This window comes from Lepidochelys kempii, chromosome 2 (genome assembly GCF_965140265.1).
Source record: "Lepidochelys kempii isolate rLepKem1 chromosome 2, rLepKem1.hap2, whole genome shotgun sequence".
NCBI lineage: Eukaryota > Metazoa > Chordata > Testudines > Cheloniidae > Lepidochelys > Lepidochelys kempii.
In genome coordinates this window covers 109,369,384-109,946,099 of record NC_133257.1, presented here as the reverse complement: position 1 = coordinate 109,946,099, position 576,716 = coordinate 109,369,384, and the positions used below count along the sequence as shown (strand labels likewise).

The 576,716-nt window shown below is 42.7% G+C and overlaps 1 protein-coding gene and 2 long non-coding RNA genes across 18 annotated transcripts; 2 read left to right on the top strand and 1 right to left on the bottom strand.

Annotated features, from left to right (window-relative positions):
• The first annotated feature begins 14,768 nt into the window (after positions 1-14,768).
• On the top strand, positions 14,769-119,322 carry RNF144B (ring finger protein 144B). Of its 4 annotated transcripts, none has more exons than XM_073331902.1 (8): positions 14,769-14,826; positions 62,334-62,532; positions 82,623-82,727; positions 99,301-99,361; positions 109,035-109,239; positions 111,281-111,425; positions 113,129-113,218; positions 113,371-119,322. In XM_073331902.1, the coding sequence occupies exons 2-8, from the start codon at positions 62,368-62,370 to the stop codon at positions 113,509-113,511; spliced, it is 912 nt and encodes a 303-aa protein (XP_073188003.1). In that variant the 5' UTR covers positions 14,769-14,826; positions 62,334-62,367; the 3' UTR covers positions 113,512-119,322. The 4 variants fall into 4 exon arrangements, with proteins under 4 accessions (XP_073188003.1, XP_073188001.1, XP_073188004.1 ...); XM_073331900.1 differs by lacking the exon at positions 14,769-14,826 and adding an exon at positions 43,708-44,113; XM_073331901.1 differs by lacking the exon at positions 14,769-14,826 and adding an exon at positions 45,200-45,262.
• Positions 119,323-175,441: 56,119 nt separating this feature from the next.
• Positions 175,442-262,065, bottom strand: LOC140905950 (uncharacterized). 4 transcript variants are annotated; one of them, XR_012156996.1, is made up of 6 exons: positions 261,981-262,065; positions 241,356-241,542; positions 238,204-238,376; positions 237,104-237,174; positions 178,077-178,306; positions 175,442-175,831 (listed from the first exon to the last, which is right to left on the bottom strand). It is a non-coding gene; the product is annotated as an uncharacterized lncRNA (long non-coding RNA). The 4 variants fall into 4 exon arrangements; XR_012156997.1 differs by lacking the exons at positions 175,442-175,831; positions 241,356-241,542 and adding an exon at positions 246,441-246,576 and having other exon boundaries at positions 176,214-178,306; XR_012156994.1 differs by lacking the exon at positions 175,442-175,831 and having other exon boundaries at positions 176,214-178,306.
• A 153-nt stretch (positions 262,066-262,218) lies between these two features.
• Positions 262,219-463,493, top strand: LOC140906942 (uncharacterized). 10 transcript variants are annotated; one of them, XR_012157302.1, is made up of 12 exons: positions 262,219-262,301; positions 332,444-332,593; positions 359,867-359,967; positions 362,127-362,255; positions 366,279-366,402; positions 387,254-387,559; positions 392,484-392,587; positions 395,950-396,175; positions 414,789-419,099; positions 419,534-419,628; positions 461,968-462,158; positions 462,918-463,493. It is a non-coding gene; the product is annotated as an uncharacterized lncRNA (long non-coding RNA). The 10 variants fall into 10 exon arrangements; XR_012157307.1 differs by lacking the exons at positions 387,254-387,559; positions 392,484-392,587; positions 395,950-396,175 and having other exon boundaries at positions 414,789-414,894; positions 416,485-419,099; XR_012157306.1 differs by lacking the exons at positions 387,254-387,559; positions 392,484-392,587; positions 395,950-396,175 and having other exon boundaries at positions 414,789-416,554; positions 418,954-419,099.
• The last annotated feature ends 113,223 nt before the right edge of the window (positions 463,494-576,716 follow it).

The following is a 576,716-nucleotide window of genomic DNA, read 5'->3' as shown; positions in this document are numbered from 1 at the left end:
GCGCAGGGTAAAAAAAGTGGCTGTGAAGACGTACTGCTCATTTTTGAAGGGTCTCTGTGGCTTTCCACCCTCAGAATATTTTTTCTCCGATAGGACTTATTTCAAACAGTGAATACTTTAAATACACTTCTTTTTTTCTTCATCTGTAGAACAATAAATATTGAAAACCAATTCTTGTAAATTATTCTCTCCTTCTGAAAAGCTACTGTTAATTCTTCTTTAAATATGTAATATATAAGTGGAATGTTAGCCATTACAATTTTTCACCATAAAAGAGAGTTATTTTCCTCCTTTTTATATCCTGACCTTTAGAGAATTAAAAGCTAATAGAAAGTAATAGTTCATATAATAAAACAGAAATTCTGATCTATCATGTGGAAACATCATAATTCTTTTGTTCTAGCATCAGTCGACATTCTCCCACACTCATACTACTCTTTCATTTTCCAGCAGAGATTTCAGGACTAGCATCATAACATGAATCTGTTAGCTCTATCATAATTTACATTGTAAAAATATAATAGTTATAAAGTAGAACTGAATTTCCTCTGGGTATACAAGCTTACTTTTTTGGTTCTATAGCCATTCATAAATTTTGTGAGCTCTGACCTTGTGGTTAATGACCACAACAGAGCCCTCTCACAGATTCGTAATCACTCCAGGGCTACATATATTATTCTTGCATGTTATGCCATGATAAATATTTTTATACTGGCGGGAAACATAAATTTGGTTTACATTTTGATAGTGAACTTGCATTAAATCTAGGAAGATGAAAGTCTGAAAGCTATTGTAGAAGTGCTACATAATCCAGGTAATTGAATTCCCATTTTTCACACTAAAATGAGTCAAATCCTACTTAAAGCACAAGCAGCACACATGTAGCCTCCCAGATCCCTGCAGTTAGAATCCTTTAAACAAATGCCTGGGTGTTAAGATACTATCTCTCTTTTTCACTGTCCCTGATGGAAGAATGAGCAAGTAGTTATTTAAATACCCTTCATGTCTCTGGCTTACTGAACAGGAGCAAGATGAAGGCTCATGTTATGTTACTAATCCCATGATTTTAGCTATATTGCTGGTCATGCATAATGTATCATTAGGCTGTACTGAATTCTAAAGGATATTTGCTCCCGAGCAGTAATCTTCAATATACTATAAAGCATCCTGGAGGGAAATATTCTTGTCACGGGGATATCTTTGTCATCAGACTTTTAGACTCAAAACCTCTTACCATGGTAAAAAAAAAAAAAAGTAGTTAGAATAACCGATCATCAATCTTTATATCACTATTAAAGGCGTGAAATTTTATTTCACTGCAAGGTCACAATTCTTATTCATTCACAGCTGCGAGTAGCATGCAATGGGAGTTAAGAAATAGTAAACATTATAAGGAAGAGTGGAAAGATGAGTTTAAAAGCCACCCTTGCTATTTCCTGAATTATCTTATTAAAGAACAACCTTTGATGCAGCCAGAGAAATGACCCTTGTGCTGGGAAGCCACAAGGACACAGAAAGAGTGATTAAGTTCATCATAGGTGAGGATTCCAAGTAAAGGCATTACATCATACTCATAATATAGATAAGAATCCTAGAGGAAAAAAAAAAGGTTAATGCAAAGTTAAGGTTGAGAATTTAAATTTAAATCTGTACTAGTGAATTTGAACTGTTCCTAATTAGACTGGAGGGATAGTATTGGTGTGTAAGCATTGTGTCCATACTGGCCATGTTGTTCCAGGACACTACAGTTTTTGACCTCTGCAGACACTGTTGCTCTTCACTGTTTCAGCTGCCCTGCTCTCTAAGTACAAATATGATACAGTTCCAGGCACAGCTCCTGGAAGCAATGGCTTCTGGGAGGTTTCAAAATGAACTGTGGTATACCTCATGGCACCCAGGGGAATTGTGACAGAAGAGGTAAAACTCCCATGTTTTCCTGGGAAACTTCCATAATTCCCCTGCGGATGCTACTTCCAAGCCTTTTTCTCAGAATGGAGGCCAAGGTTAATGTTCAGCTCATGCTTCTTTCTCAGTAAGAAAACTTTCTTCTGGAGTTTTTGAAAAGCTATTGTGAGGCATTTGAAGTGTGTGCGGCCAGGCAGTGGAATGTTCCACAGTGCCTGCGGAGAGCCAGAAAATAAGATGAGCTCATCCGGGCTGTATTTGTAAGTGAAGTGCACCAAGTGGAGCATTACCACAGACTAGGAATCTGCTGCCTCTCGGGTGAGTGCTCCAACCAGTGGGCTACAGAATCTCTCTAACAATGTGTCTGGCTCAACTAATATTTAATTATTCAAGTGTGTAATTAAAGTGGAACAACTTCAACAGGAGACACTAAGAGAGACTCACATCAGAATATCCCATACCTGAGTGGTTAAGGCACTTGCCTGGGAGGTGACAGAGCCTAGGGCAAATCCTTTCTCCTCATTAGCTAGAGGGAGGCATTGAACTGACAGGGGCTTTCTCCCACATCCCAGGTGAGTTCCCTAACTACTGGGCTAAAGATTTTAAGGGAGGTCCTCCTTCCACAGCTCTTATGTGGAGTTAGGAGGCCTCTGATTGCACCGACTGGATTGGGCCCCACGTGGAACTTAGGTGGCCAAACCCTTATCTTCCCCTAGTTCATGGATTGCTAGCAGAGGGAGGTGCTGAATTCGGAGGGGGCCGGGCTTAGCACACACCCCTCTCACCAGCAGGGCCGGATTTACACCTTCCACGTCCCTAGGCACAGCATCTGCAGCGCCCCATTGCCTACAGCTGACCTTCATGTTACACTCAGTTTTAGAGAGGTAAGGCTGGCGCCCTCGGCATGTGCCTACTGTGCCTAAATGGAAATCTGGCCCTACTCAATAGCATCTTCCATTGGGTAGCTTAGGCAGCTCCCTGCCTGGTGTGCTGGTTTTGTGGATCACAGTGTAGGCACTATCTCTTCTCGTTCATTGTATAGGGAGCCTAGGGTGGCCAGGGGTCCGGTTTTCAGTGTCTGGTCAGATCAACTGACTGGACACCCAGAGTTTGGTTACTGCTAGCAGGAAAGATGGGAGGTACCGCATCATCACCCATGGCAGCCCCTACTCAGCTAGGGCCGCCTTCTGCCTTGGTTGGGAGGGGAAAAGCAGCGAGTGATGGGCGGAGAGGGGAAGAGGAGTGGATGGGGTTGGGACCTCAGGGGAAGAGGCAGGGCAGGGGTGCTGGCTCAAGGGAAGAGGTGGGGCAGGGGAGGTTCCAGCACTCCTGCTGGAGTGTCTGGTTTTTAAATGTTAACAAGTTGTCAACCCTAAGGGAGCTTAGGCAATGAACTCAGGCTTTGTGGATCACTTAGGTTTGCCAACCCTCCAGGATTGTCCTGGAGTCTCCAGAAATTAAAGATTAATCTTTAATTAAATATTATGTCATGTGATGAAAGCTCCAGCAATATGTCCAACCAAAATTGGCAACCCTAGCATTGTTCCTGTGATTTTCTAGGTGCCTAAAAATTAGGTGTTGCAAGACATTTAGTGTCAGAATACCTAAGTTCCTTTTGTGGGTCTGGGCTCTAGTGACTAGGCGAGAGAAAGGCCTACAGGGAAGTCTTAGGAATAACCAAGCTTGGGGGAGAGAAAGCTTAGGTTGAGGTTTATGTTTTGTTATACTGTCTGTATGTATTATACAGTCTGTATATATATTATATATTTTAAGATCTTTCCTTTCATGAACATTAAAGTACCTGGTGTGGCCATATTTGTTGTCAGAGGGCTTCCCCTGGTCCTCTGTACAAGTACTCTTTGAAAGAGACTTATTAGGCCTCTCTCTCCCTGCCACCTTAGGGATTCTTGTTGGGAAATGACTATGCCTTTTTACTGGGGTTCAGGGATATTCTGATGTGGGACTTTCCCAATCTTTCTTGTTCAAGATGTTCCACTTTGTATAAATCATTAATATGCATTGGACCAGACAAAAAGTAAAAATGAGTTTGTATCAGTGGTGTAGCCAGCATGGGACATTTGGGTGGGCCCTAACTTCAGGTGGGCAGGCAATGACAGGGGGTCAGAAAGGATCAGGGGGCCAGGATGGATCAGGGGGCCCACCTCCCTCCTTAGCCCCCTCCAGCTGGCCTTGTGGGGGGCAATGGATGCGTTAGCCAGGCCCCCCCCCCCCCGCATGGCCCTGCATGCACACCCAGCTCCAAGAGGAGACACCACTCTCCAGGGCGCATGGGTCCTGGCACCCGTCCTCATTTCACCGTCCCACGCTGGGCCCGGCTCCTCCTGCTGTGGTATGCATGCATGTACGGCGTGCTTGTCTAGCCCTCTAATGCTGTGCCGCTGCTGTCCCTCCCCCTCCAGTTGGGCCGGGGGTGTGGCATCCTCCAGTCTGGGCAGGGCTAGCATTGGGGCCAGAGCAGAATTGGGTTGGGGTTGGGCCTGGCTGCTAAGTGAGTGGGCCGTGGCCCACCAGGGCTACGCTTCTGTTCTGTATTCCAGTGGTTAGAGTAATCACCTAAGAGGTGTGAAACGCATGGTCCTCATCAGGCAGAGGGGGGAACTGAACTGTAGTCTCCCCAGAGCCTGGATGAGTATCCTTATCACTAGCCTAAAGGTCATGAGGGGAGTTGTTCTCCTTCTCTTCCCCCAGCCAGGCCATTATATGTGGAGTTAGGCCTGCACCGCTGCCAATCTTGCTAAGGTGCCTGACTCCAAGAGAGGGTTTGTGGCTCTGGATCCCAAATGGAGATAGGTGTTTTGATTAAGGTCCACTTTTAATCCTATAATTATATAGTCTTGGGTATGATTTTGAACATGGGCACTATCACAGTGTCCATGAAATCATATACAATAGGAATATATAATATTCTGGGGTACAGATAGCCTCCATGATTTCATGATTTAAGGTGAGACCAGTCTAGTCTTGCAAAATCATTATTCAAATTTATCATCACCCAATGTTTACAATCTACTTTCCCTCCCTTAAACTAAGGATACTTTCCTCACTTCAAGAGAACGAGTAAGTACAAATTTGCAAGGAGGTTGTAGTTTACCATTTGAAATGGTTGATAAAGAACTCTATATGTGACCACTAGAGGGCTCTTTAGACTAATAGAAAGTAGTAGAATGCAGTGTTTGCATATAAAACTCTCACACTCAGAAAGAAAAGGAGTACTTGTGGCACCTTAGAGACTAACCAATTTATTTGAGCATAAGCTTTCGTGAGCTACAGCTCACTTCATCGGATGCTGTAGCTCACGAAAGCTTATGCTCAAATAAATTGGTTAGTCTCTAAGGTGCCACAAGTACTCCTTTTCTTTTTGCGAATACAGACTAACATGGCTGTTACTCTGATATCTAACACTCAGGTGACACTCTGAGTACTGTACTTTTCCCAGACCTGAAGAAAACCTCTGCATAAGTTCAAAAGCTTGTCTCTTTTTCACCAATAGAAGTTTGTCCAATAAAAGATATTACCTCACTCACCTTGTCTAAGAAAAATCTAAGGCATTTTCTCTCTTGCATATTACTCTCAATAATTCAATAGCTAAATGATAATGTAATTAGCCATCTATACTGATATATAATTATCGTCTTTCATTTTCAATAAAAACAAAATCATGGTATTTGAGTAAAGGAAAGAATGGACTTTGTTGTCCTGTAAACAAATTATTTTGGGGATGTTAGAGCCACTATATATGCTAACGGATTTATTTGGACATAAGCTTTCATGGGTAAAAAACCCACAGGAGCCAGGAGGAGCACTGTGCCAGGGAGGAATTGCCCGAGAAGGACAGGCTGGAGCTGGACCCAGTATCACTGCTGCCCAGAGCTGCATGGGGCTGTGAGCACTGGGGCTTGCAACTCTGCATTGAGAATAAGGAGGGAGGCTGCTAGTTAGTTAAGTGGGGAGGTTGTCGCTCTGTGTGGCTTTGCAGAGAGCTGCAGAAGAGGGCACCGGCGGGGTTTGTTGGGGAAAGTTCACTGGCGCCGAAGACGACCAGGAGCACCCAAGACTCACCATTGGACTGGAACTTTGCTCAGGACTCCTGAACTCTGCGTGCAGACACATTGCGCAGTGTCTGCCCTTCCAGACTGTGCTACCACTGGGCCTGTGGGGCTTTTGTTTGGATGCACCCCTGTTCTACTGCTCCCCCTACCTTTCCCCTTGTTGTTTTTCTCCTCTCATCCCTCTGCAAATAAATATCTCCCTTTGTTATATCCATTGTACTTTTCCTGTGGGTGTGTGTGTTCACTCTGGGGGTTTGGAACAGGTGCCCCTCGGGTGGAAGGGATTTTTCTTGCTGCATTCCTGTGCGCACCATCTCTTGGCCAGAGTTGCCTGCAGGAGCAGTCTCCATCTTGGCCCCAAGGGCGCTAAAGTTACACACATAGAATCATAGAATCATAGAATATCAGGGTTGGAAGGGACCCCAGAAGGTCATCTAGTCCAACCCCCTGCTCAAAGCAGGACCAATTCCCAGTTAAATCATCCCAGCCAGGGCTTTGTCAAGCCTGACCTTAAAAACCTCTAAGGAAGGAGATTCTACCACCTCCCTAGGTAACGCATTCCAGTGTTTCACCACCCTCTTAGTGAAAAAGTTTTTCCTAATATCCAATCTAAACCTCCCCCACTGCAACTTGAGACCATTACTCCTCGTTCTGTCATCTGCTACCATTGAGAACAGTCTAGAGCCATCCTCTTTGGAACCCCCTTTCAGGTAGTTGAAAGCAGCTATAAAATCCCCCCTCATTCTTCTCTTCTGCAGGCTAAACAATCCCAGCTCCCTCAGCCTCTCCTCATAACTCATGTGTTCCAGTCCCCTAATCATTTTTGTTGCCCTTCGCTGGACTCTCTCCAATTTATCCACATCCTTCTTGAAGTGTGGGGCCCAAAACTGGACACAGTACTCCAGATGAGGCCTCACCAATGTCGAATAGAGGGGAACGATCACGTCCCTCGATCTGCTCGCTATGCCCCTACTTATACATCCCAAAATGCCATTGGCCTTCTTGGCAACAAGGGCACACTGCTGACTCATATCCAGCTTCTCGTCCACTGTCACCCCTAGGTCCTTTTCCGCAGAACTGCTGCCTAGCCATTCGGTCCCTAGTCTGTAGCTGTGCATTGGGTTCTTCCGTCCTAAGTGCAGGACCCTGCACTTATCCTTATTGAACCTCATCAGATTCCTTTTGGCCCAATCTTCCAATTGGTCTAGGTCCTTCTGTATCCTATCCCTCCCCTCCAGCGTATCTACCACTCCTCCCAGTTTAGTATCATCCGCAAATTTGCTGAGAGTGCAATCCACACCATCCTCCAGATCATTTATGAAGATATTGAATAAAACCGGCCCCAGGACCGACCCCTGGGGCACTCCACTTGATACCGGCTGCCAACTAGACATGGAGCCATTGATCACTACCCGTTGAGCCCGACAATTTAGCCAGCTTTCTACCCACCTTATGGTGCATTCATCCAGCCCATACTTCCTTAACTTGCTGACAAGAATACTATGGGAGACCGTGTCAAAAGCTTTGCTAAAGTCAAGAAACAATACATCCACTGCTTTCCCTTCATCCACAGAACCAGTAATCTCATCATAAAAGGCGATTAGATTAGTCAGGCATGACCTTCCCTTGGTGAATCCATGCTGGCTGTTCCTGATCACTTTTCTCTCATGCAAGTGCTTCAGGATTGATTCTTTGAGGACCTGCTCCATGATTTTTCCAGGGACTGAGGTGAGGCTGACTGGCCTGTAGTTCCCAGGATCTTCCTTCTTCCCTTTTTTAAAGATTGGCACTACATTAGCCTTTTTCCAGTCATCCGGGACTTCCCCGGTTCGCCACGAGTTTTCAAAGATAATGGCCAGTGGCTCTGCAATCACAGCCGCCAATTCCTTCAGCACTCTCGGATGCAACTCGTCCGGCCCCATGGACTTGTGCACGTCCAGCTTTTCTAAATAGTCCCTAACCGCCTCTATCTCCACAGAGGGCTGGCCATCTCTTCCGCATTTTGTGATGCCCAGCGCAGCAGTCTGGGAGCTGACCTTGTTAGTGAAAACAGAGGCAAAAAAAGCATTGAGTACATTAGCTTTTTCCACATCCTCTGTCACTAGGTTGCCTCCCTCATTCAGTAAGGGGCCCACACATTCCTTGGCTTTCTTCTTGTTGCCAACATACCTGAAGAAACCCTTCTTGTTACTCTTGACATCTCTGGCTAGCTGCAGCTCCAGGTGCGATTTGGCCCTCCTGATAACATTCCTACATGCCCGAGCAATATTTTTATACTCTTCCCTGGTCATATGTCCAACCTTCCACTTCTTGTAAGCTTCTTTTTTATGTTTAAGATCCGCTAGGATTTCACCATTAAGCCAAGTTGGTCGCCTGCCATATTTACTATTCTTTCGACTCATCGGGATGGTTTGTCCCTGTAACCTCAACAGGGATTCCTTGAAATACAGCCAGCTCTCCTGGACTCCTTTCCCCTTCAAGTTAGTCCCCCAGGGGATCCTGGCCATCCGTTCCCTGAGGGAGTCGAAGTCTGCTTTCCTGAAGTCCAGGGTCCGTATCCTGCTGCTTACCTTTGTTCCCTGCGTCAGGATCCTGAACTCAACCAACTCATGGTCACTGCCTCCCAGATTCCCATCCACTTTTGCTTCCCCCACTAATTCTACCCGGTTTGTGAGCAGCAGGTCAAGAAAAGCACCCCCCCTAGTTGGCTCCTCTAGCACTTGCGCCAGGAAATTGTCCCCTACGCTTTCCAAAAACTTCCTGGATTGTCTATGCACCGCTGTATTGCTCTCCCAGCAGATATCAGGAAAATTAAAGTCACCCATGAGAATCAGGGCATGCGATCTAGTAGCTTCCGTGAGCTGCCGGAAGAAAGCCTCATCCACCTCATCCCCCTGGTCCGGTGGTCTATAGCAGACTCCCACCACTACATCACTCTTGTTGCACACACTTCTAAACTTAATCCAGAGACACTCAGGTTTTTCTGCAGTTTCGTACCGGAGCTCTGAGCAGTCATACTGCTCCCTTACATACAGTGCTACTCCCCCACCTTTTCTGCCCTGCCTGTCCTTCCTGAACAGTTTATAACCATCCATGACAGTACTCCAGTCATATGAGTTATCCCACCAAGTCTCTGTTATTCCGATCACGTCATAGTTCCTTGACATCACCAGGACCTCCAGTTCTCCCTGCTTGTTTCCAAGGCTTTGTGCATTTGTATATAAGCACTTGAGATAACCTGTTGATCGCCCCTCATTGCCAGTATGAGGCAGGAGCCCTCCCCTCACAGACATTCCTGCCTGTGCTTCCTCCCGGTATCCCGCTTTCCCACTTACCTCAGGGCTTTGGTCTCCTTCCCCCGGTGAACCTAGTTTAAAGCCCTCCTCACTAGGTTAGCCAGCCTGCTGGCAAAGATGCTCTTCCCTCTCTTCGTAAGATGGAGCCCGTCTCTACCCAGCACTCCTCCTTCATGGAACACCATCCCATGGTCAAAGAAACCAAAGCCTTCTCTCCGACACCATCTGCGTAGCCATTCATTGACTTCCACGATTCGACGCTCCCTACCTAGGCCTTTTCCTTCCACGGGGAGGATGGACGAGAACACCACTTGCACCTCCAACTCCTTTATTCTTCTTCCTAGAGCCACATAGTCCGCAGTGATAGGAGTTGTAGAGGATCATTTTGCATTGAGGCCCTGGACACGTTTGTGTGTGTAGACATCTAACCTGCAAATGGCCCCATTCAGAGTCCACCATAACAATTATTCCTGCTGGTGTGTGTATGTGGCAGCTTAGTGTCAGACTATACTGCTTTTGCAGTGTAAACCTGAGTTCATTTGGGGATGTGGCTAAACCCTTTTCCTTGCATTGGCTGACATTTTTTTTTAAATCCGACTAGCATTCTTATACAGGCCTTTTTCGTAACAGTCTGACAAATCACATTCATCCATTCTGTAACTGAGTGGTTAAAGGGTAGCATTAGTTTAGATTGTTAACAGTATATTTCCTCACAGTGCTAGAATTGCAGTAAAAGCTGTGATTATTGAGATCTTCTTATAGCAGCGGGTTTCCTTGTTTCATTTTTATAACAGTAAATATGTAAGGGGACTGTTGCCCCCTTACTAACATTCAGTGGGGGTGTTTTAGTTGCTAGCTCCCAGTACTAAAAAGGGGGAAGGGTCGATGGGGAATCAGGACACTGAGACTGAAAGCCCCCAGGAACAATGAGGAGAGGCCAATGCTCCAGGTCAGCCTGAATGACAGGGAGGGCAGGCTAATCAGGGAGTCAGGAGGCCAGGGAGGTCCCGTCCTCCGTGTGAGCTGGATTTGCCTGGGTCAGACAGAGAGGGGCTGAGCTAAGGAGAAAGCAGGGGCCCAAGCTAAGCTGGGGAGCAGAGCTGTGCCAGATCCAGAGGGACCAGAAAAGCAGCCCAGAGAGAGCAGACCCTGTCCTGGGAGCAGAGCTGCAGCCCGAAAGCCAGATGCACAGCCCAGAGAGAGCAGACTTGCCCTGGGAGCAGAGCTGCAGCAACCAGAGCCAGAGGGGCCAGACAAGCCGCCCATGAAGCAGGTCAGTGCTGGGAGCAGAGTCACAGAAGCAGCCTGCAGAGCAGACCTGTCCTGGGAGCAGAGCTGCAGCAACCAGAGCCACAGGAGCCAAAGAAGCAGCCCAGGGAGGTGGGGGCAGAGCAGCAGCAGCAGTGCAGAGACCGAGTGGTGGAGCTGAGGCAGGAGCAGTCCGGAGCTGGGTGCGGTGAGCAGCTGGGGAGAGCGAGGGGGACCCTGGGCAGCAGGCCCAGCACAGGGAGACACCTCAGCCAAGAGGCTCTGCAGGCCAGGCTTGGATCGTAACCCCGACAGGGCGGGGGCGATACTGGGAAGAAGGGTCCTACCACTTAGAGCCTGAGAGCGTGTGGCCACCACCAGAGCAAGTGTCTAACCCACAGCATCCCTGCAGCAAAGCCAGGGCCTGAGAAGAAGGCCTGGGACTTACAAGGAACAGACTGTGAACTGCCCTGACATTCCAGAGACACTGTGTGTGATGTTCCCTGCACAGAGCAGGTTGATTTGTTTCCCTTAACCTTTCCCATTTTTCCTTATTCTTTTTAAAATTAATTGTTGATTAAATAACTTGCATTTGCTTTAACTTGTATGTAATGGTCAGTGGGTCAGAGAAGTGCCCAGTGCAGAGAGAGTACCCCGGAGTGGGGACTCCCTAGCCCCTGTCCTAGGTGACCACAGCAGGGTTGGGGGTCAAGCCCCCAAGGAATCCTGGGCCCAGCCTTGTTGGGGTTATGAATACTCTATCAGACAGAAGAGTGGAAGGGGAGTCCTCAAGGGCAGGGAGGCCACTGGGTAAAGGAACTGGGAGCGAGGACTCAGATCCTTTTGCTAGCCCACTTCACTGGGGTAGTGCAGAAGCCAGGAAAGTTCCCCACAATAGCGGGTCTATGCCCCCCCTTACAAATAGTTGATTACCGAGGTCATTACAATTTCTCTTTCCCTATATACAATTGAGGTCATGCCTGACAATTTCCACCTACAAAGCACTTTCATTTCTCTTAAACAATTAGTGCAGGGGGTGTGGGTATGTGTAAAATACACTTTACTGGAACCAAAAGGATTCAAGATATCACTCTTTGTTTTTTTGGTTATGAAGTCATATGAAAACTGTAGGATCACAAATTTGATTCAGCCTGTACCAAGAGAAGGGCAGCTGTTATATTTCTACTTGTCCCCAAATGATTAAATGTGGAGCAAGTGATGACTTAGATTAGAAAATGACAGGCTTGGGTCTGTCTCAGATGGTTCTTCTAGCCGTCACAGAACCAAAATAGTATGCATTGTGATACAGTTCATAAAGCTGTATAAAACCCCAAACAAACAAACAAACAAACAAACAAAAACTTGCCTAGTGAAAATGCCAATCAGTATCAAATCATTTGGCAAGTTGAGGCCTCTGTGGCATAATCAATGGTTGGTCCCATGAATGCTTAGGCCAGGATTTAGAGAGACCCTTTGAGGATACAAAATTTGTATCCATATCCGATTTGCAAACATGGTCTGCAGATATCTGCAGATGTAAAGCAGGTATCCACAGATTTGCAGGGCTCCTCTACCTGTGTGGTCATATTAGACAGGAAAAAACAACCAGCAGGGGGCATCGTGTTTATGAGTGAAGACAATGGATGTGGGGGGGGGGTATACCCTGGATCCTTCACCTAGAGGACAAGCTGCCAAGATGCTTTTCTTAGGATTGGATGTCACAGCCAGTGGCCCATGGATTGGGGAGCTGACCTAGCTCTATTTGATTAGCTTTAGATTGAATACAATAGGTAGAGGTTTTGGAAAGCTTGAGCTCAGAGAGTTTAACCCTTTTCAAGTTTTGCTAATGTCAACTAAAATACACACTCTCCATTTGAAATATTTAAATAACTTTATTTTTTGCACTTGTATAACTCAACAATCAGCCTCAGGAATAGATTTTAAAATTGGCAGGAATTGTACTTTTCTCCAGGAGGAATGTAAATCAAGCCATGATTGGAAAAAATGTTCAGAAATTTTTAAATGATCATTTTAAATTACATGGTCAGAATGAAGAGCCATGTAATTATAATCTGCTAATTTGTTCCAGGACTAGTTAACAAACCTACTGTGCATCATGATTTGGCACAAATTACTTATCATGCATTAAGTAATGCCCACTCTCCCTTCATGGAGGAAGAGGAGTCTCTGCACTGCTTCTTCCAAACCTGGGATCACATCTCAAAAAAGGTTAAAAATTATTTTAAAAAAGCACCTCTCCACCGACTATGACAATTCCCCATCTAGGGAATCCATGCCCACTTGTGCGGAATGGAAGAAAAGCTCCTCTGTGACAGTTTTCCTAACCGTTGACACAAGTGGTATAAACATACAGAATATGGAGGGATGGTAGTGGGGTGCATGAGTCCTGCCCAGATAAATAGGATAGTATGAAGCTACCCTTATTCTCCCAAGAGGTTGTAACTATGAGTGAGTTAATCACCTGGCTGACACCAATAGGTTTGGCTCAATCATCAGCATAAGGAAAAATGACAAGCATTCTAGGAGGTCTGTGAAATTCATTAGGAGCCTTTTTTTAAAAGTTAGGGAATCTCTGTTTTTTCCTCTCTAAATTGTAACACAACTTAACCTTTAATCTTTTGATTTTCAGGACAACTATTACTACCGTTGTCTTTTGAGAACATGTCTTTCTTGAGCAGGCAAGTTAATGCGTTCTACAATTGCAGAAAAAGAGTCAGGAAGACGGTTTGTGTCTTGGTTTTGATGCATGTATGGTGCAAAGCAATGTGTTCAAATTGGGCCCTGACTACGTGCCTACAAAACTGGAGGTAGCTGTCAAAAAAGATTTCCTATTACTTTCATATTTACCAGCGGGAATGGAAAGGCTAAATGAGTTCTGTGGTTTTGATGATGTTCGTCAAATCTATCAGTATCCACTGGGTCATATGAACAGCAATGATTAGCACTAACCCTTCACCACTCAAATGCAGCTTTTTGAGGCTGTTAAGAAGCGAGTGTTGGCTTCTTTATGTAGAAGCTAGGGGAGTGAGCCACAAAGGTAGGCACCACTGTGATCTACCAAAATTCTACTCAGCTGCTTCCTAACCCTGTAGGTACCTAGCCTCCTAAGGCTATATCTACACTGCAGTTAGACATCCATGGTTGGCCTGTGGCAGCTGACTTGGGCTCCCGGGGCTTGGGCTAAGGGCTGCTTAATTACAATGTAGATGTTCGGGCTTGGGCTGCAGCCTCAGCTTTGCGACCCTCTCACCTCACAGAGTCCTAGAGCCTGGGCCCCAACCTGAGCCTGAATTTTTGCCTCTGGGCGTGCACCATAGGCGCTGACTTAGTGGAAAAAAATTAGTGGGTGCTTAGCACCCACTGGGAGCCAACTCCCTTCCCTCCCACCCCAGCGCCTCTCACCCGCTGGCGGCCCTGCCAATCAACTTCTCCCTGGCCCTCCCAGCGCTTCCCAGCTGCCGCAGATCAGCTGTTCTGCAGCATGCAGGAGGTGCAGGAATGGAGGGGGAGGAGCGAGGACAGGGCGCACTCAGGAGAGGGTACTGAACAGGCTGGGAAGAGGCAGGGCAGGGGCAGAGTGGGAGCGGGAAGAGGTGGGGTGGGGTGGGTCTTTAGCGGAAGGGGTGGAGTGGGGGCGAGGCCTGGGACTGAGCTGGGGTTGAGCACCCCCGGGGAAAGTTGGAAGCCGCTGCCTGTGATCCTCTCAGTGCAAAGCTGTGCAGGCACTTGTCCTATCTAAGGCTGGGAGTGGCCTCTGTGGCCATTTCTCTGCTCTTGCCTTCTCCCACCCACTACTTCCTCTTTGAGGGATGAGTTGGCCAAGCAAACCAAGTAATGCTGGATTCCTCTGACCTCTCCCCCAAGTGGCCATTATATATGACTGTGCCAAAAACACGTTTGTTTATTTTGACCTACATTCTCATTTCACAGAGAAGCCCCTCTCCTTTGCCCTAGGCATTCCTTGGTCCAGTTTAAAAATGCAAATATAACACCTGACTATTCCAAGAACCCCTTTGATTGACAGTTAACATATATCATAATGCAGGAGTCAAAAATGTGTTAAAGATCTTTATAACCTCCATGCACCGTTCTCCCAATCTGTCAGAGCCACGGAGGAAAAAACCGGCTTTTTCAGGAAGCCCTGAATCCTCGAGGGACTGTGCAATCCTCCTTCTCCCATGCAACCACAGCTATTCCATCATACTGGGGCCATTCACCGTCTGTGGAAGATGAGGCGGAGGACTTGAGTCATAATGAATGCACAGCAGTGTGCAGCTGGTCTTAAGGTATGTCTACACTACGAAATTAGGTGGAATTTATAGAAATCATTTTTTTAGAAATCGTTTTTATATAGTTGATTGTGTGTGTCCTCTAAGTGCATTAAGTGCATTAACTCAGCGGAGTGCTTCCACAGTACCAAGGCTAGCGTCGACTTCCGGAGTGTTGCACTGTGGGTGGCTATCCCACAGTTCCCGCAGTCTCCACTGCCCATTCTGGAATTCTGGGTTGAGATCCCTTTGCCTGATAGGGCAAAAAACATGGTCGCGGGTGGTTCTGGGTACATGTCATCAGGCCCTCCCTTTCTCCCTCCCTCTGTGAAAGCAACAGCAGACAATCGTTTTGCGCCTTTTTTCCTGAGTTACCTGTGCAGACGCCATACCACGGCAAGCATGGAGCCCGCTCAGCTCACTGTCACCGTATGTCTCCTGGGTGCTGGCAGACGCAATACTGCATTGCTACACAGCAGCAGCAACCCATTGCCTTGTGGCAGCAGACTGTGCAATAGGCCTGAAAACCATCCTCATCGTGTCCGAGGTGCTCCTGGTCGCCTCGGTAAGGTCGGTCAGATATGGGCGCAGGGACTAAATTAGGAGTGACTCAACCAGGTCATTCTCTTTAGTCCTGTAGGCAGTCCTATTGTACCATCTTATGGTGAGCAGGCAGGAGATGAGGATGGCTTGCAGTCCTACTGCACTGTCTGCTGCCAGCCGAAGATGTAAAAGATAGATGAAGTAGATCAAAACAAGAAATAGACCAGATTTGTTTTTTATTCATTTGTTCCCCGCTCCCTTCCTCCCTCCATCCCTCTGTGAAATCAACGGCCGATAATCATTTTGGTGAGGTCTGTCAGGGGCACCTTGAAAACTTTAATGGAGATTCAGTCCTGCCTGAAATACCAGAGGGAGGGATAGCTTAGTGGGTTGAGAATTGGCCTGCTAAATCCAGGGTTTTGAGTTCAATCCTTGAGGGGGCCATTCTGTGTGACAGTTGTTTTTGTTTCTCCTTGATGTAAACCCACCCCCTTTGTTGATTTTAATTCCCTGTAAGCCAACCCTGTAAGCCATGTCGTCAGTCGCCCCTCCCTCCGTCAGAGCAATGGCAGACAATCGTTCTGCGCCTTTTTTTCTGTGCAGACGCCATACCACGGCAAGCATGGAGCCTGCTCAGCTCACTTTGGCAATTAGGAGCACATTGAACACCACGTGCATTGTCCAGCAGTATATGCAGTAGCAGAACCTGACAAAGCGAAACCGGACGAGTAGGCGACGTCAGCGCGATGATGAGAGTGATGAGGACATGGACACAGACTTCTCTCAAAGCATGGGCCCTGGGAATGTGGTCATCATGGTGCTAATGGGGCAGGTTCATGCAGTGGAACGCCGATTCTGGGCCCGGGAAACAAGCACAGATTGGTGGGACCTCATAGTGTTGCAGATCTAGGACGATTCCCAGTGGCTGCGAAACTTTCGCATGCGTAAGGGCACTTTCATGGAACTTTGTGACTTGCTTTCCCCTGCTCTGAAGCGCATGAATACCAAGATGAGAGCAGCCCTCACAGTTGAGAAGCGAGTGGCGATAGCCCTGTGGAAGCTTGCAACGCCAGACAGCTACCGGTCAGTCGGGAATCAATTTGGAGTGGGCAGTTCTACTGTGGGGGCTGCTGTGATCCAAGTAGCCAATGCAATCAAAGGTCTGCTGATCTCAAGGGTAGTGACCCTGGGAAATGTGCAGGTCATAGTGGATGGCTTTTCTGCAATGGGATTCCCTAACTGTGGTGGGGCCATAGATAGAACCCATATCCCTATCTTGACACCGGAGCACCAAGCCAGCGAGTACATAAACCGCAAGGGGTACTTTTCAATAGTGCTGCAAGCACTGGTGGATCACAAGGGACGTTTCACCAACATCAACGTGGGATGGCCGGGAAAGGTCATGACGTTCTCACCTTCAGGAACTCTGGTCTGTTTCAAAAGCTGCAGGAAGGGACTTTATTCCCAGACCAGAAAATAACCATTCGGGATGTTGAAATGCCTATAGTTATCCTTGGGGACCCAGCCTACCCCTTAATGCCCTGGCTCATGAAGCCGTACACAGGCAGCCTGGACAGTAGTTTGGAGCTGTTCAACTACAGGCTGAGCAAGTGCAGAATGGTGGTAGAATGTGCATTTGGACGTTTAAAGGCGCGCTGGCGCAGTTTACTGACTCGCTTAGACCTCAGCGAAACCAATATTCCCACACTTATTACTGCTTGCTGTGCGCTCTGCAATATCTGTGAGAGTAAGGGGGAGACCTTTATGGTGGGGTGGGAGGTTGAGGCAAATCACCTGGCCACTGGTTACGTGCAGCCAGACACCAGGGCAGTTAGAAGAGCACAGGAGGGTGTGGTGCGCATCAGAGAAGCTTTGAAAACCTGTTTCATGACTGGCCAGGCTATGGTGTGAAAGTTCTGTTTGTTTCTCCTTGATGAAACCCCCCACCCCTTGGTTCACTCTACAACCCTGTAAGCTAACCACCCTTCCCTCCTCCCTTCGATCACCACTTGCAGAGGCAATAAAGTCATCGTTGCTTCACATTCATGCATTCTTTATTAATTCATCACACAAATAGGGGGATGACTACCAAGGTAGCCCGGGAGGGGTGGTGGAGGAGAGAAGCACCAGGAGGGGTTGTGGAGGAGGGAAGGACAAGGCCACACAGCACTTTAAAAGTTTAAAACTTTAAAACTTATTGAATGCCAGCCTTCTGTTGCTTGGGCAATCCTCTGGGATGGAGTGGCTGAGTGGCCGAAGGCCCCCCCACCACGTTCTTGGGCGTCTGGGTGTGGAGGCTGTGGAACTTGGGGAGGAGAGCGGTTGGTTACACAGGGGCTGTAGAGGCGGCCTGTGCTCCAGCTGCCTTTCCTGCAGCTCAACCATATGCTGGAGCACATTAGTTTGGTCCTCCAGCAGCCTCAGCATTGAATCCTGCCTCCTCTCCTCATGCTGCCGCCACCTTTCAGCTTCAGCCCTCTCTTCAGCCCGCCACTTACTCTCCTCAGCCTGCCACCTCTCCTCCCGGTCATTTTGTGCTTTCCTGCACTCTGACATTATTTGCCTCCACGCATTCGTCTGCTCTGTCAGTGTGGGAGGACAGCATGAGCTCAGAGAACATTTCATCGCGAGTGCATTTTTTCCACCTTCTAATCTTCCCTAGCCTCTGGGAAGGAGAAGATCCTGTGATCCTTGAAACACATGCAGCCGGTGGAGGAAAAAAAAAAGGGACAGTGCTATTTAAAAAGACACATTTTATAGAACAATGGGTACACTCTTTCACGGTAAACCTTGCTGTTAACATTACATACACAGCACATGTGCTTTTGTTCCAAGGTCGCATTTTGCTGCCCCCCACCATGTGGCTAACCCCTCACCCCTTCCCCCTCACCGTGGCTAACAGCGGGGAACATTTATGTTCAGCCACAGGTAAACAGCCCAGCAGGAACGGGCACCTCTGAATGTCCCCTTGAGAAAAGCACCCTATTTCAACCAGGTGACCATGAATGATATCACTCTCCTGAGGATAACACAGAGAGATAAAGAACGGATGTTGTTTGAACGCCAGCAAACATACACTGCAATGCTTTGTTGTACAGTGGTTCCCGAGTATGTGCTACTGGCCTGGAGTGGTAAAGTGTCCTACCATGGTGGATGGAATAAGGCTGCCCTCCCCAGAAACCTTTTGCAAAGGAGAGCCGCAAATGCTAGGGCAAATTAATCATTAAACATGCTTGCTTTTAAACCATGTATACTATTTGAAAAGGCACACTCACCAGAGGTCCCTTCTCCACCTGGCGGGTCCGGGAGGCAGCTTTGGGTAGGTTTGGGGGGTACTGGCTCCAGGTCCAGGGTGAGAAACAGTTCCTGGCTGTTGGGAAAACCGGTTTCTCTGCTTGCTTGCTGTGAGCTATCTACAATTTCATCATCATCATCTTCTTCGTCCCCAAAATCTGCTTCCGTGTAGTCTCCATCTCCATTGAAGGAGTCAAACAACACGGCTGGGGTAGTGGTGGCTGAACCCCCTAAAGTGGCATGCAGCTCATCATAGAAGCAGCATGTTTGGGGCTCTGACCCGGAGTGGCCGTTTGCCTCTCTGGTTTTCTGGTAGGTTTGCCTCAGCTCCTTAAGTTTTACACAGCACTGCTTTGGGTCCCTGTTACGGCCTCTGTCCTTCATGCCCTGGGAGATTTTGACAAAGGTTTTGGCATTTCGAAAACTGGAACGGAGTTCTGATAGCACGGATTCCTCTCCCCATACAGCAATCAGATCCTGTACCTCCCATTCGGTCCATGCTGGAGCTCTTTTGTGATTCTGGGACTCCATCATGGTCACCTCTGCTGATGAGCTCTGCACTCACCTGCAGCTTGCCATGCTGGCCAAACAGGATATTGAAATTCAAAAGTTTGCGGGCCTTTTCCTGTCTACCTGGCATCTGAGTTGAGAGTGCTGTCCAGAGCGGTCACAGTGGAGCACTCTGGGATAGCTTCTGGAGGCCAATACGTCTAATTGCGTCCACAGTACCCCAAATTCGACCTGAAAAGGCCGATTTTAGCACTAATCCCCTTGTTGGGGGTGGAGTAAGGAAATCGATTTTAAGAGCCCTTTAAGTCGAAAAAAAGGGCTTCGTCATGTGGACGGGTGCAGGGTTAAATCGATTTAACGCTGCTAAATTTGACCTCAACTCCTAGTGTAGACCAGGGCTTAGGCAGCACACTAGTGACTTCAGATGACTTTTGGAAGACTGTCATAAGCAACCCTCATCCAGGGTTCCTAACTGAGTTGGTAATGCCCAGAACTCATCACATGCTCATTGGCCATTTTTTCTAAAGTCAAGCATGAGCACAAGCCTCCTGAGATAGCTGTGGGCCAACACAAAGTCATTGCATTATGACACTGAAATGCAGATGTCCTGATAACTTTGTGATGCTGATGTGATTCCCTATATGGCATTCTGAATATGGAAATGTTTTTACTACGTTTTAAAATTTCCATTGCATGTCTGAATGACATTGTATGTTTTGTTTGGCCTTGTAGAAAAGTTTACTTGGGGTCACTGAGCGCATGAGCTGGTATAGAGACCTAGAGATTATTTAAGAAACTGCACTGGTACTTCATGTAATCTGTCTAATACATATATCTAATCTATTGGCATTAGCATTTCAAAGACAACAAAGTTAAAAGTCTACCCAGATGCATTGGTGATCTAAAGGAACCTACTGTTAAAGCACTAAATTAATTTTTCAAACATTTGCATGTTTCCTAAGATCTTTTGCCCACATAAAATATATGTAATTGCCTTAACATAAAACAAACTATACCCAGCTGTATGATATGATTGTAATTTAGTTAAATGTATCTGAAGCCAATATACAAAAAACTTAGCTTCACATTCTCAGTTATTGACAACATCTGTTGTATGATTCAGCATTCTGATCATCTTATTGGTTACCCAAACAAGTACATAAACAAAAACATGTTCTTTATTCTCCTGTTCTGACTCACTGGTTACTCTGTAACTCACTCCTGAACAACTAGACAGTGTCATCGAACTGTTAGCAGGCTCCAAGGGTTTTAAACCTGAAGTTCCTCTTCTCTGTGATGAAAACAGTTATTTACTTTAGTCAACAGAAGCCAGATGATGTTATTTCAAACACAACATTTATGTACAAAGTCTCAAATATCTATTTAGGAAAAGTTATAACGTGCTCAAATGTGTTTGATCTTCTTCTTGCCTGACAGACTTCCCTGTGTTATGTGTTTGATCATCATTTCCCCCCCTCAGTAAACACATATTGTATATTTATTTGATCTCCGGTTTCACTGGCAATATAATATGCTTGGCTGAAATATGTTCCTGCTAGTCATTACTGCATATGTGGGGGATTATTTGAAATGATCTCCGTTAACTAATACCTTTTTGGTAAACCTTTCATATCTGTTGGATTTTGTGTTGAAACTCCTACTGTAAGAATGGAACCAGTGACATAGTACATAGCAAATTATGAAGTTGTGAGAAAGTAAATGAAATAGGACACATATACTCGGGATGGTTATTACCATTATTTATTATTTTATATTTATCGTAAGGGTTTTCTTTGGGCCCCATGTGCTAGGGTTCACACAAACATATAAGAAGCCATAATCTGTGTCCTGAAGAGCTTACAGTCTAAATTACAAGCAGAGGCAACAAGGGAATTTAACAAACAACAGGAGACCAAGGGGATGGGAGGAAAAGTGTAACCGTAATAAGATTGTATGTTTCCATAGACTAGCTTTGTGCAGAGAGTAATGGTTCAAATGATTTGGAATTTGTTGTCACCTACTAAAAAATAAATAGCCTCTCTCTTTGATTGCTGCTCAATCTAGTTATCCTTGTTGGCTGACTTTTTGTAGGCATCACACTAAAAATGAAGGATTTGAAGGAAGAGATGGTATTGGCTTTATGAATTAGTATTGAGAGGGTGCTTGCATAAGGGACAGTTTAGTAAAAAGCTTGTAACCATGGGAAGGGTGGACAAATGGGAGTTCAAGGCAGGCATCACTGGTGAAGAGGGCAGCAATGAGTTGTGAAGGACCTTGAAAGTGACAACGAGAAGCACAAATTCAATGCAGTGGAAAACAGGAGGCCAATGGAGGGATGTAAAGATTGTGTTGGTAGGGGTATGTCATGAGGTCAGAGAGACGAAGTGTAGGTTTCTCTGCTGAGCGTTACCTGTAAGCTGATGGAAAGACTAATCCTGATGCTGATGGATGAGGTAGTTGAACCTCAGCTGCCTTGTGTTCAGATTAGATTCAGGTGGAGTTGTTGCACCCGAGATCAGGTATGTCGCCTGACTTAAGACATAGAAGATGTATTTGAGTGAGGAAATAAAGTTGCCATGGTCTTTATTGATCTGACAGCATCTTATGACGCTGTGTGGCACATCAGGCTGACTACCAAGATGCTGCAAGTTATTCTTTGTAGGCTGGTGGTGCAGTTCATCCAAGAAATGACTAGCAACCAAAGTTTCATCCTGAAAGACTGGGAGAAAATCAGTCACCTTAAACGACCCCACAGTGGCTGTCTATAAGGGTTGGTTTTGGCTCCCCTTTTGTTCCATATATACACAAATGACCTTCCTGAAATATAGGCCAAGAAGTATATGTATGTTGATGACATCTGTATTGTTGACAATGGAAACGACATCCACAGGATCAAAGGGAATCTCAGACAAGATATGGCTACTTTGATCACTTACTTCCACCAATGGAGACTAATTCTCAATGAAACCGAAACAGTGGCAACTGGTTTCCAGCAAAACAATCATCTTGCCCATGAGCCCATCTCGATCCGTGTCCAAGGACAGCTATTGCCATTCCATCAAGTTTTGTTACATACTTGGAAGTAAAACTCAACTGTAGCCTGACATACCAGCCTCACCTGGAACACCTGAAAATGAAGATTTCCTCCCGTACCACCTTGCTTCAAAAACTACCTGGAACCTCCTAGGAACAGACCCTTCAGTGCTTCGTACACCTGAACTTGCCCCCCAAAAACCTGGAAAGTTTTAGAGTTTAATGTACATTTCTGTACACATAAGCAATATTTTCAAAAGTGATTAATGATTTTGGAGGCCTCCATTTTTTTGTGTATTCCCAGCTTGAAATACATTTAAAAATGTCTAATTTTCAGAGGGTGAGTGCTGAGCACTTTGTGAAAATCCAGGCCCCTTTTAAGGCATCTCAAGTATCTTTCTATGGGTCTCTTGGTGCTTTCAGGCTCTTGGACTCTCCCACAAGCCCCAATGTGGGATACTTCTTCCCACCTAACTAGAGATCCCACTGTCTGCTTCATCCAAAGAGCCATACTTCCTGCTTTCCCATCCTGTGTCACTGAGACTTACCCTTCCTAAAACCCTCACTCCTTTCCACCAATCCACAGACCTATAGAAACAAAGTCAAATCACTGAATAGTTCAGATATGGAACACTCTTTTTTTAAAAAAAAACACCTTGTTTTAAATAACAAATATAGTATTGCTTTGCATTTGTTTGTTGCATTGTCTTCCTGTGGTGGGGTGTATCAACCCCGCACTGGTGATGCAGGGGTTGGCAAACTGCTTTGGGCTCAAGAGGTCACACCCCCTTGCCCTTGCTGGGCATGCTCCCAGTGGAGAGAGCATATAAAAGGAAGTCTGGGCTGACTGAGGAGGAGAGCAGACATGTGCTGCAGGCTCCTGATGAGAAGCTGATGGAACTCCAAACCACGCAGGGTGAGCACCTTGACTATGCTGCAGGAGCCCAGTCAACCGCGGGGACTGAAGGAAATAACCAGCTGCTACCTGCAGAGGAGATTCCAGAGCAAAGACTAAGGGTAGGAAGCGACCCAAAAGACACGTTTGGGGATATGGAGCCCTGCAACGTGGTAACTGGTTTTGAAGGGCCCTGGGTTAGAACCCGGTGGAGTAGTTTGTGCCAGGGTTCCCCTACCTTCCCCGCTATTGCCATCAGGCATGACTGCCACTAGAGAGCGTGGCTTCTTGGACTATTGCCATCAGGCACTACTGCTGTTAGGGAGGGCGAATTTTTGGACTTTTGCAAGTAGGCACTGCTGCTGCCAGAGAGAAAGCGGCTCCTTGGACTCTTGCCACTAGGCATGGCCGCCGCCAGAGAGAATGCGGCTCTAGAGACCTTCGCTACTTACCCTGCCAGAAAAGGTGCCCTCTTAGATTCCCGCTGCTGGGGTGCTGATGTCCCAAAGCCACTCAGCGTCTCGGACCCCCACTGACCCCCTGACACTTCCAGCCAAGAATTTCAGAGTAATTTACAATCATTAGTTAAATGAGCTTCACAATGCCCTTGTGCGGCAGGTGAGTATTATTATAACCATTTATAGATAAGAAAACCAGATCATCAGGGAAACGCAAGCTCTGCTTCTTTGCTTATTATACGGCGACTATATGTGCAAAACCCAAGTACAAATACCCAACATAATAGCTATGGGCATAAATAGCTACAAGTCTAGTCAGCACTCCCTTCAGTAAAGATTACTACATTACAAAATCACTTAGCTTTTTCATCTTTATTAGCAATGCCAAATCATTTGCTTAAATCAACCTTGGGATCAAGCCCTTAAAAATTGTGAAACTATTGTTGTTGATATTTAGTTTTATAGAAAAGTAACTACATCATCAATAAATCTTCAAGCCTGAGGGAAATACCTTCTGAATGAGGAAACTCTCGTTCATTTCTTTTACTGCCACATTTCCAAAAACGCTTGGATGCAAAAATATTAAAGGGTTTGATTTAATTTTGTTAGCATTTTGTACCATTTTTTCCCCTGGGAACTTCAAATCTGAAAGATAAAAATGCTGAGCCACCCTCTCTGAAGATGGTGCAAAGGAAGCAGAAACTCTCTATAGTTCTCTAGCTGGGGATAACTCACATGGGGAAATTCTCAGCAAGTTTAGAGCCACTGCAGGTGCCAGGTGGCATGGTCTGGGACAGGAAGACTAGTGGCTGGAGTGGAGTCTGGTATCACCAGCTGGCAGATGGTTCTTTAGGGACTGTTGCCAGTTGAAACAAGTTAGAATAGTCCCAAGGCTGTTCTAACCTGCACTAGGGCTGGGGATGGGACAGAGAATCAAAGAGCTGTAGGTAGTTTCCTCCAGTCACCCCTGTTCTGCTGTGTTCAGTGGAAATTGATTGCTGTCCTTTAAAACGGACATTTTATTTGTTTTCCATACTATATTCTTCAATTCCCTTCCTCTTTACCAGTCTCATTCATATCAACTTGACTGACACAAAGAATTGACTGTTTTATGTATGTTATATACCACATTACATCAAAATGGTGAGTCCCTAGCAATTAATGGGATTTCCACAATAAACATACAAAAATATCCACCCAGGTTATAAAAAGAAGCATGTATGACAGTAAGCACAAAGGAAGTTATGTCAATATTCAAGTGGTTTTGTTCCACCCTTCTTGTCATTTTGCTTCAAAGGAGAGAAATGTATGTTTTCTCCTAAAAGAGAAAAGAATGAATTGAGGAGTTTCAAAAGCTGTTCTATGCCTCTCAGCCACCAAAACTGTTAGAGGATATGATCAAGAAAAGCACAAATGAATTGGTTCAATTTTTTTTAAAAACCTGTTTTTAATGTAATTGCACAGTATTCAGACACTAAATAACTAATCATACCGCATTGTTCTTTTAGCCTGAAGAAAATAATTCAGTACTGCAGTTAATACCATTTCTATGGCACGTTCTGATCTAAAGCATGATTGGAAAGGGTCTAGGCTATTTGTAGAGGCTAGCTGTTGCTAGAGAACACCATTGAACAAATAATAGACAGTAGTTTGCAATGTTATCTGTAGAACGGTCAAAAAATGGAAAAAACACTTAGCAAAATAATTGAACTGTCAAAGTTGTTTCCATTTTACAGGAGTTGAAATAGAACAACTTTTCATTTTGGGTAATTTTTCACAAAATATTAATTCAGATTTTTTTGAAAATTTGAATGTATCATTTTCCTCCCTTGTCTTCCTCTCTTCTTCCCCCACCTTTGATGAATATCAGAGTTTAATTTTTCCTTTTGCCGTTTTGTATCTTTTCCAGAGTGTATGTGTGTGGGGGAATTACATCATTCATTTTATTGCATTACGAGGTAGAAGGGAATAAAGGAAAAATGAGGGGAAAGAAGCAAAAAGACCTTGAATATTCAAAATTTTTAAAATGTCAAAATTTGAAATGTTTTAATTTGGGGTTCTGATGAGAAACAGTAAATAGTGAAAATTTTGCTTAAAAAAGGCCATTTTTCATCAAAAAATTTAAAAGAAAAATTTCAACCAGCTCTAGTTATTTGTATCAGGAAACAGTGCCTTGAGTGCTGGACAGATAATTGCATATTTCAGGGGGGTTCTACTGTAAAATCTTCTGTTGAGCCATATCTCCTGTAGAAAAGTACAGAAGAGTTAGACATAGCTAGCATGGATTTTCAAAAGTGAAGTCATGCTTCACCAACAGATTAATTCCCAAGTCACTTCCTCAATGACAGCCGTCAGTCGTGATGCAGAAACATTCTTTGCTTGGACTTAAGCGGTGCTTGAACAGGAAAAGTAAATATTATGCCTCCTGCGCTTTTGTTCCACTGGGCCTCATACAGCTCCAGCCCCGCTCATGTCACCTTCGCTCAGCTTCAAGAACCTCTCTTTACCCACTAGGACAGCCACTGACTTAAAAGAAGAAATTTTTTAAACATACCATGTAAAGACTGGCATTCTTCATGAAATCCAGTAGATTGAACTCAATGGTAGCTAGACTGTACTTAGGGTATGTCTACACTACAAAATTAGGTCGAATTTATAGAAGTCATTTTTTTAGAAATCGGTTTTATATATTCGAGTGTGTGTGTCCCCACAGAAAATGCTCTAAGTGCATTAAGTGCATTAACTTGGTGGAGTGCTTCCACAGTACCGAGGCAAGCATCGACTTCCGGAGTGTTGCACTGTGGGTAGCTATTCCACAATTCCTGCAGTCTCCGCTGCTCATTGGAATTCTGGGTTGCGATCCCAATGCCTGATGGGGCTAAAACATTGTCGCGGGTGGTTCTGGGTACATATCGTCAGGCCCCCGTTCCCTCCCTCCCTCCCTCCGTGAAAGCAGCAGCAAACAATTGTTTCACGCCTTTTTTCTTGAGTTACCTGTGCAGACGCCATCCCACGGCAAGTATGGAGCCCGCTCAGGTAACTGTCACTGTATGTCTCCTGGGTACTGGCAGACGTGGTACTGCATTGCTACACAGCAGCATCAACCCATTGCCTTGTGGCAGCAGACAGTACAGTAGGACTGGCAGCCGTCATCGTCATGTCCGAGGTGCTCCTAGCCACGTCGGCCAGGAGCACCTGGGCAGACATGGGCGCAGGGACTAAATTTGGAATGACTTGACCAGGTCATTCTCTTTAGTCCTGCAGTCAGTCCTATTGAACCGTCTTATGGTGAGTAGGCAGGCGATACAGATTGCTAGCAGTCCTACTGTACCATCTTCTGCCACGCAGGCAAGAGATGAGGATGGCTAGCAGTCCTACTGCACCATCTTCTGCCGAGCAGCCATGAGATGTGGATGGCTTGCAGTCCTTCTGCACCATCTGCTGCCAGCCAAAGATGTAAAATATAGATGGAGCGGATCAAAACAAGAAATAGACCAGATTTGTTTTGTACTCATTTGCTTCCCCCCTTCCCCCCCCCGTCTAGGGGACTCATTCCTCTAGGTCACATTGCAGTCACTCACAGAGAAGGTGCAGCAAGGTAAATCTAGCCATGTATCAATCAGAGGCCAGATCAACCTGCTTGTTCCAATAAGAACAATTACTTAGGTGCACCATTTCTTATTGGAACCCTCCGTGAAGTCCTGCCTGAAATACTCATTGCTGTAAAGCCACCCCCTTTGTTGATTTTAATTCCCTGTAAGCCAACCCTGTAAGCCATGTCGTCAGTCGCCCCTCCCTCCGTCAGAGCAACGACAGACAATCGTTCTGCGCCTTTTTTCTGTGCGGACATCATACCAAGGCGAGCATGGAGGCCGCTCAGCTCACTTTGGCAATTAGGAGCACATTAAACACTACACGCATTATCCAGCAGTATATGCAGCACCAGAACCTGGCAGAGCGATACCGGGCGAGGAGGCGATGTCAGCGTGGTCACGTGAGTGATCAGGACATGGACACAGATTTCTCTGAAAGCATGGGCCCTGCCAATGCATGCATCATGGTGCTAATGGGGCAGGTTCATGCTGTGGAACACCGATTCTGGGCTCGGGAAACAAGCACAGACTGGTGGGACCGCATAGTGTTGCAGGTCTGGGACGATTCCCAGTGGCTGCGAAACTTTCGCATGCGTAAGGGCACTTTCATGGAACTTTGTGACTTGCTTTCCCCTGCCCTGAAGCACATGAATACCAAGATGAGAGCAGCCCTCACAGTTGAGAAGCGAGTGGCGATAGCCCTGTGGAAGCTTGCAATGCCAGACAGCTACCGGTCAGTTGGGAATCAATTTGGAGTGGGCAAATCTACTGTGGAGGCTGCTGTGATGCAAGTAGCCCACGCAATCAAAGATCTGCTGATATCAAGAGTAGTGACCCTGGAAACGTACAGGTCATAGTGGATGGCTTTTCTGCAATGGGATTCCCTAACTGTGGTGGGGCCATAGATAGAACCCATATCCCTATCTTGGCACCTGAGCACCAAGCCGGCGAGTACATAAACCGCAAGGGGTACTTTTCAATAGTGCTGCAAGCTCTGGTGGATCACAAGGGACGTTTCACCAACATCAACGAGGGATGGCTGGGAAAGGTACATGACGCTCGCATCTTCAGGAACTCTGGTCTGTTTCAAAAGCTGCAGGAAGGGACTTTATTCCCAGACCAAATAATAACCGTTCGGGATGTTGAAATGCCTATAGTTATCCTTGGGGACCCAGCCTACCCCTTAATGCCCTGGCTCATGAAGCCGTACACAGGCAGCCTGGACAGCCCAGGAGAGGTAGTGGAGGAGAGAAGGAAAATGCCACACAGAACTTTAAAAGTTTACAACTTTAAAATTTATTGAATGCCAGCCTTCTGTTTTTTGGGCAATCCTCTGTGGTGGAGTGGCTGGTTGGCAGGAGGCCCCCCCACTGCGTTCTTGGGCATCTGGGTGTGGAGGCTATGGAACTTGTGGAGGAGGGCGGTTGGTTACACAGGGGCTGTAGTGGCAGTCTGTGCTCCAGCTGCCTTTGCTGCAGCTCAACCATACACTGGAGCATACTGGTTTGGTCCTCCAGCAGCCTCAGCATTGAATCCTGCCTCCTCTCATCATGCTGCCGCCACATTTGAGCTTCAGCCCTGTCTTCAGCCCGTCACTAACTCTCTTCAGCCTGCCACCTCTCCTCCCGGTTATTTTGTGCTTTCCTGCACTCTGACATTGTCTGCCTCCACGCATTCGTCTGTGCTCTGTCAGTGTGGGAGGACAGCATGAGCTCAGAGAACATTTCATCACGAGTGCGTTTTTTTTTCTTTCTAATCTTCACTAGCCTCTGGGAAGGAGAGGATCCTGTGATCATTGAAACACATGCAGCTGGTGGAGGAAAAAAAAAGGGACAGCAGTATTTAAAAAGACACATTTTATAAAACAGTGGCTACACTCTTTCAGGGTAAACCTTGCTGTTAACATTACATACATAGCACATGTGCTTTCATTACAAGGTCGCATTTTGCCTCCCTCCAGTGCGTGGCTACCCTACCCCCTCAACCTTCCCTCCTCCCCGGGGCTAACAGCAGGGAACATTTCTGTTCAGCCACAGGCAAACAGCCCAGCAGGAACGGGCACCTCTGAGTATCCCTTGAAGAAAAGCACCCTATTTCAACCAGGTGACCATGAATGATATCTCACTCTCCTGAGGATAACACAGAGAGATAAAGAACGGATGTTGTTTGAATGCCAGCAAACATACACTGCAATACTTTGTTGTACAATGATTCCCAAGTATGTGTTACTGGCCTGGAGTGGTAAAGTGTCCTACCACGGAGGACGCAATAAGGCTGCCCTCCCCAGAAACCTTTTGCAAAGGCTTTGGGAGTACATCCAGGAGAGCCGCGAATTCCAGGGCAAATTAATCATTAAACATGCTTGCTTTTAAACCATGTATACTATTTTAAGAGGTACGCTCACCAGAGGTCCCTTCTCCACCTGGCGGGTCCAAGAGGCAGCTTTGGGTAGGTTTGTGGGGGTACTGGCTCGAGGTCCAGGGTGAGAAACAGTTCCTGGCTGTCGGGAAAACCTGTTTCTCCACTTGCTTGCTGTGAGCTATCTACAACCTCCTCCTCCTCCTCATCTTCTTCTTCGTCCCCAAAATCTGCTTCCGTGTAGCCTCCATCTCCATTGAAGGAGTCAAACGACACGGCTGGAGTAGTGGTGGCTGAACCCCTTAAAGTGGCATGCAGCTCATCATAGAAGCGGCATGTTTGGGGCTCTGACCTGGAGCGGCCGTTCGCTTCTCTGGTTTTCTGGTAGGCTTGCCTCAGCTCCTTAAGTTTCACGCAGCACTGCTTCGGGTCCCTGTTATGGCCTCTGTCCTTCAAGCCCTGGGAGATTTTGACAAATGTTTTGGCATTTCGAAAAATGGAACGGAGTTCTGATAGCACGGATTCCTCTCCCCATACAGCGATCAGATCCCGTACCTCCCGTTCAGTCCATGCTGGAGCTCTTTTGCGATTCTGGGACTCCATCATGGTCACCTCTGCTGATGAGCTCTGCATGGTCACCTGCAGCTTGCCACGCTGGCCAAACAGGAAATGAGATTCAAAAGTTCGCGGTTCTTTTCCTGTCTACCTGGCCAGTGCATCTGAGTTGAGAGTGCTGTCCAGAGTGGTCACAATGGAGCACTCTGGGATAGCTCCCAGAGGCCAATACCGTCGTATTGTGTCCACAGTACCCCAAATTCGATCCGGCAAGGCCGATTTAAGCGCTAATCCACTTGTCAGGGGTGGAGTAAGGAAATCGATTTTAAGAGCCCTTTAAGTCAAAATAAAGGGCTTCATTGTGTGGACGGGTGCAGGTTTACATCTATTTAACGCTGCTAAATTCGACCTGAAGTCCTAGTGTAGACCAGGGCTTAGTGTGAAGTGAAACTCCCATATTGCTTCAGTGCAATTGAAAGGGTCCTCACTCAATTTACAGCGAAGCTTCCATCTGCTTGATTGTGAGCTTCCACTGTGGTAATTTTAGAAATGCAGCATTTACCAGCCACCTGCCAGGTAGTGGGTGTTAAGTGTCTCATTTCAAGGAGATTTAGCATAATTTCCCCCTCCTCTGAGCAGGGGCAGGGAAGAGAAGTTACCATCACCCAGCAGAGGACGGAGTAATGATAAATCCCTGGATCCTGTTCAGCGACAGTTAGTCCCAGAGGGAAGTGAAGAGTAGCTGGGTTAATCTTGTCACATCTGCTTTCAGTATAACTGAGTTGAGGGAAATTAGGGGGTGGGGGAAGGAGGACTGAGGGAGTGCAATAAGGGAGAGGGCAAGTGTGGGAGAGACAAAATGGGAATCAAATGAGAAGAGGAAGCTTGGGTGAGATGGAGAAAATCCTCAGTTTTCTGGTTGGGGTGCATCCTCAGCCCCAGCTCTTCAAGCCAAACTCACTTCTGTGACAAACGACATTCAAGGAGCTCCTCAAAACTTGGCAGCTAAGTCCAATAATAATGAATTACAGATTTGGTCCCTGTTCAGAACTGGATACCAGAGAAACAGCATCACTCATAGGTGACTTAAAGATTTGTTATGTCCTGGTCCTGCCCCAATGAAGTTCGTGGGGAATCTGCAACTGGTTTTAATGAACACAGAATCAGGTCTCTAATTTCTGCCCCCTGGAGGTATTGATATGGACAAAGTGGCAAAATGAAGGAAGACACATACATGGAATTAAGTGGCAGGCTTCAACTTTTATTAAACTTTAACACAGGGGAAGGGCGCTACCAGCCCATCACCCATACTCTCCTATTATACTAGGCATTTAATAGATTCCAGTGCGGGGTTTACTGGGCTCCTTACCATATGATCCGTTAACTGGTGCCAGGGTTACAGGGCTCTGTACCATATAACCCAGGCTCTCCTCAGCATACCCTGCCCCAAAGGACTCAGCTCTTTCTGAGTTCTAGCACCCTTTCCCCAGTAATGGGGACAGAGGGTACAGGAGAGTGGGGACTTTGGCCTATGAGGGACACAAGGTCCCTCAGCCTGCAAAGGCCACAAGGTCTCACACTATCACATGAGCCCAAAGCCCATCACCTCTGGGAACCATTCATTGTATTCTCTTAACTGCACTGGAAACCGTCCACAAGTTGTGATGAATAAACACCACCACCCCAGTACCTTAGTTAAGTTCTAAATTTGTTCCTACTGTGGCTTGAAGGTGCTACAAAGAAGGCAAAAAACAACAACCCCTCCCTGGTCTTCTGCCAATTGGCCCATGGGAGAAAAAATACCATCCTGAGCATTATACGGATGAAGCTACCTGTCTCCATATGCTACCTATATATTTTGCTCTTCCAGTTTTTAAATGCAATTTAACTTCACTGTTTGGAATCACTACAACTCTAGGTAGGTTGCGAAATCACTTAATTAACAGTCAACAGGAGAGCAGGAGAGCGGGGCGGGGGAAGGAGGGGAAACTTCTGTGGTGATAATCAAGGTGGGCGATTTCCAGCAGTTGACAGGAACAGCAGGGGGAGGAGGGGAAGAAACACGGGAAAATAGTTTTACTTTGTGTAATGACCCATCCACTCCCAGTCTTTATTCAAGCCTAAGTTAATTGTATCCAGTTTGCAAATTAATTCTAATTCAGCAGTCGCTCGTTGGAGTCTGTTTTTGAAGTTTTTTTGTTGAAGAATTGCCACTTTGAGGTCTGTAATCGAGTGACCAAAGAGATTGAAGTGTTCTCCAACTGGTTTTTGAACGTTATAATTCTTGATGTCTAATTTGTGTCCATTTATTCTTTTATGTAGAGACTATCCAGTTTGGCCAATGTACATGGCAGAGGGGCATTGCTGGCAGATGATGGCATATATCACATTGGTAGATGTGCAGGTGAACAAGCCTCTGATAGTGTGGCTGATGTGATTAGGCCCTATGATGGTGTTCCCTGAATAGTTATGTGGACACAGTTGGCAACGGGCTTTGTTGCAAGGATAAGTTCCTGGATTAGTGGTTTTGGTGTGTGGTTGCCGGTGAGTATTTGCTTCAGGTTGGGGGGGCTCTCTGTAAGCAAGGACTGTCCTGTCTCCCAAGATCTGTGAGAGTGATGGGTCATCCTTCAGGATAGGTTGTAGATCCTTGATGATGCATTGGAGAGGTTTTAGTTGGGGGCTGAAGGTGATAGCTAGTGGTGTTCTGTTATTTTCTTTGTTGGGCCTGTTCTGTAGTAGGTAACTTCTGGGTACTCTTCTGGCTCTGTCAGTCTGTTTCTTCACTTCAGCAGGTGGGTATTGTAATTGTAAGAACGCTTGATAGAGATCTTGTAGGTGTTTGTCTCTGTCTGAGGGGTTGGAGCAAATGCGGTTGTATCGCAGAGCTTGGCTGTAGACAATGGATCGTGTGGTGTGGTCTGGATGAAAGCTGGAGGCATGTAGGTAGGCATAGCGGTCAGTAGGTTTCCGGTATAGGGTGGTGTTTATGTGACCATCGCTTATTAGCACTGTAGTTTCCCCATGTTTATTCACCCCCTCCCCTGCTGTTCCTGTCAACTGCTGGAAATGGCCCACCTTGATTATCACTACAAAAGGTTCCCCCCCCCCCCCCCCCGGCTCTCCTGCTGGTAATAGCTCACCATACCTGATCACTCTCGTTACAGTGTGTATGGTAACACCCATTGTTTCATGTTCTCTGTGTATATAAATCTCCCCACTGTATTTTCCACTGAATGCATCCGATGAAGTGAGCTGTAGCTCACAAAAGCTTACGCTCAAATAAATTTGTTAGTCTCTAAGATGCCACAAGTCCTCCTTTTCTTTTTGCGGATACAGACTAACATGGCTGCTACTCTGAAACCAGTCAACAGCTTGTATCACTTTGGGAGCATAATCAAAACGAGAAGACAAAAACTACATAAATTAAGGCCCAAGCTCTGAATTTAGCTGTGAACATAGTTAATAAGGAATAAGAATTCCTATTACTCAACCTGGAATCTTCACTGTGTTGGTCTGTTACCAGTGCACACTTGCTGCCCTTAGGTTTCTATTTTTAAAAGTTAGAAAAACTTTAGTGAGTCCTTATTGCAAGAATACGTGTGATACCCTGAATGCTAGAGATTACAAATTGTTCTTTCCATCTGCCTTAAGCTTGTAGATACATGTTCTTATAGTAGATTTCATTTATGTTTATTGGACAGTTACAGGTCTGTGATCCAATATGGATGAATACATGTCTATAAACAGGTCACATTTCCACTCCAGAACAAACTATACACACTGTACAGAGTCAACCCTTTCCGTGTATTTGGCTTTATTAATGTGGCAACACAAAACTAACAACTTAAACTCCAGCACAAGCCTTTGTGCCAGGCTTGGTTGTCTGTAGGGTTGCTGTCTTGTGACATATCAGCACCACTGCCTAGGGGACAAATCCCTTCTCTTCAGAACTATTATAGAATTACATATTGACAAGCCAAAGTGAGTCAACAGGGCTCAGTCAGCAACTCCCTTCAGGGTTTCAACACCTGCTCTTAGTGTGAGTCCACAGAAGAACCCAGCAACTCCATAACAGTGTGTATTACATGTTTGTGTTAGAGCTGAACAAACAATGTGATGATTCTAGCCCATTTTTCTGTTGACAAACTGTTCATGAAAAACACGTGATTTTCAGGAAATAATGTTTAGTCATTAACTGAAAACTCATTAGCATTTTATTTATGGCAGTTCCATCCTAGCTTGGTTTGTTTTCCCCTCTTGCTAACTCTTCATACTGCTGAACAGTCATTAAGAGGAGCTAGGTTAAAAATCACAGAGGGATCTTACAGAGCTGTTGAGTTGCTGAGGACAAAGTTGCCCGAACCTGCAAATACCTACTACCATAAGTATTCCCAAGGGGACTTCTAATGGAAATAAGTACACATGTAAGTCCCTGCAGGATCCAGCCCCAAAATTTGAATGGAATCCCAGTATTGTGGTTTCAGTCTCTACACTGGATGCCAAGATTTCTGTGAATCTGTCTCTGGAGCAAGCATTCCACATACAGGTGTCCCTAGTTGCTGATGGAGGTTTTACCCTTTACAAATGCTAACTCTGACCACTTTCTAGCAAGACCTCTCACTGGCTTCATCTTTTCTCTATTTGACAGATACCAATAATTAATATCTTCTGTGTGAGAAAGTTCTCAAAGTGGTATTTGTCACATCCTTAGGAGAAATACTGGTTCTTGTGGGAGTTACACAACTGTGTTATGTTTGCATGGGGCCCCACAGACCAACATCTCATAACAAGTAATGCATTTGGGTTTATTTATGGAGCTGGGTGATTTACAATCACTTCTTCCTATTCTTCATTGTGTCCATGTGAGGCACATCCACATATTTTGAGGTCCTATGGATCATAAAGGTTCAGAAGGAAACTGCAGTCACTTTTTAATCAGATGAGGAATAACCATGCTGTCAATGGCAGAATGCCAAGCCCTTTCACTCACATTTTTCACTGTAGGTATGTTTCTTTCCCTGTTTGTTTTTTTACCAGTATTTAAAAAAAGTCTACTTGATTGTATTATACTTCACCACCAAACATTTTTATTATAAAGTCTGATTATGTTTTAGCCAAAGAGAATTAAGATTTCAAGCCTAGTATATCAGTGAGGGACCTGCATACCAACTCAGAGTTGCAGAACAATCTAACAGGAAAAGACAGGATCTCGATTTTCTTGTAACAAATCAAAATAAGCCTTGGTATGCAAAAAATGCTTACAAAATATACCATGAAGCTTTGCATTTTTTTGTGCAGTCATCTGATTTCTAGCACCACCTGCATGATATATATATAGCATAGAACCTCATGATAAGGTGAATAAAGCCACTGCTTTTGCACAATAACTATTAGGATGAAATCTCTCTTCTGAAAACTTTTTCTGTTGCTGTTTTGCAAAGGACCATTATCATCCAATGACACTATGAGCACCGCTCTTGCAACTACATAAAATACACTTCTACCTATTTTGCACACAAAAGGCATTTGTTTTCTTAAAAATTGATAGTAATTTCACATATAAGCACCACATTTCCTTGTGAAATTGCCCCTTTTGCATATATAAATACTTTTTGTGCATGCAAATATGAGATTTACATATTCAGTGGGTGAAATACATGAAGACACTTTTTCTTTTATGTGTGTGTGTGTGTGTGTGTGTAAGTGAGAGTTAGGTTCTGGCATTAAAAACTTGTACCATAACATGACATTGTTTTTTATAATGAGTGGTAAGCCATTCATTTTTTTTGCAAAAAGAAAAGGAGTACTTGTGGCACCTTAGAGACTAACCAATTTATTTGAGCATGAGCTTTCGTGAGCTACAGCTCACTTCATCGGATGCATACCATGGAAACTGCAGCAGACTTTATATACACACAGAGAATATGAAACAATACCTCCTCCCACCCCACTGTCCTGCTGGTAATAGCTTATCTAAAGTGATCATCAAGTTGGGCCATTTCCAGCACAAATCCAGGTTTTCTCACCCTCCACTCCCCCACACAAATTCACTCTCCTGCTGGTGATAGCCCATCCAAAGTGACAACTCTCTACACAATGTGCATGATAATCAAGTTGGGCCATTTCCTGCACAAATCCAGGTTCTCTCACCCCCTCACCCCCCTCCCAAAAACCACACAAACAAACTCAAACTCAAAACCTGGATTTGTGCTGGAAATGGCCCAACTTGATGATCACTTTAGATAAGCTATTACCAGCAGGACAGTGGGGTGGGAGGAGGTATTGTTTCATATTCTCTGTGTGTATATAAAGTCTGCTGCAGTTTCCACGGTATGCATCCGATGAAGTGAGCTGTAGCTCACGAAAGCTCATGCTCAAATAAATTGGTTAGTCTCTAAGGTGCCACAAGTACTCCTTTTCTTTTTGCGAATACAGACTAACACGGCTGTTACTCTGAAACCTGTCATTTTTTTTGCCGTTCTTAATTTATTGGTTGTACAATTCTCAGTCAGTCTGAACTGGAAGCAACATTTATTTTTGCAGTCTGATCCTGGCTCTTTATGCAGAGTTATAATAAGGCTTTTAGTATCACACTAACTTGGCATATTCATTTGCTCTTAATGGGATTGTGGTTATGGTACTTGAAAAATGGTCAGTGGTGCTTTGTGGCTAGGCTACCTTATAAATGAATAATTAGTAATTGAAGTGACATGTTTGTGCACTGATAGTTCAGTGATGGACATGTTAGAAATACTTACAGTAGATGGAAAGAGAGACCTGGTAGCTGTTTATAGTTCAACTGTGTTAACATTTACTCTTCTAGAAGTTTCAAACTCATCTAAAAATTCACTTGGAGACTTATCTTGGCATATAACATCTCAGTTAAGAGCCTTTTTTCTTTTCAAATTTAAAAGGTTAGTGTGACACTCCATGCTTGTGTGACTCCATCATCATAATTTTAAAAGAAATCTAATTTAGGAAGCGTTTAGTTTGTGAGAGCTGACATATGACATGACATGCCTTTGTGATTTTTTTCTTTTTCAATGAACAAAAAAAAAAAATACTGAATCTATGTGGGTTGCTGTGGGAGACAGGGGAATCCAGCTGGGTAGCAATTTTAGCATGACTTATTACAGTTCACAAAATTAGCTTGACCTAGAAGATGGGTTTCTTTACAGCTCTTATGCGCTGTACTAGCAGACTTGAGGAATAGCTGGTAGGGACTGTAATTCTATAAAATAGACCACAAGTATTTGAGAAGGATGGTACAGTGGGATAAATTTGGACTTTCACTGGTGGCATTTGAAAGAGTCACCATGACATCTCAAAAATTCTGTGCCTGAGCAAATATACTGTCTAAGATGCTGTATGTGAAATCATCTCATGGACACCTTTTCTCTCACATTCATGTGGACCACCTCCCTTTCTATGTAGCTATGCAAAATGTAATATTAGGAAAGTATTTATGCGTGTTAGCTGTCTTTTATGCTTTTTTCCTGGAAAAATGTAATCATATTGTCTCATTTTGCTCTTTATTTAATCTTATCCTTTTCTATTCTTCTTATACAATAGCCTGATGGCCACAGTTTTAGCTGACATACACCACAGATTGAACCAACAACCCCCAAATCTGAAAGCACGAGCTGTTACACTTGAGCTAAGGCTCCTAAGCTAGGGCTGTAACAGACTTACCTCTTCTGTCAACCGGACACACAGATACATACAGTTATCAGGCTATGGGGGCTTTTGTATATGTTATATATATATACACGTGATGACGGGGCCTGACAGAGTTGCCAACTGAGTTGTGTGTGTGTGTAATGTCTTGTGATCTAGGGATAATTAGGAACACACTTGTAAAGTTTTGCCTTTTTCAAAATGGCCACCCAGCCATACCTCCCAACAGTCCTGGGTTTCGTGGGACTGTCCTGCTTTAACCCACAAAACGTCCTCTCCTGGTTAAGTAGAACACTTTCTGCATTCAGTGGTGCCCACAGACATATGCATATTATGCACAATGTGTACCATTGAGAGGGGCAAACCTAGGGAGGCACAGGTGCTGACTTTCGTTTTTGCTGGTGGGTGTTTTTGAAGAGGTGTGTGTGTTTGGGGGGGAAGGAGCTCTGCCAGTTTTTGGGGGAGGTTATTTTCAGCATATTTATATACTTCTTTCATATTCTAGTTTTTTAATATGTGTCTATTCTTGGTATCTTAACAATTTAATCATTATTAAAATAGTAATGAACTACATAATTACATTATGAATTACAGTATATTAAAATCATTGTACTCACCTACAAGCTGACTTCATTAACGTCCCAGTTTAAAGACATTATGTCTGACTGTAGCCTTCTGGATGAAACTGTCAGCAATACTGTGGCTTGTGGGTGCTCGTACCAGGTTTAAAATGGCACCAATGGCGCTGTGGGGCCGGGCCCACATGCAGAAGGGGCCCTGGCATCTGGACCATGGCCCAGCCCCACTGCTGCACCTGGGCTCCACCCCGAAGCCTCACCCTCGCTTGGCTTCTTCCCCCTGAGGCCCTGCCTGTGCTCCTCTCCAAGGCCCCACCCCTGCTCGGCTCTTCCCTGCCCCGAGGCCTTGCCCACCACTCGCTCCTCCCCACCCCCTCATCTCAGCTCGCTCTTCTCCACCCTCCCCCACCATGCAAGTGGTGGGCGGGGCCTCAGGGGAAAGAGGCTGAGCGTGAGGCAGGGCCTTGGGGCAGAGCACGGGTGGAGTGGGGGGTGGAGCCATGGTCCAGGTCCACAAGAGATTAGTCTAACCTTGCAGATTAATCTAACCTCCAGGGCTCAAGCACCTTGGTGGGTTTAGCTTCTTCTGGGCACGCTCAGTGCCTGGCAGGAGAGCTCAGGGTGGGGACTAACATTGGACCTGGGTGGGCTGGACTGAAAGGTGGGAGCTGAGCATGGCACAGACTTGGAAGGTGAGGTGCTGGGACCAGCAGTGGGGATGGCTCCACAGGCATTGGCGGTGACCAATTGCATACCACTTTAGCTACTTGAAATATGGGGTGGTATGCCCATCACCCATGATTTTCAATGGGATTTAAGCCACAGAATGCCCATAGTGAAGATGACCACTATTTCCCTATAGACTTTACAGGTGGCAGGTAGTCTGCCCTAGTAAAGGTGGATGCCATCTTGCTTTGTTTCCTATGCAAATGGCGGTCAGGCTGCACTCTGTGAAGATGGCCACGGGCTGTGCTGTCAAGAGACAGGCAGGAACACTGTGAGGGCCAGGTGACTATGAGGCACAGGGAGGGTAAACAAGATCAGGTGATAATGGGTGGGGATAGGGAGCGAAGCTGAGAGGACAGGAGGTGAGAATGTCACTTGAAGAAGGATTGGAAGTTAGGTTTCTTGTCATCAGAGTGGTGAGATTCTGGAACAGCCTCCAAATAGGAGTTGTGGGGCTAAACAACTTAATAAGGGGGTCAGGGAGGAATTTTTCCCCAGGTCAGATTGGCAGTGACCTTGGTATTTTTTCTCTGCAGTGTGTGTGTGTGTGTGCGTGCCAGTTGCCAGCATTGTCTGGGTATATCTCACCTAATCATTTCTCTGCCATTTCAGGGGCCTTGAGCCCTGGTGAACCTTGGTTCCTTCTGTGCTCTGCCTGTGGCACATAATAGTCTAGTCCAGTGGTTCTCAACCAGAGGTCTGGGGCCCCCTGGGGGGGCTGTGAGCAGGTTTCAGGGGGTCCATCAAGCAGGGCCAGCGTCAGACTTGCTGGGGCCCAGGGCAGAAAGCCGAAGCCCCACCGTATGGGGCTGAAGCCCAGGGCCCTGAGCCCCGCCACCTGGGGTTGAAGCCAAATCCTGAGCAACTTAGCTTCGTGGGGGCCCCTGTCGCATGGGGCCCCAGGCAATTGCCCTGTTTGCTACCCCCTAATGCCAGCCCTGACTTTTATATGCAGAAAATCAGTTGTGACACAGGTGGGCCATGGAGGTTTTATAGCATGCTGGAGGTGAGGGGGCTCAGAAAGAAAAAGGTGGAGAACCGGATAGAAAGGAGCATAAACTCTGGCAAGTCAAGTGTAAAAGTATAAATAGTCAGGTCAAAAGAGAATTTGAAGAGCAACTAGCAAAAGACTCAAAAACTAACAGCAATTTTTTTAAAGTATATCAGAATCAGGAAACTGCCAAATAATCAATGGGGCCAATGGACTATCAGGGTGCTAACGGAGCACTCAAGGAACACAAGGCCATTGTGGGGAAGCTAAATGAATTCTTTGCATTGGTCTTCACTACAAAGAATGTGAGGGAGGTTCCCACACCCAGTCCATTCTTTTTAGGTGACAACCTGTCCCAGATTCAGTTATCAATAGAGGAGATTTTGGAACAAATTGATAAATTAAATAATAATAAGTCATCAGGACCAGATGGTATTCCACGAGAGTTCTGAAGGAACTCAAATATGAAATCGCAGAACTACTAACTATGGAATGTAACCTATCACTTAAATCAGCTTCTGTACCAGATGACTGGAGGATAGCTAATGTGACACCAGATTTTAAAAAGGCTGCAGAGGTGATCCTGGCAATTACAGGCCAGTAAGCCTAACTTCAGTACCAGGAAAATTGGTTGACACTATAGTAAAGAACAGAATTATCAGACACATAGGTGAACATGATTTGTTGGGGAATAGTCAACATGGCTTTTGTAAAAGTAAATCATGCCTCACCTATGTATTAGAGTTTTCTGAGGGGGGGTGTCAACAAACAGCTGAACAAGGGTGATTCCGTAGATGTAGTGTACTTGGACTTTCAGAAAGCTTTTTACGTGATCCCTCACCAAAGGCTCCTAGGCAAGTAAGCAATCGTGGGAGAAGAGGGAAAGTCCTCTCCTGGTTCAGTAACTGGTTAAAAGACAGGAAACAAAGGGAAGGAATAAATGGTCAGTTTTTAGAATGGAGAAAGGTAAATAGTGGTACTGGGATTAGTGATTTGCAACATATTCATAAATGATCTGGAAAAATAGGTAAACAGGAAGGTGGCAAAGTTTCCAGACAATAAATAATTACTCAAGGTAGTTAAGTCTAAAGCAGACTGTGAAGAGTTACAAAGGGACTTCACAAAATCGGGTGACTGGGCAACAAAATGGCAGATGAAATTCAATGTTGATAAATGCAAAGTAATACACATTGGAAAACAATCCGACCTATGCATACAAAATAATGGGGTCTAAATTAGCTGTTACTATTCAAGAAAGAGATCTTGAAGTCCCGGTGGGATAATTCTCTGAAAACATCCACTCTATGTGCAGTGGCAATCAAAAAAGCTAACAGAATGCTGGAAACCATTAGCAAAGGGATAGATAACAAGACAGTAATATCATAATTACACTATATAAATCCATGGTATGCCTACAGCTTGAATACTGCGTGCTGTTCTGGTTGCCCCATCTCAAAAAAGATATATTAGAACTGGAAAAGATACAGAGAGGGGCATCAAAAATGATTAAGGAAAAGCTTCTATATGAGGCAAGATTAAAAAGAGTGGGACTTTTCAGCGAAAACTAAAAGGGATATGACAGAGGTCTATAAACTCATGAATGGAGTGGAGGAAGTGAATAAAGAAGTCTTATTTACACCTTCACATAACACAAGAACCAGGGGTCACCCAGTGAAATTAATAGGCAAAAAGAAGTACTTAACTCAACACACAGGCAATTTGTGGAATTCATTGCCAGGGATGTTGTGAAGGCCAAAATTATATCTGGGTTCAAAAAAGATTTAGACATGTTCATGGAGGGTGGATTCATCAATGGCTATTCATCTGTCCATCAATGGTCAGGGATGCAACCCCATGCTCTGGGTGTCCCTAAGCCTCTGACTGTCTTTGCAACCTTAATAATGTAATTTTAACATGATTTTTTTTGTATGCATAGGTATACATTTATAAATGTACAGAAACCCACAACTGTATTAGCTTTTAAAATTTGAAAGTTAATCTTTATAAATTTTTATAAAAATTCATAGGATGAAGTATAACTCTGAAAATCAACTCTGAAAAGCCCAGCAATGAGAGAGATACACAAAAGGAGAATGAGCATACATTCCACAGTCCTCCCAAATAAGTATGAAGGCATATTGCCATCCTGAATTACATGATGTACAACACATTTCATCATAAAGAGAAGATTGCAGATTAACTTTGATTAATGTCCCTAGCTTTTCTTTCTCAATTTTTTTTTTCACACCCATTAAGACATATAGAAATGCCATACCAGATGTCATCTGTGGTCTGGCACTTTTCCTTCAGCAGGCAGAGAAGAGTACTAACTGGCTCTATGTCACAAACACCTGTCAGGGATGGTCTAGATCAGGGGTGGGCAAACTACGGCCCGCAGGATGGTCCTGTCCAGCTCCATAGCTCCCGGCCGGGGAGGCTCACCGCCAGCCCCTCCCCCACTGTATCCCCCTCCCCTGTAGTAATGCCGCCGCGCGGCTTGTGCCCGCCCACCTCCCAGGCTTTCAAATAAGTGTGTCCTGCCGCTCTGAGAATCAGGGTAAGGGTAAGAGTAGGGTAAGGGGGTGGGGGAAGAGGGGTTGGATAAGGGGCAGTCGGCCCCAGGGGGCAGTCAGGGGACGGGGCGGTTGGATAGGGCGGAGGTTCAGGGGGGGCAGTCAGGAGATAGGGAATGGGGTGGGTTGGAGAGGGGGTGGGGTCCCGGGGGGTTGGGTGGGACAGGGAACGGGGGGGTTGGATAGGGGGTGGAGTCCTGGGGGGCCTGTCAGGGGGCGGAGGTGTGATGGGGGCAGGGCAGTCAGGGGACAGGGAGTGGGGGGGGTTGGATAGGGGGTGGGATCCTGGGAGAGGGCAGTCAGGGGACAAGGAGCAGGGGGGGTTGGATGGGTCAGGGGTTCTGAGGGGGGCAGTCAGGAGGCGGGAAGTGGGAGGAGGCGGATAGGGGGCAGGGGCCAGGCTGTTTGGGGAGGCACAGCCTTCCCTACCCGGCCCTCCATACTGTTGCACAACCCTGATGTGGCCCTCGGGCCAAAAAGTTTGCCTACCCCTGGTCTAGATAATACTTAGTCCTGCCATGAGTGCAGGGGACTGGACTAGATGACCTCTCGAGGTCCCCTCCAGTCCTATGATTCTATATGGTACAGTATGTACCACTGCTGGTTCACTAGATGAACAGAGCACTTGTGCAAGGAGAATGGATCCTCTGAATTCATCACCTCTGTTGCATAAAACCTCAGATTAAGGAGTCAGAATCTAGTTTTGCAGCCTTCTTTTCTGCAGCACTGTCATACCCTTAGTTGTCCTAATGACGCAAGCTGAATAAAATCAACAGCACAATAAGATTCAGATTTGAAGTTGCACCTGCAATTTATATTTGTAATTTCAGATATTTTTCCTCATGGGGAAATCACTTCATATTCAAAACATTTCATTCATGTGAGGGGATGAGCAGAAAGCAGTAACATTTCAGGCAACGTGCCAACAGGTCAGCTGCTATACAATCCACTGTCCTAGAGCTGGTTAAGTGACAACTGGAGGGCTATGTATAAGTGTCACATACACCATTATATCTCTCTTACTTTTACCTTGTCAGGACTCAGATGGGAATTATAATTACAAATAGCAGAGATGTCAAAATAAGAAGATTGGGATATGTACTGGTTGGAATTTGATGGTTTAAAGCAATCACCTGCAGTTCAACTGAGACTCAGATGGGAAGTAGGAAGTGCTGTGCTCAAGCTTCCTGTTTAAATAAATGCAGCTTTCCCACAGCTACTGCATACAAGGTCTGACGTGCTTTTTAAGATATAATGGTAACATGCTCTTAATCGCAGGGAGGAGATTATTCATCAGAGTGGTGAAAGGGCTGGGAGACAAGTCCTGTTACAGTCCTAACAAAGTGTAACGCTGTCAGCTGCACAGAGAAAGAGAGGAAGGGTGAGAGAGAAATCTGTTTCTGCTTCAAATTGTAAGTCCACAGTGATTGTGACATTATGAATCTTGGGAGCACTGAAGTGTGAGTGAAGGTATTGAAAAGTCAAACAGCTGGGAGTGAACAGTACTCTCCTTGCAAGGTATGTTGGAAGATAGCTCTCTTACTCTTTCTTTTTTAACCTACTTTTCCTTATAGTGAGAGACTGAAAAGGCTAAATGATTCTGTATATAGTGCTTGTCAAACAAGAGAGAGAGGAAAGAAAAGGGAAAGGTTAAATAACTAGAAAACATTTATACATGATTTTAACTGAAATGTGTAACCATGTGGTACACAGAGCCACCTGAAGCAAAGAGAATTCTTGGATTCTTGGCTATTAAAAGCATAGAAAATTAAATATGCATTTGGTTTGCTACAAAAGAATTAAATCAGTTTTTATAGTATAACTTTTTAAAGCATCTGCATGATGGGTTTGTTTGAAAATGCTGCAGTATTAGGACATATTTGTGTATGTGAAAGCAGTGGAGAAAATTGCATGATATCCTTTAGGCTTATCTACAGTTGCTTACATACAATAACTCATTTTACATCAGAAACATACATCTGAATGAGCTGAAGGGAGGGTGGGCTTGAAATGCACAGATTTCCTGCTGGTTTAAAAACATTCCGTATGTCACAGCATCATGTAACTCCTATCGGGAAAACAGACTACAGATCTGAATGCTCAGTATTGGTATAGTCTTCTAATTCCATTCAGAGTTTAAGGATACCGAGATTAAGCACATAAATACTAAATGAACAATACATTTGATTCTTAATGTGGATCAGGTTTTTGACACTGAACAGACAGGAAAACTGTATGTTTACCAATATAAAAATATAGTGTTCTCCTTTTCTCAGTACAAGGGTTTCTCAGTACATGGCTACCTCAAAAATAAGGGTGCTGCACTCTAACTTCTCATTATAAGGCTCCGTATTATAAAAAAAAAAAATGAAGGCATTCTGCCTTCTTACTGTGTGTATAATCTTTATAGCAAACCCTTCACTGTAGAATCCACTGCAAAAATCCACCTCCAGGGAGCACTATAGCTAGTTAAATATTTAGAAGGACTATAATTAAGGAAATAGTGTAGCATGGCTTGCCACTCTTTTGGTAAATAGACACTGAATATTTTTGAGGAAATGGATTGAGCATAGACACAGGTCAGGACTGAAATACCTACATGTACCAAAATAACCTACCAGGAGTAGGTGCAGTAACATGACCTGTCAGGTAACCCTCAAGATGAAGGTGAGTGCTTTGGTTGGGGATGGCTTGCCTTAGAAGTCTAAGCATTAGGTTTGGAGTATCTAGATACCTTGAAACAAAAGTTTCAAAATCTGGCTGAGTTGGTGCAGCCCTTTATCTCTTCTGAACTAGACACATTAGTGTGATTCTTCTCTCACTTAGGGTTTGCCTACATAGGAAACTGTATAACCCCCTCCCCCACTGTCTGGACACTCTTATTCCAGTGTAAAAGTGGCTTTTTTGGTACAGCTTAACCCCCTTAAGCCCTCCCAAATGACATAAGCTAAATAAAAAAATAAAGCACTTTTTTATCAGAATTAGAGTGCCCACATTGCAGGGGCTGGGAGGGAGGGAGTGTGTGTGTGGGCGGGGGGGGGGGGGTGGTTATACCAGTGTAACTCTAGCGATTTTCATTCACAACTTGGATTATAGTGAAAATTTTTTCCCATGTAGAAAATGCCTGAAACTGTTGTAAATGAGGAGTTACTCCATTAAAGTAAATAGAATTATACCCATGTCAAGCCAGTGTGAGAGAAGAATTAGGCTCATTTTGTTCCATGCAGTTTACTATTGGTAGGATGTTAAAAAACAAGACCCTGTCAACTCTGCATGATTTTATAGAAGTTTGGAGCCTAAATACCTTTAAGGATCTGGCCTAAGTGCCTCACAAGTATTAGAAAACTGAAAGAGCAGTTTATCAGTGTTTTTCCTCCTGTTGGGAGAAGTAATTTCTCCTTATTATGATCCTAATACATTCAAAATAGTCCTATGGGAAGAAGTGAGTCACTTCATAAAGAAACAGAAAGAGCTATCATTTTAAACATGACTCCCAGTTCAATAGAGCACCTCATACAATACCCATAACATGAGTTCTCGTGGCTTCTTCCTGTGAGTGTCCATGTAGGGAACTGCCATTGATTTCAGTGGGAGTCCCAAACACAGAGTGCCTAGAAGAGCAAGCCTGTGGAGTGAGGCCTCAATTGTCCTTAGAGCTTTAACTTCCCCCCTTTTATGTTCTTTGGGGGTCGGGGGAAATGGAATGTGGGGGATAAATATTTACTTAAATATGTCTAAAACTACATAATGTCTAGATACGATCCAGCTCAGATACACAAATACCTCCTGAGCCGGTAGCATAATGAAACCTAAAGCTATTATTGCAGCCTCACAGTCATACTTTGTTCACCTGTTCTTGTGGCATCCATCTACAATGTGGAGTTGTCTCCGACGTGGAGCTGGCCTGTATTCAAAGGGACTCCCCTGCACAAATCAAAACAGAGGCTACCTTACCTTTCACAAGATTGTGAAAATGGCATCCACTGTACTCCCTCTTCTCCTTGAGGAACCCCTGAGGAATGGGACAACTTGTGCTTGCAGGCTCCATGCTTGCCTAAGTCTGACTGGGCAGTGCACTTTGCTATGGTGAGGAAAACCTGTAGGGCTAGGAACCTAGTTTAAAAATAAGCTGCTTTTTGCAAATGAAGGGAAACATCAAGCTAAACAAAGCTGAATAGGTCATAGAAGAAAAAAATTACCAGTGACATTGGATGCAGCCTTTATCAATATGTTTCCTATTACAGCATTACTGAGCACCAGCACTGGATTTATGAGCCTCCACACCACAGAGGGGGAAGTACAAGCTTGAGGGCCATCATACATGGCAAATTTACCCACTGTTTCACAAATATTTGCAGAGTTGCCTGTGCCAAATAATTTTGTGCTGATCCACAAAGAAAATTCAGTGTTCAGTATTCCCTCTCTACTTCTCTCTCAGATAACTGGATTCAGTTCAGAGGGAACAGAGTGGGCATCAGTGTCAGCAGACATTAAAACACTCATTAAAAATAATACCGTACATGATCTCAATGCATAAAGGACCTGCTCCGGCAGTCCTTACTCTAGCAATACTTCAGTTCATCTGAGGTAAAACTCTCATCAATGTCAATGGGAACAGAATTAACCAGACCTGAGTGCTTTTGAATATTTCACCCCAAAGTGGAAATTTCCACTAATTAAGGAATGTGGGGTCAGTCCAAAGGCATTGCAAACACAATTACATTCTAAATTAAAATTTCTGAACACCTGTTCCTGCTTTGCTGAGTTTGTTTCCTCAATATATAAGTATCTGCACATTCAAATACACCGTGAGATCACTATACTCTGTTTCTGGTTTCTTTAATTGTATTGTATTTTCTTAATTATAACAGACTAGGGTTATTGAAGGAGCAGGTAGATTGTATTGTATCTCTGTTTAACAACCAACCACCACCTCTGCAGAACAAGTGGTTAGATAAGCACTGAAATTAGAAAGCAATTCTGGCTTTAGATGCAATTCTTTAAAAGTACTGTGAGCCTATGTGTGCTACTAATCCTTGCAGTTTTAATTTATGTACAGTTTTGTATATCTAATTGTTAACATCCCCAAAGCATGCTGTAATCTAGGGGCTATATTTTTATATAAACATAACTATAGACTTCAGCATTGCTCTGGCTCACTGTGCCTTTCAAATAAGATTTTGGGACTGATCCTACAGTGTTTAGTTATGACTTCAGTGGGATCACTCATGTGAGGGCTCCAGGATCGTGACCCATTGGGTAGGATTTTCAGAAGAACCCAGCGTTGCTCTAATTTGACTCCCAATGAAGTTAATGGTAAAACTCCTGTTGATTTTAGTGGGAGCAGAGTTGGGCCACGATGCTGAGCATGTTGGAAAACCCAAACTTCTATGTGTTTATACCCTGCTATTAAAGTACATCAGTGTGATGCTGTAACTAAGTAGGCTTCCTTCCTGGAGGGATCTCTGACATGCCAGGCAGAGGGAGTTGTTCTGCAGGCTGAGTCTGAAGGCGACATCATCAGAGTATACAATTACTTTTGCAAGAAAAAAAAAAATCATTGAGCTGTCATGCCCACATTCACTCCTACTTACACTGAAAGTCAGGCCTGGTAGAAAAGCTCACAACAGATTTACTTGCACCCTTATTAATCTGCACTAGTAATGAGAATAAACTGAGGAAAGCATCTAGGAGTACAAGACATGAGTCATTAATAAAAGAAAGAACTTTCTCTGGATGTGTGATGGAAGCTTTTATCTTGGTGGTGCATGATTTTTATTGTAATACAGATTATTATTTCATGACTTCAAGTGCGTAACTTTAAAGCCTTGAAAACCCTGTATTTATGACATGATATGATGTATTATTACATGTTTGCAATGACTTCTCCTTTTAAAACCAAAGAGCCGAACCCAGTTTTGTCAGGGCTGAATTTTGTTCCGTGAGGCTGTCTCTATTTATGCTTCAATATGGTGCCTATCACCATGGCTAAGGGGCAAAATTCTTTGTTCTTGTAATTATGGTTGCAGACAATCAAATTAAAATATCATTGCAGTTTCCAAGACCCTATTTGTATACATTAAAACAAAAATACAAATTTTGAAACAATTAGGGTAGATGCTAATCATTTTTGGACCAAAAAAAATTCCTAGGCTATTTAAAAATTATAAATGTAGGGACAGATCATCAATGACACAGATTACTCCCAGAGAGGGGATGGGAAACTCCATGAGATTGTTCTTGTGGAAACTTGGAAACATTCTGATTGTGGGGGGAGGATGTGGTTTACAGGGATTAAACTGGGGCAAAATGAGCAAATCCTGGGGACCATTTACCTTTACACTCCCTTTCCAGCACAGCCCCATTCTGCTAAAGTATTTCCTGCTAGCCACTGACCCTGAAACCTTCCCCAGTGGATTTCCACAATATGGAGGAAGACAGGATAAGATAACATTAACAGAATGCCGGTCATAGTCAGACAGTTGCAAAGAAAGGTGTTTCTGTGGAAAGAGATGGATGCTTAACTTTCTGATGATCAGGGATTTAGGGCTGGATCCTTGAAATGCGCATGCTCCCTTAACTTTGTTCACGTGAGTATTCCCATTGAAGCCGATGGGAATACTTGTGTGAGCATAGTAAACATTGTGCACAAAAGCTTGCAGAAGCTGGCTCTTAGTTAACAAACACTGGTGAGGCTTTCAAAGATGGAACCTAGCATGTGCGAATATGTACATCTTTCTGTTTTCCTTTGATACTACGTTTCTAGTGTACCCACGATTTGTTATTTATTTGCATTGCAGTAGCAACTTGGAGCCCAAATCATGGACCAGGATCCCATTGTGCTAGGCACTGTACAAACCCAGAACAGAAAGACTGTCCCTGTCCCAAAGAGCTTACAACCTAAGTTCAAGACAGGAGACAACAGTTGGATAAAGACACAGATGGGGAGCACAAGGAAACAATGTTGGTCACATGCTCAGCAGTACTCTTAGCACACCAGCTTCCTAATCATTGTCAAGTTCTCTAGGTGAAGTCTGATAGGAAAATGTCAGGCCTTTCTGTATAGCTGAAAAAATGCAGAGCAAAGCGTGTCCTGCTCTGTAAAAGTAAATATATAAAGGCAAGAAATTACAATGTTACCGTAGTACAATAGTACAGTATTTATCGGACTTACCAAAGAATAATTGCTGTTAGGATATGCATGTTTAATCTACCAGTTAACGTCTCTTTAGACATTCTGTGTTTTTTTTCAGAATCACAGCATCCTTCCACCAATGGCCTGCGTATGCAGCTCCTCCCAGAGATTAAAGATGCCTTGCCTTTGCAGAACTGCTGAGGGAGGGTGATGGATCAAACCATGTTCCTAGGAAGCCGGGGTGCTGGAACAATTTGTATGGTGTGGGTGCTGAGAGCCATTGAACCAAACTGTAAACCTGGTATATGATGGATACCACTTCAAGCCAGGGGGTGCGGGAGCACCCCGAACCCGTAGTTCCAGCACCCCACTTCCTATGCTAGGAAGCATGGGGGGGAGTGCTGGGTCTCAGAATTGATGCACAATTGATGCCTCTACCAAAACAATCTCCTTCCCTCTCCCTAGCATCCATGGGGTTTGAGGGCTGGACCCATGGTTCATTCCATAGGCAGGCTGGGAGGGAAAGGGAGAAAACTGCAACTCAAATGCCTGATGGAACAATGAGAGGGAAGCCTTAGTGAGGGGGGCCTTACTGAATTTTCCTCCTCTCATCTCTTCCTGCAGATTTTACCACAGAAGGGACTGATCCCTCTCTCTCTCTCTCTCATCATGTATTTTTTACTTAGGCAAATTCCTGTTGAAATTGGTAAGAGATTGATTGAGGAAAGATTTCAGGATTTCCTAAGAGCTGTTACAAGAATCGTGGGGGGTGACACTGGTTGTTTCCATAAATGCTCAAACATTTAATAGAATAACATTTTGTAGCTATCTCAGGGCCAAAGCTTACAACAGCAACCCCTTTTAATGGGCTTAATTCATTCCCAGTCAAATTCCACCGTGGTCAATGGAGTGACCCCAGGGGTGAAAGTAAGTTGAGTGACTTACCGGTACACTGGGGCCAGCTCTGGCCCCTGGAAGGGGTGGTGCTAGGGGGTCAGAGCCAGCTCCAGCCCACCCTGTGCCCCTCCTCCTCCCCCCCGCCCCCCCCCCCCCCCACCGGGGCAGCAGCAGCAGCCCGGGGATCCGGTGGCTATTTAAAGGGCCCAGGGCTCCCCTGCTTCTACTGCCCCAGTCCTTTAATTAGCTGCCAGAGCCCTGGGGAAGCGGTGGGGTTCCAGCAGCTATTTTAAAGGACCGGGGCGGCAGAGGCAGCTGGAGCCCCAGCCTTTTAAATAGCCCCTGGAGCTCCCACTACCTCAGGGCTCTGGGGGCTATTTAAATGGCCTGCGGCTCCCCTGCTTCTACCACCGCGGTCCTTTAAATAGCCCCCGGAGCCCTGGAGTAGCAGCGGCGGGGCTCTGGCGGCTATTTAAATGACCGGGACAGTAGAAGCAGGGGAGCCCCGGGACCTTTAAATAGCCGCCGGAGTCCTGCAGCCGCTACCCCAGGGCTTCAGCAGTGGGGCTCTGGAGGCAATTTATAGGGCCTAGGGCATCGGCTCTTGTCGGTATGCTGTACTGCGGCATACCGGCTTACTTTCACCTCTGAGTGACCCCACATTTTTGGTATAAAATTTTCATAAGTGCTCCCTATCTCCCATTTTCAAAAGTGAATTAGGCATTTAGGAGCCAAAGTTTCACTGAATGTCAATAAGACTTAAGCTCCTAAGTGTCTAAGGGTATTTTCGCACTTCAGTTAAATACCTGTGTCTGCACCCCATGAGGGTGAAGGGTCCCAGAGCTTGGGCTCCAGCCTGGGCTGAAAGTGTACACTGCGGTTAAACAGCCCCTTAGCCCGAGATCCACAAGCCTGAGTCAGCTGACATGGGTCAACTGTGGGTTTTGAATTGCAGTGTAGACATAGCATAAGTCACTTTGGCACTCTTGAAAATGTTGCCCTTGATCCAGTGTGTTTAAAAATAAATTAAAACTTCCTAAATTACCTTGAACAGCATCCTTTTGTCTAAAATGATGAGTGGTATATTTTAATATATTATGGAAAACTGTCATTTGCTTTTGTTAATTATAAAAATGTATGGTGAGTTCTTTGGGTAGTGAAGTGTTTTTTTTGTTTTGTTCTTAACACTCTGAGTACATTAAAATAATTGTTTGGGAAGTCATTGTAGTTTAGCATTAACAAATATTAGATGGTATCAGTCTGGATTCATTTAGTTTTAATTTTTAGATTTGAATCATATTCCTATGAGTTAGGATTAGAATTCCTGTTATTATGAATTTGTTGTTAGAAAATGCTTGGAAATGTTATGTGTATACATTTGTTTTCCCTGTTTGCTGTGTATCCTTCTGGTCTTGCTTCTTAGTCACTGAAATACAGGCTGTAGGAATAGCATGAAATGCGATGGACTTGCCCCACCTAGAAGCCGGACCTGCTGCTGGCCGCTTCTGGGGCGCAGCGCGGTGTCAGAACAGATAAGAACTAGCCTGCCTTAGCTGGGCAGCACCGCCAATGGGACTTTTAACGGCCTGGTCGGTGGTGCGGTCCAGAGCCACTGTGACCCAGTACTGGGTCGAGACCTGCAGTTTGAAAACCACTGCTCTAGTTCAACCACAAGGTTATTGGTCTCCATTCAGGAATTACTGGATGAAATTCAGTGGCCTGTGTGTTGGATGAGATGATTGTAATGCTCTCTTCTGGGCTTAAAATCTGTGAAGACTGCTGTTTCGTGACTGTCCAGTAGGGAGATGTCATAAAGACCATTTTCCGGATATGCAATTCAGTTTAGTAATAAAAAGAAGCCTCATTTTCTTCTGGCCAGTTACAGATGGGGCAGATGTTGTGGGGCAGTGATCTGGAGGAGCTTCTCTTAGCTTTCTCTCAATTGCATAATGGCAGCTCTCTTTTAGTGATAAGCTACTGATTAGTTTTAAAAATATTAAATAAAAATAGAAACATAAAACCAAACTGCCTAGGTTTTTCCTCTGATTCCTAGTGGCAGGTATGATAAAAGACACCCTAACCACCATTATAATGAGCATTAGCTGGTACCTGTGCCGTTGCATTTATTATATGAATGCTGAATTTGGTTCATTATGGTCAGTCAAGATCAATTATCCCCTTCTCTGAGTAGGTCTTGAAGTAAGGAGTTGTTACTATGAAGAATCAGTGTTCTAAAATCTCCCACATTATGGACTCCCTTATAGAAATGCTAAAGTACTCTACAGTTATGCCCACAAACACTGCAGCAACACCGTTGTGGACTACAGTGATTTGGATAAATACTGTATTACTCTTTCATTTTAATTAAAGTATATCTACGTGTTTGCAAGGAGGCCACATCCCATTGGGATTTGCCGTGATGAGGGTGATGATATCTATTTGTTCACAATGGCTCTGAAACCAGGAAACTTATGAATGCATGCTTCAGGTATCCTAAAATGCTAATAGAACAATAGAAGAACTGATTATGTATCTTATATTGATTTTATATTTTATACTTTCAGGAAGCTAGTTAATGTAACAGACGGTGAGTGAACTAATTCAAAACACTTTCGGTGTCCGAGCTTTCCCACCCACTGCATTCTTTTTAAAGTATTTTATTTATTTTTGGTTGCCAGCACGATATGAAAATACTTTGTATATCTAGTGCCTCATGAACAGCAGCTGAAGTGCTTAATTTTTCAACTGTTCCCAATGGAAACAAATGAGATAAATTGCTCTTGTTGTATTATTTTATACCAGACAGCATGTTTTCGCAAGCTGCTTGATCTTTAAACATCTTTTCTTAAAATAAAATTTTTACAGAGCAAAAGACCCATTATGAAAGAGATTACAGATGTGCTAGCTTTGATTTCCTAGGACTGCATAATAAGAAGAGGTTTAGAACAATTTCTTTTCCTTTTTTTTTTTTTAAACATTGCCATGTTCTCAGTGGCATTTTACAGTATCCAGAAAAGGAGTTGTTATGTATCAATACTTGCTGTATTCCCAAGGCACAGATTTAAGATGCTAAATCAGTCTGAATGCAGTAGTTTACAGATTAAATCCGACCTTCAATCTGTGATGTCAATTGTCTTTTTTGAGGCCCTCATTCAGCAAAGCACTCATTTAACTTTAAGTAGGTCAGGGCATGTCTACCCTTGAAAGCTGTTGCAGGTTCTGTGAATCTGTGTTATATGAGCAGTGCACCCACATCACATAGTTATCCCTGGTTAAGCTACTTCCCTTGGTGATCATTGCATCCACAAAGCTCTGTGTTGTTTCAGATTAAGTGCTCAGCATTCTGGGCAGTCTTTCCATACTGTATGGGTTACCTACTGGAACGCACTGGACTGGAATTGTGGGACTTGGGGCCAAAGTAAATAGTTCCTATGATTACTCGTTTCAGCTCAGCATCTTGTTGTTACAAGCCAGCACCATTTTCAAAGTGCTGTCAGGCAGCATGGAGGAAACATTGCTGAGTGTTCTGATCCTTATGGTGCCTAATTCAAACAGGCTGCTGCGATATATCTCAAGCTGTACAATGACTTTAGAACAGCACTTGAGAAGGTGGTGGCTGAAATTAAGCAGACGCTTTTGCTTGAACTTTTCCTTGAGCAGCTTCACTCTTTGGACCATTGCTTTTGGTTTCAGACAACTAGCAGTGACTGGTAGGACACGGTAGTGCTGCAGACCTGGGATGACTAGCATTGGTGGCAAAACTAAGATGTCAAAAGCTACTTTTCCTAGAGATTTGTGCAGTGCGTGCCCTGGCACTGCAGTGGTGGAACAGTTACATGAGAGCTACTGGTTAGTGTCTAACCAGTTTGGTGTTGGTAGATCAACCATTGGGGTTGTTGTAATGGAGGTGTGCACTTTGCTATCAAGAAGGTGATGTTTCCCTGGCTCATAAGTCATGACAATGCATAGAATATTTGATAGATTTGCACGGTTGGGGTTCCTGAATTGCAGTGGAGCCCTTGATGTGACGCACATGCCTTTTCTTTGCTCCCCCACCAGACTCACAGTTCATCAACAGAAAGGGCTATTTCTGTAGGGTGCTACAAGTCCTGGTTGATCACCATGGAATGTTCACCAATACTAATGTGGGGTGGTCTGGAAATGTCCTTGATGCCAGGATCTTTAGAAACTGTGGACTGTTTTCTGCAATGAAAAATGGAATTCGTTCTCTGAGGATCACTATGGACATTGAGGGTGTTGCCCTTCTTCCTGTCATTCTGGGAGATGGAGGTGCCTGATGTCAAGACTGGAGACTGATGAGCAATATCTGCCTTGTATGCTAGGTTGTACAAAACACAGCAAGCAGCTATGTGAGAGTGAGGAAGAGAACCTTGCTGATGGATGGGAAGAGGAAGTGGACAGACTTGCTGAATGTTTTGAACAACCAGAGAGGTGGCCTTTATGAAACACTGCAACTCGTCAGGGACACAGGTTCAGGGATGTGTTAGGGCCCTACACTGTTTGGTCCTCTGCCTGTGATTCGGGAGAGTCTGGGGTCTCCAGCACTGTGTCTGCTTCAGACTTCAGTGAGTTGTCGAGGTCTACAAGATCCTGAGTTTCAGGATCAACCTTCTTTGGCTCGGTCCTGGTCGGCATCTATGGAGATGTCCTTGGTTGCATCCACAAGATACCATGATTTAGTGGTGGCATCTCTGCCAAAAATAGAGTCCAGCTTCTCCTCATAGTGTAGACCATGCTGACAAAAACATGACTACCACTTTCTGTGTAGTTAACCGTTCCTGGAGCCTCATTTCTCCTGTTTCCTTATTTCCCTTTCTTGACACCCTTTAACTGCAACCCTGGGCAAACACATACAGCTCTACTGACTTCAGTGGAATAATGTCTGCATACACAGGGTCCTGTTTAGGTCCTGGTTTTGGACATTGAATGTAAAAGATGGACAAATGACTTATATACATGAGTATAATCCATTTATACTCATCAGCATCCAATCAGCGTCAAGGCAGAAGGCTTCACAGTTCTCCATGATGTCCCTCAGTGCTGGAGGTTGCATTTGGATCTCTGATGTAGTGGAAAGATGTATAAAATCACATGTGTGCAGGAAACTCCCTATTGACAATGAATTTGAGGAGACTTTTTTTGTGGATTGTTTATTTCATGATGCATATGGAATACGATGCACTCAAGAAATTTGGAGTCTGAAGGTCCTGGTTTGTGATAGCAGACTCTGAACATTTGGGATATATGATTAAGGTTGCTCATGTGAAGTCAAACACATTATTTGGGATGGATTTTAATTATTCTAATGTACAATTTTTAGGAGTTGAGGACCCCTCAATTGAGTGTGTTCATCTGTGTGGCTCTTTCAAAACACTGATTATTCCACTTCATGGTGATATCCATGTGCATATCCAAACCCAGCATTTGACCTGATAAATAAATACTGGACTATTAACAGTAATATGCTTATATAGTCTTTAAAAATATTTATTTTTATTTTTTATCATTTGTTTTTAGCTTTTTTTCAATTTGCATTGATTTAAATTTCACAGTTGCAGGAAATTAGGACATAAGAATGACCATACTGGGTGAGACCAATGGTCCATCTAGCCCAGTATTCCATCTCTGCCAGTGGCCAATGCCAGATGCTTCAGAGGGAATTAACTGAACAGGGCAATTTCAACTGATCCATCTCCTGTTGTCCAGTTCCAGCTCCTGGCAGTTGGATGCTTATGGACACCTGAAGCATGGGGTTGCATCCCATCTTGGCTAATAGCCTTTGATGACCTATCCTTTAAATTATTGGTAGTCAGATAATGGGAGGGGGAGGAGCTCAGACAATAATTATTTAATAACTGCAGATGTTGAGATTAAAAAAAGTCAAAGCTTTATAACGGTGAAACCACAAATTGTTAACCTCGCATGTCAAATATATACAATCCTTAAATCAAACTCTTATTTCTTAAGCAGGATTTTTCTTACTTTGCCTATCGATGGACATATTTTTTTATCTGTTTGTTTCAGTATGGTGAAATCAACCTTTATCAATGTCAAGGTTCCTTCCCCACTCTGAACTCTAGGGTACAGATGTGGGGACCTGCATGAAACCCCCCCTAAGCTTATTTTTACCAGCGTAGGTTAAAACTTCCCCAAGGTACAAACTATTTTACCTTTTTGTCCTGGACTTTATTGCTGCCACCACCAAGCATCTAACAAATAAATATAGCCGGGAAAGAGCCCACTTGGAAACGTCTTTTCCCCCAAAATCCCCCCAAGCCCTACACCCCCTTTCCTGGGGAAGGCTTGATAAAAATCCTCACCAATTTGCATAGGTGAACACAGACCCAAACCCTTGGATCTTAAGAACAAGGAAAAAGTAATCAGATTCTTAAAAGAAGAATGTTAATTGAAGAAAAAGTAAAAGAATCACCTCTGTAAAATCAGTATGGTAAATACCTTACAGGGTAATCAGATTCAAAACATAGAGAATCCCTCTAGGCAAAACCTTAAGTTACAAAAAGACACAAAAAATGCATTCCATTCAGCACAACTTCTTTTATCAGCCATTTAAACAAAACAGAATCTAACGCATATCTAACTAGATTGCTTACTAACCCTTAACAGGAGTTCTGACCTGCATTCCTGCTCTGGTCCTGGCAAAAGCAACACACAGACAAAGAGAACCCTTTGTTTCCCCGCCCCTCCAGCTTTGAAAGTATCTTGTCTCCTCATTGGTCATTTTGGTCAGGTGCCAGCGAGGTTGTCTTTAGCTTCTTAACCCTTTACAGGTGAAAGGGTTTTTCCTCTGGCCAGGAGGGATTTAAAGGTGTTTACCCTTCCCTTTATATTTATGACAATCAACATTTATCAGTAAAAATAGAATTAAATCCTGTGAATATGAACTGCATATGTTATGGTGAATCAGATGCTGAAATGTGACATCATATTTGTTGTTCCTACCTTTTCATCTGAGAAATAGAAGCTTCTGTTCTTTTCTGTGATTTGGATCAGATGTCTTTTTCAAATTTATATTGATTCCAGAATAGAGTGTTTGAAAATAATTATTATTGATAATACTTCTTAGCTTTATATAGTGAAATTGAGAGGGACACATTATTGGTTGTGATAACGATGAAGTTGGTCCAATAAAAGATATTACCTCACCTACCTGGTTACGACAAGTCACGCAATAGATGTTTTTGACATATTAATACAGAGCCAGATTCACCCCTGGACTACACCAACTTTAATTGTGGAGTTCCAACTAACACAATTTGAAGCTTCTATCCTGTAACCCTACAGGGTAAAAACCATTGAGGTAGGGCAGTAGTGCAAATGTTATCTGTCTTCTCCTTGTGGTGAATTCTTTATGTGAAGTGACATTAGTAGCAGATAATGTAATTTGCACTGCTCTGTGCCCACAGGGGTGAATAGAGCCCATAGAGTATGCCTCCAGTGATTATTCTCCCCCCCCTCCGCCCCCTCCAAACACTACTATCAAGACTTGCACTGGCAACTAAGTCAGGAAACAGACACCAGGCAGGCTAGGTAAATTCCTGAGAGCAGTTGGTCGATTTAAAATTATTTTTTCCTTGAAAATTATTTTTTGCACCAAACTCAGACAGTTTTCTAAGAACAGGACACCTCATTGCCAGAAAATCCCCAGGACAAACAACAACTATGCACCCCTCGAATGCTTCTGTTTGTTTGTTTGTTTGTTTGTTTGTTTTATTATGAACTCCTCTACTATTTTTTTTGTCTGTATTCATTCATTCACATCCAGGCCATCTGTGTTCTGCGTTGAGAATGCCTTTCTGTTTTCTTGCTTATGGGTTGCGTTGAGACATTTCAGTGTTGCTTTGAAGCACAAAGCTCTGTCACATCCCAGAGACAAGTGAAAGTGTCTGCAGGCAATTGAATGGAACGGACAAAAACATTGACTGTACTGACCACTCAGAGAATTGCACTCCTGGTGACTATGCAGTTTACCCTCCCCTGAGCTGACCTTTTCTATAGGACCTCCATTCAGATTCATTGCATTTTCAGGACATACCTGGTCATGTGGCACCAAAGCTGTTACTCTTAGAGACGCACAGTTATGGAAATGTGAGCACATCTCACAAAGCTGGTGCAATTTAAGAAAACACACCATACGTCTTGAAAAGTACATACAGTCTAAAGAGAATAGACAATGACTTAAAAAAAATAGTCTCGATCCCTTGCCTTTTCAACTTGTGAGGCAGCCATTGCATATACCTGCTCAAATACATCCCTGGGATAATGCCTCTGAGTTACATCAAGGAAGAATTTAATGTAGAATCTCTCTTGGGGTTAGAGCATTCTGGAATACTATAACTGTGTTCAGAAAACAGCAAATAGTCTTTATTGTTCAGTGAAGAAGTTTATTGCACAGTTATGCCCTGTACTCTAGTACACTCAGCTTTCAGTGATACTGTTATGAGCTGGGTGAAACCTTGTAATGGGGTTGATTTAAGATTGGCAGGTATGAACATATTCTTCAATTAACATAACACTAAGTCTAAGCCCCACCTAAAACAAAAGGGTGTGTGAACCCACCCAGGATTTTTTGGCTGAGTATTGTTTTCAGTAGGTGTGTATGTGTGTGGGAAGAGAGATCTCACAGAATCTGAGGTCAGACAAGAACAGACAAAGTGAGAGAGACAGCCAGAAGGAACAGCTAAAAGGCTGTCTCTGGAAGAAACCTGGGGAGAAGGTTTTTTTTTTTAGTCAGAGATTCAAGCTGAACAGAGTGTTTTTGGTGCTGTGAGCAAAATAAACTGTTTCCTGCTACTTTATTCCTTCTGTGGTCAGTGACACAGGGCTTGTACATTCTTTGTAAATAAACAAAATTACATCAAAGAATTACCTGACTACTCCCAACTGGAACACCATCTACAGGTCCCCAGACTTTGACTAGGCCTCCAGTAAAAGGGGTAACAATACATTTCATATTGATTTGAGTATCCTATTTTAAATGGGTTAAAGCATTGTGGAAGATAAAGGCAAGAAAGGAAAAGTTGGGACGATAGAATGGATCATAGTGCTTACAGATTTGTTAAGTCTTGTAAAATCAGTTTTCAAAGACATTGTTTGGGTGAATGACATTGAATTGGTGACAGCAGGTCTTCTGAATTTCTTCAGATAGCTATATTTAACATTTTTATTGACCAAAACATGGGGCACCGTCTTTTTCTTCCATCTATTTTTTTTTTTCATTCCAGACATGTGTAGCTGTTGGTTAATTTATTTGTGTTGAACTTGAATTTTTGGCATGTGCTTAAAATAGACTTGGGAGCAGTCTACTTATTGATTATAATGTGAATTTTAATCTTTTGTAAAGGCACTTCGACGGGCCTCTGTTATTGTTTAATTAAAATAAGCCTACAAAACGTTCATTGTTTCCAGTTTACCTGTGTCCCAATTAGAAGATTGTTTGTGGATTGACTGCTCTGCGGAGGCCTAAATGTTGCATAGCAGGAATGTTGTAGGTCAGGATTGAGGTGTATCATCAGGGCTGTCTGAGGAAAGCTTGCACAGTATGGATGTGGACACTGGATGAAATCCTGCTTCCTTTACTCACTTGCAGAGTCCCACTGCAGTGGGACTATGTGCTAAGCAAGGTAAAATGGATTTGACCTCACTATGAGCCAGATTCTCTAGTCCACCACCAAGTTCACTTTGCGTCACTGGCCGGAAATCCTCACAGGAGAATTCTCCCCATGTATTGGGAATCTCTGCCACAGCTGCCTCCGGCCTCAGCTGTTGCTCTACCCGTGGTGTAAGGGGTGGAGTAATAGGGAGCAGTAGTAGAGCCATGGTCTACCAAGCCTTATCTGCAAATGGCAGAGTAGGTCTCATGCTACTTGAGTGAGCACCTGAGCGAGGCAGCTGGGAACCAGGGAGCCACAACCAGCTCCTTGTGGCTTCCATTCTCTACTACATCCAAGCCCAGCTCAGACAAAGCTGAGAATCAGGACTGGTGTGTTTACAGTCACTAGTGCTACTTGTCTGTCACTTTGCCAAATTTTGACCATCTTCAAAATTAATAAAAAAAGCTGTCAACTCCATGACCCACATTGAGTCTTATTAACCTCTTTACTGTTTCATTCATACACAGTGCAAATCCAGCAACACAGCCCCCTTAGATCTTGTTGGAAATCTGACCCTGGAAAAGATGAACAGCCATTTGTGTCTTGAAATCCCAAACCTAAAATATTCCCCCTCTTCTTTTCCCCTTCTAGTTCCTATTTCTAGCCACATCTCTTACTATAGGTACCCCAAAAATTGGAAATTCTGCATGGCACTGAAGTGAATAACATAGTGCTTCATAGCATATGGTAAGAGTGTAATACTGTGAAGGTACAGCTGCAGTAGAAGTGAGTGTGTATATATCTGAGTAAACATATGTTGTAATTCATTATATATTGGGTTAAGATCTAAAATGTAGAACTAAATAACAGATAGATAGTTCTTGATCCACTATTACAGTTCCAGTGACTCACTGACACATCACTGTTGCAGCAATTACAGAACAGCGTATTATAGATTCTGACTCAGAGAGGTGTTTTATTCCAAAGGCTTCTGGCAATTGCTATAGTTCTTGCTCTACCGTTATAAGGAACTCATTGTTATGGATGGCATAGTACCATAAAGAGACTGAGCTAAGGATAATGGAATGAGGTTTGGACTTAGTGAACCTGTAAAGGAGAGCTTTGCTTTGGATGAGCACCCGGAAATTTGGATGCATGAACCTTAGCCACATTGCTTGGGTCTGCAAAAGTGGGCCCAAAGTCTAACAAGAAAGGCTCTTCTTATGGTATTTCAGGACTTCACTGCCAGGCACAACCAGGAAGTATAGAGGAGCCTAGAAATTAAAAATAATTTGTAAAATAACCTAGACTTTTTATATCTCCAAAAAGGTTTTGTATGGGTTCAGTTCCATCTGGAGAAATATATTTCTTTCTCATTCACACATGCACACATGAATACTGGACCTGATTCTCTATTACTGTAGTGATTTCCACCTTTGTAAAGTGAGTGCATAATGGTGTCATTCTGATTTGCCAAAGTTTTACCATTGCTTTTCTCTGGTGAAAATGACTACACACATTGCAGGCCAACAGACAATCAGGCTTCTAGTTCTGGGAACACTCTCTAATGTATACTGTGTATAGACCTGCACCCAGGGTTGCATAACAAATCAGTTCAGAACTCTGAATAGATTCCAGACCTTCTGACTCTCTGTCCTGTACCTTAATCGCTGCACTCTATTTAGAAAATGGTAAGAAGCTCTGAATAAAATTGGTATATTTACTTTCCACCATTTCACATTTCAGAATCTGAAATGCTTCATTTAACATGAGGATCATGAAACAGAATAGTCAAATGAAATTATCCCCAGTATTGTGCAGTATTTTTTAAATGCCCCAGTCTGAAAACATGCACAAAACTTAGAAGGTTTTCAATCAACATCTTGCAGTTCAGCTGAGAAGGGTTTTCATCCAGATATACAATACACAGCTCCAACATGAACTAGGAACTACAGGTAGGTTAGAGGAAGCTCACTAAACCAAACCCCTTAGATGGCTTTACATTGGATTATTATGTAAACTTTTTTGCTACTGGCATTGCTTTTGGGGAGTTTCAGCTGTTTTCTTTTTGCAGGTTGAGTGGACCAGAGTAAGATATTAATGAACGGATGGATTCTGCTGGTAAGATCGGCCATCCCACCATGACAACTGATGTGTCAGAAGCTGGGGAATTGTGTCTGGAACCTCTAGTCACTTGCAAGCTATGCCTCTGTGAACATTCTCTTGATAAGATGACCACTCTTCAAGAATGCAGCTGCATCTTCTGTACAGCGGTAAGCAGTGACAGCACCTTAACCAAGAAATAGAGTAATAGACTATGGAGGTACAAGGGACCTATTATATTGTTATGGCACAAGTCAGGCAGTGGTGTCATTTACTCCCATCCATGCCAATACAGATAGTTTCCTGGCATATTCTTGCTACTGCTTTGTCCGGTCTTGCTTAAAAGAACGTTGACGTTAATGAGGCTTTCATCAGCTTGGAATTCTAATGAAGATACTCCCATAGCCAATAAAATGCATATTGGTGGAATCATAAATTACAGTAGGACACCTTCTCTTTTTATGGTTAGCTGAGCAAGTAAACAATTCATATTCAATCAGCATCTTTATTTTTCCTGAAGAAAAATATTAATACCACCATAGAGTTCTGTAGAATCTTTTTAAAATGTTTCTTCCCCATAAATATTTTATAGATGCTCTAAAGAAAATAGCCCTCAAACTCTTCCAGTTCAGTCATACTGTGGAGGTCCCAGGTAGCATTTTTTGTCAATTAAGTGTTGTTGTTGTTGTTTTAAAAACCTAATTTGTCAGTAAGGCTGATTGAGGTATAAGGGCATAAGATTAAGTGGTATAAGGTTAAGTGACTTGATAAAGGTCATACAGTGGCCAACCCAAAATTAGACCTCCAGTATTTGACTGGCTTTCATTTCACCTCATGAACCAGATTCTGATCTCTGTTTTGTTGTGTGAATCCAGAATAACTCTAGTAACTTCAACTGAGCTAGTCTACATTTATGTCAGAGTAAATAAGATCAGCATCTAGCTGCATGTTTTAAAATGGGCAATATTCAATGGATTGAAATAGAATCTGTGAATGTGGTTTTTAATTTTGACCTTTATTATGATTTAATTGCCTATTGATTAAACAGAGCGTTCAAGCTATCCAACTTATATCTTTTGTTTTCAAATTTTTCTCTAGAATGTAATATGAAAACATGGTTTTGACTATTGTAAATTTAAGATTGTGGAATTTCTGTAGAACACATGGGAAAGTTCTACTCAGCCTTGGTTAGTATAATTTTTATCAAATCCTTTTTGGATAGTCTTTACATTAGTAGACCCCAATCTTTAATCACAGAACGACTAAGTTGAACGGATCTTCAACTGATGTAAATCATCCTCTTTCTTTTAAGTTCAGTGGAGCAATGCCAATTTACACCAGCTAGGAATCTGTATCTAGTATTCACATACTTAGCAGAATGTGTCCAAATGTCTCTCTCTCATTTCAATGGACTTTTAAATGTTTGAATAGCTCTTAAGCCTTGTGTTTAAGCTTTGTCTCACTTTTGGTGTCTGTCTACCTTTGTCTTTATGACTTGTTGTTATATATATGTCAGTCCCAGGATATTAGCAAGACAAGGTGGGTGAGGTAAGACAAAGGTTGTCTCTCTTACCAACAGAAGTTGGTCTAATAAAAGACATTACTTCCCCCACCTTGTCTCTCTGGTACCTTTGTCTTTCATGCTTATTCTGTTTCCTTCTCTCTCTCTTACTTGTTCTGTGCATGTCTTGTATGCGGTGTCAGGGATGGACAAGGAAGGAACACTCCCCATTTTCCTGTTAACTGGTCGATTTTACAGAAACAAGGCTATTGTGGCAATATGTGACTCAGGTTATGGAGGGTTGAGTCACTGATTGCACAGAATGCTGTGTTCATTCATGTTGCTCCTGCTTGCTATCTTCCTGCCACTTATTTGAGATTGCTGAGAGCCAGATACATCTATATAAGTTAGTCGTGATGCAAGTTCTAATGTTTCCATTGTACATATCTTATCTAAGAGCAGGTAATCCTTCTCAGTACCAGTGAAGGACTACTCTGCACGAAGCCAAACGGCTCTCAAACTGCATGTGCAACTTTTGACCACAGTGGGAGTTCTCCTGTAGATGAAGAACATGCTTTAGCACTCAGATTTCCCTTCAAAGAAGAAATAGATAAGTTCATGAAGGATAGGTCCATCAATGGCTATTAACCGAGATGATCAGGGATGCAACCCCGTGCTCTGGGTGTCCCTAAGCCTCTGACTGCTAGATGCTGGGACAGGAAAATGGGATGGATCACTTGAGAATTGCCCTGTTCTGTTCTTTCTCTCTGAAGCATTTGGCACTGGCCACTGTTGGAAGACAGGATACTGGGCTAGATGGACCATTGGTCTGACCCAGTATGGCCATGCTTATGTTATCTTGCCTTGTTCCCTGCTGTCTCATCCTGACCCCAGTTACTGACTCTGGCTTTGACCCTGGGCGTAGTTTCTGCCTCTTACTCTGTGACCCTTGGTGTGACCCCTGACCACAATGCTAATCTAGGTTTCAACCATTAGGTTGGACTGCCCATGTATGGGCCTGAAGGCATCTTCACTGGTAATTACAGCACATGCCTCATTAGCATTATCTGCTTTTAAATAGATAATTTTCTTCTGGGGTAAAATTCTGTGTTCCTTTTCTAAGAGGTGCAGCACAAAACTCATGGCCCAGAAAGCAGGGGGAGGTAGGTTTGGTGGCTTTAAGCCACTTACATGCACTCCTGATTTTGGGCTACTGTGGGGGTTGATGTGACCTCTGGTGTAAGTTAACCTAAGTTACAGCAGCCTAGGACCAGCAGTTCTGCCCAGAATCTCCTCCCCAGTACTATGTGCTGTGCCTCTGTGTCTGATATGTCCCTCCCACCACAGTCCTGACCCTGGCACAGCTCCTACAACCAAGGGGGTGGGGAGGGCAGTCCCCTGAAGCAGACGCTGCAATCCCGGCAATCACAGACTGGTGAGTCTAATGTCAGTACCGGGCAAATTAGTTGAAACAATAATAAAGAATAAAATGATCAGACACACAGAAGAACATAAATTGTTGAGCAAAAGTCAACATGGTTTCTGCAAAAGGGAAATCAAAGAACTCTAATAGATTAGTAAGACACGAAGGGGTCAACAAACATGTGGACAAGGGGGATCCAGTGGACATGGTGTACTTAGATTTCCAGAAAGCCTTTGACAAGGTCCCTCACCAAAGGCTCTTATGTAAATTAAGTTGTCATGGGATAAGAGGGAAGATCCTTTCATGGACTGAGAACTGGTTAAAAGACAGGGAATAAAGGGTAGGAATAAATGGTAAATTTTCAGAATGGAGAGGGGTAACTAGTGGTGTTCCTCAAGGGTCAGTCCTATGACCAATCCTATTCAACTTATTCATAACTGATCTGGAGAAAGGGTAAACAGTGAGGTGGCAAAGTTTGTAGATGATACTAAACTGCTCAAGATAATTAAGACCAAAGCAGATTGTGAAGAACTTCAAAAAGATCTCACAAAACTAAGGGATTGGGCAACAAAATGGCAAATGAAATGTAATGTGGATACATGTAAAGTAATGCACATTGGAAAAAATAACCCCAACTATACTGTAAAGTTGCACTCTGTATGATTTTATAAAAATATGCTAATGAGTGTGAATATAATGTAACTGGAATATGCTTCATGCAAAAGGTCTCTTGTAAGGTATCATTACAAAGCTTATAATCTACTGAGTGTGGTCATCTTATTTGTATAAATGTATCACTCTTGTATCTGAAACTAGAAATATGAAATATAACTCTGAGGTCCTGTTGTAGTTATGCAAAGTGTGGGCCATTAATGGTGGTCTGGAATCTTAATGGCTTCCATTAACTAGGACAATTACCTGTAGATGGCTCTGTTTTACTTGTAAGTCTTCCTGTATACCTGTGGGCTGGCAAGTGGGTAATGAAATCTTACAGTGACATGTGATCATGTCACCTGAACTGGAATCCATCTTTAACCTGGTGCTTTTCCATTGAGAAGAGGGGTGGGAACCTAGAGGGACAAAGGATTCCAGCCTTATGCAAAAGATATATAAGTAGGTGGAATAGAACAAAGGAGCGGCTATGACGAGAAATGCCCTTGCTGCCACCTGAGCTGGAACAAGGGCTGAACCAGGGGAAAGAATTGTGCCCAGACTAGGAAGGTATCCAGGCTGTGAAAGAAACTTATTGAAACATCTCTGAGGGTGAGATTTATATCTGTATTCAGTTTCTTACTATATTAGACATAGACTTGCGTGTTCTATTTAATTTTACTTGGTAATTCACTTTGTTCTCTCTGTTACTACTTGGAACCACTTAAATCCTACTTTCTGTATTTAATAAAATCACTTTTTACTTAATTAACCCAGAGTATGTATTAATACCTCGGGGGGATGCAAACAGCTGTGTATATCTCTCTATCAGTGTTATAGAGGGTGAACAATTTGAGTTTACCCTGTATAAGCTTTATACAAGGTAAAATGGATTTATTTGGGGTTTGGACCCCATTGGGAGTTGGGCATCTGAGTGTTAAAGACAGGAACACTTCAGTAAGTTGCTTTCAGTTAAGTCTGCAGCTTTGTGGCACGTGGTTCAAACCCTGCATCTGTGTTGGAGCAGACTGGCGTGTCTGGCTCAGCAAGACAGGGTGCTGGAGTCCCAAGCTGGCAGGGAAAGCAGGACAGAAGTAGTCTTGGCACATCAGTTGGCAGCCCCAAGGGGATTTCTGTGATCCAATCCATCACATATCCATACAATATGATGGGGGCTAATGTAGCTACAACGAATCAGGAAAGAGATCTTGGAGTCATCGTGGTTAGTTCTCTGAAGACGTCCACGCAGTGTGCAGCGGCAGTCAAAAAAGCAAACAGGATGCTTTAATGATTTAGGAATCATTAAAAAGGGATAGAGAATAAGACGGAGAATATCTTATTGCCCTTATATAAACCCACGGTATGCCCACATCTTGAATACTGAGTACAGATGTGGTCTCCTCATATCAAAAAAGATATACTGGCATTAGAAAAGGTTCAGGGAAGGGCAACTAAAATGATTAGGGGTTTGGAACGGGTCCCATATGAGGAGAGATTAGAGGCCTAGGACTTTTCAGCTTGGAAAAGAGGAGACTAAGGGGGGATATGATAGAGGCATATAAAATCATGAGTGGTGTGGAGAAAGTGATAAGGAAAAGTTATTTACTTGTTCCCATAATATAAGAACTAGGGGCCACCAAATGAAATGAGTGGGCAGCAGGTTTAAAACAAATAAAAGGAAGTTCTTCTTCACACAGTCAGCCTGTGGAACTCCTTGCCTGAGGGGGTTGTGAAGGCTAGGACTATAACAGGGTTTAAAAGAGAACTGGATAAATTCATGGAAATTAAGTCCATTAATGGCTATTAGCCAAGATGGGTAAGGAATGGTGTCCCTAGCCTCTGTTTGTCAGAGGGTGGAGATGGATGGCAGGAGAGAGATCACTTGATCCTTACCTATTAGGTTCACTCCCTCTGGGGCACCTGGCACCGGCCACTGTCGGCAGACAGGATACTGGGCTGGATGGACCTTTGCTCTCACCCAGTATGGCCATTCTTATGCAGCTGCTTTCCTCAGTTCCTGCACTGAAGTATAATTCTATGCCTGCTGCCTCCAGGGCTGTAAGATCCCCTCTTTACCCAGCTCTGAGCCTTTTATCTGTATGAAAAGATTGAAGCTGGGGTAAGAATCTCAGCCTTAGTATCTGGAATGAAGACATAAACAGTCTTTGGGGTGCTGATGCTTTAAGCAAGTCTAGTTTGTTTTGTTTTCCATAACAAGGTTATCCATGCAGAGCCAAGGATAACATTAAGCCTGATGTAGCAGGTAGGCTCAACATGGAGAGTGTGTGTCCTATGCAAAGCTGTTACTATGGGTTTCTGTTGTTTTCACATACATGTTGTCAGCTGACAATTATCTTGGCTCTGTATTTCCGAATGCTCCAAAGCACAATGGTTTTCCTCTACATCATTACTAACTTTGAGGGCTAATGGAAATTTAATTATTCAGGCATCGAGGTTTATGTTTCTCCCCATCATTTGTGATCTGTAAAACAAAAAAGTTAAATGGGTTAGTATTGTGCATCTGGTATTCTTCCAGCTTAGCGTTGATGTAATAAACATTATCCCTCCTAAAACCTGTATTCCAACCAAAGTAAATTTTATTGGAGTGTGTGTATCTGCATTTGAGTAGAACAGTGCTATTAAGACTGGAGATTTCAACTAGAAATATTTGATTTCAGCTGTTTAAAGGAAAAACCTAATGGATTTGTACATGGACTTTTCACTTTGGACCTGTGCTTAAGTTCAAATAAGATGGCATCAGCCAGATATCCCTGCAATGTTTGTTGCTGTTCAAGTAAGCCTACAGTAAAAACTCATGAGCTCAAGCCCAAAGTAATCATTCTCTGCAGCTTCTTGGGATCTGTGAGAAAGTATATGGTGACTTGGCTGAATCTGAATTGTGTTAGTTTAAAATGAGAATGTGGATGAGTCTCACAACAAACTGTGCATTGGTAATAATCATGTTTATTATGGTAATGCCTAAGGGCCAGCTCATTGTGACAGGCACTGTACAAACAGACGAGTAGACAATCCCTGCCATGAAGAGCTCAATATCTAAATAGACAAGACAGATACAGGGTGGGGCAAGGGGTAGAACACACCATCAGAGTGAACTACGTGATGGCAGCAAACGTCAAGTTAATTTCACAGCGGTAGATCGGGTTAGTTAGGGAGGGCTATGATAAATGGCAAGCAAAGTGAAGGGGACGGGGACATTGAAGGGCAGGAAAGAAAGGGGGAGGGGAGAAGAGGGCCAGGGGCAGGTGTGGAGTGAAGCTGAGATGAAGAGACAATGAGGGAGAAGGACGATTGGAGCAACTAGCCAATCAGCACAGGGTAGAGAAAGTCCTATCAAAACCGTAGAAAGTTGTTTGAATGTCCAGAGGTCTCTGCTTTGGCTGCTTCTGCACCTCCTGGTGTCCTGTCTGGAGTCTCTGTCTGGCTAATGGTGACCAGATAGCAAGTGTGAAAAATCAGGACGGGAGTGGTGGGGGGATTATAGGCACCTATATAAGACAAAGCCCCAAATATCAGAACTGTCCCTATAAAATCGGGACATCTGGTCATCCTAGTCTGACTCATCTCTGCAGATTTCCTCCAAGGCCACGGAGGGACAAAGGGAAGCACCAACTGGGTCCTAGTGCTCCCAGAGTATACAGTTCTGGGTCTGGGATAGTGGTAGGCAGATGAGTGGCCCTCACTGGCCCCCATTTGACCCCTTCCCCGACTGCAGCAGTCCCTGCTCTGGCTCCTTCTGGTCCTCCTGTCTGGAGTCTCTGCCTGGCTCCTCTGTGTGTACTATAAATCTATACTATACATATGGGGACTATATGATGATGTAGTGTGGTGTAAAGATTTTATTAGCATGTGTTTGGGATGGTTCTCTTGTATAATGGAGTTCATCCAAACAAGTGCTAATAAAATATTTAGAGGGCACCATGCTAACATATATTGTACTCTATAGGCCACACACTACAGAAGAACTACTTTAGAAATAAAAACAAGGAGTCTTTGTGGCATCTTAGAGACTGACACATTTATTTGGGCATAAGCTTTTGTGGGCTAAAACCCACTTCATCGGATGCATGCAGTGGAAAATACAGTAGGAAGATATATATACACAGAGAAATGTTTTACACAGTTTTGAAATAACAGCATTGGGACATTTTTTATTTTTCTGCTTGTAAAGCCAGGTGTCTGTTACCAAAAGTCCAACTGTCCAGGGCTCAGAAGGAACTATAGAAACTTCTAAAAATGATTACTGTATCTCAAAATGTTACTTCAAATTCCAATGTCAGATGTTTCAGGGGCTAGAAGTGATTTCCACATCCAGTTGGGAATGTGGGATTGCCCCTTCCCAGGGCTATAAAACTCCTGTGTCTAGTTCTGAAGGGATATAAGATACCAGATTTCAAAATGGATTTTTCTCTTTTAGATGTAGAAAAGCTGCTAGTAGCCGAGTACCAACAAAGTCGTCCTACAATGCTACACTGTAGCGAGGCAACGATTCACCGGTGCAGCGCCTCCTGCTGGTCGTTTCAGGAATTAGCTCTTTTCTAGCCTCGGCGCGCCCTCTACAGGCTGGTGTCTCACCTGCCTCTGGCCCTGTGTCCATCCCGGACCCTGGTGCCTCCTCACCCTGAGGTGCTGCCCCCTGGCAGTGTCCCCACACTCTGTGTCTCCCCTCCCAGGGGACCCACCTTGCCTCAGTGGCTACTGCCAGTCACCATCTAGCCCTTGCTCACTGGGGCTGACTGCAGTGTAATGGCCACTCATCATTGGCAAGGGGTTAGGACCTGCTGCCTTTGCCTATCATCAGGCTGCGCCTCTGCAGCCCCTGTACCTTTCTGGGCCTTGCACAAGGCCTGCAGCCTGGGGGTTTATTATCAAGGATCTACAACCTATCCTGAAGGACGACCCATCACTCTCACAGATCTTGGGAGACAGGCCAGTCCTTGCTTACAGACAGCCCCCCAACCTGAAGCAAATACTCACCAGCAACCACATACCACACAATAAAAACACTAACCCAGGAACCTATCCTTGTAACAAAGCCCGCTGCCAACTGTGTCCACATATCTATTCAGGGGACACCATCATAGGGCCTAATCACATCAGCCACGCTATCAGAGGCTCGTTCACCTGCACATCTATCAATGTGATATATGCCATCATGTGCCAGCAATGCCCCTCTGCCATGTACATTGGTCAAACTGGACAGTCTCTACGTAAAAGAATAAATGGACACAAATCAGACGTCAGGAAATATAACATTCAAAAACCCGTTGGAGAACACTTCAATCTCTCTGGTCACTCGATTACAGACCTAAAAGTGGCAATTCTTCAACAAAAAAAACTTGAAAAACAGACTCCAATGAGAGACTGCTGAATTGGAATTAGTTTGCAAACTGGACACCATTACATTAGGCTTGAATAAGGACTGGGAGTGGATGTGTCATTACACAAAGTAAAACTATTTTCCCCATGTTTATTCTCCCCCCCCCCACTGTTTCTCACACGTTCTTGTCAACTGCTGGAATTGGCCCACCTTGATTATCACTACAAAAGATTTTTTTTCTCTCCTGCTGGTAATAGCTCACCTTATCTCATCACTCTTGTTACAGTGTGTATGGTAACACCCATTGTTTCATGTTTTCTGTGTATATAAAATCTCCCCACTGTATTTTCCACTGCATGCATCCGATGAAGTGAGCTGTAGCTCACGAAAGCTTATGCTCAAATAAATTTATTAGTCTCTAAGGTGCCACAAGTACTTGTTTTCTTTTTATAGGAACAGACTCCTGAAACTCTTACCAGTCCACAAAAGTGGTCTATAATCATGTAAATAGTCCCATTGTCTTCAATGAGATTGATCAAATGATTAAGGGTTTACAGGATTAGGTTCCAAATTTGTAAATTATTCTGTGTGAAACTAACAATGCCTGAGCTGTCATATTAGAAGGAGCTTCATTCGAATAAAGGTGGGCAGATGTGTGATAAGTCTTAGCTCCATTGCTAAGATGAGGAGCATATTTTCAGCAAAGTTCTTGACAGATTCCTGAGGCAGCTGGTTTAAGGCCATCAGTGTCCAGCATTATAATCTTCACTTATAGTTCTCTCACCCACAAAGCTGAAACATGAGGCATTTGTTTTCTTTGTTTTGCTGCTCCAGTTCCAGTTAACAAAATGCATGTTAGACTAGTTTGGCTGCAAAGAAGGATTCTGTGTACACTGGGGACAACACCTGATTCCTGTAAGGCTGCAGAACTGGGCTGACATCGGAATCCAAACATCCTCTGGTCAGTGCAAGCAGAGGCATTCCTCTAATGATTTGGACTTGATGTGATGCAGTATGGATTTCATGGATAATTCAGACCAATGGGGAGAAACAGAGTCAAAAACACTGTTTAAACACCTTCCGCCCCCACACCCCCTTCCCTCTGGAGGACTCCGGACCAACGTAACAGCACAATACATATGCTAACAAACAAATCCTTTGTTTAAGTTTGTTAGCTTATGTATTGTGCTGTGAAAGCCATTTAAATAATGAATGCCCTCCCTAGCCATGTTCTGCTCCTTTAAGGAGCAGAGTGCAGCCCCACCCTACCCCCCCTCCAAAGGTGGGGGGCTAGCCCCAAGTCTTTCCGGTAGCCCATACCAGCTAAAATCTCTTGTCGGTAATGTGTACTGGTGGATACCACTCTACTTGCACTCCTGCTAATAGGAATGTCAGAATATCAATGCCAAATCCTGCTCCAATCTCCTCTTCAACTTTTTTTTCCAAATACTCTGATCTTCAGTATTATATGAGTGACTTTAACTGCAAGTGACATGCCTGCTGAAGTCACCAACCAGCAATTAATTTCAAGTTGTATGTTACTCACCAGAACAAGGTTTGAGCTGTCTAATATCATGTACAATAACAGACCAATCTTGCAAAAACAAAAGACAATTTCACATCCTAGCTTCTGGGTGTTGGCACATGTTTATGCAGCAATGGTATGACTCATCATTCATGTGGTCTTATGTTTTTGAGAAGTGTGTGAATTAACTACAATGGAAAATGCATGAAACAAATGCCACTATAACAATCCATGTGTCATCACACACACTGGTACAATAGTTCTGTGTAAAGGAGAATAAGATTTCCCTTTCTTAGGTCTGGGTGACTTTAATAGACAATGCCATGCTAGCAGGGCAAGTGAGAGTACATTTAACCTCTCAACTTTTTTGAACTATAGTGAGAAGAGCCTTCTACTTTGAGTTTCATTTCAAAGGGTGTAGTGAGAGCCCAGCTTGAGACAGGCCCTGAAGCCATTCTGCCCTGTTGTCTTTCCCCAATCTCAGTTTCCTCCACGATACTGCTGCTGCATGCCACTAAGCGTTTGCGAGTTACTGCGGAGACAAAGGGGCCAGCCATTTTCCCAGGACTCAGCACACAGACATGGAGACACCTTGATTTATGAAACACTCTGTGCATCTGTTGCTTTATCTGCAGGTGCTTGAGAGAGGAGAATTTTCTGCTGTACCTAGTGCATCCCAGGCAGCACTGAGCAGCACAATAGAGGAAACGGATGTGAAAAGACAGCATTGTGTGTGTGTGAGACGGAGAGAGAGAGAGAATAGAGTGGGAGGGAGACAACTTTAAAACAGGTGAGAGACAACCAAAAGGTGGAGGTGAAAAATGAAGAGGAGGAGGAAAGAGACAACACAGGGCAAGGGAAGATTCCTACCTGGGCCAGTGTTGATCCTCAGTCACGCACTCTTTTCCACATGTTGTTTCTCTCTCACAAGAAAATAATGGCCCATCTCCAAAATCAACACACCTGTGCCCCAGTGAGATAATAGTTTTCAGTTCATAGCGGTAGTTAAGGGTCTGATTTCCTCTTGCACCAGTGTAAATCTGGAACAATTCCATTAAAGTTAATGGAGTTTACATGATGTAAAACCAGTGTAAGATGCAAATTAGATTAAAAAAAATCCAATTATTAAAGGCCATCCTCTTTCCTCTTGCTAATTTCAAGAAAAGATTCATTCCCTCTCCCCATGTACCACTTTCTTATACTCCTCTCTTTAGGTGTAGGCAGATCAAACATTCAGTCCTGGTGCTGCAACGCCCCAATGATTTTAAATAAAGCTCACTTCAGATTGTTTTCCATGTCTACCCACCAACTGTCATGTTGTGGCATTTGGGTTTCTTTCCAAGCTTGAAGAACAGGAGTACTTTTGGCACCTTAGAGACTAACAAATTTATTTGAGCATAAGCTTTCATGGGCTACAGCCCACTTCATCGGATGCATAGAATGGAACATATAGTAAGAAGATATATATACCTATAGAGAACATGAAAAGATGGAGTAAGAGGCTAATTAATTTAGATGAGCTCATAAAAAACATGATAAAATTGGCATATATAAAATAATACGTAGCACATGTTCAAAGCACTTTACGTATTCAAAGAACTTCTCACTTCTCCTTTGAAGTAGGTATTATCCATTTTATATGTGGTGAAACTGAGACAGAGACATAAGTAAATTGCCCAGTACCCAGCAGTAAATCAGTAACGGAGCCAGGCCTAACAGAACACAGGTGTCTGGACTCAGTCCTTAGTCCAGAACACACTGGGACCAGCTCTAATGTGACATGTCACTTTGTTTATGGCTTCGGGTGTATTCACTCTCTGGTGCTTAATGATAGCGATCCCACGACATTTGGGGTACCAGAAGCCAATATGTATTTTATTTTAATTTTTACAATATGGCTCTTCAGACTTTGAGTAGCATAAGCCAATCAATTTAAAATTGCACATAAGAATGGTGATTACCAATACTATAAGCAGATCCAATGAAGGAACAAATCCCAATAACTGCATTTATCATGTTGGGTGTGAGAAAGAGCCACTAAATCAAATACTTCTTGTTATGGAATGATGAGCTAGAAAGCAGTATACACTGCCCTGTGGTCACACTTGCCTGTTGACACTCAATTGCTTTCAACAGTTGGTGCGCCATTTGTGGCCATATGGTCACCAAAAAAATGTACACAGCCACTGATTTTTCTGACCACAAGACCACAACACGCTCATCAAACTATAAAAGGATTTTTCACTCTTTTTCCATGTGTCTTACTTTTATAGGGCCTCATCCCTTGTCCAATGGAGATGTTACCAACAACTTGAATGAGTATTGTATCAGGCCCTTAAATGTTAAGCTACAGATGTGGAAAATGAAATGGTGCTGATTTTTTAACCACACTTGGTAAATCTATCTTGACAAATACTTTAAGCTGTGTATTTTATAATAGCTGACCATATATATACCAGGCACTTGAATAACATGATGACAAGCACATTATAAAACCTTAGATAAATATACCTATTATTCCACACACTGCAAGTACTTTTTGAATGTAAGTGTACATGCACCGGCACTGACCAGGCACTTCTGGTGCCAGGCTGCAAATCTGTATTCACTGTGGTGAATATTCATAGAGCTCACATGAGTAGACCCATTGACGTCAATTGCACTGCACATGGGTATGTATTGAACAACTGGGCTCTTTATGAACGGAAAGAATTAAAGAAAGAAGCATTATGTCCTACATGATAAAAATAGATAGTGAGTACAATGGAACCTTGCTCCCTGATTAAAGCCTCTACATGCTACCACTATAGAAATAGTAAATAAATTGTAACTTGTGGAGCTGGTTGGGAAGTTACTCCCCCCCGCCCCTTTTTTTTTGTTTTTGCTGAAAACTTTTTGTCTTTTTTTTTTTTTTGGTTTTAATCAAAAGACTACAAACTAAAATAATAATAATAATAATAATAATTTTAAAAAATCAGTTTTTGGCATATAAAAATCGAAACATTTTAGTTTAAAATGAAAAATGTCAGTTTTGTGGGTTTTTGATGAAAAATTGATTTTTTTTTCATGAAATTGTAAGTTTAGTTGAAAAATCATTTTTGGTCTAAATTGTTCTGGCAGAGCATGTTCAGTGAGCTCTCCTAGTTCTTTTGCATTTCCACTACCTTACTCTCATATTAAGCACTGGTCATACTTTGATCCCAATCACAACCTACTGCTTTTGCCTTTTAAATGATATAATAATTGCAGTGAAATGTTAACTAGATACAGGGCTCAACTGTCAACAGTACTGCCTATAGGACATATTATTGAAAGGGCTGACCTGATTTCCTTTCCACCCTCATTCTTTAACTGACTGTCTCCTTTATTTTTCTTAATCAAAAACTAGATATTAAAATTTGTCACATCAGGTTTGTGGTTTCCTTTCATATTTTCTATCAAAAGCAATAAAAGTTACAATTAGTGAGCTGGAAAGCTTTGTACAAAATTGGAGTTGAGAAAGTTAATAGAACACACTGAATGCACTTGATGTACTTGAAAAAGCAATATGCAGTAATGACTGAGACCAGTCTTTTGTCTGTGGCAAGGAGAAGATTATTTGAAAGTGGCCTTGAATAGAAATATGGATTTGTAGTGAGAGGAGTACAAGTGCCCTTGTCGTGTCATTGCCTAGCAACATGAGATTTAAATACATTGCCTGAACTAATTTAAAAATCAAGAGGTAAAAATGTGCAATTGTGCTAATGCCGTATATAGACTAAATCCTACACTAAAAACCTTTATCTCTGGCAATATTTTGTTTAATCCTGTTGTATATATTAGTGAAATCAGTGAAGTTAGAACAGTTCCTACTGGAAGTGCTGTACTTATTCATAGTTACTATATAAGCACCTATTTCCAGAGTTAGATTAAGAATGTTATCATAACAACTCCCTTTAGGCTGAAGCTTGCATGAAATGTTTTACTGCAAATGAAATTTTGTATGCTGTTAGTCCAGGACAGATCTTTTCAGTGTATCTCTTAGCAGTTTCTTCCTTTTCTGAAAATGTCATATTGTCTCCACTTGAGCTGTAGATATATAATGAGTATGTGTCTGAGTCTATATGCACCCTCTCATTCCTTATCTCTATGTATATATATAATAGAATATAGTGGAGTGTTTATATTAGACATTGTGACAGGGTCGGGCCAGATGGCTAAAGCAGAGTGATTTTGGGGACGGGGGGGTTAAAGCCTTTTATTGTGTATTGAAAGACATTAGTTCTCCTTCTCCTGCACAGTCTTGGTTCCACGCAGTCTACCAGTACGACGGGCAGCAATGAGACTGACCTTGCGACCAGCTGGAGCATCTCTCCTGATGGTTGAAGGCTTACCAATATGTTGATGGTTACCATCACCAAAGGGATGTTCTACAGGATTCATAGCCACACCACGGACATGTGGCCAGCAGTTTTGCTTTGCCTTGTATTTGTGATAGGCATGACCTGCCTTTAGGATAGGCTTGTCAATACGACCTCCACCTGCAACAATGCCACCAACAGCTCTGTTTGCAGAAGAGATCACCTTCTCAGAACCAGAAGGCAGCTTCACGCAGGTTTTCTTAGTTTCAAGATAGTGGGAGATAACTGTGGCATAGTTTCCAGAAGCACGGGCCAATTTGCCACCGTCACCAGGCTTTTCTTCAAGGCAACAGACAATGGAAGGCAGATATATTAGCCCCAGGTTAGGTAGGTCCCTTTTCCCTGGGTAAGGTAATAGGGAAGGTTCCAGAACAATCAGGAACGTTCTGGAAACAATTAAGACAGGCTGATTAGAACACCTGCAGCCAATCAAGAAGCTGCTAGAATCAATGAAGGCAGGCTAATCAGGGTACCTGGGTTTAAAAAGGAGCTCACTTCAGTTTGTAGTGCGTGTGTGAGGAGCAGGGAGCAAGAGGCACTAGGAGCTGAGAGTGAGAAAGCGTACTGTTGGAGGACTGAGGAGTACAAGCATTATCAGACACCAGGAGGAAGGTCCTATGGTGAGGATAAAGAAGGTGTTGGGAGGAGGCCATGGGGAAGTAACCCAGGGAGTTGTAGCTGTCGCACAGCTGTTCCAGGAGGCACTCTAGACAGCTGCATTCCACAGGGCCTGGGCTGGAACCCAGAGTAGAGGGCGGGCCCGGGTTCCCCCAAACCTCCCAACTCCTGGTCAGACACAGGAGAAGTTGACCTGGACTGTGGGTTCACGAAAACGGCCAAACTGACGGCTGCTGTGAATCTCCAAGGCGAGCAAATCCGCCAATAAGCGCAAAACTTATCAAGGTAGAGGAGGAACTTTGTCACAACATATATATCATAATATAATCTCTCTCTCTGTATATATGTACATAAAACAATATATTTCATCAAAGCATTCTTATAAACTTTAACTAATTAAGCCTCACAACATCCTGGGAGGTAGGTAAATATTTATTATCCCCATTTTGTAGATAAGAAATCTGAGGGAATGACAGGCTGAAATGCATTTATGGGCAGAAGAGTGGCTCTGCAAAAATGGCACATCTTGCGCAATAAATTTGCTTGGTATCTATGTGTGTTTTGAGCCATAGCTACTTGCTTTAATGAGAAAATATTTTTCCCCTTTCTTTTTTGGGTAAGATTTTTCCAAAACACTCAGCATTGGCCTAACTCTGTTTCCACTGAAGTTAATGGAAGTTCCATTGACTTCAGTCGGAGCAGTTACGTTAGCAGCGAATTCTTTGAATAATCCCACTCTTAAAATTTATTTTATTTCTGTCACCACTGCAAAATTATGGGAGAAGGAACAAGATTTTATTCTGGCTCATGTACCATGAACATAAAGGTCTAAATTCCATTTCCTGTTGGTAATATGCAAGCCAGGAAGAACACAACTTGACCAGGGTGAATTTGCAGGTCTGGCAGTTCACATTTTTTCATTAAATTGTCTCTTGCTGAGAAACAATACTATTCTTAGGCAGTTACTTTTAGACTAGAAGGTAAACATGCTTTGTGACTTGCTAATGTCACACACAGGGAGAAAGTGGCAGAGCCATGAATACAACCCAGAACTCTTGCCTACATGTCATGTGCACATCTCTAACCACTGTTTCCTGTGTTTCTGAAATGATCCTATCTTTAAAGAACTGTATTTACTTGCATGCACTCTTTCTCTGTGTAAGATGCCTTAAAGGGTTCTAATTTTCAAAAGGGGTTGGGTGCCCCCTTCCCACTTCTGAAAATCTGGGTCATAGTTTCTGTACACAGGAAATTGTATGTATCAATAGATTTTCATTACTGTGGTGTATGTCTAAGCAAAAAGTGCAATTTTTCAATGCTTTTGTCAACTTTTGATGTGTTTCTGGGGTGTGGAAATGGTTGTATGATGCTGCAAATGCAAATAACTATTTTACTGTATAAATTTATAATTCTCTTTGCCCTGTCTTCACCACAGTCACGGCTTGCATCAGTGCTTCATTTTCAGCTACTTTATAATTAAACTAAATTAGTGTCTGTGTTTTTAAATAAATAATAATAATAAAAGCTTAAAGCAGTTCTGCTGTGCTAAAAGCTACAGTACTTTTTTTTTTTTAATTTCTTTACTGCTAATTTTGGGAAGAGGAGAGGTGAGGTTCTATTCCTGGTTCCCAGACAGACTGATGTGTGATCTTTAGGCAAGTCACTTAAGGCTTTGTCCTGGAATGTGCTGTGTGTCACCTGGGTAGCACTCAGCACCTTCAGCTCTCCTCAGCACCTGACTGAATTGGGCCCACAGTCCCTCAGCGTCAGTTCTGTAATATGTAAAACATTTAATGTTTGTAAAATTTATGTCACAGGGCTGTTGTTTGTAAAGTACTTTTGAGAGCCTCAGCTACTGGCTTCTGATCCAAAGCTTGTTGAACTCAGTCTGTGAAACTACAACATAAAGGACACACTAGCCTTTGTTAACCTGATCTGGATTTGAACCAGCAAACTAGAGGAGAAAGGTTTCATATTATGGTATCAAGCTTTTGAGCCATCTAGTCCCTTGAAGGTGTATTCCTAAAGCTGCACGCACATTCTTCCACAGGAAAATAATTGTTAGTGCTGAGGTCAACTGCCCTAGCAGGGTAAAGTAAGAAAAAGCCTTTGGGCTTCCATAAGTCCTGCAGTAACTTCTTAGCCTTTGTCCTCGCTCTTTAATGGGGTGGCCTGAACTGATCTTAGAATCTGAGTCTACTGTATCCTACTGTCAAAGTAAATTACTAAACATAGTCACCCATCCCAAAAGGGACAGGAGCCGGGGTTGCAGTCAAAGAAAAGGATTGTTCTCCAACACTAACTGAGAGACACACTGAGGAGGAAAATCTACGCTCCCCAAAGGGTACGGTGGGCTCTGAACAATGGGAGCAGGATGCAGGGAGCATGTGTTGGGCCCACAGGCACCACCATCTTCCTTTCCCCAGGAGTGCTCAGCTCCTGCTCAACCCCAGACCACACCCAACTCCACCTCTTCCCCCAAGGCCCCACCCTGACCCGCCTCTTCCAGGCCAGTTCCTGCCCCTCCCCTGAGCACACCCCATCCCCGCTCCTCCCCTTCCGCCTCAGCCCCTCCTGCATGCTGTGGAACAGCTAATCCGTGGCAGGTAGGAGGCGCTGCGGGGCGGGGGAGTTGATTGGTGGGGCCTCTGGTGGGTGGGAGGTGCTGAGGGAGGGAGAGGGGAGGAACTGGCTGCAGGTGGATGCTAAGCACACTCTAATTTTTTTCCATGGGTGCTCCAGGGCTGGAGCACTCACAGAGTTGGCACCTATTGCTGGGCTGTCCTACCCTTATGAGCTATGCAGCCTTCCTCCACTCCATTGCATGTGGATTTTTGGGGGCAGACTTTGGAGTAGAGCATTTCCTGTTGGGATCAATCATGACTATGTTACTTCCTCTGTTTCCATTTACTTTTCTATGCAGATGGGAGGTGTCTTTTGTAGCTAGGCCATTAAACCCACTTTATGTTTCAATTACTGACTCTTTCTCGTGTTGTTTCTAGGTTCCTTTTGGAAAGGAGCATTAACTACATTGTTTGAATGAATAAAGGGACAGCATCTGGTTAAGTTTCACTAAATTCCTTGTGTTACTAATAACACCTGAAGTTATTAAAATTGTTAGAATAGTTATACTGCTTATTTACTTTTTGCCCTTTGCTCATCTTGGAATGTGAAAATAGACTGGCCAGTTCTATTCTTATATCTACTAGTATCACTTTCTAGTTCTCATGTAGGGAACTGTTTAAATGTAAACAAATAAAAGTTGATTGAAATTTAAAACATAAGTCATAAACATATGGGGCTGGACTGAAACCCGGGAGCAAGGCAAAACCAGAGTGTCTCCCCCAGGGTCACATCTAGTCCCTTCTTTCCCTTTGATCGGGGGCAACCTATTGCTGGCACAGATTACTTCATCGTCTGTGCCAGCTCAGCTGTGCTTACCAGAGCATTGGAGGGGCAGAGCCAAGACTCCCACCTGATGGGTGGGGGAATAACAGTCCAGTGGTGGCCTACCCTACAGGCGCTGGAAATGCAGGGAGTCCACGCAGGGACTTAAAGGGGCTCCTTATACCTTATTACACTCCTGCAGGGGCATGTGGCAGGGCTTATAGTTTAACCTGTTGGTTTTAAAATTAGGCTTTTGAAACTCTTAAAAAATTAAATCCCTAAATTTTGGTAATAAATTACCTGATGATCTCCCTTTAAATACAATTTTTTTTAAAAAATAAACATCTTATTGGAAATCAGATGTTATTTTAAATGCCATGCCATTTGGTGGAAGATATATTCATTTTCCTTTAAAATAAACTGTTTAAGTGACCACAAGGATTTCGCAGGTGTACATTTTGCTGGCATGCACAGTAGAGTTGAATTACATCGTTTTGCAGTATACATTGTTACATCACTTTTACCTGGAATATTGGTCAATGTTTTTTTTCACAGGACCCTTTGGGTTCACTACTTCCTGTGTATTTTAGAATTAGAAACCTCTGTTACACCAGTTTCATACTGCTTTAAATTCTTTGACTTCAGTGCAGTTGCACGGGCATAAAACTAGTGTAACGGGCTGGAGAATAGGGCCCTTAAAATCCAAATTGGATGTGTCATAATGGGGACGAAACATTGGGGATCTGCTTTTTCTCATCCCAAGAAAAAATACTACACAATTATTTTTGTGCAGCGAAGTGATGTGGACACATGCAGGAGGGCCTCTCTGTTGGAAATGGACTTTGAACACTTGCTCAGTAGGCCAGTGGTTGATGGCAATTCATGGAAATGACACAATCTATTTGGAGGAAAGTTGATAGCCTCACTGTTTCCAGATCCGTGCTCTGCTAGCCAATCTATAAGCTGCCTTCATTGCAGATTGCTGAGAAAGCAACTCTCCTGCTTGTAAGTGAGGCCCTATAATGGTGGCCACCAGGTGAGAGACTGAATTAAGAAAACATGAAGGGAAAATAGAAGAGCAAAACCTGTTTTAATTAGAGTGAAATATAGCCTGTTCTTTTCCAAGTCTAGGCTTAATATAGAGAAAATGTATTAGCACAGGACTTGACTTGCTGACTTGAGTAAACTCAATATGTGATGGATGAAGTCATACATAATTAATTGTTCTTTGCTGCATTCTTCCCAAAGTAATGGTTCTTAGCATCCACACGTATGATAATTTATGTTTTCCCTAGTGCTCTAGGACAGCCAATTAAGGAAGTGGAGGTGGCACCTGTGTAGTGCAGTGTTAACATCTACGTTTCCCTATCATGTGGGTTGCAACTTTCCATCATTTTTTTTCTTTTCTCCTTTTTAGTGCCTAAAGCAGTATATGCAGCTGGCAATTCGAGAAGGCTGTGGTTCTCCCATCACTTGTCCAGACATGGTATGCTTGAACCATGGGATCCTACAAGAAGCAGAGGTAGTGACACTTGTCTTCTCTCCTCTTTTTAGTTCCACCTTTATTTATAATAATAAATTATTATAAATAATAATTAATAATAAATTAATAAATAACTAATAAATCCACCATAATAAATACAATATTGTTCTGTTTCCTCCTCTTAATTACCTCTCATGAGTCTGTGACAGGAAGCCTGCCTGACCATAGGAACTAGAGACAAATAGATGTTTTTCTTTTCTGTCTTGAGAAAATGCTTACTTGGGATCCAGACAATTTCTGAATTACCCAGGCAGGTGATTTAACCAAAATATTCTGCATCCAGGAACCACTAAACATTCATTAGCAATGACTGTTGGAATGGCTTTGATATGGATACCTACGGTGGGTGAAATCCTGTCTCCACTGAAGTAAATGGCAAATCTCCCACTAGTTTAAGTGGGGTAAGGATTTAACCCAGTGTGTTTATATTGGGGTGAAGCAGGAAAAATGAGGACAGTTTCTTGTGTGTCAGTCTTTCTATAAATTGTAAGGGAAAGCTGGGTGGGAGTTGGATTTGACAGATGAGAAGAGTGAGAGTCTCAAAACCCAAAAGAGAGAACTTTCCAGTAGATGAGACTTTGGGAGCCCTGAGGCTGAACAAGGAGGTTACACTAGTGTGTGCACACACATACACACGTGTGTATACACCCACAGATATGTATAACACACATGCAGAGGAACATGCATATATACTTCTAAGGTTTGAGATAAAGAAACTGAGGTAGCATCCAATTCTCAGTTATATTATGTCCCCTTTATGCCATTTAGTCTGGGTAAAGTGGTCAGAAATAGCCCCTAGTCAAATGGCCTGCCTGGCTATTGTAGAAAGGATGTAAAGTTCCTAGATGGCCCCACTCTCAACCATGGCACACGAGATGGGTCGCTAGTATGGCTGGAGTGTACTACACTGCAGCAATTCTCTGCTTCCCAGAGGCCATGAAAAACAGAGTGTCAGAGAGAGCAGCCCCAAGGCTGTTCTTGCTTACATGGCAAATAGAGGGAGAATGTAGGGAGTGCAAAGGTGGCTAAAAGCATTAAACGACCTTTGCCCTCACTCCTTTTCTCTCATCCCCAAGTGCAGGAATGAAATAAATGAGACCCAAGCCCTGAATTTTCTTCCCCTGAATTGCACAAAAGCAAATACTTATTTGTTATCCTGTGGGCCTCCTACAGCCCTGTATTCAAAGATGGCATAGCTGTGCTCACTATAACCCAGTTCAAACGTGGGCATTGCCAGCGGAATTCTGTTGTGAATCCCCCAGTGAATGTGACCTGTGAGTATCTTTGTTCAGAATGTTTGCACTGTACAATAGCCAAGGTAGTGACCCCTGCATCCTAAGCTAAGCCATTTTAACAACTGTTTTAAATGTGGTTTATTTTGTAATGTAGACAAGGCATTAAAGTAAACTTCACTCTACCTGTGGTGAAATGTCATTCTGTAGTAAGCTGCTATTCTCGACCTCTTGGAATGCAGAAACGATAACTTAGTATGAGAATGGCTGTGGCACCCTTCCCCCGCACCAATTCAGAGTAAGCAAAGGAAGCAGAAGAGAAGGCTTGGGGCTATGGGGCAATATGAAGAAGACCTAATTCTATGACAGGGGTAGGCAACCTATGGTATGTGTGCCAAAGGCGGTACGTGAGCTGATTTTCAGTGGTACTCACACTGCCCAGGTCCTGGCCACCAGTCCGGGGGGCTCTGTATTTTAATTTAATTTTAAATGAAGCTTCTTAAACATTTTAAAAATCTTATTTACTTTACATACAACAATAGTTTAGTTATATATTAAGGACTTATGGAAAGAGACCTTCTAAAAACGTTAAAATGTATTATTGGCATGCAAAACCTTAAATTAGAGTGAATAAATGAAGACTTGGCACACCACTTCTGAAAGGTTGCTGACCCCTGCTCTATGATGATGCTTCCCTGATGAGGGAGGTGTGGAGAGGACCTGCACCCGGTGGATGAAAGAAAAAGAGCTGTGCTCACTGCTGAGGAGTGAAGAAAAGACTCAGAGGGTATGGCTCTCCTATAACTCCTCCTCACTCCTGTAGGAAATGAGGATGAGCCAATCTCGTTCTGTGACTGCCCTCTCCTACTAGCAGACTGGAGATGGTATCCCAGGTCTGCTTTCCTCTTGTTTGAAAAGCCAGCATGTGCATATTGTAATAGGAGCATGTTGCAAGGCCCCAGGTCAGCAAAGCACTTAAGCACCTGGTTAAGTCCCAGTACATGCTTAAATTAAGCATGTGCTTAAGTACTTTGGTGAACTGGGGCCTGAGAACCACATCTGGGGTTCTTACAGCACATGGGCATATGATGGAGTTATTCTTCACCTTCCACAGCATCTCCTCTTCTCCTCCTTTACTCTGCATGGAAATAGGAGAGAAACTAGTGGGCATTCTCACATCTTGGGAAGTAGGCAACCAGCCTTGAACAGAAAAGAATGTTTGCTTTAGTTGTATCATAACACTTAACAAATGTTACAAAGAGTTTTACTCTATTAAGCTATGTTTGTGGAGCTGCAGAAATTCTAAAGACTTATTTCCCATTAGCTAATCAAGAGGCCACTCCAGGGCATGCATTAATGGCCATTAATGTATTTCTTGGGTGCTTTCTGGGGCTAAAGGCTGAGTGACTACACAGCCCAAGAAGTGCATTAATGACCCATGAATGAAAGAATGTTCTGAAACTCCCTATTGGCATTGCTACTAGAAAAATGAAACTTTTGCATTTTAGAAGTCTGTTAAAATGAAATGTTTTATGGGTTTCATTGAATATATCTTTTTACTATGAAAAATAGTTCACAACAGATAGCAGAAAATAGTAAAACCATTCTCCTGTTTTCTTTAGTGATCTAAAAAGTTATTTTGTAAAACGTGTCAGTTATATGCAGAAACTTTTATTTCTGTTTCTCTTTCTCCTCTACAGGACTGCACCACTTAAAAAAATAAATAAATAAAAATAGTTAATTTGTGTAGCGGGGTGGATACCCCGCACCTAAAATAGAAGGGGGTTAAAAGCAGCCCTGGAGAGGGCTGTGGCTGGGGATGGCTGATTGGGGAAGCAGCCGCAGCTGGGCCATGCCCCATCAGGCCCGAGTAGGCCTGTTTAAAAAGGCTGTGAGCCAGAGGCCCAAGGAGTCTCTCTCCAAGCTGGGAGAGAGTAGGGCTTACCTGCCTGACAGGGTACTGAGGGTGGTGCAGTGCTGGGGAAGGAACAGGCTGAGTGGGGGTGCTCCAGGCTGGCAACTCCCCAGGCTGTAAGGCCTGGTCCAAGGCCCATAGAAGTACTTGGAGGCAGAGGAAGGCAACAGGTCCGAACCACCTTGCCTATGATGAGTGGCCTTTACACTGCAGTCTGCCCCAGGGAACAGGGGCTTGGTGATGACTGGCAGTAGCCCAGGCTGAGGCAAGGTGGGGATAGTGGGTTAGGGGTTCCCCAGGAAGGGGAGACCCAGAGGAAGAGTGTGGGGGTACTGCCAGGGGGCAGAACCCCAGAGAAAGGGGCACCAGGGTCTGTGAGGGACATGGGGGCCAGAGTGTGTGGATCACTGGCTTTCAGAGGGTGTTCTGTGCTGGAAAGAGCTAATTCCCCAATGACCAGCAGGAGGCACTACAGGGGTGAGTCCAAACCTTTAAAATTTGGATAGTATAGAATGTTTTTATTCCAAATTGCATGCTATGTATTTAAATAGATGACAGTATAAGGGCATTGTACAAACAAGAATATTGAAGGTGTTTGGCATGGAAATATTAATTAAACATTATACATGATTCAGTACAGGATCTAAAATGCAAGTTCCCATTTCAGGCAGAAAAATGATAACGTTATAATATTCCACTTTGTGAATTCATGAGACAGTTGATCTCCAACTTTTGCCTATAAAGACTCAACTCTGATATAACTTCATTACGTGAGACCACGTGACTTTCAGTTGGCCACACCCTCTGTGCCATTTGGTGGAATAGACCTTCATATGATTTATTTCTTGTTTGAGTATCTGCTTCTTTAAAAGGACCAATAAAAGACAAATGAAAACAAACAATGTTTCAGTTTTATTGAAGACTTGAATAGACTTTGTCTAAACCAGGAAAAAGGATTTAAATCCTATCATGTTAGTGGACATTTGAAACACCATTTAATACCTAATTTAAACACAAGTTTAACCTCACAATCCTCTAACCTGGTTTTAAACACATTAAACTGTGCCTACACTAGAGGCCAAGTAAGATTTCTAGTTGTGTTAGCTAACAATTAACCCCTCTACCTCCCACCTTTTATTATATACAAGGTCACGGGGTGAATTTAGGATTCTTTCCAAAGCCAACTGAAAAACTGATGGGAGTCTTTCCATTGACTTCAATGAGCGTTGACTGAAGCCCTGAATGCTCATGAAATGGAAGGACTCCATAAAACAAGATATAACTTGGCATAGTGCAAGCTAGTGTTATGAATGTGTCACACACCCCTCTGTCAAGGTACTTTATCTTCTTGGTGTGCAGCATTTCTATTCTTCTACTCCATAGCCTATTCAGTTTTTCAGTATAAATAAGATATCTGTTTTATATTTCAGTAAAACTCTCCAGGGTGTGTAACTCTATTTTTAGATGCTTTTACAGGCTTAATCTTTGTTCTGAGCTGCATTCTGAAGCCTACGCCCTGTTGTGTTTTGTTGCTTTCTATTCTGGCAAAAGCTAAACGTTGTATTCCAGTAAAGTGTTAAACAATGTTGCATTACTTGCTGCTCAGGGACTGTATATGTGCCATACTAGCTTAAAAAAACAAATGAAAATAGGAACATGTCTTTTTTAAAGCGCAGCTGAGCATTTCAGGTATGTTTGGGTAGAATGTACTGCTTGCTCCCAGCCTGAGGAAGGTGTTGGGAATTAGATGTAGGGTGAAATGGAGCTCATTGGGAGGAAATCAGGGAAGAGTAGCTTTCATGCAGGAAAGAGGTGTAGCCGAGAGGATTCGTTACAGATCTATCCCCGCCCACCTTTGACCAAAAGCCTTACTTCTTCTCTGACACAGCGTTCCCTATTGCCCCAAATCTGGAAATTCACCTAATAATCCTCAGTATTAACAGCTTTCCAAAGGGTTGACGTCAGTATAAGGTTTACAGCTAATTGATATGCTGACAAAAATGTTCAAATTTCCAAGAGAATGATTTTTATTCATTCCAGCCTAAGTGGCATGGGAAGTATGCAGTTTATAGAAATTATAGCAAGCACTGTTTTGCTGATGGGCTAGGGATACTAAATCCAAAATGGATCGGAAGTGAATCATTTTTCAAGATAAATAGTGTTGTGTGAATTGTTACTCTGGATGAATACTTAAAAAGATTGTTCAAAATTTTGCCTGTAGTTTATCACACAAGAAGGCCATCGGCAGCCTGGAAGTACAGGCCATGGAATCCAAAGGATAATCCTGATGGCTATTTAAGTATGTTGTCATAGTATAGTCAGCAAGTAGGACGCTTGCAATTTGAAATGTTACTTTTAGGCAGCTTGCTCTCTGCTCTCATTGGTATAACGATGTTGTGGTAGTGGTGATGGAACTGGTGCTCTGGAAAAAAGCAACTTTAATTTTATTATCCAAATAACCAATTTTTGCCATGACATAAAGTATATGAATATTTGGCCATATTTTGTCATAAGGTATGTTGTAGGTAGATCTATGCTGGAACAGGAATTTTTATCCATGAAAAATGTCGAGACATTTGATTTTTTTTTTTGTTTTTTGATTTGGAAACTTGAATTTTTCTGCAAAACAAAATTTTAAAGTATTTTTGTTTTGGGTTGCTTGGAACATTCTGATTTAATAAAATGGGAATACTTCATTCTGACTTTCTAAAAAACTTTGAAATGAAAAAGTAATTTCAAAATAAAAAATTGATGTTTAGTTTTGACCTTATTTAACTGCTTTTAAAGTTTTTTTTCTCCTAAATGAAATTTCATGTAAATCAACAGTCTCTCAAGTTCTGATTTTGATGAAATGGCACTTTCTGACAGAATAGAATAATGTTCTGTTGGAAAATTTTCTACCAGCTCTAGTCCTAGGTCAAATCCTGGGTATTGTGTTAAATCAACAGTTGCTCGTAGTGTAGCCATTTTAAAAGCATACATATATGAAAAGGCAATATTTGATGAAGGAAGGGTCTGTTTCAAGATAAAAAGCATTTTAAAAAGCAAACCAGTTATCTTCTCAAACAAGACGTTTTATTCTTTAAGAACCAATTTTGAATTGGATTCATAGGTGTTACAGATGGAAAGGACCTAGTATGTTATCCAGTTCTTCTCTCTGCTGATGCAGAATTGTCCCATACCGAATGGCCTTGACTGTGCTGGGGATTTGCCCTGAAATACACCAGTGAGTGACTGAGCTGCATTAGTGCACAACCTCCGGTGTAGACATAAGCCACAGTTTGCATTTGTGCAGCTGATTGTGCTGATCACAGCTTGCACTGATGACCAGAATCAGAGCAAATCCCCAGTGCAGGCAAGACCTATATTTTCTAGTGCAGGAGCTCTCCAACTAGAGTGTCTGAGGGACTGTCCCTCTTCTCTCCCAGCCCTACTGCCGTCTCTTCCATTTGTCCTCATGTAGCATTCCTCTGTCAACTACAGCAATCACTTATGTTGAAAAGTAATATTAGGAAAGTACTTATGGTATCATTAGTTGTCTTTTAATGCAGTTTAGCAGCTGAAACAAGGAGGAGAGCCAGCATCATATGACCAGCTAGCTCTGCACAGACTGCCAGCGAGTGGTCAACTGGCCACAATTAGTCCACAGCCTCTCTGTTCATGATTTGTCTGTTACTTCTGATTCCTATATAGTATGAAGTGTGTAGCACTTGGTATCTGTAGGCCTCATGTATATATGATTTAGATCTGTAAGTGTCCTGTTTTCATTGCAGGCATAAATATAAATCTGGCCTGACTCTCCTCTCTCTCTCTCTCTAGTTTTGCACCACATCACTCCATTGATTTCAGTAGAGTTACTTCTGATTTACATGATTGACACCAGTATAACTGAGAGCTGACTCAGGCACATCATCTGTCTTGTAAAGAGATGCAGGGATGGTCTGAATGATATATATATATATATTTTTAACATTGGCCCAAATCTTTAAAGTTCTTACTGATTGTATATCAGTTTTTATTTGGGCAAAAATCCAATTAGCATGCATTTAAAAAAGGTTAATTATTTTCTTTCTTTTTAATTTGAAAACTGGTTGGTCATTCACTAGAAGTGAAGTGTAAGAAGGTAGAGATCCACTGCCATCAGATCTTTGTTTTCCAGCATCCAAATTATTTTATTTTCCTCTTTGTCATCCACTGGTGCTTTCAATAAACGCGAAGGGAGCAAGTAAGCCAGTTCTATTTGAAATGAGCGAGCTCCTTAACGGTGAAGATAAATATTTTATGATGAAACTAGTAAACGCTGTATCTGGTGGCGGGAGGATGAGGTTAGCCTCCGACACTGAGGAGGCTGAAACCTCCCTCTGCCCATGAAAACCAAACCCAACCTACACTGTTTGGTCTTGACTTATCAAAGTGTTTCCTGTTGCTGTGGTGTCAATAACGTTCTGCCATAAATGCAAAGCCATACAATTTGTGCTTTTAAATATTTAAGGTGTGGGATTTTTAGGTGAATTTTCTGTAGAAGTGAAGTCTGCATGTTGGAAGGCTATGAGGAATGATTTTTGAACTTTTCTCATATACAAAAGTATATGTGTAAGGGGACTTGTAGCGGAGTGGACACCCGCTCGGGCCCAGAGGGGTTTAAGATAGCCCTGGGAGAGGGCTGGGGCAGGGGAAGAGCTGGGCTGATTGGCAGAGCATCCACAGCTGGGGGCCACGCCCCAAAAGACCCAGCGGGCCTTATAAAAGCTAGAGAAGGCGGGAGCGGAAGAGTGTGCGCTCACGCTCTCTCTCTCGCGCTCTGAGAGGAGGGACCTGGCTGCAGAAACCTGAATAGAGGACCTAGTTTGGAGCAGGGCTGGGGAAAGGCCAAGGGAGCTGTGGAGCTCTGGCCTAGGAAAGCCCCAGGCTGCAGGTCTGGGAAGGCCAATTAGGTACAGAGGTTGCAGGGGCAGCCATGGGTAGGCAGAGGCAGCAGGTCCAAACCCAGCCTTGCCAGTGATGAGTGGCTCATACTGCAGCCTGCCCCAGGGTGTGGGGGCTAGCTGGTGACTGGCAGGAGCCTACGACTGAGGTGAGGTAGGGATAGTGGGTGGGGGGGGGCTCCCCTGGGAGGGGAGACCCAGAACTGTGGGGTACTGCCAGGGGACAGCACCCAGCGAAAGGGGCACTGGGGTCCTGGGAGGGACACGGGAGCCAGCAGCAGCAAGGCGAGACACCGGCCTGAAGAGAGCGCTCCGGAGGCTGGAACGCTAATTCCCTGAGACGACCAGCATGAGGGGCCGCCGGTGAGTCTGCGCCCAGTTACAGGACTGTTGCCCCCTTACTAACATTCAATGGGGGTGTTTTGGTTGGCTAGCTCCCAGTACTAAAAGGGGAAGGGTCGATGGGAGATCAGGACCCTGATACTGACAGTCCCCAGGAACAAAGGGGAGAGGCCAATGGTCCAGGTCAGCCTGAATGACAGGGCGGGCAGGCTAATCAGGGAGTCAGGAGGCCAGGAAGGTCCCATCCTCCCTGTGAGCTGGAATTGCCTGGGTCAGACAGAGTGGGGCCGAGCTAAGGTGAGAGCAGGGCACCGTGCTGAGCTGGAGAGCAGAGCCGTACCAGATCCAGAGGGACCAGAAAAGCAGCCTAGGAAGCAGGTCAGAGTTGGGAGCAGAGTCACAGAAACAGCCCAGGGAGAGCAGACCCTGTGCTGGGAGCAGAGATGCAGACACAGAACCAGGTGTGGTGAGCAAGGGGGGACCCTGGGCAAAGGGCCCAGCGCAGAAAGACACCCACAGTCAAGGGTCCTTGCAGGCCAGACTGGGAGGGGGATCTTAACCCAACAGGGGGCTGACGCTGGGAAGAAGGGTCCCACCACCCAAAGCCTGGAGGTGTGTGGCCACCACCAGAGCAAGTGTCCAACACGCAGCATCCCTGCAGCACAGCCAGGGCCTGAGAAGGAGGCCTGGGACCTACAAGGAACAGACTGTGAACTGCCCTGACATTCCAGAGACACTGTTTGTGATGTTCCCTGCCACAGAGCGGGGTGATGTATTTTTCTTTAACCTTTCCCATTTTTCCTTCTTCTTTTTTAAATTAATTGTTGATTAAACAACTTGTATTTGCTTTAAATTGTATGTAGTGATCAGTGGGTCAGGGAAGTGCCCAGTGTGGAGAGTACCCTGGAGTGGGGACACCCTAGCCCCTATCCTAGGTGACCACAGCAGGTTTTGGGGTTGAGCCCCCCAGGAATCCTGGGCCCAGCCTTGTTGGGGTTGCGAGGACTCTGCCAGGCAGGAGAGTGGAAGGGGAGCCCTCAAGGACAGGGAGGCCTCTGGGTAAAGGAACTGGGAGCGAGGACTCAGATCCTTTCGCTAGCCCGGTGTAATGCAGAAGCCAGGAAAGTTTCCCCCACAATAGCTGGACCATTCCCCTGCTTACATATGCTGCCTCCAGGCATGGATTTAGGGGTTTTGGCAGAGGAGGTTACTGGCTGGTGCAGCTCCCTGTGGTAGCCTGGTTCACGGTGTTTGTGGTGGTCTCACTTATTCAAACATCCATTTTACTAGAACATCATCTGTTGTGAGGAACCTCCCTCTCTATGGGCAAGATTATGGCATGGTCCACATGGCTGCTCAGGGACATAAATGGATGTAAGATCCATTCCCCTCTGTGACCTCCCTGACTCTCCATTACAAGCATGAGGATTTAAGCAGCGGCTGTGTGTCCAGTACGCTCCCTCTCTGGTGCATCTCTTGGGAGAGTAGATGGAGCTTTTTGGCTCTGCTGCCTCCAATGTGCTGGCCACTAGAGTAGTGGGTGGGCAAGTGGGGGAGGGCACAAGAAAGGACTAATTCCTAGCTGCTTCCGTGTGCTACCCTGTACTGAGGGCTGTAAATAAATGGACAGTCTAGCCTTGTGTGCATTGAACCTCGTTCCTTTCATCCTCCTTTATTTGTTTCTTTGCCTCAGGGACCTACAGTGTCTCCCAGTTACTGTAACCTTTATAGAACTCATTAAGAATCCTATTGTTGGACACTGTGCAAGGGTGTCACTGGGCGTTCTGAGTTACAGCATCTCCATATGTTTACTGGGATTTCTTAAGTCTTTATGCTTTGTGAGAAAGGCGCTATCCCCACTACAGTTATATTTTTTATAACAATATTGTAGAAGTGCCTAATGTGTACAAAATCTAAAACTTATTTAAAACGTATGATAAATCGCAAATGTAATGCCTGACAGCTTTTCAGAGGAGAAGAGCATTTGTTATCCATGTACATTTTCGCTAGACCTTTAACATAATTAAAAACAGCTCTGAAATATTTCCTTTGGCATTTGTCAACCAGCCTCCTTAAATTGGACAACTTCTTAGCCTGGAACAAGCTTTGGTATTTTCCTTTCTGTCACATACCTGCTCTCCTTCCTTTGTCACTTTTTAATCAAACTTGGTACAGCTTTGATTCCGAACCCTGATTCCCAATGGCTTCGGAAGTTCTGGGTGTGTGGATACAGTGGATGGGATTATCAGGAGAGGGTGGGGGGGGTAGAAATGTAACAGACGTGTAAGGGAGCCGTTAAAAGTCAGCCTGAAAAAATGCCAGGATAGGAGGAGACAAACATTTAATCTCACAATGATCCCATCCAATGCTTGTCATCTTTGCTTTATTAAATGTAACTGAGATTAAAAACGTCTTGTGTCAGGGATGTGCCACTTTTATTTCCCTATGAAGTGCCAAGGGCTGAATAAATAATAATTATGATTTCATCGCTCTTTTTAATTCACAGCACTAGCAGCTATTAAGGTGTCATATACACAAGCAATGATGATATTTCTTTAAGAAACACTCAAATAGATTCTTTTAAGGCACCTGGAAATCTGGGGAAATTGTGGGATAGATCCTTGGTCCTATTTTTGCCAGCTTTGTGGTGCAAAGGAGCCAGAAATTTGGTGGGTCTGTCAGAGTGAGGATTTCATGGAATGGGAAATTAGCTGTATGCCACCCACTTTCCAGGCCAGTCCTGCAATCCCCAGTTGCTAGAAAGGCCCATTGAACTAGTCAGCTGGATGTAATTAAGTTATCTCAAGGGCTGGGCATCGACTCACCAGTCCCAGGGTCAGGGTGTCATAAAGTAGACATAAAGACATCCTTGCTACTTCCCTGCCTGTTAAATGTATCTTAGTCACAGCTGAGGATCTAGCCCTGTTTACATAACCAATAGGTTTATGTTTTTGTTTGCAAAGTAAAGAGTGACGTTTTCTTATGTAAGGAAATTTCCAATGGTCAATATGCAGAAACTTTTTTTATTTTGTACTTCTGTATCACATTTCATTTAAATGCACTGAATCTCTGTGTGTATATAATGTCTTCTGCAGTTTCCACAGTATGCATCCGATGAAGTGAGCTGTAGCTCACGAAAGCTCATGCTCAAATAAATTGGTTAGTCTCTAAGGTGCCACAAGTCCTCCTTTTCTTTTTGCGAATACAGACTAACACGGCTGTTACTCTGAAATGAGTCTCACAAGACTCCTGAGAAAATGTTATCTCCATTTTAAAGATGGCAAAACTGGTAGAGGTTACATGAGTTGCCCAAGATCTGAATGAGCCAGTAACAGCTGGAAATGGAACTCAGGCTTTCTGACTCCTTAACCCATAATGTAGCTACAAGATTTCTCTCTTCCCCCCCTTATAACATAGGGCATGAGTCAAACCCTTTGAAACCAATAGGATCAGGCCCACATTGCAATTTTTCTCTGAATTTACTCTAAAGAAATTTCTTGTACTTTATATTTTCTACAGGATGAACCTTTTAACTATAGTATTTGTTAAAGTTTTAACACTTTCTTCTCAGAGTTAGGATTTTTTTTCAAAAGAACAAATATTTATGTATTACATGGAAGGAGTAAAGTCTACAATGAACTTTGGCCTATTGTGCACTTCACTGTATATTCATTAACTTTAAGTGGAGCTATTAAAACAGCGTTTTGTTTTGTTGTTTGTTTTTTGTTCAGAGGTTCTTGTGAACAGGGGGCAGCTGGCCTGTAAGACTAGTAGGGATAATCCCCTCCAATATTGCCATCCCTACCAGCCACACTGTAGATATTGAGTTGTGTAGCTGATGCAATACCGTCTGCTGGGACTCCTGGTGGAGCGAATACTGCTCCAGTCCCTGGAATAAGCAGAACCCTCCCTGCGTTGCCACTGGTGTCTTCTGGAGCTGCAATCCTGGAAATCCCTGCAGCATATAGACTGCAGACAGCAGAGGGAGGAGGCACAAAACCAGGATTACAGGCTTGTATGGGGCTATTTCCCGTTAACTCCATAGAGGCAGAATATGGGGCTCCCTGAATACATTCCCTGAAGTCATCACCTGTCCCGGTTACCTCTGCTCCTAATTCTCCAGCACCAGCAATTTATGAGCCTAGTGGTGTTAGATATCAGAGATGAGGGGGAAGGGTTAGCCATGGTTCTTTAGCTCAGGCTGTAGCAATTCATGTCTTTTTCCTACCTTCCCAGGGTGTATTGAGGACAAATACAGTAAAAGACTGTGAGCTGCTCAGATACTGTGACAACAGGGGTCATATTAGTACCTAAGATCTGAAGGGTTCTAAGCCTAGAGATGGGTTTTCAAAGTCCTGAAGGGTTTATGCAGTGATGAGCTGCCAAAATATTAACAGGTTCCCGCCTCACCCTACGAGGGGGTTGTTGCCCACCCCCACCCCCAGGGACTCCTGCCCCATCCATCCCCTTCCCCTGTCCCCTGACTGCCCCCAGAACCAGGCAGGAGGGTCTCGTGGGCCACCGTAGTGGGTGCCCACCCCACCCCTAAGAGCCAGAGGCACCTGCCGGGGGGCGAGGTGGGGAGTCCTGGCGGTGCTTACCTGGGGCAGCTCCCAGGAAGCATCCGGCAGGTCCCTCTGGCTCCTAGGGGCCGGGGAGCATAGCAAGGGGGGAGCAGGGGGAGCGGCATCTCCCCCACTAATCACATCAAAAGTGGCACCTAAGGCCACCTAAGGCCTAAGGCTGGAGCACCCACTCTGAACCCATGGGGAAAATTTGGTGGGTGCAGAGCACCCACCAGCAGCTCCCTGCCCGGCCCCAGCTCACCTCCACTCCGCCTCCTCCCCTGAACGCACTGCCCCGATCTGCTTCTCCGCGCTCCCCACCAGCTTCCCACGAATCAGCTGTTCGGTGGGAAGCCAGGGAGGACTGAGAAGCAGGTCATGGCTTCCCGCTCAGGCCGAGGGTGGCGGAGGTGAGCTGGGGCAGGGAGCAGTTCCCCTGTGCACCCTCCCCCACCCACCCCAGGTTACCTACTGCGGCGCGCGCAGCCCTCCTCGCGCCTTCTCCCCCCCTCCCCCAGCCCAAGCTCACCTCTGCTCTGCCTCCCTGGGCCTGAGCGGGAAGCCGCAGCTTGCTTCTCAGCCCCCCCGGCTTCCCGCATGAACAGCTGATTCGCAGGAAGCCTGGGGGGCGGAGAAGCAGAGCGGGGCAGTGTGTTCAGGGGAGGAGGCGGAGGTGAGCTGGGGCCAGGGGTGGGGCGGGGAGCTGCTGGTGGGTGGTCTGCACCCACCAAATTTTCTGCTTGGGAGCTCCAGGGCTGGAACACCTGTGGAGTTGGCGCCTAAGGCGTCACTTTTGGCCAGTTAAATTTAGAAGCCCTTTTAGAACCGGTTGTCCCTCGTGGAACAACCGGTTCTAAAAGGGCTTCTAAATTTAACAACCGGTTCTAGCGAAGCGGTGCGAACCAGCTCCAGCTCACCACTGGGTTTATGTGTACAGGGGTGTGCTAGTAGGGGTTCTGAGCTGAGAAGTGATGGGAGGGAGAGATTTCAGAGCTGAGGGAGGTGGTTCTGAGCCATGGAGAGGTTAGATAGGAAAAGAGGGGCTGATTAGATGGAAGGCTGTGTTTGTGGGTGCATATATTTAAACAGTCAGCTCTCATCTTTGATTTAACTCTGCTCCTGCTGAAATCAGTGGTAAAATTCTCATTGATTTCAACAGAAGCAGCGTAAGGCCAATGTTGAATGCATTTGAAAATCCCAACCTCAATTAAAATCGCACACTCTAGCACTGAGGATTTTTTGACAAATAGTTTCTTGAGTAGTAAAGGGCATGCTTAAGAATCACCAATTAATGCATTAGTGATGCCACACATTTTAAAATACAGTAGCTGTCAGAGCCTGAATGACTAGAAAGGAGCAGCTGGACTAACTCTTACTTTCTCCAAACTCTGTTCAGATTTCAAGGCAACCAGGAGGAATATGGACAATGCTGAAATTGCACCTTTCTTTTTTCACTCTTTGGCTTCATTCTTTACTGAAATTCCTCAGCTCCTTTTTTTTTTTTAAGTTCGATTACTGTTGTGTTTCTAAGAATGTTTCAAACTAATTTTTAATGAACAGATGAAAATGTCTTGAAGCTCATATTACCCTAGAGAGCTGTCAGAGGAAAGAGGTTTGTCCCTTGAAAAGACAGTGTATAGTAATTTCTGTTCAATCTCTGAACTAGAAAGAAAAAATATTTTGAACCTTAAGACTGTGACTGATTAAGCTAAGAATGTGTTTTGTAAAAACTTGCTAATGTTTCTAAGTCTGACATAAAATCCTTTGATTTCCTCAGTTATAAATCTTTTAAGCATCTTTAAAACACTTAAATCCTGATGTCAGTGGCATTTTTTTTGTATAACATGGGTTAGATCAAATAAATGATCCAAACATCTGCCTTTGAAATGCAACTTTATATTCCAGACTGCTTAATTTTTGTACCTTGAGTAAAATGAGTTATGTACAAATGAACACATTCTTTGCTCCTTCCCAGTGGCAAAACCAATCCAAATTACAAGCAGGATAACTTGTATTGTATTTTTGTCTGTATTCTAATACTTTTCATACTGGCGCAACAGAGGGCGAGGCAACCAAGAGTTTGTTACTGCTTCAGTGAGTACTGGAGAGGGCTAAATTCTGGGGGTGTAATGCTGTAGGGCCTCATGTGAAGTGCAGAGAGCCATCAACTCCCTCTGAAACTGTTCATTTGTATCAGTGGGAGTTGAGGCACCTCAGAAAACAGGTCCTAATTTAACAGGAAAATTTAGGAAGGTGGGTTTATTCTCAGGAGAAAAGACTGAGGTGGACTAATACCATTTTTCAGAATGATGGAAGAGTATTTACAGTGATCATAGAATCATAGAATATCAGGGTTGGAAGGGACCTCAGGAGATCATCTAGTCCAACCCCCTGCTCAAAGCAGGACCAATCCCCAATTTTTGCCCCAGATCCCTAAATGGCCCCCTCAAGGATTGAACTCACAACCCTGGGTTTAGCAGGCCAATGCTCAAACCACTGAGCTATCCCTCCCCCCAAAAGCTGTGAACAGGATCATAGAATATCAGGGCTGGAAGGGACCTCAGGAGGTCATCTAGTCCAACCCGCTGCTCAAAGCAGGACCAATCCCCAATTTTTGCCCCAGATCTCTAAATGGCCCCTTCAAGGATTGAACTCATAACCCTGGGTTTAGCAGGCCAATGCTCAAACCACTGAGCTATCCCTCCCCTCCACTGAGCTATCCCTCCCCTAAATGGATGATGGATAAATATAGGTGATGGGTTCAAAATCTAAGATCCAAAGGGCCATATCTTCAGCTGGTATAAATAAATGTAACTACGTTGACTCAAATGAACCATGCTGACTTGCACCAGATGAGGCTCTGGCTAATAATCTTAAAAAAATTAGGGTGACTGAATGTCTTTATAGGGTAGATAATGGAGGATACAGCCCTTCAGCACCTCTATGTCACCAGTTCAAATCCAGCCATGGTTGGTAGTGACTCAGACATACCAGCTAACGACTATGTGGTTGCCTATATGAAATGAGTTGGTAATTTCAGTCCAGTTCACAGTGGACAAGGGTGCACATCACAAAATCCAGCAACACTGTTGTCGTCAATCTTAGCCAAAATGACAACGAAGGGAGACTAAACTCCCCTCTCAGTACCCTAGAGGTGACTCCTGTCACCAAGATTGAAGGACATTGGCAGAGGGAAGCTTTCCTTGTTATACTTCTGTACATAAATAAAACAGGGCTGGCAATCTATCACCTTTCATTAATAATAAATCCACATGAAATACATGGGGAAGCTAGAAGTAAATAAAGCATCCAGGAAGAACTATTTCTTGTGAAGGATAATAAACATAGGGACTAAGTTACTGGAATGTGTGACCTGAAATACAGGTGGTCTGGAATTACCTAGACTTGCATCTCGAGAAGGAAGGGATTGAGGAGAATGGGGGGGAGGGGGAAACTAGTAAAGGAAGGTTGGTTGAGATGAGACTCAAAAGAGCAGGCATATGGGGTTGGCTGGTTTTTTTTTTTTTTTTTTTCTTTTCCTAACATTTCTTCTATTCTTATGTTTCATTTCAGATTGCCTGTTTGGTACCTGTTGATCAGTTTCAGTTATACCAGCGACTGAAATTTGAACGAGGTGTGAACCATTTATTTTATATTTATCCTACCATGGCTTAAAATATGGGGTTACGGGATTCTACTGATTACTAGAAGGCCCTCTCCCCTAGGGAGGGAAAAGGCCTTCCTTTTAACATAACTTAACTACAAAGAGCCGGCTGGATTCTATTCCTACTCAAGTCAGTAACAAAACTCCCATGGACATAAGCAGGAGCAGGACCAACAAGGCAATTTTTTTAAATTAAATTTATTAGTGAAAATATTCAAACTTGTGTGCCTGAGATTAGATTACCTTTCCTGCAGAATCCCCCATACTGGGTCCTTGGGAGAGCTGCAGTGAGGCGGCATCCATGATAGAATGGGTGTAGCTGTGCTGCAAGGGACCAGGTGGCATTTGCATTAGGTTAGGATGCCAGGGGCTGGCATTGGTATGGAGGCATGGAGCGTCCAAGTGGATGTCCTTGGCCTTCCATGATCCTAGAGGATCTGCAATGTTTGGGTTTTTCCATGTGAGCAAACCCAGTTTGCATGATAGGACAATAAAGGGAAAGTGGGGAGACCTCTGCAATGGAACCCTCACCAAGATTTTCTCCCCTGGTTTTTACCATGGGAGGGGATCTCGCTCATTATTGACTACAGCAGAGGTCCCCAAACTGTGAGGCACACCTCTCTAGTGGGTTTCCAAGGAACATTTGGGAGACATGGGTGGGGTCCTGGGCAAGTCCCCATGGGACTGCCACCCAGCTCTGCTCCTGGCCGTGGCCTTCAGCCCCGTATCCGGGGCCCCAGCTTCTGGCCTCAGCCCCCAGCCTCGGCTCCACTTCCACCCCCAGCTGTGGCCCCATCCTCAGCTCTCTTAACCCTGTCTGTATCCCCCCTCACTCCTGAAGCGACAACCCCACTCTTGGCCCCAGCTCGGGGAGGGGCAGATAGGGGTAAGGAGGGGCGTGAGGTAAAAAGTTTGGGGACCACTGGACTACAGCTTTTGTCATAAAGAAGCCGATGACATTAAGAACATAAGAATGACATATGGGTGAGACCCATGGTCCATCTAGCCTAGTATCCTGTCTTCCGACAGTGGTCAGTGCCAGGTGCCCCAGAGAGAATGGACAGAACCAGGGCAATTGTCAAGTGATCCATCCCCTGTCATCCAGTCCCAGCTTCTGGCAGTGGGAGGTGTAGAGACACCTGGAGCTAGGGGGTTAATAGCCACTATCCTCCATGGTTTCTTGAATGCTGTTATACTTTTGGCCTTCACAACATCCACTGGCAATGAGCTCTGCAGGCTGACGATGCACTGTGTGAAGAAGTACTTCTTTATGTTTGTGTTAAACCTGCTGCCTATTAATTTTCATTGGGTGACCCCTGGTTTTTGTGTTTAATGAAGGGGCAAATAATACATCCCTGTTCGCTTTCTCTATACCATAATTTTATAGACCACTATAATATCCCCCCTCAGTCATCTCTTTTCTAAACTGAACAGTTCCAGCCTTTTTAATCTTTCTGTACAGAAGCTGTTCTGTACCCCCAAATCATTTTGTTGCCCTTCTCTGTACCTTTTCCTATTCTAATCTTTTTTTGAGATGGGATGACCATCAAGCTACCTGTGCTCACCTTTCATAATTCTGCCCCTGCGAAGTGGTCTGTTTTAGTTTTACGTAGTCCCACCTTCCTCCACCATCATCTCCACTCAGCCAACAATGTTGACCTCATCACAAGTTTTTTTTGTTTGTTTGTTTTTTGTTTGTTTGTTTGTTTTTTTTTTACACGAAACCTTTCTGCATCTTCTTCCATGCTGCCCCTTAGGAATGGAACACCTATTCTGGAATGACTGGCAAGGCCACTACGCTTTTGTCCTTTGAATTGCTTCTCAGGGCTTATCTCTGCCATGGCATATGTAAGAAATCAGACAGTTATGTTGACTTGAGTGACAGGTTGGATTATTTGGCATATACATAATTTTAAATATTATGTATAAGTGTATCTAATGAGTCAAGTTTATTAATAGTGACTTAACCGTAGGCCAATACCAAAACCAGGGACAGCCATTTTGACCTCAAGTGGCAATACAAATTACAATATAATGGGGTAGGTCTTCTGCCTGCCCAGAGCCACATAGACAGAGGCGGTTACATTTCTCAATGCCAGTATGGCTGCCTTCTAAGTAAGCTGTCTGCATAGATTGAAAACAGAGCTGTAAAGACTGTCCATAACTTGCTATTGGACAAGCTGTCTAAATAATTGGCATACCCATGAATCTTTTTAACAAGAGGGAACCAAGGAGACATCTTTGTAATGGAAAGAACTGCCATGTCTAATTGCTTTTTAGTATCCTCTAATCTCAACTTGATTTTAAATTTTAAAATGTGAAATCACTAGTCTAATCTTTTTCCAATTCTGAGGCCTAGAGAATGCAAATAGTTCTGAATATACCCTAACCAAGGAAATTTATATGGAAAAGCCCTACTGAGCTGTTCCTCTAAGCATAGCCTTGGCAAATGTTGTGGATGCATACTATGAATGTGAAGTCAAAAATTGATATTACAATATTACACTTTAGACAATAGAATTCATGCCTGTCTCGGCTCTAAGAAGAGCAGTTGAGGTATTATTTGGGAGACCAAGTATCTTCCTCAAACACTTTGTTTTGGATCATTCCAATCCCATGGGATCAGTCCATTCCCATGTTTCTGCACCATACAAAATTTGAGCACATACCTTGGCCTCAAACTCTCTTAAGGCAGTGGTTTTCAAACTGCGGGTCACAACCCAGTACTAGGTTGTGGAATGTAAGGCACTGGGTTGTGGCGGCTCTGGTCAGCACTGCCGACTGGGCCGTTAAAAGTCTAGTCAGTGGTGCTGCCCAGCTAAGGCAGGCTAGTCCCTACCTGTTCTGACACTGTGCTGCACCCCAGAAGTGGCCAGCAGCAGGTCCAGCTCCTAGGCAGGTAGGCCACGTGGCTCTGTGTGCTGCCCCCGCCCCAAGCACCGGCTCCACGCTCCCATTGGTCGGTGTTGGTAAAGTGCCCCTTCGTGTCCTTACTATGCCTACCTTAGAAACTTCCCACCTGAATCTATCAAAAAATCACTAAAAGTTTTTGGATTGCTCAATTTATTATTTTATCTGTAGTATTTCTCGAGGGCAGAGCAAACAACCAGTCACTGCATGAAGAATGATACATTTCATATTTCCTTATCTTCTACACCCAACTGAGCATTAAAATGATCTAAAAATAAAGCTTGCTGATGGATAATTTATTAATCAATATGTCAATAAAAGATTCTAGCTCTGCCCATAAGGATTTGTTATAATAGGAGGATCCCGATGGTGGCAAATAAGCATATTCAAAGCAACTAAAGTAATATTATAAAGGAAATAGGGATTACCTGGAACTAATACATTAACTGTAGCATTTAATTTGACTGAAATTAAAAGGGCCAGTCCACTGAATGGTCTTCCCTTCTTAGCACATTTGATAAATTTCAAAACAAAATTCATAATTGGGAGATAAAAAGATCCATCTTTGGTGAGCCAAGTTCCTTGTAAAAAAATTAAATCAAATAGAGATGAGATTTTAAAGGTTTTTCACAACAAATAATTCTTAAATTCCAAATCATGGGCTTTGCTTTTGAGGCTGTTGAATTCATTTCATGAATTCATCAATAACTATAATGGATCCAGAGGGAAACTTCTAGTCAAGTCAATTCCTTAACTTAATAATTGAGAATCCTGATATCAGTACAAATCACCCCATTAGATTTACAGTTATGGTTAGATTTCCCAATTGTTCCCTCTTCAATCCTTTGATTGCATGTTAACTCCTGTATATTAAAATCTAAGACTGACCCCCCTGGATATACTTATACCACAGGATAAAGACCAACTGAATTTTTGGGAGATCTTTTTATGCTTGTTTTTATCACTTAACCAAGGAGGAGAGGAGTTCAAGTAATCATTCCCAAACTATCAGAGGGGTAGATGTGTTAGTATGGATCTGTAAAAGCAGCAAAGAGTCCTGTGGCACCTTATAGACTAACAGACGAAGTGGGATGCATGCATCCGATGAAGTGGGTATTTACCCACAAAAGCTTATGCTCCAATACGTCTGTTAGGCTATAAAGTGCCACAGGGCTCTTTGCTGCTATTCCCAAACTAGTTAATTTTAACCTTATTTATTCTGTATCGTCTGAAACTATAGGGACTTGTCTTCACAACCGGGGAGATCAATGCTGTTGCAATCGATGCAGTGGGTGTCGATTTAGCAGTTCTAGTAAAGACCCACTAAATGGATGGCAGAGCGCTCTCCGGTTGACTCTGGTACTTCACTGGAATGAGAGGAATAAGGGAAGTTGACTGGAGAGCATCTCCCGTCAACATACCCCAGTGTCTTCACTGCGCTAAGTTGACCTAAGCTATGTTGACTCTAGCTACATTATTCATGTAGCTAGAGTAGCATAACTTAGGTCAACTTACCCCAGTAGTGAAGACAAGCCTTCTATTCCCCGGATAGTCTTAAGTGCCCCACCAGTTTTTAAATGCTAACTACACACATTCTTGTAGACGTAGGTTAAAGTCTATTATCCACAGATCTGATTTGTAAAGATTAAAGTATACAGTGCTGCTCTCAGTATATAAATCTGGTGTCACAAATGAGCCAGAGTCTCTGCCCTTTCTGTAGGAATATTTTTGAAAATACTATTAGTCAAAACTCTTTAAGCCAGAGCCATTGTACTGATTACGTGCATGGAGGAAATCCAGCCCTCTTTTCAGCTTTGTAGCTATTGAAGATGCACAATCAGTTAAACAATTTTCTTCGAGTCTAAACTCTTGCCATATCTGCCATAGGCTTCCCAAAGTGATATGGAAATCAAAGAAAGATTCTTTTATTTCAGAAATGTCTAAACATTTTACCAATAAGCTTTCCCAACTTATACATTGATGACAACCAGGGGCAGTGTCTGGTGAAAAATTCATGGAAAAGATTGTGTTTGATTCTGTAGATTTGAAATCTACCAAGTATTTTACAGAGAATTCAAAAGTCTGGCCAAGTAATTGTCCTGTGAAAACCATCCTGGGCCTGATTCCTGTCGGGCACCAGTCTTTGTATAAGAGTGGGAACAGAGTCCCAAAGGGCCTAGACCAGAAGCAGGGTGGTCACCAAACTCCATTTCCACTGAAGATATGTCCATACCACATCCTCTTCCCTGGGCAGGAGGGTTATAAAGTCTGTAGTTTTAGAATGAGCAAAGAAACAGGTAGGTGCAATTGTGGTGGAGGCAGAGTTGCTGCACAACCAAGATTTATGGGCTTGCTGACAGGTTTTAACTGTTGCTAGGATATTTAGTTAATTCAGCCCAGCTCCTTCTGCCCTCAAGCCACTCTTTCAGCCTATGACCTTTTGCTGTAACCAGCATTTGCTCATGAGCAAGGATACAATTTAGTCACAGATTCCATGACTTTAAGACTCCGCCGTGACTTCTTCAGCTTCAGTCCCTGCAGCTGGAATGCCACCCCCCAGGCAGCGGGCCTCGGGCTTCACCCCGTTCCCCCCAACCTTCCTATGGGGCTCAGCCTTCAGTCTTCCGCAGCGGTCAGCTCACCTCCAGTTATTTTTAGTAAAAGTCACAGACAGGTTGCTGGTTTCAGTGACTTATTGTTTATTGTCCACGACCTGTCTGTGACTTTTACTAAATATAACTGTGATAAAATCTTAACCTTACTCACGAGCAGTCACCCATCACCTAGGTTCTTACTCTTATACCAGGCACAAACACTCTAACTCCCACACTCCAGTCAAATCTGTATCTCTCCAACCAGGAACAAACAAATCCTCTACTGCCACGAGCAGGACCCAGGCTCAGAGAAGAGGAACCACCATTTCACACTGACAACTGCATTCCACTTCTCTGGCACAAGGACTCGCCACCTCCTTCTGGGGGCCCACTTCACTGCTCAGTGGGCCCAGGAGCTCACAGGTGGTGGTCCTGTGCAATTTGCCAGTGCCACTCCACTGACCCTGGCCAGGGGCTCTTCTCTCCCATTGGTTACACCAAGCAGGGGTCTGGCTCCCTTCATAGCACCAGGAAGCTTCGCTGCTCACTGGACCTGCTCCCAATGCTGCTGTTGCCTCAGTTTCATCCCTTCCCATGTTGTAGCCATGCTCTCCAAGCTCCTTCTCCGCAACAGCCAAGGATCTGAGTTACTCAAGGCTGCCCCATGCTGCTGTCTCCTTCTTGCGCTGCTCCTATTTCTGGTGCTGGCTCTGCTTTATATTAATATCATATTTTTGATTGTATCCCTATCACTCTACTCTTCCTCCTGGATTGTCGTCTTATATTGTAATGTCTTCAGGGCCAAGAGTGGGTCTTCATATATATTTGTACAGCACCTAGCACAGCGGGCTCCCAGTCTTGATCCAGGCACTACTAAATTTTTAATGATACTCAGAAAACAAATCCACCACTTGAGTGCAGCCGCCTTTGCAGTGAAAGGCAGCTGCTATTTTATAGTGCATAGTAACGCTATGCAACAGCTTAGGACATGAATTAAAGAATATTGTATCCCAACTGAGGTTGGTAAAATGCAATTGGCTGAATGGAATTTGGCCAGGACAAATGGGTTTTGCTTCTATTTCTGTGAAAATTACCATGGGATCTTTAATGACCCCAAGAGACCAAAACCTCCATTTTATGTCTAATCCAAAGCATGGGACTTTTAACAGTACGCTGTCCCCAAATACCATGTGAAAGGCATTGGTTTAGTACCAATTCAGAAGAAAAAGTATTACCCACAGAATCAAAAACACTATTCTGCATTTTCTTAGGCTGTTTTCCAGATAACATCTGACTGTGCATATTGTGAGAACTGACTAGAGCACAGCCTCTGGTGGTATGGCTGGTATGCAGTTTAGGGAAGACCTCTCTGCTTAGAGCTGAATCTAGTTGGCTGCCTAGGTTGTGGCAAGTCAGAGGAAAGGTGGAGGAGACCAGGAGAGGGACCACCACCTCAATAGAAGTATTCAACAACCCTTTAGAGTTGTTTGCATCATATTTTTAGCTGCAACTTTCTAGGCTTGGTGGGCATTTCTGGTTTCATTGTGCTCTGTGCTAAAGCAAATAGCACATCACAGCAATGACTGAATAGTACCATCTGTATATTCTTTGTATACTGGGTGGGCAGGGATTTACATTTCATGCATCATTTATATCTTGCTGCAAAGATACCACAAAGCCAATAAGCTTTAAAAACAGTGAATGACAAAGACAGGCATTCTTCTATCTCTTTCTCCCATCTTATTTTTGAAAGAACTCAAGTTTCCAGAGTTGGGTACGTTAGACACTGCAACTTGTTTTGCTGTCTCTGCACTACAATACTAGAAGAAAACACTTTTGTGTTACATTTCTGTAGTGGCAAAGGCTAGATGCATTGGACAATAGGTCAGTATCTACTAGGGACTGATCTTATCCTGTGCTGAGCCCAACTTATGAAGTGCTGAGCGCTCAGCTGCCAATGAATTCCATGGAAGTTGAGAATGCTCGGCCTCCTGTGGCATCAGGACTCCAGTGATGCAGCTTTCATGACAACATCATTTATTCTTAACCAAAATAGAATAGACAAAAATGTTTGTTTTCCACTAGAGATGGGCATGGATTGCAAAATTCAGATCCCAGTTGAAATTCAGATCTCCAAAATTCAGGGATGGTCAGATATAAGACTCTGGTTTGGCTCATTAGAAAGATGGGAGCTGTGTGAGAAATCCCCACAGTTTGTAGAAGGTTCTACCCCAGGGGTTTATTTCTAGTTGCACATTTTTAGGCTCTGGATATCTGGGACCCAAATTAATTTCACTGCATAATATCAAGCTCTCTCAGTAACTGTGCCTCACTGAGGATTCTACCATTTGGAGTCCCACCAGTAGAGGCTTCCCATGAGATGTGATGAATGAGATCTCACAACTGGGCAAAATCCCACCCATTTGTGGGCCATCCACATCCCCTCTCTGTGGTTGTATCAGAGCAGTGGTGGGCAATCTGCGGCCTGCAGGCCTCACGTGGCCTGTCAGGGTAATCTGCCACCAGACAGTTTGTTTACATTTGCACGGCCTCCCGCAGCTCCCAATGGCCACGCTTGGCTGTTCCCAGCCAATGGGAGCTGCAGGAAGCAGTGGCCAGCATGTCCCTGAGGCTTGTGCAGCTTCCCGCAGCTCCCATTGCCTGGAAATGGTGAACCGCGGCCACTGGGAGCTGTGGGTGGGCACGCAAAGGTAAACAAACTGTCTGGCAGCCCACCAGCGGATTACTCTGATGCACCATGTGAGGCCTGCATGCCTCAGGTTGCCCACCACTGTATCAGAGGCTCCCAGAGGAACAGGAGTTGCAGGTGACTAGCAGTTGTACCCTGCTCCTAATAGACTTTTTGCATATCATCCTGGCTTCCTCCAATTTGTGCTGGAAAGCAGTGAAATCAAATCAAATATATCACAGAGTGAAACTCTGTCAGCATGATCATATTTTAGCTGGGTTCTCATTGAAATTTCTCTAGTCAACGCAGGGGCACAGTAGCAAAAGTCAACATTTGTCACTCATTACCAAATGATAGTGTGTATGAGATACCACATCAATGCCTGGGTGATAATGGTGACATCACAGAAGCTATTATGTGGTAACAGCTGACCAATGTTTTTTTAGTGATGACCACTTAGTGAGGAGAATAGGTATCGCTCTTCTTAGTTTATAGATATGGGGGGCGGGAGGGGGATGAGGCCCAGGTAAGTGACTTTACTCAGACTTCAGTGGAGCTACTCCTGATATAAGTGCAAGATCATAATTGCTTATATTTTTAGAGGGATATTAGGTACATATTCATGTTGACATTGTGTAAAAATGTCCCACTTTAACAGACCTGTTAGCTAGCTGTATTTATTCCTATTTTTGTAATTCAGTCCTGTTGCCTAAGACTTGAAGGACAGGGCTTACGAGCAGTTTAAATTTAGAATCACAGCAGTACAAACGTGGCAAAGTATTTATTTATTTTTTGAAGGAGTATCATTCCAGCCCTTAAGGAAGAAAAGTTTTTCATATCATTTGCTTTTCCAGAGACTACCTTAAATGGATAAGCCAGCTATTCAGCAGGGGCCTGTAATAGTGCAACAGAGGCTAATGTTGTTCTAGGCCATTGATTCTCAAACTTTTGTACTGGTGACCCCTTCCACATAGCAAGCCTCTGAGTGTGACCCCTCCCCCCCATAAACTAAAAACACTTTAAAATGTATTTAATACTAGGCAGAGCAGGGTTTGGGGGGAGGCTGACAGCTCGCAACGCCCCTTCCCCATATAATAACCTCCCAACCCCCTGAGGGCTCCCAACCCCCACTTTGAGAACTCCTGTTCTAGGCTCTTCTAGAGAGAGATGGGGAGACTATCTAACATTCACTCATTAACTTATCACCAGCCTCTTATGGCAAAAGACTGAAGTTTGTCTGACAGTGTCTGACAAATTCTCATCTTAATTATGTGTCCAGTGCAACACTGTTTGCACAATGTCCATAGTGTTAGCAATGCAGAATCCTTTAAAGATCTAAGTGGGCATCGGATCAGGCCTTGTATGACTAGAGAAATGGTAATCGGAGTGAAAAAAGGAATGTATAATGAATGCAGATTTAAACAGTTTTGTTTCCGTATTTACATTTCAGAAGTCCACTTGGACCCATGCAGAACGTGGTGCCCTGCTGCTGACTGCCAGACCATGTGCCATGTTGAACTGATTGATTCAGGGCAAGCAGTGCCTGTAGAATGCCCAGCTTGTCACCTGAAATTCTGTTCATCCTGCAAAGAAGTGTGGCACCCAGAGCACTTGTGCCAGGAAAACCAACCCATTGTAATACCAACTGAGCAGGGGTAAGAGCAGAATTCAGCTAGGTTGTGCCATCTTTCAGCTCTGCTAGTGGTACAAAATGGGTGTCCAGTGCCGCATCTACTTCATGGACCTGCCTTCTCCGTATTTTAGACTTTATTTCTAATACATCATTGCAGATGTGTTTCTAAATATAATTCACATGCTGCTATTAGTCCTGCATTAAGCAGCTACTTATGGAGTTGGAAGCTCCACTGGTCCTCAGTCTGGGTTATCCAGTGCTTTGCACCTTTGTGTGTGTCATTCAGGCCTTGTCTACACACACAGATTATACTACTTTAATTATATCAGTGTAGTTAAAGTGATGCAACCTCCCTACTGTGGATGCAGTTACTGTATAGCGATACAAAGGTGATTTATACCAATATAGCTATTTCCACAGGGAAGGGTGTCACCGCTTTGCTCCCCACTAGTGCGCCTGCTCCTGGTCACTCTGGAGATTAGCTGATTCCAGGTCCAATGCCTCTTTTTCATCTCACTGCACCTCTTACCTTCTCTTCCTAGCTCTCAGTAAGGCAAGATGCTCTGTGTTCATGGCTTAGTCTTCCAGCCAAGTCATGTGTGTAAGGCAGTCTTCCCATTCACAGCCTAGCTAGTGCCACTTTCCCAATGGCTGGTAGGGAACCTGGGCCCACTCTCTACTCAAAGTTCCATCTCAGGGACCCTCTGATTAGTAGCTAAGGTCTACTTCACTTCAGATTTTACTGCCTTTTCCCTGAGCCTTTCCTAACCTTCTGGCTCCCCCACTGCTTTGGATTTGCCCACCCCAAAACTCCCTTCTCCCAGAAAGCAACTGCAGTTACTCTTCTCTATTGCCAACTTCCTGCCTTTATAAAACACAGCTCAGCTCATTCCTCCTCAGCTGGGCTCCCTCGTTATTCAGGCTATGGCCTGTCTGGTTAATTGGCCCCCTTCTTAGTCTACAGTAACCCCTTCAGGGCCAGAGTTGGGGTGAACAACCCGTCACAAAGGGGAATAAACTATACCATCATAAGGCACCTTTAAAACGACATAACTGTGCCTATACTAGGTATTACACCAATTTAACTATTTTGGTAGAGAAATCGTACTCATTAACCATAATAGTTGAACTGGTATAAAAACGGTACGTAGACTAGGCCTAACTCTTGTGCTAAGTAGGGGCAAAATTCTTCCACTGGTGTGAGTGGAGAATTCTCATTTGGTAGCCATTTACACTCACTTTGCACGGATGAAAATGACTGCACTAGGTGTGTGCTTACATCAGCCTATTAGTGGGGATGCGTAGTTCTGGCAATGGCTGTATGTCTCTGAATTCTGTAAATACTCTTATGCTTACATCACACCAGCTCTCTGGCTAGCCTGTGCTTACAGAAACAGAACAGCATTCACTGGCATGCACAGTGTCATCTTTAAACTCTCTATTGTGCTCTGTGGCTTCCACCACTGTGAATATTTTTGCACGAGTTGAAAGAGTTACAACTAAGCATTCTGGTGAGCAGGAGGTGTTTCATCAAACTGGAATTGCCTGTGAGGTCTTCATATGATTTTGATCTTCAAACTAGATCTTTGGCTTTGCTTGAGGTTAAAGCTGTCATGCAGAAGCAAGGACAGTACTTTGAGTTACACAGTCCAGTCATCTTAACAAAATACAGAAGCTCTTTTCCACATTGTCCAGTGCCATTCTTTTAATGTTATATCTGTTACATGCATGGCTGTAGTGAGTGTTTACTTTGTACATTGTGTAAAATCAGTGGAATTGAACATTTAATTTGTCTCTATGCTGCATGAGCAGTTTTTTTTTGCTCTTAATATATGTTTTAATGCATTCCCTTGAATATGAGATTTTACACTTCCAGTACATTGCCTGATGTTAGCTTCTTAATCTTGAAACTCACGGAGCGTGCCAGACTATGGAGTTGAGTGCAAACTAGAGGCCCTAAAGAACATAATGATGCGTATACTACTTGACGTTGGTACTCCAGTCATACAGCCACAGGTTTTGCACTGAAATTTCATCTTTCATATATTTCCTTACCCTTCTAGAGCACTTACCAGGACGGACACAGAGGCTCCAATTAAACAGTGCCCAGTGTGCCGGATCTATATTGAACGAAATGAAGGCTGCGCTCAAATGATGTGTAGGAACTGCAAGCATACATTTTGCTGGTACTGCCTACAGAACTTGGATGTAAGTGCCATGTGATGAAGGTTCTAGAACAAGGCTAGTTTGGGATTTGGGGGATAAGTTCCATATGTCATAACTGGAATCATGTATGTTCTAGTTCTGTTCCTTTATGCTAAGGATAAAAGGATCTTTACTTCAGTGAATGCCCTTGTATTTAAATGGATCCTCATGGTGGCCAAAGCTTAAGTTACTTCTGCCTCCAATGAGCCTCAAAGAGATTTTTCTTTTTTTCCTAAATTGAAGTGGATTGTAGCCATATCCCTTGGTCCAATGTTAATTCTCTTGAGGAAGAGGGATTTTCCAATACTATAGCTAAAGATAGTTGGGTTGAGAGCTAAGGACAGCAAATTTAATTGTTCCCCCTTCTCCCCCCAATTCATTGGATTCCAACCTGTTAAAAATGTTCGGATTCGGTCTGGCACAGATAAAGGCTACAGTTTCAAATTGGGGTCAATTCAGAGCTCATTTAAATTAGGTCACTTCTCCATAGTCAGTCTCTAGTGCTGTATTAGCAGAAGAGAATGATCCAGTTAATAAGTTTGAGGATGAAAGTGTTTTGGAAACTACTTTCCATATTCACAATCTTATTAGGGATACAAAGAGCTCAAGAGGAGGGGAGAACAGGAAGTCTGAACTTGGGGGACACTATCATCATTAAAAAGTGCTCAGAGCTGCAAGTTGCCAAGCACCGCCACCAAAACATCAAATATTCTCCACTTGCACTGACTTTGAATTCCTCACAGGATTAGGTCCTGTGGAACATACTGGTGTACAATGATAACATCAGTTTTTGGCACAGTGAGTAGTAATACTTGTGGGAGGTGAGGAAAAGAACTCTTTGTACCAGCACTTGAGGTAAAATAAAGTTAAATGGGTTTTTGCTACACAGTTTGGAAATGGTGAAACTTCCTTGTTCCTCTTTATTCTCTATATGTTAAACAGGGTGTGCTCAACTTTCTATTCAGTCTGTTTATGGGTGCTGGTTTTTTCAAGTCTGTTTTGGAGTACACAGAGTACACAATGATTGTGTAACTCTATGAAAAATTGGAGGGGTGTCAAGTTTCCATAGTAGTCTAAACATGTGAAGCTGTGATAGTTGTCTGTAGATATGCCCTTAGCTGGTTTTAATCAGTTAAAGATAAGGCAATTAAATGATTTCTTTGACAAGGTGTAGTCATTGCATGGTTACAATATAGCTCTTATAAACCCCCTAAAGTTTCAGGTATTCAAAGTTTACTGCAAGGTAATGCTTATATAACAATAAAGTTAGGTTAAAGAATGAATGGAAAAAGCAGGGCTCAAGCTACAGGGGAACTGTCAGGGGGAGGGTGTTTGGAAACTGAGTGCCCCTCATCTTGTTGAGATAAAGTAATTAGTTTGATAAATATTAGTTTGATGTGGGAGAAAAGTGGGGACTTTCTATTTTAAAGAGCAGCCTATTAAGTCCATGGAAGAACTGACTAGAGAACTGAGAAAAATTAGGAATACAGAAAATAAATATTAGGGATATGAAATATCTTAGACAGTGTGTCTTATAGATCTAAAGTTTCCTATTTAATTTCTCAAAGTAATTAAGTAACAGGCAAGCAAACTTCTCTGCCAGAACAGTTAATTTTACTGCACTGTCAGAAATGTTCTACTCCTGTCCTGTTAATCTCCCCACATTAGTGTGACCTGCTCAGTACAGTTTTTCTTTTATCTTTCAGAATGATATCTTCTTACGACATTATGACAGAGGCCCCTGCAGAAACAAACTGGGTCATTCTCGAGCCTCAGTTATGTGGAACAGAACACAGGTATGCTGATAACCAGCTCAAACAGAGCAATGACAAACATTAAGGGAAAGGTGAAATCTCCTTCACCACAATCATCTGTCAAGATTGCAACTCTCACATACACACTTTTTATTTTCCTGTTGGTTAATTTTTTTTCCCTTTAAACTTTGCAGGTTGTGGGGATCCTGGTGGGATTGGGTATCATAGCGCTGGTGACTTCTCCCTTGCTGCTTGTGGCATCTCCATGCATCATCTGCTGTGTCTGCAAATCCTGCAGGGGCAAAAAGAAAAAGCATGCCCCACCGACAACCTAAAACTGTCTGTTTCTTCCTCAGTCTATGTAGTAGATGTATGTGAGAAAGCACAAAGATTGGGTTTTGGTGCCATACCTACCAAATAATTCTCCCTCTACTTGCCAACTTTGAGGCTAAGTGCCTATTGTTTTCAGACCACTATATTGCTTGCAAACCACAGTTCAGGAAATGACTGGGGGATTGTAGTGTGTAAATGTAATTTTTAAAAAAAGGTCACTGTCAAGTAATTCAGCCACAAATATGATCCCCCTTTAAAACTTTTAAAATCTTGTAGAAAGAGGGATCTTCCAGAATCTGAGCATGTATTTATTATGCAATATTGGTCTTCTGCTTCTGCAGAACCAGTCATGCAGCCAGTAGAGGGAGTACAGGCAAATGAACAAGCCCACTTCTTAGTACTCTGCTGATTTATAAAGTAAAAGAAGAAAAAGCATGTTGCCATTATCTGTTGGCTTGTGACCTACTTAAAATAACATATATATTTACATATATTTGATAACTTCCCTTCAACCAGATGCCACAGCAGGTGGGGGCAGGGGAATACTAGAGAAATAATGAAGAGGATATTTACCAAGAATGGATTCTGGTAATTATCGTTTCATAGCTAAACGTATTGTATGGATTGTACTACAGTGAACACACTCACTTATGCCACACCAGTGATTTTTGGTGTATTACAAAATTACCAATGATCTACACCACACTAAACTATGTTTAAATTATATTATTTAGGTGTATTACCTAACTGTGAAAATACCATGTGCATCTCACAATCGGCACAAACCAGATGATATAGCTATTGCACACTCTGATCTTAATTGGATATTCATTACTATGAAAAAAGGGCCAAACTAGCTGCTGTTGATGTCAATGGTATTTTTACTATTGATTTCAGTGGGAGCAGTAGCAACCAATAAAATATTCTTTCCTATTTAAAAAAAACAACAAAAAAACCTCATTTGCCAATGCCTCAGTGGAAATCACTGTCTTGTATATGCTGTGTTAAAAGGTGATGTTACAAGTCAACCATGGCACATCTTTCTTGAAATGTTAGGTTTATATACATGGCTCTTCATTCTTGGGCTGACTGCTCTATCTACTTGTGGCTCCATTTCCCTCTGCCTTTTGTGAGTACTGTGGATGTTGTAAACTTCTGGAAACAAATCTAATGTTTTAGCGAAGGCCATGCTACATCTCCCATAGGATATGCAGGAAACCATATACGATGCATGTATGTATATGTATGGTGTGTGTATGTATGTACCCACACAAAGTACATAAATAATAATTATGCACGCGCGCACACACACACAGAGTTCTTTATACATTTTAAACAGGTTATACAGGGTAGCAACAAGAAACTTGTAAAAATTACTCATACAGGTTTCAGATGTGGCCAACCCAACCCACCAAGTAACCCTTTTAGAATTGTTGCAACTAACACAAATCCCTGGATAAATATTAGCTGTATTCATTGGTAGTTATTATTTCTATCCCCCAAAAGGGTAAAGAGCACTGTTATTAATTTATTAGTTACTTTATGTCTCTAAAAGGCTGTTATTTAATGTTCTAGTTTAATTTGGTTCTTCACTGCAAGCATGATTCAGATCCTGATCTGAACTATGCCAATGTAAATTCAGAATAGAATCATAGAATATCAGGGTTGGAAGGGACCTCAGGAGGTCATCTAGTCCAACCCCCTGCTCAAAGCAGGACCAATCTCCCATTTTTGTCCCAGATCCCTAACTCTTCTGAAGCTCATGGACTTCACTCCGGATTTGCATGGGAATAACTGAGATCAAATTCTGATCCATGGTGTTTATACCACCATTAGTTGGTGCTTACTTGTGTTATGGGATCCTGTTTGTGCATTTGATATTTGTGGCAATTTACATGCATTTTCTCTACAATCAGTAGTAATTCCAACCCCAGTTGGCAAGGGCTGTAAGGAGAATGAAATGTGATGCAAAGTCAGAAAAAGGTATACAATCCTCTAGCCTACCCTCCCTCCCAGACTACAAAGAGAAAACTAAAGTGAACATCAATTTTATTTTGTTTGGCTAAGCCTCAGGAACTTTGCCTTCTTGGCAGCTGTAAATGTGACCTTTTCGTTCAACTTCGCTCTCTGGCTGCTGAAACAGTGGTAAACATCTTATTTTAAGGAAGCATAGTCTGCAGAACAGACTAACAGGGACAAAGGCCTTAAATAATAGTGTCTGCTTCTCTTTGAAAAAAATTAATGTTGAATGTATTTGCTACCAATAATGACTGGAAGGTAGACAGTGTACTAGTCTGAAAGACTGTATTTATTCTTCATCCAGAGCTTCTAAGTGAAGCAGGAAGGTAGTCAGTACATTCTAAACATAGAGTACAATGCAGGCCAATGTGATTTATGATAAGCTGAGAGTATTTTATGTATGTGTTTTCTTTAGGAGCGGTAATGGTAGTGTTGGGGGTTACTCATGACAAATTAAAATGTTCAGCCTTTGGCCTTGCACTGTTTTTCTACCTACACTTTTACAGCACCACTGTCATTTCCAGTTTATCCATGAACTTCTAGTAGAGAAACTCACTTGAACAAACTCCCAAGGGCAAATTGCTGGAGAGTTGTAAAGTCTTTTTAATCATAACCAATGGCATGATATTCAATATCCCTCACCTGTTAAACCTCATGGTGTTTTTCATATTTTGTATGTATTCATTCTGTCCAAACAACTGTCCACTCAGTGGGGTTGGTACACTTCTTCCCCTCTTGTTATGCTGGAAGCCAGTGTTGCCTAACAAATGAAGTTCCTTTCTTAATTATAAAAGTTTTTTGTCATTAATGCTGCAGTTACAAACCAGGGGCTAAATTCTGCTCTCAGTTATACAGACGTAACCGAGGGCAGAATTTTTCCCAATGTACATTGATGGCTATAAGGTAATTGCATTCCTCAGTTTTGTTAACAGCATGCAAATTCTGTCCCTTTTCAGTGTTATAGAATTATCTAAATTTTAATGTGAATCTCTGGTTATTTAACAAACATCAGATTTTTATAAAATGGTTCAGAATCTAAAGTTTGATTTCCTTATGATGCAAATTCAGAATACTAGATTTAGTTTAATTTAAATAAACACGCACGCCACAGCACTGAAAAAACAGATGATAGAATTTCGTTTTACTTTGCATGCATTATTTTAGAATCAAGGTAGTTTATTTCTGAAGCAATGTTTTACACAGTACTCTAATTACCCTAGAACAGTATTTTAAAACTTAAAACTATGAACCTTACCAGCCTGGTTTTCCTTAAAAAGGGTATGTGTGCTGCATCAACCCATCCTGGTTTTTGAAAGCACAGTTTATCTGAGGCTGTGCAACAACCTAAGCACTGATGCTGCCAGCTGTTAGCCCATGTGCTAACTTTACGTGAACGCTTAAGTACTGGTAACATTGGGGCTCTTTTGCTTGATGCAGCTGTTGCTTAGTTATTCTGCACCACTGGCCAGATAATCAAGCAGTCACAATGAATCTGTTCCGGGATTCCAAAGAAATAACTTGAGGCAGAAGATTTTTTAAAGTGTTTGCAAATGCAGCAAGTTATGTAAGCAAGATAATAGTGCCAAAAGTCCAAAGGGTCCTGGGACACAGGGTACATATACCTTCTTTAAGTAATGCCACCGTGAATCTCTTACAACCGCTTACAACGCCAAAAACTCTCAATGAGTGTTGGACATCAGAACCAGATTTGATTCATACTGTGCCAGAATTTACTTCGCTTATTATTGTCAATCTACAGTTTTTTTTTTTTCCCCCCAGTGCTTTTGATCTTGTAGTGACTAACATGAAGGCTAGCATATTCAGAAGGATTATGGATTAATAGACTGAGCCTGGGATTTATGGGATGAGCTTTTCTCCATTCAAGTCCCAACTATAACACTGACTTGCTTTGTGGCCTTGGGAAAATCAGTGTAGTTGGTCACCTAAAATTACTTGTCACTTCTGAGAACATAGGCCCTGGAGCCGGAGCTTCAAAGGTGCCAACCATGGAGTTCGGTTTAAATTTTGGTTGCTCAGCATCTCTGAAATTAGGCTCTAGATGTCTGAAGAGTGGCACCTAAAATTAGAGGCCACATTCAGAAAACTGACTCTTAACTTCAGTGGGCCAAATCTTCAGCTCATGTAAATTTTCATAGTTCTACTGCAGACAATGGAGCTATGCCATATACACCAGATGAGAATCTCCCGCTGTGACTCTCAGGTCCCAATTATAAAATGAGATAATACCTGGTTACAATAAGCACCATTAAATGGTAAATATTTACCATGTTTATGGTATAAATGCTTCTCTGCAGTATCTGTTTTAACTTAGACGATACATAGTCAATGCTGCAGTAACTGATTATTTTTAATGGTGTATGTTTTATTTACCTCACAGAAGGGGATGAGGATTAACAGTAGTTAATGTTAGTACAGTGCTTTGAAGACGTTAAGTGCTTCATGCTGCTATTTGTCCAGTAACATAACATAGAATAAGAAGTCCAAAGAAAATCTAAAGTGTACATAGTGTTTACATGATTAAATTAAAATGAATGTTAAACCATATTTTCTTATTGTATGTGAAAATACGTAAATTAGCAAAGATCAGTTTCACCTCTCAGTTGTTACAAAGAGGTGGTGATAATATGAACATCTGGCTGACATGTATTTGGGTATCAATGGGTGGTTGCATGGTAGTGCCTGCTACTTTTTTGTTAAGCTTGAGTTCCAGCTTCCATTGTAGTCCTTCCTTTTCAGTTGCTCTTATCTTTCTCAGGCAGGTTTCTTTTTTGCACTTTGTTTGAGGCCAGATATCTTAGAACAAAATAAGTGAAGCTGTTTAGCTACATGAGGATGAAAACCCCCAGCATGATATCATAAGTTATAATCAGAACTTCTATATTCAGCTAATGATTGAAGCTAGAAATTTCATACTTGGATTGTTTTGTAAATCTTATTAAAACTTAAAATTCGGTAATGGAATGCATAGACTAACTGCTCTGATAGAGATATCAGGGATAGAAGCCCCTGGTGCTTATGAGCTTCAGATGAGAGACAGTTGTCTTTAGTCTTTGGGGATTATGATGGAAAAAAATCCAGATAGATATTCATGTTAAATACATGCAAACATGGTTATACTCCGCAGCTGAACATCCTAGGATTCCAATTCCCTATAAATGTACTTGGAGTTCTGGTAAACTTACACAGAAGATTGAAGTCTGATCCTGCATACACTCACAAATGCAAGTGACATTACTCGCAAGTAGCACTATAAAATACTACATAATTTTTAAAATAAGCAGCTTATGACAGACATAAAAATACCTCTCTCTTGGAAGTGTCAGCTCTCACACCATTGCAAACACTGCTGTATGATAAACTTACTGCTAAGATTTTGGAGAACTTCAGTATACATTTAATTTTTAAATAAAACTAGTCCTTAATCAGCAAAACATTTAGGCATATGCTTAAGTGCTTTGCTGAACAGGGATAGACTGCTGAATTGAGGCCTCAACAATTTATTGAGTTGTGGCATGGAGCTCAGTTATTCATGATGAACACAAACTAAAGGTCTGATTCCACAAACACTTACACTCATAATAATCTCATACACACATCATACAGCAAGTTCCTTACTCTAATAATTCATCATGGGACAAATATTTTATTTTCTGTGTAAATGGTCTTTAACTTGGGTACATTTAGCAACAAGTTAAAATACAGTAGCATGTAAACATGTTTTGTTTAGGGCTGTCAAGCAGTTAAAAATTAATAGCAATTAATCGTGCTGTTAAACAATAATAGAATACCATTTATTTAAATATTTTTGGATGTTTTCAACATTTCAAATATATTTATTTCAATTACAACAAAGAATACAAAGTGTACAATGCTCACTTTGTTTTATTTTTGAATGCAATTATTTTTGTACGTAATTCTACGTTTGTAAGTTCAACTTTCATGATAAAGAGATTGCACTAGAGTATTAAGTGAATTGAAAAATACAATTTCTTTTGTTTATCATTTTTCAGTGCAAATATTTGTAATCAAAAATAAATATAATGTAAAACTTTAAAGCCTATGAGTCCACTCAGTCCTACTTGTTCAGCCAATCGCTCAGACCAACAAGTTTGTTTACATTTGCAGGAGATAATGCTGTCCCCTTCTTGTTTACAATGTCACCTGAAAGTGAGAGCAGGCTTTTGCATGGCACTGCTGTAGCCGGCATCGCAAGATATTTACATGCAGATGTGCTAACGAGTCACATGTCCATTCATGCTTCAACCACCATTCCAGGGGACATGCATCCATGCTGATGATGGGTTCTGCTTGATAACAGTCCAAAGCCATGTGGACTGACGCGTGTTCATTTTCATCCTCTGAGTCAGATGCCACCAACAGAAGGTTGATTTTCTTTTTTTGGTGGTTCGGGTTCTGTAGTTTCCGCATTGGATTGATGCTCTTTTAAGACTTCTGAAATCATGCTCCAGACTTCGTTCCTCTCAGATTTTTGGAAGGCACTTCGGATTCTTAAACCTTGGCTCGAGTGCTGTAGCGATCTTTAGAAATCTCACATTGGTACCTTCTTTGCTATAACATGAAACACATGTCAGAACGTGGGTAAAACAAAGCAAGGGACATACAATTCTCCCCCAAGGAGATCAGTCTTAAATTTAATTAACACATTAATTTTTTTAACAAGTGTCATCACCATGGAAGCATGTCCTTCAGAATGGTGGCCGAGGCATGAAGGGGCATATGAATGTTTAGCATATCTGGCACGTAAATACCTTGCAATATTGGCTACAAAAGTGTCACGTGAATGCATGTTCTCACTTTCAGGTGACATTGTAAATAAGAAGCAGGCAGCATTATCGCCCGTAAATGTAAACTACCTTATCTTACCAATTGGCTGAACAAGAAGTAGGCCTGAGTGGACTTGTAGGCTGTAAAGTTTGCATTGTTTTGTTTCTTGAGTGCAGTTATGTAACAAACACGATATTTGTAAATTGTACTTTCATGATACAAGTACTGTAGTGCAATGTATTTATGAGATGAATTGAAAGACTTTCTTTTATCATTTTTACAGTGCAAATATTTGTAATAAACAAAGTATAAAGTGAGGACTCTACACTTTTTTTGTATTCTGTGTTGTAATTAAAACAGGAGTACTTGTGGCACATTAGAAACTAACAAATTTATTTGAGCATAAGCTTTTGTGGGTTACAGCCCACTTCATTGGATGCATAGAATGGAACATATAGTAAGAGATTTTTATATATATCAGTAATGTGAATTGACACCAGTCCTGCAATGATTTATGCATGTAATTACCTTTACACAATGTGAATAGTACCATTGATTTTGATGGGGCCATTCACAATGCATAAAGCTAATTCTGCAAAACTCTTTGTAGGATTGAGGTCTCATATTGGGACATGAGGCACAACACTTTATTTTCATATCCATCATAACGTAAATGAAAACATCTTAAAAATCTGTTGGATAAGGGCAGGAAATGGGGCACTTGATTATTGTATATGATAAATAGTATGTTAGAGAGGAGTAGTTTCAGAAATTAGGGGTAAAATTCAGCCAATAGTAGCCCACCCACTACTTAAGCCCACTGAAGTCTCAGGATGTGTTGGCTTTTTGCTGGCCTTTTGCCTGAGGCTGAATTTCACCGAAGATGACTAGATACTATTTCTTTGGTACCTGTTTGAAGTTGTATTTTGTTTTTGTTTTTCTAAATAATACACTTTCTTCACCATCCTTAACTTGGTGAAGGGTGAAAGGCTTTGATCTTTGTAAGATTCACTAAACTATTTTTATGTTTAAAAGAAGGTCAACATGTATAAAGAAATTATAAATGCTTTTGTAAATTTTGTTTCGGCATTTAAATGATTTACAAATGCAATGTGCTGCACTCTGTGCATATATTCATACACTCTGTATTTATATTCTGCCTCTGAGGCTTACTTCTTTGTTTCCCCGCCTCCTTCTAATGTCATAAAATGCAACATTAAAAAATGTAATGTACAGACATTTGGCTCACTTTGTTTTACTCCTCAGCTAACTGTTTTTTAACAAATTCTATGAACGTTTGGTTAAAGAAAAAATGGAAACAGTTTAAACCCATCTGTGATATTTAATGGGCATTGTGGGGATGTGGGTAACAGACTATGGATAAAAGAGACAGGCTCAGATATAGTTCTTGAATCTTAGTTGGCTTCTTTAACAGAAAATAAATGTGTCACCACAGAGTCCTCTACTGGGTTATAGAAAACAGTATGACTTTGATATAACAAACTCTATAACAGAGAAGGGCAGGTTCTGTTTCCTGACCCTATACATGATGCAGTGGTGTACAGAAGTAGGGAATATGGTGCAAGAATCCCCTGTAAAGGCAGCGCATAGAATTGCAGGGGTCATGCAGAGGCAGGGACATATCAGGAGCTGAGTGGATGATTCTGGGCTACTCCAGGCAGTGGAGCAGCTCAAAGAGTCCATGGGAGGTTGCTATAAATTAGCACAACTGGTTTAAAGCCACGTTTATTCCCACTCTCCTGGAGCTGCACCTTCCGTACTGTGGCTCCTGGAGGCACAGTACAGCACTTCAATCAATCTGTGTCGAGGGAGGACCTTACTTGCACCTGGCCACGTAATCTCCAGTCTATGTGCCTATGACAGTGAATGGCCTTAGGCTAACTCATCACTCTGTGTACTTTGGAAGTCTCCTCACATGAGGTAAATTGCTGAGGTAGCAGTTTAAGTATAAAGTGATTAACCAATTAACAAGAAGAAAAGGACTACTAGTGGCGCCTTAGAGACTAACCAATTTATTGGAGCATGAGCTTTCATGAGCTACAGCTCACTTCATCGGACGCATGCCGTGGAAAATACAGTGGGGAGACTTATATACTCAGAGAACATGAAACAATGGGTGTTACCATACACACTGTAATGAGAGTGAGCAGGCTGAGGTGAGCTGCTATTAGGAGGAGAGCGGGGGTGGGGAATGGGCGGGAACCTTTTGTAGTGATGATCAAGGTGGGCCATTTCCAGCAGTTTACAAGAACGTCTGAGGAACAGCGGGGGGGGAAGGGGGAAAAAGTTTTACTTTGTGTAATGACCCATCCACTCCCAGTCTCCATTCAAGCCTAAGTTAATTGTATCCAGTTTGCAAATTAATTCCAATTCAGCAGTTTCTCGTTGGAGTCTGTTTTTGAAGTTTTTTTGTTGAATAATTGCCACTTTTAGGCCTGTAATCGAGTGACCAAAGAGTACAAAAAAGGATTCTGGGTGGACTCCTCCTGAAGGTCAAAACAGCAGACTGGACTTCTACATAGAGTGCTTGCGCCGACGTGCACGGGCTGAAATTGTGGAAAAGCAGCATCACTTGCCCCACAACCTCAGCCGTGCGGAACGAAATGCCATCCACAGCCTCAGAAACAACTCTGACATCATAATCAAAAAGGCTGACAAGGGAGGTGCTGTCGTCATCATGAATAGGTCGGAATTTGAACAAGAGGCTGCTAGGCAGCTCTCCAACACCACTTTCTACAAGCTATTGCCCTCTGATCCCACTGAGGCCTCCAAAAGAAACTACACCATTTGCTCAAGAAACTCCCTGAAAAAGCACAAGAACAAATCGCAGAGACAAACCCCTGGAACCCCGATCAGGGGTATTCTATCTGCTACCCAAGATCCATAAACCTGGGAATCCTGGACGCCCTATCATCTCAGGCATTAGCACCCTGACAGCAGGATTGTCCGGCTATATAGACTCCCTCCTCAGGCCATACACTACCAGCACTCCCAGCTATCTTCGAGACACCACTGACTTCCTGAGGAAACTACTATCCATCAGTGATCTTCCTGATAACACCATCCTGGCCACTATGGATGTAGAAGCCCTCCACACCAACATTCCACACAAAGATGGACTACAAGCCATTAGGAACACTATTCCCCAATAATGTCACAGCAAACTTGGTGGCTGAACTTTGACTTTGTCCTCACCCATAACTATTTCACATTTGGGAACAATGTATACCTTCAAATCAGTGGCACTGCTATGGGTACCCGCATGGCCCCACACTATGCCAACATTTTTATGGCTGACTTAGAACAACACTTCCTCAGCTCTCGTCCCCTAATGTCCCTACTCTACTTGCGCTACATTGATATCTTCTTCATCTGGACCCATGGAAAAGAAGCCCTTCAGGAATTAAACCATGATTTCAACAATTTCCATCCACCATCAACCTCAGCCTGGACCAGTCCACACAAGAGATCCAGTTCCTGGACACTATGGTGCTAATAAGCGATGGTCACATAAACACCACCCTATACCGGAAACCTACTGACCGCTATGCCTACCTACATGCTTCCAGCTTTCATCCAGACCACACCACACGATCCATTGTCTACAGCCAAGCTCTGCGATACAACCGCATTTGCTCCAACTCCTCTGACAGAGACAAACACCTACAAGATCTCTATCAAGCATTCTTACAACTACAATACCCACCTGCTGAAGTGAAGAAACAGACTGACAGAGCCAGAAGTCACCTACTACAGGACAGGCCCAACAAAGAAAATAACAGAACGCCACTAGCTATCACTTGCAGCCCCCAACTAAAACCTCTCCAACACATCATCAAGGATCTACAACCTATCCTGAAGGACGACCCATCACTCTCACAGATCTTGGGAGACAAGCCAGTCCTTGTTTACAGACAGCCCCCCAACCTGAAGCAAATACTCACCAGCAACCACACACCACACAACAGAACCACTAACCCAGGAACCTATCCTTGCAACAAAGCCCGTTACCAACTTTGTCCACATATCTATTCAGGGGACGCCATCACAGGGCCTAATCACATCAGCCACACTATAGGCTTGTTCACCTGCACATCTACCAATGTGATATATACCATCATGTGCCAGCAATGCCCCTCTGCCATGTACATTGGCCAAACTGGACAGTCTCTACGTAAAAGAATAAACGGACACAAATCAGACGTCAAGAATTATAACATTCAAAAACCCATCGGAGAACACTTCAATCTCTTTGGTTACTCGATTACAGACCTCAAAGTGGCAATTTTTCAACAAAAAATCTTCAAAAACAGACTCCAAGGAGAGACTGCTGAATTGGAATTTAATTTGCAAACTGGATACAATTAATTTAGGCTTGAATAAAGAATGGGAGTGGATGGGTCATTACATAAAGTAAAACTATTTCCCCATGTTTATTCCCCCCTCCCGCACCTCACCGTTCCTCAGATGTTCTTGTCAACTGCTGGAAATGGCCCATCTTGATTATCACTACAAAAGGTTTCTCTCCCTCCCCCTCCCCCTCCACCCTCCCGGCTCTCTTGCTGGTAATAGCTCACCTTACATGATCACTCTGGTTACAGTGTGCATGATAACACCCATTGTTTCATGTTCTTTATGTATATAAATCTCCCCACTATATTTTCTACTGAATGCATCCGATGAAGTGAGCTGTAGCTCACGAAAGCTTATGCTCAAATAAATTTGTTAGTCTCTAAGGTGCCACAAGTCCTCCTTTTCTTTTGTGGATACAGACTAACACGGCTGCTACTCTGAAACCAATTAACAAGGTGGCTCAGTTCATCAGCTGAGGAAAGTTAAGAGGGACAGGAGGAGGAAGAGAGGATGGGTAGTTTGGAAGAAGGGACTAGTGAAGATCTAGATTTCAGAGTGGTGAGACCCTCCGCCCCACCCCTTGGGAGAATGTAACTGTGGGGATTTGCTGTTCTAGTCACATTGTAAATAAAGCACTTGGTACTAAGTTTGTCATGAGGATTGTTTGCAGTAAGGAATCCAGGCCGTCCTGCTCTGACCGTGCCTTTTAACTCGGATCTCATATAGCACAGCCAGATACATGCCCTACTTTTAAAGTCATTCATAAATACGCTCCTGATCAGACACTAGAACACATTCACTTTTACACGCTTCTGTAACCATGGCCATACAAGCCCCTCCCAACATCACAACATCGGATTTATCATAAAAGCTATTCATCCTGGTAAAGTAAACTTGTAAATTCAACACGTTTGAGTCTTTTCTCTGTGTGAAACCTGAGAGGGCTTCTGTCTGTTGGAAACACATGCAACAAATCTGCTCCCTGTGTATTCAGCACCGCATCTTCTTAGTTCAGTGATAATATACATTTCACACAAAAAATGCTTAAAACAGTGGCAACGTTGAGCACTCAAAAGTTATGAAGTGCCCATATTAAGGTAGCCCAGGGATAGCTTCCCGAGAAGCCCATCTACGAGAGGATACTGAGGCAGCAGACACAGCTCCATGTTGGAGGTGGAAGACAGCTGTTATAGAAAGGATTAACTATTGGCACTGCATCAGCTTTGCATATACTTTTAATTCTGTTAGCAGTGCAGAGGAAACTGCTATGACAAAGTGAGGGTATTTTATTCCTTCTTACTAGGGCAAACAAACAAAAATGCCTTTTGTAATGGGAAAATGTTTTTTGAAGTTTAGTTTTTTTTTTTTTTTCACAAAAAACCCCCCAAAACGTTCTGGGTTTTGAAAAACTGAAATCAACTGAAAACCAGAAAAAAAAAATCTGTGAATAATTTAAAAAATTGTCATTTAAAAAAACCCCTGTAGAAAATACTTATTAGCGCTACATCTCACATATCAACAGCATTGTTAACTATCACAGGACTGAATTCAATCCTCATTTACTTGCCTAACCCCACTGAAGACAATTTATTACACCTGAATGCAATGGGTATAAGGGAGAGCATAGTTTGAAGTAGGGGTTGCACAGATGTAATTAAAAGCAAAATTAGGTCTACAGCACTCTTATTATGGTTGTTGATGTAGGACAAGGAAAGACCCTCCCATCTTGACTTTGCTAGATTGAGTTTTGTCAGAGCTAGCAATTAGGATAGGGTGAGGTGTTTTTGTTGTTTTTCTTTGGTAAGTAAGCAGATATGATGAGTAAAAGTCCTAGTTTTACTTCTACTCATTGATATGTGCCCTTATTTTATCTGAAAGGTGAAAACAGTAATTCTGCCTTCTAAAACTGACCCTTCAGATTGCTTTTTCTGGACAGGGATTAAGTGAAACCTCTTAGCAAAAGTATTTGCCCTTTTCACCCTCTGCAGAAGATTTAATTTTCCTTAATACTATCATGTAATCCTTAAAGAAAAACTCATGCTTTATGCCAAATTCATGTACTATCAATACCAGGCGTGTGACTCCTTGGCAGACATACTATGATTTGGCAGTCTCACCTCTCTGACATCCAGGGAGTGACAAAACGTGAGACTTGGGGAAAGCTTTGAGAACTGGTCAATTAGTGAGCAATACAATTTTTATATACATATATAAATAAAAGTAGGGTGCATGGGCCTGTCTAACAATGTGTGCTGGCCTTTTTAAGCTAGGCCTAGTATCTTTCTTTACCTCATTGTGCAGCAGGGCATCCTGGAAGCTAGTTCCAAGGGATGCTTAGGAGTTCTAGGCCTCACACCAGGAAGTATTTCAAGGTACGCCATCGTGCAGATGACTGACAGACCAGGATTTGCAGGTGAGGCACACCACGAAGGACTATGGATAAAATGTTCGTAGAGACACCAGAGAAGGAAAAATTCCGCAAGGAAGTGTGGTTTATTTTTGGACTTTGTTTAGCAATAGAGTTAGCTGGAACATGTGTTTTAAAATGTCGGGTTTTTTTTCTTTCCTGATTGAAAAATGCTGAATTTCAAAAATTTCTGATCAGCTGTATTTGGGAACCCCAGCAAGGGGCAAATACATTTAGGTGAGGTAAGGGACCTTACCTGGGGAAATTGTGGGCTGAAAGGGTTGTCAGTTGCATCCTTTCAGGGGTGCATAGTTGGAGCCTATAGGAGAGGCTATGTTGAAACTTTCATCGGCTTCCTCCACTGCAGCAGGAAGGGAGTTCGTTAAACCTCTTGGTGGAAAGCCTAGGTCAGCTGGCTATAGACGGACCTGATCTTAATTGCGTCTTTGGATGTTTTGTTTATGATGTTTGTTTCCCTGGGAGGGGCAGAGTTTCTGATGAGTTGGGGAGCTTAACCATTCAATGACCTTGGGGAACTTAGGCAGCAGCTCCATTCCTATGATAGAAAGTTTAAACCTCTGCTACAGGATCACTGGAATCCAGTGAAGACTTTTGTTCTATTTCTTTAAAATTTTTAAAGTAATGGTCATTCCAACTGAACGTATACGGCTGCTGTGTGTGTGTTAGGACACGTGACCGTGAGACCAGCCTCTCTTCTAGTACTTCAGCAATTGTGGCTTGAACTGCAGAGATGTAGGTGTTTTTTCCATGGTGTGCCTCCCTGTTTAAGGTCAGCATGCCCCAAACTGGAAACATTAATAATGCTAATCAAAGAATTGTGTGATGTGATGTTTTAGATGTACAGCCATATCACCCCCGATAGATAATACAAGAATAGTGTTAGACTGGCCATCTAAGATACGGGAAGATTATCTGAGGCAGTGTTACAGAGTCAGAAACAATGGGGTACTCTGCATTAGCAGACTGAAAAAAAAAAGTTACAACTACAGTTTAAACTAGTCTTTTATAGAACAAAGAATCTAAGAGCTGAAGAAACCTGGGGTAAAATCCTCGCCACAGTAAAATCAATGAGAGTTTTGCCGTTGACTTCGCTGGGGCCAGAATTACAGCCTTAAAGCACAGGGGAGGCAGCTTGCACTTCTTTACTTCGGGACTGCATCCCTTCGGCACCTCCCAGCTGCACACCTCCTCCTATGGGGCTTCTCAGGGGCACCTGGTTTTACGGTTGTTTTAACCTTTTGTTTGGGACCATACAGGAATGTGTTGTCTGCCCCATTTACCTTGGTGTTCTAACACTGCTGAGTGACCTGCCTCCTTATGGGGTCCCTGCATCAATGCGTCAGATTAAACCTGCATCAATGTCGTCTTCCATTCCACTGTTCAGCTGGGCCATGTTAGCCGCCCGGCGCTTTCAGAAGATGTACGGAGGCATTAAAACGGCATTGGTTGCACAAAAGGTAGACTGTTCATTTACTGCTCCTTGGACATGGCGTGCCGCAGCAGGTCTCAACCCGGGGTAGGCGTTCTCCCGTGGGTATGCAGAGCTCTTCCTGGGGGCACATCACCTCATCTAGACACTGGCCTAGTTTTACAACAGGCTACATGAAAAGGTCATCTAGCAAAGTCAGTTCAGCCTGAAATTTCAAACAATGACTTGTTTATACTGCTCTCTATACTATACACGGAAATAAAGTACAATATTTATATTCCAATTGATTTATTTTATAATGATATGGTAAAAAGGAAAAAGTCAGCAATTCTTCAGTAACAGTGTGCTGCGACATTTTTGTATTTTTTTTTATGTCTGATTTTATAAGCAAGTAGTTTTTAAGTGAGGTGAAACTTGAGGGTATGTGAGACAAATCAGACTCCTGAACGGGGTACGGTAGTCTGGAAAGGTTGAGAGCCACTGAGTACTGCATTTCTGAGTGGGCACAGTGCCCCATAAAGGTAGTCATGCAAGAGAGTTAGACTGCATCGAGCTTGAGTATTATGGGGAGGATTACCTGCAAAACTTCCATGCCTCTGGTTAAGGAGACATGCCTGGGAGACTTCAGAGCTGAATTAGTTTGGCAATAATTATAAAACTAGCTTTGCTGGCTTGCTACTGTAGACTTTTTTTAAAATCTCTGCTGAATCAGGAGCAGTTTCTCTTATGTGGGGGAGGTGACAGGTAGAAACTGCCTAATGAAGTTCTCTCTCCTTTTGGCTCTCAGTGGGAGGCACCCCCAGAACACTGTAGAAATGATACACAGCTGAGCTCTTGCGTAACAGCATGACCAAGTGTGGAAGGTATATTTACAACCTTCGTGGTGCTTATGCAGATCGGACCTCTTAAGTAATGCACTAACTGGGCTGTGTGCCAAATCTAAATCTTGAAGCATTGCAAATTTGAAACTCTTCACAGATGGCATCTCTCCAGCCCCAATCACATTTAAGTTCAGTGCTCCTTTCACCCTGACTTCCTTCAGCAGAGCATCAAAGGTCAGAATAGCTGAACAATAGCATCAAAGGTCCACAAATAGCTGAACAATGGGTTGCTGGAGATGCTTTCTTTCTTTTTTTTTTCTTCCCTCTCCCCCCGCCCAAAAAAAAAAAAAAAGATTAACCTACCGAACCCTGGCATTAATTTCATTACTCTGGTCTGCATAAACATTCCTAATCTGCAGATTTATTAAATGAATTTTGGTAGTCACAAAAAACCCAACCATTCCTATCTGCTTATGGAGTATATATCTTTAATCCTGCTCTCAAAAAGCAATGAATTGAATCGAGAAATTTAAACTGGGGGAGAATGAGAGAGGTAGAATGAGTGAGCAAAGTAAAAATAATAGCCCAGGAGAATAAGGTTTTGTAACAAACTGGCCTGAAACAACCCCAAACTTTGGGAGCACTGGAAATTTTAACAACGCTGATCTGCATGCCCTTGACCTCTGAAGGTATGTCTACATTGAACTAAAACACCCATGGCTGGCCCATGTCAGCTGACTCAGGCTTGTGTGGCTTGGTCTGCAGGGCTATACATTTGCAATATAGACTTTCAGGCTTGGGCTGGAGCCTAGCTCCAGGACTCTCTCCCTTTGCAGGTGTGGGAGGGTAGAACACACCAGCAGAGCGAACAGTGTAATGGCAGCAAACAGCCTGTTCGTTCCAGGATCTCTGGGGGAAGGTTGTATGAATTGTCTCTTCATTGTTCCCTAAGTCCCAGTGGTTGGTACTGTCATCATCTTCCTTTAGGGCAGCCATGGGAGCCCCACTGGCAGAGGCTGCTGAGGGGATACTTGGAATCATTGCATTATGTCAGCTCCCCTAGCAATGCCTTTTTGCTGGCGGCACCTGCTTTCAGGCTATCTTGGCCTCCTACAGTGCTTTGTGGCAGGTGAGTGATGGTGAACACCTCCTTCTGCATAGCTAAGTCCTGTGCCCTGTCTACATTGACAAAGCCAGCATAAAGCCAAGCTGTTCCTGATCCCAGGGGTTGGGCAGCATCTCGGCAATTCATCTTTGGAGGATCTTTCACGTTATAAGAGAAAAGAATTTGTTGGTCTCAGCTGTATGAATCTCTCATGGGCGCCTACTTGCCTCACAGAATTACCATACAGTCTGCCTCTACTTGGGATGTTAGGCAGTCTGAGCTTTGGCAATGCCTTGGAATAGTACACATACCATTTTCTAGCACTGAGGGTAGTTTACATGGATGCATCACGGCATGCCAGATCAGGATCGGCCATAAGTTTGACTCTGAGCATTAAAATTCATGTAATCTGCCAGCGAAATAGGAATAAGTCAGATGTATTTGTGGAGCTAAGCAAATAGCTCCCATTGGCCTAGTTAATCCACCTCCATGAGAGATGGTAGCTACGACAACAGAAGAAGCCCCACTGTTGGCTTAGCGCTGCCTATACCTGGGGCTAGGTCGGTATAACTGCATTGCTCAGGGGTGTGGATTTTTCACACTCCCGAGCAACATAGCTATACCAATTTAAGTTGTAATGTAGAGCTGGCCTGTCTGTGTGTCCTATGTGACATTGTGCACTAAAAAAAGGCTACTTCACTTGCTCATATCATTCAGACCCCCTGACTCTGTCCTCCCCGTATTAACCTCTGAGTCCATCATTCAGCCACTTTCTCTGTTCCTACCTGTCCCTGTTTACACCATCACTGTCTTCTCTGGCTCCTTGAGGCTCCATACTGGCCAGGTCCCACTGTATCCTCCAGTGCTCAGCCATGGAAGTGAAGCTGTTGTGTGCAGCCCATCTCAATACATGAGGATCCAGCTGTGCTGCAGGTACTTACAACATGCCTGACACAAGATGACTGACTCTTGGCAGCCATGTGCCCAGAGAAGCTGACAAACGCTATCTTGTTGGTTTTCTTTTTCCTTTTCAAAGGTAAATTTCTGGAAAATTGATCCTCATTAGAGTGATAACAGCTAGGAAAATATAATTTTGTTGGGATGCAGATTTTGAAGTCCAAACTCCAAATTGAATTTTTCAGCCATCCCTTTTCTTTTATTATAGGCTGAACAAAATCCCTTGTATCCAAATATTAAATGTTGTGGTGATCGGTCCACATCATAGTCTGAATCGTAGTCAAACACATAGTTGTGTTTGAAGCTCATTTGTGTTTCCCTGCACAAAACAATACAGACTCCATCTATGGGGCTTTGTCTTGTAGCAGTTATTTGGGAATATGGACTTTCAGATGTGAATTTCGAGCACAGAGTTTCCTCTCTCCTTATTACTTTTTAAAGGTATGCCTACACTGTGTGCTTCTTTTGGAGTACATACACTGCATACATATGGAGTACATACCCTACACACTGCTCTTGCCTGGGTAGAAATAACAGTGTAGATGGTAAGGTACTGCTTAGGCAAGTAGAAAAAAGACACATCTGAAGCCTCTGGATATATACCCTACATGGCTCTCTCTTGCCCAAACAGTGCCTTTGCAGATATACTGCTATTTTTAGCAGTGTAGGGTCTTCTGCCTCCCCATTGCCAGAGCCTTTCCCTGCAGGAAGGCTCTGGCAGGGTGGAGGCAGAGGGGAAATGATTCAGCAGCTCCTTCCCTCCCTCCTATAGCCTATCCTCATTGCAGAGAAAGGCCCTGTTGCCAGAGACTTTTCCCTCTGCCTCACCGCTGCCAAAACCTTTCAATGACCCATGTATCTACACACAGCAATGTGGATGCAATCTGCTTTCCACTCTGGTGTGTAGCTACACATACCCTATATGCGACCACCACTCATGTGCACTGTGGCTGTAGCCTAAAAGAGTTTGCTTCAGTGAATCCATTTTTAATATAGGTCAAGTCCTCTGTGGGCATAAGCCCTATTTGAAGTCAATGAAGATATCTGATTTACACCAGCTAAGGTCCTGGCCCATTTTCTCTAGAGTATTAGTGCTTCACAAGGGGCACTGTAGAGAAGCAACACAATGGTGGAGCACTGATAGGTGCATGAATCAAACAACCTTCCAACTCAAGCTTGTGAAAACCATTGCCAGGGTGGAGCCATGCTGATGTCATCTTCTGGGTCTTCTCTTCATTTTATTCTCCCTCCTATTCTAGTTCTGCTGCCAAAACACATCCCACATGGCAAAAAATATAATCCCTCTTTTAAGTGGCATTGTTAAAATGAAACCGAAATTAAAACAGCTGTTAAATATAAACAAAAATGGTATAAGGCAATGGATTAAAGATAAAAATATACAGAGGGTAAAAAGGGTGACAAAAATAAATTTAAAATATCAAAGATTAGGGTTAGATGTGGTTTAAGAAAAAGCAAGGTTTACATATTTTTTTTAAGACATGAAAAATTACAATGAAGCATAATTATTTTTGTAAAAGTCCAGGGTTAACATACCAAACAAGAAATATTAGCCCGGGTTTGGTAATATAAATGAGGGTGGCAGAAAAATGGAGGTGGGAAGGCTTAGTACCAAAGGTGACAATTCAGCATGGGTCACTTATGCATTTTGCTTAATTAAAATCAAAACCAGAACGTAGGACTGAGCAGTTGGGTCCCCATTAGTCCCATTCAGCATTTGGCTAATTTTCCCCACTCTTGATCTGTTTTATTTTCTTTTTAGGCCCTGATCACACGAAGATTTGTGCATGTGCTTAGTTTTACACACATGTATAACCCCAGTGAAAGCAGTGGGAATACTCACCTGTGTAAAGTTTGTCTCTGTGTAAGTACTGTAGAGTGTAAGCTCTTTGGTGTGGAATTGTCTTCCGAGATGATGGTACAGCACCAAGAACATTTTGGACTCTAGTGGCATAGATATAAGGGCCTGATCTTACTCTCACTAAAAGCAAAGGAAAGATTACCATTAACTTTAATGGGAATTAGATGAGGCCTTAACTAATAATCATGAAACAATGAAAGCAAGAAAAAAAACACTCCCTTTACTCCCCATCAGAATCAAACTAATTCTTCTACTATAGGATGGGAAGGAAGAAAGAGTTAGAGAGTATTATTATTAGTTTGGTTTTAACTCCTTAGGGCACATTGAGATATTATGTAAGACATTATGTAAAACTACCTAGAAGGAGAGAACAGGATACATTATTATGCAAGTATCTATAAAACCCCAAAGGAAATTACGTGCATATGCAAGACATAAATATGAAGAGGCTTTTGCATTCTAAACTGATTTGCATAGTAGCAGTAAAATATTGTGACCTTTAATGTAATAGAAAAATAGAGATGTAGGTTCAAACGACCGAAGGAGTTAATGTCAAATGTGCTTGGAAGAATCAGGAGAACACCATAGTCTTCCTTGTCACGTGGAAAACATTATCTTGGTTTCCTTTTTTGTTCCCACAGCCCAAAGCTGAAGACTATTGTCTAAGTTCTGTCTCCGTGATGCACGTGCAACTTGAGTGAAGTCAAAATAGTTGGAAGGGTGTAACTGAGAAGTGAACAGGAGTCTATACATTTATTAAACTTATTATATGTTTGTTTACAAGTGCTTCGAAATCGACATAAAGAAAAGCACTGAATTAAGAATATGACACAGACTTGTAACCTTTACTAACCTAATGAAAAACACTAACAGGGCAGTATTTACTTATAGTTCCAGGTGACTTATTATAAATAATTTTATATATATATATATATATACACACACATCTGTAAATGGTACTTCCAAAATATCTGAGATGACAAGGCCCCTTTCCTGAGGAGCTTATAATGTAACAGAAAAAACAAAAACACACAGGACAACAGTTCAGTGGGGGAGGAGATAATAAAATATTCTTTCTAAATTGTATTTAAACACACACACACACAAACCTGGTAAAGACAGGTTTCAGAGTAGCAGCCGTATTAGTCTGCATCCGCAGAAAGAAAAGGAGTACTTGTGGCACCTTAGAGACTAACCAATTACTAAGGTTACAAAATCAAGCACACAAAAGTGAGGAAATGCCAGAATGAATGTTGCCCGTGCAACCTTAATTTGGATCCTTCGTGCGGCTGCATTATGACAGTCTTGAAAAGTTAAAGCTTTCCAAAGAAACATCACCAGAATTTATTTTACATTGTAAAACACCATGTATTTTCCCCAAGCCTTGTTCTGGGAAATGGCTGAACCATTCTGGCTGATATTTTCCAAAAATCCCCTTTTCTATATCTGATACATATATTCTACTAGGTTGAACACAGTTCCGAGTGCCTGTAAATTGGCTAGATGAGGTTCAGGAAACAGTCTTGCTGCTGGTGAACCACAGCATTCCTGGGGAAGATTAAACAAGAGAAAAAGCTGCTTTATATTGTGTGTGACCAGCATGCCATAGTGTTTAATTTTCCAACAATATTTGTTTTAGAAAGTGGAAGCCGTTAAACAGAGGTGGACAGACTGTTTATTTTTAAACAGAGTTTTTGCCAGAAATGATTTGCTTGGTCTCCCAAAGCATTATTTTTATCTCGGTCATCTCACATGTTACAGTGAAGTAACCAGTAAAAGAAATATTAAGTGTAAGTAAAATATGGCAAAACATTGCATCTGAGATAAATAACTGTATAATTAATCTGTGGCTGCTGAGGACTTGACAGCTACACTATGTTGAATATTATGGTCCTTTTCATGGTGATGTTGAGGATAGAATTCAGATTCTCCTCCTCCAAAAGGTACAGACCCCCAACCATCTGAGCTGAAGGAGAATCTCAGCATCCTTCAGCAGCATGAGGCCTACGACACACAGTTGAGCTGTTCGGATTCTGTCCTGTAGAGGCATAGGAACACCTGCACACTAGTTAGCTCAGTGCAATGGAAAATAGTGGCTATTGGGCTGTGTGTGTGTGTGAGATTTCAGATTCCTAGCTCTAAAAATTCTTCGCACCCTGTTAGCCAACGGCCAAGGATGTTTGGTGAGGTGCCAGCTATGCCCGTTTATACCATCCGTGACTTTAACCGCTAGGACGCACTGTCCCTTCGCGGCGGGCAGCCCGGGCTAGGCTGACGGATGCCCCAAGGTCCTAACCACCCGTGACTTTAACTGCTAGAGCTCAGAGCTCCTTCGCAGCGGGCAGTCAATACTGACTGACAGGTGCCCCAATGGCAGCACTAAGAGCCTCTCCACACCCGTGACTTTAACTGCTAGAGCTCAGAGCTCCTTCGCAGCGGGCAGCCAGGATTGACTGACAGGTGCCCCAAGAGTTTGCCACATGGAGGCGGCACAACTCAACGCTAGGCTCTTAGTACTCTCACCTAATGGCCAGCCTTTAGAGCCAAAACGGCTGAGGTTCTTTAATTGTGTTGGCTGCTTTACAGTAAACCAGAGAAAACAAGTCAGGCTTATGCACAAATGGTTACCAAAATTTATTAAGCTAGATTCTAATCATGTGGTTACAAAATTGCTAGTGCCTACTTATTTAAATGTAGAGATGTTACACACACAAACAAGTTACAAAACTGAAGCCACAATCCCAAAGAAAGAAAACAAAGTATAGAGCTCTATTTCAAAATATGTGTACACTAAAGATAGGAGATCAGGTGTGGGTGCTTCTTACCCTCCTTGCATCTCTCGATTCCAGCGGTGCCAAGCCAGGATCGGTCACTCAATTCCGCGGAAAGACGAATAAGGGACAAGGTGTAGGGACCCTCTTAGCTGCAGAAGCTTTGGGAGGCTGTCACTTATCTGACCAGCAGATAGATAGTGAAAAGCACTCAAAAATCATGGTGCTGTAGGTCCCCTACTTATACCTCTGTACTCCTTTATTCTCTTTCTCCTTTCTTATGCCAAATTGAGGCTGGTCTGTCGGGGTGACGCCAGCTTTCGCAAGAGTAGTTTACACTTGCAAGGGAGAGAAACAATAAGTGTCGACTACTGGACATTTCTTTTATCAGGGTAAATATTTTCCCACCTAGGATGTTGGTGTGTGTGCATCACGCTATTTAGTAGGGGCTAAGAGCCATGTCTGTCACAGGGCCTCTGCCTGCTGTGAGCTTAATCGTTGTATATGTTCCCAGAAGCACATTGTAGCAGCACACCTGTGCTTTTCACAGCTTCAAAGGCTGTGCTGGAATATATGTTAAGTGCCCTGTTCCGGCTTCCTTCTGTGTTTCCAGCAATGCTGGTCTGAGGGGGGGGGGGGGGGGGGGGCTGGCTGGCTGGCTGGCTGTCTTGCTACACACCCACTCCTGATATAATGCCTCAAAGCTCTTTGATTGTTCTACTAGAGGCAGATCAGCACAGAACAGTACTTCTGCACATATAGGTATAAGTTCAGTGACCTGCATAATGTCACAGCACTTTGTGATATTGCAAGTCATCCTAAAGCATCCATGCTTCTGGAAGATGGTTGGATTCCCAGAAATGTTTCAGACCAGGGGTTACTGATTGCTGGACAAGCTCAGTTCCAAGAACTGCTCCCTACATCACCATATGAAATCAGCTTTTGGGTGAATGAACAGACAGACTGATGGCTGGACAAGGGACAAAGAAATGAAATCGGGTTGAAATAAAAAGCAATCTGAAACCATAGAGCTGATTTCATGAGGTAAATTAGCTGTTTGGATTTTTTTGTCCTGGAAATTGCACAGCTTCTTCTGGGACACAATGAAGCTGATTTGTCATTCTTGTTCCAGGACAGAATGGAGATGTTCTTTGGAGAGTCTGCAGAGATGTTGCGGGGAGAGGGATGAGAGACATGCTGCATTATATGTACCTGACAATGAACTGGAGTAGGGATTGCCTCCAGCCACTCTCTTTAAGGAGGATGCCTGCAATAGCGTAGGCTCCACAGAAACAATATTACAGCTTGTGGCTGTATTTTATTTTGTTTTGAATCCTTGCAGAGCTGTGGATATTAATCTGTTCCTACCTCTTCTCTAGACCACTCCGTCCTCCTTTGTCCCACCCAGCCCCCACTCCCTTGGGCCTCCTCCCGCACAAATCACCTTCTGCTGGTTGTGAGGGAAGTGTGGGGCTGGTGCAGTAGAACTGTGCCCCAACTTCCATGAAGCGTGTGTGTGTCGGGGGAGGTGGGATGGGGAATGGTACATGGAGGGTTCTCTTTGTAGGCAGACACGTGGATGGATGGACTTTAGAGAACACTTGCTTTCATTGTAAGGCAGCCAATAAACATCATACACTCTCTCCTCAAGTCCTCAGCAAATGCTGTGGTGGAAATTACAACAGAGACCCATGAGGCTTGTGCATACATTGACTCAGCAACAGCAGAGTACCCTACCACCAAAGCAAAGGGAAGAATAAAAGCTAGGTCACTGTCTAGCTGAAGTTCATTCCCAGCTCACCTTACCAATTTCGTTAGGATGGTAGATTCATCACAGATAGTGAATTTGTATACAGCTAATGAGAATAGGTCACAGTCTCCAAGTCATTTATTTTGTACAATGCATAAGCAGCTTTCAGTTAATGTAGTTATTGTCACACACCTCTTGAGCTTTTCTTATTGCAAAATATTTACCTCTCCATATGCAAAGCATGGTTCATTCTTATTTTTTTAATAATTAAAGGGAGACTCTCAGGAACATTTAATATATTACTTCACTTTTGTGCTTCTTCCATTGTTCACAGGAATGAGCCCTTTAGAAGTCTGAAAATAACATTCCTTTCCCATTTTTTCCTTCTGCATTCGGAGGCTGCTCTTAGTTTTTTTCCCCCATCTTTGTTTTCATTGAGCATAAGACAGCCTGGAAGCACTGATTAGCCAAAGGTCTTGACACTTGCATAGCTCATCCACACAGGGCACACAGCCAAGACTATATAACCCATTTTTCAATAACGGAGAGTTTTAGTTAAACAGAAATTTACAGAGTTTGGAACATCCCAAATACCACCTGAAGTCAAGGAGGGTCACCTGTACTTAGGGGCTGGTTTTCAGAAGTGCTAAAGGGTCTCAAACTGAGCACCCAAAACCTATTTTTATTTCCTTGTTTGATCGGACTCTCAGAACCTGGTAATGGCAGTGACTTGGTCCCCTAGGTGATGGGGTTGGGGTGGGTCTCCTTTGGCCTGTCATAATATTAAAAAGGAGGTAGAGGTACAACAGAATTATTCTCTCTCTCAAGCAACACATGACAAATATTTGTGTACTCAAGCTGCAGCAGGGAATATTTAGGTAACCTAATAGGGTGGAAAGACCCTGAAGGGTGAAATCCTGGCCTCATTGTAGTCAATGGGAATTTTGTCATTGACTTCAACAGAGCCAGGATTTCACCCACCATTTTAAGTCAATGGCAAAATTTCTATCCGCTTCAATGTGGTGAGGATTTCACCCGATAACTATAGGAGCCATTAAGAGAAAGGAACACCCTGCCAATAAAAATATGAAATTGCTGCCAATGAAAATATTAAATTGTTGCCAATACCTATGATTGCACTCTCAATCTTCCAATGAGAATGCTTTGGGCTAATTAATTTTATCCTGCAGCAGTAATGGACTAGATGGCTCAAATCAGAGGTCCCTTGCAACCCAAATTATTCTGCAGTAAAAGACAAGCTCTTACTGGGAGACTTTGACTTTATTTTGTTTCAGTTCCTTGAGTCCACAATATTCTAAATACTCTTTGGGGCCCAGTAGCTATAGCTCCTGCATTCAGGTCTAAGTCCCAGTGCCTGAAAACTTAGATGAGTGGACCTCTCTGCTCTCTCTTTAAGGAAGAAATAGAAAAGACAGCTTTGGCCAGATTCATTTACATGTATTATAACTAGGGCCAGTCAAATTTCCAATGGAATGTTTTCCTGACCAAAAATGCCGATTCGTCAAAATTCTGCAGGAATGTGTTGATTTTGAACAAAATTAATTGGACAAAAATTTGAAGTGAAGCATTTTGATAAAGTCGATGCATTCGTTGTTGAACTCATTGGAACAGAATAGTTTGATTATTTTTAGTTTTGAAATGTATTTTATATGGTATTATAAATTACAATATACCATGGAAAAACAAGTCAAACTTGACTAAGCTGCAGGCAAACTTAGTTCTGGCACATCCTGACTTTTGAGAGCTTGACCTTTTAACCTTAATGATGTTAATTTAATGCAGGGGTTTCTCTGTGTGTAATATCTTAGGGTTTTTAAAAAAAATAAATTGAACAAACAAAATCTATGATGTGGCATCCCATGGTTCATCAGCAGAATTAGAACCTTTAGATCCACTGCACTGACTTCTGCCCCTTGAGCTAAAAAAGTAACTGTTAGCAGTTGTAGGTGGATCTCCTCTAAGTGGGCCAGCACTAAGGAGGGATGAGAAAGTTTGCCAGTAGATTTCACAAATATTTGCTGACAGCAGAGATGAGACTCAGGAATCTTGGATTCCTATTCCATGCTCTCTGCTTTAGTGGGCATAGAGTTTTCAGACCATTTCCCTCCAAGTGTGGCTCCCTTCTGCCTTGTCCCCTCCAACCTGTCCCAGTCCTGTCTCTTCCCTATTCCTTGGTTCCTCATCTGAGTTCCATTCTCCACTCCTAGCCATTCTCAATCTCTTCTCTTCAGATTTCTGATCCTGGTACCAGTCTCCTTGCCCAGCAAATTCTAGTTTCACCCCTGCAGACTCCCCATCCCAGTCTCCCCCTCGTTCCCAATCTCACACTCTTTGCCCAGCCAGTCACAGTTCTCTCCCACTTCTCCAGCACCTGGTCCCCAGTCTCCTTTTCCAGTGAGTCCCAATTTCATCCTTTCTGGCTCCTTATACAATCTGTCTTTCTCCCCCAACCTGGCCTCCAGTCATCTACCCCACCCATGTTCCTCATTCCCACTGGCTCCCAGTCTCTTTGCTCAGCCAGTCACATTTCTTCCCCTTGTCAGATCTATCTCCTCTTCCCCCTTCCTCTAGTTCCCAGTTTCAGTCTCCTTGCACAACCAGGCCCAGGCTCCTCATCTGATCTCAGTCTTGCTCCCCACCACTGGCTCTCATTCCTCCCTACCTATTTACTTCCCTGCTTTCCTGTCACAGTTTCCTTGCACAGCCCATCCAAGTCTTCCCTCCCCAGCTCCCAGTTTTCCTTGCCACACCCTGCCATCTTCCAGGCCCAGTTTACACCCTAGATTCCTTGTCCTAATCTACTCTAGTCACCTCCCTCTGCAGGTCTAGCTCTTGTCCCCTCTGCTTTTGACTCAGGCAGCTTCCTCTTTCACGTTGCCTGGGTACCAGCTGTGGCAGGCGTGGGGGCACTGAGAGCACAGGAGTTACAGGATCCTTGCTGTAAGTTCAGGTGCCCAGACCTGGCACTGTCCAAAGCAGCCAAGAGCTACAATTGCAAAGAAAGGCTCACTCAGCCACAGCCTGACCATGCTCAGTGAAGTCAGAATCTTTGGGGGATTTGCCTGATGAAGTCTAAGAATGTGCATGTGCCAAGTGAAGTTTTCCAAAGGATTATAACTCGGCGAAATTTGGCGAAGATTTTCATGGGGATGTCAAAAGGTGCAACCTTGACACAAATGACACCCTCCTTACTCCAAAGCACGAGGGTGAGCTATTGATCTTCAAAGTGAAGGTTGTCAGAATTTTTTAACATGGGCAAAAAACATATTTCTCCTGAGCTTCATTCTCAGTTGCAGCTAAACTTTTTTGGCTGAATTTTTCCAAAAGAAAAAGGACCCTTAGACATACTAAAACTGGCCCTTGTTGCTTCCATTGTCGCTTGGCAGTAGAGTTCCACATGGAAATCCTAATGAGGAAGATGGGCGTTATGAGCCGCTGTGCACTTGGGCCCATGGACAGCACTGAATTTACTGCCTTATTGGTGAGCTAGTTGAGGCAAACCTCTTGTTTTGTATGCTCTCTTATATTAATGGCTTTATTCTGATAGTAACAGAGCTGTGCTAGACTCTCTTCAAACATATGGGAAGGCACAGTCCCTGCCCCAAAGAGCTTATAGTCTAAGCACAGATGTAATGCAATGAACAGGTGAGAGCCACAACAATGTCTAGGATGTGACAGACAAGGGTACCAAAACTAGGATTACATGATTATTTAGTTGTTTTGGCACTTGCAACTCTTGCAATTTTGTCACAAGTGTTGCAATATTTGGGTTTTTTTGTAAACCCTCAGCTTCTGGAGGCATGTGATTACATGAGACTCTCAGCTTACATTTAAAATAATGTAAGTTTATAATCCTCATTTTGCAGGAAAAACCTTGAAAACTTAGCCTTCAGGATTCACTCAGGTTAAAAAACCCAAAGGCAAGGAAACAGAACTTAATATTTATTTGATCAAAGCTCATGATTATAAAGCCAATCTGATTTTTTCAGGGCCTGACTCATAATTTGTCTATGCTTGGGGTTGGCAATACTGGGCTTTGTCCATGTCGACTTACAAAGTGCAGGTCTATCTGGTCTCCTCTTCCTGATTAAAATGAGCTTCTGGGGAAAGTGCAACCTTACGCCAGCCCACCCTCCCTCACTAACTAATACCCCCATTATCTACTGCCCACAACCTAATCTATCCTCCTCTCCAGCACCCTTCCCCCTGCCCATACTAACCAACTGCCCTCCATCCTCATTACATATGGCAACCCCCAGCAAGTCATCCAATGAATCATAGAATCATAGAATATCAGGGTTGGAAGGGACCTCAGGAGGTCATCTAGTCCAACCCCCTGCTCAAACAGGAAAACTCCCTACACCTTACCCTGGCAATCAATCCCCTCACTTAGTAGAAGTTCCCTTCCTTTCCCCATCACTTCTTTGTTTGCTTGTCACATAAAAAAGAAAAGGAGGTGGGAACTGCCTTGTGCCTGGTAGAAGAGATGGATATTCAGTCTTCTTTCCTCTCTTGTATAACATGGATCCTTAAAATAGCTATTCGAGCTAGACAATGTGTTGTCATTATTTTGAGATGCATGCAAAGCATAATCTGATGTAACACGCTATATACGTTCAGCCTTTGTGGTAATTTCGTAAAAATTGATATGTGGTGTAAGCAGATGTATGCATATAGGCAAGCGGGGGAGGACAAAACAAACCAGGCCAGGAAAGTAAACCTGTGAGCAGTCTCATAGTTCTGAAACCTTAGTGCCACTTGAGAGTTAGGCAGCTAGCTCATTATGATTTTTAAATAGCTTCATTCCTTGTTTCTATTTATGAGGCTGGCTAGAATGTGCAGAATGCATTAGCAAAGACAGGATGTATGGGAGGGCTCAGTGGCACTGATGTAACCTACACAGCTTTTCAGAAGAGATTTGTAATGGGATATCATTTGGCAAAAGGCTGCCTAATGCATTGTCTCCCAGGCTGCAAAAGGCATCAAGGTGAATAAATAACCCCTGAAAATACAGTCAAACAAAATTATTTCACTATTCTAATTATTGCCTCTCCCTCCAGCCCCCAAATCTTGTGTAGTTACTTAGGTGTGTGCCAAAAAGTCTTATGTTTCTTAACCTAGCAGAAAAATCCTTCCACTAGGTGTAGTCCAGTAGTATGAGCAGAAGTTTGGTGAAAGGTCCAGGGCGGGCTGACAAAATCCTAGCACAAGGCATAGCTTGGTAATGAGAAAAGAAGGGGCGTTTTGGTACACAGCATAAGTCAGTGGGGAGTGAGGGAAAAGTCTAGTACAAGGCATAATCCCTATTTCTCAGAGACGAAGAGGGTGGTTGTAAAAGGGGAAGGGTAAGATGGAGGAAAGCCTGGTACAAAGCAATGGCCTATGAGATGAAGGAGGAGGGGAAAGTCTGGGACAAAGCGTGCATCAGGAAGTGTATGGAAAAAAGCCATTCAAAATATATATCTGGAGAAAATGAGGCACAAGGAATAGCGCAGTGAGGGGAAAAAGAGGGGAGACTTGTTACAAGGCAAAGGCCTGTCATGGAAAGGGAAAAAGCCTGGCAAGAGGTATAGGTTGGGAAGGGCAAGGTGAAACTCCTAGTGCAAGGCTTATAGTAAGTCAGGCAGGGAAAACCTGATGATACGTGTAGTTCAGAAGAAAAAACAAAGCAGCTTTCTAATTAATGCTATTTTATTGTGAATGTGACCTCCTGTCTTCTTTGCACACAGCATAGAAAACCTGGTTAATTAAATAGACATCCATAGTAGAAAAATGAAGTCTAGGGTGATATTTCTGGCAGGAGGTATTGCTCTGGCTGTGGGGGGAAAAGGCTTCCTGCAGTTTGCACAATTTGTGTTGAGTACAGCTAGAGAGCAGTTACAGAAGGTGCTTGCCCTTATGTTTGTGCACACACCTTACCGTACAAGGGCAACCCTTTTGGAACAGCAGACGGATGAGGGAGGTAAGGAGAGGATAACTTGGACAGAAACAGAGTGATACTGAAATAGGGTCTGATTCTCCTATTACTCAGATCAGCTATATACTGGTATGACTCCAGTAACTTCAATGGAGTTACTCCAGATCTACTCTCCTGCAAGTGAGACGAGAATCAGTTTCATAGATTTTATATTAAATGTACACATGAGACCAAGCCAAAACCTTGGACCTGAACATCTCTAACTGTGCTGATTTTCAGAATCTCAATCTGTACTGAGAGAAATCTGTACTGAGAGACTGGGCCATTTCTAACCTGAATCCCGCCCTCCCTCTCCTGTCTGATTTATAAGGGGTTTGAAATCTGGATATAAATTATGTGATTTGGGACTATCTACTTATACTCTGTGTACATGAAGTATCCAATTAGTTTTAGATGACTGACAGAATAAAGCATAAAGAAAAGGAGTACTTGTGGCACCTTAGAGACTAACCAATTTATTTGAGCATGAGCTTTCGTGAGCTACAGCTCACTTCATCGGATGCATACCGTGGAAACTGCAGCAGATTTTATATACACACAGAGAACATGAAACAGTTCTCTGTTTCATGTTCTCTGTGTGTATATAAAATCTGCTGCAGTTTCCACGGTATGCATCCGATGAAGTGAGCTGTAGCTCACGAAAGCTCATGCTCAAATAAATTGGTTAGTCTCTAAGGTGCCACAAGTACTCCTTTTCTTTTTGTGAATACAGACTAACACGGCTGTTACTCTGAAACCTGTCAGAATAAAGCATCTGGTAGCCACTGGACTTTGAAGCATAGATTCTTGCTGCCATCTAGTGACTTCTAGAGGTAACTAAAAACAGGCTCTTGTGGGCCATAGTCCAGTACCCAGCGAAGACATTTATAATCCAGGAGTCTGGCTGTATTATCAGAGGAAATGTAGGGCCACCAGAATGGCAGAACAAAATAGCAAAGAAAAAAAAATGCCGTCCTTTCTCAACAAGAGCACTGGCAAAATAATTGTGGGAATTGTGCTAGCTTAATTACAATGAGGCTCTAACAGGTAATATCCATGGACTCCGTGTATCACTGAGTAATGCTATTTGCATCCTAGAGAAAAAAAATAAAAACTACCTTTTCCCTCCCTAGAACTTGTACTCCAAATTGGATGAATTATTTTGTGAGTGCGCACATTGCTCTGCTGTACGAATGGCTCTTTCTGCATCCTCATGCACAGGGCAAGAGGACCCTGAAAATGTTTTTGACAGTTGAGAACCATTTATTTAAATTTTAATAGTTCCATTAAAAATGAAAAAAGTATAAATAGAGCTAGAGCTATCCCAACAATGACAGTCCACCACCCATTAGATTATAAATCTTCCATATAGCAGTGTAAAGAAGGCTAACAATACAAATATAGCGTTAATCAATTATTTGCATGTGATGCCATTATACAAAAAGATTTTTCTGCTACCCTAATATTATAAGAAATTAAATTAAGTGAAATAAAAATCCTATTGAAAACCTACACTTTCCATGCTTTAAAGTAACAAAAGGTTCCAGGTAAAATTCTGGCCCACTGAAGGGAGAAATTCCTGGATTTCCATTGGGCCTGGATTTCACCCTAACATTCTTGAGTCTGTCAGTTCACTCAGAGACAATAAATCAATGGAGAAGAACTTGGATGTATCTCTTGATTTTAGAACCCGTCCCAGAAAGCCTGCTGAGCTGATATCCATTTGTGTGTAAATTCGACCCAGAGTGAACACAGTATCCATATACAAATCATTCCCCCATTCTTCTTGACCTTCTGTACAGCAGCCCCTGAGCCCTGGCAGACTTCAGCACCTCTACTTTCAGCCAATAATTAAAGTACATGTGGCTTTCAGCAGCAGTGATTAAAAAAACGGCTACAAATCATTATTTCCTTATCTCCCCCTTACTCCTTCCGTGGCATAGGTTTCCCTAGGAATCGCAATATGAAGACCACAGCTTCTGGGAGGAATAGACTGGAAATACCATAGGACTCCCGTTCCCATTCCGTCACTCTCATTCTTGAGAGTTTGCTCTTCTCTTCATTTCTGCTCTTCATTTCTTCAGGACAATGGCTGTAAATTACTTTGAATGGCCCCCACTTCCACCATCATGGAAGCTTTGCCATGATTCCATGAGACAGGTTAAATCCTTGACCACGCTGGACCCAAAGCAGCATGTAGACGCACTAGAGTACAGTGCTGAGCCCACTACCCACCGACCCAGGGCTTTATAAAACAAGGCTAATGATTTTTTTAAAAGAACAAATGTGCAATTTTCTTTAAAATATGATGTCACTTTAGTTGTTTTTTAAAAAGACTATTAGCTGGAAATCAATGTTGATGGTCCCTTTAGAGGACTCTACAATGAAGGCTAGGTTTCTTTCTCAAAACATGCTCATATGCGTGCTACATGGGAGAGTTTACAGTGCAATTCAGTGAAATTGGGAGCCAGGTATCAGGGACATTCCTGGAGCAGATAGCCTCATAATAAGGCAGTGGGGTAATATTTCCTCTCTCTAAAGGTGAATCCATCTTCCCAATGACAGGTTTGCTGTCCCTTTTGAACTCTGTGGATGTACAAAGCAAAAGTGATTCAAAGTCAAAAAGCTCCTGCAGGTTTGCAGACTATCCTTAGGTGGTGAAACTCAAATTAAAAATAGCAGTGCCAGTGTGCTCTCTCCAAAGAGTAATATTCTTGCACAAGGTGAATGGTTTTCCTATTACTGTGCATTCAGGAAAACTGTGTAGTGTAATTTGTGTTCAGACCCTGCTGCTTGCAAGCAGATTGCCCTTGTCTTCCCTTGGTACATATTAAGATAATATACAAATAATGAAGCCCTTTGCTGTTTGATGAATTCCTGCTTTGTTCTGGGTTTTTAACAACAGAAACAGCAGGAGATGATGCTGTAGCCTTTTGGGGGCATTGCACTCTGTTTACAAGGGCTAGTCCTTAAACTGTATTGTCAACAAGCAGAGGAGCCCAGGGCAAAAAAATGTTATGAAGGACAATCCATTAACTGCAGGATGTTCCCTTAAAAAATAATTGCACTTAGCCATTTGTATTAGATTTGGATTGAAGTGCCAAAGGCTTTATGATCCACAATATTCAAGAACACCATCTACAGGGATTACTGTGGAACCTAGAAGTTTACAAGCTTTGTTGGTCTCCACATATAGGAAGGTGCTGTGTGAGCAGCCATAGACAATGATCAAAATAATTTTCCTGTTTGATAGTCACAGCTGGGTAGTGTGGAGAAATCTAGTCCATGAAGGGCTAAACCATGGGAATACACTGCCCAAAATATTTAATTAACTGTGACTGATCAGTGGAAAGGTCTTTTCTTCTAGTAGAACTCTTCACAAATTGCACACACAGTTTTGCATATTCATGCTACAAGTTCACACTGGAAATGAGATACAAATTTTTAACAGTGATGGTAATTAACTGTTGGAACAAGTTACCAAGGGATGTGATACATTCTTTATCACTTGGAGTCTTCCAATCAAGATGGAATGTCATTCTGAAAAATATGCTGTAGTTCAACCCCAAGTGGTTGGACTCAGTTCATGAATCGTTGAGAGAAAGCTAGGCCTTTGTTATGCAGGAGGTCAGACTAGATCAGAGGTTCTCAACCACCACACGGTGGGGTCTTGGGTCCTGGCAGGGTCCAGGGTTGGGGTCTTGGCTGCCTCCCAGTCCCACATGGTGGGGGTCGGGGTTCCCGCACAGCAGGGTCTGGGGTTGGGGTCTCTGCCCCATGCCCAGCTCTCCGCTCCTGGTCCCACTCTGTGGAGGGGTCTCTGGGCAGAGGGTGCTGAGCATAGGGGTTTGTGGAAGGGTTTAGGTGGGCGGCACTGTGGTTCTCAACCTGTGGCCTAGCTAAGACTTTGTGGCCCACAATGATAAATAGGTTGGGAACCACTGGACTAGATGATCCCTGTTGGCTTGAAAATCTATGACTCTATTATGGCAACAACAAGAGTACATAATGCAAGCTCATTAGCAGATTGTCCAAAAGTCTCACATGTTGATGATGTCCAATCCCATTGTTCACAAATTCTTCCTGGCAGTTTATTTTCAAAACCCTAAAATTCTTTGGATTTCAAAAGTTATTTCTCTTTCCCTTTTTAATATTTTGTTAAAATAAAGGCCTGCAGGAGGTCCTTGGGATCAGACCCTAGAAGAGGTCATGCTTCACAAAAAAATCCCCACAACCTGAGACAAATACTTATGGACATAAAAAGATAAATAACTAGTTCCAATGAGTTAAAATAGATCAATTCTATTCTATTCTCACGATGACCTTATTCACTAACTGAAGTGAAGGAACATTTCAGGAAAAAAGAATAGGTCTTTCTGTCCTGATTATCTTAGATTTGAACTTCCATAAAGCTTTCTTCTGTGTTAGGAAACAAGCAAATAGAAAGCTTGTAGATCAGCCTGTGACAAATTGGTGTTAGATTGAATGTGGGTTTAAAAAAAAACAACCCTCCAGAAAAGATTTTGCTTGCCTTGTATGACAGGCAGGGAAGTGTATGTGTAGTAAAGGCAAAATATTGCTAATTAAAATTGTGGCAACTTGGTGGACAGATGAAAGAAGCAGACAGGTGTTTTATTTTTTTTAATGATGGCAGTACATGAAATCCATTAGGAAAATCATAAAATAAAGTACCTGCAGGTACACAAGACCATGTTTTTAAGTTCCATGTTGTAAAGTTTCTGCCAGTCCTTCTTCACAGATGATTCAAATATGAAGACCTTTTACAGAAATGCGTATTTACAGAATTTGATTTTTGTAGCGTTGTTGTAATTGGCATGTAATTGGTGCCATCTTCTCTGTTGAAAAAGGCATATAATGACCTCTAGTGGTAAATATGTGCAAGAGAAAACATCAATGTTTGTTACACGTCCTTAAATTTACTGGTCGATTTATCCCATGGTACAACATTCATATAACAAAAAGATTTCTCCACTGTGTCCATGTGCAACAAAAAAGCAAACAAGAAAGCTCTCTTTCAAGAAATCATTTCTTCACTCGGTTAGCACTTTGTTACCAAATACATGATTCACTTTTGTCTTCTACCTAGTGATAAGCAGGCTGACCAGATAGCAAGTGTCAAACATTGGGACAGTAGGGGTGTGCGTGCGTGCGTGTGTGTGTGTGTGTGGGGGGGGTAATAGGTGCCTATGTGAGAAAAAGATCCACAAATCAGGACTGTCCCTATAAAATCGGGACATCTGGTCATCCTAGTGATAAGGGACCAAATAAAAGTTTGGAGGATCAGTTCTCTCTGGATGTTATATATACCATTTTGGTCTAGAAACTGTACTGAAATCACATATGAAAAGTCAGGGCTAGACAAGCCAATGCAAGTAGCCTCATCAATATATTTCAAGCAGTCCCAAACTGTAGTAAATTACTGAAAAAGGAGGAGGGGAGAGATCGGAATGAAAAGGGAGAAAATAAAAACATTCTTTCTCTGTGTGTAATATAATAAAGGAACTAGATGCAACCCAGAAGCAAAAATATTTTATTTTCAGTAATAGCATATTAAGCCTTTATAGCAACATATAAACCATTTGTGAAGCGTTTAGCAGTATCAGTAGAGGGGAATAAACTCTACCCTAATATGTGTGGCCAATTTTCCCTTTCAATTTTAATATAATCAGGTATTATTATTATGTAGCAGAGGCATTCAGCTTTCAGATAAACACATGTTAACAGTGTCAATGCTTTAAATATGTTTTTGCAAAGATTTCTACACAAAATTGCAATCAGGCAACTTTTCAATCTAAACAAAAAAATACTATGAGTACTAACAAACCGAGACATTGAGATCAACCCACTAATGAAGAGAAGGCCACAACAGATTTTGAAACAAGTGGTTTAGCTCCGTTTCATACTTTGTAGTACAATGAGAAGGTGTTGATCCTTTACCAAGAAACTTTTAAGTAGACCCCTTCCATCAAAGTCAATGGGGCTCTGTGCTGGTGCATGAGATTATCCATTTGGTTCCCTGTCCAAGATCAAGGCCTAACTGGGAACATTTATTAATATTAAACTATAAAATAATCAAAATATTTCTCCCAATAAGACAGGGTAAAATCTTATTAAAATGATGTAGTTCATTCAATTTGTAACCAATAGATGACATCTTTCTGTATAAGATGATTTACTGTTCTCAAAAGTTATAATATCACTGTTAAATTCTGGAGTGCAATCCAGACCAGTGAGCAGCTGTGTTATTGCCTGCCCTGTAGCTCTGGGTGCCTTAAATGCTCTGATGCTGTGGCTCATAGCCTGGACATCAACAACCAGCAGACAAGCATGCACAGCTAGCAGACAAGTATGCTGATTATCTGTGTGCCTTGCAGCCCTGGTTCACCACTATGACCCAGCAGCCTGGTTGCAACACAATAACTCTGCTCTTGTCTTACTCACCCAATTACCTAGTGCTGGGGGTGACCCCAACACATTCCCAGACCCATCTCTCTCACCCAATTACCTAGTGCTGGGGGTGACCCCAACACATTCCCAGACCCAAAGTTTTCCCTAAACCATCTGCCTTGAAATGTCCAGCCTTTCCCAGAACACTCAGAGAAATAATAAGGTTGTTTGCTCCTCTAAAGAGACAAAATGCATTGCTTATCACTTTAATCAGAATTAATTATCATTTCAGTTCAAACACAGCACTGGGTTGGTTTAGATCACAAGTAAAACAAGTTAATCAACAAAAGGAGATAGGAGTGAGTTCAAGTATAAGGGACAGAGTTAGATATGGTTACAAGGAAATAAAAATGAAAAACAAAACCAGTTTCTAGAGGTGAAGACTTAACAAATGAAGCTATAACCTTTGTTCAAGGTAGTTTCCTTACCAATCTACCTTCCAGCAAGATGGCTGACCACCTCTCTTGTCAGGATCATCCACAAAGTCCAAAGTACGGTTCCTTTGTCATCTTAGATGAAAGATCACTTGGGGTTAATTGTCCTTCTCTTTTATAGTCCAGTGAACCTTTGAAATGGATTCTTCTGAAGGCTATTCCCTCAACGTAAAGTTCAGTCAGTCTGTGAGGAAGCAGAAATGGAATCTCATGTTGAAGGAAGTTCTGTGTTGGTGTTGGCTAAAATGCAGATTGATCGGTTACTGCAATCTCCTCCCCCTGCTGTGATGTTGAGTGGTTATCTCCTTCCCTTGTTGCCTCGATGGTCCTGTTTATCTTTTATGCAAATTGCATTCCTTTTGTCTCTTAATGTATATTGGAGTAACTTTGGCATTGCCTGGCAGACACATTTAAAGAACATAATTCCTAGTGTGTTTGTAATTTTGAATTTGTCCTCCATGTATACAACACACAATAATATTAATGATTAGTATGGTATTAGCTTTCTATTGATATCTTATGTGACACCTTTTAGATACAGGTTATGACATTAGTGAGTTGGGGTATGCTGAATGGTCAGGCCAGCTGAAACTCATTACCAGATAGCAGGGAGCCCTTTACCCTTTTACACTGGGAGGCTGTTAGGGTCACAGTCACACAGCAAATCAATGACAGAGCAGGAATAGAACCCATGTCCTCTCTGACCAGTTCAGTGGTCTGTCCGTTGGGTCATGCTGCCTTGTGGGTATTTATGTGGTTTGTAAAATTCAGTACGAAGTACAATATCTAAGAATGATAATAAGATTTTCCATTATTCTATCACCTTTTATTCCATAAGGTCTGAAAGGGCTTTACAAAATTTGGAGTAACCCTAGTGTAGATAAAGGGACAACTCACATGGGTAGCTATATGTGTCCTTAAATATTTGAAGGAACACTAGAGAGACAAGATGGGTGAGGTAATATATTTTATTGGACCAACTTCTGTTGGTGAGAGAGACAAGCTTTCAAGGATACACAGAGATCTTCAAGGAACACTGGTCTTTATGCTTGAACCAGAGAAGCTTGCCCCTTGAAGGGCTAAAGGTGTGGGGTCAGCCAACCTTAGTTACTAATTAGACAAACCTGAGCCTGGATCAGCTGGTTCACCTATAAAGAGCAGCAGGAAGTTATATGAAGAGTTCTTAGGGAGACAAGAGTGGAGAACAGAGCCTGCTAAGGGTAAGTCAGCTTTAGCAGAGAAACGTGGGACTTGGGGGCAGTCTCAGGGAGACCAGAGTAGAACATAGTGGTACTGAAAGCAAGTAGAGAAACCCGGAACTTGGGGAGTGAGACACAGGCAGGAAAGGCCCAGGAGTGACCTGATGAGGTAATAGCTAGACTTGAAGAGGAATTTGATAAGTTTATTTTGAATGTGTGTTCATTTAATAAACCAGACCCTGAAAGAGGCTGTGAATGGACAAGGGTCTATGAGTTATTGAAGGAGCCCCCTGAAGGGGGAAACTGTGGCAGGGGGTCTGCTTGCAGAGCTGCTCTTGGGTCATGAGGGGGTGCAAAGAGGCAGCTTGCCCTCTGACAATGCACACGAGACTTATTTCACTCACTGCTGGTGTGCAGTTCTTATGCCTTTGGGGTGAAAGGTAGTAGTTATTGAACAGTGAGCCACACCACAACAGCATTTTAGAAGACAGTGAAGGATCCTATATCTGGCTGACACTACTGAGGGGATTTAGATTGGCTGGATGTTAACCAGTTTTGGATTTTGGCCTGAACACCAGTATGAGTTTTTCTTTTCTTCCAATGAGTACCATGGGACAGTGTGGGAAAAATTTTCACTCAGGTGTAAATCTGTACTTAGTGGTCTAAATACAAAATGGTCTGGTTTTCAGGTGTGCTGGCTATCCAGAAATTCCATGAAAGAATTGGGTGCTGGACTTTTTGAAAATCAGGCTACTTTTATTTAGGTGCCTAAATATGAGCTAAGGGGCTTAATTTGGGTTGGAAAAGTTGGCCTTGATGACCAGGAGTGGGTGCAACCTAAAATGCATCTCTCATCAAAGGCAGCACCTGCAGGCGTACATCATACCCCAATGTCAAAAGTTGGGTCATAGGCTTGATAAGGCTTAGAGGAAACTCTGCCACCTATTAAGTAAACATTACCACCTCCCTATTTAATTAACTAGCTTGAAAAGCTAAATAATATGATAAAGATAGCTATGTTTGTAGCATTACTAAAAATGTCCTGTAAAAAGGTCCCAGGCCGGCCACCATTAAACTAAGCAGAGCTCTGCATGATAAATTTTTAATTCCAGAATCTTCCACAGTCCTCTTCTACTCCTGTTCACTTTGTTTTCTTTTTCATACAAGAACTGAATCCCATACTGAATTAGAGGGCAGTAAATCAATCCACCCTTTCTGCTGTAAGGCATTCGTATTATCAGCATGCACAGTACATCACTTGCAGTGTCAAAATATACTTTAAACATAGGCCTGGCAGTGGACAAATAAAGTAAGAGACACATTCATGCTTTTAGACAATGTAATGAGAGCGCTGTTTTGAATAATCAAGCTTTATTTGACTGTCCACTTGCACAATCAGGCAGTTCAGGAGATGACAGAGAAATCTGCGAGAGGCCTGTTTGGAGGTTTATGATAGAGAAATAGGACTCCTAGTTGGGATCAGACCTAGAGATTTTGAGAACAAGAACTCTGTAGTGGCTTGAAACTAGCAAAATTAATATGGATCATAGTGAGGATATTACGAATAGAGATGGTCCCATCCATGACTCATTACCTGACAAACCCAGACATTAGTGAAGGGTGAATCTAAAAACTTGAATTTAGATTTGGTTCAGATATGGATCTGTACATTGAGATGCTTATTTGAACTTTATCCAAGTTATCTATGCCTGCAAAATGGGGCTGGAATCTAGTGATACCAGGTTGGTTTGCAACACGGCCCTGCTTCTGCATGCTCATATATACAGGAAGACTCAGTGAGTCATGATTAAGGGGGGCCCTGAGAAGCTATACGGGTCTACCTATATACACAAATTTACAGGATCAGGAACTTAATTTGAACTTCTGCATTTTGCATTGGCTGGCATTCAGAATGGCAGAGGGACACAAACATGAAACCCAAAGGGATAAAATGGTACCATTATTTATTTGAATTTCAATAAAGATGCCATGTGAATTCATTGGAGTTTAGGGAATTAGTTCAAGGAGGGATTGTTCATATCTTATCCAAAATGGTTTATCTACCCTTACTGGACACCCGAAGGCACCATGAAAATATGCACTGCAAGTTAGAGTAGGTTTGAAAAGAAATGCATGGAAAATGTTGACACTTCCAATTTTTTTTTTTCCATTTTGCAGGGTTGAAAACAGACCCTTTTTTTTCTTTTACAAAAATATTTGTGAAAGTTTTATAGAAACTATTACAGAAATGGAGGACTTGTGGCACCTTAGAGACAAACACATTTATCTGAGCATAAGCTTTTGTGAGCTACAGCTCACTTCATCGGATGCATTCAGTGGAAATCCACTGAATGCATCCGATGAAGTGAGCTGTAGCTCATGAAAGCTTATGCTCAAATAAATTTGTTAGTCTCTAAGGTGCCACAAGTCCTCCTTTTCTTTTTGCAGATATAGACTAACACGGCTGCTACTCTGAAACCTGTTATTACAGAAATGTTTCATAAACACTATTTTGATAACTAGTTCAATAGATTTTTTTATCTGTTTTGCATTTTTTTGTGAAAAACCAAAAACTTTTTAAAAAGTCAGTATCTTTTTGTGATCTGTTGTTTTTTTTTAAACCTCATGGAATTCATAGTTCAGGTGCCTGATGTCCCCATTTTTCTTATGGGCCAGGCTCCATGACCAGACTATATCTCCCATGACGCAACATAGTCTCCCCTCTGATTGAACTCTGTGATGGATCACGGGATTCAAATGACTGCGGTTTTAGTCCAGCCAGGGATCCCAGGCCACAGGGGAAAATGGGACCATCAGGCACCTGAATTACAGCTCCACTGAAGCAGTATGGCACTGCTGGGAGATACAGTTTAATGCTGAAATGACTTGAAACAAAGCATTTCAAGTCAGGCCAACAACATTTTTTAACATGAAAATTTTTTAAAAAATAGAATTAAAGGAAATTTTTGAAATGGAAAATTATTTAGAATCCACAAACTTCTCATTTCAAAATGTCATTTCAATTTTTTCTTTTTCTCTTCTTCTTTTCTTTTTTTTTTTACTGAAACAATTTTGCAAAATTGACACAAATTCATGAAATGTTTTGATGTCATTCAACCTGAATATTTTTTGCTGGAAAATTTCACTGAAATTTTGCCCAGTGCTAGTAGGCATGTAGATCTTGAGTCAGCCAATATGCCTGCATGCTGTTTAATTACAACAGAGTGGTCTACCTCTGAAGTAAAAATGTGTCATACTCCACTATGAAATGGGGCTTCTCCAGGGGCTGCCAGGAGACGAGGACTCTGTGAATTTTTGGGCTGCAGCATTGACTGACATTTCTCTTTTTCACTGGCTATGTTTTTGGTCGAGCAGGAATCCAGCAATAATGATCTTCCCTTTTTTCTCAACATGTTTTGTTAGCAGGGTTCAGATGAGGCACAGCCAGTCTCAGTGACACAGAATAAGAGCATATCCCAAGTGACTGTTAGAAAGGGTATTGTGAAATAATTCAGGCATCTTCCATCATTGTTCAGTTGCTCTGCTGTCATGCCAACCATATGCTCTGACCAGTAAGCACAGGCTGCCTTCATACATTCTAACAGAAGGTGAAGAATATCAGAAATTGTACTGGTCATATATCTTGTTCCAGCTTTTGGCAGGGCAAATTGCAATTTGGTTCAAATGGAGTTAAGATATGTCTGGCTCCCTGAAAGTGACAAATATAGGTCATTATGTTCTTCGCAAAGCCTACCATTATTTGCATGAGTCTGTGAATCTGTAGAATAATAATTCTGCTACACTAGCTACTAACAATTAACAAATGCAAGATATTTTGTGAGGGGGAGATCATAAATCTTCTGTCCTTGGTGGCTTTGCTCATTATTAGTCCCAGCACGGTGAGAGACAACAAGCCTTACCTTCAGTCTCACTGTGGCCCGGAGGCGTATTAACACCTAGGCCGACAAGGCCTAGGCCTAGGGTGGCAAATTTGCAGGGGCAGCAAATTTATAATAGCAGCCAGAGGCTGCTTCCCCCCCGTGCCGGTTTGCGCCCTCTGGCCCTGCCCCAACTCCACCCCTTCCCCGCCCTCCTTCCCTACCTCCTCCCTGCCCCTATTGGTCCCACTTCCCAAGGGGGGCATTCTCCCCCTTTCCCCTTCCTTCACAAAGCTGTTTTGCGCACAAGCACTGGCAAGGAGCAGGAAGAAGTAGGACCCTGCGGTGTGCTCAGGGGAGGAGGCAGAGCGGAGCTGAGCTGGGGTGGGGGAGCTGCTTCTGGGGAGGGGGGGGCGCAATTATTTCTGGGCCTAGGGGCAGCAAAATCATTAATCTGCCACTGTGTAGCCTTCTAAAATTGGTCCTCCCAAAGTTATCTGCTCACTTCTCTGTGCCCAATAACCACTCTGAGGCATAAAGATGTCTGTTCCTGTGTTTCTAAACTTATTTCTGGCCCCTCCTTAATTTGACTGCTGCCCTGATATATGTTTAAAGATTAGGCACTCCCTAATATATTCAGTAGCTCTTCAGCTTTATGTGAATCTGTTTTTATATACGGGCCTAGATAGTATGGCCTTTGGCTTCCTTGGAGCCAGGTAGCTGGAGGAGACTTGTGGAGTTGGGTCCAGTCTTCCCTGTGCTGCTGGGAGTGCCCCAGCAAAGGGGGCTCCTAGCTCGGGCTGGGCTGGGGAGGGACAGGACTTGTCCATCCCCTGCACAGCTGCTCTAGAGGGTTGGGGGGATCAGACCCACCTCCACGTCCGGAAACCTCCTGGAGCTGCAGAGAGCTCTGCAGTTGCTGCCCAGCACAGAAGTGAGGGTGGCAATCCCATGACCCCCCCCAGAACAGGTTTGTGGACCCCTTACTATCAGGACCCCCCACAATCCCCTTTTGGGTCGGGACCCCCATGGTTAGAACACCATGAAATTTCAGATTTAAACATCTGAAAATGTGAAATTTACCAATTTTCAAATCCGATGGCCGTGAAATGGTCCATAATGGACCATGAATTGGGTAGGGTCCTAATTATAATGATTAAAAGAGTATATCTACCACTCCCCATTCTGACAGTTATCTTATGAGACATGCTGTCCATTCTTCCTAAGGCCCCTATCACCTTGATACCCAAGCACCAACATTAGCAGTGTATATCAACATAAGAACATTACACATTTCTTCTCCATAGAACACTCAGAACATCCCTCCTTCAGTACAGACTGTGCAATTCTAGGCACACTCACAGCACAATATCAAGGGGAAAAATTGCCAGCTGGTGTGCACAGGATTGATACCGGCTGTGTGAACGATGCCTATTGCTGTTAATGAGCAAATCCACAGGTGCAGCTTTGACAATTTGCTGCTAATCTGCAAAACAAATAAACAAAAACCAACCCACAATGGGCAATATGCTGGGTTCCCCTTGAGAAAAATGAATGGATTCAATGATTTCTGTGAGATAAAGGGTTAAAAAAAGTCTCTCTTTTACTACATCCTTCCTAACCCGAAGTTCTGTACATGAACAGTTTCCTATTTGACTTATATGACTTTCCCATGCAGTCATGTTACCCCAGCTCTGAAAGATAGTTTAGGATTTTTTAATGTTCTGAAAGCAGAGATTAGGGTGGGTTGTGTGGTTAAGACACTGGATTGGGACTCAGGGGATCTTGGTTCAATTCGAGCCTGTCAGGAATCTTGGATAAATAATGCAGTGTACATTGGGCCAGACTGAGAGAGAGATTGCCTCTATAGCCTGGTGTTCGGAGCACTCACCTGTGATGGGGGTGAGCCAAGGTCAAGTCCTTTCTTGTGAATACCTAATTCTTTATACACAGTGGAACAGCTTCAACAGGAGAGACTGAGAGAAGCCCACCGCAGATTAGCCAATAACCTGGTGGTTAGGTTACTGATGGCTTCAGGTCCCTGCTCCAAATCAGATAGAGCAGAGATTTAAAACCAGGACTCCTGCATCCCACGTGAGTGCCTTAACCACTGGGCTATTGGCTACAGTGGGGACTTTGTTTCATGAAAAATGCTGAAAGGTCACAGGTTCCTTCTGATGGTAAAATGGGACTTTAAAAAAAAAACTCAAGTTTTCATGGGATGGGAAAAGACATTTCCCAGTTCTGCCACAGATTTCCTGTGTGGCCTAAGGCAAGTCTCTAGGGGTGGGATACACCAAGGTATTTAGGTCGTTAACTCCCATTGATTTCAACAGAACTTGGGCTCCTAAATACGTTGGTGAATCCCACCCTTAGTTTCTTTATACCTCGGTTTCCCATTTGCTCTTTCTACCATGCTTTGTCTCTTACTGGCTTAGATATTCAAGGCAGAGATGGCATATTACCATATATTTGTACAGTGCCTAGGACAGTGGGGCCCTGAACTTGGTTGGGGGTCTCTAGACACTACTGTAATATAAACAATAAGTGTACAGCCTTTGCAAAACAGAAGGGGAAATCTCACACTCACTGGGGCAGGTGGCCACTTTCCTTCTGGCTCTGAGTCACAGGGAAAGCAAACCAAAGTCAGCAACACAATAACATATTACTGTACAGTTAAGTCAGTAAAATAAAGACTACGTATTTGATATAAAAATTAGAAGGAAGTCATAAACTAAATGACTCCTGCCAAACATCTTGGTCAACATTATAACTATCTCGGTGGCCACTGCAAAGGGAGAACACGTTTCCTCCACTTTGTGTAGTAAGGAGCTCATTATTCCTTATTAATTAGGCCTTCACTCACTAATCTGTTATGTACCTTACCAGCAACTGTTTACAGATAAGTGTTGTAGGATCTAATTGATGGGGGATAATTAGCTCCTCCCTAATTAGAGTGAAGTGTGTTTCTTTTACTCTGTGGATTATCGCTTATGGATGAAGGGCCAGAGAGGGAAAGCCCAGGATGTTCAATATGGCAGGAACTAATTTGTTTAACCTGTTATGAAAAGCTTATTTAACTAACATTTGTATAGTGAGTTTGTTTGTGTTTTTACTGGCCTCAACTCTGCACAAACACATGGTTGTCATGGATTGGGTAACTGATCATTCATGATGTGATGACCTGGGGCTGCATGAAGTATGAGCACAGGTCCCATGATCATCAGCCAAAATTACACATATGGCATTAGTAGCTGAAAACAAAACCTTTGGCCTTCCTTGCACACAGCTTCATCACCTCACCCAAGAGAGGGCACCTCAGGTTAGAAGAGACGCATGAAATCATAGCCGTCAGGAGGCTGTAGCAAAAAAATATGTCAGGCTTTTGAAAAGGCACTAGTGGTTTGGGAATACCTAACTTGAGAAACCTTAGAGTCCTGATTTTCAGAGAGCCGGTACTCAGCACTTCCTGAAAATCAGACCCATTTCATCTAAGGTGTCTCAAGTTGGCCATCCCAACTCATTAGTCATTTTTCAAAATCTTAACCATAAGGATTATTATTTTTTCTCACCATCATTGGCAATGAGACTGGATCTCTGCCATGCCACTTCTCTGTACAGTTAAAAATGTGAATGCCTCTTCATAGTCTATGTAAGACAATGGCATGCTGGGTGCAAAAGGTATGTTTTCTTTTATGTGATTGCATGAAAACAGGTGTGCCACTCCCTATTCATGTGACATACACAGCAAGAGGGAAGAATCAAGATTTTGGAATAACCTTGTATCAGAACCTTTTGAGGTTTGCTCATTACTAGTTAAGATAAGTCATCCAAAAACTTATAACAGAGGATGCGGGGTTTATGAGATCACAAAATGTCAAGTCAGGTGTAAACTCATAAAACAATGGTATACAGCCACAGGCACATGCATACATATGGTTATCAGTCAGCTTCTCTTGAGAAGTAGGAGAAGTCAGAAGGATGACTAGAAATTCTAATGGTCTGCTGACAAAGCTCATTGAAATTAATAGTGTTATATCTATATCCGGAAGAGAAGGAAATACAGAGAGGAGCTCATTTAAGCACAGTTAGCTGCTGTGCAAAGGTTTATTGTTCTGGCTACCAAACTGAAGCCACCATGAAAATGAGGCATTTCACTGGGGAGGGTGAGAGTGCTCAAACCTTAAAGGGACAGGACATCACATTTCTCCACCTTTTTTTAAAAATCTTTCCAAATATATATACATTATCATTTACATAGAATCATAGAATATCAGGGTTGGAAGGGACCTCAGGAGGTCATCTAGTCCAACCCCCTGCTCAAAAGCAGGACCCATCCCCAATTAAATCATCCCAGCCAGGGGTTTGTCAAGCCTGACCTTAAAAACTTCTAAGGAAGGAGATTCCACCACCTCCCTAGGCAACGCATTCCAGTGTTTCACCACCCTCCTAGTGAAAAAGTTTTTCCTAATATCCAACCTAAACCTCCCCCACTGCAACTTGAGACCATTACTCCTTGTCCTGTCCTCTTCCACCACTGAGAATAGTCTAGAACCATCCTCTCTGGAACTACCTGTCAGGTAGTTGAAAGCAGCTATCAAATCCCCCCTCATTCTTCTCTTCCGCAGACTAAACAATCCCAGTTCCCTCAGCCTCTCCTCATAACACATGTGTTCCAGATCCCTAATACTTTTTGTTGCCCTTCGCTGGACTCTCTCCAATTTATCCACATCCTTCTTGTAGTGTGGGGCCCAAAACTGGACACAGTACTCCAGATGAGGCCTCACCAATGTCTAATAGAGGGGGACGATCATGTCCCTCGATCTGCTCACTATGCCCCTACTTATACATCCCAAAATGCCATTGGCCTTCTTGGCAACACTGCTGACTCATATCCAGCTTCTCGTCCACTGTCACCCCTAGGTCCTTTTCCGCAGAACTGCTGCCTACCATTCGGTCCCTAGTCTGTAGCTGTGCATTGGGTTCTTCCGTCCTAAGTGCAGGACCCTGCACTTATCCTTATTGAACCTCATCAGATTTCTTTTGGCCCAATCCTCCAATTTGTCTAGGTCCCTCTGTATCCTATCCCTGCCCTCCAGCGTATCTACCACTCCTCCCAGTTTAGTATCATCCGCAAATTTGCTGAGAGTGCAATCCACACCATCCTCCAGATCATTTATGAAGATATTGAACAAAACCGGCCCCGGGACCGACCCCTGGGGCACTCCACTTGACACCAGCTGCCAACTAGACATGGAGTCATTGATCACTACCCGTTGAGCCCGACAATCTAGTCAACTTTCTACCCACCTTATAGTGCATTCATCAGCCCATACTTCCTTAACTTGCTGACAAGAATACTGTGGGAGACCGTGTCAAAAGCTTTGCTAAAGTCAAGATACAATACATCCACTGTTTTCCCTTCATCCACAGAACCAGTAATCTCATCATAGAAGGCGATTAGATTAGTCAGGAATGACCTTCCTTTGGTGAATCCATGCTGACTGTTCCTGATCACTTTCCTCTCATGTAAGTGCTTCAGGATTGATTCTTTGAGGACCTGCTCCATGATTTTTCCGGGGACTGAAATGAGGCTGACTGGCCTGTAGTTCCCAGGATCCTCCTTCTTCCCTTTTTTAAAGATTGGCACTACATTAGCCTTTTTCCAGTCATCCGGGACTTCCCCCGTTCGCCACGAGTTTTCAAAGATAATGGCCAATGGCTCTGCAATCACAGCCGCCAGTTCCTTTAGCACTCTCGGATGCAACTCGTCCGGCCCCATGGACTTGTGCACGTCCAGCTTTTCTAAATAGTCCCTAACCACCTCTTTCTCCATAGAGGGCTGGCCATCTATTCCCCATGTTGTGATGCCCAGCACAGCAGTCTGGGAGCTGACCTTGTTCATGAAGACGGAGGCAAAAAAAGCATTGAGTACAGTAGCTTTTTCCACATCCTCTGTCACTAGGTTGCCTCCCTCATTCATTAAGGGGCCCACACTTTCCTTGGCTTTCTTCTTGTTGCCAACATACCTGAAGAAACCCTTCTTGTTACTCTTAACATCTCTCGCTAGCTGCAGCTAACATGGCTAACATGAAACACTAGATAACCTAACTAGAAGTTGGGGGTGGACTTTTGCAAATTCTCAGATTGCAAAGGATTATTCTGCACTGGAATAGCAATTCACTAACTGGATAACTTAAGTTCAGATGCACAACTGGTTTTGCACTCTTTTGAGATAACATGTTGATGGTGGTGCAGTAGGATCCTGAACAACAGGAACACTTGGTGGTATGGAATCAACTGGATCTGGTACCAAAGTTTCTCCCAACAAGTTGTAACAGAAGGAGGGTCAATTGGAGACACAGAAAGTCTTATTAGCACATTCCCAGACTGCTACGTGTTGAGGTTGCAACTGGTCCATATGCTGTTTTCATAAAAAACTGTTGGATAGTTTTTCCACAAATGAAACAGGTCCAGTGCATTTTACAAGTTTCCCAAGTACTCATTTCACTCCACAAGTGTGGTTGAGAGTCCACACTAAGTCTTCTATTTGAAAAGAATGATGATGAGTCTCTCATCATTGATCAATTTGCATAGCATGAGATTTGGCTACACGTGAAGCTACATCAGGATGTAGCAGGTATGCAAAGATCTCTCTAAGAAAAGAGTTGCAAGTGACTCCTGGGTTGTAACATGTAGTGTGTTCCTATAAACAAGCAAGAAATTGTCCAATTTCTGCTGACGACTCAAAAATAGACTTGTTAACTTCTAAAGCGTGTTTAAGTGTTTCTACAAAGCAGTCTGCCAGTCTGTTGGTCGCAGGATGGTATGGAGCAGAACGTACCTGCTGAATTCAATTTGAAGCTGGGAGCCTCTGAAATTCTTCAGAACACAACTGAGGGCCATTGTCACTATAATGGTAAGCCAAACTGGCTAAACATGGTACGGAGATGTCCAAAGGTCTAGGTAGCTCTTTCTCTTTTTGGCGACTTCCTTAAGTCCATGGCATCAATTATGTGTCCAAGGTATTCAGCTGAAGGTTTGAAAAACTCCCTTTTTTTTTATACGTACTCTCAGTCCACGGTCTTCCAAACATTACAAAACAGCATCCATATTTTGAATATGAGCCTCTTGACCCTTTACGATAACCAGGGTGTCATCCAAATAGGACTGAACTCCATTCAGTCCCTTCAGAATCTCATCCACGGCTTTCTGGAGCAGGGCCGACATAGAAGTGATACAGAAAGGCAACTTATAACAAAATAAGCCTTTTTGCGTGTTGATTGCGAGAAAGCAGATCCATCTCCATTTGTAGGTATGCACTGAGACACTGTCCCCCACTAAAAATAGCAAACAATCTTTCACATGAGGTAGTGGATACTAGTCTGCACCATAGGTACTAACTCCGTGGATGCTCTAGGGCTGAAGTACCCATGGAAAAAATAGTGAGTGCTCAGCACCCACCAGCCACAGCTGTTTGGCATCTGGGGGAGGGTGGAGAGCAGGAAGAGGCACAGTGAAGACTGGGCCTTGGGCGAGCGGGTGGAGTGAGAGTGGGGCCTTGGGGCAGAGCAAGAGTTGAACACTCCAAGTGAAAAATAAAAGTCAGCGCCTATGGTCTGCACATAAAACTGGATTCAGTGTCACTTTGAAATCTCCACAAATTTGGACAGAGCCATCCTTCTTAATCACTGGTACGATGGTATGATGGTAATACTCACTGTGTGAAACTGGTGAGCAAACTCCGATGTTCACTGAATGGCCCATATCAGCTTGCACCAGAGGCTTCAGAGCATAAGGCCCGTCTCTGAGCTTGCAATATTTTGGTTGGCTGTCAGACTTAACAGTGAGCTTCACTGACACGTTTCTCATCTGTCCAAGCTCTTTTTCAAAAACTTTGGAATGTCTGGCCAGTATTTCTTGAAGACGTTGAGTCATCTTTGTGATCGCCTTGAGCTTCTCAAGATAAGATCTGCTAAATAATGGTGGATATTTTCCTTCAGTCACATACAAGGGTGAAATAGGTAATTGTCCGTCTAGTTGAACTTTCACTTGGAGTAACTCTTCTGGAACTAACTTTTCTCTAGTATAAGTGTTAAAAACCCTGGATGTTTCTTTCAGAGGAACTTGTGTCAGCATCTGGTGATAGGTATATTTAAAAATCCACGAGACAGCAAGCTCCCGTAGCAAGCTCCATTCATATAGGAACTCCTTTGATCAAGGGTGTCACCAAGATGCCATCTCTTACTCCAGCGTCTGATAACACTAGGTCTAGATCAGTGTCAGTTGAGTTCTGTCTCTCTCCACATGATCAATTCCCAGCTTCCATCCTTTTTTTAGATTTAGTCTTCATAGTTGTCTTCTTGGATGGACAATTACTGTGTTGATTATTGAACTGTGTGACACTTCTTTCTTCTGGCACTTTCAGCAAATAACCTGGTATGCCCAGCACTCCTTCTCAGCATACATAGTTTGTGAACAGTGGCCACAGGTTCCTGTGCACCTCTGTCTTGCTGATGCAGGAAGTGAACTTCTTGGTTCACATTAAATTACAGAGAATCCTTCTTTGTGGTTTCCATTGTAAGAGCCATTACAACAGCCTTCTTGAATGTAAGTGCTGATACAGTCAATAACTTCTTCCGGACCTGGTCATTACATAATCCAGAGACTAACTGGTCACGCAGGGCATCATTTGATGTTTGTCCAAACTGACAATGCTCTGACAACTTCCTTAGAGCAGCAATGGACTGTGCTACCAACTCTCCACTTCCTTGGTGTCACTGATGGAACTAGTATTGTTCAGCTATCGTCAATGCAGTCGGAGAAAAATGTTCTTGCATTGCTGCTATGACTGCGGTGTACGTGGAAGTTCCAGACACAGATGGAGACAATAGGTTATGAGCCGTCTGTACACCTTCAGACCCATCACTGTCAGCAAGGTTGGAACTCTTTGTACATCTGGAATGGAGCTGCAAACTACAAATTGCTCAAAACATCCGAGGTACATCACCCATGATTTGCCATAGTGCAGGCTGAAAGATGTTTGCCTGCCTGCTTGAATGTGGTCAGCCAAGAGAGCTGCTTGCTTCCCCCTCACTCTTTTGTTTGCAGTAGCTGGGGAGCAGCCTATCCCTTTGTTCTATTTTTAAAAGCCAGTTCCCCCTTTCTAGCTGGCAGGTTCATGCTGCCCAAGCAGCAAAAGCAGGTGTCTGTCCCCTTGTGCCTCTAAGTGACCTCTCCCCCTTTTTTACAGTCTTATTTGCTTGCTTTGTCATCTTCTTGCGCAGGCAGAGGCAGCCCTGGACCCTTGTGGGTTAGAAATCCTTTGACTCCAAATGGTATATCAGGACCCAGCAGAGAAGAAGATACAGACACAGAGGAGCTCATTTAAGCACAACGAGGTGCTGTGCAAAGGTTTATTGTCACTGGGGAAGGGTGGGAGAGTGCTCAAACCCTGAAATGGATAGGACATCACAAATAGACTCCATTGGCTTCTATGAGCTTTGGATCATGCCCCAACAGTGTAGTCCTTTACCAAGCAAACTAAGAGAGCAGCTAGAAATAAGTCTACCAGAGGAAGACCAGACTGGGATGGTTCCTTAGTCAATGGTGTTTGGGTGGTCCTGATTTCCCTCTGAGAGGCTCCCCGAAGCTCATAGTTAGAAGCTCTCACTGTACTGCTTTGTCAGGTCTATTCCTGAGGAGGGGGCTTTGATCTATACTCCTGTTTTGCCTATAGTACATCCAGAAAGAAAGATGGAAAGAAAAGTGCGAGCCATGGGGGTTAACCAAGAGCTGTTGAAGCAGCACAGAGACAGAGTCCCCAGCACAGGTCAGGATAAATTATGAAGTGCTATGCCATACTACTCAGAAAGCTTCATGTTATAATTTTTGGTGATGAGAAAGGGAAGGGCTCCTGACTTGGATTGTATCATGAGTCTTGTGATCTTTGAGGGTTTTCTTGAAGTCCCAGCTGCTGGAGTCAAGTGACTACATGAAAATCTCAGCACTAATATGAAAAGAAAAACACTAGCCCTAGCAGTTGCAGAAAGAAGCTTTTTCAATATGTGGGGTTGACAATACTGAGACAAAACACAGGAAGAGAGAGACAAAGGACATGGATTGGGATAGGATTCCCTGGGCCTGGAAATACTTTTAGTAGCCCTGGCTATATTCCCTAGAAGTCTGGTATTATGAGTCAGTGGGGAGAGAAAGTAAGAGATTTCTTTTTACTGAATCATTATTAGGAACAGCAGAAACTCAAGGAAGTTACTTGAGTCTCATTATCAGATAAAGTTAAATAAAGATGCCAATAAGAAAGAAAACTTTTACACTCTCAATTGAAGAGCAATTTATTTTCCTAGCATAGATTTTAATAGAGAGAGAGAATACAATAGAATGGAACAAAACCCATGTACAACAGATCTGCTTTGAGACAGTAACAGTGAACAGGGATTCTATGTCTTTTTTATCTTTACTATAAGAGTTTAGTGTGATATAGTGGTTACTTTAACATGGCACCTCCTGGCTTTTGTTAGTCTGCTGCTAGTCCCCACTTGTGGCTTCTAACAAGTAATAGAACGTGGCAGCCTGAAAAGAATTGTTACTGTATCTGGTATGTTGTTGTTACCATACCGTTATGATGGACAGCACTGTTGGTGTGTATTGCCCAGCATGTCTGGTACATGAAACAGTGCTCAAGGACTGGCCAACAGCCATACAATCCAATTTGACTAAGGGACAGCATGTAGATTCCCTGCCCCAGGAGCAAAGCAGGAACCAGACTGTGAATCTGAGTTGTGATCTGGTCTTTATTTCCCCCTTGCAATGGGGGGACTAATCTCTGCCAAACCTTTCACTGGTGCAGATGACTTCCCTTCTGTGTTAGCTCTGGTGTGTGAGCTGAAGTGTTGGGGGGTGGAACTTTGGCTGCATTGGCTCCCCATCCATGCACGATTACGCCCCACCTACTCCCTGCCCACCTGTGTGGGAAGGGACATAGCTGCCCAGCAGAGGCTGCCCTCCCCCTCCATGCAGGCTCTGGCAATCCAGTTATTTCCTTACACCCTCATACCCCACTGCATGGGTATGAAGCTGGGCTCATTTAGTCAGGCTGTGCGTAGTATTTAATCTGATTTATTGTGTTTCCAGGTTCCAGTGCTGCATAAACCATACCTCTAAAATTGTACAACATAAGAATACAACCCCTGCTCCCAGTCCTCTAAATATTTTCTCCTGGGGAAATCTCTGTGACTAAAAAAGAGCTGAATAGCTCAGTTACGTTCTGAGGAATGGCTAATTTCCAGTGGCATTCTGAGGCCAAGGTTCAAAGATTTTTCTTTTTTCTTAAAAACACAGCTCAGTTCGACTAACTTTGCCTAGTTATACGAAGAAAGTTTTAAAGAAACAAGATATGCCAACAGGGATGACAGCACAAGCGTCCCATCTCCCTTATCCCATTAAAGAGAAACGCAGCTGCCACCTAAGGTGTTCCCAATCTGTGAACACAAAGCATGCCCTGAACAAAAGAGAAGCCCAGACGGGAGTTCTTGTTTTTGTATTAAATAACGTACTGACTTCTTCATAAAAACCTTTGGGAGCAGAGTCCCAATGGGGAAATTCAAAACCTTCCTGCCCTCATTAGTCCCTAGCCACAATCAAGCAAGAGTATTTCTTAACATATTGATATCTTGGTGTAAACTGCAACATGCTAACTGGGAAATGTTGTAAACTATATTCTGCCACTGTATTCAAACTTTCTTTCTTATAATTTGAAAGTGTGGGGCAGGGGAGACTTTGCTGAAAACAACTGACTGGAGTTTCAGTGTTAATTGAAAAGAATGATTGATTTTACTGTTGTTTATTTATCTACCTAATGGATTGCTGGCTGATTGCTGGTGTCATGCTCTGTCATGCTGAATTCTGTTTTGTGTGTGAGTAGTAGAGAGGGGTTTGAACTAAACCCACAGCTATGCCCATCGCTAATTGGTGGCAGCCAGCACTGATAACTAACTGCAGTCGTCAAGATTACATTTCCTGTTTTTCAGCTGAGACCACAACAAATCTAGAGCTGTGTATGCACAGACATGATCACCAACTAAACCACATATCGTTGGTATCAAGGATACAACTCAGGACTGGAGTTGGGATGGACACAGTTTTCCTGTCTTGGGAAAATATTTGAGATTTCAAAAAAATGTCCTGGCTGGAATTGGGACAAAAAGTCAAAATATCACACTTTTTTTTTTTTTTTGTGAAGTGAAAAACTTGTGGGCGGGGGGGAAGGTTCTGGTCAATCAAAACATTTTGTTTTGATCATTTCAAAACATTTTATTTTTAGTTCAACCATTTTAATTTTAAATTTTTTACTATAATTAGCTTTAAAGTTTCAAAATGAAATGTGCTTTGAACTGTAAAACCAAAATGTCTCATTTTGAAATGCTGAAATGGGATGTTCTGAAAAATTTCTAAACTTAAACTCAAAAATTAAGTCAAGGAATTCATTGAAACAGTCCTCCCCTCACTTCTCCCAGTACAATTTTGGTTTAGATGAACTGCCATTTTTCCTCAGGAAGACATCTCAGAAAAGTCCTGATGAGCTTAGGACCTGTTGTTCCAAACACAAAGGCTCCTATCCCCTGAGCTGAAGAAGACTCAGCAGCTGTTTGCCAGAGTAGTAGTAGGGCTTTTATCTTCTGTAGGCCAGTAAACAATCAGTGAAACTAGGGCTTGTCTATATGAACATTTAGTTTCCGGCAATCTGTGGTGTGAAATCTACCCCTCAATAGTCTGCTTCTGCTCTCATTGTCCATATGCCCCCTGCTGATGCGCATTAATAGTTTGCTCGGACACTTTGATCTTGTCTCATTTAGACTCAGAATGCTTTCATGAACTGTTAATTCATGTCAGCAGGATCCACACAGACAGTTAGAGCACCACAGGCTAGTGTGGAGTAAATTTGCACCTCAGCTTGCCATGAACTAAATGTTCATGTAGACAAACCCTAACTAGTCTATTTTTGCTATCCAAGCTGGGTACAGTGCAAAAAAATAAAGCAGCAGCATACATTTCAAAAAGTATATTAGGTTTTTATCTTTTTCATATAGTTTCATTAACCTTAGGTGAGTACATTGCTCAACTGTACACACACATTTATATTTGAATATGTGATTTTTAACTTTACAGTGTCCTTTTGCCACGGGACAGAGGGAGGTCTTGAACATTGGCAAACGCATGTCTCTTTCCCATAGGACATAGCTCATTGCACTTCCTACATCTTGTAGCTCTTCACCGCAACTTTTCCCGAGATTCAGATGGCGTTTTCTAAACTAAGCAACCACTGCTCTCTGGAGTAGTCCAGATGAGATCAAAACTGTACTCTGTAAAATGGAATTATTCTATTCTTTGGTTAAATGTAGTTCTGCTTCAGTATCTATTTACATGCATCAGAGCCCTGTGGGCTTTCTCTTGCTGCAGATGCACGCTGTGCCCACACTGTCCTGGTACTGTTCACGGCAGGGGCTGGAACCAGGCTGGGAGTGGGAAGCTAGGCAAACAGTGAGGCTAGAGTGTGTCAGTCTTGTGAGCGTATGAATGAATATGTGCATTATACGTTTCTAATATCTATGCCCTCATTTTATTGCTGCCACTGGAATGTTAGGGATGATGACATTTACAAATTGAAGACACTGACCACAAGAGTAGCCTTTCAGTAGGCAAACAGAGGTGTCTCTCTTTGGCAGGGGCAGCTTTAGTGTGGGTTCATGGGCTCGATTGCACCTACAGCAATCATGAAACCAAGGGTGCAAAAACGGTCACAGATACACTTCTCCTGGCCCAGTGCAGAGGGGGAAGCCTGGGCGTGGGTGGGTTGGGGGGTGAGGCTGGAGAATGAGCCCCCCCTACACTTTCCCTGCAGCAGCAGCTCCTGTCCCTCGGTGCTGGGCCCAGCTTCCTGCTCCAGAGTTGCATGCTGGTATCAGGGGTCACAGTGCCACTCACTCAAATTCAGCCCAGCTGCCTCTCCATCATGACAGAAGGGTGTCTGGGCCAAGCCTGAGCATCAGGTTGGGCTTAGTGTTGTGGTGCCAGGGCGAAGGGTCCTGCTGCAGGTGATCAGTGCCCCCTCAGCAGTTGGGTATAATGCACCCATTGAATCAGGAGGCCACCTCTGTCCCTACTCTTTGGCAATAGCAAGTAATTGGCTTCTATTTGATTGTCTCTGAAGATTTGTTTTTGAACACACAAGGTGCAAATGAAAGGCAAACAATGTGGGTCAGGTGTAATAATCTTGGATAATTAACAGCTGGAAGTAATTACATACTACTAGAAAGAAGAATGATGGATGGAAGGAACGAGCAGCTGCTCAGTATTTGGTGGTACCTTTGACTGACTGATGCTGTATAGATAGGATGAGAAATGCCATGAGAAAATGGTTGACAGAGCTCTATGGTTCTTCGCTCTAAGTGAATGTGTGTCATAGGCAGTGCAAATGCACTGGGCGTCGCAAATGGTTTGCAAACAGTCTCCTGGGGAAACCTTCTAGTGATATTTCCATCCTTGGTGTGAGACCTTCTGTGCTTCACTTTAGAAAACCTAAAACTAGCCTTGGCTTCCTGAAAGCCATATAATTTTCTACCAGATCCTGAGATGCTGCTCCTGCCGCATTCTTCTTATCCTGGATTTACTGGCTGAACTTCTCCACTGACTTTTATTGGTGTAAAATGCTGCTATGCTTATTTGGTGATATTTCACATCCACTTTGCATAGCAATAAATGGCTGTACAAGGTGCCAGGTAGTGGAGAATCAGGCTTCATAGAATATCATGTTTGGAAGGGACCTCAGGAGGTCATCTAGTCCAACCCCCTGCTCAAAGAAGGACCAATCCCCCAAAATCTACTCTTGTAAACCAGAACTTTACTACAGTAAGGGAGGTTGTACCATCTGATTATGCCTTGGGGAATGGTACATTGGAGAGCCTAGTTCCATGGAAAACATTACTAAACTATCCTCTCATTAAAACTGTGTCTGTTATGGAAAGATTTACTATAAGGACCTTCCCCCAAGCAGCCAAAATTTGGGTATAGCTATTTCCATGCAAGCATGGCGGGGGCGGGGGGGGGGTGGTCTGAGGAGGGGAACTGTAGTTACAAACCAAGGAATTTCCACAGCCAGGAGGCAAGTGATGATCCCAGGAAACTGTTCCCCTTAAATAGTTAAACGGCTGCCTCTCAACTTGCACAATGTCACATTGAATTGGAAACAGGGAACTTTTTATATTTTCCCCCTGATTGTGCTGGCACCTGGCAGATGCCTATTTACCACAGGCATCAATACACATAGTAATCAAAGGAAATCAGAGGCACAGATTAGCAACAGCTGCAAGTCATTAGTGGCAGACATGGGAAAGCACAGCTCTGCACCAACTTTGAAATAACCAATATGAGTATTTGAAAGCATGAGGGTTAACGCAGGGCACTTTGTGAACATGAGAGAAGGCAAACAATTGCCTTGCTTGTCTCAAGATAGCTCCCTCCCTTCCCAAAGGCTACTCAACACACTTTGTATTATAAATCAATCAATCACATTTTATTGGTCAGTTGAGTGTTAGCTCTTTGAAGGAGCATGTTTACTGATCAAAAACTGCCCAAGCTGGAAAATAACACTCCACCTTCATGAATCTTTTTTATCTCTTATTTTTTAATTTGTATGTTTCCCGTTATGTTGTGTTCTGGTGTCTTAGGCATAGCCTTGATATAAGAAAGGGTTGTTGGAAGATATGATCTCATCTGTTTTCTTTGCAAATGGGAGGATTAATGTTAATTTTACAGTAATCGTATATTTTTATTGCAGATTCTGTCTAGTAACTGACAAACTATTCAAATTTGAAATTGTTTTAATCAATTAATTTTGAATCAGAATAGTATTCAAGTTTTATTTTAAACCTTGCCATTAATTGAAATTTTCCATTGCAAATTTTAGCCAGCTTGTATTTCTATGTTGGTCAGTCTCTGGAAAAGCTGATTTTACTTGAAAACATTTCAAAGTCTAACAGGAGAAGGATTGAATGAGCAGAATCCAGCACCAACAACATATTAGAAATATCTAGCAATACCGAGATGTCTGTATGGCACTTTGCACAGTGGGGCCCCTCTTGCTGGTTGAGAACTCTAGTCACTATTGCAATATTATTAATAATAATAAATAATTAATAATGCATTATCATGATATTTATTTGTTGTGGCTTACACTACATAATGCCTTGAAGTACAGCTGAGGCTGTGAGTTCTTCATGACCCTTTTATGATCCTTGTCCATGACTGGAGCTCTTAGGCACTCCAATACTGCTACTAATTAATAATTTCCAAGTCCAAACTTTGTTTCTTAAAACAAAAAAAAATTTAAAAAAGCGTCCCAATACAGCATGTGCAATCAGAATGCTAAAGATGATGAAAGGTAATTCACTTTTCAGATGAAATATAAGTGAACAAATTTAAAGCCGCATGTACAGTGGAAAAAGTTTCATATCTCCCCACAACAGGATAAAAGGTAGCAAAAAAGATAGGCAGAGAACAAAGAGAGCAGGTGTGGAGGAGTGGTAACTGTGCCACTCCCTCACTAGCTCAACTGGCTGGAATGAATACTTATCCCTCCATAGATTGATTAATCCAGTGTCATAAAGGTCTGCCAAGAGGAAGACTGAAAGGGTTTTATAATAGACTTACAGGGTATGACTGCACAGCAAAAAACCTTTGCGAAAAGTGAGTCTCAGAGCCAGGTCAACCGATTTAGGCTCGCGGGGCTTGTGCTGTTTTTAATTTTTTTATAGCAGTTTAGATGTCTGTGTTTGGGAGCCTGGGCTCCAAGACCTGCTCCCCTTGTTGGGTTTCAGAGCCCAGGCTCCTCCCCAAGCCCAAACAACTCTGACTATTTTTAGCCCCACAGTATAAGCTGGAATCAGTTAACCTGGGTTCCAAGACTTGCTGCCTTGTTTGTTTGTTTTGGCTGAGTAGATGTACCCACAGAAGCTTATAGTTAGTCATGTACAGCATATATCTGTGTACAGGCTAGTAAACAGTGACAGCAGAACACTTTGGGGGCAAAGCCCCAAAAGTGAGCAATTTTAAAAGTGAGTTTTCTATCTGGCTGCCAGTAAATTAGGAGAAGGAGCTATAGACCATTAGCTCTGCCCAGTTCTAACATTAACTGTACATAAATGAGGCTAAAGGGGCTTGAGGAAGCTCTTGAAGTTTCATGTTTTCTTAAGGAAACTTTGGTTTGCTGATAGCTCTGTTTTTATACTTGTCTAAACACCTGTTCACTTGTTTCTTTAATATCACCATTAGAAGCTGTAGTCATTTTGGTTTAATGTTGGTGGGCAAGTTTCTCCTCATCTGGTGCAGTTCTACGGTGTCTTGCTGAGTGGCATATAGAGTGTGCCATGCTCGCTTGTGCTCTAGGCCGTCAAGTTGATCTACACCTTTTTCCTCTGACACCCCATAACATATTCATGCCATACTATAGCACTTAGCGTCAGCATAACCATCCCAAACCATGTTTTGTATACAATGCAAAACAATATACCCTCTTTCATACAAAGGCATCACAAAGTGCTTCACAATGGATTAGTCTATATTATATACGGATCCTGGCAATTTGTGTCGGTTATACTATATCCTACAAGTAGCTTCTATGGATGGCTACGGTAGGATCCTGTGAAGAAGAATACAAAGGTTACATTTAGGGGGAAAGTACTGATCATGGTGAAACTGGGAGACTGCGGTAGAATGATTTGTTTATTGCACTAGAAAGAAGATTAAGTACCATAGGACAGGGAGAAGAGAGCAATCTTGAAATGGGCTCTGGAGAGAGTCAAGGGGCCACATTTTCCTTTCACCTATCCCAGTTTAACTCCACTGAGAGCAGTAGAGTTATTCCTGACATTATACCAACTGAAAGTAAGTGGTGAATCAGGCACAGGAATCACTAAGAGAGAGCAAGGGGCCCGTAGATTTAGTGCTCATAGCTTTTAGTTGCTCTTCTTTGATGAAAGCAAATAGATTAAAACATCATCATCAGGTGATCAGCTCTAGGATTAGAAATCCAATTTAAGGCCTCAAAGTTAATTTGTTGGTATGATGTCAGGAACAGAGGGGCCATTACATGACCTCACAAAACCACTTCACGTAATGGGGATAGTTGGCAGTCTCTGCTCAGGAGGGCCTTGGATGGAGCTTGTGCACTGGCTTAACTGCTTCTCACTCCTCCTAACCTCTGCCAGGCCAAGAATGGGTGATTTTTTTTGTTAAATGGCATATTTCAGATGCTCAGCTGTGCTTCACTTGTGGATTTAAAAAAATTAAAAAGATTTCAGTTACCATATCTGACACCCCTTTACAGCCTTCACAAATATTCACTGAGAATATATATATAATTTTTGAAAACAAAAGTCCATCTCGTTCCTACAAAACAACTGTAGTTTTTGTCAGATCATAGCTTCCTCCTTTGAGCGAAGCCCAGGGGTGCTTAGAACGATGCTTTCTGTTCTGAGTGTGTGTGTGCGTGCACACACCAGGGAAAGGGGGCTTTGCTTCTGGTAGCCCCAGAGGTATCATTAAATTGTGATGTGTGGTGTCACATTTCAAACCCCTTTGTGATTTTTTGTTTTAGAACTAGATACAAATTATGAGTAAATATGGTCCAGAAGTCTTTACAAGAAAGGCATAACATTGAGGGCCAAAATTATCCAGCTAGAATGTCACTAGATCTGACCTCGTTCTGTAATATCCCTGGAATCTGCATTTGTGATTGTTGCCCATCAAATAAATGGTATCATCCTAAGTGTTAGCAGAGAAAAGAGTGGCTGTACTTGTCTGATGAAGGTCAATGCCTGTGTATAATGATTTGACTTGTACAAAATGCACCAGCAATGTCAGTATAATTTTCAGATCTGATAGGACAATTTGCAATGAACAGGTAATTTAAATTTTGCTTGTGTTTCTGTTTGTGAATTGACCACAAGCAGATCATGAAGTTTGCTAATTATCTGATATTCAAAATGACTTAATTTATTCAGCAAATAATTTTAGGCCTCCCAGATAGGAGGAATCCTAGAGTGGGGTAAAGCTGGCATGGCTTCTGTGTAAAGGGGATGGGGTTGGGAGGAGGCATGTCAGGGGCGGGGATGGACAGAGTGCATAGCAATCATGGACTAGAGCTGGTTCGTGTGAGGCCACTACAGCTATCATACTTTACAGCAGCACTTAGACTGCTCTAAATTATGCCAAAGGCCATCTTGGCCCCTGGCTGACTCTGGATTGGGAGAATTTAGAGCTACATTTCCTCCCCGCTCTCTGCAGCTGTGTGAAGTCCAAACTACACTGCTGGGAATCCAGACTGTAGTACTTTCACTTCGCACAGGTGTAAATCACTGCAGACGGTGCAAGGCAGTAGAGGATCAGGGCCCAGCTGTTAGTCCAGAAGAAACTATTTCTTTGCCCATTCATTAGCAAGAAATCACCTCTGTTCAGTCACTTTAAAAAAACCCAAGATCTTGGTGTTCTTTCTTTTCACAGAAAACATATTATATAGTGACTCTATATTTACTGTATGTAGCAAAGCCAATATTAATTCCTGGGTACAATGGTATGTATTCTTGCACGTTGTGTGAAAAATATACATAGAGTTACTAAGTAGTTCAAGTGACCAGGTAATTGTCCATTTTTAGAACCTGATGACTCAGATTTACAGGGAAGGTTCACGTAATAATTCTGCAATTACATGGTTCTTACTACATTCTTGCTAGTGGTACAAGGAATAAATACAGGCCACAGCAGAGTATATTTTTCTGCATAACTCCTACTAGCATTAATGAAGGAAACAATATACGTTAATTAAATGAAGCATTGGTATGGTAGGCAGCATTTGTTCTGTCTAGTCGTTAGAACACAGAACTTAGAGTCAAGATTTCAGACCTATCCCACACAGCTTTTAAGTATGTGCTTTAAGCATTCCGGGAGCAGTCTCTCTGAAAAAAGAAATGTAAAAATTGTATTTCTACACATGGATTACTCATAGTGATCAGCCTCAAATACAGGTTTATTTACATATGACATTTAAACAAAAATAGGGAGGTTATATATTTTTCTGCTAAACTAGATAGTCTGTACATTATTGCCAAGAAGCAGAATAAGAAGTACTTGACCAATTTTTTTTTTACAGTGAAATGATAAATATATTAACTGGTAAAATTTCAAACTTAACAATATCACTCAAAAGAAAATATTTAGCTACCAAAATAAGATAACAAAAATAATTGAATAAAAAACAAATAGATAAGAGTTTATATTATGAGATACGCATTTCTTTGTACTTGATAAGAAAATTCCCATATAGGCAGTGTTAAATTTTTATAATCTCCTTAGCTATTTATTTCCTTGCTTTTAAGACCTTGAGTTCTATAGATCTAATAGTTACTTACTAACCTGAACTGTTTTTTAAAACTCTTGCTCTGGAATTTATATTTATAGAGCACTTTACAAACAAGTAAGGTATAAGCCTCTGCTCCAATGTAATATAGACTTAACACATCAAGGGGTGATATATAGAGTTTTGGGTTCAATCCAGAAAGAACAAGGGATACAACAGTTAACCAACTGATCATACATTGTTGAGAATCAACTGTTTAGATATTTACAGAATATATGTTTTGATCAAAGATTATGCTGCCTGGAAAATAACCCTTCACCTGCATGAATGTCTTTAATTTTGTTTGCACACTATATGGTTAAGTGGGTTTGAGATTTCTTCAGCATATTGTGGGGAGACTGCCAGAGGAAAAGATGAGTCTTTCCTTATTGGCTTACTCTCTCCTCCGCTAAGAGAATCACTTCTAATTGATACTGTTTCCATTTAATTACATATAATTTTTCTGTTTTGCTACCAAGGGAGCCAGGAGAAGAAAACAATACTCTGTCTACATACAAATCTTCCAATCAACTCTTTAAAAGTTTTCTGCTCCGGAATTTGACTTTATATTTTGAAATGTAAATGTTTACACAGGTCCTTTACAACTGTTCAGCTCTTGGGGATGTTTACAGTTAAGTTCAGACCTGTGGTTTAATGCAGGAAGACCGCCCCCCCCCCACTTCCCTTTCAGTCAGCTCACAGTATGGGGTTCATTGTATAAGTTCAGCGCCTATGGAGGTGCTTCCAGTTCCCAAATTTTTGAAAGTGGAGTTCCCTTTCATGAAAACAAAACCAATCGTGCATCCCTTGTAACCCTGCCCTGTATTGTTAAACAGCCATTTCAACTGATGCATCTTCCATGCCTTGGGTGCATTTCACACTTTTAGGAAACACTGGCCTACAGTTCTCTGCTCAGGCTGGGTTGAGGGTACCAGCATCCTTTTAGATGGCCATGAAGGAGACAAAGGACAAGAGCAAACAGGAGTGGGCTGTAGTTTGGGAGCAGGGACATAGCATTATACCCTTCACCACTGAAGTCAATGACTTTTTCCTTTCGCTGGAATGGGAACAGGACTGAGCCATTATACAGTGAATATGTTCAATTTCTTGGGGGGACTGGAGAAGGATGTGTTAAGGAGAAGGCTTCATTACTTGCTACTGACTAGTGAAAGGAGACCCATAAGGGAGGACTACTTCTGGATGGAAGGTGCATGGCATGAAGTGAGGGAGAAAAGAAGTAGGGAGAAGGGTTAGGAAATAGATTAGAAGAAAATCACCATCTCTCCGTGCAGAATGACAGTGAGCTCTGCTCACTCACATTCCTAGAGGTAAGGGTTAGGTGAGCCGTTCCGTCAACAAAGAAACTGGCAGTTCTAAAATAACCATGACCCTTGATGAGTTTCCTCATTCCCATGTGGACAAGCAATGGGCTCAGTCCCCAGCTGCATTTAACTCACGCTTGGCTCATCTGAGGGCCTGGGGAGAAAGGGAAGGCAAAACTAGTTCTGAGCCCTCTTTATGCTTCCTGGAGCAGCTGGGCAGCCCTCAACACAACCAAAGGATCATGCCCTAAGTGAAAGGTTATTCATAAATAGTTGGGTATGCTTCTTCATGACACGGGATCTAAAGCCATGGCTCCCTCGTGACAAAGTTTTGAGCTTTTAAAAGAACTTTTATTTAAAAATCTTTGTAAGGAACGTATTTTAGATAGAAATTTTATGGTCATTAATGATCAGTTTGGGTTATTTGAAGCAAAAATATGGTCTCCAGATTTGATCTGGTCAGAACGTAGAGGGGGAACAAACCTTTCTGAAGAAGTCAAATGCCTTGCCAGTCTGTTGTATCTCCCTGGATTCTGTTTGCAGCATGAGTATTTCATGAAGTAGGGGCTTATCTTCTTAGGGGGCAAATATCTCCACCTCTTACCTTCTGACAAAGGGAAGTTCTTCTGCCCTGGGCATGTAACCAGGATGGGTGGCATGTCTCATTTATTTTTCTATTTGAATCCTTACAACTCCATCTGTTCCTCCCAGGCCTGGTGACAAATGTAGTAACTCTTATTAGGTCAAAATAGCTGAAATCATACAGCAATTACACACATATATATACACATATGCATACAGAGGGTTTTTCTTTCTCTTTGGAACAAAACATTCCCTCACTGTTCACATGGCCAGAGCAGCTGTCCAGCTGGCAGGAGCTGAGATGTTAATGTTGTCAGTGAAAGGATGAGTCACTCTGCAGAAGTTATTTAGGATGGTCTTTCCCCCGCCTCTTCTTCTTGGGTTTACTCTGGAGCTTTTCATTAGCCACAGCCTTCTGGGAGTGCACAATGTAGGTCTTTCAGGGTAGGAAGGCTCTTAATAGAAGTCACAAAGCTTGCAAGTCCCAGGCTCAGTGGAGCTGTATGTCTAGTTTAAAAAGCTTCCATCCGTCTCTGAGTATGAGATACTAGCCCCAAACCATCTGCCCCTGTGGTATGTACTGCTAGCCCTAAGGTCTGCTTTAATTTTTAGAAGATTTAAAAAAAAAATCAGTGTGTAGGGAAAAAGCAGAAAATGGTGAGGGATGATGGGAGAATAAGAAATTATTATTATTTATTTACCTACAGAGTGTTTATTTTTGACAAACGATTAGTTTTTAGAGTAACAGCCGTGTTAGTCTGTATTCGCAAAAAAGAAAAGGTGTACTTGTGGCACCTTAGCGACTAACCAATTTATTTGAGCATGAGCTTTCGTGAGCTACAGCTCACTTCATCGGATGCTGTTTTAGTGTTCCATTTTGGTAATGGATTGCAATCCAGTGGACACATTCTGTTTCTCTTTCTATGAGATTCCTGCTTCTTCAAGCTCCCAGTGATGTCTTGAACTCCTGTGTCCATTGTCCTTTCATTTCCCTCTCTCTAAGGCCTGGTCTACACCTAAATTTTAGGCTGACTTAGCTACGTTGCTCAAGGCTGTGAAAAATGTTGTACCCTGAGCATTGTAGTTATGTCAACCTAACCCTGGGTGTAGACGTGGCTCAGTTGACAGAAGAATTCTTCCATTGACCAACCTACCATCTCTTGGAGAGGTGGATTAACTACAGTGATGAAAAAACCTCTCCCATTGATATAGGAAGCATTTACACTATGGCATAGCTGTGCCACTGGTCCATAGACATACTTTTATTCTGAGTTTTTCTGTCTTCTGTCACTCTCCTCTCTGGTGATGCCTGAGTTCTGATTATCTGTTCAGGCCCCTGCTGGACCAGAGAGAGTGAGAAGAGCTAAACCTGGAACAGCTGCCATCTTGCCCCTACAGATGGAGATTCACAATGAGCCCTTGAGTGTTGACCTAGTTATGTCGCTCAGCGGTGTGAAAAATCTACAACCCTGAGCAGCGTAGTTAAGCTGATCTAGCCCCTAGGTAGACAGAGCTGGGTCAATGGAAGAATTCTTCCATCGACCTAGCTACTGCCTTCTGGGGAGGTAGATTACCTACACTGATGGGGGAAACCCTCCTGTCAGTGTAGGTAGTGTCTACACTGAAGCATTACAGTGGCACAATTGCAGCACTGCACCATTGTAGTATTTCAAGCATAGACAAGCCCTCAGCTGGCACTTGGTTTGCCACGGGCCAAACAGCTGGTTCCAGCTTTTGACTGGCAAAAGCTTGGCTTCCTTCATTACTAAAATGATGGATTTCCCCCAACCTCACCACAGCACATCAAACTCCCCTGGACGTTATATGGATCAGAAATACTGTTGTATGTGACAACTATGGGCATTTTATTCATAAAGATACTCTTAGGTTACAATTAAAAGGGATCGTTGAAAAAACTGGGTTTGTTTCGTCTGGAAAGGAGAAGGGACGTAACAGTTTTCAAGTATATAAAAGGTTGTTACAAGGAGGAGGGAGAAGAATTGTTCTTCTTAACCTCTGAGGATGAGGACAAGAAGCAATGGGCTTAAATGCAGGAAGGGAGGTTTAGGTTCGATATTAGGAAAAACTAAAATTGTCAGCACTGGAATAAATTGCCTAGGGAAGTTGTGGAATCTCCATCATTGGAGATTTTTAAGAGCAGATTAGACAAACACCTGCCAGGGATGGTCTAGATAATACTTAGTCCTGCCATGAGTGCAGGGGACTGGACTAGAAGACCTCTTGAGGTCCCTTCCAGTTCTTTGATTTTTCTCATAGACAGGGCACAAAATTCCACTCTGGAGTGAGCAAGCACAATTTGAAGTGAAGTCAATGGGAGTTGGGCTTGGTTTACCGCAGGGCAGAATTTGACCCCTTGAGTTTCCCATCCAGTCCTTGCAAAGGTCAGCTTCAAAAGCCTAATGGAACATATTACAGAAAGGCACCCTGTCGCCTTGGTGCTAACAGTAGATTCCTTAATTTTCTTAGATTGTAAATTCTTTGGTAAATGGATTGTCCTTTCACTCTGTGTGTACAATGCCTAGCTCAGGGAATAGGTAAGGGAAGGCAAAGGACAGATCCTGACTTGGATTGGGGCCTCTGGATACTAATATAATACAAATAATTAACAACAATAACAACAAAATCTCAACTGCTGGGTTTAAGCACAACTTCCAGTGGCAAGATGTAACATGGAAAAGCAGATGCAATCTAGAGGCAATTATAAAAGACCCTTGGAAAATATAGTAACTTTGTTTTTCTTAAACATATGTGTGTATGAATTCAGTGCTGGTAAAAGATGCTGGATACATGGCCCTGAATATTTAAATGTTATATTACCCCATAGGTATAGTCCAGACAGTGGCCCAAGCTTACACACACTGCCCTGCTAGTATGTGCTGAAGGGATTCATGTTTAGCCACGAGAAACAAAAAGTTAGTCTCCATTCTAGCCCATGCAGTCCTTGGCATCTCTTCTAAGACTGCCATCCTGGGTGCTAACTGGTGCCAACTCTAGTCCTAGTTTTATTGTGTGGCTAATTGTGCACTGGGAACTGGACTGAAATGACCTTACTTCTTAGCAACAGGACTGAATTTTTTGGAGCAAGATAAATATGCAATCACATTTTGGGCCACACAAATGATATATGACTGGAAACAGTCTGAATCTCTTCGGCTGGGAAGTATGTGAAAATAGAATTGATTACAAGATGTTAAGTAAAAGTTATTAAAATCCAAACAATATTTGAATGGATTGAAACTGAAGCATTTTAATGAACTGTGGTTCAGCCTGTTTTGACTGCAGTTCTCATCATTTGTGGCGTCAATGCATAAAATAGTCAAAAAATCGTCATATGACCCTTTTGCATCCTTTTCAGCATCAGAAGATTTAGGCTGTGGGAAGAAACAAGGGAAGGATTATGAGACTGGGTTATTCTTGCTGTGGTGGGTTGGAGGCTGCACCACATTATCAATTGCCTTAGCTAAAAATCAAAACATAAAAATATATGTAGTGTAGAGAATCACAGTTTAAAGTTCCAGATTACATTGGAACTGGAGAAGTGGAGGTGGGGGAAAAAGAGAAAAAGGGGAAAAAAATCTCAGTTAAGCACCCTTTCAAGTTTTTTGCACTATATTTTAAAAATTGTCATGGAATTTTTCATCTATACATTAGTCATTTCCCAGTGTGCCCTAGCTGTGATCCAGTCAAGACAGATGGGTATGTAACCACTCTGAAGTCACCCCAGAAGCTAAAAAACATTGGATTAGAGCCTAGCTGGGGCCGAGACTTAAACTGGTTACTTATGTCCAGTTCCTTATCTAGGATCCTAGGTCCTTATTTCAAAGCTAAAATTGACTTATTCCCACAATTAATTTGTCAATCTTTAGATTTTTCCCTACTTAAATGATCTGAAATTTTATTTTGAATAATACTTTGTTCATGTTTTCACAACACAGCATTCAGAAACACTTCTCATTCCACATTGCGTTAATCTGAGTATGTAACTGGGGTTTCAGCACTGAAAGGGAGAAAATAACCAGTTTGTGCAATGTTAGTTACTTTAAAATGACCAGTGAAAAATGATCTTTCAGTGGTATTTTAATGAATTTTTCCATTAGAGAATTTATTTTTTGCCAAAACATACTACTAAATTGACAATCAAATAACAAGTGACTAACTGTACCAGAAGAAAAAATACAAAACCAACATATACAGTGATAGCAACATGGTTTTATATAATTTTGTGGGTGTCTAATTGGCCTGATATAAAATATCAAATTAGGTTTGAATATTCAAATTAGAAGGTTTAAATAGTCTCTTCACTAGTTTGTTCTATTCTCTGATATTTTGTCCTATTTTTAACCTCTACAGAGGTGACACATCCCCCCTCAGTGTTACTGGCTGCTTATTGTCAGTCTGTAGTACTGACACCCCATCTGTGTGCTCCAGCTAGCAGCAGGTACTGTAAATCAAAGAGATTTATGAAAAGGCTTTGAAGTTTTCTGAAGGACAAATCACATGTGTAGAAAATAACTGTGTCTGGTACCCAGTGATGTCGCACAGTTTACTAAATATTGTTGGGATCAGATAATTTTGTTAAGGAACCTAAAGAAAAATGAAATAAATATATAGATACACATGGGCACATTTCCATGTTTTTCAGTCCCTATACACCTCCAGGATACCCCTCCTGCATGTTTGTACACTCACATTCTTAAACACGCCCATTGTCACAGAGAGAGCTGGGCCTTTATGGAGTTCATGTCCCAGCTTTGACTTATACCTGGGGTTTCTCTTAAAGTGGAGAACTGGAAGCAGAGGGTCATGCAACTGCTAGTCTATTTAAGGTTACCTCCAAATCAGTCAAGAGAGAGATCCCCACCCAGCACATTCTAATCTCTCTGGAGTAGCCCAGTGAGAAGGAAGGAAACCTGGACAGAAGCTTGGCCTAGAAACCCAACAGCAGAGAAGTCCAGAGTCAATAGTAGTTAACTGGGATCAAGGGCTCCAGAGTGAGACAAGTGGTGATTCCCTGGCTGAGCAGGAACAGCAAAGGAGCCTGGGTAGATCTGTCTATAAAGGCTGAGGAGGCAAACCTCAAATAGGAAATAGCCTGGGAAATGGTGGAGCAGGGCAGTATGGGCTTGTGACTGACTATGCTTTATGCGTATCTGGGCTGGTATGCATACTAGAAGGAGGACACAGGTCCCTCTTATGATGCCATCTAGAGAGATCGTAGGAAAACTTCTGTATAAAGGAGAAAATAACTGGTAAGTGCAGAGAGCCATAGGACTATTGAACTGTCTGTAGAGGGACTTGTTTCATCTGAATGAATGTTTTGTTCAATTTTTGTTCTGAAGAGGAGTCCTTTTCTTTTTTTTGCCAGAGGGCCAATACACCAAATTGATGGAAATCTACCCAACCAGCCATAGGAAAACTGAAGCACATCAGCAACAAATGTTGAAAGGTAAGCCACTTCCCCACAGCCGTAGATGATCCCTCAGACTTATAGGTGGAGCTGGTAGCACCACCTATTATTAAGGTTGCCTGACACTTCCCATTATAAACCCCTTCAGTTGCTTGTATCCTGCCATACTTTGTATATTTGAGGTTAAATTTCACATGCAGGTTGTCTGCCTTATGCTGCACTTTTTTTATTTTGGAAGATTTCAGCCAAAATGATTCAAGAACAAGGGTAGAGAAAAATATCTGTTGTGTCCATGTTAAAAAGTTCTGATGACCTTTTCTTTGAGAAGCTCTAGCACTCCCAGACTTTGGAGTAGGGACTTGACATTTGGCTAGGAGGTACACTTTGCATCAGGAATGTGCCTCTTGCTGTCCCTGTGAAAATCTACCCAAATTTAGCCAAGTTATAAACATTTGAAAAATCAGTTTGCACATGCTCATTAGAGAGTTGCTAGAACTATGGAGCTAAATTCCCTGAAGATTCCCTCCACACTGGGCATGTTCCAGACTTTCCCTGCAAGTACAATTTCTGATTGCTTTGGGTTGTTTTGATCCATGTCTAGGCACTGGAACTGAAAGTAGAGATATTCTCTTCTGTGCTCTCAATGCCACCTCCTACTCCCACACCATTGATGCGCAGGTAGTGTGGAGGAGTCAAGAGCCAGACCTGGGGTTGGTGGGGTAGATTGGGAGAAGGAGGTGGGAGGAAGACTGGAATTGAGGGAGAAGGAGATGGAACTAGCCTGGCAAGGAGATTGGGACTGGAAGCCAGTAGAGAGAGAGGGGGTGAAAGAGGCAGATCTGCCTCTGCAACCTTAATTCAAACACATTGTGCATATGCAGATACAGTCTTCAGTTACATGAGTACATAATCATACAGATACACTAAACAGATTTCATAATATGGCTGTACACAAGTGCCTACCTTCCCACAATCTCACACTTGTCCCTGACACACTCATATGTGCATATGCTCATCATACATATGTTTCCTGTTCTTCAATTAAGTCTCATGGTAGACAAAATGAAGATATCCCCAAAACTCTTTGGTGCAGTTAAATTCCTTTCCCTTTATTTTGGCAAACTTTCATTTGCTTCTTTTGTGTCAGTCCCATGTTACCGTGACTCTAAGAGCATTCCAGAGCCAGAGAGCAAGGGATTCATTGGTATCAGGTAATGAGTTTCAGCTGGACTGTCAAATTCAGTGTAATGCAACTCACTCTGGTTATAATTTGTATCTAAAAGGTGTCATGTAATACGCCATTGGAAAACGAATAGCTCACTGATCATTAATATTCTTGTGTACTGTATGTATGCAGTGTGCATCGAGTTATGAATATATGCTGAAGTGATGATTAAAATGTGTTTAAGCCAGGCATGTCAGGAGGCGTTGATAAACAGGTCTGCCCTAGACAGAAGAATGCATATTTGCTTCTCTGATCAGCCTGATTGTCAGGCAGAGACAATGAAGGTCTATTTTCATATTAGGTAAACAAAGCTATCAAGCTAACAAGTGGGGGAGGAGACAGCATGGCAGGAGAGAGAAGCTTGGTCTGGGTTTTACTTTTCAAAGAAAACATTGCAAAGGTTTACTGGTCTATAAAGACAAAGGGAGGGGCTGAACCTCAACTGCTAAGCAATTGAATCAAATGATTGTATAGAATATTGCTGTATTATAAAAGTGTATAGAGTGAGGATTTTTATGAAAGCCTGTGACACTGGTGATAATATCATTGTGAATTGTACATATTAACACCACATAAGGAATTATGGATACTCATTGATATTATGCTTTACAGTCTGTGACCAAACAAAGGGAGAAACAGGTCTCTGGAAGGTAGGAGGGAATGTCACAGCTATCTACCTGTCTGCAATGAAATTAAGCAAGGTGTGATTAAAAAAAAACAATGGCAGCCTCTCTTGCATTCAAATACAGGAGGGTGGGAAGTCCACAGGAAGAAAAACAGCATGAGGTCATCCTGCCTCTTGAAACAAGATCATTGAACTTTGGAAAATATAAGCAAGGACGGAAGCCATCTTTGGCATCCATCCCTAGACAGATACAAGGGAACAGGACTCTTGCAAGCTGAGAAAGATGGATCCTTCAACCAAGCGGGGTTGAGGTCTTTCGAAACAGAATATAGGTAAGAAACCTGCTCAGGCAGAGATCTTTCACCTAGGAAGACAAGGGAAACCAGCCCCTTGTGCTTCTCTGGAAGGTCCTGACAGAAAGAGTCAGCCATGGCTGGAAAGAAGAAAGAGTGGTAAGAAACCATCTTGATCAAAGCCTGCACTTTGATTAAGTTTTAGAAATGTGCTTTTTACTTTTATTTGCTTGTAACCCTTTCTAACTTTATTCCTCTTACTTGGCATCACTTATATCCTATTGTTAATAATTTTTTTTTGTTTTTACTATAAACCAGCACAGTGCTGTGCTTGAAGGAAAAAGTGTATTTACAGCTTATTAACTTAACTGGGGTAATGTGCTTTTGTCTCTTTAAAGGACCAACAAACATTATTTCTCTGAGTGGTTCAGGGGAGGACTGGACACTTCAGGGCACATGGTTTTGGGGAAATTTGGGACTGGGAGTGTGTTGGGGTCACCCTGCTGGTTATAACTGCTGGAAGGCAGAGTGGGGCTGTAGACAGGCTGCTGGGGTCAGAGCTGTTGCACCAGGGCTGTCCAACACACAGACACTCAGTCTGTGATTTGCATGCTTGTAGTCTGGCCGTGAGCATCCCAGGCTGTTAGCTACAGCTGCAAAGTGTTATAAGGCCCACAGGGTTGCAGGGCAAGTGGTAGAACAACCCTTTACTGGGCTGAATAGCACCCCCCAAGTGTGACAGTTACTTTGCTTTTAAAGAAGGTTTTCAAACTTGTTTTGGAGAGCTCTGGGATCTCCTTTTCTTTTTGCTAGTGTGTCTACTTCTGCACTTGCTCACATTGCTACAAATGGGGTACAAAAGTCTCTGCATGCATTATTTCTTATACAAATGATAGGTGCGGACGTCAATTTACAGGCAAATAAAAGGATTTACAAAGTAGGCTAGATAGAATACAACTAGTGATGACAGCAAACAAAATGGAGGGAGCAAGGGCATGAGAGAGTAAGGGCTGTGACTGTCATAAGATGAGCTCAGTGTTATGTATATAACTTGTTGCTCTTTGGTGATTTAAAAAAATAGTTTGTAAATTTAATATGTAAAGATGTTTGGGTCGAATCGGAAATACAGGGCAGGGTGAAGGCCAATGACATATTTGAGTTGTAAGTAATTTATCTTGGTTTCATTTTCATGGCTTACTATAATGCCAGTTCAAAGCCTGGGAACCAAAGACAATGCAGAACGCTGAGATATAAAAACAAAGAATGGTGAGTGCACGGAATCTCCTTCCAACTAGTCAGTGTTCCTATTATTCTGTGTGGATTACCTTCATGCAAAGTATATATGTGCCCTTGGAATGACTGCTATGGCATTCTTGAAAACTGGAGAGATGCATAACCCCTCTGAGTCTGGCTTCAGTCCAAATTTCCTAGAGCCACAGGAGCTGACTCACCACCGCTGAGCATTGTTGTTAATTTTTTCTGGCATCAACACATGTGCAGTGACTTTTTTCCCCACCAAAGAGCACATAGTCACATCAGAGGAAACATTTTCTCCTACCAGTAAACACTCACTAACACACTGCAGTCAAGATTTTTCATAGGCTCCAACTATGCCCAGGACTGCCACATTTTTGAGACTTACTTACCCTTGCATGTAGTTTGAGAAATGAGCATTCTGGCTCCAATTCAGGAAAACACCCGTATTTAGGGCAGCACTATAGCACATGTTTTAGTCCAGCTGAAGTCAACGGTACTTAGGCACATGCTTAAAGTAAAGAATATACAGGGCCAGATTCAGTTCTCATTTCACTAGTGCAAATCCTGTGGAGATCAGAATTTGGCTAAAATATTTAAGTGATTAATAGTAACAAAGTTACAGTAGGCCTGATTCTCCTCACATGCACTGTTGTAATTCACGAGTAACTAGGCTGAAAATCACTGTGGTGTCAAATCAGTGAGAGAGGAGAAACCTGGGATTTCTAGATTATCTACCTCAGTAAATTTATAAGATCCATATGAAGTTAAAGATGGGCTTAAGACATGTTTTCTGGATGATGTTCATAAGTGCTCCTGGAGCTCTGGGGCTGGATCTGGCCTATTATAGGGATAGGCAGTGCAAAATGACTTTATGGCGGGTGGGCAAAGATGCTCTTATAGTCGTAGCAGCTTTACACTCCCTACTTCCAGCATAGTGGGTCTCTTGTTGCCACCTGAGGACAGATGTGTGACAGGGACCAGAGGGATAGGACTAGAACACAATGTGATCTGCTGATCCCTGGTTGGCACTATGGTCCTCCTGAGGCATCTATTCTGGCCACAGTAGGGTAGAGCAACTCTGTGGCTACTTGTGACAGGGTCTGTTTGGCTCCCTAAGTCAGCCCAGATTAAGAGGAGGCCTAAAGGTTGCTTACAGCTACCTTTGCTTCCCTCTACCCCAAATAGCTGCAATGAACATGAGTTCAGTGAAGTTTGGGATTGACTTGTGGGTGTGGATCAGTATAGATAATCATTAGATGTGAAGAGCAAATCCAAGTTCCCTCAGAGTTTGAGAGTGTTTGTTTGAATCTGGAGTTTTGGTTCATGCCTCTCTGGACCTGAAACATTATGTGGTCAAAACAGTAATATTTTTCCTACAAAAGGCAAGTATGGGAAAGGTTTCCAGCTAGACAATTTGATTTTTAAATAAGCGTTCCTGCTTTTAATGAATCATTTAAACAAAAGTGAGTGTGTAAGGAATAGAATACAGGTCGTGACACACTTTTGGTTTCTTAAAATGCTCAGTTTTCATTGAACCAAATAGTTCTTAAAATAACAGCATCTGAAAATCTTGGCAATCTGTTTCCCTCTCTCTTACCCTTTTTACAAGAACTGAGAAGTCTTTCAGCATTATGCAGGAGGGCTGCTAAATAACAGCCAGAACAAGAGCGCCTCAGTTTCTACTGCTCTATCTGGGGACCTATTGGACTATTATTAGCATGGCATACAAAATAGATTTTGTAAATATTTGAAAAGCCTTGCCAAGCTGTGTTGCAAGGACACATGCTCTTTTATAAGTTCCACGATCATTAAACACAGACAAAAAGGAATGAAAGGGCTGATGGCAATTCACATTTATCACTCTGTTTTATCCTTTCTGTATAATAAGATGGGTCCTTATTTCTTGGATCAAAATTTCAAATGCTGTCTCTGAAACACTGGAAGGGAATTTTGTTGCAAGTTCTAATCAGAACATCTAAGTCCCCAGTTTTAGTTTGCAGGGGCCCCCTTGTTTTCTGTGCTCAATTTGGAGGGTTAGTCTGAAAATTCAGCCCCTCTGCTTTAATGTAGCTTGAGATGCAGAACATTTATTGCAAAGGATTTCCCTTGTATCTGCTGTGGCTTATACAAATATATAAGTAGTGAATTGTAATCTTTATTTTAGTCACTAGAGGGAGGGCAACTACATGGAATTATTCACCTGTCATACTTTTTTTATCATCTACTCATCTGTGCATTCACCTCAAGCAAGAAAGTAAATGCTCTTTTTGGTGGTTTTGGTGAGAAAACTGTGTTCTATTGCCCCCCCCCCCAAAAAAAAAAAAAAAGAGAGAGAGATTTTACTAGTGTTATATGGGAAACTTTTATCATTGTCTTTTGTGGGGCAAAGGGACACATCCTTTCAGAGTAGCAGCCGTGTTAGTCTGTATCCACAAAAAGAACAGGAGTACTTGCGGCACCTTAGAGACTAACAAGTTTATTGGAGTTGTCTTTTGGAAAGGACCTACATAAACCTTTATTGTAGCTGTAGTTCCACTGAGTAGCCGATGAATGTGGAACAGCAAGGGATAGGAAAGCTGTCCCTTTAAAGCATCTGGAGTCAGTCAACAAGTGCTAGCCATGTTCTTTGGGAGCTGGGGAATTTTTGTGAGAAGTGACCTCCTGCTTTGTTGGCGAAGAAACTGGGTTCCATCACTAATGTGTTTGCCTGGTAAGTGATGTGGGGGTGGGGGGCAAGAAGGTATTTCATGCCAACCAAATGCTGATGGTCATGCTAAAATTTCAACTGTGTACATCTCTGCTCTGGGAAGGAGAAGCTACAGCCAAGCCAGGTAGTGGTGCCCAAGATACAAGACCCAGACCTGTTCCAAAGAGACACTGACTCGATCTCATGTAGATCCTTAGCTCTCAAATTTCTTCATGTTAAGACAGTAATGTTAAGTAAAACAGAAAATGATGACTGTGAAGAGAGCTCTAACATTCGTGGGGAGGGTTGATTAAATGTGGAACTGAAGTATGTTGTAATATACTCCAGAGAGAGGAACTGTTTTGACTTTCTAGTGTGTACCAAGAAATGAAAGATTGGAACCACAAAATTCCATGCTGGTAGACAGACAGAGTGGGCCAAGTTAACCCATGGATCTGCCAAAGAGCAGCATACCCTTCAGCTATTTTTTTTTTCTACATCGGAGTATATGATGATTCTCCATGTAATCCAGGAGGATGGTTACAACAGTTTGAAATTAGCTACTAGCATTCCTGATGGTGAAGAATATTTCAAGGGTGTTACAGTGCCTCTCAGAAGTGAGAGACAAGAACTTTTTGTTGTCTTTGCTTATTAAGGACATATGAAGAGTCTAACATTTGGCTATTCATCTGCATAGTGGGCTGCAAACATCACGAGCCAGGTTCACCATTACACTCTAGTTACTGTGTGCTGCTCTAGTGATGCAAGTTAGCGATAAACTTGTTTTTAGTGGCCATCTGTGTTCTCAGCTGCTTTGCATCACCAGAAATGGTACAAACTAGCCAAGGAATCTGACCCTGCCCCACTGCAGAGGGATCATAGCTCTCTCTTTCTTCACACAGTTTGGAAGAGGGATCAGAGACCTGGCAGCATGAGCCATTGGGTCTTCAAGAAGAGCAAGGAGCTGAAGTCCCTATACCTCTGACAGCTAGAAGCTGGGACTGGATGACATGGGATGGATAAGTCAATAAATTGCCCTGTTCTGTTCACTCCTTCTGAAGCATCTGGCACTAGCCACTGTCGGAAGACAGGATACTGGGATAGATGGACCATAGTTCTGACCCAGTATGGCCATTCTTATGTCTCTCCCTCTTTAATTAAATATAAAAGTAAAACAAACATGTAACAAAATGTTAACTCTGAAAAGTTAGAAAGATGAAACTTTAAACAATAGTTTTAAATGAAATTTCTGAAGTCCTAACTAGACGAGACAGCCAAAATAGTTGTAATCCACTGAATCATCGCCAGTGAGGGAAGAGGATGAAGTATAACAACATAGGGGAGCTCACCCCTCTCTTCTTTGTCTACGTAAAATGCCTTTATCCACTATATGCAGTGTAGTTGTAGCCACTCTACTTTGAATGGTCCCTTACAATATGTGCTAACTACTTATGCTAAACAATCTGTTTCGCCCTGGACTTTGCTATGAGGCTGGGAGTTCCTGTCCCAGACCTGAAGAAGAGCTCTGTGTTGCTCACAAGCTTCTCTCTCTCTCTCTCTCACCAATAGAAGTTGGTCAAATAAATATTACCTCATCCACCTTGTCTCGCTCTTATCCACTATGGGTGGAAATGCTATGCATATGTGGGTTGTCACAAAAACTGAACAATAGGTGGAGGGGACTGTATTATGGACATATAATATCGGGGAATATGAAGGTTAGTGAAAGACCAGAACTGGATAGTGCTGCAAGGATTTAGCATTCCCAGTGGAAGGTCTAAAAGATCTGTAACACTCCGTGAAAAAGAGTCAGCAAAAAAGATTCTAAGAACATGATGATCTACTTCCAGGTCAGCTTGGGCCTCAAGCACAGACTGTGGGTCAGAGTCCCAGGTGGTGCTTCTACAGAGCTTTTTAAGTGACTTTGGTTTGTGGAGGAAATGAGGTGGTTTTGTTGGCCAGAGGCCTAACTGAATATTGCCAGTGGCCTGGAAGAGAGGATGGATTCTAGGAAAGGAAGAGTGCCAAGAAGATCTTGCTGGCAGTGGAGCAGCTGGCCTCCATTGCTCAGTCAGATTGGCCGACCCATGAGGATCCTAATTGCAGTACAACTGCTGCCTCCATTATCATTGCAACAGGAGCAGTCAGGCCAGAAAGCTTGGAAAGGACCCTGGATGCTGCTTCAGAGGCTATTAGATTTACTGCACTCTGCCCTAGCCATCGAGTAGCAGAGAAATTGTCAGATGGCAGCAGGGAAGAAATGGGTGATAATCAAGGTACATTTACACAAGTAGTTCATTGACTACTCATATGAGTAAGTGCTTAGCAATGTGAGCAAAAGTTGCACAGTTACCTTTGTATTCTAGTGAGTGTGATTATAGAGACAGAATTGGAAATGGGATGAGCTCTGCTCTTGGCAGCAGGATGTGAACTGGAAAGCACGCGCCACTTGTGAGGCCAATATCTGCCGTAAATAACATGAGCTGCTCAGGTGGAATCCCAAAGAAGGAATGAAGCTGTAGGGGATATTCCTCTACAGGTAGTGATGGCTGCATACACACCTAGCATAGGAGATTCATCCCTAACAAAACAGAGAAAGGAGGAAAAAATTGTGCTGAAAGATTAAGAAGGGCTATAATGAGTGGCAAGGAAATAGTGATTCAGACATAAATGGTCCCCAGAGGCTTGATGGCTTATTCCCAAAGCCAGCTTCTTTAGGAATAGAACAAAATCAAGTGAGCAAGTCCAGGCAATAAGAGTTCAAAGATTTGTCACAGAGCTCCAAGTCTAACATAGGTAGATGATACTGTCATCTGGCTATCTGTGTACTTGGACCAGGAAAAAGCATAATAGTTATACAGTAAAATGGTTCTGGTGATACTTCCCCTTCCCCACCCATCCCTCCTACTTTGTTTTCATTTGGTTTCTCTTCATCTAAGTCCAAGAGTTATTTAGTCTCAAGTGGTTAGCAAAAAGTCAGACAAAAAGAACCTGGGAGATTGGGTCTTTTCTGTCATCATCAGGTGCCACAGAAACCCAGGAAAGCTTTTTCACTCAGTGTTTTATTTCCAATGTGTCCACATGAAGGTAAATGTCTCAGGGGCAGGGATCGTCCTTTTCTCAATTTCAGTTTGCACAGATGTGTGCAATACAGGTACTGATCTAAACCAAAACAGGTATGAAAAAGCATGAGCTAACAGTAAAATGGGGATAGTAACACTCACCTTTGTAAAGTGCTTTGAGATCATAGGCTAAAAATCATTACATGTGTGCAAAGTAGTCATAGATTCCAAGGCCAGAAAGGGGCAATGTGATCATCTAGTCTGACCTCCTGTATAACATAGGTCATAGAACTTCCCCAAAATAATTCCTACAGAAGAGCTCTTAGAAAAAAAAATCCAATATTGATTTAAAAATCCACAAAGACCCTTGGTAAATTGTTCCAAATGTTAATTGCCCTCACAGTTAAAAATGTACGCCTTATTTCCAGTCTGATTTTATCTTGCTTCAACTTCCAGCCATTGGATCATGTTATACTTTTCTCTGCTAGACTGAAGAGCCTCTTATTAAATACTTCTTCCCTTTATAGGTGCATATATGCTGTAATCAAGACACCCCTTAACTCCTCTTTTGTTAAACCAAATAGATTGAACTCCTTGTGTCTATCACTATAAGGCATGTTTTCTCATCCCTTTAATCATTCTCATAGCTTTTCTCAGAACCCTCTCCAATCTATCAACATCCTTGGTGAACAGTGGGCGCCAGACCTGGACACAGTATTCCAGCAGTGGTCATGCCTTAGGTTCTAGGGGAGAAAGGTAAGCTTCCATTTTTTCCACCATCTCTTTGTCAGAGAGAAGAAGCTGGGAAGATGACCCTTGTAGAAAAAAGTATTTGAGTGTGTATACATGTCCTTAAAGTATGAGTGTGAGCACTATAATGACAGCAATAGCATTACTTTCTGCTTCTGATGAGCTTGCTTTCCCACATTTAGCATTTTAGCTCTTATTCACCAGTCTACTGTCCTACAGGACAGACTGCAGTATCGGTTTCATTATTGCACAAGATGTTGTTCATATGACATAGTCTGTCCAGTAGCCAGGCCAATCATTTTGATCTTAAACAGTGATGCATGACTAACATTTGTTTTATTTAGATCTGTTCATATCGTTAGATCTTTCCTTGCCAATGACAGTGTGGCAGAGGGAGATATAAGAGGAAAGTGTGAAACCACGCCAAGGTGACAAGCTATTTTGCATTGGCATCTGATGGCACTAATCAGTAATGATATACTTTAGAAGGTGTCTTTGATAACATGCTTTCATAATGTAACCCTCCTCATATTTTCATAATTTGGGTATATAATTTGTGTAGGGATTACAACCTGAATCTCTTTAGGTACCTCGGTTTCTGATACAGCAGCCTTTGAATCAGTGAGTGTCTGCTCTTGCTGCTTAATCTCTGAGGCAGCCAATCTGAGGACAGAAGGAGTTTTTACTTTATCTGTTCCAAACACACTTGTACTTTATCCCTTTGTATTGGAAAACAGCAAAAGCTCTCTGTGTATGTACACATGTATGCACGTTTATGTAGTATAGGGAGACAGAGACAAAACTGAACAAGTGTGGGAAGGTGAGAACCTTCATTGTGCAACAAACTGATGGCACCAAATATGCTGCATTTGTTGTGAGTTAAAACGCTTATACAAAGATTTTCTTAGTAATGTCTAAGCTTTTAATAGGGTAATTAATCTTTCTAAGTGTTAGTGCCAGATTATGGGATCAGCTATTACCCCTGGCTACAGAGTACTCTTTTGTGTGTTGCTATGAACAGGACTCGGTGATGAGAATACTCCATTTGCCAAACAAAGATATGGTTGCAGCTAGCTTATGTTTGAAATGCATTTTCTGGTGCAGTAAAAGAAGAAGCCATCCTTTCCCTGGGAATATTGGTGCCCTTTAAAGAGTCCAATTAAGAGAAGGAGGAGATGGGGCTTTGTAGAATATCCATAGTTTACAAAAATGATTTTTGATAATGGTGGTTTGCATGCCTGGCCTTTCTTTTTTTCTTAGTAGAAAGAAGGAGCTGTGTGGATAGGAGCAAAAGACATCTATGCTTTCTCAGATGTTCTGATGGAAGTAGGGGATGAAAGAGATAAGAGGGGCCCTTTAATTGAGAAATTAAAATCTAAATTTATTCCAGTAAACCAAACGGACAGGAAATAAAACTAAGTGACCAAATGTTTCTGAGTAAGATAGATAGCTTTGAGCAAACCTGATGACTCCATATGGCTAGTCAAAGTTATTCATTTTTTTTAAAAGAAATAAGTAGCTAAAGGCTTTTTTCCATGACATTAAGTAAAAATATACAATGAATGTACAGCTCAAGGTAGGTACTGTAGATACAGTGGATTTCAGTGGGCTTACTCTGATGCAGATTTGGCTCAATTGTGATTATTTCCATACTGCTGAGTGAACAATCTCTAATCTGATCTTGATCAAACTACACTGTCTACAGAGTTAGAGTCTCTGGTCTAGTGAAAACTGCGAGTTTGAGGGTTAGGTCAGTGATCTGGAATATATATTGATTTCTACATCAACTATAGGGCCTGATTCTCTACTAGCTTGCCCATTGTGTAGCCCTTTACACCTGAGCAAAGGGCCTTTTTCACTCACTTTGCACAAATGCAAGGCAGTGGCCAGCCAGGCTGGGTAGTCTTTCATTCTAAATAACTAACCTATGATGAATTTACCTTGTGGTGGGGGGAATAGTGATAACACTGTTTATTCATCAGGTGTCCAACAGCTGATTAGTTATGAATAGAGCATAATCAAGGTCTCAATTAACGTGACTGTGCCCATATCTGTCTGTTTAACCCCTGCTCTGTCAGGAGGCCTGGAGTTTGTTGGCAGCCCTTGAAAACTAGGTGGAGTCAGATGAAGATGGGATAGGGCTATGGCATGTGGGAAACAAACTGATTCAGTGAACCTTTCAAGAAGCTTCTGCCATTGAGGATGCTGTGAAACCTTAAATGAAGTTTAGTTTTCTTTCACCAGGACTGAATCCTTCCCCAAGTGTAGCTGCCAGTTGCCCATGTCAGTGTTAATTGTCACCCTGTACAGGTGGAGATTTTCAAAAGTGCCCAAGGGGGTTAGGAGCACAAGTCACAATGGGTTTTCTGATGGACTTGTGCTCCTACATTCCTTACGTGCTATTGAAAAACTTCTCCATAGTGAATAATATGCTCCTGGTATGAATTTGTGGGACTGGTAGGTCTCTTAAATGTTTTAATGACTACTGTATGCAATGTTGTTGTAGCTGTGTCAGTCCCAGGATATTAGAGAGACCAGTAGGTGAGATAATATCTTTTATTGGACCAACTTCTGTTGGTGAGAGAGAGATTACCTCACCTACCTTGTCTATTTAATGACTACCATCAGCCAACTGAATATTCATCAGTAATGAACAGTCTGAGCCCATGAATTTGTCTCTCTGGCCAGGTACTTACATAGCCCTGAACATTTACCATTAGTATCCTCCCAATAACAGTCTGTGAAATTGAAGTCATTTATTTGGAAATCTGTGTTTTCAGTAGGTGATCAGTTTTAGTGCTTTCAGACATCATATCCCATTGTCAGTAACTCTTTCAATTCAGATTCTGTACTTTGCCATTATACATTCCAGTTCCACACTATAGATAATATACTGCATGAGAAACTAAAAACTCTGAGGCAAAGCCCTCAAAAATAATTCCATCAGTCCTAACACAAGGAAGTTCCTAGTATTATAAATAATATACTCAGATATTCCATAACCTTTATTTTCAACATACACATAATAGTAGACAATTGTAATAATCAAATAGTAACTTTATTCCAAGAACCAGCTATAAAATGCCCCTGAGAAAGAAGTGACTAATTAAGAAGTAATGGAACTTTTGCATGCCTCAGGCAATGTTTTCAAACTCTTGCTCTCAAAACCAGTCATTATAATCATACCACTTCCCAAAGAGAAAAGAACAATGTGGGAAATGCATCTAATGCAGTATCACAGGTCTGAGCCTTGGAGCAGAATAAAATAGGTTATTGAGACATTATAGTGAAATAGGTGTGACTGCAACATAACAGGTCAAAGCAAATTCTCAGATGAGTAATTAATTCTTGTTCTCTTACTCGTTCTGTTACATCCTTATGTACTTAATTATACATTTTATTTTTTTCATCTGTCCTAACATACTGCATGTTTATTTTTTTTCTTTGTGCCTGGGAAACAGTAAAAATGATGTGCTGGTACAGAGCTACTCTCCTAAAGATAAAGCTCAGGGGAATGCGTTTCTGAAATGTCTGAGAAGTGGTAGGACTAGAATTGTCATTATATTTGTTTGTATTATGGTGGCACACAGAGGACTCAAGTGAGATCAGAGCCTTGTTCTAGTGGGTGGTATACAAATGTACATTAAGTCAGGAGGTTAAAAACTGAGGTCCCAATTCAGCCACGCACTTAAACGTGTACTTTAAACAAATACTTAAAGCCCATTGACTTCAATAGCACTTAAGCACGTTTAAAGTTATGTATATGCTATGGTGTTTTGCAGAATAACTAAGCATGGGTTTATGTATTTTGCCTAATTGGAGCCTAAATAAAGACAAGGGTCCAAATTCTGCTTTGATTTAGATACTGCACAATCCACTGACATCAGTGTAGTTACAGATGGGGAACTGAAGAACAGAAAACCTGCTCTAATCTTAAGTCAATCAAAAGACTTCAGTGGGCATTGGATCAAGTCAAGGTAAGACGACACATGGCGGGGTCATGTGGGGTCACGTGCCCCCCAGATATAACTGCTTGGCGTGTAATGAGCATACTCACACGGACTGAGCATGCTCAGTAACATCTGCTGACGACGCTGCCCTTACTTGTGCCCCCGCGTTATCGGCAGGCATGGGTCATCCAGGCCACATAAAGTCTGTGGCAAAATTGGAACTGAAGCCTCATCCCATTCCTTAACTACAAGACCATTCTTCCCTCTCAGCATAGTCTCTGAGCACCTAGCCATCATTTCCTATACTGTGATACTGAGCCCCAAACCTTGATAAGGGAGTGGTGCAGCTCTGCAGGGCTCCATAAAGAGCACTTGGGAGATGACATCTCCTGCTGCTGCTCCCTGTGAATGAAGAGTATGCATTTGGTACCAGTATTAAGCAGTAAAAACGAGTGCACTAGTAGGATTGCCCTGGAGTCTCCAGGAATGAAAGATTAATCTTGCATTAAAGATCATCTAATTTGGATATGGATCTAATTTGGATATGGATAGAGCCCTTTTTAATGTTTTTAATAAAGTAAATACTAATGGAAACTGTGTGATCATGGGAGACTTTAACTTCCCAGATATAGACTGGAGGATGAGTGCTAGTAATAATAATAGGGCTCAGATTTTCCTAGATGCGATAGCTGATGGATTCCTTCAACAAGTAGTTGCTGAACCGACTAGAGGGGATGCCATTTTAGATCTGGTCTTGGCGAGTAATGAGGATCTCATAGAGGAAATGGTTGTAGGGGATAATCTTGGCTCAAGTGATCATGAGCTAATTCAGTTCAAACTGAATGGAAGGATTAACAAAAATAAATCTGCAACTAGGGTTTTTGATTTCAAAAGGGCTGACTTTCAAAAATTAAGGAAATTAGTTAGGGAAGTGGATTGGACTGAAGAATTTATGGGTTTAAAGGTAGAGGAGGCCTGGGATTATTTTAAATTAAAGCTGCAGAAGCTATCGGAAGCCTGCATCCCAAGAAAGGGGAAAAAATTCATAGGCAGGAGTTGTAGACCAAGCTGGATGAGCAAGCATCTTAGAGAGGTAATTAAGAAAAAGCAGAAAGCATATAGGGAGTGGAAGAAGGGAGGGATCAGTAAGGAAAGCTACCTTATTGAGGTCAGAATATGTAGGGATAAAGTGAGACAGGCTAAAAGTCAAGTAGAGTTGGACCTTGCAAAGGGAATTAAAACCAATAGTAAAAGGTTCTATAGTCATATAAATAGGAAAAAAACAAAGAAAGAAGAAGTGGGACCGCTAAAAACTGAGGATGGAGTGGAGGTCAAGGATAATCTAGGCATGGCCCAATATCTAAACAAATACTTTGCCTCAGTCTTTAATAAGACTAAAGAGGATCTTAGGGATAATGGTAGCATGATAAATGGGAATGAGGATATGGAGGTAGACATCACCATATCTGAGGTAGAAGCGAAACTCAAACAGCTTAATGGGGCTAAATCGGGGGGCCCAGATAATCTTCATCCAAGAATATTAAAAGAATTGGCACAAGAAATTGCAAGCCCATTAGCAAGAATTTTTAATGAATCTGTAAATTCAGGGGTTGTACCGTATGATTGGAGAATTGCTAACATAGTTCCTATTTTTAAGAAAGGGAAAAAAAGTGATCCAAGTAATTATAGGCCTGTTAGTTTGACATCTGTAGTATGCAAGGTCTTGGAAAAAATTTTGAAGGAGAAGGTAGTTAAGGACATTGAAGTCAATGGTAAATGGGACAAAATACAACATGGTTTTACAAAAGGTAGATCGTGCCAAACCAACCTGATTTCCTTCTTTGAGAGAGTAACAGATTTTTTAGATAAAGGAAACGCAGTGGATCTAATTTATTTAGATTTTAGTAAGGCGTTTGATACTGTGCCACATGGGGAATTATTAGTTAAATTGGATAAGATGGGCATCAATAGGAAAATTGAAAGGTGGATAGGGAATTGGTTAAAGGGGAGACTACAACGGGTCCTACTGAAAGGTGAACTGTCAAGTTGGAGGGAGGTTACCAGTGGAGTTCCTCAAGGATCAGTTTTGGGACCAATCTTATTTAATCTTTTTATTACTGACCTGGGCACAAAAAGTGGGAGTGTGCTAATAAAGTTTGCAGATGATACAAAGCTGGGAGGTATTGCTAATTTAGAGAAGGACAGGGATACCCTACAGGAGGATCTGGATGACCTTGTAAACTGGAGTAATAGGAATAGGATGAAATTTAATAGTGAGAAGTGTAAGGTCATGCATTTAGGGATTAATAACAAGAATTTTAGTTATAAGCTAGGGACGCATCAACTAGAAGTAACGGAGGAGGAAAAGGACCTTGGAGTATTGGTTGATCATAGGTTGACTATGAGCTGCCAATGTGATATGGCTGTGAAAAAAGCTAATGTCGTCTTGGGATGCATCAGGAGAGGTATTTCCAGTAGGGATAAGGAGGTTTTAGTACCGTTATATAAGGCACTGGTGAGACCTCACCTGGAATACTGTGTGCAGTTCTGGTCTCCCATGTTTAAGAAGGATGAATTCAAACTGGAACAGGTACAGAGAAGGGCTACTAGGATGATCCGAGGAATGGAAAACTTGTCTTATGAAAGGAGACTCAGGGAGCTTGGCTTGTTTAGCCTAACTAAAAGAAGGTTGAGGGGAGATATGATTGCTCTCTATAAATATATCAGAGGGATAAATACCAGAGAGGGAGAGGAATTATTTAAACTCAATACCAATGTGGACACAAGAACAAATGGATATAAACTGGCCACTAGGAAATTTAGATTAGAAATTAGACGAAGGTTTCTAACCATCAGAGGAGTGAAGTTTTGGAATAGCCTTCCGAGGGAAGTAGTGGGGGCAAAAGATCTATCTTGCTTTAAGATTAAACTCGATAAGTTTATGGAGGAGATGGTATGATGGGATAACATGGTTTTGGTAATTAAATATTCATGGTAAATAGGCCCAATGGCCTGTGATGGGTTTTTAGATGGGGTAAGATCCAAGTTACCCGGGAAAGAATTTTCTGTAGTATCTGGCTGATGAATCTTGCCCATATGCTCAGGGTTTAGCTGATCGCCATATTTGGGGTCGGGAAGGAATTTTCCTCCAGGGCAGATTGGAAGGCCCTGGAGGTTTTTCACCTTCCTCTGTAGCATGGGGCACGGGTCACTTGCTGGAGGATTCTCTGCTCCTTGAGGTCTTCAAACTACAATTTGAGGACTTCAATAGCACAGATATAGGTGTGAGGTCTTTTTTAGGAGTGGTGGGTGTAATTCTGTGGCCTGCATTGTGCAGGTGGTCAGACTAGATGATCATAATGGTCCCTTCTGACCTAAATATCTATGAATCTATGAATCATGTCATGTGATGAAACCTCCAGGAATACGTCCCATCAAAATTGGCAACCCAAACTGTGTGCTGCTGTGTGTGTGTGTGTGTGTGTGTTGGTTCAAAGTCAGGGTGTGTCTACATGGCAATCGGAGATGTGACTGCAGCCTGTGTAGGAATACCCACATTACCTTTAATCTAGCTAGCGCTGCTCAACTAACAGTGAAAAAGAGGTGCATGGATCCTGGCAAGGGCTACCAACGCAAGTACATACCCAGGGTTCCAGGCAGGCTTGTCCAAGCTGCTCCATCTTCCCTGCTAGTTTTAACCACGCTAGCTAGATGAAAGCTAGCATGGGTGCGCCTATTGGAGCTACAATCACACCGAAGACAAGGTGGTTAAAATGCCAATGACCAGTGATGCCTTACCTATCCTTGCATTTCCGCTGTTGCTATTGCCAAAGGCTTTCAAAAGTTCTGGGCACTGGAGTAAGTCTGCTCCCACTGAATTTAGTGGTAAAGAAACTCCCAGTGACTTCCGTGGGAGCAGCCTTTTGCCCAAAGTGGTGATTTTGAAAATTCTATGCTTAGGTAGGTAAGGTCTTAGTGACTATTATTCTTTTATTTTCTTCACAGTATTTTAAGCCTAACCACAGTGGCGTTCTACAGCAAAACTATAGTTTGCATCATACTTAGCCCTGATTGAACCACACTTTTGTGGAGCTACATTTTATTTTTAATAAAATTGCTGTATTTTCCTTATATTACTTCTGGTTTACTAAGATGGTAAAAGAGAACCCGAGTAAATTTTTTGTTTTAAACATTCTCTATCTATTTAGGTACTTATATGGCTTCTGTTGTAGTATTTCAACACTGCTGCTGCTCCAGATTTTCAGCTGATTCCACTAAGTAAATTGAGTCTCTGCTAGCTGTTTTCCTCCCATTGGTTAATATTAATAATCTAATATTAATTTGACTCTTGCAATCACAGTGGTTCTTTTTGTAAAGTGTGTGGTGGTAAGAGGCTAAAATTGTTAGATTTTAAGAGCATTGATTATAGGCCTGATCCAAAACCCATTGACATCAATACAAGAACTCCCATTGAGTTCAATAGACATTGAATCAGGCCCCTATACTAATTACTGTAAATTTCTTAGAGTCTGGTAAAGTACTAACGTTTTTCAGAGTTCACTTAAACAAATGCAGTGCACCAACCTTGCTGTCACCTCTTAGTTTTTGTTAATTTTCTTCCTTTTCTGATAATGTTTTCCCCTTTAGTGTTTCTGTGTGAGGTTTTTTTTTTTTTTAAAGTGCTCTTACATCAGCCCTAAATGATCTTCCTATTAGTACAGGAAGCTGGCAGCAGCCAATCTGCAGCCTTTAGATAGCCAACTAATTAAGGGAAAAGCAGGTGTGGATGGATCTATTCAGTCTATAAATAAGTGCCAAAAATTAAAGTTATTGGTCTGTGAGTGTTAGCAAGTGGAGCACTGTTTTGTACCTTTAATGGAGAGGGGAAAAGGGGTTTAGAGGGAAAAATGACTTTATGATTTAAAAGCTCCTCACAAATACAATGCTTCTATTTTCCAAATCATTGTCTTCTGTGGGATTAATACTGAAGAGATATAATTGCATGTGCTGGGGTGTTATGTTCACTGAACTGGGCTTGATGATGAACTACATGGTCTGTCCAGAAATAATTCATATTCTCAGATTGATACTTAGAAACATAACTCACGAGTGACTACAGATGTAAGTGCCTATTGTTCTTTTACAGGTCTGTTTATTTATAAACTCGCCCTGCCTTCCCTCAAATACTCAAAATGTTCTGATTTGCAAAACCTCTCCCCTAAGTGCTAAAGAAAAATACAATCTACTGAAGAAAGTATTGTGCAAGGGAGTTCATCTCTAAGAATATATTCTCTCCTCATACTGATTTCTCCTCCTCCCTGATTTCTTTGCTTGCTGTTTTTCCTTTGTGTTGGATTTACTAATTTATTCAAACATTTTTAACCAAGGGGCATTTTTCACCAGGATGCTGTGGCAAGAGACCACAAATGCTTTACATATAATAAATACATTCAAAATACATTCATACACATTCAGAGTATACACCATACAATAGAAGGATGGGATTGTAAATTCATGGAAAATATTGGTTTCATTAATTTTGATCCGACTGGTATAAAACTATTCTGCATGAATGCCTAGTTAATCACTCTTATATTTAGATGTTGTATGTAATGTCAGTGAAAAAAAGTATAACACTGAAGCCTCCATGTGTAAATCTGGGGGATGGAAGGAAAGCATTGGATTCAAACACAGACATTCACTGGTTTCAAGTCAACAAAATTCTCAGAACATTTATAGTCAAAATTTGACTAAAGAGATGTAATTATTACAATGTAGTCAGGTTAGGGTGACCAAATATCCTGATTTTATTGGGCCAGTCCTGATATTCATAGCTTTGTCTGATATAGACACCTATTACTGTCCACCCCTCCCGTCCCAATTTTTTACACTTGCTATCCGGTCACTCTAAGTCAGGTGGAGGCACAGAGGGCCAAGACTTTTAAGAGTAAGTACTGATTTTTGGGTGCCCCAACTGAGGTACCCTAAAAGGCCTGACTTTCAGAAAGCGCTGAGCACTCAGCGTCTGAAAAATCTAAGATAGCATAAATTGGGCATCCAGAATCATTAGTCACTCTTTAGAATCTTGGCCTGGAAGTGTAAAAGGGATATTGAATGTGGGACCAAGACATTCAACATTAACACAAACTCCTCAATACAAGTTTTTAGGGGACTGATTCTGCAAGGTGCTGGGCAAGTCTCCTTTGGGGCACTAAGCATAATCAATTCCCCTTGTTTTCAGATGAGCCTTAGGTGAGTTGTTCTAGTATAAGAAACGTTTTACTTACAGGGTGAGGGCAGAATACCATTACCTCACCCCAAAGCACAGACAGAGCTCCCATCTGTGAGATTTTAAGAGGGCTATTCATGTGTGTATGGTTATTCCCGTGTGTAAGTGTTAGCAGAATCAGGCCCTAAATTCCTCCCCAGTATCATTCTAAAGCATACACAGATTCCTCATATAGGACCTGAGTTGCAAGAGCTCAAAAATAAGATTGGGACTAGAGCTAAGGGCAGGGGCTGGAGGAAGAAGCTTAAAATGCCAATAGAAAATCCCACCCTTTCTAGAAGTTTCTCTTTTTAAAAATTTTTTTACACGGATTTTACAAAACTTTAACAAGTCAGTTTCTGAAGACCTGGGTCCCACTTCTATGTGTAGCATAATTTACTACAGTCTGGGCACTGAGGTCACAGTAAATTAGGTCCTTGATATTTGTTAATGATTCACTGAATAAATAAATCTGTATAAATCGACTCGTAATTTGTCTGTGTTACAAAAATAAACAGTTTTGATTTCCTATGTGAACAATATGGAAAACATTTGTGCACGTTTCTTTGTTAAGAACTATGAATGTTTACCTGTCTAGAAGGAAAAAAATAGTCAGGGCTATGTACAACAGGATTCAGGAGTGATTAGTGGAAGAGTCTAGAGATTCTCCTCTCACTTGGACCCTCAGAAATCAGGAATGCCTCCATCAAGCCAGTGGAGTGACACCAGTGTAACTGCATAGAGAATTGGGCACTCAGAATTTTCAGTTCTCATCTTGTGTTAAATTTTGCCTTACTTGCTTCCAACTGAATGAGAATAGCAAAAAACTGAAGCCAGAAATACCTGACACAAATTTCAAGGAGGCTCTTTGGTATGTAGGATTAGAGCCTCAGGGTGCTAAGTGCTGTAGGAGAAAGACATTGCCTGCATGGAATAGTTTATAATCTAATTCAGACAAGATGCAACAAATGAATGCAATAGGAGGGAAGACAATGGAACCAGTAATAAGAATATGGGTTCATGTAAGCTAGACAGTGTGGTTAAGGAGGAGAAAAGAGCAGAGTGTGGGTCTTCTAAGTATAGTAGTCTGAGTAAAGGATCCAAAGGGAATGCACCTAAAAAGAATGAGCCAAACTTTGCTCAGTTAAAACACCAGTGGTCCTATCCCGGGACTTCAACAGTGGTTTTGCGTGAATAAGGATCTCAGCATTTGGCCCCATGATGAGTCTTCTTGGACCATGCAATGCATTAGCTTGAAGGTTGTATTTTAACACTGGATGCAATCATATAATTTCAGCCTTCCAGAAACAGCTATCTGTATTTGGCATTAGGTCATTTCCAAACGTTTCAGAAGATGTTACCAGCAATAGACAAGTGACCCTATTGACATGTCTTTCTCCATATCTAGGGGCTGTGATGTGTCACACTGATATAAATTTTCACCTTGATGCTCATTCCATAGCAGCTGAAAGTAAAATAGCAGCTTTGTGGTGTGACAGTGTTTCCCTAATGTATAAAGAGCTACAGAAATGTACGCATGTGCCTTTGCTGCTCTTATTCATATAGTTTACATGACAAAATGAAAATACTCCCATATCATAAATATGCAAGTGGTTATGATGATACACAGAAATCCACACCCCAGTGCCTGTAGTGTCGTTGTACAGCAAGGGTTCTAATTCACGCATTTATTCTGGAGATCATTGACAGTAAATCAGTGTCTAGAAACGGATGAGTTAAACAGTTAGTTACCATATATAATAAATATTGTGCAAGTGCAGTAAAAGTGAAAGAACATTAAGTAATTTGCAGGTATGATTTTAGTGGCTTCATTGAACTGCTGGTGCCCTTCAAAGGGACCTGGGAAGTTTTCACTGTTTGAAGCTTACTGTTTAATATGGCAAAGCTGAGGATTTCCCTAGGTTAAACCTTTCAGATTGGAAGTCAAGACAGAACTAGAGCTTAATGAGCCAGTCCTGTGGTAACAAACTGTGATTAGTATAAGAGGATTTTTAATTTCATGTCAAATTATTCAATAAAATTATACATTTCTCCGAAAAGTTAAGAGAAGACTCTATAATTAACATATTGTGTGTAATATGTGCACAACATATAGTGCGAGAATTTATAAACACCAAGTCAATGGGACTCTACACAGGAGGGGTCCAGTGAGAGACTGAGGCTTGTGGATTTATAAGATCTTAAAAATTGTATAAACACACTTGATAATTTGCAGAGGCCAAAATGTGCAAAGTAAGGTGTCTAAAGTTAAGCTTCTAAATTCATATTTAGGCACCTAATTAAGAGATCTGATTTTTCTGAGCACCCCACGCTTCCCATTGATGTTACTTGGAGTCAGCATGGCTACAAGGGGCTGGAGTAGTAGATCCCAATGCAAGGCTGGGGCCTAAGACTGCACTGCATTTGCACTGCACTGTATTCTATAGATAATTGCACCCAAGTTTTGGCTCACTTTAATGACTGGTTTGTGCTGAGTCCATATTCATTCTCAAATATTAATGCAATCCTGACATGAATTGACAGCAACATCATGAAACTTCTTATCCTTGTGTATTTCCAGGGTGAAAGTGCTCTAAACACCCTGAGAAAGGCAGCCTTGGCATTTTCCCTAATGAACTGGTATTGACCTGATTGATCATTGCAGTTTCTTCCATGAAATGGCAAAAGCTTGGTTACATAGGGAAGAAAGAAAAGCTGTGGGAGAATGGGATATACTAAACCCACGCTGGGCAACACAGGGTTAATGTGGGATCAGGTGGCTTCAACCCATCACACCTGTAAGAGAAGAGCTTAAGAGAGAAGCATTCTTCACACAATACACAGTCAACTTGTGGAACTCATTGTCAGGAGACTTTGTCGGTTCAAAAAAGAATTAGATATGTTCATGGAGGATAAATCCATCAATGGTTATTAGCCTAGATGGTAGGGACACAACCCCATGCTGTGGGTGGTCTTAAACCTCCAACTGCCAGAAGGTGGGACTGGACAACAGGGGATGGATCACTCTAGAATTGTCCTGTTCTATTCATTTCCTCTGAAGCATCTGGCACTGACCAATGTTAGAAGACAGGATACTGAGCTAGATGGACCATTGGTTTGACCCATTATGGCCATTTTTATGTATGACCAGCTCAGTTGATGGCAGACTGGGGAGGAGAGCAGACCTTCAGTCCTCAGCCCCTGGAGGGAAGGCTGACCGAAGGCAGGAGCTCCCCAGATGACTGTTTCCCAAGGCCTCACCTGATGGAAGGGAGGAGCAGATGCTACCTCACACTGAGTATGTCTACACAGCAACTAGACACCTGCAACTGGCCCATGCCAGTCAACTTGGTCTTGTGGGGCTTGGGCTGTGGAGCTGTTTCATTGCTGTGTAGATGTCTGCGCTTGGGCTTGGGCTGGGAGGATCCCAGAGCTCAGGCTCTTGTCCAAGCCCAGAAGTCTACACAGCAATGAAACAGACCCACAACCTGAGCCTCTTGAGCCCAAGTCAGGGGGCATGGGCCAACCATGGGTTCTTCTTTGCTGTGTAGACATACCCTTTGAGAAGGAATCATTTCCCTCTACTACCTATCAACTCAGTGTAGGGACCACAGCCTGAGATGCGCCCTCTGGAGGAAGAGTCTTAACTCAAGTTTGGGATGAATGATTTGTTCCCCTTGAATAATTAATTCCCCTTATTTCTGTTCATTGACTGCCCTGGAAGGGGAGAGACTTTAAAGTGACCTTGCCAGAGGGCTAAGTCACAGCAAGAGGGAGACTATCCCAGTGCTGGAGTGACTGTTGGCAGGAGGTACCTGGGGAGGAGTGAACTGATACACCAGTCCTGGCCACCAGGAGGCATTAGTTGTGAGAGAGATCCAAGCCTGTTTAAGATCACTACAGTATTTTAATAAATATCCTCCCACCAAGAGGCTGTGGATGGTGCTGTAAAATATACTTAAAACCCATTTCTAAAAATACACTAAAATATTAACACAAAAAGCCACCCTATGTTAAATTAACAAGTCAAACAAACTGAACGGAGTCCCATACAAAAGATAAAAAGGGAGAAAAGGCAAAGGTAGGAAAGAAGATATCTACAGATGCGGCCAACAATTGTTTTCTACAAACACCTTTTCTGTGGGTATGTATACGGTGGGAAAATGTAATGAGATAGATTGCAGGTGAGAGAGAGTTCTACACCCTAGGGCCTGTCCATAGAAAGGCACAATTGGCTGCTGACCTCACGTGTGATGACACCAGCTTGATGTGGATTTCCAAAACCTTGCCTCAGCCATGATGTGTGCCCTAGAAAGCTTGCATGACCCTGATGCCTGAGGCACAATCTGGAAAGCCTTCCATTAACGCTTTTATAAATTCTGTATGTCCCCGATACAGATGGCTAGGCTGGAGGGAGCAGCAGGCAAGGAACCACCTGGGCTGTCAGGGCTGGTCTGGAGAGAATGGGGGAGAAAGAGAGAGACACGCACAAGGGGAGTAAGAGTGTCCATGTGGCAGATGGAAGGAAGGGGAAAGGCAGATGGGGAGATCGTCAGCAGTCATTGCAGAGGTGGGAGCAGGTTTCAATCTGGCACAGCTTCCAGCTCCGCCTGAGTCCTATGCAATTTGTAAGCTCCCAGATGGACTCCTGTCACAGAGACCTACTGGGACACTTGCAAAAAAACAAAACAAAACCAAAAAAATCTAAAGAGAACTTCCCTCTTTATCATTAAAAAAGAAGGAAACCAACCTCTTTTCCCCTCCTTTTCAGCTGACCTTTAAGATATTTCCCTGAAGTAAATTTTTCAGTCTTAACTCCACATTACCAAAGATTTTTTTTTGCCTTGCATCGGAGAAGGCTTCTTATGAATAACAGCCTAATTCTCACACTAAACGTTGTGTGTATTTTATTATCAACATTTTTGGGGCTGCACTTGGAGATAAGGGGATGTATGTTTTCCTTTTTGCCTCCATTTATCAGACTAGGGATGATTCTAGAGATGCTGTTAGGGAACCCGGATAGGACTTGGGTGATGAACGGAACATGTTCTAAAACCCATCCACCCATCTTGTTTCCTTAAGTGAATAAGCAGACTGATGTTTCATATCAAAACACATAACATACGTTGTAAGCCCACTGGAACAAGGATTGTGGGGCTGATTGTGCACTGCCTAGCTCCTGTGTACTCATTAACACCAGCGCAATGCATAACTTGGTGAATATTATTTGTATTACAGTAGTGCCGAGATGCTCTGATTGAGATTGGTCCCTCATTGTGCTAGGCACTGTACAAACATAGTTTTGTCCAGATCAGGCAAAAATGTCGGCGTTCACTAACTCTACCTTCTTAGTGGAATGTGAACAAATCTTAGTAGGACAGTTCCTGTGCCAAAGAGTTTATAATGTAAATAGAGAAGCTGGACAAAGAGTGCAAAAAAGGAAGTTTTTTTTTCCAGAAAAATAGTGAACTGATGCTCTGAGATCATAGGTAATTTAGCCAACGGCACACAGGAAGGCTGTGGCAGAGCAAGGAATTGAACCCAGGTCTCCCAAAGTCCCAGTATATCAACTACAAGTGTTCTTGGGAGGGTGAGCCCCCTCCCACTTATTAGAGAGGCAGAAAACTGCTGCAGTCAATACTGAGACTGCAAAAGCACTGTGCAAAACAAAATGTTATAGAATGAGACGTACAACACAAATCAATATTACAGGGACTTTGAAATACTGTGTAAAGAAATATTATAGACCACAGAGACTCAGGAATGCTGCTGACTTGGTTGTAGAAATCAATACATGAGGGTGATTATGAAATACGTTTCATTTCCAAAACACTAACTATAGGTCCCAGTCTTCCCAGGAGATCAGCTAGTGTGGACTGTTGCAGAGTTGTGCAGAAATTAGTGAAGCTCTTGAGGGGTCCATGCTACTGGATTGGATTGTACGTCTAGGGCCTCAATTAAGATACAGATAAGGTTGTAGAGAAGTGTCCATTACTTCTGGCTATTTGGTAGAAAAAACCTGTGTGAAAGCAAGGCAATTCTAAGATGAGGATAAATGTATAGAGAAACAAATGCTTGAAATTCAGGAAAATCAGAATTGAGGTTTCACAAATAACCATAATTGACCCCCCCCATCCCCTCCAAATTTTCTTCTGGCTTAACACTAATTGTGGAAAGCTTCAGGTCAGAAGGAGGGGTGTGTGTGTGTGTGTGTGTGTGTGTGTGTGTGTGTGTGTGAAACACAGAGAGAGAGAGTGTGTGCGTGCACGCATGTGCATGCTGAAGTTATTAGCGGAGTAGGCATGGACAGACTGGCCCAGGATTCTTAGGCTGCTAAAATCATTACAGGCTGTCCGGTAAATGGCCTGTATTTTTGTCTGACTAGGCACTGTTGCTAATTTTTAATAGTGCTCAGCCATTAAATAATAGCTATTTGCCATACTGATGAAGAGGACAGTGGACAATTTGCATTGGAGAGAAGGCTGATGGAGGATACTAAATGAATACTGATCTGCCCTTGGAAGAGGTGCCTGCTGTAGCCTGTGCCTTTAGCATCGGGACCTGAGACACAGTGAGTTGCCCAAGGGTGAGAGTGGAGATGGTCAAAATCAGATTTAGAATGGAAATGGTCTTACTACTGTATCATTCCAGGACGGAGAAAGCGCTGTTGATGTTCACACTGGCATTCTGCTAGGTGGCGTCAGGCTAAACACAGTCAGAGCCCTCTGCAGGCAAGTTCATTTGGGACCTCCAACCATGTTGTCATTTGTCCCCAGCCTTCATTTGTTACTGAAAGTGAATGGAATTTTAAGAATCTTAACCTGATCACGATTGTTCACAACATCGCTTGTTTACAAAACTCCCCCTACAATGGATCACATAATTTACACGTTAAATTCTGAAGGGAAATTGACTTTTACTCAGACTTGTGCAGTCCAGCATTGTCTTAGACAAGAAGGATCTAACTCTAAATGTTGGCAGGATGTGAAGTGGGTTGAATTTCACACATATTCAATACTTCGGCTCACACAGTGAGTGTGGTGGTACAGTCTTGATGACTTGCTTTGCTTTTAGTGGTTGGATTTACTGCAGCATATCTTCCTGATATTAAGGATCAAAAAGAGCATTCTCAAAGGGAGGAGGGGCAATCTGGAGGGTTTCCTAAAAACCTGATCTTGTAATTCCACTGAGCGATGCTAGAAATGCATGTCAGAGATGATCCGGGGGGCATCAGGGATAAAGGCTGCTAGGCTTTCTCCAAAAATGGCTACAGGCAGTAGCTGACTGGCAATATACACTAGAACCCTTAATAGACTCTTAAGTTTTTGGTGCTTTCTGAGAGAGAATTAGCACCCTTTGGTTTCTTCTGAGGCTGAATGAGGACCCTGTGCTATGTGGTACAGAGGCCTCCTTCAACCAGCTGTTGATATGAAGGAGCACTTCTAAGTGAAGGCTTTTCCTAGTGGGAGAGGTGAAAGGGGCAGCACAGGGATGTGAGAGGACACAGTGTGGTCTTAGACTCCTATTCTTTCGCTATAGATAACTCTATCTGTGCCCAAGCAGGTTTTCCCTGGTGAAGGGTAGGTCCTCAAAATTCTTCTAGACTTTCTCATGGAATACAGAGGCCTACAGCCAATCAGGTATAGGGAATCTACCCTGACGCAGTAGGTGTTACCCACAGCAAAGTCTGCCAACACCCAATCAAAAGGCCCTCCAATTGCACAAAGGGACTCAACAACATCTGGCAGGGAGAGAGCAGAACTGTGAAGGCAGCATCAGAGATAAGTGAGTAACCTGTCCAGTGTCCCTGAACACACCCTGTCATTCAGGATTTCTGTCTGTCTCCATGCCCAGAACCTGAAGCGAAGGGTGGAGTGTTGGTGGTCCCTGAAGGCCTCAATTTTAAAGTTACGTGAAGTGGTGCTTCACTAGCAATGCATCATAGGGCATCTCCTACTGTTGCTGCTTACTCAGAAGTGCTCTTTCATCAGATGAGCCAGAGCTCAGTTTCACCAGCTTCAGGCACTGAGATACAGAAGGTGTGCTGGAGTCTCCAGTTCTGAGGGGAATGATGCGGGCTGATTCAGTGATGAAGCTCCCATACTGGGCATAGAGGAAAGTTGGTGCTCTGTTGACACAAGTGGTACTAACAGAATCCTGGTGGTGAAAGCTGAGTCACTTGTATGCTGTGAAGGTTTGTCCTTGAAGCCCTGTGTGCCAGCCTTGTGGCAAATTTACAGGGATCTCCTGGTGGTGCCTTGAGTAGGGACTGAGGGTGTTTCCCATGATGCTATAATGCTAAAAGTCCCATCATCAAGCAGAATGGTCATCTGTGGACTGCATGCCGAACCTCCAGCCAGATGATGCAATGAATGGTACTCCGTTACTAGTGTTCTGATGCTACACTGTAAGCACCCAACCCTCCATTTCTGTCCTTAGAGGCCAAAAGTATAGAGCTTAAAGAGTTCCACTTTTCTCATGCTGGGAGTGCAAGATGCTGGAATGAGAATCCTGTCTAGAAGGTATTTCAAGAGAATTTCATCCCTAGTTTACAGGGGCAAACCGTCAAATAAAAAATCCAAAAGGCATGGTGGGATGGTGGGTTGGGAAACAGGCTTTGTATCCTGTCAAACTGAAATAGCACCTGTCCTCTTTATGTGGTGGCTGAACAAGGAAAAGTTACAGCAGAACCTTTAGGTTTGGGAGCTGCCAAGAAAGAAATGCCAAAGAATCTGGAGGCAGCAGAAGCTGAGTTTGCAGTAGCACCAGAGCCCTGGTCAACCCAGCCGAAGCATGTTGTTGCTGTTTTATTAAAAAGGTTGATTTGGAGAATGTTGTTTGAGATTCAGCGTCGTGCCTCTGAGCCTAGATTTCAAGCCTTTATTTATATGCCTAATTGTTGCTATGGCAATTCAATATTTAAAGAGGTAATTATTGCTGATCTTGTTGCATGTGTCCATTTCTGATGTCCAGCTGTTAGCTCTTTAGCTCCAGACTAGCAGATTAATTACTGCTATTGATTACTTTGAGCTTCTCTCTTCACACCTGCAGTCTGTGTAATTAGCCAGTGGCCTCCTCTGAAAATTAGGAGCAGTTTCATTCTGGCACCTTGCCATTTCCCAGCCATGTGCATTGCACTGATGAACAAAAGCAAATCTACTTTAAATAGAGATATCTGGGTAATGTACTCTTTGTGTTTTGAACTATCCAGGGATAATCCAAATTACCCTATGTTAGCAAATATTACACCTCATTTGAAGACCATCTATAAAAAAAATTCCAAAACATTGGTGTTTATTCCTATAACCACCAGTAAATGTGCTCTTGGCTTCCTTAATTTTGTTGTTGTTGTGCTTTTGCAACAGATGCGACCCAGCCATCTAGGCATGGGCTCTTCTGCTGCAGACCTGCTTTCCTGATGCGGGGTATCCTTTCTTCTTCATTCCCATGCATGTAGTTTTCACCATTGGTAGTGGATGTTACGCATGCACATCCAAAGACCAAGCCCATTAAAGGTAAGTGGGTAAAGGTGTCCTTACCTTCCTAAGGCAGAGAATAGGGATATTAGGTTAGTATGAAATGGTTCATGACCCCTCCCTTTATGCAACAAGTTTTTCTCTGGTGCCCATTCTCCCCTTCCTGGTCATCTCATCATGGGCTGCCAAAAGCTACTCATGGTCAGTGCCCTCCCCTGTAAAGGAAAATCTGTTGAAGAAGTTGCCATTGTGACACTTTCTGCTCCTGTTGAGTCAAGGAGTGATGGTTTCAAAGCTGGATTTGCAAGTAGTAAAGGTGTGCTCCACTATCAACCGGGCCAGCTGATTCATCCGATCCAAAAGGAAAACCTTTTGTTTATTTAACTGCTATTGCAGGTGTAGGGCTTGGTAACATGTAAGTCGACATAAACAGTGTTTCTGCTGCACACATAAAATCTAGGTTTATAGCAGACCCAGGACAGCCAAAAACCATAGTCCTGGGGGTCTATGAAGTGAAGACCACTGAAGATCCGTGAATCTGAATTTATTTTTGTACAAGGTCTGTGTGTTTGTATTATGCTGAACCTTTCCACTTGCTGTCAGTGAATAGTATGCTTTGAGCTCATGGGTGAGTAGTGACAGAATCTAGGTGCTGCCTGCTTCTTAGGTCAAATGCAGTGTTGCTGTAGCCATGTTGGTCCCAGGATATTAGAAAGATAAGGTGGGTGAGGTAATATCTTTTATTGGACCCATTTCTGTTGGTGAGAGAGACAAGTTTGGACCTCACGCAGAGTTGAAGAAGAGCTCAGCAAAAGCTTGAAAGCTTGTCTCTCTCACCAACAGAAATGGATCCAATAAAAGATATTACCTCACCCGCCTTGTCTTTCTCAGGTCAAAGACAGCCTGGTTGGAGCCAAAGTTATTGTGAAGATAGTGATCAGAAGACAGGCGTCTACTCACTGATCCAGTGCAAATGTTGCTTTAGAGTGTTTGGTACAGCACTGGCCTTTAGACCAGAAGGTCCCCAGCTGGAATCTCATCACTGCCACTTGTTCCTAGATTAAATTCTAAATTGCATACTGTCATTTGGAGGCCTTCTGTGCAGGGTCTCATTGAGTCACCAGTTATTAGAAATGCCTCCTATTATCACAACCCTAAAAGCTATTTGAACAGAAGCCTAATGTGACTGTGATTTCCAAGGACCATTTGCTCTTATTGCAACTCTGCTTTTTTTGTGAGCGAGAGAAGCAAACCAAAGTTGCTTTCACGTAGCATGGGGGGGAGGGACGGAGAAGCAGTGGCACTGGAGTGACATTCTGCTGGCAATAAATGTAAATTCACCAAAAGTAAACAATAGCCTTCCTCTTCTTTTTCTTTTTAACTACAGCAGGGTCATCATTACTACTGGAAAACAAACATGTTCATTTTATTAAAAGAGCTACATTTGCAGGATTGTGTAATCTTCCTTATTTCAGTTTGACTTTGGCTAAATATATTTTTTTAAAAGTAGCTTTAAAAGCTAGTTGCTAAAGACATGAATAGAAGCTATTCCCTGTGCTGCCCTTGCTGGGCTGGAAAGGGATTACTGCTGTGTAAAGAGGAATACCTGACATCAAGGTTAGAAATCCAGACTGGAGCTGAAACTGCACCCGCAAAATGTACGCAAGTCAAGCAGTAATTTGTGTGCACAAAATGGGATGCTGCAAGCACACCCCGAAATGCACATGTGGGAGTAGAAGTCTAAATTTGATGGGGATATGAATAATAGAGCAAAGGTGCTTAGCACTGAACCAGCTCTGCCATACTATGGACCCCAGTGGAAATAGAACTAAGAGCTTTTGAAAAATCCCACTCTAAAGCCTTACTCTGTTAAATCCCTCAGTGAATGTCAAATGAGAGTATTGACTGGGGAAAGGACTTCAGGATTTGGCCTTTTTCTTTAAAAAAAATTATCCTTACTCTAGTAGCTATATTTTTATAATACGTTAAATGGGTTCTGCTGTGTGTACAACTCCAGCTGGTATAAAATGGACGTACTTCACTGAAGTGAATGGTTCGATGCTGATCTACACCAGCTGAGGATATGGCCCAAGATTTTGTATTATTCCTGCATAATACAGTAGTGCACATAAAACTTTCAGCCCTGGCTTTCTTTAATATACCCCATGGCCCTTAGTGGTGATAAGCCTGTCCAGAGGGGTATTTTAGGCATAAGGTGACAGGTTCCTTCAGATTCTTACAAAGCTCCTGTCATAAATATAAAGGGAAGGGTAAACCCCTTTGAAATCCCTCCTGGCCAGGGGAAAGCTCCTCTCACCTGTAAAGGGTTAAGAAGCTAAAGGTAACCTCGCTGGCACCTGACCAAAATGACCAATGAGGAGACAAGATACTTTCAAAAGCTGGGAGGAGGGAGAGAAACAAAGGGTCAGTGTCTGTCTGGATGCTGCTCTTGCCAGGGACAGAACAGGAATGGAGTCTTAGAACTTTTAGTAAGTAATCTAGCTAGGTATGTGTTAGATTATGATTTCTTTAAATGGCTGAGAAAAGAATTGTGCTGAATAGAATAACTATTTCTGTCTGTGTATCTTTTTTGTAACTTAAGGTTTTGCCTAGAGGGGTTCTCTATGGTTTTGAATCTAATTACCCTGTAAGATATCTACCATCCTGATTTTACAGGGGGGATTTCTTTATTTCTATTTACTTCTATTTTTTATTAAAAGTCTTCTTGTAAAACACTGAATGCTTTTTCATTGTTCTCAGATCCAAGGGTTTGGGTCTGTGGTCACCTATGCAAATTGGTGAGGCTTTTTATCCAACATTTCCCAGGAAAGGGGGGGTGCAAGTGTTGGGAGGATTGTTCATTGTTCTTAAGATCCAAGGGTCTGGGTCTGTAGTCACCTAGGCAAATTGGTGAGGCTTTTTACCAAACCTTGTCCAGGAAGTGGGGTGCAAGGTTTTGGGAAGTATTTTGGGGGGAAGCACGCGTCCAAACAGCTCTTCCCCAGTAACCAGTATTAGTTTGGTGGTGGTAGTGGCCAGTCCAAGGATAACGGGTGTAATATTTTGTACCTTGGGGAAGTTTTGACCTAAGCTGGTAAAGATAAGCTTAGGAGGTTTTTCATGCAGGTCCCCACATCTGTACCCTAGAGTTCAGAGTGGGGGAGGAACCTTGACATGGTGGCATAGTGGTGGGATTAACCTGAAATCATTTTGAGATCCAGTTGAGATTTTTTGAACTAGAAATACAGATTTTAAAAAGAAATTCTTTTTTCCTTTGGAAAGGAAGTCCAGAAAGCAGTTGAAACTGAAAGCAGATTGTTTTGTCTCTGCTTTGTGGCCAAGCAGAGACAAAAGGGGATTATCTTTGTGAATTGCAGGTTTTCTTTGCCTGGAGGCAGGGTACTTAACTCCTGCAGGGAAATTCACAGTCTTCCAACCCAGAGTTTTTTTTTTCTTTTCTTACTAAAAGTAAATAGGGGGTGTGTGTTCTACCCATTTGCTGGAGACAAAAGTGGCAGGGTTTTTTTTTTAGGATTTTGATTTTTTTGTTTTACAAGGAGCACAGGTTTGAAAAGGAATTTTTTTTTTCTTTGGGCTGGGTAAGCAGGTTTCCAAGTAGTTGGAGGTTTTTTGCTTTAATTTGGGCCCAGAGCAGAGACAAGGGAATTGTCTTTTTCTGTAGGCTGACAATCACTATCAGAGAATAGGTATTCTATTCCAGCACAGCAAAATTTTACAGCCAAGTTTTGTTTGTTTATTTCTAAACCTCAGGTGTAAAGTTAGTTAAAAACAGAGAGGTTAGAATGACCAAATCCTCAGCTCGACTACAGCTGGAATTAGCCAAATTTCAGGCTGAGGAAAAACAAAGGGAACATGAAAGACAGATAGAACTCATGCGGCTGGAGAAGGAGGTACAGGAGGCTGCCCACAAAAGGGAAATGGAGGCAAGGAAGGAGAAGGAGGAGGAGAAGGAAAAAGAGATGTGGAGGAGGAGAAGGAAAAAGAGAGGAAGCATGTGGAGGAGGTGGAGAGGATAAAGGCCCAGCAGAATATACCAACAAACCCAAGCAATCCTTCTCCAGGTACCATTTCCCATCCCAGAAAGTTCCCCACCTACAAGGCAGGTGATGATACTGAGGCCTTCTTAGAAAACTTCGAAAGGGCCTGCCTTGGGTACAACATCTCTACTGACCAATACATGGTAGAGCTGAGGCCGCAGCTCAGTGGACCCTTAGCTGAGGTGGCAGCTGAAATGCCTAAAGAACACATGAACAAGTATGAACTGTTTAAATCCAAGGCGAGAGTCAGAATGGGGATAACACCCGAGCAGTCTCGTCGGAGGTTCAGAGCCCTAAGGTGGAAACCAGACATGTCATTTACCCGACATGCCTACCACATTGTGAAACATTGGGATGCCTGGATATCAGGAGCAAGTGTTGAATCTCCAGTAAATTTGCCCTTCCTAATGCAAATGGAACAATTCTTAGAGGGTGTTCCTGAGGAAATAGAAAGATACATCCTAGATGGGAAACCCAAAACTGTAATCGAGGCAGGAGAGATTGGAGCCAGATGAGTGGAGGTGGCAGAGAAGAAGAAAACTGGTCGCAGTTGGAGCGGAGACCAGAAGGGACCACTCCAGACCACACCCTATTATCGGGGGCCGCCCAAAGCCCCACCTACCTCCCAAAGAACCCTCCAGACCCCTTATCGTCTCACCACCCCGTTCTCCGGCAACCCTCCTCGCCCCAGTGACCCGTCAGCTGGGCGATGTTTTAAGTGTAACGAGCTGGGGCATGTAAAGGCCAACTGCCCCAAGAACCCCAACAGATTACAGTTCATTGCACCGGAATCACACCAGAGGTCCACAGGCCCAGATACCTCCCAGATACCCTTGGAGCGGAGGGAAACTGTGAGTGTGGGCGGGAGGAAGGTCACCGCGTGGACGGACACCGGAGCACAAGTGTCAGCTATCCATGCTTCCTTAGTGGACCCCAATTTAATCAACCCAGAGATCCAAGTGACGATTCAACCCTTCAAGTCCAACTCTTTCAATTTGCCTACAGCCAAGTTGCCTGTCCAGTACAAGGGCTGGTCAGGAATGTGGACTTTTGCAGTCTATGATGATTATCCCATCCCCATGCTGTTGGGGGAAGACTTGGCCAATCATGTGAAGCAGGCCAAGAGGGTGGGAATGGTCACCCGCAGCCAGGCTAAACAAGCCGTGAGGCCTAGCTCTGTTCCGGAAACTTCTATCAGGACCCGGTCAGAGGTGATGGACCTAGACCCCAGGCCAATGTCTGCAACAGCAGTAGTGGATCCAGTTCCAGAGACCCAGAACCGGAACCAGCCGAACAACCAACACCAGACCCCGTGTCAGCACTGAATCCAGTACTTGCAACCTCAACACCAGAGGGCCCCACTGAACCTGAACTGGCAGCAGCCGATAACCCTACACAAGAGGCTCAGCCGGAGCCTGAATCCCAACATAGTGCACCAGCGGAGAGCAGTTCACAGTCAACAGAAACAGCTCCATCCCCTATGTCGCTTCCAGAGGCATCAAGCCTATGTCCCCAATCCAATGAGGAACTGATGTCTCCAGCATCAAGGGAACAGTTCCAGACTGAACAGGAAGCAGATGAAAGCCTCCAGAGAGCTTGGACGGCGGCACGGAGCAACCCACCGCCTCTCAGCTCTTCTAATCGATCCAGGTTTGTTGTAGAAAGAGGACTTTTATACAAGGAAACTCTTTCTGGTGGACACCAGGAAGACTGGCATCCTCAGAGACAGTTGGTAGTTCCAACTAAATACCGGGCCAAGCTCTTGAGCTTAGCCCATGATCACCCTAGTGGCCATGCTGGGGTGAACAGGACCAAAGACCGTTTGGGGGGATCATTCCACTGGGAGGGAATGGGCAAGGATGTTTCTACCTATGTCCAGTCTTGTGAGGTGTGCCAAACAGTGGGAAAACCCCAAGACCAGGTCAAAGCCCCTCTCCAGCCACTCCCCATCATTGAAGTTCCATTTCAGCGAGTAGCTGTGGATATTCTGGGTCCTTTTCCGAAAAAGACACCCAGAGGAAAGCAGTACATACTGACTTTCATGGATTTTGCCACCCGATGGCCGGAAGCAGTAGCTCTAAGCAACACCAGGGCTAAAAGTGTGTGCCAGGCACTAGCAGACATATTTGCCAGGGTAGGTTGGCCCTCCGACATCCTCACAGAGGCAGGGACTAATTTCCTGGCAGGAACTATGAAAAACCTTTGGGAAGCTCATGGGGTAAATCACTTGGTTGCCACTCCTTACCATCATCAAACAAATGGCATGGTGGAGAAGTTTAATGGAACTTTGGGGGCCATGATACGTAAATTCGTAAATGAGCACTCCAATGATTGGGACCTAGTATTGCAGTAGTTGCTCTTTGCCTACAGAGCTGTACCACATCCCAGTTTAGGGTTTTCCCCATTTGAACTTGTATATGGCCGTGAGGTTAAGGGGCCATTGCAGTTGGTGAAGCAGCAATGGGAGGGATTTACACCTTCTCCAGGAACTAACATTCTGGACTTTGTAACCAACCTACAAAACACCCTCCGAACCTCTTTAGCCCTTGCTAAAGAAAACTTACAGGATGCTCAAAAAGAGCAAAAAGCCTGGTATGATAAACATGCCAGAGAGCGTTCCTTCAAAGTAGGGGACCAGGTCATGGTCTTAAAGGCACTCCAGGCCCATAAAATGGAAGCATCGTGGGAAGGGCCATTCATGGTCCAGGAGCACCTGGGAGCTGTTAATTATCTCATAGCATTCCCCACCTCCAACCGAAAGCCTAAGGTGTACCATATTAATTCTCTAAAGCCCTTTTATTCCAGAGAATTAAAGGTTTGTCAGTTTACAGCCCAGGGAGGAGACGACGCTGAGTGGCCTGAAGGTGTTTACTACGATGGGAAATGTGCTGGTGATGTGGAAGAGGTGAACCTCTCCATGACCCTTGGGCGTATGCAGCGACAGCAGATCCAGGAGCTGTGCACTAGCTACGCGCCAACGTTCTCAGCCACTCCAGGACTGACTGAACGGGCCTACCACTCCATTGACACAGATAATGCTCACCCAATTAGGGTCCAACCTTACCGGGTGTCTCCTCAAGCTAAAACTGCTATAGAACGGGAGATCCAGGATATGTTACAGATCGGTGTAATCCGCCCCTCTGAAAGTGCATGGGCCTCTCCAGTGGTTCTAGTTCCCAAACCAGATGGGGAAATACGTTTTTGCGTGGACTACCGTAAGCTAAATGCTGTAACTCGCCCAGACAACTATCCAATGCCACGCACAGATGAACTATTAGAGAAACTGGGACGGGCCCAGTTCATCTCTACCTTGGACTTAACCAAGGGGTACTGGCAGGTACCGCTAGATGAATCTGCCAAGGAAAGGTCAGCCTTCATCACACATCTCGGGCTGTATGAATTTAATGTACTCCCTTTCGGGCTGCGAAATGCACCCGCCACTTTCCAAAGACTTGTAGATGGTCTCCTAGCGGGATTAGGAGAATATGCAGTCGCCTACCTTGACGACGTGGCCATATTTTCGGATTCCTGGGCAGACCACCTGGAACATCTACAAAAAGTCCTTGAGCGCATAAGGGAGGCAGGACTAACTGTTAAGGCTAAGAAGTGTCAAATAGGCCTAAACAGAGTGACTTACCTTGGACACCAGGTGGGTCAAGGAACTATCAGCCCCCTACAGGCCAAAGTGGATGCTATCCAAAAGTGGCCTGTCCCAAAGTCAAAGAAACAGGTTCAATCCTTCTTAGGCTTGGCCGGTTATTACAGACTATTTGTACCGCACTACAGCCAAATCGCTGCCCCACTGACAGACCTAACCAAAAAGAAACAGCCAAATGCTGTTCAGTGGACCGAAAAGTGTCAGAAGGCCTTTAACAAGCTTAAAGCGACACTCATGTCTGACCCTGTACTAAGGGCCCCAGACTTTGACAAACCGTTCCTAGTAACCACAGATGCATCCGAGCGTGGTGTGGGAGCAGTTTTAATGCAGAAAGGACCTGATCAAGAATTCCACCCTGTAGTGTTTCTCAGCAAAAAACTGTCTGAGAGGGAAAGCAACTGGTCAGTCACTGAAAAAGAATGTTACGCCATTGTCTACGCTCTGGAAAAGCTACGCCCATATGTTTGGGGACGGCGTTTCCACCTGCAAACCGACCATGCTGCACTGAAGTGGCTTCACACCGTCAAGGAAACTAACAAAAAACTTCTTCGGTGGAGTTTAGCTCTCCAAGATTTTGATTTCGACATCCAACACATCTCAGGGGCTTCTAACAAAGTGGCTGATGCACTCTCCCGTGAAAGTTTCCCAGAATCAACTGGTTAAAATCGTCCTTAAGATGTGGAAAATATTGTTAGTCTTTATGTACTTGGTAGTATATTTAGAGATGCATGTGTCTTATTAACTCTGTTTTCCTAGAGCTCCAGGAAGAAATCCCAGCCAGTGTTTCACCCTAGCTGAGATTTGGGGGGGCGTGTCATAAATATAAAGGGAAGGGTAAACCCCTTTGAAATCCCTCCTGGCCAGGGGAAAGCTCCTCTCACCTGTAAAGGGTTAAGAAGCTAAAGGTAACCTCGCTGGCACCTGATCAAAATGACCAATGAGGAGACAAGATACTTTCAAAAGCTGGGAGGAGGGAGAGAAACAAAGGGTCAGTGTCTGTCTGGATGCTGCTCTTGCCAGGGACAGAACAGGAATGGAGTCTTAGAACTTTTAGTAAGTAATCTAGCTAGGTATGTGTTAGATTATGATTTCTTTAAATGGCTGAGAAAAGAATTGTGCTGAATAGAATAACTATTTCTGTCTGTGTATCTTTTTTGTAACTTAAGGTTTTGCCTAGAGGGGTTCTCTATGGTTTTGAATCTAATTACCCTGTAAGATATCTACCATCCTGATTTTACAGGGGGGATTTCTTTATTTCTATTTACTTCTATTTTTTATTAAAAGTCTTCTTGTAAAACACTGAATGCTTTTTCATTGTTCTCAGATCCAAGGGTTTGGGTCTGTGGTCACCTATGCAAGGTGTGGCAGCACCTCCCCAAGACAGTCTCCCCCGGCGTGGCATGTATGGAGCCTTGAGCACAACTTAAAGCTGGAGCCCTGGAAGGAAGATAGTGGTGTAGCACGCTGCCCTCCCCACTCAGGCTTCTGGCCAGCCTGAGGGGTGGGGGGAAGGCACTACTTGCCATCATTGTCTTCTGGGAATCCAAGAGCAGCAACTAATTCAATACAATTCAGAGGCAGCAAATAGTCCAGTTACAGCACGGACACATCCAACAGACCACGTACATGGCTCAACGTACATGGCTATAAATATTTTGACCTACCTATTGGCATTGCTCAGTCTTATATAGATTGAGCCTAGGACAAATTGTTCTCATCCACGTTCCTAATTTTGGTAGACACTAAAAACAAAGACACCATAGGATCTGGATTCAATAAAAAGGAGCAACTGATCATGCTTCAAGCAAAACCACCTTACTGTCCTGCCCATGATTACATTGATTCACTAAGCCATGACAAGTTGGAAGCCCTGGTGGTGCGACTCCCCTTCTGTGTGAAGACTCTTGTGGGGGAAAATGTAAATCCTAATGTAACAGCCTATAGTGTCTCTTGAAGAGGAAGGAATGAACCTACTAAAAGACCACTGCCTCCATTCTTGCAAGAATCTATCTGCCATGCAACAACACTTGTGATCACTGCTATCAAAGGCCCCTGGTCAATCTAGTAAAAGTGTCACTCATCCTGTACTTCTCAGAGTAAGCATACCTGCTACTAAACCACTTAAAGGTGCTTTGATTTATAGCTAACCAGCTCTGCTGACTCTCCTGGAGAGGGGTCAGGGCAGGAACCTGCCTTCCCTCAATTTAGGCACTTAATTACTATGGTGGTGGGCAGTGTATAAGGCCTGAACAGAACAGAAACTGCTCCTTCCCCTTTTGTGATGGCAAGCACCCATGTGGGTGTGTGGTAGGAGTGAACCCGCACATTGTACATGCTACATACCATACCTTCCCATCACTGCTACTCTCATCCTGCTTCTTCCATTCCCCCCCTTGGTTGTTACTTTAATTTGTGTTTTCTTTTTAAAATTTAGATCATGAGCTCTTTGGTACAGGGGCTATCTTTCCACTATGTGTTTGTACAGGGCCTAGCACAATAGGAGTCTGATCTGATTCCATTGTAATACAAGTAAATATTAATGAGAGTGGGAAAGAGGGCAACATGTTGTGACACAGATTAGGAATGTGCACACTTAGCAGGTTTCATGTCAAATGGATCTGCTTTGTGTTCTAGGTTTAAAATACCAGTGATTCCTTGTTTATTTATAGCAGTATATTGACTTATTTGAAGTTATACCTGGTATGAATTTGGACTATAGGCCCACATTCAGCCTTGGCATAAGCAGACCCACAACTACCATTGACTTCAAGTAGAGCTGCACTCACTTACTACACCAGGTTTGAATTTGTTCCATTATATTTACGATACTTGTATTCGTGTGTGATTTATTCTCCCCTTTAATGACTTAGCGATTACACTTTCCTTTATAGTATCCTGAAGTTTTCCTTTTAAATAGGTGCAATTGGGAACTGATTTAGAGCCTTTTACTAGCCCAGTGAGACCATACTGAGCCATTACTGGATTACACCATATCAAATGCAGAGGCACTCAGATTATACTTTAAGATTTGCTCTGCATACATGGTATGTTGTGTTTCATTCTGTCACAGAATCTTGATCCACTATCCTACCAACCTGCCTGCAAGAATAGGACTGAAGATAAAGAGTGAGGTGAATGATCCATTTCAGGCTGTAATAGAGCATCAACTGAGATTAATACTGTATCTGTTTAATACCATGGTATTAATATCATATCTGCGTGAGATGAATGATTCATTCCAGTTGCAGTAGAGCATCAGCTGATTAATACCATATCTGTTACAAAACCGACCCCTAATACCACACTATTGCCGTCTCCTGTGTACAAATTGCCCTGCATGTGTCTCATGTGCCAGAGTATTACTTTGTAGGTAAAGGGGCCAATCTAACCAAAGTGTCTTTTGATATCCATTACTAACTAATGCAGTATCTGCACCGTTCATGGGCTAATGAAAAAAATGCTACATTATAAAGACCTTGTGCAGTACAGCTGCACTGGGTTTTCTATGTGGCTAAGTGTCTTCAAAGAGCATTTGAAATCCTCATTGTATCCCCCTGATACAAGATTCCTTTTCTCAGGGGACTTCTTTTTAGATTTGCTATATAATCTGTGATCTACCAAAATTACTCCAAAAATAGAGAGAACGTGGTTTGATCTGGATTTGTGTGTCCCATCCATACTATCCACTCTCACCATAATGAGCTGAAACTACATTAGCAGAATCTTAGGCAGATAAATTGACTTTAAACCTTGGTTTGATGATCCTACTAAGACATTCAATTAATTCTATTTTGCTACAAGCTAATTTATGACTTTGTGTTTATTCAGAAAAAATGTTGAACATACAAATCAGTAGGAGACAAGGTAATGAATTATTCTACCTTCCTTCATGCTCTTCTCTTCACACTTCACTACAGTGGGAATGGAAGAGGGAATACGAAATAAGTGTTTTTTGATGTATGAAATGTGGGTATTTTCTCATACTGAGCAGTATCTAACTGGTGTAAATACATAATCAGGCCCTCTAGGAGATGCTAATTAGTGCAGTAATGTTAGTTTATTAATTGCCATTACATTTCTCTTTGTTTCACCAGTAAACGTGTCTTTTCAGGAGAACAGATTTGGTATGACATGTCGACAGAATTTGTCTTCTTGGCATATGAAGACAAGTAGCCTGGTAAAGCTGTGATGTATTAACAGTGGTCTGTGAGATCAATGTTTCTGTAACAAAGTCCACAAAGAGCATGTGCTGTTGCAAGATCTGGACTTGGGGGGTAGGAGGGTGAAGAACCCACAGAGGTTTTGATAGCAATTTATTGCTCCATCCCCTTACTCAGTGTGTTTTTAATGAGCGTTCCAAAATCACAGGTAGTAAAACTTTCCCTTTTTGATGTGGCAGAATACATTGACAAGACATACTGCAGGAGAGTTAGTTCAAAGGAAAACAGCCAGAGAATACAATCGCATTAGGTGAGGCTGCTGTGTATAATTGAGTTCCTCCCATCTTTGGAAAGTGATAGAAGACAGAGTTGAGAGGAAACTGTCCCTTAACAATTCCCTCTTCCTGCATCTCCTCCTGCATCTCCATCTTAATAATATAAATCAATACTCTCCCTGTGTTGTTCACATTTTTAAACTATAATTATCACTTGCTGTATTGCCTGTGCCAGAGTATGAAGAGCCAGAAATATATATTTCCGTAAATAATAAGGACCTATTTGTGCAACCCTCCTGCACCCACTGGCTGGGGTGGGTTGTAAGTAGGCAAGCAGCAGTGGGGGGGGGGGGGGGGGAGAAGAGGATGTAGAACTCTGCAGAGATAAATCAATTTGCTCCTTGTTGCAGGCTGGCAGCAGTTGCTTAAAACATACTACTACCCTTCTAGGTGTTGCTCCTGCTGGAAAAAGCTTGAGTGGGTTCTGCTGGCTCACTGAAACAAGTAGCTCATTACCCGAACTGGATATAAGGAGGTGGGAGTCACTTTCTAGATAGAGAGGATCTAGGGTGCAGGCTGATCAGATCTCAGGTAAGAACCCTAGTTGCAGCCAAGTTTTTGGAGAAAGTCTGAGTTTCTTTGTTAATAAAGCCACACCATGGGAAGAAGTTTTTGACCCTACACAGTGTGTGGAATCCTGGCATGTCTTATTTTGACTTTGTCTTGGATCAGTCTAATAAAGGTGCACACATACCTTCCTGCACAAGTGGACTAGCCCAGGGGCTCTAGCTAGGAAATCACGAATATCTTTCTCTCAGAGATGTACATACTTTTGCACAATTTTCTTTAATTATATTGTGGGTAAATTTAGTGCTCATAAAAATCTGGGACTAATAAACTCCACTTAGAGTTTTAATTCCTTAAAATCAGGACTGTGTTTTAATATGTCTTTGAACAGCTCCTGGCACAATGACACTGATCCTGTTTGGGGCAACTGATGGGCACCATTATACAAATAATAATGTGACTGACTTGAATTAGGTGTAGCATGACTATGTGGTACCAAAGCATTTCCACATACCCTACAGTCCTGACCAGCAACATTCTCATTGCTTCAATTAAATGGGGCTCATTTCAGAAGAGACTGCAAATGATTGTGTTGTGTGTGTTAGTTTTGTGAAGTGGGCAAATGGGGCACCAAGCCGAGATGACTACATTCATTTTCACATATGCCCCCCAAAGTGGGGGCTGAGCTTAGATGTAAGGTTAGTCCCTTATTCATATCTGGCATTATATCTATGCATGTGTATGAAGCGTTCTTGGCTCACTGCTGGCTCTGGCCACCTTCAGAGCTGTCCTTTGGGTAGGGCAAATCAGGGTGACTGCTGCGGGCCCCATGCTTTGGGGGCTCCTGCAGGCTGGTGTGATTGGCCAGTGCAGTCGGTTCTGGAAGAGACGAATCTGTCACTTCTACCCTGGGCTCCACACCCCTATAGGGACGGCCCTGGCCACCTTGTTGACCTCTTTATTTTGTTAGTCCTACTGTACTGTGACACTTCCTGTGAATTTCGGAAAGGCAGTGCATCCACGTAGACAATGCTGGGTAGTTAATAATGTGTTATGGGAAGTAAAAATATGGGCTGATTGTCTTCGTTCAGGGGATGTGTAAATTTGGCCATAGTGACTGCATGCTTAATATATATTAAGTTCATGATCCCACATAAGGATCTGCTTTCTTGGCCCTCTGCACATGTGTAGAGTCCCACTGGAATTTTGCATATATGGAACACATCTCAGAAGTCATAATTCATTCCCCTATTACACGCTACATAGTGACAATGAGTCACACTAACAGATCCTAGTATTAGATTGAGGACTCAATTTCTATTAAAGGAATTTATAGCATAGACAATAACATTAACTAATTAGATTTATTTTCATATATAAGTAATCATAACATTAGTTTTACCCAGGTTGGAACTCAGCGTTTGAAGATTCTGTCCAAAGATTGCACTCATATGAAAAATTGGATGTTGTGCCTCTGTAAGTGGGGTTTCCTTATTTCAGGGTTATAAGCAAAATGTGATTTTTGCATTCAGTTTACAGCTCCAGCACAGGTTTAGGGAGCACAGAGAAAGTTTCATCCCTTTAGTTAAATGGATTGCTGAATTTGGTTGCAGAAATATGATGGAAAGTGGACACTAGCTTTGAAATTTGTTAGAAATCTGGAGACAGAGAAAATAGTATGTCCTCTGAGACATGCTCCATATATGAAGAATCCATCTGAATAAATGAGCCCCTTATTTAACTGGGAACGTACTGTATATTCCATCTGCAGATTGAATGATTGCTCCATTTCAAGCCTCCTGACTCCCATGGAGCCATCTGGTATGTGCTAGTTTGTATGAAGAGGTGAGGATTCCTGCTAATACAACAGCCTTTAAGTAGTCAGAGTTCTGATATGTAGCACTCCCTTTCACATCTGTGTACAAAGCCATAACAAAATCTCAACACTTTCTCCATTTTTTTTAAATTTAAATGAACCTTTCTTTTCTCTAGAAAGCCAGTTGGGACTGGAAAAAATAATTAAATTACATCAGAAGGGTTGAATTATTAATATGTCTGCTAAGAAGAGACTTCATGTTATCTGGTGTTTGTGAATTTTTCACCCACTGTTTGCTTAGAGCTGGGGGGGGGGGTGGGAAATGCTTTGTGTTGATTTTCTTTTTAAATGCTGCTTTGAGGCATCCTCAAGTAAGGAATCTTGTGATCTATTTAATGTTTGTGAGCACCGGAGAGTTGGAACTCAGTGCAGCAATAAGTGCGAGGTGAAGGTGGACAGAACAAAAGGAATGGAAAAGGAGTCTGGGAGAGAGGGGGCATCTGAGAATGAAGAGGAAGGCTGGCAGCTTGATCAAATTGCTTTAGTATCTAAGAGACCAGTGAGACTTAGTTATTTAGAGTGAAGAAAAACAAGCACATTTAATTTTAGCTTTCTGAAAAATGATCTAGTATCAACAATGTGATTTTAGGGTTTCTCCCCAATATTGTTCAGAGAATAGATTAGCTTAAACTCATTGTCTGAGGGCTGGTCTACACTGAAAACTTACGTTTGGCATAGCTATGTCTGAAAAAAATCCACCCTCCTCTTCCCCCCGAGAGAGGCAGCTAAGCCAACCTAACCTCTGGTATAGACAGAGCCAGCTCGATGGAAGAATTCTTCAGTTGACCTAGCTGCCACCTCTTGGGGGAGCTGGATTAACTATAGTGATGGGAGAACCCCTCCTGTTGCCGTAGTGAGTGTCTACATGGAAGTGCTACAGCTTTCCATCCGTATAGGGCACTTGGCTGCCATCTCTTTACTTCTCTTCTTTTACGGCTTTTGTGTGGCTGCTGAAAATGATGGCAAACCTTTCCAACAGAAGGATCTTTCATTCAAACATCATGATGGCCGCAGTTTTTGACACATCCTGACTGAACTGAAGTCACTTCTGAATACTGCAAAGGTTCAGGATTACTAGTAATGCAATAAGTATGTTGTTTACTGATGCAGCATCATAGCAAAGCATATTTCTACAGTACATGTCAGCATAATTTCACTTTGTTTTAGCAAAGTGTTGCCCCACAGACATGGGATCACTGCTCAGACATCTATTGCACAATATAGCATACTGAAAACAGCTGTAAGGAGCTCCCTTTGTCTGGCTGGGGTTCTTCACTTAAGTGCTTGTGGTGCCTGATTAAATTAGTAATCAGAGATATAGTCATGCTATTTTGTGACTGAGAGCCTTGATTGTAGATTATATTTACAGACTGCAATTTCTTTCTAAATGGAGCCCTTTGTATTCAAGGACCTTAAGAGTCTTTCAGTCTGAAAAAAAATCCAGTTTACTTCATAGATCAGCTTTTGCTGTGATGCCAAGATCTCGGTCAGGGCAAGCTGTGTGAAATACTTTTCAGTTTTCACAATAAATATAGCTATGGAAAGTTCATGTTTGGTGTGGTGGTTTTGTTGACCCTTTACTCTGAAAAATTACACCATGTTGGATAGGCTGTGGCACCAAATGTCTTAACCTCATATAGCCTCAAAACAACAGCATTTCTGTTATTGTCAAAACTAGAGAGGCTTGAACAAAAACCACATATATGATAACACCAAACTTTGCAGTGTTCAAAATCCATGCGCAGCTCCAAATTCAGTGGCCTGTCTCTAGTCAAAACAAAAGAGCTGGAGAGTTACCCAGTTCAAAGGGCATGTTTAAATTATATATTGCTCATTAATATAATCAGACTTGTGTCAAAAGTGATTTCTTTGGCATGTAATGATGTTTTTTTAACTACCAGAGCTGGTTGAATACTATATGTTTGAATATGTTATATAGTGAACAATGCAGGGATCAGTGGATAGGACACTGAGCTGGGACTAAGGAGACCTGATTCTATTCCAAGCTCTGCCATTCACATGTTGTATGACCTTAGCCATGCTTAATCTCCGTGCCTCTCTTCTCCTTGCATCCATTGCCTGTCTTCTTCAGTTAGACTTAAACTCTTCAGACCACAGACTGTCTTACTGTGTGTTTGTACATGTCAGAGTTCATTACTCATTGCTGGGGCACCTCCTTGAGGATCATCTGGGGATTAGCTCTCCACCAGTCTGATGCCCCCCTCCTTCAGTTGCTTGCCACAAGGTGTCTTTCTCTCTGGAGTTAGATTACTCCCTCCTCATGACTCCCTCTTCTTGGGTTGGCCCTCCAGTTTTCCCCTTCTAGGGTATCAGAGTCCCACTGGATGGACGATCTCGGGCAGTCTTCCTGTTCACTGCCCAGACTGTGCCACTTCCCCAATGGCTGGTAGGGGAACCCAGGCCCTCCTACTACTCAGGGTTCCAGCCAAGGGATCCTATGACTAGCCACTGTAGTCTTTGAAATCCTAGACTCTGTTGTTTCCCTGGCCTGCTTCCTACCTTTTTCTACTCCAACCCCTCTCTGGGTTACCACTGAAGCTTCCTCTGCAGGAATCCCTGCAGCTATTTCACCCTTCTCAGGTGCTTGCTGGAGTCTGTAGTCCAAGGTAGGATCCCAGGGTTTGCTCTTCCCTAGGACTCTTCCTTGTCTTTTACTAATTCTCCTCCTTTCTGGGAAGTGACCGTAGCATTCCTTCCTGCAGCCTCCTTCTTGCTCTCCATTTCCTGGTTTTATACCAGCTCAGCCTGCCCCTGCCCAGCCGGGCTTCATCATCAGATAGACTTTATCAGCCCTGATTCTCCTCCAGGTGCCGCCTGTCTCAGGGTTAATTGGCCCTTTTTACTTACTCTGGTCTTGTGTGGGATAAACACCCCATCACAGTACAGTGTCCAGAAAATGAAGCCCTGATTAGGGTTACCTCCTCTAGGTGCTACTAGAAAACAAACAACAAACAAATAATAATACTTAATACTAAATGTATTGAATGTACAAAATGTATTGAATATTTTCACAAAATATTTTTGACTATGCTCGCTGCTCTAACAACTCCTTAACCATTTTAGAAATGAAATAGTTTAATCCCATTCTGAAATCCCTAGGTTACCATTATTAATGACCCCAGGGAGTGGATATGACCCACACATTTGTAATACTAATTTTTTATTTGGACAGAATTATAGCTGTCTCATAAGAACCATTATAGCTCTCAATAATTAACACCCCACACTCCAGACCAGGGGGAAAAAACCCAAACGAACAAAATGCTACCCTCTTTGAAACAGCCAAACACAAATAAACTAGAAATGCACCAGAACCTCAAATGTGGTGAATTTATGGAGGTTTACGTTCAAACTCCTGTATCTGAATCTGCCTCTCTGGTTTCTGTTTGAGGTTGGATGCAGCTGAGAACTTGTTAAAGCAACCGTTCTCACAAGATTTCAGCCCAAGATGGTGTAACTCTCACAAATCAGCTGCTTTTAAGAGAACTCCATTATTTTGGTCTTTGATCTCATGAGAACACAACTGATGAATGTTTGGCATTGTCAGATCTGAACCCAAAACTCAGCCTGGAGTTGTCCTCAAAACTACAGGCTGAACCACTAGCCTGAACCTAATCAAATCCAATCATCACCACCCCTTCTCATCTCAAATGCTATCATTTGGTCAAGGTGAAATTTATTATACATCAATGAGTAGATCCCTAATGCCATGTGCCTCATTTGGTGCACTGTATGTGTGATGATATCCAGTGCAATGAGGCCCTTGGGGTTGCAGAAATGAGTATTAGGTCATTGTTCTATAAAGGAACATTACGTACTGAGGAGCAGCGGAACGGCCATAATTTCAGTATAGACCACTTTAAGATTGGACCTCCTTGGTGTGTTTGATTTGGGTTCTCTTTGGAATTCACTCTGTTATACATCATGGGCCTGGCAGACTTGCCATACCATAGTCAACCCCTGGATACAGCAAACTACATTCCCACCTAGATGCATTCCCACCTAGTTCCTATCTCAGGTGGTGACAGGTTTCAATCGGTCCACCGAGCCTCTAGGGGGCAATGGAGAGCTACTGTCCCACTGGCAGGCCTTAGTCACAGCTTTCGGTCACTGGGGAATTAGCGGAGAATGTGTGCCGGCACGCGTCCGCAGCATTCGGGATTCTGCTACCCGAGGCGGGTTGGCCGGGGGACGCAGGCCCATCCAACTCCTCTGCGTTCCAGCCCAGGGCTCTGACAGTGGCAGGAGGAGAGGGTCCTGCCACTGGGTCAGCAGGGAGCCATCTGCGCCCTGCTGACCAAATACACCCACCACACAGTGCAGTTCTGCCCCTGGGCTACTTCCTACCCAGTCTCTCAAGCGGGGTCTCTCCAGCTCATCCGGGTATTCAGCTGCTGGCAGCTCCCGCTCCCCCTCTGCGTCAGGCTCATGCTGGCCCGGCTTACAGTCTGGCCCCTCCAGGTCCTCAGTGACTGGCAGTCCTGGTAGCCCCAGTCCTTCCTCCAGGGCCTTCCCTGGGTCAGCAGCAGGGTCTGGAGAGAAAAGCCTGTGTCTCCCTCCCTCCCTGGGCTAAGGGCCCTGCCCTTTGTACTTCCTGTTCCACCCCTCCCCTTCTGGGGATTGGAGTAAACTTGGTCTGGCCCCACCCACTCAGGCGGAGAGGGTGGCTCTTTACCCTCTGGTTTGGAGGGAAGCCACCCTGGCTCCCTACACAGGACGTATGCTCTGGCTATGATCCAAATGTACCCTCTTCCTAGAATTTCCCTTTATTGTTTAACTTAAATTCCAACAAATCATAAACCTCAGCCTAGGCTTTCTCCTCAGACTGACAGTTCCTTGAAGGAGCTTATTGTCCCTCAGCCACAGCAGGTAGGTCTATACAGCTGCTGGGAACGAGTCTTGGAGCCTGGATTGATGGACTTGTGCTAGCTGGGCTCAGGCTAGCTTACTAAAAATAGCTATGTTGACATTGCTTGGATGCTTAGGCTGGAGTTTGGGCTCTGAAGCCCACCATCCCCCTTAGGCCTGAGAGCCCAAGCACCAGCCCAAGCCAGAACACTTATACGGCTGTTTTTAGCACACTAGTGTGAGCCCCGCTACCTCAGATCTGTTGAACAAGATGCAAGACTTGCTCCCTGCTGCTGTGTGGACATACCCAGTGAGGCTCAAATCCTCTTCTATTCCTTGGTTGTAGTTAATGGGACCCACCTGGTTTGGCTGCTAGAATGAATCAGCAGAATAGCATGGCATCTCTGTGCTGTACTCTAGCACTTCACATTTTGCAATAACAGGGACTGAAGAATTGTTTTAAAGTGGCAATGTACATTAATAGTTTTTATTACTTTCACGGGGACCACTCTTCTCATTTTTGTTCATTTGGTTTTTGAGGGGAGTTTATTACCGCAACAATAGAAGTGGTATGGTGGCTTATGTGACACAAATAAAGCAAGACTAAAACTATGACTGTAAAAGTTAAAAGGACTGTATTTGCTAATGCTATTTTTGCATAAGGATAGCAGCTGCTTTTCTTTTCTTTTTTAACAGATGGAGTTATTTCTCATGTAGTGTTACAGTAATGACCAACATGACACAGAAGGAAAATTCTCTGACAATATGTTAGGTAAGATGTTATTGACAGCTCCACTTGGTTGTAATTTGTAAGGTTACATTGTTGTTCTATTCTTTTTTTTCCCCCCATCTCCCAAATGCTCTCTGTCTTTTCTGCTTTGTAGAACCAGATTTTACACTGAATGGAAAAACTTAATTTTAAGGATTTTAAGTAAAACCATTGGAGGTTAAAAATGATTAACAGAATCTACATATAATCTTAAATTAAAATGAATTGCATTTTAAAATAATCTAATTAAAAATCAGTGCCTCTTTCACTTATCTGCCAAGAGTTCAGGATTTTTGATTTCCCCTGTAAGTGTTGATGACTTGGGTATCACAAATGCAGGAGATATTCTGTTTGGATAAGGGAGTCCAGCAGAGATACTGGAAGCTAGAATGACCAAGGAGACTAGAACATCATGAAAACTCAGAATGCCAAGGGAAGCCACATAACTAGAATAAATGTTTAATTAGAAGTAGATCAGTCATGGATTTGTTATAAAGCTTGTTTTTCTGGGAATAGCCTGAACACATTAGTTAAAACTGACTTTTTTTGTTGTTGTTGTCAGTTCATCTCATCCTTTCTCACCTGGCTCCACTGAAAAATTCACAATCCATTCCTCTGACAACTCTAGGAATTCACATGTGCATAAATAAACCTTCACAAAGCTGCCTCCACTCTTGTGGATCTCTAATTTCATTGTTGTTGGAAATAAGTGATAAGAAGATATGATTTTGGGCTCTGATTGAATGTTGTTAGTCTGAGACAGAGAAGAGACCTTAGCTCAGCAAGTCTTTTATTCAAACTTACTTCAATGGTTAGACCAATGTGTCTGGTAGCAGTGTGTCTCAATATAATACAAAACAATAGTGAGCAAAAGAACCCTGAAAAAAAGCCAAGAATCATGCTTCTAGGGAGTGGAAAGGAACTGCAGGGAGGCCATGTAGCTGATTCAAAGACACACAGGTCTCCTAGGATAGGATCCTTTTAAATCTGTGGATATCATAGAATCCACAAGTCTGGGGACCAGACTGGCTGCTGCTTCAATGAATGGAGGTGGGAGGGACAAATGCCACCATCCTCTCATGCAATAATATGGAGGAATCTCCACCTGGAGAACTTCACTGTTTTCCTTCCTTGAGGGACACAATGTAGCTTCTGTGTCACCATGTGTATTTCTGTTAGCATGTTTTATGCTATTTTGGCTGAAGTTGGTAGAAGACTGCTAGCGGCTTACCAGGGTTCTCTATAAATCTGTACATGACCAATATGTCACAAGGCATTGTGTATGTAGCACCTTGGCTACCTGGTATTCCTGGGTCCACCTTGCCTTGAGTCTTGTAAATCTGGAACATATTCTCAAAGAACACACCAGCTGTAGATCAGCAACTAAAGTTAAAATTCTTTGTGTTGCTTTTTTACAGGAAGACTTAAAATGACTGCTGCCATTCCATATTTTTTTAGCTATTCTCAAGGTCGATTTATTTTAAGGTGTTCGGTGCTGTCTACCATAGAACGAATACTGCTATACTGACTCTTGCCAGACCCTTCAGAGGAGGAGTTGTCCCTGAAAAAAATCTGCTTCTACCTGTCCATTACACATACTTTTGTGTACGCCACCCACTCTCACAGTACGTCTACTGTATTTTTATAGAAGTAAAACTTTTGCAGATGAATATCTGAAAAGGGTGAATTGAATAAAAGTCCCATAATAAAATGAAAAAATATAATGGCTATTAAGGGGCTGGAAGAAAAAATCCCGTTAATCTGTCTGAGCTAATTAATATAGTCTTTTTTTTTTTTTTTTTTTTTACTTATATAAGACAGAATCTTGGTAAATGAATACCAGATAAATATGAAATGGATGTACTCTATATCAAAGAAGTGCTTTAAAAAAAGTTTCAGTTCAGTTAAATAGGGAACTTAGCATAACATTAATAATAATTTATAATAAATTAATAAATTATACTCCTTTGTGCTACCCTCCACCTCCCTTATCTCCCCTCATCTTGGACAAGATTAATCAAATATATATTTGCAGGATTTGGGTCCCGTTGGAAGTACGTGTTGCCTTCCTTTAATGAGTTTCCACTCTGCTTTCCACTGAGGCTGTCTCTGCAGTGAATCAAAATGACTTTTTTTTAATCGACAAGTGCCACACCGAAAAGCAGAGCTTGCTACATTGGTTCCAAATTGTTAATGCACAAGCTGGGAGACCCACCAAGACTCCCAGCCTGAACCCAGACCTCTCTGCTCTTCGTCTTCTTTCTACTTCGACCATTTAAAAGAAATAATAAAGTTACCATCTTTATAGAGGGCTTTGCATTTTAAGAGTGCTGTGCAAACATTAAAGAGTCCTAACAACATCCCTGAAGAAGAGCTCTGTGTAGCTTGAAAGCTTGTATCTTTCAGAAACAGAAGTTGGTCCAATAAAAGATATTACCTTACCCACCTTGTCTTTCTAGCATTGTTAACATCCCTGAGAGGGAATTTAGTAAATAATATGGTCCTGGGGAAAATGACAGAGAGAGGTTAAGGATGTGCCAAAGGCCACACGTTTAATAGGTGGCAGAGTTGAGATTAGAACAAAAGTCAAACGATTAAAAAAATTAATCGTGCAATTAATCGTGCAATTAATTGCACTGTTAAACAATGATAGAATACCGTTTATTTAAATATTTTTGGATGTTTTCTACATTTTCAAATATATTGATTTCAATGACAACACAGAATACAAAGTGTATAGTGCTCACTTCATATTTATTTTTGATTACAAGTACTTGCACTGCAAAAACACAAAAGAAATTGTATTTTTCAATTCACCTAATACACGCACTGTAGTGCAATCTTTTTATCATGAAAGTTAAACTTACAAATGTAGAATTATGTACAAAAACCTTGCGTTCAAAAATAAAACAATGTAAAATTTTAGAGCCTGCAAGTCCACTTAGTCCTACTTCTTGTTCAGCCAATCACTCAGACAGACACATTTGTTTACATTTGCAGGAGATAATGCTGCCCACTTCTTGTTTACAATATCAGCTGGAAGTGAGAACAGGCGTTCTGTAAGTTGCACTTTCACGACAAAGAGATTGCACTACAGCACTTGTATGAGGTGAATTGAAAAATACTATTTCTTTTGTTTATCCTTATGAAAATGTAGAAAAACATCCAAAATATTTAATAAATTTCAATTGGTATTCTATTGTTCAACAGTGCGATTAAAACTGTGATTAATCGCGATTAATTTTTTTGAGTTAATCGCATGAGTTAACTGTGATTAATCGACAGCCCTAAACAAAAGAGTTTTTGGTTCCTAGCCCAAGAGGCTGAATGGTCCAAAGGAAAGAGCCCAAGGCTGGGATTCAAGAGCTAAGCCCATCTCTGCCACTGACTTGCTTTGTGGCCTTGCACAAATCACTGAAGGCAACATTTTGAACCCTTGGATCTAAAATTAAGCATGTAAGTAGCTTGATTTTTCAAAAGTGTTGATCACAGGACATTTATTTAATTGCTTAAATACAAAATTAAGTTCCTATTTTTAGGCATCAAAGTTTAAAAGTGTTGGTCTTAACCTCCCTGCTTCAGTTTCCCCATCTGTAAAAGGGAGGTATTATGACTTACATATTTCTCACCAGAGTATCATTTAGCTTATTATTTATTTATTTACAGTAATACTCACTTTGTGCCAGGTGTTTTCCAAACATTCAAGAAGGATACTGGGGTACTGTCTGCTCGGAAGAGCTCCAAAGCCTAAGAAAAGGTCGTTGGAAGTTAGTGGAAAGGGAACAAACATTAGGCAATTTATATACAAGTCAACTTGACTCACTATGAACAGCATGGCAGAAGTGGGTTTTTAAGAGGAATGTATGTGTGGGCATGGTAGGGGTTATTAACACACTTTTGGCTGGGAAGAGCGAGGAGGATAGCAGGTAGGTGAAATCACAGAATACCAAGTTCAGAAACAGCATGATACAGAACTGCAGGGGATATAGTCTATTGTACCTCTAGGACGACATGTGGAGTTTATGCACATCGTAATTTTGACCTTCAATGCACATTTCTGACTAGCTTTCATGGTCCACCTGCATTTGCTTTTGAGATTTGTAGAACAGAGAATTCTATTGTTGGAGGCTGATCCTTAAGAAATAGTTCCCAGGTAGCATATCAAATTAGTTTTCAGGCTTGCCACTAACTGCCCTTCACTTACAATCTTTTTACACGCAGTATAAGTTGCAGAGCATAGAATTTTCTTGATAATTGGAGGGAAAAAATCCCTACGAGAGACATTTCTCTTTACAATCCAAATGCAGTGCACAGTGTGTGCTGTGTCCTGCAGGAAGATATTAAATGGGGCTGTTTTAATCTCTGTACCAGATTTACCTTTCATTTCTGGAACTGGTGGGACCTGTGGTAGTGTTTTTCAGGAGGTTGGGTGGAATATACAGAGATTAGAGTGCTTCTGTATTCAGTATTAACTGCCTTTTAAAATTTTTCTGAGTGAAGGGCTACCAGCCTGCTGCTCAGTGACTAATAAATTTGATTCATCCTCACTCCCCACAGGGCTATCCTCCTTCTTACTAATGTTTGACATTTTACATTTTAATTAAGCTCACCCTCCAAGCAGCAAACCACTAAGAGAATGACAGATTTTCTTACTGCAACAAGATACCAGCAAAAGGGCAGTTCACCAAATATACATCTGATGGTAACACCCACTAATGCTCTAGTCTACACGACCACCTAAAGGGTATATGTGTGATAGAGAAAAAGAAATGACACCTTTTGAAATATCCAGGCGATATGAGTTCCTGCTGCTCCTGCCTCCACAACAAGATCAGTCAATATTTATATCACAGTAGGAGCCAGAATTCCAATGAGGATCCAGGGGGCCATTGTGCTAGGTGCTGTACAAACACGTATGAAGTCACAGTTCCAACCATGAAAAGCATAGTCTAAGAAGGTAAGTTACATATAAAAGGTGGGAAAGAAGAGGACTGTAAACAAATATACAGTTTGTATATGCATTTGCCATTAAAAAAAAGTGTATGACAACTGACCCCCCACATCTGCTATTATAAATAATAATTTATAATAAATATGTTTAATATATATATAAATAATATAAAATATAATAAAGCCATTATTAAACGGTTGATTTTGTATAGGCATCATTGCAGAGGTGTGCCTTGAGCAGCCATTTGAAGGAGGTCTTGCAGATCAGGGAGGGTGTTCCATGTGTAAGGGCAGCACTGAAGAATGTGTTAAGATGTCTGTGTGACAAGAAATGGGGCAAGCTGGCGTCTCTGGCAAAGCAGAGGAGGTGGTGGGTGGCAGGCCAGGGAACAGATTAGAATAGGCAACTAGAGTTGTTGTCAAGTGCCTTGATGGTGAAGACTAAAAGCTTGAACTTGATGTGGTGGAACAAGGGGAGACAATGGCGTCAATGCCTTAGAGTGGTGAGGGACAGCAGAGGACGCTGGCTGCCGCCTGTTGTATGGACCTGCAGGGGCTGAGGATGAAGTCACAGCAATCAGGAAGGGAGGTAACTCATGGATAATGATTTTGACTGCCTGGACAGAAAGAAATAGATCTTAGCAACATTGTGAAGGAAGATTTGGATACAGCCTGGATGTGTGGGGCAGGAGAAAGGAAGGAGTTGAAGATGATGCCCAACTTACAGAGCTTGGTGACAGAAGGATGGTAATACGGTCAATAGTGACAGAGGATGCAGGGCGTAGAGAGAATTTAGGAGGGCTAGCAGTGGAAAGCAGAGGGAGCATACCAATGAGTCTGGCACTAGGAGTTCAGCTGGTAGTTGAAAATGAGCATATGAGATAGGGGAGAGAGACAGAGAGACTCACAGTGAAAAGGAGAGGTTATGCGGGCACAGTTGTGTCAGCCTGGAGGTGTGATTTTTTTCTTCACATTCCTAGTCAACATAACTATGCTAGCAAAACTCTATAGTGTAAACTAAATCTTAGACTGTAATGAAAGCAATTCAACTACCCACTGATAACTAGACACATTCCAAAATAGTATGGACACATGCAGACCCCCCATACATGGGGTACCACTGATGCCACTTCCAGATACAATTCTCCTAGGAGGCAATATTTCTGGGAAAGACTTCGGAACATCAGGCAGGTTTCTGGTGCCACAATGACGTCCTTGTTTCCAAGAAAGAATTTAGAAGAATAGTGCTGAAATCTTGGCTGTGCCACTACCGTTAAGGATTTTGATATATGCAGCGTTATTGTAGCTGTGTTGGTCCCAGAATATTAAAGAGATAAGGTGAGTGAGCTATAGGCTATAGGCTATAATCAGGTTGCCCCTTACCCTTCTATTTGTTAAACTAAATAAATTGAGCTCCTTGAGTCTATCAGTATAAGGCATGTTCTTTAATCCTTAATCATTCTCATGCTCTTCTCTGAACCCTCTCCAATTTATCAATATCCATCTTGAACTGTGGGCACCAGAACTGGAAACAGTATTCCAGCAGCAGTTGCACCAGTGCCAAATACAGAGGTAAAATGACCTCTCTACTGCTACTCGGGATTCCCCTCTTTGTGCATCCCAAGGAAGACCTTAGAAGAATGGCACTGAAACCTTGACTGTACTATTACTTTTAAGGGATTTGATAGGAGAATGAAGGCATTTTGTTAACTAACACCAGGAGAGGAGTCCACTAATAAGTTTGCCTGGTTTTGTTTAGTGTACATGTGCAGGGGGGTTGTGGTGGGTGTGTGACTGTTATTTTTTTTTTTGTCCCTACCCTGGTGTAGCATGTTCTTGGGCTAAATCCTGCTCTCCTTATTCATACACATATTATTCATACATGTAGTCTGACTGAGTGAGCGAGATCTAGCCCCTCATGTTTTCTTCCTTCTTTTAAAGGGAGTTTAAGCTGAATTATTGATTTTAAAATATTTTACAAGCAATAACTTACAGGAAAATGGGAGATCAAGAATAAATAATAAGGTGCATAGGTGCGAAGAGAAAACAGTCGTACGTATTTAAATTATCGTTAAGAACTCAGTCATATGCTAAAAGAAAAGAGATAAACATGCAGATGACTAAACCAATAGGTGTGCAAAGAAATAACAATCTACAATGAATTAAAAATGCAAGTATTGGGGACTAAATTGCTTTTAGTACTCAATACATTTTGTTTAAGTGCCTAAATGCCTTCAGGTATGAGTGTTAAAATAGAAAAATTATTCTGATGGCTTTTTGGGGGGCAGATAAGTGGAATTCTGTGAAGTCTCCTGTGCCCTAATTCAGTTCCTTATGGTTAAATGTGATGGGCCAAATTTATCTCTAGTCTGCTATATTTACTGCTGGAAGCACTTATGGCATATTAAAGATATTTATAAAGAAGCACTGGATTCCAAACCGACACTCATTTTCAAGCTACAGAGCAAGAAAATAAAATGGAATATGATCTCTCAGGTCAGTTCAGTTTTTGGTAGGAGGAAATGGTTGCTTAGTCATATTAGTCTATTGATTCTGAAACAACAAAGCATGAAATCTACAGTGGCAAAATACATTTATGTGTGGTGAATCACTGGCAATACTGAGCCTGGTCTTTGTTGCTCCTCAGTTTTCTCTGACAGATTTCATCCTCATTAGCTCATTGATCACCTTTGCCCCTTTAACTGCTAATGCCAGGATCTCTCTTCACCAGTCACAGTGTGGTGACATCTGTTCCTTAAGGTGACTATCATTCATGTTCTGTAGTATTTGTGGCAGAATATACTGAAAGGGCCTAATCCAAAGACAAGTGAAGTCAGTGGTAGTCTTTGCACTGACTTCATTAGGCACTGGGTTGAACCCTAGACAAGGACACCATGATCCTGCCTGATCTGCACCAACTTTGGGGGAGTTACTGCCTAAGAGGTGCCTCAGGAATCCCCATCTTCCATATAACTGACCTTCCACCGCTGCTACTGCTGCAGCTGACTTGGGCAATGCTTACGTGAGGACATCTGCAGCTTTCCGGTGGCCCTGGTACTGCCAGTGATTACAGCAGAATAGGCAGATTCTGTGCTTTTTCGCACGTTTGTGATCCATCTCCCACTGGCTCGAGTGCGCTGGGCCATTAATGAAGAATCTGCCTGACTGTAATAGAATGCAACAAATACTAGATTAAGGAAAAGGGAGAAAACTTACTTGGCATTTGTATTTTTTCTGTGCTGAACTAATTTTTGTCCAGCTATGCAAAGCTGATAGCCGTGTCTTTAATTGGAGAATCTTATTTCTTCTGCAGTCATGGGTGTGACTGGCATCTGGCATACACATTGGCCAATCTGTTGCCCTTTGCCACATTATACTCAGAATCTCCTGTGATAGACACGCCACTGCATACAATTTGATCGCTAACACAGCAGGTGCAGTGTCTGATATAGAACAAAAAGAACCATCCAGTTGCGGCATGAAATGTTGCCCAAAGGAAATTAAAAACTGTATGAGGCAGTGTGCATGGCACAGCGGTGTGTATGGTATATTTGCTTATACCCCTGCTTGTCATTATTCTAAAGCAGGAATATAAGAGAACTATCTGAATACTTAATATATTTGAAAATAGAATTTAATCCAGTGTTTTTTATCATTTTCTTCTTTATGTTTTGGCAGAATTTGATGTAGTTTGGAGAGCAGAATTTGGCAGCTACTGGCTGCATGTCTAAAAACCTTAATTTGTAAATTGGAAAAAAAGGGCTTGCTTTCTGTTTGCAAGCCCGGTTATTCATTTTACATGTGCAGAATGGAATTGCGTGTGCAGTGAGTTCACTTATAATACTGATCATGAAGTTTAAAGGCTTAATCCTGCAGGCTGCTAAATTTTGCTGACAGAGCTCAGCACAGTCTTTGCTCAGCACCTGTGGAAACACATTTTCGTCACAGGAAAATGAACACAGTGCTGCATGCATCTGTGTATGCCTGCGCCCAGGCAAGTAGCGGGGGAAGTGAATGTGGGATAGGGACGAATACAGGACACTGAATTTAGACTTGTTGAATATGGCGAGAGAGAAGGTGGACATGATGGGGTGGATACAGGAAGAAGTTAATGTACTGAAGTTGTGACATGAGACTGGTCTTTATTTCCCAGACCCAGACACATGACATGGATCAGAGTTACAAAAGTTTATGTCCCTCCTCCATAGTGTTATAACTTTAGTCACTGACTCTGGTGGCTACTATAAGAGATTTTGTAAATGCATATGAAATTTGAAGCAGCCATTTTAATGATTCTCAGTTATATTATTGCCATCCAGCAGAAGTGATTCATTTGAGTATGCTTAAGAGCTGCACTTAGCAGACACTAAGGGCAAGGGCCAGACAGCGTGCTGTCTGACCAGTCCACCCTAACCACATCACAGTGGTAACTAAGCACCTCAAATGTGGAAGACACAGAAATGTGTTTGAGAAAAGAGTTATCCCTCATAGCCAGCTGCTCTTAGCCTTGTGACGTATGCCTGGCAGAGTGTTCTTGCTGGTCCACTAGCCTGCAATACTGATCTTCATCAGCTTTCTTCAATTTTTCTAGATTAGAAGGAAATAAAGTATCATGCTTGGTAGCACTACTAGATACGGTGTAAGTAGCTCGTATCTGTCATGACTTGTTGTCTGGGTACTGCACCTTTATAGGGAGAGAAGTCCCAGTCCCTAATGCAGAGGCAGTGTCCACGTTGTGTTGGGATGCAGCCTAATACAGAGGGGACAAATGCAAGGGGACCTTAGGGTCCTATTTATTTTTAAATATTAAAATAATTGAAACAGGCCTTATATAGTTGCTTTTTGTGTAAACGAAAATATAACTGTGATTCAGTGCTGTTTCCTCAGGACCCTCCTCTATCTTCCTGGAGGATTGGGCCCTATGGGACAGGATTTCCCCCCTACCTCAAACTTGTCCCATAGCACCTCTAATTACACTTGATAAGGGCTAAATTCTTCTCCTATTGAAGTCAATGGTAAAACTCCCACTGACTTCAATGGTGCACGATGAGGCACTAAAAGAGGTGTGCAAACACTTTGCACATAAATTGTAAAATGACTTCAGGTGATTATTTTTTCATATTTCATTACTAACAAGGAAATGGGGCTGTTCTCCCAGAAAACCTAGTTAAGTTATGCCAATTTTTCAAGCAAAAGTTCTTCCTTTTTGTAATGAAAACTGTCAATTTTAGTACAAAAATTGCCCCAATTTCTGAGGGGAGAGAGAGATGGCAAATCAAAAACATGCATTCTGGTATGCACTAATAGCAAAGCACTTTTATTAAAACTGTGAGTAAAGCAGTTACAAAAATAATGTAGAACAAAACCATGCAAATTTCCATTCAAAACGTTGTGAAACAAACGTGATTCTTGCAGAGTGCTATGCCTGGTCAAGCTCACATCTCCTCAGAAGCAAACCCTTTATTGTTTTATCTGCTTTTGACTCAATAAGGTGCTCATGAAAGTGTGAGACAGAACATTGACTAAGGCCAGGCATAATGTAGGCAGGTGCTGTGTAAACTCCATATGCTGTTCTGTCAGCGTGCCTCAGTCCCGACCTGCCAACTATTCTCTGTCCTGGGGCATCTCCTCAGCAGCGACAGCCAATCATACTGGCGTGTATGAAAGCACACAGTGGGTTTGTATTCAGGTCAAATTGGACAACCCTTCTAGTACGTTTGAACCCAGATATCCAGAGCAAAAGAAACTAGTCATTCCACAGTGCTACCCAACCAATACGTAACTATTTTTTTTCCCTGTGCAAACAGAGCAGGTAACTACAAACAATCTTTCTCAAATAATTACTGTTTACAGAGACATTTTTCTTGGTTCCCAGAGGTTTTTAGCTTGAGGGTGGTGGGGTGGGAGTGGCGAAAGGAATGGAAGGAAGACACTTGTGGTCGCAGCCAACCAAAAGTTCCTGGAACCATTCTGCCTGCATAGGGCAGATGCAGGCAGTATGGCTTAATGTAGCCCAGGGGAAAAGCACACTCAGCAGGAATTCTTACACCTGCTTCTGTATGGAGCACTCTGTGTTTCCCTCCAGCCCTTCTGCTGCCAGATGCCAGGTGGCATGCAGGGGGATGTAGAGGGCCAATCTGGCTGGCCATGTTCCCTTGGGACTCAGCAATCCTGCTGAGCATGATAGCCAGCCCAACAGCCTGGTGTTCCAGGGAGAGTAAGTCTAAATTCTGAGTGGCTCTTAACACATTGGTTCTTCTATGCTGGGGTAGCCAGAAGTGATCCCTTAATATGCAGAAGAGAAAGGTAGGCCCAGGGAGGTAGGGCTGAGATAAACTGAGTTTACAAAATGTCATGTGGTAGAATCTTGACATAAACCCTGTAGTAAAATATGCAGGGAATTGGTTGTTCAATTAATTTGAAGTTCTTAGGGACCTTTTCCCTTAGAGTTGCTCTCTCCCAAGAGACTTTACCCTTAATCAACATGCCTGGGAATTCTCCTACTTATCATTGTTGTCCTCAGAAAAGGCTGCTGCTCTCCTTTCACCCACAGCTTCCTTGGTTTCTCATACCATTGTGCATTTTTGGGTGGGAACAGCCAAGCAGGGCCATTTCGCTTCCAAATTCAAAGTGTCTTCTACCCGATTGATTGCAGATTGATACTCTCCATAGGACAGCAAGCGAGGGAAATCCTCTGTTTCACTCCAGGTGACTGCTCTGCTATAACAATTAGAGGAACCCTAGCTGTAACCCATCTCCCTCACCTTTACCGATCCCCCACCCCTGTAACTTTTATTTCTATTGTACTGCAGCTACTCTACCACAATGAGAAATGACACATGATCAAATTAAAATGTATGCTGTTGTAAGACAGTGGGAATCACACAGCAGGGTTAAAAAGAAGGAAAACAAGGTTCTGATTCTGCTTGTACCCTACCTCCTTGCACTCAGTTCTGAACACAGAAATTGGAGCAAGGAACTCTGATGCTTTGCTCCTAGCTCTGGCAATGAGCTCTTTTGTGGTCATTGGCGAGAACCATTCTGAACAGTTTCCCCTTCTGTAAAATGGAGGATACTTCTTTACCAACCTCACGGCGATATTGTGTGAATTAATTGGTTAATGATTATAAAAAACGTTGAAAAAGAAAAGTACTATGGGCCTGCTTTTCAGAGATGCTGAGTACCTATTCCTCAAGCTGAATTTAAAAGCAGCTGTGGGTGCTCAGCATCCCTACAAATCGGAACCGAGGTCTTGGCTACAGAATGCCATGATATTGCAAAAGAGCACACAGACAGTAGAGGGAGGCAGCAGCGCACCCAGATTGCCCTCTTGGGTCGTCATAGCCCCTGCAGGCTGGAGAGAAACTCTTAGGAAAATATACCTCCATGTGTTGGCTGGATCTAGGGGTTTGCTTGTAGAAGAGAGGAAAAGTTTACATTTGTCAAAGCAAACTGAAGACGCATGGGAGAGGAGAACACTGGGTGCTGGGAAGATAAGCACCATAGCCCCCAGTGCAATGAGTAATCGAGTCATTAATTCTGCTGATTAACTTGGCCCTGGGGTTCATGGAAATGACATCCACCTTTTTTTTTTTTAAGCTCAAACTGTGGAACCAGGGAGCATAGAAAAACAAGCTAATTAGAGGGAAATCAGGAGAAAAGAAGCAGGGAGAAACGAAAGACAGTCTAAGCATTAATGAGACTTGTTTGGGGAGAGGATGTGACAAGCTCTTCAAAAGCATTATTGTCAAATGTGTCACTGTTTCATAGATGGCTAGAGCTACCTTTGAGCGTCATGCTGATAGTTAATGATTTGAAACTATAAAAAGATTGAAAAGGTAAAAGGGAAAATGTCAGACTCGACTGGATTTTAATGAGCCCCTTTCTTTCCACGTGAAACAGCCTTAGAAAGTACAGAAAGTTTACTTTCACCCTGTCTCCAGTTCTCTCCCTTTTTCAGTGTCTCCTGGTAATAATTGTTTATAAAGGAACAGTGGGAGAAAGAAATCAAAGGTCCACCTCCTCCTAATCACACCCCTCCACCCAAAATCCACTGACTTTACTTTTGCTGGAAGGTGGTTGGTGGAATCAGGGCTGCACAAGGATGTGGATGACAACAATAAGCAGAGATTGATGGAGGAGATGGCAATAGCTCTTGTTTGTTTTTTTGTGACGTGCTGAGCAGAAGCTGTCTTCACACTGTGAAATGTAACAAAGAAATCTAAAGTGATTACGCAGGTTCATTTGTCAGTATCACTGCTCTAGCTATTGCTGGGTGCGACAATGAGATGACAAGGCATTTATTGCTGATGGTTGGTTATTAGTATCATTATAGGAAACATTCGCGCAGTCTAGGATACATAGACCAGGGAGACAATAGTTTTCTGGGCTCCAAACTCAGCGGGGTAGCCTTGTCATTAAATTTGGCAGTACCAATTTAATTTTTTTTAAATAAATTGAAAGGAAACTTTGAAAACGAAATCAGTAACCCTACATTTACCTTAAGAAACTGATCAGTGGCTTTCCTCCAGAATATCAGAAGAGGTTACGCAGATCAGAAGCCAAATGAATCACATAAAAATAAACATGAGTGAGCAAAACCTTAAAATATGACACCTCTTGCAGATCTTATCCCTTCATTCTGTTAGCTTTGCAGTACTGACCTCCACCACACCACCACTGGCCTCCTGATGGGCTTTTTCCTCTCAAATGGTACATCTAATAACATATTAAGAGGAAATACAAGATCCATATGCAAAAGAGACACATCTCACGACCTCTTATAGCTGTAACCTTTGTGCTTCCCCTAATTACTCACACTGCACCCCACCCCCTTTGTTCGTCTTCTCTTGTGTTTGGTCCAATTTGGGACCTGACACTGAAACTCTTACTTTTGTGAATAACCTCATTTAAGTTAATGGAACTAATTGAGTGAGTAAGGACTACTTGAGAGAGTAAGTATTTGGCCTTAGACTCTAAGCACTTTGGTGGATTGACCTGTCATTTTTTATTTGTCTGTAAATCTTATTTGCTCCGTGGTAGCAAGCCAGTCCTAAATTCTGCAGCAAAGTGCTGTTTTTTTGGTAGCTCTCAGATGCTGAATTCAGTAGCAAACTGGAAATTCTGTAGCAACTTAAAGTGAATTAAAAGGTGGAGTTTTTTATCGAATTAAATAGGAAAATGATTCGTACAATCAGTGCATAATTTCCTGTAACATTTATTTTAATATGAAATTCAATTTATTTTATGCATATTTTTAAAATGCTCCATATTTTTGCATTGACAGTGCTCAAATACACTGGAACAGTTCTTCTGGGGAAGTAGGAGGTTTTGACTGCCGTGTAAAGGACTTCAGATAATAGTTACTTGCCTTGTACTTGTATTTTATTACAACTTATTTTAAATCTAAGTATTACTAAATAACATTGCAGATAGTAAAAGAAGTTGTCTCCTGTGTGTTCTGACTACAGCCAAGTGAACAAAACCTTCTTTGTGTATATCCTGAACATTCAAAAGTTAATTTTGATTCGACTATATTCATGACTAGAGCTGGGAGAATAAAGAGGAAAATTATTTGTAGGTCTTTTTTCCCCAAAAAATGTGACATAATTCCTCAAATTCTTTTACCAATATGTTGGTGAATTATTTCCCCAGCCCCCTAGTTAAGACTAAAATCTAACTAGCCATGAATTTAGCTTCAATTGTTTGTTTTAAATGTGAACTTAATCACTTAAGAGCCAGTTCAGGAAAGCAACCCTATTCAGGCTTCACAAGCCCATCCGTGACCCCCGGATAGTTGGGGGGCTAGCCCACCCTGAAGTCCATACTAGCACAGTTTCATTGCTATTGGTACCCAAGCTAGGTTGGGTGTGTCTACATGTGCTGCAATCACACCCCTTGACTGCATTGTAGCCATCCCTCTAGCTCTTAAGACACTTAGGCACTTTTGAACATTTTACCCCAGACCTTCATGTGGAATATAAATCAGGTAAGAAACCACACAGAGTGATCACAGTTAGCAGGGCAATAACAAATGAATACCACCTGAAAGTGATAGTGATACAATATGAAATTTACTGAGTGAGGCATATACCTATTGCTACTTAAAATGAGCAGAATTTTAAATTGAACCAGGAAGAGACCAAGCTGAATATTTGTGACCTAAACTGAGAACAGAGTTAGATGCCAAACTGAGGACAACTTTTACTAAAAATGATTTTACTAGCAGTGCTGAGAAAAAAATGCTTTCTGAAATGCATAGCAGTCATCTAAGTATTGAAAAATCCAAGCAAAGGATAGGAGAAAATGTCTGATTTGGGATGAGTACTTAGCTGACAAACAGGCTAGTGCATTGTGATACGTGTAGTCACTTCTGAAGAGCACAATGGTTAGAAAATCACAGAAAGACAATGACCGAGGATAGGAGAGGGGCTGTCTTTAAATTAGAAATCTATTTACTTTAAACTGAATACCACTCTAAATTTATGGAAATTTCCAAGCTATGAAGTATAAGCATAGCCATATCAAATCACAATATGGAAGGCATGGAATGACAACAGACCTAATTTTTCAAGTACTGAATTTCAGGAATTTGCTAAGTCCTACAAGTTTATGCATATAATTTCCTTGCCAAAATATCCACAAAGAAATGGGATGGCTGAGAAAGCTGTTCAGACAACAACAAAAAAATCTCTTAAAGGAAACTAAATATAACAATAATAATTCATGTATAAATTTGCCGAGTCTTATAAATTCACCAGTAGAAGGACTGATGTCCCTAGTAAAGATACAAATGGACAGAAAACCAGAACTTTTCCACAATAATTCATTTGCTCAAAGTTTAACAAATACCAAACTTACAAATGCAACTAGAACAAAGATAAAAGTAACAAATTCTACCATGACAGACATAGCAGCTGATGCTCCAGAACCAAAGTATCTTTCTGCACATTTTCTTGTGTTTTTCAGAGCAAGTGACACCAAGCTTGATCATGTGTTGAGAATAGGGACAATCCTACTCCCCAATCCCATCTCTGCTGTGGGCGTTCCAGACTAGAATAAACGACTAGGCTGCTAGAACAGATAGACAAGCACAGAGAAGCAGTGCTTGGTCCACTATTTCACATGTTGCATCTGGATAGGCAAAGTTCTGGATTAATCACTTAATTAAAACTTGTAGGTAGAGGCAGAATTGACAAAATTATGTAGGGAAAACAAATCTGGAAGGATATTTACTGGCATTGCCATCTAAGAGACTCAAGTGCAAGAACAGACCGTGGTCATTATATTTCACCAAAAGATGTTCTCAGCTTATGGGGAGGGAGTTATTCCTTTACTTCTGGCCTTACACTAAACTCTCTGAAAGCCCAATCGATGGGAGTTGGGATGAAAAGAAAATAAAGGGAGGCTGTGAGTTGTTATTTATTTCTATAGTGCCGTACATGTGCCTGGTGCCTTAGAGGCAAATATAAGACGACACAGTCCCTGCCCCAAAGAGTTCACAATAGGTTATATGATATGTGGACAAAGGTGATGGGGAGGGACCATAACATATTCGTGAGACATGTACTGTGGTAGTTAGGCATGTTTCCCTGGGTTTTTGTTTGTTTGTATCAGAGAGGCAAGCACAGGAGAAGACAGTTATTGGTGGAAGTCTGGCTCACAGAAGTGAGTTTTCAGGAAGGATTCAAATAAAGGAAATGGCTAGTAGCTCTTATCTGGGACACTGTCCAGGGCGTGTGGGGCAGCATGAATTGGGGAGCAACTACAAATCTTTCACATCACTATGGTGGAGAACATGCAGTGTAGTGGTAATTCTTCTTGTTCCCATGGGGGAAAAAGTTTGCAGCCCCCATGGCTCTGAGCAACCAGACAATTCAGGAGTCATCTTGTGGTTAGGGCAGTGGATTGGGACTCACTTAGATTCCCTAAGATCTCTCAGTGCCTCACTTTCCAACATGTAAGATTGGGATAGTATTTCCCTACTTCACAGGGGAGAGTATCCATTCATTAATGGCTATGTAGTGTTTGGGTGCTATAGAGTTTGTGGGCCATAGAAATCCTGACCCAGATAACCGATATCACAATGCTTTCTGGAGTTGGAAAGATTTGAAAATGTCCCCAAAAGGAAAAAAGCATCCAAGATCTGGTTAGCCAGCTTGAATGCAATCCTTTCCATCAGAGACAGGAGTGGGGTGGTGCAATGTTAACATACACTGAGCCATAAGTAAATTCAGAGTGAGCTGGTGGCAATGTATTTTACAACTGGGAATCCTCTGTTTTTTTTACACAAACAGTTTGAAATATTTACATTTTGCACCTTTCCCAAAATGATCCCACTATTTACAGAAGTAGCAAGGTGTGAGGTGGGGAGACTCAAAGAGTGATTTTTCTTGCAGGGCAATACTCTGCCAGAAATAGAAAAACTGAGGCAGTTACTCACTCAAACCAATTTGTGACAATATGCAGAAAGAGAAGAATGAAGAGAGAACAAGGGAAACCACCCCTGTGTGTCATCAAACAGATGAAGAACATGCTGTACAGGAGCTTTGATTTAGGTAGGATTCAGCACATCTGGGCTCTGCTCTTTGGAATGCAAGGGAGCTTTGTCCTTTTATGGAGCAAAGTAAAACCTTTTACTGGCATGGTAACAGGCAGCTTTCTTGATGAGCTGAAGAATAATACAGTGTCTTAGTAACACATGAGCCAAACAAATGATTTTTAAAATGTAACGTCTGCCAAAGTCTTGCCAGTGTTGCTGAACAGGCAAATTATTTAACAGTCACAGCAGGGATTTTGCAACTGGGATCTGTGCATATGCAAAATCTTGGTTATAGCCTAGCATGATTTTACAATGCCATTGGCTGTAATCACTTTTAAATAGAAATATCATTGAACTTCATTTGTGTGTGTGTGTCTGTGTGTGTGTAACTGTAAATTGGCATTGTTTGCAGCAGCATGAAATTCTTACTAGGCTTCCTGGTGATGAATTAACCTCATTGGACTGAGAGGTTTTTTAGGGCACTACAAAAACAAAACAACAACAAAACAATCTCGAAGCACTCACAGCAAGTTATCCGCACATGGAATGGTAACAAAATGGAGATAGATGAAAGTTATAGAACAAAGTAAAAGAACGTGCAGCAGAATTGTGTTGTTTCAATTAGCATGGGATAAAGTGAGTACAAAAGTATAATGCAGGTATTATATTATATTATACTATATTATATATTAAAAGTATAATACCAAACCTGCACATGGATCAAGGTAATCATCTGCACTGGTATCCTTTCTCCATTTGGATGTAGTGTAAAGTATGCAGTGCATTATTTCTCACCAAATTGCAGACTTTATCCTATATATGTACTTATGCTGCCATGTAATAAAACATACACACTGGTTTTCCCTTCAGCTCCAACTAGTGCTTGTTTTGCTTCAGATATTAACTTTCAGATATTAACAGTAGAATTAATCATGGCTTGAATCCTTATGACAATAGACGTTGTGTAGTCTGACATTACTTTATGCAGCCACCACTGAGAGGGTTGGCTATTATTAGGAGAAACAATATCTATTTAATAATTGGTTAAGCAAGTTCTGATTAATTCTCTGAGATAGTATTGTACTTGAGCCTCTTTGGCAATATCCCCTTTTTTTGTCATCTGGAGAGAACTGCCAGTTAGGCCTCAATTTTCTAACCATCATTCCAATGCAGGCAGCAATTTATTTATTCATTCAAATTTCTGTAACCATAGGACACCCTTTAGTGCTCCGTGTGCCTATTCTGTAAATGACACAGTATTGTTATTACTGCAAGTAAAAACAGTGACCTAGAGTCTTGCTTGAAGGTTGAATTATGACCTAAACAGTTATGAGCGTGGGACATCATTAAACTGTAGTTGATCCTTGTTTATGAGTGACCATGAAATGTGTATTAGTTTGCACAAGCTATAGACTTCCTTCCACTTCAGAAAGACTAAGGTGATGTGAGATGTTTGCAATGAAATTTAAAAAAAAAAAACACCTTGAAATGTGAGACATCTTCATGTCTTTTCAAACAAGCTAAATAATCTTGGTTCTGTCCCTTTATATAAAAGTGGCTAAAGAGTCTCAGCCATTTTTTGCGGTCTTGCGCAGTTTTGAATTTTTAAAAAAAGGATACATATATGAGGGATTTAATTTTATCAGATTCTTCAGTAACAAGGAACCATATTCAAAGTTTTTTCTGAGAATGGAGGATTAAGCAATTCAGGACCGAAAATATATCTCTGTGCTCCCAGTGTTGGGCCAGCCACCTGCCTATCAAGAGTAGCTAGATGTTTGCAACTTACTAAGGGTTAAGATGCAATGTAAGAATGTCTGCTGTGCAGACCGCCACATGGGCAGCAGGTTGCCTTCGTAATAGGGAGCATGGTACCCTTAGCAGTGGTTTGCATTGTGGTCTTGCTTTGAGAAGTGGTCACCAAGTATATTCACCTACTTGTGGTAGTTGCTACCTTCTGTGATGCATGAGACAAAGCACAAAAAGCAAAACACCAGATCCGCAAACCTTTAGCTTTCTGTTTTCAACCCTACATTAACATTGTATTCTGAACCCTTCCCTAGATGATGTTTCCCCTGTTCCCCTATATCTTCATTACTCATTCTCAGGCTCTTTGTACTCCCTTCCTCTCTTCTATCCCACCTCTCCCCTTTTGTCTGCTGTTGATCTCTTCCCCCCCCCCTTCTTCCGTGTAGGTGGCTCTGATGGAACTCTTTTGATTTGGTTCTGAGCCCTAATGCCTTTGTAGAGTGTGTTTCTTTCCCTTTATCCTGATGCTCTAACATAGATTTGCGTTCACATTCATTCATTCACATTCGTTTGCTAGCTCAATTTGGGAACAGTTTCACTCTCTCTTGCTACGTAGTGGCTGTACGCCCCTTACCGTCAGCCTGAAATGACTTTGGATGCCTCAGGTGAAGCAAGTCCACTGGTGTGTGGAGTGAGCTGAATTGCCACTGCTTCCTGCTGTTCCAGTGATAGATAATACCATACAATGGCGGTGACGTGGTTCTCAGGCTGTGAGCTGGTTCATACTGAGCTGTATTGATTGGAGTTGGTTCAGGGCCTGCTACCTATTTCATCAATTGAACCTTCCAGACTGTGTTCCTGCTTTGCTTCTTTTGCCTCTAATTCGGCTTTATCTCCTGATTTTCTTTTAGTTGATTTTTGTGGCATATTTCTTTAGTTTTCTATTATGCAGAAGGACTTTTCTAATGAAACCGCACTTTCTCTCACCCAGTATTTATTTATTTTTACAGATCTAGTCTGCTCTTTTCTGGTATGTCAATTCCATTACAAGACTCTGGTTCTAAAACAGTTCAGTCCTTAGCAGGATTGAAACTGAGGTGCTATCTGATGAAGCTCATGGGTTCAGAATCCAGGTTTACAGTTGAGCTGTCAAACAGAATTTGTAGAACAAAACAATTCAATAAAATTAGGCCATCATGAACTGTTCCTAGGGCCATATCCTCAGTTGGTGTAAGTATAGTTGTACAACTGAGCTGCACTGGCTGAGGATCTGGCCCCTGATTTCTAAGCATGTATTAGTTATTTGTAAGCATTCACTGAATAGCCTGGAGGAATAATCACAACCAAATGCATTTCACTATTTGCAATTCATGATGTGTAATCAGTATGTGCAATTCATGATGTGCATTGTTTATAGACCCAGACAGAAGAACTAGAAAGGCAGTCTGGTTTAGTGTATAGGGCATTGGATTGGCAGGAAAATGAGGCAGAGAGGTTACACACAGTGGGGCTTTAGGCAAGATGCTTAAGTAGCACAGCTAGGACTAGAAGTAAGGAATGCTGGGCTCCCAGCCCCAAGCACAATCCATCAGACCACACTACCTACATTGTTGCCAGAGGCTTGACATAGAGATTTGCTTGGTCAAAATAAGGGATTAAGGTGTCAGGAATACAAGGGAAAATTTGAAGAAATGGAAGGCAAATATCAAATAGCTCATTCAGAATTTGTTGTTTGTTTAAATATAAGGGCCAAGACAATGCAAACCTATGGAGCCAGCTATGTGGCAGTCAGCTGTAGACAAGCAGAAAGGGGACAAACAGGTTTTCTAGCCTTTCTGTATAAATGGTTAATTGAGGGGACAGACAGAAAATGTCTGGACACGTGAATTTATGGAGTATAGGTGTAGGGTTAATCCACACAGATACGAGTTGGGATTGTCTAGAGAGCTCAAATGTAAAATAGTAAAAATTGGTGGAAGACAAGCTGCTGAATTATAAACTACTTCAGAAGACGTTTTTACCAACCCAGTCATTAACGAATTTGCAGCTCATTTCCCTGTAGAATGTTGGTAATGTCAAATGGTGACAGTAATTTTGAAATATTTAGTGCGTAACTGTGAAAAGGTACTTGTGATTTCTCTTGGAAATTGTCCTCTATGGTCATTCAGGACATGATCTCTGCAGAGGTGGAGGTAACTTCAAAGCTAGCATTGTTGTGTTGGATAAAAATGCCTGTAATGGTCCCTCACACTCCCACTCGGAGGGAGGCCACTCAGTCCGGTCCTGTCTGGCAAGGACCAGAGTCCGCAGGACAGTCAAGAGTCCACAAAATAAGGTTGGGTGACCAATAGTCACAGTCAGGCTTCTGCCTGAGTTTGGGCAGCTCAAGCTGCCAGCCCTTAAATGGAGTCTATAACTGAGCTGGGGGCCTGGGCCTGGGCTTGAGGAGGCTCAGGCAGCCAGCAACAAAAGTCTCAGGGCTGGCTTTAGCCTGGGTGGAGCCCAGGCAGCCAGCAAAGCCACAGTCTACAGGTGGGCTGGGACCTTGGCTTGAGGCGGCTCAGGCTTCCAGCAAGGAAACAGTCTTAAGCTGGCTCGGAGGGAGGCCACTCGGCCTCACTGCAATGCCGTGTGTAAACAAAAATACAAAACAATGAGATGTTAAACTAAGATTTGCATGTGAAATTCTGTTCCGTTTAAGTCAATAGGAATTTTGTCATCGACAATCAATGGGGCCAGGATTTTACCCTGTATATTTTCTTATAAGTAGGGCTTCTGTTTTTCAGGGTTTATTAATTTCATTTTTTCAGGGTTTATTTTTAGCAATTTTTGAGTTTTATATAGATGTCTAAAATTGGGAGTTTTTCAAGGCTTTCTTTTTGAATATACTGGAAGGAGTAATGGATAAATACTGATTTCACTTTTGGGATCTGGGGTGTTTATCGGTTAAAACCATAAATTCAGGAGCCCTGCTTATAAGGTACAGGAAAAAAGTGTTCCGATACTAGAGTGGTAGGGGACATAAAAATAGATAAATATCTCTATGGTGCCAAATGCAACAGTACAAAGACAACCTCCAAGTCTATATCTCCTTCACAGCAAATGCCAACAGCACAGCCTCCTTTTGCTTGTCCAGCATTGGTGTCAAAATGAAGAACAACTGACTAAAGCTAAAACAAGTCAAAATGCAAGGGATATTGGTGGGACGAGGGAACCACTGTAAGGAGCTGGCTAAAACCCTGGCATCCCCTCATTTGAAGCTATCTGCCCTCCAACTGAGAAACGTTTCACAGTACTAGGCCATCCTGGACTCTCTGCTTCTAAGGGATTCCCCAATAGCAATAGCTGCCACCCGGTGGACAGCTGACCTACCACAGTGAATTTCGAGGCTCAACTACTGCACCACATTCTACCTGGGAATGACAATTGTAAGCAGAGTCAGGATGAGCTCTACCCTGACATCTGGTGGTGAGTCATGGTGGGTTGTGGAAAAGAACTTCAGGGGCTGATCTCATTTGCATAGGCACACCCACCCTGCCTAGATGGTCACTTTGGCTGCTGTAGGAGCCCCAGTTTCTCTGTTATTGGGGCAGGAATAAACTGTTATTATCCTGATTATGTGAATCAGGAACAGTGGAACTATACTTGGCCTTTTGTTATGATGGAGAGACTCACCATCAACTAAGCAGCAGTCACTAGGCAAGGGTCATGGGTTCCAAAACCCAGTGAATAGGAGCAGCTCATGGGGGCGGCTGGCAGAGTGGAGCCCCATGGATAGGTGGGACAATCAGCTTTGGACCATGTAAGGTGCCCTTTAACTTCCCCCCCTCAGCTCCACCCAGGTTGGGAGGTAAAACTCTGCAGATAAACTTTTGAACTCTGGGGCTGCCCTGATCAGGGACAGAGACTTTTGGGTTGTTGGACTTTTGGGACTTCGGGTGATTTTGGGTTGCTGGACTCAAGAACCAAAGGGAAAGGACATGCCCCAATTTGCTTGGAGTGGGTTTTTTGCTAATGGGTTGTGTTATGAATCCCAACATAATGCCACATTGTTTCTCTCTGTTATTAAAAGGCTTTTTGCTACACTCAGGCTCTGTGCTTGCAAGAGGGGAAGTATGCCTCTTGGAGATACCCAGCAGGGGTGGTATATATTTGTCCCAGGTCACTGGGTGGGGGCTCGAGCCGGTTTTGCATTGTGTTATTGGAATGGAACCCCTAGATACTGAGCCCGGCCCTTGTTGCTGCCAGCTCTGATTGGCAGAAGGGTTACACAATAATAGCCCTGAAAAAATACCAGCTAGTTCAAGAGACAATCTCTCTCAAGATTAGCAGTTCTTGAGAGATTTCTGCTGCCTTCAGCCATATTTGAACCAGATTAGGCTAACAAATCCCTCTTGGTTTTGCCTTTGAATTGAGTACAAAAGTGTGGGGTAAGGTTCAGAATGGAGTATCTGATCCTGAGCCCCTCTGAAATTTGGGATGGAGGCTGACTTGGATGTGAGATGCTAGTTCAAGACCATCTCTACTAACACTAATATTGAAGATAAAAGACACATATCTGAGAAATTGCCTCCATTCAATACATTAATATACAATATGTTTTTGACTCCTCTTTAGAAGTGCCTTTTAAAAAATCCTATTTCAATTATCTCTAAGAAGATCAGCCTGTCTGATAGCGATGCAATATGAAGGCAGAGCAAGTAATACTTTCACAGCCAACTCATTCTTCAGAAAACCGTTATGGTCCATTTTCTTAGAACTACCTTTATGCGATGAGTCTTATTTGTCTTTTTTACTTCCCTGCGCATTAGAGGCAAGCCAGCCATTAGCAATAAATCATTCAGCTTTTAAAGGAATATTGTAATGGACACTGGAGGGTTTTATTATAACCTCCCTTTTGTGGTTGTTTTTACATTTTGCAAACGTACATTTTCCCTCAGTCTCATTCACTGCCATACATTTCAAACGTCAATTATTTCACAGTTTCAGTTTCAACTCAAACCTGAAACTTTTTAGGTTCAGGTCAAGACTAAGGCCAGGTCTACACTACTGCTAAAGTTGATCTAACTTATGTTGCCCAGGGGTGCGAAAAAGGCTGTCCCTGAGCGATGCAAGTTTTGTGCTGTCCATACCAGTGCTCTGTTGGCTGGAGACGCTCTCCTGCCGACATAACTTCTGCTTCTTGCTGAGGTGGAGTAATTTTGCCGACGGGAGAGCACTCTCCCATTGGTATAGTGCATCTTCACCAGACGCACTATAGCGGCGCAGCTGCATTGTTGTAGCTCTGTAGTGTAGACTTGCCCATAGTCACAGATTCAGTTTCTAAAGCCAGAAAGGACCATTCTGGTTACCTAGTCTGACCTCTGACATAACAAGCAAATCACAGATTTTCATACACTCTCAATACTTAGCGTAAAGAAATCCATCTTGGGGTCTCAGCAGATTTCTTAAACTCTGCTGGGCCATCTGCTTTCTTTATATCATAGACTTTAAGATCAGAAGGGACCATTATGATCGTCTAGTCTGACTTCCTGCAAAATGTAGGCCACGGAATCTCACCCACCAACTCCTGTAACAAACCCCTAACTTATGTCTGAGCTATTGCAGTCCTCAAATCGTGGTTTATAGACTTCAAGGTGCAGAGAATCCTCCAGCAAGTGACCCGTACCCCACGCTGCAGAGGAAGGTGAAAAACCCCCAGGGCCTCTGCCAATCTTCCCTGGGGGAAAATTCCTTCCCGACCCCAAATATGGTGATCAGCTAATCCCTGAGCAAGTGGGCAAGACTCACCAGCCAGACACCCAGGAAAGAATTCCCTATAGTAACTCAGATCCCACCTCATCTAACATCCCATCACAGGCCATTGGGCATATCTACTGCTAGTAGTCGAAGATCAATTAATTGCCAAAATTAGGCTATCCCATCATATCATCTCCTCCATAAACTTATTAAGCTTTGTCTTGAAGCCAAATATGTCTTTTGCCCCCACTGCTTCCCTTGAAAGGCTGTTCCAGAACTTCACTCCTCGGATGGTTCGAAACTTTCATCTAATTTCAAGTCTATATGTCACAAGTTCCAGAGCTTCCTTGGGGTCAGAACTTTTCTTGATATACTTGCCTTGATTTTTATGACTAGATCCTCTGAACTTTTTGAGTTTTGCCCATCACTAGCAGTAACTAACTGCAAATAGTTTTAATGTTAAGATTGATTTGAAATGATTATTTTCAGCTATGATTAATTTCATTCAGTTCTTTACAACATGAAATTCAATGTAAAATTCTTCTTTTGCAAAGCAGCATTGGAAAGGGAACACTGATATATTGTAATTTTTGTCAGCTAAGGGCTGCTGCCAAGCTTTTGCAAATAGAGGGGTATGACATTTTTGGCGCAGTTCTTGTAAGCAAGCAAAAATGCTGAAACTTTCATCCCACGAACTCCCAAATTACTTTGTGATATTTCATGATGTTAAAAAACAAAACAACAACCTCCATAGCCCAACACTTTGCCAGGATTAAAACTACTTTTTGTGACCACAGTGTCACCTTTCCCAATGCCTCAGAAAATGACTGTAGAGATCCAAGTTTGGAGTTCACTGTATCTTTGGTATATTTTTCTGTAATTCTAAAACCATTACAATTAAAACAAAAACAAAACAGTAACCTGAAAATAGGCCATGCATGCTGTCCTGTTGGTGGAGAAGAAGGGCTTAAAATGCAGAAGTTGATTTCATGGCCAGATACAGCACTTGGAGCTTAGCTATTAAAAAAAAATGAAAATGAATGTTTAAACATACCTTACTTCTCTATAAATCTAAAGGAGGCCAGACACTTGTTCTGTATGCATGTGTGTTTGTGTCTATCTATTTCTTTACAGAAGACATATTTCCTGCAGTGGCGGGTAGTAGAACTGATGAGTACAAGATGGGAAAATGCTTTGGTGATGAATGATCAAATTTTCAGAAACATCTCACTTCATTTGATTTGTCCATAAAAGCCATTACAAGAATAAATAGTGTTTCCCTACCTCAGGCATTCTGCAGCTCTTGGTCACAGGGTGATGGTTTCTGCAGTATGTAGAGTTGGAGGTTTGTTGCTTTTTTTAAAAAAGTATGTCGTCTGAACAAATACCGTTATAGTTTAAAAAAAACCACAACACTGTGGCACTGGGAAGGTGGTAGCATTATCAAACAGAGCAATGGAGTTTAGGTGAGGAATTTATATGGAGAACTACTGTACACTGACCTAGCTAGTGTGATCTCCTTAATAACCAAGGATGGGAGAAGGAGGGGTAAAAAAGCCAGACAAGTGATTGTGCTGATATAAATTTTTCTCTCTTAATTTTCCTTCTCTGAAAGAGGTAAGATGCTTTGCACCCTTGATTCACATTGACTTCAGTGAAAGTTGAGTTGAGGGTTCTCAGTGATTCAAAGGAAGGTGCTCAGCCATTCACAAGATCAGGACCAATGTGCGAAGTTCTCTGCAAATAGTGGTTTCTCTTCTCAATTGCAGAAATGTACACTTTTTGCTGGTTTTTCCCCCATATTCCCCATCCAAGTACATTTCCCATTTCATGTGGAATTCTCCCGCCTTTGGAACATGCTCTCTTTTCTGTTCCATCACCTGTCACCAGTCTAAAAGGAAGGCTCATGAAGTTTCAACATTCATGTTCGAGTGTAAACCTGGAAGGTGCAGTCTTGAGTTTCCTTAGCTACTGCTTAGGCACTAGAGTAGTCAATATTTGTGCTATTGAGTACATTAATTAATTGAGCCCTGATCCTGCAAAGATTTACAATTTTTCTGAACTTTAGGCACTGTAAGTGGTCCTGTTAACATATGTAAGTCTTTATCCCTAATTCTAAGATGTGCTTAAAACTGTCACTTGTTAAATGTCTGAGAAAATAAGACAAGTATATTTTTAAAAAATCAAGCATGGTAATATATTCATAAAATGGAAAATAACAGGATATTTCTTTGGACTCCGTGGAAAAACTCCTACTGACTTCGTTGGACTTCACATTAGGTCCTTTGTGTGTATTACTATTTATAACATTTTAAAAACCTCTTTTTTTTTTCTTTTAAAGGTAAATTTATCCTGGAGAATAAAGTCCTCTATTTTCCAAAAAGTAGGTAAGCTCAGATAGTGGCAGTACAAACTTCTCCAGTCAGCCCCAACCAATGTGCCTGAGTCCTGCAGAAATTACTTCTGGTAGTGAGAGGGTACCACAGTTTAGTCTTCATGCATGTTCAGTCCTTGGTCTCTCTGCTGAGTCTACCAAACCGGGCACCAGTGAGGTCCAATTACACAGCTGGATTTTGATTTGAACTGTGACCTGGAGGTGAGAAGCTCGCTACTCTGAGCCTACTTCTTTTCTTTTGACGAGACATGTGAGAAGCTGTATTACTAATGCTGTTGTTGTAAACTATTATTCTAGGTTTAGGGTTTCACTTCTGGCAGTACACATGTATCCTTTGTTAATGAAAAGCAAATGTGCACACAAGGAATGCAGCACTTTACATCTGAAGTTCACTCATTGTGAAACAGAATAAGAATAATCGGAGGCAGCTACAGACCTGCAAGTTAAAATATTTTAAATCATTTGATATATGGCTGCTACTCTTCTTGGACCATGCAGACAGCAGGGACAGCAACCTCTAAAAAGCAAAGGAGCTGTACTCTAGTTTTTTACTTATTTCTTTTTGGCAATAGCTTCAAGAAAACACATCTGCTACCCTTGGCAATTAAAGACACCTTAATTTTCAGATAGATTCTGTGTAAATATCAACTAAACATGTTATAGACACCTGGCTTGGACTTAGTGTAAAATTTGTTTGCCTCCTAAACTGCTTTCTTTCTTTTCCCCTTAGATTTCTGTATGCTGATTGATGGTACTGTACAAATGTATGAACCCCTATTTAGCTGATGCTTTCGTAAGCAATTTAGACAATTGGCATACTAGGCCCAATCCTACAGTCCTTGCTTATATGCGTATAGTAAGCAGAATGAGATCCATAGTAAATACAGTACTACATTTCTTCTTATAGTTGTTATTATGATAGCACCTATAGGTCCCAGCCAAGCATCAAAGCCCCATTGTACTGGGCACTATGCACACATAACAAGTGATGGTCCCTGCCCTAAAGAGCTTAAGCTCTAAGTTTAAGACTAGAGACAACAGCAAACCAGACAGAGAGGTGGGAGGAGCACAAGGAAACAGGGAGGTGATTAGGTTAAGTGTAATAAACAATTAAGTAATTTCTTCAGTTTCCTTTTTATTTTTCAAACAATCTATATATATTTTTAAAAAACATTTTACCTTGTATCACACCACTCTTGCTTTAGGTCCAGAACCAATCCCCATTGAACTCAATGGAAAGACTGCTGTTGACCTGGAGCAGGTCTGTAATACACTCCCCTATTTGGAAGATGTCAAGGGCAGACCTTCCTCCTGACCAGAGTTGAATGAATAACTAGCAATGAATAATTTACATGATGAATTTCACTCCCCTTTTCAGTTTTTGAATGACCAATGAACACATCAGGATTTTATCTATGTGTTCCTCATTTCTCTGAAGGATTCTTTGTCCGCAGATTGTTGTTAAAATGTAAGCATCTGATTGGAGACAAAGGTTATATGGTAAGTTTCTATTCCTTGATTAGATTAGTGGAACTCTTAGAATATGATTTCTGGGGTAAATATTTGGGGTTACAAATAGGGAAAAAGCTTTTCACAAATATTTGTTTACAGTTGGCAGGTTTAGTGACTGTTTCTTCAGTAAACATATTTGCTGGAATATTTGCAGAAATTAAATGCAAAACAGGTGTGAACACAAAGTGAGCTCATTTAAAATATCAAAATAATATCTATGGGTGTGTTTCTAGTTGTTTGTTTTTGTTTTCTTTCAGTATTTGCCCAGTTCTAATCCTGACACACACCCCTCCCCGCAGAGGTCTTTGTGGGTATCTCCACATGGCAAAAAAATCCCATATGGGAGAGTCTCAGAGCCCAGGTCTACAGACTTGGGCTTGTGTCACCGTGCTAAAAATAGCCATGTAGACATTCTGGCACAGTGTGGAGAGGGGTGGGGTTCAGAGGCCAAGCGGGAATGTTCACACATTGTTCAGTGCTGTAGCATCAGTCCTGCAAGCCCAAGTGTTTCTATCTGGGCTCTGAGACTTGCTGCTGCAGGGTTTTTTTGCTGTGTAGACATGCCCTGTGTGTGTGCGGGGGGGCCCTTTCTGCAGCCATCTCATCAGGACCCTGCTGGGGTAAGGCTGGCAGGCTCTTCCACATACAGATGAGCTGGTGGAGATTGGGTAGATCCCAGCCCACCCAAACTGAGGGGGGGGCAACAGTCTGAGGACAGGGAAGCTCAGCCTGCCTACAGATAAGAAGTGATGGCTCCCTGTCAGGTCAGCAGATGGCTCTTGTGTAGAGTGGCCCTGCTATGGCCACTGTAGCTATGGGTAGGACTACAGTACAGAGAGTGGGGCATGCCCCATGGTGCATGGGTAAGGGGGTTTCCATGGGGAATGTTATTAGGGACTGAGATTGCCTTAATTTGGCCCTAAACAGACACTGCTGCTTTTTTTTTCAAATCCTTTCCTTGAATTTTTCCTATATATCTTCCACTGTCAGATGATAAGGAAAATGTTCCCCAGTTCACTCATACACTATGTTATATAGACAGAATCAAAAGAACTCAAACTTATGGCAGAAGTGGTGCTGTTGCAAATAGTCTTACTTTTTCCTTAGCATGCAATCACAATTCAGTCTTTAAAGAAAAGCTGCAGTGGTATTAGTTTTGTGAGGTGGTTTCTTTTGGGGCAAACTGTGACAAGCAGCTGGGGCATTTGCTCTTTGCCTTAATCTCTGTAACTAGAGTAAATTCTTAGGGCAGGTTTGTTTCCTGGGTACTAGGTATTGGTATTTTGTTTGAGATTGGTGAAGGAAAGATTTGCCCACAAGCTGTTTGCTCGAATCTGTTCAAGGACTGATGTATATAATATAAAACAGTTGCACCAGATTCTTGTCACTTTCTCCTGCAATAGGAAACTGACCTGCAAGGCCCTGGACATCTGCTATTGTTTGGCAGAGAGGTGATGTTATTATTCTTATTAGTAGCAGTGGTACTAGATCAAATCCTGCGGTCCTTACTACCATTGAGAGTTTGCTGCCATATTTTAGTTAAGAAGTCTTTTGAACCTGGCCTGATAATATGTTTCATTGGATCAAAGGTACATCCAATCTGCGTTACATCATTAGAAACAGGAGTTAGAAATCTTATTTCCATCATTGGAAGCACTCCATGGCTTGTCAGCATTGCTGAAGATAATCAAAACCCCATCTTATTAAAAACCCTTTTCTTGATCAGTATGCTGTCCACTGGCAAAGTGGGAGGCTCATTCAGTGATACCAGAGGAGACTGAAGGTTCACAGAGAACTAAGAGAAGCTAATTACATTTTTTCTTTTCAGCACTGAAAGGATAGTTGTGAATAAATTGGGAAAAGGGAGGGGGAGAAGTGCTGATTAATATTCATATTTATCCACAAGTATACAGAAAAGGTGAGAAGGAGCTAGCTCCCCAGAAACCTATGCACCTTGGCAGTAGATAGAAATTTTCATTTAATTATAGCCACTATTAGCTTAGCACCTAATGAGCATGTTTGAAACCATGCAGGGTTACAGTGTACTAAAGAAAGATCCAAGAATCAAATAGAAAATGAAAACCTTTCCTTCTCTTCTGCTCTGTGAATTTAAAATAACTCTGCTGGGACCCGGAGATCAAGTGGACTTTTATTCTTGATTTCTCAGATATTGTCACAGAAACCCATCCAACAAAAAATAAATAAAGTGAAATGGTCTGTAGGGGGTATCAGCACATTTTAATGGAGAGCAAAAAAATGGGTACTTTTCCATTTTCACTTTGGCTGGTGAGCATTATTAAGGTCTCAGTGTTTTCCTTGCCTTTCCTAGTGGGCTATCTAGCCCCTAGTAGCTCTCAGCATTTCTATGCTTTTATTTTTTGGTCAGTGTTATATGATTTTATTACATTTTTACACCTGGAAATGTAGCTGAGAAGCACAGTGGCCAACCAGGTTTCTTCTTAACACGTTGCTTACATTTGCTGGTTCACACAGCAACTTTAATGCCATCGGGCCAAATTCTGCTTTCCGGTGCACCAGCACAAGTAGAGATTGAAGCTAGTTGAGTGGCATGAATTTAAAGGTTTCAGAGTAGCAGCCGTGTTAGTCTGTTTCCGCGAAAAGAACAGGAGGACTTGTGGCACCTTAGAGACTAACAAATTTATTTGAGCATAAGCTTTCATGAGCTACATCTGTGCATCTGATGAAGTGAGCTGTAGCTCACGAAAGCTTATGCTCAAATAAATTTGTTAGTCTCTAAGGTGCCACAAGTCCTCCTGTTCTTTTTATGAATTTAAAGGAAAGCAGAACTTGGCCCTTCCTTGTCAGTAGTCTAATGAATTTTGTCCCCTTCCAAAATCTCCTTTAAACAAACATTTAAAGCTGCTTTAAACATGACAGTGATAAACCATGGATTGTAGAACAAACAGAACAAAGACTATGGTTTTCATTTCAGTGGCAGAGACAGAGAAGTACTCCGTATGTTTTTAGCACATCTTAAGTTTTGGGTTTTTTATTCCAATCAAGGCTTATGGACCTGAGGTGCTGATATTGACTAGATATGGAGTCTTTGTCCAACGTGAGTCAAACCTTAAAAGTTACCTAAACTGAAATTTCATGTACGCTTAGTGGCAGGTCACAGTTCTGAGATCCATAAGTTGAATCTTGCATTCATATTACTTTTCAAATCAAATAACCGCTAAGCTGGGAGAGAGAGTCTAATTTTCAATAAGGCTCCTGTTCTCATTATATAACTACTCTAATGCACACCATTTCCCCACCTATGTAAACACATCTGATTGACTACCTCCTGTCCTATAAGATGGGCAGAAACTGGTGTGTGTGTGGCACCTGAGGGAAAAGTTGAAGAACAGCCACTCTGCATCGTATGTTCCCTGACTTCAGCTGGCACAACAGATGTTGGAAAACCCCACATTACATGAATCAGCCTTAGGGCCATGCACATGAAGTGGTGGGGTGAGACAAGCAATGGCAGCCTACAAACTTTGTTACCATAGTAACTTTGTTAGCCATACCACAAATGGTGAGGAGGGGGATGAAGGTATCTGAGATGGGCACAAGACTAGAAAGGGTGTACACTTGTGACCTTGGATCTGTGAGGGTTTTATCCAATATTCCTCTGGGTGTTTGGGAAGTACAGCCTCTGTTTCTTCCTGGCTCCTGCTGGCTCTGCCTTGATTGGGGAGAATGTGGTGGACCTTGCAGGAAAGAAAAAGTGAGTAGTTTTCATTGTTCTCCTTTTTTTGTGGTTTTGTGAAGAAGGGGAGTTCAGGGACCCAAGAGAGCAGTGTGCTTTTGCTTAAATAACTCTAAGCTCCTAGCAAACAAATAAATGGGCTTTTAAAAGATTCTCACAATAAACGTGTTAAGGACACACAATTGTTATTAAATCCACAGTCATATTTTTTCCCTTCCTGCTTATGTGGCATGCATCAGTGATTTGTTGGTTTGTAGGGACTACTCTCAGGTTCCGAACTCACCTGTATCTTTTATTTTTTCCCCATTGTGGACATTTTCTTCTGCTCCTTCTTGTTCGAATCATATCACCAGCAGTATTAAAAGCTATTTTGGGTGATTTTAAAATGGGACAGCTAGAAATGCAGAAACACTCTTCTGTGACGAATAAATGAACACAGATATACTTTGCACATAGTTTAAAATATTTTTAACCATTATTCCCAGGCGGGCCATTATGTGATCATAATGTCCTTCATCTTACTGTTCCTTTAATTTGATCAGCGTTGCCTTGTTAATTCTCCCCCTTCCCTTGTAAGCGTAGAATCACATTTTCAAAAGTTTGCAGATAGTGCAGGTATAAAGGTGCAGATAGATGCCTAGTGGGATTTTCAAAAGCATCAAGGCACTTAACTCCCATGTAGGCACCAAGGCACTTTTAAAAATCTCACTGAATGTCTATCTGCAGCTGTAGGCACCTAAATACCTTTAAAAATCTGGTCCTTAGTCATCATTGCTCTGTGAACTGAAGACAAGAGGGACCTTGGCTAATGTCAGTAGGGTTTTAGTAAACCATAGAGTTCTGTGTTAAAGGGAAACATACAGATCTATGGCTAGGTGCATTTGTCAGGAACTCTCTTCCCTTCCTTCTGATTATTAGGTTGAAGGCATTTAATAAGCTGTCAATCAAGTATGAGAGGCATATAGAGTGGGCCGCAAATATGTACAGACTTCTTAACCTGTCCCAGGGCCCAAATGTGGCACACAATGTGTGACAGAGATCCAAAACAAAGGGGCATCAAATATTTACTCACTCATGGAAGTTAAAATGCTGTGAGATTCCTTTCTTTAGCATAAACAGCTCCTACCTGGAGAGACCTGAGTGTGTGCAGATAGCTTTGAAGAGCTCTGCAGGGAGTAGACCAGTCACTGCTTGGTTCTTAATCTGTTTGTGTTCAGATTAGGTAAACAGATGGTATCTTGTAGTTTGAGAATGAGTGTAAATTTAGGAGAAAACTCTGAGACAATAAATACTTTAAAAGAGAAAATATATGTTTGTTTGCATTCCATCTGTGATTGGCATAGTCATTCTAATACACTGTGAGTTGTATTGTACGTAGCTACAAACTCATGTGGGAAATGGGGATTGATAACTCACTGAGTTGCCAGTCGGTGCAGAGAGGCTGGAAGAATGGGAGTGGAAATGAATAGAGCTGTTTGAAAAATTAGCAGGTTTTTGTAGATTTTTTTCTTTTTGGTGAAAATTTGAATACTGAAAAATATTTCAGCTAAAAACTAAAGAATTTTAATTTGGAAGTGCTGATGTGGTGCCACATGGGAGTTGTAATTCATGCTTCCATTCTCTTCTATATCTCAGGATCCCCGGACCAACTACATTGGACAGAATGTGCATGGCATGCACCACAGTAGCAATAGGAAAATATGGTTATGTTAGGGGTGACAATGATTTTGCGTGCATAATGCATTCAGCCTCCAGGTACATTTACCCACATGTTTGGATGATGGGTTTTTTGCATTGCTATTTTAAAGATATTTTAAGTAGGTGGCTAACAAGTGTTTGTTAGATGGCACAGCATGAATGTTGATGCAACCTGGCCTCAAGAAAAAGGGCCTGAAATTTATCTGTGGAACAGTAAAGGGGTGCATGTTGTCTAGGCTTTTCCTTTTAATTGTCATTTGCTTTAGCTCAGAGCAGACCTTCATATTTCATTGAAAGACTAGTTTCTCCTATTCAGCCTTAGGGCTAAAACAAGGGGCTGTATTGTTTATAAGAATAGGCTCTGCTTTGACACTTGGTATAGAAAGTCCATCGGCAGGAGTTATTTTTAAAAACTTAAAATACTTTATTTGGCAATGATTATTTTACAAACAGAATTTTTTTTTAACCAGTCTCAAAGTGCTACTCGCTAGTAAAAGAAAAAAATGCCCTTGAGTTTCTCAGACCTGTGGAAAAGCTCAAAAGCTTGTCTCTCTCACCAACAGAAGTTGGTCCAATAAAAAAAAATTACCTCACATGCATTGTCCTCCTTGAGTTGAAATGACATTTGACAGTTAAAACACATTTTGGACCAGACTGTGCCATTAAAGCTCAGTACTGTGATGGGGCACAGCCCTGGGGAAATATCTCTCTCCCTAGCAAGGCAGAACTAGGAAGAGACGGAGGCTGTACTTTCCCAAACACCCAGAGGGATACTGGGTAAAACCCCCACAGATCCACTGCACCACCATTTATAATAGTGTGAATTTTCCTCTGTGACTAGCCAGGACTGCTGGCCCTATGTCCTCCCACCTTTCATAACTATGCAAGGGATGGCCACAGTCTTGCACTTCGAAAAGAAAGGGCAAACCCCAGGCAGGATAAACAGTTTTAAGAAAAAAGAAAAGGAGTACTTGTGGTACCTTAGAGACTAACGAATTTATTTGAGCATAAGCTTTCGTGAGCTACAGCTCACTTCATCGGATGCATGCAGTGGAAAATACAGTGGGGAGATTTTATATACACAGACAACATGAAACAATGGGTGTTACCATACACACTGTAAAAAGAGTGATCAGATAAGGTGAGCCATTACCAGCAGGAGAGAAAAAAAACCTTTTGTAGTGATAATCAAGGTGGACCATTTCCAGCAGTTGACAAGAACGTGTAAAGAACAGCGGAGGGTGAGAATAAACATGGGGAAATAGTTTTACTTTGTGTAACGACACATCCACTCCCAGTCTTTATTCAAGCCTAATGTAATGGTGTCCAGTTTGCAAATTAATTCCAATTCAGGTGTCTCTTTGGAGTCTGTTTTTGAAGTTTTTTTGTTGAAGAATTGCCACTCCTAGCTCTGTAATCAAGTGACCAGAGAGATTGAAGTGTTCTCTGACTGGTTTTTGAATGTTGTAATTCTTGACGTCTGATTTGTGTCCATTTATTCTTTTACGTAGAGACTGTCCAGTTTGGCCAATGTACATGGCAGAGGGGCATTGCTGGCACACGATGGCATATATCACATTGGTAGATGTGCAGGTGAACGAGCCTCTGATAGTGTGACTGATGTGATTAGGCCCTATGATGGTGTCCCCTGAACAGATATGTGGACAGAGTTGGCAACGGGCTTTGTTGCAAGGATAGGTTCCTGGGTTAGTGTTTTCGTTGTGTGGTGTGTGGCTGCTGGTGATATTTTATTTTTCTATTTACTTTTTCCTCTCCTGCTGGTAATAGCTCACCGTACCTGATCACTCTTGTCACAGTGTGTATGGTAACACCCATTGTTTCATGTTCTCTGTGTATATAAAATCTCCCCACTGTATTTTCCACTACATGCATCTGATGAAGTGAGCTGTAGCTCACGAAAGCTTATGCTCAGATTAATTTGTTAGTCTCTAAGGTGCCACAAGTCCTCCTTTTCTTTTTTGTGGATACAGACTAACACGGCTGCTTCTCTGAATCCTGTCATTATGCAAGTTTTAAGAAAGTGGATAATGGTAATGTACAATAAGAACTGTGCTTTTCCAGAAGGATTTTTGGAGCTAATACACAACATACTCAAGATCCAAGATTGTTCCACACAGAAAGGTATCCAAGTGACTAAACATCAAAGGAAGGATTGTCATTATTTGTGAAGGACCCATTCTAGCAAGTAGTTGAACTGTGAACTTTTTATCCTAAAGCTGTAAAGCTACCTATTAAGCTCAAGGAGAACCGATTTTTTTTTTTTTTGGTTAGTAGTACAGTTGCACTGTAGATGGACTGTAGGAAAAAAATACCAAAACACATACATACACTACTGACCTCTTTTTTACTTGATCTGCTATCCAAGCACTGATCAGGCTAGAACTGTTCAGCTTCTAAAACAAGAGAAGTGCAAGTTTCTTCAGACCAGCCGAGACTTTTACTTTCAAGTATGTAATAAGTGATTCTTTAATTACAACTTTTTGTTACTCCTGTAATATTCATTCTAAGATTCGTTTAAACTGTGAAAAATAATTTGGATGTAGGTTTGCTAGATCATTAACTATGAAATTGTAGAACCTATTGTATGGGTAATGTGTGAGACAGGTTAGTTAAAGAGGCTATTGCTTCAGGAAATGGAAGAGTAGTGATGGCATGTAGGCTGAGAGTGGGATTCAGAGGATACTAGTGTTAAGATAAAATTCAGATGATATACAGACCCCTAAATCAAACATTATAAATAGAATCTCTCCCCATGATGGAGGAATTCTCAGCTGGCCAATCTTGCTACTTTCTAAACCCTGCCACTCAGGCAGTGCAAAAGAGCTGGAACACAACTGAGAATCTGGCCCAAAATGTCAGCACAAATACCTCATCCCCGTGCTGTGTATATCTGACCTGATCCAAGAATACATGTGTGCTTTTAGGATTGGACAATACCAGCGTTTTTTAAACTGTGGGTTGGGACCCCAAAGTGGGTAAGGACGCCTTTTTCAATGGGGTCACCAGGGCTGGCATTAGACTTGCTGGGGCTCAGGGCTGAAGCTGAAGCCTGAGCACCACTGCCTGGGGCCAAAGCTGAAGTCTGAGGGACTCAGCTTTGGGTGGCGGGGCTCAGGTTACAGGCTCCCTGTGTGGGGCTGAAGCCTGGGACTTTGGCCCCCACACCCAGGGGCAAGGGCTCGGGTTTTCTCTTTGTCTCTCCCACCCCCACAGGGCAGCAGGGCTCAGGCTTTGGTCCCCCCTCCCAGGGTCATTTAGTAATTTTTTTTGTCAGAAGGGGGTCGCAGTGCAATGAAGTTTGAGAACCCCTGGACTATTCAATCTGTTATTTAGACTTAAAGTTCCCTGAGCAGGGACTTTGCCTTCTCTGGTCTGAACAGCACTGAGCACATTGTCAGGACTTTATTGTTTTTATGGTTATTTACATAATCTTTCATTAGTCAACCCCCTTTCCGCCCTCCCCCCATCCAGAAAATAAATACAACTAGGCTGCAGTTATGAAAATGGCTGAGACAAAGGTTAAACTGAGTTAAAGTTGGTGCTGGAACTCTCGGCCAGATAAACAACTGGTGTAAAAATCCCTGTAGCTCTGTGGAAGTCAATGGAGCCAGGCCAGTTTACACCAAATGAGGATCTTGTCTTCCATCTCTAACTCACAGAGTTGCCCCCTTTCTACCCTGGTGTGTGTTTAAAGGATGGAGGTTGATTCCTTAACTTTGGCATTTTCAGCCTTCTTTCCTGACCCTAATGTTATAGAACTGTAGTGTTTCGTTTTGGGTATCTAGCTATTGAACTGGCACAAACATGTACACAGCTGCACGTAGTCACATCATGTATGTATTAGTCATTTTGTCCTTCTGTGCTTTGAACCTCTCCCCTTGTAGACTCTGGCTAGTTCTGGTTTTTGTGCGGTTCCGACGGATGTTGAGGCTGTGTTGTGCTGCACAAATCTTGACACACACAGTCCGACATTATCAGACACTGTCGTTAGAATGTTCGCCATTTCTTCTCATTAATGATGTGAAATGTAAAAAGCTTGCCTTCAATTTCTTGAAGACAGTGGTAATGAAGCTCTGAAGAAATAGTCAGGGGACTGGAGCTAATTAAAATGCAGCAGGGTGTAGAAGTAAAGGTAGCAGCAGCTCGCTATGCCATGTCTCTGGTAATCAGCAGTCCCTAGTTTACCCACACTAATTGACAGGAGATGCAGTGCTACTGAGTGCGTACACAGCTAACGTTAATGGAGTCAGCACACGCTGCTCTTCCTGCCTGACTTGTCTCATTATCGACCTTGAACTGGCAAAGGTCAGTCGATGGTGCTGCTTTCATCAAGATGACAGGTGTCTAAGGATCTTCTTTTTGTAATATAATAATTTGGCAGTTGCCTTATCCTGTATGTGCATTAGTGATCTGATTCTTAAGATAAGATGGATAAAAAAGGACTCCCCTATCATGGTGAAGAGCTGAGCCCCTGTGTGTTTCACAAATTCCAGGCAGATGAGGCTGGAAGCCTGGAAGACAAAAAGTGAAGCTGTTATTTACAATTACCCTTTGAGGAGACAATGGCAAAAGAAGCAAATGGTTAACATTTCACAAAGTGGAAAGTTAATTGGCCACCGCATTGGTAAAAATCAACAGCTTGCTTCTTTCTATTGGGCAGACATTGAGCATTGAGAGCACTGTTGGCACAAAACAAATATAAAATATTAATAATAATAACAGAGGACACTTCTCTGAAGCTCATTGATTTTGGGGAGACCTCCAGTGGTAAAATAATGCAGTCTCTATACAATGCAATAACAATAATACATCACGCTTTGGTCATCTCTCTTGTACTTCGTTTAAATCCGTTTATAACAAAAGATAGGGAGGGTAAGAGTGGGAAAAGTTTTTTTTTACCATTCTACCTTTCAAGATCAAGGGTAATTTCTTCTTAAAGCTCAGGTCTATGGGCAAATAGGGGATTTTATTAACTGGATATTCTCTGTAGCGTTCATTCCAAATTTTGTCTGGCAAATGTTCCAGTTGTATCAAAATGAGGCCTGCTGCTTTCCATATAGCTGTGCACTTGCTGAAAAGAAATGGAGCTTGCTTGAGAGTAGGTCTGGTTCTCCTCTCCTTTATACCTTCTGTAGCCATATTCATCCATCTAACGAAGGTTTTGATTTGAAGCACAAGGTACAAAGCTATGGAGAAGCAGGCCCTTGTTCAGGAGACTGTGGTTGGAAGCTGCCCATTCTCCACTGTACACCAGAGGCAGGAAGTACTTGTTCCCTACAGTCCAGCACAGAGACCCGTCACTGAAGTGCTGAAGTGGAGTCTAGTCTACCCGTCACAAAAACCTGATTTACAGAGCCCAGCGAGATTGTGTCATTTGGAATTTCTCACTAGAGCTGACCACACCACACAGGAACCTATCCTTGCAACAAAGCCTGTTGCCAACTGTGCCCACATATCTATTCAGGGGACACCATCAAAGGGCCTAATCACATCAGCCACACTATCAGAGGCTCGTTCACCTGCACATCCACCAATGTGATATATGCCATCATGTGCCAGCAATGCCCCTCTGCCATGTACATTGGTCAAACTGGACAATCTCTACGTAAAAGAATAGATGGACACAAATCAGATGTCAAGAATTATAACATTCATAAACCAGTTGGAGAACACTTCAATCTCTCTGGTCACACAATCACAGACATGAAGGTCGCTATCTTACAACAAAAAAACTTCAAATCCAGACTCCAGCGAGAAACTGCTGAATTGGAATTCATTTGCAAATTGGATACTATTAATTTAGGCTTAAATAGAGACTGGGAGTGGCTAAGTCATTATGCAAGGTAGCCTATTTCCCCTTGTTTTTTTCTACCCCCCCCCCCGACGTTCTGGTTAAACTTGGATTTAAACTTGGAGAGTGGTCAGTTTGGATGAGCTATTGCCAGCAGGAGAGTGAGTTTGTGTGTGTGTGTGTGTGTGTTTCGGGGCAGGGGGGTGAGAAAGCCTGGATTTGTGCTGGAAATGGCCCACCTTGATTACCATGCACATTGTAGGGAGAGTGGTCACTTTGGATAAGCTATTACCAGCAGGAGAGTGAGTTTGTGTGTGTGGTTTTTGGAGGGGGGTGAGGGAATAAGAGAACCTGGATTTGTGCAGGAAATGGCCCACCTTGATTATCATACACATTGTGAAGAGAGTGGTCACTTTGGATGGGTTATTTCCAGCAGGAGAGTGAGTTGGGGGGGCGGGGGGGGGAGGGTGAGAAAACCTGGATTTGTGCTGGAAATGGCCCAACTTGATGATCACTTTAGATAAGCTATTACCAGCAGTGGGGTGGGAGGAGGTATTGTTTCATAGTCTCTGTGTGTATATAATGTCTTCTGCAGTTTCCACGGTATGCATCCGATGAAGTGAGCTGTAGCTCACGAAAGCTCATGCTCAAATAAATTGGTTAGTCGCTAAGGTGCCACAAGTACGCCTTTTCTTTTTGCGAATACAGACTAACACGGCTGTTACTCTGAAACCTGTCACTAGAGCTGGCATTCTAAGTAAAGGATTCAGTCAGATGTTGCTTCCCATGATCTTTTTATAATACACTAGCTCTGACAGCAGTAGCCAATTGTAGTAACTAAGACTAACTAACTTCATTTTGTTTGCAAAAAGAAAAGGAGTACTTGTGGCACCTTAGAGACTAACCAATTTATTTGAGCATAAGCTTTCGTGAGCTACAGCTCACTTCATCGGATGCATCGTATTCGTAAAAAGAAAAGGAGTACTTGTGGCACCTTAGAGACTAACCAATTTATTTGTATTAGTCTCTAAGGTGCCACAAGTACTCCTTTTCTTTTTGCGAATACAGACTAACACGGCTGCTACTCTGAAACCTTTCATTTTGTTTGTGATTATAGGACACTACTAGAGCCATCAGGTGGGAAACAAAATATTCTCTGATATTTGCAAAAAGTTTATTAAAGGTTATTCTTTTTTGAAGTCTATAAGAATGCAGTGGGAGCATATGAGCGTGTCTAGGTATGCATGTATGTACATAGATAGTCCAGATAATGTTTTCTGAGAAGAGGGAGCAGACAGGAGGCTTGGTGATAGCTGCAAGTTAGGGGTTGCTGATAGAATTAATATTTTTGTAAGTAGAAACTCAACTTAGTCTCTCGGGTTCATCACCTCTGAGATGAATACCAAACACAAACATGATCACAGCAGAACAGGGACTTTACATCACTTTCTCTAGGCTTGGTCCTTCAAGCCCCTATCCCTGCCACATCACATAGACCTCCCCTTTCAGTCTAGTAGCTTTGCATGATCAGCCCTTCTATCTTCTCTTTGGGCACTGAGCAGTTTTCCTTCTACCCACACCTGCTGCAGTCATGCCACAAAGTCAGTACATACAGAATTCTTAAGTGTAGATGTGGCAACCCTTCATCTTTGTGATAGTAAACTAAACCAAAAATAAATAGTTGATACCTAAGTGCTTTTGTGAGATCAATAAGTTATGTGGTTCCAGGCTTGTACAGTTTAGGGTTGTGACAGTCTCTCTCCCATCTAGGATATGGATGTCTGAAAGAGGATGTCTGGACTACTGTAACTGATAGACAATGGAAATTCCACATTAATTCAACAGATGGAGCTAGCACATTTGTGTCCAGAGGTCTCTGGTTCTTCTTCCAGTTGTGATGGGATTTTTACCAGGGACAACTGAAGAAATACTATATGAGAAAAATATTGATAAAGCAAACCTTATGATTTTAGGCTTTTATACCATTTATGATGGAAAAAGCATCATACTTCACAGTTTCCATCAATGGCTGTTTTCTTGGTTTTGCTGGGAAAGAGAGGGAATAGTTTTTCTTTTACGGGAGAAAGAGGAAATCCTCCCATCTTCTCCCAAACATAACCATGGGAAAGATCAAGGGTAATTTCTTCTTAAATCAAGAAACTCAGACAGAGGCCATTAATGCCACAGTAACTATAGCACTAGTGTTTCTGGTCCCCTTAAATGAAGTTGGTGCCTAGAGTAACATACCTGTGATTGGCTTTTGGTTGGATTTATGTCCTTTTGGCTCCCAGAATACTTTCACTTATTGAAAAACAAGAATGATAAGAAGCTATTCAAGTATCAACCTTGTTGCATTTAAGGTGCAGGTGGTTGTTTGCAGTGGAGGAGTAACGGAAGCCACCACAACATTATATATTATAGGAATTATGATTTGGTCTGTCCCTAAAGTTAGAACATTAGATGTTTCCTGTCTAAAAAAGATCTGGGTTTAAACAAGGGTGTCCAACCTGGGGCCCACTGAGAGGATCTATGTTCAGAATATTTGTATTTTTGATTAAAAGTGAAAATGTGTTTTCCTGATATTTTGTTTGTTCCTGGAGGGGAGGGGAAATGAAGAGCTGCTGAACCTTTAAGAGAAGAGGAGCAGGTGGTGAGAGATCGGGGGTTAGGATAGTTGGGGAAGATGGCAGGCATGGCTGTATTTCTGAGGGGTGGGGGCTTTCTTTTGGTGCTCTGAAAACATAGCTGAGAGCTTTGAACCTGGAGTTTGGTATTAGGGACCTGAATTGGGAGCTGCTGTTAGGCACCCAGTTCAGTTTCTTAAGACCATAGGTGAGAGGAGAGTGAGGATGGAGCTCAGGTGGAAAAACTAGCAGCTTTAAACTGCCCCGTAGCCTTCATTCCTGACTGTGGATCTTTGAAAAAATATTCACGGCCATTGGGCTGAAAAGGTTGGACACCAGTGTTCTAAAAGAGGCTCTCGCTCAACCACAAGCTGTTAAGCTAGAAGCAGGAACTACTGGGTGAAATATGTGGCCTGTGTTACAAAGGAGGTCAGACTAGATGATCATAAGGTCACTTCTGGCTTTAGCACCTAAGAATTTATGAACTTAGTTACCCCTTGAGCCTCTTAGACAGGAAAAAAGGATGGTTTAACTTTTGGTCCCTCTGTTCCCATCACTCTTCCTGGTCCTCCGCCTTTCCCAGTGTACCTTCAATCAGCTTTTTGGTTACACATATGGGGAACTGACTTTAGCAGAGTGCTCCAAGTCAGATACCTGTTGTCCAGCATCGGCCTCTCGCCAGAGATGAGAAGTTTGTTTCCCTGTTTCTCAGAATAGACTCCAGTGAATTAGCCCAGAAGCAGGATAAGACAGAGAAGTGTCTTAAATTAAATCAAGTTAATTAGAAAACTGAAAGAAGTTCAAAATGATATTAGAAATAAACAGTACCAAAACCATTTCTGTGTCGAAGGCTCCGAGGCTCCCTCAAGAAGGCCCAAATCCCTAGTTGCAGTCCAATTGAGCTAAATAATATGATGCTCCCACTTCAACCTTCTGCATCTCAGTTTCTTAGGGCCTGTTAGAGGGCTTTCCCTTCACCCTCTCCCCTGGTTCTTGTCACGTGGACAGAAAGCAGAAGACCAGAAGTCTGAAGCGTAGACAGTGTGATGTTTATTGGGGTTAGTTTCCAGCAAACATGTTCCATAACTCTGACGCTGCAGAGCCTTGTTTCCCAGTGTCTCGTCCCCTCCCCAGCCTCTCAGGAGGCATAATTATACCGAAATGCATGCCCACAGTCCCACCCCTTACAGTTTAGGGTCACGTTCCAGTTTGGATCTGCGGTCTTCATCCCATCTCTTTTGTACCCCATGGGAGGCGGGGAGAGGAGTGAGGTTGTGTTCTGGTCAGGGAACCAGACACACAACCTGGTCTTGTCTTTGGTCTTTTAGTGTTTTATACCTCCCCCACAATCCTGTTTGCCCCTTCCGACTGGTTGCTTGATTTTGCTTTGAGACAGGGGTTGAGGCAATTTTAAAGTGTGCTCTGAGTAACATTTTAACTGCTCTTATCTATTCCCATTGTACTAACAAATCCATCTGACTAGGCAGAAGCAACATCACAGTGTCTTTGTCCTTTGTTTACGCATATTAGTATAAGAGTATCAAAAAGTCAAACCCAAAATTCTATCCCAGGCTAATAAACAGACCTATATACTAACAGGGCCTTTCTCATCTCATGGCCTTTCTCATCCCAGTATCTCCAAGCTACAGTTCATTCAGTATGAGTGATCATGTCTTGCTGTGGAGGCCTATCATTGATACTTATGCACAGATTTGAATCTGTGTTACCATATTAATCATGCAGTTATCTGTCATATTCATATTTCAGAAATTATGTTTGTGCAGGTGCTCTGTCTCGGGCATTGAATTAATCTTGGTCCCTTTTCCCAGTACAATAGCCAGTTAACCCTCTCTAGGATAGTAATTTTTTTCTAGTTCTCTCTTATCCCCTCTCACTTGGAAACCTCCTTTGACTTTGTTACATCTATAATTACCTTTTCTTTGCATATACTTGGGTCAGAGTAAAGCTTGTTTGAATGTTAACACTTCTCTCTTGTGGGGGAGGGCAGGGTTTCTGCATTTCCTTCTTAGGGTATGTCTACACTACGAAATTAGGTCGAATTTATAGAAGTCGGTTTTTTTGAAATCGGTTTTATATATTCGAGTGTGTGTGTCCCCACAGAAAATGCTCTAAGTGCATTAAGTGCATTAACTCGGCGGAGCGCTTCCACAGTACCGAGGCAAGCGTCGACTTCTGGAGCGTTGCACTGTGGGTAGCTATCCCACAGTTCCCGCAGTCTCCGCTGCCCATTGGAATTCTGGGTTGATATCCCAATGCCTGATGGGGCTAAAACATTGTCGCGGGTGGTTCTGGGTACATATCATCAGGACCCCGTTCCCACCCTCCCTCCCCCCGTGAAAGCAAGGGCAGACAATCATTTCGCGCCTTTTTTGTCTGCTGCCAGCCAAAGATGTAAAGGATAGATGGAGTGGGTCAGAACAAGAAATAGACCAGATTTGTTTTGTACTCATTTTCCTCCTCCCCTGTCTAGATCACACTGCAGTCAGTCACAGAGAAGGCGCAGCGAGGTTAATCTAGCCATGTATCAATCAGAGGCCAGGCTAATCTCCTTGTTCCAATAACAACGATAACTTTGGTGCACCATTTCTTATTGGAACCCTCCGTGCAGTCCTGCCTGAAATACTCCTTGATGTACAGGCACACCCTTTGTTGATTTTAGCTCCCTGAAGCCAACCCTGTAAGCCGTGTCGTCAGTCGCCCCTCCCTCCGTCAGAGCAACGGCAGACAATCGTTCCGCGCCTTCTTTCTGTGCGGACGCCATACCAAGGCAAGCATGGAGGCCGCTCAGCTCATTTTGGCAATTAGGAGCACTTCAACCACCACACGCATTATCCAGCAGTATATGCAGCACCAGAACATGGCAACGCGATACCGGGCGAGGAGGCGACGTCAGCGCGGTCCCGTGAGTGATCAGGACATGGACACAGATTTCTCTGAAAGCATGGGCCCTGACAATGCATGCATCATGGTGCTAATGGGGCAGGTTCATGCTGTGGAACGCCGATTCTGGGCTCGGGAAACAAGCACAGACTGGTGGGACCGCATAGTGTTGCAGGTCAGGGACGATTCCCAGTGGCTGCGAAACTTTCGCATGCGTAAGGGCACTTTCATGGAACTTTGTGACTTGCTTTCCCCTGCCCTGAAGCGCATGAATACCAGGATGAGAGCAGCCCTCACAGTTGAGAAGCGAGTGGCGATAGCCCTGTGGAAGCTTGCAACGCCAGACAGCTACCGGTCAGTTGGGAATCAATTTGGAGTGGGCAAATCTACTGTGGGGGCTGCTGTGATGCAAGTAGCTCACGCAATCAAAGATCTGCTGATATCAAGGGTAGTGACCCTGGGAAATGTGCAGGTCATAGTGGATGGCTTTGCTGCAATGGAATTCCCTAACTGTGGTGGGGCTATAGACGGAACCCATATCCCTATCTTGGCACCGGAGCACCAAGCCGCCGAGTACATAAACCGCAAGGGGTACTTTTCAATAGCGCTGCAAGCTCTGGTGGATCACAAGGGACGTTTCACCAACATCAACGTGGGATGGCCGGGAAAGGTGCATGACGCTCGCATCTTCAGGAACTCTGGTCTGTTTCAAAAGCTGCAGGAAGGGACTTTCTTCCCAGACCAGAAAATAACTGTTGGGGATGTTGAAATGCCTATATGTATCCTTGGGGACCCAGCCTACCCCTTAATGCCATGGCTCATGAAGCCGTACACAGGCAGCCTGGACAGTGGTCAGGAGCTGTTCAACTACAGGCTGAGCAAGTGCAGAATGGTGGTAGAATGTGCATTTGGACGTTTAAAGGCGCGCTGGCGCAGTTTACTGACTCGCTTAGACCTCAGCGAAACCAATATTCCCACTGTTATTACTGCTTGCTGTGTGCTCCACAATATCTGTGAGAGTAAGGGGGAGACGTTTATGGCGGGGTGGGAGATTGAGGCAAATCGCCTGGCTGCTGGTTACGCGCAGCCAGACACCAGGGCGGTTAGAAGAGCTCAGGAGGGCGCGGTACGCATCAGAGAAGCTTTGAAAACCAGTTTCATGACTGGCCAGGCTACAGTGTGAAAGTTCTGTTTGTTTCTCCTTGATGAAACCCCCCGCCCCTTGGTTCACTCTACTTCCCTGTAAGCTAACCACCCTCCCCTCCTCCCTTTAATCACCGCTTGCAGAGGCAATAAAGTCATTGCTGCTTCACAGTCATGCATTCGTTATTCATTCATCACACAAATAGGGAGATGACTACCAAGGTATCCCAGGAGGGGTGGTGGAGGAGGGAAGGAAAATGCCACACAGCACTTTAAGCACAGCACTTTAAAAGTTTACAACTTTAAAATTTATTGAATGACAGCCTTCTTTTTTTGGGGCAATCCTCTGTTGTGGAGTAGCTGGTTGGCCGGAGGCCCCCCCACCGCGTTCTTGGGCGTCTGGGTGTGGAGGCTATGGAACTTGGGGAGGAGGGCGGTTGGTTACAGAGGGGCAGCAGTGGCAGTCTGTGCTCCAGCTGCCTTTGCTGCAGCTCAACCATACACTGGAGCATTCTTGTTTGGTCCTGCAGCAGCCTCAGCATTGAATCCTGCCTCCTCTCATCACGCTGCCGCCACATTTGAGCTTCAGCCCTGTCTTCAGCCCGCCACTTACTCTCTTCAGCCCACCACTTACTCTCTTCAACCCTCCACCTCTCCTCCCGGTCATTTTGTGCTTTCCTGCACTCTGACATTATTTGCCTCCACGCATTCGTCTGTGCTCTGTCAGTGTGGGAGGACAGCATTAGCTCGGAGAACATTTCATCTCGAGTGCGGTTTTTTTTCTTTCTAAGCTTCACTAGCCTCTGGGAAGGAGAAGATCCTGTGATCATTGAAACACATGCAGCTGGTGGAGAAAAAAAAAGGGACAGCGGTATTTAAAAAGACACATTTTATAAAACAGTCGCTACACTCTTTCAGGGTAAACCTTGCTGTTAACATTACATACATAGCACATGTGCTTTCGTTACAAGGTCGCATTTTGCCTCCTCCCACCGCGTGACTACCCCCTCAACCTTCCCCCCTCCCTGTGGCTAACAGCGGGGAACATTTCTGTTCAGCCACAGGCAAACAGCCCAGCAGGAATGGGCTATACTGAGTGTCCCTGAAGAAAAGCACCCTATTTCAACCAGGTGACCATGAATTATATCTCACTCTCCTGAGGATAACACAGAGAGAGAAAGAACGGATTTTGGTTGAATGCCAGCAAACATACACTGCAATGCTTTGTTCTACAGTGATTCCCGAGTATGTGTTACTGGCCTGGAGTGATAAAGTGTCCTACCATGAAGGACGAAATAAGGCTGCCCTCCCCAGAAACCTTTTGCAAAGGCTTTAGGACTACATCTAGGAGAACCGCAAATGCCAGGGCAAAGTAATCCTTTCACATGCTTGCTTTTAAACCATGTATAGCATTTTAAAAGGTACACTCACCAGAGGTCCCTTCTCCGCCTGCTGGGTCCAGGAGGCAGCCTTGGGTGGGTTCGGGGGGTACTGGCTCCAGGTCTAGGGTGAGAAACAGTTCCTGGCTGTCGGGAAAACCGGTTTCTCCGCTTGCTTGCTGTGAGCTATCTACAACCTCCTCCTCCTCATCATCTTCTTCGTCCCCAAAACCTGCTTCCGTATTGCCTCCATCTCCATTGAAGGAGTCAAACAACACGGCTGGGGTAGTGGTGGCTGAACCCCCTAAAATGGCATGCAGCTCATCATAGAAGCGGCATGTTTGGGGCTCTGACCCAGAGCGGCTGTTCGCCTCTCTGGTTTTCTGGTAGGCTTGCCTCAGCTCCTTCAGTTTCACGCGGCACTGCTTCGGGTCCCTGTTATGGCCTCTGACCTTCATGGCCTGGGAGATTTTTACAAAGGTTTTGGCATTTCGAAAACTGGAACGGAGTTCTGATAGCATGGATTCCTCTCCCCAAACAGCGATCAGATCCCGTACCTCCCGTTCGGTCCATGCTGGAGCTCTTTTGCGATTCTGGGACTCCATCATGGTCACCTGTGCGGATGAGCTCTGCATGGTCACCTGCAGCTTGCCACGCTGGCCAAACAGGAAATGAGATTCAAAAGTTCGCGGTTCTTTTCCTGTCTACCTGGCCAGTGCATCTGAGTTGAGAGTGCTGTCCAGAGCGGTCAGAATGGAGCACTCTGGGATAGCTCCCGGAGGCCAATACCATCGAATTGTGTCCACAGTACCCCAAATTCGAGCTGGGAACGTCGATTTAAGCGCTAATCCACTTGTCAGGGGTGGAGTAAGGAAATCGATTTTAAGAGCCCTTTAAGTCGAAATAAAGGGCTTCACTGTGTGGACGGGTGCAGGTTTAAATCGATTTAACGTTGCTAAATTCGACCTAAAGTCCTAGTGTAGACCAGGGCTATGACAAGAAACAAGACATTGTCTGTTAGTTATAGTCTTAAAGTTCCCATATTTCAGTAATTCCATATTTCTCAATAATCTCATTCATATCAACTGAGTCTTCAACTGGCTGTATCTGTCATAGATAGTTTCTTTTCTAATCTGGGAAGAATTAAAAAGAAAGCAATGTAGAGTGGGGCTGAATGAAGGATATTTAAGTACCATTCTTATTCCATCCACGTAACATATATATTTTAGGACAGTGGTTTTCAAAGTTTTTCATTCGCAGACCCCTAAAATATTTCAGTTGGAGGTGCGGGCCCCTTTGGAAATACAGTGGTCCGCAGACCACAGGTTGAAAACCATTGTTCTATGGTAACAACAATCTTTCACAGACCCCTTAGACATAGACTGCGGACCTCCAGGTTGAAAACCACTGTTTTAGGGCATTCTAGCTAAGGGTTTTGTGCCAATGCCCATCACTGTAACATAACAGAAAGGGTTTCCAAAGCAGAAGATACCGTGAAATTTATAGAATAAAATATCAGGGTTGGAAGGGACCTCAGGAGGTCATCTAGTCCAATCCCCTGCTCAAAGCATGACCAATCCCCAACTAAATCATGCGAGCCAGGGCTTTGTCAAGCCAGACCTTAAAAACCTCAAAGGAAGGAGATTCTGCCACCTCCCTAGGTAATGCATTCCAGTGCTTCACCATCCTTCTAGTGAAAAAGTTTTTCCTAATATCCAACCTAAACCTCCCCCACTGCAACTTGAGACCATTACTCCTTGTTCTGTCATCTGCTACCACTGAGAACAGTCTAGATCCGTCCTCTTTAGAACCCCCTTTCAGGTAGTTTAATGCAGCTATCAAATCCCCCCTCATTCTTCTCTTCTGCAGACTAAACAATCCCAGTTCCCTCAGCCTCTCCTCATAAGTCATGTGTTCCAGTCTCCTAATAATTTTTGTTGCCCTCCGCTGGATGCTTTCCAATTTTTCCACATCCTTCTTCTAGTGTGGGGCCCAAAACTGAACACAGTACTCCAGATGAGGCCTCACCAATGTTGAATAGAGGGGAACGATCACATCCCTCGATCTGCTGGCAATGCCCCTACTTGTACAGCCCCAAATGCCATTAGCCTTCTTGGCTACAAGGGCACACTGTTGACTCATATCCAGCTTCTCATCCACTGTAACCCCTAGGTCCTTTTCTGCAGAACTGCTGCCTAGCCATTCGGTCCCTAGTCTGTAGCTGTGCATGGGATTCTTCCGTCCTAAGTGCAGGAGTCTGCACTTGTCCTTGTTGAACCTCATGAGATTTCTTTTGGCCCAATCCTCCAATTTGTCTAGGTCCCTCTGTATCCTATCACTACCCTCCAGCGTATCTACCACTCCTCCCAGTTTAGTGTCATCTGCAAACTTGCTGACGGTTCAGTGCACGCCATCCCCCAGATCATTAATGAATTAGATGGATACATCCCTGGAATTGTAGGCCTTGTCTACACTGGGAATTTGCCTGGGTTCCAGCAATCAGTATCCAGCCACTGATGTAACTGCACCATTGCAAAGCCCAGCTCCAGTCAAGGAAAACTGAGATTTGCATTGTTTCGCCCTGTTTGAAACTATGGTTAGCTCCACTGGTGCACATCTATGCTAAGGGCTTGCACCAGTGCAGCTAGTCATCAATTGCTGGAAATCCAGGCAAATTCCCAGTGAAGACAAAGTCTTGGAAGGGATAAAGAATGAAGCTCACACCTTCTCTTCAGGAACTCCATATCAAGAGATCTGTACACAAGCAAATATGGACATTCTCTACCAGTAAAGTTCCCTCAGAGTCCTCCTTTCCAAGACTCCCAACAAACTAAAGGAGGAGGTAGGGAAGGATATCACAGTGTGAGCTGTGTCTTTGCATTGAGAGTGAAGGTACCATAACATTGTACAAAGCTGTTCTCACAAGATTTCTATGTCAGTTTTTCAGACCCAAGACATTCAGATTGTTTGGATTTTCTGTAGATAAGCATCAGAGCCAGACAAAACAGCTAGTAGTAAGAAAGTCACGTTAGTAATAGATTTATTTATTCTACCTCATCACATGTCTTTACTGGTATAAAAGACATCTACTGCATTCCATTTTTTCTTGAGTTTTTGTAAATAATTTTCACTACATAGGCTTACTTATCTAATCACATAACACACCAAAAACTGTTTCATAGGAGCCATTTTAATCTATTCATTAACTAAAACTGTCTTTTTAAAAAGTGTCTAATTACATAATTACAATACCAGACAGATGAGAATGACAGGTATAGGGAATATCTTTGGAGCCAGAGGGAAACTTTTATGGTCTTATGGATATAAAGTATATGTTAAAAAAAATAACAACATTGCCATTACGTAGTTAGGCGATTTTACACATCGGCAAAGGAACAATTGCTGGCTGCATGATAAGCACTCCACTATTTTCATTTTCTTAGCTTATATTCATGTATATGTCTTTTCCCCACACTATGAAATGAAATCTATATTTGAATAGCATTAAAGTCATGACACAAAAGCATAAGAAACCCCAGGAAATTCATAGATAATTGGAGAAACTTTTAAAGAAAAATAATTTCTTAAAACTGTTTGATGTGGAGGTTGGAATTGCCCCTTGTTGTTTTCCTGCCCCTACAGCCTGAACCTGATGCGCTCTCAGACTCAAAGAGAGAGTCATAATGTCATCACTACTATTTGTTGTGCCATCACCCCCTTTTACAACGCTGACGGAATCTTTCAGAGACTTTCTTCTTATCTTGCACATACTGTTAAAGTGGTTCAGCTTGTCACATTCCTTGCAATATTGTCCTAGTACAGGACACTTCTCCTTTACCGCTCATGTTGTCTCCCACAGTAAACGCATCTCAATATCCATTTGGAACCCTGACCAATGGCTCTTCTTTGCTTTTGTCTCATTACATGTACTTTTGGAGGTATTGTGTCTCCTAGGGCTTTCATCCTTTCTCTTGAGGCTTCTACTCCATGCCCCCATTTGTCTAAAGTGAGATCACCTTTCTGGAGCAGCCCCTCCTACAGGTGGCAGTCCCAAGTGCTTCAGACTATCCTATCACAAATTAGGAGTCTGTTAAATCCTCAAAATGTCATGTATCAGCTAGTGTTTAATCAAGACTCAAGGTATCCAGCAGTCGCTTTCTTGAAACATCCTAACGCATCATTTATGGGGAAAGCGTGCAAGAAGAAAAGGAATTGGTGGCATGACTACTTCTTTCTTTTTTTCCCATCAACTGGAGTTAGGTCATTGTGCAAGCATCTTGGTCTGTCCATGTCAGCACTAAGGTCCACCTGATTATAAACTTCTTTGATACAATCCATCCATCACATATTCGGTTCGCTGATGAACTTCCTCAGCTTTCCTTGGTGTCTCTTTCCTACTACCTCCTCCTATCATGCTATCTTCACCAGGTCACCTTCATTCATTCTCTGCATGTATCCAAATCAGTGAAGTCGTGCTTCCTGGATTTTGTCAGCCACATCACAGACTTTGACTTCCATGCTAATTCTTTCATTTGGAAATCTGTCTCTTCATGTAACTCCTCGTACAGCATGAGGATATTTCATTTAAAACACCTAAAGGCAATGAACCTGCCATCTCTTTATTACCAAAGCTTCTGCACCATCTAGCATTGTTAGGCACACCATTGTTCTATACAGTGAGGCTTTCAGTCTCCATGCATATGCTTGTCCTATGCAACCCTGGAGATGTTATTCCACACTCTTCCAGCACTCTCTAATCTGGACTGTATATCATGTTGCAGCTCACCATCTCCTGTGACCCAGCTGCCAAGCTACTTGAACTAGTCAGTTTGAGTTAGTCATGCTCCATTAGTCTTTACATCCAGTTTCCCTGTGGAATCTTTTCCGTCCCACATGACTGCAATTTTAGTCACAATCACTTTCATTCCATGCCAGTTTAGCTGGTCATACCACTGGTTTACTATTTCCTCTAGGTCCTCTTTTGAGGATGGCCCTTATATGCAGACAACTTAGCAACAGCAGCTTCTCACCTTTTCACAGTAGGATCTTCCCGCTGATGTTTTCTATCAATATGGTAAACAGCAGTGGACTGAGGTTGACCCCAAGTGCAGTCCAACTTTCATTTCAGAGGAGCTTGTCATTCCAAAACACGTACTGTCAAGGTTCCTCCCCCACTCTGAACTCTAGGGTACAGATGTGGGAACCTGCATGAAAAACCTCCTAAGCTTATCTTTACCAGCTTAGGTCAAAACTTCCCCAAGGTACAAAATATTCCACCCTTTGTCCTTGGATTGGCCGCTACCACCACCAAACTAATACTGGTTACTGGGGAAGAGCTGTTTGGACGCGTCTTTCCCCCCAAAATACTTTCCAAAACCTTGCACCCCACTTCCTGGACAAGGTTTGGTAAAAAGCCTCACCAATGTGCCTAGGTGACTACAGACCCAGACCCTTGGATCTTAAGAACAATGAACAATCCTCCCAACACTTGCACCCCCCCTTTCCTGGGAAATGTTGGATAAAAAGCCTCACCAATTTGCATAGGTGACCACAGACCCAAACCCTTGGATCTGAGAACAATGAAAAAGCATTCAGTTTTCTTACAAGAAGACTTTTAATAAAAATAGAAGTAAATAGAAATAAAGAAATCCCCCCTGTAAAATCAGGATGGTAGATACCTTCCAGGGTAATTAGATTCAAAACATAGAGAACCCCTCTAGGCAAAACCTTAAGTTACAAAAAAGATACACAGACAGAAATAGTTATTCTATTCAGCACAGTTCTTTTCTCAGCCATTTAAAGAAATCCTAATCTAACATGTATTTAGCTAGATTACTTACTAAAAGTTCTAAGACTCCATTCCTGGTCTATCCCCGGCAAAGACAGAATATAGACAGACACACAGACCCTTTGTTTCTCTCCCTCCTCCCAGCTTTTGAAAGTATCTTGTCTCCTCATTGGTCATTTTGGTCAGGTGCCAGCAAGGTTACCTTTAGCTTCTTAACCCTTTACAGGTGAGAGGAGCTTTCCCCTGGCCAGGAGGGATTTCAAAGGGGTTTACCCTTCCCTTTATATTTATGACACGTACAGATCAGTGTTTTAGGTGATCTATATAGTGCATTCACCATAGATCCAGACTAGATCCCCAGACATTCTGTATTTCCTGAGAACTGGTGTGAACATCCTTCTGTCCACTTCATATGCCTACGTCTATAAAAGCACAGAAACTCTCCTGTTGGTCCTCTAGCTGCTTCTCTATCACTTGCCGAATTACAAACATGGCGTCTGTGGTTCCTCGTCCTTTCCTAAAGCCAAACTGTTCTTGTTTGAGGAGGGGTTCCACCATTCTCCTAATCCTAGCATCCAGGATACGTTCCAGAATCTTCATCCCATGCCAGGGGTGGTGGAGCCTTCCCCAAAATGGCGGGGGGGGGGGCGGGCTAGGAGCCTCTGCCCCTTCCATGGTCTTTCCCTTACTCCTCCTCTTTCCCCTGAGACCCCACCCCCAGCCAAGCTGTAATCCGGAGCAGGGCTGGGGAGCCCAGGTCCCTCCACCTGCCCGGGGTCGGGGGGGCCAAGTGCAGCCTCCAGCCCATGTCCCCATCCCCTGGGCTCCCCACCCAGGGGACATGGAGGGCCCTCAGCTCCCCACAGCTGCCCATGTGGCTCTTGCCCCAACCCAACTCTGACTGGGGGGGCGGGGCCTAAGAGCCGCAGCCCAGCCATGGTAAAAGCCACACTGACAGCTATGGGGAGCTGAAGACCCTCCATCTCCCTGAGCAGGAGGCCTGTGGGGTGGGGACACAGGCCAGAGGCTGCTCTCAGCCCCTGCACTCAGGGCAGGTGGAGGGTCTGCAACTCCCTACAGCTGCCTGAGGTCCCTGGCTGGGCTCCCTCCAGCTACCAGCCTGGATCGGGGACAGGGCCTTGTGGGGAAAAGGAGGGGCAGGGGTGGGGCCCATAGCAAAAGTGGATGAGCCAGGCCTATCCACCTTCAAAAAGTGGGAGGGCCATGGCCCCTGCCCCTCCCCACTTCCAGTGGCCCTGTCCTATGCAACAGTAACTTTATCCCTCAATAGTTTCCACATTCATACATGCTTCCCTTCTTATGTATTGGGACCAGGGTAGACTTGCACCAATATCAGGGATTCTCTTGTCTTGCCATACAGCTTTAATCACTCTGCTCATCTATTTTATGCCTCTCTGATCCAGGAATTCCACCAGATCCATTGTCACTTCTTCAGGTATCACTGCTTTACCGTTCTCCATTTCCTTGACTGCATTTCTTATCTCCTCCTCTGGTATGTGAGTTTCAGGTGCCACATTAGGATTACATGTTGGCATTATGTGTTGGGATTTGTCTCATTTAAGAGACTCTCAAATTATTGTTTCCACCTCTCTTTCACTTGCTCAGATGTCACTAGCAGTTGCCCTGATCATCATTTAGAAGGGGTGTTACAAATCCTTCTCCTTCCCTTTGCATCTCATTTTTGCAATGTAATAGGTAGGGTGTGAAGACAAGCAACACATCCCAGCACATGTCATTACTAGTTCAGTGGGGAAAGTGTGCAAGAAGAGAGAGCATGTTGTGGTAGGTGTTGCTAGCATGAATACAATGGATTTTTTGCTTATTTCTTGTCATGTGTCACAGCTTCAGGTAGGCTTGTAGCGAATTACTGTAGGGCCATAGAATTACTTGGATAGCATTTTCATTGGTAAATACTTTTTGTAAAAGGGTGAGTGGGTGTTGCAAGATTTCCCCTGCTGTCTACACATCAATATTTCATTTCCCACTCTCTGTTCCCTGTCTCTAAGGCCTTGCATCCAGCTGGGTCCAGTTTCTGTTTTATTAACAACATGTGATGTCGCAGGCAGGCAGAGTTATAAGGAATGTTCTGATGCTGTGCTGTTGTCTCCCACCATCCAGCCACAGCTTGAATTCCTGAGCCTTGGGTCTTTCACCAGTCTAGGTCCCTCCTGAAACCAAATGATATTTTCTGTCCTGTTCCTTCTACCAGAGCCAGTGTCAACTACTTTCCTGAGTCAGTGGGTGGGATGGTGACTGTAAAACGTGACTCTACGATGTCCATTCACCCAGGTGTTGAGAAAGCTAGTTGGATTAGGGAGAGCAGATCAAACAGTCCCTTAAACAGAGCCAGTGTAAGGGTAAAATTACAACAGGAAATGTTATAATATCAGTCAACAAAAAAAAAAAAAATAGACCAGATTCTGCTCTCATTTGTACCTGTGAAACTCCTCATTTGTACCTGTGAAAGCAATGGGTTTTGCATGGGTATAAATGATGAACAGTATTGTCCCTTTAACTTTGAAGGATGTCATAGGGTGACTTAAAAGGCTGATATTAGTTAATAAGGTTCCATAAACTGATAGTGTGTCAAGAGTCTGGACTAGATTCTCTGCTCCTCCCTGTTTCCACTGCATTACAGGAGAGCCAGTCATGGCTTTCTGATCCCGGGGCCTGTTGCAAACTGGCTGGCTGGGGAGTACTGGAGATCCAGTTAGTTTCTGGAGTGGCACAAACTGGAGGGAGGAGGTTGGAGACCCTGCCCTTTTAGCTCATCCTTCATTCATTTGGGGACATTACTTAGCGAGGAATATCTTGATTATGTTGTTCTTCTACCATGCTGTGCCTCAATAATCCTATGAATTGAACTCTTTACTCTGGAGAATATGAAGATTGGAAAAAAAGCCTACCTTCACCTACAGCTTGACTCTAGATCAGTGTCTCTCTGAGATAAAAAAAACAGCTGATGAATTTCTGTCATGAACTAGGAAGAATTATAATGAAGACAGGAGTGTTTGTGTGTGTGTGTGTGTGTGTGTGTGCGCACGTGTGTGCATGCTGGAACTTGAGCTTCCTTGCTCCTCCATCCATAACCCTCAACACAAAAACAGAATTCAAGTGACTTCAGCTTCTAGTGGTTTTCTCAAAGTTTTTTTTTTCTTCCCCTTTTTAAGATTCCCACTCATAAACTCAGGTAACCATTTCATTTCTTTACTGGTATAATATCGCCCTGGAAAAAGCCTTGGGGCCAGATAGAATTGCTGCATGTGTTGAAAATCACACTTGGATACTCTTAGGGACAGTTCTGTTTTTCTGTGATTCAGTCCAGCAGCTCCGTCAACTAAGAATCATGATCTTTGATTCTAATGGGCTAAGATGCCTAATGTGGTACTTTTGGTGCTGGTTGCTATTTGCTGTCTTGTGTGAACAGTAGATAGATACCATACCTGTGTATCTGCAAGAGCAATTTCCTATCATTCCTCTTTGGTGTTAGCACATGGTTGTGTTAGACAAGGAGGCTATTTTAGTCAAACGTATAAACAATTTAAATGTGGTGAAAATGCTTAAGATTTCGTGTAAACTAAAAACAAAACAACCTGATGACTCATATAGAACAAAAAAAGTAAATATTAATTTAAATCAGGTATGTTGGCTAATAGCAAAAACCTAATACCACCAAACAAAAAATGAATAAGGGGACTGAAGGAAATTCAGATGGAGAAAGTTCAGCTAATGTAAAATCAAGTAACCAAGCCTTGCCTGTGCTAGCCTTTGTTTTTCTTAAAATAACCCACTCTTGTTTTCACTGGTGCAGCTCCTTTGGGGGTAACCATGATGGGGCCACTAGTGGAGACCGGCTGCGGTGGTGCTTGGTGCATCAACCGCTGTGTCATCTGCTTTGTTCCGAACAGAGCAGGCAAGCGGCAAGCAGCCTATGCTACAACTCATATCCTCATTACCACTGGTGGCGCTACCTCCGTAGTAGTGGTGGTGGGAAACTTAAGGAATAAAAATGAGTGTTAGACAAGGCCTCAGACAGGCTCTCACTGTTGCTGCATCCATCCCCCAAGGCAAGTTGGAGCTTCATTCTGAGAAAAGTATTTGTACTTGAGGAGTGGTGAGCGAGTTGCCCAAGATGAGGTAGGGAATGTTCTTTGGGCGAATTCTGAACTACGTTACGCCTCCCGCCACACTGTAAAAATCAATGGAAGTGCAAAGGTGTGAATCAGTAAAGAATTTGGGCCCTATGTGTTTATTCCTGTGCTAACTTTTCTTTTAAGCTAGTTCATTTTTCAGCTCATTGCATTTCCTGTCCCATCACGACTTGCCTCCTGGGATCTCTCATTGTCAGACACTTCCATGACCATTAAAACATTTCTAAACAAACTAACTAAATAAAAAGGGAATCTTTTCCAAGAACCTTCCCCAACACTTCCCTCATTGTCGCACCACTTGCAACAAATGTGTTGGTGTCTTTACTCATGTTATCTGTATGCAATAGATTGTAATATCCTCAGCTCACGACAAGGACAGAGGGATGACGTTTTCCATTAGAGCTATGGCAATTTACACCAATTGAAGATCTGCTCCCTTGTCTTTCTGTACAATGGCGGTGATTACACAATGATTGGTTTTCATAATATTCTTTTTCTTGTTCTATCTGTGGTACTTATATGGTTCCCTTCACTATAATATCTGAGCACCACACAATCTTGAACATATTTATCCTTACAACATACAGTCCTATGAGGTAGGGAGGTTCTATTATCCCCATTTTACAGATAGGGAACTGAGGCACAAAGCAACTAAGTAATTTGCTTAAGTTCACACAGGAAGTCTGTGGCAGAGCAGGAAACAAAAACATGGTCCTGAGCCATAAGCTAGTTCCTGAAGCACTGGATCATTCTTCCTTTCTATTGTTCTTCTCTTCCACTGAGTGTTCAGGTACACAGTGACAGGGGAATACATTTTTTTATGCTGAACTTGCTTGATTCCTTCAGGATTAAAGCCTAATGGCTGAGGAAAATCTGTCTCCTATCAGGTTTCTCATCTTTACAACATTAGCCATTCACAGAATCATAGAATATCAGGGTTGGAAGGGACCTCAAAAGGTCATCTAGTCCAACTCCCTGCTCAAAGCAGGACCGATCCCTGACTAAATCATCCCAGCCAGGGTTTTGTCAAGCCTGACCTTAAAAACTTCTAGGGAAGGAGATTCCACCACCTCCCTAGGTAACGCATTCCAGTGTTTCACCACCCTCATAGTGAAAAAGTTTTTCCTAACATCCAACCTAAATCTCCCCCACTGCAACTTGAGACCATTACTCCTTGTTCTGTCATCTGCTACCACTGAGAACAGTCTAGAGCCATCCTCTTTGGAACCCCCTTTCAGGTAGTTGAAAGCAGCTATCAAATCTCCCCTCATTCTTCTCTTCTGAAGACTAAACATCCCCAGTTCCCCCATTCTGAGGACAGGAAGGGAAAGCATGAGGAATGAAATTTCCATATCTTCAGAACTGCCCCTTGCATTGGTTCTGTGATGTAGCTCACTGAACCAGTTCAGTGGGAAGAAGTTCAGCGTTGGTATTCTATTTGCTTGGACAGTGTGGTGATAGGTCATCATCCTGTGTTCATGTTGCTGATAATTATCCCTTATATTTTGGGATGCTACTATAATGATCTTGGTAGTCAAAGAAAGGTTGAATATGGGATGGGGACATCATTTTGAATCCACAGTATCTGCTAAGAACCAAACTCTATCCCTGCTGGTTATAGAAGGTCTGGTTTACCCAGGGGAACTGATAGGGTTTTGCAGAGAAAGCAGTTGGAAGGAGCAGGATATAAGGACCCCATGCAGTTTACCTTCATAATACTTAATCCTGCCATGAGTGCAGGGGACTGCACTGACAAGATGACCTATTAAGGTCCCTTACAGTCCTATGCTTCTAAGATTAATCTACTGTACTGTGCTTCACAGGGACATCTCCACTGCTGTGTCCAGTGTTGGGGGAGCAAGGGTGGAGCTAATGGATCCACAACTACATCAAAACCCATGGTCATTCTCCCTCATGGAAGTGGAGTACACCAGCTGTTGTCTCTATGCTAGAGGTCCAGGCGTTGGCTCTCGAGGCAGGAAGGTTTTTCCAGAATGTAGGTTTCGTTAGGGTGGCTTCTTTTGTTGTTCTTGCTATATTTCCAACATCATATTTTGAGCCCCTTTAGGATCTTGCACCCTAGCCAAGATCTGCACTTTGCATCATTCTTTGATCAATAGAAATAGTTGGATGAAGCATTAAAGCATCATATTTCCAAAAGGAAAACAAAAAGGGTCCGATCATTTTTTTTTTCTTTGGGTCTGATTGTCTCTGCTTGTTTATGGCTGCAACTAATTTGCTCGTTTGCTTGCTGGAAAATAGCTAATTAAAACCTACTTCAGCTAACAAGCTGACTGGGACCATGCAAATGTCACTCTCTGCTGTCTGCTATTTCCGTTTATACTTTACATTATTAGTGTTGTTTTTCCTCCCTCCATAGCAATAAATGCAGGGATAGATTTAGTGCCCTCTTCACAGGTGTGTGCTTGTACATCAGCACATCAACCCGAGAAAGTGCTGCGTTTTTACTGCACTTCAGTACTTTGAGTGTTATTACCCCTGACAGTTAATGGTTTCAGACTACATTGCTTGTTAGCACTAGATTCTGAACAGCTTCATCTATCTTTTTGTTTTTACAGTGACTGGTCACATTAAGTATATGTGTCTGAGCTATTAGTCCCGTCTGTTCATTGCATGCATTTCATTTGGTAGGTTTTTTTGCTAAAATTAGTATGTATTGTCATCCATATACTTCAACACATCGACTTTTGTTATAATTATGCTGTCATCATTGTGCTTCCACACACTTGCTAATTTATTGTAGCTAAATTAGACCTAATATTAGCAATTTTGCAGCTGTTCCCATAGACCGCGTGCAGCCATATATTTGTACATTGTTTGGTAATTGGATTTCGAGGCCTAGGAATGGACTGCAGCACTCATAGAAATAAGGGAAAGATTTGAGGAAAAGTGAAACAATAAAAATACAGGCCCAAAAAGGATTTCAGGGGATTAGCTTCCTGAGCCAGCATAAAAGGGAATGTTTACTTTTTTCAGGACCAAGTTAAAAAAAAAAAAAGAGAGCTAGCACACCAGATTTGAGACACCCCCGCGAAGCATAATCTTTCTGGGCGGGGATTTACACTGCCACTTCCCTTGATAAGTCTTGATGGTTTTTATCCAGTGGTTGAACAAAGCAAAGCTTCTTGAACTGATGTAGGGCCTTGGGGAAATGCTTCTTATTGTATTGCATTAGATGCCTAGGAAAAATTCTCAACATTAGTGGGGAACAACATTCCAAATGCAAATGTTGGACTTTTCTGAAATGAATTCTTTGTATGTATATGTGTGTGTGTAAGGGGAATGGAAATTTTTGTTGTACTTTGTTTAAGCACTCTCCCGTGCTCTCTCCTCCTCCTCTCTATCATCTCCCTCTGTGATAAATGAAGTGGGGTTGGAGGGGTGGTGGTGGTAAGCTCCCTTTTATGGACACCCAGCCAGCCAGATAGCTATAAAGTCCCTCTTGGTGGCTGTCCTCTGCTTGCTTTACCTGTAAAGGGTTAACAAAGTCCCCTAGGTAAAGGAAAAGGAGTGGGCACCTGACCAAAAGAGCCAATGGGAGGGCTAGAACTTTTTAAAATGGGGGGGAAAAAACTTCCCTTTGTCTGTGTGTTGTGGTTCTCTGGAGAGCAGAGACACAGAGCAGCAATGCTGTAAGTAGCTTTAAGCTAGGTATGATCACAGATCATTAATTCATACCTCAAACCTACTTATCTGAAGCCTCAGATATGTAAGTAAATTAGGGAATGTCTAGAAAGATGTGATTAGGGTTATTTCTTTTATTTCTTATTGGCTTGTGGACTCCTCTGAGCTAACCCCAGATGCTTTTGTTTTGCTTGTAACCTTTAAGCTGAAACTCAAGAAAGCTATCTTGATGCTTAATTTTTGTAATTGTTTCTTTTAAGATCTAGCAAAAAGCCTAAGTTCCAAACGTATTTCCTTTCTTTTTGGGTTTAATAAAATTTACCTTTTTTAAGAACAGGATTTGTGTCCCTAAGAGGTTTGTGCATATGTTGTTTAATTAGCTGGTGGCAACAGCTGATTTCCTTTTTTTTTCCCGTCAGCTCTTCCCGGGAAGGGGGGTGAAAGGGCTTGAGGGCACCCCACAGGAAGGTATTCCAAGTGTTTCTTCATGGGTTCTCAAAAGGGGTTGGGTTTTTTTGCACTTGGGTGGTGGCAACATCTACCCATCCAAGGTCACAGAAAAGCTGTGACCTTGGGAGTTTAAAACCAGCCTGGAGTGGCCAGCATTAATTTTTTTAGAATCCTTGCGGGCCCCCACCTTCTGCACTCGAAGTGCCAGAGTGGGGAATCAGCCTTGTCACCTCCAATAGTGCCTGGTTCTCAAAGCTTACTCATCTCATCTCCATTTGATGTTAACATAGGCAAAGAACAAGAGGGCTGGCTTTTAAAATAAGCTGTTAAAATAAGGAAGGCAGAACAAAATTCCGTTCTTGAGAAGCAACCCTATCCAGAAGCAACCTATTCCTTGCCTAATCTAGGCCACATGCAATTTTAGCTCTGGAGTTAGCCATTGATGAGAGCACTTCTTCAACAAAAGAAATGCCCTTCCTTGAATTCTCTGTGTCTTTTCCTTGAACAACCTTGTGATACAATGGAAGAAGAGTTAAGAAAGCAAAATGTTAATAAAAACTCAACACAAAACAATATCACAAATCAATTATTTTAATTTCTGAAACAATGGAAGAAGAAATAAATAATTTAAAAGTTTAAAGTAATTAAATATCCTTTAATCAAAGCTGCATACCCCATGCTTACTATCTATCCACCAGCTTAATAAGGATATTCTAATTAGATATTAACATTGCTGGCAAATACATATCTGAGTTAAAAAATAACAAAAAGAATATTTATTCAGTTACAATATATAACAAAGAGTTCCTTCACAACTCACTGCAAGCTGTTGCACCAGGCTCCTTCTGTTCCACTTCCCATAGTCCAATCCTTGATTTCTTTTTTAAAAAGAATATAGGAAACTGATCTGTGGAAAAGTAATCTTGCATAGGGCAGATCAAGTGAGAAGACAAAACTCAGCGCCTAAGAATGGCTTGTGCAGGAAAATCTAACTAAGCAGTAGGCAGTTTAACAAATTTTAAACTGACAATTCACACAAAATATTTGAAATAATAAACCCACCCCAGAACAATCTACCCCCTGACATACCACAATAAATAACCAAACAGCTGCCAGATAACATTCAACTATCCTTAAAGATTCCAACCACCTCTCAACCTTCCCTGAAAGCCTGGAAAAATATATATCCCTTTAGTATGTAAGGGATATTTGTATTTCAAGCCAGTTCTCTGCAACCTAGTTAGTAGACACAGATGTGACTATACCTGGTGTAGGGATTGTTCCCAGTTGCAACGACACCCCAGTGGGGAAAACAGGAGAAGTTTGTCATTGTTTAATTTTTAGCTCAGTTTGTTTTTGTTTTTATTTATATCCCTGCCACGCTTTCCCTCTGAGATACCCCCACCCCACCCTATCCCACCACCACCTCTTTTCCTTTGCCATGCAGACCCAACCACTTCATCCCCTTCTTTTAGACGCTATTCACTACTCCCCCACACACTGCATATCCCTTCCTTTGGTCTGATTTCTCACTACCTTCTTTTCTCACACCAGCTGAGATTACCTATCATCTGGCAGAAGACAATGGTGTTAAAGGAACTCCCTTTCTTTAGCCACTTTGCATCATGCTCTACATTCCTCATTCACACATGATTACACAAGGAGCACCCGCTATACAAGTGGCCAGCTGTTGAAATCCTGAGCATAAAAAGATAAGGGAGATTATCCATTAAATATATGAAAGCTAAGATAATTTGTGCATTTTCATTTCTTATTTTTATTGTTTAAAACAGCATCTTTATATTAAGATACTAAAGACCTGATATATGCATGCAAAACAAGTTCAGCACCAGGTCCAGAAGCTTGTCTTAGGACACATCTACACCCATGTATACTCCTCAAGTAGCTGGCTGGCCAGTTGCTGTGATTCTCTTACTAAGCCCGGGTCTACACTAGGACTTTAGGTCGAATTTAGCAGCGTTAAATCGATTTAAACCTGCACCCGTCCACACAATGAAGCCCTTTATTTCGACTTAAAGGGCTCTTAAAATCGATTTCCTTACTCCACCCCTGACAAGTGGATTAGCGCTTAAATCAACGTTGCCGGCTCAAATTTGGGGTACTGTGGACACAATTCGATGGTATTGGCCTCTGGGAGCTATCCCAGAGTGCTCCATTCTGACTGCTCTGGACAGCACTCTCAACTCAGATGCACTGGCCAGGTAGACAGGAAAAGAACCGCGAACTTTTGAATCTCATTTCCTGTTTGGCCAGCGTGGCAAGCTGCAGGTGACCATGCAGAGCTCATCAGCACAGGTGACCATGATGGAGTCCCAGAATCGCAAAAGAGCTCCAGCATGGACCGAACGGGAGGTACGGGATCTGATAGCTGTTTGGGGAGAGGAATCCGTGCTATCAGAACTCCGTTCCAGTTTTTGAAATGCCAAAACCTTTGTGAAAATCTCCCAGGGCATGAAGGACAGAGGCCATAACAGGGACCTGAAGCAGTGCCGCGGGAAACTGAAGGAGCTGAGGCAAGCCTACCAGAAAACCAGAGAGGCGAACAGCCGCTCTGGGTCAGAGCCCCAAACATGCTGCTTCTATGATGAGCTGCATGCCATTTTAGGGGGTTCAGCCACCACTACCCCAGCCGTGTTGTTTGACTCCTTCAATGGAGATGGAGGCAATACGGAAGTAGGTTTTGGGGACGAAGAAGATGATGATGAGGAGGAGGTTGTAGATAGCTCACAGCAAGCAAGCGGAGAAACCGGTTTTCCCGACAGCCAGGAACTGTTTCTCACCCTAGACCTGGAGCCAGTACCCCCCGAACCCACCCAAGGCTGCCTCCTGGACCCAGCAGGCGGAGAAGGGACCTCTGGTGAGTGTACCTTTTAAAATGCTATACATAGTTTAAAAGCAAGCATGTGAAAGGATTACTTTGCCCTGGCATTTGCGGTTCTCCTAGATGTAGTCCTAAGGCCTTTGCAAAAGGTTTCTGGGGAGGGCAGCCTTATTTCGTCCTTCATGGTAGGACACTTTACCACTCCAGGCCAGTAACACGTACTCGGGAATCACTGTAGAACAAAGCATTGCAGTGTATGTTTGCTGGCATTCAACCAAAATCCGTTCTTTATCTCTCTGTGTTATCTTCAGGAGAGTGAGATATAATTCATGGTCACCTGGTTGAAATAGAGTGCTTTTCTTCAGGGGACACTCAGAGGAGCCCATTCCTGCTGGGCTGTTTGCCTGTGGCTAAACAGAAATGTTCCCCGCTGTTAGCCACAGGGAGGGGGGAAGGTTGAGGGGGTAGTCACGCGGTGGGAGGAGGCAAAATGCGACCTTGTAACAAAAGCACATGTGCTATGTATGTAATGTTAACAGCAAGGTTTACCCTGAAAGAGTGTAGCGACTGTTTTATAAAATGTGTCTTTTTAAATACCGCTGTCCCTTTTTTTTTCTCCACCAGCTGCATGTGTTTCAATGATCACAGGATCTTCTCCTTCCCAGAGGCTAGTGAAGCTTAGAAAGAAAAAAAAACGCACTCGCGATGAAATGTTCTCCAAGCTCATGCTGTCCTCCCACACTGACAGAGCACAGACGAATGCGTGGAGGCAAATAATGTCAGAGTGCAGGAAAGCACAAAATGACCGAGAGGAGAGGTGGAGGGCTGAAGAGAGTAAGTGGCGGGCTGAAGAGAGTAAGTGGCGGGCTGAAGAGAGTAAGTGGCGGGCTGAAGACAGGGCTGAAGCTCAAATGTGGCGGCAGCGTGATGAGAGGAGGCAGGATTCAATGCTGAGGCTGCTGCAGGACCAAACCAGTATGCTCCAGTGTATGGTTGAGCTGCAGCAAAGGAGCACTGCTGCCCCTCTGTAACCAACCGCCCTCCTCCCCAAGTTCCATAGCCTCCACACCCAGACGCCCAAGAACGCGGTGGGGGGGCCTCCAGCCAACCAGCTACTCCACCACAGAGGATTGCCCCAAAAAAAGAAGGCTGTCATTCAATAAATTTTAAAGTTGTAAACTTTTAAAGTGCTGTGCTTAAAGTGCTGTGTGGCATTTTCCTTCCCTCCTCCACCACCCCTCCTGGGATACCTTGGTAGTCATCTCCCTATTTGTGTGATGAATGAATAACGAATGCATGACTGTGAAGCAGCAATGACTTTATTGCCTCTGCAAGCGGTGATTAAAGGGAGGAGGGGAGGGTGGTTAGCTTACAGGGAAGTAGAGTGAACCAAGGGGCGGGGGGTTTCATCAAGGAGAAACAAACAGAACTTTCACACCGTAGCCTGGCCAGTCATGAAACTGGTTTTCAAAGCTTCTCTGATGCGTACCACGCCCTCCTGTGCTCTTCTAACCGCCCTGGTGTCTGGCTGCACGTAACCAGCAGCTAGGCGATTTGCCTCAACCTCCCACCCCGCCATAAACGTCTCCCCCTTACTCTCACAGATATTGTGGAGCACACAGCAAGCAGTAATAACAGTGGGAATATTGGTTTCGCTGAGGTCTAAGCGAGTCAGTAAACTGCGCCAGCGTGCCTTTAAACGTCCAAATGCACATTCTACCACCATTCTGCACTTGCTCAGCCTGTAATTGAACAGCTCCTGAATACTGTCCAGGCTGCCTGTGTACGGCTTCATGAGCCAGGGCATTAAGGGGTAGGCTGGGTCCCCAAGGATACATATAGGCATTTCAACATCCCCAACAGTTATTTTCTGGTCTGGGAATAAAGTCCCGTCCTGCAGCTTTTGAAACAGACCAGAGTTCCTGAAGATGCGAGCATCATGCACCTTTCCCGGCCATCCCACGTTGATGTTGGTGAAACGTCCCTTGTGATCCACCAGAGCTTGCAGCACTATCGAAAAGTACCCCTTGCGGTTTATGTACTCGGAGGCTTGGTGCTCCGGTGCCAAGATAGGGATATGGGTTCCGTCTATAGCCCCACCACAGTTAGGGAATCCCATTGCAGCAAAGCCATCCACTATGACCTGCACATTTCCCAGGGTCACTACCCTTGATATCAGCAGATCTTTGATTGCGTGAGCTACTTGCATCACAGCAGCCCCCACAGTAGATTTGCCCACTCCAAATTGATTCCCAACTGACCGGTAGCTGTCTGGCGTTGCAAGCTTCCACAGGGCTATCGCCACTCATTTCTCAACTGTGAGGGCTGCTCTCATCTTGGTATTCATGCGCTTCAGGGCAGGGGAAAGCAAGTCACAAAGTTCCATGAAAGTGCCCCTACGCATGCGAAAGTTTCGCAGCCACTGGGAATCGTCCCAGACCTGCAACACTATGCGGTCCCACCAGTCTGTGCTTGTTTCCCGAGCCCAGAATCGGCGTTCCACAGCATGAACCTGCCCCATTAGCACCATGATGCATGCATTGTCAGGGCCCATGCTTTCAGAGAAATCTGTGTCCATGTCCTGATCACTCACGGGACCGTGCTGACGTCGCCTCCTCGCCCGGTATCGCGTTGCCATGTTCTGGTGCTGCATATACTGCTGGATAATGCGTGTGGTGGTTAATGTGCTCCTAATTGCCAAAGTGAGCTGAGCGGCCTCCATGCTTGCCTTGGTATGGCGTCCGCACAGAAAAAAGGCGCGGAACGATTGTCTGCCGTTGCTCTGACGGAGGGAGGGGCGACTGACGACACGGCTTACAGGGTTGGCTTCAGGGAGCTAAAATCAACAAAGGGTGTGCCTGTACATCAAGGAGTATTTCAGGCAGGACTGCACGGAGGGTTCCAATAAGAAATGGTGCACCTAAGTTATCGTTGTTATTGGAACAAGGAGGTTAGCCTGGCCTCTGATTGATACATGGCTAGATTTACCTCGCTGCACCTTCTCTGTGAGTGACTGCAGTGTGATCTAGACAGGGGAGGAGGCAAATGAGTACAAAACAAATCTGGTCTATTTCTTGTTCTGACCCACTCCATCTATCTTTTACATCTTTGGCTGGCAGCAGACGGTGCAGAAGGACTGCATGCCATCCACATCTCATGGCTGCTCGGCAGAAGATGGTACAGTACGACTGCTAGCCATCTTCATCTCTTGCCTGCCTGGCATAAGATGGTACAATACGACTGCTAGCAATCCTCATCTCTTGCCTGCCTGGCAGAAGATGGTACAGTACGACTGCTAGCAGTCCGTATCACCTGCCCGCTCACCATAAGACGGTTCAATAGGACTGCAGGACTAAAGAGAATGACCTGGTCAAGTCACTCCAAATTTAGTCCCTGCGCCCATGTCTGCCCAGGCGCTCCCAGCCGACGTGGCCAGGAGCACCTCGGACACGACGAGGACGACTACCAATCGTATTGCACCGTCTGCTGCCAGAAGGCAATGGGTTGCTGCTACTGTGCAGCAAAGCTGTACCGCGTCTGCCAGCACCCAGGAGACATAGGGTGACGGTTACCTGAGCTGGCTCCATGCTTGCCGTGGTATGGCGTCTGCACAGGTAACTCATGAAAAAAGGCGCGAAATGATTGTCTGCCCTTGCTTTCATGGAGGGAGGGAGGGAACGGGGGCCTGACGACACGTACCCAGAACCACCCGCGACAATGTTTTAGCCCCATCAGAGTGCTCCATTGTGAGTGAGTGCACAGCACTCTCAGATGCCCGATTGTTTGCCATTGCTCTGACGCTGGGAGGGGCGCTTACAGGGTTGGCTTCAGGGAACTAAAATCAACAAAGGGGGTGGCTTTACATCAAGGAGTATTTTAGGCAGGACTTCACGGAGGGTTCCAATAAGAAATGGTGCACCTAAGTTATTGTCCTTATTGGAACAAGAAGGTTAGCCTGGCCTCTGATTGATACATGGCTAGATTTACCTCGCTGCACCTTCTCTGTAAGTGACTGCAGTGTGATCTAGAAGAATGAGTCCCCTAGACAGGGGAGGGGGGGAAGCAAATGAGTACAAAACAAATCTGGTCTATTTCTTGTTTTGATCCACTCCATCTACCTTTTACATCTTTGGCTGGCAGCAGACGGTGCAGAAGGACTGCATGCCATCCACATCTCATGGCTGCTCGGCAGAAGATGGTACAGTACGACTGCTAGCAGTCCGTATTGCCTGCCCGCTCACCATAAGACGGTTCAATAGGACTGACTGCAGGACTAAAGAGAATGACCTGCTCAAGTCACTCCAAATTTAGTCCCTGCGCCCATGTCTGCCCAGGCGCTCCTGATCGACCTCACAGAGGCGACCAGGAGCACCTCAGACATGACGATGACGGCTACCAGTCGTACTGAACCGTCTGCTGCCACAAGGCAAGGGGTTGCTGCTACTGTGTAGCAATGCCGTACCGCGTCTGCCAGCACCCAGGAGACATAGGGTGATGGTTACCTGAGCGGGCTCCATGCTTGCCGTGGTATGGCGTCTGCACAGGTAACTCATGAAAAAAGGTGCGAAATGATTGTCTGCCCTTGCTTTCACGGAGGGAGGGAGGGAACGGGGGGCTGATGATATGTACCCAGAACCACCCGCGACAATGTTTTAGCCCCATCAAGCATTGGGATCTCAACCCAGAATTCCAGTGGGCAGAGGAGACTGCGGGAACTGTGGGATAGCTACCCACAGTGCAACGCTCCGGAAGTCGACTCTAGCCTCGGTACTGTGGAAGCGCTCCGCCGAGTTAATGCACTTAGAGCATTTTCTGTGGGGACACACACACTCGAATATATAAAACCGATTTCTAAAAAACCGACTTCTATAAATTCGACCTAATATCGTAGTGTAGACATACCCTTAGGAGTGGGGATGCTAAATGCCATACCATGGGCCAATTGGCTGTAATCACATTTAGCAGGTTGAACAGACTTGTGAAAATATTTTCTTTATGTGAAGGGAGACGCTGTGCACTTTGCCACAGCAGAAGTTGCTAAACCTAATGTAAAATGACAAGTCCTTTGGCAGCAAAAGTCACTTCTAATAGATGCACTGTCTATGAAATGGGAGAGAAACAAAAGCAGTTTTCTAGACAAATGTTGTCTCTTGTCTATCGTATCACTTCCCTCCTCCTCAGGCTCCAGTGATGCCAACTCTGATGCTACATTAGTTTCTCTCTCCCATGCCTGTCTTCTTCTGTGCTGCCCCCTGTGCATGGAACAATCTCCTGAATCGAATACGTCAGGTTCCTTCCCCTTCTGATTCAAATCCTTCCTAAAGATCCTCAGCCCAACATTCCATCACTCTTTTGCTGTATTTGTAGAGAGCTTTCCACTCTGGTGTTTGGGAACTCCCTTAGGGAGGTGAGGTGAGATCAGGAAAAGACAAAGAAAAAAACCTCAACCCTCTCATCTTATACTCTCCTCTGAGTCTCCTTGTGCACTGTATATCATGAATGTCTATATCTCAGACTATAACATTACTGTCTTTCTATCTATGTATTTATATGACCCCATCACCATAGCACCAGAGCTCTTCACAGAGACTAGCAAATGTAACCTCACAGCACTCCTGTGAGGTAAAGTATTATTCCCCCCATTTTACAGATGGAGAATGGAGAGAGAGAGAGGTTTAGGGCCAGATTGTTAACCTTCCTGCATCAATGAGCAGTTATGGACATCAGCAATTCCTCTCACTTCAGTGTGACTACTTGTGTAACAGGTTCACAGTCAGACCACGGCGATTGCCTAAGACCACATAGGAAGTCTGAGCTGATCTGGGAATCAAACCCAAATCCAATGTCTTTACCACACCACTATCCTTCCCTCCTCTTTATATTTGTGCCTTGTACAGTGCTGAATGCAGTGTCGGTGCTTAAATAAAATGATACTATATACAATAGTGACAAACACCTTCCTAGCCAAAGCTGACATCCCTGGGACAGACCGAGGAGAAATCATCTTTAGTTCAAAGGCAGTAGGTGAATTGTAGCTTTCCATATCCAAACAAAATCTGAGTACAGAGCTGTGTGACTGGATGCCATGATACATTTCTCTAAATACATTGGGTCTGATTCTCCACTGCCTTGCACTTTGTGAAAAATGGATATAAATGTTGCCATATCAGAATTCTTCACTTACAGCTCTGGGAGAATTAAAACTCGAGACAGGGACAAAGTGCCTGAAGGCAGTTTAAGGATGATTGAAAGAGATGCTGTAGCAGGCTCTAGTTTGCTTTCTCTTGACTCTTTCACCTGTGTGTTATGGTGTGAAAGAATGCTGTAGTTGCAATTTCAGAAGTAAATATAGCATCTGCAGTACTCAAATGCCCATCTCTAACATGTACTTTGTATGAGATCTCAGAGTTCATATAGCAACAAATGTGAGGATATGTGCTCTGTTTCTTTAAAGCTGTAGCAGGAACCCAGGCAGGAGGGGGCTAGGGAAGGTTCTAGGCAGAAGCACTATACAGAAGCAAAGAAATGTAACCCTTCTGCGAGACGGAGCTGGCAACAACCAGAGCCGGGTTCAATATCTAGGGATTCCTTTCTACCCAGTAACCAGGGAAAATTACACACCACCCCTGGGCGCCTCTGAGAGGCAATACTTCCCCTCTCGCAAGCACAGAGTCCGAGTGTAGGAAAGAAACTTTTAATGAAAGGAGGGAAGTCACTGGTCATCAATTAGAGAAAATGCCAGAAGCCACATTCATAATCATAGAACTGTGAGCAGGACACCACCCCAGAATGTGGGGCAGTGCCTTCTGCCTCATGTTTTTGAGATCTACAACCAAAAGTTGCTTTTCTGTGCTGCTCTCTGCTCCCTCACCATACCCCATTCACAGTGATTGTCCTTGGTCACTGAGGACCCATGGTTCAGAGGTGCATCTGGGTGAGTTCACCTCCCACCTGGGGAAGAAGGCACCTTGCTTGCTCTACCATCTGAGTATTTGTGCTGGCTGGCCACGCCGCCAGCTGCTCATCCCTCTCCGCTGGCCGCCCCGCCAGCTGCTCATCCATCTCCACTTGCCAGCCGCGCATTTGCCGACCGACTGCCAGTCACCTTCTGCTGCCACCTGCCTCTCTGCTGTGACCTCTGCAGGTCAGTCTCTGAGTGATTTTCAGGTCTTTGCAGGCTGAGCAGAAATGCTGTCCCACAAGCAATTTCAGTTCTCATTTGAGCACTTTAGAATAACTAACGGCTCCTAATAAAGCCTATTTCGCTCTATCTTTGAACAGTGGAGAGGAACAGGTTAAACCAGACTGGGGACCCTTAGGGAGCATCCTCATCTCCTGGCTGGGACACCTGTCCCCAACCGTCTTACTTTCACAGGGGTCTGGCATTCGAGCTGCTGGCTTAACTAGGTCCTTTCAGCTGAGGACCTAGGTCCTTTCAGCTTTATTCATACAAGAAAGACAACAACGTTGATGATAACATTTCACTACCCCTGCATTCAGTACTAAAGTGATTTGTAACCCAACACCAGCCAAAGTTGATCACTTGAACAACACAGATCTACCTGCTGGATATCTTGGCAGAGTAGGTGTGTTCACGTAAACACAGTTTGCTCCTGAAGTCTCTCTCCCTCCCCAACTAGCTGTCAGAGGTGAGTTCGTTCACACCCTGCTTACATCGACATTAGGGTAAATAGTGTTTTGCTTATTCTAATAAAATTCCCTGTTCAGTGTTTAAAGCAAATGACTGTGATTCTTTACCATTGCCACGTGGCAGTGGACAGAACTTAAAATATTCAAATTCCCACCTCAAGTGTTATCTGAAATCAGTTTATTTGATTTCCGTGTTTAAAAATCAGCATGCAGGCCTGCCAAGATCTGATTTTCTCACAACAGATTTCTGTTTTCATCTCAGCTGGAAGTACAGAGTGCTGAGTCTCCGCTGCCTTGCACCTTGCACAGTCATTCACACTTGTGCAAATGGGTGTGAAATACAACTATTTTGATTTGACAGCATTTTACACTGACACAAGGCAGTGGGGAATCAGACACTTGGAGAAGAGTCTCTCTTGGAGTTCGTATTACTGTGTCCAGTCTCAGCTGACACTGGAAGCTGAAAGTCCAGAGGCATGGGAAAAATAGGTTGGAAGTGATTCTTACTAGTTTTAAATCCGTATGTCTTGGTGTACTTTTCACACCTTTGCTTTCCTCCTCATCACTCCTTAAAGAGCATCTAAAAATATTCCCTTAGTCCACTGCCTCAGATTGGAAAGACATTTTCAGCAAGGCTTCTGATCCCTTTCACTGTACATATAGATTTATAGTATATACATCTATATGTACAGTGACTATTCTTAAAATAGTCTTTTTTCTTAAAATTCAGGTGGTCCCTGAAAATATTTCACCTGCTGAACTGGTTAACAGTGGCATTAATGTTCTCATCACATTATTTAGAAGAGCAACAATTGTATCTTTTAAAATATAAATATGATATGGATATGAAAAAAAAATTAAATATATAATATATTTGTTTGGTGATACCAGGCTGTAACAAGCTTATTTAAGAACAAAACAACACAAAATACTGAATGACTGAAGCAGTGTAGTTAATTGGAATCGATCTTACTTTTTAGCACCAGGAAGTGCATAATGGAGGATAAGATTGATTGTAATGCTGGATCACTTCATTTAAAGAGTGCTAATAGACTAAAATGACAGAACCAATTTAAAATGATAATTTCAGAATCAATATAATTTTTATAACATTGTTAAATCTGAAAAATTAATCTAAATGTATGCTGTGAAACCAATGAATCCTTTTTAGCTATATAATGAAACGAACCACCATTTTCTTATATTACTTCAGTTGTGCTTTTTTTTTTTAAAAAAAGGATTCTTTATGGAATGGGTGGTGAAGTCATTTATCTAACCAGTCTTTTAGCTATGGCGATCTCTGTTCATTTTCTGCTTTGGGCACAAGAGCAAATGGATTATATGCTCCCATTGTAGACCCGGTTTATCTGCATTATGAAATCACCGCAATAATAGTATATTAGGCCCCATTTAAAAGAGGGTCCCATTACTGAAAGGGTACTACTATTTCAGAACAGAACTGATGTGAATTAGTTGGTCTACTAGTCCCTCACTGTCCTAAGCAACATAAACTCACCAACGAAAATGAGAGAAATGTGCATTAGTGACAGCTAAAAGGAGAACATTTTCCTTTTCTCACTAAAATCCCACTAGGTCTCAATGTGGGAGTCAGGTCTTGTTAAGAATTGTATTGCCATTTTGGCTGTCACTATATAAAGACAGAGTTGTTTCTTTTAAATGTTTATTTATTGTTCATGAACATGCTTGGGTACAAAGTCGTACAGTATTCAGCAGAAAAGATCCAACAGAAATGATCCATCACCTTTTGCAAAGTCAAAGGCTGTGAAGTCTTTGGATTATGCTTCCTTCAGTCTAGCCAACTGGCCCAGCATTCTTTCCTAAGATTCCCTGGTGTCCCTGCCAGAGGCGGTGCTAGCCCATTGGTGGCCCTAAGCAGGAATATTTTGCCCCCCAACACATAATAAAAAGCGAATAGGGGGCTCCCTTAAGCTGCTCAGGGCCCTAAGCAATTGCTTAGTCTGCTTATCCCTAGTGCTGGCTCTGGTCCCCACTATGAAGAATCATGAAATACTAACCCTGGTTCAGAAGCATCTGAAAAGGTCCCTCCCCTGCCATGGGATGACTTTAAAGAAATTAACCCACCCAAATTCAGGTTACCACCTGATCACAAAATTCTCGGTGTGCTTTTAACAGTCTCAACATTCTTTGTAGTAGCTTGGGTCCTCCTCTCTTTTGCTGATAGTATTGTACCATCTTGGGGCAAGGTTTCTTTTTCAGTGACAATCATGCTGCCTCACACTCACTTTAGAGACTAGAGACCTGTCTGAAGTCAATATTTTCTTCTGACAGCACAAATAGCAGCGAACTGCTTCGCCCCTTTGATTAACAAACCAGGGTAAAACCTTGGCCCCATTGAAGGTAAAGGGAGTCTTGCCATTGCTGACCTTGTCAGAGGGTGGACTAAGAGGTGTACATCAAAGTTAGCCTGAATGCCTCTGTTATTATTGCATACCTGCAAAGAAGAGTGAGCCTAAAAGGCAGGTCAACACACTGCTTCACCTGAGGCAGTGAGCATGTTACAGTTTTGCCAGCAAAACAGCGGTGGCAGCATAAGAATCATTCTAAGTGAATTTATTGAGTAGTGATCTCACTGTGAACATGAGTGATTTGGGGTTATTTTCCTGGTGTGTGTGTGGTGTGAGCTGACCCTAAGACAGGAATAATTACAATGAGAGTGAGAGAACACATGTACGGAGACACCAAAGAGCACTTTGGAGTGCTTTGTATTTCCTAGAGATTTAATGAATTATATGATTTGGCACAAACTGATTGGGGAATAAAAGAGAAATGCAGAAAGACTAATGATTTGGCATGCAATGGGAAGCGGAAAGAAAACAGCACTTTTTAAGTGCATTTTTTCCCTTTTTGCGTAAGATCTGACTAGGTCCAGGCAGAGCAAGCGATAGACTTCTGTGAGTTAACACAAATGTAAAACAGCACTTTAAAGGGGTTTTATTCACTCCTTGGAGTCTTCGTTTGTATTGTAATATCTCAGACCTGTCAGGCAGAGAACAGACAAAGATGTTAGATTCTGAGTCTTGAGTAAAGCTCAGTGACTGGAGACTTAAAAAAGAAAAAAAAAGTGCATCAAGAAAAAGTTCATGGTCTTGCCATGAGTGCTGCTTCCACAGGCACAACTGAGAAACATCAAACAGGAGTGAGAGAAACAAGCTCTTATCTCCACTGCTGCAAACTCCAGGCCAATGGGAGCTGCTGGAAGCGGCAGCCAGTACGTCTCTCGGCCTGCGCCGCTTCCAGCAGCTCCCATTGGCCTGGAGCAGCGAACTGTGGCCACTGGGAGCTGTGATCGGCCGAACCTGCGGACGCGGCAGGTAAACAAACTGGTGCGGCCCACCAGGGGCTTTCCCTGCACAAGCAATGGAACAAATCTGGGAACCACTGCACTAGATAGACCCCAACCCACCCCTCCAGAGAATGCTGTATGGATGGGAGAACCAGGAAATAACAAGACCGTAGCAGCTGCAACGGAACATAAAAGAAAATGGCAATCCCGCAGATAATTGGGTCCCAAACCATTTAGGGCTTTGGCAACCTTAGACAACACCATGAAAGCAAATAGCAGCCAGTGCAGTGAGCTCAAAAGGTATGCTGCTGTGTTCTGTGCCATCTGATGCTACTGAATGCTCTGCAAAGGTAGCCTTGAGAGCACGTTAAAATAACCTAGTCTGGCGATGACAAAGATGTGGGTCACTTTGGTGAGGTTCATGTTACAGAGGAAAGGTCTCAGCCTCTAGACCACCCACTTGGGAAAAATACATTGCATGCTACTGCAGTCAACTTGGAGTCCAAGAGCAGTGGCACAATTTGCACAATATGACGAAAGCAAGAGCTAGACCGCCGACAGAAAGTGCAGCCCCATGTCGCTGAAACAGCAGTTCTCAACCTTTTCCATACACCAACCCCATGTTGCAACAGAAGTTTCAGGACACCTTCTCCACATCAAGCCACAAAGAAAGAGAGTGTGGTCATGATGCCCTAAAATCTATTTGTGATCCCCAGGCTGAGAACCTCTGTTCTAGGTGTTTTCTTCTAATGATAAGAACGTAACAAGAACCAATGCCTGGAAGTTAATGTCAAACAAATTCAAGTTAGAAATAAGGTGCACATTCGTAACAGTAAGTGGGAGTAACCATTGGAATGAGCTGCCAAAGGAAATGATGAATTCGCTTTCACTTGATGTTTTCAGATCAAGACTAGAGGCCTTTCTGGAAGATATGCTTTAGTCAAACAAGTTATTGGGCTCAATACAGGGGTAACTGGGTGAAATAATTTGTTTCCTCTGATATACAGGAGGTCAGACTAGATGGTCCCTTCTGGCCTTAAACACTATGAATCTGTAAGGGTCACTTGTTTTATCCAGGCTGATCTTAAGCCAATATATTCCCACCCTTGCCTCCTTCTCCTCTGTGCAAAATTTCATACTATCCTTTTTGGTGATAGGAAATTGTAAATCTAAAAGTTAACCACATATTAACACTAGTGCAAGGCAAAATGGTTGTATATCCCCAGAAGCTTTATGTAGAGGTAATATATGATGTAGGTTCTAGTGAGTACTAATTATCAAGCTTTGCAATCTCCCCCCCACCCCCGACCCCCAACCCCCAAGAAAACTGGATACACTGTAGTTCTGTCCTTGCGGTATTCCACCAGCATGTCAACAAAAGCTCCTGGCCAATTGCTGCGGAAGGCTCCTCAGTCAGAAAAATCATCACATGCACTTCACCTGTGGCTGGCCTCTGATAGGAGATTGTCAATCAAGGATAAGATGTTTGTGTGTTCTGATCTCATGTCTGAAAGCAGGCCAATAAAGTAGGAGGTCACCTGTGTAATTTATCATCTTCCCAAAAAATCACTCCTTGCAGATTTTTTAAGAAGAGGTAAAATATTTTCTCCCCTCCATTCTCCCTCATAGTAGCTGTTTTAATGAAGGGCTGCATATTTTTTGTTAGCAGCTCAGCCACTTAATTCTTAACTTGCTTCAAAACTCTCAGCTGTATGCCATCTGGTCATGGTGACTTGTTGCTCTTTAATTTGTGAATTTGTTCCAGCACTTCCAGTTTTGACACCTCAATCTCTGACAGAGTCTCATTTTTATTACTTGAAAAGAGTAGGTCTGAGGTATGTCTCTCCCAGCATCTTCTTGCAAGACAGATTTAATTAATACTATTTTAACTTAAATTTAAGCAAAATTTACAGCTTTTCTAAAATATACCATCTCCCTGCCTCCCACCCTTCTTGCAACATATCACTGTACTTCTATATTCTTACTAAAAGAGAATAAGTTTTATGGCTATGTGAAACTAGGCAGATTGGCAACCAGTGCCTTCTGTACCTTTTTAAAATGCCTTAAAGTGGTACCAAAGATGTATCCAGTCTATCATTGTCCACTCAGGGCATATTATTAATTCTTAACAAAACTTTGGGGGAGAGGGGTGGGTTGGACAGCCTGTTTAAATACAGCTATCGTCTTCATGGTCCATTATTTATTTATCCTCTGGTAGCACCTAGAAGCTTTAACTAAATTGGAGCCTCGTTGTTCTAGATACTGTGCAAACATAGTTATAGGCGGTCCCTGCTCTGGTGAATGTACAATCTAACTAGAGAAGATAGACAAACAGATATGCACAGACAACATGCAAAGGAATTGTCAATGATGTTTGTGGTATTAGTTACATTTTTAAAATTGTGTTTTAAATATACAGCATCCTCAATTCCTCTCTGTTTCTCCAGACATCCCAGCTAGCCTGCTTCACCAGTGGGTCCCCAATATGCCCTATTTTCACCCTTCCCAACCTGGAGAGAGATGCAACAGCAAAACCCCCACTAAGAGTATGTGAAGGCAGCTGCTCTTTCTTAGTGTATGTGTGATGTGCCTCAGGTGGCACATGACCAGGATTCATCAACAAATTTTGTCCCTGGTTGGATCATTAGGGGTGTGTGTGTGTGTGTGTGTGGGTGTGTGTGTGGGTGTGTGTGGGGGGGTTCTTGTCTCCTGTCTCCAGTATTTTCTGGGGGGTGGAGACAGGGGCTTGCACAGCTTTCCTGTGGCACCTGCTGCTTTCCTCCACACAGAGGGGGTGTGAAGAAGCTCCTGCTTGATGCTGATGACTTTTAGCCTAACCAGGTTTCATTCAATTCTGGTTTCCCAGAAGATGTATTACACAGAACTAAATCTTACCAGAAGGAAAGGACACTGCAGAAAAATTTCCTCTTACTGCAAAAAGTAATACCATGGGCCATAATGATGGGATCGCTGACTTGCTGCTGGCCATTAATGTATTCTCAAGTACTCAGAAAACTTTTTCTCTGCTGTCCTTTGTAAGCCTCACCCAGCACATGGGAAGGAACGGGCTGCAGAAAGAGCCACTGGGGATGGGCATGTGGGAGGGGAGCAACTTAAAACCAATTCTCACTTCTTTATAGTGCCAGCAGAATGACGGAAGCACACTCCGCTCCTCACAAAGTTTGAGGGTCTCCAGTGACATTTATGTCACTGGAAAGGCATATAATATGTATTCTGTGATTTAATTTTATCTTAATGAAACAATATACATATAAAACTATCCATTAAATATAAAACAGTGAAGTAATTTGCAAATTTTCCTACGGCATAATAAATTAAGCATGGAGAGCACTAGGAATGCAATTTGCAGTCATTTATAATGCAGTGTTTTATGTTAATAATTCAAAATCACATGCTATTTGGAGACACTTCTAATTAATGTATTTATGAAATAGTGAACTGTGACTGTTTTGGTTCCATTTAGCTAAACATTTCAACAGAATGTGCTTGTTGTTGTTTTGTGTTTGCTTGATGGCACCAGCAAACATCAGATGCACAACTGGGGAAAGCTGGGGCAGGGGTGCTCCTTGTTGTGTTTTTTTTTCTTGTATGTGTGTACGTGCACGCTATTACCAAAAGGGGAAAAAAATCCTGTAATATCTTGTTTAGATTTTTTAAAAAGGAGGGAGAGGAGTTTCATAGATAAATAATTAACAGGGAGAAAAGTTCAGTACTTTGTTAAAGAATTTCTTAAATATTAAGTATTTTTTGCATGGCAAATCTATATATGCTGACATTTCTCCAAGAATTAATCATGACTGATATAACCAGTAAATTTGTGTTCTTATGGTTTTTTGGATATCATTCAGTATAAGTACGGGACTAAATATTTATCAGGCTGCTACTTTATCAGTTTTATAATGGCTGGCTTCAATCCAGCAAAACAGTTGAATTCCTGAGAGGAGACTTCTAGTAATTTTTTTTTATACAAAACACTGTATGCCATTAAATAATTGCAAATGTAGGCCCCCAATCCTACAACTGGCTTGGCATGAGTGGACCCCAATGCCTGCACAGAACCAGCTGTGGATTAGAACGTAAATTGCTCTATTGCAGCTGTGTAAAGGAAAGTGGAAGAAAAATACCTGAAATAATTTTCTCTCTCTGCCATCTCTGCTTTCTATAGTAAAGCAAAGGAAAGGAGTAAATACAGGCCAGTACTCCTGGTAGCCTTCTCCCCTCCAGGCTAAAATATCCTTTACACATCTCTGAGGAGATTTCTGCATTCTGTATGAACTAAATAGTTATGTCTACTAATAATTTCAAAGCAAACTCTGCAAGTAATAACTCCTTGTGAACACTTAACATCACATATGTGCTTACTGCATAATTATTCTTTATTTTTTTAAAAAAAACATAGGCCAACATGTATATGTCTGGGAAAATATTTTAAAAATTCTCATGGCCTTTAGCTGTCATTTTGGAAATCAACCAATATAATCGTTAGACTGAGATTGAAAGCTGGATCCTGACTGCATAGTGTGATTTATTTGATACACAGTGAAGAAACTGTTGTTATTTATGATGGAAGTACAGAGGGCTAGAACCTTGGGAGTGCTACAGTTTGAGATAATATATGGGTGTCTGTTGAGACTTTTTACTTCCTTAGTAATTGCAATGTCAAATAACAAACTTGTCCAGCCAATCAGATTACTGAAGGGATGATCCTTATGGCACTTATTTCTTGATAAAAGGAGAAATATATTGGTATCTTACACACACGTATTCAGCATGGTACAATCAGATACCAATTTGCCCCCAAAATCCAGTATATTTCATAAAAATAACTTTCCTTATAGTGTTTTGGTAATTCTGCTTCTAGTCCTGGGAAAAATTTTGAGTTTAGAATAATAAAGGTTCAGACTTGGTTCAAGTTTTAAGGCATGGGCTAATTATTATTTTATTTGAACCTCTTGGCCTGTCCCTAATTTTAACTAGAGCTGGGCCCAGACTAATGCCTCTAATCTGAATTTTAGAGTGAAAGTGGCAATTTAAAAACCGAACCTAAAAGTTCACGATGCAAATTTTTCATCCAAACCAAAGCTCAGGCTGGACACCCCTAAATTTAGAGAGTGTTTCAAATATGGATCTGCATTTTGTGCCTTGGGTCTGTCTCTAATATTAACTTACTGTAAATTGGAAAGGAAGGTTTTTGCTGTTTGTTTATTTTTTCTTCACCTCCATTACATAACTTTTCATTTCATTGGAAGACTCCACTGCTGCTTACAGCAGATGTCTTCAGCAGTTGTGGTGTTTCTGAGTTCAAAAGATAGTGGAAGTCTTGTTTTAAAATCCCTTCGTCTGTGGTGGAAAAAAGACGAGATTTATGAACAGGTGCACTTTTATGTTTTTTCTTTCTGACTTCTTTGGCCAGATCCCACATGATTTACATACCTAAACCTCGATCTGCTTGTACGTAGATACTATGGGCATATAAAGGACTTCTAAAAACCTCGTAGCTCTTTTGGGTGCACCATTAACAATATTATTGCCCTTGATGGTCTTTACTCATTTGTTCTAAAAATGATGCTTTTCTAATACACAGGGGTGAAAATCAGGAGTAACTCCAGTGAAGTTAAATGTGCTGTGAGTGGACAAACAGGCCCTATAATTTCCTTATACACAACATCAGATAAAATGCTGTTTTGTTTCAGGTCTTTCTTAACCTGTTATCAAATGGTGTTTGTGTATCTGAATATGTATACTTCAGTGTGTATATCTGGTTACACTGGGCAGACAAACAGTAACAAATGGGTACTGAAAAGGCTCCAATAAACAAGCAGATGTAACCATATAAAACATCCATTAGCACTTAGCACATAAAGATAACCTTTATACAGCAGTTTCCAAGCGACTTAAAGAATCCTACAATAGGTATATAATTCTCTATTAAATGCCATAGGTTGGTTTGAAAATCCAGAAGAAAATATCATTCCTTTACATGCTAATTCTATTAAATGTCTTCTAAAGAAATTCTAACAATTTGCTAATAAAAGTTTTCAGAACCCTATTCAGTTTCTAGAGAACCCAATAGGCTACGTTCTTAATTTCTTTATGGAAAAGACATACGCAGTAATGACTATTTTTTAAATCTTATGCAGTCTTGAATTAAACCAAAACTACATGATGCCACATATAAAAGAATGATGGGAAACAGGAAAGGTTTATGAATCTGTATATGTAACTACCTGTTTATGCAGTGTAGTTGTGGCTGTGTTGGTTCCAGGATATTAGAGAAACAAGGTGGGTGAGGTAATATCTTTTATTGGACCAACTTCTATTGGTGAGAGAGTTAATCTTTCAAAGAAGAGCTGAAAATCTGAAGAAGAGCCCTGTGTAAGCTCAAGAGCTTGTCTCCCTCACCAACAGAAGTTGGTCCAATAAAAGATATTACCTCCCCCGCCTTGTCTCTCTACCCCTTTATAATAGTTGCCTGTATTTCTACTTCTGTATATAGATGTTTATTGACCTGTGCACCCAATTAGAAATGTACTCATGTATCTAACAGTAAATAGCTTTTAATAATATAAATACATTGGTTAAATACTTTGCATTATTTGGGTTTCAAATAAGCACTTTATTCATAAAGTATGTTCCTTTATATTCATCTATTTTTTTAACCGGTTAACACGACAGTTTCCATCCAAGATTGTAGCCCTGATAGCAAGGTATGTTGGGAAAGGGGTAAGGATATAAGCAGCTCTTCTTGCTCAGTGGAGAGGGAGCAAGATATGCCCTGGCTCTCCCTGGTACGAGAACCTGGTGAGGAATAGCTTACAGTAGAGAAACCGGAAGAGTAAGTACTGGTGGGAGCTGTCATAAATATAAAGGGAAGGGTAAACCCCTTTGAAATCCCTCCTGGCCAGGGGAAAGCTCCTCTCGCCTGTAAAGGGTTAAGAAGCTAAAGGTAACCTCGCTGGCACCTGACCAAAATGACCAATGAGGAGACAAGATACTTTCAAAAGCTGGGAGGAGGGAGAGAAACAAGGGGTCTGTGTCTGTCTGTAGTCGTCTTGGCCGGGGACAGAACAGGAATGGAGTCTTAGAACTTTTAGTAAGTAATCTAGCTAGGTATGTGTTAGATTATGATTTCTTTAAATGGCTGAGAAAAGAATTGTGCTGAATAGAATAACTATTTCTGTCTGTGTATCTTTTTTGTAACTTAAGGTTTTGCCTAGAGGGGTTCTCTATGTTTTGAATCTAATTACCCTGTAAGATATCTACCATCCTGATTTTACAGGGGGGATTTCTTTATTTCTATTTACTTCTATTTTTTATTAAAAGTCTTCTTGTAAAACACTGAATGCTTTTTCATTGTTCTCAGATCCAAGGGTTTGGGTCTGTGGTCACCTATGCAAATTGGTGAGGCTTTTTATCCAACATTTCCCAGGAAAAGGGGGGTGCAAGTGTTGGGAGGATTGTTCAGTGTTCTTAAGATCCAAGGGTCTGGATCTGTAGTCACCTAGGCAAATTGGTGAGGCTTTTTACCAAACCTTGTCCAGGAAGTGGGGTGCAAGGTTTTGGGAAGTATTTTGGGGGGAAGGACGCGTCCAAACAGCTCTTCCCCAGTAACCAAGGACGCGTCCAAACAGCTCTTCCCCAGTAACCAGTATTAGTTTGGTGGTGGTAGCGGCCAGTCCAAGGTGTAATATTTTGTACCTTGGGGAAGTTTGACCTAAGCTGGTAAAGATAAGCTTAGGAGGTTTTTCATGCAGGTCCCCACATCTGTACCCTAGAGTTCAGAGTGGGGGAGGAACCGTGGCAGGAGCCTAGGAAAGAAACAGAAACTCTGGGCCTCTCCCTTAAAAGGGCCCAAGAAAGACCCTAGGTCAGGGAAGAACTGGTGAAAGGACCTGCTATGAGGAGGCCTACAAGGCACACAAGCAGGGAAGTTCACTTTATTTCAGGCTGGATAGAGCTGGGTCCTGGCAATAAGGAGCTTTCCTGGAATACTCTGAGGAAGAAGTTGTGAGGCTAAAGAACGAGACAGGGTCAGGTTTTAAGGTGGAAGATAACCGTGGTGGAGTCAATGATAGGTTTGCCAACCCTCTAGGATTGGTCTGGAGTCTCCTAGAATCGGCATCGATCTCCCGGTGACTACTGAAAGCAATCCAGGAGATTTTAATAGGATATTTTAAGAAAATGACATTACATCATGTTGGGGAAAAAAAATCTCCTGGAATAGCTTCAGTCAGAGTTGGCAACCTTAGTCAAGGAATAAGTCTTGGAGAAGGAAATAGAGGGTTTGGGATGTAAACTGGGCATTAACTTTCTTTTTCGGGCCCAAGGTTAGAGTTTCTGAGAGAGGACAGATGGAAGCTCCTTTCCAAGGGAAGAAAGATTTGTACAGACCTTTGAGGATGTGCTGCTGCCCAGAATGGGTGAGAAACTAGGTGAAGAATGGTATTTTAAACTATTGTTTGTTAGTGAATTTCATCGAGCTTTTGTTCCTTTAGAAATTTTTTACCCCAGAAGGGGTTGTGTTTTGTTTTAACTACATAAGTGAGGCAAACTGAGGCAACTGTTGCATTTGCATGGTGAGAGGTAGGAGATATTGCTATGGAACCTAATCCAATGCCAGTGACAGATGAACTGGGTCTTTTACAGTCAGAGCCAAAGAAAATGTTCAAGCTGTCGTGGATATTGTTATTGCCATGAACAAAGCATGGACAAGCATAAAAAACCCAAACATCTAGCAATCGTTAGCAGTGTAAGAGGTTCTGTAGCAGGAGACATTGCTAACTACAGCTGGACAAATACTGTGATAACAAATCTACACATGCTCAAATGAATGGTTAAACATTTACTTCAGCCATGTTTGTGGAAAGCAGGGCAAAAGAGGCACAAACATTTGTAAAAAGAAAAGGAGTACTTGTGGCACCTTAGAGACTAACCAATTTATTTGAGCATGAGCTTTCGTGAGCTACAGCTCACTTCATCGGATGCATGCCGTGGAAACTGCAGCAGACTTTATTTATACACAGAGAATATGAAAAAATACCGCCTCCTGATGATCACTTTAGATAAGCTATTACCAGCAGGACAGTGGGGTGGGAGGAGGTATTTTTTCATATTCTCTGTGTATAAATAAAGTCTGCTGCAGTTTCCACGGCATGCATCCGATGAAGTGAGCTGTAGCTCATGAAAGCTCATGCTCAAATAAATTGGTTAGTCTCTAAGGTGCCACAAGTACTCCTTTTCTTTTTGCGAATACAGACTAACACGGCTGTTACTCTGAAACAAACATTTGTGTGATTGAATTGAACTAGCACAAACTTTGAGCTCTCCAGATTTCATATTTTTGAAAACAGAATTTCAGAACCTTGATTATAAGATTTATGGGCCAGATTTTCAAATGTATTAAAACCTACATCTCCCATTGGAGACAATGGCAGCTGGAGATGTTCAGCACTTCTGGAAATTAGACCTAAAAGTAATACCCCAAGAAAACAGATGAATAACATGTGACTTAGTGTGACCCATTTCAGCTAAGCCACACATCTTGAATCGCAAACTACAGAGTAAATAAAATTTGCTCAAATATCACTGAATAACAAATACATTTGAGAAAATAATGCAAAAAGAAAAGGAGTACTAGTGGCACCTTAGAGACTAACCAATTTATTTGAGCATAAGCTTACTTTTGCGAATACAGACTAACACGGCTGCTACTCTGAAACCTGAGAAAATAATGATCACTCATTATTCATTGAATACCTTGCTAGTTACAGATTATTTCCTCAGCACTTTTCTCTAAAGCTTATTGAAATAGAACTTGGTGTACATTTTTTAAAAAAAACATTCTCTCTCTATCTCCCTCCTCTGGGCTGTCTGCATTTTCAATTTAAGGAAAAGCCAGATGTTGCTGGGAATTAATAACTAAGCCAGGTGATGAACTTCTGTGACTTGAAATTCAAGGAGAAAAAACCTCTTGCATTGCAACTGCACTAATCAATAGTGCAGAAGGGTTAACTGCAGTTGGACACAACTGAGATAATAGAATAATCTTCGGCAATGTACTGGGAGAAACCAGACTGGATGACTCTCCAGGGCATTTAAACTGCCATGGAACTTATTTTACTTCCAGCAATGATGTGAGTAAGTTGTGAAATGTAACTTTTTTGTTAAGTCGATGTGTTATTTATTTCACGGGGAAAGGGAAATGGCACAGATACAATCCGCCATAAAACAAAGGAATGTCTTTCATGGAATTATTTGCAAAGGCTCTCATCAAACTAACTGCATTTTCTTACTAAATGAAAATTTCTAGTGAGGCACTTTCAGTGTTGCTGCTGTGCAATCCTTGAACCAAGTGTGTGTATGTGCATCTCTTCTTTGTGTTAGCTCACTTAGGCCTTGTCCATACTTGCAGCGGCATGCAGGGTATGAATAGCTACATGTCACAGCGAAAGGCTCTGACAGGGAGCAAGCAGGAGAGAAAGGCTCAGGCAGCTCCCTGCCGCCTTTCCTCACCAAACCCTCTCCCTAGTTCCAGAGTCTTTCAAGGCGGTGGGGAAAGTCTCTGGCAGCAGGGAGTCAGCAGGATACTACGCTGCCAAAAGTAGCAGTGTAGATGTGAGAGGCACTGCTCGGGTGTGTAAAGAGCTGTGGAGGGTATGTACCCGAGGGTTCTGGTCTGTTTCCACTCTATTTGCCTAAGCTGTGCTTCACCATCTATACTGCTATTTATACCTGTGCCAGCTGGGTGTGCAGGGTCTGTACTCCACATGCCACCGCACGCGTAGCCGATAGAAGATAACACCCTCATTCTGACGCTCGTTGCTTCTTGACCTCAAATGAAAGAGGTCTGTGCTATGGATCTGAAAGTCCTGGGTTAAACCCTGGTTATAACCCCTGCAGGAATGTATGTGGGTATGTAATTAAAGACTGTATCATAATGCAGATACACAAGAGGGCAGATGGAAGGTTGTACACGTAATTAGAGCTGGGTGAAAACTGGAATTTCCATTCTGCTTAAAATTCTCATATTTCAATATCTGTTTTCATCCTGAATTGTGACAAAAAGCTGAAGGCAGCAACCAAGGAGCTTTCTGCAGCCGCTGGAGGTTTTCAGAGCTGGAGGTGGATCTAGCTCCCTCACAGAGCGGCGGTTCAGGGGATGGACAAGTCCTGTCCCTCCCCAGCCCAGCCAGAGCTAGGAGACCCCTGGTTGGGGTGCTCCTAGCAATAGGGATAGATCAGACCCACCTCCACAAGCCTTCTCCAGATGCAGGAACCTCTGGGGCTGCTGCCCAGTCCCAGAGCATCCTGCAGCAGGGGGAGGCACCTGTAGGTGGGTCTGTGCTCCCCCTGAGAGAAGCTGTGCAGGGTATGGACAAGTCCTAGCAGCAGGGGGAGATCAGATTTCACGGGGAAAGGCTTATTTCACAGTCTGTGACACGTTTTTCACAGATGTGAAATTGGTAGGGACCTACCTATAGCCATGTGGCTCCCATGATGCACCACACAATTCAGATAGGATATGTAGTCTGGCCACAGAGCCCAGTCTATAGGAAAGAATTAGGGCCCAAACTTTAACTCCTATGAGGCAATGTGCCACCATAAGGAAATGAAGTTTAATTTTGAACTGACTTGAAATGAAAACTTTCAGGTCAGTTCAACAATCCAAAATATTTCAATTCAGGTCAATTCTACCTGAAATAAAATACCTTGTTTTGATTTTTCCAAAAGAAAATCAATTATTTTTTTTTGGCCAAATCAATCTTTTCCCATTGACAATTTTGATTGTGGAAACTGTTTTTCAATGGAATAATCATTCTGATGGAAAATTTCTGACTAGCTCTAAAGATAACCTTAAAGTTGGCAATTCCTAACTTTTGGATTCTTGACTGTACAACTTTAAGGTTCTTTTAGAATAGTTTTTCTGCACAAATTGTATGTGGGGCTGGTTAATAGCAGCTGTTCCTGTAAGAACAAAAATGGGGCACTTGACTATAGTGTATGTGTTTGCAGGAGACTCAGTATGCTGGAGATTTTGCCATTGTCTGGAAGGTGGAAGACAGATCCTGTCTACATAAGCTCCAAAAAGTACAAAGCTTGATTTAAAAATCTTGTCTTTTAAGAAAGTGATCCACATTTTTGAGCATTCACAATATTTAGTGGGGGACTGGAAGCTTCAGGGCCTTACCATCTATACTGCTATAGTTATACTCATAGATGTTTGATGGCCCTCATGTAGGACTAGTTTGATGGATTTCAGCTGTAGACCCCCACACCACAAACTCACCACCATGCTTTGTGCTAATTGGCAGACTCAGCAGAGAGGCCAAAAACTCCAGGGACCAAAGATACTAAACTATCTCTAAAGGAAGCTTCCCTCAGATCAGCATCCAGGCAAGCTGGCAGTGTGTTGTGTGCAGAAAGCTTTACCTGGTGCTACCATGTAGATAAACAAAGGATGGCATTCACCAGGGATCTCAAGCCAGTGCCTTTCAACAGCACTGTCCTTTTGAACTGAAGTTTATGGGTATATGCAGATTGGTCCATTAAATCTGCATAAGAAGTATCACGTGGAGCTGCACAAAACTTGACAACTATAGGAAACATGGAGCATCAGTTATATGACTATGCTGATGAAGTTCAGTCAGCATTATCTTGCTCATGCTCCCACTCTGAACTCCTAAACCCCCTTTTAAATGGGGAATCAACGGCAACGGCAGCAGTAGCAGCAAGCGAGGGAATCTGCAGGGGTCCGAGAGAGACCCACGAGGCAAAGTGAAGGCACGGGTTTCATAATAAATGGCCCTGGTCTGTACCATGTATCTCAGCTCAGTGTAATTCCCCAAAGTTCTGTGAGGTGCTGGATCTGAATGGCCTTTTTGTTTTGAGCCTTGGGAAGGGGCAAACCCTGCTCTACTAAGTGAATAACTTAAAGGAAAGTCTATGAGTTTCTACTTATGTTTCCAATCTTTTATATGGGGAAAATCCCAATAGAGAATGACCATGCCCCTTAAAATAAAATCCAATGCTCCATACCCAAGAAATTCAAAGGACACAGTACAGTACTTCTTGTTTCAATTATTTTCTTACTCTCCATTGTTTTTACATATTCTACTCCTGGGGGAATTGCTCACCAAAAAATTAAAAATTCTGCACATAATATTTTAAAATTATGCAAAATTCAGCAAATCTTATTTGTCAAAATAACACTATATAATCACACCAGTTTCAATTATTTTGGTAATTTATTTCAAAATACCCTGTCAGCAAGTATGTCCATAACAATACGGTCACACACAAAAATTCCCCAGGAGTAGAGAGTTAAAGAAACCCCTATGACAACCGAGTTCCCATTTCTGTCCCCTCCCCCACAGAGCCCAGCCGGGGAGCCAGACACTCACACCCCCTCTCCCTACAGACCTCAGCCATGCCCTCCAGCCCAGACACACACACGCTACCCTCAAGAGGCCAGCTGTGGGCCCCCAGCCTAGAGACTCACATCACCTACCCTCCAGAGACCGGCTGTGGGGCTCCCCCAGCCCAGCTACTCACACCCCATCCCCATTCCCCAGAACCCAGAGATCCAGAGAAACAGCCTGATACTGGGTCCCAGACTTGCATGGAGTTTCCTGTGCACAACTACCTCCTTCCTTCAGGGCGTGCTGGGAACTAAAGCTGCTAGGAACCCTCCAGTTCCTGCCCTCTCCCTGCAGCCTTGTCTTTTATTTGTGAGCTGGGTTCTGCCAGGTCCAGCAGCCACTAGTGGTGCCCAACATCTCTGCAGCCCATTTCCGTACAGGAAAAAAGGAAATTCTGTGTGCACAACATTAATTTCTGCAAAATTCTGCATTGCACAGTGGTGCAGAATTCCCCCAGGAGTAATATTCTCTTGGAAGCATTTAGTTTCCTAATGTTTTTTTTTTTCTATTTTGTAAGTTCATATTTCTTTTTCTTGTGAGTTATATAGAGCGTAAGTCAGCTTGGCTTTTTATAGTTAGCTTGTCAAGCATGGCTCTGAGAATATATTTGGGAATAGGACTCGTTAGGCAACCTGTGTTGCTTCTGCTGGAATTGCAGTAGCTTCAGCAGAAAACACTGTAGGTCCTACAGAAACCTTAGTTAGTGGGTTGAAGGTATTTCTAAAAATGGAGAATTAAAAAGAAAAGAAAAAAAGGCCTTCATATAGAAGAAATCTGTGCAGGGGTTTGGGGAAACTCTGCATTTGCACTCCTGGGGGCTTGGTTCACCACTGCGTTGCATTTTGTGCAGTCATTTATATCTGTGTAAAGTGGATGGAAAACTACCAAATCAGAATGGCTGCATTTTACACTCCATTTGTACAGCTGTAAATGATTGAATGAGATACAAGGCAGTGGAGAATCAGGCCTAAGGAGATGGCTCTCCTGAGGTTTTATCTCCTGCAGAAATGGCAGGCCCACAGAACACAGTGATACTCGGGGAATCTGCTCTAGGCCCCGGGCCTTCGCATGGGTTCTTGTTCTTCCTTAGCCCTTGGGCAGTGCAGTCTGGTAGAACATCGCTGCCATGTGCTCCCCTTCTGCATCTGTTTGTTCAGACTCTGTTTCCCTTGTGTAACTGAACAATTCCCCCCCCCCCCCAATATAATTTAGTCCTTTAATTTCAGAGTTTTGAAAGAAAAGCAAGATCAATGCTGCTTACAACACATTCAGTCTCTTCAGCAAAGATATTTAGCAGAGAAAAATTCTGATTTCTGAGAACTGATGAAAAACATGTATTCATACTAATTGGCTAAGAGTGCGAAGTTTTATGCAACTCTCTGATAGGGGTTTAGCTGTGATCTGTTCACAAGCTAAAATAAAAATGTGGTGTGTTTCTTCTAGGCAAATATGCAGTTTGGGCCACATCCTCAGTTGGTATAAATTGGCATGGCTTTACTGAAATCAGTGAAGTGATGCCAATTTACATCAGCTGAGGATATGGTTCTCTGCATTTTGGTTTGGTGTAAGGCCCTGATTCTGCAGTGAGTTCCATGTGAGATGTCCTGTGTCAGCAGTTCTCTGTGCAGACATCAGTTTTTGTTTAAAAAAAAAAAAAAAAGAAGCCAGCTGTCCAGAGCCCCTTATCAGGAAAGGGAATTGAATTCACACAGACATTGGAACTTAAACCCAAGACTTTAACCACTCAGCCATTCGGGTGAGCTGTAGACATTGCTTTAGTTAAAAGACTATGGGGTAGATCCTCAGCTGGTGTCAATTATCACCTATCTTTTGACTTCAGTGGGACTGTGGATATTTAGAGCAGCTGAGGATCTGCCCCTACAGACTCTATTGAAGCAGTAGCAGCCTCAGACTTCTCATTTGGATCAGCTACTAGAGACAGATACAAGGTCCACACTCTCCTGGTATGGGTTAGACAAGAAAAATGTTCAATCAAAACCACCAGAGCTTTTTTTGATCCACCAAGCTACTTAGAAAATTTTTATCTCAGTAAAAATGTTTGGAGGGGAAGAGTGAATACAGCATTTAAATAAAATAAAAAAATTCAGCCTTTGAATACTCATGTGTTTCTTCTGTTACCTGGGCTACCAGGAAGGCCAGTGAAGAATGGGGGTTTGAATTGTGTTCATTGTCTCTCTGATCTGAAGAAATGCAGTATCTTCTGATGAATGCCTTCAAGAAGAAAGGTGAGAGCTCATTCATTTTACTGCATAACACTTCAGGCTCCTTTCAACACTGTCCACCCGAGCCAAGGAATTTGAGTACTGTGAATATAGGCTGTTACCTTGTGAGTGATTATACTTGGATTTAATGTAGCTGTAAGCCAAGGTACAGTGGCCTTATAGAAGAGTTTCACTCAGTCATATTAAGAGAGTGTCATGTGTACACAGAGACTGAAGTTTCCTTTTCCGTGAACAAATCCATTGTAATTCTCATTAAAGAAAATAACATAGAATTTGTTCCAGAATAAAAGCCTTGACTTTTAATTGACTATAGAAATCAGTCTGACCTTGTATAAGGAATAGATTTGTTCATTTGAGCCAAAGTGAAAATCAATGACAGTTTCAGCCCTTTGTCACCAAGGTTACTGTACAGGTCCCTATTCCTCCCAGGGCTTTATATACATGCCCCAACCCATCAGCCCAAGTGTTACCAATAGCATTCCAGTGTACACGCCTCCTCTTGTCTGAACATCCAGCTCAAATTACTGAACTTATTTTGCTGTTGCTGTCTCGTCTTCCATGTTGTTTGGGGACGGTGGAGGGGTCCAAGATGGTGGTGATGAGGGGGTCATCCACAAAGCATGAAGCACCTCACAGAGAAGGGAAGGTATCACAGGCTGGCAAGTGAGGTCAGAGGTAGTCAGTCACGAGTAGGTGGAGTCTCGGAGACAGGCAAATCACAGGTAGGAGAGGAGCTGCAGTGGGCCCAGCATATCTTGCTTTACATTGAATCCTATGAAACTAAGATCAGCCTTGGTCAGACCTAGCTGTTTTTATAAAGGTTCCTCTCTCTCTATTTTTTGGCTCAAGTGAGCACTAATTTTTCTTCAAAATGTTCAGCTCCCAGTTTTGCTGATAACCTTGAACAGTGTATGATTTAGACTTCCCAAATCAGACCTTTCCTGAATCCCTTTAACTCATGAAACCTGGACATTGATGGCAAATCCTTGTCAGGCACTTCATCGGGTAATGAAAACCACTGATTTTAGACAGTGAATAGGTGAGCAGGACAGATGGAAACAAAACCATTCAAGCTTCCTGATGAGGGTGTAAATTATAAACTTGGCTTTTACCAGGCCAGCAGAAGACGGAGAGGGGATTATTTACAATTATTTACGTTATTTCATTACTGCTCTTTTCTTTTTTGTGTGTGTACACATGTGCCTGTGTTAACATGGATCAGATAATGTTTACATTTAAAATATCCACAGAGGAGACCCAAACTGAATCATTAGATCCAAACACCTTCCAGATTTGGGGAAGACTGGATCCAAATTTGGATCTAATCTTAATTTTGTAAATTGATGTCCATCTCTGTAAAGATTTGGGCTAAAACTTTTAAACCTGCGTGACTAAAGTTTTGCTTCTAATTCCATGAGGTCTAATTTTCAGAGGTACCAATAGTGTCCATTGACTTCAGTAGGATTTATGGAAGCTTAGGACCTCAGAAGATCAAGCCACTTTTTATATATATGGCTAAATAGGGTTTTAGGAACCTAACTATAGGTACCCCAACTTTGAAAATGCTGGCCTTAATTCAAGGAATTGTATTGAACTTCTGACTTTAGGTGCCTGTTTCCTTTGCCTGCCTAAAAGTGGCACTGTAGACATTGCTGTGGAGCCATTTTTTCTCCTCCCCCCTTGTTTAACAGCATCCTAAGTGGTGCTTTTGAAAAGAAATAGTCTTCAGAGCAGTGGGTTGCAGCTTTATGACACCAGAAAGGCAAGTGATTATGTTAAAAAACTTTCAATTAAGAGTTAAGATATACAATTGTCATTGCCATCTTTTCCCTATTACATGACTGTCTTGCAACTTTTGAATGTTTTCTTAATAACTATGTGCATCAGCATAAGTAAAACAACTGGGCTACTTAGGTAGCTTTCTCTCAATGCAGAAACACAAGATTATAGCTGTTGAATACTGTACTGGTGTAACTGTGCTATGCCACATGATGCAAAATGGCTGCTGCCAACAATGCTGCAAAGCTGTTTTGTAGTGGAACGCTGATGTTTTGTTTTGTTTTTTGTTTTTAAATGTGGTTTGATAGCCTTGACTCACTTGGATTAAACTATTGATTTACCAACCCTCTTCGTATGTTGACCCAAGAGGGCACAGTTGATGCTATTTAGAATATTACAAACCCTCTGCCATATGCATGTTGTCTAGCCTATATTTCAACCCCATCACCTTTCAGCAGATTGCTTTAGACAAGAGATCTCATGGGCAGGGAATCTGCAATGCATATAAGCCTACTAGCTCATTTAATACAGGAGAGTCCTAGACATTGACCTTGTCTTCAGCTTCCAGCTTGGCAGGGCTGTAACATTGCAAAGACCTACAAATCCCTTTTTAACAAGACTACCTGAACCCAAGTCCAAATAAATGAAAACTTAAAGATGTCCAACAGATCAGTTGCTTATACAGTTAAATAGAAAATAGACTGACTCTGCACTTGCCTTGTGGCTGCTTACCTAGCACAGTACCAGCTCTTTGGATAATAGCTTGTCTGTAATCAGCTCTAAAACACTGTACACATTGTTAGTTCATAAGTGAACCATGGAAAGGTATTTTATGTAAAGATAGGGAAGCCCAGAAACATACCCTATGTGTCTGATTATATGAAGGAAAAATATTTTCCTTTAAGGTGCATTTAATTTTTTTTAAAACAGAGAATGGTTCCAATTTTGGGCTGAGTGGTATAAAAGAGACATCGTATAAGAGAATGAAGCCCGTTATCTATGACATTGTAGCCTCAGACTATATATACCACGGGAGTTTACAAGCTAATAAACTAAAAAACATTTAAATAAGAAGCATCACCTCAAGTGCTGTTTCATCTTCCACTGCACTATACCTTTTCTTCCACTTTCTAGGAATCATATGTACAATATACAACAGAGGGAAACTGAATCTATAAGACAGTACTTTGGAGACAGTGATCAGCCTGACTTAAATCTAGGTTTCAGTAAGCCTTAGAGCTCTATTCCCCACATGTGTTATTCTTGTATGTATAGTACTTGAGGAGTAATATAAGCTGAATTGGTGAAGTCATTCTGAGTACTAAAGTACCCTGTTATATTAATCTCGTGTTCACAACCATCTCACAGGAATTAGCTAGTAAGTGTTTACTTTATGGAATACTGAGATTCTTCTCCCACTGAAGTCAGTAGCAAAACTGCAAGGGACTTCAGTGGGAACAGGATGTGTCCTAATGTTTATGGATTATTGTACCTAGTCTAGCTATGCTTTCAAACCAGGCCCATCACTGTGGTACATGAGTCATTGAGAAGTACAAAACTTAAAAGGGGGCTTTTGGGGCCTGTGGGCTTAGAAGTACAGATAGACCCCAAAACCTAGCCTTATGGGGCTACTGTTTATAGTTTTACAGAACCAAAACCAAAGATAATCTTGGATCTGACTTCTATTTTATCCAAACAACAAAGTTCAGGGAAGGGTGTGAGAGAGGCGTAGGTGATTTCCAATAAAAGGCTTCAGTTTTGTCCCATCTCTGAATATAAACTGGTTCAATGTAAGCTATTCCATTTTTTTACTTCACCTATGGTATGATGTGCATGCTTCTTACAACAACAACAAAAAGAAATAGGGGTAAATGCAATAGTGAGCTAGACTAGTTGTCGCTCTAAAGACTTGATCCTGCAAAGATTTAAGCATCCGTGTAACTTTATGCAGAGGAGTAGACCCAGTGGGACTACTCTCCCGTATCAATTACACATATACTTAAATCTTTGCAGGATCAGGGCTAAGTTACAGGACTCTGCTTCATAGCTTAAAAACTGGGTTGCACTATTGGGAAAATTCACCACATTGCTCTCTCTTTAGAGTATATACCTTGCCCCTCAAACTGTGAGACATTGTCAAATGATGTCATGACATGTGACATGATGCTCTCCGATGATGCAATATAATAACCTCTTCAGTTTTTAAATAGAAAAAGACAAGTATTCTTTTGCTGCATTATTAAAGATTTTTCGTTTGCCTGTTGACATAGCAGTTAGCCATATACTCAGACTACAAATTTAAAAACAATAAATCATACAAAACCACCACCCACAGTGGATGCAATTAAAACCACTATCCTTTTGTTAGCAGAAATTCAGACGAAGTATAAAAACAAATGAAATCCCTTCAGAATCAGACAAGCGCTAAATCAAATGAACTCTTTTAACATTATGCTCTGAAACTCATCATGGTGGGCTCTGGTAGATGCTTCACAGGGAGTGAATTAAGATAGAAGCCCACGCATGAGAAAGTATTGCCACGGGTCCTGGGATGTTTAACCCCAGGAACTGGCAGGAAGAGCCAGCCAGCTGGCCTGTCTGGTCTTACCTGTGAAGTGGGATATAGGCCTTCATGCTGCTTGCACACTGAGTGGATTTAAGTAGGAGGGGTTTGTGTATTGGCCCATCCCACTCTTTCATCCCAGTCAGACAAATGTCCAGCTGGTACAGAAAATAGCAACAAGCAGTGTGACTGGCAGAAATGCAGCTATTTAACCCACCGCTGGGGGTTAATTTGCCACTTTGAGAAGTTGTACTTCTGTGTGCCGAAGGATAGCCTTCACAATTTAATCCATGGTTGGTACTATTTATCCATAGCTGGAGCATGGTAAGTGAGCACCAGGGCATAGCCACATGCCAGTGGGCCTGCTAACTGCCACCCCCGCCCCCCCGGGGCCCATGCTACTCCAAGATCCCTTGCAGGTTGAGCCTAAAACTGCAAGATGCAGTCAGTTTCCAGCTGGTGCCACCAAGAGGCACTGTGAGAGCCTTGTCTATGGAGACACTATGTACCTGCCAGAAGGACTTACGTACTCTGCTGTCCTTTCACCAAAGCTAGCTGGTGGCTGAATGCAAAGCAAGAAGCAGAAGGCAATCACACTAAGCAGCACTAGATGCATCACGCGGTCCTGTGCCAAAGCACCACTGACTGACCATCATGCAGCAGGGTCCCAAATCATTCATAACTTTATACCAGGAATAGCACCCAGAAGTGAACAGAAAGCGCATGCAAATGCAAAGACCTGAGCTTGTAACATCGGTGTTCCCAGTAAGCCTATGGTAGATGTGAGTGGTCATGGGTTCTACATCAGCGACACGCTCCTATTGTGAATACAGAAATGGAACACTTACACTTACCCAGATCAACAAACTGAAAAGAATAGAAAGCACTTCTCTGTTTGTGAATCCTATTTCACACTCAGTGATTTTATAATGTAATACACGCTCAGTGTTGTGGCCTGTAAGCACCTTATATAAAAACAAAATACCCAACTGAATGTGTTAGGTTAGAATTAGAACCATCCGCCATCCACTATTCAAATCAAACCTTATTTTTAAAAATTGAATAAAAAAGATCAGTCACTTGAACTGTTGGCTGTGTAACCAGCAGGACTTACTGTTGATGGCCCAGAAGAAAATTATATTAATCTTTCGTCCACAACCATAGACATAAGTTTTACAAGCACCCTCCTTCCTGACGTCAGCCTTGCAAGTTGCCTTTTTCTACAGATATCCTGAGACAGTTGATACAAGAAGAAAGATGGGCACAGTGGCAAAGCCTCACTCTAAGTAATTTATTGGAACAAAGTTTTTGAAAATTAATGCAGTGGATGTGCAAAAAGCAAAGAAAAGTGTTCTGTGTGGGCACAACAGTGGCAGCAAAGTCTGATTGAAGGACATGTTTGGGAGGTGGGCAGCTTTGTGAGTCAACACTTTCCCCCATTAGGTGGTGAAGTTAAATATTTCTCACGTTAAGGAGCTGTCATTGTACTTCATGGCTAAGACTGCTCTGATTTGGACTGAGTTTTCACCTTTCATGGGTGCAGAGCCATGGACAAACACAGGGTCTTCTTTGATTGAGATTCAGATGTATTCAGTGAAGTTCTAGAGGTGTTGGGAGACCTTAGACCATTATGTGCAAAATGGAACCATATCCCCATGTGGTCGGTAAATACAATGGAAAGAGACAACCAGTCCATTGTTGGAACAGATTATCAAAGCCACCCTTTGGGAAGAGAGGGTGCCAGCTTCTCTTAAGAAAAAGATGTTAGACCCTTATTCAAGCAACCATTTATTGATGCTGAAAATCATGATAATGATCACTTAGAGTCAGATTTCTAAATTGGAGTAAGGGGCATAGGTTCTTTGGAAAATCCCACTCGGCATCTATCTGCACCTTTAGAGAATGCCTACGCTGCAGCTGAGAGTGAGCCTTCCAGCTCAGTTAGACAGACTCATGTTATGGGGGCTCATGCTAGTACACCAACAATAGTGGGGTGGATGTTGTAGCACCAGCGGAGGCTCAGGCTAGCCACCTGAGCTCAGACCCGGGAGGTAGGGTGGGCCTGAGCTCAGGTGCTAGCCCGAGACTCACTAGTGCTTCAATGTCCACACTGTCAACACAAATGTGTCTTCCCAGCCTGGGAGACTCGCTTCCAGCTGCAGTGTAGATCTGCTCTTAGGCATCTACAGACCTTTAAAAATCTGGTCCTTACTCTTCCTTTTTGTGTGGGAAGGTGCTGTTAAAGCAACCCTAGCAATATCTGGAGTCCTCAGATTTTGGTTCTCCAATTCCAGATGAGAGGACACAAAGGATAGAGTTTGATGCAAGCTAAATCCCCCCCACACAAGAGCTCTCTCTGTTGGGGTGCTGGAGGATTCTGTTTTGTCTCCCCACCTGTTCAATGTGTATGTCACTCCTTTAGATGTGATGGTGAGACAGTATGGGTAGTGATGTCTCCAGTGTCTCGCCAGGGTCTACTTGACTTTGTTTTCATTGCCAGAGAATGCCTGACCAAGTGAGGAATTGGAAACATCCTCCAGAGCAGATAAGATTATCACAGGGGAAAAATATGGGTCATTTATTGTATTGCAGCTACCCAGGCAGTAGTAAAAATGCTTGGGTTTGAGTGAGACTTTACAGTCATAATCTAGAATGAATTTTTTTATAAATTTGGCTTGGGAGAAAAATGTTTTTGCCTTAATTGTGAACTCCCATTAATTGTGTTGCAGAAAAAATAATTAGTCTCAAAATGTCTTCCTATCTGGGGATATAGTATATGTTTATTGTACACTGAGTACGGAATTCTCTCATGTTCATATTTCAACAGTCTTTTGTGAACATGGCTGAAATGGGCGGGGATCTGATGCTGTCTAAGGAGTCTAGAATAGGAATTTTTTTAGTTAAAGGTGGCCTGAAACAAAGGGGCAAAATATCCTTATGCCCTTTTTTGTTTCTTTCAAAGGTCTGAAGATGCGCTGGAAGGATTTTTAAAAACTCTGCTTCTTTGTACGAGTATATTTTGAGGCCTATCTAGGCAGAAAGACTCAGATTATTTTTAGACCATTAGGATTCATTGGAGCGGAGACTGGAACACAGATGTTCCTCCTCCCAGGTAAGTGCCTCAGCCAGCAGGCATTAGAGTCATTCTCTCCTTACCAAATAATTATATCTGTGTTTTATACAAAGGGGAACAGCTGCAACAGGAGAGATCGAAAGAACACCCCCGAATAGCCCGGTGGTTAGGGCACTCACTGAAAAGGAGGAAGACGTGGTTCAAGGCCCTGTTCTAGAGCGATTCAAATCTGGGTCTCCTGTATCTCAGGTGAGTGCCCTAACCACCGACCTATTGGTAAAACGGGGTGTGTGTGTCCTTTTGTTAATCTAGCCTTTCATTTCCTTTGTTTTTATTAAAAATGCCAGTAGCGAAAAACTTTGTTTGACCCAAAACATTTTTCTGACTTTTCTGATACACTGAAAAATGTCGTGTTGGGTTGAACCAAACCACTTTTTTGGCTGCCAGCAAACCAAAAAATCAGTTATTTGCCCAACTCTACTTTACACATGTTGTTTGCATCCTAATATTAACCAAATTATAACTCAGCATGTGATTTGTTTATATGCTTGGATTTTTACAGCTTATCTTTTATACTCCTTTTTCTTTTCTACTGTTGTTTCAGAATCCTTGTTTGTGAACACAAGTATACTATCTTCCCTTTGTTTAACGCTCTCTGTTCGTCTAGTTATTGATTCCTGGAATGACACATACTGTTACATAATTGCTGTTTTAGAAAGTTGTGTATGCACCGTCCCTTGTGTAATTAGGAAAGAAGCCATAGAATGACAGGTCTACTACATCTATCATTAACTCAGCTGAATGAGACAAATTATAAGCACTACTGTCTTCACATTGGACCCATTCTCTTGCCCATGGTGGGGACGAGCAAGGGTTACATAAAGAACCACTTTTTAGGGTGGTCTTTCCAGTTGTGTTGATATGTGGAATCTTTGATGGTGTCATCCTACTCATTGTCACTTGTCACCTAAGACAGGATTTTGACTCAAGTCTTCAGTGGTCAAAAACACTAACCCAGTTTCACCTTAAAAAACGAAAGTGAAAAGAATCTTATTAATTCAGGACCATTGTGATAGGTCTCCTGAGGAATTTCTTCCTGTAAGTTAGACTCAGGCAGTTACAAATGCTACTGATAAGGAAGACACACATCCTATGGTTGGTATCTGTGGCAGTTGCCCTTTATTCAATTACCCACAGCTGGAATAATTGGATATTTAGGAACAGGTTAATGGGATAATTAGGCAAACCAGATTCAACTTGTATACTATGTGGAAATGGATGATTGCTGTCTCACGGGCACCTTTTGTACACTGCTTGTGCTACCAGTTCTTATGTGGGCAATACAGGAGGAGATGAATTAGCTATAAGTGATGGTCTGTTTGTAATTATAAGTGTGATTTTATTGGAATGATATTTTAAGATGGAAGTGGATTAGAAGTTATACCTGTCCCTTGCTGTTGTTCTCCTTAGGCACCAAAGAATTTCAGGCCAAGTACTCTAAACAATCCCTATTTGATGCCATTTCTGGAGAGGTCTCATGGTAGAACCGAATAAGCTGAACCCCCGAAGTAGCACTGTGCACTTACTTCATTTTACATTAATTTATAACAAGAACAAAATAAATAGTGATTGGCCAAAAAGTTTGGGTTTGGATTCAAATTTCTCTGTAGTTCATAGCAAGAACATTACAGTGAGGGGGACAGCTATAGATTCAGATCTGAATTTCCACAAAGTTTGGGAGAGGAGATATTGTATTTTGATTTGGGTCTCTAATAACAATACTTTGTATCTCTGAGTCGCTTTTTTATCTGAGGACTTTAAAGTGCTTTAGAAACCTGAATAAAATTAGTCTTACAAAACTGCTATCAGAGGTATTGTTATCCATAGTTTAACAGATGGGAAAACTGAGGATGAGTGATTTTACTCAAGATCACACAGAAACTTGTGGTGGTATTGGGATTGGAACCCAGCTCTTCAGACCTTTAATCCTCTGTCAAAAGACCAGCCTCAATAAACTGAATATTTCATATACTGTAACTTGAAAAGAAAATGTGTTGTTCAACTTTATGAATAAAGCTGTAGAGTTGTCATAGTCATGATGCTTGTAACTAAAATCACAAATGTACGGCTTTTTCATAATAAAATCATCGGCTTTATAACTTTTTCAGTGAGATCACTTCATGAACTTTATGGGAGGATATTTATATCCAGTGTATGGGAAAGAAGCCTGTTTTGGCTTGTTTTTCATTTTATTCAATTAGTTAATTATTACTAAATAGCTTTAAATTTATATTCCAGAATAGATGATATTTTGTTTTTAGACAATGTGAATTTTTGCCTTTTAAAAAACAAATTTGTAACTCTAGATTTTTTGCCATGACAAAGTCAAGATTTCCCCCCTTTTCTGCCATTACAAAAACTAGCCTTATTCATGGGTAGTCGTGGGTGAGCCAGAGATAATATGGTATAACTTGGACATATGCATCCTTAAACTTATCTAGTTGATTTGAGCCCACAAAACAGACAGAACAGGCTTTCTTGCTAAAATCTCAGTGCTTCCTGTCCCAGTCCCAACAAGAATCTGGAAGTGCAAAGATATTTGGAAAAAAGGGTTGGAGAGAACTTTAGAATCTTCAAAAAGCTTCCGACTGAGTTCATGTCTGGAAATAGACAAAGGATTTATTAGGTGGAAAGGTAGTAGGAGTGTTGGAACTGAGAAGTTTCTTTCAGAACTGGTTCATCCCTCACCTGCAAGGTACTGAGAAATCTATGGGAAGTGAGGACTTTCTGCATCTGATAGGAGGTGATCAGTATCTAGCAGGATAAGATCCATGATATGTTTGTACAGTAATTCTAAATGGGTGGAAGTGTTAATTACATTACATAGTGGCAACCTCAGTGACTTGGCAGACAGATATCTGAAACCTTGGTTAATCAGAGATTCAGATAAATGAATTTCAATTTCTATATGTATTTTGGATTCAGGGAGATGAAATATTGTTTTGAGCAACCCAGTACTTGAGAAATTGGCATTTGGAGAATTGAGGTTCACCTCTATTAGAATAGCTGATGAACACGAATAAATGAGTTTTCCCTAACTAAACGTGATTCACAACACAACTGATGCAATGTGTTTTGTTTAATCAACCATTTATAGAAGCAGAACAGAGGAAAGCAAACAAACTTGTAAAACATACATTTATCCAAGGAATCCAACTTTAGTTGAACAAGAAATTAAAAAAAGAAAAGAAAAGAAAAAGAATCAATCTTGATAAGGGCTGGAAAATCTCCTTGTCAGCAAAAAATAGACTTGTTACTTAATAAGGTTAATAATAGATAAAGTCCCCTAAAGTTGTATTATCACAGTTGACGATCATTTTATTAAAATGTTAATGGCCTGAGGCTAAGCAAACTGTTCCCTTAATCTGCCAGAAGAACTGCTTTCTCAGGAATTATGTACGCCAGAGCACTTGGGATCTGAGCAAATTATAATGAGTGTATTTGAAATTTGGAGCATCCACTGTTTGTGAGATCTTAACTTGACTAAATGGGATGAATTTCACATTTCTTAAAATGACTAAGTGTCCTTTAATTACAAATAAAACTCACACAGATATTTTTAAATGAATATTTAAAATTAATGTTTGGCTTGGGTTGCTGCATTTGAAATAGCTTAAATTTCAGTGGTTGAAAGAAAACTGTAGTAAAGGAAATATTTTTCCTTCTTCCCATGATAAGCAAGTGAAGGGTATAGTTTAGTAAATACATTTGCTGTAGTCACACAATGCCCTGTTTCAGTAGCAGATGGAATGAAAATAAGTATTCATCAGCATCTTTAAGAATGGCAATTGTTTGAGTCAACATAGAGTAGGCTTAAGCATTCATTGAATTGTGGTGGATTGCATTATGATTTGTTTGGGATTACAACAAAAAACATAAGGTTTGAAAAAAGACCAGCTGTATAGAGAGACTTATTTCTATAGATGCAATATCAGCTCAAAACACAAAGGGGCCAATCGTGGGGAGTACACATTCTATCTTTCCTAAAGACACGTGGGAATCCATTTCTCTCAGAAACTTTCAGACATAGAAAATCTGAAAGGAAGTATAAAACAAAAAGGATCTGCAATGCTGAATGTTGTATTTTTTCTGGATTTATTTGAGTGGCAAAGGTAAAAATGCTATACTACAAAATATAGGCATGAAATCAAATCTTTTCTACCAAAAGATCAAATGAGATAACGTGAAAGATAAAAAGCAATCCAAAACAGAATAGATTGCTTCCACAAATGTGGAAGCAGGGGCATTTCTGATTTTTCAAGACATATCAGTATGGGATGGGCCAGGGAACCTAATGGGAAAATGTTATGGTGATTTTAGTCTACAATGTAATCTTATGATGAGTTTTCTTTACATTGGTTGCTGGCATTAAGGCTCCATGGATGAATGTACTCTGGTCCTTGAGAGAGGAGTCTGCGTTCATTTCACCTCACCCAGCTAAATTACGAATGGCATTATTTAAAATGAAGCTTTCTCCCCTCTTTCTTCTCTGTATAACAACAAGAATGCAAAGGTGCCAGAGATAGATATATTTATCTTATTTAATATTTATTATGACACTTTTATAGTGCCCTTCACTGAAATAACTATATGTCAATAACAGCAAAAAGGAGACATTTGGGATATTTTAGTGTACAAACATAACAGAAGATTTGTAATGCTGCTGTGTCTGTGACTCAGAGACAGACAAACAAAAAATTATATTCCTTCAGTGTATTTTTTTCAGCCCACCTTTAACCTGGCCTATCTAATTTTCTGGGCACTTTGATGACATTTAGTCATGTAACTATCTTACTACATCTGCATTTCAGGTAGTTATTTTCATCCACATCAGGGATCAGTTTTCATACACCGTGCTATCATCAGACTCATTGAAAAATTATGATTGTTGTCAAATCCTAAATCATTGATAGCAATTCCAGACTTTCTTTTCGATCACTGCTCTAACAAAAAGCAGCCCTGTGTGGTTTTTTTCTATAAGGTCGTCGTTACCACTAACCCAACTTTTTTGTAGATACATTAATGTGGAAACATTATCCAAATAATTGATTTTGCTAGGTAAACATCGGGAGTAGAAAGGAGGCTCTCTGCCTGTCTATCTAGCATGGCTGTCATGCTTTTACTGTCAGCATGGGCCTGGAAGCCCTTGTCTCCAACCAAGAGGTGAAGACTGAGGTTGCAAAATAGGGAATCCCCATGTAAAATTTAACAAATAAAATAATGTTTTTTTTATAAAGAACAGCTGAATTTGGGGGGTTATTATAGATAATCTTTATAATTTATTAAGTTTTTTTGGGGGGAGGAACTGGGGAGAAAAATGATGAGTTAACACGGTTAACTCTTTTTGCCATCATCCTCTCCTCAGCTAGCTACTGCCTTCAGACGCTGCGCAGGATTCAGAAATGCTTTTGTTTGGTGTTAGCTGGTGAGGTGAGATGAGGCGAGTGCTACTGTAGAATGCTTTGTTACAGCTAAGCACCTGAAAGCTGAATCAACAAGAAATGGGGCCAACTACCCCATACCGCTGATTGTATTTCCTGTTGAAGAAAGAGAAAGTTGGCTCCACATAAATAATACTGCACGTACAGGAGTGGGACACTTTGCTCTTGTAATGACAAAAGGTTATCAATGCAATTTTGCGATAGTTCTGATCATTCAGAAGAAACAGCTCGATGGATGCTATCTGATAGACCTCCACCACTTAATGAAACCTCTCCAGTGATGTTAAAGCAAGCCAAGTGCTCAGATACTGTATAAACCTGAGTTTATGCCAGAATTTGAACTCTCTGGCAAAGGTACTGCCTAGCTAAATACAGAACATCTTTATGATGAGCAATAACAGAGCATATAAAATAACAGTAGGACTGAGGAATAGCAATTACACCTCTTTCCTTCCAAATTGAATTGTGCACTTCTCTGCAATAAGAAATAATTGTCATGTTTATTGTGTTTATCTGAATTAGACTGTAATCTTCTTTTTACATGTCTGTAAAGCACTGTGTATGTTTATGGCCCTGTGTAAATAATAATAATGGTTTTGCTAGTGTGTAGTTGTTGTAACCGTCCTTATTAAAGTAGAAGATACATATTAGGATTAATTCCCCAGTCTTCCCTTTAGTAGTCTTATCCAGTTAAAACTTGCTAGTAAACTGAAGGAAAGAAAGGGAAGAGATGATCATGCTGCTACAAAGGGCTGTCCTGAGTGCATTTGGAGATTAAAAATGCATAATTAGTCCATGGAACTCATTGCCACAAAATATTCTTGAGGTCAAGAGCTAAAAGGATTAAAAAGTGTTTGCCTTGAGGCCAAGTGGCATATGTATGCATCCACTGCAAGCGGCTCATGGCACTCAAGGCTACTTACAGTATCTTGAGATCAGAGTTGCTGAACTAGCACAGCCAGAGAGAGAGATTTATAGGGACCATGTGTCCAGACACAGTAGAACAGACCTATCTCAAAACAATTGGTCCTGATCCTCCAATTGAGGAAGCCAGTCTCATGATAGGAGGGGACTAAGGAGGAATGGAGGCAGAAACTGAGCCAGTTTCCAATAGAGGTAGAGGACTTTGATCATTCCTCATGCATGCCGGAAATCACTCCAGGAGTTAGTTACATTTGTGCAACTTAGGATGACTGTGGTGATAAGTCATTTGATCATTAAAAACAATAGCTGAGTATATTGTGGCAACCAGAATGATTCAGTGACTTACCTACTCGATCTCATCCTACTTCTAAGGAATGCTGGGAAGAGTTGTTGCTCATGGTATGCATGTTTACTAATAATTGATGGAAGTGGAGGAGAAAGGTCTTGGAAGCTAAACTTAGATTATTAGGGAAAAGATATAAATCCAATTCCTTTTATTTCTCTGAACTGCTTCCATTTCCACAGGCAAGAACAGCTAGGCACAGGGAACCTCAAAATCTCAACATGTGAATACAACAATGAAATAAAGAGAGGGGTGTTTAAATTTAACCAGACACTGGGAAACTTTTTTGGGAAGAGGTGAGCTTCACTTAACCAAAGTGGATCCTGAGTGTTGGCACAGAAATTAAACAAGATATTAGGGATATGCTGATAAGTGCTGAGGAGCACCCAGATGAGAGAGAGACATCGGCTGCGGAGATCAGTAATAGAAAGACATTTCTGTATCTAGTAAAGGATAGGGCAAAAATTACAACTGAACTGAGGTTGAGACAGGATGAGATCAGAGAGATATATTCTGAAATGAGAACAGTTTGTTAGACTGCAGTATCAGCCAAGAAATGAAATGGATACAAGTGAAATCCTGGTGTCATTGAAGTCAATGGCAAAACTCTGACTTCAGTGGAGCCAAGATTTCACCCAACATTTTGTATGTACCCATCCTGACGGTTGCATTTAAGTTCACTTTTTAAAAAATAAATTACAAGAAATTTACCATTAAAAAATGAAGTATTGCGTTTGGAACTACAAAGAAGTGGCAATTTCTGGAACATACACTCAAAAATACAATCACATTTTCCCCTCCAGTGTACAAGACTCATGGGCATAACCACAGGTTTAATCCTCCGTTGACCATAATACTGTTTCCAGTTCCTTTTTGAAAAGTATTTGTGCCACAATTTCTGTATCTCTGAAAGTTTTTGATTACAAGAAAAATGTGCACTGTGCCTCAGGGGAGCTGGATCGGTCCTCAAGTGTAGGAACTGGTGAAGTTTAAAGGCACAGAGATTCCGTTACGTGCTTAATGCAGGCATATAGGGAGTTCTTGGCAACACTAATGGTGGGTCTTAAATTCTTCTTCACTACTTTGGGGTTTTGATTATTCTTTTGTGCTCAGTTGGAAACATTACTTATGAGAATTGGGACATTTTAATTTGGCTGTGCTACCACTTTATTAATATTTGAACATCCCACTGTTTTCTGGCCTGGCACAGTGGGAACCACAAAAAGAGGTTAAAAGATCAAATGTTCCCCTCCCTGGCATCAGATGCCTTTTCTCCCTTCCCTTTCATATTTAAACATTTCTGGAACTTTTTATAAAAGCTTTTATTTTATAGAATCAAGATATCTTAATCTTTGTGTCTAGAAGGAAAGACTGTAGATGAAGGCAGGCAAATGTGCCTTTATCCAGAGACTGCATCAGAGACATATAAGGGATAAAGACTTGCCAATTTATCCATTACAACCTGGCATAACAATTATCCATTATCATGCGTAAAGTCTGTGTGAACTGTGAGCACATCTGGCTAGCTCCAGTTCATTTATTTAGCCTCTGGTATGCTCTGGATTAAAGCATGTGCTCATTAGAGAATAACATTTCTGTGGATGCTGATTTTCATCATTTGAAAGAAGTGAGTGAAGATTTTTTATAAACCTCTGATATTTAGGGATGAGAGATCTCTTATCCATGTAAATATTCATCCTGGATACGGTATGTCTTAACTAATTAACAGATTCTCTAGAAGGGAAGAATAGTCTTGTGGCTAAAGGATAGGACTGGGAGTCATGAGATCTAGGCATCTGTAACTGGCTCTGCCACAGATGTACTATTTTACATTGGGACATGTCACTTAATTGCTTTGGGCCTCCTTTCCCCATCTGTGAAATGGGTTAATACCGTCATACCTTAAAAGGGTGAGCCTTGAAAGTTTAACTCACTAATATTTCTAAAACAATTTGAGATCCTTGAATAAGACATTTGTCTATATTCTCTCCCTCTCTCATACAACAGAATTAGATTATTATTTTTTTTAGTTTCAGAGTAACAGCCGTGTTAGTCTGTATTCGCAAAAAGAAAAGGAGTACTTGTGGCACCTTAGAGACTGACCAATTTATTTGAACATGAACTTTTGTGAGCTACAGCTCACTTCATCGGATGCATACCGTGGAAACTGCAGAAGACATTATATACACACAGAGACCATGAAACAATACCTCCTCCCACCCCACTGTCCTGCTGGTAATAGCTTATCTAAAGTGATCATCAAGTTGGGCCATTTCCAGCACAAATCCAGGTTTTCTCACCCTCCGCCCCTCCACACACAAACTCACTCTCCTGCTGGTAATAGCCCATCCAAAGTGACCACTCTCTTCACAATGTGTATGATAATCAAGGTGGGCCATTTCCTGCACAAATCCAGGTTCTCTCACTCCCTCACCCCCCTCCAAAAACCACACACACAAACTCACTCTCCTGCTGGTAATAGCTTATCCAAAGTGACCACTCTCCCTACAATGTGCATGATAATCAAGGTGGGCCATTTCCAGCACAAATCCAGGTTTTCTCACTCCCCCACCCCCATACACTTGATGATCACTTTAGATAACCTATTACAGTGTGTGTATGGGGGTGGGGGGGGTGAGAAAACCTGGATTTGTGCTGGAAATGGCCCACCTTGATTATCATGCACATTGTAGGGAGAGTGGTCACTTTGGATAAGCTATTACCAGCAGGAGAGTGAGTTTGTGTGTGTGGTTTTTGGAGGGGGGTGAGGGAGTGAGAGAACCTGGATTTGTGCAGGAAATGGCCCACCTTGATTATCATACACATTGTGAAGAGAGTGGTCACTTTGGATGGGCTATTACCAGCAGGAGAGTGAGTTTGTGTGTGGAGGGGCGGAGGATGAGAAAACCTGGATTTGTGCTGGAAATGGCCCAATTTGAATATCACTTTAGATAAGCTATTACCAGCAGGACACTGGGGTGGGAGGAGGTATTGTTTCATAGTCTCTGTGTGTATATAATGTCTTCTGCAGTTTCCACGGTATGCATCCGATGAAGTGAGCTGTAGCTCATGAAAGCTCATGCTCAAATAAATTGGTTAGTCTCTAAGGTGCCACAAGTACTCCTTTTCATTTTTTTTAGTATAGATTTCCAGGATGATTTAATAACAAACTATTTTTTTTGCATATTATTTGATAATTTTTTGAAATAAAAATGCATGGGGCCTAATTCTAAGTAACACTAAAGCCTCTTTACACTCCTCTAACAGTGGAAAGCGACCTTAAAGTGAATGTAAAGTATGGTTACACTGCTTACATGACTAGAGCGCTGTGAAGGCCATACTGTAAGTGAGAATCAGGCCCATAATATCTATTTCTCTAAAGACTTGGAAAGAAAAACATACAAAATATCTGTCACCTGAGAGAATTATTATTAATTATGTTAATAGTACTCAAAAATGCAATAATGTTCTGGTATGGATAGAAGACATGGGGTGAAATCCTGACCCCATGGAAATTAATGGGAGTTTTGAAGTTGACTTCAATGGTGCGACGATTTGACCCATTACCCTTGCCCTGAGGAGCTCAGATGTCATGAAGGACGTCACTGTGAACTCAAGTGGAAGCAGTGACTTTTATGTTAAACCGTCAAATTTATTCCACATGTAACCCTATTGCTCTGACTCAGGTGGGCAACTTGCGGCCCGCAGGCCGCACACAGCCCATTAGGGTCATCCGCTGGCGGGCCATGAGACAGTTTGTTTACATTAACCGTCTGCAGGCATGGTTACCCATAGCTCCCAGGGGCCGCGGTTTGCCATTCCTGGCCAATGGAAACTGCGGGAAGCAGCGGCCGGCACGTCTCTGCAGCCCACACCTCTTCCCACAGCTCCCATTGGCTGGGAACGGTGAACCATGGCTACTGGGAGCTGCAGGCGGCTGTGCCTGCGGATGGCGAATGTAAACAAACTGTCCCGTGGCCCACCAGCGGATTACCCTGACCTGGTTGCCCACCACTGCTCTGACTGGAGTTACCTGGAGTGAGCAGAGAGTGAGTACTATGTCATATACATATACAAAGCATCACAAGATCAGCTTAGACAATATTCACTGAATTGGAGCAATTTCTAATTGCCTTTGTCCTTTACACCGAGATTCAATAATTTGATGGGGATTTTTCATAGGCACTAAATATATCTAGTTTTGGAGGCAGATGATCTGTAGACAGAGACCATATAAACATTGCTAAGAGGAGCTACATTTCAGTTTAAGCCAGCTGCTCACCAAGAGGCCACTGACATTGTACTCTTTCTTTCAATCCAGGGCACAAAGGCTTGGAATGCACACACCATATCATGAACATATTTTAGGGTGAGAAGGGTCAAGGTGTGGGAAGATTACTTTCTTGAGTATCAGGGTTTGGTTATACATATACAATATTTTTTTAAAGTACTGTATTACTTTCCTTTCAGATTTGCCACCTGACTGTGCTATAGCAAAGCTTCCTGATAGTAAAGAAAATACCAGGTGCAGCCTGTACCTAGAACTCAGGGGAAATTACTAGGCAAGAGCATTTGAGACAGTGGAGGCAGCAGGGTCAAGTCAAGGGTTAAGTGAAAAAGAGCTGCATTTGATTAGCAAATAGACTGCTTTAAAACCCACTGTGTCACAGGTGTCAGAGTTTGTATGATCAGAAAAAAGAAATATTGTAGGTATCTTATTTAATTAGTAGTTCATTTTGACTTGTTAAAATGTGCTCATCTAATGTCATGGGCTTGTGCACCATCTTTATCATACAAAAAAAGTAACAGTTAAAACCAAATTAAAAACTAAAACTCTCCCACAACTCCCCCAAAACTAAAGCTCTCTCTTCTCCACCACTCAGACCTTCCTACCCTAGAGATGCTGGGTATTACAGAATGTTCTAATCTTTGCAAAGTAACCTGACCATCAAGAGATTTGGCCCTGGGAGGTAGGAATAGAATTCCACAGTCAGGAACCCCTCTCTAAGTGCACACCTCCACCAGCAGCCTCCTTTTGGCTATGTCAGGGGGCTGTTACCTTGAGCACCTCAGCTGATCTCAACTGCTGCTGTATCACAAAAAGAGACATTTTCTGGGGTAACCTAGATCAAACCCTTTTGAGATTTCATAGGCTTAAAAAACCCCAACAAATTGCGCTCACAAACAAACTGGAAGCCCATGTGGATTATGAAGCACTGGCATAGCATGTGCCCTGTAATAAATGCCCTTCAGCATGTCTCGTACCAGCTGAAGTATCTAAGTGGTCCTTGTGTGGAGCCCTAAGAAGAGTGCAGAGTGTTTAATGGAGTTTCAAATTTATAAAACTGTAGATCTTTATGATAAGTTCCACATCTGAAATACACGGCTGCAATCCCTGGCCAGAAGAACTTTTGTACACTGCTACTACCTGGACATCCCAAAACAGATCAGGGTCCAATAAGAACATCAGATAGTGAATCTGAGTATAAAGAAATAAAGGCAAGCAAACTTAGTTGGTCACAGAGTTTAAGGCCAGACTGGACCATCACATCATCTAGTCTGACCTCCTGTCTATCACCCGGCATCAACATCACCGAGCACTCACACTCTACACCCAACAACCAAGTTTAGACCAAAGTATAACAGCCCATAGGAAATTAATCTATTATGTGCCACAGGCAGAGCATAGGAGGGACAGAGGCACACCAGTACCCGAGGTCCCCTCAATGACAGAGAAATGATTAAAGGAGAGAGATGCAGATAATCCTGGCAAGTGACGTGTACCCACATGCTGCAGAGAAAGGCAATCCCCATCCCACCCCCCAGATCACTGGCAATGTGACCTGGGGGGAAAAATCCTTCCTTAACTGATGGAGCTGATATCGCCTTTGCTATTTCTTCCAGTTGTTACTACCAAACTACTAGCATAATCTCAGCCTGAGCTATGAACCTGCCCTCCTATACCCAAGCCCTGAAACCAGCAAGATATTGATCTGTTGCAATGGTTGGCTCTAAATAAAGATCCATTTAGATAGGGTAGCTCATACTGCCTTGCTCTCTCTCCTGTGGCCTTGTACATTGAACAGCAGGGACCAAAGAACCCTGCATCACCCCGTGCGAGAGAAGTCTTTGGCTAGACAAGCTGTCATTTAGCACTATCAGAGCAGAGAATGGGGCTCCTGAACAGCAATGCCATCTATCCCTGCAAGATCAGCAACACTCTATAGTATCAAATACAGCTGACAATCTAAAAGGACAGTAGTAACTTTATTAGCCACCTATCTTGCATTGAGCAGCTTACTGGAAATTGTGAATAACTGAAACATCCCATGGGTTTATTTGACATGGTTTGTTTTGCAAGGGGGAAAACAATTGTGAATTTCATGCACAGATGAGCTGACAGGTTTACTCAACATTGCTGGTACAGCAGAAACAAGAGTTTCTGTTGGATAAAATTTCTATCAAATATTGCTTGGGCCGCAGGCAAAATGACTCTTGAACTTAAAGGCAGTGCTCAAACAGCCGTGTGTGTGTGTGCTTGCGTGCATGAGAGCTAATTGTTGACGTCGGTGATTGCAGAATTGTTCCCAAAATGAGCAGGAGTGTGTCAGGAATTGTGATCTGTTATTTCCTCACCAGATACCGAATAATGACAGTTCTCATTAATTTATGTAATTATCTTGTTCTGATGTGGTGTAAATGGAATGTAAGTAGTGCACAGGCCTTAATCTCACCCTTAGGCTCGGCTCCAAAGCCATCTGAAGTCAGTGGGAGGCTTTCCATTGACTTCAGCAGGAGTCTTTTGGATCAGGAGCTCAGTCTGACGCAGAATCCTACAGCAATGTGTCTGCTTACCTTAGAGATGTGGCGCTTCTCTCTTTGTGCCACACAGTACTGAATACAGAAAGACAGACATCTCACACAATTGGCTTAAAAGGCCCTATCCTACAATGGCACTATAATTACAAGCCTGCAGGGGAAATCTCTGTGCTTTTGTGAAGAGGGGAGCCAAGATGAACACAAAAAGACTTCATTTACTTACCATCCCAGGTTTCAGTTTCCAGTTCTATAGGAAAGCCAATAAGAGGACTTAACTGGAAATATATCACAGCACCAGGGAAGCATATAAAATAGGCTGAGAAACAGTGACAGGATAGGAGGCAAAAGTCAGAGCAGGAAAGGAGAAGGGTGCTGTAAAACATTAACAACTTTGTTTGAGTTCAGAATCCCCATGGAGTTCTATCTCAGGGCTGGTAAGCAACAGGGAGACTTTTGTGTACAGATAAAGGTGGTGTATGGATTCCCAAATTTAAATAAATAAATACATGAAGCTGCCAGGAGGAGCTTGGGCCAGAGAAAGCAACAAAGCCCTGGTTTTAATTTTTTTTTTTTTTTGCCAGTGAAAATCAAATGATAAAATGGGCTGGAGAAATGAAGCAATTGGGAATGGCTGAAGAGGATTCCCAGCTGTGTCTGTAATCAGTGCAATTCATGGCTCACAACGTGTTGGACATACTGTTTTCATGATCTAGGCATTCCACGATGAAAGGGCAAACAATTAAATGGGAGAGAATCTTTAAGGTTTTATTTATTATTCTTGCTTTGAAATTATCTCGGAAGCAGAATGTTGCTTTGAGGGCCAGGCCTGCAGACCCATAGTTGCCTTAGGCTTGATCACAACAATCTCTCTGTGATTTGGCAGGCTTTTGGGTTCTCTCCCTGTCACCATGCCTCTTTTAAGAGCTGCTGCAGTGTCTGGGAGAAGAACAAAGCTGTTTTTCCTCATCTGGTCAAACTCATGAGTTTAAAATGAAATTAGTGACTTGAAAAACAGCTCTTTTCTCTCCCAAGTCCCAATGGGGTTTACTGCTAATGTGAAGAAATGGATGAGAGTCAATTAATTTAAACACACACGCACACACCCACACACCCTTGGTAATTCTCACTTTGTTGGTCTACAAATAGGTGGATTCCATTATAAACCTGTAGTTTTAGGCCAATTTTCAGCACAGATTCAATAGCAGGGCCCTATGTGAAGCTCATATTGACAACTATTTTGGCTATTATCTTTACAAATATAATACAGAATATATACTAACACACTAGGAAGTGCTTCATCATTATGCATAATTACTATGATGTGACACTGTTAAAAGAAATAAACAAGATACATTTTGTGTGGTGTACCCTTGATTTGATCATGATTGTTCACTTATTTGCTAATTCCCAAATTCAGTAATTGGCAAAAGGCTTCCCAGGGCTTGATCCTGTCCCCATTCAAGTAAATGGAAAATCTCCCATTAATTTTAATGGTACAGGATTGAGCACCTAGTCACTAGTGCCACACAGTCAGATGCTATCCTAAATTCCTAGCTTCTCGAAAGCTCTTTCTCACCAACAGGCACGCGTGAGAGAGCATGAGTGAGAATCTTGGGAGGCAGGGGGTTTATTACAAGAACTGGTCAGAAAACGCAATTTCTGTCCCTCGGAAAATGGCAATATTTTGAGATTTGTTTTTGTTCTTAATTATGGAGAGTAGTAATTTCAACATTTACCACAGAATTAATGTTCTGGAAAATTTTTATTCAGAAACAACAAAGTGTTTTGATTCAATAAGATAAAAAGATTTCATTTTGATAACATTGAAACATTATAATATTCAGTATATTTCAATCTTTTATACATATTGTGTATTTATTTAATGTTATATATAGATATATTTAAATACAATATTAATCGTAACACTAAAAATGAAACAAAACAAGACTTTCAAATTAGAGTAATTTTGATTTCAACAAAACTGCGTTTTTCAACATAAAACTCATCCATTAAAAATTTTAGACCTGCTCTAGTTGTTACTGTGTCTAAGTAAAAGCCATTTATGAGCTGTCATAGAGTGTAAAATTCTACCCTTGCCTACTTTGTGTTTGTGTGTAGCTAAGAGTAATTCAGGATGTTGCTGAGGGCTCTCCACAACTACAGGTTTCAATGGGAACTGAGAGATCTCTCAGGGGGTACAATGTGTGTGGAGGAGAGAATGCAGTTTTTTGGGGTTTTTTTTAAACTCTGCTCATGCTGTGGAGGTATACAGTATTAGGGAAAGTTTTTGTATTGTTTTAGTAACATTATGTTAAATTAGATGCCAGAAAATTACAGGGCTGGTGTCAAGGTTCCTCCCCCACTCTGAACTCTAGGGTACAGATGTGGGAACCTGCATGAAAAAAACCTCCTAAGCTTATCTTTACCAGCTTAGGTCAAAACTTCCCCAAGGTACAAAATATTCCACCCGTCGTCCTTGGATTGGCCGCTACCACCACCAAACTAATACTGGTTACTGGGGAAGAGCTGTTTGGACGCGTCCTTCCTCACAAAATACTTCCCAAAACCTTGCACCCCACTTCCTGGACAAGGTTTGGTAAAAAGCCTCACCAATTTGCCTAGGTGACTACAGACCCAGACCCTTGGATCTTAAGAACAATGAACAATCCTCCCAACACTTGCACCCCCCCTTTCCTGGGAAATGTTGGATAAAAAGCCTCACCAATTTGCATAGGTGACCACAGACCCAAACCCTTGGATCTGAGAACAATGAAAAAGCATTCAGTTTCTTACAAGAAGACTTTTAATAAAAATAGAAGTAAATAGAAATAAAGAAATCCCCCCTGTAAAATCAGGATGGTAGATATCTTACAGGGTAATTAGATTCAAAAACATAGAGAACCCCTCTAGGCAAAACCTTAAGTTACAAAAAAGATACACAGACAGAAATAGTTACTCTATTCAGCACAATTCTTTTCTCAGCCATTTAAAGAAATCATAATCTAACATGTACCTAGCTAGATTACTTACTAAAAGTTCTAAGACTCCATTCCTGGTCTATCCCCGACAGACTATAGACAGACACACAGACCCTTTGTTTCTCTCCCTCCTCCCAGCTTTTGAAAGTATCTTGTCTCCTCATTGGTCATTTTGGTCAGGTGCCAGCGAGGTTACCTTTAGCTTCTTAACCCTTTACAGGTGACAGGAGCTTTCCCCTGGCCAGGAGGGATTTCCAAGGGGTTTACCCTTCCCTTTATATTTATGACAGCTGGTTATTCTATGCTCTGTAACCATAGCTGCTGGAACTAGGGGTGCTGAGGATGCAGCAGGACCCCCTGGATTGAAGTGGTTTCCATCATATACAAGGTTCACAGTTTGGTTCAATGGCTCTCAGCACCCCCACTATACAAATTGTCCCAGAACCCCTAACTATAACTGAGCCATATATCTTAAATATGTGCTGTAAAAATATAAACTCAGTTGGCCAATTTAGTCCTTGGAGTAACACCAATGAATTCATTGATAGTACATCAGAGATGAATTAGACTGAAAGTACTTGGAGAGATTGTAAAACTATTTATTGTCACCATAACATGGGTATTAATAAAACCCCAGCAAAACAATGAAATAAGGACACTTTTGTTTGCACTGGACCACTCGTATAGGTAACTGCTCCTCACAGCAACCAAGCTGGGACCAAGGGACCCCTGGAAAACCCTGCCCCTTTACAAGGAAGCAGTTTCCCAGAATTTCCTCTTATAGAGTCTTAGTGATAAATTAAAAGTTAGTGTAAGTGGGTGAAACTCTGGTGAATTTTCCCCTACGGGCCTCGTTTTCAAGTTGCTGAGCACTCCAGATGAAGTTGCCGGGACACACTGTGATAGTCATCTCTTCTGAACACCAGGCCCTTCAGGCTTAGCTTTTGATTTCAGACTACATCTTAAAAAGTAGGAATCACGTGAATCTGAGAACAGACTATGACCCTTGCAAGGGTCAATGCCAGTAACAAGTGTCTCACAGTTTCAAGAGACCAAGTTCCCCTCCCTCAAACAGAAAAGCCAGCCCAACCCAACCACAATAACAAAAACTAATTTTCCTGTTGCTGAGAGTTTTCATTAAAGCATTCCATAAAATATCTACAAGTCTGTTGTTTTTTGCCTCTGAATTTCTTGTGATACACAATTCAATTGGTGTGTTTAGTTCACTTGGCAGAGACCGAAATATATCAGCTATTCTGGGTACCTGCAATAACCCTCACAGCAGCATTTGGATAAGTTTGAACTGATGGAACAGTATGGCACAGTTTGGAAGTCTCACACACAGAGAATTACAGTATTAAATGCTGAGCCACAACAGAAGCAAGGAACTAATGTTTCAATATCAGCATGAGAGAGGGGAGGTCTCAGTCTAGCAATATTTATGAGATGGTTAAAAGCTGTTTATGTCACCATGCTCATATGTTCCGTGATTGCTAAGTCAGAATCAACAACCTCACTGAAATCTGACCCTGGTGGGCAGAGCATGTGAGAATTGGACATTCTCCAAGCTAACCTTTGGAGGCAAGAAACAGCAAGCAATTGATGAGGAGCTGTCAATATAACCTCCGTTTTGTCTCAGTTCAATTTCAAGTAATTGCTAGACATCTGAGATTGAATCTCTGACAGATATGAAGAGTCAGGGCTAATGTTGGGTATTGGCAATGAAAAGCAGGTATGTGTCTCCTTTACTAGAACACAATGGGATTTCGTATTGGAATGGCCAGAAAAAAGAAAGGATTTTGCTGCTGGTGACATTAGCAGTTCTCAAAGGGAGGGGTGGTGGGAAATGGAACTAATGTGCTCTGGAACTTTATAACCCAAAAGTGCATTTTAAGACATAAATTGTATGAAGGCTACAAAATGCCTTTCTTAATTTTAAGGCTATGGTTTGCAAAATATTTTAGTACATGCTTAACTTCAAGCATGTGAGTAATGGCAGCATGTGTTCAAGTGTTTTGCAGAATCAGGGCTTTTTATTATCTGCTTCAGTAGATGAATTATTGGGTCCCCACTGTACTAGAACAGAGAAGCAAGCCACCTGGCTTCTCATTGAAGAAGAGAGAGAGAGAGTGTTGGAGAAGAGAGGGCAGGTTGCCTCATGAAAAGGTAATGTGGTGGAGATGGTGGCTTTTGCTGGGATCGGTGGCTTTAGCCAAAGGTCTAGTTGGAGTGAGGGGGATAAGAACTTTGAGGGTAGGAGGTGGAAATTCACATCCTGGTTTGGGATTCAGCTTATATTGAATAGACCAGAACAGAAAGCATTCATATCCCTTTAAAATAGAGAGGGAAAACGCTGTTCCTGCCCCTGCTCTCACTGAAGGCCATAGAAAAAGTCTAACTGACTTCAGTGCAAGAATCATTCTCCTGCTTCTATCTGAGTTTATTTTTGTCAGAGAGAAGCCTGGGGGCTAAGCGCAAAAAATGCCCTCAGTTTAATCGGTTTTGTTTTAAATACTACACTAGGATTAAGGAAAGAAAAACGGAAGAGTGTTTTTTTCTTGATTGAGAAGAGAACTCAACATTGTTGCGGTTTGAGTTCCATTTGGCTCTGACATAACAAAAGTCCTGGGCTGCTGCCTGCTTGCTGTTTGTTTTATTCCCTGCATAGTTCCAGAAGAGTTACTGTCGAACAGGAATTGTTATGATTTGCATTGCTCAGGCTAGGTAGTTGTATATAGGTAAGAAATAAAACAACGGTTGAAATGAATGAAAACATGTTTTATGGAACTGAGAAAATGTTTCACAAAATCAAAAACTTAAAAAATGTCAAGGATTCAAATTCTGAGTTAACATACATCCTCATGCAGCTCCATTTAAGTCCAGGAGGTGTAAGTAAGCACAGAATTTTGCAAAACCCAGCCACCCCTATGTTTACTCATCCCTAATAACATGACGGAGACCAAATAGTCCAGAATATTGGAAGCCAGAAATACAGAGAGGAGGAAAAATTTGGCAGAACTGTTTCAATTATTCATTCTGAATATTATTCGCTGTGAAATTACATATTTTCTGTTTCAAACAACATGTAAAACTGATTCTGATTGCTACAAAATGTACTTGTTATCCACAGCAAAACAACACTGACAATGCATTGATCTTCTCATCAGTAGATCTTAAAGTGTTTTATAAAAGCAGATCACTATCATTACCGTCATTTTACAGTTGGAGAAACTGAGGCTACCCAAGGTCACCCAGCCAGCCTGCCAAGAATAGAACCCAGGTCTCCTAAACAGTGCTCGAGCCACACTGCCGCCTCAGTGCTCATGAACTGTTCACTGAGGCTGTATGTTAGTCATTATTTATGGTGAACGATTGCTTACGTAAGTCACCTGGTGGGTCTGTTCTCTTATTGGATGGCTGAATCAGGATTGTTCCAAAATTTTCTAACTGTTTTTTGACAGAAAGCTAGGTTTGGGACTAAATTAAATGTTTCATGAAAAGTGACTGCTTTCTGTGGAAAAATTTCACTTAATTGAAAACTCCCCAAACCTGAAAACTTTTGGCTGAAAACTTCAGTTTGGTTATGTCACTGTGATGCCTGATGGGAATTGTAGTTCAGGTGCTTTCATGCCCCCATTTCCCTGCATGGGCTGGATCCCCAGCCATACTGTGTCTCCCACAATGCCCTAGGGCTGTTCAGTGGGAGGGAGATCATGGTACATCATGGCAGATGCTAACCAGGGCACCAAACCAACAGAGAATGGAGGTATGAGAGATCCAAACCTACAACTTCTCTGAGGTACTGTTGTGGCAATTCCAAATAGAAATGTTTGATTTTTGGTGGAAAATTTTTTTTTTCAACTTTTGGCTGAAAAAGTCAATTTTCCTAGGGAAGTGGGGAGGTTGGACACATGTTCTGACCAGTTTTAACTGAAGCCTCTTCAATGAAGAATAACAAATAATGAATAGAAAATAATAACTAATTAACAGCAAAAACAGACCATGATCTTCCAATATGAATTTTCAGAGGAATAATTGTTTGTGTTAAACTTGTGAAACTCCCAGGATTCACAAATATTTTCACAAATACCCAGTAGCCATTTAAATACTATCAAACAACAAATACTATGTTAGTTAACACTAACAGTTCTCACCATTTTTATGTGGGAAAATATTACTGAATCACTTTTTTTGTATTATTTAACCTGTTCTATAAAACCATTTGTCATAAGAGTCTTTGGGAGTGCATAATTTGGGGAAATGAATCATAAAAAAGAAATGCTTGCCTCTTTTCTCAGATGCTGCTAGCTATAAAGTTCTGCAAAAATTAGAACTTGCAGAATGCAAACTTTTTGCAGAAATGATAATGAACTTATAATAGCACCGAAATCAGTGAAGGAAATTATACTCTTCAAGAGTCTGTCAGTTCCCATGGGCAGCTCCACATCACTTTTTCAGTGGAGTTCCATTATACTTTGATCCAAAAACATTGTAGGAGAGATGGGTTGAGGCAGTGATGTTTAGTATACAGATATGGTTCAGGCTAGTGATTGGTTTTGAGGCTTAATCAGGACTAGGTTATGTACTGGATACAAGAGTGCCAAAATCTCAAACTGTTCATACACCTTGAATTGTGGAAGCTTTGTGAGATTCAGTAAGGTTTTCCCCACTGAGTCTCAGTCTACTCATATGTGAGATCAGCTTTGTGAGATTCACTGAGTCTCAAGCTGCTCATATGACATTACAGCTGTGTCTGGAAACTAGGCCTCTTCCATTTTGGATGAAAGCCAGGACCAAAACTATAGGCAAGAAAAGGGGCATGGCAATTCAAATCTGAATTCCCATTCTCACCTCCTTTCCCCCAAATTTGAAAGGGTTTGGATTAAAGGTTCTGTTGTGGCCTGTCTCTACTCTGTAGTACACAATTCTCTCCCAAACTGATTTGTGCTTAGTTTGTAGTAGGTGCAGCCACACCATTACTCATGTTGGGAACAACATTTTTCTAGTTGTTTCCTATAATGTCAAAGTTGCTCCTTCCCTATGGTGCTAGCTAATTCTCTAGTGATGGGGCCCCAAACTAAGGGATCTCCTTAGGTTTTTCCATGGCTTACACTTTGTGTCCCTGCTTGTGCTCTATGGCCAGGCTCCCAGGTGGTGATCACTTTGCTAACTTGGGCATAGGCTTGTGACATGTACAGAGAGGGACAGTTCCCCAGCTCAAATGTAGCCAGCATGCAGGTGAGTTTAAATTTAGATTTGCTTGAACCATTCACCCAGCACTCATTACAAAACCTGAGTTCAGATTTATTGTGGAGGATGGACAAAAACTCGGGCTGGTTCTTATTTCACCCTACCCTTGCTCTGGCACTGAGATACATTGTCAACAACAAGGCTGATACCATGGTTGTCAGACACACGCTTATACAAGACCTATGTTTCCCAAACACATCTCTCTCTCTCTACCCTTCATCTGCTTGTGTGTATAATACACAAAAGCTGCTGACAGGACAAGTGTTCCTGGAAGTGAAGTGAGTTTGTTCTATGGGTTCCCACACTCTTCCCCTCCCCTAACGAATTCCTGTGTTTGTTTTCCCTGTTCCACACAAGCCTCATTTCCAGTGCTTTGGAAACACTTAGCTGAAAAGTGCATCTGAGGAGCTATATTTGTGAGCGTGTGTGGCTATTTTTGCCCTTTGTTTTTATTTATAGCTAAGCTTGTCTGATGTATTTAAAGGGATAGTTCAAGAATCACCAGTTTTCTTTTCTGTAATCTATCCAGGCATTTCTACTATAATATCTGAGCACCTTACATCTCCATCTTTTCCACAGGGATCAAACTCTCATGCATATGGGCTAAAGTCTGCAAACACTTAAACTCAAGCCCAAGACTAAATTTGGATGCACATGTTCAACACAGACAAGGCGGGTGAGGTAATATCTTTTATTGGACCTTCAGTTGGTAAAAGAGACAATATTTTGAGCTTAGAGACCTGAAGAGCAGCTCTGTGTGTGTAAGCTCAAAAGCTTGTCTCTTGCACCAACAGAAGCTGATCCAACGAAAGATATTACTTCACCCGCCTTGTCTCTCTAATATCCTGGGACCAGCACAGCTACAACAACACTGCGTATTCAACACAGCTATGTTGGGATGTCAGTGCTTTTTGAGAGCTAGAAATTCATTAAATGTGAATCCTTCATGATGTGCACAAGGTTTATGTTCAGGATATTCTATTTCCCTTGTACATATTTGTGACTGAAAATGAATAACTGATTCATTTATGTTGTCAGCATTGCCAGTTTGCATTCACCTCTTCAGTTCAGGGGGTAGGAGAGGGACATTCTGTTGCACTCGTGCTTTTGGCAGCTGGAGCTTCGGTTCCCCATCTTCCTTCTGGCATAGCCATGAATGGAGGCACACATTTTTCTGTAAAAATCACTGCAGTAAAATCTTTGGTTACTTTTAGGGCCAACTGACCTAATGTAAACTCAGACCTGCTTCCAGTCGTTCATTTTGTGAACATGCTGTGCTAAAAACATATAAAAGGGCAAACGCTGGAGCCTTTGAAAGATTTTAAAAAGCAAAAAAGAGAGCTTGGTGAAATAATGTTGTGTGTGACAGAAAAATAGATTTCCTTTGTACAAGATGCTCAGCATTTGTAATTAAAGGGAGGAGAAATGGCGCTTTTAGTGCTTTTGTCATAATGGCTCAATTAGTAGCACTCCTGCCTCTGGGTTCAAGTCCCCCTCCAGGACTTGGACACATGCTGACGTTGCAGTGTGGTACTAGATGGAGGTGTTGCATTACTAGAGGAACTGTCCTTCAGAGGAGAAATCAGATGTCCCTTCTGCCTGTATCTGGCGGCCATCCAGGTGGAAAGTTTAAATCCTATACGGGCACTTCTCCAAAGTGTTCCAGATAACACTTGTGTCATGGCCAATATAACCTCTGTAAATAATACAGGTACTAGTGTCTAAAGTATTGGCTATTTATCAGTTCCTAATGGCTATCATGATTTGTCTGCCTAGTCACTGTGCCACCAGCATCTAACATTACTTTGGAAAACACTTTGAGATGCTGGGGCCATGACTACATTACAAACTTTGGTCGACACAAGGTACGTCGGCATACAGCTGCCGCAGTTAGCTCATGCACATGCATACTTGGCTCCTTGCATCAGCACTGTGTGTATTCAGCAGGAGTGCTTGTGTCGAGGCACAGCGCAGTGTGCCATGGGTAGGTATCCCAGTGTGGAGCTTACCATCACCTGGGGCACTGTCTTTTGGGAAATTTTGGCAATACATGGTAGGACACAAATGAGTTGCATAAGTGTGACTGGGAGCAAGGGATCATGCAACTTTCTCCATCACATAATGCCACCCATAATTTTTGTGTCTTTTTCAAAAATCCCACAAAACTGCATTGCATGTCTCACTGTCCATCATCTCTGACTGAAGCATGGAGCCTGCACATCTCTGCATCATTATCATTAGCATTGCAAACACAGGGCAAACAATCCTCTGGTATTTGCAGAACGGCAGAAGACCCACTGCAGCGGGGGATGTGACTGTTTCATGGAGGAGAGATTACTGTGGGACACAGTGAAAACCAATTCAGGGTTGTTGGTGGTGGTCACGGAGCAGCTGCAGATGGTGGAGTGCCACTTCTGGGCCTAGAGAAATGAGCACTGACTGGTGGGATTGCATCATAATGCAGGTTTGGGATGACAGGCAGTAGCTACAGAACTTTCAGATATGCAAGGCTGCGTTCCTAGATCTGTGTGCAGAGCTTGCCCCAGCCCTCCAGCACAGGGACACCAGAGTGAGAGCTGACCGTTGAGAAGCAAGTGGTGACCACACTGTGGAAACCTGCAACCTGGGATTGCCACTGGTCAGTGGGAAATCATTTCAGAGCTGGAAAATCCACAGGGTGGGCTGTTGTCATGCAAGTGTACAGGACTGTGACTCTCAGCAATATGCAGAACATAGTGGATGCAACTGCAGCAATGGGGTTCCTGAACTGCAGTGGAGCGATTGGTGGTGCACAAATCCCTATTTTGGCACCAGCCCACTTTGTCACAGAGTACATCAACAGAAAGGGCTACTTTTCTATGGTTATGGAAGTGCTGGTGGATCACTGGGGAAGCTTCACTGACATCACTCTTGGCTGGTCATGGAAGGAGCATAATGTTCATATCTTTAAGAACACAGACCTGTTCAGAAAGCTACAAATGGGGGTGTTCTTTCCTGACCAGTGAATTGCCTTGTCAAAACTGAAATGCCAGTAGTGATCCTGGGGGACCCAGCTTACCCCTTGTCCCACTGGCTCATGAAGCTATATCCTGGCCCCCTCAACAGCACCAAGGAAAGATTCAGCTACCAGCTCAGCAGGTGCAGAATGACAGTTGAATGTGCTTTGGTAGACGGAAGGGACCCTGGCATTGTTTACTCAGTGAGGAAAATATCCTTGTTGTGAGGCAGAGTGGCCTCCCTCTGAGTCTGAGGCCGAGGTACCACTGCACTCCCCCGGTGGGCGGAGCCAAACCAGCCCTGCCCCCCATGCCTGAAGCACAGGGGCAGAACAGGAAGTGTAGAGAGGGCCCTACAGTTCAGTTGGGGCTGAGTCAGGGAAGGAGGCAGACATCTCAAGCCTTCTGCAGGACTCTGGACCAGGCACCGAGCTGAGACACACCGTGCCATGCCCTGCCACCGAAAGAGACCAAGAGTGGAGAGGAGTTACTGGGACTGCCGTCGGCCATCTACCCAGAAGCAACTGAAGACTTGCTGACTACCCAGCCACACCAATGGAGGGGGTTAGATCAGGTTGTGCTGCTGGGAAGTGAGACAGCAAGCTCCAATGGTTTTCCTGCTGACCCAGTGACGGGACCACCTATCACTGTTAGGGCCCTGGGCTGGGACCCGGTGGAGTAAGAAGGGCCTGGTTCTCCCTACTCCCTTCATCACCAACCCCACAGCTGGGGATTGGCCACATACTACCCTTAGGCCTGAAGGCCTGTGATCTTGCTTGTAGGTCAGTGAGAACATCGGTGTTTGCTACTGGAGAAGTCCTATTGTGTCCTGGTGCATATTCCTCTCTGACTCCTGGGCCTTTCTCCTGTCTGATCTTTCCCTCTCCACACTGTCTGCAATATTCTCCCTTCAAGCCCTCTGGTCACGGACTGATACAGCACTGGCTTGTGGGACCTTGCTGAACATATCCTCCCTTGTCCTCTTTTTATCTCCTTATCATGGCCAGGCATTTCGCAGGTGTGAAGTGGGACCCCTCCAGGCTACAATGGCAGCAGCTACTCATAAAACACACGGAGGTATCACTGTATGCATAGTCACAGTGGAAAATGACAGTTAGTTTCAGAACTCCTTCTCTCTAAGTTTGACTGCTCCTAAGGTTCCTTCCTCAGGATTGCTCAACCTGCATCCTCTTTCTCCTGCTACAATCACTCTTATATTCAGGTGGGGGTACTAAATCATCTGCTTGGTTGAGTAGGCAGAATGCACTCAACATATTCCCCAACAAGATTAATGCCACGAATAAGGTGGGCTCTTCTAGATAATCACTGCTAGGCTGCTTCTGAGGCTATTTATTATTCATTCCTTTTTGACTCCAAAACGTTTTCCCATTATCATCCTCTTCTCACTCCCTTCCTCCAGTTAGCAAGCTGCAATTTGTTAAGGTGTGATCCTTGAAATCATTTAGAATTTTGCTGGTGTAAGGGGCTTGGGCCTTGCCTCTGGAAAGCTGACTGTAGAACTTTAATATAATGGCTTAGCATAAGGACTATTTGTAGGACTCTTCTGTGGAAAGACATGTTTGGCATGATATATCCTTAGAGTGCCATTAAAATCCAACATTTTTTCTTACTGCACAGTTGTGAAGGTTTATGATCAGGTTATAAACAAGAAAAGGGAGATAATGTTAATGAGGTCAAAACCATTTAGTATGGTACCATCAACTTATTAAACATCCCACAGAAGGGAATATGTTTCCAAACGGGGACTAAAACAGAGCAGCGTAAGTTTTATAGATTCAATGCTTGAACTTCAACTGAGGTCACATTGTTTGTAGGAAAAGGAAATGGTAGAATTGGGCAAGCTTTATATTGGGCTCAGTGCAATTTCCCTCCTGACTGTAAATTTAATAGCATGACCTGCTAATGATGCCACTGAATTACCACAAGCAGTGTCCAGGGTTAGCTTCATGACTATCGTAAACATGAATGGGCAAGTGTGTTGTGTAGTGTTGCTGTTTCTGTGCACTGTTAAACAGCTGCCACATTCCACATCAGAAATGACAACACTTCAGTGGTGGGTGAAATGATTCCTGTGTACAATGTATCTAGAACTCTCCCTCTCTTTCTATATATCTATATACATACATATAGATAGACATCACATATCTCTCACTCTCTCTCTCTCTCTGTCTATATATATCTTTAAAAAGATACATCTAGAAAGAGAATGTGTGTTATAGTTTGTAAGTGCTTTAGAATTCTATCAAATGAAATAATAATATTGTTACATCATTATTATGGGAATCATTTAGTTAAAATCCAGTGTACCACTTTCAAAATGTAATAGAGAATATTAAAAGCATCTGTCTTATTAAATCAACACATTGGTCCAAATCTTTCCCTTAGTTCTCACTGGACTTCAGTAGGATTATCTGGATGTAACCCAGGGTAGAATCTGTGCCACTGTCTCTTGAAATCACTTTAAATATCTTTTCTCTTAGCTTTGCTAGGATATGTGCTACAAGCCCATTTGAACCTCAGCTACATCGTTTCAGCTTTACCTGAATTGTAGGCTGATGTGATACTACATACTGCTGCAGAGGTTAGTAACTTCAAAGTATAGCTTGAAGAAAAAGCTTAAGTTAGATTCAATTTGATTAAATTATTGCCAACATTGCTAAAGGTTTTATTTTTGTTGAAATTTCAGTAAAACTCTGAATTTTAGGCGAAAGGAGATAATTTCCCCTCTTCACAAGAACTTGAGTTTAATGCCATTTTTTCATATTTTGGCAGCTTAAGGGAAACAGTCTGCATGCAATGGGAGTAAAATTACTCCTGTAGTAGAGGATAAGTTGGTATTTACTTCTCCTTGCCTACAGCTTACGGATCCCAGTGCATTATGTATGGAGGATCAAATTCAGAGGTGACATAAATGGAGGGATAAATTACACATTGATATGATAAATGTATGTAAATTAGTGGAATTCAGCATGTGAGTGTAAAATGGTTTAATTAGATAAAAGAGAGGGTGGAATGGCAGAGTTAGAGCCGAAACAGCTCTTGCAGAAATGCTTCTGTTATCATATTCTTTCTTTCTATTGGCTGCTAAGTCTCCGATACCATACACTTCGACCCATCCACATATAAATTACCCCGATTGTGCTCACTTCTGTCAATTTACTGAAATGTAATTTACACCACTATTTATGTCCCATCAGATAGGGCTCAGAATGTTCATGACCCATCATTTCTAGGGAACATAAAATACTACAAGTAACTGGTTGCTGAAGCCAAATAGGGATGACAATTCTCTGTTCACATGTACATGCAGCTTTGTTTTCCTTTTTACTAGTTTCTTCTACAGATGAAGTAAAATAGGTTCGGGCAGTGATTTTGAAGGTTGGGGGTTGAACCTTGCTCATGATCCATATGGGGGTGAAAAAAAGTAAATATAGGTATAAAAGTTAGCATAAGGGCCCTGGGGTAATTGCTGGCATGTTTTATACTGCAAAATATAATTTCATTTAGAAGTGGATTTGGATGTTGTGGTAATATTTTTTTTTTTACTGCTTCACTTTTTTATTATTTGACTTTGGTTAATGGAAGCTGTCTTTTAAGAAGAAAGTAAGAGTATGTTTGAGACAAAGAGGAAGGATGTATGGGATTTTGCTTATGTGTTCAGGGAGTGGAAGATTCTGGCTGTGTAAGCTCCAAAAAGGTTAGAACTTGAGTTGATAAACTTCTCAATAAACAAGCCAGATTCTCAGAAGTGTAACATTAGCAGTTGGGGAACAGGGATGCCTTTGGCATTACTAATCAACCTTCTACCTGTAGGTTACCAGTTGGAGTCTTGTGCATCTGAGCTAATGGATGTTTGGTAGCCCTTATGGAAGATGAATTTGATGAATCCCAGTTCCAACTCCCATGTCACAAACTCACCACTTTGCTTTGCACTAGATTATAACCTCTTCAGAGCAGGAAGTGTCTCTCACTATATATTTGTACAGTAGCTAGGACAGTGAGGCCACGATCAATAGGGGCTAGTAGAGAGTAGCAGTAGCCAAGATTGCTCTACTCACTATAAACATGCAAGAGGGCTACATTGTAATTATCTCACACATAAGGGTGGTGGTATGGTGATCTTAAAAATCAGAAAACGTACAAATATGCAATGTGATTGTTTGTTTTTTAAAATTTCATCATTTGCAGGTCAATGCCATGATATTTAGTGTCTGAATAATAAGATTTTGAACTTTTGGGGCAGGTAATACTAGGTTCACTCCAACATAAGTTCATGGTTAGGGTTAAAATCTCCTAGGTTTCCATTTATGATAAGCTATTAGTCATTTCCACTGAAGTTTTGTGGGTAATCACAGAATTGGAGATGTTACAGGTGAAAAAGACTTATTAGATCAAACAGGCATTCTCCTTGTCCAAAGAAGGGCAATATGTTTGGGTCTTGAATTTGAGGTCATTGCAGGTGACTATATGAATTAAAGTTACCCTGGGCAAGGGGTATCTATTGGCCCGTTGATGAGGTATCTAAGCATCTGCCAAATATTTAAAAATAAAGATAATAATCTTTCAGTACTTCCTGTTTTTTTTTCTACAGAAAAGTTGTCAGATCTCATTTTCCTGTTGATAAAATATGTGGGGTAATTAACAGACATAAGCAACTACACTTCCAGTCAATCAGGGTTAATTGACTTTTATGGTTCCATAGCACTAAAAACAATTAATATTGACTTCCTTGTCCTTCAGTTACAACTTTCAGCCATGATTCAAGATTATAAAACCTTGTGTTGCGGATGTTTCAATCAAGAATTACCAATCAGTTGGAACAGCAGTAAAAGGATGTTACTTACCACACCTGTGATGCAGTTAGCCTAGGTGAGAATTGCACAGTAGCTTTAATGCTCCTCCTCTGATGTGCTTCTGCCACAGCTTGCTCAAATGCTTGAGGAAAAATTGCCAGTAGCTCATCACCACAGCAAGTTTCGATATAAATTAAGCAGCAGCTAAGTATTGATGCTGGACTGTTTGTAATCTGGAATCAGGGAACCAGTCACATCTTAGATGCTGTAAAGTTTGTATGAATGTTCAAGTTGCAGGCAAACAAACAACGTACATTAAACTTTTGTAAAGCTGCATTTGAATTTGGATGAAATTAAGAGGTATTTCCTGTCACTCTTACTTTTAGAGAAGTCTGCCACTTATTGCTTACTGCTGGTGATTCTTAGTACAGTCACTAGGGATGCTGATTGCCATTTGCTGAGAAATACTGGAGCTACAAGAGTATTAGAGAAATGGCAAGAGTAAACTGATCAAACTGCATTCCAGTAGTGGACACACTTCTGGCCAGCATGAATTAATCTTACCTTGCATTTTGCCACCAAGTGTTTTGTAGCTCTCAGTCCAAGCCATGATACAATACCACATGAATCAACTGAAACATGTGTAAGTGGGAGATGACAATAATTGGGGACTCTTTATGACTAAATAGTTAGTCGTATAGGGACTGCTGATGAATAATCCTACCATCTGGCCATCCATTCAGATGCCAGCTGTGAAGGCTCTGCATTTAAAATGGTGTCACCTACTATCCAGTAAAGAAGCAGCCACTTGAGGATCAAGTTCCAAAGTAGACTGAATGAGAGGCTCCAATCAAGTAAATACTACCCTTTCACATGGATAAAAATAGGATATATGGGGGAAATAACATTTCAAGACAGAGCTTCCTGCAGTAGCTAACCAACAGCATTCTCTGCATCCATGGGATCCAAGAAAAAGTGGAGAGACAGCAGGAACACTTAATCCCAGTACCATGTGATGCCAGAGGAACAAGACATCATACCTCTCCCCTCTAAACACATGCAGACACACTGCTTTTTTTAATGAGGCATGGGGGAGGACCCCAGGAAAATTCTCACATACAGACAATGAACTGGGTAAAGGGCACTGCCAAACATTTAATTTGACAAACAATCATATTATAAAATGGGTTTGCTTAGGTAATTCTACAGGTATAATGTGGGAATTAAATAAGGGTCTAACCTGGCCTGAAGAATCACCACTGGTGATGATGTGTGAAACAGAAAAACTCAGCTTGACTCTCAGGCCTGGTCTACACTATGGGGTTAGGTCGAATTTAGCTGCGTTAGGTCGATTTAAAAATGACTACATCCACACAACCAGCCCTGTTCCATCGACCTACAGGGCTCTTAAAATCGACTTATGTACTCCTCCCCAACAAGGGGAGTAGTGTTAAAATCGACCTTGCTGGGTTGAATTTGGGGTAGTGCGGACGCAAATCGACGGTATTGGCCTCCAGGAGCTATCCCAGAGTGCTCCATTGTGACCACTCTGGACAGCACTTTGAACTCCTATGCACTAGCCAGGTACACAGGAAAAGCCCCAGGAACTTTTGAATTTCATTTCCTGTTTGGTCAGTGTGGCGAACTCAGCAGAACAGGTGACCATGCAGTCCCCCCAGAATCATAGAGCATAGAATGTTTCTACGCTCCCCCTATCATCTCTGTCCTTGAGGTTATCGCAGATTAGAAGACAAATAAACGCACTCACAATGACATATTTTCTGAGCTTATGCAGTCCTCCTGCACTGATAGGGCACAGCCTAATGCATGGAGGCATTCAGGGGCAGAGGCCAGGAAAGAATTAAGTGAGCACGAAGAGCGGAGGCAGGACATGATGCTGAGGCTAATGGGGGAGCAAATGGACATGATGAAGCGTCTGTTGTGGGAGCAAATGAACATGATGAAGTGTCTGTTGGAGCTGCAGGAAAGCCAACAAGAGCATAGACCCCCCCCACTGCATCCACTCTTTCCCATGTTCCATAGCCTCCTCACCCAGATGCCCAAGAACGTGGGGGTGGGGAAGGCTCCGGGCACCCAGCCACTCCACTCCAGAGGATGGCCAAGCAACAGAAGGCTGTCATTCAAACAGTTTGATTTTTAGTGTGGCTACAATAAGCAATGTGGCCTTGTCATTCCCTCCTCCGCCACCCCACCTGGGCTACCATGTCCGTTATCTCATTTTTTTTAATTAATAAAGAAAGAATGCATGGTTTCTAAACAATAGTTACTTTATTTCAAAGGGGGGAGGGTGGTGGGCTTACAGGGAACTAAAATCAACAAAGGGGGCGGGTTTGCATCAAGGAGAAACACACAAAACTGTCACACCCGAAGCCTGGCAAGTCATGAAACTGGTTTTCAAAGCCTCTGTGTTGCGCAGCGTGCCTTGCTGTGCTCTTCTAATTGCCCTGGTGTCTGGCTGCTCAAAATCGGACGTCAGACGATTAGCCTCAACCTCCCACCCCGCCATAAATGTCTCCCCGCTTACTCTCCCAGATATTATGGAGCACATAGCAAGCAGGAATAACAATGGGAATGTTAGGTTTCAGAGTAGCAGCCGTGTTAGTCTGTATTTGCAAAAAGAAAAGGAGTACTTGTGGCACCTTAGAGACTAACAAATTTATGTGAGTATAAGCTTTCGAAAGCTTATACTCAAATAAATTTGTTAGTCTCTAAGGTGCCACAAGTACTCCTTTTCTTAATGGGAATGTTGGTTGTGCTGAGGTCTGACCTAGTCAGCAAACAGCACCAGCGAACTTTTAAACGTCCAAAGGCACATTCTGCACTTGCTCAGCCTATAGCTGAACTGCTCCTTACTACTGTCCAGGCTTCTTGAGCCATGGAAGCAAGGGGCAGGCTGGAGTAGGTGCGACCGTGTGGTGCTGCCAGCTGGGAGAGCAGCCCGAGGCAGAAGCCTCCAGCTTGCATGATATTCCAGGCAGGACTGAATCTCCATGAGACAAAACTTAAAGGAAAAGCATGACCTGGAGTCTCTGGCTCCCATTTGGTGCTCTAAGAGGAGAATAGCCATGTCTGTCCAGGTGCCCCGATCGACCTCACCAAGGTCTGCCAGGAGCACCCAGGAGACATATGACGGCTATCAGTCCTACTGCACCGTCTGCCGCGAAGGCAAGGAGCTGCTGCTGTGTAGCAATGCAGTACCGCATCTGCCAGCAGCACCCAGGAGACATACTGTGAGCTGAGCAGGCTCCATGCTTGCCGTGATATGGCGTCTGCACATGTAACCCAGGAAAAAAGGCGTGAAATGATTGTCTGCTGTTGCTTTCACGGAGGGAGGGAGGAAGGGGGGCCTGAGAACATGTACCCAAAACCACCCATGACAATGTTTTTGCCCCATCAGGCATTGGGAGCTTAACCCAGAATTCCAGTGGGCAGCGGAGACTGCGGGAACTGTGGGATAGCTACCCACAGTGCACCGCTCTGTAAGTTGATGCTAGCCACGGTAGTGAGGATGCACTTAATGTGCTTAGTGTGGACATAAGCAATCGACTGTATAAAATCAGTTTCTAAAAATCGACTTCTATAAAATTGACCTAATTTCATAGTGTAGACCTACCCTTAGATCCTAGGTTAAATTGGCAGGAATGACAAAGACATATTTTTACTTGTAAACTCAAAACGTTTGATATGGAATCACTGAGACACAATGAACACTCTACCATTTTCCAGAACTGCTTTTGAGAGAAGAACTTCATTTCCCTATTTAGAACAGTCTCTCAGTGTTGGGTAAAGTTGGTGTAAGCTGGCAGCAAGTGCTTTAGGTGCCTTTGTTCTTGTCTTTAGACATGTGCACCATTGCATCCCTCCTGGCATCTGAATGCCTATCTCCCACCTAAGCCCCAGAGCGATCCACAAATCAGGGGAAGACAAGTGGACAAACATCTAAGCCATGTGTGAGGCCCAATCAACTAGATGTTCTCCGAAAGAGTGGGAATGACTATAGTCCAGTGGTTAGGGCACATACGTGGGAGATCCAGGATCCAGTCCCTCTGCTCCAATCACTTTTCCATTATTTATCCAGTGAAACATCTTCAACAGGAGAAACTGAAGAAGCCCCACATCAGAATATCCCAGAGCTGAATGTTTAGAGCAACTCCTGAGAAGTGAGAGATCCCTTGTTCAACTCTTTTCTACCTCTCTGGCAGGTGAGTGCTCTAACCCAGTGGTTCTCAACCAGCAGTATGCATACCACCTAGGGTACACAGAGGTCTTCCAGGGGGTACATCAACTCATCTTGTTATTTGCCTAGTTTTACAACAGGCAACATAAAGTCTAGCAAAGTCAGTCAATACTAAAATTTCATACAGATGATGACTTCTTTATGCTGATCTATGTACTGTATGCTGAAATGTAAGGACAATATTTATATTCCAATTGATTTTATAATATGGTAAAAATGAGAATGTAAGCAATTTTTCAGTAATAATGTGCTGTGAAACTTGTATTTTTATGCCTGATTTTGTAAGCAAGTAGTTTTTAAGTGAGGGAAACTTGGGGTAGGCAAGATAAATCAGACTCCTGAAAGGGGTATAGTAGTCTGGAAAGGTTGAGAGCCACTGCTCTAACCACTGGGCTGAAAGTTATAAAATGGGCATATCCTCTTCTGGTCACATTGTGTGGAGCGAGGCAGGCACCTAACTCATTCCCACAAGAAACTACGTAGGCACCTAAGCTGCCCAACTCCAGGCAATGGGTTCCAATTTGTGAGTCACTAAGCAAAGATAGGCATCTCTTCGATAGACACCTCTCTAGAGCTTGGACTTAGACACCTATCTCCATGAGAGGGACAGGGCTCAGGAAACACCCCTCTGGTTGACATCTCCCATTGCTTAGCTGAGGCAGCTTCCTGACTAGCAGACTGGTTTTTGTGGTTTTGTCTAAGGCGCCTATCTCTCAATACTCCGCGTATAGGAATATAGGCACCCAACTCAGGTTTTGTGGATCGCAGAGGTGGTCCTGTGATTTTTCTAGGCACCTAAAATTTAACGCAACACTCCATTGCAACTCTGTTTCATTGCAATACCTAAGCCCTTTTCTGGATCTGGGCTTTTGCTATAGATTTGACATGGAAGCCCCTCAGAGTCTCTGGTGTTGCATGGCAGTATGAAAGGCAAAAATAGATAGATAATGTCACTTACCATGGACAGTTGATTGCATGTCTCCTGGTTTTATTAGAGATAGCCCTGGAGGAGACTCAGAAAAAGAATTAACAAGGGAAACTTCCACTCTTATACATCCAAGTACAAAAGTCAAACACAGAGAATGAAAGAGAGAGTCTTCAGATCCTGCCATCTAGCCTAGGGCAGCTGCACAGCACAGTAGCAGACATGTCTTTCACCCACACTAGTTTCATGAGTTAATTCCATTCTGTCACAAGCTCACATTATGGGTGCATCATATGAGTGCCCACTGCCTCAAGCTATTATTTCTAGTAGAAACAGGCATCATATGAGCCCTCACAAAGATATTAAACCAAGTTGTTTTGTACCATGGTACAGCTTGTCACAGAATGTGCACTGGCTACTTACACAGAAAGTTACATAAAAACCTATTTGGCAAACAGGCTCATTGTTTTAAAAGTTCCACAGACCTGCCAAATTAAGGGGGAAAGGTTCACTGTTTCTTGCTAGTGCACAGTGATACCTGAACCTGCAAGGTGCTGGGCACCCTTAACTCTCCGTATGATTTGTCACAGGAACCAGCATGCTACTGTGCTGGGTGGGAGATGTTGAGGTGCACTGCCCCTGAGTTCTGGCCAGAATTGTGCCTCAGATGGAAGGGGTGCCGTGCAAACTGCACCCTTCTGGGTCTGTGTTAACTATTCCCATTCCTGTGAGATAGAGATATAAAATAGTAAATGCTCTGCTCTTTTTAGTCCACGGATCGGCAACTTTTGGCACACGGCCTGCCAGGGTAAGCCCCCGGACGGGACGGGACAGTTCGTTTAGCTGCCGCGTCCACAGATTTGTCCGATCGCAGCTCCTACTGGCCGTGGTTCGCTGCTCGAGGCCAATGGGGGCTACAGGAAGAGGTGGCCAGAACATCCCTCGGCCCATGCTGCTTCCTGCAGCCCCCGCTGGCCTGGAGCAGCAAACCGTGGCCAATGGGAGCTACAATCTGCCGAACCTGTGGAAGTGGCAGGTAGACAAACTGTCCCGTTCCGTCAGGGGCTTACCCTGGCAGGCCGCATTCTAAAGGTTGCCAATCCCTGTTTTAGACCATGATGTCATCAGCAAAGAGAGTGGATTTAGTGTGTATTATTTCAGGCTGTCAAGGAATGACATGGCTTTTTTTTGGGTTGTCTTCTAAGTTTTGATACTTGCATTTGGCAGTTCTACCACTGGCCAGTTGGAAAATGTAATTTTAAAATGATGTTTTATGTATAGATGGGGTTTTCTATGGCACTTGTTACCAAAATAAGAATGTCGATACCATACTATCTGAGCATCATGTCACACTTTGTTGCATCACTGTTCTGCCTTCACTTCCTAAATGGGCTGATGTGTTCCCTTGGGGAGAAAATTCAGAGAGACAAGGTAGGTGAGGTAATATCTCTTACTAGGCCAGCCTTACCTCACTACCTCACTCACATTCTCTTGCTAATATCCTGGGACCAACACAGCTATAACAACACTGCATACAACATTGGAGAAACGTCAGACATTTCTGCCCTAGTACGCTTTCCGGTATTTCTCTAGTATGAAAAATACTTCTCCTTCAAAGTAGCAATAGAATGTAGATAAGTTCTCTGAGTCTTAACTTGTTATTAGAAACTAATGACATTTCATCAGTGACCATGACAAACCCAGGAGCTCTTTAAGACCTGACTGTTGACCATGAAGAAGTAAGTAAAGCAAAGTTGTTTGGCTTTTGTTCCATAACAGAGGAACTAAATCAGTGTTTTTTCCAAGTGGGGGAGAAAAAGGATAAAATCATGTGGAACAAGTTTAAGGTTCAAGTTTTTAGGAAGCTATTTAAAAGCAATGGGCATTTTTTGTGAGAGGGAAGTTCAATACCAAAATTTTCAAATTTGGTTGCCTAAAATCCATATTGTGGATTTAACTGTGTATTTAGGTGCTTACCAGTAGGCATCCAAGTCTGCAAATTTAACTTTTTCCTGCTTGATTTCCCATTTTTCCTTTCATTCCTTTGAATTGCCAAATGTTTTTTGTTTTGTTTTTGTTTTTGTTTTTCTTCTGGGTTAGTTTAAGCTATATTATAAGCCAAAACAAAATTCCAGGGGTGAGAAAAAGCACTTAATAGCATTTTTTTCAGTTCATCAAACTTTTTTTGCCTTTGCTGATTATGTCTATTCGTTTGCAGCATACTTAAATTCTCATTAAAATACAAGTTACAAAGTGCTCTTTTCCGGCCCGCCTACCTCCTTTTTCTCCCCTTTATCTCTTGAATACTTTAAACATTTTTTTTAAAAGCAGCTACAATACACTGTTCAGACTGTTATAACAAAAGGTTATAACTAGATACAACTTCCTATGCATTCACTTGGCTGGAAGTGTGTGAACTCAAGGGGCTTGATTCTAATATCCTGGCAATAAACTGTGAGCATAAATTTAAACAGTATTGTCAATTCCAGGCATTCAAAAATCAGAGTTGGGGCCTGGAAAAAAACCAACATAAAACTGACTTAAGATCATGTGATTTTTAAACATAACACATTTTAGTTTCTTTTTAATTTGCCTTCTTGGTTTTTCAGTCTTTTCTCTACAACCATGAGGGCTAGAAACTTACTTTTGAAAGAAAGAGATTTGAGATTGTCATGTAATCATATGACACTGTGACTTGAGGCTTTAAGCAAAAAAATAAATTACTGAATATCATGAGACTTTCAATGAAAGTGTGAGAGCTGACAACACTATTTAGGCTCAGTCTTCATCATGAGCTAGGGGTATGATTGTCAGCTTGTGTACACATACTCGCATTAGCTTCATCAAGCTAGCATGAGTATAAACAGCTGTGTAGTGGCAGTAGCCTGGACAGCGGCAGCATGGGCAGGCCTCCCCGAATGCATACCCTCCGGTTTCTGGCGGGTTTGTACTTGGCATTGCTAAGCTATGCCGCTGCTGCCCATGCTACTGCAGCTATGCTACTATTTATACTTGTGCTAGCTCAATGAAACCTACCACAAGCATGTGTCCAGGAGCAGGGGACTCACGCTTGCAGCTCATAGTGTAGATGTAGCCTCAAGTTCACTTTACGCTTCCAAAGTGGTTAGTGAATATGAGGATCAGGCTCTATGAAATTAAACTGCGAGATTCACATTGGAGCGCATCAGTTCCAGTTCTGAAAAGCACACATAGAAAGCTGCTTTAAAGCTGAGCTGTGTCCTTTGCCATGCCATGCTTAAGGTTCAGAAAGAACACTTTCTTCCCCCCTCCCACCCACAACTCAAGTACTCATTCGTCCTTTGGGGGTTACATATGCCCTTGCAAAAAGGTATATGGAAGTGTGGGGGAAGGGGTGCCTTCATACAGTACCCTATAGTTAAATAACAGACTGAGAAGGGGAGTGATGAGTCTCTCAAGGAAACATAAACACTATGTACTCATTAGAAGACTCATTATAAATAAAGTGCAGGGAAGGTGCTCTGAGAGCAAGCTCTTTCACTAGTATTTATTAGGACAAAGAGCTTCTTTAATAGAGCTACTGAAAAGCACTCTGCTGCAATCATTAATAGGCATTACCACTTTTACTGACTTCTTGGGAACAGCTTTGCCCTTCTCTCTGCCTTTGTATTAAAGGGACAAGTTCTTTATTCCATGCTTGTTCCAGAAATAAAAATCAGGCCTCAAATGCTGACAGCGGGGAGCGAAAGCCCCAGAGGTTTTGCACTTCAGCTTAAAGCCAAGGTTTGCAGCATGTATTGAAGTGGCAGACGGCTAATAGAAATGGAGATGCACTTCTCCTCCTTGGTTCCTTCTGTTTATAAGCTCCAACTGGATGCATCATCCCACCAGAGCAAAGTAAAGGGAATGGGGGGATGAAGTGGGGGGAAATAAAAAAAGAGAAGAGCTCTCTGATTAAAGTTGTGCATATGCTTTATTACCTTTGCCAAGCTGGAGGCCCGACTGGCCTTTTCCAAACAACGTTTTGTTTACCAGTCTTCAAATCTTAAGGATGGTGGTAGCTTAGCAGCTGAACATTGCAAACACTTTATTTGTTAGGCTGGTATGACTCTGCTGGAGCACTGTGCAACTACCAAATTCTGTAACACAACCAAGGAAACATTGCAAGGTTGTTTTTTTCCCTTTGATGAAGCCTCACAGGATGGAAAATACTGTTTTCAGCTGAGATTCTTTCCCATTTGTGGTAAAATTTACAACGTTCTGTGTGTCCTTATGTGTGAGGAAGGCCGAATTTAATGGATAATTTGAACTTTCTACATTATGTGATATTGAACCAGCTAATACCCATGTGATCAGCACCTGGAAGGAGAAACAAAAATAATAACAAGAGGGGGGAAAAAGGCAAACATTGGCGTTTTTAAAAAACAAAAATTAGAAACACAGTAGTAGTACTATCATAGTGCCCAGTTCTCATGCATGTTAAACCACAGCTTAAAGCTAGGGTTTGCAGCATGTATTGAAAAATGGCAGGCAACTAATAGACATGGAGATGCACTTCTTCTGCCTTGATTCCTTCTGGTTTTTTTAGCTCAGCCGAGTTGGTGGAATTTCTGCCAAGATCCAGTGCCTGCAATTATGAATGGTAACATTGCCTTAGGGTGCAGTCTATTCAGGGCTGCACTGGAGGCATGAGGGCCCAGCAGAATAGCTTTCAAGTTGACTCAGCAAAGCTACACTCGAAAATGCCACTTTTAAACTGAAATAGGAGTATCCTTACAGGGATTTGCTTTAGTTTAAAAACTGGTTTCAAAACCCAGTTAAGTTAAACTGATGCGATTTTCTCATGTAGACAAGGCTTTGCTCTGCTCCCACCAAAGTCAACCATTGACTTTAGTGGGAACAGCTAGGCCCACCCTGAGTGCTTTTGAAAATGCCATGTCACCTGTCTTTCTCTCCACATGTACCTCTCAATAGCTTTCAAATGTTAGCAGATATAGGACTGCCAGACTCCTTCATTCCATTGCCTGGAGGATTAACCACAGCTCAAAGATGTTAAGATGAAAACATACTAGATGTCAGCTTTTCATTTTTAAAATCATGTTAAAACGACTTAAAAGTATATCAAAACCAAATCATTCTTGTACATGTCTAAGACAAGTTTATAATGATAGTTCCATGACCAGAGGCTGTTTGTCGGTGTTTTACAGTTTTGTATTGTAAGAGACCCAAAAAAGATAGAAATAAAATGAGCAAGCAGCACTGCTATTAGCTACCATCAAGTTCTTTCCAAATAATGCCTGTAGCAGCACTGTCCCCACCTAGGTAATTCTCCACTCAGATTCCAGTATGGGAAGCTAGGGTTTGCTTATGATATTAGATCACTGGGTGTTCTGTCTCTGGCAGAGGCACACACCTAGAACCAAGTCCCACCTAGCATTACAGACTTCATTGGCATTCCAGAGTATGAATGAGAGCTGAGTCCCATTGATTCAGCCATCCATGTCTCTGCCCCAGCACATTTTGGTTGTTGTGCTCATGGGACTGGCCACAGAGCATTTTTCACCACACTGTGCAGTTGCTGCACAGCTCAGTAATGCCTAATTCAAAAGCCATTGAAATAAGTGGAAAGTCTCCCGCAGATTTCACTGACTCTTCGATCAAGGCCCGAGCACGCATCTTTCTTCGGTAACCACTAACGGGTTACAGGACTTAGCCCTATTTTGTATGGATGGTTTAGCTTTTTGTTTTGCAAAGCCTCATTGATTGGATTTCAGTTTGCAGAACTGAAAACAAAACTAGGAACTGCTGAACTTTGAGTCCCGTTTTATCTGAACTCCCCACAGCTTGGGGATTAGGCTGCATGGTTCCAATCTTGGCCTTCCAGTGCTGCCTCTGGCACTGTGACAAACCAAAACGCCTTGCTTATGGCAGGCCTGTGCTGAGTGTCTAACTTCCTTGAAAATGAATCTGGACAACTTCCCAGATAACATATCTGTGCCTCTAATTCATATCTCAAGGATGAAGTTGATCAGGGAAGAATTGCGGAGGACGGGCGAGTTATTCTCGGTATTTATCAGTGTAACACCTGGAGGTGATCTGATCTTCCTGCCTCCTCAGAAAAATAAATCTGTCTTCTTAGCTAGCAAATCTGCACTCAGACACTTGTGTGCCAAACATGCAGGTGTACAGTGTGCGTACTACTACCGTGCCATCTGTAGCCTCCCCTGCATGACAGTTGTTTTATTTGGGGCTGGCCTCCACTAGCAAGCATAAGTCCAGGAAACAGTTATGCAGTGGTACGTGTTAAAAAGATAAAGCTTTATCTCACTAAGATCAGCTCAGCATGAGATCACATTGCAGAAACAGGAGCTTTACCCGTCTTACTACTTAATAAGGGAAATATCATGGTAAGAAAAAAGGTAGCATTGTATAGTCACGCAAACCCTTCATTCTGTACATAGTACGTACCCGCACAAGCAGTCCCACTGAAGGCCACTAGCTCCTGTGGTTGATTTGCTCCTTGGAAGGGTTTGGCCAGTTGTTCCAGAAAGGCATGGATCACCTCAGCCCTTTTTGGCCCATAGCACTTCCCAATCCTCCTTCCTACGGAAGCATGGGGAACCTCACTGAAGGCTTTACTCTAAACTTACTCCAACAGTGGAATCGTACCCATTCCCAGGGCCAACCATAGCGTTTGTTGTCAGACCTATGACAATTTTTGCCACCAAACCCTCTCCCCACCCAACCCCCGCAAAATACCTGACCCTTTCCCAGCTTCTCCTGAAACTAAATTAATTGACATTTGCCCATTATACTCTGCCTTACTATGAATGAACAACACAGTCTCAGTTTTTGTAAGTAAAGAGGCTCACAATGGGTCTACAAAACCAGGAACATATTTTTATATGTTCTGTTGTTATAACTGAAAACAGCATCCTGGTCTGCTTTATGTAAACCCAAAGGAGCTGCCAGCCAGCATGATGAGCTGGTGAAATTGACAGCAGACTGGACAAGCACTTCAGAAACCTCCCCCAGGAGTGTCATTTGAGAGCGTTGTCCCTTTCCCTTTACTGCCATGGAGTTGACCAGAGAGCCAGCTGTCCCCCATACATCGATTCAGATCCAGGTCAAGTCTGAATTGAAGGTACAAAAACAGCTAGGAGACTTGTCCTAGTGCCAACAGGGCACAGCTTGCACAACATAATCTGGGGCCTTTCCAAGTATCCAGGGATCAATGATTTGATTTTTTTTCTGGACCCTAGAGCCCCTCTGGATGACGATGAGGAGGCCTATGAAAAATCAGTGGCAAGTTTTCAGTCATAGTGCTCAGAGGCCTCAGTTTACAACATTTTATATTCTCAAGGATGAGGGGTAGAAGCTTCTCTTTATTTATTTTTAGATTTTCCTTTGACATTTCTTGATGCTGAATTAGGTAGGCCCATCAGCTTTACAGGCATGCAAAGATCAAGTCTACCAATTCCACTGCTGTCAGGGCTCTCTGACCACATGAAGGTAGGCAGAATTTGCCACTAGAAATTGCTGCCAATTATATAAACATTACTTCCAAACATTTCTCAACTGCACAAATTTCCTTTCTGCTCCTCATATTTTCAAGCATTAATTTTATTTCATTATAACGTTTTCTCATGCCACAATCTTCTATCTTGGACAGTAGTAGTACAAAAGTTTACCTGGTCCAACCCTATTCAACTACTCTAGGGTGAGTACTTGGCTTACTACACTCTCACTCCAGACTTTGGTGGACTTGATTCAGCCAGTCCCTTACATGCAAAACTCCCATTAATTTGAGTGAGAGTTCCACTCACGGAGCACTTGAAGGAGCAAGTTCAATTGAAATACCTAAGTGTTTTTACCTACCACTGATGAATACTATGGGTGTGCTATGCTTGGAGGTGGTATATATTTACATTCTGGCCCTCTCTGAAGGCAATAGTCTTTGTCTTCTTTGAGGTCTACCCCACTGAAGTACAGTACAATATCAAGTATTCTAATGCCATTAGGACTACTGAATAAATGTAGACGATCAGAGTTCTGGATAGCTGAGGGAATGTTGACTAAAATTAATAGATTTTGGGTAACACTATTCTTTTATAAATGACAGGGAGATTCTGATAACGGAAGCTTGGATAATTGAACTTGTGTACAGTAGAACCTCAATTTTATGAACACCAATCTTACAAATGACTCGTTGTATGAACCATTTTCCCTGATTGGGTGGAGGGGAGAGGGAAGGGAAATCACATAACAAAAGTAATATCAGTGAAGAACAACTTGACATCCCTTCATGTTCCTGTGCCTTCAGTGCATTGGAAATCACTTGGCAGTGGTTTGAAGGTCAAGAAGAAAGCAACGTAGTGCACCAGCCTGCAACATATGCGCTACATCTACTGTAATTTTCAAATGGTTAATTATATGAATGTTTTGGTTTTATGAACTCAATTCACAATTCATTCATAAAACAGGCATTCAGCTCTATATTGGTTAGACAACCAGACAATCCCCCAGACATTTCTGAATTAAAGTAATAGTATTTAGAATTTGGTATTAAAAAACCCAAACCTTATAAATGGGGCACATTGTGCTTTCCTGAACACTCCTTCACGTTGAGCAAAATTGGCTAGAAAAGGGACTGAGGCCATCTTTTTTCTGTGACATTTAATTTACCTCCAGGGCACAATAGTTAGTGTAAGAGTCAAACAGTCTAAAAGTTAGCCAGAGTTGCATGAAACTATATGACTGTATGCTACACTGTTAGAAAATGCCGCCTTTATCTGGTAAAACAATGCACCAGCAGCTCTATTTTTGCTTCTCTGTAGCCTGGTAAGATGAAACATTAATTTGATGGAAAGTGCGATCAAATTAGCCAAAGGAGCCAAAGGGTATGTTTACACTACGAAATTAGGTCGAATTTATAGAAGTCGATTTTTTAGAAAGTGATTTTATACAGTCAGTTGTGTGTGTCCCCACTTAAGACCATTAAGTCGGTGGAGTGAGTCTACAGTACCGAGGCTCGCATCAACTTCCGGAGCGTTGCACTGTGGGTAGCTATCCCACAGTTCCCACAGTCTCTGCCGCCCATTGGAATTCTGGGTTGAGATCCCAATGCCTGATGGGGCAAAAAACATTGTTGTGGGTGGTTCTGGGTACATGTTATCAGGCCCCCCACTCTCCCCCCCTCCCCCATGAAAGCAACGGCAGACAATCGTTTCGCGCCTTTTTTCCTGGGTTACCCATGCAGACGCCATACCACGGCAAGCATGGAGCCTGCTCAGCTCACCATCACCGTACGTCTCCTGGGTGCTGGCAGACATGGGACTGCATTGCTACACAGCAGCAGCTCATTGCCTTGTGGCAGCAGATGGTGCAATATGACTGGTAGCCATCCTCGTCATCTTCTGGGTGCTCTTGGCCAGCCTCCATGAGGTCGGTCGGGGCGTTTGGACATAAATGGGAGTGACTCAGGTCATTCTCTTCTTTAATTTTTGTCTAATGAAGATTCAGTCCTGCCTGGAATATTGGCAGAGGGATAGCTCAGTGGTTTGAGCATTGGCCTGCTAAACCCAGGGTTGTGAGCTTAATCCTTGAGGGGGCCATTCTGCCTCGGGCTACTCTCCCAGCCAGCAACACCACAAGTACCCTGGGAAACAATAACAGCTAGCAGTTGTACTGTATCGTCTGCTGCCAGCCTACTCCTCCCTCCGTGAAAGCAACGGCCGACAATCATTTCATGCCTTTTTTTGTGCGGGCGCCATATTGCTGTCAGCATCATCATCCACCTGCCGCTTCCGCTGCCACTCTGCTCTCCTGCTCATGCTATACCATGGCAAGCATTGAGCCTGCTCAGATCACCACGGCAATTGTGACCGCTCTAAACACCATGCGCATTATACAGCAGTATATCCAGAACCAGAACCTGCAAAAGCAGGCGAGTCAGTGATGGCAGCGTGGTGAGGAGAGTGATGAGGACATGGACACAGACTTCTCTTAAAGTATGGGCCCTGGCAATTTGGCCATCCTGGTGGCAATGGGGCAGGCTCATGCCATGGAATGCTGATTCTGGGCCCGGGAAACAAGCACAGACTGGTGGGACCGCATAGTGTTGCAAGTCTGGGACGATTCCCAATGGCTGCGAAACTTTCGCATGCGTAAGGGCACTTTTATGGAACTTTGTGACTTGCTTTCCCCTGCCCTGAAACGCCAGAATACCAAGTGAACCTCACAGTTCACAAGCGAGTGGTGATAGCCCTGTGGAAGCTTGCAATGCCAGACAGCTACTGGCCAGTCAGGAATCAGTTTGGAGTGGGCAAATCTACTGTGGGGACTGCTGTGATCCAAGTAGCCAACATGATCACTGACCTGCTGCTATCAAGGGTAGTGACTCTGGGAAATGTGTAGATCATAGTGAATGGCTTTGCTGCAATGGGATTCCTTAACTGTGGTGGGGCAATAGACGGAACGCATATCCCTATCTTGGGACCGGACCACCAAGGCAGCCAGTACATAAACCGAAAGGGGTACTTTTCAATGGTGCTGCAAGCACTGTTGGATCACAAGGGACGTTTCACCAACATTAACGCGGGGATGATTTCTGTTCAGCCACAGGCAAACAGCCCAGCAGGAATGGCCACCCCTGAATGACCTCTTAATAAAATCCACCTATTTCAACCGGGTGACCATGAATGATATCACTCTCCTGAGGATAACACAGAGAGATAAAGAACGGATGTTGCTTGAATGCCAACAAACACTAGGACCATACGCTGCCATGCTTTGTTATGCAATGACTCCAGACTATGTGCTGCTGGCCTGCCGTGGTAAAGTGTCCTACCATGGAGGACGGAATAAGGCTGCTCTCCCCAGAAACCTTTTTCAAAGGCTTTGGGAGTACATCCAGGAGAGCTTCATGGAGATGTCCCTGGAGGATTTCCACTCCATCCCCATACATGTTAACAGACTTGTCCAGTAGCTGTACTGGCCGCCAATGCATCCCAAGTCTTCAAGGGAAATTAATAATTAAACACACTTGCTTTTAAACCATGTATTATATTTACAAAGGTACACTCACCCGGTCCCTTCTGCGCCTTCTAGGTCCGGGAGCCCGCCTTCGGTGGGTTGGGAGGGTACTAGATCCAGGGTGAAAAACAGTTCCTGGCTGTCAGGGAAAACGGTTTCTCCGCTTGCTTGCTGCGCTTCAACCTCCTCATCTTCCTCGTCCCCAAAATCCGAATCCCTGTTGCATGAGAGTCCATTGACAGAGTCCACGCACAGGGGTAGGGTAGTTGTAGGGGCACCCCTTAGAATGGCATGCAGCTCATCATAGAAACAGCATGTCTGGGGCTTTGACCTGGAGTGGCCGTTTGCCTGTCTGGTTCTTTGGTAGGCTTGCCTGAACTCCTTAAGTTTCATGCGGCACTGCAGTGGGTCCCTGTTATAGCCTCTGTCCTTAATGCCCTTGGAGATTTTTGCAAATATTTTTGCATTTCGTCTTTTTGAACGGAGTTCTGATAGCACGGATTCGTCTCCCCATACAGCGATTAGATCCAGTACCTCCTGTTCGGTCCATGCTGGAGCTCTTTTGCGATTCTGAGACTGCATGGTCACCTCTGCTGATGAGCTCTGCACGGTCACCTGGACTGAAGAGCTCTGCATGGTCACCTGTGCAGATCAGCTCGCCACGCTGGCCAAACAGGAAATGAAATTCAAAAGTTCGTGGGGCCTTTCCTGTCTACCTGGCCAGTGCATCTGAGTTGAGAGTGCTGTCCAGAGCAGTCACAATGGAGCACTCTGGGATAGCTCCCGGAGGCCAATACCGTCAAATTGTGTCAACACTATCCCAAATTGGATCCAGCAAGGTCAATTACAGCGCTAATCCACTCGTCGGGAAGGAATACAGAAACCGGTTTTAAGAGCCCTTAAAGTTGGAAAAAATGGCTTCGTAGTGTGAACAGGTGCAGGGCTAAACCGATCTAATGCTGCTAAATCTGACTTAAACTTGTAGTGTAGACCAGGGCCAACTGTGACTGATGGAATCTCAATGGATCTGTTTATAGTTTACTATAGCAAAAGGGTTGTGGGGGAATGTGGATGCTGACAAAAGAGCATACCTTTCCAAGCTGTTTTTGAAAAGAATGTCAGCTCCCTAGTTTACGAGATATAGCCTTTGCACAAGAGGTTGATAGGAGCTGGCAGTTTTTGAATCAAGCAGTTGGTGTGGTGCTCTGAGGAAAGAACCACTGCCAGCATTTAGACTGAAATGACCATGTTTGCTGAGAGTCAAAATGGGTGTCCTCATCCATGGATAGATGACACATTAGATAAGTGCTAGAACAAGGTGATTGACAGACAGCAAACAAATGCATGTGGCAAGATCCGGTACCCTCTAGATCATATAGAATTCAAATATCATATTAGCTATAGCCTAGTAAGAAAAATCACCAAAACATACAGTCAACTGCTGTAATGGATTCAGGGAGCAGTTTAATGGAAATCTCAAGAAGGAATGTAATTAGACTGTGTCAATTAGGCTGCTTGGGGATATCTAGCTTCTGCTATTGCTAGCTCAGAACCCTAACAGGACGATTAGGATGAACTGAAATCAGCCTGATTGATTAGGGTATATAAACCGACATATGCCAAATTCTGGGGAAGATGGTGTGTTGGAGTCTGAATCCATCTGGAGCTATGTGAGTCAGGAGAATGACTTTGCTTTGCTGGCCTTGGAGAAAGTGGCAGATCAAGATGAAAGGTAAACAATATAAGAGTCAGGAGGTGGCACAAAGAAGCTATTGAGGAAAAGTACTGAATACATCTGCTGTGATACTGTGCTAAAACTATCAGTTTTATGAACTTTGTCATTAGTCTTTGGAATTAATATTAAACAGTTTTTTACAAAGATTTCAAAACTCTTTATTTACTGTACTATTTTTAGGTGCAAATTCTGAAGTCCCCACTCAGTCCATCTGAAAAATTCCTGAGGATATCAGAATTTTGCTATCACTGGGTGCAAAAGTGTGTGCACAAATCCTTGCATGTCTTTGTGTCTCTGTGTGCAAACTGGTGGTTTTGTGCAGAGATAAGGCACTAGGCATGAGGTTTACATTTGCATTGCAGTTACCTGAAATGTGGACACAAATGCCTATTTGTGCGTAACTTTCAGCCTGGTTATGAAACATCAAAGATCCAATCTACACCATACACTGGAACCATGTTTAAAATCTGGTTTTAGGACAATTGAATTGACATGGTTTTATTTGCTGTCTAGAAATAGCTTTAAAATCACTAACTAATTTGTAGAGTAAAGACTGAAAACCCTCCAACAACGTGGTATTATTAAAAGATACTACTCCAGAGCAAGGCAAAGCAGTCCAGCAGGAGCCAGCAGGACCTGATCCTAGTCATTACCACTCATGCAAGGGAGAGGATATGTCAAGGGTAGGGAATGTCTTGCGGGACCAACAATATGGCAACTTACTTTCAGCTAAGTAGAGTACAGCAGTTATGGATGTACACTTGAATAATGGTCTAGGCCACTTTGTGCATTGGCAGGGATGCTAATATACAGCAACCTCTCTCTGTTCCTAAAGAATCCTGCAATATTTCCTCCTGTCCCTGGTCCGCACTTTAGAGAAAAATTATTGTCGCAGCAATGATTTTTAAAACACTTTCACATTTGAAACCCCTCATTTCTTCACTATGATTTCTCTTCAGTTTGAGACTATGATGTGAGACTCTTTCTGAATACAGCCCTTAGTACCTGGTGCTTGCTGAAGCTCCTTTCTTTGCAAAATGTGAAGGTTCTTGTGGGTTTAGAACTCGTAGCCCAAATTTTTCACATTTTCCTATTATCACTATGTTGTTGATGTTAAAACCCATCCTCTCCTGAGCTTCCAACACAGTGCAGTTTGCTCACTCTAACTTCCAGTAGAGGACTATGCTGTATTGTCAAGTGTGGAACATGTTGGTGTGAGTTTTGATTTGGGATAAATGAAAGTGATCATATTGTATTAAATTTTCTAGACTGAATTATGTATTATTATTGTTTATAGGGTGAAATTTCATTGGGTAACATTCTTATTTCCATTGATTGCAGTGGGAGTTTGCCTGAGTCAAAAAAAAACCAACAACAAAAAACGGAGCAAGGACTTCAGGACTTGATTTAGCACTCGTCAGAATTAGTACCTGATTAAATTAACTTGATATTATTAATTATTATTATTTTTATTAGTTTACAGAACACCCATTAAGCAAACACTTACAACAAGAAAACAGGTAGCACTGTAGTAATTGAGTGCCATAATTATATACACAAGACTTTAATTATGTTCACTTAGTTACTCGTTGACTTGTCAAAGCAGTTTGCTTTATTTTATTGGGGACATTTTGTGTGATTATAGGTCATGGAGTTTTTCTCCCCTGCCCCTGCCTCCACTCTGACCCTTTACATCACATTAGTAGGGCAGCTCATGTCTACACTAGAGCCAGTCAAATTTTTTTCCAATGCTTCCAAGTTTTTTCACTGCAAAATGGCTTTTTTTCAAAAATGGAAAATATTCAAAAATGTTTTGTTTCTATTGAAATTTCTGTATTAATAGTTTTATCTAAACGTTTATCAGAAATGTTTATAGAAATCATTATTGAAGTGGCTATTAAAATTTGGTGTTTATCCAAAATCTGGTTTTCACTAAACACAAATATTTGATAATGTTTCCTGTAACATTTCTGATAAAAAAAAATCCAGTGAAATTTTTTGATAAAAATCAGAAATATGGTTCTGTTTTGAACCTTCCAACACAGAAATGACTTTGAAATTTTGATTTTTTTCACAATTATTAAGGAAATAATTTTGATCAGCTGTAGTCTACAGGTTTGCTTTCTGGTAGCTGTTGTATATTTCTAGTTCTTTCATTCAGATTGATCATCTTTCTGAAGGCACATTTCATTGTGTCTGGCCTTCTATTAAAAAAAGTTAGCAAATACTATCCTTAGTTGGGATTATTGTGCATATATTCTTCTTTGTGCAGATATTTTGATAATTGTTCCTTTGATAACCTACTTTGTGTTAAATGGGTTTTTTTCTTCAATGGGCTTGCAGGTATATTTCTCCACTATACATGGATATATTTCTCCACTATACATGTAGTGCATAGGGCTCCCACCATTTTTATATTACAAAAATCTAATCACCAATTTTCATGTAAGTATTTAACATTATTTTCTTTACTATGATTTCTCAGTATCCAAACTATCCATGGTAATCAAAAGATGTAGCATTTAGCACCACCCTCTATCAATAGGCTGCTCCACAATTTTGCTCGGTTACAATATGTTCTGTACAAGTTTTGATGGAAAGTCTGTGAGACTTGGGAAAAATAAAAAATGCTCTTAAGATGATGGCATTTCACCAAAGGGAAAAAATGATTGAAAGTCAAAAGTGTAATACAGGCTGGAAATTCTTGAACAGATGTAGCAGGTGTAAACATGTTTTCTTATCTTGGTTCCTGGATTTTACATCCTCCTACAAGACTTCTATGTACTCAAAAAAAAAGGTTATATGTACAGATGGTAAACTGCTAAAATGCCCAGAAGGTTCAAAACTCATCTGTGCTCGTGAAGACAGGGAGAATTTCCCATCGACTGACTCACAGGTGTTTGGAAAGCTCCGAATTAGATTCAGAGTCTGCCGTTCTGTTTCGTTTGAGCAGATGCCTTGGGTGATATGCTGGAAACAGGCAGACCATTTTTTCTTATGATGTCCAAGTAGTTAAGAACATGATGAGAAATCCTTAGAGTGAGGAGGTGGAGACAAACTTTTTGGCAGGTAGGCCACACAGTCATTACAAATTGCGGCTGTGGGCCACTAATGTCCCTCAGCTTCTGTTCTCTCTTACTGACACATTGTTCTGCCTCAGGTCACTGACTCACTGCTTGCCTGCCCATTGCAGTCCTAATCATGCATTCCCTTTTGGCACAAAACAGTTATTTTTTGCATTGTGCAGGGTTGTCTTCCTGTTTCTGCCCCTATTAGTCCATGGCAAGAACAGAAGCTAAATGAACCCAGTGTCTCAAACACTTGGCTGGTGCAACAGAATAAGGACATGCAAGTGACAATTTCTACTGTGAGAGTACCATGCTGGTATTGTGCTTTTGCCACCCTGCCTCATATTAAACCAAAAGTAAACAAAATTCCGTGCAGCACCTATTAATAATAAATAATTAACTAATATGAAATTTATACTGTGATTTACTTGCAGAGCCCTGATTTTACAAAGGTCTTGAGATACTCCTTGAACTTTTAAAATTGCGGCAATTGCTTGACAGGTTATTTCACAAGAGAACAGGAAACATAGGGTCCTGCATAGATCCTTACTATCTCTCCTTTATAGATCAGTGCTACCTCTCTCCTTTTCAATACCTGAGACCACTTAACGATGGTGTGATATGTCATGAGCTTGGTGACTGGCCAGCACTGCTCTATTGACACCAAAATTTAGACCAGATCCAGAGCTGGTGTAAATTGGTTACATCAGCTGTGGGTCTGGCCAGTGATGAGCTGCCAAATCTGAAAAACTGGTTCCTTCACTCGCTCCGGGTCTTCGGCGGCACTTCGGCGGCAGGTTCTTCAGTCACTCCGGGTCTTCAGCGGAACTGAAGGACATGCCAACGAAGTGTCGCCGAAGACCCGGAGGGAGTAAAGGACCACCGCCGAAGTGCCGCTGAAGACCTGGAACACCACTGGGTGAGTAAAAATTAAAAAGGGATTCTCAGGGGAGCCTCCCCAGCCGAGAGCTCAGGCGGGCCAGACAGGACAGTCCTGTGGGGCGGATGTGGCCCGCGGTCCGGAGTTTGCCCACTCCTTTAACAACTGGTTCTAAACCGGCTTCAAAATTTAACGACTGGTTCACGCGAACCGGCTCCAGCTCACCACTGGATCTGGCCCTTTTGTATTCTTAATATTTGTGACCACCATCCTCACAAATATGCTGCAGTGCCTGCAAGAGCCTGCTAGCACCTAGATAAAGAGCAGCTGGTTCAAACTGAATCCAGGCAAGATAGAAATGGCGCTAGCAAGAAGAGGAGAACATTTAAAGAACTGGCAAGACACTAACCACCTCCTCCTTTCAAGGCACCTACCCTCTTTTTGTTAAAGTAGTATGTAGCAATGGAATCCACCAGGATACCCAAGCAGCAACCATGCTGAGAGATGAATTCCTTTACCCTCTAGTTTTCCAGAAGCGATAGCCTTCCTCTCAGGTGGGATCTGGGCAATGTAATTCGTGAATTTGTCAGGTTAGACTACTGTAACTCAGTGTACTGGGGTTGAAGGTTGAGGCAACACAGAAACACCAATCTGTGCAGAATGCAGCATCCCACCTCCTTAGCAAGAAAGACAGCAGAGAACATACCATGTAGGATACTCCTCACCCTCCAGTGGCTTCCGGATCCCTAACAGTGCTAATTTACAACCCTGTTCTTAATCTTCAAAGCCCTAAATGTGTTGAGGCTGGACTACATATGAAACCACCTCTGCATTCACAATCCACCGAGGCAGCTGTACTTTTGTGGGACAATGCAACTAATAGTGCCCAGGTAGAGGCTTGTGAGAGCTAAAGATAACATTTTCTTAGTCAGGGGACCCTGTCTATGTAATAACGTACTGAAAGAGATAAAACTGAGCCAAAGCCTGCATCTTATCATACACTTTTTATCTCCTCACCTGCACTCTGCCCACAAGTCCATCTCACTGGGGCTACATTAACGTTCAAAACATCAGATAGCTTCCTCTCCCTGAAGTCAAAATTTTATTGTGAGAGAATTACAGAACTGGACTCTTTGGGGAAAACCACGTTCCAGCTGCTAGGTGTGTGTTTGCCAGCGATCGTGCTCTATGCTATATTTTATGTTGTCACGTACACACTTGTGACTTGCTGAAGAGTGCTGGCCATGCAATTATTACTGATTTGCCTTTTCAGCTTTTAATATATATATTTCATTTAAGCTTTATTGCCCTCACACCTGGGACTGAATATCCTGGCTTGGGTAAGGTGCAGTGCAGGTCGCACTCCCAGGAGAGCTCTGCCAAGGTACCTCAGTCCTGGCCTACAACATCCCTGTCATAATCTTGCTTCTTTCATATGAGCAGAAACTGCATTTTCATGCTCAGTGGGGCTAAACTGTGTCCACAGGTCACCAAACTAATTTGTCTCACGACCTAAGCTACGTTTGAATGCAGATGGCCTTGAATGGTGAAATGTTAGGCCATTTAATTACTTTTACTCCAGATCTTTTCACAGATACAACTCTTAAATGTCACTGCACTTTTAAAAATAATAAGAAGGTGCCACATAGGGAAATAAGAGAAGGAAAACAATGAAAAACAGCATCTGAAAGTTTGTTCGGTAGGGTGAGAATTAAGTCCCTGGTTGAGTGGTTCACAGCAGTCCAGCAAGAACAGTGTCAGTGACTCGTAGTACACTGAGGTAGTGCTGACAAGAAGCTACAAAACAAAGCAAAATTCTCTGCTTGTGTTTTTCTGTCAGAACAAACCGTGGGGCTTGTTTCCTGGCAACATGCCACAGCTCCTTCCTTTCACTCCACTGAGGCTCAGCTACCCCTAGGGGGAGCCCATTGGCTGTCATCTTCCAGCAGAGCTGCTGTTTAACTAGCTCCTTCTGGGATGTGGACCAGCTCTCTGCAAGCACAATTAGCGTGTCTGTCAGGAGAAGATGAACTACTGCAAGGCAGGTAAATGTTTGGTGATTCGGAGCTGTGGTCTTAAAGCTAAATCACTGACAAGTGCAGATGGGCCAGTTCGAATAACTTCTCTTTTTTTAAAAGGAAAGGCCTCTGCATAGAAAGCTCCACTAATCCTCTTAGTACATTATATCTTTCCTTCTTGTCAAAGGCTTCAAGTGAATGAAATAACAGCTCTCACTAGAGGATGATATTGTAACCTAAAGTGGTTTAAAAACAACAGCAACTGGGGAATCTACTGAACATTTTATTTTTTATAAAGTGATGGAATAAAACTTAGCACTTCATATGCTCAAAGCAGCGTGTGGACTCTAATTCTCAGGACACCACTGTGAGATAGATGTGACTATTATTATCCCCATTTTACAGATGGGGAAACTGAAATAGATGAAGTGACTTGACCCAACCCAGAGTTGACGCAGTGGCAGAGCCCAGATTAGAAGTCAGGACCACCTGATTCTTAGCCCCATGCTTACTCCTCCAGTCTGCACTGCCTTATCATAGTATGTGTTATCATTATAGAGTATGTTTATGTATGTGCTTGTGTGTGTGTATGGTTGTCTGATAAACCAACACTTTGGGTAAGTAGTGAGGAATGAGGACAAAGACCTACAGCAGTCACAATACTTACAATCATTTAAGGAGAGAAACCACTAGTGATTTTAAAGGTATATTCCATTCCACTTTCAGCCATGTACCTGCCAATGCTTGACTCTGAGGAGAATAGAAGTGTGGTCAATTTAAAAAAATATTGTAATTTATTAGTTTCCATTTTCTCTCTTTAGTCAGTTGGGATCTAAGAGCTTTTAGGGCCAAACTTTGGGCCTGACACATTCACAGGCATTCATAGAGGCATACTGAAATCCTGAGGGAGCAACCATGTTCCGAGGCAGCCATCTAGTTCTGACACAGCTGCTAATTTTGCTTTTTTGCAAGAAACTTCAGCATGCAGATGTGTAGTAACACTGTGATTGTGCCATGCCAAGTATGCATTGACATTTGATCCAGCTGCATAGGCTCAACTGGCTAGTGAGATCCTTCAGTTTTCCATGACCCTCTTGCTCAGGCAATGCCCCACAAGACACCAAGAATCACATCTTGTTGTCTTAACAACAATGTGTCTATTTTTTTGGTGTGACAGGATGAATCTACCCTGCACTGACCCAGCTGGAGTTAACCACACAGTGTGAGCTGAAGAGCCCACACCCCTTCACTCCTGCTAGACATGCTGGAGACAGAATATAAAAGGGAGTGTCCCAGCTCAGTTTGGGCTGGTTGAGGAGGAGAGTGGATCCACTCTGCAGGATCCTACCAGGGAGTGGCTGGAGCTATACACCATGGAGGCTGAGCCAGTGGGATTGACGTCAGTACCCCTGCTGACCCCAGAGGATGAGAGTGAGCTGGAAAGCTGACACCGCCAGGAGATCTGACAGAACAGAAACCAAGGGTAGGAAGTGGCCCCGGGAATGTGACTGTTAAAATAGGAAACTGAGCTGCAGCCGTGGACCACACTCCCAGTTTCACAGGGCCCCGGGTTGGGACCTGGTGGGGTAGCATGGGCCCAGGTCTCTCTACCCTACCCCACACCTACCGCTGGGTGTGGGCACTGCCCAAGGACTCTGGTCATTGGACCATGCTGCCCTGAAGCATTACCCTGCTTTATAGGTTAGGACAGCAGTACCTACTCTAACCACTTGAGCCATAATCCCTTATTTGCCACATGCAACCCGACAGCCCATGAGGGGGTGTATCTACCCATGACACATTGGTTCATCGCTGAGGGAAAGTGACACTCTTATAATACCACACCCCTCTGGAATATGTCCCTTTTGTTTACCTGTCATGTATACCTACAAGTACAGTAGCAACAGAAGGATTTGACGTTCCCTACCTTTAGCAAAACATGCAAATAAAGACTACATTAGTGTTCTTTCATCGAGAGCTCCAATCATCAGCAGACAAGCTCCAATCAAGATTTTCATTCTACCCTAGACCCCACTGTTGCCTCAAGTAGTGTGTCATTAAAATGATTGGGTAACAGATCCATGTACAATGCTGAAACAGATCTTGACCTGCCTAATCATACCATAAATAGTGACACTGGTTTTTTTTCAGCTGTCAACAATGGATTCTGTCTCTAAAGTGTTGGAGCTGTAAATATTGGGCAGGTGGAAGGAAGGTTGTAATCTGGGAGAGGAGGAAATGTTATTAGAAAAGCTGTACAGAATCTGAAGTTGCACAAATGATTTAATTATCTTCTCCCTGAATATGCTGAAGTAAATGTTATGGGCAGTTCCTGGGAAAAGAGTTGGCTATTTGATTAAATTTCAATAGATGAAGGCCAGATTCTGGAAGGTGTTGAACACCAATGCCCACTGATTTTTAGAACATCCTAATATCCCTCAGTACCTCTTATGAGGCGAACAAGGAATTTGAGGAAATGAACTTGCCAAAAAATACTTGGGAAATATCACATCCTATTGAAGGGCAAAAGGGAATGTATTTCTTAGTACAACTGTTCTCAAACTGTGGGTTGGGACCCCAAAGTGGGATGTGATCCCCTTTGAATGGGGTCACCAGGGCTGGCTTAGACTTGCTGGGGCCCGGGGCTGAAGCCTGAGCCCATCTGCCCAGGGTCAAAGCCAAAGCGCGAGTGCTTCAGCCCTAGACAGAAGGGCTCAGGTTGCAGGCCCCCTGACTAGGAGCTGAAGCCCTTGAGCTTCAGCTTTGCCTTCTTCTCTTCTTACCCCCCTCCCCCCGCAGCGGTGGGGCTTGGGCTTTGCTCTCCCCCCCTCCCCAGGGAGTGCGGCTTGGGCAGACTCAGGCTTTGGTCCTCTCTCCTGGGGTTGCAAAGTAATTTTTGTTGTCAGAAGGGAGTCACGGTGCAATGAAGTTTGAGAACCCTTGTTTTTAGTGGAACCATTGGAGTCCTACCATAAGATGTGATATTCCCCAAGTATTTTTGGCATCAAATTTCTTAGGCCTTCTTGCAAGCTTCATTATTTTGGTTATAATACATTTGATTAAGATATCATTGATAGACAGTTTATTGTGTTTGGTTTGGTTATTGGCCTACCAATATATGACTTGTACATACATCAGGATCCATTTGGGCACCAGCTACACATTGTCAAAGATTAACTAAGCTGTTTGTAGGGTGCTACATTTTTTTTTTGCACTATTGGAAAGTGTGACACTTCTTATGGCTCCTCACTAAGAACTTGGGCTAATTTTATGGGGAAATAGAGTAGCACCTAATTCCCCAGCTATTTGTGGCAAGAGATTTCACTATTAACAATTGCCAACAGTTACGACACAACCTGAGGTGCAATCTCCCTTTGTAACCAAAACAGGAAATAACTGTGCTGTCTTTCATACCACTGTTTAGTAACTTGGTAAATATTGACTTTTGGAATAGAGATGACTGTATAAGGTCCATTGATTCTATGTAGACTTAAGGGAGAGAGCCATGTGGAAGAGTGAAGGGTTCACAAAATCCTATGTTAAATAAACAAATAAGCTACATAATAGTCTGGAAAAAAACCCAAAAATAAATGGCCTTTGCCTAAAATCCAAAACTGAGCCAAGGGCTGAGAGCCAGGGCGTGAAAAAACTGGTACTGTGCAGGGGAACTTGCTAGCAGTCCACAGGGGCCATGGAAAGATGTATAATAGGTTTCCCATTGAAACCCCTGCCAAGGGTTTAGGAGCAAGGAAGTCAGTGAGATAACTCTGAGACTGCAACATAAGTAGTAGCTTTCATTTGATTCCCTCTAAGTTAATTACGATAAAAATGCAGTGAGGTTAAAACAGAGATAGGATGCACCAAATTCTTTGACTTTTATAATGTAAAATCCCCCTGACTTTAGTGGGTTTTCAGGAGACACAAATACTCACTGAAATTAGCCTGATATGTAATTCAGAATAAAATGCTGAAGTAACACAGATGAACACACACAGGGAACCATGAAGAAAACAAGCATTGAATGTGGTCATACGAAGTTATCAAGAAACTGGTGAAAAACATGGCTATATGTGATTATTTCCCCCCCTTTCCCAAAGTTGGGGGGGTCTTTTTGAAATAAAGCCCTGCGCCAAACGCTGCTTTGCTGGACCCAAGAATTGGGCCCTGAATGTGCATGGAAACTGAAAGACCCTCTCACTTCCCGTGGGGGTTTTTCACCTTCCTCTTCAGCATGGGCACAGGTCACTTGCTGGAGGATTCTCTGCACCTTGAAGTCTTTAAACCATGATTTGAAGACTTCAGTAACTCAGACACAGGTTAGGGGTTTTTTACAGGAGTTCGTGGGTGAGATTCTGCGGCCTGCGTTGTGCAGGAGGTCAGACTAGATGATCATAATGGTCCCTTCTGACTTTAAAATCTGTGATTCTAAATTACAGTTGGAACACACTGGCAGAACAGCATGGAAACTGATATCCTTTATAATTAAGTTCAGTTCACTTTGAAAACTGAAGATATTTTTTTAAAGGAAAGAAATAAAATGTAAACAATACTATTATTAAGGCACTGCAAATTATGTATTCTCCTAGAGTATGCCTGGTCTAAGATAACAAAGCTAGAGACAGAGGATACCTGGACATTCCAACACTAGACCCAGCAGAAGTACATTCATGAGGCTGAGTCTCTTCTCACTTACATCTATTTTACACTGATTTTGATGGAGTTACTCTTGTTTTGCATTGACATAGGTGAGTGGAGAATCAGATCCAGAGTTTAACTCACTTGATCCCAATTATTACTACTGGAAAATTACATTGACTGAAGAATCCTTTTATCTTTTGAACTTCTTTGGGGGACAGCCTGTTTTTTTCATTGTGTAGGTACAGTGCCAAGCACAGTGTGGCCTCAGTCCACAGTTGGGGTCGTAAACCACATGCAAATATTAAACCATAGTAATGATCCAACCTGTCAAATTTCCATTCCTCAGATTCATGTATTTATAACTTGCATATGGAACAAACAGTACACAGGAGAGAGAGTATATTACAAGTGCTCAGACAACACAAAAGAAATGACTTACATTAGTGTGTGATCTATATATAGTGAAAGAGAATCAGATACCAAGCTTAGACTAAAACAGATTAATTTAAAGTTCAGCCAATAAAAAGTAAGTTCTTAGAATATATTCTAAGCTAGCAAGGCTGGAATCCACACAAATTAGTTAGCCTTTAGAGAAATAGATGTGCTACAGCGAGAAGAGTTGTAGCATTTTACAGAGAAATTGCATACAGTTCCAGGAAAAAAATCATACAAAATATATCTGTCTTGACAACACATTCAGAGAGCAACTCAAGAGGGATACTGCCTCTGAATAAAAGCCTTCAGAAAACACTAAAATCAGCACTCAGAGACAGAGATGAAAAGGCTCTAAATTACTATGGTATGTCACAACCTGTCAATTTATTAGTAGATGGTTCTAAATGAGGATTAGGAGCAAAACATCAAAAACTTCGACAGTGGCATAAAAAAACTATGCTTAAAATGGAAAAAGTATTTGTAATGATGCTGGTTCTGGTGGGACCCAACTGAGAGTGCCAATTCAGGACAAATTGCTTAAAACAGGGCAGTTACAGCGCAAGGCTGGGGGTTTTATGCACACCAAACCAGCCAGACAGAGAGGACTCTGGTTTTTATCCCACTGCCTAACCACAAGTCACACAAGCAATTCCCTTAGACACTCCAGTTTCCCAGTATCATCACCAGTGCCGCTCGTTATGGGGACAAATGGTTATGAAAACCAATACTCCAGTAAAAGAAACAAGGTTTGATCCCAAAGGACCAAGCCCCAGACCCAGGTGAATATACAAATCAGAACTTACCCACAAATCATGCTGTTGCCAATCCTTTAGAATCTAAAATCTAGAGGTTTATTCATAAAAGGAAAAAGATATAGATGAGAGCTAGAATTGGTTAAATGGAATCAATTACATACAGTAATGGCAAAGTTCTTGGTTCAGGCTTGTAGCAGTGATGGAATAAACTGCAGGTTCAAATCAAGTCTCTGGAGTACATCCACAGCTGGGAATGGGTCATCATTCCTTTGTTTAGAGCTTCCGTTTGTAGCAAAGTCCCTCCAGAGGTATGAAGCAGGATTGAAGACAAGATGGAGGAGCTGCAGCAGCTTTTTATATTCTCTTGCCATGTGGTCTCTCTTTCTTTGTCCCAAGGACAAGCTGTCCATCACATGATAACACCCATTGTTTCATGTTCTCTATGTATATAAATCTCCCCACTCTATTTTCCACTGAATGCATCGATGAAGTGAGCTGTAGCTCACGAAAGCTTATGCTCAAATAAATTGGTTAGTCTCTAAGGTGCCACAAGTACTCCTTTTCTTTTTGTGAATACAGACTAACACGGCTGCTACTCTGAAATCTGAAAATGGTTGATTCAAAGTGAGGGATACCAAAGATCTGAATTAGTGTGAAGGCTTCAGACATATTGCTGCTTCATGGTAAGTCACCAACCAATAATATGGCTGATTTCGAGGTGAAGCGTGTAAGAGCTGCTATATTACATCTAAGTCCTCCTCTACTGCCAAGCTCTGCCAGCTGTAGGGCTACTTGGTGCTGGTAGAGCAGGGAAGATTCCAGCCTGATAGGTTAACTCTATACATTCAATAATAAGCTATTCAGAACTAAGGCTAGTCCTCTGACTCGGGAGGGGGGACCTGTGCAAAGATGTGAGGAAGTCTTACACTAACCGCCATAAATAGAATAGTACATTTGTGCAGAGAACGTTTCGCAGTTAGGGATAGGTGAGTGTTGGAGTTTGTATTTCAGTACACAGCCCCCGTCACAGACCAGACACCACTGAGCAAAGTGGGTACAAAGACAGAACACAAAGTTGGTCCCATCCCTAAAGCTCTAACGGAGGTGAGGGGAAAGAGGTTGAGGAAACAATGAGGTAATTTTGGTCAGCATAATAAGCAGCAGTCACAGCACAGCAGCGTCCTAATCGTTGTTAAGGTTTTTGTAGGCATCACAGCAAAGGTTATGGTGTTTTATCAGAGGAGTTCTGTCATCTGTGCTCTCCATTCCTCACAGATTTAATAATTTTATTAAGATGATGTTAAAATAAAAAGAAAATGGTACAGAGTTTAAGCATAGAAGTTTCTGGTTATCAGGGAATAAGGTACAGATTATCAAGGGGTGCAAAGTTTGGTTTAGGAACAGATGGCTTACGGAATACATAATCTGCAATCTCCCCAATTGGGGGTAAAAGTTAAGTACAGACAATGAGATATGGGGGTATGTTATTCATATAATGGCTATGTTCAGGTGTGGAGTATAATTAGTGGGTAGTAACATACAGTGATAGCCCTTACAAGTAAGATCCCTCTGTAACTGCCATATATCCTTGTACTTTCCTATACTTACCATAGGAAATATCTTGAATCTTTCCAATACCATAGTTATCTCAGGCAAGTGGCAAGTTTCTAAGGGCTACCACAATAAGTGTATGCAGTGATGAGCTGCCAAAATCTTAACAACGGGTTCCCTTCTCACCCCACGAGGGGGTCGTTGCCCACCCCCGCCCCCTGGGACTCCTGCCCCATCCAACCCCCCCCGCGTTCCTTGATGTGCCCCCCCCAGGACCTCTGCCCCACCCAGCCCCCTCCCCTGTCTCCTGACTACCCTCAGAACCGGGCAGGAGGGTCTCATGGGCCACCATAGTGGGTGCCCACCCCACCCCTAAGAGCCAGAGGCACCTGCTGGGGGGCAAGGTTGGGAGTCCCGGCGGTGCTTACCTGGGGCAGCTCCCAGGAAGCATCCAGCAGGTCCCTCTGGCTCCTAGGGGTGGGAGAGTGTAGCTGGCGGGGGTGGGGGAGCAGCCGCTCCCCCATTGATCACATCAAAAGTAGTGCCTTAGGTGCCGACCCCCTGAGTGCTCCAGGGCTGGAGCACCCACGGGGAAAATTGGTGGGTGCAGAGCCCCCATCGGCAGCTTCCCGCCCAACCCCACCTCACCTCACCTCCGCTCCGCCTCCTCCCCTGAACGTGCCGCCCGCTCTGCTTCTCCACCCCCCTTCCCACCGGCTTCCCGCGAATCAGCTGTTTGGCGGAAAGCCGGGGAGGACTGAGAAGCAGGCCGTGGCTTCCCGCACAGGCCGAGGGTGGCGGAGGTGAGCTGGGGCAGGGAGCGGTTCCCCTGTGCACCCCCCCCCCCCCCGGGATACCTGCTGCGGCGCAGGCGGCCCTCCTCGCCCCCCCCCCCGGCCCCCTGGGTATGAGCAGGAAGCCGCGGCTTGCTTCTCAGCCTGCCCTGGCTTCCTGCGCGAACAGCTGATTCGCGGGAAGCCGGGGGTGGGGTGGAGAAGCAGAGCGGGGCGGCGCGTTCAGGGAGGAGGAAGAGGCGGAGCGGAGGTGAGGTGAGGTGAGCTGGGGGTGGGGCGGGGAGCTGCTGGTGGGTGCTGTGCACCCACCAAATTTTCCCCTTGGGTGTTCCAGGGCTGGAGCACCCATGGAGTCGGCACCTAAGGCGTCACTTTTGGCCAGTTAAATTTAGAAGCCCTTTTAGTACCGGTTGTCCCTCGTGGAACAATCGGTTCTAAAAGGGCTTCTAAATTTAACAACCGGTTCTAGCGAACTGGTGTGAACCAGCTCCAACTCACCACTGGGTGTATGCTGCGAGGTCGTACCAGGAGTTGCTCTACTGCCGTGTTTCTTCTAGTTGCTGTACTGAAATATTTCAATCAAAATACTTTCTCAGTGGCAAATGGCATTTTCCCCTAAATGAACATTTTTTTCAGAAAATTACCTTTTTGTTCAAAATGCTTAGGTTTTTTTCCCAACCACAAAAAATATTCAGTTTAGTTTAGGGATTTGGTTCCCCATTTTTCTTTCTCCCCTTTCCTGGCCACTGGAAAAGGGGTGGGGGGAGGGAAGGAGAGAGAGGTTCGGAAAGTGAAAATAAGAACAAAATTCAAGAAGTGAATCTTTTTGTGGAAATTTAAAAAAAATTTTCCCTGGAGCTTTCTGTGAAAAACAATTAACATATTTCAAACAGTTCTAGTGCTAAGTGCGGTAGTTGCTACACTGCCAAGTGGTGGTGTTGCATTAAAAAGCAGCTTAATAGAAATGGCCAGCTAATGCAAAGTCTGTGCATTTAAATAACATACAAATTGATCCATAAGACATGAAAGACACATTACTAATTGCTATAACCTACTAAAAATCAAATTACGCCTTTGAAAGAATGTGTAGTGCTGTGTGAAAAGGTGCAATTCCATACAACCATTCAAAGCTATCTAGATTACAAGACATGGAGTAAATTGAGGGGGATCAGAGCTAACTTGGGCTGAATCAAGCACTGTGTTAACATTCCTTGTGATCCTGTCTGGATGGTCTATGTAAAGGGCTGCTAACCTTTCCAGTTCTTGAAGAAAGTTTGCCTTCTCTCTCAAAGGCTAAACTGAACATATACTGTTCACTGTATGTTAATTAAGAAATAATGATCTCGGCAAAGGACATTTCTTGGGGCTTAATGACTGGCTGGGTGAGCTTATGGCCTGAGACTTTTAATTAAAAATGCAGGTTTCCTCTGTTCCGTAATGGGGAACTTATATCTGCATTAGGTTCCTGTTGAATGCAGTGGTTTGTATGGCATGAAACCCACAAGTACTTGCAGGTTCCCCCTCACATTGTAAGGGGTATCGATGCATATTGGAAACATAGGTTTCAGAGTAGCAGTCGTGTTAGTCTGTATCCACAGAAAGAAAAGGAGTACTTGTGGCACCTTAGAGACTAACAAATTGATCTGAGCATAAGCTACAGCTCATTAATATTTCATCCATGTGAAAATCTTACCCCACAGATGCAGCCATGGAGCCTATGTGCTGTCTGCCATGTTGGGGCCTTTGGACAACTTCAGCCAGCACCTCAGAAATTTAAAAGATGTTTTCTAAGTTTCCTGTGTGTGGATTCACACATTAGGAAGGAGGAACATTCTCCCTCTCTTTCCCAATCCCTTCAGGATACACCTTACCTCTGACCCTCCACTGAATGGAGACAAAAAAAAATATGAAGATGACTGAATGTAGGTATGTGAACTAGAGATATGAATTCATGATATGATGTAAATCCATCTATTATCTGAGAAGCACTCAGATACCGTGGTGATGTGACTGGTATACACACCTAGATACCTGAGATAGAGATAAGGGTTCTAAGGGCTACATTTCTTTAAGAACAGAACAATTTCTGTTATATACATTTACACTTGAGGATTAAGTATAAGTTAAGGGTCAAATCCTGCCCTGAGTGACACAATGATTGAGAGTGGAGATTCAGCCCACGTCTACACTATGGGTGCTACAGCGGCACAGCTGCAGTGCCCTAGCACCATAGTGTAGATGCCTACCATAGTGATGGAAGAGATTTCCCCATCCCTGTAGTAACTCTACCCCTGGAGCTTCTGTTAATGTAGCTGCAGCTACACTGGGGGTTGAAGTCAGCATAGCTGTGGGGCTCAGGGGTTTGGATTTTTCACACCCTTGAGTGCTGTAGCAATATCACCCTAAATGTAGACCAGACCTCATCTTGGTGCATCCTTTGTAACTGGGCTGCAGCCATCCAGGATGAATTTCCACGAGGATAGCCATGGAAAACTTTAGTGCTCCCCAGAGCAGTAGCAATGTCGCTCCTCTGGACCCTGATCTAACTGCCTTTGACCCCAATGAGCTAGTTAGTTCCAGGGGAAGTGGGGGGAACATCACGTAATCTGCACATGGTGCCTCTTTGGGTCATGGCTGCTGGGTTGGTGCATTAGCACTGTGTTATGAAGGGATGCTGCCCTGCTGCTGTGGCTCAGGTGTACTATATCCTCCCTTTTGTACACTAGGAAAGCAAAAGCAGGATAGAGCATTACGTTAAAGCAGAGAAATTAAATGCTGCCTAATACATTTTACTCCTGCAGGCTTCACAACTTTTAACATCGCAGTTTTGTGTTCATTTGTTATGAAACAGTAACAGAATTTCTGCCCCCTTGCAGTACTAATATAAAGTAATGGTGGTCTGACTGGGAGCTAAAAGGCTATAGTCACCATTGAGGATACTAATTCTTCATGCACTAACATCCCTAAAAACAACTTTTAGAAAATATACTGTGATAATGGGGGATTATATAAAACCTTGTTGAAGGTAGTAGGCAAAACAGCCACCCTTCATACAGGGTAAATGTAAGAAGCAATTAAGTTCATTTATGGAATGAGATACCTGAAACAATAGGAGGTACCATCCAAAATATAGGACACATGCAATGCCAGTCAGTAATCTAAGTTATGCGGGCAGTGGGGGTTTCACTGGGGACTGAATGCTGATGTAGGAGGTTGAGGATTGAGAATTGTTTGGGGTGGTGTGTGTGTGTGTGTGTGAGAGAGAGAGAGAGAGCAGAAATACCACAGAAGCAGACAGATTAAGGCAGCAGGCAAGCACTATGGACAGCCAGAGAGGCACCTGTAGCACAATCCTGAGAAAAAGCTGAGAGAAGGCTTTTGGGTAGTGGCTGGAAAGAGGCTTAGAATGGTTAGAAATCAACTCCTGCTGTTTGAATCCTACTGTGTTCAGGGAAACAGGACTTTGTGTACCTTCTTTGTAAATAAACAGGATTGCACCAAAAAAAAATACCCACCTACATCATCAATTTCTCCTCTAATAGAAACAACCTGCAAGACCCTGAATACTGGCTAACTGCTCTGGTCAAAAGGGGGTAAGAATAAATATAAATACAGAGGAAACTTTCTCCTTATAGCCCATTTTTCTTTTCTTCTCTCTAGAAGGAGTTCTTAATCATGCTGTTTGTGACATCATAATTATTATTGCCATAGCAACTGATAAACACAGAGAAGGAAATGTGTAACTTTTTTTTGACAGTCCAAATGTCTCTCTAACTAGTAATTTAGCAAACTAGTTGCACAGTAAATGGGTTTATCTTTACACATAATGCTCTTTTCCATTTTAACTGAGCATAAAATTATATCTTTAAAGGATCTGCAAGCAGGGAAGGCTTGATGCCTCTTGAGCAGTTCAGTGTGACATATGGTCTTTCTAAGCAACAGTTTTATCTATTGCATACAGTAGCTGCAAATTTGAGCTAATGTTCCTGTGAAAACAAGTAGGGATTTATGCCCAAAATTTGAAGAGGAAAAAAATATATCTTTGCTCTGTGGTATGTAGAAAACAGAACATTGTCTTATTCTGGATATAATATACACACACATATATTTATATCCATGCACACTGACACAAGCTCTTAGTAAAATCCTGCCCTATCTTCAACACATGCACTGAGTGGGGTAGAAGAGGGCTCAGTGAGTCTATTGCCATGAGTTGTGTTGTTATGGATTGAGTTAAAATCTCATTCAAACAAATGTGAACATAAGAATGGCCATACTGAGTCAGACCAAAGGACCATCTAGCCCAGTATCCTGTGTTCCGACAATGGCCAAAGCCACGTGGTCCAGAGGGAGTGAACAGAGCAGGTAATCATCAAGCGATTCATCCCCCTGTCGCCCATTTCCAGCTTCTGGCAAACAGAGGCTAGGAACACCATCCCTGCCCATCTTGGCTAATAGCCATTGATGGACCTATCCTCCATGAATTTATCTAGTTCTTTTTTGAACCCTTCTATAGTCTTAGCCTTCCCAACATCCTCTGGCAAAGAGTTCCACAGGTTGACTGTGCATTGTGTGAAGAAATACTTCCTTTTGTTTGTTTAAAACCTGCTCCCTATTAATTTCATTTGGTGACCCCTAGTTCTTGCGTTATGAGGAGTAAATAACACTTCCTTATTTACTTTCTTCACACCAGTCATGATTTTATAGACCTCTATCGTATTCCCCTTCAGTCATCTCTTTTCCAAGCTGAAAAGTCCCAATTTTATTAATCTCACCTCATATAGCAGCCACTCCATACCCCTAATAATTTTTGTTGCCCTTTTCTGAACCTTTTCCAATTCCAATATATTTTTATTGAAATGAGGCAACCATATCTCTATGCAGTATTCAAGATGTGGATGTACCATGGATTTATATAGAGGCATTATGATATTTTCTGTCTTATTATCTATCCCTTTCCTAATGATTCCCAACTTTCTGTTAGCTTTTTTGACTGCCTGTAATGGGGTGGACTAGGCCCAAAGGCACCCTGCTGGGGGCCTCAGGGGCCTGCCATGCCCATCCCAAGAAAAGAGCAGTGGAGAGATCCTCCAAGTGGGCTAGAGTGGCTGTAGGAGAAGCAGTCAATCAGAGATGCTTCAGGTAGTAGCCAGTGAGGGCCCAGCAGGCTCACATAAAAGGAACTGCAGGGCCAGAGTAAGGGCAATCTGTTTGCAGGACCCGGGGAGGAAGAGGTACTCCTAGCTATCTGCAGGAGCTGAAAGGGCCTGGCTAGATCAGTCTCCTAGCAGGGAGTGGGGGATCAAAAGGCTGTCTTAACTCCTGGCTGGCTGCAAGGGCTAAGACAGGTAGTTGCTGGCAGGGACCATGGAAGTGAGAAAATAGCTTCTGGCTGGCTTCCAGGACTCACTGAAGACATGAAAAGGGGTTGATCTAGTTTGACCCAGCTAGAAAGTTGGGGTCAGAGGACTAACGGGCAGGCAATGAGCCCCCAGGAAGGAAGCCTTGGGGGGGGGGTGCTGCTCCACACCAGAGCGGGAGTTTTCACACATAAGCTGGCCAATTAGGGTACTGAGATAGGCCTTGTTGGTCAGACTTGAAGACCAGAGCCTGGGAAGGGCTACAGGGACAGTCTAGGCGGTTCACCCTGAGGACTGAGTCACTGAAGACCCGGTGAGAGATCCATAGACCAGAGGGGGGTGCTAATGAGAGGTGGGTGCTGCCCCACTGAAAAAAACAGAAAGGATGCAGACACACCCAATCAGAAGGGACACTTGCAAGAGGTAGGTGCTGACCCTGTATTGCACACTGAGCAGGTGTTTTCAGAGAACTATCCACAATGACTCCAAAATCTTTCTTGAGTAGTAACAGCTAATTTAGACCCCATCATTTTATATGTCTAGTTGGGATTGTTTTCCATTGTGCAAACATGGCCTTCATTTAAGATAGTTGTAAGACAGTTAAGGGGCTGCACCTAAAACAAGGCCTCCCTGGAAACTAGCACCATGTTGCAGGCAGGGAGTTTCCACTGAGTATTGTGCCCAGGCACACGTGTGTGAGAGAGAGACTGCACAAACTGACAATAGATGAGTACTGAGATAGGCAGAGGCAAAAAGCAAGAAAGCCAAGCAGTAGCCTGTGAGCACAGTGTGATCCTGAGGAAAGCTACAGGGAGCACTTCTGGGTCTGTTGGCGAAAGAGGCTTGGGGCTGTAAGCCAAAAAACTGCTCCTTTTGTTCTTGGTTTCTCCTGCATTTGGAGAAGCAGAACTTTGTATAGTTGTTGTTATAATGAAACAAGATTTCTGTGACTGGTTCCCCCCAGGGTGCCATCTGGAACTAGGGTACCACTGAGCCCTCTGACCCACCAGCCCGGGTTCCCTCTCACACTGTATTGCTGTGACAAGCTGCAAAACCCTCCAGCCTGCATTTTCACCAGCATTCCCACAGGAAGAGTTGCAGTTACATTTAGGATCTCTAACCACCACCTTCCCAGCCTAGGATCCCAGAGCAGTGCCATCCTGCCCTGGTCAAATCTGGCCAGTATATGGGTTTAATAGTTGGTATGTGAAGAGAACAATGCACACTTGTGGTAACCAAGCAGAGATTTTCCCCAAACACCTTAGTCAAACACACACTGGTTTGGATTAAAACAAAATAAATTTAACTACAAAAGGACAGATTTTAAGTGATAGCAAACAGATCAAAGCAGATTACCTAGCAAATAAACAAAAACGCATCCTAAGCTTAATATGTTAGATAGGGTGAGAATCTGCTATTCATATCCAATCTAAGTGATGGTACAGGCAGACTTGTAGATTGTTAAGGCACAAACTACATTTGCTTTGCAGCTTGGAATCCCCAGGTGTTTCATAGAAATCCCTTTACCCAGGGTCTGGCACTTCCCCAGTTCAGTCTTTGTTTCTCAGGTGTGTTCAAGAGTCATCTTGTGTGGGACGTGAAGACCCACAGATGTCTCTCCCTGCCTTATATAGGTTTAGCATATGGTGGGAACCTTTTGGTTTCAAAACTTGGTTCCCAGACTGGTTTGTGGAAAAATACTGACATCCCAAGATGGAGTCCAACATTATGTGGTCTGATCGTATGTCCTTGTAGAGTCAGAGCAGCCATTACTCACAGGTTGTCTGTAGCATTCACGGGAAGGCTCACCAGGTGGGAGATAGGCCTTAGGAGAAGCTTATCGTTTTCCCTAATGGCCCATTACCCTGAATAGGCCCTTCCCATCCAGCTATCTAGATTGAAAGAATCTTGTCTACTGGTCGTTACCCAGGTGTCACTACATTTGAAATACAGATACACAGTCAATATTCATAACTTCAGATACAAAAATGCTACATGAATACAAATAGGATAATCATATTCAACAAATCATAACTTTTTCAGTGACCCCTTCCATGACTTATCTTGTACAAAATGCTCATAATTGTCACAATCATATCATAATATTACTGTGAAGAATATGGGGCGCAGTGTCACAACTGCATCAACAAAAACACTGGACTCCCTCAATTTCTGCTTCCAAGTGGACCATCTCCAAAGCCCTGTGATTTGGCTAGCTGCTCAGGTTGAAAAGGGGCAACACTATTAATTCTCTAGCACACCTGTGCAGCTGTGAGGCAGACTTAGCACTCCCTAGAGCATTGTGGTGAAGGGGGTGGCTAATTGGACCTGACAGTGCTTCATAGCCCAGAAGGGATGTGGTCCACAGCCTCTCAGGGGTGACCAGGCCTCCAGCCATTACTACATACACGATGTCATTGGCTGTAGGCATTGGGGAGAGCGCACACTGCTTGTTTTCAGAGGAGCAGTAAAGGGCTCTGCAGAGTGTAATTCTTCCAGACTCCTGAGCCATCCTGCCCTGTGCAGGGAAGACAGTTCAGGGCCCCTGTATTTAGAAATTGCTCTTCTACATCATCATAAGAGCAGGATTTTGCCCTCTATACAAACACTGTAGAATACTCTGGTCACATATTTGCCTAAAGCTATTTTCAAGCCACCCAACCATCTCAGTTAGGGAGCAATACTACTTGCCTGGTGCTAGAAATAGTCTCTGTAAATTAGCTGTTGTTGGCTTTTCAAACCCACAAAGAAAGCAAAAATTACTCTATTGCAAATATTTCCAGTTCTACAGTACTTTGTCATATAGATACATGCACAGAGCAATATAAACAAACACATGAATATGTGTGTACACATACACACCATAACTACATACTAAATTATAGGCAGGATGGACTTTAAATTTAATTTTCTCTTTTGAAAAACAGAAAAGGAGGAGAAAATTAATTAGAAGGAAAAGAGAATAAAGGAAACAATCTATGGGTCAGAACTTAAGCTGGAGTGAGTTGTGACAGCTCCATTGAACAAATTTTTTTAAAAAAACTTCCCTTCCCTTCAATGGAGCTATGACATATACACCAGCTATGTGATGAGATGGAACTCTGTATTTGTGTTGTGTGCACTCCAAGGGTGGGATTCTACAAGCCCTGTGTGCAAAGAGGGTGAATTCCATGCTAGTTTGACGGCTTTAACAGCCCTTGTGCTATCAGTTTCACCAAGACTCTCAGTGAAGGCAAGGAGACTTTCTGGGTAATTGATTGAGATCTGTGCCTGGAGGACTTCACCTTCAGTTCTCAGGGATTTCTTTTAAAGTAGTTTCAACTCCTTTCCAGTTAATTACACAAGAAAAAATATACTTCTCCAATTTAAAGACAATTGAGAATTCTTTGTACAAAAATAATGCCTAAAGGTCTTCACTTTAAACTTTCAGTATTTGCATGATGGTGCATGTTACTAAGGAAGAATCATCTAGTACATCTAGTTAAGTTATAAGTAGGACTGTCAAGCGATTAAAAATTAATCATGATTAATCGTGCACTTATTGCACTGTTAATAATAGAATATCATTTATTTAAATATTTTTGGATGTTTTCTACATTTTCAAATATATTGGTTTCAGTTACAACACAATACAAAGTGTACAGTGCTCACTTTATATTTATTTTTGATTACAAGTATTTGCACTGTAAAAAAACAAAAAGAAATAATATTTTTCAATTCACCTAATACAAGTACTGTAGTGCAATCTCTTTATCATGAAAGTTGAACTTACAAATGTAGAATTATGTACAAAAAAACTGCATTAATAATAAAACTATGTAAAATTTTAGAGCCTGCAAGTCCACTCAGTCCTACTGCTTGTTCAGCCAATCTCTCAGACAAGCACATTTTTTTACATTTGCAGGAGATAATGCTGTTCGTTTCTTGTTTACAATATCACTGGAAGTGAGAACAGGCATTCTCATGGCACTGTTGAAGCTGGCGTCCCAAGATATTTACATGCCAGATGCGCTAAAATTCGTATGTCCCTTCATGCTTTGATCACCATTCCAGGGGACATGCATCCATGCTGATGATGGGTTCTGCTCGATAACAATCCAAAGCAATGCGGACTGACACAAGTTCATTTCATTATCTGAGTCAGGTGCTACCAGCAGAAGGTTGATTTTCTTTTTTGGTGGTTCAGGTTCTGTAGTTTCTGCATCGGAGTGTTGTTCTTTTAAGATTTCTGAAAGCATGCTCCACACCTCATCGCTCTCAGATTTTGGAAGGCACTTCAGATTCTTAAACCTTAGGTTGAGTGCTGTAGCTATCTTTAGAAATCTCATATTGCGTTTTGCTTCTTTGCGTTTTGTCAGATCTGCAGTGAAAGTGTTCTTAAAATGAACAACATGTGCTGGGTCGTCATCATCCAAGACTGCTATAACATGAAATATATGGCAGAATGTGGGTAAAAAACAGAGCAGGAGACATACAATTCTCCCCAAAGAGTTCAGTCACAAATTTAATTAACACATTATTTTCTTAATGAGCATTATCAGCATGGAAGTGTCCTCTGGAATGGTGGCAGAAGCATGAAGGGGCATACAAATGTTTAGCATATCTGGTATGTAAATACCTTGCAATGCTGGCTACAAAAGTGCCATACAAATGCCTGTTCTCACTTTCTGGTGACATTGTAAATAAGAAGAGGACAGCATTATCTCCTGTAAATGTGAAGAAACTTGTTTGTCTTAGTGATTGGCTGAACAAGAAGTAGGACTGAGTGGACTTGTAGGCTCTGAAGTTTTACATTGTTTTGTTTTTGAGTGCAGTTATGTAACAAAAATTTTCATTTGTAAATTGCACTTTCACAACAAAGATTTGCACTACAGTACTTGTATGAGATGAATTGAAAAATACAATTCCTTTGTTTATCATTTTTACAGTGCAAATATTTATAATAAGAAATAATATACTCTTTGATTTCAATTACAGTACAGAATACAATATATATGAAAATGTAAAAAAAAATCCAAAATGTCATAATTTTTCAATTTGTATTCTATTGTTTAAAAGTGCAATTAAAACTGATTAATCATGATTAATTTTTTTAATCACGATTAATTTTTTTGAATTAATTGCATGAGTTAACTGTGATTAATTGACAGCCCTAGTTATAAGTGAATGCAGAGGAGAGAGCAGGCTCTGCATGCCCAGTACTTCAGCCTCTGCACATGTGTGTGTGGAGTGAACGGGGGAGGAAGGAATGGATGGAACCATGGACTCTGCTCCACTTCTCAATAGCTGAGTAGATGTGTGTACATGCATGTGTGAGAGCGAGAGGGGAGGGTAGTAAAGTAATCAGCTTCTGCCAGCAGCAACTTACTGCCCCTGAAGAACTGGAAATGAATTATACAGTTCCTTCTCTGGGTTTTTCCTGGGGCAATATAACTACACATGGTCATTGACAAGGGAATAGGCAGTCATGCCTAGTGGTAGGAGCAGGAGGCAAGCTAAGGGAACCAAGAATCCACCTAAAGGTCAGAGCCAGAACCAAGAAGTCAGGCCAAGTAGGGAAGCTAGACTGGAGCAGAACAGGAAAAAGACTGGAGCAATGGTGGGGAAAGGATGGGTACACAAGTGATCACAAATGCATGCAGAAGCATTAAGCAGTCTGTGACCTGCTGCTGAGCATAAAAGCAAGCCTGCTGGCTTCCTTCAGTCAGTCAGTCAGGCTGGCCAATCAGGTGGTTCTACTGCAACCCAGCTGAGCTTGTTACTCTGCCTGGAGGCTGACTAGTCCTCAGACCCAGGAGCTTATTGCTGACCTGCCCCATTTCTTACCCTGGATAGAAGTAAAGGGCTAGTCCAGCCCTTCAGTATCCCATGCACGGAGAACATTGTAATATACATACAGCATATGGTAAACTCTGCAGCAGAGAAAATAGAGCTTCTTGCTGCCTCATCAGAAAGAAATAACAAATGCAGCTTTCAAAATAGCTCCTTTCCACTGAAGGGCAATTGCCTTCTCTCATTGTACGATATGTAGTGTAGATTTGCATTGTTACTGAGCGCTCTGTGAAGCTGATGAAGTAAGGAGCAGGAGAAAGTAATAATGTGTACCAGGTGAGCGTGTGATAAAGTTGTAACTTCAGCTCATGTGTTAAGGAAATGCTGTTAAGCTGATACATTTTAGGGGAAAGCGCTGGTTGCATAGGACAGCCTTAGAGTGAAAATATCATTCAGAATATCCATGTGTGACCCTAGGAGCCCCCACAATGCCTACTGGCAAGGGGTTCCTGTCATGTAACAGCCTGACAAACTCACTATACCTAACACGTTGCTGTCATGGCATTTATCTATTTTGTCATGTAAGTATCAAATGAAAACTTGTAATACACTGATCATTAATATCATTGTGAAATAATGTATTAACACTGTAGGAGGAATTATGGATGCTCGCTGACATTATGCTTTAAACTCTGTAACCAAGCAAAGGGGAAAACAGGTTTTCCCCCCAGCCAGGAGGGAATGTAGTTATTTCCCTGTCTCTAACGTTAATTGAGCAGGGTTAGCCAAAGATAATGGAGATTATATTTGCATATTGAGGTATCAGGAAAAAGCAAATGAACAGAACAACAACACAGACAGTATGCTGTCAACACCTCCAAAGAACAGGCAGCGGGGGAGAGGAACTTTGTTTGGAGGTATGCTTCCAAGGATACATTTTGAAGGTGTACTGGACTATAAGAAAAGGGGGAAAAGTTACGATATTTATCCCTTTACTGAGGAAACCCTTTGTAGGGCATAGGGTAATTATGAAAATCTGGATTTTGATATGCCTGAATACCAGTAAGATCTATAGAAAAGTTTTAGGTGAGAGACTGTTTTTCTTAAGGTTAGCTTGCTAGAGTTAAATTCTAGTCTTGTAAAAGTATGTTTGTTTGTAACCATATCTGGTTCCATAATCTTTGCTTGGTATTACTTAAATCTCTGTTCTTTATTAATAAACTTATTCTTGGTTTTATTATATTTATTATCTTCTCAGTGTTATAACACTAAAGAGTGAATCCTCTGCTGCTCTAATAGGCTGGTGTGTCTCTTTGGAGACAGCAGACTGGGTAATTTCTGTGAGTGTCCAGTGACTGGTGCTGGATACTGCAGAGGAACACTCTTCCGGAGGGCTTGGGAACTAGGGTGCATCAGTTGTTAAGTGCTAGGCAAAGCAAAAGCTGGCACAGCTTTGGAAGAGGTTGGTTGGCTAACAGACTGGGTTGACAGGGAGCTGTTACCTAGTTTAGCCTCCAGCGAGGCTCTTTTTTGTTAAGGCAGAGGGGTAACAAGATGAGTCATAGTTCTGGGCTCCCTGGAAAAGCATCACACAATGTGCTAAATGTAAGATATACAATAAGATTTCTAGCTAAGACAACTTTAGCATAACTCCTGCTGGTGTGGCCAGAGGGAGGTGAATAATTTGTATTAATTTTGACTGCTGTTCTGTTCACAAATTGTCCCAGAGCAGACTTGATTTTTTTCAGATGTCTTTGTTGTTTTTAGCAGAATAACTTCTTGGAATAGTTGCTTGGTCTGCACATCATTTGTGACTAACTAGTGGCAATTTTTTCAACTAATCATGATTTGGATAAAAATACAGGGGTCAGGTTTAAGGAATTTCCAAAGTCAAAAAAGTATTTAGAAAAAGGTTTTGAAATTGTTGAAACTTTTCATTTTGACATTTTCTTAACCAAAAATTGTCTGGGTTTTTAGTTCAAAATGACTTTTCATTTTGAAATTTAAGCTAATTACACAGAAAAGGTTTTAAAACAAAGAACAAAAAGTTGAAATTGATCCAAAAGAAAAACCTTTTGGATTGTCAATTCACAAATATTTTTGAGATGTTGACGTTGTGTCCTGATTCGAGTCAGGAAAACATTTCAAACTCCCAAATATTTGCAGGATGAGAAAACTGTTTCCCAGTTCTATTTGTGAGCAGTTCATTGTGAGAACCTAATGTCTGAAATTTCAGCTGTTTTGATTGGACACAGAGAAACATATTATGTGGCCTGTTTCTTGATTAAATGAGCATAACTTTTAGAATGTAATTTCAGGTGCAAATACTTGCATCTGGGAATGAAAAATTGGCTTCCTTCAAATATTCATTAACATTCACTAAAAAATGCATTGTTTCACAAACATTCCTGGCAGTAAACTCATTTGGTGGAATATCCAGTGAAAGAAGGCAAATGGGGTATGAGCACATTGAAGAAATCCATTTAAAAATTTGAACTAACATAAAATGTTTGAAATATTAACTTAGGTCAAATATTTAATCCAATAAAAAGTCATTGGTGTGAGACTATGATGTGTAGGTCTTTAAACTGCCCAAATTCTTCACATTACTGTACACCTCCTTTGATATGCTGAACGCTGGGTGCTCCCGTGTGCACTCTGCACCTAGTTGGAGACATTTAGCATCGGGCAGGAGTGGATTGTTAGAATAAACAGAAAATTAATGTTGACCCATAGTCAAATTATTTGGCATACCACATGCTGTTCCAGGGACCTTGCCGAGAAAGAACTGAATAGTCAAACTCTGAAACTCTTGCCGGTCCACCCCAATCGGAGTTAGCGGATCTCTCTTCTCTGCTTCTCCAACCTTTGCCTGAACTCAGTGGCATTTTGTTTGGGGTGAATTAGACAGGGAAAGGTAGAAACATCTGCTGAATATCCTTTAGTTCTTGTTTTCCTCACAATAGCTGTCAACTTTGGTTTGTTCACAGATCGTTCAGTTAAGGAAAAGCAAGAAGATGAAGGGACATTCGACTCAATGTTGTTAGCATTGTCAACTTTGACAATTAGAATGAGGGTGATTTCAGAAGTTTACAAGAGAGATTTTAAATGTTGTGTTGGAACACACTGCAAAATCTTTCACTGTCAGCCGTCACGTTTGTTGGTGGGAGGGCACAGCAGACTGCTCTGAGCTGCAGCAGCACTCAGCTCACTATGAGTTTGATCAGGCTTCTGGAAATATCGAATTCACACTGAGCATGCTCAGAGGCGTCACGCATATATGAGCAGTGTAAGCAGGGTCTGAATGAACTCTCTCCTGACATTTAGTGGAGATCTGCGGGGGAAAGACTTCAGGAAAAGACAGTGGTTGCAGAGACGCCTACTCTGCCTAGGCATGTAACAGATGGACTGGCTTTGCCAAAATGATCAATTTTGCCTGGTTTTTGGTTACAAATCACTAGTATTTGAATGCAGGATAATGAAATGTTGTTAATCGTATCATACCAGTAAAGGGCAGCAGAACTGTGCTTAGCCTGCCCTGCTTGAGGAGGTCACCCTAAACTGAACTTCACTGGCTAAGCAGTGGGTAGGGATGCCATATCCCAATGAGGAGGAGAATGGGTGGGGACAGGTGTTGCCACCTGGTGTGTGGATGTTGCCTAAAGAGTCCTAGACACCGTTGGACCTGCTGCTCTCCAGTGTTTAATGAAAGAGCTGTTAAGACTCACTTGAGAGTCTGTGTTTCTGGTTGGTGATTCCTAAAGCTGACAGCACTGCTGAGTGAGGCTAGGGGCTAAGGCTTGTGTGGGGACAGTGAAAGACAATCCAGAGATTGCATATGCTGTGAGGTTCTCTGCTGCCTGCTGCAGTCACTAAGAGCTGGGTTAAGTGGTAGAACCTTGGAGCACGAGGTTGTGGGAGCAGCGAGCTGCGGCGGCAGAGAGACGACAGCAGCTGTGCACCAGTTGCAGAGGCAGCAGCAGAGGCATTGCTCGACACCCTGCTCCCCCAGCCGTGGCAGGTGAACCCCTGTGACCTCACCTCTGGACTAAGGCCAGCCAACTGTGAGTGGGGTGCAGCGGAGGCAGAGGGGAGTGATGTGTTAAAGGGGCAGTTGTTAGCTGGACTTTCCCACTGCAAGGTAGGAAATTGAGGCAAAGGACACTGTCCAATGCACTGTGGGGTCGGGTTTGCTTAGGGTCACATGCTTTTTGAATGTGGTTATGGTGTTTTCCCAAATTAATGTTGGGTTCCCTTTCCCCTTTTAATCATTTTGTTTTGTTATACATAGTCTCAGTGCGTGCGAGTGGGAAAGAATTGCCTCCAAAGGCACTCCAGGGAGGTGTTTGTTTACCCAGATTGCTGGGTGGAGGCTTGAGCAGGTTCTGTTTTGTATTGTTAAGAGGAACCCAGAGGTACTGAACCTTGGTTTTGCCAACTCCGCCTGGCAGAAGAGTTACAGCCATTTTTCCCTGTGGGTACTCCACCACCGCTCAGCCCCGAAGCCCTGCCCTCTTTCCCAATGCCCCCGCCCACCACTCACTGCTCTTCACCCTCCCTCAAGCACCTCCCACCAGCTGCCAAACAGTTGCACCTGATGGATGAGCACCCATTTTTCCCCCCATGAGTGCTTGAGCCACGGAACATCCCTGGAGTCGGTGCCTGTGGTTACAGCATAGTCACTCACATGCTAGCATAAGACCATCTCATTAGTATGGTGATTCCCATACTCATAGCATGATCCCTAGCGTTACAGTAAGAGGGGAGACAGTTTCAAAAATGTTTCTCAAGATGAAACAGTCTCCCTCAGGCAGAACAGGTAAATCTTGGTCCGTATCCGTATCACTGATTTTCTCAGATGGGCAACATATTGCAGTGAATGCATTGTTTGTACTCTGTGTGCCACTGGAATGCAGAGATGGCCAGGTGGATTCTTGGTGACATCTTATTATCGAAACAGCAAATAGCCTGGATGTATCTTTTGTAATAACCTCTTATTAAGACCACATCCTGGCCTGAGAATTTTTTTCTGCAAAGACTAGTCTAAATACTAGCTCAAGTAAGTGGTCTGCACAGTGGGAAATTCCACAAGAATTCAGGGGGGAGCTGCAGAGCAGCTCAGCAAGCCACTACTGCAGCATCAGGGCTGCAGAACTGCGTATGGCTATTATGTTCCCTCTCCACTGGCCAATCAATCTTAGACACAGATCCATTGCTGTCTCTCCCCCTCCTCTGGCCTGCTTCTTTTCATGCCCCAGCCTCTCTGTTAAGTTGTACCAGCTTCAGGTGCAACTGTGCAGGCTTTTCAAATTCTGCCCTTCTTTGCACATCAAAAGTGCACAATAGTTTCTCTCTATTAGACTGTAAACTCAGAACAGGAAGCTTGATCTTCCTACAGTACATACTTGTGGTGCCAGACAGATCTGTTGTGCTATATGAATAACAGTCATAATAAACTGGAAATAGTTTTGCTTCAGGTGACGAAGGTGGATGTTTTTGGAACTATTGCCACAACTAGCTGCAAGAGTCTCCTGTACTGTTAACCCAGTAATCCATCAGAACATAGGCCGCAATTCAGCAAAGCACTAAGGCACCTGGTTAACTTTCAGATCATGTTTAAATACCATGTGTTTAAAGTTCAAAGTGTGTATAAGTGCCTTGCTGAATCATTGCCCTAGGGAATAAGATAAAGCAAGTATAACTGTGTATAGTTCATGGTTAATTATAGTGTAATTGGTAGGGCAAATACAGCAATCCTTTTTCTGATTGGCAGTGAAGTTTCTTTTTTGGTATAACATAATGTAAGCAATAGTACATGGTTATGTAATATTGGTGTCACATTTTATGGAGTATAGGAGACTATACCACTTACGCTAGATGTTCAAAGAGGCTTATTAAATGGTTATTTTAAGGCAATCCTTTTAACCACTGAGGATAAGTTTTCCTTAATTATACAGCTCAAAATCTTCTAGAAACAGTCATAGTTCTCCTATTATTGCAAGTTGTTTTAGAAACAGAAAAATATATACTTTCCTAATCTCTTATTCTGTCGTTCTCGACCATTCTTTGTAGTTTACATTCTTTTCCATCCTCAGGAGTAAACCTGCTTTCTATATGTGTGTCAGAATAGTCTTCTACCACACATACTTCTGCTTCAAGCTCTTTTGTTCTAATACTCTTGACATTTAAACTTGGGCACTTTAAAGGTTCCTTCCCTTTACTTTATTCCACATTTTATTGATTGCTTCTAGCTCCTGTTTTTCCCTAAGTATTTCTTTTCCCTACTATTTCTTATTTCGTCTTTGAATACAAATAAAACACAATTATAGTTTTACACTGGAAAGCACACAAGATTTTCTCTCACTGGGTTGGAATAGCAGAGTTTTTAAACACCGGTGCCCAAAAGCATTGTAAATGATTACAAGAGGTCATTGTTACAGATGGATATGTCATGAGGCCATACGCTCACAAAGGGAGCCTGGTGAATAGTATTGTTCTCTGCAAGTAGAGTCATAGGGACTACTTGCAGCTTAAGGTACTAGTCAACATGAGTAAGAGTGGCATAATCAGGACCCACATTTAAATTGTGCTGAAAAGTCCCCGTTTAAAGTCTTAGGTGACTCCAACTAGCAAAGGTGTGTAATTGTAAGTATCTCTGTGAACAATCAGAAGTGGGTTTGTCATCAGTATATAGGATTATTTCACCTGCATTCAATGGCCCAAGTTCTTTGCTCACTTAGGGAATCCCCCATTGCAGTGAAAGATTTGGCTCCATCTGTGCAGCAGCACCTGGATAAGGTTTGACCTTCAGCTGCCCTTTTGCAATACATAATTCCATGTTAGTTTTGTCTATCAGTCAGTTGCCAGGCATTCAAGTGGATTTAATCAATTAGTAGAGTCCTTATTTGGTGGTGGAAGGATCTGTTTTGTGCGCTTCAAGTCAAGACTTGGAGCAGGACCTTGGTGATCCAAAAGGAGCAGTTCTAGCAGGATAAACAAGGGAGCATACTAGAACTGCAGGAGATGTGTTAAGTCCACCAAGCTCTGTCTGAGTCACTTGGCGAATGTGTGCAAGTTATATAACTTTGCCATGCCTAAGTTTCCCACCTCTAAAATGGGGGTATTATTTACCTCCCTCTCTGTGGTGTTGTGAGTTTTCGGAAAATGTATGTGAAGCATTTTGAGATTCTCAGATGAGAGGCACAAGAGAAAGGTAAAGTTTTATTACTTCAGTGCAAAACAAAGTGCTACTATCCATCTGCCTTCCCCATCTCCTGTCTTGTCATAGGCATGGCCTGCTTTGGGACTGAGATCTTGGCAGCATCCCAGGCTGATATGGACTGAGGAGCCCTTGACAATAGTTCCCACCGCTTAATCCGATGATCCCTGACATCTCCCTTGTAAAATTGCTTAGGTCCAAGTCCTGGAATGAGCTCCATGCAGTGGACCCCTGTGCTCCTCAAGGCTCATTGCAGGATAGAGGCATTAGATATTATGGTGACTGGTGCTCTAGAAATACCTACAGTAAAATAGATTAGCTTCAACTTGACTCAACCAGAAGTAATTTTCTGTGCATCACTCACACAGGAAAGCTGCTGTGTACCTTAACTAAGCACCTAATCCCGTGTGGTACTGAGTCCTCCTGAGAAGTGCTGAGCACCCTCAAGGCCCTTGCTTTCATTGGGAATTGAGGGTGCTCAGCACCTTTAAGGAAGTGCATAGTACTCACCACAGACAAAGCTAGATCTTGTGTATTAACATTTTCTCATCTGTTCTACAAATTGTCCGCTCCCAATTCAGAAACAGGAAGATTGAGAGACAGGCTATAACTAATACTTACCAATAAAGGACACTTCTGACAACCACCTAGTGATTTTTCAGTCAGTCAGGATGCTTTGCATGTGAAGAAATATCATGGAGATGGATAATTATTTAGCTGAGCTGAAAAATGTGTCTTCTGCATGAGTGCCAAAGGAAATAAAGATACTATTTTTTAAAATCTAGCGGAATAAGAGGGACACGCTCTTTTCATTTTACTGTTTCAGCACAGAAAGAGAAGTAGATTGCCAATAAAATTTTACAAGAAAGAATACTGCTGCTAGAAACATTATCTTAGAATTTGGTTTTGCTACTGCAAAGAAAGTTGCTGTTTAAAATTAAATAAATGAATGTGTGTGCAGAAGGGCAGACTCTTTGGTTTTAATTGTATGATTTCATTTAAAACCTTCCAACTCATAAAAAATATTAGTCAAACAAAGAAAAGAATGAAAGTAGGCAATATTCATATGACAAGAAAGAGCTGATTTCAGTCAGATGATATGATGAAGAGCTGGTCCTTTGGTTGCCTTAGTCTAAGAAAGGGGAATTTGAGTTAAAATATTATTATTCTGAGAGTTTAGAAGAATAAATCCTGGTCTGATTAATCAGCACATATGATGAATTTATCAGAAAGATGTTACTCCGATTCATTCTAGATGGTGCAGAGTAAAGATGTCTTAATGCTCCTGAGAACTTTAAAAGGTTCCTGCTTTATATTAAAAATCTAGACAAAAATGATTCACCCCAATTTACTGAACCTGAGAGATTTTTGGATAGTGATAGCTTTTCTCATACTAAAGTCAGAAATGTTACAAATGCAAGAAAATATGTTTTCTTAAATAAGTGAATATTGGTTAAAGAGGACTCCATTATTTACGTATATGTAATCTATGTATATGCATATACAACTGTACACAGAAAAGACACACAATATGTCAGTTTGGTGGAGAATAAAGCTTGTTTTTATAGGTAATTAGGGGCCTGCTATTCCCTATAGTCACTGGCAAAATCCCCACTGACTTCAGTGGGAGCAGGATTCAGACCCTTAATTTACTGAACAGGATTGGGGAGGGAATTCTTTATGGCCAACCCATTTTCCCCCTCCCCCCAAAATCTCCATATTAGGACAATAAGCACACTAAAAATCAAAATCAATCAATCCTTTTCTGGCAGAGGAAGTGTTTCACCCTCCTGACAGTCAGTCAGTTCAAGTCCTAGGTTGTCTGGAGAGTTTCTCAAGAGGAACCAGAAGCACTCTCCTTTTCCCCCATGCTGAGCATGCTCATTCCCCTCGGGTTCTGCTAGCTCAGGACATGGAAGCACAAGTGAAGGATTCAGTCTTGGATCCCCCAGGTGACAGAGCAATGCTTCTGAGAACTTTTTAACTGTTATCCTCAGATGAATTAAGTGGAACAGCCTCTCGAACTGACAAGCATAAGCAAATCTCCTAGTGAATGACCTGGCAAAGTGTGTATATATGTGTGTGCATGTCCGTGTCCATATCCGTCCCTTCTTTCCTCGTTAATTGTATTTCAGGAATGGGATAGCATCTTGTGCTGCTGTGATTTTATTTTCTAATCTTTTCACAGATGCCTGTCGTTGTCAGGGGCTGGTAACTCAGGAAGAAGAGCTCATTCCAGTGACCAGATCCACAAGTTAGTTCCCACAAGCAATAGAAATTCAGGACAACAAAAGGTATCTGTGAAAGGTTCTTTTAGACTAAAATTTGGTGAAGATTAAAAGAGGGCAAAAGTTCAAATGAGAACGAGCCGCTGCCAAGTAAGCAGGAATCTTGGCAAAAGGGAAGGAAAAAGCACCATCGGTTTAAAAGGCAAGTAACCATGGCAAGCCAATAGCTCCATGCTAGAATCTGGTTAAGAAGTAATATCACACAGAGCTGCGATTGTTTATTCAAGACTAGCCCATGAGAGAACAGTTGTCTCCAATGAGTAGTCTCACAGCTTGGATCCAAAATTGTAAGTGCATTTTTTTAAGCATCCAGCTCTTCTTCGCAACCCATTTGGTGTTAGACAAAAGGAAAAGAAAGTACAAAGTTTATTTGAGTGTCCCTTGTGGGTTTAAGACATGGCTTTACATATGGAATGGTATTTCATGTCAGCTGTAGAACTGGTATCATGCTATTCTGCTGCAGTTGCCAGTGGAAACTGTTGATACATTTAAGTACCTATAACCCCCTTCCAAGATTCAGAAACTGGAAGCAAAGTGACCAGTTTTGGGGGGCGGCGGCGTGCATGTGTGTTTTGTTTTTGCACCTATGTCTTCTACCAAGAAAATGATGGATTATAGCAGCTAACAGCTGTGGGAATTAAGACTAGACATGGAATAAAAAATAATGGCAAATCTCATCCGAAGTAATAAATTTACCAAAGAGGTTCTGTGGACTTCAACAAATTTCTCATACACAGATCCCCTACATAAATTGTGTATCTGTTGCCCTACGTACATATCAAAACAAAAAATGGAAGCTCCCTACATTTCTGTGGAAATAAAAGATGATTTTCATTATTACTACAGGGACATTGACAAACAGATATTAGCAAGACACGCAAAGAATGGGTGATTGTCATCTAATTTTTGTTTTAAAATGTAGATAGAATAGATTTGGAATAAATGTACAATGCTGTGTGGTAGAGCTGTTGCAGAACAAATGAGAGAGAGAGAGTGGATCCAATTCACCTCTGTTTCACTAGTGAAAATCTGGAGTGATGCCAATGGAGTAAGTTAGGGTTTACATCAGTGTAAAGGACATGTGAATCTGAGCTATTAAAAATTGGGATGACCTCATAGCCTACAACACTGAGAATCAGCCTGCACACATCTTGGGCTGATCTACAAATATTCCCAAATTCAGACTTAATGGCCCAGATCCTGCAAAGATAGATGTGTGGGCAGTCCCCTGCATTTGTGTGAAGCCCTACTGATTTCAGAGGCACTCCATGGCAGACCCTTCACCTCCAGTGTTTTTTTTTTCTTCCCCTCCAGGATCAGGGCATAATGTCCCTTTCCTTAAAACCTTCAGGCAACCCTAAGGATGAAGTGTAGACTAAGGGCCTGATTCCCCACTGCCTTGCAACTGATGTAGTTATTTACATCTGTGCGAAGAGGTTGTAAAATCCAGCCAAATAAGTAGCATAAACTGCCTCTTTGAATGTTGTTTTAGCTGTGGTTTTAAAGTCCATAGTGCTCAGGACAAGTGCTGTGCTGACAGCCCCAAAGTCCTCTGTTTACCTACAACCCAATGAAAGCATGTGCAATATCTTCCAGCTTTCCTACCTCAGAATGGCTGAATGGACTGTGGAGGTGATTTTTAGCCTGGAAGGATGGGGGAGTCAAGGTAGAATTGAAATACAGCCCACTCTACCAACCAAGACAAACTACTCCCCTCCCCACCTCTCCATTTCCCCCTCCCAGATCCTTTCCTCCAAAGTATGAAGTCACTAGAGTTTTTCCATGTTTGAAATACTTTTTAATTTGGACAGAACAGTGGTTTTTTCCCCCTCCCCACCATCTCATTCTCAAACAGCAGAACTGGTTTAGCTGAAATATTTAAAAAAAAAAATCCACCAGAAGCAGCATGGAAAAATTCAGTTTGAACAAGTAACATTTGGCAAAATTATAAGCAACTTAAAACGAAGTCTTATAGAGGAAGGTTTTGGGCAGACTATTCATGTTGCTACCTGTGCTTCAGTTTCCCCATCTGTCAAAATGGGGATAATTATTCTGATCACCTTTGTAAAGTGCTTTGAGATCTACTGATGAAAAGCACTATAGTAAGATCCCACCCTGTACCAATCTGCTTAACATTTTCATATCAACTGCTTTAAGTTTTCCTGGTACGTGCAGAGAGAACAACATGTACCCCATCTCACTGATTCTCCAACCATAGAATTCTTAAAGCACACTGAGAAACTTTCTGAAGAGCCCGAGATAGAAGTGTAAATCACTAATGGACAGTGTGAAGCTCCCACTCCACAGCGTAGCAGTGCTATGGGACCTTGCTCTCAGAGCACTGACTGGGTAGGTGATGGACAGATAAGAGAAGTCAACCTCTACCCCTCAAATCCCTTGTAGGCTAAAGATCTAGCAGGAAACCCCATCCCTACTTCCTGCTGCCGCCTCTATCCTCTGATAAGAGGATGGGAATGCCATTCAAGAAGGTAATGCACAGGCTGCAGGAGAAAGGACGTGCTCATTCTGCAGGGACACAAGAGGTTGAGAGCCTGAGTTTGGAGTCAGGGAACAGGACAAGATAACAGCTTGATCATGTGGTCCCTATGAGCCTGCAGCAGACATAAGAATTGTCCATCACCCCAAGGGAGGAAGCAGAGATTCCTTTATATATCATGGGTTTATATCCAACCCTCATGGACTGATTGCTCTTCGTAATGATTGTTGGGTTTTGTACATGCTAATTAAGGTGTTGGGCTAGATCTCTGTGTTGGAGGGATTCCCGGGTAAATTCCTGCCTCACAACCAGGGAGAGATTGGCTATGCTCTAAAAATAAAAGTGATGATAGGGAAGCTGCTGCTGCACAATTGATGGGAGAAGCCAGGACTTAAACAATTAGAGCCTAGAGATGGGAGGGACAAAACTGAGAAATAAAAGTCTGAGAGGAAACTGATGGGTGACTGGAGGAAAAAAACCAAGCGGAAAGTGAAAAGAAAAGATGGGAGAGGGAATACTATAGCAAAGAGGACCGAACTAAAGTTTTGAAGACGGGAGAGGAAGTAAGAGACAAGATGCAGAAGCATGGGATATTACCGAAAGTAAAATTAAAAAAAAATAATGAATAACGAAAGGAAGGAGTTGGTAAAGGATATTTTACTCATAGAAAAAGTTAGTCTTGTAATGAAAGAAAACCCTAGCAATAAAATTCCAGTTTCTAAGATACTTAGTTCTTCTCTCTGAACCCTGCCCTGTACTTTACTCAGATGGTTCCAAAACTTCTAAGAACTGCAGCTCCCTTGCAGATATTTTAAGACTTGGGGGCTCTCAACAACCAAACAACATTTTCTTTTTATTGTGTTTATGGACCCAGGACACTAGATTCAAGAGGGATACTAGATTTTGGGTGGTTTGCAACTTTAGTCAACTACATACAGTTAGTTTAATTATATAATTCAATCTAAACTACACAGTTTGAAAATTTGGCTTTTTGGAGCCTATTCAGACACAACCTAAGATTTGAGAGAAGAATGGGCCTGGTTCAAATTGCAAGGTTGTGCAATGTTGGTTGAATCTCAGAGAGCACCAGATGTAAGTAGTTTTCCAAGTTTAAATGATTTCTGTTTAGTTTTCACAGAAATGACTGAAAACGCAGACTCACCAAGATAACAGGAAGTGAATGAAAGCAGCACTATCATAGCTTTGTTGCCTCAAAGAGGGGGAAAGGTAACTCTTAGAATAAATCAGATGTGGTAGAGGGAAATAAAATGGATACCCCTTTTTCTCAGAAGTGCAGACATGACCCTCTCTGGTATCTAATCACCCAGTGGACAAATACCCCAGATGTGGTGTATAAGGAAGAAGAGACAAGTAAGGTGAAAGCAAAAGGTGTATTAGGGATAAGAATACAATTGATAGGGAAGGGGGAAAAACCACAAACACAAACCAGTATTACAACCAACAGTGACAGGGACTTTTAATGGGACATAAAGCCCAGACCCAGATAAATTCCTCCCTTGGCCAAATACCCTATAAACAGAGATTGGATTTCTTCCTACTTAATCTAGGTGCTGAATTGTGTGCGGTGGTGGTGCTCAGGACCTTAACTATCGGACTAGTGGAAAGCAGTCAAGGAGGAACTCTGAGGAGTCCAACGGATGGATGGTGATCTCTGTGGAAGAGAAGCCCTCCAGAGATGGAACAGCAGGATAAGGTAAGTGTTGAAGGTCTTCTCTGGTGTCTTTGAGATAGGTGTCACTCTCGTCGATATGGTCGGAACCATGATGAGACCAGTACTGCACTGCGCACAGGCGGCTGCTCAGATGGACAGCCCGGCATCCAGGCAGGAGTCGGTCTTTTATAGATGTTAAGGTGGGAAAAATTGGACCATTCCAAATAGCAATGCCAAGCAAGTCTGAGGTGATAGAACCTTCAAGGATTTGGGTGGGAAAAACAGATGGAATGTCCAGAGCCCAAAAGGTGGGGAAAAATCCAGTCCTAACCAGTTGGGGCTAGCTTTGATTCAGTGCCCCTCAGGCAAACAAGGATGGGGTTCTGAAGTCTGATGTCACAGACTCCATTTTGTATTTCTTTTTTCAGTTATCCCAACAGCTTCATCACTGAATTCTTTGTACTCTCCTTTAACAGAAATCCAGAATTCGTGGTTAGATTTGAAAACTTGATCTTCAGCATCTGATCACTTGACAATTCAAAGATTTTTTTCTTGAGCAGAGATAATTAAGGTATGAATGGAACCAACTATTGCCACAATGGGGTTTTGAATGATCCAGTCAGGAGCTAGACATTCATGTTCAGCTCCAGCAAATTAGTCAAAAGTGTCTCTCTTCACACAGTGTACTAGCCCAATGTGTGTTCATTGCCTCGAGTTTTATAAAATTAATTTTAACAATGTTGAGGGCCTCATGTACTTCAGGTTGCAATTGCTTCGATGCCAAAGCTTGGTGATGAATTATGCAGTGTGTCCAAATTGCTGCTGGTACCACTTTATTTACTCCCCTGTTCTTTCCTGTCATAGCTACTGCTCCATCAGCACATAGCCCAATTAAGACTTTCATGCACTATACATTTATCAGTGGTCTTGAATATTTCCTCACAGGTTGTTCAGATTGGGATCCGTTTTGCAAAATAAAAAGTTTTTCCACTATTGTAACTGCTTTAACAAATTTCACATAACACAGAAGCTGAGCCATGTTGACTATGTCTGTGAACTCATCAAGCTGCACTGCAATATACTGACTCTTCTTAGCTTGTTCTATCAGCTGGTCCTGGATGTTTTCTGCCAGGTCATCAGAAGATTGAGGGATGATATTATTTGATATAGGAATTCAGTGCCTTGGCTCCTTGTTCCCCCATTATAATTCTACAGATGTCTTTTGCTGCTGGAAGTAGAAGGCATGTGCTTGTTTGCCATTTACATTTACAATTTGCATGGCTACAACATATGATGTTTCTAAGGCTTTCTGAGGCTGCTCCTTTAGACGTGACTTTCTTTGCTACTTTAATTCTTATTTCTGAAGGAAAAAATTGTGGTTCTTGAGTCTGGATTTCCTGATGTTTGGTTTCTAAATGCATCTGTAGTTTCCTTGGCTTCATATTTTCATTTACTAACACCTGAAAACAAATGACACATTATGGCTATGGACTTTCCACAGTAATAATGACACAAAAGTCCAAACAATTTAACTATCCTTGTAATGTCTACTTTTCTTCCTTTTCAGTTTTAAAAGCATTATCTTCTTTAGCCAAATGTTTGCTCCATATAGGCTTAGCACTTCGTAAAAATTGTCCCATTATAAAGATAAGACGCACCTGTGTCTCCCTCTGCCCCCTTCCCCTATCTGCTTGGGCTGCTGCTAGAGACTTCTTGCTGAATACCCCCGCAGGGAATCTCTCTGTTGAAGGCCCTTACAGGAGCTGAGGGCACAGAAAGGTTTCCAGTGCTAGCAGCAGTAGCAGACCCATAGATAACAGGTGAGTTTTAAACCTGGTTTAGTAACCTCTTAATCAGAAAACACAAAAAACATCAGGCATGAACCTTTCCTGGTTCCCAGTTTGGGAAGCACTGTTTTACGCTACAAGAAAGCAATAGACACATCTCTTGGCTCTTTGGCCTTTATATTTCAAATAAAGTATGTTTCACTTGAATACTGATTGGGGGTGTGGGGAGACAGTAACAGAGGGAGAGGTTTCGGAGGAATTGTGTCAATCAGTTTCAATGGCAGCTGTGGCTGGTCAGTACCTTTGAAAAATCAGGCCACTTATTGAGAAAAATAAATTTGGATTTAGGAGACTGATTTTAGGCACCTACTGATGAATTTGGAAAGTTTAGCCTTGACTTTAAGACTTCAAAAATTTCATTGAGCTGTTTGCCAGAGATGTCATTGCTGGTGAACAATCCTTGATAGGCTCACAGGATAAAATAAGGTCTGCTGTTTTTTTTCCTTTTAGCTTTTGTCCAGCTTGCATTACTGCTTCAAGCTGGGTTGTTGCGATTGCTTTAGTGTGGCAAAGAGACAGCTCACATCAGTCAGAGTTCAGGTCCATAGTTCTGTGCACAAGCAGCAAGTTAAATCCACACCAAATAAAGACAGTGGGTGAAGGGAAGGTTCCCCCACAGGAACATTTTGGTGACTTAGGTCTGGAAATAAAAAATGAGATATGGGGGTGGGGAAGCAGCTGCAGCTGGGGAAAGGCAGAAGGAGATGAGTTTTATTTTATACATATGTGCTGTATTAATGATCATGACTCATTAAGGCAGAGAATCTGCAAATGGGAACTAAAGAGTAAAGGGAAATCATAGGTTTTATTATTATTTAGATTTCTATTGACTTTTCTTTTAAACTCTCACTAAACAGATTTCTTGATCACAAGCAATAATGGGATTGTTCAAGTCACTTTTGTATTTAACAGTAATTGTATATATAGAAGAGTTGTCTGTAATAAGAGAGGTTGGTAGGTTCAGCAGAGCAGCAATGGAACACAGGTTGAATCCAGACCAGCTTAGTAATGACTGAAAGTTACTACCACCATATAGCGGTTGTGCTGGTCTGTTTGCGTTTGGCAGTTGCAGTTCCCTATGGCCAGGTGTTCACATCACAAAATCCACACCCCTCTTGGCAGTCTTTGTAGAGAAACCACAGATAGAACGGACATGGGAGCGCAAATCCTGCACTACGAAGTGCCTGCTTTGCATTGCCCCACCTTCAGGCGGAGCAGCCTTAAATTCAGCATCGACAGCAACAGAAGCATCAGTGTAGGGGGATCCTCTGATAGCATGGCTCCTTTGTCACTCAGCATGGAGGAAAGGAGAATGTCCTACACTTATGTCTTGCCGATCACTGGGTACAGTATCGGTCCCTTGGGGCTATTAGGAGCCACTGCAACTTAAGGCTGCCTTCAGATTGCTCTAATTTATGCACCCCACCAGCACAGGATCTGCAGGCCACAAAGGTACTTTCAGGAACGTATTCTCCTCTGTACACTGTAATGCTTCTTGGTGGTAGCTGAGGATAATGGCTGGAGGATAAACTACTTCTTACCACTAAAGGACAGGGTTGAGGCACTCTGGTGGGGTTCTGTAGTGAAGCAATACAGGCAGTACCGGCTGCCCATGTCTTTGCTTTATCTGTTCTGGGGCTAGGAAGAGCATCTTTCCTCACTCACTTTTCACAATTTTATATTATAATAATTTAGGCTGGTTATTCTAGGTACATTTGGACAAAAGAGAACAATCGATATCAGAAGGAGGACTGCACAAGACCACTAATTTTCTCACTAAGCATTTGTCTATGGAAATAGGTATTTCCATATTTCATCAAGAGTGAAGGGGAAAACAGAATTTCCATGTAAATAATTGGAAAATTCTACCCTCTAGGTAAAAATAATCATTTTGCAGCTGAAAACAGTCTTGTGAAAAAATGTTAATGAAAAATGTTTTCCTTTTTGGCAAACAAATCTGAAGCCCCTTAGGGTTTGATCCTGTCCCATTTAAGTTGATAGAAATATTGGGAACAGGATTTCTCTGAATTCAAATATTTTCAATAAAATAATAAAAGGACACTCATTCCTGGAACTTTGTCTAAATGCTCTAATAATGCATGGTGATGTGTTTATTCTTCATGTGGTGCCATTATGGCCAGGGAAAGTTCTATAGCCACTGTTTCTGCTAGGGGGAAATGTGTCTTAGTGTGGCAAGCCCAGTGTTTTCCTGAAGCCTTATTCCACTGAACAGCTTGTGTCTCTGTATTGACTTAGTAGTATAGTCTCCCATTGAGGATCCACAGTTCTTTGAAATACATGTTGCAATAAACCCTGCAGGAAAATCTTTGTCATAGATTTAATCCAGAGGGAAAGCCTCATATTAATCCAATGAGGTTTTAAAAGAGGTTTCATTATTAATAAATACTAAATAGATGGTGCCTTTCATCTGCAGACCTGAAAGCACTTTACACATGAAAATTTATTAAATCTCACTCAACCCTGGCAAAATTCTGTAAGTGGATATTCCATATAAATTGCTATACCATGCTCATCTGTAGCGCTTTGAGCAATGTAACATACATATGACTGGTTCTCTTTCATCCTTGCTCCAGGGGTTGAATTGTGTTTTGTTGGGGTTTGTTTTGTTTTTTTAAAATTTACACACTTCCCAATGTTTATATTCGAGAAGGTCAGGTTGAAGAAGTGTGTGCTCGGAGTGGAAGGTGGTGAGATTTGTGATGGGCCTTAGTTCCTACTGGAATTTGTTCTAGAGTCTCAGACTGGCCTGTGAGAAAGCTGTGTTTCCTGCATAGACAAGATTGATAAACGGGGGCACAAAGACCTTAAGTGACCTATACCAGGTCATAAATCAAATTGATGTGGCAGAGTTGGAACTCGTATCCAGGATTTCCGAGTTCTCAGCTCTAACCACTAGACACACAGCCCACATCACAAAAGTACGTATTAAATCATAGCATCAAATGGGAAAGGAGAGGAAGGCCAAGGAGAAAGGGTGTCTTCTGAATTGGTCTCATTTAACCCATATTTCACACTTCTATAGCACCTTCCTTCAGAGGATTGCAAAGACTTTCCAGCACAAATAGTATTGACAGAAGTCTTAGGACATTGCTGTGACATTCTGTAGATCTAGATTATCTTTTTTTTTTTTTCCGGTAGGGAAACCAAAACTCATTATTAGGCTGCGACATCCTGGATTTTAATGAAAGTTGAGGGTACTGAATATCTTACGCCACCACTTCACAAGACTACAATTTATGGTTACAGTAAGCAAAGCACTTAATTTTTCCCTTAGCTTGCACCTACCCCTCTGGCCACTTTGCATGAACCTCGCTGATGCAAATGGGCCATAGGGCAACAATGGATCAGGCGGAGAGTATGGGGAAAGAAACTCTGTGCCCGTCTCCGGACACGGGATACCATACAGATGACGACAAAATATGTCCGCTTGTAAAAAACCAAGATAATGTAATCTAGTGGTGAAAGCAGAAGACATTCCCAACTCTGCTACTAGCTTGCTGTCTAACTTTGGGCAAGTGACTTAATGCCTCTTTGCTTCAGTTTCTCTCCATGTAAAATTATACTAATATTTACCTACCTCACAACCATCTTGTTTGCTTGGAATTGATGCTCACTGTGCAAATCTGAACAGCATTTTCCCTTGTCATTCATCTCTTTAATTGGTGATGGGCTCAAACCTGAAAATTAATTAGTGTTCGTAAAAATCTTTGAGCTCATCATAAAAGTGCCAGGGATTATGATGCTGAAGAAAAACTGGATCTGTGCTCACCTCTTCTTCCATGTGTACTTGTGTGGGATAGGAAGCATCACACTAGCACTATATTATCTGTGTAGTAGTTAATGCTCTGCAAATTTATGCACAGCTACCTATCTCATTATCACTGCTGCAGTGAGATTGCTATCTCTTGTATTATCTTTCTGTTCTGGTCACCTATAAGATGTGTCTAGTAATAGTAAATGTTAGAGAGCTGTGTGTTATCCTGCTGTATTTTTAAGCCAAACTTCAGTCAGGTTCCTGATAATACTTGACTCCGCTTTTTCTCTTATTCATTTTTTAAATTGGTGATGGGCTCAAACTAGAAAAATCTAGCTGTGAATGTAGGGCCCAATCACTCATGAGATGTATGCATTCTACTACCACTGAAGTTAATGGAAGCTGTGGACAGGCCCCTCCTGAGATGACTGGATCCCTGAGGCCCTATTCCCCCTCTCCCACCCACAGGATAAGAGGCACTTCTAGTAATTCCCATGGGAGAAGACTATTTTGTGTCCCATGGAGGGATCATATGGCCCCAACCCCAAGCTTCATATCCAGTATATCCATTCAGCCCATTCGAATGATAGAGGTAATTTGCCAAAGGTAAAACCTCATCTGGGTCTGGATGAAAAAGTTCAGCTGTTAGCACATATCAAACTCCATCAAGCCAGTCCCCATCACCAACCTATTCAAGCATTTTGCTGGATCTGATCTCACTGGAATGGACACAAACATGGAGCTAAATGGATTTCGTTCTCCTATTCTCCTCAACCATGGAAGGTTCTGATGGAGTGGAACCCCTGTGCAGGGATAGGCAGAATGCAGGGAGACCCTAGAGAGGGACTGTACTTCCCAAGGCTGTGGATTACAGCTTTGCAGGTGCTCCCTGTACCCTAGCAGGCAGGGGGAACTTACAGCTGGAGAACAGTCTGAATCCACAGTAGCTGTAGGGGTTCCAGCAATTGTGAGCAGTGGTCAGAGACTCTTTGCTACCCATCAACCTGGGGAATTGGTGCTCCTTACTAGAGTTCCTTCTCCTGGTTGTTCCATTGTCATTATTAATTTGGTTTTATTTAAAATAATTAGATGTTGTAAAGGTTCAGACTCACCCAGCAGCACCTCCGGCTGATAGTCATCAGGAATTAGCAGGTCCAGCCACTGAAGTACCCTCTGCAGGCCAGCAATCCACCTTACCGCTGGCCCCCACGTCCCTCCCAGGACTCATTGCCCCTTTCTCTGGGGTGCTGCCCCCCATACTCTCAAGTTCTGGGTCCCCTCACCCAGGGGAACCCCCACCTCACCTCAGTCTGGGCTACTGCCAGTCCCCACTTAGCCCCTTGTATCAGGGACAGACTGCAGTGTATACTCAACACAGGCAAGGGGGTTTTGGACCTGCTGCCTCCACCTACCTATAGGCTGCCCCTCTGCAACCCTGCATCTCTATTCAGCCTGAGGCTTTCCAGGCCAGAGCTCCCAGCTCCTCTGACCTTTCCCCAGCCCTGCTCCAATCTAGGTGTCCTGCTCAACACCTTGCAGCCAGGCCCTTCTCCCTCTACAGGCAGAGGGAGGCTGAGTGGGTTCCTGGCTCACAGCCTCTTATAGGGGCCAGCTGGGCCTGATTGAGCTGGTACCACAGCTGCGACTCCCCACAGCCCCAGCCCTCTCCCAGGGCTGGCCTTATCCCTGTCAGGGCCGGAGCGGGTAACCACCCTGCTACAGATGTCCATTCCAATGGTACCTTGACACCATAAGCCAAACTAAGAATATATATTATATCGGATACTACCTGAAACTGCCCCCACCTGCTAGCAAACCAAACCCACCCAACTACTAAACCTCACCATTTGCAGTAAACTAAACCAAGGAGGTGTCTTGCATCACAGCCTGAAAGGAGGCAGCTACAGGCTCTGATGGACTAGCTGAGGAAATGCATTCAGTGCAAACAGACCCTCTCTTGAGAACACTCTGCCTCCAGCAGTTTGCTTTTTATCCTGGGGACTGACAGCAGACGCTCCCTAGCTGATTGCAAGTGCTGTGATGGGATATAGGGTGAGAAGCAGTCTTAGGGTTAAAAGAATTAAAGAATCATTTAGGGTTGGCATCTCTTGCTGGTTAAATTCATATATCACATTTTAATATCAATATATCAAGTTTTAATTAAAAATGACCAATTGTTGCCAGGCAAGGCTTTTTTTCCTAGGCATTTGGTTTGCATGTTTACTGTGCTAAAAACAGTTACAAGCAGTCTGTGTAGCCCTCTGTTCACTGTGATGAAAACACATTCTCTAATGTCTGATGGTGCCTGCCACTGAGAGAGCATGAAAAGTACTATAGCTAGATGGATAATCAGACTTGATTTCTAAAAATCCTACACTCAGGGTTCAGTTCTGGCTTTTGGAACCAGAGATGGTTGGGGCTGTATTGCAGCAGGAGAACCTGGTGCAGAATTCTGGATCACTCAGAGAGGGGGAGTCTCCCAAGCATCACACACTGCAGCCAACCTTTCACTGGTTCCAGTCCAGTGTATTTTCCCCTATCTCTGCTGGCTGGTGCAGGGTAGGGAGTGACCATGGCCCCACCCTCCCAGGGGTGGCCCTAGACAAAATGGTGCCACAGGCAAGCAGCATCTTTGGCGCCCTGCCTCCATTTGTTAAACTTTTTAATACCTTATTTTTTATTGCTTCTGTAGCCCATTTCATTAGTTTATTGCATGATTTGCATGCATGATTTATCCCTCTTATAGAAGATGATAAATTTGCATGCTAGGATCTGTAAATCTGCATGCTCAATGCCAGGGGCGGCTCTACCAATTTTGCTGCCCCAAGCAGTCACCGCCGAATTGCCACTGCACCCAGAAGAGCAGCGGAGCTGCCACTGAATTGCCGCCACGGGACACGGACTGCCGCCCCATTCTGAATGCCGCCCCAAGCACCTATTTGGAAAGCTGGTGCCTGGAGCCGTCCCTGCTCAGTGCCCCCCAAGCTCCCCACCCCAAGCAGTTGCCTGGGTCGCCTGCCCCTAAATCCGGCCATGCTCCCTCCACTACTCTCCACTACTTTCAGCTAGCTAGTGCTGGGGTTGTAGTGCTCACCATCAAGTGATACTGCTGCAGCAATTTCTTGGTACTGCCTAGTGATTACCTCACACTCCAGGTTGAGGGGTGGGTTCTTGATCAGGTAGGCCTCCCCAGCTTGAGTTTTCTATGGATACAGTATTACTCTTCAGTGCTCTAACTACCATACACACAAAAAACCTCCAAGCTTAAAAACAAAACTCCCACAGCAATATTATTCCTCCCAGAGGGCTCAACATAGCCCGAGCTTACAGACCAGGGAGGCCTTCTGCCTCAAGGAGGGGAAACTGTTCACAAAATGCCCCAATGAGCCTGCTATCACATCCCTTTAATCTATGGGGTACAATTTACCACTGTTGTCAACCAGCAATCAGATGGTGGGGTGAGAGCGAAGATACATTTATTTCTATCATTCTTTAGTAGAGCTGTGTGAATAGCAGATTTTTGAAAATTAAAAAAAATTTACAAATTTTTCGGTGAAGTGAAAAAGTTTTAAACATGATTTTGTATCTTACAAAACATTTCAGTCAGCCCAAAACAAAATGTTTTCTTTGGTCTGATGTTTACCTCTTTAAAAAATAACATTGAAGTAAAATTAGAAACAAAAAAGTAATTTTGAATTGAAAAATCAAAATGTGTCAATGTCCTTCAGAAATTGTTTATTTTTACCAAAACAACTTTGTGAATTTGTCCAAAAAAAAAATCACTCAGCTCTATTCCTTACGGGCCTGATGCTATCTTGATTACCCCCAATGTGCTGAGAATAAATTTTTAGTGTTGGGTGGAGCTACTCTCGTGAGTAAGTGCTACTCAACATGGGAAAGGAAGGCAGAACTGGGCCCTATGGTACAAATACATTTTTGGCTGCTGAGAAAAAACAAATGGAACTGCTCAGCAGTAGATGATCAAAGCATCACCAACAATTTCTATAAAGAGCTGCAGCAGTGCTGTTTCCATCTAGTTTGTTTGCAGCCATTTAATTATTGCATAAGAATTTTCCTGCCTCCCCCTCACACACACGCAAACATGTTGTTAAATCCGTTGATATTCTTTTGTTAGGCATTGGTGGTTCCCAGTAAAAGGATATACTCACAAGGCAAAACTACTTTATTGTCAGTTTTGAAAGGCACTCCTGTCCATCATTATCAAATATCCTAAGTGCCCATGTTCTGTAACATTCTGCTGCTACTTAGATTATGAGTCACTGGGTAATTTAGCCCTGCAAGGGATATTGTAGCCTTTTCTCCCCCTGTCTTTCCCAGAGTATGGATGCCGGTGGGGGACCTTCATTAATATTCACTGTAATGAATTTGTTTGCCCCCTTGGCCACTATATGGAATGCACACAGAAAGGGGGAAGAGCACAGGGAACCTTCAGAATGTTTGCGTCTGAGAGAGAAACCTAGTGAAGCACCCCAAGCTGTTTCTGTCAGTCTAACAGGGCTGGCAAACATTTACCCTCTTCTTTGAGCTTTATAATCATGAATGCATTTGAAAGACGAAATAATTTTTTCTCACTGAGAAATGGTTATAAATATGGCTTGGGTAGATAATTCCACTCAATAGACCAGTGTTAGAACTGGATCTGGATGCATTTAGAGTGACCCACTTAAGAGATTTGTTGTTGTTGTTGTTGTTCAAAAACCTCACATTCTACCTTTTTAGCCCATTGAGACTCAGCTACAACAGTCATATTTCATATTCATCTATAGGAACATCTGGCCCATGTCTAACATTTAATTTCCACACCATTAGAGTCAAACAATACATGTACATCAGTAGATAATGTAATGCATTATCACGCCAGGCAGAGAGCAGCAATTTATTAGCCTAATTTAAAAAAGCCTTCAGCAAAAAATAGTGCATCTTAATTCTTTTCAGATCCATGAATTACGTATTTTCCTGTAAAATGTAAAGGTATGGACTGTGACATGCATTTTCACTTTACTGCATATATTACTTTTTTTATCCTTTAAAAAATGAAATATCAGTCCTCTGTACTAAAAAAAAGAAAAGTTCAAAACCAAGGTACATCCGTAATAATACAAAAGGAGAGATCACTCTAAGGGGAGGAGAAAAGAAAGGAATGCCCTGGAACACAAGTAGAAGTGACCTTTCTTTCGCAGAGAAGTTGTGATTTGAATTTAAAGATTGCTCAGAAATTCCTTGTCTGCATTTGAACAATCCATGGTCTTAAAGTGTATTTCAAGTATTTCCTATCCCTTTATTCTAGGTAGGGATGTTTGTTAGATGTGAACAAAATTATCTAAACAAATAAAGAATCTATGCCAGCCCATAAAACATATTTAGGCACATTTCACTAACTAATACCCTTTATTTGGTTAAAGACAGAGAAATTTGTCACATTGCCACAAGAGGGAAATTCACTTCCTCTGCAGAGGATCAGCACAAGGCTTATGCTCCACTTAATTCCCTCTTAAATGCTTCGAAGGGGTGTGAATTCCATCCACTCCTGATTAAAAATTCAAGACGGGCATCAGCCACAAAATTCAGATTTTGATTTGAGCTTTCCCAAGTTCAGGATCCAAGGTTTTTGTCCAGGCTCATGTCTCAAAAAATTTATATCTTTCCTGTCCAAAGAGCTGCATCCTTCTTTTCATAAGTGGATACAATGAGCATACACAGGAACCAACAGGAACATCACTAGCCACAAGAGAGGAATCAACATGTTAGTAAATATGTTCTTCCACACAAAAAGGGCAAAACAAGCCTACGTGGCTTTTGTATCAGATTTAAGGAAAACCGAATAGAAAGAACAAATACACAGTCTCCAGGAGAATGTGAATACAATGACTCAGTCTGAACTGCCACCCCTTGACAAGGAGTCAAACTTCTTAGGCCAGATCCTCAGTGAAAGTCAGTGTTGCTCCACTGAAATCTTGATTTACACCAGTTGATGATGTGGCCTCTTATATGTTATGGCATAATGCATAGAAATCGGAATGATAGACGTTAAAAGCTAACATAAAGAGCAGTCAGAGCCATAGAGCACTCTTGTAACAGTAGTTACATGCATCACATTTACCAACATTGAAAATGTACTGAAGGCCTTTGCATACTAAACACACACACAGGGACTATTATCTACTTGGAACCCAAGTTAAAGTAAGCCTTACACTTCTGAAAAGTTTTATCAGAAGGCTGACTTTCCTGAAAACACCCAGATAAATATTTGATATAGCCCAAGACAGAGGATGTAGGATGCTGCCCATACAGATTATATTCTATTTTTATTGCTACTTGTAAAAGCACAACATTAAGAAGGGAGCTCATATTATAAGACAGTAAAAAGAACAGGAGTACTTGTGGCACCTTAGAGACTAACAAATTTATTAGAGCATAAGCTTTCGTGGGCAACAGCCCACTTCATCGGATGCGTAGAATGGAACATATAGTAAGATATATATATACAGATAAGTTGGAAGTTACCATACAAACTGTGAGAGGCTAATTAGTTAAGATGAGCTATTATCAGCAGGAGAAAAAAAACTTTTGTAGTGATAATCAAGATGGCCCATTTAGACAGTTGACAAGAAGGTGTGAGGATACTTAACTTAAGGAAATAAATTCAATATGTGTAATGACCCAGCCACTCCCAGTCTCTATTCAAACCCAAGTTAATGGTATCTAGTTTGCATATTAATTCAAGCTCAGCAGTTTCTCGTTGGAGTTTGTTTTTGAAGCTTTTCTGTTGTAAAATTGCCACCCTTAAATCTTTTACTGAATGGCCAGAGAGGTTGAAGTGTTCTCCTACTGGTTTTTGAATGTTATGATTCCTGATGTCAGATTTGTGTCCGTTTATTCTTTTGCGTAGACTGTCTGGTTTGGCTAGTGTACATGGCCGGCCCTTACTATAAGATCCATTCTATGCATCCGATGAAGTGGGCTGTAGCCCACGAAAGCTTATGCTTTAATAAATTTCAGAGTAGCAGCCGTGTTAGTCTGTATCTGCAAAAAGAACAGGAGTACTTGTGGCACCTTAGAGACTAAGAAATAAATTTTTTAGTCTCTAAGGTGCCACAAGTATGCCTTTTCTTTTTAATAAATTTGTTAGTCTCTCTTGTTGTGGATACAGACTAACACAGCTGCTACTCTGAAACCTGTCATTATAAGATAGTGTAGCTCTGTATTTTGTACATTCAATTTCAAAATCAACCAAAGATTATGGAGCATTTTACATTGTATTTAGTTAACAATATTTGTTGTTAGGTACAGAAATAACAGGCTTAACTTAGAAGTTTCTTATTGTGTTATGTAAGTAAGATGTTAGAACAAGTTACTTAACAGTTATTCTATATTTTTACACACACACATTGTCCTGCCTATACCAAAAAAAAAAATCACTCACATTGTTGAGTTTGGCAAGCAAAAATTACCATGTAAATAATAAGGGATAATATTCAGGCCTGGTCTCTAATTGAGTGTGTCCACTTTTGTAAGCTGTGGGCACTGCACTGGGCATATAAAAGCAGAAGGCAACTTAAGGCTAGCTGAAAATTTGGCCCTAAATATTTACTTTTCTATTTAAAGTAAAGTTTCTCCTCATGATTCAGTTATTCTTAAAGTGGTATGTGTTTATAGATAGCATTTTATTTTTCAGTTAAATCAAATCACTTGCTTCTTGCTACCGTTGCCATTATAGAGCGTTCAAAAGCAGAAATGTTCATTGGCTATTTCTGAAGTAAAAGTAAAAATAAAGTCCCTCACTGAAATAGTCAATGAAAAATGTTCACATCCTGGTTGAGTCAACTGCAGGAACTTAAACTCTGACCTCAAAGCCTCAGTTGCCTGACTGAAGTACCTGAGCCCAGATCTTCAAAAGTATTTAGGTACCTAGTTCCCATTGATTTCAATGGGAGTTATGTGCCTAAATGCCTTTGAGAGTCTAGGCCCAGGTCCCTTAGTAGAGGGGCAGTAGCAAACTCAAACTACTATATATGGTCTGACCACTAGTCGGGGACAAAGACACACACTGGGATGGGTTAACATAGTTAAAGAGAGAAACTTTCACAATAAGTTATTTTATGTTACTACTTATGGTTGGACATGGGACATATGTCTTTAGATAAGAATGTCATTGCAATTGTGGTAGGGATGGAAGATTCATTCAGCTTTCCATTGTTGTTCTCCTACCTACTTGATGTTCATAAGACAACACACTCAAGTAATAAAGTGTGTCCACTAACTTTATGTATTCATATGTATAGGGTGAAACTCGCCCAATATAAGTATATGTATCATTTAAGCCCTATCTTGAAATGAATTTCACTCCCTGTGTACTCTTTTGAATGACACTCTCCCTTCCTGCTTCAAACTTCCACTGGTTACAGTGGCCAGAGCCCAATTCCTCAGCTCAGATAAATGCAAAATGATCTGACTTTACGAGGAGGATCCTGACTCTGTTTCTTGAGGACATCCCGCATCCTGCTGACCGTGCTCTCATGTTGAGAAAAATAACACATGCCAGTGCTGTCACTGGCAAAGGAAAGCATGGGGTACAGCATAAACAGGATCCAAGTGGTGGATCCTCCTCAACAGCCAAACAGGCCACTGCTGTTCTAAGAATAAGAAGGGGCTATGTGATCAGAAAGCATTTAAGGTTTAGAGAATGTAGTTATTGATATAAGGAGTAGCTCACGAAAGCTTATGCTCAGATAAATTGGTTAGTCTCTAAGGTACCACAAATACTCCTTTTCTTTTTGCGAATACAGACTAACGCGGCTGCTACTCTGAAACTAGTTATTGGTATGTGTCCTGTAAGAGAGAGAATAATCCTCTCATCGGTCAAAAGGGTCATCTGCCCTGTCCCTGAGCTCTGTTTTCCAGAAGTTTCTATTTTGCATGATTTATTAATTAATTTTAGATTGCTGTTTGGGGCTGGATTTGCATTTGATTTTCAGAAAAGAAAAGAAAAAAGTAAAGGTGGAGCAATGACCTCTGAAGTCAATGCATACCAGTCCTGCCTTTCGTAACCCTGATCCATGCCATGTAACTGGGCCAGGAAACAAAGACCAAATCTCTTACCTACACTCTTGTCATGTCAGAAGTTTAGTACAGGTACACTTTGCCATGAAAATCTCTGCCCTAGTATCACCCTTGGAAGCAGGTAGCTTATGCTTAGGTACCTGCATGTCTTGGGGGTGGGTGGGGGAGGTTGGGGTAGGGAGGGAAAGACAGAGAAAAGATGCTTGAGTTAAAGCTGCCTCAGGGCACCAGCAAGTTACGGGTTGGTGGGTTTTACAAGACTACTTACTATGCTATTCAATTAAAAAAAAGAGCAGTTACCATAGCAACACCCACATCTAATGGCTCTTATGCTACCTCTGAGATGCAAAACACCTTCTTACAGAGATCCATTGACCAATACAGCATGTCGTGGGAAGTTTTATGCTTCTAGCACTGGTTTAAGGGGGAGAAATGTGTGTTCCAATAACCAGACATATTTATATCCCCAGGTTGTAATATTAATTTGAAACAAATTGTTTTGGTTCCTTGAAATCTATTTTCATCTCATTACCATTTCCTTTTTAGTAGCTGCCTTCTTATTTTTCAATGGTTGTCTGAATAATATTTTATTAAATACAGCAAAAGTTTTCATTTGGGAGCTGTGTACCAGGTCCAAATGGTAGCTAGGCAGTATCTAGCTGTTTGTCTAACTCATAGGTAGGAAATGCCACCATTTTGTCACAACTGAGCGACCCTGGCAGAGTGGAAGCCAGGAGGTAGGAATATCCTATGGAATATATTTTGAATTTGTCAGCGGTCAATATTGCTTTGTATTCCTGAAAAGAAACTAGAGCACAATTTTGATTTGTCTTGCTTGGGGTAGGAGTTAGGGGCCGGAAGTCTCTTTCCTCTCCTCATGTATCAGTGGTGCAGAATTCAGGCAACACAACCCCTTGACATGGGAAGAACCAAGCTAATGTGCCTGGAGGCAACCCGTAATTCCAAGAGCTGTTGTCAGCTGGCTGGGGGTGAGGGGGCAGCTAAACCCCAGCATGCCATCCCCCCACCTATGCCCCCCTCAGAGGCATATTCAATTGTTAGCAACAAGTACCCCAGAGGAGTACCCACACCGTTTCTAGACAAGCAGTAAGGAGCACAGCATGCTCTCCCAATCCAGTACAAATCACTTTCCCAATGTGTGTGGTATGTTCCTGGGCAGTTCTCCTCTGTGCAGACAGGAATGAATTCTGTCCTATGCAGACCTCAAGGGAGCCTGGAAGGAATATGTTCTGCAGAGCTTGTTATTTTAACTTGGGCAAACAGGATAGCTCAGAGGTCCTCTGCTCAGTGGCTCCTACCCACCCCCCACCTTTCTTCCTCCCCAATATTTGACCATTAGCATTCAAAAACATAAAGAAGGAAAGTACATCCTAGATAACTTGCAATTTGCAGCCTCTTAACTGTATTGCCTGGGAGGGGAGGAAATGTAAGTTTGTTAAAAACCACATCATTTTTCAGGAACCTCTCTCCCCCCCCCCCAGCACCCAAACCATCTCATCTACTGATTAAAACAGGTAGTTAAAGAGCTAGACAAAGATTCATCCCCATCATCATGATATTTAGATTCAGACTATCTAGATACGTGGTTTATATTATTACTGTTAGTGCAGTACTACCCAAAATCTCCACGTTTAGAAATACATAACTAATATTGGTTCTGTGTTATTTTTCCAGAAATACAGGACTCCATGTATTATTTGCAATGCTCCTAAATTTTAATTACCCCCAAATTAAGATAATTGGAAAGATATATGGTGAGTGAAACCAAGCATACGTTAAAAATGTCTAAACAGTTTTACCTGGGAAAATGAACAGAAACATAAATTGCTAGCATTGCATATTTAAAAATTCAACGGCAGGCTAAAATTATCATTTGCATTAATGTATTCTGAAATATGAATTATTAAGTAATTCACATTGACACAACAAAAGCCAGTTTGGAGAACCTAGTTTAGCCTGAAGCATTCTGCATCCTTTTCTTCTTAGTCTCCTCTAAATACTGTTAAAAATATAAAGGGGATTTTTCTAATTGGAAAAATGAATACACAACACCTGTATGAAAAATGCATCTTCACACTGCCTTTCTAACAATGTTCATCAAACAAATGCAATTCAAATATTTGATACTATTCAAATCTTCCCCAGCTTTCCCTTTTTCTTTTTCCTTTTTAACCCCTTTGTATTGTGCACCCTTTTAATTTTTTTCCCTTTGCTTTGTATCCCATGGATTGCTTTTTATCACTCAGTTCTTTAAATACAGTTCCATTGTGTCGAGGTCAAGGAAATGACCTGCCACAAGAAAGAATGGAGATATAATGCACATGCAGTGCTGTAAGATCCACCTTTGGAGCGGAGGGGCCACCATGTCGTTGGCCCAGTGGCACAACAGCAGCAGAATATAGAACTGCCAGACAGTGGGCTGAGGAGAGCTCTCTCTCCATGGGGCCAGAGATCTTTCTTTCATTTGTACAGTGTTACAGCAGAGGGGAGAAAGAGGCAAGCAATTCAGATACATTATAGGGTCTGAGCCAGCAACACCCTTATTCACAAGACTAATACTTATTCCCATGAGCAGTCCCTTTGACTTGCATGAGTAAGGATTTCTCATATGTAGGAGGTATTCCAGGATTGGCTCCTAAATTTGCATAAATCAGGATCCTTTTAATTGAGAGCCTTTTTTTCTTTTGCATTTTACTGAGGCAAATTCTACATTCATTCTGCCTTGATTTATACAACATGCAACCATACTGAAGGCAACAGAGCAGTACAGGATGTAAATTAGAACAGAATTTTTCCCCAGGTAGTTAAGTTATCCCATTAGCAAAAAGCAGTAATGTCTGTTCAGGAGGTGTTTCTGAAGTACTAATCTCAGACCAGTGGAGGCACTTGAGCTAGTACCTCCTTTGTGTAAAAGGGAGGGTGTTGCTGGTGGGGCATTCTCTGAGATGGCTTATCAGCTTTACAACCTGCTCCTCTCCCTTTGGCTGGCCAAATCTCACATTTTGCTATTAAGGAAACAGTAGTCATGGGGTGAGAGATAAAGGTCTCTCCAAGATTAGAAAGGGCTGAGAGAGAGAGACAGCAACAGCAGAATTTAAAGGTCAGTTTTTAACATAGCAGGAGGGTAACAGTGGGGTGCCCTGTGCCGAACACTGTAAGAGGGCAGTGGTAGCATCTGGGCACTCATTTGGCATTTTCAAAAGCACTTAGAAGTCCCTATGTACTATTCAGCCAGCTGCACAACTAAGCCAGGAGGTGCAAGTTCAGTCACCGAGGCAGCAGCTACTCATTGCTTGCGCTGGGCACCACACACACATATGAGAGCTTCATTCCAGACTAATTTAAAAGACTTCCAAACATACAAGTTCTGGGTGTGTGAAAGAGGGAGGGAGACAGATGCAGACGGACACAGACGGAGAGAGAGCAAGTAATAGTGAAGGAGGTATCAGGATAGGGCAGTGCTGGAAAGGCACCCCAAACCACTTTCTTTGAGTAGACCCCTGCAAGTGATTTGCCCAAGATCAAACAGCAAGTAAGTGGCAGAACCAGGGCTAGTAGCCAAATTCCCTGATTCCAAATTCTATGCTTTAACCACTAGCACCGGCTTTTCAAAAGTGCTGAGCTCCCACAGCTCCAGTGATTTTTCAGTCAGAGGAAGCTGAGAAAATCAGGTCCCAGATGAGATGCCTTCTCACAATAGCTCCTCATTAGGTTTGGAAGAAATAGATTATTATTGGTAAATGTAGGTAAACATTGACTTCATCTACACACACACAAACTGATGGTGAAAAAAAATCTAGTGACGATAACTGAAATTTACAGCTAGGCAAAGTAAGAAAAATGCTGCTTGAATACTTCTTGGAGTTTGATTTAAGGATCGTTGCTTTGTATATTTTGACATGCGATGCTGACAATTTTGTGATTTTAATGGCTATAAAGCTTTGGCTCTTTTAATCTCATTGTCTACGGTCATTAAATAATTGTCCGATCCTCTCATTGTCTGATAGCCCCATCATAATTTCTCACATCTGTGAAAACTTAAATTGATAAACATTGAAAAACATGCTTAAAATCCATAATTTTATGCAACTATGAATAATTAAATGGATAAAAATAAACATTGATATTATACATTGAAATTAGAAAATAAAAATCAAATTCTGCCAAACCTACTCATCATTCATAAATGCCATGGTAACACCATGGTCCATAAAGGGAGTTTTTAGTATTACTTCTGGATTCATACCGCAAAACTCTTTCTGAAACAATGAATTTCCATTTGTGAGTATAGATTTACTCACTGTCTTTGTTTCTGTTTTGCATTCACAATAGAAAAAAATACCCAGAAAAAGCTCTGTAGCCTTATTTCTGCAATAATTAATTTCAAATACAAGGCAGTTCACTGCTCTGGGAAAAGTGACAGTGAAGGACTGATGTGTAATTATATCTATGTGTTATGCATACATAAACACACATACACATCTCTTATTGAGATTTAGTAATGAACATGCACGCGCACACACACACACACACATGCACAAGGGCATGTGGTATTTATCCAGACCAAGAAACACAGGTCAGTAAATAAGTTGGCATGGAATCACTAGGAACATAGGAACTGCTACAACCAGTCTGACCAGTCATCCTTCTGATCCAATATGCTGTCACCAGCAGTTGTCAGTTTCAGATGAGGTTCAAGAAATCCTGCAGTAAGCAGTTATAGGTGACTTGCTCCCAAAGAAAGTTTCTTCCTATCTTCCACTTCTTATAAGTTGGTTTAATACCTGAGGCAAAAGGGTTTATATCTCTCCCCAAAATCTTGTAGGTTATTTTAATTTACTATTATAACTGGCTATTCTTAGCCATGTAGGTGTCTAATCCTTTTTTAAATATTAAGTTCTTGGTCTCAGTGGTATCCTGTAGTAATGAGTTCCACAGGCTAACTGTGTTGTGTGAAAGAGTATTTTCTTTTATAAATTTTGAATTTTTCCCCTTTATAATGTTCCCTGGTTCTTTTATTATGATGAGACAGGATGAATAGAAGTTCCTGATCTATCCGCTCTATGAACCATTCATTATTTTGTTTATTTTCATCATGTCTTCTCTTATTCATCTCTCATCTCAGTTAGGCAGTCCGTCTCTTCAATCTCTATCTAAGAGTTTCTCCATGTCTTTAACCATCTTGTCACCTGTCTCTCAACCACTTCTGATTCTGCCATATTCTTTTTAAGATAACATGCACACAGCTGAATGCAGAATAGACTATATGCCTGATAGAGGAAACTGATGTAGAGGATTCCAAAACAAAATGTATATTTGAACATGATGGTGGAAGGTAATTTACACTCTAAAAATATAGGACCTAATCCAGCAGCCCTCACCCATGTGAGCTGTCCTTGCTCAAACAAATAGTCCTGTTGTGGGAACACTTGCTTGAGTATGGACTGTTCAGGTGGGGTGCAGGAAAATCCGAATGTGTTTAAAATGCGTCTTGATTCATATCACTCTGAACCAGACTCGACGCTTTACTTGGAACCAGTGATGAGCTGGAGCCGGTTCGCACCGGTTCACGCGAACCGGTTGTTAAATTTAGAAGCCGTTTTAGAACCGGTTGTTAGGGCTCCCTGAGCTCCCAGCCGGGGAGGCTCCCCCGGCTCCTCCCCTGCCTTCTCCCCTCTCGCAGAGCCTCAGCCTGCTGCACCGCTGTCGCCAGCGCTCTGGACCGCGCCTGGGCAGCTCTGCAGCGCCCGCCGCTTTGAGCGGCCTGGTACGGGGGTGGGGCTGCGAGCTCCAGTGGGCCGTGCGGCATCCAGACACGCTGCCCTGAGCAGCATGGTAAGGGGGCTGGGCTGGGGCTGGGAGGAGGGGTTGGATAAGGGGCAGGGAGCGGTTAGAGGGGGCAGAGGTTCTGGGGGGGGCAGTCAGGGGACGGGGAATGGGGGGTGGGAGGGGTTGTGTAGGCAGTCGCCACCCCAGAAAGTCCCAGCCAGGCTGGGGCTCGGCTGGGGCAGCTCCCCAGGCCAAGGGGGCCCCGACTCGTGGCGCTAGGGAGGGTGCATGTATAGGGCTCAGTGTTATAGAAGGGGGCTGTTGGAGACAGGGCCGGCTCTAGGCACCAGCAAAACAAGCAGGTGCTTGGGGCGGCACATTTCTAGGGGTGGCATCCCAGCGCTGGCCATGCCGCCCCTTGAAATGTGCCCCCGCTCGTCTCCGGTCTGCCTCCGCCGGCTCCCCTGAGCGCACTGCCGCTGCTCCGCTTCTCCCCCCTCCTTCCCAGGCTTGCCGCATGTCAAACAGCTGTTTCGTGTGGCAAGCCTGGGAGGGAGGAAGGAGAAGCTGAGCAGCAGCACGCTCGGGAGAGGCGGTGGAGGTGGAGCGGAGGTGAGCTGGGGTGGGAGCGGTTCCTCTACCCCCCCCCCCGTTACTTCCTGCACTCCCCCCCTCACCTCCACTCCGCCTGCTCCCCTGAACATGCTGTCTCTCCCTCGCCTGAGAGGGAGGGGGGAGAAGCGGAGCGGCGGCGTGTTCAGGGGAGCAGGCAGAGCAAGCTAGGGCAGTGGGTTGCAGGGGGAGCCACACGAAGCAAGGGGGGATGGGGAAATGCGGCACGCCCCAGGGAGGAGGCAGGGCCAGAGATTTGGGGAAGGGGTTGGGAAGGAGCAGAGCCAGGGGCGGGCACGAAAAAAAAGCGGGGGCGGCCAAAAATGTTTTTGCCTGGTGCAGCAAAAATCCTAGAGCCAGCGCTGGTTGGAGAAGGGGCTCGGTGCTGGGGGTGGTGGTGCATGGAGTACGCCGTTTGGGTGTCTATGGAAGGGCTGCGGGGCTCCGCGTCCTGTCTCAGGGCAGGGGCCACACTGCGGCTGGTACCTGCGCTGAGCAGCCATCCGGACAGCCACTCCGGGGCCCCGCACGCAAAGGCCGATCCGATGCCGCCTCGCTCAGCAGCCGCGGCCAAGCTCCATGCTGCTTCCTGCCCGGCACAGGAAGTGCGACCAGCTGCGCTGGGCATGGAGATCAGGCACCATGTGACTGAGCGCTGCGTAGGGCCGGGGAGCCCCAGGAGCTGGGCAGGGCCGGCTGGTGCCATGGCTGGGGGCTGCCTTGGGCGTGCTGGGGCGAGCCCCCCCCGCCAGTCTCTCCCACTCCTGTTCTGTGGGGCTGTCCAGCCTCCGTCGCTCGGGGGCACTCACATCCCGCAATGCGGAGTCGGGCAGACGGCAGCCTTTGCCTGTAGGGAGCCACCGCCCCACATGCTGGGAGTGACCCCACTAATGCAAGGGCTGCAGGACTCCTGTGCCACCAGCAGGCACCTGGGATGGAGAACGGGCCTGGGGGGCAGGATGGAGCCTGGGGGCAGGGGCGGGAGGGGGCAGGACAGAGGCACATCCCTTAAATCAGAACTTTTTATCGGAAACCGGTTGTTAAGATTGTGGCAGCTCATCACTGCATGGAACTATGGTGTGCACATGCCCATGTGGTGGTGGTTGTGAAAAATGTGGGGCTCTCCTGGGAAGTGGTGTTGTCGCTCACAAGACCAACCTTTTACATACCAACTCCATCCAGGTAAATACTCCCTTTGATGATGTTTTAGCTACAAGTTGTAAAGCTTCTGTTGGGTAAAATTTCTTTGTAGTGGCTGTCAGAGCAAAAAATAGAAAGATATTTTGAAAAAAATCTTCAAGCGTCAGGAAAATCCAGTATTGTAATTGATGCTGAATGTTGCACGATTTCGGTTTGCATCATTTCTAGGTAGCACGGTTTTTTCTTGCGGAACAGGCTGGGAGCATTCTTTACTTTAAGGAAACATGTAGACATGGGGAAGAGGTAAAGTTCTGTCAAGGATTAGGAACTGGCTAAGGGACAGAAAGCAAAGAGTGGGAATAAAAGGTCAGCTTTTAACATGGCAGGGAGTTCACAGTGGCCTGCCCAATGCTGAGTGTTCCAGGAGGGCAGTGCTGAGGATGAGGCATGTAATCAGCATTTTCAGAAACCCTCTGCAATCATTCAGAAGCTGCTGACTTAGTTTTTGGTTCAGATTCTGGTCTCCCATAAGGCTGCTTTATGCCACTCTGGTTTAAGAAAGAGTATGTGCAGGTTTGCTGTATCTTGCACCAGGGAACAAGTTGGTGCCCAGCAGGCCGCAGACTGAGATTGCCAATTTTGGGCACCCCAAAACTGTGCCAGGTGCAGCCTTGCTGGTCCCCACGATCTGTCTCCTTGCATTTATCTGGAGAGCATAACCAAGGGAGCAGAAATTGCAGCAGCTGCTTAAATCTCTTCACAGAAATGGATCACTCCCACTTACTGAGGATGGGTTCTCCAGCAGGGAGCCAGGGGGCATGCTTGCCCATTTTCTCCATGTTGTTTCAAATTAAATTAAAAACAAAACCTGTCAATAATTAACAAAGCCTGAGATATTTGTAAAGCCAGATTTGTCTAGCTGCTTTTTTAGCAAATCACAATGGATTTCCTGCCAAAATTATTTTTCCCTCCTCTGGAATAAGTGATGCACTGTGAAATTAAAAAAAACTACTGGAAAAAAAATGAGGTTCACAAAGGGTTGCCGTTTTCAGTCTTTTCTACCGCCAGTGGGAGATATGCCTTATAAAAGAAAGGGCCTACTCCTACAATTTATTATGGCTTTGGGTCCCCCTTACTGACTGAGTTATAATAATACCCAACTCTTATCTAGTTCTTTTCATCAATAAGTCTCAAAGCCCTTTACAAATGAATGTGGTATCATTACTCCCATTTTACAGAGGAGGAAACTGAGGCACGGAGAGGTAAAGTGACTTGCTCAAGTCACCAACAAAACCAGGAATAGAGCCTTCAGAGTCCCAGTCCGGAGCTCTATCTACTAGGCAGCGCTGACTTAGTGCCATTGTCTTCAGTGGGACTACTTGTGAGTGTAAGCGTTTGCAGGACCAATCCCTTACATCCGTACTTAATGGAGGGCCTGATTCTGCAAAGTGTTGATGGCATCCTAAGAAGTACTGAGCTCCCTCAGCTTTCATAGGCTTTAGTGGGAACTGAGGGCTCTCAGCGCCTCTCAAGAGAATATTAGTATGTTGTAATAATGGGCCCTGTCTCCTTAAACCTTATTGCTTAGCCAGTATGGGTACCTACATTTGTATTCATGTAAACTAAATTTAGTGCCAAATCCACCAGCCCTTCAGTAAAATGCCTTGTCGAGTAATGGATGTTTTGCCTGACTCATGGGTGCATACGTTGTTCTGTAGTTTGTTTGTAATAGCTGATGCACTTGTTATACTAGGAAAGACAGAACACAAGTATTCTCTAAAGCTTGAGCCCTCTCCCTCTGAAATCACTAGGAGTTTTGCCAGAAGAGCAGGATTGTATGTAGTTATGTATTTAATGGAGAAAACATTTCATGATGGCCCCTGATCCAACTCCATTGAAATCAGTGCGAGGCTTCTCATTGACGTCGATGGGCATTGGATCAGACTATACAACAGCATTGGCATTGCACAGTTAAGCACTCAAAATTCAGGATATGTTAAAGTTCAGATTGAATGTACAACCTGTCCCTTTGTGTTTTGATAGCATTTAATTACATGATCACATACTAGTTCTCCTATGATGCAATAAAACATGCTACAATGAATCTTAAAGTCACACATATATATTTAACATCTTCTAATTATTTTTCTCTTGTATGCTTACACTAATGTCATTGGCATAGCCTGGTATCTCTTTGTTAATTTAGGATGGAATTTTCCAAAGCACCTAAGTGACTCAGAAGGATAAATCCCTTTGAAAATTAATGTAGTTGCTTTTGGTGCTTTGAATATCTGACCCTTGGACTTTCTGAAAATCTTGTTTTATATAAACCTCCTAAAACATTTGGATGCCCATCTCCAATTAGAAATTAGTGGCAATTGGCTGTCAACATCCCCTAAGCAGCTTTGAAAATCCCAACCTAAATCCTTTTCTCTCTACAGTATGTATTTTAATAATTGTGTCCTATCACATATAGTTGGTTTTACTAACACAGCCATTGCATGTGTTGTTCCAACACTGCTTCTTTTACCACATTATAAAAATACAACAATGCCTGTGATATCATTACACCTCTTTCACTGATACACCAATTGCAGCATGCAAATTTCTCAGCACGTTAGATAACCTATATCCAACATATCAGATGGAATTGACTGGAACTACATTAGCTATTCATTCTCAAGGATTTATTTTATGACTAACCATGAAAATTGCTATGGAAGAAATTATTTCAATCTGTTGTTTGTTCTTCATCCTCCATCCACTGTGAGGAATTTCTTATTGCTCTCCTGCTGGTTGGCTGCTACCACAGGCAGCACTATAAAATCAAACTGTGCAATATCCATACAGTAACAAAGAATTGTTCTGTTAGCCCCAGTGGTGACAATTTTAGGAGGTATTTAGATGGGCTGAGTACTATGCTAAAAAGTAGCCAATCTTCATCTCAGCATCCGTGTTCAATCTGAATCATATACATATCTAGTTGCTCATGTATTATTAGTATTGACATTGGTGTTTATTATTAATCTGAACCTCTGACAAGAGGATATTTTTCTGCTTCTAAGGGATCCCCCTAATAATATGTTGATGTCACAGGCCTTCCCCTGTTGTACACCTCATATACTTCCTTATATTTCCCATGTACTGTAGGTTCAAGTCCCAACAGCATCCAGCAAATTTGTTTGTGCCATTAGTCACATCCTGTTTATGTCATCGATATTGTCTTTTATTCCTTACCATTTAAACTAGAGGAATCGGACCCCTTTTGTCCACTTTCTTTTTAATTGTGATGTAATTTGTCGTCTTTAGCGTGTTTAATGAAAACATTACAATATGGTTACACTTAGTTGTCAGTTGTACGGGGACAAGGAAAAAATGTAGTGAGGATTTAAAAAAAATTGGTTTACTACTATTAGTGCATTGTTTCATTACTAGGGCCCTACCAAATCACAGCCACGAAAAACACGTCACAGACTGTGAAATCTGGTCTTCCCCTGTGAAATCTGGTCTTTTGTGTGCTTTTACACAAGACTATACAGATTTCACAGGGGGAGACCAGAGTTTCTCAGACTGGGGATCCTGACCCAGAAGGGAGTTGCAGGGGGTTGGAAGGTTATTTTAGGGAGGTCGTGGTATTGCCACCGTTTCTTCTGCACTGCCTTCAGAGCTGGATGGCCAGAGAGTGGCGGCTGCTGACTGAGGGCCCAGCTCTGCAGGCAGCAGCACAGAAGTAAAGGTGGCAATACCATACCATGTCATCCTTACTTCTGTGCTGCTGCTGGCAGCGGCTCTGCTTTCAGAGCTGGGCTCTCCAGCTGCCCAGCTCTGAAGGCAGTGCTGCTGCCAGCAGCAATGCAGAAGTAAGGGTAGCAGTACCGCAACCCCCATTAAAATATCCTTGTGATCACCTCACAACTGATTTTTGGGTCAGGACCCCTACAGTTACAACACTGTGAAATTTCAAATTTAAATAGCTGAAATCATGAAATTTAGGATTTTAAAAATCTTATGATCGTGAACAATTGACCAAATTGGACGGTGAATTTGGTAGGGCCCTATTCATTACTAGAGACAATACTGAATCAGGTCCCTACTATGAGCTGCTTTTTGCATCGTAACCAACCAGTGATTCCCCTACCCTGCCCCATCTCATTGACTTTCAATGAGACTTAGGCTCCAATGACCCAGATCCTTACAGATATTTAGGCCTCTAACTCTCATTGATTTCAATGGGTCCTAAGTCTCATTTGAAAATGGGAATTAGCTGTCTGAGTCACTTGCAGGACCACAGTGGAGAAATGCCAACGTATCTTGAAAAATTTGGGCCAAAGTGACTTACCCAATGTCACACAGGAAGTCTGCGGAGGAACAGGGACTTGAATCCAGGTCTCCAGCCAGTTCCCTACCCCCTGGACTATCCTTCCTCATTCTTCTGATCTGGAAGAAAAGTGAGACGGTTCCTCATGAACAGAGCTAATTGGTTTATAGTGCTGCATATGGTGATTTTACTCAGTACCCAGATGCTTCTGGCTCGGAAAGAGACACTTTGACTTAGCATACACCTCAACTCTTCAATTTTTTATCTAGTTTTCTACATTTATTTTTCATAGAATCATAGAATATCAGGGTTGGAAGGGACCTCAGGAGGTCATCTAGTCCAACCCCCTGCTTAAAGCAGGACCAATCCCCAATTAAAACAACAGCCAGGGCTTTGTCAAGCCTGACCTTAAAAACTTCTAAGGAAGGAGATTCCACCACCTCCCTAGGTGACGCATTCCAGTGTTTCACCACCCTCTTAGAGAAAAAGTTTTTCCTAATATCCAACCTAAATCTCCCCCACTGCAACTTGAGACCATTACTCCTTGTCCTGTCATCCACTACCACTGAGAATAGTCTAGATCCATCCTCTTTGGAACCACGTTTCAGGTATTTGAAAGCAGTGATCAAATCTCCCCTCATTCTTCTCTTCTGTAGACTAAACAATCCCAGTTCCCTCAGCCTCTCCTCGTAAGTCATGTGTTCCAGTCCCCTAATCATTTTTGTTGCCCTCCGCTGGACTCTCTCCAATTTTTCCACATCCTTCTTGTAGTGTGGGGCCCAAAACTGGACACAGTACTCCAGATGAGGCCTCACCAATGTCGAATAGAGGGGAACGATCACATCCCTCGATCTGCTGGCAATGCCCCTACTTATACATCCCAAAATGCCATTGACCTTTGTCATAAATATAAAGGGAAGGGTAAACCCCTTTGAAATCCCTCCTGGCCAGGGGAAAGCTCCTCTCACCTGTAAAGGGTTAAGAAGCTAAAGGTAACCTCGCTGGCACCTGACCAAAATGACCAATGAGGAGACAAGATACTTTCAAAAGCTGGGAGGAGGGAGAGAAACAAAGGGTCTGGGTCTGTCTGTAGTCGTCTTGGCCGGGGACAGAACAGGAATGGAGTCTTAGAACTTTTAGTAAGTAATCTAGCTAGGTATGTGTTAGATTATGATTTCTTTAAATGGCTGAGAAAAGAATTGTGCTGAATAGAATAACTATTTCTGTCTGTGTATCTTTTTTGTAACTTAAGGTTTTGCCTAGAGGGGTTCTCTATGTTTTTGAATCTAATTACCCTGTAAGATATATACCATCCTGATTTTACAGGGGGGATTTCTTTATTTCTATTTACTTCTATTTTTTATTAAAAGTCTTCTTGTAAAACACTGAATGCTTTTTCATTGTTCTCAGATCCAAGGGTTTGTGTTTGTGGTCACCTATGCAAATTGGTGAGGCTTTTTATCCAACATTTCCCAGGAAAGGGGGGGTGCAAGTGTTGGGAGGATTGTTCATTGTTCTTAAGATCCAAGGGTCTGGGTCTGTAGTCACCTAGACAAATTGGTGAGGCTTTTTACCAAACCTTGTCCAGGAAGTGGGGTGCAAGGTTTTGGGAAGTATTTTGGGGGGAAGGACGCGTCCAAACAGCTCTTCCCCAGTAACCAGTATTAGTTTGGTGGTGGTAGCGGCCTGTCCAAGGGGTAATATTTTGTACCTTGGGGAAGTTTTGACCTAAGCTGGTAAAGATAAGCTTAGGAGGTTTTTCATGCAGGTCCCCACATCTGTACCCTAGAGTTCAGAGTGGGGGAGGAACCTTGACATGGTGGCACAGTGGTGGGATTAACCTGAAATCATTTTGAGATCCAGTTGAGATTTTTTGAACTAGAAATACAGATTTTAAAAAGGAATTTTTAGGAAGTCCAGAAGGCAGCTTTGAAACTGAAAGCAGCTTGGTTTCTCTCTGCTTTGTGGCCAAGCAGAGACAAAAGGGGATTATCTTGTGAATTGCAGGTTTTCTTTGCCTGGAGGCAGGGTACTTAACTCCTGCAGGGAAATTCACAGTCTTCCAACCCAGAGGTTTTTTTTTTTCTTTTTTTTCTTCCTAAAAGTAAATAGGGGGTGTGTGCTCTACCCATTTGCCTGGAGACAAAAGTGGCAGGGTTTTTTTTAGGATTTTGATTTTTTTTTTGTTTTACAAGGAGCACAGGTTTGAAAAGAAATTTTTTTTCTTCTTTGGGCTGGGTAAGCAGGTTTCCAAGTAGTTGGAGGTTTTTTGCTTTAATTTGGGCCCAGAGCAGAGACAAGGGAATTGTCTTTTTCTGTAGGCTGACAATCACTATCAGAGAATAGGTATTCTATTCCAGCACAGCAAAATTTTACAGCCAAGTTTTGTTTGTTTATTTCTAAACCTCAGCTGTAAAGTTAGTTAAAAACAGAGAGGTTAGAATGACCAAATCCTCAGCTCGACTACAGCTGGAATTAGCCAAATTTCAGGCTGAGGAAAAACAAAGGGAACATGAAAGACAGATAGAACTCATGCGGCTGGAGAAGGAGGTACAGGAGGCTGCCCACAAGAGGGAAATGGAGGCAAGGAAGCATGTGGAGGAGGAGAAGGAAAAAGAGAGGAAGCATGTGGAGGAGGTGGAGAGGATAAAGGCCCAGCAGAATATACCAACAAACCCAAGCAATCCTTCTCCAGGTACCACTTCCCATCCCAGAAAGTTCCCCACCTACAAGGCAGGTGATGATACTGAGGCCTTCTTAGAAAACTTCGAAAGGGCCTGCCTTGGGTACAGCATCTCTACTGACCAATACATGGTAGAGCTGAGGCCGCAGCTCAGTGGACCCTTAGCTGAGGTGGCAGCTGAAATGCCTAAAGAACACATGAACAAGTATGAACTGTTTAAATCCAAGGCGAGAGTCAGAATGGGGATAACACCCGAGCAGTCTCGTCGGAGGTTCCGAGCCCTAAGGTGGAAACCAGACATGTCATTTACCCGACATGCCTACCACATTGTAAAACATTGGGATGCCTGGATATCAGGAGCAAGTGTTGAATCTCCAGTAAATTTGCCCTTCCTAATGCAAATGGAACAATTCTTAGAGGGTGTTCCTGAGGAAATAGAAAGATACATCCTAGATGGGAAACCCAAAACTGTAATTGAGGCAGGAGAGATTGGAGCCAGATGGGTGGAGGTGGCAGAGAAGAAGAAAACTGGTCGCAGTTGGAGCGGAGACCAGAAGGGACCACCCCAGACCACACCCTATTACCGGGGGCCGCCCGAAGCCCCACCTACCTCCCAAAGAACCCTCCAGACCCCTTATCGTCCCACCACCCCGTTCTCCAGCAACCCTCCTCGTCCCAGTGACCCGTCAGCTGGACGATGTTTTAAGTGTAACGAGCTGGGGCATGTAAAGGCCAACTGCCCCAAGAACCCCAACAGATTACAGTTCATTGCACCGGAATCACACCAGAGGTCCACAGGCCCAGATACCTCCCAGATACCCTTGGAGCGGAGGGAAACTGTGAGTGTGGGTGGGAAGAAGGTCACCGCGTGGAGGGACACCGGAGCACAAGTGTCAGCTATCCATGCTTCCTTAGTGGACCCCAATTTAATCAACCCAGAGATCCAAGTGACGATTCAACCCTTCAAGTCCAACTCTTTCAATTTGCCTACAGCCAAGTTGCCTGTCCAGTACAAGGGCTGGTCAGGAATGTGGACTTTTGCAGTCTATGATGATTATCCCATCCCCATGCTGTTGGGGGAAGACTTGGCCAATCATGTGAAGCAGGCCAAGAGGGTGGGAATGGTCACCCGCAACCAGGCTAAACAAGCCGTGAGGCCTAGCTCTGTTCCGGAAACTTCTATCAGGACCCAGTCAGAGGTGATGGACCTGGACCCCAGGCCAATGTCTGCAACAGCAGTAGTGGATCCAGTCCCAGAGACCCAGACGGAACCAGTCCCAGAACCGGAACCAGCCAAACAACCAACACCAGACCCCGTGTCAGCACTGAATCCAGTACTTGCAACCTCAACACCAGAGGGCCCCACCGAACCTGAACTGGCAGCAGCCGATAACCCTACACAAGAGGCTCAGCCGGAGCCTGAATCCCAACATAGTGCACCAGCGGAGAGCGGTTCACAGTCAACAGAAACAGCTCCATCCCCTATATCGCTTCCAGAGGGACCAAGCCTAGGTCCACAATCCCATGAGGAACTGATGTCTCCAGCATCAAGGGAACAGTTCCAGACCGAACAGGAAGCAGATGAAAGCCTCCAGAGAGCTTGGACGGCGGCACGGAGCAACCCACCGCCTCTCAGCTCTTCTAATCGATCCCGGTTTGTTGTAGAAAGAGGACTTTTATACAAGGAAACTCTTTCTGGGGGACACCAGGAAGACTGGCATCCTCAGAGACAGTTGGTAGTTCCAACTAAATACCGGGCCAAGCTCTTGAGCTTAGCCCATGATCACCCTAGTGGCCATGCTGGGGTGAACAGGACCAAAGACCGTTTGGGGGGGTCATTCCACTGGGAGGGAATGGGCAAGGATGTTTCTACCTATGTCCAGTCTTGTGAGGTGTGCCAAAGAGTGGGAAAACCCCAAGACCAGGTCAAAGCTCCTCTCCAGCCACTCCCCATCATTGAAGTTCCATTTCAGCGAGTAGCTGTGGATATTCTGGGTCCTTTTCCGAAAAAGACACCCAGAGGAAAGCAGTACATACTGACTTTCATGGATTTTGCCACCCGATGGCCGGAAGCAGTAGCTCTAAGCAACACCAGGGCTAAAAGTGTTTGCCAGGCACTAGCGGACATTTTTGCCAGGGTAGGTTGGCCCTCCGACATCCTCACAGATGCAGGGACTAATTTCCTGGCAGGAACTATGAAAAACCTTTGGGAAGCTCATGGGGTAAATCACTTGGTTGCCACTCCTTACCATCATCAAACAAATGGCATGGTGGAGAAGTTTAATGGAACTTTGGGGGCCATGATACGTAAATTCGTAAATGAGCACTCCAATGATTGGGACCTAGTATTGCAGCAGTTGCTCTTTGCCTACAGAGCTGTACCACATCCCAGTTTAGGGTTTTCCCCATTTGAACTTGTATATGGCCGTGAGGTTAAGGGGCCATTGCAGTTGGTGAAGCAGCAATGGGAGGGATTTACACCTTCTCCAGGAACTAACATTCTGGACTTTGTAACCAACCTACAAAACACCCTCTGAACCTCTTTAGCCCTTGCTAGAGAAAACTTACAGGATGCTCAAAAAGAGCAAAAAGCCTGGTATGATAAACATGCCAGAGAGCGTTCCTTCAAAGTAGGAGACCAGGTCATGGTCTTAAAGGCGCTCCAGGCCCATAAAATGGAAGCATCGTGGGAAGGGCCATTCGTGGTCCAGGAGCGCCTGGGAGCTGTTAATTATCTCATAGCATTCCCCACCTCCAACCGAAAGCCTAAGGTGTATCATATTAATTCTCTAAAGCCCTTTTATTCCAGAGAATTAAAAGTTTGTCAGTTTACAGCCCAGGGAGGAGACGACGCTGAGTGGCCTGAAGGTGTCTACTACGAAGGGAAATGTGCTGGTGGTGTGGAAGAGGTGAACCTCTCCATGACCCTTGGGCGTATGCAGCGACAGCAGATCCAGGAGCTGTGCACTAGCTACGCGCCAACGTTCTCAGCCACCCCAGGACTGACTGAACGGGCATACCACTCCATTGACACAGGTAATGCTCACCCAATTAGGGTCCAACCTTACCGGGTGTCTCCTCAAGCTAAAACTGCTATAGAACGGGAGATCCAGGATATGTTACAGATGGGTGTAATCCGCCCCTCTGAAAGTGCATGGGCATCTCCAGTGGTTCTAGTTCCCAAACCAGATGGGGAAATACGTTTTTGCGTGGACTACCGTAAGCTAAATGCTGTAACTCGCCCAGACAACTATCCAATGCCACGCACTGATGAACTATTAGAGAAACTGGGACGGGCCCAGTTCATCTCTACCTTGGACTTAACCAAGGGGTACTGGCAGGTACCGCTAGATGAATCTGCCAAGGAAAGGTCAGCCTTCATCACACATCTCGGGCTGTATGAATTTAATGTACTCCCTTTCGGGCTGCGAAATGCACCCGCCACTTTCCAAAGACTTGTAGATGGTCTCCTAGCGGGATTAGGAGAATATGCAGTTGCCTACCTTGACGATGTGGCCATATTTTCGGATTCCTGGGCAGACCACCTGGAACATCTACAAAAAGTCCTTGAGCGCATAAGGGAGGCAGGACTAACTGTTAAGGCTAAGAAGTGTCAAATAGGCCTAAACAGAGTGACTTACCTTGGACACCAGGTGGGTCAAGGAACTATCAGCCCCCTACAGGCCAAAGTGGATGCTATCCAAAAGTGGCCTGTCCCAAAGTCAAAGAAACAGGTTCAATCCTTCTTAGGCTTGGCCGGTTATTACAGACGATTTGTACCGCACTACAGCCAAATCGCTGCCCCACTGACAGACCTAACCAAAAAGAAACAGCCAAATGCTGTTCAGTGGACCGGAAAGTGTCAGAAGGCCTTTAACAAGCTTAAAGCGACACTCATGTCTGACCCTGTACTAAGGGCCCCAGACTTTGACAAACCGTTCCTAGTAACCACAGATGCATCCGAGCGTGGTGTGGGAGCAGTTTTAATGCAGAAAGGACCTGATCAAGAATTCCACCCTGTAGTGTTTCTCAGCAAAAAACTGTCTGAGAGGGAAAGCAACTGGTCAGTCACTGAAAAAGAATGTTATGCCATTGTCTACGCTCTGGAAAAGCTACGCCCATATGTTTGGGGACGGCGTTTCCACCTGCAAACCGACCATGCTGCACTAAAGTGGCTTCACACCGTCAAAGAAACTAACAAAAAACTTCTTCGGTGGAGTTTAGCTCTCCAAGATTTTGATTTCGACATCCAACACATCTCAGGAGCTTCTAACAAAGTGGCTGATGCACTCTCCCGTGAAAGTTTCCCAGAATCAACTGGTTAAAATCGTCCTTGAGATGTGGAAAATATTGTTAGTCTTTATGTACTTGGTAGTATATTTAGAGATGCATGTGTCTTATTAACTCTGTTTTCCTAGAGCTCCAGGAAGAAATCCCAGCCAGTGTTTCACCCTAGCTGAGATTTGGGGGGCGTGTCATAAATATAAAGGGAAGGGTAAACCCCTTTGAAATCCCTCCTGGCCAGGGGAAAGCTCCTCTCACCTGTAAAGGGTTAAGAAGCTAAAGGTAACCTCGCTGGCACCTGACCAAAATGACCAATGAGGAGACAAGATACTTTCAAAAGCTGGGAGGAGGGAGAGAAACAAAGGGTCTGGGTCTGTCTGTAGTCGTCTTGGCCGGGGACAGAACAGGAATGGAGTCTTAGAACTTTTAGTAAGTAATCTAGCTAGGTATGTGTTAGATTATGATTTCTTTAAATGGCTGAGAAAAGAATTGTGCTGAATAGAATAACTATTTCTGTCTGTGTATCTTTTTTGTAACTTAAGGTTTTGCCTAGAGGGGTTCTCTATGTTTTTGAATCTAATTACCCTGTAAGATATATACCATCCTGATTTTACAGGGGGGATTTCTTTATTTCTATTTACTTCTATTTTTTATTAAAAGTCTTCTTGTAAAACACTGAATGCTTTTTCATTGTTCTCAGATCCAAGGGTTTGGGTTTGTGGTCACCTATGCAAATTGGTGAGGCTTTTTATCCAACATTTCCCAGGAAAGGGGGGGTGCAAGTGTTGGTAGGATTGTTCATTGTTCTTAAGATCCAAGGGTCTGGGTCTGTAGTCACCTAGACAAATTGGTGAGGCTTTTTACCAAACCTTGTCCAGGAAGTGGGGTGCAAGGTTTTGGGAAGTATTTTGGGGGGAAGGACGCATCCAAACAGCTCTTCCCCAGTAACCAGTATTAGTTTGGTGGTGGTAGCGGCCTGTCCAAGGGGTAATATTTTGTACCTTGGGGAAGTTTTGACCTAAGCTGGTAAAGATAAGCTTAGGAGGTTTTTCATGCAGGTCCCCACATCTGTACCCTAGAGTTCAGAGTGGGGGAGGAACCTTGACAACCTTCTTGGCTACAAGGGCACACTGTTGACTCATATCCAGCTTCTCGTCCACTGTAACCCCTACGTCCTTTTCTGCAGAACTGCTGCCTAGCCATTCGGTCCCGAATCTGTAGCGGTGCATTGGATTCTTCCGTCCTGAGTGCAGGACTCTGCACTTGTCCTTGTTGAACCTCATCAGATTTCTTTTGGCCCAATCCTCCAATTTGTCTAGGTCCCTTTGTATCCTATCCCTACCCTCCAGCGTATCTACCACTCCTCCCAGTTTAGTGTCGTCTGCAAACTTGCTGAGGGTGCAATCCACACCATCCTCCAGATCATTAATGAAGATATTGAACAAAACCGGCCCCAGGACCGACCCTTGGGGCACTCTGCTTGATACTGGCTGCCAACTAGACATGGAGCCATTGATCACTACCCGTTGAGCCCGACAATCTAGCCAATTTTCTACCCACCTTATAGTGCATTCATCCAGCCCATACTTCTTTAACTTGCTGACAAGAATACTGTGGGAGACAGTGTCAAAAGCTTTGCTAAAGTCAAGGAACACCATGTCCACTGCTTTCACTTCATCCACAGAACCAGTTATCTTGTCATAGAAGGCAATTAGATTAATTAGATTAGTCAGGTATGACTTGCCCTTGGTGAATCCATGCTGACTGTTCCTGATCACTTTCTTCTCATCTAAGTGCTTCAGAATTGATTCCTTGAGGACCTGCTCCATGATTTTTCCGGGGACTGAGGTGAGGCTGACTGGCCTGTAGTTCCCAGGATCCTCCTCCTTCCCTTTTTTAAAGATGGGCACTACATTAGCCTTTTTCCAGCCGTCCGGGACTTCCCCCAATTGCCATGAGTTTTCAAAGATAATGGACAATGGCTCTGCAATCACATCCGCCAACTCCTTTAGCACTCTCAGATGCAACGCATCCGGCCCCGTGGACTTGTGCACGTCCAGCTTTTCTAAATAGTCCCGAACCACTTCTTTCTCCACAGAGGGCTGGTCACCTCCTCCCCATGCTGTGCTGCCCAGTGCAGTAGTCTGGGAGCTGACCTTGTTCGTGAAGACAGAGGCAAAAAAAGCATTGAGTACATTAGCTTTTTCCACATCCTCTGTCACTAGGTTGCCTCCCTCATTCAGTAAGGGGCCCACACTTTCCTTGACTTTCTTCTTGTTGCCAACATACCTGAAGAAACCCTTCTTCTTACTCTAAACATCTCTTGCTAGCTGCAACTCCAGGTGTGATTTGGCCTTCCTTATTTCTCTCTTGCATGCCTGAGCAATATTTTTATACTCATCCCTGGTCGTTTGTCCAATCTTCCACTTCTTGTAAGCTTCTTTTTTGTGTTTAAGATCAGCAAGGATTTCACTGTTAAGCCAAGCTGGCCGCCTGCCATATTTACTATTCTTTCTACACATCGGGATGGTTTGCCCCTGTAACGTCAATAAGAATTCTTTAAAATACAGCCAGCTCTCCTGGACTCCTTTTCCCCTCATGTTATTCTCCCAAGGGATCTTCCTCAGGGAACTGATGGGCGAGTCAAAGTCTGCTTTTCTGAAGTCCAGGGTCTGTATTCTGCCGCTTTCCTTTCTTCCTTGTGTCAGGATCCTGAACTCGACCATCTCATGGTCACTGCCTCCCAGGTTCCCATCCACTTTTGCTTCCCCTACTAATTCTTCCTGGTTTGTGAGCAGCAGGTCAAGAAGAGCTCTGCCCCTAGTTGGTCCCTCCAGCACTTGCACCAGGAAATTGTCCCCTACATTTTCCAAAAACTTCCTGGATTGTCTGTGCACCGCAGTATTGCTCTCCCAGCAGATATCAGGGTGATTGAAGTCTCCCACAAGAACCACGGCGTGCGATCTAGTAGCTTCTGCGAGTTGCCGGAAGAAAGCCTCATCCACCTCATGCCCCTGGTCCGGTGGTCTTTTCTTGATGGGATATTAATTTCCCTCTTCTCTGACTGAGCCCAGAGCCTATCTTTACCTCTCTTTACAAACTATCATTCTGCACCCCGTTTGCCCACTCCTCATATCTTCTTCTTTCCCCACAAAAGTGTTGGTAGGAAAGTACTGCTGATCTTGCTGGGAAACTGATAGAATATTCCACTCTCTTCCAAGCAACACTTGTTGAGATGCGGAGCAGTTAGAATACCTGCTGCTATTTACAAACTCGGCCAATAATGTTGCACTCTCTACCTGTACAAGTAGAAATATAGGACGATGGGAACAGGTCCCCCGAGGATGAATGCTGGGAAATTTGATTTAGCGAGAGAAATCCACTTGCCAAGGGAAAGAATAGGAGGTTGAAGAAATCATTTGCTCTCTGACTGCCCTCAGCCACTTAGGTATACAACAAAGATATTCCTTATTGCTCCTGCCCAGGCACTTTGGAGATATGAGATGGACGATTCCAATCTGGCATCATTCCACTCCAATTACCCACTATTTTTATATAACTTTTTAAAAATTTAAATAGATCAGGAGACTCCTTTTAGTAAGTTGTGTTTGTCTTGGCAAACTCTTTATAACTCTGAAAATCTCAAGCTATTTTAAAAATTAATCCTTAATATGAGCTTCATGTAGCTGCTAACAGAAGAATCAGCCAAATTCATCCCTTGTGTAACTTCAGTGAGTTTCCCCAGGGATGTATATATTTTGTTGGATTTGTCCCACTCATTCTCTTTCCTAAAGACAAAACCAGTAAAGCATGTTTGTATTTTGTTAATGCAATGCATTCCCTGTATATGGTATATATTTAATCCCCCGCATTTTTCTTCATTGGTGACCATTTCACATGCTCGTTAATATTAATTATTTTCATATTTATATATCTGTACAATTATGAATAATTCCATTTTTAAATGCCATTAAAATAATGTTAAGTTTGCATTGAGAAGCACTCAGAAGTCTGAAAATTCTACATTTAATTTTGTCCTTTGCCCATCTGCAGCTCCATGTTTTATGTGGGTCTGTTGCAAAACTGGTATATAGAGGTTGTGGCCACTATTCCAGCCCAGCAGCTGGAGTGGAGACTATGGGAGGTGGGGGCAAGAAGGAGGACGATGCAGCAGCCTTATATGCTATCCCTGGACTGGGGATGGATAGGCAGGGTTCGTAAGGAGCACCCTCTTCATTGAATGCAAACATAAGTATATCATACTGCATGTACTGTTCCATCAGTGCATTATTAGGATTCCTCTCTGGAGTGATGGGTCCATCAGGGATCAGGAAATGTGCAACTTCAAACTGTATACAGAATGAGCACTGGTTCCAAAGGAGTCTTGCCTAATTCTATACAGATCATATTGCACTTGCATCTAAACCTCAAGAGTGAAATTCCACTCAACTTTCTTATGCAAAAACATCCCAGAAAGTAGTTACCAGTGGTTCACAGTTATGCTCGAAGAGCATAACGGTTGGGGTCTTGCAGGGATCAGTTCTGGATCTGGTTCTGTTCAATATCTTCATCAATGATTTAGATAATGCATAGAGAGTGCACTTATAGAGTTTGCGGATGATAGCAATCTGGGAGGGGTTGCAAGTGCTTTGGAGGATAGGATTATAATTCAAAATTATCTGGACAAACTGGAGAAATGGTCTGAAGTAAATAGGATGAAATTCAATAAGCACGAATGCAAGAAACTTAGAAAGGAACAATCAAATTCCCACATACAAAATGGGAAATGACTGACTAGGAAGGAGAAGTGCAGAAAGGGATCTGGGAGTCATAGTGGACCACAAGCTAAATATAAGTCAACAGTGTAACACTGTAGAAAAAAAAGTGAACATCATTCTGGGATGTATTAGCAGGAGTATTGTAAGCAAGACACGAGAAGTAATTCTTCAACTCTACTCTGCACTGATTAGGCCTCAACTGGAGTATTGTGTCCAGTTCTGGGCACCACATTTCAGGAAAGATGTGGACAAACTGGAGAAGGTCCAGAGAAGAGCAATAAAAATGATTACAGGTCTAGAAAACATGACCTATGAGGGAAGATTGAAAGATTGGGTTTGTTTGGTCTGGAAAAGAGAAGACTGAGAGGGGACATGGTAACAGTTTTCAAGTACATAAAAGGTTGTTACAAGGAGGAAGGAGAAAAAGTGTTGTTCTTAACTGCTGAGGATAGGACAAGAAATGATGGACTAAATTGCAGCAAGGGAGGTTTAGGTTGGACATTAGAAAAAACTTCCTAACTGTCAGGGTGGTTAAGCACTGGAATAACTTGCCTAAGGAAGTTGTGGAATCTCCATCATTGGAGATTTTTAAGTGCAGGTTAGGCAAACACCTGTCAGGGTTGTCTAGATAATACTTAGTCCCGCCATGAGTGCAGGGGACTGGACTAGATGACCTCTCGAGGTCCCTTCCAGTCCTATGATTCTATGCACTGGGCAATTTGAACATGAAGAGAGTGTACACGTGCAATGCCAATGAGATGTTGGGCAATCATTAGTTTAAAAAAAACCCTCTTGTTACTGTATAAATGAAAAACTTTGGATACATAGTATTTATATTGGGTTGTTAAAGTTATCTACAAAGACATTAAAAATGAACTACAAGTATTCACACAACCAAAAGAGACAGTTGTGACTAGGGACCATGTATGTGCCAAAGTTCAGATGGAAGCTATTCCCATTGACTTCAATGGATGTTTGATGAGGCCCAAACACTTTTGGTGGATAGGCAGTTAATGTTTGTTCTGGCTGTAATATTGCTTTTAAATGCTCTGTATTGCAATGCCTGGATACAACACTAACGACTGCACTAGAAACTGTGGGAAGAAAGATATTTTTATGTTCTTGTAACCTGACTAAAAGTATTCCATTTTTAGGTCTGTGGATAACATTAAATGCCAAAACAATAAAAAAGAAGAAGAAATGCATTAGCAGAAAGACAAAAGAAATCTCTATCCAAGAGGACAATTATGTTTTAAAAGAGATTCAAGTTAAGTTTTGGTGAGGGTCAAACTCGGATTTTAGTGCCAGTCACATTACAATGCAGTTCTTATTTGCAGATTTTAGAGGTGTTTATTTCTCTGCGCCAAGCTCAAGAGGGATGAGAGAAGGTGAATCATGTTTCCTACACCTGAACAAAACTGCAGTGCTAAGCCCATTTGGCATATGAGCCCATTAGGCTACACACTGCAGTCACGACTCTCCAATGAAAACATGTTGCTTTCTTCTTGTCTCAGTAGTGGCTGTACTTTTCTACCAGGAGGTTTATTTCTGGGTACTCCATTTGTGGTTCTCTAACATCATAAAAGTCCCTTCGGGAACCTACTCCAAAGGACTGCAGGCTACTTTGAATAAAGTTCATCAGGAAGCCTGATGACTCTTGTCTAGGGTTGAAAACTGTGAGGGCTGAATGTTCTCTTTCATCTGTCCAGATCCTCAGCTGATGTCAATTGGTGTCTCTCCACCAGTTTCACACAGATCCCATCATCTGTAGGTTTCAGCAGAGCTGGTTTTGGTACACAGAAATTCACCTCAGTTCAACCCCTTTTTTTTTTTCTCATCCAACCAACACCAACACTAGGATGAGAGCTGGCTTCCTTAGGAGATATTTTAATAAGGTAGCTTCATAAAGTCAGAAACATCACAAGAATAGCTGTTCTCAGAGCATTTTGCCACTGCAGCTTCTGATCAAAACCTAAAAGGGCAGTGTCATACAAAAATGGTCTTAACAATTAAACAAAGTATTTCCATTCTCAAAGAGAGCTACTTCAGTTTGAGTTTGGGGGGATGGTTTGGGATGACTCTTATTTGGATGGATTCATCCATTCTGAGTCATGGCATGGATTCTGGCCACAGTGTCCCCTGTGGAAGTGTGTGTCCTATTTTTATTTTGAGGTTATTTTAATTCCCACTTCATATTCTTGTGCTTTCTCATAAGTAGAGTTTATCAGAATATTTACCCTGCTCCTGCTGTTTTGTTCTTTTCCAGTCAGCTACATTTCTGAGGTGCAGCTACATGGAAGAGCATGGAAATGCCTCCAGAGTAATCTGGCTGACAAGACAAATAGCAAGAGTAAGGAGTGAACACAAACAGGGACGTTTTTAGAGACTGTGCTAGTGAATCAGTCCAATCAGTTGCCGTGGGTGACACATTTGAACAAATTGAAGCTGACACAGTGAATAGTTTGACTGGGGGAAGTATAATTTTGGATTAAGAGTGAGCACTTTTAATCTGTCAGTGGTGGCACTCTTATACTTGTAATTGAAAGAGCACAGCACTGGTTTTGCTCCAGATGTCAATCATACCCATTCATCCTTTTGATCACTGATCAGTTCACAATCTACTCTGCATGTTTTAATATCCTTCTGCAGGTAATTTCTGTACAATTGCTCTCTATAAATACATCAGAGGGATAAATAGCAGGGAGGGTGAGGAGTTATTTTAAGTGCCAGAGTGGACACAAGAGCAAATGGCTATAAACTGTCCAACAAGTTTAGGCTCAAAATCAGATGAAGGTTTCTAACCATCAGAAGAGTTTCAGAGTAACAGCCGTGTTAGTCTGTATTTGCAAAAACAAAAGGAGGACTTGTGGCACCTTAGAGACAAACCAATTTATTTGAGCATGAGCTTTCGTGAGCTACAGCTCACTTCATCGGATGCATACTGTGGAAACTGCAGAAGACATTATATACACAGAGACCATGAAACAATACCTCCTCCCACCCCACTGTCCTGCTGGTAATAGCTTATCTAAAGTGATCATCAAGTTGGGCCATTTCCAGCACAAATCCAGGTTTTCTCACCCTCCGCCCCCTCCCCCCCCACACACACACAAACTCACTCTCCTGCTGGTAATAGCCCATCCAAAGTGACCACTCTCTTTAAAATGTGTATGATAATCAAGGTGGGCCATTTCCAGCACAAATCCAGCTTAGAAAAGTCCAGCTTGGACTCTCCTGCTGGAAATGGCCCAACTTGATGATCACTTTAGATAAGCTATTACCAGCAGGAGAGTGGGGTGGGAGGAGGTATTGTTTCATGGTCTCTGTGTATATAATGTCTTCTGCAGTTTCCACAGTATGCATCCGATGAAGTGAGCTGTAGCTCACGAAAGCTCATGCTCAAATAAATTGGTTAGTCTCTAAGGTGCCACAAGTACTCCTTTTCTTTCATTAGAAGAGTGAAGTTCTGGAACAGCCTTCCAAGGGGAGCAGTGTGGGTAAAAACCTAACTGGCTTCGAGACTGGGCTTGATAAGTTTATGGAGGGGATGGTATGATGGGGCTGCCAACAATGGCATATGACTACCAGTAGCAAAAATCCCCAATGAACAGAGACAGCACAATACATGGGAATGACTCTGCATTACTACAGAGAATTATTTCCCAGGTATCTGCCTTGTGGGTCTTGCTCACATGCTCAGGGTCTAAGTGATTGCCATATTTTGGGTTGGGAAGGTATTTCCACACAGCACAGATTGACAGAGACCTTGGGGGGTGGGGGGGTGAGTTCACCTTCCTCCACAGCATGGGGCAAGGGTCAATTGCAGGTTTAAACTAGTGTAAATGGTAAATTCTCTGTGCCCTGGTCTACACTACGAGTTTAGGTCGTATTTAGCAGCGTTAGATTGATTTACTGCTGCACCCATCCACACGACGAAGCCATTTTTTTCGACTTAAAGGGCTCTTAAAATCAATTTCTGTACTCCTCTCCCGATGAGGGGATTAGCACTGAAATCGACCTTGCTGGGTCGAATTTAGGGTAGTGTGGTCGCAATTCGATGGTATTGGCCTCCGGGAGCTATCCTAGAGTGCTCCATTGTGACCGCTCTGGACAGCACTCTCAACTCAGATGCACTGGCCAGGTAGACAGAAAAAGGCCCGCGAACTTTTGAATCTCACTTCCTGTTTGGCCAGTGTGGCAAGCTGCAGGTGAGTGCAAATCTCATCAGCAGAGGTGCCCATGATGGAGTCCCAGAATCGCCAAAGAGCTCCAGCATGGAGCGAATGGGAGGTATGGGATCTGATCGCTGTATGGGGAGACGAATCCGTGCTATCAGAACTCCATTCCAAAAGACGAAATGCCCAAACATTTGAAAAAAAATCTCCAAGGGCATGAAGGACAGAGGCTATAACAGGGACCCGCAGCAGTGCCGCATGAAACTTAAGGAGCTCAGGCAAGCCTACCAAAAAAACAGAGAGGCAAACAGCCGCTTGGGGTCAGAGCCCCAGACATGCCACTTCTATGATGAGCTGCATGCCATTCTAGGGGGTGCAGCCACCACTACCCCATCCCTGTGCTTTGACTCCAATTATCATGCAACAGGGATGCACATTTTGGGGACGAGGAAGATGAGGAGGAGGAGAAGGAGGTTGAAGATAGTGCACAGAAAGCAAGCGGAGAAACTGTTTTCCCCGAGAGCCAGGAACTGTTTCTCACCCTGGACCTGGAGCCAGTACCCCCCGAACCCACCCAAGGCGGGCTCCTGGACCCACCAGGCAGAGAAGGGACCTCTGGTGAGTGTACCTTTGTAAATATAATACATGGTTTAAAAGCAAGCGTGTTTAATGATTAATTTGCCCTGAAGACTTGGGATGCATTTGCGGCCAGTACAGCTACTGGAAAAGTCTGTTAACGTGTCTGGGGATGGAGTGGAAATCCTCCAGGGACATCTCCGTAAAGCTCTCCTGGATGGTCACTCCTCATGGTCACCTGGTTGAAATAGGGTAATATTATTAAGGGGACATTCAGAGGTGGCCATTCCTGCTGGGCTGTGTGCCTGTGGCGGAAAAGAAATACTCCCTGCTATTATTCACATGGTGGGGGGAGGGGTGAAGTGATCATCCCAGAGAATTGGGTGTGTGTGTGGGAGTGGGAGGGGGATTTAGTTGGGTTTGTGCTGCATGTTAACCCGAAAACCGCAGCCCCTCCTTTTAAATGGCCAACCCATTTTAAATGGCCAACCCAACGGGTGCTTGGTATGGGAAAGGAGAGCGCTGCTGTTTGAAACCATTCCCACACGTTATTAAGGTTAAAGAAGCCAAAAGACTGTAGCTTACCATGGCTGCCTGCAAGCTGAATTCTGTTGCCCAGTCCTGCGTGTGTGATCTCTCACACCAAACCAGCAGACCCTCAATATAAGAGGCAAAATGTGACCTTGTACCAACAGCACATGTGCTATGTTAACAGCAAGGTTCAACATGAAAGAGTCTACCCATTGTTCTCTAAAATGTGTTTTTTTTAAATACTACTCTCCCTTTTTTTCCCTCCTGCAGCTGCAAATGTTTCAGCGCTCACACTATCATCTCCATCCCAGAGGCTAGGGAAGATTAGAAGGCAAAAAAAACGCACTCGCGATGAAATGTTCTCTGAGCTCATGCAGTCCTCCCACACTGAAAGATCCCAGCAGAGTGCGTGGAGGCAAGCAACGTCAGAGTCCAGGAAAGCACAATATGAACGCGAGGACAGGTGGTGGGTTGAAGATGATAGGTGGCGTCAGCTTGTTGACAGAAGGCAGGAAACAATGCTGAGGCTACTGTCGGATCAAAGTATATGCTCCAGCGTATGGTTGAGATGCAGGAAAGGCAGGAGCACAGACCACTGCTACAGCCCCTGTGTAACCAACTGCGCTCCTCCCCAAGTTGCATAGCCTCCTCACCCAGACACCCAAGAACGCGGTGGGGGGGCCTTCGGCCACCCAGCCACTCCACCCCAGAGGACTGCCCAAGCAACAGAAAGTTGGCATTCAATAAGTTTTAAAGTGCAGTGTGGCCTTGTCCTTCCCTCCGCCCCGATCCCTCCTGAGCTACCTTGGCAGTTATCCCCCTATTTGTGTGATGAATTAATAAAGAATGCATGCATTTGAAACAACAATGAATTTATTGCCTCTGCAAGCAGTGATCGAAGGGGGGGGGTGGGGAGGGCGGTTACAGGGAAGTAGAGTGAACCAAGGAGGCAGGTTTTCATCAAGGAGAAACAAACAGAACTTTCACACTGTAGCCTGCCAGTCATGAAACTAGTTTTCAAAGTTTCTCTGATGCGCACTGCACCCTCCTGTGTTCTTCTAACCACCCTGGTGTCTGGCTGCGTGTAATCAGTGGCCAGGCAATTTGCCTCAACCTCCCACCCCGCCATAAACATCTCCCCCTTACTCTCACAGATATTGTGGAGCGCACAGCAAGCAGTAATAACAATGGGAATATTGGTTTCGCTGAGGTCTAAACGACTATGCACTTTTAAATGTCCAAATGCACATTCTACCACCGTTCTGCACTTGCTCAGGCTGTAGTTGAACAGCTCCTGACTACTGTCTAGGCTGCCTGTGTATGGTTTCATGAGCCATGGGAGCAAGGGGTAGGCTGGGTCCCCAAAGATAACTATAGGCATTTCAACACCCGCAATGGTTATTTTCTAGTCTGGGAAGAAAGTCCTTTGCTGTAGCTGTTGAAACAGACCAGAATTCCTGAAGATGCGAGTGTCATGTACCTTTCCCGGCCATCCCATGTTGATGTTGGTGAAACATCCCTTGTGATCCACCAGTGCTTGCAGCACCATTGAAAAGTACCCCTTTCAGTTTATGTACTCGCTGCCTTGGTGGTCCGGTGCCAAGATAGGGATATGGGTTCCGTCTATGGCCCCACCACAGTTAGGGAATCCCATTGCAGCAGAGCCATCCACTATGACCTGCATATTTCCCAGAGTCACTGCCCTTGATAGCAGCAGTTCAGTGATTGCGTTTGCTACTTGGATCACAGCAACCCCCACAGTAGAATTGCCCACCCCAAATTGATTCCCGACTGACCAGTAGCTGTCTGGTGTTGCAAGCTTCCACAGGGCTATCACCACTCACTTGTGAACTGTAAGGGCTGATCTCATCTTGGTATTCTTGCGCTTCAGAGCAGGGGAAAGCAAGTCACAAAGTTCCATGAAAGTGCCCTTACGCATGCGAAAGTTTCGCAGCCACTGCGAATCGTCCCAGTCCTGCAACACTATGTGGTCCCACCAGTCTGTGCTTGTTTCCTGGGCCCAGAATCTGCATTCCACGGCATGAACCTGCCCCATTACCACCATGATGTCCAAATTGCTGGGGCCCGTACTTTGAGAGAAGTCTGTGTCCATGTCCTCATCACTCTCGTCACCGTGCTGCCGGCATCTCCTTGCCTGCTTTTGCAGGTTCTGGTTCTGCATATACTGCTGGATAACGCTCATAACTGCTGTGGTGATCTGAGCAGGTTCCATGCTTGCCGTGATATGGCATCTGCAGGAGAGCAGAGTGGCAGCAGAAGCGGCAGGTGGATGATGATGCTGACAGCAATATGGCGCCCGCACGGAAAAAGGCGCGAAACTATTGTCAGCCGTTGCTTTGAGGGAGGGGGCCTGATGACATGTACCCAGAACCACCCATGACAATGTTTTTGCCCCATTTGGCATTGGGATCTCAACCCAGAACCCAATGGGCTGTGGAGACTGCGGGAACTGTGGGATAGCTACCCACAGTGCAACGCTCCTGAAGTCGACGCTAGTCTTGGTACTGTGGATGCACTCCGCCGACTTAATGGTCTTAAGTGGGGACACACACAATCTACTGTATAAAATCGACTTCTATAAATTCAACATAATTTTGTAGTGTAGACATACCCTGTGATTTGAAGTCTTTACACCATGAAAGGAGGACTTCAGTAACTCAGCCAGACATTAGGGGCCTATTACAGGAGGGGGTGAGTGAGGTTCTCTGACCTGCAATGTGCAGGAGGACAGACTAGATGATCAGGATGGTCCCTTCTGACCTTAAAGTCTATGAGTCTTCATTTTATCCTTCAACTCCCTGCTGGTTCTGCCTTAAAGGGCCAGGGCCAATTAAGTGACTGGGGCTTTTTGTGATACAGATGTCTGTTCATGAGAAGCTGGACTCAGACCACTGACGTGAAGAAGAGCTCTGTGTGAGCTCGAAAGCTTGTCTCTCTCACCAACAAAAGCAGGATCAAACAATAGCTCAATTTTCATTGAATACTGAACTAGCAATAAATGAACCACCTTTGTAACCAAGTTATTTGTGTTATAAGAGGATACTTGCAGTTTTCCCACTATCCCAGTCAAATACAAGAAGTTTTTTTCTTATCTTTCTTCAGTCTGAAGGTGAGACATAATGCATGCATCATGTTTAAATTCTGTTTCTGAATCTCTTTTCTTTTGTGCTTTGAAATCTAGCTTTGTTACCTCTTTGGATGTAGCAGATTTGATCTTTCAGTGTTTGCTGGGTCCCTGCTGTAGCAGTCTTTGGGGTAGAAGGAGAAGGGAGTAGCCTCTTAACAATAACATTGTCTCTCTCTACGCTGCTTCCCATTAAAACACATTGAAGAGGAAAGCTAGATTCCCCAGCACAGGGTTAAATGGGCTAATCAAACACATCCCCTCCCCAGTTGAGGCTGAAATAAATGGGCATGTAACCATCCCACCATGTGAAGTTTCTCAAGTGTAAATCAGCCAAACTGTTAGTTATCTGTCCTCTACTTTGTCATTATTCTTGAGAAACTTGTCAACCCCTAATAAGGGCTGTCGGTCCATCATTCTCTTGTGTTGTTACGGTTGCTATGCCGTCCTCTCAGCAGCTTCTAACTGTATAACCAACAAGGGGGTGTGTGTGTGTGTGTGTGACGGTAGCGGGGGGTGGTGGTGGTGATTAAATTCCCAAATTATCAGGAGTGAAAAAAACAACAGCAAAGAATTTTGTAATCTGTAGATGATTTCTGCTTCTGGGATCACATTAGTCATTAAGATTTATAGGTCAATCCAAGGCTTAAATAACAGATGTTTTCCCATTATTTATCTTCCTGGCTACGGCATGAGATTAGTTTTTAAGGAGATATGCGTAGCACATGCAATAAAAATAGACCAGGTCCGAAAATCAGGCCTCCTAACAGCTCATAAAGGATGAACTTAAACACCAGTCAAAGAAAAGTTTTATTGTACCCTTCTAGAAATGCCAAGGGAAAGAAAATGTGCTTATCAAGGAGTGATCTTGTGGATCTGAAAATGTCACATAATAGAACTGGATTTTACCCCTTAGCCAGCTATTCAGTGTTTTTATAGTTGGGGATATTTTAACAGTTTCTTAGATGACCCGCTAACTGGATGACATCTCAGCAGGCTCTGACTTTTAGGGTTTTTTGTTAGAGACAAGGTGGGTGAGGTAATAGCTGTTAGTGGACCAACTTTTGGTGGTGAGAGAGAGAGAGAAGCTTTTTTGTTTTGTTTTTGTAACAAGAGAGTTAGGGTGTGCTGCTGACCTTCTGTCAACAGTTGGCTTGACAAATATTAGTCTGAAAAAAAAACAACATCCTGTACATCTTCCTTACAATGCACAACCTGCTAGTGCCTGTGTATGTACTGATGTTTAATAATTTCATGTGTAACTAGAAAGAGACGTATGTGTGCATATCATAAAGAGCAACATCTCAAATAGCAGAAGAAAAGGATCATAAACCAACCTCAGCCAAAACAAATACTAATTAATGTGCTTCCTCTAGCCTTTACATGCAAAGTCACTATTGACTTCAGTTCAAAATTAGGGTTGCAAGAGCAGGCTCTTTCACCTTACCATGTGCACTAGATGTGACTGGTGGTACTATTCCTATGGCCCTCCCTCCTGACTATTACAGTAATTTCTGTGCCAGGGTATAAGGACTTAGGCCCAGACACGCAAAAGGAGTTAAATAGGCAACTAAAGTCCCTGTTTTAGGTGCATGAGTCAATTTTGGTTCCACTGTGATGCTCAAAATGCCTACCGAACCCCCGTAGGCACCTAAACTCACTCAGCACCCAAGTGTTCAGAGTAAAATTTCCCTAGGCACCTAAGTTTCTGCCTCTGATCATGTGCACAGCTGCCTCAATCTAGGCCTCTGTATTCCTACCTCCCAACTAAGCCCCAGAGCAATTCACAAACCAGGAGAAGATAGGCATTCAGCTACCTAAATCATGGGTGGGGGCAGTGCAGTAGGCTTGCTCAGAGGTTACTTATCCATTCAAAATCTGGCCACCAGACAAGGGGGCATCACTCATCTTATAACTTTTAGCCCAGTGGTTAGAGCACTCACCTGGGATATGGGAGACCCCAATTCAATTCTCCCCTCCCTGCCTGAGGGGAAGAGAGGATCTGAACAGGTTTCTCCTACCTCTCGGGCGGTGGCTCTTGCACCTGAGCTATAGGATAGTCTGATGCAGGCCTTACTCAATCGCTGCATTTGAATCTGTTCGACTCTGGATAAATAATGAAGGCATCATTGCAGCAGGGGGACTAGAAGTAGGGTCTCCCACCTTCGAGGTGAATGCCCTCAGCACTGGGCTATAAAGGTCACACACTCCCACTGTCTGGCCCCATGACTGTTGTACTGTGGCTAGATACTTAAGTATTCATGGTATCAGAGCGAGAGAGAGATTTATGACCTAATGAGTGTTGGGTCACATTGTAATCTGGCAGCTTTTACATGTGTTACAGACCTGGCTGAATCCCTCTCGTGGATGGGCATGAGTCTGTTATAATTGGGCCCACCTGTGGATCCCATGTTCTTCCTAGCCTTCTGGATCTGGGCGGCATTAGTCAGTGTCTAACTGTGGCCTTTAAAGCACATTCCAGGTACAGACCTCCTGTTTGGCCCCCTTTCTTGGGATGTAGGGCTCTGCGGTCCAACTGGCCTAGGTCCTGAAACCAGTCACAGCCTCCCCAGTCACTGAGGTACGTGCCCCAAGAATTCCACCTCAAGGGCTGCTCTGGAATATAGCTTCAGCAACCACATGGAAGGTCAAGTAGGGCACACAGGATTTGCACAGAAATGTCTGAACTCACAGTGATTTCCAATGTCGTCGCATACAAGAATTACAGCTCTTAAAGTGAAACAACAGAAACCAAGTTGTTCTCTTGGCCTGGTGTATGCTCGCCCCTTCTTGTGAGTCCATGGGACCAGTCTGTGTGTTAGGCAGGTAGGCCCCTCCTAGCCTTTGTCACCAGTAAGCCTTCTGTTGTTGGCCATTGAAACAGAGCAGGAGCTAAGATCATGTCTTGTGCTTAAATAAGGTTTCAGTCCCCTCTGTCATGTGATCCACTAATCACCTTCAGAGCCTCACTCAACATCCCAGCCCCCTTAGAGACAAGCTGGGAGAACCAGTTTCCTTTAGCCTGGTCACTCTCTTTAGCAAACTCTTTGTTCTAACAAGTGCTACTGTTACCCCCACACTTTCTGGGTGTGGTGTGCTGCCCCATCTAGTGGCACCAAGACCACTTAAAGAGAGAGAGATTGAGTCTGCGCTATAGCCTTAACTACCAGGCAGTTGGCTTTTAGCTCATGCAGTAGAGGCTCACGCATTAAGCTCCAGAGGTCCCAGGTTTGATCCTGGCCACCAATGACTCGGGTCTGTCAGTATTACACTACTGCAGTGTTGTAACTCACTTGTGGGAGGTGTCCAGTATTACAATAAGCTGCTGTGGTCTCTTTGCCGTCTATAGGCAGTGACAGCTACATATGCAGAATGCAAGTCACATTCTTCAAAATGTGTACAATGTCACGTGAAGGTCACCAGCTGATACAGACTTGTACAGCCTGATACAGCCCAGTCACAAGATGTATGTGATGTTATTTCCTCTTCTGTAAGAGCTAGATTTTGACTTTAGGTACAGGCCTCAGCAAGTGGTGCTGCTAGGAGTAGCTTTGGGAGACATGGTTACTCAAGAGTCCCATTTCTTTTCCTTCCTCTGGGGGAAATGGGAGAGCGGGGGTTAGTAATTTGCTGCTGACCCATATCAGCAGTGTATTACAACATGCCTTTCACTGGTTTAGCTGCGCTGCCAAGCACATAGGCCTTTTAGTCTTGCATGCCTGGACCAAAGGTAGAGGTATTCCAGGTATGGGTGCAAGAGGGGCTCTGATACCTTTCCACAGCCATGTAGTCCAATTCCCAATCTAGACCTAAGTTGCTTCCCTGAAACTCAGAGCACTGCATGAGCAAATGGACAGAAATCACAGCCCCAGCATGAAGCTGCTGTTGTGCAACAGGGCTTCTACCAGAAAGAAGCAGGGAGAAGGACATGCTGTTCATCCTCTACAAGGGTTTTTAACTCTGTTGGACTGATTGTGGACTCAACACACCCACTCACCCCCATTTTTGTCACCACTGAGCTCTCTTCTATTCTGCTCAGGCTAGTTGCTAGAGAGCCCTATAGTGTAAACAAATAGAGTAGTATCCCTTTACATAGTTCACGAGCCTGCTGGCTGCACTCACTTGCTATTTAGAGCGACACTAAACTAGGCTTATATTTTACAGGCTCCTTCAAAGAATCTCCACTGAGAGCTGGTTCAACTCTGTGTAGGAGAATCATGGTATTTCTACTGTGATTTGGCCCTACTGGATAAACTGCACAGGACTTGGCCCTAAACTGTGCATTGTCTTCCAATGCTACATGCTCCCTTCTCGACATCATCCAAAGTTTGCTCAGTCATTCTCAGACCAGCCAGCCTCTGATTTCTGCTCTCCTTTATTTATTTACTTTGCCATATCACTATGTACATTTGTAGTACTCCTGTATTTCTCCTGCAATGTCTGCCCTGTCCCAGTGTTTAGTTCTGTTATTTCTTGAACAAAGTAAATGCAAGGTGGTTAAAAAAAAAAAAACCGTGATCTGTGCGAACTGACCATGGCCCTGGATGAATATTTTCCCTATTAATTATTAACATAAAAGTGCTCTTCATGATTCATATACCAACTTTTAGCACTCCAGAATTCTTCTTTTCTCCTACAGCTGTGATGAAATGTTTAATGCAGTCTAGAATGAATGTTAAACTCTGAGCTGAAGCCCGGCATTTTTCTTTATTGGGATAAAATGTTGTTTTGATTACAGATCTTAGTCCACCAAAACAAAATCCCAACCACTAAAATTTTTTTCTCATAAAGTCCGTGCAACATAAATGATCACTCCAGGTCCTGTGAACTCCAGCCAGGACACACATGGACTGAACCACAATAGCATCAGCTCATAGCGGTCAGTCCGGGGCACAATGGGAACATGTTCACATTGAGGGACAGATGGTATCTATTTAGCTAAAAATTCTTCCACTCTGGCTGTTATATCACCCAGCTCATTTTTATTGGCTTCTTATCACATTTGGGAGCCAGCATACTTCTTCTAAAAAGTCTGTGTCAAGAATTCCTGTAGTTTCAGGGTTCAAGGCAATGTATCAAAGTGAAGGGGGAATAAAAGCAATTGAGTGTCACATTCACTGATTTGCATTTTAAAATGTTCTCAGAAGAATGTCCCAGTAGAATATGGAGAAATTAACGGAAGACGTTTCAGTCCCTCCTTATTACTCTATTTTGATATACAATCAGGGCCCAATTGTGATCCCTGCACTCATATAGAATAGCACCTGATTCCACAAGCAGGATTATTTGAGGCATGAGGTACTACTCAAGTGTATCACAATTTACTGGAACAAGTGTATCGCAATTTCATCTCTTAAAATTAAGAGGTACACGTCAAGAGGTGTCTGGAGTAGGTAGATGATGTAGTCCTGTGTCAGTCCTAATGCAAAACATGACACCAAAGCACCATGTTTCCAGAGTCCAGCACCCAGCACACTTCCTGGAAGTGAGGAAGAATTGAAGAGGGTCTTAAAGGACCAGAAGGAGGGGAGTGTGGGATACCTATGAAGGGAAAAGGGAAGTCTCTCTCCTTCTCTGTTGGGGAACTGGTTCACACACTGCTACAATAACAGACGCTGGCATATTGCCCAGCACCACTGTACTTACCATCAAACGCGAACTGTAAGGCTCAAGCAATCTTTTGGGAAAAATTCACACCCAAAATACTGTATATTGTGTTTTCCCTGGCTGTATTTTTTTTTTTAAATCCAACCAGTTTCTTTTATTTCTTCCCCATTGCATTATAGATTCTTTAGGGACTCAATGAACTGCCCTTTTGAAAACTGATGCTTGATTAATCAAACAGATCTTTTTTTAAAGCACCAGAGATAAAGTGGTAATCTTTCCCCTCAAAGTAAAACCAGAGCACAACTTGTTAAACAGCTGGTTTTTATAAAAAGCCAAGAAGTTGAGAGCAATAGAGAGAAATATGATATCATTATCTATATGATGCACATCTTCAATGGAATGGGGAGCCAAAGGACAGCAGACTTTACGACACCAGAGAAGTAAAGAGGGAAAAACATTCAATGAGCTTGTTCTGTATTTACTATGTGGCTTTAGAAACAACCTTCTACGTGGTTTTAAACTTTGGTCCTGTTCACCTTACAGGATGTCACCTTACAGCTCACAGTGTAAAGTCTATAGGGGAGGGAAGGATGTTATTAGAAATGCATGCATCTGTTAATGGTTCAGTAAGTTACTGGAAGAGTTGCTTGTTCCATGCTATGGTGTGTGCAGTGGCGGATTACCGCATGGGCCGATGGGGCCCTGGCCAATTTGGGGGCCCCTAGCAGGATCGCCGGAACTCTGGCCCTGCCTTCTGCTCCTCCTCTCCCCCGACTCGGAGCCCCTCTATCCTACTCCTCCTCTTCCCCCGGAGGCCCTGCCCCCTGGCCAGGCCAGAAGGAAGCCCAAGTCCAAGCCCAAATTCCAGCCCACCGTCCCACACATAGAGCTGGCACAGCCACTTGCCAGAGCCCCTCTCTCTCCTCCCCTCCCCCATGCATGGAGCTGCTGGCCAGAGCCCAGCTCTCCGCCCCACGCTCTGCACCTGCCCCCTGCATGGAGCCAGCCCAAGGTCCTCTCTCCCTCCTCCCCTGGTGTGGAGTTGGCCCAAGTCCCACTCCTCCCCAGAACAGGGTTGGCCCAAACCCTGCCACCCGCCCCAACCCCTCCACCCATCCCTGTGCAACTCTTACCACAGCCTGACTTCTGGCCAGGTCAGGGGGCAGGGCCTGGGAGAAGGAGAGGAGCAGGGTGTGAGGCCCTGTTGGGGGGGAGGGGAGGAAGGGGTTGGGTGGTGGGCCCAAATGTTCTTTATGCCCAGGGCCCCAGTAAATCTTAATCTGCTTCTGGGTGTATGACTAAGATGCATTAATTTTTTATATTAGACTGTCTCCAAACACGGCTTTTATGGCCTAATAAAAAAGCAAATTTGATAAGTTCACAAACACAATGAACATGGTGGACTTGTGTCATAAATATAAAGGGAAGGGTAATCACCTTTCTGTATACAGAACTATAAAATCCCTCCTGGCCAGAGGCAAAACCCTTTCACCTGTAAAGGGTTAAGAAGCTAGGATAACCTTGCTGGCACCTGACCAAAATGACCAATGAGGAGACAAGTTACTTTCAAAGCTGGAGGCGGGGGGAAGGGAACAAAGGGTCTGTCTGTCTGTGTGATGCTTTTGCTGGGAACAGAACAGGAATGGAGTATTAGAACTTGTTAGTAAGTAATCTAGCTAGAAATGCATTAGATTTCCTTTTGTTTAAATGGCTGGTAAATAAGTTGTGCTGAATGGAATGTATATTCCTGTTTTTGTGTCTTTTTGTAACTTAAGGTTTTGCCTAGAGGGATTCTCTATGTTTTGAATCTGATTACCCTGTAAGTATTTACCATCCTGATTTTACAAAGGTGATTCTTTTATTTTTTCTTTAATTAAAATTCTTCTTTTAAGATCTTGATTGTTTTTTCATTGTTCTTAAGATCCAAGGGTTTGGGTCTGTGTTCACCTATGCAAATTGGTGAGGATTTTTATCAAGCCTTCCCCAGCCATTCTCCATGACCCCACGAATGCAGATTCTATGAATTTATTACTGTTGTCAAATAATTTGGTTACATTAGCATCTAGCTGCCCCTGCAGAGATCTGGGCTGGGCACTGTAAACACACATAGTAAGAGAAAGTCCCTAACCCCCAAAAAAGCTTAGGATCTGAATATAGAGTCTCTCTACACACGTGGTTGTCTTCTACAGAAGCCAACCTCACAATAAAACATTTACAAATTAATCTGGGCTTGATTTACAGAGGTACTGAGTACATGCAGTTCTCATTGATCTCAATAGGAGTTTTGATTGCTCAGAATTTCTAAAAATCAGGTGTGAAGTTTCTTGCTCTGCGTCTTACAATAAGACCATAGAAATGAAAGTCAGAAAAGACTTATTAGGTTATCAGGCCAAACGCATCCCTGGAGTAATTCCATTGAAGTCAATGGAGTTTCATCAAGGAAGAATTTGGTTAAAAACGATTGTTCCTAATAGTATATTTTGTAGTGTTTTGTCCTATCCAGTTTTAATTAGCTCTCCATTAGTCAAGGAACCGTAGGGTTGTTTCAATAAGCTAACCTCGCAGAAAACTGTCTGTACCTAGCCTGGTCCCCCTGTTTTTCTCACCCCCTCATTATGTCATGTCTAATTTAGCTAGTAAGTTCCTCAAAGCTGGCATTATATCGTCTTTCTGTTTTGGGAAGCACCTAGTACACGTTTGGCTTATGCTAGAAATACTAAATAACAGTACTAACAACAAACACATTATGACATCTGTAAAAGCAGATGTGTCAAAGAATTTGTGAAATACATTGTGTTCATTCATTACTTCATCAATGGTTGTATTTCCAGGATAGGCCCTTTTGCCACATGTTCTTCAAGAAGAAGGAAGCTGGGGGTTTGTGTCTTGATACTACAGTGTCAGCTTGTAGTTAGAGTAGCAGTTTTCAGGACTTTTGGATTTTCCTACTGGCTGCACCATTGACACACTGTGATGCTTTGGGCAAGTCACTTAACCTTTAAATCTCATCTATCCAAAGGCTATAGTAATACATTCCTAACCTTGCAAGGGTTCTCAGCTTATTTTGTTAAATTTTAGAAAGCACCTTAAGATTCTTGGTTGACAAGCACCATCCCAAGGTGCAAAGTGTCATTTTTCATTTATGTTATTATCAGTCTTTTTGCCCCATTTTAACTGGTTCTTCCCTCACTTTTGTCTGAGTCTTGTCCCAGTTTTTGACCGTCTCTGGTTGCTGTGCTAATAAGATTACCAAGAATTTGTGCTAGGTGTTATCATATCAGTCATCCAAAATGCAACCCAAACAATTTGGTTACAAATCCCCACAATAACTGTGGCTTCAACCCTGCTAAAATAATAATCAAGTTTCTATAGCTAACAAGCAGACACCCCCCCCCCCAGCCCATATTTGCTCAACTGCCAAACCCACACATCTGGTCAGCTGTTTGTGTGTCTGTTGTGAGCTATCAGTTGTACATGCCATTTGTGAGAGGGTTTGCTTGAGGAGTGTCAGGAATGTCAGAGTATCATTAAAAATATTTTTTGTACCTGCCTTAATTCTACAAACACACACACAGATACACACCTTAAAATTCACCATTGAGCTTAATTAAGCTCTCTCTCTAGTCTTGCCAGGAGGGTTCCATGTTGTGTCATTGAGGCCATTTCATCAGCCAGGTTTTTTCATAAAAGATCTCATTACATACATTTCACAGTGTGGGATCTCAGCACACCCCATGAGCACAGATTTCATCCCCTAAAAGGGTATCACAAGGGTATGTAGCTACAAATACAGGCAACTTTTAGCTTGTATGCGTGTCAGTACACAGACCATGACTTTATTTGTGTTATGAGGTTCCTAGCACACTTCTGAATTATCAAAATATAAATTAATAATAAATAATGCTTAATAAAGATGAGACAGAGAAACCAAAAGCTATTTTGTTTCTACTTCAGCAATGCATGTATTACCACATCATTCAAACACACTGAGCAACACCAGCAAAATCCAATCATGGACCAAAATAACATACAGCTAAATGAAACACTATGTAGTATATCCTGAAAGCAACCACTATACTTGCATTCTCATTGTCCACAGTAACACCTGCAATTCTTTGATCATGGTTCTTTAATGTGCTATATTGTGTAGAGAGGGGACCAAGCCAGCAATTAACTATTCTCTCATTGGATCCTGAAATCACAGTGTGCTTTTCAGCTCCTTAATAAATTCCCCAAAAGGGGGAAGTTGCATACAAAGTTCAGCTTGTGTATTTTAATGCCAGGTTCCCACAGCATTGTGGGTTCTTGGAACTCAGTTAAAGACATTCACATCCTGTATGTGTTCCAGATTTTTAATGGAAACTTTACTGGTCACTTACCATTCTGACATCATTGAGGCTAATGGCCTTAGAATATTGTGCAACCTACTCAGCCTTTGGTAAGAAATGACATTTGCCTTAGCTACTGTAAATGACTCAACCATAACAATGTAAGGAACAAAAGCCAAAAACCAGATTCACGTATTATTTAAGGTCATCACGTGTGGATTTCCGTTGCAATTCAACACACTAAATATAAAACTGAACTGACTGATGAAAATGAAAACCAAAACCTAGTATACCAGCATTTGGGAACTCTGCCACTGCTCCTAATTTAAATTCTGTACTCATTGCTGTGGGGAATCCAGGGAATTCTTTCAGTGTATGGAACATTAGTCTATGCCCTTCTTGCAGCTTATGCAGTAACAATGAATATACCCTGGCCTCTATACCAGCAGACATATATCTATGAACAATATAATATTGATAAGACAGGGCTAGAGCTTCAGAAAAAATGCCATCTACAAACAAACAAAAATTGGAATTCTTTCTTGAATGCTGCCCCAATGCATGTGCAATTTACTGTGCAATGAGGTATTGCTCCAGAGATGACTGAAGTCAATGGCAAGACTTGAATTGACGTCAGTGGGTTTTTGACCAGGTCCTGAACGAGGTAGTTTGTGAAAAACTACAACGCATGCACAATGCGATTTTTCAAAGGCTCCAAGCAAAACAAATTTTCACTGTAACATTCAAAGGCACTTCTGTCCGATGAGGGCAATTTCTCTGAAAACTTTCATCCATCCCAGCACTAAGCATTGTTCAAAGAAGGCGTCTATATACATATATAGAGCAAGAGAGTATAGATTAAAGAGTATTTTTGTCGCACTCTTTTCTCACTCACAAATGGGCTGAACCATTTGGTTCAAAATTCCCAACCCAATTCACCCTCACACAGAGGCCAAAGCTATAAAACCCAGGCTGGTGGATGAAAGTTTCAGAAATTCATAAACAACTGAAAATAGGGAGTTCTGCTGGAAATAAGTAAACATACACTGTGTTAGGGGACTGGAAAGACCCCATGCAGTCTTCACCTTTAAACACTCCTGTATCTTGGCAGAGGGGAGGGAGAGGCACCTTGTTTTAATGTTTTACTGTTTAATGTTTTAATGTTTATTTAATGTTTATTTCATTGCCATCTTAGCATATGTTTTGTTTAATGTTGTACTCATAGGCATGCGCAGCACATTTCATTAGGGTGTGCACCCAGGGAGCCCCGCCCTAGCCCCACCCCACCCTGCCCTAGCCCTGCCCCCACCCAATCCCTCCCACTTCCCACCCCCTGACTGACCCCCTCAGAACCCCCAACCCTCCCGCTCCTTGTCCCCTGACTGCCCCCTCCTGAGACCCCTCCCACTGTAACTCCTCCCTAGGACCCTACCCTCACCTGTCCCCTGACTGCCCCGACCCTTATCCACACCCCTGTCCCCAGACAGACCCCCGGGACTCCCACACCCATCCAACCGCTCCCCGCCCCCTGACAGGACCCCCAGAATTCCCAACCCATCCAACTCCCCCTGTTCTCTGCCTGCCAAGACCCCTCTCCACACCCGCACCCCAACAGGCACCCCCCAGAACCCCTGACCCATCCAACCCCCCTGCTCCTTGTCCCCTGATCACCCCCTCCAGAGACCTCCCACCCCCTAATCATCCCCCGCAGTACTCCACCAACTATCCAACCCCCCTGTCCCGACTGCCCCAACCCCTAGCCACACCCCACCCCTGACAGGCCCCCTGGGACTCCCACGCCCTATCCAACGCCCCCATTCCCCATCCCCTGACTGTCCCCAAGACCCTCTGGCCCGTATCCAACCCCCCCGTCCCGGCCCAGCCCCCTTACCACACCGCCGCTGAGAACAGAGTCCCCACCAAATCCCACCCTGTCAGGGTTCCCTCCCCACTCTGAACTCTAGGGTACAGACGTGGGGACCCGCACGAAAGACCCCCTAAACTTATTCTACCAGCTTAGGTTAAAAACTCCCCAGGCACAAATTCTCCCTTGTACCTTGGGTTTAAGTAATGCTGCCACCACCAAGTGATTTTAACAAAGAACCAGGGGAAAGGACCACTTGGAGTTCCTCTTCCCCCAGCAATCCCCCCAAACCCTTTCAACTCCCTTTCCTTGGGAGGCTTGAGAATAATATCCTAACCAATTGGTTACAAAATGATCAAAGATCCAAACCCCTGGGTCTTGGAACAATGGAAAAATCAGTCAGGATCTTAAAAGAAGGATTTTATTTAAAAAAAAAGGTAAAAGAATCACCTCTGTAAAATCAGGATGGTAAATACTTTACAGGGTAATCAGATTCAAAACACAGAGGATTCCCCTCTAGGCAAAACTTTAAAGTTACAAAAAACCGGGATAAACCTCCCTCTAGCAAAGGAAAAATTCACAAGTTGAAAACAAAAGGTAATCTAACGGCCTTGCCTTATTTACTTACTCTTTTTGTAATATCAGAGACTTGTACAGGATGGCTTATAGGAGAAGTTTTTTTGACCTGATGCTTCTCTGCTTTCCCCAGAGAACACAGCACAAAGCCTCCGCCCACCCAAGATCTGAAAGTATCTTCTTTCCCCATTGGTGCCTTTGGTCAGGTGCAAACCAGGTTATTTGAGCTTCTTAACCCCTTACAGGTAAGGAGGAATTCTAGGCTACCCTTAGCTATATGGTAAGGGTAGCCTAGACACCCCCTGGACATCCCCTTGACCAATGACGTGATGGCACTTACGGGGCGGGTGCAAAGAGCGCCAACCAAGCTGGAACACAGCGGTGAAAAAGTGCTATGACTGATGTAAGTCAACAAAGGTCATGTGTAGTGCTGGGGAGGTGGCGATTGGCTGGGCGGGTGTGGGGGCCAAGGAGGGTCACAGTAGCAGCATGGGGTTCGCTGTGTGACGCAATTACAACAAGTTTGTGCAGCTGCTGGGGAAGTTTGTACAGACAACAAATACACCATGTGCGGGTGGGACCCTGTCACCAGGGGTGGCAGGTTTGAAGAAATTTTGGTGGTGCCCTGAACCCACCCCCGCCCAAACTCTGCTCCCCACCTGCCTAAGGCTCTGGGAGGGAGTTTGGGTGGGGGAGGTCTGGGGCAGGGGATTGGGGTGCAGAGGTGAGGGGTGTGGCTGCAGATGAGGGGTTTGGGTGTGGGAGAGGCTCAGGGTGCGTGTAGGAGTGTAGGGGGTGAGGGCTCTGTCTGGGGCTGGAAATGAGGGGTTTGGGGTGTGGGAGGGGCTCAGGGCGAGAGTATGAGTGTGGGGGGTGAGGGCTCTGCTCCAGGGCCCAGGGAGGTGTGAGGGGGTAGCAAGAGGGGGCTGGGGGAGGCACGGGAAGGCAGCAGGTGGGGCCTGGGGAGACACCCAGCCCCAAATATTGGTGGAGCTGGGCCCCTGGGCCAACTCCACTCACCCCGCGCCGCTGGGGCCAGCAGCACAGCAGCGATGTAAACATGGCTCCGCCGCCATCACTGCCTGCAACTCTTGTGGCCTCCTCCTCTTCCTCCTCCCGCCCCCCGAGCCTCCAGTGGGGGAGAGGGGAGGAGCAGCCTTCCCAGCTGGAGCTCAGAGCATTAGGGTGTGCCTGGGCACACCCAGCACACCCTGTGCTCATGCCTATGCGTGTAATATGTGTTTGGGTTCCCCCTTTTTCCACAGTAGGGGGAGCTGTGGATGGGTCTGTCTGGCAGGCTGTGGATGGGACCATTACAAGGTGCAGGCATAACCTTAAGGTTGGGGTGAAGAGCTTCTTGGTGCGGAAAGGTGACAGACTGAACAGTGAGGAAGATTCGTCTGGCTGTAATCAGTATGCCTCACCAGACAACCTAGCAGGGAGTGAGACTGCTTGCTGTACTGTAGCCTGGGATCATTCTTTTGGCTTCTATTGTGGTTTTCAGTACATGGTTAAAATCCACCTGGTCTCTCAAACTTAATTGAATTGCTCTAGGGGAAAGGGCAGTTCATGACAACCCCTCCTCCCTCAATTCCCTTCTGGCCTTAAAATCTATGAGTGAAATCCTGGTCCGATTGAAGTCAATAGGAGTTTTTCCCCTTGCCTTCAATAGGGACAGGATTTAACCCAATGAATCTCAGAACATGCAATAATTAGTAAAAATATTTTTATATTGTGCCCTTCAAACGCTGATTTTTCACATGAAGCGTATGAATGCCAGAAAAGCAGTGCGTTCCAAAGGACACCTTGCATGACTAGAACTAAACATTCTAGTAATAACCCTAACCTGCGTCCCCCGGTCACAACCCAAAGGACAGAACAGATTTTTCACGTACGTGTCCAGATTGCAGGGGAGAATGAAATGCCACTGCCATGGCAAAAGACTCACATGCCTTATTTTCTCCATGTACAAATACAAATCACTGCATGAGGGGAGCTGCATTTTATTACTTTGCTTTTATGTTCCAGACTTGAATAACCAACCCTACTCCATGGCAGCTCTGCATGTGCTACACCGATATGTTTTGGTAGCTGATACTCCAATGTGTGTACTACAAACTCAGGGGCAAAAGTTGCTGTCACTCCAAAATCAGCTTCCAAAACGATTCTCACCCTGGCAAGATCCCTCATAAACACTCACACCGAGCTTTTAAGTAAAATGAAATGACCTATTAGGATGGCCTGGCAAAGACGGCTGCAGATACCCTAGGTAGGAGTCTTAGGGTAGGGCTACACTGCAAGCCGAGGTGTGATTGTAGCACAGAGAGGTATACCCTTACTAGCTTTACCAGCGCTAGCATGGCTAAACACAGAAGTGTGTAGCTGCAGCAAGCTTCATCACCGTGCGGGGGTCCCCCCAAGGCTTGAACAGCCCGCACCAAAGGCTGTGTCGCTGCATCTACGCTGGTATTTTTAGCAATACTAGCATCGGCATGTTTACTCTAGTTGCATTATACGTCAGATTGCAACGTAGCAATACCCTTAGAGGACTAGCCGCAAAATGGGGGGAGAAAACTTGCAAGATATACCTCTAGAGTCGCCCCAAAAGAGTGAAAGGCTCTTTTCAGGATTTCTTGGGTCTGCTTACCAAAATTGCCTTTTTAATCACAACACTCTCTGGAAAGCGAGCATATCCTAGGCCTTTGGTTTCACGGGATGATCTTCCTCTTCCTCTGGCACGCTCAGCATCTCCTGATGCTCATTTCGGAAGGAAGTATCATTAGCCCATTTTTTAGATGGGGAAAATGAGGCACAGCCAACAAGAAAATCCAGATCCCCTGACTTCCCCAAAATAATCTAAAGTATTTAGTTTGTTGTTCAGCTCTACACAATGTGTTGGTCATTCTATGACTATTTCTATGAATTACGTCCAGATACTGAAGATTTCTGGGTAGCTCAACAGCACTAAAAATCAGCTGTTTTATCAGGACACCCTGACTATATTTGAATAGAAAAGTGGCTGAAGAACCATAACTAATGGGAAAATTGCAATGTGTCAGCTTGGCATGTAGCACAAGGATACATGATAGGTTTGTGTGATGTTCCCCTCTGGTGTTATCTGGACCGGTGATCTGCTAGGTCACTCCAGTCTTTGATTCTGGGAGCCAGCCTTACCCTGCTCTGCTGTGAGAACCCCCACTCGTGGACTGTTCATGTACAGCGTCTGGCATGTAAGCTGCTCCCAGTTACTTGCAACCGAATGACACTAGCCAATATCTCCGGTCCCAGACGCAACCCGAGGAGCCTCCATCTTGCAGTGTCCAGTTATGCCCACTGGACACTGCAAGCTTCTATGAGTTTGTCAATTTAACAAAGAAATTGATATGTACCAGGCTTGTTATCCCGTGGGGAGTCTCTGACACGCTTCAAACCAAACACACTGCTTCAGGTAGAATAAACAAACCGCTTATTAACTACAAACATAGATTTTAAGTGATTATAAGTCAAAGCATAACAAGTCGGATTTGGTCAAATAAATGAAAGCAAAACGCATTCTAAGCTGATCTTAACACTTTCGGTGCCCTTACAAACTTAGATGCTTCTCACCATAGGCTGGCTGATTGCCCTTCAGCCAGGCTCTCCCCTTCGATCAGCACTTCAGTCGCTTGGTGGTGATGTCTGTAGATGGAGGTGGAAGAGAGAGGAAGAGCATGGCAAAGTCTCTTCCTTTTATCATGTTTTTTCTTCCCTCTTGGCTTTGCCCCCCTCTTAAGAGTCAACTGAGCATGACCTCATTGCAGTCCCAAACTGACCAAAGGAATGGGGGTCCCTTGTTGTTACCTAGGCCAGTGTCCTTTGTTCCTGTGAGGCTGGGCTGGGTTTATCTCATACATGCCCTGATAAGGTGTGAACTGCCCCTCTGCTTCTGGAGAGTTTTTGCTGGGATTGCTTTTCAGCCTCATAACTATATACATGAAATTACAACCTATAACATAACATTACTATAACAACGATTACTATAACATTACCATAACAACAATGCTCAGTGCATCATGAACCTTCCGAAGACACCTGACATGATAAACTTTGCATTAGATACCACACAATCATATGATAAGGATGAACATGGGGTGCTGGGTGTTCCCCCGAGGTACAGAATGTCACAGTTTGGTCTTATGTATCATTGTAGTAATGATCTAAACTAGGGATTAAACAATATGCTAAGGAAAATCATTGCTGATCCTTGTACTGGAGATGTTGTACACATTTGGAGATTTGGTTAGTTGTAGCCACCAGTGCTGGGTGTTGTTTAGAGGAAGCAGGCTCTATTTTTCCTTTCCCCTCCCTCTCTTTGGATTGCCCTTTGTTTTCTATACTGAGCAGAACTGGGTGGAGAGTGGTAATTCCATTTCATGGAGGATTTTTATAGTTCAACATTTGGCTTTGTTCTGGTTCAGAATGAAAACCAAAAGGGAATAGAGACCTGGCTATGGGGCAGTGAGTCAGGGATCCTGGAAGCCTAGACTGCCAAGGAACCATGAGCCCAGGAGCTGGGGTTTACAGGCTGTCAGCTCCCTGTCAGCCTACCAGGCAGGCTGCCAAGGAGCCTGGCAAGTAAGGGCAGGAACCCAGACAGGTTTCTATTGAAACTTTGTCATAATGGTACCATCTCTGCGAATGTTTCAATTTCAACAAATTGGCAAATTCTGATGAAAAAATGTTGAGTCTGAATTTTTCTGACCCGTTCTAATATGGAGGTTACTACTAGCGGCAGGGGTTGTGGCTGAGTTTGACATGACTAGAACATTAGTCAACATTTTGGTCTAATTTCAATTGTTGTGGTGTTGGTGGCCTGTGATATACAATCAGTGAAACTAGATGAACTGGTGGTTCCTTCTGGCCTTAAACTCCATAAAACTATGAGAAAAAATAGGTTTATATATCAGGAAAATTTTCCTGACAAGTGAGATCCAAGTGGCTGTGGAATAGTCTCCCAAGGGAAGTGCTTAGCCTTCTTAAAACCAGACTGGACATATGAAATAATTAGAGCTGATCGAAAAATGGAGTTTCTGTCCTTTAGCAAATTGTGATATTCAAACATTTGTTTTCATTCCAAACTGGATGGAAGCACTGAACAAACAAGATGCTCCAGAGCAGCTCAGATACAGAATGAGCCTGCTGCCCATGGTGGAAAATGGAGTTGAGCTGGGGAGTAGGACCTGTATGGGAGAATGGAGTCATGCAGGACTAGGGTTGTCAACCCTCCAGGATTGGTCTGGAGTCTCCAGGAATTAAAGATTAATCTTTAATTAAAGATTGTGTCATGTGTTAAAATTTCCAGGAATACATCCAACCAAAATTGGCAGCCCTATGTAGGACCCAGAACTAGAACTTGCATGAGGCACTGGGGCAGTTGTGTCCTGGAGCGTCACATCAACCTGAATGCTTAGTTTCAGGTTGACAAACTGAAACATAAAATTTTGGATTGAAATGAAACATATTTTGCTTAGCCTTTCCTGGCAAAAAAAATTCCACCGACATAAATATTTTCTCACTGAAAATTTATACGTAGGCTAAACCCCATTTTCCAGGAAAATGTTTCATCTAGAACTTTCCAACCAGCCCTAGCAATACTGTACAGTAGGAATAACCTTAGATTGTTACATTATTTTCCATTTCTAACATCTAGGGGCTGTGATTCTAACCTTGCTATGATCCTACATATTTTGGATCACGTTTTCTTTATCTTTACTACTTGAGCTAGTGGACAACCACAAGATGTTGTCCTATACCGTATACACATTGAGTTACGCAAGGGTTTCACTTGACATTTGTTTTTTGCTACAATGTCAGATTCAACATGGGAAAGAAACTGGATCTACATGTGATCTAACGCAAAATTTATGTGACACTGTTCAGTTTACATAAAAAAACTGATTCTGCCTGATTTTGATCTAACAGTGGTGTAACTCCATTGACTTCAGTGAAGTTACTCTTGTTTTATGCCAGTGTAAGCAACATTGGAATCAGGCTTATAAATTCTTAACAACTTTGCTACAGTTTGTTGTGCAATGACAGTAGAGAGGCAGCTGAGCCCCACAGTTCATCTGTTTTGATCTGATCTTGCCCTTAGTTTGGGGTATTCAAATCCAGGGTTTGGTTCAGCATTTATGCAGATTTAGAGCCTGATTCTCAACTATCTTGCACCTTGTGTAGTCATTTACAACTATACAAAGTGGGTGAAATGATACCAAATTGGAACCGCAGTGTTCTGCACTCCCTTTGCACAGGTGTAAATGACTATATGCAGGGCAGGGCAGTGGAAAATCAGGTCCAGAGGCTAGGTGGAAAGTTTTTTGGGGGAGGGGAGTTTGGTGGGGAGGAAGGATGTCTGCTTCTGAACTTCCCCCAAATTTGGATTTTGGTTAAGGTCTACCTCTAATTTGAACAGCATTTTCCCAGCATGGAAACGTACAACTCCATTTGCTGACTTTTGTTCAAAGGCTCTTTCTGTGGCTAAGCCATTTATGTGTCTATATTACATGTAAATCTTTGATACCATATGAGATAAAAGGGATAAACCTCCTAAAGGATTTGTGGTATTTCATATTAGAGCTTCCATTTGTATATCATATGCATTGCCTTTAGGAGTCCTTGAGTGATGATATATCATCACCGTATTCAATTGCACTATATTAACGTAAGTTTAGAAGCACCAGTAACCTATGGGTCCAGAACTATGGATCCTGCTGCCCTTTCTCAGATTTATAAACACAAAATTCCATTATAGTTAATGGGCGTTTTATCTGAATACCAATAACGTGATTTAGGCCATTTTGCTTTTGAAGCTTCATCTGCTATCTTTGTATTAAATGATGTGGTTACTTCCAACACAGAGTAATAGTTGCCAAATAAAGTCACTTTTATTCTGGGATAGAAATGCCAACGCACGGAGTTATTCCAGAGTAGCTATAGCCTAATAATTATTCCAGAACAGCTGTGTCTGTCAATTTCTCCATGTAGACAAGGCCTTAATGTTCCTGGGTGGTGATGAGCAATGAGAAGAACTTTAATTACTTTGCTGCTGAGAATTGCAACCTATGATGGAGCAACTGAGTAATTTGGGGGAACAAGTTCAAAGATAAGAATAGCTATGTCCACCAAGCCTTATAGTGTGGCAATACTGCTTTTATATAGCACCGCAGACACTGTATCTGTTATGGCAACATAATACAGAAGATGGTCATGCTTCTAGAGACAATTATTTTTGAAATTAATATAAAATTAAGGATTTACAGAAGTGTATCTCTACAAAGAATTGTTTGTTTATTCACAGCACTATTGGGGATATTGACTCAAAATGTCTAGCATAGAATTTTTAAGGCCTCATGATGATCTCACTGTGATGTTACACCACATATTCTTCATAGATATATTGTTATGATATGATATGGCATAACTAAGATATGTTTTATGCAAGATGGTCATGTGAGATATCATGGAAAGGTTATGATTTACTGAATGTGATTATCCAATGTGTCTGCATGTATCATTTCTGTATCTAGAGTTAGGAATATTGACTATGTAACAACTACAACTGTGTGTGTACTTGGGAAACACCCACCAGACGGCAGGCCATCAGCCTTGATGAGTCATTAGGAAGAAACAATAAGACTTGAAAGATACTAATCTCTCTCCTTCCTGAGAAGCTTCCTGGGTTGCTGCTTTTACACTACAAGGTCAGGTGATCATGTCACCTGGTACAGGTTCCCATCTTGAGCTGGTATTTTTCCACTGGAAGGGTCTGGGAAACCTTATGTAAATCTTATTTACCTTATGTAAATCTTATTTGAGGCTGGGGAGTAAGTTGATCTTGGTTCACTCTTCACTGAATTTCTCACCCAGGATGACTGCTGGAAACACCTAAGTAACAAGGACAAACGGAAAGGGGAGGAGTACTGAACCCAGGCTGGAAAAGGGATCTGGTCTGTGAATAAGATACCTGAAGATGTAAGCTGAAAGCAGAGTAGCTGACCTTCAAGAATTTCTGCAACCTGTCCAAAAACAACATTTAGGGTGAGAAATGGCTACTTGTAACCAGTTTCTTTGAGATCTTAAGCTTAGTATGCATGTTTTGTTTTATTTGCTTGGTATTCTGCTTTAATCTGTTTGCTATCCCTTATAATCACTTAAAATCTGCCTTTTGTAGTTAATAAACTCATTTTTGTTTACTATGAAACCCAGTTTGTGCAATTTATAACTGGGGGAGCGGGGCAAGAAGCTGTGCATATCTTCCTCCACATTGAGTTTATGAACTTACACTGTATAGATTTCTCTACAGGAACAATAACGTCAGTGGATTTTGGATCAGGTCCTTAGTGCCCAAGATTCTATTCTGCAACTTTTTTTCAACAAACTGGGAAGCTGGATTTTGATGGCCAAGACGTATAATTGCCCAGAATTGTAATGGGAAATAAAGGCACTTGGGTAAGTTTGCTTACTTTAGACAGCAGCGGAGTTATGATTGTTCTAGCTGCCCTCGCTTTACTTAGTGATTATGGAAAGATTGGGGTGATGTATGAGCAGCCTGCCTGCCTGATAACAATGACACCTAGTTGTGTGATACAATATTTACACAAAGATATATCCTGCATAGCGCACACTGAATATTCATTGGCACAATGTGGCTCATGATAAATTCAGGTGACATTAATATAGAAGTCACGTACAATGCGTTATTGTGTAATTTTTAGTGTATTTACATTCTATTGAACCTTGCAATGATCAGTTTAATTTCCTCTCCTGTGAGAGTATTCAGCAGCGCTGTTGAAATTTACATGTTTGCTCTTCTTTAATGACACTTCAATCTTGGTGGAGAAAATTCTGTGTTTTCTAGCCTAACCTGTACTGACATTTTGTCTGTTTAACTTTAGTTATTGACTAGAACAGCAGAGCTCAACCAGCAACATTGTAAGGAACAAAATACTTCATCCATACTGTATTGCTTATCTAAAAACAAATGCTATCCCTCTGCTCTTCCTTCCCATATATAGTGGCTCATTTATTGAATCCCAAAGGTCCAACCCATTTGAAAATGATACTGACATACCTTGGTACATATAAGAATCCATAAATACCATAAATCCATGTTAGTGCCCAAGGAATGAGTGCAGGTTACTCACTTCAGTTTAGGGCCTGATCACTAAAATCATCATTGGCGATGCATGACATCAGTCCCCACTGAAAGAATGGCTCCTTGAAAACTATTCTAACCATTATAAATTAGAACAGCCCTGTGGCTGCTTCAGTAGATTCTGTGTGTCGAAACAGGACAGTGTGTCTGGGTAAATATTGTATAGCACAGTGGATGTTGTTGATATCAGGCATATGACCACGCTTGGGAGACAGCCATACTTTTCATACATCACACCAACATTCTGTAAACTGAATAAAGTGAGTTTAGGACAGCCATCTCTCTGCTGCTGGACATCTTAAGTAAACAGAGACTTCAGCAAGTCCTTTTATTTTCCTTCTTTAAAGGTCAAAGTGAACTGTACTGGAGGCATCACTCAAGTCAGTGAGTGATGGAGGTGGTCCTGAGAGGAGGTTTAGTTGTACAGGGGTAAATGGATAACTTAACCAATAGTTAATGATATCCATGAGATCACAGTTGTGTATTGCAATGTACAACTGCACCAGTCTTTATTTACTGATTTCATAGCACTAGTGACTACATTCATTCTGGGTAGAGAGAGTGCACACCTGCCCACAGATATAGAATTTTAGGACTTTGAGAGGTCATCTAGTCCAGTCCCCTGCACTCATGGCAGGACTAAGTATTATCTAGACCGTCCCTGACAGGTGTTTGTCTAACCTGCTCTTAAAAATCTCCAATGATGGAGATTTCACACCTCTCTAGGCAATTTATTCTAATGCTTAACCACCCTGACAGAAAGTTTTTCCTAATGTCCAACCTCAACTGCCCTTGCTGCAATTTAAGCTCATTGCTTCTTGTCCCATCCTCAGAGGTTAAGGAGAACAATTTTTCTCCCGCCTGCTTGTAACAACCTTTTATTACTTGAAAACTGTTATCATGTCTCTTCTCAGTCTTCTATTCTCGAGACTAAACAAACCCAATTCTTTCAATCTTTCCTCAAAGGTCGAGTTTTCTAGACCTTTAATCATTTTTGTTCCTCTTGTCTGGACTTTCTCCAGTTTGTCCACATCTTTCCTGAAATGTAGTGCCCAGAACTGGACACAATACTCCAGTTGAGGCCTAACATCTTCGCTTGGCTACACAGAGGTTTTGCCAGCCTTCACCATGCATTCTCTCCGGGAGTGACAGAAATTCCCTAGAAGTGGGGAGGAGGCCACTGGTGCCCGAGCGATAGTCCTTCCTCCCCCCCTGCACCCCTTCTGCCGGAGCCACTGCCTCTCCCCACCCCCCAGGCCCAACCCCTGCACTGCCTCTTCCCCCCAAGACCCTGTTCCCTGCTCGCTCCTCTTTGCCCCCTCCCCTTGTTGCTTTCCCTTATAGCTGGTAAAAAGTGATGGGGCCCCCTGTTCCAGCACCCCTGGTTGTATCATCAAATGAATCATGTCGATTAAAGAGAGAGTAGTAAGAAGGAACGTCTTCTACCTATCTGCAGTTCCCACTTGGCAGGTACAAATAAAGAAAATCAGCACACACACAGGCACACCAAAATCACATGGTTTGTTTTCTGAGTTCTGATGCTCGGAACAGTTGCAAAGGGAAGTTAAGATAATGGCATGGAGAGAACACTTATAAAGTTTGATGATACCAGGCTGGGAGGGGTTGCAAGATAATGGCATGGAGAGTACACTTATAACGTTTGTGGATGATACCAAGCTGGGAGGGGTTGCAAGTGCTTTGGAGGATAGAATTAAAATTCAAAATGATCTGGAAAAACTGGAGAAATGGGCTGAAGTAAATAGGATGAAATTCAATAAGGACAAATGCAAAGTGCTCCATTTAGGAAGGAACAATCAGTTGCACACGTACAAATTGGGAAATGACTGCCTAGGAAGGAGTTCTGCGGAAAGGGATCTGAGGATCATAGTGGACCACAAGCTAAATATGAGTGACCAGTATAACACTGTTTCAAAAAAAGCAAACATCATTCTGGGATGCATTAGCAGGAGTGTTGTAAGCAAGACACAAGAAGTAAATCTTCCTCTCGACACTGCTGTTGAAAGATGCGGATAGGTGCATAGTGACATTTTCAAGGGTGCTTTGGTGCCTCACCCACACGGGAAAATTGAAAGTCTCCCCAAATTTGGCCATGTTATAAGCCTATGAAAAAAAATCACAATTCACACGTGCTGAAAAGCCTTGCTAGAGCTTCGCAGCTAAATTCCCCAAAGATTCTGTTCACACGGGGCATGCTCAAGCGTGGTCCTGAGTAGGACTTTCCTAGCGATTGCAATTCTGATCAGATTGGAGCTGGGCACAGGAGCTGAGAGCAGAGAGACTTGCTCTCCTGTGTTCTAAGTGACCCCCTCTACATGCCTCAGGCAGTATGGAGGAGGAAGTTGCCTGGTCTGAGCAGAGAGGACAAGAGCCAGACTTGGAGGGGGAAACTAGACTGGGACAAGGAGCCTGGGTAGAAGGAGACTGGGACTGGAGGCTAGTTGGGGGGGATGGGAGGGAAAAAGATTGGGAGATCAGGTATGGGGAAGATTGGGACTAGATGCACAAGGAGACTAGGACTGGGAGCAGGAGAGAGAGAATGGGACTATCTGGGCAAGGATCTTGCTTCTGCATTTTATTTCCAAGCAAGAGCAGAGCACCAGCACTGTATTGTATCGCCCAACCTTCCAGCACCAAAATGTGGTGCACAATGAAAAACAAAGATAAAAAGAAGAAGTCTACTATTTCCACTTCCACCTGCATGTTCACAGCATGCGTTGTTCACAGAATGCAAATACAAATGGCTGGCTTCTAATTTGCTAAAAGGTTTGCGAGGTGTCCTGTTGCAGGACCTGATCTTACACCCTTGAAGTCACCAATGGTGATGCACTACATCAATCCCCAGCTAGCAGAATAGACCATAGGGAATCATTCTAGCCTGTGCAAGTTAGAAAAGTCCTGTGGCTGCTCTAACTTGCACCCTCAGGCCCTATGGCTGCTCTAACTTATGCCAGGGACCAGTTTGGCTCCCTGGCTGGCTCAGAATTGAGAAAAGTGTATAGATTGTTTGTAGCCAGTTTTGCTCCCCGTCCCTTTCACATGCACTGAATGTGAGCTCAGTGCAGTTGAGCATTGAGCTCACTTGTCTTAATTATGGCTGTAAATAGATGTCAAAATCTAGCCTTATTTCACTGCTATACCCAGAAGGAAGAGCCTCAACAAGAGCCCCACCTACACTACCAGTAGGCACAAACAGAAGCTTTTACCATCTTACCTGGGTTTTTTTCAACCATGCAATTGGTCTCTACCATTTACCCATGTACACAAAGATGTGGCAGAAGCACCTACAGTAAATAAATAAAGCAAATTAGCAAAGCAACAAGGACAAGCCTCAAATCCTTGGAAGTGATGACAGAGATGATAGTCGCTGTTTGCAATACCCTGCGTCTGAAATCATCGGTGATCACTTGATTGACAGCAATTTTGTGATGACAGATGGGAGAGAAAGCCAGGCTTAGACTCACAGTCAGACTTGTAGCTATACCAGCAGTAGCATGATGGGTCATGAGCCCAGTTTGGAGGGGGGGTTGATTCCAGATGAAAACACCCATCGTCCTCTTTAAGAAAGAGGAGGTGAGAGCTAAAAGGGGTGGATAATAAAGAAAATAAAAAGGACATACTTTAAAAAATAAATATACATTACTTTATGATGGGATATACGAATATAGTTTTTAGCTACTGTATAAGTCTACAGAGAAACTGCCGTTTTATGATCAAATTGCAAACACTATTAAGACGAGAAATACAATTGATAAGTAAACCACAATTTCTTCATCTTCTTTACATGTTAGGTCCTTTAAAAGAACACTATATATCTATATTTGTATATCTGTAGATCCATCTATCTATACATGTACACACACCCCTTGACTAACATAGGAGCATAGATGTTGTAGAAACAAACAAGCTATATATCCCTGACATATTAAATCATTAGCCTAATATGGGATATAAATATACATATATTTTGTATACATGGTGTTAAAATTAAAAGATATGCTTTCCTATGTGAGTCCCCTAGTATTAATTAGAATTTTCCCCCATTAGAGCTGTAAGTTTTGCTGGGAAAAAAACCATACATGGTGCCCTCTTCCATGTAACATACACAATATGGCTATAGTAATGGTGCTAGAAGAGCCCAGTGCCTCACATGGAATCATAAGGTATGAAAACAACAAAAAATAAGCTACAGAAAAAACAAACAAACAAAAAAGAATTTTCTGAAAACACACTCATAAGCTAGATTCAAGGAAGTACTAATTCAGGCCATCAGTACTTGCTCAACAGATCACCCAAAATTAGAGCCGACTGAAGGATTACAAAAACTGATTCATAGATACCAAGGCCAGAAGGGAGCATTGTGATCACTTAGTCTGACCTCCATAGGGCTTTTCCCACATTAATTCTCATTTGAACTAGAGCATAGCTTTCATTATTCATTATTTCTTATTCCTGTTGAAAAAGTTTCAGTCATCCAGTCACAGAGCAGAAACACCGTATGACTCAAGTGACCAGTCACATGACACAAATAATGTAGCATTGAACCGCATTGTTAACGAACAATTCAGCCCATCACTATAGTATCTGAGAGTGTACTGCTTTGTATCAGAAATCAAATAACATGTAACTTTTATTTAATGACACTGCAACATTATCCATTTTATATGAAAACTGAAACACTCCCTTTACTTTGGCTTATATGAGTTCTATGCTCCCAGATGAATACACTCTTATCCCTGCATATGGACTTAGCTCTGTGTGTATCAAATACATTCTCAGATGCTGGATCCACTGGAATATACACCTGGAAAGTCAATCATGTTTTCCTTTACTCTCAGTTACAACCATCATTCCTGTTAAGTATTGCTGGGATGACAGACACCTGCCACATTTTTTTAATAACACCATGTGCAAATGTTAGTTGATGTAACAAGACCTTGCTCCATTGAAGTCAACTGAGTTGACCCTGACTTACTCAGCAGAGGATCTGGCCCATACCCGGAAATAATCAAGTTTTGATTGTACTAGAGAGATGGCCAAAGCTGCAAAGTTTGAATCTGAGTTTGGATTCAAACAGTCTCAGCCTTCAGGTGTTCAGATTTGAGGTTTTAGTTCAGGTTCGCCACTACATGGTACCAGAAACAGCTATGCTCTGTTCTCATCTCCTTTTCCTTGTCATTTTGCACTTTTTCTCAAGACAAGAGGCACTGAATTAAATTCCATAAATGTCCATTTTAAGTATAAAATCTAAACTTGCCTGTAGAGCATTTTATTCTGAGCACATTGTACTGTTCTTCCATCTCTTTAGATAGTAATTGATGCAGAGCATCATAGTGCCTTGAAGTGAAAGGGAATATTTCTCCCAGCAGTGCCCTTTGTGTCCTTTAGGCAAACTTATCCAGCCATTGTGTTGGCAGTTTGGCATTCGTCCCAGGATCTTCTCTGACTAGGGATGCCATTGGCCATCTTACTAAATGTCAGTGCCCATTGCTGATTAACTTTGAAAATCAGCCTTATAATCTTTATTTGCCATTTCCCCCACGTTCTGCAGAGCCTCCAAAGGAACATAGGCTTAAAGAACTCTCTTGGGGTTCTTTCTTTAGGAATAAAATGGTCTATGGCCACGGTGTCAGTGACCCTTTGCACCAATATTCCATCTTTTGGGGCATGAAATTAACCGTCCTTGTCATTCAAGACTACAGCAATGTGACAGTCACTATTGCTGCCCCGGGCCAATCTGTCTTTCACTGCAGGATCAGCATCTACCGCAAATCCAGAAATGCTGATTCCAGTGGGTAAATGGTTAATCAGCACCAGAAAATGCATGAAAAGGTCTGATAATATGTAACCTTTTCTCTGCTAATGTGGGGGATGAGAAGAGAGAGAGGAAGAACCAGCAATAGTGTTGGGAAATGGAGTTCAGATAGATTTGACAAGACAATAAGAATTCAAGATTCCTGCTCTCCAGCCATATAAACTCATGTGGTCCATCCACAGGACAGATCCAGAATTGTGTAATAGCTGTGGGTACCTCTTTGGAAGATCAGATCTTTTCTGTTATGAATCTGAAGAAGTCAACACTGAAGCCGGTATTGTTTAATGCATGTGGCCCGCTCAAAGATGAGTGAAACAGGTTTCAGAAAAACAGTGCCAGTCTTACTCTACAGCCCTCAAAATATATCTTGTGTTCCTATGTGTTTTGTAAAGTCCTGTCAACACTCTGTAAATACACAATGATAATAACTGTTCACATTCATCTCTGATTCAGTTCCTGTATAAATGTATGGTAATATGTATGCAGATTAGGACTGCACCTCACTAACCCTTGGGATCTGGAAAGTTACGATTGTGACCCATGGCGCAACAAAAGTTGTGTACAACTGATTTACGTTCTTTTCTGTATTATTCAATAACTTATAAATCTACAAATATAGATTTAGCATGTTTGTGAATCTTTTCTGATGAATAAATTATTGTAGTCTTGAAGACAGAGTTCAAAAAGACAGCTACAAAAGGATTTCTATGAACATCTCTGTCTCCTTCTCTCCCTCTCATTCTCTTTTTTCAGAAATGTTTTCAGGCTCCTACTTAGTTCTCTCCCCAGTGACTTTGCTGCTTCCTTATCAGTCTTCAGCAGTGATATTTCCACATGACAAAATTCATGCAGCATTTTGCTTGCAATAAACCAGTCTTTAACATGGCAATGCATTGACTTTCCTAGCTTCAGTACCACACATATATCTAGAACTACTCTTCTGAGCCGCAGGGTCATGCCAGTATTTAGGCTGTTGGAGTATTATAGTGTTGGTGCTGGTTAGCCGTTAGAGATGTCTGGCTCTAACACTGTCTGCTGTTTTGTAGCATATAGAAACTAATCTCTAGTTTGGCTCTATAAACATTACTGTGCACATTCTCTAATTTTCTCTAGCCAATAGTACCATGCTCCACTAAAGCATCATTTGCAAACTATATTAGAAAGACAAGGCGGGTGAGGTAATATCTTTTATTGGACCAACTTTTGTTGGTGAGAGAGAGAAACTTGCAAGCTGCACAGAGCTCTTCCTCAGCTTGTCTTTCTCATCAACTAAAGATGATCCAATAAAAGATACTACCTCACTCACATTGGCTCCCTAATATCCTGGGGCCAACATGGCTACAACACCACTTACAAATTATATGTGATTCACAACCAGAACTTTTTAGCCAAATGGCTTTGAACATTGATTGTGCAACAGGAACCACTAGAGCTTCGTGATTCAGATCAAATGGAACTTGGACCCAAACCAATCCTACTAAGAGGGTTAAGCCAAAAATTCAAACCACGTCTATTGTAATTATTACTGACAGGAAGAGACAATCACCCCTGTATAGAGGCTATGCACTACTTAACTAATCAAAACAGGGCTTAAATGGGACTTACATGGTGCATAGACGTTGTTCTGGCACTCTGCACAGGGCTGAATTTCACCCATAATCCATTGGGGGATGGGAAACACTAAAGAGAAAGAGCAGTATCCACAGTCATTATTCCAGAACTTGCTATGAAGACATGCCAGAAAACAAATGCCCGATTGCCAGAAGATATTTAGTCCTGCAGTTAGTACACAACTTAAGACGTGATCCTGACCTACAATACACAGCATGGATTTGCTCTGCATGTTGGAAAACCAGTTGCTGCATTGTGCATTGAGGTCCCTTTTCTGCTAATGCTAAGAGCTAACTCATCCATTCTAAAGTAAAGCAGCAATTCCCGACCGAAACTGATACAACTCCATTTCCACTCTAACAACACTTAAGGGTCCTAGAGGGCACGTGATTTTTATGAACAACAAGTAATAGCAATATAACTGCACCTCATGCAGTGATAAGAAACTTCTGCCATCATGAACACATTTGATCACAAGCCTATCAGCTGATTTTCAGGCTAGTGTCTGGGAAGATCCTTTGTGCTCCCAACTCTCCTCTCTTGCCCATTTTTTAAAGAGACAGTATTTCTCTTTATTTATCTATCTCATTTTGTCCAAAGCAATCACGGCCCCAAGTGCAAAAGAAGTAAAATAAAAGTAATTAAAGCCTGGAAGACATACGAAATTCTCATTTGAAGCAATACCCACATCAGATGACTTTTTACATGCTTTGTTCAGTGGAAGGCCCTGAGTGGCCTCTCATGAGGCCTATTCCAAAATCAAGCCAGGTTGAAGAACTGTTGTGGATGGGATCCCAAAGTGCCTTTCTTCCTGCAGACTCAGTGGAGGTCATGATTTCATCTCCATCATCCTCTCTCTGTCCACCCCCATGTAGCTGTCTGCCTGTCTGACAGCCCCAAAGCATAGCTCATGGAATCTATATGATAACAAAAATAGTTAGTTCTGCTGAAAAATTGATTTAATTCCTTTCCAAACCTGTGTGGCTTGCCAACTGGGGGTGTGAAACCAGCTGGCAAAAGATGCATTCATTTCAATTTCATAATCTGCACATAGTGTAACTTCCTGATTTTAAGTGGTTTTCCCCCACTTTCATGAGAGTAGCATGGCCTCAGCTTTACTTTAAACAAAGTTTAGAAATGGCTTTGTTCTGATGTAACTTTTTGGTGGATGGCTGATGGCATGCTTGATCCAGGAGAGTTTAATGCCTTTGTCTTCCCAGCTTAAGCATTTGCCATAGAAAATAGTGAAGGTCTGTTCCAGTGTGAGCTTCACAAGCAACTAGGATATGAAGAGGTTGCTAGAAAGGTTTAAATTAGAGCTGATCAGAAAATACAAATCTAGTTTCATGAAAAATTTCAAAATTTAAGAAGTCGCAGGGTTTGAAATGGACCCCTTTTTCTTTTCATTTTTTCAACCACCTCCCTTCAATTTTTATTGAACAAAATATCAAAAACACTATCACAATGGTGACAGGTTTCAGAGTGGTAGCTGTCCAAGACTGTATCAGCAAAAATAACGGGGAGTCCTTGTGGCACTTTAGAGACTAAGGTGATTTAGTCTCTAAGGTGCCACAAGGACTCCTCGTCGTGTTTATTATCACAATGGTTTTCTATAGTTTTCACTTAGTGAAAACCCAGTTTCAGTAAATGAAAAATTAAAACAAATATCTATATAATGGTTGGGGGGGGTGGAATTGAAAGACAGGCATAATGTCTTTTTGAAAAATAATTAATAATGTTGGTGATTTTAAAAAATCATTTTAAAAAAAGATCATTTGGTTGGAAAAGATTCCAGTATCTCAGGTATAATTACTTTGGACCAGAACCTGCAAACTTGACATTGTGTAATACTTTCCCAGGTGAATAGTTCTATTGAAATCAGTGGGGTTATTCATGGAGAAAGTACTACTTACCGTAAATACTGAATGCAGATTCTGGCCTTTGGAGATGATCCAAAAGTCCACTGAAATCAATGGGAATCTTCCCATTAGGTCCAATTATTATTTAGGGCTTGTCTACACTTATGATGCTGCAGCTGTACCACTGTAGCACATAGTGAAGACACTACTATGCCAATGGAAGAGCATCTCCTGTTGATGTAGTTGAGAGGTGGTAGGTGGTAGCTATATTGACAGGAGAAGCCCTCCCATTGAAACAGCGCTGTCTACACCGGGGGTGAGGTTGGTGTGGATTTTCCACACCCCTGAGCGATGTAGTTATACTGACATAAGTTTGTGGTGTAGATCAGTTCTTAATCTCTGAAGTTGCTCTGAAGGAACAAGTAACAATAGCCACTAGAACTTTCAGGGACTGCCATGTGATTTTGCAGCACAGCCAACGGGGGCAGCACCTTTAAAATGTAAGGTCATGCATTTAGGGATTAATAACAAGAATTTTTGTTATAAGCTGGGGAGGTATCAATTAGAAATAACGGAGGAGGAGAAGGACCTTGGAGGTTGATCATAGGATGACTATGAGCCGCCAATGTGATATGGCTGTGAAAAAAGCTAATGCAGTCTTGGGATGCATCAGGAGAGGTATTTTCAGTAGGGATAAGGAGGTTTTAGTACCGTTATACAAGGCACTGGTGAGACCTCACCTGGAATACTGTGTGCAGTTCTGGTCTCCCATGTTTAAGAAGGATGAATTCAAACTGGAACAGGTACAGAGAAGGGCTACTAGGATGATCCGAGGAATGGAAAACTTGTCTTCTGAAAAGAGACTCAAGGAGCTTGGCTTGTTTAGACTAACTAAAAGAAGGTTGAGGGGAGATATGATTGCTCTCTATAAATGTATCAGAGGGATAAATACTGGAGAGGGAGAGGAATTATTTAAGCTCAGTACCAATGTGAACACAAGAACAAATGGATATAAACTGGCCACCGGGAAGTTTAGATTAGAAATTAGACGAAGGTTTCTAACCATCAGAGGCGTGAAGTTTTGGAATAGCCTTCCAAGGGAAGCAGTGGGGGCAAAAGATCTATCTGGCTTTAAGATTAAACTCGGTAAGTTTATGGAGGAGATGGTATGATGGGATAACATGATTTTTGTAATTAATTGATCTTTAAATATTCATGGTAAATAGGCCTAATGGCCTGCGATGGGATGTTAGATGGGGTGGGATCTGAGTTACCCAGGAAAGAATTTTCTGTAGTATCTGGCTGGTGAATCTTGCCCATATGCTCAGGGTTTAGCTGATCGCCATATTTGGGGTAGGGAAGGAATTTTCCTCCAGGGCAGATTGGAAGAGGCCCTGGAGGTTTTTCGCCTTCCTCTGTAGCATGGGGCACGGGTCACTTGTTGGAGGATTCTCTGCTCCTTGAAGTCTTTAAACCACAATTTGAGGACTTCAATACCTCAGGCATAGGTGAGGTTTTTCGCAGGAGTGGGTGGGTGAGATTCTGTGGCCTGCGTTGTGCAAGAGGTCAGACTAGATGATCATAATGGTCCCTCTGACCTTAGTATGTATGAATCTATGACCTAAAACACACAGAATTGCTCTGGCGCTAGGAAAGCTGGTTGATTTGCTCCCCTTTAGCCAGGGCATCTCCTCGTCACTGTGCCCCCTCAGGAGATGGGAGACCAGTAAGCTTCACCAGTGCCAGCTTGGCCTCTTCACTGTACTTGTGTCTGGAGAAACCAGAGCATACTGAAACATACTGTACACCCCCAAATGACAAGCTTTGGTTATCCCAGAGTTTTTGTTTAATGTTTAAATGAAGTTTTGCAGAGATACTGTTCAGTTATAGGACTGCTTTTGGCAGGCAGAAAGCTTCATTTAAATTCAGCCAAAGTGTGAAAGGAAACACCAAGAGGAGGAAAAATAAACCCTAAACAAAAGCTCTCATGAAGTTGATAGCATCACCAGACTAGCAAAGCAAGTGAAAAAGAGTCAGAAATTCAAGGCACAGAATTTAAAAGCCACAGTTCTTGTCTGTGGCAGGAACATATTGCATCTCATTTCTGTTCTGCCTAGCGATAAGATCTATAGAAAATCCATCACCAGTTGCAAGAGGGGTGCATTGATTGCCAACATGCTCTGTAGTTAGTGTTCAAACCTTCATGGATTTGTTGTATGCAGAGTCATAGACTTTTCTATGAAAGAGAAAGACAGTACAAGCTCCTTTGTTGTTGCCTTATGTAACCATTAGGAATTTTTTAGCTCTGTACAATGAGACTTTTTTCCTCTGTTATTGTCTCGACGATCAGTAATTTCTATAAACTGACCTTAACATGTACTCCAGCATTATACATATATATATATATATATATATATAAAGATCCACAGTGAATAGCCGGGAGGTTTATAGAAATGAGAAAACTAGCATTATATAGTCATAGAAATGTAGAAGGGATCTTGAGAAATTATCAAATCCAGCCCTCTATGCTGAGGCAAGACCAAGTAAACCTAGACCATCCCTGACACATGTTTGTCCAACCTGTTCTTAAATATCTCCAATGACGGGGATTCCACAACCTCCCTTGGAAGCCTATTCCAGTCCTTAATTATCCTTATTGTTAGAAAGCTTTTCCTAATATCTAACCCATATCTCCCTGCTGCAGGTTAAGCCCTTACTTCTTGTCCTAGCTTCAATGGACATGGGGAACAACTGATCACTTTCCTCTTTACAACAGCCCTTAACATATTTGAAGACTGGTATCAGTCTTCTTTTCTCAAGACTAAACACACCCAGTTTGTTTGACCATTCCAAGTAGGTCAGATTTTCTAAATCTTTTATCATTTTTGTTGCTCTCCTCTGGTCTCTGTCCAATCTGACCTCATCTTTCCTAAAGTGTGGTGCCCATAATTGTACACAGTACTCCAGCTGAGGTGTCACCAGTACCAAGTAGAGTGGGACAATTACCTCCAGTGTCTTACATACTAGACCCCTGTTAATAACCACAATGTTAATACACACTCCTGTTAATACACCGCAGTGGCATTCGCTTTTTTCACAATTGTTGATTCATATTCAGTTTGTGATCCACTATATCCCCCAGATCCTTCTCAGCAAGACTGCCATCTAGCCAGTTATTCCCCATTTTGTGGTTGTACATTTCATGTTTCCTTCCTAAGTGAAGTATTTTGCATTTGTCTTTATTTAATTTCATCTTGTTGAATACCGACCGATTCTCCAGTTTGTCAAGGTCCTTTTGAATTTGTGACCAGGGTCCTAGTGGGGAGCCAGCTGTGGTCACTCAGTTAGGGTGAACTGCAAAGAATGGGGCAGATAATCCCCCAAAAGCTGGTGGATATTCCAATCCTTGGATTTACCAAGCCACCATAAAACAGCTTCTTTATTACCTTACTGGTTACTCAGAAGTCCAAACAACACAGTTCCCTTAAAGTGATCCAGCCTCATGCCTCCATCCAGGTACCCATGTCAAATATGATGATTTCTAAAAATCTTATTTCACCATATAAAAGAAAAGGTTCTACCAATCCCAAAGGATTGGACTCATTACCTCCCAGGTTAATGAATGTTTCAGATCTTACCCAAATACACGCTACAGCCAATTCTTATTAACTAAACTAAAATGTATTAAAAAACAAAAGAGAGAGTATGGTTAAAAGATCAATATACATACAGACATGAGTTCAATCCATTGAACTTCAGATTCATAGCAGGGATGGTGAGCTTTGTAGTTGCAAAGAGTTCCTTTAGAATTCAGTTCGTAGGTCATAGTCCAATGTCCAAATATACTCAGGGAATACCAGCATAACTGGGACCTCAGTCTTGCAACTCAAACTTCCCCTGTGAAGCCTAAGCAGATCTGAGATGACAGAATCAGGATCCAAGGATCTTTTATACAATTTCATGTCTTTTGACATGTTGGAGTTCCTAAGGGAACAAAAGGTAATTAGGATGACTTTGAAGGAGGTCCCTCACTGGTACTTAGCTATACGAATTAACATAAGGCCATTTGCTTGTTCCTCCACCATTTACAGTACATTTCAAAGAGAGATGAATACCAAGATATCCTGTGTTTACAATTCATTTAAAAGCTAGGATCTTCTTTTAACCTCTGAATTATCAGAATACAGTATAGATAGGGACTGTTGATTACATTGTCGCCCCTACTCATACATATGTAAATACACAAAAACACAAACATTATCTCCCCACGTCTTTTGAGGGTTATTTATTTTGCAGGCTGTTTAACCCTTTCTAGTCATGTGTCACAGAATTCTAATCCTGTCCTCCAAAGTGGTTTCAACCCTTCCTCCCTCTCCCCCGCAGCTTGGTAAATCTGCAGATTTTAGAAGTATACTCTCCACTCCATTATCCAAGTCATTAATGAAAATATTGAATAGTATTGGACCCAGGATGGACTCTTGAGAGGCCTCCTCAGATCTGACCTCCCAGTTTGACAGCAAACCCTTGCTAGCTGCTCTTTGAGTAGAAAGAAAAGGAGTACTTGTGGCACCTTAGAGACTAACCAGTTTATTTGAGCATGCTCAAATAAATTGGTTAGTCTCTAAGGTGCCACAAGTACTCCTTTTCTTTTTGCAAAGACAGACTAACATGGCTGTTACTCTGAAACCTGTCTTTGAGTAGAGACTTTCAATCAGTTGTGCATCCCCTTATAGTGAGTTCATCTAGACCACATTTCTCTAACACATCTGAGAACTATGTAAAAAGCCTTACTAAAATCCAGATATATCACATCTACTGTTTCCCTGCATCCACTAGGCCAGTAACTCTGTCAAAGAAGGAAATTATATTTAGAAAGAGGAGAGAACTAATATTTGAGTATACAGTGTGAGGTTTTCAATATTAGATGTCCTTTATATTTCTTCTGCTATAATTCTATTCCCCAGTACTTTTATTATAGCCTACAGCAAACCTAATTTCAGGTGGGAATTAACTCAAAGAAAATGACTGGGAAAAATTTTATTTGGAGAAATTAGATCTGGAATCAGGTTGTAGTAATGAACACTTAAGGGCCAGATACTGGCCTTACTGTTTTGAGGTATACTGCAGAAAAATGCGGTAGTGGCTGTGGAGAGCCTCTGAGCAATGGTCCTCGGGCAAAAGGAATAAATGGGTGGAGGACTAAGGGCCTGTTCCGAAGCTCAGTCAAGTCAGTGGAAAGATTCCCATTGACTACAGTGGGCTTCAGATCAGGCCTGAAGTGCTCGGCAGTGCTGTTTACTACAGCTCTGAAAAAGAGCAACATGTTTTCCCACCCTAGCACTTACTTCCAATATCAATGTGCATGCGTTTGACTTCGTGGGGTCTGAAAGCTGGCTGACCATGTCCCTCTCTTGGGACTCATCTTGAACAACTATAATCTCCTGGGATTTGAAGTCATGTATTTTTACAATAGAAGTGGGAGGAATTACTTCATTTTCAATTGACCTAAATCAAACAAAACCAGCAATTAACTGAAAGTGAAGCAAATCATATGCCAGTATTTCAGTACATCATAAATGTTGCTCAGTCACAATAAACAAAAAATACCCAGCAAGTCACTTTAAAAAAAAAATACCACCAGTCTTTTTACCTGGAAAACTCCCACAACACAACTGGGTAATGCTGTCCATTATATACCCTTCAGCACTAACTTCCTGCCTAACATTCTGAGCGCTGAGGAATGAGGACCAAGAGTTGGGGAGGAACAGCTCCCAAATCGCATTTACACACACACACATGAGTTAAAGATTTTTGCATTTTACCAGGGGTACTGAGTGGGGGATGGTGCAAGTCTTCTCTCTCCCAGAATTCACACTAGGGAGATTATGTCCTAGGAGCGCATAATCTTTGTTGCACTCTGTAGTGGGCTGGTCACCCCGCCCTGGCCCTGAAGAGGTTAAAACAGCCCTGGGAGACGGCTTCCTGGGGGAGCCAATAGTAAAAGTAGCCCTGGAGAGGGCTGTGGCTGGGAAAAGCTAGGCTGATTGGGGGAAGCGGCCACATCTGGGGCCACGCCCTAATCAGGCCACAGCTGGCCCTATAAGCAGGCTGAAGGCCAGAAGCTCTAGGATGCTCACTCTAGCCCTGGAATGGGAAGGGCTAGCTGCCTGGGAGCAAGGTACGTGAAGTGGAGCAGTGCTCGGGAAGGGCAAAAGGGAGCTGGGGAGCTCCAGCCTGGTAAACCCCCAGGCTGCAGGCCTTGTTGAAAGCCTATGAAAGATACTGGGGCTGCAGAGGGGCAGCCCAGGGATAGGCAGAGGCAGCTGGTCCTAACCCCTTGCCAGTGATGAGTGGCCATTACAGACTGCACTCTGCCCCGGTGAACAGGGGCTAGATGATGACTGGCAGTAGCCACTGAGGCAAGGTGGGTTTAGAGGGTGGGGGTTCCCCTTGGAGGGGAAACCCAGAGTGTGGGGTACTACTGGAGCAGAACCCCAGGGTAAACAGGCACTGGGGTCCAGGAGGGACATGAGGGCCAGCGGCAGGCGAGACACTGGCCTACAGAGGGTGCTCCGTAAGCTGGAAAAGAGCTAATTCCCAGATGACCAGCAGGAGGCACCGCACCGGTGAGTCCTCGCATTGCTACACACTCCCATCCAGTGGGTAGATGATGTAGAGACGTTGACGCAGAGAGGCTGTGGTCACTCACATTCTGGCCTCAGGCTATGTCCAGTGTTTCCTACTGAATTTCATATTTAATATTTAGATAATAATAATAGAAAGGAGGGTTAAAATGACAAGTGACCCCAGAAACTGATTCAAACTGAAACGTTAGCCTATTTGGCATGTATCACAAGAGTCTAACTTGGGGTAAAATAAAACTGTAAATCTTTCAGAAGAAAAGGAAATTAAATATTAAACTGGTAATTGAAGTCATATTTCTAGGGACTTCTCCCTGAAGTCAATGGGAGATCCTCATCATCTTTGGATGGAGAATACATCTCGAGAGCTCTGTGTCCACTCAAGTGTTTGTAATATAACCAGGAAAAACTGGTACTCCTCTGCCCCCACACAGAATCACCTTCACGTCTGAAGATGTTACTGGACAGGTTTTAAGTAGACTGAGTAATCAACACTAGCCACATTGCCTGTTTACCCATTTTTTTCTTCTCCAGTTACTAAATCTCAAACCTGACTAAAGGATTGCTTGTCTCCTGCTGAACTGAATGAGATTTCCATTGGGAATGGAAATTTTCCTTGCCTTCATTGTGAGCATGAGGAGACTCCTGTCATGAAAATTACATGCTGGAAGGATCCACTTCACAAACAGTACTTTATATAGCCAGTTATGGAATCTGTGATCCTGAGCATCTCAATATTTGATATATAAAATAGCTCAATATTCTTGGCACATATTTTGTTCTTTCTATAAAGTTCTTTATAATCCTGCTGGAAGTCATTAAAGAATGAAACAATGAGCCATGATCCTGTACAGTTGGCTTGAGCACGACAATTTTAGCATGTATATCAAAATGTTTTTTTTCCATGTCTAAGAGCATAGCACCAATTTCTGTAATGCCTTCATGGAAGGGATCAAATACTTTGTTGATGGTCTCATTATTAGCAGTGAAAAGGGCAGTAAGCATCCAGAATTCAAAGAGTTTCTGAGATGATGCAGGTCCCAGAGCTTGATGACTCATTTTGACCCCAAGCTTTGAAATATCACTTGCTGTTTGGGTTATTCCTGCTTGCTGCCTGGCATTTCAAAGTCTCTCTCTCTCTCTCTCTCTCTCTCTCTCTCTCTCTCTTCTTTTTTCTCTCTCTCAAGTCATCACAGCAACAAGTTTGCCAGAACAAGAGAAATGAAGAATAAAAAAAAGTAAGAAAAATGTGAATGGGAGCCAAACTGGTGCGCATCTGCCTTGCAAAACTTAAATGGAAACCAATCTTGTTACTCTGTCCGGTACTTATTCAGTTGAGTTTAGTTATTGTATCGCCCAGACTAGACAATGGACACGTACTGGGCTTAGCTTGGTTTTCAAAATGGGTGCTGCAGGTGGAATCTTAAATCCACCACTCCCTAATTAAAGGGTTTTTTCAATGCTTGCGTGCTAATTTGAGCATTCAAGTATATCCTCATGGAAAAAGGTTTACAGAGTACTTCACGTACAAGATTGTCACTAATGTTGAGACTCCTACAAACCCCCTACAATTTAAATGAAATTCACAATGTCCTATTCATCTAGGTTCTGGGTTAAATTATTCACATTTTCACCCCATTGCCTATTTTTCTGATGAAACCTCCAAGTGTGCTGTTTAACAGATGGTTTAAGTAGTTGGCCACATATTCAAATTTTTTTGGGGGGATAATTAGAAGATGATGCAGTTAATATTTATTAGTCATGAAGAGTTTGACAGCATGGATATTTTTCTTCCCACACAATCTTTACTGGGAAAATAAAACCCCCTTCTCTCACATTGCACATGAATCAAGTCATATTTCTGAGACAAGAAGGAAAGGAATAAAATTCACAGACCTCTGTCAGATGTGGCACTGAGATGAGGGACTGCTGCTTAAGGCAAGAACAGGCCAAATAGGAACATGGGACTACATGGAAAGATAGTTTTCAAACCCATGATATTAAAAGACTAGGGAAATGCACACAAAGCACTCAGGAAACCAGGCAAGATCTTAAGGATTGGCTCATCTCCACCATTGCACTTTTCTGATCTTCCCATGACTATAAGTTGTGCTTGCCGTGCTGCTGTAGTTGTTTTGGTCCCAGGATATTAGTTATGCTGGCTCTGGGGTCTTTGCAACATAGACCCACTCTGACCATGCCTTCTATAACTGTGGCCAAAAGAGGGGGCTGCTGAGCCCAACTGGGGGCTCCCCTTACACAAAGGAAATCCTCAGGAGAGCTGGGCAAAAATTTTCAGCTGACATTTTTTTCAGTAAAAAAATGCAAATTCAGCACGCTTCATGAATTCATGTTGGTTTCGCCAAATTGCTCTGGTCAGAAACAAACAATTCTTAAAAAATTGAAATGTTTTGTTTTGTCAATGTCAAAATGGGATTTTGATTTTATTTTTTGGTTCAAAATGAGCTTTTATATTTAATTTCCTTTAATTGTATCTTTAAAGCAATAAAAAATGTTTGAAATGGTCAAAATCAAAACAAACCATTCCAATTCAAAACAAAACAGAAGATTTGTTTGATCCAAAACATTTTTTTTTTACTTTTCAATTGACCAAAATGTATGTAATATTTTCTTTTTAGTTAATGGAAAACAACTTTTTTCAATTTTTCACAGTTGCCAGCAAACCAAAAAATCCTCAGTCCTCAAGTGGGTGGTTAAGCTGGCTGAGCTGACTTTGTGATTTTAAAAAAAGGGGGCTCTGCCTTTTCTGCCCCCCCCCTTTTTTAAGCGTTTCTTTTTTTCTTCTGTGTTTTTTTTAATAGGAATTCATGCCTTGTTTGTCTCACTTCTCCTGAGATACTCTATGGATGACAGGAGAACTGGCAGGATTATAACCTCAGAGATACCATAAAAGTGGACCCTGTTTAATTTAAAGGAAAAGTTATTTTTGTTTAGACATTTCAAACTTTGGGGGGTTTCTTTGGTTTTATTAATACATATTAGACTCAAATGCCTGAGAAACATGAGAAAAATGTCTTTGTTAAAGCTTCAACATCTTGTCCCTTCAAAAAGAAGCTGATGGAGCTCACAGACCTCATCCCTAAAACCAGCAGCAAGTCCTCTAGCAAAACCAGGGAAGACAAGACAAGACTAGCAAACAAGCAGGAAAAAACCAACAAGATCTTAAAAATCAGAATTGCTTTACACATCATAAAGAAGCAAAAAGACAACAAACCCAGACTGTCAGCATCAGAAAAGCCTGCACCTTCATAAAGCTTGTTAGCTTGACCTCAATATAGAGCTATCATGCAAAAATTCTAGGATTTTGGAAACTTGTGTTTTTTCTGGAGAAATGCCCAGATTCTGTAATAAATCTTGAATGTATCTGTTTTTCTTGCTTTTATCAATGCAGAAAATGCTCTTTTGGAGAAACCTAAGCACTTTGACACTTCGGTGGTGGGCCCTCTTTAAATGCTTCAGCTAGTTAGCTATATACACAAACAGATGTAATATTTCCTGGATATAGGCCATGGCTGCTGCTCTGGAGGTGCTTGTGGTATGGGATTCTATTGTAAACATGTCCTGAGACGCTAGGAAGGAAAGTGTCTGTCCTATTTGTAGATTCAGTATTATTGCCAGCCAGGATCTCTGTTTTGGGTTTTTATTTTCTTCAGGGTTTTTTTTAATTAGTAGCACTGTCTGCAATTTATATCCCAGTTGAAATATTTATTTAAATAAAAATACATCTACTTCCCCACACTGTTGCTGCACAGCATCTGCTTTGATAGATGTTCAGTTTTCTGTGGTCACTTGAGGCAAACAAATCCACCAACAGTTTGGTCCATTGAGTGACTATTAATAGGAACTGAAATTGTTTCAGAGGCTATGTTCCTGGCCTGGACTGATTGTTCTTTCACAAACTCATCTGAGGCTCCATTCCTAGTCCTGTACAGGCTGAGCTTCTGTCGAGGTTACATACCGCTCAGACCGCTGGAATAGGGTTATAGATTTTTCCGAAGTAAATTGCGGTGCATACCTCCTGGCTTATTTCTCTAGGATTCTATAGAAGAACTCTCCAAATATATCAGAGCTTCCTCCATGCCATCCCTTATTAGTTCATTGGGGGCTCTCCTAGCACATTTTCACATTCAGGTTCATTGAAAGGGCAAAGATGAGATTAGATTTTTTTTCTCCTGAAAATTTCTTTTTTTTTTTTGGTGCAGCCACTTCTTCCCAAAATCATCGGAAGGATGGAATGGTAAAAGAACAATTTCACTTTATTAACCACTCTAAAGTTAATTCCTACAATATTTTATCAAGCAATTTGTCTTGAGAGAAAATTTTCCCCTAAGAAACAGGCATGTACTGTTTGCGGCTGCAAAAGGAAAGCTATTCCTCCCCCACCTTCCAATGTTTGCTCAGGTGCAGTTTGATTTCCATGTGAACGGATTCATAAGAACCTGCCTGGACCAGTGAGTGAACAGAAATCACCAACCAACTAGTACGGATTTTGCAAAGAAAGAAAGAGACTGTTACATAAACGCACATTCAATAAATTCATCTTTGTATTTGTGACTTATTGTAAGTCCTTGGGTGATTTGCCTTTAAGGATGAATACATTTTTAATCAAGCAAAAACAGCATACAGTATGTAAAGTTTATCCTAGCTTGAGCAGCAGTGGACTGTGTTTTTTTCCCTGGTGAACAAGCCCTTCTAGCCTGTGAGCTTTAGCTGGTGAGCTTACTACAGTCTGCCCATTAGGATTGCTCTCAATCATATGCCTGACTGCACACTTATGTCTCACAGTGAGGAGTAAACTTTAAAGGAACCCTGTCAACAAACTTTAAGACCAAGACTTAGATTTGATTTATCTTCTCATTCTGGCTATTTTATTTTTACATTCACTAGAGACTGTTTTTAATTTATTTTGAATATTAAAAAGCATATATTCTAAAGCGAAGCAGCAAGTAACGCTAACTAGAATTTAAAGGCAGGCTGACTGGCTGGCTGAGATGCATTGTCCATTGTCTAAGCTGAATTTTGTGCAAAAAGTAAATACATTTAAATCAGTGGTGAAAAAGTAAATCAGATTTCAAAATGTTTCACGTTTCAATAACCTCAAGTATTATAGGCTTGTTTTGTAGATCTCACTGAGACTGCAGGGTCAGGGCTGGTGTATTACCCAGAAGGGGCAAAGACGCAAGTGAGTCATGGAGGCTCTCTGAAATGAGTTCCAGTAAAAGCTTTATATCACATCATATTTCATATATACTACATAGAACACCAACAAACTATTTTAGGAATGAGTTAGGGAGCTTTATAGAATTTACTGGAACTATTTCTTGTATCCCTCTAGTTGAAAAGCTTAACTAATTTAGGGCCTGATTCAGAAAAAGTACGTATGATCCCATTGATTTCAATGGGACATAAGCACATGCTTAAAACCTAAGCATATGCTTAAGTGCTATGATGAATGGGTCCTAAATATCGTGAGTTTAACTGTATGGAGGCAGTTATACAAACCCATTAAATTATCTGAGAGAGCATTTCTAGACTCAAAATGTCTCAATTTTAAAGACCAATATCTTAGGCCTTTCAAAGCTTGGAAGCTTGGGGTCCCTTTGGGAATCACCCCCTTTATTGGAGTTAAGTCCCCAATTCTTGTCTTGCAGGGTTGTGAGATATCTGACATTAAAGCTGTGACATATTTATCCAGACAGAAGTTGTCACTATCTTGGGACTGTCCTGAGCCTCTGGCAGGTGCACTTTGTGTTTGTGGCACTTTGTGTTTGTTCCCATATTTTTGAGGGAAAGGAATAAACTTGTAAAGGTTTTAGAGTGTTTTTAATCACCATAGGTTGATTTTAAAAGTATGGTGGTTGTTAGATGCTGCTTATAAGCTTGAAATGTTAGAATAAATTCACAGGAGAGGGAGTAATGGGTACAGGGCAGATGATGAAATCAAAGATGCTTGATACCATTTGTCTCTGCAATCCTTCACAAAGAATATAAGATTTGATTTATGTGGAATTTTAAAAGATGTCTAAGATCAGCCAGTGCCCATTCAATGCTCTGGGTGTCCTTAAAATTAATATTTCAATCTCATCTAGGATGACCAGATGTCCCGATTTTATAGGGACAGTCCCAATTTTGGGGTCTTTTCCTTATATAAGCTCCTATAACCCCCCACTCCCCGTCTCGATTTTTCACATTTGCTGTCTGGTCACCCTAATCTCATCTAAAATCTTGTTAGTAATTCGCGACAAATTGCTCATCCTGCCATGACAGCCTCAGTCAATCAAGAAAACTTCTCCCTGCCATGCCTGGGAAAGAAGATGGGTCTTGCAGCATGTTTGGGAAGCTAGTTAACTGGGTTCTTGCAGACCAATGGGGAAAATTAATTTTTAGAGAAATAGGGCCCTGCTGGTGAACGATCTTCTTGCAGTCATTTCCTGTTTATGGCAAGTAAACTCCAGCATGAGCACTTCAGCTAATCACTAATCTGTGGCAGTATTACAAAAGAGAGAGATGATTTTGCAGGTAACTGGGTCGCAAAACATTTGGGGCTTTAAAAAGAAAAATCAGCACCTTTCCTTCCACCCAGAAATTCAGCAGTAGCCAGTGTGGGTCCTGGTGTTATGTGCTCTCAGCCTGGAACTCCATTTAATTAGAAAGTGGACACATACTGCGCCAGCTTCAGTTTCAGAGTGGTGTCGTGACGTAGCAAAGTGCTGTATAGAAGTCTAATGTGACAATGGCATGCATAATGTAGCATAATCTGCATCCAAAACAAATGGTTCTATACTCACCTCACCATATATGGATAAAAAACGGCATTCTTGACTACAGCTGCTACCTGTGCATTCAGAAGCAGACTCCGGTCTAACTTTAACTCTGCATTTTGAATTTGTGCCTCAAATGGCAACCACATTCCTTCAGTTTGCAGTGCCATTCCTTGCGAATTCTTATGGTTGCTTCCCACATCCTACCATCTCATTTGGACTGAGCCATAGTCAGTTAGCCTCCATCCAGGCCCAGTCTCAAGTAGACATTGTGCCACCCATTTCACTGCATCAACAGATTTTGATGAGATCGATCTCATCAGCATATTAATGGCACCTCACCCAAAGTCACCTCACTAACCCTCCTAGTGGTATGTCATACCTGAAGAACAAGTGATTTAACGAAGTGGAACCTGGTAGCACTCTGCAGATGAACTATTGCCTACAACTGCCTTCTAGGTCCTCTCAGACAAATAGGCATAGAGCCACTCCAATGTGAGCCCAACTATTCCTACTAGGGATTGCCAGCATGTCAACAGTTCCTTATGGTCAATAGTATCAAATGTATCTGACAGAGCCAATAAAATCAGCACAGTCACTTTATTTATTGCTATGCAGAGATTAACACTCAAGGCTGCCAAAATAGTCTCCATCACAGCCCCGATCCAAAATCGGACGAGAAGAAGAAGAGTCAAAGAAGACACTAAATATTGCAAGAGCTCCTTTGCCATCCCCTCCCCAGTAGTCACCTAAAAATGTGTGATTTAATATGGGCCAGTAATTGGCAAGATAGTCAAGTGATGATTTCTTGAAGGGAGGTCTCACTGGTACATTCTTGAAACACCAGGTACTCTACCTTGACAAAGACAGATACTGAGAACTCCTGCCAACAAAGGTCCAATGTCTCCCCACAGGCTTCAACCTACCAAGATGAATATGGGTCCAATGAGCAAGTGGTGGCCTTACATGCCCACAGCACTTCCAGTGTCTGAGAAACCATTCCTGGTCATAAGGTAAGCAGTGAATGCTTTGCATTTTTCCTCTCATGGTATTTCTCTGTTACCAAGGAAGCAGAATAGTTGGTCCCATTCCTACTGATTTTATCGGTAAAGTAGCCTGAAAATTACTAACACTGGAAAAAAATTCAATTCTGTAAACTGGTGGAGGCAGCCCAGATTAACCATTAAGCAAGTGTTTAAGTGCTTTGCTGGATATGGGACTTTGCCTTCTGCATAACCATGATACAGACTTTAAAAACGTTAGATGCTGCAGTTGATCAAGCTCAGCACCAGGCTTACACCACTCCCATTCCATCTGCTTTCCTTCTAGTTTCATCCATCGTGGGTCACCTGCAAATCATGGCAACCTGTGAGAGCTATGCCAAAGGAGAGGGTGTTTCTCACATAGCCATGTGATAAATTGCAGAGCGATCACCCTCACTTACAAGGGGGCTGTGTGTGTGTAGTGTACATATTTTATATGAGTATATATATTTTTATATAATAATTATTTCACAGTTTCTGAAACTTTTTTTTTCTTTACAGCTGTTTCACAATATCTTGGCCCTAGGAGCTATATATGAGTGACACCCTTGGCTCTTTTTACAGCTCCTGCTTTGTGTCAATTTAAGCATCTTTCCTACACCTGGAGGAGTTCAACAAACATCAGCTCACAGGTGTCACCCTCCACTGGCTGAAGGCTGGCTCCAGAGAGTCTAGCCAATATCTGCTTTCACTATTAACAGTCTTGGATTGGCCAAGTGGGGAGGGGGAAGAGGGCAGAAGAAGGAGGGAAGGGTGTGAGTGTGTGTGTGTGTGTGTGTGTGTGCACGTTTGCCTGCTGCTTTAACTTTCCATCCATTTAAGAGTTTAAATACTAGTCAAGCACTTAAAATAACACATTCCAGCTTTCTCTGGCAGTCCGGGGGGGGAGGGGGGAGATCTTTGAAACCGGGCATCTCAGCATCCTAAAGGTTTTATGATTTGTTAGGTTTAGTAGTTCAGGGGATTAAAAAGACAGAAATATTAGTAGAAAAAGAAGGGGAGGAAAGTCAATGTATTCACTGAAGCAAATATAATGGGTTGCTGGGCCAGAGGAGAAATGATTCTACTACCTGAGTGAACCTTATTTAGAATGCTTGCTCCACAATAAAAAAAATAGACATTTTTTCTTTTCATTTTTTGCTATGCTAGTCACATTTCCTAAATCCTTTATCAACAGCTGCTCTGCATATGAATGGGCTGTAATTGAACTGTCACATTCATGAAGGTCAGTAACCTTTCATTAGGAAGAATGTGTCTTTCTTGATAAATTGGAAAGTCCCTGAGGATTTGAAAGCATTTTTTTAAAAATTTCATTCTTTCAAACATACCTTAAAATCTAATACAGATCTCTCTCTTCCCTTCTTTCGCTTCCTTTTCATAATGCTCTGACAAACCCTTCTTCTTTGTCTTTGTCATAGGCAGCTTCATGAAAAATATTCAATCGCATGATTTCACCATGACCTTCTCATAAGCAAAATGAAAAGCACGAACCCCCTGTGCTTTGAATTATAGATAGTCAATACGTCTGCCTAAAAAAAATATATATAAAAACTTGAAATTACAGCTATTGCTGTGCTTTCGATGTACTTCAGCACCGACTGAGAAAATAACCTATGTCATAGACTGCCAGTGAAAGAAATGGCCTCACTGAAGTAACACATTCTTAGGGCTTGTCTACACTTGAAATGCTCACGTCAGCATAGGTGTGGATGGCCAGATAATGCAAGTGGTAACATACGTTATAGAAAACTACAGGACTGATAGTGCTCTGTGATTCTGCTATCTTTGCCAAGGAACTTGTTCCAAGAATACTTTAGTTCTGATCATAGATTTCAATCTCTGGCACAGAGTGCCTCCACATGACTTGGATCCCTCTCCAAAGAAAATAGGATCTTGGTAAGAGTCTTCTGATGCCTTAATCCTATCTGCAGACAGCAGGCTCTTAGGACGAGGTTGCTGGTTGCCCAAGTCTCATATGGATGCAACAGAATCTTCATATGGCACTATGCTACTAGTCACTCCATCCCTCCTTCGGGTTTTGGCTAGAGAGCATGCAGAAGAATTTTCAGCTTCATGGAGAAGATGCATCGAGGTTGCCAAGGAACAAGGATTTTAAGACGCAGCAGCATGGCAAGCACTAATTAGAGAGACTATAACAGTACCATGGATTCATAGATATTATTAATTGTAAAGAGTGCTTTGTTCAAAGAGCACTTCCCCGTATCTCCCAGAGTAAGAAGCACCCATTGCAATCTACATTACCTTTGACCAGGGAAAGGCCTACAGAGTGCACTATTGGAACAGAACTTCTTGGCTTGGCACATCAAAGATGCTGATAAGACATTGTGTTGGACATATCATTAGTCAGGAGATTTGTGGAGGCTGGGGAGAAGGAGTAAGGCTGTTGGAAGGTAAGAAAGTTGGCGGTTATAGGAAGGGAAACATGTAATCTGGAAGAACACCTGGCTGATCTGGAAAAAATAATGTTGTTCAGAGAAGAGGGTGGGAAAAGAAGAAGGCAGGCTTGCTCCAGAAATGAGAGAATAGTATTGCATCTCAGGGGGATTAAATCAACAGTGGGTGTCTTTGAAAATATATGCCTGAGGTCAGCCCCAACTGATATCACTGGGTGAGGTTCTTTGGCCTGTGTTATACAGGAGGTCAGAGTAGATCATCATAACGGTCCCGTCTAGCTTCAAAATCTGTGAAAACAACCCTCAGAGCACTCCTGACATGAAGAGATCTCTGATATAAGCTTTCAGTGGGAATTAAGAGAGAGGGAGCTGGTACCCGTTGAAGGCCATCTGAGCAGTCTATTCTTCTCATCACATGGATTACTGCCGTGCAACAAAATGGCCCCTGCAGTGCACAGCAAACACTACAGCATACTGCTCATGTTTGTAACAGGTTTCAAACTCTTTGTAACTCTCACCCTTCAGCTGGCTGTAAGGATTAATAAATGAAATAAGAAATAAGTGCCCGTGCAGTGGTTGCCATCTTCAGCTAAGCAGACAGGCCCTAATCGTACATCTACACTGTTTTAAAAAATCTGCAGCACTCAGGCTCAGTGCCTGTGTCAGCTGATTTGGGCTTATGGGGCTGGGGCTGCAAGGTTAAAAATAGCAACGTAGCTGTTTGGGCTCAGAATGGAGCCCAGGCTCTGAACCCCTGCAATGGGTGAGGGCCTCAGAGCCCAGACTTCTACACAGCTACACTACCAAGCTCTGCAAACCCAAGTCACTGGCCTTGGGCCAGCCACAGCTGTGCAGCACGTCTTTTATCACAATGTAGCTGTACCCTAGGTTCCCCACAACAGGGTCTGGAGTCACCATAAACAGTCCTAAAGGAACCCTTGCTGTTGTTTGGTAAGTTTCTTGCCCCTAGCCTATCCGTGGACCTACCTGAAGAGTAGGCATTGACTAGCAATAGCCTGGCTGTTGGTGCCAGAAGATGGTTGCTAAAATAAAAGGCAAAGAAGGGAAAGAAAAGCTATATTACATATAAAATATAGCTTTATAGGACTAATTTTACCAAGAGGTAATTTGGAAAGCTGTACACTTCTAATTCTATGTTGAGCGTATGCAGGTGAACCTCAAAGATCTGGAAACTGGTTTCGCATAAGCACCCAAATGGTCAGATACTTTTGATTGCTGAACCTAACAGAGCTAACTGACAATGAAACTCATTAAGGCCTGCACATTTGGGAAGGAAATCACATAAGAATAAGTGCTCTTGTGAGATTTCTAGCACTTGTTGCTTCTAGGCAGGCTGAAAATATGTTCAGGTCCTATTCATGTTATATATTTGGCTTCTGGTCCCAGCCAAAAGTTTAAAGGGCAGAAACATCCGAAGGTGGGGAAGGGGAGGAGCAAAGAGAGAAAACACTTTTATGAGCCCCCAAAGAGGTTCTGTTCTGGTTGGAGCTTTGGTTTCTCCTATTTTATCCAAACAGTTTTTCCTCTCTTAATTGGAGATAGGCCCTGAATCTCAGAGATTGGATCCAGATGCAGATAAACTTCCCCATATTTCAAAGATCTTTGGATCCAGGATTTTGGTTCAAGCCCATTTCTACCCCTGGTATGAAGATTCAACAACCACAAATGGAAAGATCATCGAAATGCTGTATATCACCTCATTATTTATCCCCATCCCAAAACATTAAGGCTTCCAAAGCACTCTGCAGTGTGTATAGAGTAAAAGTAGTTAAAGAATTTGTTTAGAAGTATATTAAGTATTTTCTAGGCCACGACTGAATAAATCCACGTTAGCAGTTCTTGGCTTTACAAAGAAGCGCATCCATTAACATGGGAAACCTCTTGTTTGCATTTCTTAACAGCTGACATTTGTACCTTTGGAAAGAAAGTGAAGGGCATCTCATTGCTTCCTCTTTAAATCAGTGTGGAAATAATAGGGATGATAGGGAATTGGAGCTAATTTCCTTTGTCTTCTATTCAGCAGATAATAGTGGTATGTGTGGGATGTTAAAGGCCAGGCAGGGGAGGTGACCTGGAGATGACTTAATTCTTCTGAGGTTTATCAAAGGCTCCTGTCAGTCAAACACATGCTGGGAGATTGGGGACTGGCCATCTGGTCCAAAGTTAATCAAAGAAGAGAAAGGAGGGTAAGGAAGTGAAAAATCCCCCTGTCAGCTTTGTGCCAGGTGGAGAGAGATATATACAGAGGAGGGAACTTCCCTTGCAGCACCAGCATATGGGCAGGGTGGCACTGGTTTGTGCATGCATGTGCTGTGGAGGGGGAGGGATAGAGGAGAGGGTTTATTTTTTCATTTGGCATAGACAGTGTGAAGATCTTGAGTTAGTTTTAAGTGGCAAGACTGAAGGTCACTCACACTGCTAACCATGCAGAGAAACAACGGAATTGTTTCACTTGTGCTAGGAAACAAAGGAAGTAAGTGGCTCACTGCAGGGAACGGATTGAATTTGAAACACACCATTTTCTGTTCTACAGCCAGAATCCTTTCATCACAGTCATATTTATTACAGGTTTCAGAGTAGCAGCCGTGTTAGTCTGTATTCGCAAAAAGAAAAGGAGGACTTGTGGCACCTTAGAGACTAACCAATTTATTTGAGCGTAAGCTTATATTTATTACAAGAAGTAACCACGCTCTACAAGAGGCACGGCCACAAAAACACCTTCTCCAGCGTCTCTTCCTCCTCTACGCCCCACCCATGCAAACTCCCCACTCCCCACACGCCGGCTACTAAGTTTAAAACCTGGTACCTGGTAAGCTGCAGCCACCTCTGAGCTGTTAAAAGATTTGTTAAATTGACTGGCAATGGATTTGCTGGTTCATCCACACTTCTACTTTGTATACAGCAAAGGTACAGAGAGCTGGGGATTTAACAACACATAGAGTAAGTGTCTAACCTTTTTCACATTGAAAAGAACTCACAGGATGTTTGGAAATGAGACTGAAACAAAGCACTAATCAGGCAAATGAAATACTAGTAAAGTGTGTGTGCACGCTATATATGCTGTACACACACCCAAACGCTTATCTGTCACCTTAGATTGCTTCAGGCTACACCCTATTTTCTCCTTCCCTAGTGAAACAGCCTTTTGATCTGATTTTATACTACACACCAAGTATCATTCAGCTGCAGTGATCATTTCAATAGTTGGAAAAATGCACAGGCCAGACTGTTAACCCTATACTCACACTGGTAGGTTCTTCCTCGCACAGATTAGTCCCATTGACCCCAGTGGAACAGTCCCTCTCAGTAATGGCTGACTAACAGGAATAAGGGGCTCACAATCCTGCACCTAAGAATTTATAAAAAAAATAATCAACTTGATTGGTTTAAATAAAGTGGCGGGAGACCCTGGAAGTTTCATTTGAGGGACTGCAAATTAAAGTCAAGTGCTAAGAGATGGCTTAGGACTTACATAGGTCAGGATGAAGAATGTGCCTCTTTTAACGCCCCCCCCCAACCCCCCGAAAAAATATATTTAGCAACAGAGAGCCCTGGGACAAAAGAGTTTGGCTCCCTTATATAGTTGGGGGTTAGACTAGTTTCCTTTTCGAGTCAAGGTTCAGTCAAGCCCTGTAGAGGGGATATATGGAAGAAAGGGGCTGTACACCCTATTTCACCTGCAGCTGTGCTGTGCTGCGTGTCTTCTGAGGAGCTGTTCTGGAGCGTTGCTACGCATCCCCGAGTACAGTAAAACAGAGCTGGGATTACTGAGAGGAAAAGCAGACAAAGCTGCTGTTTATTTTTAAAACTTGTACAAAAAGCCTAACCCTAAAGCCCTCTGTTGAACAGTAGATCTCAGCTGAGAACACAAGGTTCTGCCCTTGGCATTAGAGAATACTGCAGACAGAGCTCTACACTGACTGGTGCCTTCATACTTTAATAACCTTTTGCAACAGAATCAGCCTGTCAGAGACTGAGATCACTAGGCAGCTCAAAACATGGACAACCAAAAGTTACTAAGGAGTAGCGTCTCTTGCTGCTGTAGACTGGCATGCCCCCTATGTGTGGAGGTTTAAGGTTGATGGAGAATCTGACCAACCCTGAACATGCTGTCATGTTATTTACTTTAACCTTGTATCTGTTTATCACTCGGTTTGCTTAGCTGAGCTGTGTTGCTGTACTGACTTCTAGAATGAGGGGTACAAGGAGAGAGTGTAGTTGTTTCCACTTCTCTAATAACACAATAGAGTCTTTAGACTATAGAGAGATGTGAATAAGAAAGCACTTCCAAATATATAGCAATAATACACACAACTCCATGGATTCCTACACAAAAACAGCAACTAATATGCCCCAAATCATTTGTCTGGCATAACTAGAATTCACAGGCAACCACAGAACAGCAATAAAAAAAAAAAAATGAAAAAAGGCATCTAACTAACAGAAGTTAAACTGGGCTATTCCAGTGCTGACAGAGAAAACTCAGCAGTGAAATTCCATCAGACCTGAGCCAGCTATCTGCAGTGTGAATTGGAGCTTTTATCAGTCAGAGTTGTATACATTTCTGGAAAGAGCAAAAAGTGGAAAGCTGCAGTACAGTGCAGACATTTATAGTTCCCCACTCCTAGTTTCTGTTGGACTTCACATAAGGAAAAAGCTTCAGTCTACTCTGTGTGTGAGTCACTGCACAGATTCCAAGCCTTACTAGCCCCCCATGCCCGTCTGATACATTGATGTGAATTTTCTACCTCCAACAACATGTTCTCTTTCTTCTAATCTCCCCTAGCTTTGAAATAGCTTTGATGAGCTGCGTCGGAGACTTCTTTAAAACAAACAATGGCTCCAGTAGAGAAGGTGGTTGACATTTTCGAAGCTGAGGAGGGATTCTGGAAGTTTCGGAGTTGTGTGGTTCAATCCCCTGGGTGGCTCTGAGAAGAACCTCAGCCTGCGTGCCTTCTTCACAAACTGCTTTTAAGCAAAAATTGTTTCATTGCAAATGTGACACTGGCAAACTCTAGAAGGGAACCTTCTTGGTTCTCTTTTCTTACACTGAATGGCCAACGTCAAGCCCACTGAACCAATGAGCTCCACAGCCACAATTCAACAAAACTGGTTTCCTTTCAAAAATACCACCCAATAGCAAGGCTTTGGGTGGAGGAAAGGTAGCAGGATGCTACAAAACACTGATTCCATTTCTTAGACAAACCCTATATGGATTCAATAGCAGGTCCGCTATCCAAGGCAAAAACCTTCAGACATTTTACATCCCATAATCCCAAAGCCTGGCTTTGCAGATACCCTGCCGGTCATGAATCACTGGCTATAGCATGCAAAATCCCCTATTTAAGTAATTACAGTAGAATACACGAATCTGCACATTGGCTGATGTTATATAAACTAGTCTGAGGCAGTTTCCAAACCCACAGGCTAATCAAACCCTTCACAGAGAGCATGCGTTTGTGAAGCATTGGGTTATCAGATCTTATCACATCAGGTCAGTCTTCTAGACTCGTTGAGTGGAAAATGTATGGGCTTTGTCCCAGAGCCAAATGTGAGGCTCATGCTAGAAACCTGATCTCTGTGTTGGCAAAGAATGGTTGTTCTCTGCAGGTGCAAACGTTTGCATTTGCCTCACTTTGGATTCTTCTTGGGACTTAATGGGTTATCACATGGGTTTCAGTATTTCCTATTTTCTTCTATTTTTAATCCCCCCCCCTTCCATCTCTGTTTTTAAGATGTAGTTTGCTGATTTTGGTATTGCCATCCTAATTCTCAGGCGCCAACAAACTAGGGATGTCCCTAAACTGAAACCCCAGAGCTGAATACTCTGTGCACTTACGGATAGTTCAAATGGGAGTCTAAGCTCTGGGGTTGGCCTCTACTTCGATAGCAGAATGAGCCAAAACCCTGATTCTGAACACCCCTAAACTTCATCCAGATAGGTACTGTGCATCTTGGGCCCATGCCTGCACAGAACTCGCATTATCTCCAGCCCCAGGTGTGCAGATTCTGTCCCGATTCGGTATTCAGCAGTGAAGCCTTCTAGTGGTAGACACTGTTTGCCCTGCTCTGTGTCCGATACATGATCATCTTTGGCTGCTCTTTAATGATTCTGAGTGTCCCATTTAGGTGGCATTTTTGACATCCCACTTTCAGATGGCACCAATGACCTTCAGTTACACCCATGCAACTGCAATGAGGTCAGAGAGGTAGAAATGAGGGAAGAATTTGTATTAGCGTATATATATATCAGAATATGCGCACAGTACTGAATCGTTACATCATATGCCCTGCTCTTTCTTTAAAACCCAATAGACTGCGGCGGTTGGGGTTTGCTATGGAGAGTTACAGTAGAGACTCAAGATTAATTGGAAGATGAGCACTCCTTTTACTGTGTCTACAGAACCATACATGCCAGGGTTTCTGGGCCGTTGTCCTGGCAATGGCAAGCACTACAACTGTGGGGTTTTATACATGTTTGCACATACCTAGACAGGACCAGCATTGGAGTGTGAGGAGCCTGCATGTTATGCTGGAGTTGCATCCATCTCTTCAATTCATTCTCTTCTCCCTGTAATTCCCTTCAAGTATCTTATTTCTCCCTTCCCAATCAGGTTTAATCCATTTACTCTATTTCTGCCCGTGGAGGAGAGGACAGGGCAGCAGATCTTCTCTCTCCCCCATCCTGCTTCACAGAAGGTTTGGAGGAAGGAGAAGGCCTTATGGGGGCTTTATTCCCCTAGAGGTGGTTAGAGAGAGCACTTTAGACAGCAGCAGATCTGATAGTCCCATGTTAAATTTGGGACTGTACCATAGACTAGAAGGATCCCCTTTCAGAAATGTGTTTCAGGAACATTACACAATGTTACCTTGCCTGCGCCTAATCACGCTAGCATTGCATACAAAAATCTCTTGCATTGGTATCTTGTTTATGAAGGCACTTACAGCTGACATTTAGGTAATGGATAATCCAGTGGTTATAATGCTACCATGTGACTCGGGAGACCTGCGTTAAATTACCTGCAATGCTAGTCTTCCTGTGTGACCTTGGGCAAGTCACTTAGACTCTCTGTGTCTTAGTTTCCCATCAGTAAAATGGGGATAATAGTGCTTCCTTTCCTCACAGGGGTTTTGTGAGCATAAATATATTAAAGATTGTGAGGTGCTCAGACACTGTGGTAGTGGGGGTCAGAGAAGTACCAACGACAGAAAGAAAACTACTGCTAGCCAATCACAGGATAACTACCTGGTCACCTTACTAATTTGTTGTTCCCCTTTCCCCTCCCTTCCATCCCTCAGTCTGTTAGTTTTGCTGTTTAGAATGTCACCTGTCTAAGGCAAGTACTGTGTCTTCAGTTGTGTCAGTACAGAGGCTAGCTTATGGGCACTGTCAGAAATAAATAGTGAATAAGAATAATTAGTAATAGATATTGATAAGATGATTGGCCTGGTTCATTGTATTCAGAACTGTCACTGCGGTCAAATTGTATACCACAAGCTTAGCTGTATATGAAAGGTTAGGAAATCTTTGGCACATCATTTTCTAGACTGATAAACTTGTTTTCATAATCCCACCTTCATTCAATAGCTCTGTTTGTTATGACCCTGCAGCTTCCACAGATTTTTGTAACAAGGTTTATTTTTCGTCCAGCCATTCAGTACCAACTCTTTCTTCCAGATTTCTGTGCAATGAATCTGGAGGGCTCTTGAAATGGTTTCACACAAAAATGCCATAGATAGAAATGATAATGGCCCCTCAATGTAAAAAGTTTATCATGTTTTGAAAGCGTTTTATGAACTGGAAACCTTTCTGTGAAGTATTTCACCACAGCCCAATAAAACATTACATGCTGCTGGAATTTCATCCTGTTAAACTTGGCACCATTTTCTTCCTCAGGCAATGAGTTCAGTCCCTACTTCAATTTAATTTCATACCCTAATAAAAATCAATGTCACTGCTCCAGGCATAGACTCACAGGCTTCCAGGATACTCTGAGCTGAAGAACCCATGGCTATGAAGGAGCAAAGGTCAACTTCATGGATTAAAAGTAGGGCTGTCTGGTAATTACAGTCTCTTGCCAAATGCGGTCAGATCTACATGGAGCTGCCGGAATAGACTGTTAAGTTGGACCTGTGCTACTGTTTTGATAGAAGGCAGCACCTAAATACAGAAAACCCTTTTTGATTAGCTCTGTATTATTCTACAAAATCAATCCTCTCTATTAAAAAAAAAGAAGATTCAAGAGCACACATGGTTCAGGTTAAAGACTTGATGAAGAGCTTGGAAGGAATTTGGACTGCTCTGTACATGGGATATTGTGACTCTTCCCCCTCTAATTCCCTGGGAAAACTTTCACCTGGTGAACACCTAACAGGAAATATGGAGTACGTAGTAAGTGTTCTTGAATAGAAAATTACGACAGAGGAGGGTTTACAACAACAACAAAGAAAAAATGAGGAAAGTTCTACACATCTTAGATTCTAGAGATCTAGGATGAAATCCTGGCTCCAGAGAAGTCAATGGAATTTTTGCCATGTTCTTCAATGGGACCGGGATTTTACCAGATTCTAGAGATGGGGTCCTTTTCCTTTATAAATGTTTACCCTGACTTGTTTCCTAGCACCTACGGGGCGGGGAAGGGAGAGGGTTGCTTCAGTCACACAGGAGCTACAGCACTCAATAGGTGACATGATGGGAAATTATTTAGTTTAGTTTATTTAGTGTGTGTGGGGGGGGGGTGGAGGGTGAGAAAACCTGGATTTGTGCTGGAAATGGCCCACCTGATGATCACTTTAGATAAGCTATTACCAGCAGGACAGTGGGGTGGGAGGAGGTATTGGTTCATATTCTCTGTGTATATATAAAGTCTGCTGCAGTTTCCACGATATGCATCTGATGAAGTGAGCTGTAGCTCACGAAAGCTTATGCTCTAATAAATTGGTTAGTCTCTAAGGTGCCACAAGTACTCCTTTTCTTTTTAGTTTACATAGTTTACTCAGTTCAACACTGCAGGTGAACATGTAACAACAAGGAGGATGTTTTCCCCTCCACATGCTCATATAACAACCCTTAGCATTTATGGGAGTCATTTGCATGTGTGGGGCGATACAGACCTTTGAGTGTCCTTCTGACATAGCTGATTTGCTTATTCACTTTTGTTGATGTTTTTCTCTCTCTGGGGATTTTGGTTTAACATGGTACCAAAGCTCTGGGGGAGTTAATTCCAGGGTATTTTTACCAGGGTGTGACAAGTGGGTGTTAAATTGCTCTACTATGTCAGAGAGAGATTTGTATCATGAGCATTGAACCATCCTTTCAATTTTTTAAATTTTTTGTTTAACTTAAAGGTGGGGTAACCCTCAATCCAGAACTGGAGCCGAAGAGCTGACCTTTCTAAAAAGGCCAATTTTGTCAAAGATCTCATCTAGATGTTTTACTATGAAAACTGCTCAGCATCAGTTAACAGGCAATCAGAGAACTGGAGCGCCTGACTCACCATGACATTTCTGCTGAAATAAAGTAAAATGGCCCAAAATAGGGCTAAAATTAATGAATAGGGAGAGCAAGGGACCAATCAGCTCCTTTCCTCCCCAGCTGGCCAATGAATAGATAGAGCCTCTGGAGAGGTAGGGGCCACCCCTGCATCCCACAGCAAGCAAGTGCTCTTCCCCCTCCCTTCTACTGGCTTGTTCCAGTCATCACCAGTCCAATCAAGTTTTCGACCCATTGAAATGGGTGGGTGGCATTACTCCTGCTTTATGACAATTGCACAATAGCGGAACTCCACTGATTACAATGGCACGAAACTGGAGTCACACAGTGGTGAGTCAGAACCAGATTCCCCCCCTCCCCCCGCGTATCCACAGCATCCTAAACAAACAGCTCTAAAAAATTAAAGAGTGGATAAACTTTTCAGGCAGCCAGTACAACTCTAGAGATTGCCCTCCTACCTCTGCCTGTTACTGCGTGTAAGTCACTAACCAGAACTACCATTGAAGTGTTTATCTTCTAGGGATGGCCAAATGACCATTCATGAATCAGTTCAGAATGAGTTTCCATAAAATTTGGGGGTGGGTCTGTATCTGGTGATCCACTTGGGACCATTTCCAGTATTCTCTTTCAGAGCCTACAAAACCAGCAGGATCCAGCAGCTGCAGGAAGAAAACAACATTACAAAAACCCTGAAACTTTTCTAATTGCTTGGAGTTTTCTTGCCCTAAGCACTGAGTGAAGTGGGGATCTTTGGTCTACTGTAATATGCTAAGTGATTTCAAGAAGTAAAATGGGAAGGCAAATACAAAGCAGGATTTAGCAAGACTGAGAGAGAGGTACAAAAATTCACATAGTTGACAGTAGAAAAGGAGGGTGGCACTCCTACAGAGCTAGAGGAGGTCAATAAATCACCACCCTTATCTTGCAAACAGAGCCTGTGACTTCAAAAATTAGCTCATTTATTCTGCACAATTAAATTTATTGACGTGTGACGGAAAAGTTTAGCAGGCACTGAAGCAGAAAGCCAGCAACAACAGAGGCAAGCATCTGAGTGAATGACACAATTAGTTGATTTTCATTTTATTTATCAACATAATTATTGAATTGTATTTATCCTATTTCACAGATTTTTACCATTATTACAGCCTGCGCCTTGGGGGAAGGAATTAGTTCAAATTTTCAGTCTAACTTAATGTGATTATAGAGCTGCTAATAAAAGAAAAGTTCTATAAAGTGCTACACAGTCTTGTATTCAATGTCACCCACTCATCTGACTCTGAAATCCAGTCTCCTTTCATGTGAAGGCAATAAATTGAATATGAATTGTGAATGCAATGAAGTCCCTAGATGGGGATTGAATTTATGTCAGCTGGATACCACCTTTATGCTGCATTACAGGAAGTCCTTCCTATCTTTAAACTTAGGGATATATTTCTTCTGTTTAAAAAAAATTCAGATCAAATCTGTATTGCAAGTTTTCAGCTAAATCCTGATTTCAGGTTTTACTGATCTCAGATGGGGATAAGTGAAGCTTCACCTGGGGTAGATAACGTGGCAACAGGATTTTATTAGATTAGTGTTTTATCTACTTTCTTTTGGGTCATGATATATGGTGATTCTATTTGAACATGTTCGAAGAGGAAGTTAGAGATTTGTGGGAGGCCAACTCACCCCAATGAAACAGCTGAGGAATATGCTTCCAGCCTTCAGCATGGATGCTGGAACAATTTTTATAGTGGGAGTGCTGAGAGCCATTGAGCCAAACTGTAAACCCTGTATATGATGGAAACCATTTCAAGCCAGCACCCCTAATTCCAGTGCCTACAGCCTTTAGGATCCTCTGCTCCTGACAAACAGAGTGATGTGTGTGAGGTAAAACACCCATTACATGAAGGCAGAAAAAAAGTCACCTACATCTTGCAGGTAACTCCAGACCATTCCTCATCTACAATGATTTAGGCGAAGAGTCAAGATCTGAACATTTGGGAGATGTCAGAGGTTTCCTTGTGGCTTGAAGAACAGCAAGAGAGAGGGCACAAGAGGAGTTAATTTGATACGTTGTGTTAGATCAGAGGATTCACATCCCAAGTGAGCAGCTTTGGCAGGGGGCAGACCAGCAGTTTGAACTATGACCCTTGGGACCTCTCTAAAACTCAGCAAAATCAAACAGGGGTCAAAAGACTTTTGCTCCTCAGAGGTGGTAGATCCCAAAAAGAATTCAGACAGTGGAAGTAGGGACCCTGTATGAGATTTGAGACTAGATCATTTGAAAGAAACCTCAAATGAAGTTTGATATGGTGAAATAAAAATAATGAGACCAATTCTCAAACCTGGGCAAAACGAGCCTTTGTGCACACAAATCAGATATTGGCTCATGAAAGCACATAGCCCATTAGCGGGTACAATTACTGAGTTCGCACACCGTATGCCTCTTTTAAGGTACCAACATGAGGTTTTGCAGGCACACCCAATACCACCCAATTTTGAACATTTGGCCTTTATGTCTCAAAGAAAGAATTCACCATTTGAGTTTCATTTTATAACTTCTAACCCTAGACTCCTATGTGTTGGTTTAGTACTTGCCTTGCCTGCTATGACCAGGAGTCAGGATTCATGAAAATCTATGTTAAAATATGTGTAACCTTGTTACTAGTGGCAGCAACAGGGGCCAGGTTCAGTCTGTCTCAGGGTTTTTTCTTCTAAAATAAACAGAATTATGGCTAGAGGCCCCACTGAGAACTGTACTCGTATTTCTCACTCTGGGAAATTAAAATAAAACCTTCGTGGCCATCTTTGCAGATGGTTCTTCCCCACTTGCAAGCACTCCAGGTCCTTTGAGAACATGGAACCTCAAGCACCTATTTATTTAGCTTGGCTTGTTTAGCCTAACCAAAAGAAGGCTGAGGGGAGATATGGTTGCTCTCTATAAATATATCAGAGGGATAAATACCAGGGAGGGAGAGGAATTATTTAAACTCAGTACCAATGTGGACACAAGAACAAATGGATATAAACTGGCCATCAGGAAGCTTAGACTTGAAATTAGACAAAGGTTTCTAACCATCAGAGGAGTGAAGTTCTGGAACAGCCTTCCAAGGGGAGCAGTGGGGGCAAAAGACCAATCTGGTTTCAAGACTAAGCTTGATAAGTTTATGGAAGGGATGATATGATGCGATAGCCTAATTTTGGCAATTAATTGATCTTCAACTGTTAGCGGTAGATATGCCCAATGGCCTGTGATGGGATGTTAGATGGAGTGGGATCTGAGTTCCTACAGAGAATTCTTTCCTGGGTGTCTGGCTGGTGAGTCTTGTCCACATGCTCAGGGTTTAGCTGATGGCCATATTTGGGGTTGGGAAGGAATTTTCCTACAGGGCAGATTGGCAGAGGCCCTGGGGGTTTTTCGCCTTCCTCTGCAGCGTGGGACACGGGTCACTTACTGGAGGATTCCGTGCACCTCAAAGTCTTTAAATCACGATTTAAGGACTTCAGTAGCTCAGACATAGGTTAGAGGATTGTTACAGGAGTGGGTGGGTGAGATTCTGTGGCCTGCGTTGTGCAGGAGGTCAGACGAGATTATCATAATGGTCCCTTCTGACCTTAAAGTCTATGTTTCTATGATTCTATGATCTGGGGAAAAGGAAAAACAATCAAATGAAACATTAAAACCATCTCTCTATATTTACACATAAGAAAATAATCAGGAATTTGGTCCACCCCACAGCTCCAAATAATAACTGTCTGACTTACGGAGGTCCAGAACTCTTAGTCCCACCACAAAGCCCACCCACCTAAAACCTCACATTCACAGATCCAATTAGACCCAGTGGTAGTCAACAAATGGCTCTCCTCCACTGGTTTCCTCCATTACAGAGAAGACAACCTGCACAGCTTCACTGTGCACCTACCTGGTCCAGTTCTGTGATCGGTGTCTTCCTGGCCTACTGGGCCAGAGCACTGTAAAGTCAGCTTAGAACTGCTGCCATCTATTAGGTCACTGTGCAATCAGCTCTGTATTGCTGCTGGTCCAGCCAGATCTTGGTAGAAAGTCATCTCTTCACTGCCACTTTCACTAGGCCAGGCCAGCCTCACTGCAAATTCACCTCTGCATTATCATCATCGCCCACCACCACCACCACCACATCGGTCAGCTCTGCAGTGCCTTCACTCCCACAGCATCTCCACGTGGTGGAACCCAGAGCAAAATAGGACCCTTGGTCTCAGCTCCTTAGAATAACTCTTCTGACCTCCAGGACAGAGTCTTTTCTTTCTTTTCTACTGATCATAATTTTCATCATCAAACTAAAATCCACGCCCTGTAATCTCAAAGTGACACTCTCTTTCCCACCCACACCCCAGGCATATCCTGCAAAATTTCATGCCATTTTATGATTACAATTACAATAATAATCTATCATCACTCACACAGGCTAAACAGGAAAATTTCAACCAAAGCAACAAAACGCAGTAGGTAGAATGATGGGTAGAGCAACATTATAATTCATGCAAATGAAGCTGGACAGAACTGTTGTTTCTCGTTCTCCCCTATAACAGGAGCAGAGTGTTCCATCGCTCTAAGTCTTCTGACCCTGTGGTTACTTAAACTTCTTTTTAAGTTAATTCTTTATTTAAGTTTTGGTTATTTTTACGAAAATGCTAAAAAGTTGTACAGGGGATGGACCAGCTCCTTTGGCTAAAACAGGAATCAGCTAAAACCTTTGCTCAAAACTAACACCAAACACCTTGATTTATTAGCTGTTTTGTTACTTTGGGGCATGCCTTTATACCTCCTGGTTCTGACCAAGACTGAAAGTAATAGCTGGAAAATACATGAGAAAGGCTATCCCAGGAAACACTAGAAATTCAGGAGAAACCCTAATTTCCATCTCATTTTTGCAGGTCTAAGAGGTTCAGATATTTTAGATAAGCTTCATAAGCATTTGAACAGTTATACAGCTGCTGTGGTTTCCCCCCAAAGGTGGCTGCATTTTAATGTGAGAGAGTGATCCAAATATAACCCACACCCACCTTGCAGGTGCATTGTGAAGCTCAGTTAGTATGTACATGGAAAGCACTTTGAAATCATCAGCTGAAAAGATATAACATTTCAATTGTACCATGCATTGTTGGTATTATGCATCTGGGGTTATGCTTGGTTTGCTTTCTGGATCTTGACTGGGCCGAGCCATTTCTGATGTACTAGTGACTCCACATGAACTTGGAAACCATACTTCTTAATGTGGGCTGAAAGCCCTTTGAGTTTTCAGTTTGGATCATTCAAACTTCACATGCTCTGGTGAGGTCAAGATCTTATTCAGAACTGCAGCATTCCCCAATGACATGTATCATGGACAAAAATAAATCCAGAAGCCCTTGAAAAATATTTTTTTAAAACAAAAGTAAAAACAATGAAAAAGGTTTGTAGTTTTTTTAAAACCATAGTGCTAAAAATACAGAGAAATTGACTAAATTACGGCAATAGACGGGAATATGGTAACTGGCTACAATTACTTAAGTCTTTAAAAACCCAAAGCAGGAGAGGAACTATTGTCCAAGACAGCATATATAACAGATATAGGGGGAAAGGACGTTTAAGATAGGATCTTTCCCATCTATTCTATCAATGATGTCTGCTAGATTTTGGAATAACCCCCACATGGGAAGCAGTGGTAACCTCCCCCACTTCGCTACGTAATTTACATCTATAATATACAAAGCACTCAGTATACTCTAGGGAGTAATCTTGCATTAGCGAGGGATGGCCTACTGCAGATGACGTAATAGGTCTTCTTCATCTATAATGCCTGAAAATCTGTGATTCAGTTTAGATGGCACTCTTTTTGTAAAGCAATATTCTAGGTGTGCAGGAAGTATTATAACCAGCTTTTACTGTAGCGTGCAGACTAGAAAACAATGTTTAACACTGAAAGCTGGTTGTACACAATAAGATATTACACACAGTACAGATTTTTGCTATATTGACCAGTAAAACAAAGAATTTAGGCCCAAGAAAAATTAAGTAGCTTCTGTTATCACTGTGGCTATTCAAATAACCAGGGTTCCATCACTTTCTTTTGGCTTAGCACAATCTCCCGTGCATATCTTTGGGATGAGAACATAAGTAAGTGCAGTTCCTTTTAAAGATAAATTATTCTATAACTGTAACTACTTCTGAGACCTAAGTACTGTTTGTTCTCCTTACAGCCGCTTAATATTCACAAATAGCTCAGATGAAGACAAATGAAGAGAGCCCAAGCTAAAATTTTGCTTGAAACCCTAGATAAGATCATAAACATTTGAGTACATTTTTTACCTAAGTCCAAAAGAGCTCTGGACATTTTCATATCTATACAATACAGCACAGTGATGATTTCTAACCCTTCACATGTAATATCATTTGTGTCAGACATTCAGTGTGAATATTTCTGCAATGAATATCAAATCTCTCACAAATATTTGTCTGCTTCTTAGCTTCCAAACAGACAGAATATAGTTCAGGTAAATACAAGTGAGCTCTGTGGCAGCACATGTTAGTTAACATTTAAATGATATGGGCCACATTCTGAGAGGCATTGAGCACTTGCAATCCTCATTACAGTCAGAATAGCAGGTGCTCAGCTACAGGCAGGTGTTGGCTCATTAAATCTATTTAAACAGCAAATTTAATAAAAACGCCTTAAAAACAAAAAAATTTACTATTCAAATTAAATCAACACGACACACGTGAAACATACAACGCACACAATCTGCTATCAATGGAGAAATGCCAGTTCCCTTTCCCACCATCTTTGTTTTGCTATCCTTGTCCCAACATATGTAAGCCTATATAACATGTTATGGATTAACGGGATCCTCCCGGGGTGCAGCCTGGGACTGTGGGACCACTGTGCCCCCTGAACTCTCTCCAGCCTTGGCTCTCTCGCACAATGCTTTGCTAGTGACCAGCAGCAAACCCCTCCAGGTGCTGTGATCACTCAGCACAACAGCACGTGGAGCCCCACACCCAGCTATATTGCATGAATGCTCCCAGAGACACTCATGAATCACCCAGAGAAAGGCACCAGAGCCAAATCCCCCCAGCTCCCAGTACAGTACCTCACGAATATACTGTCCTGCACTGCTTAAGACGAGCAATGCTGATTTATTAATTGGTTCTCCACTTCATCAATGGAAAGTGGACATACACCAGCCTTTGTACCCTGAGCAGATTTGCCACCCACTTCATACAAACTCACTGGTAAAGATAAACAGTTAAACAAATGCATTGACTATAAATGAAAGATTTTAAGTGATAGGCAAAAAGTCAGAGTTAGTTACCAACAGAAATAAAATATAAACACACAGTCTAAATTCTCAACCCTATTAGGCTGGGCAACATCCGGATTAAGCAGTTTTTCTCACCCCACTGAATATTGCAGTTCTTAATATACAGGTTTGTCCAATCTGCTCTGTTGGAGTCTTGTCCTCTTCTCAGTGTCTTAGTTGCTTACACCGTAGGTGGGGGCAGGAGATGGGCCAAGCATATGGCCACTCTGTCTGTTTTATACCCTCAGTCCATGTGCTTGGAAAACACAAGTCCAGGCATGTCTGGGGCAATGCTGAGTCTCTCCAAGCAAGGTTGAGCAATTCCCCAGGTGAGTCATTGCATTGTAGCTCCCTTGCTGGACAATGGCTGTTGATGGGTTGTTTGACCCCCCCGAACTGGGCCTTGGTTACTTTCCTTGCTGTTGCCTCTGGGGAGCTAACATCTGGCTGATTCCCCAACTTACAGCATGTTTTAGTGACCACCAGACAACACAATTCTCATAACTTCATATGCATTAATGATCTACATCTATGGATAGAGAAATGACTTTCAGCAGATCATAACCTTTCCCCTGATACCTTACAAGGCATGCTTTATATGCAAGATCTCGATTATATAAAAATGAGGAATATGGGGTTCCAGGACGCTCCCCCAAGGTATAGAATGTCACAATCAACATTGAGATAACTAAGTAAAGGAGATGATGTGAAGTTAGTATGTGAGTGACTACATTACTTCCCAGGCTAGGGGTCAAAGCATGCCCCATTGAAGTCAATGGAAGTTAGGCACCTTAATACCTTTGAGGATCTGGGCCAGAAGCTTTAACAGTCAGATGGAGCTGGATGGCCATGGAATAAATCAAAGCGTTTACTAACCAACCTGATTTCTGAAGGCTGATTGATAAGCAACATACCATTGTCTATTTTCCTTTTTATTGTGTTTTTTATTGTGACAGATTTTAAGATCCATGGGGCAGGGCTCACATCTTTTTGCCTATAGCTGTAGTACTGTGTGCACATCCATGGCCCTTTGGTCAATAATTTAATAAGTCATCATCATGGCTACTTACCAGTGTCACAAGGGACCCACTTTTTGTCCTCAGTTACCCAAGTGCAATTCCCAATGACTTCCAGAGGAGTTGCACCTGTGTTGCGGAGGGCAGGTTTGGACCCAGGAACTCTATGAATGAGAAGTGAGGTAAGGTGATCTCTGAAGTAGTTATTGTGACTAGTGGTAAAAATTTCAAAAATACCTAACTGATTTAGGAGCTTAAGTCCTATTTTCAAAATTGATTTAGGCATTTAGGAGCCTAAATCTCATTGAAAGTCAAAAGAATTTGAACTCAATAGGATTTAGGCACTGATCTGCATTTTTTGGCACGTAAATACCTTTAAAAATGGGGCTTTAGCCTCCTAAATTCCTAAGTTCCTTTTGAAAATGGGACTTTGTTGCCTCTGAACATTTTACTCTTGAACTTCAAGCAGTTCTATTTTTAATACCCAGATTAATCTTCTCAGCCACATTTGGAATTACTTTCAGATCCCGTATAAGTGGTTTTTATGAGTTTAGAGCAACTCACTTTTTAGATGCCAAATCCTTTCAGTGGCAAGTTTTCAGATAATAAGATCTTTCTTTATTATATTAAGTTCCTTTAGCAATTCTGTTATATTTAAAAAATAATTTCAACATCAAATAGGTGCTGATCAGATTCTTAATTCAATTATTGTACTTTAAAAAAAATAAATACAGGCCTCAGTTAAAGGAAAGGAAAAAGTTGGTCACAGAACTGGAAAAGCTGCCTAATAAAAAAGGATTTCTTTACAGTAAATTTATATTTGTATATAATATACTTATATAGAGGCATGTTCACAACCAATTTGCATGGCATTGTGACGAAGTGGGGATTTCCCCTTGTTATGTTGTGTGTGTCTTGCTGTTTTGCATGGATGCTGTGTGCGACTTTTGTGGAGGCTGCTCTAGCTGCCTGTACGGATGCTATGACCACCCCTTCGTAACCTGAGACCCAGGAGAGGGATGCAATCAGGTGACTCTGGCCTGGGAAGCGAGACAAAGGCTGGGGGAGGAGCAATGGGCAGGGCAGGGGCCAGGCAACTGGAAGCAAGTCAGTCTCAGCTGGCTTAGGGCACAGGAGGAGGGCCAGAGCTTTGGCTCTGGGCTCCCGTCCTCCCAAGATGCTCCTGTCGACTAATAAACCTTCTGTTTTACCAGCTGGCTGAGAGTCACGTCTGACTGCGGAGTTGGGGTGCAGAGCCCTCTGGCTTCCCCAGGAGCCCCGCCCAGGTGGACTTGCTTTGGGAAGTGCATGGTGTAGAAGGGGATGCTGAATGCTCCGAGGTCAGACCCAGGAAGTAATATTAAGATTTCCCAACACTTCCCACTTTTTTGGTTGCTTTCAACTTCACCAAACTAACTATTTGGACTAAAATTTTCCATGTCAGGTGTCTGCCTCAGGATGAACACTTTGGAAAATGTTAGCCAGAATAGTTCAGCCATTTCTGAGAATTAGGCTAGTGAAAAATACATGGTTGTTCCCATACTGTGAAAATAAATTAATATTTGTGAAGCACTCTGCTACTATAATGATGAGAGACATAGAAAAGTCCATGAGGAAATTAATATTTCTGTCCTTAGAAATGGTTTGCAATAAATATGGCCTGGGGCCACACATTGGACAATGAGGACCAAACAAAATCTTGAATAGCTGTTTACCGAGTACCATCCATCCCGTGTACCGAATGCGGTGGGTGTCCTGTGGAAAACATAGCATGTGATCACGTAGTTAAAGACTATCATAATGCAGATACACAAGGGAGCCAAATGAAGAGGGCACAAGCAACCTTAATTCTGGCATTTCCTAACTTATGAGTGCCTGACTGTGTAACTTCAATAAATGTCCTTTTAACATAGGGGGTTTTTTGTATGAAATTATATATACAGTTTCAGTATGGACACTTGGTGGGAGTGGAGGGAGATTTTCAAAGGCATAAGTGAGAGTTAGGCACCAAACTCCCAATGAAATTCAGTGGGAGTTAGGCATGTAAGTGCTTTGAAAATCTTCCCCTAGATCTTTGTTCATCACTGAAAGGTAATTGTCCCCCAGATCAAATGGCTTGTAAAGATAACAGGTGCGCCATTGCAGACACGTGAAAAAGATATGGAATATAGTAGTCCTTTCCCAGGTGAGGATTGGATTGGGTTGCCGGGTGTGAATGCAGGGAGGAAAGGAAGTCAATTGATGACAGAGAATTTGGGTGAATTGGTGGCTGGGGGAAGGGATGCTGAGGGAGAAGATAGTTAGGTAGAAGCTAGATTGGATGGGTTGAAATTGGTTTTAGGAGAGAACAGTGAACAGAGGGATTAATATTGTTTCCCCCCACCCCCAACCTTGACTGTAAAGTGTCTTAATATTTAATTCTGAAAGAGGGGGAGAAGAAAGAGGGAACCCCTTTTTCTTCTACTTCCCTGTGGCCCAGTGTTGCACTTTGAAAATATGACCATGCTGCAGTAAAAGTACAACCTGTGTGCACAAGCCAGCTTCCCACCTGCAGCCCAACCCATTCTTTTGGGCACCAGCCACCACTATCAAAACCCACTGAAGGCACTGGGAGTCCTTCTGCTGATTGAATGGGATTCAGATTGGGCCCTAGGTCCCTGATTCTAGCAAGGTTCTTAAGCATCCTGGCTAACTTCAAGCATGATTTCAATGGGATTACTCACATGCTGAAAGTTGGATACATGCTTAAGGAGTCTGCTGGATCAGGGGGTCTGTACACAGTTCTGCTCCCAAGCATTCTAGTTTGAATTTTTATTTACAGCCCTTTGCTAATAAAGAGCATCCACCGACCTCCACTGGGCTAGCTTATCTGTCTGTCTCCATGCCTTCATTTTCTTCCCTCAGTTTCCAAACTCCAGCTGCAGGGGAGGGGAAAGTAGGAGGTTGCAAGGAGCTGGGCTGCAGCAAAACCCAACACGACCATTTAAAATAAATATTAATTTTCAACTGAAATGTCTTTTATTTTATTTATTTATTTATTTTTAGAATAGTAAAACACATGAAGCCTGGAGGTTTCAAGCACTTCCCTGCTGGGTTGGTGACTTACTGGTAATTTATTTCTTTAATTTGTTACAACCCCACAAAAAATGTTATTCTTTGGAGCTTTTGCTAGCTCAAGTTTTGCATGTATTATTTGCGGTAAAAGATTAATGAGCTAGCAGAAGCAATTTCTAATGGAGTCCCTTGGTTTTCTCTCTCTCTCTCTCTTTTAAAACTTATATGCCAATCAAGGACCATGAATCTGCTAAGTGCTCTTGGCACACGGGATAAGGGGGAAAAGAAAGTAATGAAATCAAGAGGACCTTTCATAACCTCTCCCCTCCTACACCACTTCTCAGAAATAACATGTTAATCAACATACTACACCAACCTCACGGAGATCAAACTTCTGTGGAAATCACACACTTTGCAAGAATTTGCGGAGTGTATGAATCTGCTTGATCATGAGCTTGCAGGAAGTCGGCTTGTGTAAAAGAAGCTAATCCTACACATATTTCAGAGATGATGCTGGCAAGCAAAGGCAATACACTTAGGTCTTTCTCCTGGCTTCTGTTAGAATTCTGCTGACACTACCATGGAATATCAGTCAATAACCTCATCATGACTTGGCTCTTTACCTCATGCTAAAATCACTCTGGGATCTGATTTTCAAAAGGCTTCCAGTTTGTGCGCACACACTTGCATGCACATGCTAACAGGTATTTGCATGCACTTATCAGGTAACTACACACTTAAGTGCCCAACTTCAATAAAGTGCCAGTTTTGAATACATACAAATTGGAGAGGTCCTTTGAAAATCTGGTCCTTAGGCACATTAATCAAATACATCCCCCCTAGAGACACACTTACAGTCATTTTATCATCCTTTTCTTTTCTTTTTAAATTACAGCATGTAACATTTGGTAGAAAAACAAAACAAACCCAGCGAGGAGAGAAAGAGAGAGAGAGAGAGGAAAAGGTCTTCCTAGAAAAGCAGATTCAAACACTACAATATACAATAAATAACAAGCAACTGTTATTAATGGGGGCTCAAATTCTATGCAGGGGTTTATCATAAACCACAAGAGGGATACTCTGAAACTTGTCAGATGTTTGAGGACCCCAAGATGGAATTACAGCACCATATATTATAACTTGTTTTATTATTTTATAGCTCCAGCTTCCTGCTCCACTTCTGCTCTCACCTTCCCATTCCCTCCAATGGCTCCCCAATAAGTCCTATTCAACCTCTTTGCTTTCTACTGCATCTTTATTGTGCCTTCTGCCATCTCTGCATGGAAAAGAGACTTCTGTGTACTGAAAATAGAGGGACTTGCCGCTGGAGCTGTGCGAATAACCATATTTTGGTTTGGTGGCTGAACTGAAAAATAAAATTAAAAGAATCACTGAAGGTTAAACTGAAATGAAAACATTTTGAATTTTCTGGCAAAACAAAATGTTTTTAAAAAGTTTTGTTTGTCCCCCAACAAATTTCAGTCAACCCAAAACTAAATATTTTGTTTCAATCTTGAGGGGTTTTTTAAAACATTTTTTTAAAAATACAATTGAGAAAAATGCCAAAACAAAACATCTTTCCAAAATGAAAAGTCCGAATATTTCATTTTGGAAATGCCAATATATACACTTTTGAAATTTTTCAGGTCCCCCCCAACTAAAACAATTTGTCCTAATCAACCTAAATCTGCATTTTTGGTGACATTTTTGTGTGTGTGCTGGTAGCCACACTCTGAGAAGGGATAAAATGTTTCTTCTTATTGACAGGGTTTTGAAACGTATGACAACAGTCTCACACCCATGAACATAAATGAAAGCATTTGATCAATTACAGACATGTCACTTGGAGCTGAGAGTCATCAGGATTTCTTTTCTAAAAGGGATGAAGAGTGATTAACATCACAACGTCTGCATAGCAAAGTGTTTAAATGCTCATGCAGTGCAGACTCCCTGTAAAGGTGTGGGCAGTCCCTGTGCACCCCTAGCACTCCAGTACTGTGGGCTATGGTTCAAACAAAGCCTCTGGTTAGGCTGGTCTCCTACAGTATGTCTACACTGCAATCAAAAACCCGCAGCACCGTGTCTCAGAGCCCAAGTCAGCGGATCTGGGTTCGCAGAGCTCAGGCTCTGGGGCTAAAAAAGCAATGTAGATGTTCCGGCTTGGGCTGGAGACCCCCTCCCTCACCCTGCCAATGGGGTCTCAGAGCCCAGACTCCAGCCCAAGCCAGCCACAGCCTTGCTGCAGGTCTGCAGTGTAGGCCTAGAGCCTGAGAGAAAACAGCCACTGCAGCCTGCAGGTTTTCTTCTCCCCTCTCTCTCCCCCTCAGCTTCCTGTACTTCTTCCTATTTATATAGCCCAGCTCTAGGGCAGGGCAAGGCCTCCTTGATTACACCCCAGGCTCCAGCCTGTCCCGTGAAGGTGTAAAAATTGTATTAAAGCTAATGTTAAAATTATATAATACATAGGTTGAGAAAAGAGTGTCTGTGCATCTGGGTTAGTGCTTAGATTATCCACAAATACAAAGGTTTCAGAGTAACAGCCGTGTTAGTCTGTATTCGCAAAAAGAAAAGGAGTACTTGTGGCACCTTAGAGGCTAACCAATTTATTAGAGCATAAGCTTTCGTGAGCTACAGCTCACTTCATCAGATGCATATCGTGGAAACTGCAGCAGACTTTATACATACACAGAGAATATGAACCAATACCTCCTCCCACCCCACTGTCCTGCTGGTAATAGCTTATCTAAAGTGATCATCAGGTGGGCCATTTGATGATCACTTTAGATAAGCTATTACCAGCAGGACAGTGGGGTGGGAGGAGGTATTGGTTCATATTCTCTGTGTATATATAAAGTCTGCTGCAGTTTCCACGATATGCATCTGATGAAGTGAGCTGTAGCTCACGAAAGCTTATGCTCTAATAAATTGGTTAGTCTCTAAGGTGCCACAAGTACTCCTTTTCTTTTCACAAATACAAAGTTTGTTTTTAAAAGTCATGATACATAGAGTACATAATCAGCAATAACCCAAATTTAGGTGAATAAATTTAAGAATACAGTTTAGATATTAGCATCCCAGTATTCAGGTACATCACTCATGAGAAGTTGTACAGAGATTTGGTTGTGGAAAGCAAAATATATCAATGAGTGGAGATTGTCCCTCAGGGTCCCTACCCTTAGGGTAGGTTGTCCATTTAGAAAATACAATCTATCAGGGAAGTATTTCAGTTACTTTCCCCACTGTCCTTCTCACTCCTTCACACTCCCATACACATTTATTTAAAGTTAGGCAGCAGCAAACCAAATATACAAACAATTAGAGTTTTGTAGGCATGCCAAGCAATATTCACGCAGCAAATCGGCTCAAGAGAAAACTGAATAACGATTAAGAATATTATTGGCACGTATACGGAGATCATTGCATATGATGGATTTAAATCTGAGCTTCCTGGGGAAACTACAGAAAGAAGAACCTGTGGCCACTGTAATGACATTTACGCAGGGCTTAATTTGTGCCAGAGCAGAGCCAGAGCAGAGCCCTGGCACCTCTAGGCTTGGCAGTTCATAGCCCCAGCACCTCTGGGCCTGCCACAGCAGTTATGAAAGTAAAAAATTTGCACCTAATTGCTTGAGTACCGGCATCTGTTTCATTACATATTAAGCACTGCATTTACCTACACCTATAAAATGCTGTACTACTGTAGTGCAACTGGAGTTAAGTGCCTCAGACCAAAGGATCTGCGAAACAAGGTTCTGTTTTCCTTGTCATGTTACACAACTGCTAGACCCACCTTATCCATGATAAATTCTTTTGCTTCACTTTCATCCCAGGTAAACTTCTAGGTAAGAGACCTTTCTAATTATGAAAAAAAAGAAAATTAAAAAAAATCTGGAAGAAACCCATTTAGAAACTGTACTAAACAAGGGTTCTTATGCCTTCTGCATTAAAACATACTCTGTATTACTCAAGAATGAGAAAGTTCTTGCTGGCTATGGACATCATTGGTCACTCATAAGTATTATTGTAGTCAGGCAGTAAGCACAAATGTATCTTTCTGCATTTCTACTGCAAAGGCAGTAAGACGGGTGTCAAGGCTGATTCCCCACTCTGGCACTCTGAGTGCAGAAGGTGGGGGCCTGCAAGGATTCTAAAAATTAATAATGGCCACTCCAGGCATGTATTAAACTCCCAAGGTTACAGCTTTTCTCTGACCTTGGATGGGTAGATGATGCCACCACCCAAGTGCAAAAACCCTCTTTTTAGAACCCAGGAAGGCGCATTTGGGAATTCCTTCCTGTGGGATACCCTCAAGCCTTTTCACCCCCCAGTCCAGGGAAGAGCTGAGAAAGAAAACAAAGGAAATCAGCTATTGCCACCATCTAATTAAACAACATGTGTACACACCTCTTAGGACACCAAAAATCCAATCCTGTTCTTAAAAAAGGTAAATTTTATTAAAAACAAAAAGAAAGAAAATACATCTGGAACTTGGGTTTTTTCTAGATTTTAAAAGAGCAAATACAAAAATTAAGAATCAAGAATAGCTCTCTTGAGGTCCAACTTAAAGGTTACAAGCAAAACAAAAGCACCTGGGGTTAGCACAGAGGAATTCACAAGCCATAAAGAAATAAAAGAAATAAACCTAATCACGTCTTCCTAGACATTTCCTGATCTACTTACATATCTGGGAAAAAGAAAAGGAGTACTCGTGGCACCTTAGAGACTAACCAATTTATTTGAGCATAAGCTTTCGTGAGCTACAGCTCACTTCATCGGATGCATACTGTGGAAAGTGTAGAAGATCTTTTTATACACACAAAGCATGAAAAAATACCTCCCCCCACCCCACTCTCCTGCTGGTAATAGCTTATCTAAAGTGACCACTCTCCTTACAATGTGTATGATAATCAAGGTGGGCCATGTCCAGCACAAATCCATGGTTTAACAAGAATGTCTGGCGGGGGGAGGGGGGTAGGAAAAAACAAGGGAAAATAGGTTACCTTGCATAATGACTTAGCCACTCCCAGTCTCTATTCAAGCCTAAGTTAATTGCATCCAATTTGCAAATGAATTCCAATTCAGCAGTCTCTCGCTGGAGTCTGGATTTGAAGTTTTTCTGTTATAATATCGCAACTTTCATGTCTGTAATCACGTGACCAGAGAGACTGAAGTGTTCTCCGACTAGTTTATGAATGTTATAATTCTTGACATCTGATTTGTGTCCATTTATTCTTTTACGTAGAGACTGTCCAGTTTGACCAATGTACATGGCAGAGGGGCATTGCTGGCACATGATGGCATATATCACATTGGTGGATGTGCAGGTGAACGAGCCTCTGATAGTGTGGCTGATGTTATTAGGCCCTGTGATGGTGTCCCCTGAATAGATATGTGGGCACAATTGGCAACGGGCTTTGTTGCAAGGATAGGTTCCTGGGTTAGTGATTCTGTTGTGTGGTATGTGGTATGGGGGGGGGGGGGCAGAGAAAACCTGGATTTGTGCTGGAAATGGCCCAACTTGATTATCATACACATTGTAAGGAGAGTGATCACTTTAGATAAGCTATTACCAGCAGGAGAGTGGGGTGGGGGGAGGTATTTTTTCATGCTTTGTGTGTATAAAAAGATCTTCTTCACTTTCCACAGTATGCATCCGATGAAGTGAGCTGTGGCTCACGAAAGCTCATGCTCAAATAAATTGGTTAGTCTCTAAGGTGCCACAAGTACTCCTTTTCTTTTTGCGAATACAGACTGACACGGCTGTTACTCTGATACATATCTGGGGTTTCAAATGAGTAGTTTTTCTAGGTATGATCTGATGATTTTCATACCTGGCCCTAGGCCTTTTACTGCATAGTTCCAGCCCTGTCTCTGCTCTCCAGGAGAACAACAGAGAGAGACAAAGGGGAAGATTTTTCCCAATTTTAAAAAGTTCTAGCCTTCCCATTGGCTGTTTTGGTCAGGTGCCCACTCCCTCCCTTTTACCTATGGACTTTTTAACCCTTTACAGGTAAAGCAAGTGGAGAACAGCTGCTAACAGGGACTTTATAGCTAACTGGCTGGCTGGGTGTCCATAAAAGGGAGCTACCTTCCCCCCTCCCTTCATTTATCACAGCCTGAATCTAGGAAAGTATTTAAGCATATGGTTAACTTTAAACACATAAATAGTCCCAGTGATTTCAATAGGATTACTTGCATGCTTAAAATCAGACACGTGCTTAAGTATCTTGCTGGATCAGGTCCTAAATTACATCCTTCTAAACATGCAGCAATTGTATTACACTTGTGCTTGTGCCCGTTTCCATTTTCTTTACAATTTTTGTCAGAGAAAAGGCTTTCCAAACTCTCTCATTTTTTGTTCCCAACACAATCTTTGGCACACAGAAGAGACAGCACCAGAAGTGTCAATGTTTTCATATTCAGATTCAAGGTGCAAATGCAGGCGACACAGCAGAACTGTATACGCCGGGGTCAGCAACCTTTGGCACCCAGCCCATCAGGGTAAAGCCGCTGGGGGGCCAGGCTGGTTTGTTTATCTGGAGCTTCCGCAGGCACGGAGCCCCGCAGCTCCCACTGGCCATGGTTCACCGTTCCTGGCCAATGGGAGCTGCGGGAAGCAGTGGCTAGCATGTCCCTCTGCCCGTGCCGTTTCCTGCAGCTCCCATTGGCCAGGAATGGCGAACTACGGCCAGTGGGAGCTGCGGGGCTTTGTGCCTGCGGACGCTCCAGATAAACAAAGCAGCCCGGCCTGCCAAGGGCTTTACCCTGATAGGCCAGGTGCCAAAGGTTGCCAACCCCTGGTATACGCTGTCTACAGCACGCTGCTTCTAGGCAGATGCAAGGACACAACCTGACTTCATGTTTGCCACCTATGCAGTCTACGACTGCCATTCTGACCCCGCAAGGAAGCCCCTGGCTTTAACATTCAGTTCCTTTTCCTATTAAAGTGACATCACTCACACCGTTATACCTAGTGTTTAAATAGCAGTAGTTGGACTGAATGTTGGCTCTGGGGAATCCTCTTACAGAAATTAGAAATAGCAAACAGAAGAGGTTCAATACAGCCCTTTCCTCCTGAGTTCTGAAATGATCAGCAGCACTACATTAGCACCCAGGTCAGGCCCCATTGTCGTGGGCACTGCACATACACAAAAAGTGATTACTGTCCTGAACAAACCAGCTCAAGAGCTACCTGCTGCTGACACAGAGGTGATTCCTTCAAGCAGGTGCTGATGGGGGAGCCAACTGGCAGTGCTGGTTCACGAATTGTTCTGCTGCTGTGCCCAAGGCCATCCCAAACTGTATGTCAGCACCAGGGAGCCCTGTAATGGGGGTGTGATGGTGATCCAATGGGAGGCTGGCCAACGTCAGCTGTTTAAACTGCCTTGCTGAACTCTCTGCTGTGTCCCCAACATGTTGTGCAGGCAAACAGGAGACAGCTGAGTGCTGGGTGCAGAAGCAGGTCTCCATTGTTCAGTGCCGGGGGAAACCTTGTCTAATAGAAGAATGTCCTTCAAGTGGTACCCGCCATTCCAAATGCAAATTTCTTCTTCCGAGTGTGTGGGGGGGGGGGCGGGGGGCAGGAGCCCTTTGACGTGGCTACTTTGGCTGCCCAATTTCTGCAGCCGCTATTGTTAAGTAATGGGAGTCTCCCAGCCCTCTCCAGGGTGCTTCAGTGAAGCTCCTCTCCCTTCCAAATGGAAGCCACGTGGTGGGATAAAGTTAACAGGGGAAAATATAATGGGAATTTTATTTTCCAAAGGGGAAGGATAAGTTGCAAAAGGCTCTCATATAGGGAGCAGAAGAAGAGAGCACTAATCTTCTCCATGGAGGCAAAGAGACCAGGGAGGTTCAGCAAACATGCCAGCAGAGAGAACTGTCATTAAAAAGAAAAGTCCAAAAATTTGATTTCATTCACCTGGTCAGAAAGATCCCTGGGTTATGACTGTCCAGAGCAGCACATCCATCCCAGGAGAATAGGGGTATGAAGCTATAATTATTCCCTCAACACCAGTGAGCCTCTCCACTTCAGCGGGAGGCTGAATAACTGATCTGTAAACGAATTCATTGACTTTTTAAATTTTATTTTCTTGCTAAGTGCTAGAAACAGTCCACCTTAAAGAAATAAGTTAGGAAAATCAAATAAATGGAAGGAGAGCGCAGATAAGATTCCCTTACTTATTGTGTCAAGTAGTTTTAGAACGAGCCTCTGAAGAAAAAAGAATGTAATGCTGAATTTGGCTTCCACTATCCAAAGAACAGCTGGTGCATTTCTGCATGACTTAGCTTAATGTAACAAGATTGGAATTTTTAAGTTTCCAAGAAAAAATAATGAAGTGAAGTTAGTGTTAGCTTTCTGCTATCTGTACCAGTTACCCTTTGACACCTAGGAGCCAGCCATTTGAAAATCAGGATAATTAATTAGTAACAAAACAAAGGGAAGCATCAGCAACATGGCACAATACATTAATGTTCCCGTCTGTGAACCATCTGCACTCCAGTCCTGGTCTTTGGAAGGGAGAGGGGCATTTCTTGACTCACAAGGTCCCACAGCATCAGTATTGCATCAACATGGGAAAAAAAAATTCAGGAGAGACTTCTTCCGGACTGACTCTCCTGTGGGCCTGGGGCTATTAGATTTTGTGAGGCCCCTGGGGGTTTGGAGTGGGGGAGTGGGCTCAGGGCTGGGGATGGCAGTGCGGGAGGGGGTGTGGGGTGCAGGCTCCGGCCGGGAGGAGCTTACCTCAGGCGGCTTCCAGTCAGCGATGCAGCAGGGCTAAGGCAGGATCCCTGCCTGCCCTGTCTCCGTGCTGCTCTGCTCCCCGAGGTGGCCAGCATGTCCGGCCTCTAGGCAGAATTGCCAGGCCGCTCTGTGCGGTGCGCGCTTCCCGTGCCCGCAGGTGCCACCCCCGCACCTCCCATTGGCCGGGGTACATGGCCAGTGGGAGCTGTGGAGCAAGCACTGGGGGTGGGAGCAGCACGCAAAGATTCCCTGAATGCCCCTTGCCTAAGGGCCACAGGGGTACATCAGCGAGCCAGTGCTTGCAGCTCCAGGGCTGGGGGGGCTTGCCGCAGGCCAGATCAAAAGAAGCAGCATGCCACATGCAGCCTGCGGGGCCCCTCTTAGCCCAAGGCCCTGGGCTGCAGCCCCTAAAACCACTGCATTAATCCGGCCCTGCTCCCACCACATCGGGGGCCATTCTCCAGCTCGCCTCCTCACCATTGTGCTTAGCTGTGTTGCTGAAGTGTGAACATCTGCAGGCAGAAAGGGAGTGATTTAATCCAGACCATTATCAGATTGGTGTGTGGCAAAGACCAATCCAGAATCCTTTTCATGCAGACTCAACAATCCAGCATAGAGCCAGCTCATGACAGTCATAGGTATATCAAAAACGTGCCACACAACAAATGTTTGCCATTCGGTACCCATACAGACATGATGGAATCCTGGTCTGGGGTAGAATTCTAGGTCTATTCAAATTGCAAAACCGTCACTGACTTCTATAAGGCCAGGATTTTACCAAGTCCAATTCGGCAACCACTCCATGTGTAGAACTTCTGCTGAAGAGTTTCCTGCATAGAACAACTGCAGACTCAAACACAAGTTGACCAATAAATAACCTAACTCATAGAAAGGTGCCTGAAGAAGATTTAATTTGTAGAAAGACTGTTTAATAAGTACAGTCCTAATCTGTGCAGGTTCTTATACCTTGCCTATCACTGGGGTGTCTGAGCACCTTCTCCGGTCCATGTCAAAGTACTGCTTGGTGGCAGGACCAGATATATTTTATTTCAGGAATTCAGCCTGCAGAGCAGTAAATCTGCTGTCGGGAAAAATGACTTTTACGTTGACAGGGCTATATGTGTTTAATAGAACACTTAACTATTTTTTTTAAAAAGACAGACAGACAGAAGGAAGTACCTGATCTGGATTTTTTCTGTACCTTGTTGAAACAAATTCCCCCTTCAGGTAAGATGATTGAGAAGATTGTGTCAAAGCAGTCACTTATGATATTATCTAGAGCCCTACAACTCATTTGACACCTTTTAAGCCTGAGCATGGCATAGACACTTCAATATCTTGTTGGTTGATGATCTCCTGTTGGACAAAAGGGTCATGTCAATTCTACAGCACTGTCAGCAGCCTTCAGTACATGGCCCAAGAAGTTGAACACATTTGGGATGTTGCCCAGCTGCTCATTCTTATACTTAGGAGCCCCAGAGTTTATTTTCTGAAAGTAGTAATGTGCTGACTTTCAGAAGTGCTGAGACCCCACAACCCCAGAAAAAATCAATGGGAATAGTGAGTGTGACATTACACACCATATTCTTTATGTAAATGTGCATATGATATGGATATGACACTACTGAGATGTACTTTATGCAAGATGGCTCATGTAAGATATCATTGGATAGGTTATGGTTTACTGAATGTGATTATCCAACTTGTATGTCTGGATCATTTCTGTATCTGAAGTTAGGAATATTGACTGTGTATCTGTATTTCAAATGGGTTAATTTGGGTGTCACCCCCAACTAGCCCTTGAGGTACAACAATGAGAAAACCAGACAGTGCTAATGGCCCATTAGCAAAGACAATGGACTGTAAAAGAGCTTAGTCTTCCTGTGGATGCTCAAGACAGCCTACGAGTAATGGCTGCCACAGCCTTGCAGAGACGTGGGTCTGAGTCACCTGGTACTGGGACACCACTCCTCCCCTTTTGGAATGCCAGCGTTTTTCCACTGGAAGACAAAGGGTTCCTGCCTCACACAAGAGCTATATAAGGCAGGGGAGCGACATTGTCGAGGTTCTCCTCTGCCTCCACACCCAAAGAGACACTGGAAAACACCTGGAAGCAAGAACTGAACGGGGGAAAGAACAGTTGAGCCCAAGCTGGAAGGGCGTCTAGCTTGTGAGTAATAATACCTGAAGTCTGAAGCTGCAGGCCAGTGCAGCTGCCTTTCAAGACTTTCTGTAATCTGCCTGTAACAATATCTAGGGTGAGAAATTACTATTTGTAACCAATTTCTTTAATGAAACAAGTTTAGTTTGAATGTTTTGTTTTATTTGCTTAGTAATCCGCTTTGTTCTGTTTGCTATCTCCTTAACCACTTCAGATCGATCTTTTGCAGTTAATAAACCTATTTCTTGTTTATAATATAACCCAGTTTGTGCAATTCATAATTGGGTGGGGGAGGGGAGGAATAAGAGGCTGTGCATACCCTTCTTCCACATTGAGGGAGGAGGCGGATTTCATAATATACCTTTGGATCTGCACTCCCAGGGAGGTGGACACCTGAGTGCTGGGGCAAGTCCCTTAGGCTGAGTCTTCCCAGAGCTGATCTCAGTGTCTGTGTCATTCTGCAGTTGGGTGTGGCCCTGCCTGTGTCTGTGCTAGAGGAGGCTTAAGAGCCTGGCTCAGCAAGGCAGGTAAAAAGGTGTCTCATGTTGGCAGAACAGGCGGGCTCAGTGGTATCTCAGCACATCAGGTGGCATCTTAAAGGGGGGCAACCCGTGAAGGTGAGTGCTCAACAACTCTGACAATCATGCCCTACAAGCAGTGCTTAAATTGTAAAGACAGAGGTGCCGGGGTTCAAGTAATTAGGTGCCTGGGCTCAAGCAATATTTTACTTTTATAACTGATGTGGCAAGCCCAGCGGTGCCGGGGCACTGACCTGCCGAAGTCTAGAAGAGCCAAGGCTCAGCTCTGGCATAAATTGAGCACTACCTACAAGTGAGCAGCACTGGGTAATTGTTATCCCTCCTAGAGAATTTTCTGATGCAGAGGTCTACTTTGATGAACCTCTTGTCTGATGTATGAAATTCCCTTTTGAATGGCAGTGTACTCAGTATCTGGGGACACTTACTTCTATGTCCCCTTTTCTTCATGGAGCTGGGCTTTTCTGTTTTTCAGACTTCAGTAGGATTGCTTGTGAGAGTGAGTGTTGCAGGATCAGGCTCATAGACAATATGACCCAGAATATGTAATCCACACATGCAAAAGTGCAGTAAATAAAACATCAGCATTGCTGCCACTACAAACATGTAATTTTGTATTGCTACCGGAGCACAAAAGGACTTATCCATGGAACTGCAGAGTTCTAAGATTGTGTACAAAAATAATAAGAAATAAAAACTGCACTGCACCACAGTGAAAAATCACTTATGTGAGTGAAACAATTTAACTGAAAAGCATAAGCAATGGCTAAGTACAGGGAAAAGTTCACTTGAGTCCCTCACTAGTGCACATGTCAGTGTAAGGAGTACAATTTAAGGAGACCATTATATTTTTCCAGTAAGAGAGACACTTGAGTAACTAACTCCTGGCTATGACACTCCCATCCAAGGGCCACACTATTAAAAAAGAAAGCAAACTAAACAAACTAACCTGCCATAGCTGATCCACGGTGATTACTGTTTCTTGGAAGAGTGGGAGAGCCCTTGAAACTTTAACTTATCTAATGCAAAATCCTCCAGTGACATGGATAGAGGAATCATGTGCATCCACTTGCCCTTGCTTCTGCTTGGCTTTCTGGTTAAGAACCACTAGAGTATCAGTTTAATATCTGGTATGTCCGATCTCTAGGAAACTGAATGAGCTAAGAAGCCTTCTATCTCCAACAGTTAAGATCTTGATGCAGAAAAAGAAACTGCTTTCCTCAGACAGTACAGCTGGGTAAGAACAGAGATTCTCGCCACTGTTTAAACCTGGGCAGGCTGGGAAAAAAAGAAATAATACTCAAAAATAAACCCTCCCAGTAATTTAAGAAATTATTCTTTCCTTATTTCCATTATAAAGAGCAAATGAGCCTAATTAAACATGAACCTTTTTGCAAAGTGCAGAGGATCCTACTGTACTCAGAACAGGGCAACTAGGGAGCTGACAAATAATTAAAAGTTAGGCCCCAGTCCTTTAAACCCTTAGACACACAATTTCATGCAAGTGAGTAGAGTCCCACATAAGCATTGCAGGAACCTAGGCTGCAAGCTCCTTGGGCAGGAACTATGACTTGTGTTTGCATAATACCTAGCACAATGGTGCCTAAGTCCTGATTGGGACTCTCTCGGCACTACCATAATACAAATACATAATAACTGATATCATGTATATGTTTTCATTTATTTATATGGTTTTTAAGGCGCTGGTCACTATCTGTTCATCTGAGCACCTAACAAAAATTAACACATTTATTCTTTCAACACAGATCAAAAAGTATCATGATCCCCATTTTACAGAAAGGGAACTGAGGCATAAAAATATTAAAGGAAGAGGAAATATGTAGCAGAGCTAGAAATCAAACTCAGCTCTTCTGAGTCCTATTTCAGTACCTTAAAGACAAGCCCATCCTTCCTTTCCTTCTTTTTCTACCATCTTTCCTCAAAATTTGCCATTTTTCTACCAGGGATGCTCGACAACACAAATAAGGCGTAGTACACATGTCAGGACCATACCTGGACACATTCTGCAAACATGTATTTGTGATCATTCACTTGACTACATCCACAAATTCCATTTAATGATATTTGTGTCTCCTCTGAGTCACTTTCCATGAACAATTGAAAACAAGGGAATTTTTGTTTGCAAAAATATCTGCAGACAAAGAGCATGTTGCAAATATGTATTTGAGCAAATATTCACCCCAGACATAAGTGTGCTACCTTCTTGGAGGCAATTTATGGGTTTGGGGATCACACAATTGGGAAGAATAAACAATGCATGACTGTATTCATGGATAATTTCATGAAAAGAAAAAAGGGCTACATTAATTTAATACATTGTTCACTTTCAATAGAGCATAGATTTTTCAAGCCAGAAGGGATCTTTATGATAATCTAGTCTAGCCTCCTATAAAACACAGGCCAGAGAATTTCACCAAATGACTCCTGCATCAGGCCCATAGTTTTTAGCTGACCTACAGCATATCTTTTAGAAAGACATCCAATCTTGATTTAAACATTTCAGGTGACAGAGAATGGATCACATCCCTATATGTAAGTTGTTACAATCTTTAAATTATCCTTACTGTTAAAAATGTTCTCCTTATTTATAATCTGAATTTATCTCACTTCACCTTCCAGCCCTGATCTAGTCCAGTATAACCTGCTCTGTTTAGAACTTTCAGTTGACTTTGAGATGAAAATTATCTGTTGCTCTAGAACAAAGGTTGAGTAAACCCAGTTTAATTAAAGATTTTTAATGATGAAGGAAGGAAGCTCCATAGACTGATGGAACATGTAGTCAAGTTCCTACTCAGCATACCACTGAGTGTGCAAACAACGTGAGTCTATTTCTAACATTCCTTCTTGAGTGATCAAAGGCTTTCCAAACAAGTAGAGTAGGGCTTTGAGTGGGAAAAGTCTTCCTTGTGTCCTTTTCCCCCGATTTAGCTTTTGATACGGTATCCCACAGTATTCTTGCCAGCAAGTTAAAGATGTATGGATGAATGGACTATAAGGTGGATAGAAAGCTGGCTAGATCGGGCTTAACGGGTAGTGATCAATGGCTCCATGCCTAGTTGGCAGCTGGTATCAAGTGGAGTGCCCGAAGGGTCGGTCCTGGGGCCAGTTTTGTTCAATATCTTCATTAATGATCTGCAGGATGGCGTGGACTGCACCCTCAGCAAGTTTGCAGATGACACTAAACTGGGTGGAGTTGTAGATACGCTGGAGGGTAGGCATAGGATACAGAGGGACTTAGACAAATTAGAGGATTGCGCCAAAAGAAATCTAATGAGGTTCAACAAGGACAAGTGCAGTGTCCTGCACTTAGGACAGAAGAATCCCATGCACAGCTACAGACTAGGGACCGGATGGCTAGGCAGCAGTTCTGCAGAAAAGGACCTAAGGCTTCAGTGGACGAGAAGCTGGATATGAATCAACAGTGTACTCTTGTTGCCAAGAAGGCTAACGGCATTTTGGGCTGTGTAAGTAGGAGCACGGCCAGCAGATCGAGAGACGTGATCATTCCTCTCTATTCGGCATTGGTGAGGCCTCATCTGGAGTACTGTGTCCAGTTTTGGGCCCCACACTACAAGAAGGTTGTGGAAAAATTAGAGTCCAGCGGAGGGCAACAAAAATAATTAGGGGGCTGGAGCACATGACTTATGAGGAGAGGCTGAGGGAACTGGGATTGTATAGTCTGCAGAAGAGAAGAATGAGGGGGGATTTGATAGCTGCTTTCAACTACCTGAAAGGGCGTTCCAAAGAGGATGGATCTAGACTGTTCTCCTTGGTACCAGATGACAGAACAAGAAGTAATGGTCTCAAATTGCAGTGGGAGAGCTTTAGGTTGGATACTAGGAAAAACTTTTTCACGAGGAGGGTGGTGAAGCACTGGAATGGGTTACCTAGGGAGGTGGTGGAATCTCTTTCCTTAGAGGTTTTTAAGGTCAGAAAGAGAAAGCCCTGGCTGGGATGATTTAGTTGGAGATTGGTCCTGCTTTGAGCAGGGGGTTGGACTAGATGACCGCCTAAGGTCCCTTCTAAACCTGATGTTCTATGATTCTATGATTTGGGCTTTTAAAAGGCTTCTCTTAGACCTGTTACATCCAAGCCACACAGAATTTTTCAGCAAATATGCAACTGTTCACCAGTAGAGAGTTGCACCAAATTTCAGCTGCTGAAGAACCATGAATTCTTTTCTAATATGACTGTGCTTCTTCCACCAGGCATCAATGGCAGTAACAAGGGTTGGGTTCATTAATCAGAATTTGATTGAATTTGGACTGAATTTGGACTCCCTTATTGAATTTGGATTCCCTACCCTGCCAAAGGCCAGCTGAGGGTGACCAACTTTATACACAATTCATGTCCCCTTTCTTGAATGCATCTGATGAAGTGAACTGTAGCTCACAAAAGCTTATGCTCAAATAGATTTGTTAGTCTCTAAGGTGCCACAAGTACTCCTTTTCTTTTTGCGGATACAGATTAACACGGCTGCTACTCTGAAACCTTCTTGAATACGGTTATATTAACTAACTATTAGCATTCATCAGATCAGAACATAAACTCAAAAGAATGCAACGGAACACACTACATGCAACTTTGGGTATGCAAAATTATGATTTGTGTAAATAAAGCCTGCCAGCAGCTGGACTTTCCCCTTCCTCCTATAGGGGGAAGCATTGAGTTCTGTCCCTGTAATCCTTCTAGCTCTGGGGCTTACACTAACTACAGTACTGCTACCAGTGTTGCTGCCAGTCTCTTCTTCTTAGCATTAGCCGCTGTGCTTCTGATGTCACTACTTTGGCATAACCATTACTGCACCACCCCCATAATATTCTCATTTCCTCTACTTAGGTAATTCCAGGGTGTCCACATTACCATCCTTATGTATCTCAGTGAATTAAAATGACAATTGCCACAACCATAATCCCACTATCAGGAGACAGAATTGCAGTCATTTCCACCAAGCCTCCTTTTGAAGCATGCTATACAAGAGCAAATATGTGCAATCCCACTTCACTACACAGGAGGGATAATTCAATAAACTGGGGAAATAGTGAGCCAAATTCTGGGTTGGCTTTCTGGTTACTCCATGCAAACTCACTGATGTCAGTGGAGTAAATCAATCATTGATGTAAGTCAGCGCAGAATTTAGTCCAAATGCTTTCGGTCTACAGGCCTCCTTAATGGCAGCAGATACTGGTTTCACATCAAGACAAACACTCACTACACACTGTGCACAGGGCTGGCTCCAGGCACCAGTGAAGGAAGCAGGTGCCTGGGGCGGCCAGTAGAAAGGGGCAGCACTCCGTCAGTTATTGGGGGCTGCACGTCCGGGTCTTCGGCGGCAATTCGGCAGCGGGTCCTTCATTCCCTCTCTTCCCCTTCAGCAGCAGCTCAATCAGGTTTTTCTTTTCTTTTTCACCACTTGGGGCGGCAAAAAAGCTGGAGCCAGCCCTGACTGTGCACTTGATTCTGTAGCTGCCCTGTACCCCATCTATGTCTGTAAATCAAAATCAATCAAACTTCACTGCATCAGCAACAAATTAATCACTGTGGACTCTACTTGAGTATAAAACAAGGATCCTATGGCTAAAGTAACTGCCCTGATAAGGCAACTAAGTGTGACGCATGTGGATGAGAGAAAGAGAAGGAGGATTTATTTTCATATATGTTGGCTATATTTCATAGAGAAGGAATATTTTATTTCCTAAGATTTTTCCTAATCACAGTCACTTTGTATTGGACTGCACACATCTGAGGTTTGCAGAAAGGATGTACAAGTGGAAAATAACATTTCCCACATGCCAGAGTTATCCAAAAGTGAATCAAAGCATTACAATCCTCTTTCCTTATTATTTCCATGCATTTTATACTATATTAATAATCATACCTTTTCTGAATACAAATGAATGCAAATGTCAGAACCGAAATACAAATGTCAGGGCATATAGTATGTAACTTGTGCTTCTTATAACACTGGATTATAATACAAATATCCCTCCAGCCTTCACCCATTTGCCCCCAAAGAAACAGAAACTAAACAACTCAGACTTTTCACAAAGCCTGCTATTCCCTTCAGGTCTAGTAGGTAGGCAAAGGATTCAGTTCTTTTGTTTCCTTTTCTATCGTTCAGTTTTTTTAATTGTGTTGTTGTTACTGTAAAACTGAAGTGTTACACAAGACAGAGAGCTTGGCAGCCTTCCCACAATCCTCAGCATGTGGGAATAGAAAGTAACAAAGTGTTAACACCTGCCAACTGGTGGTTAGGTGTAAATGTCTCTGTTAACAACAAACACTGCTGCTAGCAGTCATCAGAGCAAAGCAGCAAATCTGTTCCCTTCTCCTATGTGGAAAACACCAAACAATAACAAAAAAATGTCACCTAATTGCTTGATTAAGATGTATCAATCCTGGAAACTGCTGATCTAGAACATTGAATTTCTGCCATTTACTTCACTCTTGATTAAACAGAATTGTTTAAAACCAGCCATTGTGTAGGCAGAATCTCAGAGCAAAGCACTCCATCCAGAGAGTTGCGACACTGAAACTTTTTACAGAGAAGAAATGAAATCAGGGCCAAATCCTGTCAGCTGTTTCACAAATGCTTGCGTTGCTAAAACCCTCTGGCTAAGAAGATGATGAGAGGGGAGAAAAGCAGGAAAGGGGTTAGGGATTTGGCAACACCTTGATATATAGATTAAAAAAGTGACGTGGTTTTCTGAAACATTTGAGATCTTTTACTCTGAAAAAAAAAAGTTGTTGGATGGGGAAGGGAATGGGGTGAGGAAGTCCTCTTTTAAGGAAATGAGGACTATGAATGCAATTAAAATAGATGTTTCTAACAACTATTTTATGGGCAGACACTCAGCAGGTGTAAAATGGCACAGCTCTACTGGCTGCACTGATTTACACCCACGGAAGATCTGGACCTTCATCATTCCTCATGTTAAAGGTCAATCAGTAATGCTTATTCTCAGACTTTACTGTCCCCTAGGCTAAATTAATGTTAGGCTTTCTTCCTTGGGCGATACTCTCGCTTTTTCTCCTCAGGATCCCCTCTCTATTTCTTGCCCAATAATTTCCCAGCCTGCAGTGGGGTGAGCCATGATCACTGACACCAAGAGATTAAATGACACTAAAAAGCTCTAAGAAGGCTTAGTTGCCTGAGTGAAATCCTGAACGTGTAAATGAAATCATACTTCCCTCAGATATATTCCTACTATCCATTTCTGCCTCAATGTAACTAGGTATTCTGTAGAGTTGGCTGAAAAATTCTCATAATTTTCCATGATAAATTTTTATTTTAATCCTCCTCCCCCCTACATTTCCCATGAATATGCTTTGGTTTCTCATTGAAATAAAAATCAAAACCCAAAACATTTGCCGTTTCCAAAACCATTTTTGGTTTAAAAAGAAAATTACTTTTTGATTTAAAAAAGTTTTTGAAAACCAAAAACTGAACATTTTTATTAAAAAAACTCAAGTATGCAAATTTCAACTGGAAAAAAATAACCTAAAAACTTTGCTGAAATAAATTTTAAAAAAGTTTCAGGGGAAAAATGTCAACCAGCTTTAGTATTTGGCCTAAATTTTCAAAAAAGGAGTATGTTATTCCTCAGACAACCAGTGGCATCTAGCTGATCATTTGCTTTCATAATCACAGTGCCTGCAATTAATAATTGCATACACAAATTGAGTAATTACAGGCAAATCACGGCCACCGGGAGCTGCGTGTGGCCATGCCTGCAGATGGTCAATGAAAGCAAACTGTCTCATGGCCCGCCAGTGGATTACCCTGATGGGCCGCGTGCGTCCCGCGGGCTACAGGCTCCCCACCACTGCTTTATAGCATTCCGCATACTTTTAGTGCTCTACAGCTAATAAATAAATAAATATTTAATGGCAATACAGTTCCTTCTGCACAATTCCTTGCACTCTACTAACATCATTCACCACATTGTCATGGTTAAGACTTCAGTAAACACCTGATTACAGTTCCATACCAAAGCTTATATAAAGAGAGAACAAAGAAGCAATTATTTAGCTAAGCCAATGCCCCTTTTTTTCCTCCAGCAGGAATGGGTGAGTCAAGTAATACATTTGCCTCCCAGCATGAACATTACCCCTATTTAGTGAGCTGAATATTTCCCAATAGCAAATCAGAAAAATCTTTGCCTGACAGACTTTTAGAACCGCCTGCACCAGAATGGGATTAGAGGAAATGATCCAGGTTTTTTGAGAGCCTTATATAGCCCTGCAGTTGCTGGATTTAGACTCTCAGTCATGTGGCCTGTGTGACTCTGGATTTGGTAGTCCATTGTATCTGCCCATTGTATCTCATGGAAGTTCTATATACCCATAATTAGAAAAAAAATCAGGAAATCCCCCCATTTCTGCTCTGCTCTTGTGTGATGCTGCTCTCCCTCCATTGCCTCCGATAGCACATATTTAAATTCATTACAATTTTTCCAGTGCTGATACCAACCTTGTAGCCAGACTCATCTGATTTTCTCATAACTGTTTCTGTATCTTTTTCAATGCCACCCTCATACATAGAACAATTTCCCCTCTCGTCATTCATATCCCCCACAAGACTCATTTCTACTAAGAAGCCTTGGTCTCCTTCCATGCTCCTCCTCTTTCTCTCTCCCTCTTACACTGGCGGCCTTCACAGGCCCAGTCTGTGATCCCCTGCTCTTCTCTCTCTACTCCCTATTTCTAGGTGCTCTTAACACAAACATGGCTGTCACAGTTCAGGGCAAATGCACCTATACTCCCCTACCATGAGCCACCAAGCACATCCACTTTTAGGTTTCTGGCTTTCAGATATTCCTCTCTTGGGCAGAGACCCTCATCTCTCTCCCTCCTGTCCTTTTCAGCTGCACAATACTCTGCCTACACTGTGATATACCCAGCAAGCTAGATGGCATTACACTGTTCATAGCCTTTGGAGAGAAAGCAAAGCTCAGATTCTGGCCTAGTGTAATGAACAGTGTAATGGCCCTCAGTTATGTTACCATACAGCTCTTTATAAGCGAGCATATTTATTCTTAAAATGAAAGCATTACAGAGAAAACATTAAACACAATAAAAGAACCTACATGCATGTTAAAAAAAACCTACCAGAAATCACCCCAATTCCAGCCTCAGGCTCTGATAGGTGTCTCTCTACTGAAGACCTGTCTCCATCCATTCACTCCCACATCTTGGCCTGTTTTTCTGATATTTCTTTATGGATCTCCAGTGGGTAACTTAACCTCATCAGGGCTAGCCCTAATCTTCTGATCTTCCCCCACAAAAGCTTCACCTCCCCTCAATTTCTTCACCACCATCCTCTAGTTCTCTGAGGACCAAAACATGGGCATGATCTTTGATTTAGGTCTCTCTTTTGACCCTCTGCCTACATAATATTACAAAGATTTGGCCTTTCCATCACTTGTTCAGGCTGGGATCTACTCACTCTTTGACAGCTGTAATCTTCTCTCTGGCCTTTACTCATCTTAGCTCTGGGCACATCAACCCCTCTTTGTATCCCTCTACTGCAGGGGTGGGCAAACTATGGCCGTGAGCCATTTTAAGCGAGCCCCTGAGCTGCACCATGTGACTCGGCCCCGCTCCAGGGGGCGCTGGGTCGGGGTCCACACCCCTGAGCGTCTCCCCACACTCCAACCTGCTGCCCCACACCAATCCCCCTCCCACTCACCAGACCCCTCTATCCCAGCCCAGAGCACCCTCCTCCACCCCAAATCTCTCATCCACAGCCCCACCCCAGAGCCCGCACCCCCAGCCAAAACCTGAACCCCTCCCCGCACCCTTGCCTCAGACCTGATCCCCCCCCCGCCCTCTGAACCCTTTGGTCCCAGCCCAGAGCACCTTCCTACACCCCAAATTCCTCCTCCACAGCCCCACCCCAGAGCCCACACCCCCACCCCAGTTTTGTGAGCTTTCCTCCATATAATTTCTATTCCCTGATGTGGCCCTCGGGCCAAGAAGTTTGCGCACCCCCTGCTCTTCTGGGTCCTTCTCTCCGCTGCATTAAACAAAAGTTCCTTGTCTTTATCTTTAAGGCACTTCTCCATCTAGCCCCACCTTATCTAACAGATCTACTAGTTGATCAAGCTATCAACAGCCACCTGTCAAAGAGAGCAGCAACAAGCTCTCACCAGTCTGCTTCTCCTTCATGCATCTCTATGTTTTCTTCTATCTGCCTCTCTTTCATGGAAAAAAACTCTCCATCAAAATTTGTAAAGCTACCATCATAGCCTCCTATAAATTCCTCCTTAAAACCTACCTCTGCTGTGATGCCCACCAAATCACACCCATCTAGTATTGGCTAGGCAAATGGCGAGATGTCACCTCTACTTTTTTCTGTCACCTCTGCCATTGTTCTGTCCCACTCGTACTCTGTCCATTTTGTCAGCTTGTTGTGTCCTGTTTGCCATCTAGGCGAGGAGCTTTCTGGGGTATGGACTGTTACGTTTATCACTTGTCTGTACAGCACCTAGCACAATGAAACCCTGATGCTTGATGGCAATTCTTAGGTGCTATTGTAAAACATATAGTCAATGTAAAAAACAAAACAAAGTGGAAATGCTAGTAGAGTGGTCAGAGTGATGGCTGGCATACCTACTATCATGTTATATTCCTTTCCCCAACTCTGTGTCCTTCCCCCTCCTCCCCCCAATGACAAATGCTTTGGGGCAGAGAAAGTTTTGTTTTCTCTGTGTTTGGAAAGCACACTATAGACACTGTTACATTCTAAATAATAACTCAACTAATAATCCAGAGTGCGAATATCTGGAGGCAGAGGATCTAAATCCAAACAAAGAGAGAACGTATGGGCTAGTGGTTAAAACACAGGCCTGGAGATCTGGGTTCTACCTCTGATTGACACTGAATTTCTGTGACCCTAGCAAGTCACGTGGGAGGATTTCTTAAAGGAACAAAGAGCTATCAGGTGCCCAAAATGTCACTGGGTGTTAAGTATCCAACAGGCATGTGAAAGTCTTCCTATTATCCCTTTTTGTGTCAGTCACTGTCTGTAATTTGGGCTAATGATAAAGCTGAATTCATAACACTGTGCCTGGCTCAAATTGGTGTTATCAGTCCTTCACTTTCACAAACTCTAATCCATTGACTTTTTAAAAAAATCCTTTCCCAGAGGAAAAAAATCAGCATTTTCTTTTTTAACAAGGGCAGCTTTAATCGTGATCTCTTGTATGGGGATCCACAGATGGTGACTTAGATCTACACCTACACATTACTTTCCCATTAGGTCAACAGCAGCCAATCTAGAAATGTTTGCTACTGTTATTTATCTGGGCAGAAGCAAGTCACAACTGGCACAATATCAACCCCGAAGTGAAAAAATAAAAATAGAGCATTTGAAACATACTGCAGACAGAGTGAACATCAGCAAAGAGGGGACAAGAAATCACTGTGCTGTATCCATTCACCCTGCTCTCTAGCTAACTACAGAAAGTATATGCATCCGATGAAGTGAGCTGTAGCTCACGAAAGCTTATGCTCAAATAAATGTGTTAGTCTCTAAGGTGCCACAAGTCCTCCTTTTCTTTTTGCGAATACAGACTGACACGGCTGCTACTCTGAAATATATCTACACTGCAATTAGACACCCGCACTGGCCCATGCCAGCTGACTCAGGCTCATGGGGCTCAAGCCAATAGTCTGTTTAATTGCAGTGGAGCTATTTGGGTTTAAGCTGCAGCCCAGGGTCTGGGACCTTCCCCTTCACAGGGTCCTAGAGCCCAGCCTCCACACTGAGCCGAAATGTCTACACCGCAGTTAAACAGCTCCTTCGCCCGAGCCTTATGAGCCCAGCTTGGCTACCACGGGCCAGTTGCGGGTGTCTAATTGCAGTATAGACATTCCCTGGGTGTCTTGTATTTAATGGGCTAGATTGTACATTTCACAAACCCCTGCAGACGGGTCACTGTGAGGTTGCACTTTCCTTTGGGGAAGCATCCTGAGAGATTATGCTTCTGGAGATAATCTTCCCAAGACTGGGACACGGGGTGATGTACTCTGCTCCACTCCAATCCTCTACTACATGACATACCTTTAGAGAGCTTTGCCTGACCTTGCCATAGCATTATAAAGGCCAATAGTGAATGTTACTCTATTGGTAGCCTGGGCATTGGTAAAGAGCAGATGTGAAATGCACATGCTGGCTGATGATGAGATGAAGACCCACATGTCTACTCATCTCAATAAAATTCAACCAGATACTGAATGCACAAATTAATAACATTTGAAAGGATGTTTTTTTAAGTAGTGCTGATGAGGGCACTAGATACTAATGGATGTCTGTTAAGGCCTCTTGGTACTTCTCCTTTGTGCACCCCACTGACTTGTCTGATGAGGAGTCGTTCTTGGCAATCTGTTGCTAGGAGCAATAAAATAACTAGTCCCACTCCTGATCCATTTACTTTATCCAGTTCTTGAGAACATAGCACATTTTATTATGAGGCAGTGGAGGGATAGTCTTGTGGTTAACGCACTGGGCTAGGACTCAGGAGATCTGGCTTCCATTCTTGGTTCTGCAACAGATTTCCTCTGTGACCTCTGAAGTAAGGCCTCTTTTTCTATGGACTTGTCTACACTTACTGCACTGCAGCTGTGCCACTGTAGCTCTTAGTGAAGATGCTACCTACACTGACGGGAGAACTTCTCCCATTGGTGTAGGTATTCCATCTCCCCGAGAGGCGGTAGCTACGTTGACAGGAGAAGCCCACCCATTAACATAGCGCTGTCTATACCAGGAGTTAGGTTAGTATAACTGCTTTGCTCAGTAACATAGTTATACGCACCTACATTTGTAGCGTAGACCAGGGCCTTACCTGTTAAATGGGAGCAACACCCAGCTCAAAGGAGTGCTGTGAAGATGAACTCATTTGTATTTGTAAATTGCTTTAAGAGGGTTGAGTGGGAAGTTTGAATGAAGTGGAGCGTGGGGGTGTTTCATGGTTGGTTTGTTTCAGCTAAAAACGCTGCCCACCACAGGCATGAATTGTAAATACTCACCCCCTTTGTAAAGTGCTGAGATCTGTGGATGAAAATGCTGAGGGCTAGACTGTAACTGACCCTAATTCAGGGGAGTAAGAGACAATAACATTCTTTTCCCTAATGCCCTTGTATGGCTTCATCCATTTTGGGTCTAGGGAAGGACAGTGAGAAAGCAAGTTCCTTGCAGCTGCTGTGAGCAAGCAGGTACGGCGAAGGCAGGAGGGGAAGTGAAGGCTTGTTTCTGCCCCTTCCCCTCTGCTATAACGTACCATGCAGAAGAGTTGAGCTGGCCTGAAACAAATAATTCTTCCCATGGAGCAGGGGAGGTATTGTGGCTCAGCGAGCTAGGGATCCTCCTGGGGTGGCCCAGATATGCCCTGTGCCTTACACAGAACAACATGCAAAGTCACAGCATAGCCCTAAGTATGTGCTAAATCAAAACATGTTCCCATTTAACTGGCACTAAAATATACACTGTCTCAGACTGGGAAAGAAGCACTCTCAGTCTAAACACTTAGCCACAGAGACATATCAGGTCTGATCTTCCCAAGAAATAGACTAGCTCTGAACAGGAAACCCTTCACCACATGTGAGCGATCGTTCCATTGCTTGGGAAGAAGGAGCCTGTTATGTCCCTATAACCTATTGATCAGAATAGGCACTGTTCCACACAGTCTTTCCATTCTAGTCTATTAAGGTTCTTCATGTGCACCCGTCACCATCTGTCCACAGGAACCATAACCCTTCTTGTCAGCCTCTGACACTGTGCCTTCCTTATATTTAAAATGAACATGGTGTTGAGTTTCTTAATCGAATATGGAATAAATAGAAATGCTACATCTAAGTTCTTAACATCTGAGAGGAAAATTCTGCCCGAAGCACTACTCTGGGCTACTCTAGAGGGCACAAAGTAGCCCAGCAGTTTCTAGGAGCCATCCTGCTAGCACTCAGTGTAACGCTGACAGACCCCGGTTGTCATTGGGCAGGATTGAATTGGGGATCTCTGGAGCTTAGTGCATGAGCCTCTGCCGCGTGAGCTAAAAGCCAACTGGCTGTTAGCTAAGGCTGTAGAGCAGACTCATTTTATCTCTCTATCTTTAAGTGGTCTCAGTGCCACTAGATGGGACCAAACACCACACCCAGAACATCGCACCTGGGTGGATCTGGGGAGACAATACACTTTGCAGCAGCCCTGAGTGGAGCAGTATATGCTCTGCCTAATGGCTGAAGAATGGACCCAGGGGAGGGACAAAAGCCTGACTATGCACTACAAATCCTCTTGCCTGTGTAGTTAGAGCCCCCATGCCACAACTTGAGCAGGTGTGTTAGCCAGAGCCTCTGCCTAGCACTCAAGGAAGCCCTGAGTTGGAATCCTGCCCAATTACTGTGCATGTCGGCAAAATGGGGTGGATGCTCCTTTCCAGGGCTGGCTCCAGGCACCAGTGAAGTTCTTAACGTCGGAGAGGAAAATTCTGCGAAGGAAGCAGGTGCCTGGGGCGGCCAATAGAAAGGGGCGGCACTCCATCCGTCATTGGGGCGGCACGTCTGGGTCTTCGGCGGCGGACCCTGTAGTCCCTCTCTTTCTCTTCGGCGGCAACTCAACCAGTTGGTTTTTTGTTTTTGTTTTTCCTTCGCTGCTTGGGGCGGCAAAAAAGTTGGAGCCGGCCCTGCTCCTTTCATATCCCCCCACGCAGTGTACCAGAAGTCAGTGATGTCCCACACGGGCATGTGGCTCAAACTATTGGATTGGGGGCTTAGTTGAATAATTTCAAGGCAGTGGGGGATCTAGATACCAAAGGAAAAGTCTGTTTAAAGAAAGACCCCCTGGTAGTTAGTATCTTTTGGGGCTCTAAGCGCCTTGGGGGAGAGGTTGGGCCTGATTAAAGGAAAAGGTTCCAATCCATGCCCGTGCCAAGAGGCTGACTAATGCAATTATTTCCTTGTGAAGCAGCATTTCTTAAAGTGCTGATTCTTATTAAGAAAAGGAACGGATTTGGAGCCCACATTTTGACTCAATGCCCAGACTTATTTGGAAAGTCTGTTTCCTGGAATGAGACGTTTTATTCCAAATTCCTCCATGGTGGGGAGAGAGGGTTTCCTGGGTAGAAGTAGAATAATTATTCTATCCTGTACACAATGGGCTCTAACTACTGTGAAACTCCAAAATGTGTTTGGTGGCTTCATCAAAAACAGGAGTCTCATTTAACCAGAAGGATGACAACACATGGAAATAGCCCATTTTCATATTTTCTCACAATTTGAAATGTCACATTTACTATAGATCACTCATGTCCATTACACCTAAATTAATTTTGGCTGTATTTGTATATACTACACACTATGCGGCTTTATTAGCAAATACTGATGCATCACCATTGATGAAACAGAGCTTCCTTTCAAAGATGTTTAAATAGCACGAGGAGTTACTCTGGCTAAATATGATTGTCAATATAATAAGGATTGCATGCAGTCTCTGTGTCAGCATTGTGTGTTCCCCAGTGCAGGATATGTAAGGTACAGCTAATGCTACACACAAAGCCTGTTGTTTATTGAAGGGATGATGGTGGTAACATTATTGTTCCATGTCTAAATCTTAACCACTTCCCTTAGTTACATAATTATAAGAACAAACATATAGTTTACTCAATGGATGAATAAGATTCCAGCAGTGTGATTGATTAGAAAGTAGAATTGCTAGGTGCGTACATGAAACAGATATGGCTTGTTTTAACACAGATGGCCTATCTTGTCTTTTGTGCACTTTCCAAATGAAGCTCTTACAAATGAAGGACCTCACTCTCCACTCACTTAGGCTTTTTTTATGTAATGAAATGAAGAATCAGCCCCCAAGTGCTGAATTTGTCATCACTTACATTAAACCTCAAAACAGTTACTCCCATTTTACACTAATGTAAACACACAGGTAATCAGGCCCAAAGTATTTATAAAAACACAGGAAACAGAAGGTCTCTCTCAAACCTTTCATGTTTCTCAGACTGGAACCCTACTATATCTGTGACTCTATCCTGAATGTGTCTTGCTAAATGAAAGATACTGTGTTAGGCTAAAACATGTAAGATTTTCAATGGGCCTTCTCATTGAGGACATACACTTAACAGATATTTTCTAGGTTTTTCCTTCTTCATTCAAAGGAGCAGCAGCAATCTGGGAGTGTGTAGGAACGGTGGTAATCTTGCTGCAAAGTGACTTATATTGGAATTTGCCCTAAATGTAAATTATATATTATATTATAATTTCCTAGTAAGATCTTTGGGTAAAGAAAACACATTCCTTCCCACCCATACTCTGGGAGAGAAATAAGAACAACAGAGACCTTGAAGATTCAATAAATCAGCTAATGTCCTGGGTTTGAAAAATCTATTCCTTGACAGTTACTTGCCCTAGGATTAAGTGTACTTGCCCAACTGAAAAATACCTCTGGGCTGCCACATTTCCACTCAAAATGCCATATGCACATCCCCCGCATCATTCTGCTGCACCAAAAACATAATGATGTTGCCCCTGACCCCCAAATAAAGCAGTATTTTTTCTTTCCAATCAATGCAATTCTCTTCTTGTGGAAATCAATCTGCTGTCTTCCCTCAAATCAATCAGTTCTGCCCCCTCCACAACAGTGGTGGTGCCACTGTTACTCTCCTTGGCATGCAGGAAGCCCTCAGATGCTGCATTCCTCCTCTCCACGGCTGTTCCTCATGATTCTTCCCATTTCTTAAAGGAGCAGTCACTCAACACCTCTCTGCTCCTCACTCCTCTTTCCCATTCCATGAAAAATGAAGCAGCTTCTGAGCCACTCTGCTCTTTTCTGGATGTTTAGTGACTGGGGTCCTGGAGTAGGAGATGCACCTATCCTGAAGGATGCTAGCACTCTACAGCGAGTGTTAGGGCTTGTCCACATGGGCAAGTTATTCCAAAACAAGGCCAGATGTTAATTTAAAGCACAACAGCGATTCCAGTATAATGCCCAAGTGGACACCCTTATTGCAGAAAAGGGCACTTTCATTCCAGCATGAGTAGGGCCTGACCAAATCATGGTCCATTTTGGTAAATTTCACAGCCATAGCATTTTAAAAATCTTGAATTTCACAGTTTCAGATATTTCAATCTTAAATCTCATGGTGTTGTAACAAAACATGAATATGTATTTGAAAAAGGCAGTTTGAGAAATGCTGTGTACTTTTGTATACTTTTAGCCTATACTATAGGGTGCTTTTATAGTATAGGGTAAAAGTACATAAAAGACCAGATTTCACCGTCCATAACACGTTTTTCATGGCCGTGAATTTCATAGGGCCCTAAACATAAGAGTATCCACACAGGGAATTATACTGGAATAGCTATAGGGGAATAGTTATTCAATTTCCCACAGTAGACAAGCCCTTAGACTGCTCATCAGTACATGAATATTTTCTTGATAAGGCAATGTGAATCTGGTGTATGTTATTAGATATTCTGCTTCATATTCTTCCTTCCTCTCTCGCTCTCCTCCTTTCTCTTCAATAAAATATTTATATTAAGAAAAAAAAAACTCCTCTGCAATTCATAACAAATGGAGATAGTTGCATTAGATACAGCACATAACACATCTTTAAAAATCCTGGTTGTTTTATATTTAATAAACTGAATGCATTGTAATAAATGAATAAACAAATTTTTGAGATGAAGGAAGAAGGAATGGGGATTGGTGGCACTAGTATCCTGTAAGCCAATCAACCACGCTCACTCTGTCTTTCTTCTTCCTTGTTGCTTATTACTTCTTGGCCCAGCATCACTGTGCCACCCTGTTTCTCTTTTAAGGTTTCGCATGTCTTGTTTCATTCGCCTTCACTAAAGAAAAGCTCCAAGATATTCTAATCACTACAGCTAATTATAAAGAAGAGTTAAGAATAAAACTATTTTAGTATAAACGTGTATAATAAAAAAAGAGTAATTAATAATCACACAGGAGCCACCATCTTGGCAATTTGATGCACCAGTTATCTTCCCCATTAAATAGACTGGAGAACCAGAACGTTTCAAAGCTGATGTGAGGTAAACTGTGTTGGTTAGAAGGCTGGGCCTCTCTGACAGTTGGACCAATCGATATTAACCATGATTTTTCTTTTTTTTCTTTCTTTTTTTTTTTACTTTAAATAACTTATTTTACACTGTTGAAACTTTCCGATTTCCACTGCTTGCTAACCTGAAAGCTTATTCTTCCAGCTACTTATGGGGCTTGATCCTCCATTCCTCTCATTCTCAGACCTCTGACTGAAGTCAGTGGGAGCCCGTTAAAGGCACTGGGCCAATATCTGCCTCCTGTCACAACTCAATGGGAGGTTTTGGTACATACGAAATGCAGGATTTGGCCTAAATGGGCAGCCTGCAGAGGGGCTCAGGGGTGGAATGGAGATGAGGAAGTGGCGGGGTAGAGAAAGAAATGAAGAGAGATCCTACAACAGAGGCAAGTATTTCTAAAACTGGTCACTACTGCTCAGAGTACTAGTAATACTACAGAACCTTCCACCCCAAGGTCTCCTTTTGTAGCCTGTGGGAACTGGAAGTTCTCAGCACCTTGCACATCACCAGCAACAGAAATCGGACAGATTTTCACTTTTATTTCTTTGGAGAGAAAGCAGACTTACTTCCTGGCAGACAGACAGGGCCAAGGTCAGATCCTGAGAGGGGCTCAGCATCTTCAAGCCCCATTCATTTTAATGTAAGTTGAAGGCACAATGGGAATTTCTACAGAGAAATTCAGCATCGAGACCATAAAAATATATACTGATGTATGGGGAGGCAAATGCTCAGCAAGGCTGTCCTTGAGGCTGGTTTGCCAGCAGATGAATTATGATTGTTTTAAGATGAGGTGTAAAGTTTACCTTCAAGCTTTGTGATTCTACAGGTGTACATCCACCTGAGGTCATGTGAGTTTCCCTACATAGTTAGTAGGGCTATGTGCATGTAAGGCAAATTTAGCAATGGGCAGAAATTTACTAAATCGAGATAACATTGATTATCAGAAAATACATGGGACAGTTTTCATAGAATCATAGAATCATAGAATATCAGGGTTGGAAGGGACCCCAGAAGGTCATCTAGTCCAACCCCCTGCTCAAAGCAGGACCAATTCCCAGTTAAATCATCCCAGCCAGGGCTTTGTCAAGCCTGACCTTAAAAACCTCTAAGGAAGGAGATTCTACCACCTCCCTAGGTAACGCATTCCAGTGTTTCACCACCCTCTTAGTGAAAAAGTTTTTCCTAATATCCAATCTAAACCTCCCCCACTGCAACTTGAGACCATTACTCCTCGTTCTGTCATCTGCTACCATTGAGAACAGTCTAGAGCCATCCTCTTTGGAACCCCCTTTCAGGTAGTTGAAAGCAGCTATCAAATCCCCCCTCATTCTTCTCTTCTGCAGGCTAAACAATCCCAGCTCCCTCAGCCTCTCCTCATAACTCATGTGTTCCAGTCCCCTAATCATTTTTGTTGCCCTTCGCTGGACTCTCTCCAATTTATCCACATCCTTCTTGAAGTGTGGGGCCCAAAACTGGACACAGTACTCCAGATGAGGCCTCACCAATGTCGAATAGAGGGGAACGATCACGTCCCTCGATCTGCTCGCTATGCCCCTACTTATACATCCCAAAATGCCATTGGCCTTCTTGGCAACAAGGGCACACTGCTGACTCATATCCAGCTTCTCGTCCACTGTCACCCCTAGGTCCTTTTCTGCAGAACTGCTGCCTAGCCATTCGGTCCCTAGTCTGTAGCTGTGCATTGGGTTCTTCCGTCCTAAGTGCAGGACCCTGCACTTATCCTTATTGAACCTCATCAGATTCCTTTTGGCCCAATCTTCCAATTGGTCTAGGTCCTTCTGTATCCTATCCCTCCCCTCCAGCGTATCTACCACTCCTCCCAGTTTAGTATCATCCGCAAATTTGCTGAGAGTGCAATCCACACCATCCTCCAGATCATTTATGAAGATATTGAATAAAACCGGCCCCAGGACCGACCCTTGGGGCACTCCACTTGATACCGGCTGCCAACTAGACATGGAGCCATTGATCACTACCCGTTGAGCCCGACAATTTAGCCAGCTTTCTACCCACCTTATAGTGCATTCATCCAGCCCATACTTCCTTAACTTGCTGACAAGAATACTATGGGAGACCGTGTCAAAAGCTTTGCTAAAGTCAAGAAACAATACATCCACTGCTTTCCCTTCATCCACAGAACCAGTAATCTCATCATAAAAGGCGATTAGTTTAGTCAGGCATGACCTTCCCTTGGTGAATCCATGCTGGCTGTTCCTGATCACTTTCCTCTCATGCAAGTGCTTCAGGATTGATTCTTTGAGGACCTGCTCCATGATTTTTCCAGGGACTGAGGTGAGGCTGACTGGCCTGTAGTTCCCAGGATCTTCCTTCTTCCCTTTTTTAAAGATTGGCACTACATTAGCCTTTTTCCAGTCATCCGGGACTTCCCCGGTTCGCCACGAGTTTTCAAAGATAATGGCCAGTGGCTCTGCAATCACAGCCGCCAATTCCTTCAGCACTCTCGGATGCAACTCGTCCGGCCCCATGGACTTGTGCACGTCCAGCTTTTCTAAATAGTCCCTAACCGCCTCTATCTCCACAGAGGGCTGGCCATCTCTTCCGCATTTTGTGATGCCCAGCGCAGCAGTCTGGGAGCTGACCTTGTTAGTGAAAACAGAGGCAAAAAAAGCATTGAGTACATTAGCTTTTTCCACATCCTCTGTCACTAGGTTGCCTCCCTCATTCAGTAAGGGGCCCACACATTCCTTGGCTTTCTTCTTGTTGCCAACATACCTGAAGAAACCCTTCTTGTTACTCTTGACATCTCTGGCTAGCTGCAGCTCCAGGTGCGATTTGGCCCTCCTGATAACATTCCTACATGCCCGAGCAATATTTTTATACTCTTCCCTGGTCATATGTCCAACCTTCCACTTCTTGTAAGCTTCTTTTTTATGTTTAAGATCCGCTAGGATTTCACCATTAAGCCAAGTTGGTCGCCTGCCATATTTACTATTCTTTCGACTCATCGGGATGGTTTGTCCCTGTAACCTCAACAGGGATTCCTTGAAATACAGCCAGCTCTCCTGGACTCCTTTCCCCTTCAAGTTAGTCCCCCAGGGGATCCTGGCCATCCGTTCCCTGAGGGAGTCGAAGTCTGCTTTCCTGAAGTCCAGGGTCCGTATCCTGCTGCTTACCTTTCTTCCCTGCGTCAGGATCCTGAACTCAACCAACTCATGGTCACTGCCTCCCAGATTCCCATCCACTTTTGCTTCCCCCACTAATTCTACCCGGTTTGTGAGCAGCAGGTCAAGAAAAGCACCCCCCCTAGTTGGCTCCTCTAGCACTTGCGCCAGGAAATTGTCCCCTACGCTTTCCAAAAACTTCCTGGATTGTCTATGCACCGCTGTATTGCTCTCCCAGCAGATATCAGGAAAATTAAAGTCACCCATGAGAATCAGGGCATGCGATCTAGTAGCTTCCGTGAGCTGCCAGAAGAAAGCCTCATCCACCTCATCCCCCTGGTCCGGTGGTCTATAGCAGACTCCCACCACTACATCACTCTTGTTGCACACACTTCTAAACTTAATCCAGAGACACTCAGGTTTTTCTGCAGTTTCGTACCGGAGCTCTGAGCAGTCATACTGCTCCCTTACATACAGTGCTACTCCCCCACCTTTTCTGCCCTGCCTGTCCTTCCTGAACAGTTTATAACCATCCATGACAGTACTCCAGTCATATGAGTTATCCCACCAAGTCTCTGTTATTCCGATCACGTCATAGTTCCTTGACATCACCAGGACCTCCAGTTCTCCCTGCTTGTTTCCAAGGCTTTGTGCATTTGTATATAAGCACTTGAGATAACCTGTTGATCGCCCCTCATTGCCAGTATGAGGCAGGAGCCCTCCCCTCACAGACATTCCTGCCTGTGCTTCCTCCCGGTATCCCGCTTTCCCACTTACCTCAGGGCTTTGGTCTCCTTCCCCCGGTGAACCTAGTTTAAAGCCCTCCTCACTAGGTTAGCCAGCCTGCTGGCAAAGATGCTCTTCCCTCTCTTCGTAAGATGGAGCCCGTCTCTACCCAGCACTCCTCCTTCATGGAACACCATCCCATGGTCAAAGAAACCAAAGCCTTCTCTCCGACACCATCTGCTTAGCCATTCGTTGACTTCCACGATTCAACGCTCCCTACCTAGGCCTTTTCCTTCCACGGGGAGGATGGACGAGAACACCACTTGCGCCTCCAACTCCTTTATTCTTCTTCCTAGAGCCACATAGTCCGCAGTGATCCGCTCAAGGTCATTCTTGGCAGTATCATTGGTGCCCACGTGGAGAAGCAGGAAGGGGTAGCGATCCGAGGGCTTGATGAGTCTCGGCAGTCTCTCCGTCACATCACGAATCTTAGCCCCTGGCAAGCAGCAGACTTCTCGGTTTTCCCGGTCAGGGCGGCAGATAGATGACTCAGTCCCCCGGAGGAGAGAGTCCCCGACCACCACCACCCGCCTTCTCCTCTTGGGGGTGGTGGTCGTGGAACCCCCAACCTCAGGACAGCGCATCTCATGCCTTCCAACCAGCGGAGTCTCCTTCTGCTTTCTCGCCCCAGACATATCATCTGGTCCACTCTCCGCAACGATACCTGTGGAGAGAACATGAAAGCGGTTAGTTACCTGTGTCTGTGTTACTGGAACCCGGACATTCCACTTACCTCTTCTGGAGGTCACATGTTGCCAAGCTTCTTCACTGGTCTCTTGGCTCCTCTGTGCAACCTGCTCTATATCTGTAGAGCTTTGTGCCCCTAGAAGCCTATCCTGAGTTTCGTCCAGGAAATCCTCAGTTTCCCGTATGCAACGCAGGGTTGTTATCTGTTGCTCCAGACCTTCAATCTTCTCTTCCAATATGGAGACCAGCTTGCACTTTGTACAGACAAAGTCGCTTCTGTCCTGTGGAAGAAAGACAAACATGGCACATCCAGTGCAGGTCACAACAGCTGAACCCCCCCCTTCCATATCACCTTCCTACTATGAGCTTCCTCAGAGCAGTTTGCAAGACGTAAGCCTCACTGGGCTCCCTCCAGGCGAACTCCCAGGCAAACTCCTGCTGTGTGCTGCTCTGCTGTCCCCGCTGCTCAGCTGGTTCTCCGCCGCTCAGCTGGTTCGCGAAGCTCTGGCTATTTTTAAACAGCCAGTTTTGATGTGTTTTTATTCATTTGCTTCTCTGAAGCTTTTGAAATAATTGCAAATAGATATTGCTTTCCTGAATGACAAAAGGCAGATGAAAAATAATACTTCACATAAAAAAATTGTGCATAAAAAAATCAGTCTCTGTTTAGGTGCCTTATTATTTCCAGCTTGATTTTGCAGAAGTGACTATAAACGGTTCTAATGACAGTACAATTTTGCAGCAATGGAGAAGTCTTTAAAGGGATGCAAATGTTTTCATTATATTCAGAGCAGGGTCTGTTGCAATCAAATGGCTAAAATGATAACATGTGAATGGTAAAGTCCTCCCCTAATCTGAAAATTTGTTGATTTAATGAAGTTATATATATAACTTCTATTTTGCCACACATTAACATCTCAGGGCATATCCTCAACTTTTATGTCAGTTAAGGCTCTGCCCCTCCGTGTAATAAGATTTGGAGGCTTTAGTACATAAAGCACATAAAATATCCTTTCCCTTACCATCAATCTTTTTTTTTCCAGATCTATACTTAATTATCCTACATTTACAATTTCATCTGAAACAAAATCTAACTCAGACAAGTAAAATTTCCATTTACCAGATATTCACTGCAGAAAAAAAACTCATCTTCATCGAGATGTTTAGAAGCAGACTGTGGTGTAGAACTAAAATCAGATTTCTGGTCTGCTTATCTAATTGCTTCTAAAGCAGATGCAGACAATAGGGATCTCAGAGAAGAGTTGGGAAAAAGAACAAGTGTATCCCTCAAGTATATGGTGTGTTATACTGTATTTGTCTTCCAGGGATTCAGTTGTTAAACCCTATAGAGGTTTTCAGTCATGTTTTGATTTGGCTCTGCATTATATGTCTGTATACCTACATACTATTGCATGTCTCATTCAAATATAAAACTAATGAATAAGGATTGTGGGATGTGCAAAACCTGATCACCTCTAAAGACTTGATCCAAAGCCCTCTCAAGTCACGGGAAAGAGTCCTCTTAATTTCAGTAAGCTTCAGATCAGCCCCTTGAGACCACGCTATTGTATGGGAAGTCTCAACTTTTCTCTCTTCTGCTCCAGTAAGTGCATGCTACAGCTAAGTAGTGCTCAGAGGGGATGGCCTTTCATTGTGGAAAAGTTATTCCAAGAAATAAGGGATCCTGATTTACCAAGAGCTAATGCATTGGGAGTTGCATGTGCTCAGCACCTTTCTGGAGCAGATCTTAAGTCTTCAAAGACCTAATGAATCACCTCGTTCTAAACAAACCCCTGAGCATTCCATCTACTCTGTTTTGAAGCACTGATGAGTTCAAGAAGTGAAGAGCTTGTCAAATGCTGCATGGTTATTGCATTGGCAGCCTGATATGCTTCTAAATTCTGTATGAAGGACAGAGTTAATTCTTTTAAAACCCTGGAAAGTTCATGCACTCATTTCCTGATACTTCCAGGACAATTCAAGGGCAAAGAGACTAGTAATCCCGGGCCCTTTTTATGGTGCAAAACATCTGATGGAGAGGCCTCTAAAACAGTCCTGAGAACCCAGCTGCAGAGATAGATCACATTGTTACTGAAAATACTTTTAAATATAAGACTCCATGGGATAGCATCAAAACTCTTAAAGTTATAAAAATATAATTATGTCCCACTGTTAGCTAGCTGGGCTACTGTTTCAAATGACAATAAACAAAACAACCCTTCATAACAACATACAGTATTTAAACCCCAGAATGTTTGCACTCCTTTTCAACACAACAGGGCCTTTTTGTATATGCACTTTTAAAAAATATATCCATGTAAAATTAAAGTGTTTTAAGAACAGCTAGGACATGGCTCAGGTACATATTGGGTGAATTAGCAATATGTTTATAAAGCAAATTAATTAATTAAGTTACTGTGACTGGGTGTGATGTCTACTTGCATGCTGAGCACACATTTTTACCTATACAATTGTGCATCTGACTTTTTAAAAATCAAATTTTTGTGGCATAATTAAGATACAGTATCACAGATCACATAGAAAGAGTATTAGTCATTAGCAATAGAGAAAATTAACATTTAAAGGCAAATTGTATATAAAATGAGAAACTGATTTAGTGGCTTAGAAGGGAGGCTAGAGAAAGTTCCAGACACATGTAGCACCATAAATAAAAACCAACCATCCAGTTGAGGAGACTTGTCTCAGGACATGGAAAGAGAGGGAGGCCAAGACTGGAGGAACAGAGAAACTGGCCCAGCAAGTAGGTTGATATGAGCTCTGGGAGGTAAGGAGGAGTGAATCTGTGAAGAGTTTTGACTACAAGGAGGGCAATTTCAATGAGATTCAATGATAGACAGGAAGTTAGTGAAGGTCAAAGAGGATGTGAATGTGTGGGAGCCACCTTCTTAATCTACACCTAGCTTTCTGAACCCTCTGAAGTTTAAAGAGCAGAGATTTGGAAAGATCATAAAAGACAGTTGTGATAGCTAAGATAGGACACAACCGTCATGGTAAGTAACAATAGAATCAGAAACATGAAGACTTTTACCCAAAAGATGTTCATTTTTTAAATTATTCAGTGCAAGGGAATTATGGTGTGACCAACAGCTGTTCAGTGGGATCACTTATATGTATTTAATGATCCCAGTGATTATGGAACTAGAAGGAAGAGACCAATAATGGTGACAAATTCTGGGAAATCCCGAAGAAAACATCTATTGTATTGTGGTGGCTTAGAAATTATAGAGAGTTTTGGATAGGACAGCAATGAAAGGGAAGAAGGTGCTCAAAGGAAGAATAGATCAATATGGCTGCAGGTTTTGGTGATGATGGCTGCCACACCTTCCTCTAGAGGCACATGATTTCTCAATATCTCAAGGGAAGAGAGAGGTTGAGTGACAAATCCCACAGATCCTCGTGAGGCCTGGAATATCACTTTTGCCACCAAGTTCATGTACCAGTAGAGATTTCTCATTACTGACTCAAACACGGATGAGTGATTTTAATGGTGGTCCTGGGCCAGCAGGAGGTAGTGAGCCTGATGGCTGGGATTGCTAATGGCTTGTCAGTATCACAGGACAGAGCTGCTGGTGGGTAATGCCCAGTGAAGTGGGGTCAAGACGAGAAGCAAGGTAGGCTTCTGGAGAGAACAGGAATTGAGCAAGAAAGGGGTTAGCTAGTACTGTGGAGAAAGGAAGTTGCTAGGAGCGGGGGATTGGGTGTCTGAGTAAGCGTATGCCTTGGAAGGAAGGTGAGAGAGTTCCTGTTTTTTAATATACCTCCCAACTCCATGGGCCACATTGTGACCTCAGTTATACCAATTATAATATAGAGTTACTCCTTTGGCTTCAAGGAGTACTTGTGACACCTTAGAGACTAACAAATTTATTTGAGTATAAGCTTTCGTGAGCTACAGTGCAGTTGCTGTAGATAAACGCTGGGGTAGCTAAGCACACAATCTAGCACTAATTTGAGACTAGACACAATACCCCCATCCCATTCAGAGAATTACTTTCTCTTTTACAAAATGCATTTTATGTTAGAAGTGCTGCATATGCCACTGAATTTAGGCAATACAAATCAGGCTAAAGAAATGAACCTCCCCTTATCTTTCACTTCCTCCCCCATTTGGGAATCTCACCTATCGAAAAAGTCACTGTGGTACATTTGGGCCTCAGGAGGCTGACACAGATATGTTCTTGACATTCCAACATATTCAAAGTCCTAAAACTTGTGCTCGTTCTACTGCCAGATAGAGAGGGAAGAAAACTCAGCTTAAGTGGGCTGCACTTCACTAGTTTGGTGAAGCAAAGCAGAGGAAAAGGCTATTAGGAGTGGGAGAATACATTTTCCCCATAGCCATAAATGGGTCCTCCAGTCAAACAAAGCACAAACAGCATTATGGGAGCATGGCTGACTAGAAAAAGCTAAGAAGTCGCTGCTGTACATGGCATGAGCCCCATCCAAATTCATCTTAAAGAACATAGAAAAACGCTGCATAAATGAATTATGCTCATTGTAATTTTAATTTCCAGCCCATGGCTACTATGCCTCCCGGAGGGGAAGATAATTAGAGCTGGAGTGGGGATTCCTTGACAGCAGGATCACCATGCTCAACTTGTGGGGAGAGAAGGGAAAGGGAGCAGGACAGCAGCCTCATTGTACAAATGTTCCAAAATTCACAGGGATTGCGGAGAAGTTATAGAGTTCTGGGTCCTCCACAGTTACCAGAGAGGACCAGGATGTGTCGGCGTGGGGAACTTAATAAATGTAGGAACTTCCTGGTTAGGGAGTTCTCTAATTGCTACTTTTTCTAGTTTTTGTGTGTGTGTGTGTTTATGTCCTTACACTACAGGTATCAGGCCAAGATTTCCCCCAGGTCCTTGGGCTGTGGACGAGTGGGTCAGCCATGCCTCTTCCCCTTCCACACCACTGCTAATCCTTCCCACAAGAGGGGAGGATAAGGTGTGGTTTCTCTAAAATTGACCATACAATTTTTAATGTAATTCTTTCCTCTTCCATAGCTATTTCTTTGGAACAGGATGAGATAGTTTTAATTCTAGAAATGCCTCTGAGTTTTAAAAACTCCTTCACACTTATCATACGTGGTCACAGGACTCAGTCATAAGATCTGGATTTATACACCAGTACCACAAGAGGAGCTCTTGTGATACCAGAATAATCCATCCCAGGTTCATGGTACTGATGAAAATGATCGGGGCCACTGAAATTAAGAGAAATTATTCCACATTGGAGATTGAGCTACATTATTACATTACTACATTAACAATCTTAGACAACTGATGACAGGGTAGTCTTAATTTGTTGTTCAGGAGAATAATACACAATCACCAAGGTACCTCGGAATTATCCTGTGATTTTTATTACATCAACTGGAATCACATTTTTCCAAGAGGGAACTTTAGAGAGTGCATAAACCAAGAGAAACATCTGTAGCCCTTGCTCCCCCACTCAGTAAACTCAGGGAGTGCACCCTATTGCTTGAAAACAAAGATTTTTGTAAGATAAGAGTCATAAAGGATGGTAAAAACTCCAACATTTAAGGGCTTGTTTATACGGAAAATGGGATCAAAGTAACTGAATCCATTGCAATTCACACCCTTAGTTAATTCAGTGCAAGCCTGTGTATGAGACACAGATTTCAGAGTAGTCCTATTTCAATATAATTTATACTGATTTTTTTACAAATTTAAATTATATCAAAATAGGCACTCTTATTCCAAAATCAGAGTGTCTACACACAGACTTGCATCAGAATACCCAATGATGTGAATTACAACTGATTTAGTTACTTTGGCTCCAATTACCATGTACAGAAACTTTAAGACTTTATACATATACTCACATACACGGAGGAACCTCAGAAAATCACTGGGAAGGCACTTTGCAAATTACTAAATGTTGTTAATTAGTAAATAAGTGGTGGGCAGGGAAGGTAACCCCACCAACAGAAATGAAGCATAATATATCACAAAATGTATTCCATTCCTTTAAGTGCAGTTAAATTATTTGTACTCCATTTGATGAGTCTAATTAAATTATTTCAAATAATACTTCATAATATAATACTAACAGACTAGTAAACATGCTGTAGTTTAAATTAGAGAAGTTAAAGGAATCCTCACAACTGCGCTCTGCTAGTCAGTCTTTACTAAAGATTTTCAAAAGAGACCCTTTTCTTCAAGTGCAAATTATGGCTCACCAACTGCATATTAATGAGATTTTACTCTCTATATAAAGATAGCAGAACTCAGGAATATTGCAAAAAAACCTTTCTGTAGCCACACAAATTTTTAAATAAATTCACTGCAGTCATACAGCTCTTTTGTGTTCACTTTCTGCCAACATTCCTGTGACTGAGTTAACTAGCCCCAAATGTTTGGGAGAGCAATTTTTGTACCCTGAGTACTCCCAGCATGTGAATTTTAAAATAACTTTCTCTAAGGATTCACACCTGAAACCTGATCATGAGAGTTATACTCATCCAATCAGGGAACAGAAACAGTACCACGTGACCAATCTCAGCTAAGTGTAAAATTTCATATTTTGAATTTCAAACATTACCATGAGTCACAGAGAATACACAATTCACAACAAATGTCCCTGCATGACCAATACATTTGAGAAAACTGCAATCAGTTCAGAGCCATTACACCAAGAGAATTCTAGGCATAATTTGAATAAGTGATTGACTCAACCATAATACATACACAGCTATATACACACACATGCTAATGCAGTGTTTGGATTGCCCTTACTATCATGTCAGCTAGTTGGATTGTTTTCCAAGGAGCATATAAAGCAGCCGTGGGCAAACCACGGCCTGCGGGCCGCTTCCGGCCATCAGACATTTTTATCTGGCCCTTGAGCTCCTACCGGGGAGCAGGGTCGGGGGCTTGCCCTGCTCCGCCCACCTGGCGCTCCTCAGCCCCCGACTCACAATTCCACCATCTTCCAGCACGTGCAGAGACACAGCGGCGGGCGAGAGTTCACCGCGCTGCTCCGGGATGGGAACCCTGCCCCTACGCAGCAGCCCCGCCACGTGACAGTGCACCCAATCCCCTCCTGGTCATCCTTGAGAGCCTCAAAACCACCCAGGGGCTGCACCCATCCCAGCTAGGGTGCCTCCGCCGTGGCAGTACCTGGTACTGCTGCCTTGGTGACACTGCCAGCAGGGCCCCTAGGAGTCCCCGGTGCTGCCCCTGTAGAGCCCCCCGCCCTGCACCACACCCCATGAGTCCCACCTCCTTGCATCTCGGTAACATCCCTTATAGAGTGTCTCTCCCCCTCCCCCCATGCTACACCCTATAGAGTCCCCCTCCGCCACCAGGCATTCATGGCCCACCATACAATTTCTTTACCCAGATGCGGCCCTCATGGCAAAAAGTTTGCCCAACCCGATGTAAAGCATGAGCTCTAGTAGGGAGGAGCTCTCTGTAATTTGGAATCCTATTCATTGCTCTGCATGTGAGTACAGCTGGCAATACAAAGACAGCTTTGCAAAGTTAGTGTCACCATGCTACTATTGGAATCCAAATCCTGGAGACACAAAATATTACAGTCCCAGTCAAGAAGACTTGAAGTAGCCGCCATACCTGCTCTGTCCAAGGGGCTAAACATAAAAGTGTCAAGATTGTTTTTGCCATATCACCAATCATATAGTGTCAGATCTCGGCTACGTAACAAAAATATTATGAAAGCGACAAGGTGGGTGAGGTAATATCTTTTATTGGACTGACTTCTGTTGGTGAGAGAGACAAGCTTTCAAGTTTACCCCAGAGCTCTTCTTCAGGACTGGGAAACTTACTCAGAGTGTCCCAGCTAAATAAACCTCACCCACTTTTTGTCTCTAACATCCTGGGATCGACATGGCTACAACAACACTGCATACAAGAATATTATGAGGCTTTATAGGGGAAGTTATTTTTTCTTGTAAAAGATTACCCAGTGAGAAGCTTAACATAAGTAATTGCATTATAATATTGGTCACTGCCTTTTCAAAACATAGGCATGCTGTTGTCATGCAGCTATTAGGAAGAAATCACACTGTGAAGTGAAAAGCTTCCCCGCCCTCTGGGACGGGAAGCACAGAATCA

What these genes read in the sequence shown, in the direction of transcription:
- RNF144B (XM_073331902.1), top strand. Translation starts at nt 62,368, where the DNA reads ATGGATTCTGCTGGTAAGATCGGCCATCCCACCATGACAACTGATGTG. An exon ending in GCGACTGAAATTTGAACGAG is followed by an intron (nt 99,362 to 109,034) that starts GTGTGAACCATT and finishes TTTACATTTCAG; the next exon opens with AAGTCCACTTGGACCCATGC. An exon ending in TTATGTGGAACAGAACACAG is followed by an intron (nt 113,219 to 113,370) that starts GTATGCTGATAA and finishes TAAACTTTGCAG; the next exon opens with GTTGTGGGGATCCTGGTGGG.